Here is a 495,815-nt window from a genome sequence, read left to right as displayed (position 1 = left end):
ATATTGTGGTCCAACGAACGGTCAGGGGAATGCATTAATGATATTAATCAGATCTAAGAGAATAACGGAAAGATACACGAAGTGCATTGAAATGGAAACTGCTCTAGACCGTGATAAAAGTATTAGACAAAGTGTTATTGAGGAACGGGTGGCAAAAGTGTAGACTTTCACTCGAAACTCACAGAAATATTTTCGACACATGAAATGAATATGCTAAAGTGTATTGTATTGAATACTTTTCAAGCTCTTAATAGACGGGAATGAGAAAGAAAAGGGAATAGGAATTACAATGATTATAATTAGATGTTCATATCTCGGAATCTTTTTTTTTTTTTTTTGGTACTTCTCATTTCAAATAATTTAACATTATAATTGGATGGCCACATCTCGAAATTCGTTAAGGTTAGAGACATGAAAATTTATATTTAGACTTTAAATTCCAAATACAGTGAAACCTCTACTAACGGACACCTCTATAAAGCGGACACCTCCCATAACGGACATATTTTGTAATCCCCAAACACTGTAATAGGAAAAAACATATTGGCAAACCTCTCTAAAGCGGACACTCTCTAGTACGGACACGGACAGTCTTTCTTGTCTTTTATAGGTATTATTATCTCCGTATTACGGACACTTTCTCTAGAAACGAGTTGTAAAGTGCAGTAAAAATACATTTTTAGTAAACCATACGTATGTCACCAAGGAAGAAAGTGTGGGTGTGACAACATTTTGCTTCCTCAACTGTCTGTTCAGCAATAGAGGAAGGGTCTCTGTTTCACAACACCCTTATATCCTTTGCTTGCATTCCAGTCCCACCCATTATCCTTTAAAAAAAAAAAAGAGTCATTGCTGGATTGCAATTAACTCACAAATTAAAGCAACACACCGAAAACGTAGTAAGTAGCGATAAGTGTAAAGCGCAGAGAACTATAACATTCCCATGTTGTGCCTTGAATTGGATGGCGCAAGATAATGCAGGTACAGTAACATTTTGGTAATATTCATAAATACGTAATTCATGCAAAAAAATCTAATTGCATATTACCTTGTTTATTAATTTACGTAAGAAAATATTAAAACCTCTTTAAGGCGGACACCTCTCTATAGCGGACATTTTTCGATTCCCCACGGCTGTCCGCTTTAGAGAGGTTTCACTGTAGTTATTTAAATACATGTTTAAGCGTTGTCTGATGTTCTCTTTAGAAGGGAACAAAAGGCGGAGTTGTAATTGTTAAAATAGAATGACGATGGCTCGAATCCCTTTAACATTAGAGATATATTAATTGAAGACGTGTTTCAGCGGTTTCATTTGACATTTTCCTTAGAATGAAAATAAAAAGACGGAAAGAAAATGGTGGGGTTACAATTGTTATAATAAGATGGCCATATCTCGAAATCCCTTAAGATTAGAGATATGTTTGCGATATGGTAGTGGGAGGCAGTAGGCCAATCAAATGCGGGGATCTGGGGGCGAAGTCCCCTGCTAGTCGAATGCCAGTCTCTGTATGTAAATGAAGTAGTCTTGACTGACTGACCCACACCTAGGAAAAACCGCTTAAGCTAGGAACTCGAAATTTGGACAGGGAATAGGATTTGTGACGTAAGGTAACACTAAGGAATAATTTGTCGAAATTAAATGAAAAAGTGAGTGGCAATTATTATAATAAAATATCTGTATCTCCGAGTCTTTGAAGGATAGATAGGATCTAGATGAAATTTGGTATATGGACTTCGAATTAAAAATAATTAGACTCATGTTTTACCTTTTTTCATATTTTCCCTAGAAGGGAAGAAAAAAGAGGAAACAAAAAAGGATGAGGACACAACTGTTATAACAGCATGACTGTATCACGAAATCCCTTAAGGTCGGAATCATGAAATTCAGTATTAGGTGTTTAATTTAAAATAATTAAAGACACGTTTCAGTGTTTAAGATTTTTCCCCTACAAGGGAAGAAAATGCGAAAAGAAAAGAAAAAAGATTGGGGTTGCAATTGTTAAAATAAGATGGGCATATCTCGAATTTCCTCGAGGTTAGAAACATAAAATTTGGTATTTTGACTTTTCAAAGACTGAAACGAAAGGTGAAAGAGGCCGTAGGCGAAGCAAACATGGGTGCCTAGATGAGAATTCCCCAGCTAGCAAAAGCTGGTCTCTATATACAAAAGAACAAGCAAATCCTTTGATAATGAGTGACTGACTGGCTGATCAACACCCAAGCCAAACTATTTAAGCTAGAAACTTGAAATTCGGACAGAGAATTGGAATTTTGAAATAAGATGCCACTAAGAAAGAATTTTTGGAAATTTGACTGGAAAGGGAAGAGGTGGCAATTATTATGTTAAAATGACTATCTCTCTGAATTCCTGAAGGTTAGAGACATGAAGTTTGGTATATGGACTTTTCATTTCAAATAATAAGGCACGTGTTTCATTGTATTTTAATCTTTGATCTAGAATGGAAGAAAATGGGAGAAAAGGAAAACAGAAGGGATTACAATTATTAGTATTATTATGAGGCCGTAATTCCTATTCTCTTAATGTTAGAGACATAAAATTTGGCATTAGGACTTATCATTTAAAATTATACACGTGTCAAAATGTTCCATAATCTTTCCTTTCCAGCTGAAATTAGCTCAGCCGGAATTTCGTCTACACCAAGAAATTTGTGTTTCTTTAAATTTCATTATAGTAATTTATTATGTTTGGTTAGGCTGTGGAATATGCGGTTCTGCTCTGTGCATTTCCCTTTCTCCACGTGTATTAGTTTTTGGTGGCCTGTTAAGCAAATCGTCAAAGAAATCTTTCCATCTTTTTATTAAGAAATAATTAAAAACTAAAAGAAGTAGAAAATAGTAATAAACACTATAACTTTATATTATGCATGAATTTCTTTGTCTTTGTACAGACTTCATTTTTTATGCATAAGGGTAACAAAACTTAATACAATACAGTAAATTCAATAGAATATAAATGTTAAGGTAGAAAGGTTTGTAAAGTTATCTCTTTATAATAAAGTTTGGAGAGTGTTTATTAATTCGAAACTTACAAAAAATTTCAAAATTTGTTCAACTAGTATTAATGTCTATTTTACTGATGAAATTTCATACACTTTTAACTTTTTCAGTCGTGTCCAGTTCCAGATCCGAACAAACTCAATGTTCATCTAGTTCCACATACACATGATGACGTAGGGTGGCTGAAAACTGTCGATCAGTACTACTATGGATGTAAGTGCAGATACTTATATATATGTATGTATGTGTGTGTGTGTGTGTGTGTGTGTGTGTGTGTGTATTTTCCGAATTCATCGTTACATACTTTACAAAACATTATAATTTTGAAAACGCTACATCATAATGCATTTAAAAGAAGAAAGCATTAGAATTGTTATAACTTAGTTTTAAATTATTGAAATAATAAAATATGATAAAATTGAAAGTGACTGTTTGTGACTCTTAATCTCTTGAACCGTTCGCCTGATCTCTATCATTTTTCGGGCGTAGATGCGGTTCTGGCCTGGGAGTATTTTTAGCTATTCACTTTTACGGTAGAACTTAGGAGAGGGGAGACATCTATAAAAATGAATAAAACTTAATAACTCTTGAACCTTCCGACTGATCTCTATCAAATTTTCAACATAGATTAGATTGGGGCCTGGAAATTTGTTTATATGTTCACTTTGACGGTAGAAGCTAGAGGAGGGTTAAGGAAGGGGAATATTTATACATAAAAATAAATAAAACTTAACTCTTGAATCATCCAACCGATCTCGATCAAATTTTTAACAAAAATAACGTTCGGGACTGTATATTTTTTGTGATTTAATTTTGAGGGTGCAATGTGGGAGAGAGGGAGAAGGAGATACATGTAAAAAAAAAATAAAAATGAAAGCGACTTTATCAATCTTGAAGCACCCAACAGATCTCGATCAAATTTGCAATGTAGATGAGGTTCGGGCTTGGGATGGTATTTATCTATTCAGTTTGACGGGGAGGGGAGAGTTTAAACATAAATAAAACTTAATAACTCTTGAGCCAAATGATCAATCTCGATCAAGTTTTTAACATAGATGAGATTCGGACCTGAGATGCTTTTTTTTATCATTTCACTTTGATGGTAGATCTTAGGGGATGGGGATAGGTAGGGAGATATATATAATAATAAATAGAAATTAACTCTTGAACCACCGGACCAATCTCGATCAAATCTACAACCTAGATAAAGTTTAAACCTTAGATTTTTTTTATATCGCTTTGACGGTGTAACTTAAAGATGGGGGACGGGAGACACATTTAAAAATGATCGAAAATGACCGATATTAGTATCGAATCCGTAGTTTTCGGGGTCGCTGAGATGAACAGTGACACTTCCGATGCCGCATAAATGCAAATTCAGCTCCACAACTTTTGGGAGTGGGATATATACAAAAATGATAGAAATGACCAATATTAGTGCAGGGACGGATCCAGAACAGACTTCTGGGGGGGGCGGTGGGTTTTAATACTGCTACTTAGAGCTACTTTTAAGAGCTCCAAACTCTGGGATGGGTTTTATTTATATATATAAAATAAGAAAGCTTCCTCTTTTTTTGGGGGGGGGGGAAATTGCCCCGATAGCCCCTTGGATCCGCCACTGTCTCAGTGTCGCATTCACAGTTCTCGAGGTCGCTTAGTGGAACAATGACACTTCCGATACCGTGCCCCACAACACGGGGAGGAGAAAGGGATATATAAAAACCATCGAAAATGACCGATATTGAAAAGAACACTTAATTAATAGTAAGAAGTGACTGTACTGAATAACGAAAGATATTACTATTTTTCTTAATTTAGCCCAGTGAAGCGGGTAATTGAAATTGAAATGAAATCTTTGAGTTTTAGGTCCCACGACTATGCCGGTTAGGCTAAAGGAGAGGGTGATGATGAGTGATGAATGAAGTGGTGGAATGAAGAAAGGGGAGGAAACGGGAGAACCCCGAGAAAACCCACGCACACGGTGTTTGTCCACCACAAAGGCGGATAATTGATGCTAGTATTATTTAAAAATGGAATTTAATATTCATTGTTTGGTAACTATTACTTTTTTTTACAATTATCTAAATTATAAATGTTCAAAGGGTCTTTCCTAATAAGATAGTGAAATCGGCCCTTGATCCAAATTGGGTCGCTATTGACCCAAAAGGTTACCCTTGACCTAAAACTACCTCAAAAAATTTTTTGACCACCACCCCCTCCCCTTACCGAATTATCATATCATGTATGCTCAAAATTGAATATTTTAAAATTTTGGTGGGGGTGATCGAAAAATTTTGAAAGTTTCACAGATTGTAAATACTATTTAGATGTAAATGTGCAATTTTTGTCAAAACCATCGATGCGTATTTTCTTTATTTTTTTGCGTGTTGAAAATTTCAAAAATTGTAGGAAAAAATTTGGGGGGGGGGGACACGTCGCTGATTTTTTTTATTAAAAATTTGTTTTACCCTTAGGTACAACATATATTTTTTCGGGGCCTGAAAGTGATGGCAACATTGTCAAAAATAAATAAAACTAAAACAAACGGTTGTTTTTTACACAGTTTTTTCCACCATTTTATTGCTCTGAAGGTGAGGGCCCCTTCAAACAATCCTTTACCGAAGTTGACAATTTTCCTTTCTTTCGTGTCCCTTCCGCTTCTGTTGTTCTTCGGCTGCTTTGATTTTGTCCATTTCGAAATAGAAACACCAAATATATCTCTGTAACAGTGCTTCCACTTCAATGACTCTTGCACAAGATAGTTACACTCAACTCGCTGTAGAGAGCGCTACCGGTAGAGAGCGCCACTGTATGCGGCCAGTGAAGCAAGCACTGATAGGTGCGTTCAGCCGACGCGAGGTTTTTTGAGCTCGAAAAAACCCGTTTGTTTTCAGTTGTATTTATTTTTGACAATATTGCCATCACTTTCAGGCCCCGAAAAAAATATATGTTGTTCCTAAGGGTATAACAAATTTTTAATAAAAAAAAATCAGCGACGTGTCCCCCCCCAAAAAAAAATTTTTTTCCCTACATTTTGTTTGAAATTTTCAACACGCAAAAAAGTAAAAAAAATATGCGTCGATGATTACACATTTACATCTAAATGGCATCTACAATCTGTGAAACTTTCAAAATTTTTCGATCACCCCCACCAAAATTAAAATATATTCAATTTTGAGCATGTATGATAATTCGATAAGGGGAGGGGGTGGGGGCTCAAAAAATTTTTTTGAGGTAGTTTTAGGTCAAGGGTAAACTTTTGGGTCAATAGCGACCCAATTTGGATCAAGGGCCGATTTCACTAGATGCTATTGAAGCTAAGCAGTTATTTGCAAGTAGTATGTGTGTGACTGTTAGAATTATGTGTAGCATCGTTAGGAGAAAAGAAAAAATAGCAGGGACGATGTACTTCAGCAGAGTAAACGCTATCAATCATTTTTGGTATTGGCAAGAAACGATATAAATTTTTATCGTACAATTAAAATTATTCGTTTTTTTTCGATTTTTTCGATTTTTTCGAAAACCACTCATGAGAATTTGTCCTCAGTCACGTCATTTTGTTAAGCTTTAAGTGATTTATTGGTTGGCATGCATGGTATCTTTGGATAATATTATAATTAAACAGAGATTAAAATTTTTCGTAATCTTAAGATTTTGGTCTATATCTCATTAGCCATGCTGTGTGTTCTCGTTTGATAGAAGGTATATTGAACACCCTGATGATAGTACATATTAGAATCAGTTTCACCTCAACAAGTAGCATGATTTCTTGCACATCATCACTCCAGCTCGTACGCATAACATATTATATATATATATATTTGCAATAACGCTACACAATCAAAATAAACGCACATAACTGAGTAATTAATGCCATTTATACATTTTTGTATAAAGCTATTAATTGTATTATATGTAGTTCAATCTCATCTTAATGACTCAACGTTTTCTGTCTTTCGTAAATAAGTTTATTGTTTCCGAAATTATCCTGTATTTATGGTTCTAACATTCGCGAAAGAGAATTTATGTAAAGAAAATAAAGAATTTGTGACTAATAGTGCTGTAGAAGAGAAGAGTGTAAATGTAGTAAAAAAAAAAAAAAGCGCAAATATAGCGAAACACTCTACATCTAGGTCTGGAAAAACACATCCACTCAAATTTAACGCTAATGAAGGAATATAAAACTAATAAACTCACTACTAATCGCGTTCGGAATCAGTTTAGAAACAACTAAGAATTCTGTTTCTGAGCTCTGTGCGGGCTTTTTAGACATTGTTTAGTAGCTAGAAATGAAATCTTTAATTGAATATTCCATTGTGATGTTCCTTAGGCTAAAAAAAAAGGCACATGATTAATGAAAGTGAAATATTATGAAAGACTTGGTGAAAAGAGAATGTGCCACGAAACGGGATAACTTCGAGAAAACTCACGGATATCAGATTGTCTCCATAAGCTTACATGGCCAGAGATTAGTTTAGTAGATGGAGGAGGTTTTTATTCATTATGATATGATATTCACTCTTTTTTTTAAGAGCAGCAGGAGAAATTACGATGTAATTTTATTGTCAGGCTTGTAAGTGAAACGTTAGATGTCGCGAGATAGCAATACAGGATATTCAGAGTCCCTTTTAGAGCCGACGCTATATAAGACGTGAACCAACAGTTTAAGGTAGAATCCGAACCACCATAACGCGTTCAATATTTTCCCACCAAAACCACACACGCGCGTTAGCCATTAGACCAGCAGGGAGAACTTAATACACGAAATAGTAATATAGCTACAACTCTATTGTAGCTATATGATTTGCATACGTAGTTTTTCCGCGGGAGTTCGGAGTTCGATTTCCGATTGGAATTCATGTGGTCCGGAACCCCAAACAACCAACCAATGAATGGTAAGATTGCAACAAGCCAAGTCATCTTGTGGCCTCGTGTAGCGTAGTCGCTAACGCTGTCGCCTTTGGTTGGAGCGGTTCCGAGTTCGATTTCTAGTGGGGGCACTCGGTCGAAAAACTGTACAACGTTTTTTCAGGCCAGCCACTCTGAATGATGTTTTCCTGGGTTTTCCTCTTTCACACCAGGCAAATGATGGAGTGGTCCCAGGCCGCTTCCTTCCTTCCCCAATTCTTTCTTCATTCCCTTTCTCCGGATAGTGTGCTCGCCGAGGGACATCATTTCTCAAACGTGGCGGCTAAATAGCCTTAGATGCCGAAAGCCCAGAAATCTAAAAATCCTAAGCCAAGTCATCTTATCATACAAGGGACATGCCGAAAATATTTAGATATTAAAATTCAAATAACATTGCCATACTGAAACTTGTTGTGTTTAAAAATGTATGCCCTCTAGTAGTGAAAGGTACAAGTGCAAGGCTGCAGCCTTGCTTGTTTGAAAATTAGAGGACTGGAAGTGTAGGTTAGTTGAACTGTTTTTAATTCGTTTTCGGAATTTAAAAGCGGCCGAAAGCCTGACACATAAGCCTCGCTCTGGGTGCCATAGCACTGCAGTTACGGATGAAAATGTCACAGCAGTAAGAATTTGTCACAGCAGCAAAATATCACAGCAGAGAAAGAGGATCGCCATGTCACATACGGGGAAATTCAGTTAATTTCGAAGATTGGATCAACTGAAGTCCAGTCTATAATAAAAGATTGTCCCGACCTTTCTAAGTGTTGCAGTCGCTGGGTCCCTTTGTTCTTACACCTGAGCAAAAATATGCCCGCATGGAATGGCACCGCTAGATGCTTAAAAGACTTTTGCAGGGGCAAAGTAAAGACGTTTATAATCAAACATGAAGTTATAACTATCAACCCGAAACAAAACAACATTTGACACTATGATGTTTACAAAATGAAACTGCACTTTCAAAAGTTACGATGGCATCTTTTATCTCTAAGACGGCCATGCAGCAATTATACGGTTAGTTGGTGACGTACAATGACAGCACAGTGATAAATTACTTACTGTCTTATGAGTATCTTTGAACCTTGGAAATCTGCCCACCAAAAGTCTCCACTATCTCATTTTCTTCTTCTTCACGAGAATACACGTCCACACAAAGCAGCGAAAACTTTGGACTTTCTACAGAAAAGTGAAGTCTGTATTTTACCATAGCTGACTTATTCTCTAGATTAAGCTCTGTGTGATTTTGCCTTCTTCCCAAAACTCAAGAAACAACTTAGGGGACGCCGCTTTCAAACAACTGAAGAGGCTATTATAGAGTATGATAATGAAGTTTCTGATATTTCAAAAACCAAAATTTAAAAAATATTTGACTCATGACTTTTAAGAATGCAAAACTGTATTGATGCTTGTGAAGTCTAAATTCAGAAATTGTAAAAAATTTTATGGTAAATTAATTGATTTTCAAAGCGTATCTAAAAACTTTCGGCATGCCCTCGTACTATTCTTGCAATATAACCTTTTAAAACTGAATGAATGTAAGTCCATTAATTTATAAAATTGTATTCCCTTGCAGTCGTATAAATGTAGATTCGATTTTATATGCTTATTGTTTATTAACAAGCTGCTTTTCTTCCCATTTACTCTACATATTAGCTAAGAGCAATGTCCAACGAGCTGGAGTGCAGTATATATTGGATGAAGTTGTGCAGTCGTTACTATGGAACCCGGACAGAAGGTAACGAAATTTCTTTTAAATTTGCAATTTAAATTTGGAATAAGAATGAATGACTTACAGCAACAATAACGCATTTTCTTATATAGTATGATCAATTGAGATTACTATGCCTCATATAATTATGAAACAAATAAATTAATTAAATGTGTGATCATTATGCGAACATTCAAAATATTTGGTTCCCATGATAAAATTTTAGTTCAAATGGTCAGATATACAGGATGGGACAAAACTCCCGAATCATAGGGTTAATTCAGAACCTGCATAAATGACAGGAAGAGGAATATTTTCACAAGCATTCCATTACCCGGGTGTTTATCCTTTCCTGTTATGTAAGCCCGCAGCACCACAATATAATGTTGGTTGAGCATATGCTAGACGTTCTTTGAAAGGAACCAAAAATGTGGACACCTTTTTACCTTCGGAAAACCTCCCTCGAGCCAAAAATTGAATAAAAAAGACTTCGTAGGTTATTAGATCTTGTGAAAATCTAGCAGTGTACAAACTTTAGTGATTGTAGGGTACTTTTTACTAAGTGGAAAGCTGATGACAGACAGATACGCATATTATTTTATCACTATTAACCCTTTTAGGATTTTTGGTAACTTTTGTTACCATGGCTAGTATCGTCTTTGACCGCTTATTTAGGTTCTATAACAGGAATTTAAGTCGATTTTTTTATTGATCAAGTCTAGGATGGATCAAAGCGTGCCCCCAGATGCATTTTGGAACCGGATGGTCAAATTAGAGGCCCCAAGTGGGGGCGGAGGAGTGTGATTTCTCTTTTTTTTCTTAAGGCTAATTTCAAAAATTTTTCACGCCCTTAGCTTTCAATATATCAAATTGAAACTTTGCATACGGATTGTGTAACTTTGAGTATTTTTAAAATTTTTCTGAGAGCTCTGTGTGAAACTGGAACCGGGCCCGAGAGGCGCGAGTGTTTCGAGGGACTGTTTTTTCAGAAAACATCCGTTTTTTCCCGATTTTCCCGTTCACGTGTATGATATGGACATGTGATTGGTATTGTTGGAAAGGGCTTGTTATAATGAAGAAAATGGCGTTTAAACCACTACTCTATGTCAAATAGTAATGATGCAGTACATTTATGAAGTATATATATATATATATATATATATATATATATATATATATGAAGAACATGGTTCACCTTCAGACTTTCAAAAAATTTTCCCGATCTTAGTTTTCAATATACAACATTGAAATTTTGCACACGAAATTTTTCTTAACAACGTATTTTTTTAAAACCAGATCTCTACGTGAACTCAGATCAGGCCATAAAACATTTCGAAATTGTTTTTCGAAAAATCTCACGGTTTTTCCCAATTTTCCCGTTTTTGGTGTATAATACGGGCAAGCGAGTGGTAACGTTGGAAAGTATGCTCTTTCGTATAAAAAAAGATATAAACCATGATCCTACGATAAATAGTAAGGAAGCAGAAGCTGTTTGAGAGAAAGTCTAAAATTTACCTCAAAAAGTGGAAATCCTAAAAGGATTTTGAAAGAACATATTTCCAACAACACGTGAAATTTGGATGATCTATATAATTTAATTAAATAAAAAAAAGTTTAGGCGACAGTTGCTTTACTTTCGGTTTGGCTTTCGTGGTAATACAAGGTGCGTGAGAAAAGTAATGAGACTGGCAAAACTGCGGGCGATCTGGCAACGTTGTGTCTACCAGCATGTGCTAGACCGGTTTGTTTATCCCTTCCACTTCTCAGTCCGAGTTACAACTCCGTACAGCTAACACATTATTTTTGACAGCGTCATCAGTGAAGTGGTGCTTTTGTTGTGTGTTACAGAAATGAAGCATAGAAATTTAAAGCAGCATTGTGCAATAAAGTTTTGTGTTGAACTTGGTGAATCCGCGAGTGTGGCTTTTGAAAAGTTGAAACAGGTCTATGGAAAATATTGCTTATCAAGAGCACAAGTTTTCCGCTGACACAAATCATTTTTGGAAGGCCGAGAACACGTTGAAGATGAACCTCGGTCAGGGAGACCTTCAACTTCAAAAACTGACGAAAACGTTGAACATGTGAGGGCTCTTGTGAGATCAGACCGTCGTTTAACAATAAAGATGATGAGTGAACAGTTAAATTTAAAAACTTTCACTGTGCATCAAATTTTGACAGACGATTTGAACATGTGAAAGATTTGTGCCAAAATGGTGCCCGAAAACTTCACAACTGAACAGAAGAACAATCGAAAAAACGTGTATTTTTCACTTCAAAACGCATTACTGTTGTTTCTCAATCCCTCTATTCACCTGATTTGAGTCCTGGTGATTTTTTCCTTTTCCCAAAATTGGACTAAAAGGACGTCATTTTGGAACTCTGGAGAACATTCAAGAGACTGTGGCCGACCAGTTAAAAGCCATACCAATTGAAGACTTCCAGCGCTGCTACCAAGAATGGAAACAACGACTCCGCCAGTGTATAGCTGCCCAAGGGAACTACTTTGAAGGGGATAACATTGTTGTTTGAAAAATATAAAAACTTTAGTTAGTACAAAATGTCTCATTACTTTTCTAACACACCTCGTATACTTATATAAATAAATTGAACATTTCAAGTGTTTTAAAACTAGTGCCTGCACAAGGATTCCTTTTCACAATTAAGCATTAATTTGAGAAATCCTCTTAATGATAGGCAAATGAACTATATTAGTTTTTGTAGGTTTGCCGATTTGTGGCTTTCTCCTCCTACTTCTTAATTTCAGTTTGTTGAGTCATCGCAACTCAGTTTGTTGTTTGTAGATACAAGTTTCGTAAAATTGCTTGTACATATTTATATGTACTCCTATTTAAAATTTATATAGTTCAAAGTAACTATTAAAAACATGTATATAATCATTTCTAAAAGCAAGAACAAGATATCAATTGCTTTCTTTCAGTTGCAATTAGTTTCCAATTGAACTACCACAATAATATAACCCTGTATGGAGTTTTTATTTTCCTTTGTGATTTCTTAAGGGTTATTTACAATGAGATTTCTCAACTAGGTTTTATAGATTATGGTCTCAAAGAGTGCAAAATGAAATGTAGAATGAAATCTTTAATTTAGGGATCACGGTGGCTCAGTAGTAGAGCGTTCACCTCCGGTGCTTGGGATCCCTGGTTCGATCCCAGCTTGCGCCGTGTGAACTTTGTGGTGGACAAACACCGTGCTCGTGGGTTTTCTCGGGGTTCTTCCGTTTCCTCCCACTTTCTTCATTCCACCATTTCACTCATTTCTCATTATCACCGTCTCCTTTAGCCTAACCGGCATAACCGTGGGACGTTAATTTTAAAGATTTCATTTCATTTTTTTAGAATGAAATCTTTAATTTAGGGATCACGGTGGCTCAGTAGTAGAGCGCTTACCCCTGGTTCGATCCCCGACCATGCGAGTTTGAAAACATCGTGTCCACAGGTTTCTTCAAAGTTCTCCAATTTCTTCCAACATTCACATTTTACTAATTACTTCTAATAATTCACTCTCGTTAATAACTCATCTCCAATAGCCTATATGGCACAACTGAACGATGTAAAACTTTAAATTTCATTTCACTTTAGTTTAAGGATCCACGATTATGCACTTGTAAACCAATGGAGACGGATCATTAATGGAAGTGAATGATTATACAAGAATAGGTAGATTAAGACTATGACTGGAAACGAGAGAATCTCGATTAAATTCAGAGTAGAAAGGTTGTCAATTTCAAATTCACATAATGCGGGACCAAACCAGGGACTCCTTGTTCCAGAGCTGAGTACTACTAAACTTTCGTAGTGTCTATCTCTACGAGTGGTATACATAAACCTTTAGGCACCATGGATTTTAATATAAAATATCTCCCTTATTAATTAATATGCTGCCATGGCCAATGTGAGCTTTATGAATGTGAATTTTTATTATCGTAATTAATGAATTCAATATTTAGATTAAAGTCTCATGTTCCTGCTGAGAGTAGGAGAAATGATTCTCCCAACATGCGAAAGAAGTTAAAGGTGATGGAAAAATTAAATGACCTTGAGAAAACTTACGGAAATTGTGTGGTTCACATAAACTCAGTGTAGAATCGAACAAGGGACTTTCGTACCAGAAGGGATCACTCTACCACTGGTTGATGGTTCAAACAAAAATATTAATATCGACAAAGAAATTCGTATCGAAGTCACACACACAATATCTAAGAGCATGAATAATAGTAATTTTTCTAACTTTTCCTTGTCATCATCAAAACTTGACATATTAAATATAATCAATTGCAATAGCTCTCATAACGTATTGATCTGTAATAAAAGCTGACAGTGACTGTAGTATTGCGCAAGTGGCAACATCTACATCGTGTATTTGTGTTTAGATCATACTTTCCTTAAAGAAAGGAAACTCTTCATCTCGCTACACTTAAATCTGAGACGTTCTCAGCATCCTATATCCATGAGTAAGGTTTTTTTTTTTTTTTTTTTTTTTAATGGTCACGACTTCGAAGAAAATCTATTACTGTGTAAATATCCTCGTCAACATAATTCGAAGGGAAGAAAATCGCTGATTATCGACATGTGGTAACCAAAGAAACTAGAGGAATCATGTCGAGATTACCAAGTGATCAGAAGACTATTGCATGATTAGTCATCTCGTAGCAGTCAACCTTTAGTCAGCAGAGGTTCTTTAATGATTTCAATCAGACTGCTAAGACTTAAGCATTTATACCATTGGACTTACTTTCACCAGTTTATTCGTTTTTCATCGGAGTTTGTACGTAGCATGTAGTGATCCAATAAACGTTGAATCAACCTATTGAACTTTGTGAAACTTGGTGATGCAACGAGCCTTAAGAACCGTCCAAGTGAGTACCATTGTTTAATAGGCAATTAATGATTTTGATGAAAATTTCTACACAGAGTCCCCAAGTGCAACTATGTAACTATTTTTTCCATTCAGATTTAATTAGAGATTGGGAATATTTATTTCTTAGAATCTCTTTCAAAATACTCGTTTGCACAAATTCTTTCAATGTCTCAAGAGGCCAATCTCGTTCCTTTCGAGGGCAATGGGAAGAAGAGTTCCCGCCAAGGGAACATAGGTATACTCTTATTTGCTCCACTGGAAAGCGATATTCCCATTGGTTATGAGTCGTTTTCACTACGGAAATAGGAATTGCACTAGATAAATCCATTTCTTTTGGTTGCTTGGTTGTTTTGACTGCGTGTTTGGTAACATGGAGGAAATATAGTTTCATCACTTGTAGAAAAAATTGGCCCACGAAAGGGTTAATTTTACACATATTCGCCTGTGCAATCCTACTTTAGTTGTCATTACTTAAAGAATGTTTGCTTGTTTGAATTTTACGTCTAAAACCTTTACTAATTATCTCTACCTTCCTTATTTTATGCTTGAAATTATTTACACGTTAATCAGCAATTTTACGAACGCAAAGACGCTACGGTAACTGCATAAAAGGCTGCTGCAATTATGTGCCATAATATTAGTGTTGAAGTAGTAAACTACACAACTGCTATGAGCCTTTTATAATATCCAGTGGAGTACTAAATCCAAAACAAACACGAATAATTTTTCAGTCCCAATTATAAACTACCTACCCCGCTGCTCTTGTGATTACCGCACCTTCAGTACACAGAGTCCTGGGTTCGTTCCCGGTGGAAGAGCTTTGTAAAATTGAACGGATTCTATCTTAATATGTAGGTTCAAGTCTCATATAGCCCGGTACTGTAAAAGGACGCTATACTTCAATAAACAAGCAAACCATGTTTATTAGTATTCATTATAGCCAGTGGAAAAGGTTGAGAACACCGGGATGGAAATTAAATCCCATTAAATCAATAAATTTGGTACAACAATGTGTTGCATTGTTCATTCCATTATGCAATAACAGTATTCGTAAATCAGTAGATTTAGAAACTTCTTTTTTTAAAAAAAAATCATTCATTCATCTTTCTAGTTTCCCTTGAAATGTGACAATCTCGCGCAACAAGTGCAATCTTTGATATGTTTCTGAGAAACGAACTCGAAGTAGTGAGTTTCTCTCTATCTTTTTTCTACATTAATTTCAGTACATAATTTAATTGCTGTAATACATATTTAAAGGTTCTCTTATGCGGAGACGGCTTTCTTTTGGCGCTGGTGGGAAGAACTGGATGATTCCCAGAAGGAACAGGTAAAGGAGTTGGTGAACAGTGGTCGACTAGAGTTCATCGGTGGAGGATGGAGCCAAAGTGATGAAGCAACCCCCAATTACCAACAGACTATTGATCAAATGACCCATGGACTTAGGTAATAATATGAGGCTCTTCAAAAATCGGGATTAATATTCAAGTTTCGTAACTACATATATATATTATATATTTTATTATGTTATATATGTTCGCCATATAATAGTCTTTATCATGAATTCGGATTCAGTATTTGAGCGCACAATAGACACATAGGTATACTGATTGATTTTATTCTCATCTTTCTATTGAAATCATACCTCTTTGTATACTACTGGTTAACGCGGTGGTTCCGCGTTCGATTCCCGATTGAATATTTTTCTCATATATGAACCGAAGTAGTAGTTTGGGCCTTGTGAGTCCCATCTTTTATAACCTTGGTACTGAAAACGAAATTTAAACGTCAACCAATCTCATTGAAATATCTTTATTGAATGTATTAATATTATTCTTTACATGATTTTAAAAATATTCCGTTCTTCAAATAATATTCTTTTTGTTTTGGAGGATGATATTGGTATACCACATATTGTTCTACGTTTTTAAAAAATGATAGACTCATAGATAGTTAATTAAAAGCAGCAGTGAATGTATATGTTAAGAACATTACTTACGTGCCTCTCTTATAGAGAACACAAGTTCCATTTTATATGTATTTTATAACGTAGTCTTTATTTTTTTCATTGTAGTCCTACTTATGTGAAAAATTATATGCCTTTCAACATTTTACTATGGATTTTGGTGATATCCATCTTGGTGACGTCATAACTTAAAAATCACAACTGGATTCTTATGTATTTTTAGTGAAAATACAACATAAGTAGCACTACATATTTCAGTATTTTTCGTTTTGTTATTTTAAATGTCTGGGTTGATGTATAATTTCACTTGACTACATTACTTCACACATGTTAGTTATTTTTCAATCCAAACCTTCTAATGTAGTATGAACAGGGCGGTATTATTTCAATGTATATATATATACAGTAAAACCTGCCTTCAACGGACCCTTTATTAAACGGAAAACTGTCTTAAACGGAAATATTTCACTGTCCCATGAATTTTGGAGTGCAAAACGTGTAAAAGTCCCTTCATTAAGCGGAAACTGTGTTATGCGGACAACGGAAAGCAAAATAAACCTTTAACGGAAAATTCAGAGTTCCAGACTACAGCGTTTAGAAAATATTTTGACATTCTGTGAGAGGGTAAATAGATACATTACATGTCTGCGATAAATTGTTCGTTCTTTTGTTAAATTTTTCTGGGCATTGTTGACCTTCCCCAAGCACTACTCATATTCAGCCCCACAACTTGTCCGTAGTCCCCTCACCTTAATCAAGAATGAAACGGAAAGTCGGAAGGAGAAGACGAGGTGAAAGAAGAGGAATACGGTACCGAGTTCGAAAAAGAGTGTAGAATAAAGACGTATCAAGATGATCTCAGAAGTTTAAATGAACTGCAGCAATTTGTCTTACGGAAAAATGACTCTGATTTACTCAGTGTAGTTTCTCAGGCTAAAATGTGTACGGAAAGTAGAACAGCTAAGCAGCAATGTATACAGAAAACTCTGCTTGACTACTGCAAAAATAAAGAAAGCATGTGCATAGCATATTTTGTATTAATTTTAAACTTTTTGTGTATTAATTCGTAGAAAAAAGAAGCATTGTAATTGAAAAAGGTACGTACAACGTACGTACAATATTTTCTCAGTAGGTCTGTTATAAGCATGTATTAAAAAAAAGACAGCGTCTACCTCCATTAAGCGGAAACCTGACCTTAACGGAAATTTCTGAGAGTCCCGCTCGATTCCGCTAAAGACAGGTTTCACTGTATATATATATATATATATATATATATATATATATATATATATATATATATATAGAAGTAAATATACTTATGATTTTGTTTGCTGAAAGTATCTACTATGTAAAAGAATAAAGAAATGAAAAGAAAAGAATAAACCATAGGATATTCACTGTTTTTATATAACATCCATATGCAACAAGTTGCACCATCATGGCAACATTTTCTATGGCATTTTGCTTTATTTTGTTCTTACTCCTTGTACTGTATATGTATGTACAGGATAGCAATAATAATTTTTAACAACTGAATAGCTTTACTTTTCTTCATTGTTCTTCTTTCGTTAAAAGGAAACTTAATGAGACTTTTGGTGAGTGTGGCCGTCCACGAGTGGCCTGGCAGATCGATCCATTTGGCCACTCCCGAGAGATTGCCTCAGAATTTGCCCAAATGGGTTTTGATGGCCTGTTCTTCGCAAGGCTAGACTACCAAGACAGGGACCACAGAAGACAAACGAAGACTTTAGAGCATGTATGGCAAGCCAGCAGGAATCTTGGTAACACACAATAATTACATTAATATTTCTTATAGATTTTACTCTAAGATATCTTATTCCAAACTAATTCTATACTATACCTGGTATACCGTACCATCTTAATCCATATGCTTTATCTACGCCTTATTAACTATTGCATTTCTTAAACATTATCTTCTTTTAACAAGTCACAGGGCTGTTTACTGCTAGTAATTGTACCTCAAAAAATATGCCCCTTCCCAAGCTTTTACTTGAATTTTCTCATTAATAGTTGTTTACCAAATTTACCATCTGAAAATTTCTCTACCAAATGTGTATTAAGAAAACTGCCAAGACATTTCTACCAGTTTCTTGTTTTCTTGAATTTATTTAAGAGTATGTTTCCAAAGAAGCATAAAATAATTTTTCTGGTCCAAAATATTATTTGTTTACGTAACAGCAAACAGCATTAGTATTGATTCAATTTTAATAATAATTTTTATGTGGAAGACTGGGTTGAGTTCCTAGCGAGAGTTCATACAATTAGAAAATGAAATGAAATTTTTAAGTCTCACGGTTGTGCCGGCTAGGCTACAGAAGACAGTGATGATGAGAAATGAATGAAATGGTGAAATGAAGAAAGTGAGAGGAAACAGAAGAACCCCGAGGAAACCCACACACACGGTGTTTCTTTACCACAAAGTTCACTTGGATCGAACCATGGTCCCTATTCACTAGAGAAAGCTCTACCACTGAGTCACCGCAATTAGAATTTTAGGTAACACTAAGTTTATAGTACCTTCTATACAACTTCGTATATTCAAATAATTATATTATTATTTAAATGTCGCCGAATTGCAGCGGCGATGTGTGTGTGTTTGGAAATTTGCGCTAGCACAACTGAAAATGTTAGTATTTATTTATCGTAATTTCTTTTGAAATGTAAAACTGCTTGCTTTTTTCTAAACACGTCATTAATTTATATTGTGTCAAACACAATTTACTTTCGTATGTTTCTCATTTCACTAACCTTCAGAGAAAAGAGAATTGCAAATATATGTATCCATTATATAATGAGTAGTATGTGAAAGATTGAATGATTTCATTTTCAGTTTGGCGTTGCTTTCAGTAGCAAGAGCATATGAAACGTGAATCTACAGGTTAACGTGGGATCCGAACCACATTAGCTTATGCGGGGATCGAACCCATTTCTTCCATGCCAAAGATGCATACGCTAACCATTTCACGAGGGAGCTCTAGTATGTGAAGGGAATAGAAAACGAAGAATAGTGAAGTAAGCCTTTTGCTGTAAATGTAGTAAGGTTGCAGTTTATGGTACAAAAAATTGCAGGTTAAACCAAAGAAGATGAACAAATGTCTCGTGTGATATCGCTGAAGAACATTGTACAGTCTTTTAGGTTATAAGTATATACGTAGGCAATGTGTAATTTCAATATTTTGATCCATCCTGGTTTATTGTTTGAACAAAAGTGCAAGAGGTAGAACAAGGTGAACAATCATATAACATTCTTTTAGTTTATTGTTCTTCTTCTTCTTCTTCTTCTTCTTCTTCTTCTTATTATTATTATTATTATTATTATTATTATTATTATTATTATTATTATTATTATTATTATTATTATTATTATTATTATTATTATTATTATTATTATTATTATTATTATTTACTCATAAAGATTACGGTGTTTATGAAGTGGTGGTAATCTACATTTTCGGTTGCGAGAAAAGTACAGATAGAACTAGGTCTCTTCTAGAGAGAAGTAATTTGTGAGTAATTTTGAGTGAACTCATTCCAGAGACCTACCGGATCGATTGAAATCAAATGAACCTATCGTTTCCGTTGCAACCAAGCTATTTAATGAAGTCTTGACTTTAAGAGATCTTATTTTGGAATGTCTGATAGTCAATATGCATTAGAATGAACCCATCATTCTAAGGCGCGAAAAAGCAATTAACTACAGGTATCGCACGGTTTCCTGAGACTCTGGTGAAAGTCGTCCCCCTTTTTTGATTATTCCAAAGGCATAGTTCCAAAACATCACTTACTCTTACAAAAATATGATAAAACTATTTTAAATTGAACTTTGGACGGCAAAATGCTTTGCATTAAGGAAAATTTTCTCACTCTCTTTAGTCATATTTTGATCTCAATGTGCGACAACCTGTACATTTCCACTTTCGAGAAATTAATTTGGAGCGACTTCGGAAAGAAGACTCAGTCTTCTGCTGAATTGAAACTCTAGTTACCGAGTGTAAGTGGATAGTTGAGTACGTTTCAGTTTTTTTTTTTTTTTCGTTAATATTCTCTCTTACACATATTCTCTCTGAAAGAACAAACATTTCAGTTTTTACATATTGCTAATAGCTATATGATAATGCTAATACTAGATAATGATATCAATAACAAAGCAGAATGGGACTTAACACTAACACATGCTTATAATGGCATTATCATCTGCAATCAGACATTTATTTCTCCATTTTTTTAAATCAACTGACTTTGTTGAACACCAAATATTGTTTAATATTATCTACGTTCTTTGGACAAAGTTGATGGTACGCCTAGTCACCCTGGAGAATATGGCATTACCATACACACATATATATTTTAGTCAATTAATACTATACCATGTAAACTAATGGGTATACATGTTTCTGGTAGTAGATACAAGAAATGAAACGTGTTCTGAAATGATGCTGCATTGCACATTTTATATACGCAACGTTTACGTAAACCAAGCATATACTAGATTTATTGCTTATTTCTTATACGTAACCTGTCTTTTAAAGTAAACAATTTTAAACAATAACGCAATTCATAGAAATATATTTGTTAAGATTGCTTTATTTTAGGTAGAATGAGTTATGAGAAATATTTGAATCTGCTTCTCCCTTTGGATGGATGTGTAATGATAAAAATCCTTAAGATACTTTGTTTTTGGCACAAATTGTGAAGCACCCTACCCCTTCCCTAGAAGACACCCTTTAATCAAAGTGATATGTTTAAGGAATAAACAGCATGAAGTGATTGTTAACTATGTTCCAAAAGCCATTTCAACCGGATCAGTCGTTTCTCCGACCCAAAACACTATGGATTTGGCACTTATCTCGGACATTCTATTTTCCACCTCTTCTAATACCTCATGCCGAGAGGAACTAAACTTAAACAGCAATGGACTGTCAATATTCATAACTGCTACCCAGAAAGCTATGGATTCGACACTATATTAGTCGTTTACGTTTATCTTTATATGCGTATGTGACCCCTTCTCATCCCATAAGGATGCTGCCTTTTTTAATCCTCACTGGGGGCTTAAGCAGCATCAAGAGTGTCACTGTTCACCTTACTGAACCCCAAAACTATGTATTTGGCACTAATATCGGTTGTTTTCTATTATTTTTACGTATCACCCCTTCCACCACTAGAGGAGCTCAGTATATTTTACTCCACAGTATATTTTTCATATTGTATGTAATATCTGTGCAAATTGCTCAAGGCGTTCCAGAGGTATGCTGGAAAATACATACGTGCATGCATATATGTCCATGTTTATATATACAGATGTACGAGCCACTCCTTTGACATTACCCCTGTCTTAAAAGAAATAACTGAGTTGCTCCTCAGGGGACTCTTGATTCAGCTTTTCTGCTCTCGTTTTTCCCAGGATACTTTGAGGCCGGTGACGTCACATGGAGGTATCGCGCTATTTTTCAACAGAACAAGTGAAATACTGCATGAACAATTACGCTACTGTTTCAAGATGGGCAAAAATCATAATTGCGCAGTAGTTTATTGAAATAACAGAGGAAGCAATACAAATGAATTAATGTTCCATCGATTCCCTAAAAATGATGAGCTTCGAAGAAGATGGATTTCCCGCTATAAGCAAAAGAACACGTTTAATATAGATAACGCACGAATATGTTCTGTTCACTTTTCATCACAGGATTATCAAAGGGTTTGAAAAATGAGCTTGTAGGTTTCCCTCAAAAGTAGTGTATAAGATCTGACACTGTTTCTTCATTATTGATACCAAACTGGCATGGGGAAAAAATAAGCTAGACGCTAGTCAAGTTGAAAAACAGGTATGTAACAACAATAATTTATTTTGCTTTTATTGGCATTTGTTTCTGAGGGCCTGAAACTTAAGGAGTTTATGTACATAAAGCGAAGTGGAAGAGGGTACCAACGAGAATATAAATGTATACTCTCATATATTCTTTAGTTTAAGTGATATTCTTAAATTTTGTTGAGTATCTGAATCGTTATTCTGGCAAAGTACTCAAAGTGCACGTTGAGCAGAACATTCATAGGAACCTATTACGAACCGAACTCTCATAACCTTACCTAATCTTATCTAAACGAACCGTACTTGTTACGCATAAATTACATTGATTTTATTTCTCCTCCAATGCCACATCGTGAGACAAAATCACTTGAATGCTCAAAGTGCACTCTTACCATTATTCTTATAATTGAAGGGCTGACCTACAGAGGGAAGCCACGGAAACTAAATTCCAAGAAATCGAAGCATAAAGCGAAGGACAAATAACTGGAGATTTTCCCCTGTTAAGGTGGTTCTTTTATGTATATATACCACTTTATAGATATCTGTGCAACTTGTAAGCTGTAATATATAATGTAAAGTGTGTTGTATTGAGTAATAAACGAATATTAGTAATATAAAGGAAATATTTTGCAGTGATATCTGACAGTTTGATTAATACACACGAAATACAATAGGTTAGGTTAGATTTCTGATCTAATCTAACTTAACCAAATTAAGTTAGGTTAGGTTCGGTTATGTTAGGTTAGGGTAGATTACATTTCTAATGAAACCTAACCTATCCTAACACAACCTAACCTAATTTGTTATTACATACCCGGAATCTCTGAATATTTTGAATTATGTTTGTTTATGTATTTTACTACCTGAAATGCTGCCATGAAGAGGATTGGTTTATGGAAAGTATTTGAACTCCTTCCCCCCTTAGAATTCACGTTTCAATGAAAGTGTAATGACAAAAATCTATAATGTCACCCCTTCCCTACACCCAAAGAGGATGAATTTGGATTTAAACCGTGTCGGGAGGGTCACTATTTATTTCAGTGAGCATGAAAATTATGGACTGGACACTAATTTAGGATTTTTTTTTTATTATTTGTCTGCTCCTTCGTATCTCCTTTCACCCCCGAGCCGAAAAATGATAAGATCCTGAGTTAGGCCTGCGTTTATTAAAGTACCAAAAATACTTGGTACTTTAAGTTGGTCGAGGAGGAGTTAGCAGTCAACCATTGTTATAATGATTTTATTTTTATGAATAGAAAACGCCCCTTCTTTCTCTTCAAACAGAAATTTTCAAAATAATGGGACATATTTTCCCTTAAGTTTAATGAGGAGTTTATATACCAAGTTTCATCTAACTTTATAGGCTCGTGAGATACTATATTTTAGGCGCAAATTTTGAACCTCTTCTTCCCCTTAGGATTCGCCCTTTAATCAAAGTAACGTGATAAAAATTTTAGTCAGGCCATTTCAACTCATGTACTAAAAATTATAAAAATCGGCCCAAAGGTCTAGGTTAAGTTAGCGAGCAAACATTATATTCATTTTTATTTGTATAGAAAATTAATCATTATTGATGGTATTTATTTATTTATTAAATCATATTGTCTCATCTGTGAGTAGAAAAAAACTCATTACTTGTATTTGGAAAGACAAAGAAGTTCATAATTATTTTCTGAATCCATTTTTACGAGTAAAGCGCGAAGTGTAACAAGCAGGCAAGCGAAAAAAATCTTCACGGATACCTCCACATGACGTCACAGACCGGGAGCCAATCAGAACGCTAATCGCGAACGGGGCTACCTGTTATTTTATATACCTTGGTTGCTCCTATCAATTCCCAAGCCAGACATGCTCGTTCTTCTTTAAACTTGGACTAAAGTGTCATCAAGTCTGTCACCAATCAGCTTAGCGAGCTCAGAAAACGGATCGAAGATCGTTTTCGATTACTTTTACATGTTCTCTATTCCCATCAACACTTCTCGGATGCTAGTGGTGTTTTACCCTCTCGAGGAAACGTGGTTTAAAATTTATCTGGACTGTCACTAATTAGCTTAGCCGATACGAGAACTGTGGATTCGACACTAATACAGTAGAGCGTCGATTATCCGAACGTCGGTCAACCGAACGACCGCTTAACTGAACTGTGTACTCGCTCGCACCTGTTACTCTCCCACCCTACCGTCCATCATCCCCCTCACTCCCAAACCAAGTTTCCCACAGTAGTCGCCGCACTGAGCCATCGCTGGCGGAACATTGCTTCTAATGGGGCCTTCATAAGGCGCTGCTAACCGGCCAAGCCGCCAGTCGCTGTGTTTCAACAATCAGCACACTTCTGTCGGTTTGGCACTGGCTGTAGAAGTAGCGGCAGTATCAAAGCTGTTCACAGCAACAGCTGCGCCAGCTTAGAGTTGAGGCGTGCCGCTTCGTGCATGGCAAATAAACATGTACAGTTCGATTATCCGAACAAACCAGTTTTCCAAACACCCATGTCCCCCAATTACTTCGGATAATTGACGCTCTACTGTATCTATCATTTTCTATTATTTTAACATGACATAGTTTACTTTTCCCTTGCGATGCTAGGGATGTTTACCTCTACAGAATGGCAATAGGAGTATCATTATTCTTATTAGAGACCTCTAAATCTACAGATTCGACACTAATATCGGTCGTTTTTGATCCACCCCTGGGGATGTTAGGGGGTGTAAAATTCCACAGCATTTGTTTCCAAATTGTAAATCATATGTGTGTCAATATTGGAATTCCTTCAGACCTTCCAGAGTTATGCTGGAACACACACACACACACACACACACACACACACACACACATATATATATATATATATATATATATATATATATATATATATAACTACAGGTATGTAAATGTGAATGCTTAATTTACAAATCTACAATTAAAAGTTGCTTTGCGAACGAGAAAGAAGGTGACAGAAATGTATTCACAGAATAGGCTAAATGAGACAGTGATGATGAGGTGGATGATATCTTTCCATCATGAAGAGGTTCTTCAATGAAAAATAATATTTTGCTATTTTCTAGGCAGATATCATGCTCCTTTGCCACTCTTGAAGCAAAAATAGCAAAATTCAAAAACGCTGAGATAGTTTACGTTTACGTTTATAAGTTTGTATACTGAGTTCCGTGTTCGTAACTTGAAAGATTCGTGGGATACTCAGTTTTTCACATCAATTGATCCCACTCCCTTAAGATACACATTTTAGTCGAACTGACATGATAGAAAGCAAGTCCGAGGTATGTGATAACTATATCCAAAAATCATTTCAATCAGTTCAGTAATTTCCTTGTGTTCCGATGACTTTACAAGATCAGTTTCATTTTTACATAATACATTTGATTTGTATAAGATTGTATGTATTTAGCTCCTGCCGAATATCGACGAACATTGCTATTGTTAATATCAGGAAAAGAAAAACAGTTACTCAAAGAATAAAACAAGAAGTCTACCGTTTGTTAGGTCTAGTATAAAATAATAAAACCTCTCGTACTAGATTTTTATAGAAGAACAGAATTCCATAGGTGCCAAGAATCTCCTCCTTTTCCCAATTCAATTACAACCCAATGAACATCACAATGATACAATGAAATACTTCCTTGGCAGAACTCAATTGGAGAACAGAAAAACGCCATTTGTTATATTTCCCCCGGGAATGCTCATCCCAATATACAATACCAAGAAGTATATTGCTTTTTGTTGTTGCTTAGACACTCCAAACTTACAGAAAATACAAAAGCATTAACTAATAGTTTTCACTTTAAGTAGAAATGTGAAATATTTGAAGGAGAGAAGCACAAACCTTTAATCAAAAGGTAACATTTTCAATTTGTTGAAACCAATTTTAAAATGAACAAATACGGAAGAAACAAATCTGGAAACTAAAAGTATAACTAACATATAGATATACCTCAATGTGTTTGTTTAATTTTTGAGAAACGTAATACGAAAATACAGTATGAAAAGAGCAAAAAAAAAAAAAAAAAAAGATGAGGGTCAATACAGTAAACTCCCAATTATTCGCACTCAGATAATTTATTGTGACGATAAAAATTCTACAATGGATGTGGACAATACTTTGTTAGATTCTGAAGAGGAAAGAGAAATTTCTGCTTATAATTTAGCTAATTTAACGAATTTTGTTACTGGAGAAGATAATTTTGATAAAGATGATCATTGAGTGGATTAATTGTGAGGCCAATGATCCAGGCTTTGAACATATTACTGATGAGCAAATCGCAGTGGAGCATTAGGTATGGTTTTCAAGAAGAGTAAGGAAGAACAAGAGAATAAGATACAGAAGCAAGTGAGCCACGACGCAGCTGTAGCACACATAAGAAGACTCTCATTCAGCATTTGGAGGGACAGGACACCATCACTTGGTGACTTTTTTTAAGGAAAAGAAACTTCAATCACGAATAAAGAAGAGGTGTTTTAACACGATTTTATACGATTTTAATATAAGTTTTTATATCTTCTGCACAAAACTGAAGAATCTACACACATGTGTACCACCAAAATCTCAGCAGGTTCTTGAAGGAGATTTGTAGAAGATATAAAATCAAAGGTCCGGAAAATCTTCCCCATAATATAAACGATCAATTTCTTCCAACAACTGAGGGAAAACCCAAACATTTGGCAACGATCCTTGAAGATAAATTCGAAGAAACATAGAATACCTTACAGACTTAGTATGACATAAATTTTCTCATCAATAATGTCAAAGGAATTATTAATTATCATGAAGACTCCATCGCAGCTGACTTCAAAAAAATTCATCTCGGCCCATTATCAATCATACTCGACAAGATCAGACTAACACAAGTTGAGGAGGTAATAAAGAAACGCTGAAATTCAGCACCTGGACTAGCTAAGATCACATCACAATATCTAAAAGCCAACCCTTCCCCAGTTGTGAAAAACTGTTTCAGATCTATACAACGTATCATTAAAAACTGGATATATTACTAGCTCCTGAAAAATAGCAACAACAATCCTCATACCTAAAACTGAAAAACCTAAGCAAAGCTCTTCCAACTACAGACTTATTCCACTTACTAATGTTTTCTCAAAAATTATGGACAGAATATTAATCAAGCGGCTACATACAGTAGGTACATCAAAGAAAGCAAACAGCTTATCCCACAACAAGTAGGGTTCAGACTGAATCATACTACCAGCGACCAACTCTTGTGCATCTTTAACAATATAATGCAAAAAGCTAAAGGGCACAATAGTGGAACGACTTTTATGGATATTAGCGGAGCATTTGATTCCGTTTAGCATGACGAACCACTAGCCAAGCTCTCCCTATAACTGTAGTAAGATGGATTTATAACTTTATTACCAACAGAAGCACAGAATTACTTACGATCATCAACTGTCAAGACCTATCCGTCTCCAAAGAGGAGTTCCTCAAGGATCCACAATTACCCCACTCGTTTACGCGTCTCTACTATATGTGAACGATACTCCACAACATCATACCAAATTTGACATTTTTGGTGACGATATACCTTATTGGACTTCAGTGATCAGTATAACTAACATTCTCCCTCGGTTTCAAAATCAGATCAAAGATTTTTCTAACTGGTGTAAATTGTGGTAAATGAACTAAATCCTTCCAAGGCTCAGATCATACTATTATACCGAGAAGAAGCAGAAGACCAAAATGATCTGAAGATAGGTATACAAGTTCAAAATCTAAAAGTTACTCCTATAACCACTGCCAAATAAGCATTACTCTTGATCTTCATCATACAAATCATATAGAAGAAATACGAAAGTTATTCAGCTTATTCTAGCAATTAATAGAATTTGCGCTAATAACCCTATGGAAAACTCTTGGTGACTTCGGGACTTAATCAAGTGAATTCTGCTAAATGATCGAGTTAAATACGATAAAAGAACTTATCTTAAATAGCTCGTCAGTTAGAGATAAACATATTTTTCCAAAGTAACTCCGTTAAAAATATCAAAATGATCTCGCAAACATCTCAGCTACCACTCTACAATCTCACCTCTCCCTCTCCTTAGACCAGTGGTCTTCAACCTTCATATTCATAAAAGACTGCCGGGCCGCACGGTTCCGGTCAAGTCCACAAAGTAATTGCAATATATATATATGCGGTTATTCAGTAATAAAAAATACTGCTTGTTTTTTCACATTAAACATAAATGCAAATTGACAAGTAGAAAGTTCAATTGCAAATCGTAAATTACTCATAACAGTTGAAACGAACAGTGTAAAAATTTTCTAAATTATTAATTATTATAAATAATATATAAGAAACAAATATAATTAAACTTTTTCTAACTAAAAATTATTTTTCCAGAAAGTTATTTGTATTTTCAGTGAGAACATTGAGATTGATTTTTCTTTACTAACATATCAATATTTGTCATACATTTACTACTCTTTTTTTTTCAGACAACGTAAGTGCAGATTGACAAGTTGAAAGGTCATACACAAATTGTATATTTCTTGCAACAACAGAAACTATATTAAATGCTAAATTATTAATTATTGTACATCAACAAGCACAATGAAACTTTTCATACCAAACTAAAAATAATTTCTCCACTCACATACACAAATTGTCATTTTTACAATCAGTGAGAACTCTGTGATTGCATGTTTTTCACTAGCATGTCAATATTTGCCTTGAAATTGGATGATGCTATTCTCAGACAGTTTTGAAGATGTGCATCAGTCATTCGATTGCGTAACTTTGATTTCACATTTTTTATTTTGGAAAAGAGCTGTTCACATGCATAAGTTGTACCAAACAGAGAGGCAATAAAAAGGGCATGATTGTATAAAACTAGGAATTCCGTGAGGTAGGCTAAATCAGCCCTCCAGACCGGATCATTGAACTGTTCAAGTTCATTACCTTTACTAGCCATGAATTCACTTATCTCATCCTTAAGGTCAAAAACTCTTTTAAGCACTTTACCTGCACTGAGCCAACGATTTTCTGTAAAGTAAAGCACGTCACCGTATTCTGCATCCAAATCACTAAGAAAGGTTTGGAACTGTCTGTGATTCAATCCTCGTGATCTTATAAAGTTCGCAATTTTAATAACGTCTTTCATAATTTCCTTGAAACACACTTTTGGCGCACAAATTTTCCTGGTGCAGAATGCAATGATAGGATACAATCTGTTTGTTTCCACACGCACTTGCCTCATTACGTAATAATGTCACAAAACCTTCATTCTTGCCAATCATTGCAGGAGCCGCGTCGGTTATAACACCAGAGATATTTTAAGGCTTAAGTTGTATCGCTCCATGGACAACAAGACGGCCTTAAAAATATCACTGCCTCTCGTGGTACCTTTTAAAGAAAAAAAGAGCTACCAGCTACTCACAAACGCTAAAGTTTTTTTGTAATACCTCTGACGAAGATAGCTAAATGCGCTGTATCAGATACATCACAACTTTCAACAGCCAGTGAGTAATAAACGAACTGAGAAGCATGTTCTTTAAGTGTATTTTCGATATCCCCTGCCAGCTCTTCTACTCTTCTTCCCACAGTAACACCAGACAAACTCACTTTGGAAAGCATTTTCTTTCTATCAGGACACAAAATTCAGCTGCTGCTAATATGCAGTCCTTCACAAATTCCCCATCAGTTAAAGGTTTTTACCGTGCAGCAATTTCTTGGGCTATGATATAACTTACTTTTGCAATGGAGTCGTGTTGGGAATTACACCTTGTAAAAGTGTTTTGCTGGTCTCGGAGTTTCTTCTTCAATTCTGCAACTTTATCCACACGAAATTGTCCTTGGAATTCTTCAAATTGGGAAGCGTGTTTTGTTTCGTAATGTCTCTTCAGATTGTATTCCTTCATAGAAGACAACGATTCAGTACAAATTGAACACACTAGCTTGTAATCTTAAGCTTTTTGCTAGAGCTAGCCATTATTGTGTAACTGCACGGAAATAAAACAATCTCAACACAAGCAAACAATATAAGCAAGTGAACTAGGCAAACAAATGAGCAGCAAATGATTTAATAGGGGAGAACCGCGAGGAGGGCGAGTCCAGTCACTTTTGCGGGGGAGGGAATCAATCAGCCTGATAGACTCCAAATGTGCAGTGTTGAAGCCCCTGCGTGTTTCGAATTATTAAGACTCGACAGCATATTTCCATTCTAAACATTGTTTGAAGTATTACTGTCTGGGGGAAAGGAGAGATCATTGGCTAGTTCCAGTCAATTCCTGACTACAGGTAGTTAAAGTTTTTTTCTTTTGGTTTGGATACAGTTACTATTAATGCGGAAATTAAATTACGGCCTTGTACTTCTAAAAATGGAAACAATAAGAAAGAGGGGATGTAATTATGTGGCAGAATTGTCTGGAAAAAGTTAAAATCTTGTTCGATCCTCCTTTGTATTTCAATTTAAAACATAAGGTGGTCGCTTTTTAGAAGTACAACGGTGTAAATCCAGTTTTCGCATCATAAGGAAATATCTTTAAGGGAACAAGCCAAACTTGAATTACCCTGTTGTCAGGAATTGTCTGGAACGAACCAAGGTTCTTATCTTCCTCCAGACAGTATACCTCAAATAATGTACAGAATGGAAATATGTGGCCCGGCAAGAGTCATAATAATTCAAAAAATTATCGTTTCTCTTTTACCAGTTTCTCCTAAACGGAAGAAGGTGATGAAATGTAACTTACCATGATTACAGGTAATATTTTAGTGGGCCGCGGGTTGAAGACCCCTGTCTTAGACAAATAATAATAATAATGATATATAAAAGTCAAATTCCAAATCCATTGTAACAAACTCATCCCCGAACCCACAAAAGAAAACTTTACAAAACAACTCAATTGCAAATTGCAACATATTTGCAATATAAAACTCTCAATCCTTCCCGCACTTGTCGAAGCGAGAACTAAGCATAAGTTATATTCCAAAATAATGTATTTTCTTACTCTTAACACAAGGGACAAAATAGCGTCCAACTAGACATCATATTTCCTCTATGGGAAGTAATTAAATGATGATGTCATTGATTAACAACACGATAACCAATCATGGTATCTTAAACACAAAATAATGAGGAAATCATTTTGTGGTTATGGTAATTGAGCTCCTCGAGAGAACACGATGGTATATCACATTTTCTAACTTTCTAGTAAACTGGAAAAGAAGGTTAATTATTCCTTGCAATTCAATGCAATGACACACACCAATCAAGCTTACCTGCAATCTCCAGATAAATTTCAGAAATTAAACTACCTACATATTGTTCTGTGATTCAATCCCAACCTTTTTCAACTAACAACTTGATTTCACCATACGTGATGCTTTATCGCTTTGTTCCCCGAGCCGATCAATTATTAGGCCTATATGTGCACGTAAAAAAGGTTTTTGAAGTGTATGAGTTTCTAAATTACGAAGTACCTACAGTTTTTAGTGTATGCTCGTATAAAAATAGTTCTTATTTCTGATCAAAGGAATACATTTCTTAATACAAGTATTTGCCTCAATAAGTTTTGTTGAAATTTCATGTTCAATCCCAATATATTAATTTGGATTTCCTCGTAGTATTCTTCCGTTTTCTCCCACTTTTTAAACTATAAAATACCAGTACTCCTTTATTATTATTTCTTTGTATTTATGATTCATTTCTTTAGCCTATAAAATATAACAGTGCGTAGATAAACATTTTCATTCACTTTTTAATTTGTTTCTTTAACAGGTGACGATGCAACAATCTTCGCTGGGGCATTTCACACTCACTACTCCCCTCCCTCAGGTTTCTGTTTTGATCTTAATTGTGGGGATACTCCTATTATTGACAACAATGGACCCGATAACAATGTTGAAAGTAGGGTAAGTAGACTACTGTCTCAGCTTTCTCATTGTGCAATGCTTTTATAAAGTCAATTTTCCGTTTGGAACTTCACACACTTCGATATTAATTAGAGCTCTTATTTACATTTTGCGCAGACACGTAAACGCGAAGACAATACAAGATTTTGAGATACTGTTTCCACAGCGTATCGTTTTACTCTAAAATTAATTAGTTAAAAGTAGAGATGCAAAAAAGCCGGCTTTTTTGAATCGATGGTTTTTTTCACATAAAAAGCCGTTTTTTGTTGAAAAAAAACCGAGAATTTTGGAAATTTTGGCTTTTTTCATTTTCATGATTTTTCTATCGAAATAGCTTTCTTATAGTATATTCTATAATTAGATAAGAATTCCATGACCTAAATGCCATATTTCACTCTGAAATTCACCATCAAGATGGATGGAGCACATGTTTTACGAATTAAAGCTAACATAAAGAATGTAGTATTTGAGGGTAATTTTAGAGGCTATTTAACTTTTGAGTTATCGACATTTTTTTCTTCTCTAGATCATTATAGTTTGTCATCCGTGTTTCATTTCTAAGAGCTTAGTAGTCTAGCTTCTAGCGCAAAAGTTACACTTATGTTATTCTATATATCCGTCAAAGCGTACGTTTTTCAATATATCCGTCAAACCGTACTTCCACATTTCTGTTATACTGTAGCTGTACAACGATTTGGCAATAATTTTTCGGATACAATCTTGAATACTAATTTATACAAATAATCAGTAGCGGATTGAGAAAAGTACTTTGAAAGGGGTTTCTCTGATTGTTTCGTTTTCTAAAATGTCCTAATTTTATTTGGGAGGAGTTTGAAGTTTATGAGTACACGCATAATATTTCGTTTCGTTTATATATTTAGCGATAATCTTCCGAATACAACCTTGAAGATCATTTTATACTCAGAATCAGTGGCGGATTTAGAGAGTATTTTGGGAGGGGTTTTTCTTACTAATGTTTAATTTTTCTAAACATTCGTAATTTTCATTTGACGGGAGCTTAAAGTTTATGAGTAAAGGCATAACTAATAGATATTTCCTTTGTTTTAGACATTCCGTAATTTGGGGAACAGGCTTCAGTCCGAAAGACCGCCCCTCTAATCTTCGCAAAACCGTCACTACTGGTAATTAATAATAATAACGATTTAAAAACAATAAGAAAGGAAGTCGGCCAACTCTCAGTACACGCACTATTTCTACTTCACAGATGGAATGAAGAAAAGCTTTGTCAGAATGGTCGAATGCTGGGTTGAATCCCGAACTTCCCGATAGAAGCGCAAAAGCTCCACTCAGTCATGTTTGTTGTGTAGTTGTATTTATCTTAACTTAAATATATTCCGTAGTTTTTTTTTGGTGGTGGTGGGGTGGGGAGAGTTCCGTAATGATATGAAGCAGGGTTAGTTGGTTTAAACCATCTGTTTTCTTTTTTTTAAAAATAAAAAAACTGGTTTAAACAAAAAAATGTTTTAAATCGTGTAAATTTCATGGTGACGTTTTCACATATCATACCATCCGCATTACGTTTATCTGCTTTTCACCTTTTAATCAAGGGGTCCCGTGTTCAATTCTCGGTCGAACCACAACTCATCTTTCAAGTGTAAACCAAGTAGCAATTCGAGGTGTCCCTCTAAGCGAAAGTCTTCTCCGTGATAACCTTGGTATTTCATAAGGATGTTAAGCCTAAACATACGAAATGAAGCCAAATTATATATTTCTACTTGAATGAATGCCTGTTGTTTTATAAAGAAGTCAAGGTTGCTTGAATATATTGATAGAAATTGGCAAAATTTATCAACTGTCTACGTAGCTTCCAACATCAGCTTGGATTTGACTTGGTTTTTATTTTATTGAATGATATCTACATACCAATTTTGTAATTTAATACCTCAGTTTTAGTGTAGTGATTATGATACGTTGGCCTTAAAATTTTACATACAAATACATTTAAAGTAATAACAGGATTTTCCCAATGGCTAAGGCGAGAGTTTCCCGATTTGTATATAATTCTGTATAATGTTTCTACTTGTGTAACTGTTTATCTTTTTGTCCTTCTGAAATGACTCTTGACAATTATATTAACAAGTATGCCTATGTAAAGATCAGTACAACGTATTTTTATCAGGAATCCTTCGTATGTGAGTCGGCAATAGCATTTGTAACCAATTAGTCCCGGGTTCGTGTCCAAATGGACAATTTCTTCTGGATGTAAGCCGAGAAAAGGTTTGGATTCCGCTTTAGCTTATGTGACCCCTTCCAGCATAACCTTGTTGTTGCATAATAACACCAAGGCGAAACAAGCAAATTTATGTCCATATCTAATATAAATACATAGAATAAATTATTTAAACAAAAAAAAACTGTTTTTTTTTTTAAATAAAAACCATGGCTTTTCCCAACCCTGATATGAAGAGTGTGAGCCAAGAACACGGTAACCAACAAATTTTCAATTGCTGAGTTATGCAGCAGATAGACAGCAACGCATACCGCTTCGTTTAGTCCTTCATGTATAGTCTTATGTGAAAAATCAGCTTTCCGACTTTCAAAATGGACTGTGCAACAGAAAATCTCTAATTTCTTAAAATAGTAAAATTGTGGGTTACCATGTTCTTGCCTCACACCCTTCATATGTTGAATCCCTCTTGTTAAAAATACAGAAAACTTGAGGGCTGACTAAACCGTGATGGTGGTTATATAAAACTGTAGAATTTCAAGAATATTCAGAACCAAAAACTCTAGATGTGCAGCCTTTAAGTGTATCATATAAATCTAAGTATTTCTCTTATGTTTTATTTTAATTTTATTTTTTTCCAAAAAGAGGGTATGGAATATTTTGAAGTAAAAATACTACATAGAATTTTGCTAGTTATTTGTGTATTTTTTAAAAGAAGCATTTACTTTTAGAGTTGACTGGTTTACACCAGCTGTTTTTTTATCTTTTTTTAAAATAAACAACTGGTTTAAACCAAAAAAAAATAAATAAAAAGAACGAAAAATGCGAATCGTGTGAACTTCATGGTGACGTTTCCACACATCAAACAATGCATTAGTTTCATTTCCTTTTCACCTTTTGATCAAGGTGTCCCATGTTCAATTCTCGGTTGAACCACAACCCTTCTTTCATGCGTAAACAAGGTAGCGGTTCGGATGTAACTTTAAGCGAAAGTTTTCTCCTTGATAACCTCGGTATTACGTAGGAATGTTAAGCCTGAACATACAAAACGAAACCAAATTGTATATTTCTGCATGCCTGAATGCCTGTTGTTTTATAAAGAAGCCAAGGTTGCTTAAATATATTGATAGAAGTTGACATAATTTATCGATTGCCTACGTAGCTTCCAACGTTAGCTTGGATTGGACTTTCAATGATATGTACGTACTAAATTTGTAATTTAATACCTCAGTTTTAGCGTACTGATTATGATACTTTGACCTTTAAAGTTTACACGCAAAGCAATAACAGGATTTTTCCGTTATTGTTTTACATTTAGAGTAATGACGGGATTTTCCCGATGGCTAGGGCGGAAGTTTCCCAGTTTAAGAAATTTACTGATCGGACTTCTTTAAACTTATGTGACCTCTTCCAGCATAACCCCGTTGTTGCATAATAACACCAAGGCGAAACAAACTTATTTCTATCAATATGTAATATAAATACATAAAGCAAAATATTTAAACCCAAAAAAACCTGGTTTAAGCCAAAAAAGCGTAGTTTAAACTCCCCCCAAAAAACGAGTTTTTGGCATTTTTAAAAACAACCATGGTTCTTCCCAACCCTGCTTACTTTTTTATATAGGAGATTAAAAAATCTTATTATATGCATTAGTTAATCCTTTGGAATTCATAATGTAAATATGTTGAGAAGTAAAATTGTTTGAAATATATTTTCGAAATTCGTGGTTTATTTTCGAGGTTTTATATTATTATCGGCATCAACCACTAATTAAATGACTTTTTGTGTTATAGAGAAGCGAAACAAAATTTGATTTATCAATTTAAAGCAGAATTTTGAAAAAAACCCAAAATTTCCCAAGCAAAAAAGCGAAGCAGAAAAAACCGAGTTTTTTTCCAAAAAAGCCGGTTTTTTCCGAGCCCTTGCATCTGTAGTTAAAAGTAATTTCTAGCGCCTGTTGTTTATGCAACCGAACACCTTACCAAAGTTTGGTTGGTTGCAGACAACTAGGTATTATGTTGGCTTCAAATCAACAGCTTTGAGCATTCAAGAGATTTAGGGAAAATCAGGACTCTTCCACAACGCAATTTAGAAAAGAGTTCTTCTGTAACAGAGTAATGCCAACTCCGTGAGAAAAATCCCATTTTGCGGGCTATTTTGACATTAATTTTTACAAATATATATCTATATCTATATCCAACGGTGGATCCAAGACGGACTTCTGGGGGGGCGGTATACTGCTACTTAGAGCTACTTTTAAGAGCTCTAAACTCTGGGATGGGTTTTATTTATATATATAAAATAAGAAATCTTCCTCTCTTCTGGGGAGGGGATCGCCCTGATCGCCCCCTGGATCCGCCACTGTCTATATCTATCTCTCTATCTTTCCATATATATATATCTATATATCTATATCTATCTATCTATCTATCTATCTATCTATCTATATATATATATATATATATATATATATATATATATATATATATATATATATATATATATATAGAGAGAGAGAGAGAGAGAGAGAGAGAGAGAGAACTCTATGACCTATGGAACCCAGAGGTTCAATGCCACGTTCACAAAAGCTATCCACTGACTTCTACCCTTAGCCAATCGGATCCAGTTTCTACTTTGTTTTCCTATCTCTGCGAGATCCATCTTAATATCTAGGTATTGTCCTCCCATCTGCACCTAGGTCTTCCTAATGGTCGTTTTCCGATTGGTCTTAAATTCCAGTTCCAGTTTCCAGTTAAGACTTTGAAAGCGTTCCTACTTTCTTCCATCCTAGCTACATGAAATGCCCACCTAAGCATCCTAGACTTAATGACAGTAACAATATTTGATAAACCGTATAAATTATGTAGTTCCCCGTTATGAAGTTTCCGCCATTCTCCATTCCCGTTCCTCTTGGGTCCGAATATTCGTCTCAGGATCTTGTTCTCAAATACTTTCAGTCTATGTTCTTCCCTCTGGATAAGCTATCATATTTCGCAATCATACAGAACAACACGAATGATAATCGTATTATATATTTTAAGCTTCAAATTCCTCGACAGAATTCGCGACAAGAGATTTTGAAGTCATTTTTATTTGATCTTGGAAGAAGAAGTGTACAATCGAGTGGTCTTAAAGTGTTAGAAAATGTATCAATTTAAAGAAATGAAACGTCAGAAAATGAGACAATAGGACTTCCCTCTAAAGTTGTTAATTTAAATTCAAACCTAACCTTATCCGCACAAAAATACCAATATCTGGTCTCATCTCTCTTCACTTACTCTTTTTCCTCATATTTTCCTATGTCACTGATGCTTCCGTAATCATTCACCTTCAACCTTCACTTAACTCCTGAACTTTAAGGCTAGAAACTATGTTATTAAATGTAAACTTTCGTTTCTTTCCATTTACACCGTTCTAGATTGTATTTACATACTCACACAAATACAACCCACTGTCATCTTAAATACGCTATTTCCTTTTTTGTTTTTGATCATTTCTTCATGCTCATTTTGACGCGTATGAAGGTGCATATTTTGTGAACATAAATGTAACATTCTTCTGAGCTACAGAACCTACGCTTTTCGCTAAGTAGTTTTTCGAATCCTTTCCCCAGATGTCCATTTTGCATTTTGGATTTCTGTGTCTCTGGAATCATTTGTATATGATCTTTTATTTGTATGACGTTTTTCTTGCTTAGATGACCGACATGAAATGATTTTTAACATTAGAATTTGGTTTTTGCAGGTGTTATCAAAAACTTTTCTTTGATGTTAAACTGTGTTATGTGTGGTTGCATAATTAGATATTAAAATTATTGATAATGTGAAATTTACAGAAGATAATACTCACGTACACGACATAACAGCTTAATAAACCGATAATTAGACATTTTCTATCAAAATATATCTTCTTGTTTCCTATTCGTGCTTAAATCAGGATTCCCATATCTCAGCTTCCTCTATAAAATTCGTTGCGCCGCTACGACCTAACTCTGAAACATTGATATTTAGATAGAAAGTATACCAGTTGCTGTGATATTTCTTTAGCTGCCTTAAATATGTCATAGTTTTCTAGTTAGCCAGCCTAAAAGTTACACTTTACTCGTTTTCGATATCGCGTAACTTTGAAACAACGCAGTTTTCGCCCAATGTCCATATGGGCTTTTTTTTTATTTGTTTGTGTGTGAGGATTTCATCAGTAGATTTTAGTTATATAATAAATTAACATATATATATAAAGTGGCCCAAAAGTAGATATACAGTCCCGTACTGATCTACTCCTGTATTTCATATCATTTCTTATTGATATCACCTAACTTCATTATTATTTGTTCTTAATGTCTTCTTACTTATACCTTAAGCCCGGAACAGCCGAAGCAAATAAACCCATAAGCTAAAATGTTATACTTGATAAATGCAGGGGTGTATACCTACTTTTGGGCCACCCTATATATATATATATATCTTCGGTGCCAAAAAAAAAGTTTCTATGAACCGAAAGTAGACAAAGATATCTTCAGTAGTAGTAAGCGTGAAATCAGGGTCAAGTGTCAAATTTTATTAGCGGAAAATGCATGCTACCCTGGAAGCGATTTGTGATTTTTTAAAAACAAGCACCAAGGAACGTAAATTGTGCTCTGGTATTTAGAAAAAGAAAATAATTTACGGAAGAAAATACCTATATATAATAGCTAAAGAGAAACAACCAATTCGAAAACATTTTACGTAAAATGACTGGATAATGATGTTCTATTTAAGTATTATTACGTTCATTGAAAGATGATTGTAAAATAGTGCGATGGAAATAATATGTTTAAACAACAAAATGTACATAGTTGTCAAAATATTTTCAGCTAAATTCAATTAAGAAAATTCTTATGCGTAAATTATTGGATAAACGTAGAAGGTCAAATTTTACGTATAATTCACTCCTATATTGAAGAAAATATGTGACATACGTAGGTAAAGTAGTTTTATTTTTCATATTTCACATGTTATGTTTTATTTTATTTAAAAAATAATTTTGTAATTAGTATAACGTGGGAAATTCAAGCACAAATTAAGAGTTTCTGCTTCTGGAGATGGGATTTTTATAACATGTGAGGTTGGTATCATTGTTGTCACACCATTAAGATAGCAAAATAGATAACAAGGGGTTTATTTTAATATAATTATAAAGTAGAGTACATACTATAACATACCTTTCCTAATATTCGATCAAGAACTGATTGAATCTGAGAACATCTTTTAATGAAAAGTTAAAGTAATAACCATTAAAAACTTTTAGAATCATACTTTATAACTTGCAGTAACAAAGATGTTTTGGTAAGGTAAAATAAAAACATTTGACTAAGAATCAAAACATCTTTAGCCACGTGGTTAGTTATTTAGGATGGACTTACTATTAACGTGTGCTCCAAAAGTACGACCAGGGCTTAAATCCGGTGCAGTTGGAGAGTGCACGCAAGAGAGCTAGATTACAAAGCCATGCTACCGACCCTGGCACATATTTTAAACTAGTAGAATACTCGTTCTTCTCATGGAGAGAATACATTTCATTTTGGACATAAAGAGCTAAATTGTGATTTAAACGGCATCTGAAGCGTCACTGTACGTCACAGCGACCCCGAAAACTATGTAATCGACACTAATATTAATCATTTTCTATCATATATATATATATATATATATATATATATATATATATATATATATATATAACCTCTCCCCTCTTCCAAGTTGCAGGGCTGAATTCGGATTTAAAGAGAATTGGACGTGTTACTATTCATCTCAGTAATCCCGAAAACTGGATTCCACACTAATATCGGTCATTTTCGATCATTTTAAATATCCTTCCTCCCCTCCGTAACTTGTACCGTCAAAGTGAAATGAATTGGTCGTGTGTTTCAAGAGTTATTAAATTTTCATTTTCATATTACTTTCATTTATATATATATACTCTACAGCAGAGGTAGCTAATGCGTCGACTGGCAAGTCATGAAAAAGCCCACTATGGTCTGTGTTACGCTGTTTGTATCGACCACTCTTAGTGTTTTATAGGGTTCCCTCTAGTGGGTAAGTGAGTAGTTGACTAGACAATCAGTGATTTCTGAAATGATAGATAACCCTCAAACATAATAAAATTGGTCATTCCTGCTCCACAGACTGGATCTATAAGTATGATCTCTCTCTCTCTTTTTTTGTCTGTTTTTTTTTCTGATTAATTTTAATAGTCAATTTTATCTAGAAAACTGAAACGAACCTCTTGTATAGAATCACACACTTTCTCATTCAAGTAGGAATGTCTCAAAGGAAAGATTGGTAAGTTGATTGGTTAGTTAAAATTTACATCCCTTCCAGCAGCATAGCTGTATGAGACATGGAACTAAGCTTAACGTAGAATACCTACCATGTGAACTCCCAACGGGAATCAAACGCAGATCCGAAGAGATATTTACACTAACAATGATGCACCTTACAACGGGAGAGGTCATGACGTGAAATTATAAGAAATAGAAATAGAAGAAATAGAATACGGTAGAATTTACAAAGCCAAATCCATTTTTAATCAAGGCCATATCTATTAAAGGGTGAATTGGAAGTCCGAACCATTGGTTAAGTTTAAAATTGGTGATGCCTTTTGGGAGTGGATTAGGCAAAACTTTTTTTTTCAGACATGTGTGATAGAACACACAAGTGTTGTCGCTCCTATCTGTAGAAAACAACAATATTCAAATAGATATAACCCTTCATCTCTTACGCTCCCAGTTCAGGTCAACCATACCTTTCCACACCCTTTAATCAGACCGGGATTTAATGCATGAAACCAAAGTAAAAGTTAATCATTATTTTTGTATCATGGAATGTGGTAGGATGAAAATCGTTATTTTTGTACATATGTAATTGGAACCAACATGTGCAATGGAGACAGCACCAATCATTTTGTCCGAAAATTTCAATTTAGAAGTTTCAAAGTAAAAATTGGAGGAAAATTATCAAAAAAACTGTTCGTACAATTAAACAATTTCTTCATATGTTAGAGACATATGCCGTGCCCATTCGTGAACGAGAGGCTAAATTCTTACTGTTTGTGCACGTAGGACCGGATTCAATTCCCTAGCAAGGGGTACTTATCTAGAATAGAAACCAGAGCAGTGATTCGGTAAAACAGCAGATCCCGTTTCGCATAGCTTCGGTACCGAAAATGGGCGTTCCATGTTTAAATTAAACTCAAACTACTACTTTTATTTTCATTTTGTAAAATCGGCATTTTCAATATCAAGTAAGGAGCTCCTCCGTGGCTAAGCGGTTAGCGTACGCGCCTTTGGCGTGGGAGACCCGGGTTCGATTCCCGGCGGGAGCTCATGTGGTTCGGATTCCACGTTAATCAGTAGGTCCACGTCTCATATAGCCTCGCTGCTGAAAGGGACGCTAAACTAAAAATCAATCAATCAATCAATATCAAGTACATCTCTGTAAGGAAACTACTAGGACAACAAACTTTTAATTTTTTGTTCATATTTGTGTCTATAATGTGGTATGTACTCATAAAACCTTATTTTGTAAGCAATAACGTCACAAGGTTAATATATCTTCAAAAGGTGAAAACCATATATTTTATGCATCAAAAAATCCAATATACTTCAATTAAAAATTTTCTTGTACGCCTTATACCTGGAAAATTACATATAGTGTAGCCAAACCCAAACTATCACTTAACTCAGTATGATGCGCTTATTCCGTAGAAAATACGAAAACTCCGATTTAGGGGCCGTTCAAAGATTTTGTGGATCCTGATCCAAAAACTAATTATTGGCCAAGATCGCAATCTTTTGATACATTTTTGTTGTCATTTCTAAAATTCTTTGTCAAAATCGCAATCTTTTGATCATTCCTAAAATTCTTGTTCTTATTTATCTTTACTAAGAAATCATCACATACTGTATTTAGTGTTGTTTGAAAAGTTTTTTTAAAAAAAAATATATAATACAAATTGGCACAATTTAACAAAATTTTATACTCGAAGCACATGCGTACTTTTTTTATGCCCAACTAAATGTTATAATTTTAAATTTTCAAGTTAGTTGTGGGTATTAGCAGGGAATTTTCTATTAACGACATATCTCTTAATAATTTTGATGGGAATTTAATGTCCCATAATTTGATTATACAAATTATGAATTACTTTTAAAATATGGCTATTTAAACTCAAATTTCATCCCGTTCTCGAATCCTCAATACTGATCCAATACTGTAATCAAAACTAAAATTGACTTATTGTACCAAGAAGTCACTTAAGTAAATTTTCTTGAGTTGATGATTGAGTTGGTTTATGAGTTTAATGTCCCGTTCAGCAGCGAGGCTATATGAGACATGGACTTACTGATTAAAGTGGAATCCGAACTACATGAGCTCCCATCGGGAATCGAAGCCAGGTCTCCCACGCCAGGAAATTTTCTTTTAATAATAAGAAAAATGTGTTGTACTATTTATAAAACAATCTATTAATTATGGTGAAGTGTTGAAATAGTAGATTCATAATACTTGACTTTTCAAGTATTTGGATTTTCTGAAGATCTCAAAACCAATATTTTATTTATTTATTTATTTATTATAGGTAGAAGATTTTGTACGTGTTAGTCAGGACGTTTCGCAAGCATTTGCTACAAACAATATAATGTTCACAATGGGAGATGACTTCAACTATCAAAGCGGATCATTCTGGTATAGAAATATGGACAGACTTATTAAGTAAGTGGTGACAAGATAAGTGTTTTAGAATTAGTGTTGTAGCTATATTTTAGAATCTAAATTATTTATTTTCCTTAGTGTTGCGGCCAAGTATCAAGTTCCTGTCTTCCAAAACACAAGCTTAAAGTATGTCCTCCATTTGGATCAGACCAATTGACCAAATTAGTGATCATCTCAGATTTTCTTAAAGGAAGTGGACGTTTAATATATAGGAGGTGAAAGTAGTATTGCGAGAATATTGGTAGGCCATGTTGAGCATGTCCGAACGTATTCCCCAGGGGAAATTTTCCCCTGGGGCATCTTCTGCATTCATTATTGGACTCACATATGGTGTGTGGATAAGAAAATACACTTCCATAACTCCACCTCATCGACGGAGTGCTGCGATCAGTACCGCACTCTGGTCGCTTTTATCTTTCAAGTTTCTCCACGTTCCCATTTGACAGACTGGGCACTCTGAGTCGCATTTGGATGGGGATAGAAGGAAAAAAAAAAAACAACTGCCTCAGAGACCTTAGCGCCTACGCTACTACTGATCCATATCTCCCAGGTAGGGCCATTAATCAAAGAGGATACTGAATGACGTCCCTCATTAATACTTTATTAAAATGTATTTTTCGACATGATATGTTGTTTCTGTTGTAAATTATGCTTCAAATTGTAAAATAAGATGTGAATTATTAGTAATCTACGACTAAAGTTGAATCCTAAAAGTTAGTGTAAAAAAAAGAAAGAAAGAAAGAAAAGAAGAGAAAAAGCTTAATCTTGATATCATCTAGAGCAGGAGTAGAAAACCTACGGCCTTCAGAGTCATAAAGTGCAGTCTTCTGGATCTGTTGTAAAAAAAAAAAAAAAAAAAAAATGCTAAAGAAAAATATTAAATATATCGGAAATACGATTCTGAAAATGGAAATGAATAATAAATGTTCTTACTTTATCTTCTTAATATGTTATAGTGTTATAGATTTTGAAGTAAATTATTAATATCACTATTATATAATAACTATAAAACAAGTACAAAAATTAGGTCTATTGAAAACTTTCATGTCAGGCCTTCTTGGGAAATGGAAAACATCAATGTGACCTTTAAAACAAAACAGGTTTGCCATCCGTGGTCTAAAGAAATAAATCAAAATATGCTGTATAATATAATAACTGAATACCAGTATTTAGCATAATCATTTATTCAATTATTTTTGTCTGACTGTAGAGACGAACAAATAACGGTGGATTTTAAAGTGCTAACAGATGAACTGATTGTATGGGAGTTATTTCAAACCTCATCAGTTTAAAGACATCAATACGAAGAACTTATTGTTAAACTTACTTCTATTTTTCAGGTTTTCATACCTAACGTTTTATAGGGTTTAGTTTACCTGAATGGGAGACATGTTATCATACATTTCAATCTTCAACAAGAGAGCAAAAAGTCTTCCCTGTGCTCATCCAACCGAGAAATGTCTTTGCAAGAAATTAGATAAGGAATTTTGCAGGTGTCCACTCAGCCGTGGACCCAACACCTCTCGTTATCTTTCGATCAGAGTTTTCCTAAGTGATTCCTTGTCACGCATTAAAAATAACAGGAAATCACTAACTAGTTCGTTTTTAAAATACTGGTTCCATCTCGCAGGTAATGAGGTATATAAAGGCACAATTATACGTATTATATTCCTTCTTTAATTTTCTTAATACTGACCATTGGGAATAGTTTATACAAGTATACAAATGTATTACCGTTCAAGTTAGACTTTTATGTTCTGTTTCTTAGTCCGATTGAAAGTTTAACTTCTGTTTTCAGCACTGACGATATATATATATCCAAACTATACTATGCATAAATATCAAAAGTCGTATAAAAAGGTTATGTCCGTCCGTCTGTCCTTTCAACGTTGATCGGCATTGGAACAAAAACGATAATATATAGCAGTGATCGAAACGATAATACGTATTTATTAGTAGCTCCCGGGGACATTTTCAGTAGATCGCGTTAACGCTCTGGTTGCTAATCTTGATTTTATTTATTTATTTTTCCTGTTTTGACTTGCAATATGGAGAGTATCTCCTATAAGTTCTACAGTTGTCATATGTATAGGCCTATAAGTGCAAATTGTAATTACAACTTATTACACCATTTGAAGTACTAAATTATAAGAAACATCGCATGCTAAATTTGTTACATCATTACATCATATTCATACATCGTTATCATTTGCAAATTCCTGAACTGAATAATAATCTTCCTTTACTGAGCTGACGCAACAAAGGTAAGAGGCTTTTTTGTTTGTTTGTTCAAAAGAAAAGTCGGTAGTTCTTTTGGTTATAGCTCACAGTAGGATTTAAAAACGGTAGGTCAGAAGCTTCATATCCTTGGCGATCACTGATATATAGCGACAAGCTTTTTTTTTTATTTAAAGAATTAATTTAAGTTTTCAAGAAAATATGTCATTTTCGCTTTCAACATTGCACTAAAACCAAAAATGGTTGAAGTTTACTAGTACTTCTGGTTTCAATATTGATTTTCATAGAGCAACGACGGTAAGAGATATCGAGAATCGTTTTCCTGTAATCGATTAAGCATACCAGAAATATGTTCCGTCTACTCCGTTAACTCTATTCAAATCTGAAGTGGTTAAAATCAACAATTTCTGATTTCGACGTTGATAGCCATATAATAAAAACCGTAATAAATAGGACGTGCGTTTTCGGAAAACGATTCAGTGTTTCAAGGAATCGTACGATTTGCACTTGTAGCAATCTTAAAACCGGAAGTAGTTACTTTTCCTAGCTCTTCCGGTTTTAATTCGATCACCAAAGATTAGAAGCGGTAAAATATCATGAGTAATGTCTCTCTAATACAGGGTCCTGATTTGAAGAGGGTAGAGGAACAATTGTTTTCCGTTAAGTTTGAGAAACACTTTTTTTTTTTTTTTTTTAGAAAAATAAATTGTATATTAATATATTAACAAAGAAAGTACAGCTATTGTTTGTGGATATCCTGCCTCCCTGACAAAATCTGAAATGACTCTATTGTTCTCACATGGATTCAATGTTCCGAGATTAAGTTTTATCTGTATTGAAACCAGAAGTGGATGAAATCTACTTTTCTGATTTCAGCGCTGATCATCATACTGAAAATCATGGATAGCAAGAAACAGGTTTTCATATATATATGAATTGAGTGCCACCAGAATAGTTTTTATCTCCGACTTTACTTCTACTCGTATATTGCAGGGGGCGCGGTGGCTCAGTGGTAGAGCGTTCACCTCCGGTACTTGGGGTTTCTGGTTCGATCCCAGCTCGCGCTGTGCGAACTTTGTGGTGGACAAACACCGTGCTCGTGGGTTTTTCGGGGTTCTCCCGTTTCCTCCCACTTTCTTCATTTCTCTCATCATCACCGTCTCCTTTAGCCTAACCGGCATATTCGTGGGTCGTAAAACTTAAAGATTTCATTTCATTTTGTTTTTCGTATATTGCAATTTGAAATGTTAGAAATATACTATTGCTTCTGACAATAGTCATTTCAGATTTTGTCAGGGAGGCAAGGATATCCACAAAGAAGAGTTGTACTTTCTTTGTTAATATATTAATATACAATTTATTTTTCTAAAAAAAAAGTGTTTCTCAAACTTAACGGAAATCAATTGCTCCTCTACCCTCTTCAAATCAGGGCCCTGTATTAGAGAGACATTACTCATGATATTTTACCGCTTCTAATCTTTGGTGATCGAATTAAAACCGGAAGAGCTGGGAAAAATAACTACTTCCGGTTTTTAAGATTGCTACAAGTGCAAATCGTACGATTCCTTGAAACACTGAATCGTTTTCCGAAAACGCACGTCCTATTTATTACGGTTTTTATTATATGGCTATCAACGTCGAAATCAGAAATTGTTGATTTTAACCACTTCAGATTTGAATAGAGTTAACGGAGTAGACGGAACATATTTCTGGTATGCTTAATCGATTACAGGAAAACGATTCTCGATATCTCTTACCGTCGTTGCTCTATGAAAATCAATATTGAAACCAGAAGTACTAGTAAACTTCAACCATTTTTGGTTTTAGTGCAATGTTGAAAGCGAAAATGACATATTTTCTTGAAAACTTAAATTAATTCTTTAAATAAAAAAAAAAAAAAAAGCTTGTCGCTATATATCAGTGGTCGCCAAGGATATGAAGCTTCTGACCTACCGTTTTTAAATCCTACTGTGAGCTATAACCAAAAGAACTACCGACTTTTCTTTTGAACAAACAAACAAAAAAGCCTCTTACCTTTGTTGCGTCAGCTCAGTAAAGGAAGATTATTATTCAGTTCAGGAATTTGCAAATGATAACGATGTATGAATATGATGTAATGATGTAACAAATTTAGCATGCGATGTTTCTTACAATTTAGTACTTCAAATGGTGTAATAAGTTGTAATTACAATTTGCACTTATAGGCCTATACATATGACAACTGTAGAACTTATAGGAGATACTCTCCATATTGCAAGTCAAAACAGGAAAAATAAATAAATAAAATCAAGATTAGCAACCAGAGCGTTAACGCGATCTACTGAAAATGTCCCCGGGAGCTACTAATAAATACGTATTATCGTTTCGATCACTGCTATATATTATCGTTTTTGTTCCAATGCCGATCAACGTTGAAAGGACAGACGGACGGACATAACCTTTTTATACGACTTTTGATATTTATGCATAGTATAGTTTGGATATATATATATCGTCAGTGCTGAAAACAGAAGTTAAACTTTCAATCGGACTAAGAAACAGAACATAAAAGTCTAACTTGAACGGTAATACATTTGTATACTTGTATAAACTATTCCCAATGGTCAGTATTAAGAAAATTAAAGAAGGAATATAATACGTATAATTGTGCCTTTATATACCTCATTACCTGCGAGATGGAACCAGTATTTTAAAAACGAACTAGTTAGTGATTTCCTGTTATTTTTAATGCGTGACAAGGAATCACTTAGGAAAACTCTGATCGAAAGATAACGAGAGGTGTTGGGTCCACGGCTGAGTGGACACCTGCAAAATTCCTTATCTAATTTCTTGCAAAGACATTTCTCGGTTGGATGAGCACAGGGAAGACTTTTTGCTCTCTTGTTGAAGATTGAAATGTATGATAACATGTCTCCCATTCAGGTAAACTAAACCCGTTTTATAAATGAGAATGTTTAAACTGAACATATAAATTCATCGAAATGTTGTTATACTTCAAACTAAACTAAATGAAACAATTCTAACATGTTAGAAGCAGCACTTAGAACTGGATAGAAAATTTGGCGAAGGGACATTAATATTTCGAACTATTACAAACATACTATTACATTTACAGAATATATTACATAATTACATATTACTAGATAAATGACTAGATCTCAATTTTCTTTTTTAAAGTAATATTTTTTTATGAAATAAGAGAAAGATCTCCAGAGTTTGCACAAAGTCATGTCACTTCTGCGTCTCGAACTTTGACTTTGTACACACAGTCAAAAAAGTGAAAGATTTATCTAAACGCAAACAATCATAGAATAGGCGTCTGGAATTCCTTTCCTCTATGCAACAGATAGTACCAATGGAAACAATTTTGTGAGTTTGAATTCTGTCATGAAATAAAAATAACTTATTTTTAAGAAAAAAATTACTATCTCATAGCTACGACCTGTAGACCTAGTATTTTAACAAATAAAAATATATCATAGTGAAAATAGTAAGTTCAGTAACCTAAGAATGGAGATGGAAAAAGTAGCTCTAGAAAACTCAATGGTCAGTATTGACCTAGGACTGAAACTTGCTCTTCAAACAACAGAGCTCTTCTACTAAAATTCTTATGATTACCCTCTCTGTATTGTCGCATGAACGCTGTAATGCTTTGTGGGGTTACCGACTACATGAGACGAGGCATTTTTTTTTTTTTTTTTTTTTTTTTTGACTAGACATGAAACGAGACATCTCTTTCAGGACACCTTTTCAGTACGAGACAGTCTCAACTCTTGTCTCTTAGTCAACCCTAATGGTCCGATACCTTGGCTTGAGTTTTCTCGCTATTATTTTCCATTCCTCACACTTTTGCCATTTCAAAAATCATTTCATCGTCTTTGATTTACTGATACCTTCTTTAGTCTAAAGAAGTAACTGTATGAAATTAATATTTTAGTAAGCGTAGTGGCCACTATAACAATGTATTATATATATATATACAATATATAAATACGAAGAATTGCTGAAAAACTCGTAGTCCAACCCAGTAGTGCATGTGGAATGATGAGATTTTACACTTATTCTATATACTGTCTCCAAAGTTCAATACACTTCATTGGACGGTGCTTTAATTTTTGCAGACCAGTTAAAAAGAAGTCTTAAGACTGTTCTTCACATTACTGTTCTGTAGCACTAATCTCCTTATCAGATCCAAAATGGCGTCCTTTCATGTGTTCTTTTATTTTGATGAATAAATAATAGTCTGACAAAGGTATATCTGGGAAATAAAGAAGATGATTTAGACGTTGAAACTCTAGATCATGAAATGTCAGTTGTGTTTGTAGTGCTCGATGGACAGGGCCATTGTCCTGAACGAACATACTTTTTTTCAATTTTCAGTGGCGTTGCACTTTCAATTTGTCTTTTCAGTTTTGTGAGTAACGCAGAGTAATACTCTGAATTAAATATCTGACCGTTTGGCAGGTAGTCTATGAGTACAACTCCATCCTTATCCCAGAAGAATCTTGCAAACACTTTCCCAGCAGATTTCTGTCTTTCTTTTGAACTCCGTGGGGCGAGAGGAATTCGAGAGCCGCCACTCCATTGACTGTTGTTTCGTTACAGGATCGTAGTGGTACACCCATGATTCCTTCATGGTTACTGTTCGTGACAGAAATTGGTCGGCATTGCGATCAAAATGAGAGATGACTTCTCATTATGCCCTCACTCGTTCACACTTTTAATCTGCTGATAATTTTTTTGGAACCCATTTTGTCGAGACTTGCGCATGCCCAAGTCATTAAGGATTATACTACCGACGCGTTCCTGAGAAATGTCCACAATCTCTGCCACACGTTTTTCTGAGATTCTGCGATTTTCAAGGATCATGTCATGAATTTCATCCACGAATTCCGGGACAGTTACTGTTTTTGGTCTTAATGCATGAGGAGCATCAATTGTTGAGAAATTGTCACTATTAAACTATGTTACCCATTTCTTCACTACTGTATATAACAGAGGAGAGTCCCGTAGTGTTACACTACTTTCCTCATGAATTTGCTTCGGTGACTTTCCTCGGTTGGGACAAAATTTTGAAAATTCTGATCTCGATTTCGTGAAATTCGATTTCATAAAATTGGGTACACATGATCACTTCAGGAGCTTGTAAAACATAACAGGAATTTCGTTATTAATATGAAAATTCGTATTTCTACATAAAGAGATAAGCTTTCTTTTTTAAACTGTACGATTTCATCATTCTACCTGCACTCTTTCTGAGTTGGGCTACGAAATTTTCAGCAACCTCTCGTAAATAATATGTTCCACCAGAATAAAAATATAATTTATTATTGACAAGGAATGATTTAATTTTTTTTAGCGCCATAAAAATAGCTTTTCTCGATGTTCTCTAAAACTGTGCATGAGGATTTATACTCTTAAGCATGTCATTTCTTTAGCTTGATATCGTCTATGGTTCATGTATGTTTCATCTTTGCTCGATATAATGATTATTAAAAAATTAAAGTTTAAGCGTTAACCATAATTTTGGTTATAGTCTATCTTATTAACCATACTGTGGATTGTCATTATGCTAGTCCAAAATGGAAATCTTGATGAAAGTATACTTCAATGGCAATTTGATCTTAATAGATGGCGTGATTATCACACATCAATTTTTAAGTTTACAACAAATTCGTTCCTGTATATTTTCTCGAAAACTACGCATGACGATTTAGTGATACACACAATTTTGTTCAGCTCGGCAAGTAATCACATCTAAGGCCAGAAAAAACTTAGCAATACTAAAATGGTTTTGCCGTAATTTTTCAAGAATAATTTGGTATAGTGAAACCAAGTACTTTGTAAATGCAATAGTGTCTATTCAGAATAACTTCCTAGCCTAGTTACGATGGAAGTTCAAAGACTTCAAAGATATGAGCGTGTCTTGTATATCTAAAGAACTCCGTCTGTTACTTTTAACTGATAGGCGTTATATTTTCGATTTGAATTTGTTCATAATATTCTTCATGGTGGTTTCTTTATCGGTAGCTTATTTTCCATAAGAACTTCTTATCGTAACATTAGAAATTTTGTTCCTTTTGCTTCGAATGTTTCTACTTTGAAATGTTCTATTTATAAAACTATAGATACAGCAAACAAATATTACTCTGTTCTAGATATTTTCCAGACTAACTTTGTTAAAGTTCGTTCAGAACTTACTAAATTTCTAAAGAACCTACAATGTTTACTTTTTAATTTAGTAAGGTGTCATTTGAAAAGTTCTCTTTAAGTGTTGTTAGTTTGCATTTTAGTTATGCAAACTTTTTAGTTATCTTTTATTTTCCAATCATCTTCTCTTTTCTTCTAGGTTTAAGCTTTTATTTCTTTTCAGATGCTGCACTTTTTTTAATCTTAGCTATGAGTCTTTATTTACATGTTTTACATAATGTTTTTAAACTTTTTGTATGTTCGTTTTATTATTGTTATTACTATTATTCTCTGATATCGATTGCATGCATACCTTGTATTGCTGGTGTATTCTGCCTCCTGTTAAATATAATCTAAGACTGTTGTATATGTAGAGTTGCATGTATCATGTGCCTGCCGTCTGGGCGCATTAGTGGCTATGTATCCTGTTTGCTGCCTAATACACTTTTAAACATTATTACTATTATTAGATCTATTATTATTATTATTATTATTATTATTATCCATATTTTATTTCACTATTGGAAATCACAATACATAAAAGTAAAATTATAACATAAGAACTATGTATGAGGATATACAGGGTCGTTCATATATCTACAAATCTTATAATTTAAACCTAAAACTGACGCCTTACAACTTATCTAATTGATAACTAAATTATTTTATCGTTTATTTGTTGATGTTTTGCGTTCCTTTGGACCACCGAGGCTATATGAGACATGAAATACGAACACCGTAATTCGTTCAATGTTTCTCCACCGGGAATCGAACTCAGTACCACATGCACCAAAGGCACATGCGCTAGCCATTAGACCAAACGAGAAGGGCTCAATTAATTCACTTATTACTGCAAATAAAATATCAGTGCTATCAATATAGTAAACTCTGAAATAAATTATTTTTGCATTTCTTTTCAGACATGTAAAAGAGCAAAGAGACGACATCAACGTGTTCTATTCTACGCCTTCTTGTTACCTGAAAGCTTTAAATGATGCTGGAATTACTTGGAGCACTAAACACGATGATTTCTTTCCATTTGCTGATAGAGCAGGTGATTATTTAACTGGGTACTACACTTCAAGACCCAGCCAGAAGTATTTTATTTACAAAGGAAACCATTTCCTGCAGGTAATGTCTTTCAATAAATGTTTAAAAAAGAAAGGGAATATGGATCAAAATTAGTGTATGACCTTTCTCTAAAGAACAAAAGAAAAAATATTTTAGCTGATTTTGTTGAAAGTGAAATAATTTGCGGTTCATATTATGAAGGAATATAGATGCAAATTTGTTTAATCTTCTAGATCCTGATGAATATATATTTTACCATAAAGCGGTTTTAGAGATACTTCAGATCAATTATTATCAGTCTATCTACTAAAGGCAGATTGATTTGGAAAAAATAGTAGAGAAATATTTATTAATATTATTATTACTATTATTATTATTATTTTGTAAGTACTAAATCTAGAAGTAAAGATACACTTTTAACAACCGATTCCTGAAACCTCCGAAATATTAACAACTGATTCGGGAAAACTGGTGCGAACCTAATGAATGACTACTGGATTCACCTAATATGAACTGATTTTAACTAGTTTTTAGTCCGGTATTTGTTAGCATATTTTCTCTAAAGTTTAATGTTTATGCTATGATTTGTAATTTTTGTTCCCTTTCCTCGTTTTGGTGTGTGTTCTTGTATGAAGATATACTTATCAGTTAGTGCTATTTTAAATTCTTAAGTGTTAGATTAACGCATTTAATGTGAGCTATTATTAAATAATTTATTTTACTATTTTGCCAATTTTCAGTGTTCTATTTTGCTACAATTGCCGATGTGTAGACGTTATTCATTAACTACTTTTGCACCAGAAACTTGTAACCTTCTCTATTCTATTCTTTTCTGCTTTTATTTTGTTAATACAAATGGTTTCGTTTCAATCATCAATATTTTGTGTGTCCTAAAAGTGCGTAAACATCTTCGGGATCAAGAGTTCGATTCTCGGTGAGAAAGCACTGAAATTTCAATGCTTTATGGTGGTTCGGGTTCCACCTTAAACTAGCCAATAGCTCTAGGTCTCCTATAGCTTCTGTGTTGAAAAGGAAAGCTTAACTTGAGTAAATAACAACAACATTTTTCTGAAAGTTCAGAAGAACCGCGCTAACTGACTGTTGGCCGTTGTGATATCTTTGTGGGCTAGTAACATCTGCGAAATACTATTCGAAATCACGTAAAAGCATTTAAGCAACTCCCGCTACTGGCAGTAATTGCAGTGACTGGTAGCCATTGTCAAACGAATGTTGCTGGGATTTCAACCGTTTTTTTTTTTCGAAATTTCTTCTATTAGACCATATAAGCAAATAGACCATTGTCGTTGTGACTGATTTCAGCCTTGAAGTTTATTTTCGTTATGGCTTTTGTGCCTTCCTTTATCGATTCTATACATAATGCTGTTTACCTTGATCTTAAATACAACAGTACTTTTGGAGTACTAAATTCAGATAAATATTTCGACTGTTTTTCTTTAATTAAATAAGAATTCAGAAACTTAGCATGTCTCTGATTAAATACATAAAGTCAGCACATTGAGCGCCGAGTGTATCAAAAATTATACACACCGGTTTTCCTTCCTGGGCCATGTGTATCAGTTTGTATACACAGTCGAAATCACTGTCTGGCCACAGGAAAATCACGTGGTATACCCTCCCGGGCCAAGTTGACCTTGAGAAAGGTTATGCATTGTTATGCTCATTGACAATTTTCTTTCCCTTCAAAACTTAATAGTTTTCAATAGTTGACAGATTTTAATGCGTGTATCAGAAATTATACACGCGGCCCAAAACAACTAAATTTCATTTGTTTTGACGTAAACTTTTACCAACTTTTTGTCGCTCGTGTCATTTGTTTCTTTCAATAGACCTACAGTATAGTGTCCTCGAGTCAAAACGTCTAGAAAAACAATATGTGACAGAGAAATTGAGTCCATTTTGATGGACTCTGACGCTTAAGATCTAGATGTGAATAGTTCAGACGATGAAAATTCGGATATATTAGTGGACTCTGATCTCGATCCGGAGTGGCTTCCTGAAGCAGCTGATGGTTCAAACAGTTCTTTTGACGAGGGTGGTGAGGGTATGGCAATTTCCGACATAGGGTTTAGTTACGCAATTGAAACCAATACGGATCCGACTAATGAAAGTACTATGTCAGTGTCGCAAGGAGTAAATGTACCTGATAATCCACCATCTTCACAAGAAGACAGTGTACCGGATTCGAATCTGTTAGAGAAATTTGGAAAACATTTCGTGGAGTGGCCCAAGTGACAATCACCCTGTTTTTATATTTACTGGAAAAAGTGGTATTGACCCTACTATTAGTGGTATTTTGGCTCTTGCTGATCCGATAGATTGCTACGAGTTGTTCATTGATCCTGAAATACTCAAGATTATGGTTGATGGGATACACGATTGGACAGCTACATATATAACGGAGATGCGTAAATTCGTAGGACTTAAATCCATCCCACTCGCTTATCGTCTTCTCCAATCTAAAACTCATTTGATTGGAACTTTGAGGTCAAACAGAAAACATATCTCGAAACAAATCCTTGATGCGAAATTGAAACAGGGAGAAACAGTTGGAAAAGAGACTGTAGATGGAATGACAGTGTTGAAGTGGAATCGGAATCACAATAGAGATGTTTTGATGTGTTCGACAGTACACTGCATAAATGATCACGTAACCAAAACTTCTAGAGGTAAAGAAATTCAGAAGCCAAAGTGCGTAGTGGATTATAACGAACGGAATTCATCAATCGATGTCAATGATCAGATGGCAACTTACGGAACAGCTTTGAGGCGCTGCACAAAATGGTATAGAAAGGCTGTATTAGAAATTATTTGGGGAACAAGTCTCGTTAAAGCATACTGTATGTACAATGAAAACACAAGAAACTCAGATCAATCGATTAAAGAATTTCATGAGTCAGTTCTGAAGAGCATGTTAGGTTTGACTGAATCGGTTATCTCCCATCGTTCCACAAGAAGACAGCATAACCTGATTGACAAATATGATGTAGGAAACCCATCGGAAAAGATTAGAGGAAGGTGTGTTTCTTGTTATAAGAGACATGGCACAACGCAAGGCAAGAGAAAGTATGCGACCCAAGTATCAACAGTTTGTGATAACTGTGAAAATAATCTGTTTTTGTGCAAGGAGTGTTTCAATTCTAGCCACTAAAAACTCTAAAGTGCTCAAGATCTTTGTGTTAAGTGTAAGTTTATCAATTTAAGATGAAGACAATGTGGGAAAGTTAAAATAACAGAACAAATGATGATGAAAGAAAGTAGATTTTGAATATTCATATTTACACTTATAAAGTTCTTTTACCGCTGACGCTTATGTTTGAAGAGAGTGAAACTCGAACTGATTTGGATTCGAGTCCATCACATTCGATGGAATCCATCACAATCTGAAAAAGTGGAAATTGTAATTTTATCACATAATATAAAAATAGTTGTTATTGTAGATTTTTAGGATTTACACTAAAAGTAAACTATTGTATTTGGTTTTCTGAATAATACATATATAAAAAAGTAAAGGTATAAATACAATGATTTTCATCACTTATATTTTTGACAAATATACCATATAGGCTAAACACAAGAGTGCGGGCAGACTTTCACGGGGTGTAGTAGTTGGAAACAACTCGCTATACAAACCTAGGTGTGTATGTGTCCACATACAAGGGGCCAGAAAAAAGTCTTCACTGTGTATCAAAATGATACACGAAGCCCCGTAAGGAAAACCAATGTGTATCAATTCAGATATACACGGCCTGATCGTGTAACCTTCCCAAAGACATTTTGGCCCAAAAGGGTGAACCAGCAGACCTTCTTCGGCGCTCAATGTGTTAAAGAAGACATATGGCTGTAGAACTTATTGATATATTTTAAAGAAGGGCTCAAACTTACCCACGGCAGTGATAGAAGAGGAGGCTCAAATGCTACAGAAGTCAACGATATTAATATTCAACGAATAGAGTACTTTATATTTTTCAAAAGGTAAGCCCTGGTCATAAAATATTGAAGAAAACACCATCTAATCTTTCGTAAGATATCCATAGTAAGGACTCAATCCATCTGACTGAGTCTCAAAAATAAGAGAAAAGTCAAGTCACTCAACTTCCTAAAACGAACTCGGCTTTAACAAGACTAGTCATTTGTAAATCAGATGTTATGAAACATAAGTCAATCGCACGCTAGAATCATATAAAACATGGAATTGAATCAGAAAAATTCTTTACATTGAAGAAGTTTTAAATCATTTCATCAATAGCCAAATTCATACGTGAAGGCATCGGAACAAATCCTTCTATTTCGTCGGTATTAACACAATGATATAACAGTGACAAGTGATGTAATGTATAATGGGGTTGCGTTGAAAATAAGTGTTCTCTAGTAGTTATGGTCTAGTCTCTTTAGTTGTTTAAAATTTCAATGTCAGTTTTGTGCTTCGTATGTTTTTACAGGTAGCAAAACAGTTACATGCTTTAGCACGATTGGATCCTAAAGAAACAGGCGATATTTCACCACTGAAAGAAGCTATAGGAGTTGCTATGCACCATGATGCTATTACAGGCACAGAGAAGCAGAATGTTGCAGATGATTATGCTCGATTAATTCACGAAGGAATCCAGTCTGCTCAACAAACAGCGGAGGGAGCACTTAAGTGGGTACAATAAATAATATGATGCTGTTATATATTAGAGATTCAGTGATGGTGCCTAATTCTTGTTGAAAGTTTAAATTTGTGAATGGTACTCAGGATTATATAGTATATTACTGAAGTGAGTTTCTACCATTGATACGACATGAATTTGTGTGTCTGTCTATTTTACGATAATATATCCTATTTTAATTGGATTGCTGTGTATTTTCCTTGAGAATTATCAGGTAGAGCAAATCCTTAAGACTGATATTGGTCACTAATATGGGTGCAAAAGGGATTTAAAGTCAATTCCATAATTTCTAGGTTATTTTTTTTTAATGATGAAATATTGCGTTATATTTTCTTTGTTTCTCAATCATTCCCATTGCTTGAGTTGTAAATTGGCCCAGAATAAGGAAGCAGATTTTTGCATGTTTTTAAAAATATGTTTCACAACATATTTTGTAAAAATTACACTATTCTCATTAAATATAAAGTATTTTCTTTCAGATTTAGGACTACCCCTACTATTTGGGATCTAACCTGCCAAGAGCAAGAAATGCAACTTTTTTGTGTGTGTGTTTAATGGTAACTTTCTTAAAAATTGCCAAATTTTCATGAAATTGGATTGCGTTTGAAATTGATCAAGGGTAAAGGGTTGAACTTAAAGACAAATATCTTTCTGTCGTCTCTGACGTGCGTCACCTCTAGTATTTCGGACATTTCTGTTTATGAGCACGTGATATTTTGTATCTCATGTAGCAAGTGTATCCATTAGAGCTACATTGTCCACTTGCTGCAAGAAAACATGTGAGTCATTCCACACAGTTAAAGGCGAACTCAACGTGCAATCTAAACTCTTGGAAATGTCATTTGAGATTTCCGAGTAATAACCCAAATTGCTCTGTGGCAGTCAGTTATCGTGTCTATATGTATAGTTTGAAAAGTTATTCACTTTCCCTTAAAAAGAAAATATTGCTTTAAAATAAAGTGGAGAAAAACAAATATACAGTATTCGAGAATCAGTGTCGAGTTGCTTTAAGTACAATTATCCCGATTTATTATTTAACTTGTCGTTTTATAATTCAAAATTGAAGCCACTGAGAAATTTAAAAAGAAAGAAAAACTCCTGTAATTTATCAGCGAGATTCATACCTAGAACATTTGTCAAATCATGCACCCAGATGTTTTCAAAACCTCTATTTTATTTCATTTTATCACTTATCTGTTATTTGATTACTGTTTACTCATTTGTTCGTTGTTAATTGTATACGAATTAGTCAAATTAATTAAATAGTGATTCAAAACTATAGTTTAAAAATACATTTCTTAGGTGATTTGACTTCTTAGGTTTATCTCTGAATTCTACAGTTTATCTATCCAAAAGACCCCAATTAGGGGGAAAATGTCAAAAAGGTCGTCCTTGTGCATTAAGAAAAACTAAGAGAAGAAACACTTGAGTAGTGACTATTGAACAAGTATAAAAAAAAAGAGTAAAGAAACGTTATATCCGAATCTAGTGTTATTATTAATTGACCTTTTTTCGGTTTCTGTTAAATTATTTTTCAAACTTCTTTCATATAAATAAATGATTTTCTTTTCATATTACAGTAAACTGTTCGATTCAACAGACCTTTCATTACAATCGTGTTTGTTACTTAACGTCAGCCAATGTGATGTCACAGAACAAAATAATCAGTTTGTCGTCACCGTTTACAATCCATTAGGAAGATCAGTGTCCCATTATGTTCGTTTCCCAGTTACTGGTTCTGCTTATCAAGTTACAGCGTCAAATGGTGAGTATGCTCAGTAATGGCAATATTGCCTGTACTGTCTAAGCTGTTACAGTCTCATCTTTCTAGGAACGTATGCTACGGATGCATTAAAAGCCAGTGATGTTGCGAGATAATTGCAGGAAAAGATTGACATGAAGCTGAAAATCGTGTCTATCAGACAATGATGCAACCAATATCTGGACAAATATTGTTAACTTCAAATTTTGGAAAATTTTGTGAACCAATTCTTATGGGATTTTAATCATTTTCCTTGAAAATTTTGAAGAAAACAATATAAAATTATAGATTATTTTTTATCATAATCTGATAGTTGTGTTAAATATGTACAGTACGCTTGAGTGGAACATTCTGTACAAAATATTCTTTGTTTTATTACCTAGGTAATATAAGCACAATGCAATAAATTAAATATGTTATTCTTTAAAAGAATGCTTTTTATAAAGTAATGAAACAAATCGTACTAAAAAGTAGAAAATTGTTCTGTTTTGAAGAAAATTAGTTTTAAAAAGTCTATATATGAAGGCCTTGCGAGTTCAAACAGCATCGAGGCTATGTAATAGGTGAACCTATAGCTTAACAGGGGATCTGAACCACATGAGCTCCCACCGAAAATCAAAGCCGGGTCTCCCACTCTAATGATTAAAAAGACAAGCATGGGAGGTGATGTCATACACAATCCATTTATAATATATGAGAGCACTTCCTATGCTTTTCTTTTTAGCCATGCTTAAACAATATTTAAAAAAAACAAGTAGTTCTCTTGAAAACTGAATTTTTTCTACTTTTAGTGTGATTTATTTTATTCTTTAAAAGAGCGTTAAAAATATTGTATTTTATTTTCTAGACTTAATCATAATTACATTTACTACGTATTTTCATTTTATTCTATTTCACACATTTATTATTTACATTTTATTTCTGATACGGTCCACCTAAGTACGGTTCGATTAGAATAATTAATTAAAAAATATGTAAATACGTAGAAATATATGAAAGTAACTGTGAAATATTGTTTTGTCACTTGATTTATGTTGCTGTGTAAAAAAATATATCATCATTGTATGACGTTGGGAAGTGAGTTAAATTAAGGTTACAAAGTTTGGGGACAAAGTTGAATCGTTGTAAGTTAAAGAAAAGCACATAGAAAAGCCCAATTTCATGTTAGATATTGACTCTTATCTGCTACGATTCTTTCCGAGGTTTTGGTTCGTCTTACGACATGAATTCCAAGCGAAATATATTTATATTCGCTGTATAGAGCCTTGGGTGTCTTCATTCTTATATAAATGAAAGATAAGCCCTCTCTAGTTCTTAACCCTATACCTATAAGACATGATTTAGACTTTTAAGTATCGTTTCCTTGTAATCAAACTAAACAGAAACTTTTACGACTATCCATATGATTTCCATGTTGAAGGGACTTTTTGCAAGAAATGCGAACTACTCTGACAACATTAATTAATTAATTAACCGATATTGATTATTAAAATTTAGGAGTTAATGTTAATTTTAGGTCATTATATCTCATTGGTCATAGTGAGTATTGTATTGTCCTTTTTACCGTCATAATAAAGTGACTGGAAGTGAATGTTTTGGTATATTTCACTGTAATATGTGGTGTGTTATTCGGCCTTATATTGTTCACCACGAATGAGCTATTTTTTTAGCTCTATAAAAATTCACTTTTGTCGATTTCCTCGATAAAAGGGCGTATGATAATTTATCCTTACACATACACATTATTCTGTTTAGCTCAATGAGTTCTATCAAGGAATACAAGAAATACTGTATATGCCTCATCTTCGGACAATTTTTTAAAAATATAAAACTTACTATCATAAATTTAAGATATTCTGACGAAATACTAATATTATTTACAATACATTAAGTAAATAATAAATTCAATTTATCTGTATATTTTATGGATCAATAAATCTAATCAACATAAATATGTAACTTTAACTTTATAATCTGTCAGAAAAGTTAGAGAATGTCTCTACGAAGTCCACGGATATAATTTAATTAATTTTGCGCTTCAATTATATTAATTATAAGTTATTAAATGCTGAATTATTACTGTAAATAGAAATCTGTATCATACATAGTTTAAAATGCATTTTCATATTCATCTCTTGTTAATAGGCTCAGTGTTGGCAAGCGAGTTAGTTCCAATTCCTGACTTTGTGCAGAATATTCCTGGAAGAACCAGCACAGCTACTAATGAGTTGGTGTTTCGAGCGGAAGAGCTGCCACCTCTTGGCTTTCGCTCGTACTATGTCAGTCAAGCAACGGAAACAAAGAATAAGACTGAACCAAAAGACATTACAAAGGATACAAGTTTTGGAAACGATGTAAGTTATCACATAAAATTTATTTTATTTTCTAGTGCAATTTTAACAGTGTTTACTGAATAGATTTAACTGAAGATCAATACTAAAGTTCACCTAGATTTAGAATATTGTTTCTCAAAGTGTGTACAAGGGGGCCGCGGTGGCTCAGTGGTAGAGCGTTCACCTCTGGTGCTAGGGGTCTCGGGTTCGATCCCAGCCCCCGTCAAGTGAACTTTGTGGTGGACAAACACCGTGTGCGTGGGTTTTCTCGGGGTTCTCCCGTTTCCTCCCACTTTCTTCATTCCACCATTTCATTCATTACTCATCATCACCGTCTCCTTTAGCCTAACCGGCATAACCGTGGGACGTAAAACTCAAAGATTTCATTTCATTTTCAAAGTGTGTACAGCAATTACATTGTCTCCCTCGAAATTAATCATGGAAATTAAGATCCAAAAATGATTAAAATTACGAATTTGCTTTATTATTCGAAAACAACCAAGAAGTTTTATAATTCAATTCGGAGGGAAAAAATATCAATGTGTTCAAACGAAACAATAATCTGCTATATCGGTAGGTACGCACCCAGAAATTTTTTGTTGGAACGGGTCCAAGCTTTGGAGGATAGAGTCCAATACTACAAGCCACTAGGTCTATGTATAATGCTGCACCCGAAAAGACGATAAGAAATTGTAAAATACTTCCACCTATATTTTCAGAAAAGAAAATGACAGAGTTATCCTAGGTAGATTGCTTTTATAATAGAAAGAATACAGATGAAGTGTAAGATCGAATTTTCATGCTACATTAATCATCTTCCTGTTAAACAAGTATAGTTTTATTGAGAAATGTCAGTGGCGGATATAGCCTGAGAACGGAGGGGGGGCATGGGCCCTGAGTTTTTTGAGTGACAAATATAATTGAAGATATTATTTATATAGTTTGAAAGTTTATAGTATACTCAAGACATGCTTATCATAATCTGGGGTCTGGCTACTCCCCAATTTTTACTTTCTAGATCCGCCACTGGAAAGTGTACAAATGTATATTGAATTACGAAGTTTTGGGGGATGGGTTCCGGACTCATTGGCCCTTGTATCTAGGAGTGTATATTTTTATATACAGTACATAAATAAACAAAAAATCTATTTCAGTAGAATGTTAACTATCAATTCTATTAGACTGGCAATGAACAACTTACTTTTTAAGCCCATAAAAATAAGTTTTCCCTATTTTCTCGAAAACTACACATGAGATTACGCCCTGAATCATGTCATTTTCATCAGTTCGATATGATTTATCGATCGATGTATGTCTTACCTTGGGACACTGTTATAGTTAAAGAAAAATTAGAGCTTAAGAATTAATCATAATTTTGGGTTACATATATCATTAGCCACACTATATACTGTAGCTCCGTTAGTGTCATAGTGAAAAGCTTGATTAGTGTATATTATCAAAGTATACTGATCATGTATACTATCAAATATACTATCAGTAATAATTTATCTTAATAGATGGCGTGATTATCTTAAAGCATATCTACGAAGCATATCTACGTTTACGAAAACAAATTATTTGTCTCGAGTTTCTCCAGAAACTACGCGGGAAGATTTACACTTGCACCTATATCGTTTTGTTGAACCAAAAAAGACCTACCGATTGATATACGAGGTGTTCGAAAAGGAACCACACTTTTGCTACAATATATTTATTGCTCATGATACTATATTTTAAGCACTGTCTCCCTCAAACTAGTCCCCTCTACTGGCAAATACACCGTTCCCAACTTTTTTTTTTAATTTTATTTTGAGAAACCCTTCTGGAAAGCACTTTCTGGAATAGTGGGCAAGTTCCTTGAAAGGAAACAAAGTCCTTTCAAACTGTTTTTAAGTTTGGGAAAAAGAACAAATCTGATGGGGCTAGGTCCGGAGAAAAGGATGGATGAGGCATAACAAGTCTGGTGTTTTGCCAGATAACTGCGGATGAGGAACGAAACGTGAGTAGGTGTATTGGCACGGTGCACCATCCAAGTCTGGTTTTCTTACAATTCAGGTCTCTTTCTGCACACAACATCTCTCAACCTATTAATATGTCCTGGTACAACTGTTTACTATGCGACCACGTGATACAAATACATGATGGACAATGCCTTTCTAATAAATAGAGAAAGCAACCAACATCACCTTGAACTTTGATCAAGTCATTAGTTATTATTATTATTTTTTTAACGTGGAGATCTTGAATGAACTGAAAAGCAATTGCAATGTCTCTGTAAATGTCTTGCAAAGTTTGTAAGTTTGTAGCAAATTTCATGTTCATATATGTTATCCTTCAAGTTCTTTCATTATGCTCACTTCAGTAGCTTGGGGATTAACGGTCATACCGAAACGAGGTAAATGGCAGTTTACTGTCTAAACCTGCTACTAGGTGCGTTCAGTAGCCGCAGCGCGCTCCCTCTGTCGGTTGGCGCGCTATTTTAAGTTTGGTTTCTTTTTGAACACACCTCGTATGCCTCGTCTTTGGATTTCTTTTTTTTTTTTCGGTAAACACTAAATTGTAGAATTTCATATGTCTAATATCTTATTATGTCTAAAGATAAGATTACACAAATCGACAGATCATATAAAGCAGACAAACATTAAGTGTTTCAAGACATATTACCATGTGTAGTTCTCTAGAAAATAGACAAAATTAATTTTATGGCTTGTCTAGGTTGTCTAACCAGAATACCTTAGCTCTCATACCTTCATAAATATGTTGTGTTTATATCTCTGTTTCCTCACCGACTAACTCACCTCTCTGACTATTCAAAAACTTCCGAACAGTTACTTTAGTTCATATTTCTTAAAGTCAATAAAGTGTATTTCTTTTCGTAACAGGCAATCACAGTGACTTTGAATAATGCCACAAATCTATTGGAAACAATCACTAGATATGGAGAAGAGGTTACAGTAAGGCAGAATTTCTTGTACTACGTTGGAAGTAAGAAGGATCCTGCATCAACTGCTTATGTTTTTACACCGGCATCAGATAGCCCAACGGAAATAACTTCGGCTGCTTCTGGAACGATCTTTAATGGTACTATAATAATGTTTAATTATTTTCTTTGCTTTTTGCGATTAATCAACGAGTTGTGGATACCCTAAAAGCACAATCACATAGCAGGCATATGCCTATCATGTTCCCTCAGATACATGGGAATGTGCCCAGTATGTGCCTTATGTACCTCTAAGAGAGAAATCACATGGATGGCAAATGATAGTCACAGTCTATGTCCGCCCCTAGGCACATGCCTGACATGTACCTGGGGAACATGCCTTGTATGTTCCGTCCGTAAGCGTCAATGAACCACAAAATTACTCCCCCAAAATATGTTAAATCACCTATATGCGTAATGTGTTTACATTAAGGTGAGTCGAAAAAACACTTTAAACAAGTAAAAAAAAGTACCCGTGGGTGGGCGGGAATTACCAACCTTTGGATTACTAGCCGCGTGCTCTACCGACTTGGCCACGGAGGCGATGAAGACAACGTCGCTTTTAAAGTGATAAATTATTGAGGTCTTTTGAATTTGGCTAATCAGAATGCTCCTTTAACTGCGTATATTCGACTATAACCGTTTTGGATCAGATAAAATCTACTCGCCATGTAATTTTATAACAAAATGACGAGTATCTATTTACTCTATTTCATGGTTTCTCCATATTCACTTTCAAATGATCGGCGACAGTTGCCATCTAATAAAGTCGATGTGTTTGTTGCTTCTAGTACACAATCGCTTAGAAAAAGAAGCAACAAATGCATCAAATGTGGGAGATGAATTTAGAACACCTAAATGTAGCATGCCTAGCACATCTTGTGCTGTTAGAGTATCTGAAACAGTTTGTACCTAAAGAACGTACCTAAAACATGACAGATGTATGTCCCAAGTGACGACATAAAAGCAAATGACTGTTAGAGTGCGAAACTGAGCCAGGTATGAAAATGCTATATTTGTGGTACATAGTTGCAAATATCAATTAGGTGTAACAAATACCTAAAACTGTAGGTAGCTGAAGTACATACTTAGCACATGAATATATGTGCCAAGTGTCGGGTACCTAAAAAGTAGCTGGGACACCTAAATGGCACATGTCTAGTACATCCTGCGCTGTTAGGGTATTTGGTCCCTGAGTTAGCTGCTATAACAGTTTGTGACTAATATTCTTCCAGTGACATGAAAAAGGGTCGCATACTGTAAACTCGATATTACTTGTACAATGAACTTTTCTTGACCGAGCACTCGTATATAGTACAGAAGAACTGGCTTCGATTTACTGTAAAAATAAAAGATGTATAGAACTCATCCTAAGTTGTAGGTTCATATCTCATGCACACTCGCTACTGAAAAGAAATAACAAACTTCAAATTAAATAAATATCGGAACAACAAACGGTCATTGTTGCACAGTTTTGTTCTTTCAATGAACAGTCCACTTTTAACCCACAACGTTCACAATACCGATAGATTACTACCTAGATAGTCGCTAGTTTTCCTTGATATCTCACCTTAGAGGCTTTGACATTATATTGTACATGGTCGTACAAATAAATTTCATGAGTTCTTTCATATTGTGAGTTATTGGTGATATTGATGGTGATTCAACAGAACAATGAACTCCGTCGAATTTACTGTTTTTAATATTTTGGAATTTTCCATTACATAGTTATTGTTGAAATAATATTTACTTTATTCTAAATCAAGTAGGTCTATATTCATGTGTAAACGGATAAACGGTACGAAATTGGTTGTGAACTGTTATCAACCGTGCCAAGACTGATAAAGCACAAAGTTTTAAATGTACAAAATTCACAATTCAGTCATTAGTCAGAGCAAACAGATTGGAGAAAATAGTATTTCCCTGTGACGAAATATTAAACCAACTGATACGTAATACGACGACAGTTTTCAAATATTACGATCCAATGTTAAATATATGAGACACTTATACGGTCTTCATTCCCCAGCAATGTGACCGATTCTCCTTTACATCTCGGTGTAAGAACCTTCCTCTTCTTGACCTCTAACACCGTGCAAAAGTTGTTAATCTTGCAACAACAAAAAATTGCAACAAAATTAAATATTTTTTAGTTTTACTTCCTACGGTAATGCCCATAGGTTAAAGGGAAGACGGATGACTACTAAAATTGAATGATTATAAAAATGGTGGAATGAGAATGTGTGAGGAAACGAGAATATACACGGATACGATGTTTTCCACCACAAATTCGAATGGTCTGGGATCAAACCAAGGACCTTAGCAGCATTGGTGAGCGCTCTGTCACTTTTTTTTGAATGCCTATTTTCAAAACTTCGCCGCAGCCAAGAGAGAGTTCTCTGTAGTTGTCACTTAATTTCATTTGAACTTAATCCTAATATAACAGGGACCAGAACACGGACAGTGAGAAATATCTGATCATTCTGTGCGGAAGGACTCGAAACTATAAAGGAATATGCCTCACGATCGTCAGCCTAAAACCTCAATCCGATCAACTACATCACACCGACGTCATTGATGAGCCATGGTGTTCCCATTACTGAGTTTTCTAAGAATGTCTTGGCTTTTAATTGCACCTTTTCATACTGCTCTGTAATGTCTCATACTCGAACCAGAAAAAGATAAGTAAAAGTTGGCGGACTGATAGGACAGAAAAGTTAAAAAGAATTTTATTATTCATTTACTTGAATTATTCCGCACAATAATAGTAACCAGTATATGTAAGTTGTGTTTATTCTGATAGAGTATGTTAAACGTTGATAATCGATTTCAGATTAAACCTCGGGATTGGTTAATTATACGATATGCTGTATATATTCATGTTTATACTTCTCTAAATTATTCTCAAATTTATCGTATTTTCAACAGGCGGAGGTTGACTCAGATTTTGAAAAACTACTTATAAACTTGTCTTAATAGATCTGCAAGCAAATTTATAAATATTGTATTAGACTCACAGCTATTGATTTTAATTTTGAAAAAAAAAAATTACTGCTAATGTTATTCGAATGTTATTCAAACAAGTTATTCGTTTGATATTTTATTCATTAGAACTTAAAGTCATCCATGTATGTATTGATATTATACATGTCAGAAACGAGAATACGGACCACTCTTTATTTTAATTTAGGAATCATATTTTTTAGTATTTCATAATTTTGAATATTTTACAGGTGCGCTGGTGAAGGAAGCAGTCTTAAAATACACCTCTTGGATACACCAAACCATACGAGTTTATGAAGGTGAAGATCATGTAGAACTGGATTGGGTTATAGGGCCAATTCCTAATGAGTATGTGGTTTTATTATCATTTTCTAATAATTCTGAAACGAGTACTTATTGCATTACTTGCATTAATCATTTTGCAGTATATTACAAACATAATTCTTGTCTAGCCTCACAGACATTTCATTTAAATCATCCATCACATAGAGCAAATATTACTGGTGGGTACGAAAACCGGTTTTTGAGCACTTTCACAAAGTGGGTTGCAAAAGCAATTCCGTTTTAAAACACTTTGGTTTTCTATCAAAATCCGGGTTCGGTTTTCTATCTAATAATTGTCGGCTTTTTAAAACCGGTTTGCTCCTCTATAAAAGAGATTCTTATTTCTTCGATATTTGGAAATGAGCGGGATGACGTCATTAAACACGGAATACTTTTTTTTCTTTTCTTTATTTATGAGAAATGCTTCTAGATGTAAGTGTTGCACATAATAATAATTCGAGACAGTTACTAACGAGTATACAACTATAAAAATAGATTACATATCAACGATTTTACACAATAAGAAAAATCGAAAGACACTCAATTTCCCATATTACGAACACCTCACTTCTAACATAGAATATTACATCGTCATAGACCCACCAATTTAATAACAATTCCCTTTATGGAAAATTTGTAATTTTTTTCATAATTAAAAAAAGAATAAAAATAAAAAGGTAAAAACAATCTGAATCTTAATATGGAATGCTAGAAAGAAATACAATGTAGATATAATAAACTATGATTTTTTATATGCATGTATTAGATTCGGTGAAATGCAAGTAAGCGATACATTAAAACTGCATTCAACAATAACTTAAAACACTACAAAAACAAGATTTTATGCGATACAAAAATAAATTACGAGTTTATTTTCAAAAGGAGACATTTAAAAAAAATCAGTTTTCAATTATTTCCGAATCTTTGGGATGAGCTCTATTGGATTATGCAATAGGGTATATAAAACCGGAACGTTTTTGGTAAAAATCACAATGAAAAGTTTTTCACTTCTACCGCATCCATCTCATTCATTCATTTCGATATTTTTCATTCAAAAAAGAACATAATAAAGCGGTTGTCGTATTTGCGTTAAAAGACTTTTCTTAAACAGCATATTTCCGGAAGCTCTTTCAAGTCAAACGTTTTTACTTCTACTGCAAAATTAGTTATTGTGGAAATGTTCCCTTTGGAAAGTAAACTCCTCACTTAGCTAGTTTGAATTTGCCCATTTACTATGTGTTTTGAACTTGATGCAAAGCAATTACCAGTGTTGCCAATTTGGGGGGAAAGTCGCTAAATCTGGAGGATTTGACCACCAAGATAGCGACAAAAAATCATTTTTCCGATTGGCGACTTTTTTGGTGATTTTTAAATAATGATTTAGCGACTTAGTTACAAATCTAGCAACTTTTGCGCAACAAACAATCTGTGCATCTGTAGTCAAGCACTGTTATAATAGTTCACATCAAATTGTATATTTCTTTTCTTCCTTTTTATTTGTTTAAATCACCACAAGCGGTGTCGAGTTTCAGAGTGCAGCCTAGCACGCCTCCGCATCTCTGCATTGTTTTCTGTTACCCTTGCACTCTAACGGAGAACAATTCCAACCTTCATGTTATTTAGTTTGCAGAATTACTTTTATCTTGGAATGATATATTAAATCTTTAACACACAAGCATAAATATAGAAAAAAATATTCTTGGTGGAGTGACCCAATGAAACAAACAGCCAAACCAATTATTAAAATGTAGTTTTGTGAATATAAAAATGTTTCCAAGATAAGCCTAAAACTAGAAATTTCGAATTAGTTTTTACCTTAAAAAATTTATAAAGGATAGTTAGTATATTTGTAATGAGACCATCTTTAGCAAACTGTACATTGCAACAATCAGTCTCCCTTATTTGCTTTTACTGACCATAACTTATCACTACAGCTCGGATTTCTATGGAAATTGCATGTTTATATTAGCATGCAGAAACGTATGGAAAGTATGTTCTTTCCGATGTACTTGTATGGATTCGTTTAAGATGCATATGTTAGCGCATATAAGTGCATATTTTGAGTGAATTTCGATGTGCATGCATATTTCGCGAATTTTGCGGGATACTATATATTTCTGAATTTTATCGCTGTATACTAGCATATTTCAGAGTATATCACAAGAAAGTAGGTTTTATTTAAAGTGGACTGAATCACTCTGTAAACGCAAATGTAGAATATTAAGAAAAAAAGTGTTGAGTTTGTTGTTTCGCATATTTTAGCGAAAAAAAAATGTTTCGAAAATAGAGTTAGATAAACTTTGTAAGCATTCCCGGGTACAAAACAATCTGTAACGTTGTACTTAATGGTGAAAAAATGGAATTGGAAGAGGACCTTACACAGGAACACATTTGGTGTTTTTCACACGCACCAGTAACTTCTGCTGATGCAGAAATAAACTTTACGGTCTACAAAAACATTTCTCACTGATAAACGCAGAGGGTTTACAGAAGAAAACTTAAGGAAGACATTCACAATTCATTGCATCTGAGGTCATTAGGTATTGAAAGAAATTGAAATTTTATTTTCTTAGTACCTGTATTTCAGTGCATATGTTAAAATTTTAATGCATATTTTAGTGCATATTTTTTATAATTTTCGTGCATATCTCGGGGTTTGTTTATGCATGGAAATCTGGGCTCTACTTATCACAGTAAATAGATTCAGCAGCAGCAGCAGTAGCATCACTTGAACTGCCGTCGTCGCTGAATGTACTCACTGACTCTTTGGGAATTATTTTTCTCTTCTTCATATTGTAATTTCTTTCTTTGATGTTGCTTAGATTGACTTCCAAGTTGGTACTTTTTTTTTTAATACTCCACAGAATGTTTCTCTTTGTAATGATGCAGTTTACATTTCTATACCAATCTTATGTGGAAAGACAGTTATATTTCTTCGACTTAGCCTTGTTTCTATACCACTGTTAGTTTCTTTTTAGCTAAAAATTGTATTGTGTGTTAAAAACATGTGTGTTTGTTTCTTCATTAGCAAAAGCTTACGTAATTAAGCTGCTAAACCAGTAAACGATTGTGATTTATTATTGTATATGGGGCCGCGGTGGCTCAGTGGTAAAAAGTTCACCTCTGGTGCATGGAGTCCCTAGTTCGATCCCAGCTCGCAAGTGAACTTTGTGATTAACAAACACTGTGTGTGTGGGTTTTCTCGGGGTTGTCCCGTTTCCTCCCACTTTCTTTATTCCACCATTGCATTCATTTCTCATCATCGCCGTCTTCTTTAGCCTAGCTGGCATAACCGTGGGACGTAAAACTCTAAGATTTTACTTCATTTAATTTGTGATTTATTATAAAATTTAAAATGTTTGACTTTTAAAATTGTTTTTAAATACAAAAATGAATTAATATTAACCCATGACTGATTTTTAACATGTTCTAATATTAAATTATAATATGGTATTGCATGGAAATTTATATGTGTTCTTATAAGATGTAAGAATAAACTGAAAGCGAGGTAATTACTTTTACGAATACAATCGCTTGCATTCAGAATTTCACGAGTAAATTTTGTGCAAAACTGTAATTTTAAAAAAAAATGAGAGTTTTCATAATTAGAATAGATTTTAGGTAGTTATTTAGTTGCAACAGAACATTAAAAAATATATAATTTAAACACATTTCTGATGTAATGAATTTTCATTTATATATATTAAATAGCAGTATCGAGTTTAAAAGTATCGGCTTTTTGAAAATAACGGAGGAGAATAGAAATAAAAGAATCAAAAAACGAGACCAATCTAGAAGAAATCCTACGTGAAAGACCACAGAAGTAAAAGAGAGAGAGAGAGAGAGAGGTCTAAAGAATTTAAAGAGGTAATAATGAGGCGGAAAAAGGGAGGAACTCGGAAAGTAATATAAAAAAGACAAATATTATTGTAATAAGATTCTCTATAGATAAACCACATTGTCTTGACACCTAGTTTTCCATTGCAAGCGCTGCTATGGCTGAAGTAACTCCACTCCCTTTCGTAATCTACTCTCTCGCTTAGCCTTATTGGCTCAATGTGTGGGTGTGAGCTCTAGTTCGCATTTTTGCCACGGATCAAGATATTTTGGTAGCACTATACAAGATTCTCGCAAATTTCAGAAATAAGTGGCATGTGCTCTCCCAAAGTAAAATATCCAATGATTTTCTTCCTTAAACATTGAATATGAATATTTGTATAAAATAGCAAATATAATATTGAAAACATACTCGTAGAACACTGTTTGAATAACTAACAGTGTTTTGTGCTTTTATTGGTATCCAAATATAAATAGTTCATTATATTCCGCAGTTGTTCAAACTATATGTCCGAGATATTGGAACATTTTGAAGCAAAGCAGTTGAAATCCTACTGCATTGCTCTATGTACAGGCTTCTAAAACTGGATGGAACACGAATCAATTATTCTATCATTTCTCAATACGAACTATGTATAGTTAACATATATTTTCTTTATATATAGAGATGGACTGAGCAAAGAAATAATTTCACTATTCGAAACTGATATAAACACAGAAGGGATCTTCTATACAGACACAAATGGACGAGAGATGGAACAGAGGAAGAGAAACTATCGACCATCTTGGGAATTACAAGTGACACAAAATGTCTCTGCAAATTACTATCCAGTAACGTCACGAATTGTAATAAAGGAAAATGGAGGAGAGGAGTTAGCTGTGTTAAATGATAGAGCGCAAGGTGGCTCTAGTATGAAGGATGGACAAATTGAACTTCTGGTAAAAAAAACATATATACTTTAGTTTACATACAACTGTTTGTACATCATAATAACGTCTTCATTATTGCTTCAAGTTTACATTGTGCAAAAAATACTAATCATAAAAAACATTAAATTATTTAATTGTAGAAAGTAATACTATAAGAAATATAACTATAATTGTAAAAAATCAATATTGTAATTTTGCTAAAACAATCAAGACAACGTCTAATATTTCTATTTTCGTCATTTTCAGCAACGTGATAGAGGGCGAGATTTAAGTTTAAAGTGGGATTTGAACCGCCATAGTGCTTTCGATGGGGATCGAACCCAAGATCTCGCATACCAAAATGCATAATAGGGAGGACTAAATGGTCTTAGAAGTATGGAAAAAAATTCTAGATGCTTTCTCAATATTCCATTTTAATAAAAGTTAATGGTGTAAGATGTAAAGATACTGACCAACATATATTAATCAATATCTTCTTTATATTTGTTTTATATTAATTTAAAAAGGAACTAGTGATTATGCCACTAGTAAAATATGCTTATATTTGGATACCTTCCTAACTGTGATTTTTATATTAAGGACGCTGAATGCAATAAAACTATTTTTAAACATATCTTTCCAAGAAGTCACGAGGAAAATTACCTCAAATTTGTTATCTTTAAAGTACCGCTTATGCCAATACTAAAATTGGCCTCACTTCGATGCATTTTTAATTGCAATTTTTATACTAATTTGAGGCCACTGAATTCAATGAAACTATTTTATTTTCTGGGGATTTCATGGACACACATGTTCGAAAATTCCATTGGATTCAACGTCTTCAAATTAGTATAAAAATGTTTCCAAACGTGGCCACCTTTTGCTAGTGGCATGAGTGGATGTTCTTTGTGTGAACCGTACACTATGCATGCATGTATTTACATTTCTTTATTTTCATGCAGAGCCTAAGTGCCTGGATGAAATTTTATGAATAAGGTGTTATAATCATAGAAGTGACACTGAGTATATGGAGTATGTAAAATTGTAAACGATTAAATGCCACACATTGTCAAAATACAAAAACCCACAGAGTTCAACGAAATTATTCCAAACGCTACTTTTACTATCATAATATTTTTTACTAGTCTTCTGATCTCCCCAATTTTGAAACCATTTCATTACGTTATAATACAGAGTTGAAGACCAATTATAATTTTATGTTTCAGTTGCATCGGAGATTAGTCGTAAATGATCTCTTTGGGGAAGCACTAAACGAAACACAATACGGCACAGGTCTTGTTATCAGAGGAAAGCATTATTTGATTGTTGGTTCTTCGGATGGTTCTACTTCTCCGTCACTTTCTGCCCAGGAGAAACTTCTTTCAGAATCAAAGTCTTTGGAACCATGGACGTTCTTCACTCCAACTGATCTTTCGTTTGACGAATGGGTACAGAATTATCCAACAGAAGTAAGTTAATATTCTAGTGATATATTTCGAGTAATATACACTAATATTTTATATCATAAAATTAAATTAAGAATTCGTGTGAACAACACATCTAATATAGAACTGTGTGCTTTTAAATCTTAGGAATAAGGGTAGAAGAAGGGAAAAGGTGGCATTTGTGTCTGCAATTCATTAATACATTACTACTACGATTTCCCTAGTTTCCCCTTACAGAGGCCTCATCCGATTAGTTATCGGTGGAAATGAGAAATACTTTTTTCTCCTCCATATTTTGCTAGCTACTCCAACTAAGCAAACTGAAAATTAATGACAGAATCATCCATACGCATGAGTTATGAGTCAATTTACAGTTTTTTAAAAAATTGATTTACACCTTCGGTTACATCTGGCAACACTGTGTGGTTCCTAGGGTATTCAATCGTTGCTTCCTAGTTTAAAAATATATGCATGAACAAGGCTTCATTTTGGTATAACCATTATTCGTGTATCACTTCAGGTTCAAAAGTTCTACTATCTCAAACTCCGGGTTGCATTGTATATTAGACACCCTGTATTTTTGTGTTAAAATGCAATATTCCACATAGTTGAAAAACATTATATACTAGACTAATAAACTTCAATGTAAAATGAAAATGAAAGGAAATCTCAGTTTTACGTCCCACGGTTATGTTGATTAGGCTAAAGGAGATGGTGATGATGAGATATAAATGAAATAGTGGAATGATGAAAGTGGGAGGAAACGGGAGAACCCCGAGAAAACCCACGATCACGGTGTTTGTCCACCACAGTCCACACGGCGCGAGCTGGGATCGAACCAGGGACCCAAGCACCGGAGGTGAACGCTCCACCACTGAGCCATCGCGCCCCCAAACTTCAATATAATTTCAACTGACTATCGTGTAAATTTAATAAGCATTAAGAAACATTTTTCCAAAGATCTTGACTTCCTTTATATAGTATAATAGTACATTTTATTGTTCACAAAATCGTTAACGTCTTCCGTGAGTCTCAAACATAACATGAATATCAAAGAGACCAGAATTACTTGAATTTCATGAACAAAATCTAATCAATGGTAAAATATTGGTCTAATATTACACCATTTTTTAAATGCTGTTCTTGCATCATCTGACAAGGTTCTGCCACACTGTATTTACAAAATACTTGCTGGACACAAACTGTGACGCCTATGCGACGACTAACGCTAATGTTCTGTCCTGACCAGACTTACAATGAAGATATGATTTGAGCCTCTATGCACACTGAAAGAACGCTCACAAGAAGCTGATGACACAGGTAGCGTCAAGATTATTTCCAGCAAATTCGTAGTTTGGGTAAAAATTGCCTTGGGAAGAGCAGCATGCAGGTCCAAGATATTTGTAATTTCTTTCTCCTTCATAAGAAAATCTACGTATTTTTTACAACAACGAATTCACGTTCAGGAAAATCTATTTCGAATTACATGGCAAACTCTTCCACTGCCTCCTTCACCAAGGACAATTTTGATTTAGGAAAACATGCTTGAATGCCACGAATCACATATATATTTTCCTACAGAATTGTCTGTGAAATTCGTTCACAATGTTGTCAACTACTGCATATAGGAGTTTTATATGAAAACCCCGCTTCAGTGTAACCCTGTGTTCTTTTCTTCGGAATACTACCCGAAACCAGAAAATCTTTTATACTACTATTATCTCGCTTTTCTCTGCTCTTTGATTGATTAAAACATTCTACTCTATTCTGTTTGGCAAATTCCGGTGATTCAGTGTAAAGACACAATGAATTTTCTCCTGTTCTAAGTTCTTTTATGGCTTCAAAAAACCCGAACAAATAAGTAGCAGGTCGTCCGCTAGGGTAATATCTTCTCCTTGTAATATATATATATATATATATATATATATATATATATATATATATATATATATATATATATATATATATATATATTCAGGCCACTAGTAATTCCCAAAATCTTGGTAGAAACAATCAAGTATGAAACAGTTGTGAATGATTTTAGTTTGTTCGCAATATCTTCAGCTTCAGTAGTCTTAGCACCCTTACCCTCCAATGCAGAGATTATAGGTTCATAATTCTTTTCTACAGAATTCAGTTAACGAATATATGTAGCCAAACGAATGTCTGCAAGGCCAGGTAAACTGAACTGCTTCAAACCTGACGCTGTCTGAACTTGCTGCAATCATTCATGAGTTCACATACCGAGCTTTTATGGCGGAGAAATAATTATGCAAAGTCTGCAATAAACCAGAAAAAGGTATTTGATTGTTCGAACGAACACATCTCTACAATTATTAAATTTAACTGGTGCGCATAGCAATGGATATACAATGTGAGGGATGAGACTTCCGAAGTAACTTTTGCACACCACTTTTGTCAATTCTCATAACGCTCGCTCCCCCATTGTAATCCTGGCTAATGCCCCGATAGCTTACGATGCATCCTCCTATCCTCTAAGTCGAATCGACCTTTCAGTTTTGTCTTAGTCAGTTACAAAAAGGGCATTCGCATACAATTTTAGTCCTTAGTAACTCAAGGTGACTATAAGGCTGGAATCACTCTAAGGGCTGGAAGAACCTCGCAATGTTACCAAAGATGATGCCCGTCCCCCAAAGTTACTGATCTTATACTCGTATTACCGTTCACTTAACGTTTAAGAAATAGCCTATAAATGGATTTAAAATAACCTTTTGTTAGAAGTACAGTATGTATAATTTCAGTTTGCTATGGGTATTTTTTCTATTTTATTGTCGGATAAAAACAATTCGTAACATGTAATTTTAAGTAAATATTAAAGGGGACCAGGCCAAGATTTCGGAAGGCCGGTGCCCCCCGTGCCCCCCTCTAGCTACGTCCCTGATTGCAAATGATGTAATGTACTGTATTTAAGCTAGAAACTTAACATTATAATTATTCAACTAGTGATTTAATCGCTTAAGCTAAGAAGGTTGTTTTTCGATTTCCAAGATAAATTTAAATTTCTTGATTTAACCCTGTCTCATGTTTTCTCTTCTGAGCAACAGGATTATCAAATATTTTCAGAATCATAAGCGAAATTTTACGCAATTCTCAAGATTTTTGAAATATCAACCAGAGAGTGCTCATAATTCAATAAAAAAATAAATATCGATCAAAAAGCGCTCATTATCCAATCAAAAATAAAGAGTGAATCAAGAAGGTCTCATGGCTCAATCAAAAATAGATTAACGCTAATTATCGTATACTTTTCTTTGGGCTCGGTAGATCAAAAGGAATTCGTATAAGGTTAATTGAATTTATATCGTAACGTGTACGATATAGTATAGCTCTAGATTTGATTTCTCGTTCGCAGAAACAAAAATCGATGAAGGGACGAAAACAGGATTAAAACATAAGAAATATTTTTTATCTAACTGTGGAAAATAAATATTAAAATACACATAGCATAAGGGTGATCATTCATATTTTAAAACTTTTCTTTATATTGTATTAGTGACATGACCAAACTCGCAAACAAATCTACATTTAAAAATACATATTCATTTATGGAATATTTCTCTATGTGAATATATGAATATATTATGATCTTGAAAAGTCATTAAATTACGGTTCTTTTAATACAGTTCGCAGGTTTGACATCTTCTTTACCTGAAAATGTCCATCTTCTAACGCTAGAACCTTGGAATGAAGGACGTCTGTTGCTTCGATTGGAGCATTTACTGGAGAAAGACGATGACCCAGAACTTTCACAGCCAGTGACAGTTGATCTTCAGGTAAGATACTTTTCATATTTCTTTTACTTCATGTAGTAATTTGTAATATTTCGTTATGCACTTCTTAAAATGAAATTAAATCTTTTTAAAAGATTTACTTTCTTCTCCACCGTCGCTCGGAACTAAAAAGCATTTGCAGCGATAACTACTACAATGCTGATATCACTTAAAAATGAAATGAAATCTTTGAGTTTACGTCCCACAGTTATGCTGGCTAGGCTAAAGGAGACAGTGATGATGAGAAATGAATGAAATGATGTAATGAAGAAAGTGGGAGAAAACGGGAGAACCCTGAGAAAGACTACGCACACGGTGTTATCCACCACAAAGCTTACTTGGCGTGAACTGGGATCGAACCAAGGACCCTATGCACCAGAGGTGAACGCTCTACAACTGAGCTTTGGCGGTCCCAGACATCACTCAGAGTGTTAATTGGTTTACGAATTAAGAAATTATTAGTATCACTATACAATATACTTTATATAAGATTTTCAAATACGCCTACACTGTATGTATTATAAAAGACAATACACCCAGCATGTAGTACAAATTTGTAAAGACATCCTTGAACTTTTTACTCCTACGCGCTTTTCTAAGGTCAGAATAGTGTTTGGATTTCAAACGATTAACTTAACTTCAATTGAAATAATCGACTTAAGTGAATATTAAAACCAAAACTGTGTTCTCTTTGGTAATTAAAAAGTTGAAAACATTGATGGTAGCTTTAAATCATTTTTTTTACTTTCGTAATTAAATTTTGATTGAAACTCGCACTATGAATGGAGCAATTAGTTTTGAATACATGCTTTCTTGTTTTGTTACAGGAGCTTTTCATTATGTTTTATATTTTTATCATTATGCCTTATATTTTTTCCTTCTAGTCCTTGTTCACGTCCTTCACCATCACTTCAGCAACAGAAACAACGCTGTCAGCAAATCAACTGTTGTCAGAGAAGAATCGCCTGGTATGGCAAGTCTCCAGCAAACAGGATGAAGCAACACCAAAGATCGACAAAGCAATGGACGATACCCTTCAAATTACTCTGCAACCAATGCAGATTAGAACCTTTATTCTTGACATTCAATAACAGCCAGCATATATCAATTCTTGTTTTAGTTATATTGTTCCTGAGACAAAATATATTTTAGAAATAAATTTTGATATTAAAAATAAAGATTTATTTTATTACGATCACTCTAGTGGGCATTACAAGTTTACAATGTTAGTCCGTCCGTCCGTTACTCCATACAATAGCTCCTGAACGAAAACGATTTTTTAAAATTCTTCCTTTATTACAATAGACAACTAAGTGATTATCTGGGCCGAATTCGTTAATGGAGTTAGTATGATAACATCCCTAGTAATGGTGATTTTAACCTATCTCATACGTTGAAATATTTGCTGAGGTTAATTTTTTTAGGTTAAAAGGTAAATTATTTTTGAGGTTAAAATAGGTTTGGTTAAACCTAAAAAAAATATTGGTGTGGTTAAAGTTCCACATACTTGAGCTATGAGAGGGTATAAAAAGCCTAAAGTATTCTTGTTCAAACAGTTGTGCTTTCCAGAGGACAAAATCTTCTTGGTTAAACCTTAAAAAAATATTGGTGCGATTAAAACTTTACGTATTTGCGGTATGAGAGGGTGTATAAAGTCTAAAGTATGATTATTTACACCGATGGAAAACAGACGTTAAAAGATTTATTTAGTTAAATCTCAAGAAATATTGGTGATGTTAAAAGTTCACGTACTTGAAGTATGAGGAGGATAAAATGCCTAGAGTATTGTTATTCAAACAATTGCACTTTCCAGGGGACGAAATTTTTTGGGTTAAACCTCAAAAAAATATTGGTGAGATTAAAAGTTTGCACGGGGATATAAGAACGAGTGAAATTCATGAAGACATTAATCTTCCATATCTCTACAACTATGCTCAAACACAAAAAGCTGTACTTTGGAAGAGAATATAGTCACCAACCCGATTCTCAATAGCATTGGTACATCCGTCCCTACTGCCATGTATATGCCATACTTCACCCTACATAAAGCCCGTTAACTCAAATACTCCATGTATGTAGCAGGAAGAACTATAACAACAGACTTCAGGACATCCTCTAAGTATTTATTCAACTTTCAATTTGTCATCTTGCAAAAAGTGTGACAAAGCCCAATTAAAACAACGACAACGATACCAATCTTCCATTTTATTGCATCCTCATGACAAATACACACCAAATGTACCAGGCCAATTAAAAAGGACAAGAAACAATGAGTGACACACAGCAGGGAAATCATCTTATAGGAGAAACCACGATGTTGCAGCGCTTACAACATAGGCGTCCACCTCGCCAACGGATAAGTGCATTTTATGTGAAAATGTGAATTGAATATCAACCCGGTAACTGAACATCAAATCGTCCAATATTTATTGCTGATGGTGTGCTGTTGAAGATACTGTTGTAAATGAGAGTTTTACTTATACATGGTGAAAGGAAAACAAAATACGTTCAATGTAAAATATTTATTAATAATGTTATATTTTTTTAAGTTGTGTTAATTTATGTTTATACCATTTGATTCACTGTACGAATCTGAAACCGTATAACTATGTTAAATATTTATTCAGCTATGTAAACATTTTCAGTAATAGTATAACAGCATCTAAAACTACAGAAACAAACCAACCATAAGATATATTTTCGCTTTCCTTTCTTTCGCTTGCTGCGTACGAAAAACATTACAATTAAAAAAAAATAAAACTTCTGTCCATATTTATTGCCAATAGAATTTCCACAAGACTTTATTAGACATAATTTTCCTCAAACCGATGCGAGACAGAATTTTCAGTACGAGATACAAGAAGAGGCAGAGCTCTTCCAATAGAAGCGGATTGGCAGGCAGAGCTCTTCCAATAGAAGCAAATTGGCAGGCAGGGCTCTTCCAATAGAAGCAGATTGGCAGGCAGAGCTCTTCCAATAGAAGCAGATTGGCAGGCAGAGCTCTTCCAATAGAAGCAAATTGGCAGGCAGAGCTCTTCCAATAGAAGTAGATTGGCAGGCAGAGCCCTTCCAATAGAAGCAAATTGGCAGGCAGAGCTCTTCCAATAGAAGCAGATTGGCAGGCAGAGCTCTTCCAATACTTTCCGAGACAATACATAATTTTCATGATATCTTTTTGAGACTAAACAGTCTCAGGTCTTGTCTCATACTCAATCCTAATTCTAATAGGGGCAATACATCTTTTAACCTAAATTAATGTTCCTTACAAAAGCACGCGATATAAGGAGAATTTAAGACACTGATATTAAATTGAATATTATTTTCTACTGAGTCTTGTAATTGATGAAGTTATTCAGGACATAATTTTTCGAACTGCACTAAGTACCCTTTATGAGGAACTCGAATTCCTCTGGAAAAGTATGACATCTTGAAAAAGATTTAGGAATGTACAGCGGGGGACACTTCTAAATGGTACAGCCATATGGAGATTTACGGCTAAGGTGTACCATTTAGAAGTGTCCCCCGCTGTACAATCCTTCAACTGCTATACCAAATGAGCATCAGAAAGAGATCCTTGATGGTCCTTGAGGAATTTTGAGCTTGGACAGTGAGCAGAAGTTCGAGAAGGTAAAAGGAGAAGCCGATTGAATGTCTAAATTTTAAGTTCACCCACGTCTCCAATTCTGTCAGTTCCTCTGTGAACAAAGCACGTTTATCATACTTTATTATATTGACTAATAAAAATAAGAGCATCGCAAGCATAAACAAAGTTAAATAAGTCAGAAAAATCAAGATTCAAGTTTGAATGAAATCATCCGTACTTTTATTCGTTTTAGATCCGAGTGCATTAGCACACCTGAAACAAACAAAAAAGGAAGAATTAATACAATAGTTGTGTAGGTATTAAATATATTTATGTCTTGTTGTCACATACAAATCTCAGGTACATTCAAATTTACCCATAAGTGATAAACTACTCAAAAACTTTTTGTCTGTATAGGGAAGACAAGTATCGTAAATCCTGTAATCAGGTACCTTGTAATTATACAAAAAAGATGTTCATAATGGCAATGTAAAATCTAACAATATGAACGGTAATCAGGGTTTTTCCGTTTTTGTTATTAATAAAGTCATCACATACACTGCTGGACGAGTGAAATATATCACGATTAGTGATTAGCACAGGGATGCAAATAAGCAACAAAATTTTACTAGCCCAAGAAAAAAGCTACTAGCCCACACCATCCTCCATTAATTATTATAATTAAACAAGAAAGAGTAATTAACTATATAAAAAAAGAATATACTATTGAACGAAATTTTAAAAAAGCGGATTTTATGCAATTACATAAACTCTTAAGTGAAGCCAACTTTAACGTTGTAAGTACCTCCTGTAATGTAGAGGACACAGTCTATAACTTTTATCAGATTTTGAACTCAATATTTGATGTAACTGTTCCCAGGAAAAGGATATATACTCAAAAGAAATATCCATATTGGTCCACAAAGAATATTATAGATAAATTAAAATTAAAAGAATATTATAGAAAAAAGTCAAAATTTTCTGAATATTACAAATTTATGTTCGTACAGATCATGAGAGAATTAAAGAAAATGATAAATATTGCATACTCTGATTTTGTAAAGCAAGTTGAAAAAGACATTAGAGGTGATATTCGTTCTTTTTGGAATTTAGTTCAAAATAAAAAGGGAAAAATGAGAAATAATAATAGTATACTAAAATATCAAAATAATGTATTGGAAACTGGTAAAAGTATAGCTGACGGGTATGCCCAATTCTTTCAATCTGTATATGAAACCTCCCCCAATACCATGGACTGCCCCACTAGTGATAATATGTTTGTTTCTCATAGTTTAACTTTAAATAGTGTATCCATCAATGAATATAGAATTGCTATAAAGAAACTTAAACCAAAAAAGGCTGGTGGACCTGATGGATTACCTCCTTATATACTTAAGGCATGCTCTGAACTACTTATGAATCCACTTTGCTCCATCTTTAATATGATTATAAAAACTAGTTGTTTCCCTACATTATGGAAAACAACTCGAGTATGTCCTGTTTTGAAATCAGGAGATAGCAAAGTAATTGAAAATTATCGACCCATAGCAATATTATGTGCACCAGCAAAAATATTTGAACAAATTTTGTTTGATCGAATTCTAAAGCACGTCAAACCATATATTTCGGAATTTCAACATGGGTTTTACCCTGGCAGATCTACAATGACAAATTTAATTAATTACGTTCAATACATATATACTATTTTCCATAGGCGTTCATCTGTCCACTCAGTCTATTTTGACTTTTCCAAAGCATTTGACAAGATTGATCATACAATACTAATGAATAAACTTGATAAATTTGGATTATGTTCACAATATATAAAACTCTTTCGATCATACCTTACGGATCGAGTGCAATATGTGATGTACAAACAATTTAAGTCCGTAGAATATAGATGTAATACTGGAGTACCTCAAGGATCCAACCTTGGACCTCTTCTTTTTATATTGTATATTAATGATATATTTAATACTGTTAAATATGCCAACTGCCTAATGTACGCAGATGACATTAAATTATTTATCAAAGTAAATAATCAAAGAGATAGCCTATATCTACAACAAGACATTGATGAATTATATAACTGGTCAGTAAGAAATAGACTTCAATTTAATGTTAAGAAATGTAATTATATTGTGTTTAGTAATATTAAGCACAGTCCGGAAGTTCAATATACAATTAATAAACAGTTAGTTCAGAGGGTAAATTATATTAAGGACTTGGGTGTAATATTTGATTCAAAACTTACGTTTAACAATCACCTGGATTATATAGTAAAATGTGCATACAAACAATTAGGTTTTATTATCAGAAATGCTGCAAACTTTAGAACTATTGATTCTAGTAAAGTTTTATTTAATAGTCTAGTAAGAAGTAAGTTGGAATACGGATCATTAATATGGAAAACTTCTACATTCTCCCACTTCAATAAAATAGAAGCAGTTCAGAAACGTTTTCTACGTTATTTGTATTTCCAGAAATACCACATCTCAGCTACAAGATATAGAATATCATTCCAGCATTTACTAAATGAATTTGAGTATACTAAATTATCTAATAGACAAAAACTAAATGAACAAATATTTTTATACAAACTGGTTAATACAAACTGGTTATACAAACTGGTATATACGATAACAGTTCGTTTCTGGGACTATTAAAATTTAACACAAAAATGGCTAATACTCGACAGAGGTGCTTATTATTATATGATACACCTAGAACGGAGCATTACGGCAGTTCACCATTGATCCGAATGTGCAAAACATATAATATTATATCACAAAAATTGCCGTATTTAGATTTCAATATGTCATTTCGAACCTATTGTGAATTGTTGCAACAAAATGTTTTATGAATTCCTAAAAGCATATTTACATGTTTATGTATAAGCGTATTAATTTCATGTATTTTTGCTACTGTAGCTATTTCAGTTTTAAATAGTTTGTTAGATATTAATTCTATATATTTATCTATATTCTTATTACTTTTTTATTCTTTTCTTTTAAATCTATTACAATAGTAAACTTGTAAAAAATATTGTACAGGTCTTCTGTAATTTGAGAATATATTCTCTGTTGAAGATAATAAATAAATAAATAAATAATAGAAATGATTTACTTACCTTCGGTATGATATTAAATACTCTCCCGCACCGATGAACCACTCGCCCCGGGATTAGCGCAACTGTTTTGGTCTTGTCAATACCAAGAATCCCGATGCAAGACCAAGAGCAAGAAGTTTGAGATATGCAAGACTCGTTTGAGATCGAGACCAACCTGCAAGAGTTTTGCACACGTACTATTTGAATGTTTTATTGAAGGAAATGTATGTGTATTTATTGCTATTACCAGTGATTTATTTGTGGATTTTGTAGAAGGGGGGAATGTTTGTGCAAGATTGTTTTCCGTATAACAGAACAACTTTACAGTCGGGTTGGGACAACGTTATTTTTAAACCTATCTATTTTAAAATTATGGTACTAGTTTGATAGGCGGTCCCGAAGTTCTTTGCCTTTTTTACCTTTTTAAAAACAATTTTATGATAAATACGGTTAGGTACGTTAGATAAGATTTAGTTAGGTAAATTAGTTTACATGTGTTACCTTGCTACTTTTCATCCTACTGCTGAAGACAAGTGTGCAGCATCCAGTAAAAGCCCTATAGTTACATTACAATCTGCACAACTTGTCATAACAAGTGTCACACTCCTACGTAAAACAGTTTTGTTATGACAAATAATTCTTTAGTCCGTTCTAATTTGGTCTTTGAAAACCAAATTCCTCGCCCAAACAATAAATATGATAAAAGGTAAGAGTTTACTTTGGGCAGAACAGTGATAGGTGCACATACACTTGAACCTGAATTTATTAAATAGAAGGGGAAAGGCGGTATTAAATGTCATTCGTCATATCATGAATGAGTTTTTGCACTTGCTCCTTCTACTTAATAAAATTGGATTCAGGGGTGTGTGACCGTAGCACTGTTCTGCTGAAAGTAAACTTCTGGTCAACAAAACATACTGGTATTAAAACGAATCCGGAATTGGACAAAGACTGTAATCTGGTCTCCGAAGAATCATGAGCATGTATTAAACAATTACCAAAATGATGCTACCTAGGGGGAAAAAATACCTTTTCTTTCACTTTTACTCTCGAAATTGAAACAGCCATTGTAGCCTACAATATTTACAGTTTTTACAAGAAAATCACAAGAAAGGATTGACTGCCAATTTCACCCTGAGTTAAGCTGAGGCATGACTTATGGCGTGTTATCTAACACTGTCTTTAGAAATTAACATTACTTTCACAGCGTACCTCACTTTAGAATAGTGAAGCAATAGGAGGTTGGTTTACATCGGATACCGTCTTTTTCAGTTGGTTTGTTGGTATGATGTCCATTTTTTTATCCAGCTGAAGGCATACTTTTCTGCATTGAAATAAGTAATGTCTGGCCCATTAACGTTTATGGAAAGAAGAGGTTTGAGGGTTTTTACAGATAAATGGTTTCTAGCGTCAGTATACTGTAAGTCCAAGCTGGAAAAGCCTCTCTCACGCTCTGCAGAAGGAACTGGAAGCTATTCTATGAACAAATCTTCAGAAAGCAATTTTATAAACAAGACCAACATAGCTCGCAACAATAAACATACTGAAAAAAATATAAAGAATCGCTACTAAAACATGAAGTTGAATCATTGCATTTCAAAAGAGTTTATAGCTTAAGAAACGGAGAAAATATCTTCCCAGGCTGGGAAGGCTGAATTAAACCTAGAGACAGGGAAGTCAAAATTTAGAAGGGGGGAAATTCCCAGGCTTCCCTGGCTACAAATAAATCCCTGGCTATTAATGGTTGGTATTTAAAACAAACATAATTCTTTGTTTTGCGTTCACTTTAAAAAGTTTATAAGAAGTACAAACTTAAAATTTATATACTGTATCAATCAAAGCTAGATATAAAATATATAAAACTCATGCAATTATACTATAATTATAAGGATTCTGTTCACTTTAGACAATACATGTACTTACTTCCTAGACTTTCAATTTCGTTCAATACAACTCTGAAAAATTCATGCCGAGCTTGCTCTTTGAAATGAAATGTAATGAAATCTTTCAGTTTAACGTCCACGATTACGCCTGTTAGGCTAAGGAAGACGAAGATTAAAGCAAGTTATTGGTGATTGAAGAGTTGGTGGAATGTGGAAGTGGGAAGAAGCGAGAGTACCAATTCATGGGTCAATTTCATGGGTCATTCTTCATGTTTACCTGCTCTTCACAACACCATTAAAAAATCTACTGGAACAACTTCTACAAATAACACCATCAAAACTACCAATAAGTGTCCATTTTTTCGCATTCTATCACAGCCTTCCTTAAAATTGTTGATACTTCATGAAGAATTCTCATATTGTGCTTAGCATTCTTGTAATCTTCCTCGATGCTGGCCAACTCAACTCAACATCTGCAGTTTTTTTAGTTATATTCGTTGGGGCTTGTTTACTCTAATACAAGAGCTTCTAGCGCTTCCTCTATAAAACACTTAATTTGCTTTCTAGACTTAATTTCCTTTTTCCTTCTAGTAAGCCATTTTGAGAAGTGATTATGTTATAGTATTTTTCAATTTCACCCAATGTTGTTACACTGCCTTCAAGAAGACAATCATTGAGGGGGGGGGGGGCTAGATACTCAACGTTTGTTGCCTCGTAACAAGTTGAAGTCAATGGTTCACTTGTAGTTGGCAGCATGGATATTCCAGCACCCTTTGTGATAGGCAATGTCTCGTATATGACAACATCAGAGCAATCATTCAGGCGTATCTTCAAATCTTCTTCGTGTAGCCTCTCTACCGGTGACGATCTCTACCTGGCATTACTACGGCACTTTTCAAACGCATTCCTGCAGAATCAGTTGTCATTTTACGTAACTGATCCCTTTTGGTATCCACTTTATCGCAAAAAAAATCACTTGTCCTTGAAATATACAGGCATGTTTGATCTTAAAATTCACGACGTTTCTATGCATTCAGAGGGTAAAGGCGTAGACCCTAGTAATTGCTTTTGATATAATACATTTCCTATTAGTATCTGCATGTGAGGAAAAAGGATCAACAACAATGTTAATCAACGGACATTGTATTTGGCTGAGCCTCCAATGAGAATTTCAGAAAATTTCATGAAATTTTGGGTCGTAGATTGTAAAATGCTTGAATGTCTTGAAATTAGAAGATTTTGAACAAAATGACCCATAGAGAATCAGACACATAAGGATCTTTGATACGGTAAGTACTTATTGAAAAAATTTCAAAATGATTTTATAAAAGTAAGCCTTCATTGGATCTCCAACACTATTTAATGTCTATCTAGAAGATATAGTGAAAAAGAGCCTACATGATGATGATGGTGTTTCGGTAGGAGGTAGAATGATTAGATGCATAAGTTTTGCAGACGATATGGCGCTTCTTGCAGAATCTGAAAAGAAAATCAATAAAATGTTAGAAAAAATGAGAAAGGACTTTGAAGAATATGGGATGAAAATAAATGTTAGAAAGACAAAAGCCATGGTGATTGGAACGAAGGGGTCTGTGTCAAATATAAAAGTAGGAGGGGAGAAAATAGAACAAGTGAATAGTTTTCGATACCTGGGCAGTATTGTTAGTAATGACATGAAGTGCGAACGTGAAATAAAAGCAAGGATAGGAATGGCGAAAGAAGGCTTTAGGAGGAAGAAAAGTCTGTTTTGTGGAACCTTGAATAAAGAGTTGAGAAAAAGACTCATAAAGTGCTTCGTGTGGAGTGTTGTACTGTATGGGGCGGAAACGTGGACATTACGTAAAGGTGACGAAAATCGACTAGAAGCCTTCGAAATGTGGGTGTGGAGAAGAATGGAAAGAATTAGTTGGGTCGAGCGGAAAACGAATGAGAGAGTGTTAGAAATGGTGGGTGAGAAAAGAACACTTTTAGATATTATTAGGAAGAGGAAGAGAAACTGGTTGGGACATTGCCTAAGAAGAGATTGTATCATGAGGGACGTCCTAGAAGGTATGGTGGCGGGAAAGAGAGGGAGGGGCGAATTAGACTACAACTAATGGATGATATTAAAACAGAAAGATCATACGCGAAGACGAAGAGGTTAGGAGAGGATGGAGGACCGTGGAGCATGGAAGCTTCACAGCTGCAGCAAGTGACCTGCCAATAAAGGCAGAATACCTATGATGATGATTATTGGATCTAGACGTGAGAATACTGTTGGCCATATGGGCTGCTCTGAAATCTCTTTATTGATTTCTGTTCGCATAAGTAGTGTTCTGTGTTATTTTTGACCTAGTTGTATTTAAGAGTAACTATGATTTTATATGCGAGTTGTTTATAAAATGGCATTTTTTTCCGAAATCTGGAATTTATCTAAAGCCTACTTTTCGAGATCCGAATTTTCTCTAATATCTAGATTTTTCTGAAATCCAGATTTCCTCCAAAATTCGGAATCTTCTGAAATGCAAAAAGAAAATAAAACAGTTTTGGAAAATAGATTCTCTAAATTTTCGGATTTCTTTTGACGATCTCTACCTGGAAGTAATAGGAAAAAGGAAGAGAGGAAGACTCAAGATGAGATATAGTAAGGACAAGATATAAGATGATCAGAGGGAGAGGGGATGGAGAATAGAGGATGTCTACGATAGAACAAAATGGAGGGAAGGAATTAAAGACGAGAGACCAACCCCATATAATTATTGGAAAATGCGGAGACAAAGAAGAAGAAGATTTTATTTTGACCTATAGAATAGTGTTCTATGGTCGTGGGAGCAAGTTTTAGAACTCCCGATATTTAGTAAAGTTTAAGAGTAGGAAAGAAACATAGGAGAAACAGGAAGGAACCAATCGAAATACCTTTGCCCAAAATCTTGCATTGTACTTTGGTTTATAGATATACATATAAGTATAATTTTTGAAGAAATATTCACTGTGATATAAAGTTGAAAGATAAAATTCTCTTTTGCAAAAGAATCTCATATCTTAATATTTGTGTTTGCAATATTATGTAGTTTCATTGTATAAATACAGACGTATTGAATTGTGATACTTCAGTAAAAATGATAAGAATTCTGAAGTGTCATATAATTTGAACACGTGTCTATTTATAATTGAAACAATATATTGCTGGTGTATCTGTGCTTCTTGATAATCACTCTTGTTTTACGTGATATCTCTAAATTTCCAACCCACTTCAGTTTACTTGACTAGTGATGTCATAATCAGATCAGTTCTTAGGTTTTAGTGAAATTCTTCAATATCATTAGCGTTTAACGAAAACCTTGTTGTCCAAGGATGACACATACACACCAATCCATAGATCTCATTGAACTGAACATAATTATGATGAGTGTATATCCTCATGCGTAATTTTTGAGAAAGTCGAGAAAAAATATATTTTCAAACCTAAAACTTGATGTTGTATATACATTAATCAAGCTACCAAAAAAAAAAAAAAATCAACCTGATACTAAAGTACACGGAGAAAAATGCATAATCCAGTCAGCATGTAAATGCGGTTTTTACCAGGTTACACGCGTCACCACATTAAGTAATGTTGTTTCATCAGTAGTACGATCTACACCACCGTCCAGCGAAAATTTTGTGTTGTGGGACCACCATTTCAAATCTAGGATTAACGCCATACCCATTCTGACGGTGGTAACTTAGATGTATAATGTTGTTACTACCTTCCTACGACTGTCCCCTCTTGGTTCTTTCTAAATCTGTGACTCCCTACCTTACGAGAGTAATAGTTTTTAACACGAAATCAATCATGTGAATAAAATTATCCAATCACAGCGAGTCTAGTTCGACGCCGAACTCCAGACTTGGCATGTTGTTCCCACCTGCTGTACTTTTATACATGAAATTACATTACTTAAGGAGCGCACCCGCGTAAATACGATGTATCCACATGGAAATCCTAATCTTTTTTTTTTCTCAGTGTATACCCTCACTATGAGTAAGATTTCCCTTATGAGATTAGCAAGATTATAGTACACAATATGGACAATGAGATGTGACCCGAAATTATGATCAATTCTTCGACTTAATTTTTTAAAACTATAATTTTGTTTAAGTAAACACGTGTTGTAATTAAATATTATCGTCTTTCTTTCCCCTTTTCCCATGTTTATATGGGGTCGGCGTTCCCATCTTTAAAGCTTTTCCTCCATTCTCCTCTATCCTTTATTCTCCATCCTCTCTTCCTCAAAATCGTTTTATATCGTGTTCTTTCATCTCATTTTGAATCTTTCTCCTCTTCCTTTCACTTTGCTTGTTAATTTCAGCTTTCCAACTCTCTATCCAGCATAGTCGTCGTTTCTTCGTCCTACATGTCCGAGCCATCTCAGTTTCCATTCTTGAAACAAGGGTCCCACCTTAACAGTATATCTTGTATATAACCGTTCCTTATTCCATCCTTCCTCGTCACACCACACATTCATCTTAACATTCTCAGCTCCGCCATTTCTATCTTCTTTTCGTAGATCCTTGTGATTGCTCAGTATTCACTATTGTACATCATTGCCAGTCTCAAAATCTTATTACTGTTATATATCTATATATTATAATGGAATACTATTTTTTATATATGCATTTACTGTATATGTAAACTATTGAGTAACAGATTAAATGTTTTTTTTTTTTATCTTCTCCTAACGGTGAACAGTAAGGCATATACTACTTGTAAAAGTAAATTAAATGCATACAACGTTGAATGAAGCCGATATTTCTATATAGCGGTAGCAAAATTTATGTAAATTTACGTGACAGCTCAGCAATATGCTTATGACATTACATCCCGATTTTCTGTTTATGAATATTCAACAATATTCCTTCAGGATGAAAAATATAAGATGTCCTTCACAAAACTACATAAAGAAGTAAAATTGTCATTCTGTTTTTAGTTTTTAACACAATCTACAAAAGTGTATAAAGAAATGGAGTTTGTTGAGGGAGGTTATCCACTCACCGAAAGTGGTACAGTCCGCGGCATAAAATTTGTTACAAAAATTCTAAGTCCAAATGAATAACAAACTCTTGCCCAGTTTTCTTATGCATTCCCGCAATACATGTATCAATCGATTAGTTGCTTCTAGTATTTATTCCAACTCCTCCCCGTCCTCCACCTCTCCTTGTCTAAAGCAGTGTGTGTGACGTAGTACACTCTTTCCATTCAGCTAAAAAAGAAACAGGAATCAAGTTTACAACGTTATAGCTTTAAAACAGTCTTTTCCATTCGTTTGTTCTGAAATATTTTTAAGAGCCTAAATTAAAGGAAAGTCACACAATCTTCCCAGAGCTTCATAAATATCTTTAGTTTCATTCTTTTCTTTCTTTAAAGAGTGCAAGCTAGTAAGATGCTCCCTAAGAAATCTATGGAAATTGCCAAGAGCTCTAAAATATCTACGGACAGAAAAGAGTTTTATTCAATGATTCATTGAATTTCTTTTCAGTAAGTGCAAGCAAATGTTTCAGGGGCGTCATTTGGGCAGGACAGGAGGGTGTAATTACCCCTCTCTTGAGCTTCATAAATACGTATTTTTTGATCAAATGTATAGTAATACACTAATAAAAAATGAAAATCTTATGTCGCCGGAGAATCTCTTCCTCCCCCCCCCCCCGAATAAAGTCTAAAAGACACTGGTTTTAACAACAAACCTATAGAGTTACGATAGCACATTGCTAAAGAGCTTACATTTGGTTTTAAGAGTCGAAGGTTTGATCTCAAGCCATATGACTTCCTGGGTGACATTGAGAGAGAGAGAGAGAGAGAGGGATTCAAGTATGGAGACAGAGAGGGATGATTTGTATACACAGATTTAGAATTGGGGAAAAAATGATCGGACAGCATTCGTATTATGACGAAAATTCTGATTTTGTGAAAGATAAGAAGGGAAGTTTTCGAACTGCGAGGATCACATTAGGCAGTTGTCGAATTAATGTGGAGAACTCTTTTTAGAGCATCAGATGATTACGAAAGGAGAGAAAGATCTTCAGAACTGAGGAATTAAGATTTTAAAAAATCTGATTTCGGCGACGGGTTTCGAACCACGAACCTTGTTGTTATCGAACCATGACTTTATCCATTCTGCTACGGAGGATTCTATTACTCGTTCACATACGTTTTCCTTAGCTGCGTTGAAAGCTACCTTAAGGGGATATTCCAAAAGTTGACTCGGTAGATGCGCCGTTCAGTTAGGACGTAAACCTCTTGTAACTTACTTACAATGTGCAAAATGAACTTCCTCTTCTTCAGGACACTTTTTAAAGCTTTAAAATTTGTTACTATTGTTTTAATTAAGTGACATTTGATAGAACCATCTGATAAAGTAGTGCCAAGCCCTGTGCGTCATTGTCTGTTAGGTGAATGGTTAATGTAAGTTACTCCTACGTGGATGGTCCGAGCTTCCAATCAAGACCATTCTTATTGATTATTTTATTTGAGCTACGCTCATACTGTATATTCCACAAGTTCAATTTTGAAGTAATGTAGTCACAACTAGTTTAATTCGAAATAATTTTCCAATATTATATTTGTTACTAAATTTACATGGCACTCCTCACTTGTTTGTAGCCCTGCATAAATGCAAAATTGTTTTAAAAGTATATTTTACTTTCAAGTTTTATTGTTGTTTTTAATTGTCCTTCAACTTCATTTTATAATTATTTTCTATTTCTTAATTATAACATATTTTCTATTTATATTGTATTGTATGTTACACGTTTATTATTTATATTTTATGTCTTACCTTTGAAGAGGAGCTTTTGACAATTCAGAGCAGCAGGGACATACACAGGATGCTGGCCTTTGCAATCCAGAGCTTTTGCCCCCACGAAATCACTACTTTTCTTTTTGTAAATTATATCTAATTTTAGAGATGATGATAACAGGGGCGGATTCAGGGGAGTGCGTTCGGGCGATCACATCCCCCAGAATTGGGAACTTTTTATACTTTTTATTTTAAAAATAAAACATATCCTAAGTATTTTTCATCTTTGTATTATAAACTTAAATTAAAACCTAAAGTAGATAGGCCTTACTTTCTTAAGAAAGTTAATTCTGCAGAAGAGCTACTTCCCCTTTTCTAAATTTGTTTTTTTTCTTTTCTTTTCTTTCTTTCTTTCTTTTTTCTTTTTCTTTTTCGTTTCTTTTTTTTGCAATCCGCTGTTACCTTGATTTGACTTCGAACGACCGCTCCTCCCAAACAATCATCCTGGATCCGCCCCTGGATGATAGACATTTTAGTAAAATATGCCCTCAATCGCTGAAATAAATTCCTGTCAAGCTTTCGATCGCTGAAATAAAATTCTGTCTACGGCCCTGCAAAACAGTGACGATTTTAGGGAGTAATCAGTTAGTAATGCCTCCCTGGAGCAACGACACTTCCCCAGAAGTCATATCTCCGATAATTCAGAATGTGATTTGTGCATTATCACTTTTCAGTCTCAGTGTCTTGAAACGCACCAAAAAGGAACTGTTCTGAAGTATTTACTGGTTCTCCCTATGACCCCATTTCAATATGGCCAACCTTGGACATATACACATCTGAAATATCACCTTTTATGTCAGTGATCCCGAAAACTATCCATTCGACACAAATATAGGATATTTTCGATTCTTTATTCCTGTCACCCTCATATTGTCAACTCGAAGCCAACCAAGGTTTATTTTGGACTTACGTAGCATCCACAGTGTCACTTTTCATCTTTGCATATGAATTCGACACTAATTTCGTTCGTATTTGACTACTTTTACATGTCACCTTCACCTCTTGGTAGGGATTTTTTCAGTATCTCGCCTCCACAACTATGGAGAAATTTCAACCAACTAAGTATAATTATAAATTATCATCTGAAACACAACAGTACGGGTGATCTTTTTCGCAGAGGAATTCGTTAACTACTGTTTCAATATCAATGTATTGGCTTTTTCTGCTCTGCATGCTGGAGATTGCCAAAGAGCTAAACTTCATTCTGTACTATTGTGCTATGAATATAGTGGTTTAATTCATTGAATACTCGCTTAGATGATGCTCTCGTCACAGGAAAAGTGATATACAGTTATAAAAGAAAAACGAAACGAAATATTTAAGTTTTACGTCCCACGTTATGCCGACTACGCTAATGGAGACAGTGATGGTAAGAAACGAATGAAATCGTTTAATGAAGAAAGTGGGAGGAAACTGGAGAAACCCGAGAAAACTCATGCACACGGTGTTTGTCCATAATAAAGTTCATTCAGCGCAAGCTGGGATCTAACCAACAACTCCATGCACCATAGGTAAAGTTATAAATGAATAGGCGTGTAAACAAATACGGAACACTACTATCAATGAGAGTTGTATAAGATTAGATTTTTATTTATTTCATTCTAAGTTAAAATTTCAATCAATCTTGATCTTCATTACTGTTCGAAATCCGGACCAACCAGTATTCCCTACTAAGGTAAAGATTAATTGATCGCCAACAGAAATCCAAAATCCTCTGTGTATCCCCACGTTCCATTATTCCATATACACAATTAAGAGTCCAGCGTAACCTACCAGTTAATAAGTTTTCTTCTTCTTATTATTATTTTTAACACCTCAAAAATATAGGCTCATAATTGAACCACTGATTGGAAAAAGGGAATAAGTACATAAAAATATTTTTTCCACTTTTAAGCTTTTCTCACCAATTGCTGTGCTACAATACAATATTCTTCTTCTTGTCTTAGAGTTTGTCAGTTCTTTTGCTACAATTAATCAGTTATACACGTGTTGAAACAAATACAAATACGCCTCGGGAAGGTTTTTTAGCGTTTCTGAAAACTTAGGTCTGATGTACTTATTCCCTTTTGCTAGAAATAGTTACTGCAAGGACGTGATAAATCTTTTCGGTAGACTTCACAGTCTATAGCTCCTTCACAACTTCCTTTTCATCTAAGGCTAAGTAGTTACATTTTAGACATTGAGGAAAAACTGTGAAATTAATTAAAACCCTTCAAAGTGGAGTTACGAATCTTCAATGGACCCCATTTTGCTGTTGGCCTCGCTCAACGCACTCCCGTCACTGTTCAGGGTGCACGATGGAGTTTCTCCCTTTTAGGAATACTTTCTAAGACAGTACTAGTTTTTTTTTTTTTTTTTTTTTTTTTTTTTTACAGCTGTTTCAATTGAGTTGTACTTGCTAGAACTTTCGGTTAAAGGAAACAAAAAGATCCTATACTCAAACACAAATCATCTCTCTAGAAGCTCTAATGGAAAACGAAACGAATCGTCGTTAACATGTTACGTTCTTGAAGAGGAAAACAGCAAAACATTGATTACACAAACGTAAAATGGTATCATTTGCTTGCAAATTTAAAACTTACAGAAGTTGATGGCTTGTTAGGTGAGGGGTTAGTGAACAGGATTTTTGTATTGGTGGTCCAGGGTTCGAATCTCATCCGTTCTTCTTACGTTTTGTTTCTTTAAGCTACACTGAGTTTGTTCATTCCAATTCTTTAAGCTTGAATTAAATCTAATACCAGTTAGTGAATTGAAAGTAGCTAACATTATTTTCAAATACGAGACGTTATTACATGCTTGTCACTAGCTCACAATACTCAACTTTGATATAAACTCTTGCAGCCTTCATTTAACTCATTTCTTGACGTGTTTTGTTACAAAACTCATGAATCGTGGCGAACAAAATTGCTTTACCAGATAATGGTGACTGCTTTGAAACCAAATGACAAGTATGAGAATTAAACGTATCATATCTGTAGTTTGGTGTGGAGAAGAAACCAAATAGCGAACGAAAGGTTTATGAACAACCACGTTATTAATATAAACTATGCCAAAGATTATTGACTTATATGATTTAAAAAAATCGAAAGAAATTTTGAAAGAACGAAAAATACTAACTTAGAATTTTGTAACTGGAGGCAAGGAAATCTAATTTAAACATACTAAAACATACCATTTAGCGCATATAGAGCGTGGATCTGTGCTCAAGGCGCTAGCTAATAATCTGGAGGTTCTCAAGTCGGAACCATGTGTGAATATTTTGTTTAAATTTAGAACTTTTGGAGATCATTAGTCGGCGATGACACACGTTTAATTGTCTTAAGGTATTTGAATATTTTGATCTCTCAATATTTGAATGATCAAATCTTCAATAACAATAATACTAATACTACTACTACTACTACTACTACTACTACTACTAATAATAATAATAATAATAATAATAATAATAATAATAATAATAGTTATTATTATTATTATTATTATTATTATTATTATTATTATTATTATTATTATTATTATTATTATTATTATTATTATTATTATTATTAGCAAAGTAATTCAATAACACGTTAATATCTTTAATTATTTCTCGATAACTACTCGAACTTAAGACGTCCTCGAATCTAAGTCGCACCCCGATTTCGCTGGGCTAAATTAAAGAAAAATAGTAATATTTTATGGTTTTACTATTACTAAAGCACTCTATGATATTGGTCATTTTCGATGATTTTATGTATCCCTCTCCCCTCTCCATGTTGGGGGCACGGTATGACAAATTATCCCAGGCCCGAATGTCATGTACGTTGAAAATTTGATCGAAATCTGTTGGATGGTTCAAGAGTTGTTCTATTTATTTTTATATATTAATCTCCCCTTCTCTTATCCTCTCCTATGTTCTACCGTCAAAGTGAAAATATTAAAACAAAAGTTTCTAGGCCCAAACGTCGTCTATGTTGAAAATTAGATCGAGATCGGTCAGGTGGTTCAAGAGTTGTTAAGTTTTATTCATTTTTATAGATATCTCCCCTCCCCTCCTCCTATCCTACGATCTACCATCAAAGGGATATGATAAAAACCACCCCAGGTCCGAACCTCATCTATGTTGATAATTTGATTAAGATCAGTTCGGTGGTTTAAGCGTGATGAAGTCACCAACACAGCATTTTTATTTTTATTTTTTTACATAGTCCCCCTTCCCCTCCCCTACATTGTGCCGTCAAGGCAAAAAATGAAAACATCCCAGGTCCGAACCTTATCTATATTGAGTGTTTGATTGATTGGGATCAGTCGGATTGTTCAAGAGTTATTAAGTTTTATTCATTTTCATATATTTACCCTCCCCTCCTCTTCCGCAAGTTCTAATATCAAAATGAAATAACAAAAAGCTTCCCAGGTTCGAATTTCATCTATGTTCAAAATATGATTGAGAACGATTGGGTAGTTCAAGAGTTATTCACCACCGAGCATTGTCACTTTTATTTTTATATTTATAGCTGTTATGTATCTTCCCCCTCCTCTCCATCCTCTACGTTATTCCGTCAAAGTGAAATGGTAAAACCCATCCCTCGCGTTAATCGAGACGGGAACATATAGCCTCATTGCTGACGTCCCCATTAATCCCCCTACTCATACCCTTTAGTGTGTTTAAGTTAGTTTTTTTTTTTTTTTTTTTTGTCTTCAGTTGCAAATTTCTAAGTTATTTTTCTTTGTTTCAAAATTCTCGCATTTCTTGTATGATAATACAAGTTATTAATCTTTGACTTGTTTTATATTAATAATCTGAGTTGTTCTTAAACCTTTGGTTTCCAATTTTGTTTCGTCTCTACACCAAACTACAGGTATGACAAATTTAATTCTCATACATTACATTTGATTTCAAAGCGGTCGCCATGAACTGCTTAAAAGCACTTTTTCCGTCACGAAACACCCAGCAGAGGGCGTACGATATCGTCTACAGCAATGAGAGGAAACTCCGCCTTGTTACGTGACGTCACATGAAGCACGTTCCGTTCAAACACCTAAGCAAAGCTATCATTTTGCTTCTGGTGTAAAAATGGATCACTACGAAGCTTCTGTTAAAAGCAGCGTGATTGCTTTAATTGAGCATGCGGGCATGAACTAAAGCGAGGCAGGCGCGAGATATGGCGTTAACCGTGCTACAGCACGGAGGTGGTGGAGGAGATATGAGGAAACAGGAGATGTAAGACGTAAAAGAGGAAGTGGGCGACAAAGAGTTTCCTCTGCTGAAGAAGACCAGAGTGTAATTGCCCAATGCCGTGAGCACCCTTTCATGTCTGCCCAACAGTTACGAGAGGAAACCAATTTCCCAGGCGATGTTACGACTGTCCGTCGTAGACTCAAATCCTTTGGTTTGAGATCATACAGGGCAGCTGTTAAGGAGCGACTAACAGAAGACCACATGGTTGACCGTCTGGCGTTTGCACAGTTAAATATTGCACGTGTGTGGGACGAGGTCGTTTTCACAAACGAAAAAATATTTTCCAGTGCAAACTTTGGGCCGAAGCGTGTTTACCGCCCCCCTGGAAAAAGGTATGCCTCTGAATACGTTTCCCGTTCTGGTCGAATGGGACATGTAACTGTCCACTGTTGGACATGGATATGCAAGGCTGCAAATTTCGGAGGAATCTACAGGATTCCTGGTCGCCTAAACGCCCACAAGTATGTGGAACATCTGGATGAAACGCTTCCGGAAATAAAAGCTCACGTAGGTGACTGCATATTATATTTGCAACAGGACAATAGCTCGATACATAATTCAAATGTGGTTCAGACATGGTTGCAGAGGCAACCTGATGTCGAAATAGTTGACTGCCTCATGGAGCAGATCTGAACCCTATTGAAAATATGTGGGCCTCTCTTGCAAGAACATTGCGGGAAACCTGGTCGAACAATCCTCCACGAACATCTAATGATCTTTGGGAGCGTGTTGAAGATGCGTGGAGGATCTGTTGCACCCAACGCTATATCTCTCTCCTGGTGGATTCAATGCCACGGCGTATGGCAGCTGTAATCGAGTACCAAGGGGACTATACACACTATTAATAAATGCTCGCCCACAACACCATCAGTCCTCTCGATGGTTACCTAATTCGACCCACTTATTATCAAAATTTTATGAAATACATTACGCGACACCAGTGAATGTAAGTGTCTCAGTATGTTCTGCATTAATAAAGAGGCGAACGTGCGAACCTTGGTGGACGAGTGGTATTATGCTTGCTATGTAAACCAAAACCGCCTGTAACAGTGGTTCGAATCTAGTGAAGAAGACCCCTACGTTTTATCACCAGGGATATTTGAAATATGCCTTCTGCTCTGTCCGCCTTCGTGCGGTCTATTATATGACACATAATGTGGACCGCCATAAGTTTTTACTTAGTAAACAATTTATAAATATATGAACAAATACCTAGGTATATTAGAGTAACAATGGAATATAGTACTTTCGTCCGACTGACGTCGCTCTGCAAATGTTCATTGTATTACACCGGAAGATGAATTAAATAAAGACTGGAAAATTTGATATAAAAATTGATGCGTAATAAGTTAAAGACAAAATATGTAATTATAATCTCATATTTGAAACTAATTTCGACTACAATTAATTCTCTACCTGCTTTCATAAATAATCCAAACCAAACTTCGAGGTTTGGAATGCACAAACTAAGTGTAGCTAAGAGAAAAAAGTAACAAGAAGAGTAGAGATTCGAACCCACGACCACCAGCGTAAGAATTCCTTTTACTAACCCTTCATCTATCAAACCATGACGTGAACATGACTTTTGTAGGTTATAAATTTGTATCCAAGAAACACCATTAAGCGTATGTGCAACTACTGCTTTGCTCTTTTTCTCTTCAAAAGTACAACATGTTTAGGACGATTCGTTTCGTTTTCCATTAGAGTTTCGAAAGAGATTATTTGTGTTTGAGTGTAGGATATTTAGTTTCCTTTAACCGACACTTATAGCAAATACAACTTAATTCACACAGCAGTTAAAAAACAAAACTCGTACTGCCTTAGAAAGTATTCCTAAAAGCAGAAGCTGCATCATGCATCCTGAACAGTGACGTAACTAACGGCAGTGCGTTGAGGGAACCCAGAGTAAAACGGGGCCCATTGAAAATTCGTAATTCCACTATTTTTCCTCGATGTCTAAAATGAGACTACTTTAGCCTTACATGAAAAAGAAGCTGTGGAGGGGACTGCGAAGTCTACTGAAAAGGTTTATCACGTCCTTGCAGCAACAACTTTAAGTTTTCGAACAGTAATGAAGAACAAGATTGATTGAAATTTTAACTTAGAATGAAATAACTAAAAATCTAATCTTATATAACTCTCATTGATAGTAGTGTTCCGTATTTGTTTAGACGCCTATTCTTTTATAACTTTACCTATGGTGCATGGGGTCCTTGGTTCGATCCCAGCTCACGCCGAATGAACTTTATTATGGACAAACACCGTGTGCATGAGTGTCCTCGGGTTTCTTCCGTTTCCTCCCACTTTTTCATTCAACAATTTCATTTATTTCTCACCATTACTCTCTCCATTAGCATAGTCGGCATAACGTGGGACGTAAAAATTAGATATTTCATTTCATTTTTCTTTTATAACTGTATATCACTTTTTCTGTGACGAGAGCAACATCTAAGCGAGTATTCAGTAAATTAAACCACTAAAACCTATATTCACTGCACAATAGTGCAGAATGAAGTTTAGCTCTTTGGCAATCTTCAGCATGCAGAGCAGAAAAAGCCAATACATTGATATTGAAACAGTAGTTAACGAATTCCTCTGCGAAAAAGATCACCCGTACTGTTGTGTTTCAGATGATAATTTATAATTATACTTAGTTGGTTGAAATTTCTCCATAGTTGTGGAGGCGAGATACTGAAAAAATCCCTACCAAGAGGTGAAGGTGACATGTAAAAGTAGTCAAATACGAACGAAATTAGTGTCGAATTCATATGCAAAGATGAAAAGTGACACTGTGGATGCTGCGTAAGTCCAAAATAAGCCTTGGTTGGCTTCGAGTTGACAATGGGAGGGTGACAGGAATAAAGAATCGAAAATATCCTATATTTGTGTCGAATGGATAGTTTTCGGGATCACTGACATAAAAGGTGATATTTCAGATGTGTATATGTCCAAGGTTGGCCATATTGAAATGGGGTCATAGGGAGAACCAGTAAATACTTCAGAACAGTTCCTTTTTGGTGCGTTTCAAGACACTGAGACTGAAAAGTGATAATGCACAAATCACATTCTGAATTATCGGAGATATGACTTCTGGGGAAGTGTCGTTGCTCCAGGGAGGCATTACTAACTGATCACTCCCTAAAATCGTCACTGTTTTGCAGGGCCATAGACAGAAATTTATTTCAGCGATCGAAAGCTTGACAGGAATTTATTTCAGCGATTGAGGGCATATTTTACTAAAATGTCTATCATCCAGGGGCGGATCCAGGATGATTGTTTGGGAGGAGCGGTCGTTCGAAGTCAAATCAAGGTAACAGCGGATTGCAAAAAAAAAGAAACGAAAAAAGAAAGAAAGAAAAGAAAAAATAGACAATGAGAAAGAGCTCTTCTGTAGAATTAACTTTCTTAAGAAAGTAAGGCCTATCTACTTTAGGTTTTAATTTACGTTTATAATACAAAGATGAAAAATACTTAGGATATGTTTTATTTTTAAAATAAAAAGTATAAAAAGTTCCCTATTCTGGGGGATGCGATCACCCCAAACACACTCCCCTGGATTCGCCCCTGCTATCACCATCTATAAAATTAGATATAATTTACAAAAAGAAAAGTAGTGATTTCGTGGGGGCAAAAGCTCTGGATTGCAAAGGCCAGCATCCTGTGTATGTCCCTGCTGCTCTGAATTGTCAAAAGCTCCTCTTCAAAGGTAAGACATAAAATATAAATAATAAACGTGTAACATACAATACAATATAAATAGAAAATATGTTATAATTAAGAAATAGAAAATAATTATAAAATAAAGTTGAAGGACAATTAAAAACAACAATAAAACTTGAAAGTAAAATATACTTTTAAAACAATTTTGCATTTATGCAGGGCTACAAACAAGTGAGGAGTGCCATGTAAATTTAGTAACAAATATAATATTGGAAAATTATTTCGAATTAAACTAGTTGTGACTACATTACTTCAAAATTGAACTTGTGGAATATACAGTATGAGCGTAGCTCAAATAAAATAATCAATAAGAATGGTCTTGATTGGAAGCTCGGACCATCCACGTAGGAGTAACTTACATTAACCATTCACCTAACAGACAATGACGCACAGGGCTTGGCACTACTTTATCAGATGGTTCTATCAAATGTCACTTAATTAAAACAATAGTAACAAATTTTAAAGCTTTAAAAAGTGTCCTGAAGAAGAGGAAGTTCATTTTGCACATTGTAAGTAAGTTACAAGAGGTTTACGTCCTAACTGAACGGCGCATCTACCGAGTCAACTTTTGGAATATCCCCTTAAGGTAGCTTTCAACGCAGCTAAGGAAAACGTATGTGAACGAGTAATAGAATCCTCCGTAGCAGAATGGATAAAGTCATGGTTCGATAACAACAAGGTTCGTGGTTCGAAACCCGTCGCCGAAATCAGATTTTTTAAAATCTTAATTCCTCAGTTCTGAAGATCTTTCTCTCCTTTCGTAATCATCTGATGCTCTAAAAAGAGTTCTCCACATTAATTCGACAACTGCCTAATGTGATCCTCGCAGTTCGAAAACTTCCCTTCTTATCTTTCACAAAATCAGAATTTTCGTCATAATACGAATGCTGTCCGATCATTTTTTCCCCAATTCTAAATCTGTGTATACAAATCATCCCTCTCTGTCTCCATACTTGAATCGCTCTCTCTCTCTCTCTCTCTCTCAATGTCACCCAGGAAGTCATATGGCTTGAGATCAAACCTTCGACTCTTAAAACCAAATGTAAGCTCTTTAGCAATGTGCTATCGTAACTCTATAGGTTTGTTGTTAAAACCAGTGTCTTTTAGACTTTATTCGGGGGGGGGGAGGAAGAGATTCTCCGGCGACATAAGATTTTCATTTTTTATTAGTGTATTACTATACATTTGATCAAAAAATACGTATTTATGAAGCTCAAGAGAGGGGGAATTACACCCTCCTGTCCAGCCCAAATGACGCCCCTGAAACATTTGCTTGCACTTACTGAAAAGAAATTCAATGAATCATTGAATAAAACTCGTTTCTGTCCGTAGATATTTTAGAGCTCTTGGCAATTTCCATAGATTTCTTAGGGAGCATCTTACTAGCTTGCACTCTTTAAAGAAAGAAAAGAATGAAACTAAAGATATTTATGAAGCTCTGGGAAGATTGTGTGACTTTCCTTTAATTTAGGCTCTTAAAAATATTTTAGAACAAACGAATGGAAAAGACTGTTTTAAAGCTATAACGTTGTAAACTTGATTCCTGTTTCTTTTTTAGCTGAATGGAAAGAGTGTACTACGTCACACACACTGCTTTAGACAAGGAGAGGTGGAGGACGGGGAGGAGTTGGAATAAATACTAGAAGCAACTAATCGATTGATACATGTATTGCGGGAATGCATAAGAAAACTGGGCAAGAGTTTGTTATTCATTTGGACTTAGAATTTTTGTAACAAATTTTATGCCGCGGACTGTACAAATCAACGATTTCGATTTCTAACGTTGATCACTATACGACCCGCAGGCCAATACCGTCCCGCCAGTTTATTTTGATTAAATTGTAAAGTAAATCATACAAAACAACTGTAAGATGGTTTTAGGCGACCAATTAAGAAACACAATCACTGACATACATAGTGAAACTAAATACTTTAACTGTAATGAAAGATATGAGATTTATCCTGAAAACTTATAATAAGTAACATACATAGGTAATCAACATAAATTAAACATTACAACTATGATTAATGAGTAAGTTGCCACTGACAATTATTTTCAGTTGTGGATCAAGTTTAGTAGTGGAAATTATAAGCAGCAACTAAAAACGCTCATCAGTTAACTTGGATCTGTACTTTGTGTGTGTGTGTGTGTGTTTCATTTCGGAGAATGTTTTATATATATATATATATATATATATATATATATATATATATATATATATATATATAGAGAGAGAGAGAGAGAGAGAGAGAGAGAGAGAGAGAGAGAGTTCCGAAAGTAGAAAAAATACAACTTGTAAATTTACGCAACTGATCAACCCGTATGAGTGGAAGACACCTATAAAATTCCAGGACTGATGAATTTAAATACGAGAGTTACCGCAAAAGTCATGTGCGAACTATTTTTGGTCGGAAATGGAAATGAATAAAACAATTCTGCAATATGCAATGATTTTGCAGTATTCTGCGATAGGTTACTTTATATGTAAACGTTACATGTAAGGAGTTGGATGAACACACATATCACTATCAGAATATAGCACGAGAAAAATGAAGATAATATTGTCGTTTCATACGTATTTTATTGTAAATTGCGACATTACACACTATTACATTACAAACTAGGCGTATTACACTTATAAGTTCTAGCAGAAACACATACCGTGGCATCTTACAGTCCCTTGATGTAGTGTCCCAAAAAATCCACCACACAATCCATCCACAGAATTTTTATTTTTTTACCACAGAATCCCAAAGAATCCATCACTGCCAACGCAATGAAAGGAGAATATTTTTTCTTAATTTTTCTCATTCTATATTCTGATGGTGGTATGTGTGTTTATCCAGCTACCTACATGTAACGTTTACATATGAACTAACCTTTTACTTGCACATTTCAGATTTTTTTATTCTTTACCATTTTCGATAGTTGTACGGTAACCCTTGTATTTTTCTTTTAAAAATATCACTACACTAGAAATCAATCATTTCCATTTGAAGTTCTGGAGCAAAAAAAATGTATATCGGCAATAAGAGGATTTTAAGAAATCTTGATTTTTTTTTCAATTTCATCAAAATCTGAAAAACCGAACACAATTTATTTTTAAAGCTCTCAAAGCTTCAATTCAAAAATCTACCGGAGATGGAGTCTCAGTTTGTGACTGAAAATTTGTCACGCATTAAAATGTGTGAAAGTTTTTTTTTTTTTTTTTTTAATTGGCATTAAAACAATTTTTGTCGAAAGGACTGCAGCTAAACCAGCGTACTGCAGTTAATATGGTAAATTATTTTCTTTAATCTCTTTAATAATTTGAGGAATTGATGATAAAAGAATACATGTAATCTGGTATAATTAGCAGTTGACATGACTGGCTTAAAACTTCTTACATACCCAAGTGTTTTCCACACAAACAATATTGATAAAGATGCAATGCAATATAAGATGCAATGCAATGCGCAATGCAATTAATAAGTTTGACCCACCATCGTTTTCTACGACCGAGAGTAACGATATTCTTATTTTTTACCCCACATGTTTATGCCACTGTGAGTAGTAATACATTTAATTTTTTCAATTGAAGATTGTTTTTTATTGAACAGCATTTTCAACTTTAAAAATATATTCTGTAGTGAATGCTATGAATGTCAAGAAGCTCTTCATAACTCCATGATTTTTATCTGTCTCTCGAATAAAAAGTAACAAATGAGCAGTATTTGAAATATCTGTTGACTCATCCAGGGCCAATGAGAACCAGTTTAAATATTTATTTTTATCAGACAATTGAGTTAATATATTTTCTGCAATATCATCTACTCTTCGAGACACAGTCAGGCCCGTATCCAAGGGGGTCTAGGGGGGCCATCTCCCTAAAAATTTCACGGTAACCTTGCAAATGAACTATAATAAATTGATGAACTATAATATAATTGGATCGAACCCCCCTAACTTCTACTCCCTCCCCCTACATTTTTGGGCTGGCTACCGGCCTGGACACAGTGTTTGCTAACAAACGGATGTTTTGAAATAAATAATCTTTTTCTGGACATCCATGCAATTCTCGATTAATTCGCCATCAGTAAATGTTTCCCATGTTTCGTTATTGGATTAACAACGCGGAAACTTGCACGAGTTTGCTGCTTTTTCTTCAGCATTTATTTTCTCAAGCAACAATTGCTGAGATTTCAGTCCGCTTTTCAAATTTCTATTTTTCTAACCGTAGGCTTCTGGTGAATTTGGAGTAATTTTGAGAGTCCTATAATGATGTTTTAGTTGTATTCTTTGAAGACTGATATTGTTTCATTGCAAATTACACACATTGCCTTATTCTTATTCCTTGACTCAATCTCAAAATATTGATATCCCATAGTTCTTTAAATGTTTTACTCTCACTATCTATCTTTCGATTCTATTTCATATTTATACAAATCCACGCAAAAGGCACGTAACTTCAAATAAAAATAATGCCAATTACTTCCATTACAAGCCGGAATTCCTCAATAGAAAGCACTGATATTATCTATTCTCAATAAAAGACACTGTATTTTCAGTAATAGGGTATAGTCACTAAACATGCTATCGCACTATTTTTCTCTTTTAATATCGCACTTGTCGTTATGAATTCAAAATTTGAAACTGTGCAGCTCTTGATTATCTTCCTTATTTATACCATGTGTCTTTAGTGTGTAGAACATAATCTTCCAGAGAAGCGACCACAAAGCAGAACTTTTCCAGAACATGTTCTAGTTTGCTATTTGCTACAAGATGGTGCTGTATACTTCGACTAACCAAGCACAATTGACGTTTCACGTAATTCCGCCGCTCCCCATAAGATGGCGCTAGCGCTATAGTATGTTGGTATCAGTGGCGGCTAATGTTGGTGTTGCAGCGTTGCGCAACGACCAAAGTAATTCAAGAAAAAAATATTATCAATAGCAGTAAAGAACAGAAAAATACTTCTTAATGCTCGCATATATACACTTTAAATAACATATTTTTTACTTCTGTAACTGTCCGTTCCGTTAATCCGTTTTAAAAAGCGAAAAATAATCCGTCACAGAGTCTCTAATTTATATTGTGTTGCAGCGAGCATACAACGACCAGATTCCTTCAGTGCGGCAATTGGAGCAAATGTTAAGTCCCCTTTCCCCTATCACAGAAGTTAAAGAGAGTGATCGTTGCAGTGCTTCTGTCGCGCTAAATAAGATTTCTGAATTTTATTTCACTAGCAATTAACAAATGGAATTTGTTTTTATGCATTCATATTTTTAAATTACAGGACCATACTGAAGCAAATCAATATAATGACAATTTAAAAAAGTGCAGAATTACAAAATAAGAAAGAAAATATCTAGTAGAGCAGAAAACAAATGAAAGTGGACCCGCATTTACAAGTTAATTCTTAGCTTATATTGATAATGAAGGCTTCTTCCACAGCAATTTGTGATTCAAATATTAATAAGTCAGTATGTAGAATCGCCCCCTCCCTGTGTGGATAGCCTAGTATTTTAGTATATACGGTACATATTTCTTTTATAAAATAAGTATTTTACACTCTTGATAATTTCCACATAAAACTGTATGATGGGGAACGCCACATTGAATTTGGGACTAGTTAGAAATGCTCAGGGGCATAGCCACGAGGGAGGTCCACCGGGTCCGGACCTCCCAAAAATTTCGAAACTTGACCAACATTTGTAGACTTTCCTAACGAACTATACTTGTTTAACAGAGAAACGATTGATGTAGGCTAAATATTTTATTTTACGCCTCATCATGTACTCTCTCTTTTCTTAAAAACAATCGTTCTATCTTTTTTTTTTCCTGGATAAACTGTGAATAAAGTGTGTTCAATGGACATTTTTTATAACGCTAATCTCTGTTACGAACTTTCTTCAGTCAACGCTGAAGAAGAATTCGGATCACTTTCAGGGACTGAGCTTGCTGGAATGAATCATTCGCAATAATCTAGAAAAAATATTTAGTGAATCTACAAAGCTTCTGAAATTAATATTAACTGTACCTATGGCGTCAGCAAAAGACTAAAAGTATTTTTCTACATGAAAAAGAATTGACACTTTCAAGGGATTGAATGTCCCAAGAAAGGTTATCACCATTGGTTATGCTTTCCATCGAAAAAGACCTGACAATAAGAATACCAGAGTTCAACCAGCTTTAGACAGATTTGCTCCAATCAAAGAGAGGAGAATGAACTTACTAATTAATTAACGTGATTAATCGGATAAAATGTTCTGCATTTTTTTATTTTTTAAAAACAGAATTTTATTTAATTTCACATGTCACACAGTATTTGAATCTAAAGTTATGCTGATTAGTCAATGAGTCCACTTTATATCTTCTGTCTCTTATCGTTCGTACTTCAACACCCGAAACCACAATCCACCGGCCGCCACTGGTTGGTATTATGACCTACGTCTTGGTCTTTAGTAGAGAAATTAGTGTGGTCCTTACACTGAAAAGTTTGGATACCTCTGCTATAGAGCAAGAATGGTAATAGATAGCAAGAACTGATTTCCTGCAATCGATTAAGCGTCTCAATAATGCATTTCATCTGCATCCTTAACTCTCTACTAAAATATGAAAATAATATATATCCGCTATAACTTCTGTTTTCAATATTGATCCACATAGATCAAAAACAATCGTTCTATCTTTTTTTTTTCCTGGATAAACTGTGAATAAAGTGTGAGAACTTGTGTTTTGGAATCGGTTTAGCGTTTCATCTTCTCTCTTAACCCCCCTATTCGAATTGAAAGTGGCAGAAATCCATCACTTTTAGTTTCGACGTTGATCACTGTGAATTAAAAACAGTAGTAGGTCTAGATAGCGAGGAGCGATTTTATGCAACCAATTAAGTGTGTCAAAAATAAATTCCATCTCCACACACTTATCTCTTTACTAAAACCTTTAGTGTTATAAATCTACTACTACTTTTGGTTGTTGCAATATTAGTTGAGAAAGTATAAGAACATACAAACCATATTCTTTCACATGGTGTACATGTGGCATTGCTACTAGCTTTCTCTTTCCCTAAGTGTTGCTAAGATTTCCTCATTGGATTCCGATCTACCCAGATAGTTTTCTCCCTTCCAGCCCAAATCTTAGCAGGATATTTGATATGTTCTACGTAGGCAATTCATCGGCGTAGTTGGCAATTGTTAAGTTTGCAAAAATAAAGTTGAAAAATACGTTGGCCCAGCCTAGTTTAAAGTGTATGTTGGCCCTCCAACAACTTATCGTCATTTATCTAATAGTTTCCACCTCACACTCCAAATCGCAATTCTATTTCTTTTACTTGGTTGCAAATAATCGACAAAGCGGCCAACTACAACTTAGGGTCTAAGTTGGCACTTTCTTAATTTATGATTTTCCTTTCTTTGGCCAACTGTTTGTGCTGCTGTTAGGGAATCTACATTTCGAACTATTTCAATAATTTCGTAATCTACTTTGTGCTACATGTAGTACAATATTTTACTTGAAGTATTTCATTATTTACAGTTGATTTCTAGTTTACGAACAAGTCTTGTGAGCAATTTTCCCTCCGGCTTACGAATAGTGTTTCAAGTTACGAATACACATACATGCCTGTCACAAACATTATCTGTGATTTTCTATGTTCAGAGACTGGTTTTTGTTCATTTTGTATTTTTAATCTCATACCATTTTAATTCAGTGTTATTCATTTGTCTTTTAAAGAGATGTTTTCATTCTGTATACTTTATCATAAAAAAAACACTTTAAAATATAGGGTGGCCCAAAAGTAGGTATACAATCCCGTACTGATCACCTCAATGTATTTATATCATTTCTTATTGTTATCAAACAGGTAGACCTAGTTTCTTTATTATTTGTTCTTAACGTCTTTTAAGCCCGGAACAGTCGAAGCAAATAAATCCATAAACTAGAGTGTTATACTTTATCATTGCAGGAGTGTACCCTGTATTAAAAAGGAAAAAAAGAAAAAGAAAACGAAAGAAAAACTACCATGTTTCTGTGGTTAGAACGGTTTAATTTTATTTACATGAATTTCAATGGAGAAAACCAATTTTGGTTTACGTACAGCGTTACGGAACGGATTGAGTCCGTAACCGGATGATACACTATATTCTTTTAATAATTCTTTGCTCAATAAATAAAAAACCGTGGTTTTCTGTTCTTCAAATGAATAATGCACAAATGATAACTATTATACAAGAATACAAGAGATAAGAATATTATTTCAGATATAAATAACGTTTATCTTTTAGTTTCTTTGGGAACACATGCAGGAACTATTTCTGACTTAAGTCTGTATCTGACGCTCTGTATGCTATTGTACTTGAAAAGTCATAATCAGGGAACTGTCTGTCTCCCTCTCTTGATAAACACTTCATTTTGACAAACAGAATGAAAAAAAAAAACAGTTAAAAGGTCATACTTTATTTACACTAATAACAAAGGGTTCAGCACTGCAGTATAATAGTAGTGATTAGATACTTCTTTTCTCAAACAAAAGAAACGATTAAGCAACCATTTATTTTGAGATGATTTTATCTTCAATTCTTATTTTGTTTCGTTTCTGTAGTGCTCACGCCTAGCTACAGCCTATTCAACAGACCATTCAGAGAACAGTTAAATTATAATGATAGCGTGGATACATAGACGTAAAAGAATCCTTATCATTACTATTGTTAACATTTTATTATAATTCTGCAAATTATTGGTATATTACGTGCTGAAAATGTGAAATTCGCTCTGCTTCATATATGCAATGAACTTTGTCATCATTAAAACAAATTTCTCTGACCTAAATACTTTGGAAGTATCTATGCATTTATGTCCCTCAAAATGGCAAAATATGACAGAATGATCCACATATTTTATTAACAATAAGAAAACTAATAACAACAATACATTAAGAAATTTATAAAATTATTTAGTTCTAAATAAAAGCGTTAAGTTCAAAAAGCATTTATTCCGCATATTGCTGACCTCAGAAGAAAAAGTTGAGTAGTTCTCTCCTCGTTGTCAATACTCATAAATGTTTTCGAGTGATATGTGAACCTTATCTTAAAAATGACCAAAAATTTGCTTCTATATACCTACGGACTCAAATATGGCCTAAAGCTAAAACATGGTTTGAAACTGATTTTATTGACTAATAAGAACCTATTTTCTTGTTCATAAGTCCATAAATGTCTATATTTAATTAGGTATGTAAAAGATGCAAGAATAAAAATATGACACGTCAGAGAAATCCGAGCCTTACTTATTGTCGATCGTAGATTTTTTTTCTGTACTCCAGTGCGGATGTAACTTCTAGTTAGTTACAAGTTCTTATGGAGTTGGCTGAAAATCTCTATGAAAAACGGAACCAAGCATGATATTGGCTGTGTTTGTTGATTGGTGCTTTTTTTTTTTTTTTTTTTTTTTTTTTTTTTTTTTTTTTTTTAGGTCAATGGTTATATTAAATTGATATATTTAGGCTGTTTTATTCAGAAGGTTTGCACTATGTTAAAAAGTTAAACATAGTTCGTGTTTATACATTGCACTGTCAACGGAAAAAAGAAAGAAATTATTCTAGCGTACTGATTAATAATTTAGTGTGTGCTTTTAGAATATGGTTTCCAGGTTCCTAACTGTCCTAACAGTTGCTTCCACATTTCATAGCTATTTGTTAACTATCACGTATTCGGTACGTATACAGGAATTACTCTGGAAAGAGAAGTTAACTTGATCGCGACCTAGGAGTTAATCCATTTCTAAAGGGATTTAGATTGATAACAACCCCCTTTCACGTTTTCCTCTCATCATACCTTCTATCATGATAATCAGAATAAAAAATCTTGTAAGAGTATGTCTTAAGCAGTTTATTTTTCCCTTTTATTGTTTATGATTTTAATATCGATCTTTTCTCTTCAAATTATTCCCAGTAATTCTCGTAAGATTTTCGTTCAACCCAATTCTCCTGTCCATTTCGGAGCGTCTAGCGCTTTTTGACACTTTTTGTAATGTTCATTGCTCTATTAAATAAAATACTCATTTGCCATACAATACTGAAAAATGGTTTTAAAAAAACTCATATTCAGTAGAGTAACGGTACACTAATTTTTAACTCACCTTTTTTTATTATAAAAGTTTCTATACAATTTGTACACTGAATTGCAAATAAGTAATCTCTAATATTCTTTCCCATAGCAGCTCGGAGGTTTAGCGTTTATTGTTTAGGAATGATCCTGCACCTTGCAGCTGGGCTTAAAGAAACCTCTTACCCGATGCAACTCAGAGCTAGGGTAATATCTCCTGCCTGATGCAACACGGAGATAGATGAGGACACCTCTTACCCGATGTAGCTTAGAGATCAGGATAGAGTAGGCTCTCTTGAAAAGGTATGGTAGTAGGCTATGTGACCAGTTGATAACTGCTTTCTTCTTCGAGGTGCCCGCTTTTATAGCTAGTTTTGGAGACGGAACCTGTGAAGAGGTTGATGGAGTCCTCTTCCTGTTTCTTCGGATATGGTATCCGTCGGCTGCTTGCTGGTGTTTGTGGAGAAGTATATAGTGCTTTTTCTTACTAACATGAGGGAATATTGCAATACATATGAAGATTACGCGCTTGAATGGACGTAACTCAGCCACGATAGTCCAATTTAGGTTTGTTGAACGCGAGAAGTGACGTAAATTGACGCAGAATGTTTTGTTCGATATAATTAAGGAGTATTCACAGCGAATGGATCAAACACACAAAGTGTACTGACTGTGACTGGGATAAGGGGAAAAAAATGGTTGAAATATTTCAATCAGTTAAGATTTAGAGAAAGTCGTAACGAAGAGGAAGAGATTGTAGATTGAAGTTTAATGATGACTACATATCACGAGAATTTATGAGGTGTAGATACTGCACCCCAATTTCAACTAAACTCCCAGATCAACAACCCACATCACTAAAATTATGTCAGACTTCTTGCACTTGAATATCTCGAATTGCCACTTGAAGAGATTAGCATCGTAGTACAGTTTTCTGTTTGATATTCGCCGATGTGTGTTCTCGGAATATAGTACCGAATCCTCGCAAGAGCTATAATAACACAGTTACTTTGTAAAATCATTTATTGCATTATCGTTGATTTAAATTGTTCATTGATTTCTCGAATAGCTTGACCAATTTTTTTTTTTTTTTTTTGTACAGTTCTTCAATTGTTAGTTACGAAATTAACCAAAGTAAAGAAGAAAAAGAACGAGATAGAAAATCGCAAGTGCAAGGTGCAGAATCACAATATACGGTATAGGCCTATATAGTTTTAGGTGTAAAGAAAGATGTGTTCTAAAGGTACTTTCAATTTAACAAAAACAGAACGAATGTATTTTCAAAAAAAAAAAAAAAAAAAAAAAACTGGAATGAAATATCCTATTTAAAACACGAAAACATTCTCAGTCTGTCAGTCACTCTCCTAATACTTCATAGTCAGGCTAATAGTTGTCGCTAGCTGCACTGGCTACCATATAACGTCAAGAGATGTCACTAGCGTGCAGGAAATTTGCGGACGAACCGAGGGCTGTGGAGGAACATAAAGTATAATTTCTTTCAGAAATCATAAATTTAAGGAAACAAAAAACAGTCTAATGTAGTCCTAATGTCTAAATAATAATCAGAAAATGAATTTAATTGAAAGAACTAAATATAATTTGTGTTAAGACTTATAATTCATATGAGATATTAAGTTCAAGCTATTAAAAATCCGACTTACGTGCGTCACTATCAAAGACCAGCCAAACATAAATAAATAAATAAATAAATAAACGTACAATACACTTGATTAGTGAAAGTAGTGTCTGGTAGTTTATCATCTCCAGATGACGATATTTGTAGACCGATCATTTAGCACCAATGAGTCCAACTTTTTCACATTGCCGATTTCTGGATGTACTAGTACCTAATTAGTCAGATTTCTTTTCAAGGATCTGCTTGCATGGTATTCCTGAGCTCATGATAATATGTTGTTGACCTTTGAGCACGTGATCTATTTTTAACTGTTGCGTCACCTGCAGAATATTTCAATCCCAACAGCGTATATAGTAAGTTAATTCATCATATCCTCACCCCGAATGAACTGCCGATTTCTTTTTTTGCTAGAATCTGCAAGTTTGAACTTGTAAAATCACTGAGAATTATGTAATATTATCTAGTATGCTTTTTCACACTATCCTGTTCAACAACTCATAGTCTCCTGATTGACTATGTAACCGACCTTGTTTTCTGAACATGTGACGTGACTTTGGATTCATCTATTTGTTTCATTACACAAGATAGCTTCCTACTAGACATGAAAGCGGATATTTCAATCTCACCAATCAAATAGCTTAACTTTCGGCCGGTATATTTTTTTCTAGCCTCACTTCTACTAGTAAGTATATATTTTGTGTCCTCTAGGCAATTAAAACATTAAATTGAAATCAATCTTTTTTCTTCTAATTGAGATTGTAATAATTTTAGAAACTAACTTTGTGGTGTCTGTTTTCACAACTTTGCATCAAGGATCTCACTTCTTGACTATTTCAGAAATATTAATTATATGATACTATATTAAAGAGATATTACAGAAGAGGAATATTAAAAGATGTTGCAAGTGAACATCTGTGTAATGAAACCATAATTACAATTCTTGAATTTTAAAGTATGAATTTTAAAGTCCTTTCCTTCTATTCCTTGGTCTACCGCTTAATTTCGACCATTCAGTACCAAATTTTCAACATAGTTTTCACTGTTGCAAGCGAAAGGAATTGGCCATCTAAATTCTCATCTATTAGCTTAGTCACATTACCTAAAGAGACTAGAACTTAGTCATCATATGATACTTTAAAGTAATTTCCTGCCCCCTGGTCCCTCTAGTTACCCTATGATAAGCACTGCCCTTTACTCTTAAATACTTCAATGACAACGCAGTAGTGACTAATTTACATAGTATTTCACGTAATTTATTGTCAAATTAACGTAAATTTACCACACTGATTGTCATTTAAAATGTAACACCAAGAAAGAGACATCGTCCAAAGTTGCAGAATATGAAGGGCATGCAAGGATAATTAATTAGCATGGTGGCGCTGTAGAACAGTAGAAACACCAGTTATATCATCTAGTGACAACTGGAGCTCAGATAGAGAGCCACAAGTCAGTGGTAGGCGAAGGTTAGTGTAAAATGATTGTATGCATCCGGTCAAAAGATGTCTCGTCGTCGAATGCGGCAGACCTTCCAGCTGGTCTCGGCCAGTGATGAAAATTTTCCGGAAAATTTTCCGATTCATAAGAACATACTCCACTTATTCCTACATCGTTGTACAGCCGTGATGTGAGGTAGAAAATTAAAATTTTCTTCTATACTTTTCCGGAAAATTTTCCGTTAACAAATATCAGTGATCAAGTAACAATTCCTCAGTATTCATAAATTGATTAAATTCATGTATATAAAAATCTTAAAAATGGAAAGATTGTTTCAAGAATCTGAAATTTTTCATGGCTCAGACAATTTTCAGTACTATGTAGGAACAAGCGAAACAATTTTTCATGAATCGAAGAATTGTCTGTCCTGTACTACTATGAGCAAAATACAGTAAATGACGCGTCTCTTTATTTTGAAGTTGTTTGAAAATATCTCCGTTTTCTTTATATGTTCGAAATTTTGGAAGGTTTCCCCAGCAGGACAGGTTAATAACAAACCCGTTTTTAATATTTGTGTTAGATATTAGCTTAAAATAAATAAATTAGAAGCAAAAAACATTAAATCGACAGAAATCTCGAGAATTACCAACTCTGTTAAAGTGGGAAATTTTCAAGAACGCGAGGGAATTCTGCAGTTCAACACGAAGCAGCGACATCTATGTCATTGAGAGAAGCGTGGATTAAATCTACAAACGAAAATTTTAACGAAATATTTCTAATATGTCTTATTATATGCATTATCAGCGAACTCCAAATATATGAATATATGCTAAGTATTAACGTAAAGATAGAGCAAATAGTGGAAATTACCTATGGAAAAAGACGAATTGTTAGCCCAATCGTAATTAAAAATCGTCTTTACTGTAGAACAGGTTCAGTTTACGTAAGAAAGCAAATAGCTCAGTTATTTAAAGCAACGAGTCTGTATGCCGAAGGTAGTGGGTTCGAACCCCGTGGAAGTGCTGTTGTCATTTTTATCACTAAGGTTATTCTATTTATTTTTTATTTGGGAAAGAATCGAATTGTAACGTATGTGTAAAACTCATGATGATACCAAAAAAAGAGAAAATGTCGTCGCATTTGCATTAGTGTCTCTAATTTTTGTTTGCAAACAGTTTCGTAATTATTTCCCCTATGCTCACTGATGCATAACGAATGTTTTCCAGTAAATGTTAATTCTAATTTGGAGAATTTTATAGTTTCACAATGTTTCTCACTACATAGTCATCTATCTACGTGTTTGGATATTTTGATAACAGATTTCCCTATTAAATGTTTAATTTTCCCTATAAATATTTGTCTGAAATTGAAATTGTTTTGAATTTACTACATAAGGAAAGTTGCCCGAAGGAGGAGAACTCAAGTAATTGATATTCTACGTAAAAGCAACCTATTGTAGAATGATGATGCTTCTTACCTTCAGCACATAATCTTAACGTTAGAGAGTCAGAGAGAGAAATATCCTGTTTTTTCCTCCCCTATGACCACTCATCTTAAAGCTCTACCTATAATGATTCGTGTCACATAATTTCGACTCTCCAAAGACATTCATAATTATTATTATTATTATTATTATTATTATTATTATTATTATTATTATTATTATTATTATTATTATTATTATTATTTTATTATTATTATTCCTGAATATGCCACCCTCACATAATGTAGTAACTTTAGACATCTTAGTTTAAAGTGCTTTCTTTAGTAATAATTTGAGCAACCACGTCACAAAATTTAAAATGTATGAGGGGGCACGACCCTATGTTTTATTTCCCCTCCTCTCTTTTCAGCACCCTCCAACAGAAAGTATATAATTTCTGAGAAGCAGGGCAGACAAAATGAATAAGAAATATATTTAGAGCATCCTTTCCTCCTTCGTGAATGAAATATTACGTAGCATTTTTTATTCTACTGAAGACGACCCTAGGCCGTTATGATTAGTAACAAAAGAAATACCTAATATATTTATAACGCCCCTTAACTGTAATATTACCTCTTCTTTATTTGTTCGAGGCTGTCCTACAGAACCAAGGGTGACAAAAAGAATATGAAAAGTGTCTAAAGATTACAAAACACTTTATATTTTGTCAGAAACAAGGCAGTATATACACAGCATTGCTTTCGTTAACAAGTGTTTTACCCTTGAGTCGCTTATAAAATTAGGCAGAATAACTTTTGCCGATCATTGTTCTAGAGGGATTTGTCCAGGATGGTTTGTTGTCGAGCTAATAACGATGAGTATGTTTATTTGCATCACCGTTAAAGAAATAGCAAACTTTCTGAAAGGAACTTACTTAGGAAACAGATCTTCCTTCTACTTAGCCAGAGCCCACTCTGAAAAATTGCATCTGGCGTTATGAGTGAAAGTTCTATGGGACTATTAGAAAAAAATATATTCCCGTTTCCACGCTGATGGTAGAATTTCTTAAGCAGTTATTGAATTACGTTCGAAGCTTATGCGTAAATAGCGCCCCCGCAACCCTGTGGCGTGGGGACCACACAAGCTGCAAGGCCAAAAAATATACAGAAAGTACGCAGGGGCGGAGCAGGCCAAATTTTCACACGGGCAAAGTGACTTTTTGGCGCCCTCCCCCTAGTATTAGCCTACATTTTACATTTTATCATAGTGTTTTTAATATTTTATTTTAAACCAGGAGCGTCATTTCAGATTTTGCTTTGGTGGGGGGCAAGACCTCTTGATATAAGTAAAATTTCGCGTTTTTTACTGATTTACTACTATTCTAATGATAAAATCTATATACATCTCAAACTCAGGGGGGCAAATGCCCCTCCCTGCCCTCCCTAAATGACGCCCCTGTTTTAAACCCATTTTTCAAAAAGAAATCCATTACCTAGGAAAACTTCACAAAGAATATAGCCCGCTATAAACAATACGAACTCCGCTCCCCCCCCCGGTCTAGTGGTAGCACGCCTGCCTTCTGTGGTACCGGGTCTAATTCCCAGTGGATTACTGTTGAACGATAAAAGTGGTTCGGATTCCACTATAATTAGTATCCACATCTCCCTTGGCCATTAAGGCATAACCGTGGAACGCTAAACTCAGGCAAACAAACAAACAATACCTAATTCCCGGCACTCTTTATTCTACATGCCATCTCTCCATTTTTCGATACAGCTCCCTTAGTACTATGAAACTCTCTTCTTCCATAGTGAAATGGAAAAAGATCATGTAATTGCCACTACTTTACAAGAATATAAACCAAAAACGTCAGTAGAAAACACATTATAAAATTTACTTTTTGAGGCTCGTTTTGGCGCCCCTCTTTCTCTGGCGCCCCGGGCAGTCACCCGACCCTTGGTCCGCCCCTGAAAGTACGGACGAATAACTAAGGACTGTGGAGGAGAGGTTAATCTTCATGTTATGCCACTGGTTTGACGTGTTTGAAATGTTCAGTAAGTGATTGATTAGTGAAATAATTTCGACGGTTACTGATGTTTAAAGTTTAGCTAAGACAAAGCTACCTAACCAAATACATTTGATATCGCGATGTCACAATTTGATTTTTCCTCACATAAAAAAGATAAAAACAATAGTAATAAAAACCCTTACTCGTACTGGGCTCCTAACTAACTAACAACCTAATTTGTACAGATTAGTTGCTCTGACCAACTGAGTTTCGATTTCTTACGCGAAAGAAGTCTGTTATATTAAGAGGCATGCTTTTCATTATCAAAACTGTTCGAAGTAATACGAACATGGCTTAAAAACAGAGATATGGCTTAATTACATGGAAATTTTGAGTTTGTAAGCTTAATTATATGGAAAATTTTATAATTTTTTTGCTTTACATTGGTCTATTTTACGTTGATTTGGGACTTTCAAATTTTATTCTTTTTTCCACTGAAAAGTATCTATAAGTCAACAAGGAAATAAATATCAATGATAATTATAATAATTATATATATAATTGAATTCATTGTAATTTGGTCCATGATAAACACTTTACCATTTCGTACTAGCTGTTATGCCCGTTCTTCGCACGGGTCAGATAAAATATCAATGTAAACAAACTTAACAACGGAAGAACAATTAAGAAACATTTCTAAAATTGGATATGTCCAACAACATACATGTATAGTGTCATTGGGAAGGCCGATGGGGGCTGAATTTGAACGTAAACACTATCGGGGGTGTCACTATACATCTGAGCAACCCCGATAAATATGGATTCGACACAAATATTGGTCATTTTCTACTATTTTTGCATGTCCCGGTGAACGCCCCCTCAGACTCCCTTGGTTCGAATTGGGAAAAAAATCTCCTCTGGCCCCCAGCAGATACCGCGAAAACTATGAATGTGACACTAACATCTGCCATTTTCTACTACTTTTTACATATCTCGGTAAAAGCCCCTACGATCCTCTGGCTCCAATTTCGAAAAAAAACAACGCCTCTGGCCCGCAGCCGATGGGGGCTGTATTTGGAAGTCAACGCCTGTGGAAGTATAACAGTTCATCTCAGCGTTAGCGAAAACTATGGATTTGACACTAATATCGGTCATTTTCCATTATGTTTACATGTCCCGCAATTCTCCACCCCCGGTGACTCCCGGCCCGCATACAATGGTGGCTAAATTTGAAAATCATCGCTAACGAAAGTATCACCATTGATCTCAGCGACCGCGAAAACTACGGATTTGACACTAATATCGGTCACTATGGATTATTTTCGTCTCGTGATCCCCTTTATAATGCCCCCTTTCCTTAGCTGATGGGGGCTAAATGTGAAAGTAAACGCGGTCTTGAGTTTCACCATTGAGCTCAGCGACCCCGAAAACTATGAATTTGACATTAATATCGGTCATTTCGATTATTTTTACATGTCTCGGAACTCCCCCCTCTGGTGACCCAAGGCCTGCATACAACGGTGGATGAATTTGAAAGTCATCGCTAATGGTAGTGTCACCATTGATCTCAGCAACCGCGAAAACTATGGATTTGGCACTAATATCGGTCATTTTGGATTACTTTTACGTTTCGGTATCCCCCTCCCCCAGTTGACCCACGGCCCGCAGCCCAATAGGGTGAATTTGGAAGTTAATGTGATCGGAGCTTTACCATTGATCTCAGCGACCGCGAAAACTATGAAATCGATACTGATATCGGTCATTTTTTTTTACTACTTTTACATGTCCCGGTAAACGCCCCCCTGAGATCCCCTGGTTTGAATTTTGTCAAAAACGCTTCGCTTTGGTGTGGGACCTGGACCAAGGTATCTTTGACCAAAATTTGGTAACTCTCGGCCAACTTGTCTGGTCCCCAGGCCGGTCCCGGTAAACGTCCCCCTGAGACTCCCCTAGTTCGAAACTTGAAAAAAAAACTCTTCGTCTTGATCTGGGACCTAGACCAAGCTAACCGTGACCAAATTTTGAAAAGTTTCGGTCCACTCGTCTGATCCACTGGCCGCACAAAGATAGACAGACAGACACGGACAAACTCTTTATTTTATTATATTATAAAGGTCAGATCCGCCGTTATTGTAATAGAACGGTGCTTGAGCGATTGATCGTAGAAATTCAAACTCCGATGAGTGATAATTTCATAGGCTTGTTTTATTACAAGTTTAAACTCTTTAGTAAGTAGAGAAGAGGGCGTAAATCATGGGTCAGAGTTGATGACAATTGATTTTGGTGGGTCTGTGGGTCCCAGTGGGTGAGAGTGGTTCATAGTGGGTGGTGAGTCAGAGTTCGTCACGGTGGGTCACGATGGGTGGGGAGTCAATTGGTTGTGGCTAAAGTTTTCATTGCCCCACGCCCTCTCTGAACTACAGTGTTGAAAATTAATCAGTGAAAATCAATTGCAACTGATCAATCAATTGAAAGTAATTGCTGTGGAAATTAATTGCAATTGAATTAATTGCCAATTAATTTCAATTGCAATTGAATGACTGAATTCAATTGCAATTACTTTCCACTGCAATTACTTTCAATCAATTAATTAAATGCAATTGATTCTCCATTATTAATGGCCAACTGCAATTAACAATTAACCATTACTTACTTCAATTGTTAATTGCAATTAACAATTAAATTTACAGATTAATTGTTAATTGTTAATTCAATTGAAATTTGCCCAACACTGGTCTGGCAGAACGGGGTACATTTCGAGAGCAATCATTGCTGCAACTTCTGTTGACTTCACAGTAGATATAGGTTACTACATAAGGGGAGACGAATAGCAGGATGTCCTCTCTTTTTATATATATATTCACTTCAGTCTGCAGCATTATGATGGCTCCATCCGTATCCGGTGCTATCGTGGCATTAAGCTGGTTGACGCATATATTTTGCATAGTCATGTCGGTCCGGCACCAGGGACGGCTTTAGGATTTTAATTTTGGGTAGGCCCGTTCCCTTGCTAATGGATATATACACATTTGGCTGAGTAATGACAGTAGAAAAGTACTTTTACAGTAGAGATTTTACAGTAGACATTCAGAAGTTTACTCTCTCGATGCCTCGCGCTAGGCTTACTGGCTACTGACCATCACCAGTTGGCACATTGTCACGCTTCGCTCAGAGCGGCAATTTTAGTTATTTGATACTTCTAGTATCAGGTCTCTGCCTGCCAACTTTGGCACTGCTATCTTGCCTCTTTGGTGTTGCACTTTTAATAGCGAGCACTGCATTTATATTGTACTACTAGTAACTTTATGATAGTAATCAGTGGCTGTGTGGCCACCGCTAGTATTTTCGTACTAGATCTAGAACCGTAAGTTCACAAACAAATCTAGTACTTTTCTCCTCCTCTTCTTTTCTCATAAATACATTTGGGAAAGAAAAAGGAATCTCATGTAAATGTGAGAGCTCCTCCGTGGCTAAGCGGTTAGCGTACACGCCTTTGGCGGGGGAAAGCCGGGTTCGATTCCCGGTGGTGGTTCGGATTCCACGTTAATCAGTAGGTCCCGTGTCATATAGCCTCGCTGCTGAAAGGGACGTTAAACTCAAAATCAACTCAACTCATGTAAATGTGACAAAATACGAAATTTTCACTGTTCCTGGTAACTCCTTTCTTCCTGCTTCTTTCAACAGTGGTATTTACAAGAGCGGAAGTAGGACATAGGTGCCGTCCGGTAGCCTCCTCCAATTAATAAATGACCACAGTAAACAATATTATGTATTTGGTGATCCGTTTAAACAGTAGGCTATTAAGGAATTAAAACTCAATTTTCTCATTAAGTCCATTTTATGATATTTCTTGTTTTCTTCCGACATCCTTTATATTTGCCATACTTGTGTTATTTTAGTGTTTTTACAGTGAGTTCTAATACGACATTTAAACAGGGATTACATCAGGATTTTAGTTTAAGGGTGTACAGTCAAAATTGGTAGGGTGTAAGTGGTTTGTATAGTGTGCATCGAATTTTGACTGTAAAAAATTTAAAGTTGGGCGTTCAAGAATGTGGGAGGTCACTCCCCCACCCACAGGGAGGGGGAGCTGCCGGAAACCTTCTAATAAGATATTAATATCGTAAAATGTAATAAATGAATAGGGTGAAATGGGAGCAGATAAAATTTTAGTACTTTTCCCCAGATCTAGTACTTTTTTCTGCAAAGGTTAATACGAATATTTTTGTTGGGTGTTCACACTGATCAGTGGTGGCGATAATTGCCCCGCTGACCCCACTGGTGCGGGAATGGGAAACTAGTAGACATCCTCAAGTGATAGTTTTTGTGTTATGCTCATTAGAGAGATTTTTTTTCATCCGTAACTCTTATATACTTCTAACAATATTTCTTTCCTTTTTGCTTTTTTATTGATCTATTTATAGGTAGAAGTTCAAATTTATGACAACATTTTTAACGCTTCCATATTCAATGCACAAATACTGTGCATAATTCTTTCTTGGCTGTAAATAAGAAAGAGAACAATGGAACATGATTGCCATCCAACCAATTTTAATATTAGGCATACACATCAACATTGATCTAGCGATCCTCGGGACATTTTATTTCAAGATCACATTTTCTGATTTTATCATACAAAGTTACTCAAGCCATCGCTTTTGAATGTATTGCCTACATCATCACTTGCAAAATCTTTGTATTTCTGTTTCTACAGGAAAACAAAATATATTACAAGTGGTGTATGTTTCTTTTTTTTTTTTCTTAATGAACGATTGCAACGAGCACTATTAGAAAAAGAATATATATCATTTTGAGTTTTGAAGAAGGAAAATATACATTCCTTCACATCAGAATCTAGAATGCCTTCAAGGTGAAAAATCACTTACTGATACAAAGCTGGGGAGGATGGTTCTGCGGGGGCCCAAGGGCAGTTTTACCGCCACTGATAGTAATATATAAAGGAATATATTATTATTATTAATAGTAGATCTAATAATAACAACAATAATGCCAATCTAGGGAACAACCATACTTGAAACCAACAATGGTGCAACTCAAAATGAATAAACGAGTGTGAATTGTGAATTATCTTTCATCAATTGTTTTCGTAACGTATCTTATCTTAGAGTTCATATAACTTCTATTGACATTATAAAAGAAGACCATTTCGTCTAGTTCAAAATAGTAATTAAATCATGAAGTTAGTAGTTGCAGTGTTTGCTCTATTTTGTTCAACGCCAATTTATTGTGGTGTTGTGCGTCAACAGAAAGCGACTTGCGGATATGACGTAAGTACACAAACCTACTGCTTAAAGCTAGTAATTTTAAGTGTAATACCTTTTCCTTTCTTCTTCTTCTTCTTCTTCTTTGTTATTAATATAGCTAAATTAACCTTTTTTCCTATATCATTTTTTTACTGTTACATAATTTTAATACGTATTATTAATATTTAAATTTTTCAAATTACAACATACTTTTATACATTTTTTTCACCGAAAATGAAAATTAATTCATTATTATAAAAATTGCAACATAGGTTACAAAAATATATTTTATATGTTATTAATTAGAAGAAATTGCGTGAGTTTGGTGAGAGGAGGGTGGTTACAGAAGGAAGATTTCTTCCAGTGCCTTTCCCGGTGGAAGCGTTAAATTAAATTAACTTGTCTTGCAAACATTAAACAAACACTTCAAACCGTGATTTGGTTTCACGTTTTTGCACTTTTTTTTCAATGCAAGCATCTTTTTGCACCTTTCCTCAATGTCATACCTTTTTTGAACTTTTCATAACGTTTTTTGTCTCCTACTCTGGATTGTATCCCTATGAGCTGATAATTAAACAAGGAAATTAAACATGTGCAGCATCACACTACTTTCACTTCAGTCCAATCCCGTTAAAAAGAAATTCCGCTATTGAATACAAAGCAAAGGGAGGGTGCAATATCAAATTCACCAACCGGAATTGTTGAGAGCCTTTGAATATAAATATATTTACTTGGTGACATAATGAGTTGATTAGTTGTTAATTTGGACTTTAGCGTCCTATTTAAGACAAAGACTGAATGAAATTAGAACACACAGCATAATGAGGGATCCGAACCACATGAGCTCTCACCAGGAATTTAACTCGAGTCTCCGCACAGTGCACGTGAACTAACTACAATAATCACAAATCTTACTTAGTGACCGGATATGCAGCCTCATTAAAAAAAAAGAAAGAAAAAAAGAAAGAAAGAAAGAAAAAGAAAAAAAAGAAATGAAAAAATGTTAAATGTGTATTTGAATAGTTTTCCGGACTCGTAGCTGTAATAACATTTAACTTCATCCTATATTGACTCTGGAACTATTACTCAAATAATTAATACTCTTCTGACCAGAGTATATACTTATTTATTAAAATTAAAATAAGTCGTAACAGTTTCAATAAATTAACGTTATCTTCATCAGATGGATCAGATGTTAACTGGAAGAAATATCTTCATAACATTAAATTAATATTGTTGTATAATTTTAGTTGTTTCGTTTTAAAATTTTAAATTTATCATGTAACAATCAGCTATTGTTATAATTTACTGTTTCATTTTAAGTATAACTGTTTCTTATAACCTTTATTTTCACTTTTCTCTTTTTATTATTATTATTAAGCCTATTATTATTATTTTAATAAAATATTCCAAATATCTGTTAATTTCGAAGTTTCCTCATAATTCAGTGTTCTATCACATAATTTTATTTTTTACTGCTTCTCTTAATAATATTTCATGTCCTTGATTATTATCCTTCCATTCGTTCTAACAATTTATCCCATAATTCATGTATTTGAAGTCCATTTGTGCAGTTCATTAATCTTTCACTTCTTTCTCTCTTAATCCTTCACACTTCTTTCTATTTTCTTATTATTTTTCTATTCTCTTTTTCTAGACCTTCGTGAATTTCTAGATTCTTCTTAATATCATTGTTACATATTAAAAATTTAAAATTATAAAATGAAACAAAATTCTTGGTATGTTGCCACCTGGAAGGGAACTGGAGGAGGTGTTTCTTCTCTAGTACAACAGAAACAAGCGAACAGTAGAATAACTATAAGTGTTAAGTACACTTTTAATGTAAAAGTGATTTCAGAGAATTCTTGTAACATGATCAAAAAAAAAATTGAATATTATGATGTCCCTATTACCTACATTAATATGAACATACATATGGCAATTAACGTCTGAGGAAGATAACGTTACGTTATGGAAACGGTTACGAATTCATTTAATTTTAATAAAGAAGTACGTACTCTGTCAATATATATATATATATATATATATATATATATATATATATATATATAGAGGAACTGTACCAAACCCGGGCCCGGGTCCATAAAGCGGGCCCCCTCAATTGCTGCTCCGGGTATTGGCGTAGAATGATAGAAATAAGCTGAATTGTAGTTTACCGTTACTGTTGCATGCAGCGCTAGTTCCTGTGTTGATCAGTTAATCCTTTGTTCTGCAATGAACATCTGACGAGTTTTCATGCATTGGAAAGTTTTGAAGCTCCGACGAGCAAGCATTGTTTTCCATAGTTAGTAAAGAGATAATTGAACCAACTATTTATTTATTTAATCTTAATGGTAAGAGGTACGTTTTATGTAATTAGCTAGTAATTTAGACGTAAGAGTGACAAATTATTTGCAGAGAAAGTAGAAACATGTATGGTCGTAAAGCGGGCCCCCTTGTCAATCCTAAAGCGAGCCCCTATGTTGTGCAAAATTAAAAGATATGTTTCATACCAAATTCTCATGTTTCGTGCAATTTATTTACAATTTTCAAGAGGACCAAAATGCCCAAAACAAAGCCGAAACTAATAACACAATATCGTGGTCGAGGGCATGGTAGTGTCAAGTCATTATCAAGATCCTATGATCCAGGAAAGTAAAAGATACCGCTGAAGGTGAAAGGAAGAGCCAAGGAAGACGATTCTAATTGTGGCTCAATCTCTGATATAATATTCTCAACTTTAAATGTTCCACCGGGGAAAACATCGTCCACGGATGACGATGCCACCTGCATGTTCTGCACTGAAACTTTTTTGAGTGATACGAGAGTTGAACTCTGGGTCCATTGTGTCATGTGCTCTTAGTGGGCCCATGTAGATTGTGAGGAGACTGACAAAGTCGTTTATATTTCGTGACTTTCGCCAGTAGAAATCTTAACTTTGTGAAACATTTCATTTATCACGTTTAATTTGGAAGTTTTGGTTCTGAAGTTTGAGATTTTTTTTAATGCCAAATAAGTAGGTTGGAGAAAGAGAGATGTTTAGATTTCTTATTTCTACCAGTAGAATATTGAATATTTCAGTTTTGAAAGTTTCAGTCTTTAAGTTTAGTCTATTTGAAAGATTGTTCTGGAGCTTAAAAAAGAAAAAAAAAAGACTTTTTGATGTGCTATTTCCGCCAGTAGAATGTGGAATATTTAAGTTTAGACATTTTCAGTTTACAAGTTTAATCTACTTGAAAGATTGTGCTGGAGTTAAGAAAAAAGACTCTCAGATTGCATTTCGGCCATTAGAATGTAGAATATCTAAGTTTTAAGTTCAATTTTAGTGTGTTCTTTACTTTTCGGAATTTGTTTCAATTTCTTCTAATAAAGTCTTTTAAAAATTCATATTTCATTTTATTTCAAGCCCCAGGATGAATAGGATGTTAGGATGTTGTTTAGGATGTTGTTTTTAGCTTAAATGCGTAACTCATTTAAGTAATACAGATTTTCGCTTTGTGTAATTTATCTAAATTTAAAGGGGCCCGGTTTTGGAACAGTTTTTTCGAATGCCGAAAATGCAGTCCATATGAAAATCCATTTTTTTCAACCCATTTTTTCCTTGATTGTTATGGGAAGAAACAAGCAAAGCAATTACATATCATATTATTTTCAGCCTGAATAGCATTTTTTTCTGATCGATATTTTCTTAGATATATGAAAAAAACAAAATGGGGGCCCACTTTTGGTACAGTTCCTCTATATATATATATACTGTATATATATATATATATATATATATATATATATATATATATATATATAAACAATAGGGCCTATATAATACAACGATACTATTTTTATGTTATGAAGATATTTCTGCCAGTTAATGTCTGATGAAGATAACGTTAAGTTATTGAAACTGTTACGACTTATTTTAATTTTAAGAAATAAGTAGAGTATATACTCTGGTCGGAAAAGTATTAATTATTTGAGTAATAACATTGTGTTCTGGGACTCGTATTTTAATACAATAGTAAATTTTGAGTCTTTATATGTAGTGTAAATAATTTTGGTACTGTCTATATGAATATTTAGATTTGAAACTTGCACTTTTAAAAATTCCTAAGTCTAAATTTAAGCCTTACACTATGTCTTAAATTCCTAACTTTGATCATTACTTTGCGTTCTGACTTTTATTAACATTCGCTTAAAACTGAGCAAATTATTTTCAGCAAGTATAAAAAAGAAAGAAAGAAAAGAAAAGAAACCGTGGTATTATATATATATAAGGCCTCAACCAATCGGATGGCCCGAATTCGATGTCCATTGAAGGCGGGAAATTTTCCTGGTTCTGCCCTTGTTTCAATCCGACTCAGAAGTTCACCGAAACACTCTGGGCCAGTTGAGAGTTGGAAAAGGGGTGAAGAAGGCTGTCGGAGAGTAGGCTAACTACATTTAACTACATCACTTCCTTAATTGTCGAAGTTGTCGAAACGTAGAAACTCACCTCCGTCCCAGCCACAGTGGTCGGAAACTGGGAAAAAGCGGTCAAAAATCGATTTTGTCAACTTCGTCGCCTATGAAACCGGTATTGATATTTGATTATAAGTATCCCTCCTGCTTCCAAACCTGGAGTTTCAAGACAGGAATATTTTCCTGTCCATAAAATGCATGTAAACATGAGCAAATAAAAATGCCAAAAAGTTAGTAAAAAAAATGGACCAAACAATATGTTTTAACAATTTATATCGTTTCTAAGGTCGATGAAAGCGGTTGAATAGTACATTGGACTCAAATACTGTGTGTTTAGTGAAGAGTTTTGTTTGTTATCCATTGTCATATCATTTATATAATAGCTTTGTTAGTGTTACCGAAAAGTTATATATACGCTTGTATTAGTAGCTCTGCAGTCTAAGCTTATCTATGCTTATCTGCAAAATAAGGTTTATTGAGTTGACCATTAGTAGTACAAAGGTTGAGCATTGAAAGTAGCTGCAGCGAAGTGCAGCTACAGGACTCAGCCACATCTTACTGGAAATGCGTGATGAGTAATGTTGTGGTCGCAACCGAGATCCGCTATCTGAGCCTTACAAGGGGAAAAGGCATATTCTCTTGTATGTAATTTGGATTGCCCTTCGTCCCTGAATCAAAATTGTAGTGAAAGCCTCATACACATTGCAGTGATAAACTATCAGTCATGTGGAGCTGCTGTATATTACACGTCAGAGCAGTAGTATATGAGAAGAGTCTATACTGAATATTTTAATCTTACCGAACAAAATAATCCTGAACTAAATCCCATTCCAGTAAGTATTAGTGCTTTTTCGAAGGTGGTGCCAATGCAAAACCGCGAACTTTAATTTTGCAAGACCAAACACATATTTGTTTTACATCGTCTCTTTATTAGCGCACATACAATTAGAGGGAGAGCACATTGAACCTGTAACCGCTTCTTGGATGCATATTAACACGTTTCATAACTTCTTACTCGCTAGCGATGTCCAATTCACATAAGGCGTCAACATGTTATGTTTTCAATTTATAAACTGTATGTATGATTCACGATGGTGAATTTCAAGATGGCGGCTTTCATTGTTGTGTATCCTCCCCAATTTTTCCTCATCTTTATTACTCCCCTACATTGTTCCTTGGTTATATTTTGCAGTATTTGACATTTATGCGAGGGGTTTCCACACGTTTGGACCACCCTGTATCTTTATTGCACAGGGGACTGCACGTATTGCAGCAGGGGTTCTTCAAATCACTTTCGCAGTATTTCGTATTTGCAATCGATCTAGAAAGGACAATTACGTATAGAACGATAGAGAGAGGTCCGTCAACTTCCATTGTTTCGGAATAAACTATTTTTGTCCGCTTTCTCCAAGTTTCCGACCACTGAGCAGCGCTTCAGCCATTTGTGGGAAGGGATGCGAATCGGTTGCTCAATTGAATTCAAAATCATGAATGTTTGAGTTTGATATTAACAAATATAGGCTAAATTAATGTTATTATTTTACCTTAACACGTAACAAAGACTAATGTAGTCAGGAGCGGATTAAGGGCGGAGCCAATGGAGCCAAGGCTCCAGGGCCCCAGCCTCAGGAGGCCCCCAAAATCCCTCTCTTCAATACTAAAATATAGAAATCAACTTATTGAGCTGAGCGAAGCGAAGCTCTTATACTCGGGTTAGCCGTTTGGTTGTCCGCGAACTCCTCCTAGACCGTTTGGCCGATCTCAACCAAACTTAGCACGCTGATAGAGTATCTATGTCGTGCTGAGTGACAACATAGGTCGAAATCAAAAATCCGATGTACCATCGAGGAATAATCACCGAAAAACGCTTCCTCCTAGACCGTTTGGCCGATCTCAACCAAACTTAGCACGCTGATAGAGTATGTCGTGCTGAGTGACAACATAGGTCGAAATCAAAAATCCGATGTACCATCGAGGAATAATCACCGAAAAACGCTTCCTCCTAGACCGTTTGGCCGATCTCAACCAAACTTAGCACGCTGATAGAGTATGTCGTGCTGAGTGACAACATAGGTCGAAATCAAAAATCCGATGTACCATCGAGGAATAATCACCGAAAAACGCTTCCTGATTACGTAGTTTAAGCTCGCTCAGCTCATTTCATTGCAATCGGGTATATCCATTGCATTCCTAGTATTACAGGATTCAGACCCATGTAATTTTTTTCCGCTCGCTACGCTCGCGGTGTCGCTAGAGTTAAGTCTTCTTCCAAGGGCTTTGATTTCTCTGTAAATTTAGGGGGGACATTCAGATGTAGAAGGTATATATATGAAGATTTTAAGACAAATTGCATTCAAATTATGCCAAATATTGTATATTCATAAATACAATAGGGGACCCACATGAGTTTTGGGAAGGCCTGCCCCCCGGCCCCCCAGGATCGGCGCCCTTGTCTTCTTCCACCAGCGTCTTCACGATACTTATTTTGTGAGGAAGTGAGCTATTTTGGGAGTCTATTACAAAGCAAATTACTAGCTTATGGTGACAATTCCTTTGAAATATCTCTGTCATTTCAATGTCGTTTAATGACGTAATAGAATCTTTTGCAGAGGAAAAATGTAGAAAGAAAAGTCTTCTAACAATGTAGCCTTGTACAGCTTTACCTTTTTTTTTTTACTCTGTTAGTGTTTTTGCAGGGACTGTTGACCATGTGGCTTGTATTTGGCATTTGTATCTTACACTGCAGTATATGAGCAATTAAATGTTAATAATGAAATGTAATTAAACTAATTATTGTAAACCTGGAGCACATTAAAATATTACAACATAGTTCTCGGTGTTTCGATAAGCCTATGAGGCTGTGGAAGGCAGCAAAGAAAATTTATGCACTGGAATTATTCGTAACATAGGGCTCTTTCTATGACAAATATCAAGAAAGACCTCTTTAATTTATTTTAAAAGTCTAGATACCAAAATTTCATTTATCAAATCTTAACAAATTCCGAGGTATGAGTATAGTATTTTTAGGCTACAATTACAACCCCGACTCCCTTTTCTTCCTATCTCCTTCCCTTCCAGATCAAATATCTCTAAAACGTGTTCAATTATTTTAAATGGGAAGTCTAAATACCAATGAAATGGTTTATCCATTTTTTCGTAATGTTGATAAATAAGTTATAACCTCAATTCCATTTTCTTTAGTATATTGGTTTAAATGCCCGTCCTTTTCAAGGAAGAATACCTAACTGTAATTATTTTTTGGAAAAATTTTAAAACCTCCTTCTGTCTGTCTGTCTCTCTCTCTCTCACGGTACGCACTTTAACCAAATTGACACAATAAATACCCAAGTTAGCTATGTTCTAAAATGTACTTTAGGCAGTGGAAATGTTTCCTCCTTTTACCCACTTTATGAATGTAAGATGGGGAACTAAGATATTATTGAAATTAGATCCTTCTTTCCCTGCAGATGGAGTTTTTGGAAACTGAGCAATACGTGGTCAAATATTTTTAATGAGAGGTTTATATACCGAGATTCATCTGCCTAAGATGAGAGTCTCCTGAGGTACTCTGTTTTTGATTTACGTTTTTAATCCCCCTTCCTCCGTTGTAAAATGTATTTTAATGAAACCAACATGATAAAACCTCGGCGCGAGACAACTGCTAATCATGTTCAAAAATTCATTTCAAACAATTCAGCCGTTTACTTGTGATGATGAGACAACGTCGATTCAAATCTGAAGAAAAATATAGAGGTTGCTCCATTCTACCCCTTACAAGCGAAATCTTTGAAAATGTTGGGAGAAGTTTCTGCTTATTTTCAATGAGGAGTTTATACAGAGAATTTCATCTTCCTAACTTGAGGAACTCATGAGATACTTCTTGCTTTTTACCTAACGTGCATAAATTTCAAACTCCCTCTTCCCCGTTAGGAATCCTTGGATGCGCTTTTTGTTCAAAGTGACATGATAAAATTCCAGCTCAAGGTCGGTACTATATACAAAAATTCATTCCTAATGATTCATTTTTATAATATAGCTATAGGTAGATAGTATAAATCTCCGTTCTTCGTACGGGAAAATAAAATTAAATGAGTACCCCCTCACGTGTAAAAGGCTGTTCATGACATACTTTTCGCATTATCGCCAAACTTCTTCCGGGATGAAAGATAAAAATAGGGGTGCGACGAGATCTCCTTTTCTCTTTCTCTGTTTCTAGATCAAATTTCAAAAAACACAGATACAGGAGTTCAATTATTTCAAATGGAAAGTCTAAATGCAAAATTTCATTTCTTTAAATCTAAAGGATTCCGAGATACCAACATCTTATTTTGAAAAAATAAATAAATAAACTCCCATTCCACACCTTACAAGTTGCATTTCCAGAATAGAATAAAGTGCCCATACATATCTCCAAGTTTCTTAAATTTAGAGACATGCAATTTGTTCTTTGGACTTCTTGTTTAAAATAAGTAAACACGAATTTAAATGGATTACCATACACTGAGAAAAAAATCGTATGTGGCGTACGCACAAACGCACGTTACATGAGTAAATCCTGTAGTTTTTGACTTAACGTACAATAACTGAAAACGAGTGTTTTATAATACTTTCCGTATAAGTGTTCCATCTATACGTACTTTCTGTATGACACAATATAGGCGGTCAGGATCTCGCATACAAATGGACGTACATAACACATACCTGACGTATATAACATATGTATATGTATGTAATATACGGAATACTGTTAGATGTCAGACATCCTGCAAAAGGTCCCGGAACATCTAAGAACAGCGCGTCTGTAGCATTTGGATAACGTATGCTTCGTACTGGTTTCTGTAGTAAGCAAGAGGATTCTGTATATTTGTACAATATACCGTTGTCCGGAGAACGGATTTTTCTCAGTGTACTTGACTTAAGTTATTGAACCATAGCATCCATTTTACTTCTCTTCTAGGTCAAATATCAAAACGCTGAAATACGTGTTCAATTATTTTAAATAAAAATCCTGTATACCAAATTTCACATACCTAAAATTAAGGGACTTTAAGATAACGGCCATCTTATTGCAATTTCTGTCCATTCTGCTTCCCTTACAGCTGTAAAGATCGCTGAAACACATGTTTAGTTACTTTAACTGAAAACTCTCAATAAGGAATTTAATTCTCTAATCCTAAGCAGTTTCGAAATGTGGACATATTATAATAATTGGAATACTTACCATTTTTCTCTTTCCATATATTTTCTTCCTTTCTAGGTAAAATATCAAGGAATGAGTTTAATATTTTAAATGAAAAATCTAGAACCAAATTTCATGCTTCTAACTTTAAGAGATTTCGAGATATGAACCTACAGTATTATTTTAATTTCCGACTCCGATCCATTTTTCTTCTCTTGTAGGTAAAATATCGAATAATGATGAATCATGTGTTAAGCTATTTTAAATGCGAGTTTTATTTCTTATATATCAACATCTTACTATTATTGCCACTTTCATTCTCCTCTTCCCGTCAAATTTTTAAAAATGAAAAAAAAAAAAGTAATAGTACCTTAACGTTGCTGTGCACTGTCCAAATTACAAGTTTCTAGCTTATTACTTTTACTCCTCTACATTAGCTGATGGCATGCCTTGTTAGCGTCACTCTTTGTTTTAGGAGATTTTCCTATATCTACCAAAAAGTTACATAAATGATTAGTTTACCGTATCCAGTTTCCCAATTAAAATGTTATAGGAAGTTCAGAAGTCGTTAGTAGTAATATTAAAAGATGCGCTACAAACCTAGATTAGATAAGATTCTATAGAACAATACATTGAAATGGTTTGGGTACAAAACCTCGCGGCCAGAACCTCGCGGACCAAAACCTCGCCTGGCCAAAATCTCGCCTGGCCAAAACCTTGTTGCCCAAAACCTCGCGGGCCAAAATCTCGCCGGTCCAAAACCTCGCCTGTTCAAAACCTCGCGGTCCAAAATCTTGCCGGCCCAAAACCTCTCTTATCCAAAGCCTGGCGGGCCAAAATCTCGCCGGCCCAAAACCTCTCTTATCCAAAGCCTGGCGGGCCAAAATCTCGCCGGCCCAAAACCTCTCTTATCCGAAACCTGGCGGGCCAAAATCTCGCCGGGCCAAAGGCTCGCATTACCAAAACCTCCAGTCCCAAAATCTCATCAAAGGCTCGCGTGACCAAAACCTCGCGGTCCTGATCTCGGGACACAGAATCTTGCCTGGACTAAACTACGCGGGACGTAATCTCGCCTGGGAAGAAATGTCGTCAGTATAAAACGTTGTCACTGCGATTTTTTCGATGTAGAATGCTCTATATATTGCTATATGTATATATTTGGTAATACATAACTGCATTAAAATAATGATAAGAAAAATTCTAACGCGTGCTTTGAAAATCTATCGTATATAAAAATGAAAATGACTATGTTTGTGACATCATACTTCTTGAGCCACCCGACCGATCTCGATGAAATTTTCAACATAGATGAGGTTCGAGCCTCGAATGTATTGTATAATTTCATTTTGACGGCACAACGACGGGGACGGGAGATATTTAAAACTAAATGAAACTTAATAACACTTGAACCACGAGACCAATCTCGATCTAATTTGCCACGCAGATCAGGTTAGAACCTGGCATGGTTTTTATCATTTCACTTTGACGGGAAGGGGGAGACATAGAAATAAATAAAAATGAAAGTGGCTGCGTTTGTGACTTAATAACTCTTGAACCACTCGACTGGTCTCGATCAAATTTTCAACATATATGGGGTTTGAGTCTGGGATGGTTTTATTTCATTTTGTCGGTAACTTATGAAATTCTAGCAAAATCTAATAATATTTATGTAAGTATGAAATAATATCTGAGTTTTTACGTCCCTCGATTATGCCTTGTAGGTTAAAGGAGACGTAGATGATCAGGATGAAGGAAATGATGGAATGAAGAAAGTGGGAGGAAACGGGAATACCCCGAGAAAGCCCACGCTCACGATATTTTCTATATTCTTTTATTATTATTATTATTATTATTATTATTATTATTATTATTATTATTATTATTATTATTTGTAATATGGAATTGCATATTACGAAACTCATTGGGTAAATTTTAAGGAAAGGTTTCATTCCGCAAGGTTTTGGCCAAGCAAGATTTTGGTCCGCGAGGTTTTCGGACGGCGAGGTTTTAACCAGACGAGATTTTGGGCGGCGAGGTTTCGGCCGCGAGATTTTGTCCGTATCCCCATTGAAACAGTAGATTTGTGTGCGTATGTGTGTATTTAGACATAGTATATCAAATTACTACAGATTTTAGAAGGTATTTAAAATAATCTAAGAACATTTAATAGATTCAACTTGGAAAAAGTGTCTTCTAAATTGTATCTGCCAAATTTCTTTTCTTTTTTGGGCGGGAGTATTTTGAACCAGGTGACATTTAATATCGTAAGATTTCATCTAACTACTAAGAATCTTTGAATTAAAAAAGAAATACCTCATAAATTCATATCTACCAAATTTGGCTTCAAAATTTTGGAACACAACTTTTCAAATACACAAGAGCACGTCATAAGATTTCTTGTACAGTGTTCAAAATCTTGAAAAGTACCTTCCGAATTCATACAGATACATACCAAATATGGTTCCAAAATTTTGGGAGATGTACCTGAACCAGAAGTGTATGAAGGCCTCAAATTTGATAAAATTTTTGAACTTATTGAACTTATTGAAATTTTTGAACACATAAAATGACTTCAACTAAAAAAAAGTGATTATTTCAATGTCATATATATCCCGAATACGGTTTCTAGATTTTGGAAGAAGTATCTTGCACCAGTTGACACCTATCTTCCAAATACATTCAGGAATTCAACATTCAAACTATGCCACATTATTATTTTTAGCCTAATCAAGCATCCTATGACATATTTCCTAATTTGGATCTGATTTCCTAATTTGAAGGAGTACCCTGGACCAGGGTAACACCTATCATTCAAATACATTTACCAAATACATTTGTGTCTTCCTATGTCTTCATAACATTCAATGTACCATACGCTATAATATAATTTAGATGAATCATAACGAACCCTTCCAAACTATTATTTTTGACAATTTTATGGACCATCCAAATGTACATCTTCCAATGTGCCATAACCCATAATAAACTTCCAAACTAATGAACGGATTATAACGTACACCTTCTGATATTGTCCCCAAATTAAGGAGTGGGCCATAACGTTCCCTTTCCAAGTACTACCTTTGGCAATTTTTGGGGCTACTCAAATTATGTATCCCTAGTACTGTCTTCCAGGAACCTAATATTCAATTTACTTTAAGATATAATACAGTTTCAAGTTAGGGAGTAAATCATAACATACCCCTTCCAAATATTATTTTTGGCAATCTTTTTTCACTCATCGAAAAGAACAAGATGAACCACCCAAATTTAGAGATAGATGTACCCGAGTCCTATACAACATTTACTAATTTGTTTTAGAATTCCCGAATTTAAGGGTAGACTAATCTACCTTTGGCAAAATTTAAGATGGTTGCACCATGGTCGAACTGTCTTATGAGAGAGAATGAGCCCTGTATCCGTCCATATGACCATATTGCTGTAATAAAACCACATCTTACAGAATAAATTAGGACAAAAACTGGCCACATGGTAAAAAGTATTGCTTGTATTTATAATTTTGACATTTTTGTCTTACCTTGGAAGGAAAAAAGGACCACCCAAATTTTTTAGGCTTACATCTTAGTCCTATAGATCTCAACTTTTATTTTCGATAATTCGTAAGTTTAAGGGAAGTGCCAGTGTAACCCATATCCAATTAAATAGAATGAGCTCATGTATCCATTCATGTAATCATATGTTGCAATTAAACTCTGTCTTAGAAGATGAAATTTGGACAAAACCCAGCCATGTAGTAAAAGATATTGTTCACGTCGATTTTTGGCAGTTCTTTTACCCATGATGGGGATAATGTGGATCACATAAATTTACAGAAATACATATACAAATCCTATAGAACATTTATCTTTTTTTTTTTTTTTTTTTTAGATAATTTCCAAATGTAAAGGATGGACTAATGTTCCTTTTTCGGAATTTAAGAGAAGTGCATCAATGTAACCACCCCTTTTGAAAGAGAATGGACCCATGTATCAAGGCATTGGACCATATAACCTGATAAACCACATCAAAGAATAAATTATATCAAACCTTTCAAATTTGAAATCTCGGCTTTTTTTTTAATCGATACAAGGGCACTAGATGGACTACTCTAAATTTCAGAGGTGCTTACGTTAGTCCTATGTTATCTTACCAGACTTTTTAGTTTTGGCACTTTCCTAAATTTACGAAGCGGTCCAATGCAACTCTCCTTAAATTTAATAGAATGACCAACGTACCCACACCAAAATTTAGAGAGGTGTGGTCCAACGTACCCCTAAACTATGGTCCCTGAGCCAAGAACTTCAGGGCACTGAATCACGCAAATGCTCCCCTTTACTACCGTTATGAACGTGTTTATCATTCCATAAGCATAAAAGTTCCATTAAAATAAACTGGTAAAAATCCAAAAATTTCAATCTCAAAATTATTTTTCTAACAATGCTATTTAAATCTTAATAGTGTATTATTATTAATATTGTTATAATTATTTTTTGATATTTTAGTCGTGTCCAGTTCCAGATCCGAACAAACTCAATGTCCATCTAGTTCCACATACACATGATGATGTGGGGTGGCTGAAAACTGTCGATCAGTATTATTATGGATGTAAGCCATTTTCTTTATCTTTTGGATATATATAATATTTTTACTCTCTACTTAATATTACACAACAAAATCATCCAGATAGCGATTTTTCTTATAATTCCTTTATTTTATTTACCTGTGTGGACAAGAAAAATGCCTGTTCTTCCGACGAAAAGAATAAGGTTTATGGGAAATATTTGAAAGATACATTTGAACTCCCTTCTTACATTTAGAGTTCGTATTTTAATCCAAGAGAAATATAGTTAGATCTAAGTGGTAACAATGTTCAAAAATTCATTTCAAATGGCCACGCTGTTTGTCTGAAGAAGGTGATCCTATACAGCATCGATTTCATTTTTATATTAATCTGTTTTCCGCATATATCATCTTCTATAGCAAAAATTTTACATTGTAGATTTTAACACACTTTATTTGATCTAAAGGATTTTTTGAATCAACCTTTCCGAAGATATTATTTATAATTATCACAAAGATGTAGATTATATCACCCGATCAACAAGTGGAAGAACACGAAAGCTAATTAAGACTAGAATGCGCTGTAATAATCATGATGGACAAGAGTGCAATAAGTATTGAGGTGAATGTACAAGGTGTTCGACGGTTAAACGGACAAAAAAACGTACCTTATAAGTTCAAGATTTCAATATAAGAAAGAATATAACATTTGTGACTAGTCAGAAATGTCTAATTATGGAGATGGTTTCAGTTTATTCCCAGAACACCCTGTATATACCCATAATTGTTTCAGTCGAATAATATGTAAGTTGTTAAAAGGAATAAACTACAGCAAAATAAAGTATTAGGTAATTTTATAACATATTTCATTTAATTTTATAACATTTATAACTTTTCTTACGAAAGAAGCAACAGCATAACTGAAACTGTTACAATGTGATATTGTTAGAATGATATTACGTATATAGTTACCTTCAATCTTGGGTAATTAATATTCTCTTTTTTCTTCATTTCCCGCAAGTAGTTTTACCATCTCATCCAACGGCGCCGACTTTCCAAAATTTATGTGGGTGTATATCAATGGCGAAACGTGATATATGTTTTCAGAGGAGTCTCAATATTTTTTGATTGATTTCCCTTTCGGTACGCATGGTCTCATCTGTATTTTATTGTATAATGGAACTGTACTCTAATTCCAAAAAGAGAAAAAAACTTATTAATTGACTTATATATATTGTTTAGTTTATTCATTTTGACAAAAAAAAAAGTTTCAGAACTCACATATGTTCTAATTCTTTTTAATAGCTAGAAACGATATCCAGCGAGTAGGAGTTCAGTATATTCTGGATGAAATCGTTCAGTCTTTACTATGGAACCCAGACAGAAGGTGAGAAAAATGTTCTCCAATCAAAATATTCACATTGAGTATTTCTTCAAAACTAATCAGTGAAATCAATTGCAAAAAATAGCAAATTAAAAACATTATTTTTTAGTTTCAAACCTATGTAAATTATTGTTGTAGTTTTTTATGTATTTTAAAAATACTTTGATTTGTTCAACATATTGAAATTATGTGATCAGATTTTAACAAATGAAATGACTAAAATTTTTACATGTATTTCTAAATTTGTTATATTTTTTATACTTGGATTCAAAATCAAATATTGTGTACAAATGTTCGACCTATTCATGTTTCTATTTTTAGAATTCCACTTATAGCATGATTTCTATTAATTTACTGTACAAATTTTGATAGTTTTCATTAAATTATAAATCGTTAAATAAAATAAAGAACTTTTCAATATACTACTGTTTTGCCAATTTATAGGCCAACGTAGTGACTGATATAGACTTTTCGTTACGTTGGCCGGAAAAATGAAATTGAATAGAACTTCAATAGTAATTGAGTAAGGAATTCTGTAAGCATAACATCTACGTGAGGACTTTTTTTTTCTATGTGAAAACACAAGATTCTACGATGATATTAATAGTAATATCTTCTTTAAAAACTAGGTTTTTAGAAGGAATTAGAGATTACTAAATAAAATTTTATCAACCAGTGGCCAACCTGTTTATTAATGTTATCTCAATATTATTCATATTATAAAAACCTCGCTTATTTTTTTAAAGAATTTATTCTCTTGGTGCTATCTTTAGACCTACAGTAGGTCTTAACTTTATTTTCAGTAAATCATAATCTTACTAATGACGAAAACATTTTTCCATTTGAGTTGAATTGAGTTGAGTGTCCCTTTCAGAAGCGAGGCTAAAGTATATATGTGGACCTACAATTTAAGGTGGGATCCGAGCCACACGAGCTCCTGCCGGGAATCGACCCCGATCTCCCACGAAAAGGCGTGAACGCTAACCGCTTAGCCACGAGGGAGCTTAAAAAACATTTTTCAAGATATAACTTTTTCCTTTTCAAATCTCGTATATAAAAATAATGTTTGTATGTTTATTTGCTTGTATATTTGCCCGGTATACAAATTAACACCTTGGCTGTATCGAAGAGACCGAAATCTGAAAGAGACTGTTTAGAATTTTTTTATATGTATCCTAGGAAGAGGAAGTTTCAAAGGGAAACAAGCGATTTAAAATTAAAGTTTTAAAAATTTATCCGAAAATGAATTATCTCAAGATCTCAGGAAGATGAAACTCGGTGTGTGAACCCATTTTTAAAAACAAATAGACATACAAATATGGCTTACAATCTGGAAAAGATATTGTTGAAACAAAACACGCCTAGGATGTGGAAAGCGGATCACGTAAAAGTAATCAAAAACGACTTATATTAATGACGAATGCATAGTTTTTGACTTCACTGAGATGAATAGTTAGAACCAAATTGTTAAAACTGCTGATGCCACCATATTTATCCCCATTGGCAGAGGTATGAAAAGGAGTTTTTCGGAGTCTCGAAGTTGAGTGGCGAAGTCTAGATAACATTTAAGTCCAAATTTAGTCAAGAATGTGCATGTCAGCTGATCCAACGAAGACGTTGCTTGTAGTTATTTACCTCCTCAATTCTTTATTTTCAAATATGTACATAAACATTAATCTTCCCGTACTAGCCTGGGGACTTCTGCTAGTTTTAAATATTTCCAAAATATCGGACATCATTTTTTTTAAAGATGTACTTAGAGTGAAACAGTAACAATTATAATAAAAAGGATAAGTAATAAAATAGTATTTTGTCCACTGCATCACTAAGTCTTGTAACATTTTTAAGATTCTCATACGCGGAGACGGCTTTCTTCTGGCAATGGTGGGTAGAATTGGACGACATCCAAAAGGAACAGGTGAAGGACTTGGTGAACAGTGGTCGACTGGAGTTCATCGGTGGAGGATGGAGCCAAAGCGATGAAGCAACTCCCAATTACCAACATACCATCGATCAAATGACTTATGGACACAGGTAAGTATATGGAATTCTTGGAACATTGGGACTCTCAACATCTTTCACAATACTGTAGTGCAGAATCTAACCTAACGATATGAACTAGTAGTACTGAGATCATCGGAAGTAAACGAAGGATTTTTTTCATTCTCTTAAAATTGACTAATTTGAAACCTAATCAAGAGATGACTCTTAATCCTTAAAGGATGCACGTACTACGTTTCATTTTCTTAACGAGAAATATCAAGAAGTTCGGATGAGTTTTGTTTGCACATAAAATGATTCAGACAATTTAAAAACAAATCAGAAATCAATATATCGTTAATAACTACGCCTAGAATATGGTATATTAATTTCTTTGTAAAGAATACTGAAAGGTCAGTTCTTGTGAATCAATGTCCTAAACAGAAAGGATTAACTTCTTTTACGGGTTGACTTGATTGAGATAATCATTTGCAGTTCGCCGAAAAAGGTAATACGTAGGTCACATCTTTTTTATTATTCTTGAATGGTTGAAATATCATATTACACAGTAAACAAGAAATAAATATCAAATCGATACGATACTGAAAAGGATACCTATACTTCCAAATACCATATATTCCATGGCAGTCTCTATTCAATATTTGAACATACTAACGTAAAATATTCCGTTATAGGGCTAACTATCTTAGAGCTTTCTTGTGACCATATGTAAAAATGAAATATGAAATTTCCGTATGACTTTGCCTTATTTTCACCATTTACCAAATTGTTAAAAAACGAAGAAGAAATAGTACCAATAATATTTAAGCTCGTTGCGTTTCAGTTCAGCAAAATATGTTCTCTCTTGCTTCATAAGAATATTTCCATTCAGAAAGATGTATCATCAGCTTTATAACAGTAATGATAGATTGATTTTTCCAAAATGGATTACTGTCAATTTATTCCAAACAAAAATCACTGTCGTGAGCTGAATCATCTTTCTCTGTTGGATTACTGTATACTGAAATCTCACTTGAGTTTCCTACCGAACTCCCCTGCATTTACAGAAAAAAAATGTGCATTAGATCAGGCTTTCTCAAGCTTTTTCATATCACAAGTCAGGTGAAAGTTTTGTTTACACAAAGAAATTCCATGTGATTACAATCTACACCATGTTTCTAGTTATGAAGAAGATTTCTCCTTTCCCCTTATGTAATGCAAAACCTAGTGTAGGTTTTGTTTCATTAATTTAAATATGTTGAGATCTTCCGAGTATATCTGTTCAAATAGTTTATGGATCCATACAGTCTTTTGATGTTTAACCCTGAGTCAATCCGTGAACTATGTTCTCTTGGTGTGCTCTGGTTTCGGCGAAGTCAATCCGATTCTTTTCAGAGATCCACTTCTCACATTTTTAGTGAATGTTCCGAGATTGTCAATTACTCCTTACACTGTTATTCAGCCTACATAGTATATGGGTCTTTGAAAAATTATTATTCTACTTTGAAAAATTGAGAAATCGATTGGTAGTCTGATTGGAAGATTTAACAATCAGTATCAGTAAGTTATACATCATTAACTGAATGCATTACGCAGTTAAAATGATCGAGTTTTCTTTTTCTTTTTTTAGAAAGTGTGATTATTACTGGGTCAGAAAATGGAGCAATATTTAACACTTTCGGTCATAAGCCCGAGCAAGACTTGGGGTAACTTATTAATTGCAAACGGACGAGCTCGATAATATTGTAGCAATTCCATCTAACAATATCAATAAATGTATTTATCTTAGAATAGAATGTTTAAATATTTTTAGCCATATATTTTCGCATGCCTACCTTTCTTCTACTACCTGATACGTATACATTAAACCGATAGGAAGCGGTAATTTGCTATATTAGCTCAGAAGTGAAAGTATTAAAGCTCTTTGCTAACCTTACACCCACTTTTATCATTAAAATAACTTAGACAATGAAGAATAACAAAACTTTAGGAACTGAGTCAGATAGTACCTGGAATATAATATGACAGGAAGAGATAATTGTTTTCAAGACTTTTCGTATAGTGTATAAATTTGGGCTTAACAATTGGACCGCTAGGATGCTACGTGACCTATCTCCAGAAAAGATTTTTGTAAACTGTAAATTATAAACTACAAAGTTATAATTTTAATATGTAGAAATGTGAATTGCTTATGAGATATTGAACTTCAAATTTCACTCCTAGGAAAATTTCAATTTTGGTTAGATCACTTGGCATCCAGACGGTCCAATTATGATGTCATGATGCGCACCCAAATTTCTGGCCTATAAGGAAAGATTTGGAAACAGTTATTAGTGTAATAATATTTTGTAAATACTGTACTACCTGGCTCACTTTCTATGTTTCTGATTATTTTGATGTATTTAAGCTATTCAGTAAAATTCTAAAATATGTAAGTGAGCTTAGCAAAGAGTCTTAATTATAGTAAAAATTGTAAGGACATACTATGTTCAAATTAAGACTACCGCTCTTGGTTAACAATCAACTAGCTCGCCAATGTAATTATGTAAGACATTAAATTTTTCAAGCACAAATAATTTTAAAAATATATGAACAGCTTTACTTTTCTTCATTGTTCTTCTTTCGTTAATAGGAAACTTAACGAGACTTTTGGTGAGTGTGGCCGTCCACGAGTGGCTTGGCAGATCGATCCATTTGGCCACTCCCGAGAGATTGCCTCAGAGTTTGCTCAAATGGGTTTCGATGGCCTGTTCTTCGCAAGACTCGATTACCAAGACAGGGACCACAGAAGGCAAACGAAAACTTTGGAGCATGTGTGGCAAGCCAGCAGGAATCTTGGTAACATGAAATAATTATATAAATATTTTATTTTATTTATTTATATAGACTTCAGTTAAACAGTTCATTTGCTAAACCAATCGAGGTAATTGCTGAATATACTACTAGATTGGTCCGAACGATATGTCTGCTTTGACGTCTGGAAGAATATTCACCTCAGTAATATACTACAGGGATGGGAAAAAAAGTCACGCGTATAACATCACAAACTCTGTACACGCCCAACAAACAGACTAGGATATCCGGACGTCAGAAGACAATGGATTGTTGAACAGTCATATGAACATACATAATGTAGAACTCACAATTGCGAATATTTCTTTACGAATTAAAACTGGGACATTCTACAGAAAGCATGAAAGAGGTTTGAACAGGAATGGCGAATAAACTCACTATTCGCCATTGTTTTCTCAAATTTTGTTCTGGTCATACTGAGTTACAAAATTAGCCCAGCACCGATCAACATCACGAGATCCTCAAGGACACCGCAGAAGCATACCCTTGGGAAATTGTTCGCACCACTACAGACGAGTAAGACTTACTACTGTCATTTGGCGGCTCCGTGCAATAGGTAAGATGAAAAGGTTGAACTCATGGGTAACACATGAGTTGACACTGGCCAGCAAGACTCACCATCTGGGTGTGCTATTGTCTGAGTGCAAGCTTCTTGCATCAGATTACAAACATCTGACATGACAATCGTAAATGATCAGCACAATGCTTAGTCAGTAATAAACGTCCTGAACGGTTTGCTAAACCACCTCTCCATCCACTAAAAAGACTGTTGCTGATAAGGTGGTTTATAGAGGGAATAACTCATTATGTCATTCTCTGTCTATACGAAACCATAAATGCTGATCGTTACAGTGCTGAAATTCATTAAATACACCAAAAACTTGTCCGCAAGCATCACACAATGGTCAACAGACATTATATCCTCATCTTGCACAACAATGCTTGCCCACTTATTGCACGGTGCAGGCTCTCCAGGAGTAGCAGTATAAAGCCTTTCTTCATCCAATATATTCCCCAATATATCTCCCACTGATTACTATCTCCGGCATTTCGATCACTTCTTAGGAGGGAATTCTAATGATTGAGCGGTGCAAATTACGGTTGAGAATTTTTTCGCACCGCAGACTACACACTTCTTTCGTCACGGAATCCAATCGTTGGCTGAACGATGACAAAATGTGTGCACAGGACGACTATTTTGATTATTATTATTATTATTATTATTATTATTATTATTATTATTATTATTATTATTATTATTATTATTATTATTATTATTATTATTATTATTATTATTAATATTGAAGATGTTAAAAAATAAATTTCTAGCCTGCTAATCATATGCAAATAGTACAACTCTTCCTCTTACCTCATTAGAGAACAAAATATTAGGAAAATACCAAAGTATCTTTCTTATTGATTCTATTTGTAGCTGTATGAAATACAAAACCCATCTTATCCAAATGGTTACTTTTTAGTAAACAGTAAAATCCCCTGCAATGCAAACGATACATTTGGCAAATATTGGGTTTCACAATCATTTTTCCAGCTACCTGAAAATTGTATTATAAAAGCCTTCATAAACTCGAACATACCAGTTGTATTGAGTTGTACCACCAATTCGAGTTCAGAAAGTTGTATCGAATATTATGTTTTCAATTTCGGATAAAAAAAGAAACTTCTGCATTTGATAGAAGCATATGTTGCTTAACTTGCCAATAGTATCCTCTGACAGTCGAGCGCTTCGAATCTGTTTAAGGCCCCTGTAAGATACGCCTGACGACCCTATGCTGAATCACTGTATTTCTCAAATAACATTGTTTACTCGAGAAGTTGTGAAGTTTTATGGAAACTAGCTTTGAGTTCATAACATTGATGGCACATGCCATCTGAGTCTCTAAGCTTTACTATTTGTATAATTTTACATATTTGTTCCGCTAAGCAAACTGAATTCAGTAACTGATCAAGTATTCAAATTCGCACAGTGATGGTGAACATAAAAGACAAGGAGTACGAATAAACACCTCACTAATTAACAATGTTTTTGGTAAATAGCAGCAATAAGTACGCCAGAAATTTTTACTTCGGGGAGTGTTCAAAATAAAAGGACGGGTGTGCTCTCAGAATAGTGATATATTTTTTAAACAAACTCATGCAAACAAGAAAACAGTATATTTTCTTGCGCAACTATTGCAATACTACTACTGATAATAATAATAATAATAATAATAATAATAATAATAATAATAATAATAATAATAATAATAATAATAATAATATCAGCTCTTTGCAGTGGTAGGTCCAATAAAGTAAGTTCACACATTTGAGCATTTATTATTATTATTAAACTAACTAATACAGTGAAACGTCTCAAAACGGACATCGGTGGAACCGACGTAAATGAGAGGTGTCCCTAAAAGAAAGGGTTCTCTCTCATAACACCACACTACACATATTTATGGCATGGGGGAATAAGAAAGTTTGTTCTCTTATGAAGATGTCCACTATTGAGAGATGCCCGTTAAGAGAGGTTTCACTGTATTAGGAATCAACCTCTACTATTTTACCCAGTAATTACATGTGAATTGATTACATACGAATTATTGTAATTATTTTGCAAAATTCTACTATTATTTCAATGTATTCACCCCAGCAAGTTTTAGTGGGTGATTTTGTTTTTTAAAATATTAATTGGGAAAAAATTCCCTCGTCCCATGCTGAAATCACATTCGTTTAGTAATTAATACTATACATAGTTCCAATTTCATTATTTTAATATCCTAACTCTGTTGTTAACGTTGATTGTTGTAATATTATTTGATCTCTTAATCTCTGTTCCTGCCCCTTCTTGGCTACGTTATTGGTTCTGAATATGTTTCATAAGAAAATTATTCATTGATTTACTTGTTTCCCAGAAATCGAGTTTTTCAATTTATAAATATTTTGTATCTTTCTGTTTTGTCTTCTTTAATATACCCAAATTTTAATAATCCCAGCGCTCATAGTGGTCTGGTCTCTTGTAAATAGTTGAAAAGTGGCCAAAAATGGCCAAAAGCACACGAAAAAGTGACCAAAATCTCATCTTGCCCCTTTTCTCCTTTGTCAATTTCTCCATCATCTCTCTCTTTGTTGTTTTGTTTCTTCTTTACTTTTTCTTTTTGAGCTTCCTCGTTTCTTGGGTTTTCAAAGTATGCTTTGTAGTTACGGTAAGCAGACTTAGCAGATGTAAAAAGCTTCTGAGTAAGTGGAACCAGTTCTGGCCTATTTCCGAATTTCTTCATCCCAGACATTATATTTAACTTGGCATTAAGAGTTCTCAAAAACGTGAAATATTCAAATTCATCACCTACTCTTAAGAAGAACATACAAGAAGCATAACACAAGACGAACATGATGAACCAAACAAACACACACACAACGTTGAACGGAGCGTTAACTATTACGAGAGAAAACTAAAAGATTATTATAATAGAAGAAAGAATAGAGACAGAAGGGTTCTCTACCCCACCTTGAAAGCTTAAGCATCCACCAACGTCCACTGTGCTTTAGAAAGAATAAAAGCTGAAGTTAGAATAAAGCTGACTGTTTTACATGTGACAGCAAGTATTGAAGCTTTCAGAAGAGTAAGAGTAACAAGTTTCTGCCTTTTTCCATTTGTTTTTATATTTTTCTTAGAAAACTGCCAATCCAACACATAAATCGCGCGAAAAAGTTGCTTTACCTCTCAAAAAATAACTTTTAGTGACAAATTTGAAAAAAGTAACTTTTAGTAACCAACTTGAAGAAAAGTAAATTTTAGTTAAAAAAAGAGTGACTTGCTATGAGCCCTGTTCCGCTCAATGAATTTACGTGAATAAAAATATACTTTACAAAAAATTAAGCTAGCGCCAAATGCGTTCTTGTATAACACTAGACTCAGTCTAAAATATATATAATTCTTACTTCGATCGATCTCTTCATTTCTAAAAACGTTTTGATTACACTCTTCTGACGTCCGTTGATACACCACTTGCAGAGCAGGCTCGAAACCAGCCACAGAGCTTTGGGGGGCCATGAATATATTAGAAGGGGCCAAGTCATTAAAAATTCTCTTACAAATAACTAAATTGTTCATTTTGTATTGAGGTCTGGAGCGGACATGAAAAATTTAGGGAGGGCCAGGCCCTCCCTAGCCCTCCTCTGGTTGCGAGCCTGTTGCAGAGTAGCACTTACCAACTGAATCTGGTATAGGCTTATTACTATATTGTCACATTTTTCCTTATTGAGGAGGAGGTAGGTGAATGACCGCTCAAGACGTTGCCAATTTCGGTCATCTGCATCTGTGCATCAATCTCTTTTCTCGGAAACGACAGCGGAACCCAGGAGGGTAGGTATCAGCGGTCTGTTTTGTCAATTGTTTCAATCGAAACACCGCCCGAAACAATGAGGTGATGTAATTCTCGAAGCCGTACATGGGAACGAGGTCGCTTCGTATTTTGAATTGAAATGAATAAATAAGAATATTGCCTTCCTTCCTAAACGCTAAACCTTTTTTTAACTTGATGTAATAAATAACCTATATGATATTGATTGATACAATTGGATTTGGGGGAGTATTTCTTTTCCATCCAGAAGTGTGTGTAAAGAAATTTGGAGGTGTGTTAGGGGAGTGTTGGGGGGGGTGTAGATTACTTCCTCAATAGCAGCCTAAATTTCTTCATTTGCTAAGCAATGAAGTTTGAATAGTCACTCTTACTCTTAATTCATGCAGCTACCTAAGACATAAGTTTATTGTTGGGTTGCATTAACAGCGAAGATTTTTAGTTTTCGAATGTGAAACATGTTTCATAAACTCCATCATTCTTCATTGTTGATCAAGCAACAGAAGCTTTCAAACTTCTTGTTTACGGATACGAAAAAGCAATTCATCCAGATTTTAACTTCGGGCGAAAACATTTAGAACCACTCTAAACTCTGGGAAGAAGAGTAAGCCCCTTTCAACGAGTCAAAGTTTCCTAGGTTTCGCGAACAATGTACTACCAAATGTCTGGTAACCCGTTTATAACGCTTAATTTCAAATGACATTAAACCATTTTGAATAGAACTTAAGGTTATTAACTTACATAAGATTCACTGTAGTTGAACAATGTAGATTATACAGAAGAAACTGTTTACAAAAAAAATGCTAATTATTTTTAAATAAAAGAATTTTGACTTGTTTTCAGGTGAAGATGCCTCATTGTTCACTGGAGGGTTTTACACCCATTATTCTCCGCCCTCGGGATTCTGTTTTGATATGAATTGCGGAGATACGCCCATAATTGACAACGATGGACCGGATAATAATGTTCAAAGCAGGGTAAATAGTTTGTTCATCTTTCGGTATGTGTACCATCTGTAAGTCAAGGAAGTTGTATCATCCATACTGATAAACAGCTGAATTAAAATACAAAACTTGTTATTTCTCTCTTATCTATTTTAATTCCGTTCTTATTTCTTTTAGCATTAATTTACAAAATAATGAATAATTCATGTTTTCTTTTATTATTATTATTATTATTATTATTATTATTATTATTATTATTATTATTATTATTATTATTATTATTATTATTATTATTATTATTATTATTTAATTTCTTAGCAATTGGAATATATTTTGCTGTATTAGCGTAAGTATCATGTGGGTATAAGAATGTTATGAAAGTTCGCGACTTCTTGAACAAAAATGAGAACGTTTAAATTGAAACAAGGGAAAAATCATATTTAATCTTCAAATACTGTATTATATAACATCTAGTCATGTTTGAGTTGAGTTTTTGATTACGGACCTCTATAAACACTCAACAACTTATAGGCAAAGAAGTCACGGTTTTTAGTTTTCACGTCGTTTAGATTTCCATATGTTCTACTGCGAAGAGAATGTGCTATCGACAGGAATAAACAGTAGTCTCTAGGTCCAGGGTATGGTGAGTAAGCTGGATGCAGAAGTTCGATTCCTTCTAGTTCTATGATTTATCTATTTAGATCATAGCGGGAGTATCCGGAATGGCGGATTGCGAGACATATCCTAAAAGAGCTAGTTCTAGTTAAATTACATATGGATTCCCTGCGTCAGTCGGCAATGGGTTTGGGAGTTACGGACCTGTAAAATTAATATAGGAATCCATAGGAAATAAAACCTAGGCATTTCCTGGATGTCTCTTTCTGCTAACCTGAATATAATGTAACGCTCCGGGCGAAGACGCATCATAGGAGTCTGAATGTCCCAGAGTGCTTCCAAGAACCTGGCTGGAATATGTATAGCAATTACCTTCGACAGCATTTGAAAAAGAGAAACCAAAACGAAACATGAGGAAATAAACTTAAACCTGCAGATATTGATTTCAAGAAAGGGCTGATACCTGGAAGATGTATAGGAAAGATTCAACGATTGGATTGCACTTCTTCAGGCAATATAAGTCATTCATCAGCTACTTAACTGACACACACTGCTGTTGATGAGTAATGTGAACATCTGGCACCGTGACCGACTCCTGGCATTGCAGTTGTATACGATCTATCAGTTCAGCGCTCCCAGGTTCAGGATTTGATTCGAAACGCTTTCTACAAAGCTGATTGCTTGGACGAAGAACCGGGAATGTGGACTTTCCCTCGTGATTATTGTTTTGACTCAATCGACAGTGACACGGTTCCAAGTGTAATAAGTTAGCGTTTGTCAAGCCTTCAATAACAATCCTTTGATTTAAATCAAATTTAGTCTTGTCTGTTTGAATCCTACCTTCCACTTGCCTCTCGTACTTTATAGATGTTATAGTTTCTATGTGGTATATTACATAAGGTTAACAGAAAGAAACGTCAAGGAAATGCCTAGATGTTGTTTTTTCTATGGATTACAGGGTTAACTTTACAGGCCCGTAACTCCCGAACCCATTGCTGACTGATGCTGGGAAGCCTCCACCATTCCGAATTCAAAGGAGCGAAAAATTACTTGTCAAATTTATTTTTATATTTGAGTAGACATCTCTTCAAGTATCCAATAATACATAAATTCTACCGTAGTGAACGTACTCAATAGATTACTTTCCACACTACTTTAATTTAGACTTGAGTAACACTTTTATAATTTGAAGTATTTAGTATAATGTCTATTTTATAATTATAGGTAGATGATTTTGTACGTGTTAGCCAAGAAGTTGCGGAAGCATTTGCTACAAACAATATAATGTTCACAATGGGAGATGATTTCAACTATCAAAGTGGATCATTCTGGTTTAGGAACATGGACAGGATAATCAAGTAAGTACAAAGTACAAATGTTTCGCTTTATTTTTACTTTTTATTCATAATAAATGTGAAAATTAAATTGGGTGCATGTATATATAATTTTAATATTTATGGATGGAATTTCATGTTAATAATATTAAATTTATCAAAAATTTAGTGTATCAAAAATTCAGTGCCAGAGACCAACTTCATTATGAGTAAAGATGATACGAAGAAATGGAGAGGAAAGTTGTTAGAAATAGATGGTTTTCAATTTAAAATGGTAGATTTTTACAATTGCACTAGCCCTTTCAGTTCTTCATTAGAAAACTGCTCTCTGTTGCATGGAAAAGCATCATTTCTAGTTTAGCAATCTGTTCCAATGGAACATAAGGGTACGCAAAATTGATCAGAGAAACGTGCGTATTGTTGTGCCGGAACATATATCACCTCAAATCCATTTCTCAATAACGCTGTATTGTAAATATAGTGATGGGCAAAATACTTAGTGAAAATTCCGCCAATTTAGATTGAAAACCACTCATTTTCAATAACTTCTAACTTTATCTTCACTCATAATGAAGCTGGCCGATGGGCCAGTAATTTTGATACATCAAACACACACACGTATATATATATATATATATATATATATATATATATATATATATATATATATATATATATATATGTGTGTGTGTGTGTGTGTGTGTGTGTGTGTGTATAGTGTTTCAAAAACTTACATACATATAGTTTGAGAAGTGATTCCTGACACCAACATAAGACAAAAAGTATAGACCAACCTGAGTGTGCAGAAATCTGTCTTTTCGGAGTTACAGGCTACTGAAACCATGAAAAAATGAAATTTAAAGGTCCATAGCTCCAATACTATGGGACCTATTGTAGTCGGATCAAGATTTCACTTTCGAATTAGTATGTGCCCTATCCATATTTCAGAATCCTGCGGTACTTCCGCAACAATTTGTATAAAGGTAGTTGAGGAGTATTTAAAATTATACGCCCGTAGCCAAACTCCCTCTATAAAAATTGTTGCGTGAGTACCGCGGTATTCTAAAACATATATTATGGGTAGCGCCCATATTAGTTCCTAAGAGGTCTTGAACCGAATACGATAGGTCCCATAGTATTGGAGCTATGGACTTTTAAAATTCATTTTTTCATGTTTTCCGCAGCCTGTAAGTCCGAAATGATGGATTTCTGCACCCAGATTGGTCTTTACTTTTTGTCTTATCTTGGTGTCAGGAATTACCTCCCAAACGTTGTCGGTGTTCTTTTCAAACACCTTGTATATGGTAGATTCATTATAACAAAACAAGGAACATGAAAGGAAAACAATAAAATCAAATAGTTAACATTCCACTTCATTAAAAAAAATGAGTACTTCCCTACTTAAATCAAAAGATCTAAAGATAGAACAAATGGCACACGTCTCGACACCCTTAACGCACTATAAAAAATTCTTCCTGCTTGTTAGGAATTTTCTTCCTGAAGTGAAGTAAAATTTATAGTTTTACAACCCATGAATACGTCTTTTGGGTTAAAGTAGATAGATGATTAATGAAAGTGAGTGATAATTTGGGAGGAAACGAGATAACCTTGAGAAAACCAACGAACACGGTGTTGTCCGCCACAAACTCGAGAATCGAACCATGGATCACTTGCGCCAAACATAAGCATTCTACTACTGTGCCACCGTGTTATACCTTAATTTAAATTCTCTCCATCTAGCATATTAAACACAGTGACCGTGTATTCCTTGAGTTAAATTGGTTCAAAATAAGCAAAACTCGGGAATCAAAATTATTATCAATAAACTTCATACTGGTATGTTGAAAGCGGTTAATTGCTATAGAACAAGAAAAATGCTCTTTCAGTAACAGTTTTTCCATTATAAAGGCCTTAATATATTCATTACATGTCGTTTCGTTTGCTTATGAGAATAGCGATGTTATTTCTCAAATCCTAATTGCTTGCATTTCTTTCAGGCATGTTAATGAACTAAGAGATGACATCAATGTATTCTATTCGACGCCGTCTTGTTACTTAAAAGCTCTAAATGATGCTCAACTCACGTGGAGTACGAAACAAGATGACTTTTTCCCGTATGCAGATAGGAAAGGCAACTATTGGGCGGGGTATTTTACTTCCAGAGCCACTCAAAAGTACTTCATCTACAAAGGAAATCAACTCTTGCAGGTAATAACAATTATAGGTATCACACAAGTGGGAACTCTGAATGAGAGCTAATTATTTAATTCTGTTTTCTTGCGTTTCTTGTCCATTAGCTCAAAATTTGCAAGGGCATAAAAAAATAAAGATATATATAACGGAGAGGTGGATAAAATGATCCACTTAAGACAAATTGGCCTCCAGATCTTAGCTCTAATGATCTATATTGTAGTAATTGTTTCGGTAGGATAAGATGTTCCTAACGTGCAATTTCGAACATTGTCAACAAACATCTTCGATAATATTTTGACACAAACTTGAACCTATTGCGAAAGGATATTTTGCCTAAGGAGGTGGGTAAAATGATCCGTTCATTCAAAATAATTGAAAAATGCTGTGAACTTACAAAAATGATTTTTTTAATGGAGTGCAGGGTGTAGTAATAGTGTGTTTAAGTATGTTAATAATAATAGTATTTATGGTTTGTTAAAATAGGCTAATATATTGTTCAATATAGAAAAAGTATTTTGAACACTTAGTTCTGTTATGCTCTTTTTTTATCAGCTTCCTTGTAGCCTAAGTGGCAGAACACATGTCATACACAAAGAAATCTTCATCTTCATCAACACATTGATTTTGGTCCCATTCTTGGAACTGCTGACACATTATCCAACCCTCACGTCCAGCAGACTTTGAATATAAGTCATGACAATAGATCCACTCGATATATGTCATGGATTCGTCGTCAAAAGCAGATGACACTTGATATTTGCGCCTTGCAACTTCTTCGTTTTAAAAATCATTGCCTTCTTTGTATACTCCTTTAATGCAGCTCCCAGAACAGCAGTCCTAGAATGGTTCGATGGGTTTTTCTGGACATCACTTAAAGGAGGCCTATCTACAAGGATTTGACTATCATGCTCATCTGGATTACTTTGAGTCAAATAAACAGAAATAGCAACATGATCCCTAAGAAAACGGAATAATAATAAGCTAAAGTGATCCCGGAATCATTTTGCCTTTTCATATGAATTCTGTTAAATACGTTCTTGTGTGACAAAACATGGAAAAGACTTACAACTGCATTGATAATGTATAAAATTAAGCACTGACTTTTCAACGTATAGTGTCTCATTTATATTCTAATTCATGCGTTAGTACAAATACAGCAAAATTTAACACTTGCATTATAAACAATGTTATGAAAATGTTATTCTGTCGTCTGGAAGACTAACTAAACGTTTCTCATCTATAGAGAACTGATGCACAAGGACAGCTTATTTTGAGTTTCGTAGCAACTACATGATACGACAGGCAGCGCCACCAATTTCCGCTGTAGGAGTAGGGGATCATTTTATTCACCTCTCACCTATATATATATATATATATATACAGTGGCGGCGGTTGGACGTTAAAAGTGAGGGGGCAAGACATGATCTGAATATTTGTATATAAATGTTAGTTTTCCTGGTTGTTTCTAACATTTTGTTTGACGAAAGGTTGTATAACTAATAGGATACTATATTTTCAGTTAAAATACCGTATATCGTATATAATAGTTTATTAAGTAAATTGAGAAGAACAACGCAAGTAGATACTAGCCCTTTGTACTCTTAAACAACGAAAGTGTAAAAAGAGATTTGATTCCTTGCTCATGAACATCTTAAAATTCTGTCTGGAAAATTGTGTGATCAGATTATTTAATAAATTTGCAAAACAAATAAATAGAAAGGATAATATTAATCATAGTAATGAATAATGATGCTTGTTTTGCAAAAGTTATATTGAAACTGAGGATTAATGAAAAACTTAATATTTAATTCCACACATGATATTAAATGTATGTTATTACTCTTAGAAAATGAAAGACAGTAAATACTACAAGCATATGCTACGACATTTAAAGAAATATTTGCTTTTGCAACTTCTTGAAATATGTTCGTTGCCATTAGGTGCAGATTTCACTTTCTTGGAACACATCAAAACACAACAATACTTACAATCCACACTTCAGTTTTACAAAATAAACTTAAAACCTAGAATTATGTTCAATTTACTACATTTTATTGTATATACACTCGTACATCCTTAAACACAACACTTCACTCGTATATTACACTACAAAACAATGGAAAAGGTAGAAGTTGTTTCTTATCACGCTCTTTTTAATCGATATTCCTTACTTTAGAAAGAAGAAAAGACATTTTAGGAACTGTCAATTTTTGTGCAATTAAAGAATAACTTGTGAAATAGGCCCTACTTTTTTGCATAATGTTCTTTCGATTAGCTTCAAAGCTTCTCACTAACATATCGAGCCCTTGTAAGAAGAAATGAAAGTATGTTGAAATTGTGCTCCAATAGGTTATTTTTTGGGGTTATTTTCTGTGGCGATTAAAACGCAATTACTGTAGCTTTCTTTACTCCACGGGAAGACAACCAATACGTATTCACGCAACAGCAAATATTATATGGTAGCATTTTTTCCTATTAATCACTAACACATACAAAATCGTTACATTTCCAAATGAAACTATATACATTAATTGGTTACTTAAAAAAAGTGCGGGGGCAACTGCCCCCCTTTGCCCCCCTAATCGCCGCCCATATATATATATATATATATATATATATATATATATATATATATATATATATATATAGAGAGAGAGAGAGAGAGAGAGAGAGAGGCCCCAAAAGTAGGTATACAACCCTGCATTGATTAAGTATAACATTCTAGTTTATGGATGTATTTGCTTCAGCTCTTCCGAGCTTAAGATGTAAGTAAAAACACATTAAGAACAAATAATAAAGAAACTAAGTCTATCTGAGGGATAACAATAAGAAATGATATAAAATGCAATCAGCTGATCAGTACGGTACTGTATACCTACTTTTGGGCCTCCCGATATACAGTAAACCCTCGTTAACACGAAAAATCAGGAGTTCGTGTTAAAAAAATTCGTGTTAACCGGGGACCCAAATTTTATTATTCGAATACATTTTCTCCATACATACGCACTACAGTATACAGACTATATATATATATATATATATATATATATATATATAAAGTATATTATGTATGTCATAGAAAACACTAGAGATGGTGTCGAGACGAGACTGAGTAGTCTCGGTCTCGTTTCGGTTCCAAATTCGAGACGAGACCAAGACTCTTCTCCGTCTTGATACCATCCACAGAATTGTATCGAGACGAGGCTGAGAGTTTCGGTCTCGTCTCGATTTCGAAAAGCACGGCTCGGTCTCAAATTCGAGTTAAGATCGAGATCGAGACTAGTTTCGGTCTCGGTATCATCCTCTGAAAAGTGAAAACACTACAGTAAGCTTATTATCCTATCTTCGAAGATTAAAAAAAAAAAATCCAAGCAGAAAATCCAGGCCAAGTTATAAAATTGATAAGTCCGCTAGCAGGTTGGGTAACGCTATGGGAAAGGTTGGGAAAGGTTATGACTGCTGTCACCAGTTTGGAGTTACAGGGGAGAGAAGATGTTTTGTCTCGAGCTGTCGCCAGCAGCTCGTCTGCCAATCTCCTGCATGTTCAGCGCTTGACGGAGGACAGAATCAACACCTCATAAGAGAGGAAAGATACCTGTTTCTAGTTTTTCTCTTATTTACTAGGCAATTTTCGTCTGTATAAATACTGTATGACAAAAACTGATCTGGAGTGAAATCTGAAATAAGAAAAATGATCTGAAAAAAAAACAACAAAGGATTGAAAGTTCGTGTTAAATGAAAATCTTTACTGATTCAAGGGACTAAAAATTAGTTCGTAATTCGTGCTAACCGAAATTCGTGTTAACCGATAAAACTTCCTATAAGATAACGTACAGCGATGCCGGGACCGAAATACAGTATAACCTCGTTAACACGAACTCGCTTAAGCCGAACACTCGGTTAGGACGAACAAAATTTCGGTCCCGGCATCGCTGTACGTTATCTTATAGGAAGTTTTATCGGTTAACACGAATTTCGGTTAGCACGAATTACGAACTAATTTTTAGTCCCTTGAATCAGTAAAGATTTTCATTTAACACGAACTTTCAATCCTTTGTTGTTTTTTTTCAGATCATTTTTCTTATTTCAGATTTCACTCCAGATCAGTTTTTGTCATACAGTATTTATACAGACAAAAATTGCCTAGTAAATAAGAGAAAAACTAGAAACAGGTATCTTTCCTCTCTTATGAGGTGTTGATTCTGTCCTCCGTCAAGCGCTGAACATGCAGGAGATTGGCAGACGAGCTGCTGGCGACAGCTCGAGACAAAACATCTTCTCTCCCCTGTAACTCCAAACTGGTGACAGCAGTCATAACCTTTCCCAACCTTTCCCATAGCGTTACCCAACCTGCTAGCGGACTTATCAATTTTATAACTTGGCCTGGATTTTCTGCTTGGATTTTTTTTTTTTTAATCTTCGAAGATAGGATAATAAGCTTACTGTAGTGTTTTCACTTTTCAGAGGATGATACCGAGACCGAAACTAGTCTCGATCTCGATCTTAACTCGAATTTGAGACCGAGCCGTGCTTTTCGAAATCGAGACGAGACCGAAACTCTCAGCCTCGTCTCGATACAATTCTGTGGATGGTATCAAGACGGAGAAGAGTCTTGGTCTCGTCTCGAATTTGGAACCGAAACGAGACCGAGACTACTCAGTCTCGTCTCGACACCATCTCTAGTGTTTTCTATGACATACATAATATACTTTATATATATATATATATATATAGTCTGTATACTGTAGTGCGTATGTATGGAGAAAATGTATTCGAATAATAAAATTTGGGTCCCCGGTTAACACGAATTTTTTTAACACGAACTCCTGATTTTTCAGTCCCTTGGAATTCGTGTTAACGAGGGTTTACTGTATATATATATATATATATATATATATATATATATATATATATATATATATATATATATATATCATATTTTTAATTCAATTTATGAATTATAGTTTGATTTGCTGAATTTTGATCTAGGGTCAAAGAACTTAGAAAAATACATTTATGAAGGAGAAACGTACAGAAGCTCGCAGTGACAGCAAGATTCTTCTGAATAATTCTGTCAAAACTCTTAATTGGAAAAGCCTTACAGCTCAAGTTGACTCTCGTACTGCAAATCATCGGTACTTTTAGAGAATTATCTAACCGTTGTGGATGTTTGTTTAACTTCATGTCATATTGTTGTTAATTAGCATCTAATATGAAACATTTTTTGTAGGTAACAAAACAACTACACGCTTTAGCAGAATTGGATCCTCAACAAACAGGTGATATTGCACCACTGAAAGAAGCTATAGGAGTTACTATGCATCACGATGCTGTAACAGGTACTGAGTATCAACATGTTGCAGATGATTATGCCCGAATTCTAGATGAAGGAGTCCAAAATGCACAAGAAGTAGCAGAGCAAGCACTCAAGTAAGTAATTCGAAATGTGTTACAATCCACTTTTACACCAAACCTTTTTGGCACTAATTTTTTTGAAATTACACTACTAAGTCCCGAAATAAAATCTGAGGTTCTTAGTTTTAATATTGAAATGAAAGTGAAAATATTATAGTCCGTATGGAGTATTTGTAGAGTTCGTCCTGTCTTGACCGAAACAGTTCTGGTTTCAAAACTGTTGTGCTAGTGTTTCACAGGTTTACATTTTGTCTATGGTTGCAATCTGGCCGGTATTTTACCGGCAAACAGATACTTTTGTCAAGCTCAACTATATATTTCAAACTTTAAGTTACAATTATTTTTCATCAGTTTTGAGGATTAAGACGGGTACTGTAATTTTATTTTTCAGAGTTGGCAATCTTAATTTTGTTTCAGTTTTCAGTCATGACAATCTTTTTATGTTTTTTTTTTTGTGTGTACCCTGCCTTCATTGTAGTATTCTAAAATATTATTTTTGGCACTGCATATCATTACATTCACATCTACTCTACATATACTTAATTTATAGTATACTTGAGTATTGGTAGAGTGCACCACAGTACGTTATACTATTTGGACTTGATATGCTTGTTACTTTCCTATCCACCATTACTCATACATCCAACAGAAATGAAATCAAAATAGCTCTTTTGCTGCTTAGATACTTTCTCCCAATAGAACGAGTGAAAGTACACCTGTCATCAGTGTGTTCAGATTTGGAAAATTTACCTTTCAACAAAGGATCGCGGTTTGAAATGACAGAAACATGGTAGCACTAGGTGTTTGTCATTTTACAGCTATATCCTACTTCTGTCAAAGTGTTTTTCTTTCTATCTGTTTGGTAACCAGTGGAAAAAGGCGCTGTTATCAATGTTGAAATAGTGAAATAATATATTGGAATTAAGTTTTCCTCCATTTTCAAAATACGAGGAACAGTATAAAATCCACTGTCCCACACAGCAATGAAATATTTTCAAAACGTTTCTAAAACGTGCCATCATTTTCCTTCAGAAAATGTATCCTACTTCCCTTAAGGAAATATATTCCATATGTTTTTGAAAACATTTTCCACATAATACTGAAAACATTCTCTGAATATACTCAAAAGCGTTGTAGAAATATTTTATACGCCGTTAGAGAAGATTTCCAAAAAATGTTTCCTGTACGATTTCCAAACATTACTGAAAATGTATTTGAAACGTTTTATACAATGTTAACGGAATGGTTTTTAAAATGTTTCTCATGGAATATTTTAAAATTATTTACCAGTAACACAGACAATATTTTCCTACATATGCCAAAATATATTTAGTGAATATTTTTTGTACATCTCAGAAAATATTTAGAGAATAATTTCTGTGCATGACAAAATATTTAGGGAATATTTTCTGTACATGACAAAATATTTACAGAATATCTTCTGTACATGATAGAATGCGAAGCCCATAGGCCAACCCGGTTACCATTGCAGATACGGAAACAAGGTAAGATATAGAAGGAAATTTTTAAAATGCAGCAAGTTTTGTATTTATATTAGTATACTGCCCAATAGTAACGAGAAGTACAAAGCTGCCACTGTTGGATAACACTGAATGAAAGAAAGTGTGGTTTGAAATTATTTGGACCAAAGGGAACGGAAAGACACAATGAAAAATATAGTGCAAGACCCAATTTCGCGTCCTTCGTATCTGCTCTTCCTCCCCCCCCCCAACACCGTGGTTGCTACGCCACTGGCGTAGATATTGCATTTGCATGTTTATTCTTCACTGTGTCTCCTTTCAATTCTTCTCGGTGTAGCTAATTTTAAACCACACATTATTTCATTCGTGTAGCCCAACATGATGTATGGTAACGCATTTTCTTTATTGAGCGGTACACTAGTACAAAAACAAAAGTGTTGCTGGAATTTAAAAGTGTCCTTACATATCTAACCTTGTTTTCATATCTGCAATAGTAACCGAGTTGGCCTATGGGCTCCAGCCTTTTGCGTCATTGTGTATATATAATGGCTTCTTGCTGGGAACAAATAGTGGGTCGAAAACAAGGCGGCCATACTGTGACATAGCAGCTGGAAGAAAACATAATATTCTTCTGTCCAATTTTACCTGCTTAGACGCCTTTGCCTCACTCTGTCTTCATGACGAAAAACCATTGCGGCCCACAGACTCAGACAAAATAAATAAATAAATTAATTAATAAAAATAAAATAAAAAAATATTAATAATAATAATAATAATAAAGAGTGTAAATTGTAACTACAATAATTTTAGCTTGTTCTCATAATTTTAAGCATTATTTTTTACTCAAAATCTTATTTATACAAATGGTTTCTGGGTGTTCCACTGGTGCTACTGGTATATGGCCACGTCGTGCATATATGTTGGGGTGTCTTATGTGACTTACGAGATTCAAACTGGATATCAGTGTGTTCATAATCGTCGCCTGCCAGTTTTGAAAGCGGCTGTATTGGATACATTAAAAAAAAAAAAAATTGAGGTTTAGACATCCAATTCAAGAAACAATTGTTGGCAAATCTTTTCCTATCTTAAAAATAATAAATTCAATATAGCCGCTTCGAAAACTGGCACGCGATGATTGTGAAGACTAATTTGCAGTGTGAACCTCGCAATATGACATAAGACACCCCAACATACATACACAGCGTGGCCACATACCAGTAGTAGCAGTGGAACACCCAGAAACATTCTGTGCATAAATAAGATTTTGAGGAGAAAAAAAATATGAGAGCAAGCTAATATTATGTAGTTATAATTTACACTGTCCACTATAATAAATATGCATATATATATATATATATATATATATATATATATATATATATATATATCAGTTTATATCGGTTAGTAGTTAAATAAAAATATAAATGTACACTATTCTGGTTTTATTTATTTAAATTCTCTTCAGCAGAATCTTCATGCTGCTCGTAATATTTGTTTCTATACATTAAGAACAATCTTCTCAAATATCAGAAATTCACATTTTAACTTGTAAAAACTTGTTCCAGGAAATTATGTCACTGACACGCTAATTCAATAAAAATCAACAACAACAATATTTATGGATGTTGCAAAAAATATGTTCCACAAATCTACGGCGCATGGGGAATAGATCTTTTCACGAAATGTCACTTTTTTGCTACTTTCAAGAAATATCACATTGCTGAATAACAAGAAATACTCATTTGCTTCTGTATAATCTCACTTTTGATTACCACAACTAACTCTAATTTCGACGCTGGGAATTGTCACTCCAAGTTCTGTGGAACTGCAGCTGAATTCTTAACTGATTTTCTTGTTCGTCTCTGTATGGCATGTTGAAGCCAAATCCCAATAATCTACGCGTTCTCATCGTTAGTTACGTTTCTCTCGTGTTGCAGTTTCTGAAAATAAAAATAATAGGCAGTGTTTAATAACATAATAACAGCAGGGAATGATTAGAGATCAATTATTACATCTTAAACTTACAAAAATATTTAAAATGTTTGTGTAGGACCTACAGCAGGTTGTGAAGACAATAATGTGTTACAAAAGTAACATCCTGAAGAAAGTGTAAAGGGCAAGGAAGACAACAGCTAAAGCTGAAGGTAACATACCTCAGACTGTAGCTTAATTACGGTCGTTTTAACATGTTGAAGTTGTCGCACTTTTATTTTTAAAAAGTATAGCATTTTATAAATATTAAACCTAATATTAAAAATAATAATAATTTGAAAACATGTGGCAGCATTTGAGTTGATGAAGAACTAGCGTCTCATTCCGAAGGCTCCGATCTCAAATCTGGGCCTGATCATTCTTTTTCCCTCAGTCACACAAGATGAATGCCGAGATGGTTACTAAGGCTTTGATGACCGCTACCTTGCTCGATTTCTTTGCCACGGAGCAGGCCATACATATTACTTTGCCTTATACAAATGAATAATTTTGATAATGTAGGAATTAATCATGAAATGCTCAAGAAAACTACCAACATGACAGAACAATTCAGTAAAAAGATTAAATATATTTTATACATATTCAGCTCTCTCTTCCACGGACACTTAAATGTAACGTGTCACTTGAGGACAGGAAAATTGCAAATTTTGCTAAAATAAGGATTTCCAAAGCCTTTTAAATGTTATAACAGCGGTTGCAGTATATGCTTTTGGGAAATAAAGTTCACAGGAAGATGGTTCTGAGAAGTATTCATGGCACAATAGTAAGTATTTAAAGCGAAGAAAATAAAAAGGGCACCAGATTTTTTTTTTATACAACATTTTAAACATAGTGTATCCCTCTTCAAATGACAACTTCTATATTTTGTTTTCCACTCTGAAAATGAGATTAAAGAACAGTAGGGAGAGTTTCTTACCTATTATTGTGTTAGTGGTTAACGAGGAAAGCTCTTTCCTTTTGCAACGTGCCAATTAAATTGCTCAGCTATTGCACTTGTCTTTTTCATGATGTTTCTTGTGATGGCTTCTAAGCTGTGGCCTCCCAGTTTTTCATTTCTTAGACCTGTAATGAAATACACATTAAGCACTCAAGTAATAGTAATGGAAATTTAGAGCATACAACTGATGCCCTTAAACAAATTACATTGATTGTAGACGACAGTCTCACCGAGTCAGTTGCAATTGGCGCATCCTCAAAAATTAATATTTGCACTGACGTTTTATTTTTCCAATAAAAGAAAAATTACATACTAATTTTCAAGCAGTTGTACAGGTTTGGCAAAAACCATGGTTTTTATTGAAAAGAAAAAAGTTTTTTTTTTGTTTAAATAATTTACTCTATGTATTTATATTAGATATGGACAGAAATTAATTTGTTTCGTCTTGGTGTTATTATGCAACAACAAGGTTATGCTGAAAGGGAATCCAAACCGCTTCTCGGGTTACATCCAAGAGAAATTGTCCATTTCGACACGAAACCGGGACTAATTGGTCACAAGTGAGATTGTCGACTCACTCACGAAGGACTCCTGATAAAAATACGTTATACTGATCTTTGCATAGGCCTAGTTGTTAATATAATTGTCAAGAGTCATTTCGGAAGGACAAAAAGATAAGTAGTTACAGAAGTAAAAACATTATACAGAATTACATATAAATCAAGAAACTCCCGCCTTAGCCATTGGGAAAATCCTATTATTAGTTTAAATGTATTTGTATGTAAAATTTTAAGTTCAACGTATCATATTAAATGACAAATTTATTATGTAGATAACATTCAACAAAATTAAAACAAAGTCGAATCCAAGCTGATGTTGGAAGCTACGTAGGCAGTTGATACATTTTGCCAATTTCTATCAATATATTTAAGCAACCTTGGCTTCTTTATAAAACAACAGGCATTCAGGCAAGTAGAAATATACAATTTGGTTTCGTTTCGTATGTTTAGCCTTAACATCCTTATGAAATACAAAAGTTATCACGAAGAAGACTTTCGCTTAAAGGGACACCTAATCGCTACTTGGTTTACACTTGAAAGATGGGTTGTGGTTCGACCGAGAATTGAACACGGGACCCCTTGATTAAAAGATGAAAAGTAGATAAACATAATGCAGATGGTGTGATATGTGGAAACGTCACCATGAAGTTCACACGATTTAAAGCATTTTTCGTTCTTTTTTTGGTTTAAACCTATTGGGTTTTTTGAAAAAAAAAAAAAACAGCTGTTTAAACCAGCCAACCCTGCCGTTGTAAATTAGAAATTGATGAAAGCAACGTTTCTATAAAAAATATTATGAAATCTACAGGAAGACGAGCAATAATTTAACAGTTTTAGAATATACACGGTGGTTGTAAAGTCAATACCTATTTTTAATCTAGATTATCCTAGAAACTGGCATCAGCTTAGCTGACCAGTTAACATTTTAGAAGTTGTGGAAAATGCGGGTGCATACGTTGCAATGTAACTTAATAACCAAATGGTGCACTCTAATAATGTATTCGATGAAAATAAAACTGTGATAAGTTGTTTAGTTTTAGAAATATTCATTGTTACAAATAAGAACTGACTTTACACCCACGCTGTATTCAGGGAGTAGTAATGCAGAAAACAAACTATTCGCGAACATGGATGAGAGATACTTTCTAGCATGCATTGTTTAACAAGTCACGTATTTCCAAACTACTTCCAAAGCAAAGCCTACACGAAGTTGTTCTATCAGAATTCATAAATATCAAATTCTGCGGAGAATTGTAGGTACTATAACGTCAGCAACCTATATTAATACACTAGTTTAGCACAGATTGAAAATATTATGTATAACTCAAGAAGCAGGTATTGTACATGGAAATTAAGATGAAATGAAACATTTAGTTTAACGTCCCACGTTTATGCATCCAGGGTGAGACGCTGATGATGAGAAATGAATGAAATAGTGGAATAAAGTAAGTGGGAGGAAACGGGACAGCCCCGAGAAAACACACGCACACGGTTTGTCTACCACAAAGACCGCTTGGCGCTAGCTGGGATCGAACCAAGGACCCCATGCAGCAGAGATGAACTACGTACTTTCTAAACGTTTCAACTAGTTCTAAACGTACTCGCTTCACTGTCAGACCAACAATTGAGCCTCTTTCACTCTAATATACGGAATGTTCAAAAACTCCGGTCCGATACGGTTTAGTGTATATATATTTTTGCATATGTATAATGTAATGCTTTATTAACTGTTATATTGTTTCATATCGTTGTATGCAAATTAGAATAATGAAAAATTGTACCTCTCTTACTTAAATTGACGCTATTTTACTATCGGATGTAGATTTAAATGTATAAATATGTACACATTCCATGTTCTTGTGACGTGTCCAACTCATACGTTCATGTTGAGAACAATTTGTATGAAAACGTGTGAAAATAAATACAATACAATCAGCGTTTGAAAAACCCGGACTTTTTTGAAAAAGCCCAACACACCTGGACCCATATGGGGTTTTTCGGGATTAATTGTTTTTTCTTCGGGTTTGAGGTTTTTTTTAAAAAAATATTCCAATGCCTTTAGGGTAAAAGTGTTAAAATGTGATTTATATTTCAAGATTATGATTGTCACAACTTGCAACAATTTCACTGCTGTTTTGAAAAATGACTGTCATTTTGAAATTTTACGTTGGATCGCCGCCAAAATATATACAGTTAATTTAGAGTGTCTTGTGCTTCTACTCTGAAAATTTCAACTTGAAAAACTGAAAATTGCGGCGTGGATACCCGCTATTTTGAAATTTTAGGTTGGTATGCCACCAAAATCTGAACATGAGAAATTTAGTTTGTCTCGTACTTGTACCCTGAAAATTTAAACTTAAAAGACGGAAAGTGGTACCCTGTTGTACGCGTGGTACAGGCAGACGAACGAACAAATATAGAACGAATCAGCCTAATACCCTCACTGACATTCGCCAAATTTATTAATTGAGAACAAATATATTAATTTAATTTAAACAAATCAATCTGTAACTCATGTTTTATAAAATAAAAGTTTCAAAATGTCTTAAATAAAATTAAATATTTTCTAGCGTAAAATAAATGGTTCTATTGTTGAAGTTCACTTCCGATACTTTGTGCGTTGAATTACGGGAATTTCCCGAGCACTTGTTGCAAGACCGTTCTCCCAGAAAATTAATTTAAAACAATTAACATATATGTAGGGTGTTTTAAAACAACACCGACACCGGTTTGAGAGGTGATACCTGACACCAATGTAAGACAAAAAGTATAGATCAACCTAGGTGAACAAATGCTTCCTTTCGGCGTTATAAGCTGCCGAAAACATGAACAAGAGGTAGTTGGCCAGTACTCCAAATTATATGCCAGTAGCAAGGCTAGCTCTATAAAAATTGTTGCGTGAGTACCGCAGGATTTTGAAACGCGTATTTTTGGAGAGTGCACATCTCAGTTTTTAAGTGAAGTCTCGACACGACTACGGTAGGTACCACAGTTTTGGCGCTATAGACCTTTAAAGTTTATTTTTTCATATTTTCGGCAGCCTACAAGTCCGAAAGGAAGCAATTGTGCACCCAGGTTGGTCTATACTTTTTGTCTTATTTTGCTGTCAGGAATCATCTCAAAAACGTTGTCGATGTTGTTTTGAAACACCCTGTATACTTCAATTTCATAAAGTAAATGTTTCAATATGTCTTAATTGAAACTAAATATCTTACAGCGTAAAATAAACAGTTTTATTAGGGACGCGGTGGCTCAGTGATAGAGCGTTCACCTCCGGTGCTTGGGGTCCCTGGTTCGATTCCAGCTCGCGCCGTGTCGACTTCTTGGTGGATAAACACCGTGCTCGTGAGTTTTCTCGGGTTCTTCCGTTTCTTCTCACTTGGTTCATTCCACCATTTCATTCATTTCTCATAATCACGGTCTCCTTTAGCCTAACAGGCATAACCGTGGGACGTAAAACTGAAAGATTTCATTTCATTTTTTTCAAATAGTTTTATTGTTCAAGTATTCAGTTCCAATGCTTTGTGCGTTTAATTGCTGAAAATTCCCGAGCACTTATTTCGCGACGAAGGTTTATTATTATTTTCCGAAAATGCAAGCTTTCTTTACTGTACATCGAAACTTCCACTAGTACAAAGTTTGAATTCAGGACTTGAAATAGTAAGCGTTACGCACCCTTCGAAACTCCGAGCACTAAGATTCTTAAATTTGACACGAATTTTTACGCTATTGCTGCTGTTGATTCTACAGAAAGCTAGTTGAAAAGTAGCAACAAATAACTAAACTAAACTGTTGTTGGAAAACCAAACTCTACTGAAGAATACCAGTGTTACCATCAAAGATAATAAAAAATAATACTAATAGTTTTATTAATACACTACATATTTACTAGTAGTACCAGCACCTATAGCACTAAACCCATCAGATGTATGAGGGATAATGTCCTTCGGCGTCGCTAAGTAAGCGAGCACACTATTCACGGAAAGTATTTTCTAAAATATAAAATTGCATATTTTACTTGAAATAGGATATAAGCACATTCCATAAATTAATTTGTTCTATAATTATCTCAATCTAAGGTACGGCTTTTTAAAATGCATTCAGTGCATTAAGAACTTTATAAAGGCCTCACTTTGGATGTTGTATACCTTAACGTGAAAGCACCTAATTTGCCCAAGGAAAGTCCAAAATCTGATAAGAATCACTTCCAATGTGATCACGTTAATTGCACCAATAATATACTAACGAAAATCTCAAAAACCCAGGTGGGTCCAACCCGAAAAAACCCGGTGTTTTTTTCCGGGCTGGACCCACTTGGGCAAACCCTGAATACAATACAATACAATACAAGAATAATTGTAATTTTTCGGCAAATCTAATCTGATGGCCCCCTTGAATTTTATATATGCTAGGTGAAATATTTACATTCGCCTGCCGCAAATCACTTAAGAGACAATAACAAAATTAGCGAAAGAATTATAATTTTTCAACAAATATTTCGAGCGGCACGCCAATCGTAAACCTGCACACAGAATTAGGCAATACTCTAGCAAGCTGTTGTACCAAATTTTGACGCATTTCTTGCATCTTCCAGTTTCTTTTTGCAGAACATGCACTAAATGAAAAATCCTTAAGTTTCACGTCCCACGATTATGCCGCTTAGGCTAAAGAAGACGGTGATAATGAGAAATGAGTGAAATGAAGAAAGTGGGGGGAAACGGGAGAACCCCGAGAAAACCCACGAGCACGACGTTTGTTCACCACAAAGTCGACACGGCGCGAGCTGGCATCGAACCAGGGACCCCAAGAACCGGAGGTGAACGCTCTAGCACTAAGCAACCGCGCCTCCCTATGCACTAAATGAGGTCTAAAAGAAAAGGGGAAACAACTTGTGCTAGGTGGCCAGTAAAAAAACAAGAACGCTATTTAACCGAGTCAGGGCAGAAGCACAGCAGGGGGGGCCGAGCGACAGCGTAGGGAGCAGGAACATCAGCGACAGGGGGGTGGGGGGTACGCATAAAAGAGGATGGTCATTCACAATATTTGTAATTATTCTTATCTTCAAAAACACTTAATTTCGATCCTTTAAAAAAAAAAAAAAAAACACCTTTCACAGCTAATACACGTGTGTTACACCCCCTTTCTTTCTCACCTTTACGACTGAAAATAGTGTATGCAGGGCTATTGCCTCTGTTCTGAATTTTTCTTCGTGAATACATCTTTTCCACACTTTGCGCAGTTGATTTTACGCGCATCACCATACCATGACTCTACATAAACTTTATAATCCTTCTCTCTTTACTACACAATTCTTTAAAAAAAAAAAAAATCACATTGCGGCCATCGCAGATGTTCACAACTGACGTATGAACCGGAAATTCCCGTCGCTTACTCTTGCCCTATTTGCATTCAAAATCCATTTCAATAAGCTGTGCAATGACAGAAATAACTTACATTCACACTCTTATTCCTTCACGAAAAATACTTCACATTTTACCTATAAATTTTGCTCTCGATGTAAACGTCTGCTCGAATGAACCCCACAATTATTATAACCCAGTGGTGTATTTAAGGGGGGCTTCCGGGTTTAAACCCATTGAAATTGTACTTACGATATTAAAGTAAATAAATTATCTTTCAGAATTTTTTCATCTCCAGGAACAAAGTTAGCCAAGCGTCTGTCCCCTAAAAAAAATCGTGAATACGTCATTAAAATGGTAATATACGCGCCATTATCCCTTGATCAAAATAGAAGAGTACGTGCCTGCTCCCTTCGGAAGCACCCCCTTGGGCCCCCGCCTTCACCCTCCATGACTCGGTTAGATGGTATTCGTGCTTTTTAGTAGCCCCCTAACACAGATTGATTTCTATCTTTTGTACTGTACTTCTTATCCACACATCAGGACTCAGTATAAATACGCAAATCGTAAAAGAATTGTAACTTTTCGACAATTAATTCTGACGGTCTCCTTGAATTTTATCTATGCCAAGTGAAAAATTTATACTTCGCTTGGCGAAAATCATTGAATACACACAAGAAAGAAAGTGGCGAAAGAATTATATCTCAGTAAGTATTTCGAGCAGTGTTTCTTCCAGACCTGTTTTTGGGAGGGCAGTGCCCCCCGGAGCATCCTAAACAATACGTTTACAATAATAACTAGAATAGTATTAGCAATGCCCGCGGAACATTACTTCTGAAAGAAACAGAGATTTCGAGTGGCACGCCAGAAGTAAATCTACACGCAGAATTATTATAACTTGTCATTAAAATGGTAATATACGCCTGGTAACTCTTTACTTTGGGCAAGGTAGTAATATTATAAAATACAAATCGCCGAGCGAGCGTTAGCGATTGAAGGCGGATTAGAGCCCCGTAGGGCACGTTATCTTCTGTCTTTCCTTCTTGAGAACTGTAACTAACTGCAGGAACAGGTTCAGATGAATGGTTTATTGCCACTGCCTTGCCTAAAGTAAAGACTTGCCCACATCTTTTCCCTTTGGAAAGCATCTACTCGCTCCTGTTGTCCTCCACCTTCGCCCTGTTCTGATTCAGATAGTATTGTTGCGGGAAGTTTCTAGAACACAGGTCCCCATATAGGTTAACAGATTTCTTTCTCTGTACCAAAGTAAAGTATTTAATTCACATAGTATTGCCGAGCGAGCGTTAGCAAGTGAAAGCGGGTTAGAGCCCCGCAGGGCATGTTGATTTCTGTCTATATTACATATAAATGGGAAGGGAGACCTGTGTTCTAGAGCCCTGCCTATTGGTGCTTTTTAGTGGCCACGTAGGCTGATTTGTATTTTTTGCACTGTAGTTTTTACGTGATACATCCGGCCCCGTATATATATACGCAAATCATAAAATAATAACTGTAATTTTTCGACAATTACTTCTGACGCTCCCTTAGAATCTCATCTATGCCATGTGACGTATTTCAAATCGCCTATCGAAAATCACTTAGGAGACAATAAAAAGAAAGTTATTAAAATAAATCATTTTTCAGCAATTATTTCGAATGGTGAGCCAAAAGAAACCTGCACGGTATTTTATGTATAATCATAAACAATGGAAATCTTGCCTCCCACATGAATTTATTACAGACAATAAAGCTAAATTTTACAGACAATAAAGCTAAATTATTTTATGTAATCGTTCTACTTACCGACTTTTGTTGTAAGCTTCATTTCATTTCATTTCGGCCTCCAATTGGACACCTTCTTCATAGGCACGACCGTTCAGATCCAGATGCCTTCTTCCTATTTATATAATAAATATAACTGTAAAATGGTAACATTCGAATTAGTGTTTCACATGAATCTTTGATCTTTAGAATTGCCGGGATTCTGTCACAACTTTACAGGAACAGATCAACATTCAAATTCAACATATCGCGCAAGGAATTCTGGTACTTTTGAGAAACAAATGACGGTTGATGTAGCGATGCTATTTTGCGATCTGAAATAAATGCCTGTGCGATGTCACCAAGATATTATAAATTTCAAATTTTTAACAAATATATTTATTTGATGCTGCTATAATTAGTATAATGATTGGTAATAATGCTACTACGATACTCTTGTGAGAGAATTGATTCAACATTCGATAAAATATTCTGGAAATAATTCTAAAATATTGCATGAAAATATTTCATTTAAGTTACAGGACAAGGTAACAAAAACATTTCCATACAAAATTAATAGGCGTTTTAAAAATATTTCTGAAAAATATTTCTCATATTACGAACGAATTTATTTTTAAAATATTCGAAATATTTTAAAAATTATATTTCATATGTTTTCTTGTAAGAATAGAAAAGATTGCATATGACACGTTGGAAAACATTTTATTCTGTTCACAGGCCTATTCTGTTTTCTTTATCATGTAGGCCCTATGTAAAACATTTTTAGTGTTACTTCGAAAACATTTTCTCTTTCAACTAGAGGTAAAAAGTGCGGGGGGATGCCGCCCCCACCTGGCAAAAATATGTACGGCGTCTCCCCAGTTCCTAAAAAAAAAATACAATGGTCAAAGATAGTCAGGGGCAATGGCGTGACGTCATCCGCTACCTACCGTCCCCCCACCTTTTCAAATCCACTTTTACCCCTGCTCTCAACATTGAAAACATATTACATTACATTCAACACAATATTTCTATTACAATTTGTGAAAATTTTCCTTACATTATTTTCTACTAACGTTCTAAAAATGCGCATCCTGTCAGTGGCGTATTTACGATTTTGTTTCGTGGAGGGAATTTTTGCTAACTTTATTCCTGGACATGTGAAAATTGTGCAGGATATTTTATTTACTTTAATATAGTAAAACAAATTTTGGTGGGACTTAAGCCCGGAAAGCTTATTTAACGCCACTGCTTCCTGTACTTCATTAAATGTTCTCCAAACACATTTTAAAAAATATTTCCGGCAAATATTTGGGATACTTCTCAGTTCTAACAAGGAATATGTTTTCTCTAATAACGGAAGAGTATATTCTGAAAACAATGTAAAAATGTTTCTATAATAGACCTATATCAGAAAATGTTGTTCACTAAAGACACAAAATATTTTCCAAAACAGAATGGAAAACATTTTTCTATTCATTTTTAATGTTTTCTTTTATCTGCTTTAAAGTTTTATATTCAAAATTTGATAAAATATTCTGGAAATAATACTAAAATATCATACGAAAATATTTAATTTAAGTTATAGAAGAAGATGACCAAAATACTTTTGTAAAAATTAAGTAAACCTTTTAAAATCATTTCTGAAAAATATTTCTTATATTACGAAATATTTTTTTAAATATTCTAAATGTTTTTATAATATATATTTAATACGTTTTCTCGTAAAAATAGAAAATATTGCAAATAACGTATTAGAAAACATTTTTTAAATATGTGGAGTATATTTCGTTTCATTGTTTTCCGTATGACATATGGAAAACATTTTTAGTATCATTTCAAAAATATTTCCCTTCTCAACAGTGAAAATATATTAAATTAGATCCAAAACAATATTTCTAATATATTTTGTGAATATTTTCCTGGATTTACTTTCCGGCAAGCATTCTCAAAATGTACTCCAGGTAATTTCTGAAATGTTTTACAAACATTTTTGGGAAAATATTTTCGGGAAATATTTGGAATACATTGGGGAAACCAGCATGGAAATGTACAGAAAAGGAAAATCTTTTGGAAACCAAGGAAAATATTTTCTTTTGATTGAGGAAATATTCCTTGCTGTGTGGGGTATAACGCATTTCGAGCAAATTGTTAGAAGATTTCTACATACCTCAAGCTACTTTATAACATAATTTAAGTTGACATTGAGACATTTCTCGTAACAGGAGACAAATTTTTGCAGACTCATAAAAGTTTTCTGCCTGAAAGAAAATACTTTCGACACAATTTTTGCAGGCGACTACTTTTTACCACACACACGTGGAAAACAAATGACTGTTCAATTGACAACGCACCTGGAATCACGTAGATAGTGACGCTAATTGTGCCTTTAGTCGTTATTTTATAACTCTATTATTGTATCATACTATGTTTGGCTAATAAATATATTAATTGAAAAAATGTTAAAAATAGGTGTCAGTTTATCAGGTAACTGATTCGACTTGAGAATGTTTTAATGTGGGGATATTTTATAGATGTGGACATTCTATTATTTATTTTATTTTTGTTACTTAAGGGACTAATTTTCGTTCCAAGTCAATCAAACTGTTACGAAGATATGTTACAAGTACTTTTTCTACAATTTATTCATTTTTTTTTTGGGGGGGGGATATTCAGATAGAGCAGATAGGCGATGTACTAAGAAAAAAATCCCGTCATGTGCATGTGGATTTCAGTCGCTCATTAATGCTTGTATACCATTTATGATAAACGTATATTAAACTAAATATTTAGCTTAACATCTTGTGAGTATACCCTATCAGTTATAAGGAGAAGGACGATAACTTATATTTGCAAATGAATGATGAGAGAATAATCCAGGAATATAGAAAGGAAAACATAGGAACATAACATGGGAATAATTTAAATTGAACTGGGATTGAACTGAAGACTACTTTTACTAGAGATGAGCACTCTATCAGCAATTCTTCATGCCATTCATTTATGATAGACGATATGCGTACAAAACCTCGTGGGCCATAACTTTGCCGGCTAAAACCTCGCGGAATAAAATCTCCCCATAGCGAGCTTTTCAGTGTAGAATGCTCAAAATATCACTGTATTTATTTATTTGTTTCGACTTCTTTCACATGTCGAAGTTAAAGCTATCAGAAGCCTTATCTACCACCTAAACATGATACAAAATTCTATGTAATATTTTACAATTAATATATATATATATATATATATATATATATATATATATATATATATATATATATATATATATATATACTAAAATTAACATATATAATGAAACATCCATTAACAGACCACCTCTCAGTAACAAACACCTCCATAATACAAACATATTTTTCTGTCCCGGTAAAAATATAATAAATAATATATTTTTTGCGGGACAGATCCCTCTATTTCAAGGATCTCATATACAGACATGGACAGTTTCTTTACCCACCCCCAACATTTTAGTAACCTCTTCTTAACGGGCAGGAACTATTCTAAATTCAAATGTACTTAGTACAGAAAGCCTTCTACAATTTGAAACTTAGACAAGAAAATTAATTTCAAGTGGCTTAGCCGTTTTCCCGTGGTGATGGAATAGATAACGTCGATTTGAATGTGAAAACTATATATATATACAGTGGCGGATCCAGGATATGATCAAGGGAGGGGCTAAACCATATTTTGCCGTTTTATCCAGTGTAAAACAGGATTGAAGCCCATTTTATCCAGTGTAAAACTGAGCGTCAAGGGGGGCTATAGCCCCGCTTGGATCCGCCGATGTATATATATAAATTGCCTCTTTTCCTCTTGAAAGTAGAATTCTAGAAAACGATGGGGTATTTCACTCATTTTAAATTCTAGAAAATGATGGGGTACTTTTCACTTATTTTAAACGAAGAGCTTATGTACAGTATTTTATCTTCTTACAAGGAATGGACATAAACCTATCATCTGAACATCCGAATCAAACCTAGTCCATTCGATAAACATAACAAAGATATGTTCATACACAAAAAGTTAGGTGCCATGGACAACGGAGTAAGTCCCTGGGTCCCATTAACTCTGTTAATATAAAGAAAATTGTAGACTCGCAGTGAAACAGCTATTACATCAACATTGTTCATTGTAAAGTCATGTTTTATAGTTCATTCTCTTCAGTATGAAACAAGCTTTCCAGAGATGCTATATATTGGGGCCCATAACGTACTTGAACAGGGAAAATTGGGAGAATGTGGGGAAAATTCCTTCAGAAATCCCTCCCATCAACTTTGGACTCCTCTGGAGTGGCCCCTGGTATAAGTACATAATCAAATGTATCTCGAAAAATCTATAAGAGATAAGAAATGATTATACAAAGTTTTGTATTGATAGACAGAATAGATATGAGGAAAAGCTTGTATACCAATACATGCTTTTCCCTCATACCTATTCTGCCCATTTCAGCCACGAGATTTTGTCAGTATATAATGATAGATCACAACAAATATACGGATATTCTCCATATGTGTACGAATAATACAGAAATTAAATGCATAGACTGACAGTATTCCTACATGGAGTAATTTAATTTAATAATTCTGGTCTGTGACTGATGGTTTATTGCATTGGTTTATTGGTTTATTGCATTGCTTGGTTTATTCAAGCCAAGTATAGCTATAGTTGATACAGCAAATGATTATTGAACTTTAACATTACCTTGCGATGTAAAGTAACAGCTACAAATGATACTTCATCGATAAACATGTTAAAATAAGATAGTATTTACTTTGTATAACATTGTTCTCTTAAATGTTACAGTGTGACTGTTTTTAATGAAAAAAATCATTATTATTATTAACTCCATATACATTGATTAAAAAAAAATACCTGATCTCTCACGATAGTTTTTAACTTTTTTGTAGTAAATTATTCCAAACAACTGACCTTCCACTAGAATCCTGTTTGCTACTCAATATCAGTCAATGTGATGTCACGGAACAGAGTAACCAGTTCGTTGTCACTGTCTACAACCCATTAGGAAAGCCAGTATCCTACTATGTTCGAATCCCAGTCACTGGTTCCGCTTATCAAGTAACAGCACCAGATGGTAAGTATGTGTGAAATAACAATTAAGTAAATGTAGAAAATTCTTCGAAAACTAAGTTTATTAAAAAGTATTTATTTATTTATTTTTAAAAGTGTATATTTAATTCTTTTCCGTAACTACAATAAGTTGACCATGTTCCAACGAATATTTAGTAAAACATTTTTACTGAAGTACTATTAGATTGATTTTATTAGTTGTGTGCAGAGATGTATATTTGTTTAGTTATTTCTGTATTTTTATTATGTGTATCCTGCAACTGTGAGAAAGTATGGATCGGTGAGTTCTACTGTTGGTTAGTTGGTGACTTAAGAACAGTGAGCCAGAGCCAGTGACGTAATAATAACTATGCTTCTTCTCCTTCAGAAATAAATTTGTGGTCCCCTAAAAACATAATGAAAATTTACAGTCCTGGCCCCATGATAGCCCCGTGAAAAGAATCATAGTTCACAGAATTCCATTTCTGGTTAGTGATTTTGAATCAGTATTAATTTAAATTAGCTTGGACATTTCTTATCCGGGACGATTAAATTTGGTCACCGTTTGTAAAATGGTGGATGTATTTTAATAATAACTTAATATTTTGTGAATCATGAGAGCCACATTCAACATTCTGGTGCCAAAACTTAGGGTCTCAAGATTAAGGAGTCTTAAAATATAGAAAATAATCTATCAGAGCAACTCTGTCATTTTACAACATGGCAGCTATTATGTAGGAAACTGTAATACACAACGTATTTATAGAGGTTATAATAAAGGAAAAATAGACGTGTATTATAATAAACGAAATGACTGTAGATTTTGATTCTTTTAATGTATACGACAAACAATGTTTGAGATTACAATGAATAGAAGTAGTTAATACAAGTAGATAGATATCCAAAACTAGAAGCCAACAACATGTCCCAGTCTACCAGAGAGCTTCGAAATGGCTGAGGACACTCATTTTGAAGTACATGATACTGCAGTTTGTAAAGACAAGGAAACTGAACTTATTATTTCTCTTATTCATTATTGGGTGTGGCCTGAACGATCAAAACAAGCCAGCTCCTCAATGGGCTTGAATTCATGCTTTGATTCCCCAGAATACTATTCAGTGAAGAAGGTTGGCTTTTTATCAGTAATACCATTCTTGTCACAAACTATGCAACGGTATCTAAAAGATTTCAAAAATGTGTGTACTCAGCTTGAAAGCTAACCAATCCTGCAAATATTCTGTGACGAAGGTGTTTTTCGTATTGTCACTGAGTTTTGTACCAGCAATCCAGAGGAGTTTGCTGATATTTATCTAATGATAGCGTTTTCCACATGACAAAGGTTGTGGAGTGCAGGAAGTTATGTAAGTGGATGTAGCATAGTAGAGGATACACTTTTACAACCGAAATCTTTGATAGGAAACTTGTGCAGTCCATATTGAGCGAAAACTATTGTGTTACCGTTACAAGGTATGCTCAACATCTTTGAGAATATAGAAAAACATTGCGTTGGATGGCCTTCTGAAATAAGAATGACAAATTAGAATTCTCAGATATTATTCAAGAAGAGTGCAAGGAACGGGAAGAACTCAATTCAAAAGACAGAATGCAGAGCCAGGCTATATTCAATGCACTTTATTCAACATCATAACTCTGAGATTCAAGTTTCTAGAGTTTATCAAAGAGTGATCTCAGAGCTTTGCAAGTATTGGGGGAATGTTGTACTTGTATTAATCGGACTAGTGAAAAACTTAGTATGTGATGATCGGAAAGGTGACTGGGAGTTGCATGTGAAGACTGAGGACTCACCTTTGTGTTTCGTGCTTCGTGAATTCAATTGTACATAAACTATAAGATATGGAACTTGGCATTTGGAAAGAGTAAAATACTAGAGGTAAAATAGCTTTGCAACAAATTCATGCAAGGACAATTCGTGGTCAAAGACAGAGAAGGATGGTTAAATGCTGTAGCTCGCGATATGAAATTAGAACAGACTATTCAGAGATCACAGAAAAGCTTCAAGGGAATTGTAAGTCAAATACGAAATTGTGATTATGTTGTTCAATGGCAACTAGTTTACCACGAAATGCTTTCTTATTGCAATTTTTTTCAGAGGTGATTAATTATAAACTAATGAACCACTCTGAAACGGTTCCTCACCACGAACTTTGAGAAAGATAAGGGCATGTTTTAATAGAAATGTTGATAGTTTTTTTTCATTTTATACAACTAAAAAATCCCTTTAAAATTACTGATTATATTCAACTGTATAACTTTGTCACAAAACAAGATACGGTTAATGATGTACAGAGGTTGATTTAGTTATATTGATCCGAATTCGAATATGCCATTTACCTAGGAAATGACGTCTCTCCACCACCGGTTGTGTTCGATCTGCAGGATACCTCTACTGACTCTTGCCAGGTACCGAAGTTTCCATGCAGGAGACTGCGTTGCAGGTTTTACCATGAGTATTGCATCACACTCTTCTGTACAGTCTTTCCAAATTCGATTACTATACGGGCTCGACGATGGGACAGGCACCGCTGAGGAATCTAAAAGTACAATAGTCCATTGAGCTGGCATCTGGATTCTTGTCAGGGGGTATCAGAGAAGAGGATTGTCGAAATTAAAGTTTTTTTTTTTTTTTTTTTGTTCCATACGGCGATAAAATTCGCCTGGGTTCCTCGTCTTTGTGCAGTTCAACGAGTTCATATCTTGTCTGTACAATGCTGGGATTTCATGCTAATACATTTCAGTCAGGACATTAGTCTGGTAGTACACAGCATTCATTTTGACGTTTCGCTCCGCTTTTCGGAGATGCAGTTTGCTCCTGTACGAGAAATCACCACAATCATGAACTCTTTTAGGAACAGGTCCTAGCTGCTTGCGTCGGTGCGATGGGTCCAAAACTCCGTGTCGCATTTTCCAGTGTAATACGATTCACAGTGGTATGATCTACATCTACACGAAAATTACGCACTTGACACACTTCTACGATGCGCGACGCTGTGAACTTGGTGTTGCTCACAATGAACTCCTAACAGAATCTAATCAGTTTCGGCGGCATCAGACTACACTTGAATGCACTGCTCTACTGCATGCTTAACGAGGTGGCAATTTTACGACGATGGGTTGCGCATGCGCGGCAAAGTTGCACATTAACTTCGGCTCAATACAAGTGAATCAACTTCTGTAAAGGCTCATCTATTCGTGAGGCCTGGACTATAAGGAACTAAATAAGTTACAATTAGTTGTGGCATATTGTAACAGACACATGCTAATGAACTAAGTTGCAAGGTATATGTGTGAGAGTTATTCAATTATTTAGCAGATAAGTTATTAATATTTTAAAATTAAATCTATTATAGTTTACTGCGTCTGCATTTATATTTTAGTTTTGTGCAACAGATATAACTTCTACTTTTACATTTTGGTATCTCATGATTTCACAACTGGTATACGTGGCAACTCTGGAAGAAAAGAAAGCAACATGCGGAGCGACATCCGATATACAATGGTGATTTTGATCGATTTTTAGACAGTGAACATTCTTAACAACTGTACTACTCTCAGCGCAAAATTAAAATATCAAATTGCTGGATTCGATTTTCTGATGATAATTCCTTTGTTCTATCCATAACGAGCACTTAGGACCATACAAAACCTTTATAATACATAATCTGACCTTTCTCATTCAGAAAGGGTTGCAGGTACCAAGCCACGACGTGCCCGCCTGCATTGCATCAGATCTTGCAAACCCCAACATTAGGACCTATAACACTAACCTAAGCCCTTAATGGGTGCGAAGCCAATGAGTTTAATGATCAAGCTGGTTTTATTATTTCGTGTTTAAGCGTTGGTAAGTATTTCTATCAGAGTGTATCGTCTTTGTTTAAAGGTACACATCAAAATGTCCACAGCAATGATATAAAGCTTCCTGAATAAAGTCAGCTTCTCTGGTATATGTGTATATTGCATGTCTGGCACTGTCAGTAAAAACACGATACTTTATTTTGTACAAATTAGTCGTTGACCAAGTTTCCGCGAGAATAGGTTCTACATCGTAAGATAGGGTATAGGGCTCTCCAATATACAAGTATGTCCTTGTAGCACCTCAATTTTAATATCTTATTTCATTCTTAGCATATAATTGTATACCCAGACGAAACTATTTAATGGTTGGTTAAGAACAGATTGATAAATTTTCTACTTCGTTCAACTGTATTTGTATTTGTGTAATTGATTCAACTGTAATAGGTCTATTCATCTCTTGTTAATAGGATCAGTTTTGGTAAGCGAATTAGTTCCAATTCCTGACTTCGTGCAGGATATTCCCGGAAGAACCAGCACAGCAACTAATGAGTTGGTGTTTCGAGCAGAGGAACTGCCACCTCTAGGTTACCGCTCGTATTACATTAGCCAAACAACTGAAACCAAGACTAAAATTGAACCTCAAAAAATTACAAAGGATACAAGTTTCGGAAATGATGTGAGTATAACAAAAATTATTATTTAATGAGTATTTTTATAAAGATTACTTTAGTACCATATTATGTCCATCTTTTGCTTACAAAATCTCCGTGAATTAATAAGTTTTTAAAAAGACCAGTAGTGGTATTATCTTTAGCACAGCATACACGCAGCAAATAGGATACATTTTATTTATTCAGTGTCCAAAGTGCAAACCATTGTTTTTGGTCTGCTGCGCGTTTGGTACGATCTTGATATATTGCACCTCATGTTTCATAATTTGGACTTATTTTGCTTATCTGATTTTATCACTACTTAGAAATCGAATTTTAAAAATGAAATTGGATAGTTAAATATTTGTCACATATGTTTTAAATAAAAGTTTATTAATTTCATGTGCCCGTTCCGAATGTTAATAAAACATTACCATATTCTAACTAAGACTTCTGGTCTGAATAGAAGACTACAGATCTGTTGTTGAAGTTGAAAATCGCACCACTTAATAAACTATTCATAATTTAAGTATCATAGTATTTGGTATTTTCATCAAAATAACTTTGCTCGCCTTTAGAAGAGTGAAAAAGTGGTGTCTTATGTCTAAAATTTATACTCTAACATCATTTTAAGAGAAAAATACAGGGTGATGCAAAAAGTCGTTTCTTTTCATATTTAATCTGTCTGTTCATGTGTCTGTCCGGAAAACACAAAATTTTAACAACTCCTTGAAGGACCACAACATATGTGTGCCAGTATGTAGAGGGTGAAAAAATAATCGAGTTCGTTGATGGAGGTGATCCATCCAGTTGATTCCAAGATATGAACAATCCAAATTCGGTTTGCAATGTATTCCTATCAGAATAATTATGGATATCATCCTTGCTTGAAAAACCAATCGCAGTGTTGTTTAAATTAGCGGGTTGGTATAATGTTCAGGATGCACAATTTTAAACTGTCAGTGGAATTCAACGCTAAAATGAAGGTAATGATTTTCTATTCGAGAAATCTAAACTTAAAATATTTTCTATATTCAAATATTCGTTCAAATATTTTCAAACCTTTATTTAATTTGAGGTTAAATGCTATATTTGAGACTAGGCTTATAAAATTTACCGGCTAAGAAGTTTGATTTACAAAAAATCAAGCTAATCTCCTTCACGTTGTACACGCTGTATCACTCTTATTTGTTTAAATAACAATTCAATTTTGATAATAGTAATAAATACTACTAATAATAGTTCATTACTTTCTTTTGTTTCAGGCAATTACAGTGACACTACATAATGAAACAAATTTACTGGAGTCAATAACTCGATATGGTGAAGAGGTTATTGTAAGACAGAATTTCTTGTATTATGTCGCAAGTAAAGGTGATCCTACATCCAATGCATATATTTTCACACCAACGTCAGATACTCCAACGGAAATAACTTCTGCTGCTTCTGGAAATATCTTTGATGGTATGATTTATGTTATTAAATTATTCATTCTTTTGGTATTTCATAGTCAAATTCCGTTCACGATAGAATGAAGAGTTCCATACCTTTAGTCCTGAAACGAAATAATAATAATAATAATAATAATAATAATAATAATAATAATAATAATAATAATAATAATAATAATAATAATAATTATTATTATTATTATTATTATTATTATTATTATTATTATTATTATTATTATTATTATTATATTATTTGAAAAAGAATAAACGAAACGTCATTGCGAATGACCAAAATAAAATTGATTCAGTTATGCATCATTCATTTGGATTGCATAAGTCGTATGTATAATATGTCCAATTCTCGACATGCACTGAAAAAAAAAATCTCCAAGAATAGATTGGTGATACATTTGACCAGAGCCGTAGCTAGGGGAGTGAGCGAAGCAGTTGCCCTGGGCGCTGATAGCAAGAGGGCGGCAAACAAGCAACAAGAAAGAAAAAGTGTTTTAAATGACTAAAAGACGCGTGGCTCCGAAAAGGTATTGGCGGCCTATTAAACCAATATTGTTGATGGTTTGCAAAGGGTTAGATTTGCTAAAAAAAAAAAAATTCTTGCTCGCTCCGCTCGCACGTCACAACACGTTTTCACTTATTACTTAAAGGAAATTATTATATACGATTTGTTAATTATGATGTAATATACAAGGTGCCAAGTGATTACTTATACCGTACGCAAGAGCTTTTTCAAAATCAGAAACGGTCGAAGTATGAAATATGTCTTCGATGTTTTGATGGTGATGAATTTGCTTAGTTAATCCCGCTTTCCTACCCAATCGGATTAATCACGACGGTGACAATGAAGGTATGAAAATAAGACGAGTGAATAGACACAGGTAATCTGCTGTTTGCGCGAAAATATTAAAAATGAAGATAAATAAGGGGGAAAATAACATTTTCGAACTTGAAGCAGTTGTAGAATAGGGTTTAAGGGGTCAGAACTTAACCCAACGAATTTCGTCTTTCCCGAAGACTGATCACTACAACTGACTTTTTTTTTATTCCATTGACATATGAAATCCTTTCAATTTGATTGAATTTATTGGGATCATTTCTCCATTAACTTCTTGCATCGCCAGGTTTTTTTTTCATACGTATCTAATTGTGTGATATTATTATCTATCTACATACATACAAAACATATACATACACATAATTATATATACATGTGTGTGTGTGTGTGTGTGTTAGTAATTATAATATGTTAATTAATAATAAGTAACCTTAAATTCAGAAGTTTCATTCTTAAGAAACTAAGTAATTACTATAATTTCAAACCTAGGCCTATGCAGTAGGTAAATTATATTTTGGATTTTAAATGCAAACATTAAACATTTCTTCACCTCCATCGTTCAATATTGAAAAAATCGAGAAGAAGGCTCCTTTTGAATTTCCGTTACATTTCACAAAATATTTTTTACCGTAAAAGAATTGAAATTAAAATGCTATTTGTGTGGTCACATACAGAATAAAATTACAAAAGTTTACAATTATTACTGGAAATTAAGGCTGTCAATCATTTCGAACATTTCAAAAGAACATAGTTTCTAATGTACTAAAATTTCATTTCTTATCGAAAGCATGAAACGTAAGTAGCTGTAAATTTCCACAACTGTTCTCCAAGTGGAACGAAAGATAGCTTTGTCAAGTTTAACAGAAATTCTAAAATGAGTCTCTTGAAAACAGCTCTTATTTGTAAAAATAAATAAATAAAAACTCCTTTGGCTGTTGCAATGGTCTGTCCAAGCAACTTGATAAAAATTCAGTGTAGCATAACAACAAAAGCTGCTTCTCTTATACGTTAAAAAAAAGAAAAAAGAAAAAGAAAAGAAAAGAAACTTAGTAAGGTGAGTGTAGGGGAGAGCCGAATTCTACTTCCGCCGGGCGCCGAAATCCTAGCTACGGTTCTGCATTTGATTATCTTACATTCCAAAATGTCTAAGTTGAAACCTAATCGTTCATTTTGCCAGAATTCGTTAAATATAGCTAAAAATCTTAAAACTTACTAAAGTAGTTAAGCTATCTTGTTATGTAGTAATCTATGACAATAAACGTTGGTAAAATGGTCAGTTCTCTTAACGAAATCCCTCTAAGTGTTATTAACAGCATATGCATATTATTGAAAGAATATCGTGATGCTGTTTCTATTTCCGCGCTCGTTCATTCAATCATCTAGCTCTTTAACACCACCGTGGTGTTATTTTTACACCACTCAACCCGGCTCTGTTCAAACCGGTAACACCTTGTCTGTGTTAACCATAACATCGGGCCCTTAGAGTTGAAATAATATGCCAAAGGGGTAGTGATGCTGAGACCGAGATGTACTATATTAAAAGCGTCACTTTTTGCTGTGTATGATCATGAAACTATTATTATCTAACATATTAAATAAATAATAATTTACTTTCTTTTAATTAAAATAAACTTTCACTTCTATCTCACAGACGAAACAATATAGCGATCTCTCTTCTTTATAGCAAGTTCACGACAAGGGAGCATAACTGCCTAAAAGGAAGTACGACTTCAGTCAGTCGCATGAGCCCCGCAGTTGGGATTGTAACAAACAATATTCATGACGTTTAGTCCCTTCTCCCCTACTGTTAAACAAAACTGTGAAATGATTTAATACGATTCAATGATGGATTTCCACATTAGTAGTAGATTGTTCAACTGTTCGAATCAGAATTTTACTAAGACTATACTAAACTCATTAAACATCCAGAAGTTGTTGTATCTTCTCATGGACTATACTATGCCCACCCGCTAAATATTACTACAAGAGTATTGCTAGTTTTAATGTAGAATATACAGGATCGCAGGTTTCTTTTTCTTCAGCAGCAAATTCAAATGTGCATCCACAAAGACATCTTTAAATGCAGAATATGTGTTGACTAGGATAAGGTACTTGTAAATGAAAGATTATATACTTATCTATTAAGTACAATTGCATTATTACTTATTCCGTGCAACAAATGCTTTTTTAAAACATAATCAATGTTTTGCAGGTGTTCTGGTAAAGGAAGCAGTTTTAAAATACACCTCTTGGATACACCAAGTCATACGAGTTTATGAAGGTGAAGACCATGTTGAACTAGATTGGGTTATTGGACCAATTCCTAATGAGTATGTTTTATTTACTTATTTATTATGTTTCCCAACTATTAAACAAATTTCTAGAGTCTGAAAAGTGGATTTACAATCTTGAAGCTGCAACTATTCACAAAGTTCTAGCTACTAATAGCGAAAAAAAAAAACATTAATGGGGTAGTAAAGATGATTTATGCAGCTGAAGTATTTTGAATGTATAGTTTTGTCTTGTAAAAGACAAAAGATAATTTTACGTTCTAGTAAGAGTGTTTTGTTAGCCCATGTGTTTATTTTAAGTAATGTTGGAATAATAATCTTCGGAACTAATTTCTTAAGGGTCAATTAGCTGTTGTCGTGTATTTTACATTTGTGAATTTGAGCTTCAAAAATAAATCTTATTGTGTTTCTCTCAAAGTTTATAATAATGTTTTACGTGATACAAATATTATGATCGCCGTTATGCTTACATTCTCAAGATGTAGGGTAACTTCATGTAAGGTCTTTTGAACATTCATTAGTTTCTAATAAGTTAGAAATATACCAGTTCATACTTATGATAGGGTATATTGACAAGAGTCCGAGTCTGTACAACTTATATGTTACCAAAGTTTCTCATCAGTTGTTTACTGGCATTTGGAGATACAGTATTTGGCTGTATTTCGTAGTGAATGTCTTTAAAATACGAAATACTGATGGTTGTCAAAATAATGGAAACACCTGTAGTTTGCAACACTAAGACGTATGAGGTGGTAACACTGAGGATGTGTGTCCAGCTCCTGAGACCTATTTCTAAAAAAACACTAGTTTTATAGTCATCATCATGAAGACAGTTATCGTGATTGGGAATTTTAGTAGCGACCCCTTTCTTTTAGTTGTCGCTAACTTGAACTTCAATTTAATAATTTAAAAAATAAATTATAATAAATTTTTATTCTTACTGTTCTACATATGTTTCGTTATTAGTTAATTAATATCGGACTTCCGAAGAGAAAATCTATTTGAGTTTATTGACCGTGTCTATAGCGACAACTCCCAGTCACAACTTCTCTTCAGTTTTATTTAAAAGTAAGGAAGAGTGAGGAAGAGACTTATGAAGTCGAGAAGGATGTAGAAGAAAGGAGGAAAAGAAGAAGAAGAAAGAGAGAAAGAAGAAACTAGAAATGAAGAACTACCGGATAATTATGGAAATATAGTGAGAAAACTTAAATAAGTATTGAAAGGGGTTATTCATACCCGAATTTTATGTTGATGTGACACATTGTTCTTGATGTGACACATGTTGCCTCATACTACTCGGACCTGGATCCAGGTAACTGCACAAGTGGGAATTACCCTGACCTAGCCCAGATGATGAGAAGTATTAATTTAACGAGTTGTCTATTATTTCCGAATGTTAAACAACTTTTATCCAGTAATTAAATTTCCATAGTGGAGATCGAACACATGTTTGAGTTAGCTAGGAAAAAAATTAAAGTAGTACACATATTTTCCGTGAGTCGGAGGTTTTGAAATTCTTGAAAATACTGTTGTTATCCCAGCTCATTCTATTGTTTCGGCTTTCCTTTCGGAGCCGATTTGTATTAGTTTAGAATTATCCTTCATGACCTCGGCCATGAACCAATATACACATATTATAGTAATACACACATATTGCAAGCACTATCATCGTAAATCGAGATTAAAGATTACCACTTAAAAACTAAAGTTATCATTCATTCACGCACACAAGCATACATACAGGACAATGTAATGATATAGGTAAATCAGCTTTAAAGAAAACTATTTCCTAACTACGGTTTGTTAACATTTATTACATCTATTAAGAATAAGCACAAAGAAAATGTCAATGATTTGCAAATGAGTATACATATGATTATATCATTACACATGTAATCTCAAATTACATCAATATAGATTCAATATTAGTAGAATGGCAGAAAAAAATAAAATAAATTGTAAATTTGAAAATTTAGTTAGATCAAATTGTATCTCATATGAGGAAAGAAAAAATTAATATGATAGTTAAATGAGTCTTTTCTCGTAGTTTCAGATAACATTTTGTGTTGCGTATCCAGAATGCACCCTTTTGGGGTCCATGCACGTTACAACTTTATTTAGGTACATACACGAAATAATATCTATGCATTTGGGAATTACACGTAATAATTTTATAGAATCATTTGTTTACGCAATTTTACCAATTCATATATTAAAAAGCAAAGTTTTTGCCATTAATTTTAATGTAGAAACATAACACATTTTCGTTACTTCATTTATTATCTCTTTAATTCACTAACTCTTAAATCACAATCTTATATCATGTTGGGTGCACACATTGGCAGTAATATTAATAAAATGTAGAGAAGACGAAAATTTCCTGAATTCAAAGAGATTTCGGTTATAGGCACTTCCGTATCGAGACCACAATCACTAAATCGGAAAACACTATTCAGGTACGAAAGTTGTTGATAACGAATGAAATGGAAACACAATTGTACAGGGAGATTTATGGATTTGAGGATGAATTTAATGGTAGCTTAGGGTTACGACACCCTGCCTTAGTTATATGCCACATGCAATTAGTACAACAACAGGAGATGTTAATACATACACATACAAATTAACCACATTACAAGGATTAAGGATAATGTTTAACATGGGGCGGTATATTCTAAATTTACGCTTTACATTTGTCGAATTTTCTGAAATTATGGCAACCAACTTAACCGTTCGGGGTAGGTAACAAAATCCTATATACATATTTATCCGATCAATATCACATTTATATGCATTAAATATTTATATTCCAACATACATATATTTATTCATTATTTAACCTTTCAAATCAATTACCCCGCTCAATAAAATTCTTAGGTTGCAACACTACATACTATAAGATAAATTCGACTATACAGTGAATGAATAATCGCGCATTATGGTAAACATTTATATTTTCGACGATTTCGAAATAGTGGACAATCAAAGTACAAGGCGGGTACGGAAACTGAATTACAATACAGAACTTTTATTTTAATAATTTGTCATCTGGATGATGAAGCCTTAACATTTAACAACATTTATGGGCTCAAACATCCACACGAAATTCATTTCTATTGTACTTGATAGAGACAAAAATGGAGACAACGAAGAATATAACGGTGAACTCAGATCAGAGAACGGTAAGGGAGACAAAAGCAAAGTTAAATTGTATACCGGACAATCGCTCGCGATTGCAGTGAGTCGAATCGCATGGAAACCGTCCCTTGATATCTGACGAAAGCGAATACCTCCACGAATTGTGGTTCGCAATATCTCAATTCAATATTCAATTCAAATTATGCATGTTACATGGTTAAAATTTGTCAAGTTAAAACGAGGGGAAGGTTGTAAAATTCTTAGAGAAGATAATAGAAAGACAGCTAGAGAAGAGAAAAACGGCGCGCCAAAGGAAATAAGCTAAAACACTAAATACTACAAAGATAAGTGGTCGAATATAAGCATGTGCCTATCGTCAACTTCAGAGCCAAAAATACTTTTCAATATGCCAAAACAGGTGGTAAACTACAAGATTCACTACATCTTGAGATTTCGGTTAATTTCGATTACTACATAGTTTAGAACTAAGAAAACTGAAGACATTTGGGGGACATCGACACCTTGGTACGGAATAATGGGACTCTATTGTAATAAATTTACTGTTATTCACTTCTATCCATTTCGTTACCTCTGCGAAAAGTAATGAACTCGGCTTAACATAACGTGAAAAAACTCAAAGTCACAATGTACTATCGCAAGTGTAAGGCTAAACGCGTATTCTTATACTGTACCAATTGTGGAAACAGCTGTTCTGTTCTGTAATTACTTGGAAACTATCCGGAATCATTTGCTGTAAACACTATTCACATCGTCGGGCCAGATAAGCAGTTAGTACGTACGGTTACTATTTAATGTCAAGCCACGAAGTGAAAACATAGTCAGTCATTTTCACACAACACACTTCCTCACACGGAATTCTAACGTAATGATCAGTGCTCGAAACATTCATCACTGTATATAAACAATCAATACCTTGTGGCAAAGAATACTACTGGGATCATATATTTACAGGTTTCCTATCATTTACTCACACTCATTATATTATATATTATTATTATTATTATTATTATTATTCATTTATATTTATTCACATTTTATAACGTAACTCACTTTAGACACCCTATTCTTTAATTATGCCCAAGACTGTTCAAAGCAGTCTCATTCTATATATTAAAATCAATAACCCACTACAGGAATTATCGCGCACTGATCAATATGTGGGAACTCGCATAAACCAAGGCTAGATTCTTTCAACACAAATCACACCACATTCGCACTTCACAGTTTAAAAATCATACATACGCAAGAAAATTCAATATTATTGACTGTACTCTTTAATAAATGTGTTTATATTCTGAAAACAACCATGAGGTTAATCACTGAAAGCAACGAGAGGGAATAAATTGAAATTGCAATCTGGCGATGGAATAGCGTCATGTATGCTAGCTTATATTTAAACACGAATGTGAAGTTTTTTTCCGTTAATTATTTTATTACTAGACTACATAACGTATTGTGCTTTTCAGAACAGTTAGCTAATAATGTAATTTATTGAATTGTCTTCTCATATGGACCAAAACTGTGACATTTCTAAATAATCAGGAAAAAGAGATGATTTTTAGGCAAACTAATGTCTTAATTCTCGGAGCAACAAAACACTAACGATGAGTAATTGTTTACAAGACGTGAGGCGGCGCTGTAGTATAAAAAGACTTTGTACTACTGAACACGCTTTGTACTATATTAAAAGCTAGTTACGCGTTGTATATTATGAGATAACAATATAGAATCATTATGGATTTGCATTACGGATCAAATTTACTCATTAAAATGGACCAAAAAAGAAGAATAGTTACGAATCAACAATACACTGTCCTTAAATAAATTAATAATACTTTCACGCATACATCACAACTACTAACAACATACTAAATTACAAATATACACGCTACATTACATATAAACTAAAACTACACATACTAATACATATTACTACAGAAATTAACTACATTGTATAAACCAAACAAATCACTGACATTATCACATTCTAAATCAGCTCTGGTACTGAAAAAGACGAAGGGAATAGGTGCCTTTTATCAAATTAACCCGTTTTCAATTATAAGATTATTGTTATTGACCCCGAAGGGACATATCGAAACTATTAAGGAAAAGATTCCTTTCCTGAGGGGAAAAGAACTTTTTTGAAACTATTCAACCCATTTCAGTTGGAAGCTGTGATCAATTTAGGGGTAAATGGGGGTTCCTACAAACGCTTACACTGACATTTTAGTATTGAACCTAACCAACACTAAATCATATACCGCCATGTTAAAAAATAACAGACTACACACAAAACTATAGGCTATGTGGACAGGTCTATCGTAACCTAACGCAAATTTTAGGGGCGGAGAGGATATCCTAAACGTTTTCGAAGCACCAAATCTTAGTTTGCAGGATCACACAGCCGGAAATCAAAATCCACACTGATGAATCTGTCCACAGCTATTCATATCAGCAAACATGGCGTCCCTGACTTGAAATTCCATATTTTAAATTTTCTGACTGTTTTCGTATAAAATTCTAATAAATTGAGACTCCCGAAAGCTTCCACACTGTCTATTCCTTAACTGAAACTAATTTTACCTGGTTATTTCACAGAAATCTTGTCCTTTTTAACAAATTTCCTGCATCGCTGCGACGTATGATGTTCCTCCAATGAATGCTTTCCGACAAAAGACGAAGTAAATCGCGCCAGAATACTGAGGTGGAAAATAGTTCTCAAATCAGAGCAAAGGAATTTTTGCCGCGGATAATACAATACGAATAAAAAATGGAAAAACTCGATTAAACTGGATTTTAGCAGGATATGGGCATCTCAGAGGGACGAAGGGGTTCTAAATTATTTTACCAATTATTGGATTGGTGGAGGAATTCAGAAAATTCTGCCCAATTACTGATCTATGATTTATATTGCAATAAAAATGTATAATTTCAATAATCATACATTTGAGGTGCCCATATACAGAAATTTACGATGAAATAATATATAAATAAAGAAATTATTCCCCGAAATATATTTTTTTCTAGTTATTCTGAAGCTCCTGAGTTAATTTTTATTCGGACAAGAAACAAAAAGATTTAATACATAGACCGAAAATTATGTGGTAAAAAATTAACAATACACAGGACGTTCAAAAGCACTGGATCCCCCAAAAATTTATACTACCTTAACTGTAATAGCATATTACAATCATGATAGGTATTCTGCCATTCTTGGCAGGTCAATTGCTGCAACTGAAAAGTTTCCATGATCCATGGCCTTCCGCTAACCTCTTCGTTTTCACGTACGGTTTTTCTGTTTTGATATCGTCCATCAAGTATAGCTTCCTTTATCCCCTCCCTCTCTTTTCTGTCACTATACCCTCTAGCACATCCCTCATGATACAGTTCCTTCTTAACTAATGTCCCATCCAGTTTCACTTCCTCTTCTTAATAATATTTAAAATTGTTCTTTTCTCTCCGACCATGTAAACTTTCGTGAAATTAAATATTTTACAATTGTATATACTATAAAATCATGATAAATTACAGGTATCAGCATTAATACTTAGAAATCACATATTGTTATTTTAGTGATTTTAATTCAAGACATTTCACGACTTCTAGTAAATAAATATACTACGCTTTATTCCACTACGATTTATTTTCTGAATTCTGATAATTGAAGTATAAGTTATAAAAGTGTGTTATAGATGGTTTATCATTATATAAGTTTCAAAACAGCAATCTAGTAACCCTACGTGATGCTACAATAGTTTAAATTTTATGACGAGTGTAGCTCGTCATTGTGTGATTTGGCACCAGGAGGCCATGAGAGCTAGACTCGTGATTTCAGTGCAAGGGGTTAAGAGACTGATAGTTTTGAGAATTAGGTTCTGGTCGTTGTGTGTACTATTCACTCATGATTCATAATAGGTTCTAGCTTAGCTGTATTCCTTCATATGTTATGTTCTATGAAACACTTTCCCTTTGATACTTGATGACGTGAATTGTTCGAGTAGTATACATAAGTATGAGTTTAGTATCGTTTAATATATTGTGACAGTTTAATAATAATAATAATAATAATAATAATAATAATAGTAATAACTCTTACTCACATTAAACTTTCTTCTCACAGAGATGAATTGGGCAAAGAAGTGATTACACGTTTCGAAACGGATATAAACACGGAAGGAATCTTCTATACAGATACAAATGGACGAGAAATGGAACAGAGAAAGAGAAACTACAGGCCATCTTGGGACCTGGAAGTAACTCAAAATGTATCTGGAAATTACTATCCAGTGACATCACGAATCGTAATAAAGGAAGATGGAGGACAGGAATTGGCTGTGTTAAATGATAGAGCGCAAGGAGGCTCTAGTCTGAAAGATGGCCAAATAGAACTTATGGTATATAATAAAATATATTCTATTTTGTTTTACATATAAAAGTTCTTCGTAGCTTTACAATTATGCTGTATAACGCTATAAGATGAAGTTTTATCTATCATATATGAAATGAAATATCATGTGCTAAATGCGATAGGATCAAAATTTCTCATCCAAACATACTTCAAATCTGATTATAGATGAAAATATAATGTTCGGTATTAATAAAAGTGAAACATAAAAATTCTTAGTTAAACTTATCTGAAAGTTTAAATTATTTTTTTATTTGTTTAATACACAATTTAAAAAAAAAAACGTGAAATGTTTCTGAAAAGACGGTTTAAGATTTCATCAAATGTTTAACTAAAATTAATTTGTAGAAATATTATATGTACTGCTTCGTGCGTGACAGTTACATCGAAGTGATGTAGCAGAGAGCTATGTAAGTCTATAACAAAGTATACTGCTATCCTTCAAAATTTATAATCTATTTAGTGTTCCCACGCCTGTAAGATATTTCCTTACAATATACTGGAGTACACTTTTTTGCGATATTTTATCACATTCCAGGAATATATTGATCTTAAATATTTCAAGTTTGTATTAAATTAGTCTGGTTAAAATTTCCAATACAAACTCCACTCTCTCACGTTTGTAACAAACATACAATGAAGAATAGAGTTACACTGTGAAATGAATATAGGACTTTGCAATGATCAAAGAAGATTGAGCTTGTTCGTAGTCTGCGTTGCGATATTTCATATTCACGCTGAGGAGAGGATATACAAGTAGACGTACATTATTTGAACTTCGTCGTAAGCTTTCATCTTCCAAGGGAAAGATCTTACTTGCAAAGAGAAGGTATACAAATAAAATAATAAACTCTATATACATAAATGATGGGATGCGGTTCGACACTACCCATCTCTGACTTGCTTGAGTTTGTACATGATACCAATAGTCTATTTCCTCTTTATTACTATGTGTTAAGAATATTATTGACATTTCTAATTATTAATTTTGAGATCTTTCTTTAAACTCCTTTGAGCTTGAAGTTTGGCTGGAACTTTCTCCACATAGACTATCAATATAATTCTCTTAAATTCCTCATAAGGATACACATACACACACACGCACACACACACACACATATATATATATAACAATGTCCAGTATATATATACTCAGGGGTGTAGCCAAGGGGCCGGGCCCCCCCAAATGACCAACTTTTAAAACATCATAAAATTATCTCGCTTCATTCATTTAAAAGTAACAAAGTTTATTGACAATTAATAATTTATGGTAAAATAGTATGGAGAAATATTGTTTTTCCATACCGATCGAAAAATAGTATAGTATTTCTTCCTTATACCGATCGAAAAATAGGATACTTTTTGTGACAGCAGATTACACAATTTACTGCGATTTATATTTGACAGTTTAAAGACACACGTTTTAACAAGGTACTACAAATACAGCCATAAAACAAAGTACTAAACTGATTTGTAAGTACAGTGTATTTTTATATGCTTTAACAAGTGTTTTAAAAGACATAGACTATGGAAAATTTGGTGAGAAACAATGCTTTTATTCAATTTGGGTTTCATTCGCTCTCTCTTTTATTTCTACTCACGAGGAAACGGTCTTAAATGTAAACAACCGATTTGGCTGGGGTCGGGATGTGTGTTACGGGAGACAAAAGTAGGAGACACGTATTTTGGCGTTTGGGCCCATACGCAGAAATTTCCGAAATACGGGGCCCCAAAGTGGCCCTACATGTCATAACTAGGAAGCGAATGACGTTACTGGTACAGAATGTTGGCTTGGGTTGGAATATGTTATAATATATCCAAAAGTATGGGACTTGTGTTTGTTGTTAGGTCCCACAAAAAGGAATGTCGAATGTACAGGGTCCGATATTGCTAGATTTTCAATAAGGCCATGAAGTTAGAAATATGAGCGAAAAACGCAAACATTCTTTCGCTCCGATGACACCCTCGTGGTCAGCAGATCCCCCTCGACGGCTCGTGCCAGCTGAACATCTGTTCAGAATTGCATGGGTACCATATACGCCAACTTCATGGCCTTATTGAAAATCTAGCAATATCGGACCCTGTACATTCGGCATTTCTTTTTGTGGGACCTAACAACAAACACAAGTCTCATACTTTTGGATATATTATAACATATTCCAACCCAAGCCAACATTCTGTACCAGTAACGTCATTCGCTTCCTAGTTATGGCATGTAGGGCCACTTTGGGGCCCCGTATTTCGGAAATTTCTGCGTATGTGCCCAAACGCCAAATTACGTGTCTCCTACCTTGGTCTCCCGTAACACACATCCAGACCCCAGCCAAATCGGTTGTGTACAAGTAACGTCATTCGCTTCCTAGTTATAGCATGTAGGGCCACTTTGGGGCCCTGTATTTCGGAAATTTCACGTATGGGCCCAAACGCCAAAATACGTGTCTCCTACTTTGGTCTTCCGCAACACATATCTGGACCACAGCCAAATTGGTTGTGTACAAGTAACGTCATTCGCTTCCTAGTTATAGCATGTAGGGCCACTTTGGGGTCCCGAATTTCGGAAATTTCTGCGTATGGGCTCAAACGCCAAAATACGTGTCTCCTACTTTGGTCTCCCGTAACACATATCCGGACCCCAGCCAAATCGGTTGCTTACACTTAAGACCGTTTCCTCGTCAGTGTAATAAAATAATTGTGTTTTTTTAGTCACGAATAATAAATGAGTATATTTGTCAGGAAACCGTAAAGAAATTAAGTGAAATTTCAAAGAAAATCAATCTTGTGTAGATAGGTTCTGTATACAAGGTCTTAAATTTAAATATAAAGGTAACCAAAAAACGTGTTGTTGCTTTTTCACCCACCGCCTTCGAACATCTATATGTCACCTAACCTGGAAGATGAAAAATAGTCCCCATCAGCATCGACGACCTTCTGAAAACGTTCTGGAAGGCCATGGAATCCATCGCAGTAGAACGTGGTGGGCCGTGAAACGAAGAAAGTATCAGGTGCATTTTGGACTTTTACTAGGGATTTGAAATGGCGTCCTCTAATGTGATTGTCCAAAGAATGGAACAGATGATAATCGGACGGTGCAATACGCTGGGAATGTAGTGGTTGCAATATTGTTTCCCATCCAAGGCGAAAAATGGTGTCCTGAGTCATCCTAGCCACGTGGGACTTAGCGTTGTCCCGTAAACGAGGACACATTTGCAATTCAGAAGTGATGGCTCCAGAGTTTTGAGTTTTTGTTGAGCACAGCTCAACTGCTGACATTACACAGTTGCATTGATACTCTGACCAGCTGGTAGCAGTTCCCGATGTACGGTGCACCAAACACACAGAAGGACCTTCTTCTGGTAGTGCTGGTGTCGGTTGTTTTGAAATCGGTTCATGGGATACTAACCAATGATGACGACGCCGTGGAGCTTCGTATAGGACACACTTTTTATCACATGTTAACGCCCTGTCCAGAAATGGCTCCGAAACAGTAAATAAACACAGGCGACTGCCGCGTTGCCTTCTGACCCGGAGTCAAAATATGAGACCCATCGACCCAACTTGTAGTGCTTCACAAGTTGATGGATGTGCTGCCGAATGGTTTCTCCACACACTGAATTGTAGTCCCAGTTCCTCTTGGTACATTTGTTGGTCTTCTGGCACGTGGTGTTTTCGGGTGTTTCGTCATCGTCCTTAAACTTGTTAAACCATCGCTGCAATGTCTGCGTCATCACGACACCCTCACCAAAGGCCTGGCATATCTTCTGTCCCGCTACAGCGGCGTTTGACCTCCATTTGAACTCGTTCAGCATACATGCTCCTATGACGCTCTGTGGAAGTCCCATGTTCCCTCTGTCTTTATGCAAGTTCACGGTATGTCTGAATTGCCACAACCAGGTAGTATGTTGGATATACCGACAACAACAACTGACTTTCGCCTTATCTCCACTCGCATTCAACTCACGATGTGAGGTCCAATTGAACACAGACCTCCACGAAAAGAAACAGAACTTTCTTGGTTACCGTTATAGTTATGCACAAAAGTATAGAGTTTGGTCCCGGGCAGTAGTTTTGGATTAAGCATAATAAAAACTATCTTGAATATAATTTCTGGATAATAATAATAATAATAATAATAATAATAATAATAATAATAATAAGAAGAAGAAGAAGAAGAAGAAGAAGCTAAAATAGTGTTTTTAGTTTTGCAGACTAGCAGAAATACATTGTTTTGGCTTTGTACATTGTAGTTGGCCCCCCCTCAAAAACGACGGGCCCCCCCTACACAAACCTGCTGGCTACACCCCTGTATATACTACTCTCAAGGTTGACAAGATAATTTCAAATATGTAAATATGTTGAACATAATTATCAAATCAAGTTAATTTGAAAATAAGATTATAAAATAAATACATTTAAATATTATAGTACAATATTTAAAAAAGAAATTGCAGAAGTCTAACTTATTTTTATTTATTTATTTTTATTTTAGTTGCAACGGAGATTCGTTAATAACGATGCTTTCAATTTGAACGAGACCCAATACGGCACAGGCATCGTTGTCAGAGGAAAACTGTATTTGCTTGTTGGTTCTTCGGATAGTTCTTCTTCTCCATCGCTTACTGCACAAGAGAGGCTTCTTTCACAGTCAAAATCTTTACAACCATGGACGTTCTTTACTCCAACTGATCTTTCGTTTGACGAATGGACGCAGAAGTATCCAACGGAAGTAAGTTAATAGGTTATTGATTATATCTTTTAAGTAGCATGTGTATATATAATTATAGGAAGATTGTAAGTTCAAAACAATGTCCAGTATACAGCAATGTTATATTTTGACATGATAACTGGTATAAATTTATCACGATATGTAACAAAGAATGCGGGGCGCGGTGGCTCAGTGGTAGAAAGTTCACCTCCGGTGCTTGGGTTCCCTGGTTCGATCCCAGCTCGCGCCGTGTGAACTTTGTGGTGGACAAACACCGTGCTCGTGGGTTTTCTCGGGGTTCTCCCGTTTCCTCCCACTTTCTTCATTCTACCATTTCACTCATCTCTCATCATCACCGTCTCCTTTAGCCTAACCGGCATAACCGTGGGACGAAAAACTTAAAAGATTTCATTTCATTTCATTTGCAACAAAGAATCTGTGGAACGGGAGAACGCGAGAAAAAAACTTGTACAGAACGACTCATAGGCACTCCCTCAGTAGCACACACAAAGTCCACTTTTTTTTTTAAAGAATGGCAATAATAATAAAGAGATAAAGGAAATTATTAATGATCAAAAGTTAAATAGCCCCCCCCCCCAAACGCAGTTCGACTGTTAGGTTTTTATTTAAACATGTTTACTGAAGCAAGTGACGAATGCTTATAAAAGAACAAATAGAAGTGCCCGTTCTTCACATGGGAAGAATCAAGTTTACATGAATATACCGTAAATCCGGAAATTTAAATATGTAAAAATTGTTCCTCTTTTCTCTTTTAGAAGTTAAATTGTCAAAACTGCTGCAACTTACTCATTTTTTTATTTAATTATTTTATGTATCAAACTTCACGCTTCCAACTTAAGTGAATACTCACATTAAGCAATTCCTGATTAAAGAATCGAAAATTTTAATACTAAAAATTGTTCAGTTTAGGATTCAAAGTTTTGAAAACACTGAAATTCGTTATCGATTAATTGCAATTGGGGCATTCCATGTGAAATCAATCAATGAAATGGCAAAATCTGACCTGACGATCTTAGATTTTTGTAAAAGTTGGTGCACAGCTTTATTACAGTGGGAGATAAAAAAAGCCCAAATATTACCTCTCTCCTCCTGAAAGTGTCCCCATACAGGGTGTTCAAAAATGCCAAAAAAACCGGCATTTTTCAGTTACAGTAATTATTAAAAATTGTCATAAAACGGTTAATATGTGCACTAGAGATGTAGAACAAACACCATTAGAAAGCTTAAAGCTTGTTCTACAAGTTGTACTATACTAAGAAACCTGTAAAATAAAAAATAACACTTCAAAAATTCAAATTAAGATTTGAATTTCGTGTAGAAATGTCCCTCTGCATTTGTTCAAAATTGTCCAGATTGTAGTCTCATATGTGTATACTAAAACACCACAAAGTTGCATTTTGGGCACTCAATGGGATCCGATTCAAAATTCAACATAACCAAGCATTGCACGATATTGACCATGCGAATATATGGGTTGAGATCGATAACCATTTGCCTGGAGCTATTTACCTCCAGCATCAAAGGAATTTATATTCAATTTCATTTGTTTCTTGATGTATTCATTTGCATTTACCCAATTATCCACCTTTTGAGTTATTTAGAGAGGTATTACGTTTCCAAACAGTACTTAATACAGGTCATTATTCTTGTTAGTCAGTATGGATGTTTCTAAATTTATGTTGGCTACATGTTATTTTCATTCCTTTGTTTCAGGATTGCTATTACAGAACATATTATGAAAGAGAGGGATATATTTTCCTCCCTTTCACAATATTTGTATCAAATGTGTTATGAAACACAGTGACACTGCTCACAATCACTTCACACACTTTCAGCACAAACAATTAGTCAATAAATACTTTTTCCTATTTCAATTATGCACTTCCACATGTCTGTGACAGCAATCCTGAAACAAAAGAATGAAAATAGCATGTATCAATGTAGCCAATATAAATTTAGAAACATCCATACCGACTAACAAAAATAATAATCTGTATTAAGTACTGTTTGGAAACGTAATACCTCTCTAAATAACTCGAAAGGTGGATAATTGGGTAAATTCAAATGAATACATCAAGAAACAAATGAAATTGAATATAAATTCCTTTGATGCTGGAGGTAAATAGATCCAGGCAAATGGTTATCGATCTCAACCCAGATATTCACATGGTCAATATCGTGCAATGCTTGGTTTATGTTGGATTTTGAATCGGATCCAATTGAGTGCTCAAAATGCAACTTTGTGGTGTTTTAGTACACATATGAGACTACAATCTGGACAATCTTTTACAAATTCAGAGGGACATTTTTATACGAAATTCAAATCTTAATTTGAATTTTTGAAGTATTATTTTTTATTTTACAGGTTTTTTCAATATAGTACAACTTGTAGAGCAATCTTTAAGCTTTCCAATGGTGTTTGTGCTACGTCTCTAGTGCACATATTAACCATTTTATGACAATTTTTAATAATCATTGTAACTGAAAAAATGCAATTTTTGACATTTTTGGACACCCTGTATGGAGACACTTTCAGGGGGGAGAGGTAATATTTGGGATTTTTTCATCTCCCACTGTAATAAAGCTGTACACCAATTTTTACAAAAATCTGAGATGGTCAAGTCTGATGACTTGTTGATTTGACATGAAATGTCCCAATTATAAGTTTATGTAGGGCTACGAGACTTCTTACCTGGAACTTAAACGAATATTCACATAAAAATTTTCTGCGTAAAGAATGTGAAATTTGAATATAGAAATTGTTCCCTTTCCCCATTAGAAGCTGAGTTGTCGAAATACGTATTCTCTTATTTTTAATTAGGAGTTTAAATACCGAATTCTACTCCTCTAACTTGAATGAATACTCACATTTGCCAGTTTCACAAAAAAGAATAGACATTGTAGATAAAAATTCCCCTTTTTTCCTACTTAAGAGCGAAATTTTGGAAAAACGAAAAATTATGACCAATTATTTTTAATTGGAGCATATATCAAATTTCATCCTAATATCTAGCTAATCAGTTTACCTTCCTAATCATTTTCTACTTCAACATCTAAGCCATATGGTCTATTCCTACTTTCATATAAGTTCCCAACATATTCCTTCCATTTTCCTAAGACTTCACTTCTCTTGCTGACTTCTTTTCTATTATTATTTTCTACTGCCATCGTAATATTCCCTTGTTTACTTTGAAGTTCCATAAATTTCACTTCCTTGTACATTTTCTCATATTTTTCAACGCTTTCTAATTCTTCTATGTTCTCGCATTTTCTTTTGTAAAGCCCTTCTCTTCCTCTGTCTGTTTCCCTTTCGCAACTCGTTTAATTTCCTGTACATCTTTCTGCCCTCTTCGGTATCAATCTGCTTCGACGTCTTCCTTTCCCTCACTTTTTTCCAACATCTGTTCTGTAACCCGTGGTTTCTTGGCCTATTTGTGATCGCGATAACCTACTTCTTCTGCAACCTGCTGTATGCAAAGTTTAATATGCTCCCACCATCTGTTACTACCCAAACCTATCCTTCCTTCATTTGAGTGTTTTTCTTCGAATTTCTCAACGAAAAGATTTCTTAATCGTTTTTCAACTTTTCAGTGTTCAACATATTGTTGCCTACTTTTCTTCTGTCTACATTTTTGAGTTGAACCGAATATCCCCTTCGGCCAGCATAAGGTTATGATCACAGAAAATGTCAACCCCCGGAAAGGGTCTTCTCGTTCTTCAAGCTATTCCGATAGCTGTCCTGAATCATAACATAGTCTATCTGATATCTTGAGGTAAAGTCAAACCAATGAGCTTCCTAATTCCTTTTTTTTCCTATGAATAGTTTATTGGCACATTTCTTACAACCTGTGATTCTAATTTTACTCAGTGTCAAAACCCATGCCTCAACTGCAAATAATAATAATAATAATAATAATAATAATAATAATAATAATAATAATAATAATAATAATAATAATAATAATGTGTAATATACTGTATATGTAGTCTATGCATAGTGAGTTAATGCTTCAACATCCTGAAGCAGGACTTTCGGTTCGTTTTTAGTATGTAAATCCCTCTGAAAATGCTTTGAGCGTCTCCAAGAAATACTTGCTGGGTACACCACTATGCGTACCGTATTTTATACATTCTTCACATAAAGTAACATGTCGTGCAATTTAGATTGTACAAGTAGAACTAGCTGTTAAACATAACTTGTTGTATTTTGCAATGAGAGTTGTGATCAGATCCACCATGAACACATTAAAAGAAGTCATAATTGACAAAAACATGCAACTAATTAGGTATGGGACTAATGTTCATGTAAATGAAAGTTATGCGAAGTAAACCATATAGAGAATACGTTTGTTTTATCTTTGCAAACTTCCCGCCGGTGCACTTGGTTGGCTTTTAAAGGTTTTCTGCTAGCACTCACGTGAACGTGTTAATTCAATAGACGCCTTATTGGTTTTGTCGTGTAGGTGACGTTAGTTGTCAGCCAGTTCATCAAATGAGATTATTGCTATTTGGCGGGTATTTGAAGTGGTTAGTTGCCACACATGAACAAGTGTGTTACCTGATTTGTGAGTGGTGTGGCGTTTTGCTGTTTTCTAGCGTATTGTAACTCACAACTTAACCATGGCGTGGCAAGAACACGTTGCAGACAGATTTATCCTTTAGGCGGCAAGTGTGCCAAGATAAAAACAAACGTAGGCTTTATAAGATTGTAATGTTAGAGTATCCGTTACTCTACCCTATAACTCTTAAATGAAAACAAATTATTATTGTTGTTTGCATTAGACAGTTAGAACGATTATCTCGACCTAATTCGATAATGGAGTCAATACGTTAACATCTTCATGGGTAAAAATAAATTTAACCGTTGCTATCCATATCTCACGCATTGAAATATGTAGTGACGTTAGAATTTTGTAGGTTGAAAGATGAACTTTTGTGAGGTGTCTCAAAAATCTCCTGACATAGGGTAACTCTGTTATTATCAAAGTTACAACAAAGTGTAAGAAGAACCATCTCCAAAATATGGTGTTTGCAATCTAAAGTGAAGGATTTTTTTTTAAATCGGACGAGTCGTTTCGGCTGGACATTTTTTATGCACCCAATGTTAAATAAAAATGCAGTGTTGCCATTTACCTGGACCCACAACATAAGTGAATGAAGTTACTGTTTGAAATGGGGGCTGGCCATTGACATGTCAGTGCAAAAGAAAGTAACTTCATTCACTTATGTTGTTGGTCCAGGCAAATGACAACTTTGCATTTTCATTTAACATTAGGCGCATAAAGAGTGTACAGCCCAAACGGCTCGTCCGATTTAAAAAAGTACTTCACTTTAGATTCAAAACATCACATTTGGAGATGTTTTCCCTTCGTACGTTTCCTTGTAACTCTGATAATAACAGCTACCCTATGTCAGGGGACTTTTGAGACACGTTGTATATTGCTGAGATATACTAATATACTTGGGGTATGAAAGGGTATATACTTAACATATTTGGACTATAAAAAGGTATATAAAGCCTATAATAGTGATGTTGATTGGCATCAGTTTAACCTCAAATATAAGATTTTGAGTTAAATCTAATATAGGGGCTACTGGTGACGTTAAAACTTCGGCTATGAGAAGGTACTGACTGAGTCAACTACCAGCATAGATAATTCCTAAATATAAGTTTCACGTGACTTTCGTTATTATCTTTACCGAACTTTATTATTAATAATAATAATTGTAGTAGTAATAGTGATGCACAATGACCCGTAACACGCGGTATACATAATCATTTATCAATAAGATCAAAACAGTAGGCTAACAAGAAATCGATTGTCATTAAAAAGTGCAATATTTCGATATATCGATCGATATTTTTCAAATATTAAAACTGATCAAGATATACATCAATATTTTGTTTAAATTTCTCTATTCGATATTTTTTGATATTGTGACACTTTGCTATCCGATATTTCAATTGTTGATGTTTTGTTTTTGATATTTTTATATATTTTGCTATTTCGATATTCGATAATTTTTTGATATATCGATCAAGTTTCGATATTTTTATTGATAGTCAAATCTGAATATCACACAATCATTATTGTCATTACTATAGATAATTATTTTATATTAACGAAAAAAAAGAATTGACCAACCAGTTCCGAGTAACGAATACGTGAATCACGATACGAATTTTTTCTGGTGCCTCTTTAAAACTAATGTTTGAACTAAACTCCTGATTATCATATCTGTATTCATTAGGGCCACGAGACAAACAGTAAGGCATTATCGTCTCGTCTTGTAATTTTTGTAGAACCTTGTCTCGATTCTAGGAAGGCTTTGTTCGTCTCGTTTTATACATTTATTTCCTATTTTTTTCTTAATTTCATCTACAAGTTAGAATATTTCTGCGTCATGAGTGGTTCACGAAGGGTGTGATATAATAACATGTGAACCATATTTATTATTAGAGTGAATTGTGTAATGACTTGTATATGTTTAAACATTGATAAATGCTCTTCATTGTGTTCGTATAATCATTTTTTTTTAATTTAAAGATTTATACTATGCATCATGTAATCCTAAAACACTGTGAACTGGTATTACCCACGAGGCTTGTGAAATTTCTCGTTTGCCTTATTGGTTTGCATTGATTCGAGTTTAACGTCCCATTCAGCAGCGAGGCTATATGAGACGTGGATCTATTGATTAACGTGGAATCTGAATTACATGAGCTCCCAACAGGATTTGAGCCCGGGCCGATTGCCTCAAATTTAAAAGGTACTTCTCGACTTGACTCTCCTCTGGATGGTCTCGTCTCGCGGTTATCTCTAGTATTCATAAATTTATAGTAAGAATTCACATTAAAATTTCAGTTCCCCAGTCCTTGCTCGCTCTAAATTGACCCTCGGTTACTCCCAACAATATTGAAGAAGAGAAGCTTATTATTTCGCCACACATACACTTCAGATTAGGTGCTGCTCCTAGTCCACTACATGTTGAAACTGGAACTAATCAAACTTAATACAGTTTGCAGGTTTGACGGCTTCTTTGCCTGACAACGTTCACCTTTTAACGCTGGAACCTTGGAGTGGAGGCCGTCTCTTGCTTCGACTAGAGCATTTGTTGGAGCAAGATGATGATCCGGAACTATCACAGCCAGTAACAGTTGATCTTCAGGTAAGAGACTATTTATATTCTAAATGATAATAACAATATCTATGGACTTCATTTCATTGACTCATATAAAGATCACAATAATTACTAGCTGATATGTATCAGGTTATTACCTAATAATTCATACTCTTGCACCGGCAGGAAAAGAATAACTTCATTGGAACATTACGACTATTCAGGAAAATAATCTCCATCGGACTCCACAACACTCTGCACCGTATCAACCAGTTATTGAATTCCCTGCTGAAAAAAGTAACGGTTTTGGAGGCAAAAAACTGAGTCATTGTTCCTCGCATGTCATTCTCATCTTGCAGTATTTTCCAGGAAGGATGATTTTGCAGGCTACGAAAGAGATAATAGTCTGTTGATGCAAAATATGGTGAAAACGCCGAAAATGTTCTCCTAGACACATTCTTCAGTCTTAGCACAGATCTTTCTTGGCATGTGTATTGTGGATGACTACACACTTGTAATGAACCAGAGCAGGACATTTCTTCAACAATGCAGTCCGTAGGCGTTCAAGCTGCTGACAGAGACATTGCATTGATTGTCTGGTTACATGGCAAGATCTCAAAATGGATTATCCCACGAATATCCCACCAAACTTCAACATTACCTTGTACGAGTAGATGTCCTGTTATCGAAGAGTTCCTGCAAAGGGGTCCAACTTTTTATCCTGTCATCAATCTGTCCAGAAGTGCTCACACCTGTGACGAGTGAGCAGAGAACTGCAGATATTCAATCGGTACTGCTTCTATTGAAGCGTTAACGCATTGGGTACCCATTTACCGAGTTTTGACACGTATCTGTAACGTCTTACAGATGACGATAAACAATCGAATGGGTGATATGAAGTTCGCTCATAAGTTCTTCAACAGTTTGCATTGGATTTTCCTTCACCGCTGTCCGCAGGACATCTTTGTCCAGTTGCATATGTCTCCCTCCTCGTGGATTATCGGTGAGGTTGGTGTCCTCAGACGGAAACCTCTGGAACCACCTCTAACACTTCCCCACATTCACAGCACCTTCATTATATACGGCATTGATATTTCGTGCCGCTGCACTGGCTGAATGTCCCTGGTGAAAATACAGCAAGACATGCGGTATGTAGTCTTATATTGCCATGATCAATATACAATTTCAAAACGTGGAGTTGACCATTTTCCTCCCTTACACTGCTGTATAATCAAGTGCCCTAAACAGTTATGAACGTACCGTCTACTTCACTATACCCTCGTCAGACGGCATCATTGCAGCGATCTTCGGAAAGCAATATTACTTATGGAATGAGCCGATAATAAAAGTATGAAAACCTATAAGGCTATATTATTGTTATTAGTAGTAGGAGGAGGAGAAGGAGGAGGAGGAGATGGTTAGAACTTCTGTACAATGGAAAGAATATGAAATTTAGCTAATTAATTAACCCTTTGAATAATAGCTTCTAAATATAATAACAAATGAAATTCTGTTCTCCTCAGTACATGTAAAACAGTAGAAGGACTGTAGGTAGAACTTTCTATAGTTTAAGATCTATCCTTCATGTGTAATTCAAGCTATAGATCTCAATGGCGGTTCTTTGAGGGAAATCACACTGGTAAAAATTCAAATTTTATTACTACAAGCTAAAGGAAGTAAGCTTACCTAACATTTCAATTCTTTTAAGTTTCTTCCCTTAAGCTTATAGCGATAAAATTGAAATTATTACCAATGTGATTTTACTTAAAGACCTGCCACTGTTAGATCTATAATAGGGAAGGCGGTTTGTTATCAAACATTTCCTGCATTTTACCATGTCTTTCTTATAACCCTAAGACTTTGTGACAGTTGCCTCATATTCATTTTTACTTAATTTTCAATAAATTATTTTAATTAAATTATGCATATGAGTAAAACAACTGTAGCGAATGTTATTTTAAATTGTATGTGTAGAAAAAAGCAAAGGGAACTGAAACAGCATTCTTTATTTTTTTCCCTATCCAAATGTAAGATGATTTTTATTCTGTATACCTGTCATTGCGGCAAGGACATTTAACCTACCCTTCTTTTGTCTCTTAAACAATAATCATTGAACGTCTGAAGCTACACGAGACCACATATACAGAGGGTGGTTTATGAACCCAAGCAAAGAAACACAAGAGCTTTTAACATCTTTCTGTGATAGAGGAGAAAAATAGTAAAGTCTGCTCAAACTGAATAGAATCGTAGTGCAAAATAATCTCTATGAATTTGTTAAACTCACATTTCCGTCAGGACGTCTCCACGTAGAACTTAGATAAAATTTTGGCACAGGTTTGTAAGTTGGTCCAAGTGCACGAACCAGACAAGAAGTCTCCAGATGAACTTCCATAAAAATTTTAGATACAACTTGTGAAATTTAAAGAAATCACGTACTTTGGGAAAAACCAAGCTCAAGCACAGTAAATGGGCGGGTACGAATAAAATAGAATTGAGGACGCAAAATAATTTGACGAATGAGAGAAAGGGAGGAAATCAAAAACGCAGATAAAGGCATGTCCTAAAAGGTCGACGAGTTGAGAATTCAAAATTCCAAGTCAGTTGTAGTAAGTTGAAGACCGGAAACCAGTACGTCAAAAACATTCAAGCACACCCAAAGGTTTCACACACACACTGCACTCCAAAACGTACCACTAGTTTATTAAGAGACATAATGAGTTAGAAAACAAGCCAGTAGATGATCTTCCACAGCACTAAAGTATAGACATTTATACATAGATTTTCTTTAAATAAAAAAGTTTAAAACTCCGAAATACATTAAAAAAATATTTACATACCTTTTGTGTGAGTGATACATTTTCACGCATATACATATATTTACAAAAAATTCCAGACAACAAGCGTTAACGGACTTGTTTAGCTAAGATTAGTAACGAGTCGGGAAAATAAACGTGAACGTTGTTTACGCATTTCCAGAAAGCACTTAGACTAGCCTTAAGAATACGCGATTAGTTTGCATTACCATGAACACTTCTTAAAAACACTTAATATAATTAGTCCGTGCAACACTACACTCACGATAGAAAGAGTAATGGTGCAGTGTGATAATTGAAAGTGCTAGTGCAGAAAAGTGCATTGTGGAAGAGATGGATCGACGGAAGCCCTACTTTGATGGAGATGGACAGACCAAAGTGCGTCGCCCCTAGCAGATTAGGAAGGAGCACAGGAAAAGTCCGATGAGAGAACCTAGGATGCAGAACATTCGTCGCGCAGGCAAGAAACAAGAAACGTGAGGACCCCTGTGTATGTGTGGTCAGCGCAGTGGCGACAACGAAAGGTAGGACCCACCTAAATTATTTATTGGTGTTGAAAGGGCGATTCTCATCATTAAATAAAGATGCAAGACGTTCTCTGTACAGAAATTAAAAGCCGGAAATAGTTGAGATTTCAAAAACTTAATTTCATCGCATTGAGAACAGGTACTCTATTTCGAACTTTAGCTATCAAAGATTAAAATTTTTACCTTAAAGTCGGCTTACAATGAACTATAGAGACACTGGCAATTTTACTTATATATTATGTGATATTAGTGACCGCATCGTTCTCATTAAAGAGATATTAATTCCTATAATTTTTCTATTAGTCAGTTATGGTTCTATTAGTCAGTTTTCTATTAGTCATAGTTGTGGGAAAGAAAGATAAACTAAATGTAAACAAAATAACATGTAGACTTTTAGTGGCTCGAATTGTGCAATTTTCGATAAAAGAAGGCAATCTAAGTATTTAAATTAGAATATTTAAATTTACATGAAGTGAAAGTGCGTCATCTACGCTATTGACAGGCACTCTTTGGATGTAAGATAATTAAAAACAAAACTTGATATATTTTCTAGAAGTGCATTCAGTGTATTGTTTAAATTGTATAAAAATCACTATGTTTGTAAAGTTATTCACATAGGAGTTGGTAACTTAATGAATTTATTGCAATCAATATGCTAATAGGAGTTTAATGAATAATCTGCAGTAATGTCTCAATAAAAGTATTTGACGTAGAGAGTTCGAAGATTAATTAGTGATTAGAAAAAAACGCAAATAATCTCACGATCAGTCATTTTTGTGTTAGAGATACGGAATCCGTCAATAAAATGGAACAGATATTATATTCTGTCATAAAGAATACGTATTGGCTAGTAACAATAAACTAGGCTAAGCAAAGACGCATTGAATGTATCATTGTATTAGAAGCCAGGCATAGGCTTACTTAGTTTCCTTAGGTCATTCCATTTTTCTTTCAAAAATTTCTCACTAAATCTCAAATCGAAGTCATGACTCATTTCAACTTATTTCAACTTATTTCACCTTATCCACGTATTCTAGATTATTTCACTTACTATTTTTTAAAATCTCACTCAACTAAATCGTATATATTTAAATTCACATTCCATAAAACTATGCCATTCTTAAATTAAATATTTTTGGAAATGGAATGTAAATTCAATATTAAGTATCAGCTGATAAACGTTATCCATATGCTTATCATCTAATATCCCGTGAATAAATATTTTCAAATGTAAGGTTGTAAATTAACCAGTTTTGTATTGTACATAATCATGAGAGCTCACTATGTAAGGATAAACCATCATAAATTTCACCTAGGACTGGTTATGGATATCGGTTTCATTAGTTTGTTTATGTGTTTATTATAATAATTCATTCAACCTATAGGTCAAGAAAGAAAACAGAAATGTAACTTACTTAATTTAATTTTGGTGCTAAGGCCTTATGCCTTACTTCTCATCTTTGTTATCATAAATTACATGTTCAGTGTTAATTTTCGTCTTGCTTGATTTTTTAAAACTTTTTTATCTTTACTCATTAAAGTTTTTGTTATATTGTTAACCTAAATTCGTGATTTTTTTGAGCAAGTTGTATCCCTCACGTCAAGAATAACATTGGTTTTCAAGGGTTTGTTAAGCTAAACTAATAGGGCAATGTAGGCAATTTTCCAATTCTATCTACCATGGACTGAATTGAACTGATTTTCATGACTTTCAATCAAAATTTTAAATTCAAGATATAAGTTTATTTCTTACAACATTATTATTATTATTATTATTATTATTATTATTATTATTAGTAGTAGTAGTAGTAGTAGTAGTAGTAGTAGTAATAGTAGTAGTAGTAGTAGTAGTAGTAGTAGTAGTAGTAGTAGTAGTAGTAGTAGTAATAGTAGTAGTAGTATAGTAGTATTCTCCAATTTTCATGGAAAGTGAAAATCAGTCTAGTTCGTCCCTACAAACCAGAAATTAGAGTAAAAATTCTTTTTCAGCATTGCAGCATGTGAATACACGGATACAGATGCAAATAAAATAAATTTTCGATTGCTCTCTCGGTTTAGGGGATCTAATTTCCCTAAAACCCTGGGATACCCCGGGGAGATAGGATTTTCAAACCGTGAAATCAGTCCTCATCGAGTCATGAACTATTTTAGTTCGAAGAACAGAGACTTAAACGGTGTTGCACATGATAGCAATTGTGATACACAGAACACAAACCCCACACCCCACTCTTTTTTAATTTTTATAAATTTGGCGCTCCGAACAGAAACTCTCTACTTTTAACTTTTACAAATTTGGCGCCCGAACAGGGACTCTCTATTTTTAATTTTAACAACTTCAAAACATAATAAACAATCTTATTTACGAGTATATCTTATATGTTTAAAATTAATTGTCTTCAATATTTTGATCGAAAAATCGTCAACCTCATTCACATCAAGAATGAATGAACTGCTTACAAGTTGTGGGGGGATAAAAGCAAAAGAAGGTTTTAAATACTAGCGTCTCTAATAAAGTAACTCGTCTAGTAACTTCATACAAAACACTTGTATTTCTGAAACTTTTATGACAAATATTAGTAAGGTACTGTGCTTAATAATATCTGCAGCATAGGTAACACTCCTTCCTCTCTTATTGAAAATTGAAAGATGTGATAAAATTTAGCGCACTGAATTAAAATTAAACTTTTTTTGACCAAAGAGCTATCTAAGACTGAGGAAGCTTTGTACAGTATTGTCCGTCCACAATGAAAGTTACATCCTCACATATACCTTTCAAAGGTATGGTGGTAGTACAAGGAATTACAAACACACAAGGTAAATATTTTCTGTGATGTGATTTTTATCCCAAAAATAATACTATGGTATTACTACTTATGATATTTTCTCGTTATTGCTCTATTTTTACTTAATAGTCTTGAGGGGAGCGTCCTGTTCCCGTTAGTTTTCCTGCAAATGATCATTTCCTATTATCTCACGAGATATGAAATATCTGAAAAACAATTCAACGAAAAATCAAAACTTTACAAAAATATCCTGCTGCTGTTTTTCTTCCATCTAGCTTGTTCTAAGTTAAGACGAAAATGTTAATACACAGAAAACTTTTTATTTCTGCTTTCAAAAATACCTAATTGTATTATATATTTTTTCTTCTAGTCTTTGTTCACGTCCTTCACCATCACTTCAGCAACAGAAACAACGTTGTCAGCAAATCAACTGTTGTCAGAGAAGAATCGTCTGGTATGGCAAGTCTCCAGTGAACAGAATAAAGCAACACCAAAGGTCGACAAAGCAATGGACGATACCCTTCAAATTACTCTGCAACCAATGCAGATTAGAACCTTTATTCTTGACATTCAATAAATAAATTTAGCAATAACAATATCTTATGCTGATTATTTTGGTTTGGAATAGAATACACATATTTGTCATTAAAAGTTTATGAACATTTGAAATAAACTTTATTTTTTTAAAGTAAACCTATGAACTATTCATTTGCATTTCCCATTATGCTCTTCCGTTTCGTACACATGTGTCAAATAAGAATTATATTAAAACTTTCACAACATAATTAAGACTGGAATGATGAAATAATAACAATAAGTGTAGAACTGATACTAGTGTAATTATCACAGTGATATCAGACCAGAAAATTATATTGCAGCGCAACTGAGGACTATTATTTTCTGGACAAAGGGCCATCTATTTGTGCTGTATGTGAGGGAGTTTTGTATAGTATTATACAGCTACACTTAAACCTAATCCTAAGAAGACACTCAATGGTAGAGCGCTCATCCCTGACACGTTGGGTCCCTGGTTCAATTCCATTTCGCGCCAAGCTAATTTAGTAGTGAACAAACACTTTGTGCGTGTGTTTTCTCGGGGTTCTCCAGTTTCCTTCCTCTTTCTTTATTAGGCCATTTCAAAATTATCATCATCATCTCCCTTAGCCTCGGTGCACAATAATTCGACGTTAAACTAAAAATTGCATTTCATTTAATTTAAAATTGCAACCTTCTGCGTATCTGTCAAAGGTGTGATAGTAGTACAAGCAATTACAAACACAGAAGATGAGAATTTGGAGGTGGTATCGTGATTATTATCCCAGAAATGCTACTATATTGTCCTTTATTTCTCTATTTTCTAGGGCCGCGGTGGCTCAGTGGTAGAGCGTTCACCTCTCATGCTTGGGGTACCTTTTTGGATCCCAGCTCGTGCCAAGTGAACTTTGTGGTGGACAAACACCGTGTGCGTGGGTTTCCTCGGGGTCCTGCCGTTTCCTGCCACTTTCTTCATTCCACCGTATCATTCATTTCTCATCATCACCATCTCCTTTACCCTAACCGACAAAACCGTGGGACGTAAAACTCAAAGATTTCATTTCTTTTTTCTTTAATAGCTTTGGGGGAAGCATTCATTTTCCTTAACCTTCGCCACTGTGTTGTAATATGAAAAAAGGGCCTTCGAGAAAATGATGTAGAATTAATGTACTGATTGCCATGTACATTAATTTTATTTGGATCCAGTCTCGGTGTTATCTGTACAATGATATGTCACATTTTAATAAGCATGAAGATTTTCATACACCATCATTATTATTACGAGAGATGAATAAGTAACTCAATTTTTCACACCATATTATACTAGTCTGGACGTCTGAAAGGGAAATATTTTGAAGTTTACACTGTAGTCGGTAGTTGTTTAATCAGGTGTACCTGCAGCAGCAGAAGCATGAAATACTAAGCAAAGATAGCGAATATGCACACTCGTATACTTGTAAAGAGTAGAGAGGTGTAGTTTGGTTTTTGAGGGCAAAAGATTGTTGTGTCACTATGAGTGCGTGTCACTATGAAATGGTGTGCGTGTATGGGAAAGAGTGTATGAAGCGTCAACATCTGCTGGTGGTGCGAATTCTTTGAAGAAGGTCGCGCAAACTTTGTGGATTTGCTAAATGCCGAACGTCAATTAACAGCATCAAGCGAAGAGAATGTTACGGGCCTTGAAGGGGCAATTCGTAAAAACCAGTGAACCTATCTTTTGAACACTCTCAAACACGTTCAATATATCAGTGGTACAGTGTGCATAATATACTGAAATTTCGTAAGCTCAGTGTTCGATGGGTATCAAAGAAACTCACAGACGTTCACAAGGGGCAGCGAATGATATATATCTGCACCACCTAGCATGGTACTCTGAAAGAACATGCTTTTCTGAGGTTACATGTGACAAGTCCTGAGCATATCACTAAACGTCTGAAATAAAGCAGGAATCCACGGAATGGAAAATCTCTGATTCCTCACAAAGGAAGAAATTGAAAATGACACGTCCCCATATTGCTGCTTCTGTTCATGAGAAATTTTAGAAATTTAGGTGAGAAGTGTTTGAGCACTCGCTGAACAATACTTAACTTAGACCTTCGTCTATGAAGAATTCTTAGTCGACTAACATTAAATACAATGAAGAGGTCAAATCAGTTGTGTGCAGATGACTATGCACTCAAAGGATCGACTTCTATTTTGAAACTTATGCCACGATTTGAGAAATGTGTAGGCTGTGTTGACTTGCCGGCTGTGTTGAAAAGTAGCTTTAATATGAGTCTTTACTTTGTACATATTTTTGATGTGTTATCTGTTACAATTTCTTGTGCATAAAAGCTTGTGCTTTACTTACTTATATTCCCTCGTGTTATTATTATTGTTATTGTTTACGAGAAGAAAGGTAAATCCACTTTAATATTTTACCGTATTTAAGTCATAATTACAAGTAATAATTGCAAAGCTCACCCCATTCTAAAAATAAACCAAAAAATGTAATTATGAATCGTCAATTACGACCAGAGCCGTAGCTAGAGATTACAGCGCCCGGGGCGAAGTAAAATTCAGAGCCCCTCACATTCACTTTACCAAGTTTTTTCTTTTTCTTTTACATATAAGACAAGCAGCTTTTGTTGTTACGCTACGCTGAATTTTTATCAAACTTCTAGGACAAACAAACCATTGCAACAGCGAAAAGCGAATATTACGAATTCTTTTACAAATAAGAGCTGTTTCCAAGAGGATTTTCTGTTAAACTTAACAAAACTACCTTTGGTTGTATACAAATCTACTTGGAGAACAGTTATGGAAATTTACAACTATTTACAATGTTTCTTACTATCGATAAGATGAAATTTCAATACGTTATAATCTGTTTTTTTTTTTTTCAATGTTCGAAGTAGGTGACAGAATCAATTTCCAGTAATAATTGTAAAATTTTGTAATAATTTTATCCTATATGTGGCCATAAATACAGCTTTTTAATTTCAATTCTTATACGGTAAAAAATATTTTGTGAAATGTAACGGAAAATCAGAAGGAGCCTTCTTTGCGAGTTTCTCAATATTGATCAATGAAGGTGAAGAATGGGTTTAATGTTTGTATTTAAAATCCAAAATATAGTATGGCTATTGCATATGCTTTAAATTATAGTAATTACTTAATTTCTCAATGAATGAAAGTTCTGAATTTAAGATTATTTGTTACTAATTAGCATATTAAAAATACACTAACACACATACATAAACATATGTATACGTATTATGTGTGTCTATGTTTTGTAGGTATCACACAACTAGATCGTATGAAAAAAAATCCTGGTGATACAAGCAGTTGGTGGAAAAATGATCCGAATAAATTCCTTCAAATTGGAAGCATTTCATATGCCAATAGAATAAAATAAATCACTGGTAGTGATCAGTCTTTGGAAAAGACGAAATTCGTTGGGTTAAGTTCTGACCCCTTAAGCCCCTATTCTAAAACTGCTTCAAGTTCGGAAAAGTTATTATTCCCCTTGTTTAATTTATTTTTAATATTCCCGCGCAAACAGCAGCTTGCGTGTTTATTCGTGTCTCTTCACTCCTTTCATTTTCATTTCTTCATTCCCACCGTCGTGATTAATCCAATTGGGTAGAAAAGCATCATTAACTAAGCAAACTCATCACCATCAAAACGCCGAACACGTATTTCAGATTTTGGCCGTTTCTGATTTTCAAAACGCTGGTGAGTATACTGTAAGTTATTACTTGGCAGCAGTGCTTAAAGTGACATCAGATGAGATGACGGTATGGAACAAATATGACCACTTAGAGCAGTAATTTTGACAGAATCCTAAAAAGTATCTCTACTCCTGACATTTTTGCACCATTTTTGACGTGAAAATCTATAGAAAGAGAAGGAGAAAGTGAGTGAGGACTAATATGTAAATGTTTTATTCCAAATTATCATCAGCCTAGTATTCAATGAATATTGCTTTCCGTTTTATTCCATTGTATTGTATTGTATTGTAATCCACTAGTATTTAATGATTTTTTCCAATTTCACTTCCATTTTCAAAAGCTTTTTCTGGTCTCGTTTTGTATCGTGGTCAACACTAATTTTCTTATACCAGACTTAGAGGTCTGTACGGGCCTGAATTTTTAGCCCGGGCCCGCCTTGTTATTTTACAATGTGAGGCCTGACCCGAGTCCGAAATATGTTTTATCATTTAGACCAAAGCTTGTGTGATAATCAAATGAGCCCGAAATAAGGCCGAATTATAGAAACTTAATAATTAACGCAAAATTGTATTATTATTTACAGCAATTAGAGGTTTAATTTTCCAGTTGTGCTTTGAAAGTTCTCCAGAAAGAATGGTGCAATATATGTCGTTGTACAGTATATTTACAAAGTTAGGCCCGAGAAATATGGTTGTATATTTAAAAATTCACGGCTCGAGCCCTTGCAGACCTCTAACCAGACTATCCCGGAAGTCCTGCACCATCAGCACACTGACCTGCATGAGGTAAAACTTTGGAAGGATAGGTGGCGCCACCAGTGAAAAGTGTGGGCATGCATAGAGGACAGGTTTGTGGCATCAAGTGAAGGTAAGTACTGCGTGTTTACACCAAAGGTCACACAACGGGTGTTGGTAGAATTGGTTCAAACTTGGCATACAAAACATAGTTGTGTGTTATACTGGGCTACTGCAAATCAGGATAGTCCACGTAACGATGTGACTTTTGGTGACCTCTGGAGGTCACAAGGTTGGTCATAGGGAGTTGGTTCCATGTAAACAATTGACCGGGGGTCCTCAGCTAAAACATACCCAAAAATCACCCAAATCGGACAGATGAGGAAATACAATACTTCTTGTACGGTATGACTTTTGGTGACTTCTGAAGGTCACAGGATTGGACATAGGGAGTTGGCCTTATATAAACAATTGATCAGGGGGTTCTCAGCTACAACATATTCAAAAATCACGCAAATCGGACAGACAAGGAAATGCAGTGCTTATTGTACGGCGTTCTTTGTCGTTTATAACACTGACAGCAGAACAGAGCAGAACAAAGGAATACTGGATCGATCGACAGCTACCCGTTGGTTCACAAAATTTACTTCGGGTGATTTAAGCCTCGCGGACAAGTCCCGTAAGGGTAGATCTCCGATGGATATTAACTGCCCTCTGCAAGATGCTGTGAGTGCTGAACCACAATCGAGTATGTGTGTGTTAGAAAGAGTAGTTTGGACATCCAAATCGACAGGAAACCGTTGATTGCATGCCATGCATTACGTCAATAAACTGCCCCGACAAAGTCCTCATGAGCTGACAGAGGAGCAGGCCAGCTCGGAGTGGCAATTTGATAGAATTTGTTTTAAAAAATCCGCGTGATCTTCGTTTCGGGTGTAGAATTGTGACAGGAGATAAGTGGGTGTTTTTGAAAAACCCTCACACACGTAAACAGAGGGCGAAAAGAGGACAGGAACCCCTGGACAATGTGAAACAAGATATGGGAAAAAGCTCATGCTGTGTGTTTGGTAGTGTATTGACGGGATAATTCATTTTGAGTTTGTTCCTGAGGATCGTGCTGTAACAGGTGAACTGTACTCTGAACAATTGCGCCAAGTGTATGCCATTCTGAACGAGAAATATCCGGCATTAACAAGAGGAAGAGCTTATTGCTGCAAATTGACAATGCTCTGAGTCATCGGTCTCTAAATGTGACGAACACTCTGGCTGAACTTGAGGTGTTTGAGTTGTTACCTCATCCTGTCTATAGTCCAGATATTGCACCCTCAGATTATTATTTGTTTCGCTTTTCTCTCTTTCTCTCTCTCTCATTTCTTGTGTGGTCGGCTATTCAATTCATACGATGAAGCGCATGCTGCCTGTCGCGAGTTTTTCCATTCTAAACCTTTCAACTGGTATCGCCATCAGATTGAACTGTTGTCCCAAACATGGGTTAAGGTCATCGAATATGATGGCCTGTATTTTTCTAAGTAAAAGTTTGTCTTTGTTTCTGATAGTCGTGTTTCTTTTTCCTTCATGTATGGTGCAGAGCTTTTGGGACAACCTGGTAATTGTAAACACAGAAGTCCAGACAATGTTAAAATAATCCTTTTTGAATTTAAAGAAGAGTCCTGTCAATGACAGAGGAGGATCCAAGTTAAACATTTCAGGCGGGTGGTACGGTAGTTAAATTTTTTTGAGGGGAGTGGATTGCTCGCCTAAATGTCGAAAAAATCAAGAGCACAACTTCTGCCATTGAATAGGATAATAGGGAACTGTTACTTCTTTCGAAGCAGCAGAACGAAGTATTTGATAGTACAAACATATTTGTTGACTCGATGCTAACGTCGTACTCATTTCTATGTGTAAAATCTTTTCTTTTCTGCACGTAAATTACTATGTAAATCAGTGATTTTTACCGGTATTCCATACCGGCCGATTTTCGAACTTTCGGATGCATAACCGGCTCATACCGGCTCACTTTAAGCACTGCTTGGCAGCATGCATATCACATCGTCATCAATAAATCATATATAATAACTTCCTTTAAGTTGTAAGTAAAAACTTGTTGTGACTCGTATCGAAACGATTGTGTTGCGAGCGAAGCGAGCAAGAAAATTTGCACCGAATCTATTTCTTTGCAAACCGACAAGAATTTTTATTTAGTAGGGTGCCAATATCTTTTCGGGGCGTCGCATCGTTACTCATTTCCAATATTTTTTTCTTTCTTCTTGCTCTTCGGCACCCTCTTGCTATCAGCGCCCCGCTCGCCCTCCCCTAGCTACGGCTCTGATTACGACGTACAATTATCACTTTAGACAATGTCACAATTTCCATGAGACACTTACGACAGTTGATTTTTTATCATATGTATATATATTACAAGATGAAGCTAGTCAAATTGTAGTCCTTAAATGGTATGTTCAATATAGTTACTGCCTGTTTGAATTCATGTATCTGTGCGATGTTCCCAGTTGTGTAAAACTTGCTAGTATGATGGGAGTGCGATTGATTCTGTGATTATTTCTCGCTCTCTCTTTCTCTTATATGTAGATCGTTCACACACATTTTTTTTAAAGAAAGTCTAAATCTATTGATGTAAAGTTGGATGACCAAGTGTCTACTCAATTGGGTCTCGACGTCTTATTAATTTCCTGAAAACTATTGGTCAAACTACACTAAAACATGGTAAGACCAATGAGGTGGAGCACCATCTTGTTGCAAAAGTTCCTTCGTCATAGAGAATGTTTGAGGAAATTCCCTCTCCGAAAAATTTTTCTGTACCTATCAACATTCGTATTGCCACCGATGAGAAATAGACAGTCGATACTTGTTTCTCATAACGATTTCTCACGACCTTGACATTCATATAAATATTGGCTTCACCGCTGAAGAAAATAAAGAATGGAAACGGATAGTACTACCTGATGTCACTATATGGGCGTTTGTATAATGTAAGACATAATCTGGATCATACTCATTAAGTTCTGAATCTTACAGGTGCCAAGGGGCAAGAAGTTTTCAGAGATTTCTTCCTGGATTCGGCCATGACTATTACTGTTATCACTTTACAAGCACGGTTATCCGCTATGTGGTCTCCCCATCATAGAATCACTCTTCTTGAAACTCACTACGAAGAACTAGGCGGAGGTATTTTCAGAGATCGGTGCTCTGTTCGAGTCCTCAACCATCATTCCGTAACAATGATTGCCCGCCACTTCCATTATTTTCCATTTTGACAGTATTTTCTCCTACAGTCAGTAAGGAATTACCTGCAAAATACGAAAAGAAAGTAACCGGACTTTGATCGTTGTCTCCAAAGTGTTGTCTACAATCTTAAAGAAAGAAAAAATAATATTTTTAGTTTTTTTTTTTTTTTTTAAATTAGATTTCTTGAAGAAGTTTGGTCGATGATACACTATCTGCGTGTGCGTTCTTCCCACCGACTAACACTATGTGGCACATTTTGAAATATGCTAAGTTACCAGTAGAAACAAATGCTGTGCAGAACATAACTAACAGGGTCGTTTCTCTATTGTTCAAGCGATGGCCAGTGCCAGATTTACGTATAAGCCAAATAAGCCATAGCTTAGGGCCCCACTTTCTTCGTGGGGGAGGGCAAAACATTTAGACAAAAAAGTGGATATACATTTCGAAATTGCAGGACAATTTCGGCTCCTATGATGTAAGTAATAGGGCCTGCTAGCCTGCTTTCAAAAATATCACTAGTTTACTCATTTCTGCATATAGGGTGCCTACGTTCTTCATAGACTGATTGAATGACATCATGTGGCATGCAGTTACACTCTGCAGTATAGACAATTTATCGTAGACAAAGGATAGCTCGTCATACTAAGGGCCCCATTACCTTAAATAGCTTAGGGTCTCATCAATTCTAAATCCGGCTCTGGTAATGGCGCTAGTGTAATGACAAATTAGTCTTTGAACGGAACAATACTGTAGTCCAGGAACATGCTATAGGTTCTTTCAGTTTTTCTCGACTTCACTGAAGTGTCTCATATAGCGTTATTCGATTAAAAAGAAAACTTCAATTTCTTTTCTAATACAAGAACTTCATTATAAATCAAATAAGAGAAATCCATAAAAAGATTCATTAATGGGTCACGGTAAATAGGTTGAGAATCGTTGTACTAGACTACTATTACGAAAATGCAACGACATTGATCTTTCTTCAAATTTATTGCCAAACGACTCTTTTTGTGGTATTGTGTTCGTAAAAACAATGAATTCGATTTTCCAATGTTTGCTGAGCTACATACCGAAAATTTGTTTTTGGATATTCGTCCATCCATTTGTGCGTGTGAGTTTTGTTTAGATGATATTGCCTAAAACGGCTCTAATATCTTATTTCATAAATAAATATTTCACAGTCAACCCTACAAATTAACATACATCAAATCTCTCAAAACAAGTCGGAAATGGTCATTTATGAGAAGAAATTCTTCTTGGATGTAGACCAGGTGTAAAACAGCGATACAAGGATTCTTTTATCTCACAAAAACGCGTTTCTTAAAAAAAATCCTCTAATATTGTGTAATCCAATTTTGTAAGAAAAAATGTGAGTTCCTTTTACAATGTGAAATTGCCGTAGTGTTCCAAACTAAGCGAATTCAATACTGAAAGTGAAAGTAGTAGACCTATAGAGATAATTCCAGTTGTAATAATTGAGGCTAAGATCAGAGATAAACATGTTCTTCGGACTCTGAATCCATAACAAAAACCGTTTCTTGTTACCCCTCACAAAAATCAACATTGAAACCAGAATTTGTACTCTACAAGTTTTTTTTCTTTTTTTTTTTGGGGGGGGGGAGAACACTTCGGGTTTCAGTAGAAGAATAAGAGTTAAGATCAAACTCTTTGAATCCTAATATAAATCGATATTTTAAAAAAAGGGTTTGTCGCCTCACGTTACCGATTTCACTGTATGGAATCAATATTGGAACCAAGAACGATACTAGATTTATGTCACTTTCGGTTCAAATTGAAGAAATACCTCTGTTAAGACAGTAAAGAGGATCACGCATATGTTTCAATTTCATTCGGTAGATGTCACCTACTGGAGGATATTTGCTGCCATCTAACGGCGCGCAATGTGTAACTCCTGGCATTCTACAATTATATACCTATTTTTTTTCAATAGTAGAAATTGGCTCCATTAACGAATTCAGTCGGGATAGTTATTCTACCTAGTTGTTGCAGAAAACAATTTAAAAATCTATTTTGGTTCAAAAGTTATCATGTGGAATAACGAACGGACGTACTGACATTCTAATCTTGTAGGGTTCACTAGCACGATCCTAATAAACTCGGTAGTGGAACCTAACCTTGCAGTAGTGAATCCAAATAAAAGAACGCTTCTCGTCGTTTATTCAACTATGAGAATCAGTGCTGAAATCGGATATTAAAAATTTTTACCATTCAGTTTTGTAAATTTTTACCATTCAAAACTTCAAGAGATAGTCCATTATTTGGAGTAGATTTAGCATCCTTAGAATAGGTTACGTTTCTTTTCGGCAGAAATCAACTATTTCCGCTTTCAATATTGATATCCTTAGGTTAAAAAAAAAAAAAAATACGATATAGTGAGACATAGCTTTTTGATATGGATTCAGCGTTGCAAGTCCCGATATCTGTCGACAGACAGACGGAAATAGACGTTCTGTAAGAGGTCTCACGCTTATGATAGAACAGTTTGCAAGTCTAAAACAAAGAAAAGGCAAGGCAGCTTCTGAGTTAAATTTTCTTGTTCTCAAGATTTTCTTAGCTCTCGCTATTTTGGTGATATTTCATAAATAAATACGTTACTGCTATCCGTGCAACGTGGAATAAGCCATTCCGTTCAAAACGAACAGCAAAACAGAAAGGGTAGCCTACTGATAAGATGAATTTCGATTGGACGTAGTTTTGGGAAAGCGCTTACAATTTTGTTCGAATTTCACAATTAAATATTTGACTAATAACTCTTTATTACAAAATGATTCATAGTTGAATTAAAAGATATATGAAAGAAAGTTAAGCTCAGTGGTCTCTGCCTTTTTAAAATTAACATTTTTTTTTTATAAAATTAAGTTATTTATTAAAGCTATATATCTACTGTTTGCAATTCTTCCAGTTTAACATCCCAGTTTCAGTTTATATCCTTTAGGCTAAGAGAGATGGACAATTAAGGCAAGGGAATGTTGATGGAAGAATTGGTGAAATGAAATGTGGGAGGAAACGGGAATACCTCGAGAAAACTTATGGACACGATATTAGCAGCTGCAAACTTTCTTGGACGAAGATCGAACCAGTGACCATACACAGCAGATCCATCACTGAGCCATGTATCCCCTTATCTACTGTTTGAGAGTAGGTACTTCTTTTTATATATAGAAAAGAATGAGATCGACCTTTTTGTACTGATAAATATATGTCTCACGACCTAGTTGTCATGCATATTATGATAACAACATGCGACGATAACCAAATGTCCATTACAAGAACAAAGGTTGAGATAAGGGATTGGCATAGTTTCACTAGTCAGTTGCTATGTAAACTTGGCAGTTTCACAAGACAGGAAAATCAGAAATAGATATAACAACAACTAAACAGCCTACGAGGCTTTATAATCAGCCACACATAGATATTTTAGTTGGATCATGCATTTATGGCTTCTCTTTAGTATCTAGAACACCAAATATGGTCTGTAAAGTAAAAGACTAGATATTTACTAGATATATATTCTCAAAGTTAAGGTCTATTTCAATCGTTTCTCGTACCTAAACACAACTTAGTGCAAATTGTTAGCCTTCATTTCTTTCTTTCTCTATGATTTCTTATATTTTCCTTTGTTTCTGTTGTATATACGTAAATTGGATATGAATTTTTATGTCAACATCGCATTATTTTCTGTTTTAATAGTTGAACTAATTCTGTACCTCCTTTACTCCTTTATTACCTCCTTTTTCAGACACTTATCCAGAATTACTTCATCCCATTACGATCACTTTGTGCATAACTTCCTACATCATTTGCTACATAATTTCTCACTACCTTACTAACTTCACAAGTTCCTACCAAATCTAGATTCTTCTTTTTAAAGATTTTCTAATGTTCCTCCCTTCTACGTTTCTGTCCTAATCTTCTTTTCTTGCTTATGTTTCTGCATCTGCTTATTATTATTAATGATCATTAAAACGCCCATTATTTCATAAATTCAACCTGTTTAAATGTTATTGTGACGTGAAAGGAAATGAGACTTGTGCGAGACACAAGTTTTTATATTGCCAATATATATATATATATATATATATATATATATATATATATATATATATATATATATATATATATATATATATATATATATATATATATATATATATTCCAATTATTCGCCGCAAACTCTGTCATATCAGTTGGAAACAAAACCTACTGTGTAACAGAAAGCCACTTCACACAAAGCAGGTTTGAGGTAGCGTAAGAAATAGTCAAGCGGTTTAGGTGAATAATTTGTTGTTCGTGTGTTCAAACCCTGAGGTAGTCAGGTTATTTATTTATTTTATTTTATTTTATTTTATTTTATTTTATTGTGTGCTCCTAAGTTTAACCCGGAGATTGAAAACATTTCTTTAAATAACCTTGTGCAACTACTTTCCTTTTAAATTCAATTGGTAAAGAATATTACATGAATTATAAGTATAAAATGTCATAGCTGAAAATAATGTATTAAATATGTTCACTATTCTATCAGTATTCTCTCAACACCAAGATTCGATTTTCGATAGGAGCTCATGTGTTCGGATCCCACGTTGAGCTGTGGATCCTACAACCTAGCTAAATTGTAAATGACAAACTGTTACCATTTAATTCATAATTCAATCATCAAAAATCCACAAAATTTTCTTAACAAATAGAATACTTAATTTGTTTCTTGTTGCATATTTTGAAGTGACAAAATGACAACTTTTGTGGAAATTAATGAAGAAATATTTACGCTATTCCTGTAACTCCGTGTATGATGCCGATAACTCTGAGGGAAGGGGAGGAAGAAGATGTAAACTCGTTGAAGTTAAAACTCGTGTACTGTTTCGTGTTGTAGTACTTTAAAGTAAGTCTTCTCTTACATAAAATTGTGCTGAAAAGGGACATTAAATTCCAATTAATTAATAAACCAATCAACCTAATACTGATAAATAGGACAGTGCGTCGTAAAAAGTAATATTGAGAATATTCAATGCCTTATATTCACTTGTTTGAATTGGCTTCACGGCTAATCGACTCTCTGCAGTTGCTAATAAATTGAAAGGACTGCGTTCAATCCGTTCTTTGGATTCAGTTAAATTATTTCAACCAAAATTGAATGCTACTTGTCGATTTGTTCTCCTTTGGTAAATTCTAAATTGACCAGCAATTTCAATTCAAGCGAAAAGCAACTGAAACAATATGTTATAGCAGAATAATTACAAGTCGAAATGAAAATAGCAGTAACAAGGGAAAAGAAAAGAAAATCATGCTGGGTAAGAAAATAGACATTATGAAGGAGATATTAAAAGGAGCGTATAGGCCTATTTGAATGAAATAAATTTAAGTATGGTATGCAACGCAATCATAAAATGTGCAAATCTATTATTGAACCTCTATTCCATACTATCAATTGCTATCGTCCTTGTACTTTTCGCCCCATATATCATTCACCTCCATGCTTCTCATACGACTTTCTAACTTTTTTACATTTCACAATAGTTATTAAATATTTCGATGAAATGCTATATTATAGAGTTCAAATTAAGATCAGCCCATCTTTAAAATAAAAATTTTACGATTAAAATATATATGCTTCTTAAAGAAAGTGCATGAAGAAAGGCATTACAAGCTAGTTTCGCATATGAATAGGTGCATAGTAAGAGCCACACTCGACGAGCCTTCGAACCTATGACTTTTTCGGATGCGTCTGATCAGATCGTCACTCCAGTAACAACGATGGTTCTGATAGTTTACTTTCCTATTTACATTAAAGTACTTCCCGTTGGAAAACAATTAATAATATATCAATGTTCACATATAACATATTTTGGCGCTTATATAAATGAGTTCCTTTTCTTTGTTAATTAGTAGATTTTATCTGTACAATTTTTACCTGTCTTCACACACAAATTTTACTATTTGCTAATGATTCTTGTTGTGCAGTCTACTTCAATCCACATCTTTCTCATTTTGCATATTCGGAAGTACAAATGAAGGGTAAGGGGAAAAAACAAGGAATGTCCATGTGTGTGCTTTATCGGGTGCTTTGTCCTATCTGTTGGTGACTCTTGGTACTATTTGACTGTATATGCCATGCATGCGTAGATGTCGAAATGTCCATGCAAGAAGGGGCAAAAGATTTGACTAACCCTATTCTTTTTATGAGGTTTTCAATATTAAAACGCCGTTTTCTCAAAAATCAATTTTTGTGACATTCCTTCTTTTTTTCCCTTACCCTTCAAATAGTATTGTTTTACAAAGTGGAACAATTATATATATATATATATATATATATATATATATATATATATATATATATATATATATATATATATATATATATATATATATATATATATATATGGGGTAGGGCAGAAAGGACAGACTTTAAAAAAATAAAATTGTATTTTTAAAAATCTATTGATAGATTCGATTTCGTATTGCTCTGTCGACTTGGGCGACTTCCGCGTAAATAACTTGCTTCAGGTTTTCCAATATATGGAACCTATGCTTGTATATACATGCCTTGAGAGAGCTCCTTCGTGGCTAATCGGTTAGCGTAGGCGCTTTTGGGAGAACCGGGTTCGATTCCCGGTGGGAGCTTATGGTTCGGATTTCTCATTAATCAGTAGGTCCCGTCTCATATAGCCTCGCTGCTGAAAGGACATTAAACTCAAAATCAACTCAACTCATACATGCCTTGTAGTAACCCCACAAGAAATAAAATTGCAGTTAGACAGATCATAAGACCAGGGAGTCCTCTCAATGTCCCGAAATCTAGAAATAAGGCATCGAGGGAAGAGAAGATGAAGAACGGTCGCTGATTCCCTAGCTATATGAACTGTCGCCTCATCTGTTGAAATCACACACTGCAAATAGAAATACGTTTCCCTCGCAATTCAGGTAAGAAGAAGTTGTTGATCATCTGGATATAACGCTCCGAGTTCACGGAAACAGGAATTTCCATTATCATCGTCGAAAAGGTAAGGACCGATGACAGCAGTTTTGCCTATAGCACATTAAACCTTCAATATAGGACTGTGCAGCGGTGTTTAATGTAATTTCTTGGGATATTCAGAAGCCTAATAACGCATTTTAAGAGTTTCAGTATTCGCGCGCTACCCTGTATTATTTTTCGCGCGATAGCTGTTTGGTCATGTGAAATGTACAGAAAAAAATGGGCAAGAGAACAGAACCTATCCAATTACTGTGAGGCTTCTAACCCGTTTCTACTACTACTACTACTACTATTACCACTTTTGCTACTGGTACTATTACTACTTTTACTATTATTACAACTACTACTTTTACTATGGATCTGTATAGTAAAACTGCAAGCTTATTTTAATGAAAAAGTGTTCAAAAATTTTAAAAAATAAAATGAATTCCTTGGGCAGGGTATGAACCCACGCCAAAAACGATTATCATTACTAGCATGTTGCGCTAGCACGCTCGGTTACGAGGACCGACAGCAGATGGCCTTTACTTTCCGCTATATGTAGGTTATGACTCCTATCCTGATGCCCTATCTGTATCGGCCAATAAGATCAGAGGATATCTGAAACTCTTGGGATCCGCGAAAATGCATCCTTTACGATCAAATATAAGTTGTCATTTTGCTAAAAATTGCTTTCATCTCATGTACACAGTTCAATTGTTCGTATTCCCCGAGCTTCAACTGTTGCACAACGGCCAATTTGTATGGATGGAAATTCACGTCTAAATGCAAAATACGCCTGTCCGAACGAATGCTGAGGCCAAATTAAGACGCATCCCTCCGAACAGACATGCACGGACATGTTAAATATGACCTAATGACACTTCCGCACATCCATCATTTCAACGAGTGAAGAGTTTCAGCCATTTCGAGAACGTCGGTTCTCTCTGCCCCATATTGGTCTTCTGCACATTTGTTTGACAAAAAATTTTGAATGTTACAGTTGGCAACATGGTAGTGCCGACAGTTGTTTGGAACCGATGCGTGATTGTTGTGAACGCGTTACCATTTAGTAAACATGCAACATTGGAGTGGCGCAGAGCTCCTTCGTGGTTAAGCGGTTAGCGTACGCGCCTTTGGCTTGGAAGGCCCGGGTTCGATTTACGACGGGAGCTCATACGGTTCGGATTCCTCGTTAATCAGTAGGACCCGTCTCATATAGCCTGGCTGCTGAAAGGGACGTTAAACTCAAAATCAACTTAGTTCAACTGGAGTGATGCCGAACGTGATATCGCTGTGAGAACGTTTTACAAGCAGGGTAATAATGTAACTGTGCTGCGCAAAGGATATTTCGATTGTATTACCAGCTAAAAAGTCATGAACATATCCCATCTGCTCATGCGTGAATAAATTTGAAAAAATTGGTTCAGCCTTGAACAGGAAGCCTCCAGGTGGCGCTCGAGCTGTACGTACCTCAGATATCATTGCAGCTGTTCGAGTTTTCATCGAGAGGAGAGCCCTTGCCGCTCCACTCGACAAATGCATCTGCGCTAGATATTGGGCGACGAAGCATACAAAGAGTACTGAACTTATAGGAGCTATGGCGGCAGCGGAGGCCATCTTAAAATCCGCCATCTTGAATTTTGATTGTGTTTTTTTTATGAGAAAGGGGTCATGTCGCATATCCTTTTAGACTACCTTTTCCTTAGGAATACATCTGTGCAATCCGTTTTGCGATATCCTTATTTGTGTATGACCTATTAAGGATTAAAATTGCAAGGTTATCGATTTTCTTTCTCGTTGCAGATGATCCACAATGGCACTTACACAGGAGGAACGCATTGAAATTGTGTTAATGAGTGGTGGATGAAGTACCAGAGTGATTGCTGCTGACTTCAGTGCCCGGCATCCTGAGAGAAATGGCAGTTTCCAAGTTATTGGACAAATTTCGTACAACAGGTTCTGTAGTGGACAAGCCAAGCAGTGGACGTCCAAGAACAGCCACCGACGAGGAGATTACAACAGCAATTGTGACATCGGTTGTGAAAAGTCCACATCGCAATACGCGCCGGTCATGAGCAATAACGGTGTCAGTCAGCGTTAAATTCTGCATGTGTTGCACACACACCAATGGCACCTGTACAAGTTACAGTTGCAACATCGTGTCTCGGAGGATGGCCCTGATCGGCGGTTTCAGTTTCCAGAATGAGCTCTGAATCAGTGCAACTGTAAGAAAAACTTCATACGACAGGTGTTGTTCAGTGACGACGCTAACTTTTATGTGCAAGGTGAGGTAAACAAACTGAATTACCGTTACTGGTAAGATGCAAACTCCTCGCGGGTGATCCCTGTAAAGGTGCTGTGATGGAAAAATGATGGTTTGGTGTGAGATTTGAGACACAAGAATCAGGGGTTCGGTGTTTATTGATGCAATCTTAAATGGGGAGAGATATTTTATCATGCTCCGTGATTATGTGTTTCCAATGTTGTTGAACGCACAGGGTGATTTCCCAACTTTCTTCCAACAGGACACTGCACCTCACCACTATGCTACTGAGGTCAGACAGTTTCTGCATGAACAGTTTCCAGATCACTGGATAGGTAGAAGAGGTCCTATGGAATGGTCATCGTTCCCCGATCTTATATCTCCTGACTTTTATCATTTCAAATCAATTGTGTATGAAGTAAAAATCAACAATGTAGCCCGTCTGCCTGCGTATTGAGGAGGCGTGTGACTGTGACTGTTGACCCACAGACCCTACGATGTGTGCAGCAGAACTGCAAAAAAGACTCCGATTGTGTATCCAACGCAATGGAGGTCATATTGAGCATATGCTGTAATGCTGGCTCTGACAAGTGTCCCAGATTTTAACAGGTCATAACTCCTACACAAATAAAGATATCGCAAAACAGATTACACAGGTGTATTCCCCAGAAAAGGGAGTTGTAAAATGGTATGGACATGACTCCCTTCCTATTTGAAAAACGTAACCCAAATTCAAGATGGCGAATTTCAAGATGGCCTCCGCTGTCGCCATAGTTTCTATACGTTGCGCCCCACCTTTATACACCCCATACCAAACGACATTAGTATTCCTCGCACCGTTCGACTTTTATAGGGGTGTATCCAGACTTTTGCCTCACCCTATACACACACACATACACACACACACACACACATATATATATATATATATATATATATATATATATATATATATATATATATATATATATATATGCGCGTATATGTATGTATATGTATTGGGTGGCGCAGAGAAACGGAAAATTATTTGAAGTAAATAATTTGCACGAATAAACAAAAGAAAAACACGAAAATGCATTATGCAATATGCCATTTATGTTTTCATTACAAAATATCATAAACTATCAGAATGTACAAAACATCATATATTATATATATATATATATATATATATATATATATATATATATATATATATATGTGTGTGTGTGTGTGTGTGTGTTTGGTGTGTGTGTGTGTGTGAGAGAGAGAGAGAGAGTGTAGGTGTGTCTGTGTGTCTACATATGTGTACAGTAACTTGTGATTTGACTGTTTTATACCTGCTACATCTATATTCATTTTCATAATTTCATGCTATTTAGTGTGCAATATGCTGTATATGCAGACAATCCCTCTGTTCCCGATAGACTTTTGACATTGTTACGTCGTTTGTAGTTTTCAGGAGGGGCAGGAATGGCGGGTAATGTTTTCAGTGGGCGTGGCTTAAGAAATTTTCAAAATTCATTCTCAAAGATAATATAGTATACACAAAAGAAAGAAATATATTTATTACAGATTGGAAATCCCCATTCATGGAACGGTAACGTGATCGCTCTGGTTTGAAACAGGCTGCCTATTCAAATCAAAACATGTTGATTGCTAATTATGTCATAATAATGACACGTGCTACGGATAGTTATTGTTCTATTCATGTTTCTCCTTTCTTTCTTTTTTTCTTTTTATCAAAATGCAGCTATATAGTTATTTCATGAACAGACAGAAGGTTTCACTTAATTAATAGTAATTGCTACTTCAAAATGGTTATCAGTAAAAAAAAAAAAAAAAAATGTCTCCATGGGTATACTCTAATTCAATGGGTTTCATTTTATCATATCTTTCAATCTTCATGAAAAGGAAAAAGTCTTCTCTGTGTGTTCATCCAAGAAATGTCGTTGAAAGCAACCAGATAAGAATTTCTGCAGATATCCACTCAATCGTGGACCGAGCACCTCTCATTATCTTTCGATCAGCGTTTTGTTCTAAGATAACTATAAACATTCTCTTAGGCAGTGATTCGTTGTCATGCATTAAAAATAATAGGAAAACACTAAATAGTTAATTCTTCAAATATTGATTTTATTTCCATTTCACACTTATGAAGGTACAATTATATATAAATCTCCAGAAAATTTCAAAAATTGAATAATAAATTAGATATATAGAACAAAAAGATCTGCAATAAAATTGATATAAAATTCGTTTATATGAGTTTTTATCTTAAAAGGACAAGCAATAGAAGCTAAAATTGCTATTGTAGTTTGAGTTATCTAAAATACGTAACAAATAAGTATTCCCTCTTTGATATGAGACAGGATCTAAGTGGGATCTGGACCAGTACTCAGGTTTCCATTTTCCTGGTTAATAATTTTCTGTAATTATGTCCAGTGCAATTGAGTTGAGTTGATTTTGAGTTTAACGTTCCGTTCAGCAGCAAGGTTATATAAGACGTGAACCTACTGATTAACGTGGAATCCGGACCACACGAGCTCCCGCCTGGAATCTAACCCGGGTCTCCCACATCTCCAGTGGAATCGGTGGGTGCATTGATCATCATACAAAATTAAATTTCCCGTGACGGGGAACAAGTATATCAACAATGACGTGCCTCAGGGCCGGATTAAGGGGGGGCTTAGGGAAGCTGTAGCCCCGGGCCTCCGCTCTGATCAAAATCTCAACTGATTGCCTAAAGAGAATCATACAAGATACTATCATCATCATAAGATAAAATATGACCAAAAATATAAAACATATTCCCTTAACTTTCCAGCTGTACTTTCACAGAAATGTATTAGGCAAAATCAGTAGGGGCCACATATTTTTTGCTAGCTCCAGGCCTCCAGATGGGTTAATTCGGTCTTGATGTGCCCAATCAATAACTAAAGAATCACATTATACGTGGAGCCCCTTTCTCACTACTATTTCTCACCTCCAAGAGGTAACTTAGGAGAGTCGTTATATAACTTCCGTATGAATATATAACTTAAATAATATATAAATCTTATAATTCAAATCTTCATTATTCGAATGGAAATCTAGAACAGATTCAATAAGATACTTTACAATTTATAGAAAAGGAGATGTTAGATTATTATTGCAAGATTTGGATGTGATTCAGGTATCAGAAGTAGGCTGAAAAAACACAAGCGGATATACCTTAACCTTCCTCTCATAGATGGAACACTAAGATTTAGTATGTTTGAAGTTTGAAAGAAAGTAAGAAGAAAGGATGCAATATTACTCCTTTCATATATATATATATATATATATATATATATATATATATATATATATATATTGAAAGTTATATATGAAAGGAGTTATAGAACAACAAATAAAGTTATTGAACAAGCACGAGTGAGTTTCTAGCACCCAATTAAATATACGGTAGCTGTTGGTTAACCTGTTCCACAATAACTTATGGCGAACAATTAACGATTTTAATCAAATATAAGTGGAACTTATTTTGAGGTATTAGGCAATAAGCCTGTTGGTTGGGGTGGGTCGGTCAAGAATAAGAGGATAAATTCAACCCCAAGTTTGTGTGTTTCCACATATATATATATAAAGTTATAATTAAACAATTTGGCTGTAGTGAAAAAATCTCAGTTTTGGAGCAACATACCGTATATTTTCTTTGAGAATTACGATCGAGATCAAGCAGGAGCAAGAGAATGTACAAATTATATAGATATAAATTGTTTAGCTCTTAGACATATATCTGATTTCTAGAACTCTCGGATCAGATTTTCGTGAATTATGGCATGTGTTTCGTTGATATTGACTCTAAGGAACGTTTTCCAAAATTATTTTAAATATTCTATGCAATATTTCACAGGCATGTTGTTCAAAACTATGAATAGCAAATTCAAACTAACGAACCGTAAGAGCATTACACAGGTAATCCCGTAATTTTATGAATTAGTTGCTGTTACATTGTATAAATCTATACTTACATATAGAATAATATAGTGTGTGTGTGTCTGTAAACAGATTTTCGCATAGAAAGAGGCCTCCTAAAGCAAGGTGACCATAACTTTTACTTTCAGAAACGGGACGCATACGAATCGGCGACGGGGGCTGGGGTGACTTCCACATTGCATTTTGGGACTCAGCAGTGTTTTCAATTTACAAAATACACAAATAAGAATGATAACATAGCGTTTCTAACTTAAGTACTACCCAACACAGTGTTGGGTAAGTTACTTGTAAAAATGTAACGCGTTACAAGTTACTTTACTTTCTCTTAAAATGTAACGCGTTACTTGCCCCCAAAAAGTAACTGTTACTTTACTTCGAAAGTAACGCGTTACTCTTAGGTCAAAAACTTTAAAATTGTGAAAAAAATATGGCTTCAATTTTCCGTACTACTATTACTATCGCTATTATTATTATTATTATTATTATTATTATTATTATTATTATTATTAATTATAACAACATTGTATATAAAAAGAAAGATAGGGGATTTGTATTTGAATACTAAAAAACTAGTTGATTGCCAACCTCGGTAGCCCTGAAGTCTAGGAGTAAAGGACATTGTTCACGAGCTTCTGAATTTGGGTTGAGGGTTTTGAGTATTCGGGCTCGAGCCAAACACTGTTAAAAGTTATAGGACACTGGCCAAATATCTTCAAAACTGCTCGGCCTGGGTTTAGAATTGTCAATGACTCGAGCAGCTCTGCTCACTATCGACCCGAACCGAGAAGTGAGCCGAACCAACAGCTCACAAAACCTACTCGGCTAGAGCCCTCGGCTCAGTTGAGCCGAACCGAGCAAATGGCTCATCCGTACCAAGCCAACTCGAGCCGATGGTTCACTCCAAGTGAGCCGGCTCGAGCCATCTTCTCAGTTGAGCCGAGCCGAGCTGAGCTTGTTATAAAAAATATCTTGTGGTCTCGCTATCGAGACGAGACGAGATGCAAGCAGTGTCCCCTCTCGTGAGCAACACTAAAAGTATTCCATATTACTGTTTAGCTTACATTTCTCATGGCTTTCGTTTTCCAGTGTAATCAGGCCATGATTTCAAGACGACTTAAAACTAACGAGCCATTTATCAAACTCGACTGGACTCGAAACTCGACGCGAAAAACTGAATCGGCTCGGAACTCGACTCGAGGATATTACCCTTGACTTGACTCGAAACTCGACATGAATTCGAGTCGAGTCGAGTTTTAGGTTGACTCGTGCTCATCCCTTAGCGTTAGAAAAAAAAATGGTTGGTTATTATTATTCTGCTAAACTAATTATATAATAATAACAATGTTGTTATGTAAAATTAAAAATAAAGAATATAGAGAAACATTACACTACTCTATAATCAACGGGACAGGGACTCTAGGATAAGCAAGCTGATTTGAAAGAACTCCAACATTACATACTATCAGCAAACTATTTTCTAGTAATAAAGTAGGCCTGCTCATCAGAACACAGTTTATTCATATTGTAAAACTTTGTGTAGTTTTGTCTCATATATAAGGAAGAGGTAGAGCTGTTAATAAAAAGAGCGTCCGGAATCGACTCCCACTACCAGTATTTTATTATAAAAAGTTCCTTTATAAAAGTATTTTTACAAAATATTATACAAATTGATTTCTCTATAATCAGGGTGAATATAGGTGGTCTTTGACCGTAAGGTCGCAGACAGGATCTCCAATAGAGCCCCGTAGCAGGCTAAGCGGCTGAGGTTAGGATTCCCAGACAGAGCCCCGTAGCAAGCTAAGCCAGGAGATAGGATAGGCGTAGTCCCGTAGCAGACTAGAGGCCTGGGGTTAGGTTACTCCAAGAGTTTTGTAGCAGACTAAAGGAGGGTCACCAGAAAACTGGTACTGAACTGGATTCTTCTGTCCAATTTATAGCGTCCCTTGGGTGGCGGTGGCGCTGCTGCTTCAATTTCGTCTTCTGCTCCGTGGGAGGGGCTAAACGTCGTCTGCAGGTGATTGCAGGTCCCCCTGGTGGAAGTTCTTCTTGATGAAGCACGAGGTGGTGTTTATAAACACTTGATGCGTGGATTTGTTTGTAAACAACTTCACATGGGATATTACAATATTAACCCCTTACTGTAAATCGTTAATTATGGCTCCCTAGTTGTTGATAAATATTTTCCGCCGGGACACTTCAGACACTTTACTTTTAAATTCTGTTCACCATCATCCTCAGCTCTTAAGAAAAAGTATTCTCAAGAGCTGAGTAAAATGTTTGAACGGTAAAATATTTTCGTTCTCCATCTTTATAAAAACAACACCAATCAAAGTAAAATAGACTACCGGTATCATTGCACTCCTAGTTCACTCACTGAATGTATTGATTTGGAGCTGTCAAAATCTACGACAAAATCTTCCGGGTGCTTGCAATCAGTACACGTGATTTCCCTAAGGTTGTCCTCATCTTCAAAATACAGCAAATGGCACTACGAACTTATCTGTTTCTCTGTGTGTCTGTGACTGCTGGTCACTGACATACGTAGTTCATGCTTGATTGTTTCATTCTGAGAAATTCACTTACAGGAAAGAAACATTTGTTTCCGAAAAAAAAAAATACATATATTGTAGTTACTCATCCGAAATGTAACGCGAAAAAAGTAACGCAAACTAAGTACGTTACTTAAAGATTTGTAACGCGTTACCGTTACAGTTACTTTGGAAAAAATGTAACGCGTTACTAGGAAACGTTACTTAAGGTTAGTGTAAAGGGACAAGTTTTGCCGATAGATGTCACTACAGTCTTCGTATCTCTCCCACGTATTTTTTACCTTTCACGAAAATTTAGAATTTCTCTTACAAATTTCAACGTAGAGACTTCAAATTTTTAGAGAATGAACTTCATAACCTATTAAAGGGAACAATCCGTGCCGATTTTTTATTTAGAATTTTCTTTACAGTTGAAACAATTCCATTGTTAAAGGTTTGGGTATCCATTTCAACAATCAAGCCATTTCAACAATGAAGAAAATTCTAAATAAAAAATCGGCACGGATTGTTCCGTTTAATAAGTTACGAAGTTCCTTCTCTAGAAATTTGAAGTCTCTAGGTTGAAATTTGTAAGAGAAATTATAAATTTTCGTGAAAGGTAAAAAATACATGGGAAAGATACGAAGACTGTAGTGCCATCTATCGGCAAAACTTGTCCCTTTAAACCAACCTTAAAAAGTAACGCGTTACTTGCGTTACGTTACTTCCCAACACTGACCCAACAATACTTTTAACTACTTCAACACTCAGAATTCCCACTCAATTTCCACTTGAACCACAGAACACTCAATTCTCATTTGAATATTCAGAAGTTCTAGGCACGGCTGAACCTTCCCAGTGAGTGTTGGTACGGAAGAGTGTAGAATTAACATTGACCATTTATATTTTGAATAATTACGGGACACCTGGGTCATGTTTGCTTAAAAACGGGACATTTAGGCGTCCTGTTTGAGAATCAGAAAAAAACGGGACAACGGTTGAAAATAAGGGACTGTCCCGGCTAAAACGGGACGTCTGGTCACCTTGTGCTAAAGCCACCAAAATTTGTGAGAGATCTTCACCATATCTGAGTGCAGTTTCTTTACACAGCAGTTTCTTTTCTTTCTTTCTTTTCTTTTCTTTTTCTTTTTTTTTTTTTTTTAATTTTCGGCTAGGCAGAGAGGGAGCTTGGATGAAGCCACAATGTATCCATAAAAGCAGTAGTCGAAGTGAAACGATATGCGGAGATATGCCATACCGCCTCTGGTTTTTCAGTGATCAAGACAATATTTAAATAGCCGGTATATTGAGTCAAAAGCATAATAAAACATACCGCCTGTGCTTTTTTTCCAATTCGAACACTGCATAAAAGATTATAATGAATCCACGGGAATATACCAAACGGGCATGAACAATCTTTCTGACCTTTTCTCTATTCCATGTGGGCACTCGGACAACTAAAGTTGCAGGGATATTTTTTATCATTTATATTACATCGCAAAGGCGTTGTAAAGAATTGCCCTGAAAATAAAGCAATTATATTTCGTTTTCATTACAGAAATTTCAGAGCTACCCTATCCACAGCTCGAAAGAATACTGTGTGGAAATGGAAAACAACTTACCACACGAACACAACTTCGTAGTATCTTCCTTCTTATCTCAGGAGAGCTGTTGCTGTAATATGTTCGGATCTGTTGTACGTTTTGCAAAATGTTTGAGGTTGATGCTTGAATGAATGACTGATCCCCGCTGCTTCCACTCATCTTATTTATTTCAAAAGTTAACTTAAGAACCTCAAGAACCTTAAGTTCATCTTCAGTTTCAAATTTTATTTTAATGGTTAATGACCAGAGATTGTGTATTAGCATGCAGGGTGATGATTTGTCTCGCCAATTTGGTTCAGTTCAGTTCCGTTTTGGTTTACACTTATTACAATTTTATGTTTTCTTTAACAGGGGCGCCCGAAGAAAATTTTCTAGAGGGGGGCCCATCTCCATGGTTGCTATATTACATTTGGTATTTAATATACGTAGTTTGTTGTATTATGTATACATTTTCGTGAGCCAGAGGGGGGCCTGGGCCCTACCCTGCATTCCCCTTCGGGCGCCCATGTTCTTTAACATGTTAGCTGCCATGTGGGTCCTCACTAGTGGTCTAAGAAAATGTCCTCGTAGGTCCGAACGGATCTACAATTTGTAATTCGTCGAGTTGTCGTTAGAATACCGTACTTGTATTTTAAAGTGCTGTCTCTAGTGTTAATGAAGTGTAGTGTTTCTATCACATACAATATAGGAGATATTTATGCTATAGATTTTGTTTACATGTTGCTGATCAACGCCGCTAGAGGCGCTCAATATCAATTAACACGTATTTGCTGTTTCTGTAGGGTCGATCGGATCTACGTGTTGCTTTTTGAATGACTTACTCTTAATTTATTTTGACAAGATACCAGTTATGTGAAATCCCCGTCAATTTGCTGAATTTTTAGAAAGGTCTAGATCACTATATTGTTATTACAAACGAGATCAAGTTCTGCGCATATTGTTTCGTTTTTCATTGCATAAAAAGCTACTTATTAGCATTAAAACAGCAGGAACTCATCCACACTTCTAACACAAAGATAACCACAGTCAAAGGATATATCCTTTGTCTTAGAAGATAACTTCATATAATAATGAACAAATGACTATCAAATATGGTTGTCAATTCAACTGTAATTTATCCCCTTGCTCACAAACAAATATTACACGAGTAGGACCGATTAGACCCTCAATTTTCATATACGCGGATTCAATACATCGTCTTAGATTATGTCTCAGCATTAACATTATGTTTAAAAAAATATGAACAAAATAAAAGTAATGTACTAACTACATTTGGCACTCTACCGGTGAACAACAAAAATTCACCCCTGGCAGGTAACGTGTTAAGTATAATCTCCAGGGTGTAAACTCAAAAACACATTTTAATTGACAGAATCGTATAGGGATTCCCAATTCCGGAATTTTTACTTTCCGGAATCTGGAAAGTAAAATCGGAAAATTTCCGAATTTCGGAAAATTCCGATTTCGCAAAAATTCCAGAATTCGAAAAATTCCAAAATTGGATTTTTCTCAAGTTTGGAATTATTCCGACGTAAGAATTTGGCTAATGTTTAGCAGAAGGAGTCCAGCAATTCCTTAAAAGAGTCACAATTCCAGTAATTTCTGTTCACATTAGGTTAGGTTAAGTTAGTTTAAGTTAAGTTTGGTAACTTTATGTCGCATTATGTTAGTCTAGGGGTCCAACATAGTTTTTTTTCAAAAAATGATAGAATTTCACTTATTTATACTAATATTAGGTTAGGTTAATTTAGTTCAGGTTAGCTTAGGTTAGATTTGGTTACGTTATGGTAGGTCTAAGTACTTGCATCATCCATTTCTCCTGTTTTTTTTTTTTTTTTTTTTTTTTTTTTACGTGGTTCTGGACCCCTTCCGCTAAACATGACCCAAGAATTTTTCCGAAATCCAGAATTTTCCCGAATTCTTAAATTTTTCTGAATTCCGGAATTTTTCCGAAATTCGGAAAGTGAAATTTCTGATTCCGGAAAATTTTGGACATCCCTAAAATCGTCTGCTATCAGAAAAACGTTTTTATCACTTTGACAAACTTCTTTGTGTTTTTCTTTTTTTCTGTCGGGTTTGTGACAATAGGAAGAATCCGGTTTCTGATTAATATATTTGTGTTACTGTTAATAGTGTATTCTGATAAAAAAGGATAAATTATTCAGGATATCATACTGCTTACCGTGTTTTAAACACAGAACACAGCTGTCAAATGATCCGGTAATGAGTCACGTGCAAGTGCGTGTGTGTGTGTATATTTTCCCCGTTGACTGTTGAACTTGTCGATGTGATTGACTTGACAGTGATCTGTGATTTTACTTGAGGTAGAGGACTTGCTGTTCCTTTTCTTTCTGAATGACTTAAAGTTCAGGACATTTTTTCAAGTTCCTGTAAACATTTTAGTTTTTCGAAATGAACTTTTTAGTGCTACTTCCTTTTTATATATTAGGTGCCTACTGTTCTCCTCCGTATGATGGAAGTGCAAGGACGTCGGATGATCCCCAGTCATGTGGCTATGAGGTAGTATTTGTATTAGATACGTTTTCTAAGTATCAACTAAGTTAAATTGGTTGTTAAATATGTAAAGAAAGTAGCACTGTTGGCCTATGTTTAGCAGAAGTGGTTCAGCTCTTTTTTTTTCTAAAAAAAATGTTACAATTTTGGTAATTTCTGTTCACATTAGGTTAGTTTCGGGTAATAGTTAAGAACAGCTACTTCTCATCTCCCGTGCACGAGGATACATCTTACTGTTGCACTACTTAATCACCCTAAGTACAAGGGCAAGAACTCAGTCTATTACCTACTTTTTAACATCCTAGATAGTCAATGAATAATTCCTGAAAGTATTGCGTTTCTCGTCCTTCCCTAAATGGGAAGTACGGCTCCTTAACTATAACCGAATTGCGCTTATTTTCATTAATATTAGGTTAGTTCAGGTTAGATTTGGTAACGTTATGTTACGTCTAAGTATTTGCATCATCCGTTTCTCCTGTAAATTTTGTTTTTAACATGCTTCTAGACCCCTTCTGCTGAACATATTCCGCACTGTTCAAGTTAATATATTCAGCAAACATGACCAATTGTTTTTAGGATAGTTCTGACACATCCATGGAACAAAACCCCGAAATTCTTGAGGAATACTTCTAAATTACAAAGAAATTTCGGCTGGTCGTTCCAATAAATATATTTGAGATCTAATTTAGTATTGTTATAGATTAAGGTTGTTTCCTTAGGGTCCAGTCGAGCAGATAGTTCTACCAAATAGAAAATTTATAGGTAAAATACGATGTGAAAAATGTTTCGTGAAGGAATGTGTGTGTGAATATAAATAATTACTGTCAGTACATAGCATATTGAAATGCATTTTGACTGATAGTGGAAATATTGTATGAGTGTTTTCTTCCACTATCCTCCTTTATGCCTATATCTTCCGTTGTTGACGCGCTTGCTCCGTACGGACACATCCTGTCGCTTCTGCTCGGTCTCCCCTGCGTTCTTGCCCTGACTCGGTTATATAGCATTCGTGCTTTACGCGTTTTATGCACTGTAAAACTTATCCCATACGTCCACATTGTATTTATACTGAAGCCTCCTGAAGACAATCTGCAAGTAGTAATGGATCTCTTCATTTAGTGCATGCTCTGCTAAAAGAACTACAAAGCACTAACCTAAACTGAAAATGTAAGAAATGTCTGAAAATTTGGTAGAACTATCTGCCCGAGTAATGCTTTTCCTTAATCTATGATTTGTATGTCGTGTACAGTCTCAGAATGTAGCCGCATACAAATTAAGTATGGGAACAGAATTTCTGCTAGTCGTTAAAATAAATATTTTCGGGATCTAGTTTAGCAAGGGTATTTCGTGAACATCTTATAATGTAGCTGTGTACAGATTAAGAATACGCGGACAAATTTATGTAACAGTGAAAGTCACATTTCTTCGTCTAAAAAGTATTCTCATCCTTTTACACTCTTGTTAACACATATTGACACTCCACTTAAATCAGATAGCGTTAAAGAGGCCAACCAGAAATAACTGTTTAAAAAATTTTGTTAATGTTCGGATGAAGTAGCCATGCTAATTAAAAATGCCAAACATAACCTAACCTAGAGATGCAAAAAAGCCGGCTTTTTGGAAAAAAAAAACGAGCATTTGGGAAATTTTGGCTTTTTTCATTTTCATTTTTCTGTTTAAATAGCATTCCTATAGTATACTCTAAAGTTAAATAAGATTCCATGACCTAAATGCCATATTTCCCTCTGGATTTCACCATCATGATGGAGCACATGGTTTATGAATTAAAGTAAACATAAAGTACGTAGTATTTTAGGGCAATTTTAAAAACTTTTTAACTTCTGAATTATCGACATTTTTTTCTTCTCTAGATCATTTCTTTTTTGTCATCCGTGTTTCATTTCTTAGAGCTTACGACTAGCTTCTAGCACATATTTAAACTTTTGTTTTTCAGTATATATATATCAGAGCTTACGTTTTTCAATATATCTGTCAGAGCGTACTTCCACATTTCTGTTATACTGTAGCTGTGCAATGATTTAACAATAATCTTCCGGACACAACCTTGAATACCATTTGGTAGTATTCAGTATCGGATTTAGAAAAATATTTGGGAGGGGTTTGCCTGAATAATGTTTGTTTTTTCTAAAAATTCCTAACTTTTATTTAAGAGGAGCTTAAGTTTATGAGTACAGGCATAACAAATATTTCGTTTCGTTTCTATATATTTATCTACAATCTTCCAGATACAACCTTGAAGACCATTTTATACTGATAATCAGTGGCGGATTTAGAAAAGTATTTTGGAAGGGGCTTTTCTTATTAATGCTTAGTTTTCTAAAAATTCCTAATTTTTTATTTGAGGACAGCTTGAAGTTGATGAGTAAAGGCAAAACTAATATTTACTTTGTTTTAGAAATTCCGTAATTTCGGGGTAGAGGCTTCAATCCGAAAGACATCCCCACCCTAATCCTCTTTGCAAATCCATCATTGCTGGTAATTAGTAATAACAAAGATTTAAAAACGATTAGAAAGGAAGTCGGCCAGGACTCACAGTACACGCACTACCTCTACATTCACAGATGGAATTAAGAAAAGCTTTTGTCAAAATGGTCGAATGCGGGGTTGAATCGCGGACTTCACGATAGAAGCGCGAAAGCTAACCACTCACTCATGTTTGTTGTGCAGTTGTGCTGAACTAAACCCTGCGTTAGGCGCGTACGTTTGTGTTGCACAATTAGGCGCGTGGGTGACAGGTGTCCCCCACCCACAAAAATATATCTAGAATAAGTAAAATCATCTTTAAATGACGATTCTTTGATTCGTTTGATCCAATGTTAATTACAGGTTATGGTTTTGGTTGTACACATTGTTCTACTGAATACAATGGACTATTTTCCATAACTACTAGACTGACTGCAAGGATGTTACACAAAAGTCTTTGAGATGCTCTCCACACATCGATCTCTTACATTTTAATCACCACTTCCTTGTAGTTTTGTCTCTTCCTCTTCCATAGGCATGCCAGCGTCCTCAAGAACCTAATGGCTTTTCAAGATCGACCACTCGCTCTTCCTCAACACCCAGTAAGAATCGAAGTCCGACCCTCTTCCTAATTTCAACTGGAACTTGGGGAATAGAGCATCGCTGTTGTAACTGAGATTTAGTCATTTCCCAGGCGATATCCTCCAAAAAATTCCTTCGTGATAATTGAGATGAACTGGTATTGGATTTCACAATGTAAAGTGCGTGAATTGCACTTATATTTAGAAGATCAAAAATATCACCAAGGGCCATTTTGTTCCGTTTCAGTATTGTCACTTGCACTTATTTGACCAATTTCATAATTACTGTCATCAGAACACACTTCCTACTCCTGCTCTTCCTCCTCAGGCCATTGTAGAACAATATTTTTATCTTTTATCGTCTCAGGTGTCAGGAGAGAGAAGAAAAAACTCAGGTTTCCGAACTATTAGATCATGTCAAGTATGTTGAAAGTAGGTGAAATGCTTAAACTTACATTTTTAAAAGCACTTGCTTCAGGAGTAGAACCTTTCCTTACTGAATTTCAGATTGACGCATTTCTCAGCCCATTTCTTTACTATCTTTAACGGATGTGATAAAAAAAAAGTGTGTTGCAAAAGTTTGTAAAACCAGAAGCTTTTAGTTGTTCGAGTTCATGTAGACGATGTAGAATATTAGGAAAACCATCTTGTGAAAAACGTTGATATTAGTTTCGCTATACGTATTGTCTTTAAGAAATGTCAACCAGCAATGGATTTCGTCGAAATAGCAGAAAATGTCTACAAAAATTTGTTTTTAAACTTCTGCAGAAGTCATTATAAATTGACAAGTGCTCTTTTGTGTTTAAATTTAATTTTTTCTACAGAGTCTGATGTTGGAGTAAAACAGTTTTTAGCTAACGAATTCAAGCTGCAGAACAATTAGGAGTTAGTACTCTAAATGTGATCAGTGTTTGGGTAACTTTTGGCTAAAGAATTTGGATACTTCAGAGTAAAAAGATTTGAGAGATATTGTTGAAATTGTCTTGATTTTCATGAAAATTCAAATCTAGAAAGAGGATTTTCAATCAATGCACACTGTGTAGCAGATAATTTAAAATAACAAACTTAAATGTACACAAATAAAATAGAAATTATATAAAATACATGTAATAATTAAGTTTAGAATATAATTACTTACTTTTTTTTTATTACAATTCAAAATTATTCGATATTCAAATAAAATAACAATAGACATAAATGAGGAATGGAACAATAATTGCTAACAGAATAACAGAAAAGTATAATAATTTGAATAAAATTGTAACAGTTGCATTAAATAAATTTATGAAATAATTGCGAAAAAATAATTAAGTCAGCAGGAAATATATTTCGATAGTCGAACCAAAGGAAAGGGTAGAAAACCACCTATCAACGGCATCATATCTAGTGTTACTGTCTGCTTTTCTACGCCATCCAATGATATTACACCTTATTTGTATAGTATGCCGTCCAGTTGTATAAATGTTCAGTTTTGTCCTTTGTGTTAGAGAAGAAACACCTCATCTAGTTCTTTTCCATGTGGTAAGGTGCCTAGAACCGACGACACGTTGCCATGTTGGATAGCAATAGATATGCGTTGAATTAGGAAAGATGTTGAACGAATATCTCGAGTAACGATAGAAATGCGTCTGCGTACTTCTCTAATAAAATCAAGGCATGCAGATCCCCAAGCATCACTAGTCTCGATGGCAATTGTAGCAAAAATAAATTTATCAAGGAGGTTGTTATATTTCCTTTGCTTTTCTACTTCTCTACGACCCAGAGAGAAAATACAGGTGGTTTACAGGCGCCTGTGAAACATGCATATTTTTACATGCGCCTGAAAATGGAACACTTTTAAACGCATGATACAGGTATCGATTTTTTTCGCGATCATTGCATGTTCATTTCATGGAAACAGGTAGTTTTCATGTTAATAGAATTGCAACCTTGCAAACGTGAAAAATGCATGTAAACAACATGTAGAGAGTGGAAAGACATGTACGTAACCGGCATATTCCATGTAGTTGACATATACGTTACCTCATGAGGATCTGACGACAGCTGCTTTTCATTTGATAAGAATGTAATTGACATATGAAATACAGGTGTTAGCGATTTAGTGGGCGTTAGCGGAATATACATGTAAAGTACATCGCATTAAGTACTATACATGTGTCAGGACCGTGCATATGTGCATGACAAACTGGAGAATTGGTGCCTGAATATTACATGTTTCCTACACTTGTAACATTAATGATTCACTCCAATCAATCTTGTTCATAGCATGCACCAGTTTAACCCATTTATTGGCAATCATGATCATTGCATTTTCCGTTTACCTGTACATTGCATATAGGTGGGTTCACACTTCGCATGTACACGGAGATAATACAGGCAATATATTTAGTTGTAATCCCATGCATTATACATGTGTCAGGACCTTGCATAGCGAATGTCGGACTGGAGACTTGTGCCTGAATATTGCATGTCTCCTATGCCTATAACGTGAATGTTTAGCTCCAATCCACCTTGTTCACCACACGTATCTGTTTAATCCATTTATTGGCAATCTTGATTATTGCATGTTCCCGTTTACCTGTACATTGCCTTTTCACTGCACGTACGGGAGTTACACACTTCGCATGTACACGAAAATGATAAATGTAAAATAACATATTCTACATCATGCGTTTTCCATGATATACGCTAATACATGGTATTTACATGTAATGCGAATGTCACACGTGTATATTACATGTGTTGACAAACAGGCACCTTCCTTGTACTTTTCATTCTTACTGCATTGCGAATGTTATCAACAATCCATTCAAGGTACTTTACATGCACATATTCCGTCCATTTACTTGCATTCGTGTACATTGCGTGTTCCCATTTTAATGTACAGGCTCTGTACAACGCGTGTTTCCGTGCAAAATTTCCAACAGAAGTTTAATACTTTTTCGACATGCATATCACCCGAAGACAATGTGCCTGTAATATTTTCTTTACATGTATTTTCGCCGAAACAGGCGCCTGTATAATGCCTGTCAAAATCTAACATGCTTTTACAGGCAATTCCAGGTACAAAACGTGGCATGTTTCCTAAAAAATTTTCATAATAGGACTAGCAACAGCTCCAGCATTCATAACAGCTAAAGGGAGACTTAAATGGGCAAATGTATCTGAACACGTAAAGTCCCATACTAGTGATTTGCCTTTCAACCAAGGAACTAATGTCATACCATCAGGTCGTTTACCATCTTAACAACAACATCCTGAAGGTTCACGTATGGAAGGAATTCCAGCTGTGGTAAGGGCTCGTAAAATTATATCAATCACAGAGGAGTGTCTAGCGTGTCTACCCATGCTCTTCATGCGTGAAAGACCATGCAGGCCACGTTGGTTAACTTGATCCCTCAAGCTGGGCAGCGATGTGGCTCACAAATATCTGCACCTAATTCTAAGGCTACAGAGATTCGAAATGCCTCATTAGTCATATGAAGACCTAATGGTGGGGAGGGTATTGCATTCAACCATGTCCCAGCAAGTAGGAATGAGGCAGCACGAATCCTGGCTTTATCCTCTGAAGCAATAACTGGCTGTAAGAGAAGTTCATGAAAATGCGCTGCAATTGCTGTGTACCAAGATGCCTGAGAACCTGTTTTGTTAATTTCTGGAAGATCTGTATCTATTAAATTTTTCCATTTGGTAGAGCCTTCTTGAACTGTGCATCTGGGTCTAGGTGGTAACCTTGCGGAAGAAGAGCCTCGACTAAACGAAAAGATCCGTGGTAGGACGCTAAAAAGGAAGGAATCGCCGAATACCAAGACCCCTAATCTCACAGGTAAGGATACTTGAATCCAAGATTCGTCGATTAGGAGAAGTTCAAAATTGACTCCAGACCCATTTTAAGGATATGATCATATTTCTCCAGTAGTGGAGTCTCATTCCAAGATGGAAAGCATCGTAAGAAGTAGTTTAAACGAGGGATCGACAAAGAGGCACGTAGAACAAAGAAAGCTGCATGAACAGAAATCGGGGCGAGTCGAGACAAAAAAATTTATAACTTCGATATTTTGCTTAACAGGACATTGGTAAAAGCTTCCTTTGTAAGAGCGGCGCCTAGAAGACAAGCATTCTGGTTAGTTACGAGACGTATTCCTGGGGCAGTTTCGTCAAATTTTTTAAATAATAGGTCGAACTTGGCTTCGTCTGACCCAAGAAAACCAACTTCACACTTTGAAAAATTCAAATCTTATGATATAAATACTATGTCTATTAAAAGTAACAAGTTCGTGGATTTCTGTCCCATTCTGGGGGAAAGTGTCATTTGATTTGAACAAATTTGCAAGTATTGTTCCAAAGTTAGCTATAAATCACGCTTTAATATTCAACAAGAGTGTACTGATTTAAAAAAAAAAAAAAAAAAAAAACTTTGTTAGTCTATACGCGCAGGAGTTTATGAAGCCCTCTGTCAATGGGATAGTTTATACATTGGTATGACTAAGAAGAAAACTTTTTCTAGTGTCACATGAAATGTGGAACGAGACTATGGTCAATCGATTTATGTTAGTGAACACGAAAATCCATTAACGGGAAATACATTCGATCGCAACCGTTCCGTAATTATGAGGGGAGTGGGAGCACTGGCAACATAAAACGTTGTGGATAATGAGACGAAATATGGAGCAAGAGCGAGTTCGATGAAAATATGCGTAGAAACACAACATATACTACAATGTGACATTATATTCGATAATACTCTGACAAGTGAGGGCAGAGGCGTAGAATATAACGACAGAGGAGGAGGGCGGGTAGCGTAAAGTGTAGCGTAGGGAAAATGTTCCATGAAAGGTATGAACACATACGAGCCGGACTTGAGGGGAATAGCATAGTAATATATCATGGGCATGGTCAAGTACATGGGTGCAAAGTAGAAAGGCAAGGGGGCAACGGCCCCAACCGTCCTGAACTGATCTTTCAATGTATAGTGCTATATTGGACTTTGCAGTCCATACTTTTATGTCATCATCATTATCATCATAAACATGAAAATGAATGCTTACATGTATACAACAGTCTATACACATCGGACGTTACGAGGGGAGGAAGTCCAGAACCTACGGACAATCCCGTCCATAGCTCTTTTTCTTCCATTTCTCCTTCACGTTGTGTCTACCGGCTATTTATAGTTTGTGATTGATTACTTGACCATGTATTATTACCATTCTCCTGACGTTTTGCTTCTCCGTTTTCCTCAATTATCTGACTATTTTTACTTGCGCTTATCCGCCCCCTCCTCTGTCGTTATGTGCTTCGCCTCTGCCTTCACTTGTCAGAGTATTATCGAATATGTCAGTATACGTTGTGTTTCTACGCATATTTTCATCGAACTAGCTCTCGCTCCATATTTCGTCTCATTATCCACAATGTGTTGTGTTGCCAGTGCCCCTACTCCTCCCCATAAGTACGGAACGGTTGCGATCGAGGGTTTGTCCCGCCTATGGATTTTCGTGTTCACTAACACAAATCAAATCAATCACAATCACTAACACCATAGTCTCGTTCCACATTTCGTGTGACATCAGAAAAAGTTCCCTTGTAAGAGGAGTATTAGTACCAGAATTAAATAACATATGAGATTCTAGGGATGAAGATTCAATTGTATCAGGGTAGTCGAAGCATTTAGAGATGTTCAACCACCACCCAACTTCTTCAATAAGAAAGGGGACGTGTATAAATTACATTACATTAGGATAAATGAGCCTCAACTGAATCTGGGCAAAGGGAATTGATAAGAACTGAAGTAGTACCATCAAAAGTTTTACTAAAAATTAAAAGTAACTGTGTATGTTATCACACCTTGATGTTCTGTGAAAGCAAATGTTCAGAGGCGTTTTCTCTCAAAGAAGCAACCAATCTTGGGGAAATGTAAAGCGCAACATTTACTGCGTTTATGTTTTAATTTTTGTGTGATTCAGATTCTGACAATTGTTATGTCAATGCTTTCAAGACAGTGACTGTTTTCGTATTACGAAGTTATAGAATTTGTGCATTTAATTTTTATTATTAAGAATGTGCGTTTAGTTATTCTTCGTAAATTGTGAGCGACGAAGGAAGCAGAAGGATCCTCAAAACTTTCACAGGATAAATATACAGGCAAAATAAAGATGGTTTAATTATTAAGTTAATAATGAAGTACCAGACATCCCCGTTATATACGACGCTGCTGGAAAAGTTTCTGCAATAAGTATAAAAGAAGACATGTGAAATTCTGAAGTGGCTTTACTGTTTCCAAATTATTCTCCTATGCACTTTCGCATACGCTCAAACCAATTTTGTAAGCTTTTTTAACAATCTGAGGCTGCTACCTCAAAAACCGCTGTTCAGAATTCAACAGCTGCTTAAGGCGACACAAACAACTCACCACACATTGTCTTTTTCATGTGTGGAAATAAAATAGGTGGTGATGGGTGAGCACGAACAATGGGTCATTAACTTGACATTTTTTACTGGACAAAAAAAAAAAAAAAAACCAGGTTTGGTGTGCTGAGTATGAATTGGCATTGTTATGGTGAAGAATGATGCGACGATTTTGGTTTATTTTACACAATTCATTAATAATCTCTATCAAACAATTTGTACATCACTTAGAATTTACAATCCTTTGATCTTCTAAAACTATGGTAGCCACATGTCCGATATAACTGAAAAGAAAACAGTAATCACTTGCTGGCAGCATTCTTCTAACGAACTTCTTTGGTTTCGGCTTGTTTTGAAATACTCAAACAGTAGATTACTATTTAATACCGAGTTCGTATAAAGAGATCCTCTCTAACGATCTGTAGTACACGAAATTTTACTTACTTTCGTTGATTTTTTGGAGCATTTTTTAAATATTAATTGACATGAGCCTGTTTTTGAACTTCGGTCAAGGTGTGTGAGATCCATCTTGAAAGTTTCCTTATGTTGAATTAACGTTATGTTTATGTATGCTTTCATGCCAGTGTGTAAGAATGCCTGTATCTCATGATATGTTCATGCTAATCTCTCTCAATCATTTCACGTACAGCATCAACTCTACTAGCAACAACAGGCGTGGAAATTCATCACTACGAAATGTGCGACCACGCTGGAATTCGGAAAATCAATTATACACAATCCTATTGGATGGTGCATCATCCTCAAAAGCCAAATCAAGTCGCTTAATACATTGTTTTCGTGTTAAATAACATTTAAAATCATTGTACAGAAGTGTTCATGAAAAATTTCCGTTACTCACACAAAACTGCTTCTTCGAATTGGTGTAAGAAAATAAACGAATAGGATTAATCAAGCAGTAAAAAGTAGTTAAAATATAGAAAGGTTTATTCTTCAGAATCTTTTAATAGCGGTACACTAGCACCACTGTTAGTAGTAGTTTGCAGAAACTTTCCATTATACCTCGTATTGATAAGTAGCTGTCTTCACAAACTCGCTTCAGTAATTGTAAGTATTATGTTAAATTTTGTATGTTAAAATATTTGTTTTCATTAATTTATTAGTCGTATTGCATTTTGTTGATTTTATAGGCATGTCCACAACCACAACCAGGGAAGTTGAATGTTCATTTAGTTTGCCATACACATGACGACGTAGGCTGGCTAAAAACTGTTGATCAGTATTATTATGGATGTAAGTATACATAATTTATTTATTCAGAAAAAACTTTCAGATACAACCTACGAGGCCAATTTACGTTGTAATCTTCAATAATAAACAATAACAACGGGAAAGGAAGTGAAAGTGGATATCAGATAAGGTATCATCGTCTACTGACTTAAAGAAAACACTGGAAAAGTTCGTTAGAATCACCGGGCCATTGAACTGGGTCCGGGATCTCCCAAGAGTTTGTTAGAATGACCGGGCCATCGAACTAGGCCCTCACGATTGCGAAGCAAATGTGTTAACTATTAGCTTCCGATCACTCCTAGTAAAAATACATGAAATAAGCAGTGAAATTTGGAAGTGGTACTGCTATCCCTTTGCCTAGAGTAAATCTGGGTGACTGCTAGAAGATCGAACGAGACTTATTGTACGCAGTATGCTACCCAGTCCTCCCTCAGACTAGCCATATGTAGATATTGGTGTCAGTCAATTTAGATCAGGAGACTGTATTACAATGTATTCACGTTGTGCTTGAACAACTCAGCGATCTTATTAGGGTTGCCATATGTCTGTATTTTATACGGACTGTTTGTATTTTTGGATCCATGTCTCTGTCCGTGTCGCACAAAGCATGAAATAGGAAAATGTCGGTATTTGACAGTTTTTGGAGCTGTCTGAAAATTTCCGAGTCGGGAATCACTAAAATCTCAGGCGAAAAGAATTGTGTTTTCATCATATAACTCATATTTTAGTTACTTTTCATAAAGTACGTTTTGTTTTTAAAAAATGTCTTAATTTTTCTATTCCATGGTTCGTTTAGTTAGATTTATATACGTAATCTAATGGCATGATTTATTATATTTGTGTTAATGAAAAAAAATAGAAACATGCTAGCTTCCAATAGTGTTTTAAGTATTACAGTAAACAATTGTGTGATAATCTAAGAATGTGATCTTTAGATTAGAAATTTCAAAATATTTATTTTGTGTTTGGGCGCCGTATCTTTGATGGGTCGTAATTTTAAGGCTTGTCCGTATTTTGGATCAAAAAATTATGGCAATCCTAGATCTGATATGTATTGGGAGATTGGCAAGATATGTTAAGTGCGTTAGTAATGGCAATATGTAAACATATTAAAGAAGAAAGAATTGTATTCACTGTGCTTTTTTATGTTCGTTTATATGTCTTTTACAGGAGTATATTAAGTATCCGTTTATATTACTAAATTATATATATGGGTTTATATTGATGTCATTTTTAGTGAAAATCGTATGTGGTATTAAAGTACGTGTCCAGTGGTACATTTTGGTTAATGATTCTTTTGCAGAATTGTTTTATAATTTATATATGATAATGCTTATGTGTAGCTAGGCCTATTTAGTAAGCCTAACGCTATAGGGAAAGTTTCTGTTTATCTACTGCAGGACATACAAGAAAATATAAATACATGCTAACAATATGCATAAAAGCTTACGAGGATTGAAATATGTATCGTTGTATTTGATTCGAAATGGCATGAAATGAAATCTTTCAATTTAGCGTCCACGATTATGCCCTTTAGGCTAAGAAAGACGGATGATTAAGGGAAGTGAGTGACGATGGAAAAGTCGGTGGAATGAGAATGTGGGAGAAAACGGGAGTACTCCGAGAAAACCCATGACACGATGTTCACCACAAACTTAATTGGCCGGGAATCGAATCAAGGACCCCACGCGCACTCGAGGTAGCCCCTCTACCACTGAGCCATCGTGTTCCCTTGTAGTTGATCCGAGTAAGAACTAAAGCACAATCGTACATTTCATTCTTCGTAACAAACCATAATTGTGGTCATTGTAGTCTCTGAAAATAAGAATTTATGCTAACTCGCAGTATGTCTTCCCCTAGTCTAGTGGCTAGCGCGCTTGCCCTTGATGCACATAGCTCGGGATCCTTGCCTGCTTTCGTTTATACCCCTGGCACGTCACCATCATCACCCATGGAAGCTACAAATGCAATGAATGACGACCTGACATCTCGCATTCCACATTCGAAGTAATTTCATTGCACAATAGGCGTTAGCTAGTTTTGTGCTAGTACTGAAGATACAGATTGTTATCCACAGGCAACTACATTTGTTTGTTGTTCGATGAACTTCAATGAAAGTACTAGCAGCATGTCGCCTTCAGACACTACGATCAGCCTGCCCTCTATTTTGGCTGGTGTGCTAGGACTTTCAAATTAAGATCAACATACCCTTTACAGACACTCACTCTGTAATAAGAGTTTCTTTCGAATCGGACAATATATATGGAGTGTTCTCAAATGTATCCCCCCCCCCCCACTGGTATGTATATTTAATGAAAAAAAAACTGCCTTCAGATGCGGACAACAATAAAATTCAGACTTTCATTTCGAAAAAATCATATGATGTTTTCAAACTATTGTACATTAAATTTCTATGAGTAATGAGGCAGATGCTAGTAAATAGTAAAATTATTTAACAAAAAATTGGCTACTTACCAATGACTCCTCCCTTGAAAAATTTAAAGATTTTGACGCAAAAGAGGAGTCATTGGTAAGTAGCCAATTTTTTGTTAATTTTGAATATCCCCCCATGCGCCCATGTATTTATAGTAAAATTGTTTGTTTGTGTTTGTATTATAAACTGATTGTGTGAATTGTGTTCATGTTGTTTTAAATAAAAGTATTTTTTATAGATAACATACATTTTTTCATATCTATTTGCAGCTAAACCTGAAATTCAATCGGCTGGTGTTCAGTACATTTTAGATTCTGTGGTACAAGAACTTCTTCATGATCCGAAAAAGAAGTAAGTGAATTTAGAGGAAATAATCAAAATTTTATTGCAGGCAATGATTCATTTCTTTAATACCAAGTTTACTTGTATCATAAAAAGAAAATAAGTATATATATATATATATATATATATATATATGATAAAGTAGATACTTTAGATTTACAAAGAATATCTTGTTCAGTAGTTTTCAAGTCTTTCTAAGTCTGGACATTATTAACACATGCTACTCCCAAAGGGAGATACATGTCATACGTCAAAAGGATAAATGAATGAAGTATTCAAGCAGAACTTCAAGAACTTTTATTTAGTTCGAACTGAACAGCGAGTTGAATGGGTGTAATTTATACAGCTTGCCCGATCTCACATATTGTATGATTTTTTTCTGGTATCTCATCTATACACTGAGCTCTTCTGTTTCGAGTTTTGTTATTGCTACTGGTATTAGTAAGGTGTTATAGTCAGTTATTATTTTAAAATAGTGTTTTAATGCATTAAATAAAAAAGTGAAGTTCACATAACTGCTTCAATAATCCATGCTTCCTTGATATGTTTAAAGCAAGATTCAAAATGGTGCATGGAAATCATCTGTTATTTTGTTCCCAAACACAGTATTAATTTTTAAGTGTGTGATCTAAAAGTCAAGAATTTAGTTTGAAAGTATAAATTGCGAAGGTTCGTAGTATAATTATAAAAGCTTTTTGGAAATTTATTGGAACGGACCCTATGAGGAGACATTGTTTTAATCCTCCAACTTCCAGATCAAAGTACGGTTTCACGAAAAGTGCACATTCCCGTTATAAATTTCCAATATAATTGCATTCCTTTTTCAGAGTTGAAAATTTAAGGAATTTGTAGGATCTATTGATGTGTGTAATTATAAACCAGAGAAATTCTTATCTTTTCCACTTACGTCCAGCACTCATGAAATTAACGAATCGCTTTAACTGAACATGGCAATATGATCGCAAAGAACGCATATTTGAGACTTCTTAAGTTTTTATATCCATGTTATGTTGAATATAATTTCAGTGTGGTTTTTGGCGTATTACCTTCATCAAAGGAGCTAGAAGTATCTATGGTAGAAACCTCAAACTGATTACTTTTTAACGTAATATGTGTAAGAAATTATGTTAATATTGGCCTGATTTTGTCTTTGGGCTATTTGAATCTTAAAAGTAACTACAGTAGAACACATTAAGAGTTGTTTAATTATCAATACTTCTACAGATTTATCTACGTAGAGACAGCGTTTTTCTGGAAATGGCTTCAACAACAACATGACATAGTTCGGCATCAAGTGAAGACTCTTGTAGCAAATGGCCAGTTGGAATTTATAAGTGGTGGATGGAGTATGAATGATGAAGCTACTACAAACTATAATTCAATCATTGATCAACTCACCTGGGGATTTAGGTAAAGTACATGTTAAACATCTTGTTATTTGCCTACATCGAAATAATATACCATATATACACATATAGAAAATGCTTGTAATATTTTAAATATAGTAAGAAGTCAGGTATGGACTTTCATAACCCTTGAAAATTATTCGTGACAACGTAGAGATTACGATTCAATGATAGGAATACTGGTTTAAAGAAGAAAACTGTTTTGGTATTATTGCTTAAGTACATATAGTGATGATAATATCATGTTCGTTATTTGTATGAAATTTAAGTTTTTATATTATTATTATTATTATTTATTTATTTATTTGATTTTTTAAAAAATGATTCAGATTTCGTATTATTTCCTAATTGTAATTATAGGATATGTATTGAACAACTTAGATATAAACGTTCTTATCTTGTGTCCGGTGATTTAAAAAAAAAAAAAAAAAAAAATACTTTCAAATCATTTCAATCTTAACTGGCATTTTTGTCGGTTTTTTCTACTTGCGGCTACACTTGAGCAATGTAGGTAGGTTCCTGCGTACTTACGGAATTTTTTATGAGAGTAAAAGGAATGAAATCCTCATTTCCCAAAATGTGTTGAGCTTCACTTCTTGAAAAGATATGTTACATTTTTACACATTTAATCTTAAAGAAATATTTCATGTATTGCAATATTACCAGTCTTCTCAGGGTCAAAAATATTTACCCGACTGTACTAAAGGAAATAAAAAAAAAACACCATAAAGACTAATTTATCGCACATAGCGCTGGGCACTTTTCTATATTGTTCACAGTTTTCCTGAGTTTATATTCATCATTTTCACATCACATCACACATTTATTTTTCGAACAGAAAAATACATATCAATTTAAAATAGTGAAAACCCTACCTTCTTTGTAAGGTATTTTCTCAAGAAGCCAAGTTCAACATTCTGTGAAGTGAGGATTTTGTTCATATTCCTCATATTACCTTCAGCCAGTAGAATACATTGACAGTGATGACAGAGAGCATCGAAATGATCTGAAATATATATATCCACCGTTGCGCACCTATTATACATGTATGGTTTTTGCATCTGTGGACAAATCATGCTATATTACTTTGTGTGTTGGCTGTTGTCGCACATTCATGAATTGTCGTTTTGCCACTCTTCGTCTCAAAAGTTAGGCTTCGGATGTCTGTAACGCAGGAAAGAAGTTGTTTCGATTTTCTGTTCATTTTCGTGGATACAAAGCCTTCCAAGCTTTGTAAGCTGATAAGATTCAGGATTGAAGGAAGATTTCTTGTCAATATTAATGGCGTCAAGAACCTATTCGGCTTTAGAATTATTTATATATTAAATAAAATAAAACTCTTATCATACTTTAGAAACCCTTTCATATATAAATTCATATATTCATTTTATTTGTTTCTGTAGAAAACTTAACGATACATTTGGTTCTTGTGGACGACCTCGTGTTGGGTGGCAGATTGACCCCTTTGGCCATTCAAGAGAATTTGCTTCAATTGAAGCCAATTTGGGATTCGATGGACTTTTTATTGCTCGCCTAGATTATCAAGATAAAGAAGTAAGGTTAAAATCCAAAACTGCTGAATTTATATGGGAAGGTAGTGCAAATCTTGGTAAGTACACTAGTAAAATTTCATTCTTTTCCAGATTCAGAAATGAAATAATTTTTAGACCCGTAACTGTGTTCCATGGAGTATTAGATCAAGATAAATTCTGATGAGTTATTTACTGAAATTAAGGAAATGTATGATAGAAAATTATTGACTGAAGAATTAAGAATTCAGAAGATGCTTTAGTTGTTTGTGGTGACTGAAACTTCAATTGAATTATTCTGTTATAATCTACTCCAACCTAGTCGTATAAGATAATACCTATAGAGAAATAAGTCAAAAGTTCGTAACATTAACGTAAATTTTCGTTGAGTAAGTATGTGACATAATGATATATTTGTTAGAATATCATTATTTTTATACTTTGATCTGTTGCAACATAAAAACAAGGTAAATGATAATAGTTAGTCTAATGTCGATGATAGATTTTAAAGTGAAGAGAACAATTGCTCAAGAAATTAAATATTTAAAACGCAAAATTTCATCAGAAAATCTCTTTAAATTACTAAATAAACAAACGATTTATAAAAATTGCTTACATAATTCCTTATTTAATTTTCGTTGATTAAGAATTTGATTTCTTATAATTACTCAAAAATGTGTACCTCTTTTGTTTAGAAAATTGTAGTACTTCGCTCAAAATAAAGATCTCAGCAAACTTAAGATTTAAATATATTTGATTTAATTCTATTTAATTGCCAACACTGAAAGTAATATTTATTGCTTACTACTTTCGTTACCACACCGGAGGAGAAGTGTAAGAGTGTCTGTCAATATGACATGCAGAATAACAAGTTATTAATCCAGTTCATATTAAATGATTTTCTGTGCATAGTTCGGATTTCAATTCCTTTAAGAGCACAGCCTCCAACAGAAGTTACTGCAGAGATTTTAAATTTATTTCCAGCCTTTGATTCTTTTATGGTACAGGACCATTTTACTTCCGTTATGCACAGTTAAGTACTACATTGCGTTGATCAGTGACGACTCGTGAAGAAAGTTACATTGTTGAAAATTAGTTTTATTGATTCAAACTAAGGAAAGAGAACTTGTTAATTGTATTAATTCGTATAGAGTAATCAGTGCATTAGATAAGCTTTTCTTAATTTGAAGCAATAAAACTTCAATTTGTAACAATGTGACTTATCACGAGTTGCCACTGGCGTTGATTTAGGTAAAATTACCCAATTATGAAATACTTGACCGTGAAGGACAGTTCGTAAAGGGGAGATTGTAAAATTATCCTTTAGATACTTCCTTAGCGCTATATGTAAAAGTCATAAAATAAATTTTATTTAGGCAAAAATAAAGCTCTTGAGAGGCAAGCCTAATTTCTAAACTCAGCATATAAAACGCGACACTTGAGGTATGCGAGTTACCACTTCTAATATAGACATCTTAAAAATACACTATGTTGCCAAAAGTCACCGGACACCCCTTCACGTCAAGTAAACGATCCCAGAATAACATCAGTGCATCTCACCGACGCTATGTAAATGAAGGCAGAAATGCTGAAGCATCAAACGCGTGTTGTGTGTCACGATAAGTCAACAGAACTAGTTGAATTCATACGAAAAAAGCATGACTATAGAGCCCATAATTTTGGACACTTGGTCAGATTTCTCAGCAGCTAAACGTGTGTCCCAGTCCATGGTCCACAGTTAGCGATGTCATAGTCAAGTGGAAACGCCATGAAGCTACTGAATTGAAATCTTGCTCTGATAGGCCCAAGAAACTAAATGATCGAGACCGGAGAACCGTGAGGCGTGTTGTGCAAAATAACTGGCAGACACCTTTGTCAGAGGTTGCAGAGGACTTCATTCACAGCACAGATACACATGCCAGTGACAGTACTGTCCGCCGAGAGGTTATAGCACTTGGTATTCATGGTCGTGCTGCCGTCAGGAAGCCCCTAATCACACGCACCAATGCCATGGTACAAAGAGCACTGTAGTTGAACTTTAGAGCAGTGGAAGAATGTTATGTGGAGTGATGAATCACGATACATGCTCTAGCACTTCGATGGACATGTATGGACCTGGTAGATACCTGGCGAACGATGTTTACCGGAGTGTATTGTGTCAACTGTGAAATTTGGTGGTGGTAGTGTCATGGTTTGGGGCTATTTCTCCTGGTTTGGGTTAGTCCCGTTAGTTTTAATTGACATGTCGATGGTTTCTGGTGTGTACGAAGACATTTTAGGCAACAGCATGCTACTGACTCTATAGAAACAGTGACAGGCCCCTTTCAGTATCGACAAGATAATGTTCCTGTTCATACAGCACGCACCATTGAGTCGTGATTTGACAATAAGCGGGTAGTAGTGCTTGCCTGGCCAGCGCAAAGCTCCGACCTGATTGGGGTGAATTGGAGCATCAGTTGCGTGCCAGACCTACTCAACCAACAACCAAACGTGCACTGTTCATCGTGTTAAAGCAGGAATGGAGCACAATTCCGCCAACACTATACCAGAACTTAAAGGCTAGCATAGCCCGAAGGGTAAACGTTGCAAAGGAGGCCCAACATCCTATTACGTGTGGTGCCTTTTAAACCAACAGTACTGGATGCCCGATGACTTTTGGCAACATAGTGTACATTCTGTGTATTGTGAGAATTAAGATTTGTCTTTTCAAATAGATATTTTCTGTTGTTGATTTTTTTTTTTTTTTTTTTTTTCGGTCTGCTCTCGTTTTGAGATTACACTTCGTCTCTGCGTTTCTTATCTCCACTAGTCAATATCGTAGCACGTTAAATATTTGATTTTATGACGCTCAACTCAGTATATAGTGTTGAACGCATGTTTCAATTCATTGTTAGTAGTGTTACTGTTCTTCCCTTCTTTTCTCGTACTGTAATCATAGTGTCTGAGCAGTTGGTGCACTCTAATGCTGTTGACATTCGATTGATTCATTACCCGCATGTTGAAATTGAGGATTCTTCGAACATTCGAATAACGAGTAATCATTCGAACAATACGAATATTTTGGATGTTCGAGTATTCAAAAAAAAAAAAATCGAATAATTTTAACAGCACTAATACACAATGCACTAGTTAATTTATAATAAAGATTAACAGCCTTTTAAGAAAGTTGTATTTATAGTTTGTGACTACACAGTAGTATTGCCCAGCGAATTACCATTAAATTTTTCACAACTGACGTGTTAATCTGTCCCACATTTATGCAAGACCTAAAAAGCAGTCTAGAGATGAATGTTTTTCAGTCTAACGTCTATGATTAGTTCAAGTCAGAGAGAGACAGTCTGGAAAGAATTTAAAATAAACTAGTGAACTAAACACTCTCGGCCAAGACCTCAACCAATGAAAACAAGCACACTTTTTTTTTTCATCACTTGTAAAGGTTGAACGTGTAGACACGATAAGTGGAAGATTTAGCTTACATTTAGCAAATTGAGTGTTAGGTGGGTTCCTCACTTTCTGAAGCGTGAATGCAAAGAAAAAAAATTAAGTCGTAGTCACACAACTTCTGTAGCGATACGAAAGAGATGGAAACTAGTTTTTGGACTCTATAGTAACCTGTGATGAAACACGAGTGGATTACTTCATTCCCAAGTTGAAACAAGTAAGCATGCAATTCCAACATTCAAACTCACCTTCATCACGGAAAGCCAGAACTTTGTTCTCGCTTTCATTTTATTTAGGGATCCAGAACAAATACTGTACCTCGCTTTTCTTATAGAATTCTCTCTCTTGATTACTATAATAAGGTTTCACAAAAGTGAGTTCTTCAATTTGTTGTAAGAAGAAAGTTTTTTAGTCTTTCGTTTGTTTTCTCTAGCACAGAGCTAACTGTCACAGAGCCGAGCATGGAAACTTACAAGAACACTAGCAGTGCTCTATCTTATCCTTTCTATAGCTCAGATTTAGCACTGGAGGACTATCATCTCATCGGTTGGCGAACAGCAATGACTCTGAAGTGCGATGTTCCATTTAGGGGGGGGGGGGGGCACAGTGGTCCAGAAACCCTCAAAACCTGGCCAGAATTACCTTTTCGTGCGAAAAGTTGAAATCTTGTGTTTTTCGTTGCAGAAATGTTATGCTAAAAATAAGACAAAATGATGGAAAAACATCTTTAATAATGTATTTGCACATATTTGTACAACGAGAATAATATTTTTCCACATAAAATACAGCGTAACATGTTATTAACAACAGCTGATAATTTTTACACATAAAGGCTATTCTAATTCATCTTCAGATGACAGCTGTTAAAGAATGCGAAAGAAGAAGACAAAAAGTTTTACTAACAATTTCAATAATATATTTGTACAATGAGAATAATATTTTTTTCACGTGAAATAAAGAATAACTGAACAGTTTATTATTTTTACACAATAAGCCTATTCTGATTAATCCCCAGATGACAGCTGCTCTGGAGCCTCCATCTCTTGCAAAAGGTTCAGTACGGCTGAAGATAAGTTTCTTTTCTTGTGCTTCTGTGCCATGGGATTCCGAAGCGTGGATATCTTTGGGTTGCTTGTTACGAGGACCCGCTACAACACATCCTTCATTGTTTCTTTGCGTGAGCACTTTCGGGAATGATGCTCTCCATAATGTTTAATATGCTTTTGTCGGGCTTCTTGAGCCTCCTCCGTCATCTGCGCAATGGGTAATAGGTCGTGCGAGATTATTGAGGACCTATGAGCGAGAATTTTGTGAATGGAGGCGGGCATGTACAACCATCTTGGTGCTTGGTGTAGAGATCCCTGATATCGTTTGCCCAAGCTTCAAATTTGTTTGGTTCGATAGCCAGTCCACAAGACTATGATTGCAGCAAGACGCCACACTGCTCAACAAGCTTTTCATTCAGACCTGTTATTGCTGCAACTTGTTGATAGTTTCCAAAAAATCGTCTGGCTGTATTGCCGTCGTTGGAAGTACCACTGCCGTCTTGCCTCGGTTCGTCAATATTAAGGCCAAACTCAGCTTTCATGGCCTCTTGGATCTCTTTTTTTTCTTCATCATGGTCGGTTGGTCGCCTTTCCGCACCTGCTATTTCTTAATTCCAAACGGTATGGCACATGCAGCAACCACTCCATAAATCTAATCCAGGCATGTAGCGTGGACAATCCGAATCGGAAAGTTTCCGGTTTTTAAGTTCTGGATCCCTTCTGAAAGAAATTCATTTCTTTGGATTAGCGCCGCATAAGTAGCAAGTTTGTGCCGATCTTGTTTGTGTCACGGCGTTACATATTTTGCCATCCACCATTGTGAACTGCAGATTGTGTGTAACCTCGAATTCAGTTGTTTCTATACTGCTATCTCCTACCAGCGGAATACTGATGCAACTTGGAGTCAGGCACCTAATTTGCTCTTCCATTAGGCTAGATTCTCGCCTTGCAAGTTCTTCAGTTTCTTTCCTAAATTGTAACTTTATCGGCCGACAATATCTTGTCGATGAGGGACGTTGATTTTGCCACACTACAACTCTAACCCCTTTTTTCTCATAATAAAGTTGCAGAAGCACAGCTGACGTGAAAAAATTGTCGCTGTCTTGAAAGCCCACCTCCAGAGCTGTTTGTCTATATTGGGCTTGACCGGAGGTTACGTCACATCTTCATTTGGTAATCAGCTGCAGAGATTTCTAATACTTTTCTGCGATGGTTTCGAGCACAGATTCCTGTACTTGCAGAATTCTTGCAGTTGTATGGTCGAGGAGAGATTGTAGAGCTACTTCAGCTACAGATTCTGTGACGTTAATGACTTCAGGATAGCAGTCTTTCTTTGCGTCCAGAACATGGTTGTAAGCAAGATATATATTATGATTCAAGTCCTTTACCCCATTTCTTAGCAGCTGGTACTGCTGACGTGTCAGATCCCCTTCGAGTATCAGTGCTAAAGCCTCCTCTGGGTTGTAAAATTTGGGATTCTGTTTTTGGGTATGTGCCCATTACTTTCGAATCTTGCCAGCCCTGGTAGGCGATTCTTCCATTTCTTGAAGAAGTTTCGTTTTTTCCAATTCTCTCTCCTCTCTATATTTCATTTGAGTAGCATAAGCAAGAGTAGTACCGATGAATGAGGAGCGCAATGTTCCTGTTTTTCTCCTCTTCGAGCGCTCCCTGCTCACAGAGAAAGCCACCACTGGTCGCCCAGGTCCAGCTACACCTGCTGAAGTCGATGGCCCCCAGTCATCTTCACTGACAGGTTCAGTCATCATTCATAACTCACCGTTTAGCAAATCCACATGCTCCTCTTCCAATTTTTTGTAATGACTGTTGCACTTGTCAAGTATGTGAAACAATTTCGAGCAAAACACGTGCACACACTGCTTGGCTTCCTTTGGCAATTGAGCAGATGCTTTATCTTTGAGTTACGTGAGCGGGTACTTCTTTTTCACAGCTGTGTCTCCTTTTGCCCTCCGAAGGATCTCCAATAGCTGTATTCTTGATGTTTGATAGGACATGGCTGAAAAATAGAAGAAAAAATACAGTACAAAATAATTTTGCACTTTGTACAATGAGTCTTATTTACAACAAAAATATTTCACAAACGAGCAAAAATGAGCAGGTTTGGTTTACGGTTGCTGAAAGAGGAAGTGTTGAACTACTTCCAGAGTGCGATACCAAAGTGGAAGTACGTGGAAGTCAAAAGATAACTCTACGAGAACATAAAAATACACATAACATTTCTTGCTCCAATTTACTTGCATTTCATCCCCTGTAAATCGATAAATTTAATAGCTATACACTAATCTAAAGTCATCATCATAAATAATAATCTTTATAGATGTGACAAAAGTATTTCATTCCAACTGGCTGCAGGGAGACTAGGTAGAAAACATTCTCACACTTTGTTGGCGCTAACTTAGAAATCTTCAGTAATTAATGCACAAAGTCAACCTCTCACTTCAGAAGTCAATTTCTGACTAAGGGGTGACAATTTCTTTAAGACCCAGGTAGGATTGAATACCCCAGGTCATTGACTTTCAAACACATTTGGTTGTTTGTTATTTTTATGGAGTTGGTTTGTGGCCAGGTTTTGGGGGTTTCTGGACCACTATGGGGGGGGGGATTACATTTCAATGAGGAGAATATTGAGGTTAGACAAGAATATGTCACCGTGCATACAAAAAACTTCTCTTCTGAGAGTTAAGAAGCTTCCTCAGCGCTGGAACCATGTGCAGTATTACAATGGCAATGAATAGGCATCTGGAAAAACTTCTTGTGTAGTGTTGCCCTTAGTCACATACGTTGGCGAGTTTGCGAACTTAATCATCAGACCTAGTAGCTCCTTTAGAACTAAATACATTCAAGTAATGAATAGCACAAACATGCCTCTTCAAATTTGAACGCCCACGTATCTTCCAAAAGAACCGCATATAGTCGTTGGGTTCGATTCTCGGTGGGGATGCTCTGTCGAAGAAGTGTAAAAGAGTTATCAGGGCAGCCATCCTGAATGATTTTTTTCTCATTCACACCAGACAAATTCCAGGATGGTACCTCACAGAATGGTCCAGGTAGCTTCCTTTTTTCCTTCCCAATTCTCCAGGTAGCATGATCGCCGAGGGACGTCATCCATCATACGTGACAGACTAACATGGTCATAGGTGCCGAAAGCCTAGAAATCTACTTGCTAATCCTAATCCGCATTTTGATGTCTTTAAGTACCATAGTTTTATAAATTATATTTGACAAATATCAGAATAAACTTTCTGTATATATTTACATTATAAGCAGTGTGTGTGTCAGTGTTAGCAGAATGTGTGTGTCACTTTTAGGAAAAATCAAAGTAACAATAGATACAATCTGCTGCTTAACAGTGAATATTTCTCATATTCTATACTTAAATAAAGTAATACGTAAGTAATCTATTCCAGTAGCGTAAAAGCTATCAGCTTTATCAGATTGGCAACGAACCACATACTTTATAACGCCATAAAAATAAGCTTTTATCGATTACTCTATAATGGGGCGTTTATACTTGGTCGATTCACGGCTAAATCGACTCGCTGCATTTGCGACTAAATCGAAGCAACTAGACCGAATGAGATCGATGGATGTGTTCAATTGTTTCAACCGAAATTGAATGCTGTTTGTCGACTCGCTCTCCTCTGGTCGATTCGAAATCGACTGGCAATTTTAAAGATGTCCAAGCAAAAAGTAATTGGTACAATTTGCGGTGTTATAGCAGAAGAAAATAGAATCGACCACAGAAAATAGAACGTCTTTCAATTCAGTTCCTAGTCGATTAGTCGCTTTCGATCAACAAGCGATTAAGTTGAAGTTCTGTGTACACGGTCGATTAAGTTGAAAGTGACGTCAATTCAACTGAATCGAACGCAAATCGACTAAGTGTAAACGCCCCATAAGACAGTGCAAGAGATTTGCCCTTAAGGTGTCATTTTGTTCAGCTCAATATAATCTGTCGACTGATACGTCTTATTTTTGGACAATGAAACAGTTTGAAAAAAAAAAAAATTAGCTATATCTCATTAATCATACAGTATACTTCGACCTTGCTAATGCCATAATGAAAAATCTTGATTATCTTAGTAAGTCGCATGATTATCGTACAACAAAATTTTTGGAGTTTACAAAATAATTTTGTTTGTGTCAATTTTCTCGAACACTGCGTATTTTCTGGATTTATACTCATTTACATCATTTTGATCAGCTTAATGAGTTGTATCAATCGATATATAAGGAGTAAGTCTCATTTCTGGACACTGTTTTCCCGTTCAACACTAATAATATGGTAGAATTTGTAATATTCTAGTTCTAGTTATCTCCCTTTCGGGAGATTTATAAAGAAAGTCCCGGCCTTATAGCCCAGTGGACTGTTTCACTAAATTTGTTTTAATTGTTTTTGAAAACGTAGATTTGTATAAAATGGCGCGTTCCAACATGGACGAATTTGCCTGTTCTAAGTAGAATTGTTTTAACACTTTTTGTACTTGGGGGTTAGAGGCTCAGGACATATAAAAAAAGATGTAATAATATATAAAAATTGTAAAGAAACTAAATTTTGTCAAAATTTAAAATTATGTACAAATTCACAATTGAAGGAGCATGACACTCCAGGTGTAAAGATGTCCGTCGCCATCTTGTTCCCCAATTTGTAATATTGCATTTAATATTATGTACAGAGGAAACAATACATAGCTGTGATTTAAAGTGATTGTTGACATTTTTATTATTTCTTAGTAACAATACCCACGAATGACATGTTCATATAGTTACCTAATGTAACAATAGACTATCAAACAGTTTTCATTTTAGTACGCGCTGAAACTATATAAAAACGTACATAGAATACAAACCATCATTCTTTAAGTAGCCTTCATAGAATGTACAGTTCATCGTTTGTAATCCCGGCTTCGACGCCAGACGAAGACCGTGGAATAAGTTTTCTTATGTAATCGCACACATTCCTCACCGGCCTGGTTAGACGGATTGTGGCGAACCTTTCTCGGCTATGCTGTCCAAGTGACTGAAATTTTTAGTAGGAGCGTCATTGCTTTGAAGGTTACCGGCGCCGCACTAATCATGACTTCACCGGATTTGACAACATCGAACAAGACTTCTGAACATGGACAACCAAGATCGAGGCGACGCCGCAACTACGACATGCAACTCGATTAACAGTCCAGCTACTCTTGGAAAAGAGTGAATGCTCCACCTTGCCTATCTGATATGACTTAACCTAACTGTGACGTAACCCGGATGTGACTACAACTCACGGAGCATGGACTATTTAAAATTGTCTGCTTAAAATTGGAGAAACCGGCTGTGTAATAAGGATTAAGCTGTCGGATTTTGATCTTGGTATTGGTGCCTCAAGTTGGCAAACATTGGAGGAAGAGCTGTTGGCTTATCTGAAAAGGGCTTACAGGATGCATTCAGTACATAGGTTCACATGAGATCTGGAATTTAATCATGATCTACTTTCAATTATTCTATGATTCCAGTGCAGATCTTATCAAATAGTCTCTTTCCGAGCAATGATGCAAGAAGAAAGTTAACATTTCTTGTTTTGCAATGAAGTTCCATACGAGAGACCAACTATACCGACAGTTGAACAATGCATTCATATATTGCTCTGCCCCGTTGTCATGAACCTATTGGATGGAAATTGAGATCCACAACTATAACTCAAGGACTCCAGCTTTCCTTCAATTCCAACTTTGAGACCATCTTGTAGCTCATTTTGTGAATCTATCTAAAGAAATCTGATCAAGATTAATGGAAACTCGTTCTCTTGATTGACTCGGTGGATTGTGCCTCACTGAAATTTATAAGTGCTCACTGACGTAAAAGGTGCCTTTAGAAGATTGATATTTTTCGATGACTTCACTAGTATTTGTGTAATTATAATTCCATTAATAAAAGATAGTTCAATGAACTTGGAGATGTTAGTCATTTTACAACAATGTAGTATTAGACAATCACATTGTCTAAGTAACATTAAGTATCTAAGAACTTATTTTAATAAGTTCAAATTATCTTGGTAAATACGTACAAATAAGAATAAGTAGTTATTATTACTACTACTAATTGCAGTTATGTCTTGAAACGATTACATAGTTCTATATGCACATATAAAAAATTACACAGAACTCTGGTCAGTCATTATTTAAAGAGAAGAAAGTTGCTGAAGTCAAAGATCAGTGACATAATAAATAGTTATGGTGTCATAAATCAAGAGAATGATGCCGTCGGTCACTTTCTTGCTTCACCGTTTGAGTCTTGTCCAGGAAGAACTTCTGCTAAAGAGCAAACTAGCTAAAGCAGTGAAAGCTTTAGTCTGTGGTCATCATCATTCATCATAGGTATTCTGTCCTTATTGGAAGGCCACTTGCCGCAGCTCCACGGTCCTTCGCTAACCTCTTCGTCTTCACGTATGATCTTTCTGCTTTTATATCGTCCATTGATTGTAGCCACCTTCGCCCCCTCCCTCGCTTTCCTGACACCATACCCTCGAGCACATCCTTCATGATACAGTTCCTTCTTATCTAATGTCCCAACCAGTTTCTCTTCCTCTCCTCAGTAATACCTAAAAATGTTTCTTTCTCCCTCATCATTTCGAACACCCTCTCATTCGTTTTCTGCTCACCCAACCAACCCTTTTCATTCTTCTTCATACCCACATTTTGAAAGCTTCCAGTCGTTTTTCATCAATTTCGCATAATGTCCATGTTTCCGCCCCATACAGTACAACACTCCACACGAAGCATTTTATGATCTTTTTCTCAACTCTTTATTCAAGGTCCTACAAAACACTTCTTCCTCCTAAAGGCATATTTCGCCATTCCTATCCTTGCTTTTATTTCACGTTCTCACTTCATGTGATTACTAAAAATACTACCTAGGTATGGAAATGTACCTAGGAACACTTCTTCTATTTTGTCGTCTCTCCCACTTTTATATTTGACACAGACTGCTTCGTTCCAGTCATCATGGCTTTTGTCTTTCTAACATTTATTTTCATTCCATATTCTTCAAATCCCTTCCTCAAGTTCTCTAACATCCTATTGATGTTCTTTCCAGATTCTGCAACAAGCGTCATATCATCTGCAAAATACATCTAATCGTTCAACCTCCTATCGAAATGCCGTCTTTATGTAGGCTTTTTTTTCGCTCTCTCTTCTAGATAGATATTAAATAATGTTGGCGAGAGACAGCATCCTTATCGAACTCCCTTTCCAAATGCACTCTACTCTGTCAGTTTTTCTGCTACTTAACACTTGTTGATTCATTTAGAAGTTTCCTATAAGTCTTCGGCCTTTCCATTCCAACACAATCTTCTTTAGAACTCTCAACAACAATTCCCATCTTGTTATTCAACATAAAAACATTTGCCATGGTCGAGTTGGTTATAAAAGAATTGATCTGGGTGACTGTCGGTAGCACACTTTGAGAGTCTTGAGGCTGGTATTTGCCACCTACATTCAAGTATTCTAATATTTTCAGTGTGACGTTAACAGAATCTCTTATTCATTACCAAGAATATAAGAAATTCCATCAAACTCAAGTTGGGAAAGGGGAAATTTTACTGTTATTACATGTTCTGTTAAATCTAAAAACAATGAAATTTGGTGTACGTTGCTTTGTGATTCAGAAAACATGCATATCTTATTAACTTATACAAACTCAATATGATGGACGTTTTTTTAAAGGAGGGAAGTAGTGGATTGAGGTGTAGCTTTTCGGTGAAGGATTCTTGAGTCATAAATTTGAGATTATATATATCTGTAATAGTTTCCATTTCTCACCTTGCAACAAGCAAACAATGGTGTGCGCAAGTAGGGTTTAAATGGTAACAGAACTGAAAACGATTTGATTACCAGTTTCGAAACCTAAATAAACATTTCTAATGTGGCGTGCTTCGGAAAGAGGACTGAAATACATTTGACATTCTGGTTCTGTTTGCAAAACTGAAAACCATAATTCAATGTGTTTCGAGAAGAGTATCGGAATATATTTTCACGTCATAATTGCAGATATGCCCCCCGTCCCCCCACACACATCATTGGGCAACGAAGGCCTCATTAAACATAACTTAATTGGCTATGTCAACAGACGACTACCGACATCTCGTTAAATCCCTGCACGATTAAATCATTGCTGTACAGAAGGCAAAAGCATCTACACGCTATTAGAGGTAGTCACAATTCAATAGTCGATTGATATATGTTATGCGTGTATTGTTTTCTTCTTACATTAGTATGTACTGAAGTTGTGAAATTAAAAAAAAAAAAAAAAAAAAGATTTGGAAAATAACTAGCTATGTATAATTATTTCCTTATTTGAATTAACACTTAAGACCGTTTCATAGTTAAGAAATGCTGCTCTTTGAAATACTTGAGCAGTTAGTAAATATATATAGCGTGTCTCTAAAGTCCCCTGACAACCTGACATAGGATAACTCTGTTATCAGAGTTACAACAAAATGTAAGAGGGAAAACCATCTCCAAATATGTTTTCAATCTAAAGTAAAGGAATTTTTCAAATCGGACCAGCCGTTTGGGCTGTACACTCTTTATGCACCCAATGTTAGATGAAAATGCAACGTTGCCATTTACCTGGGTCCATAACATAGGTAAATGAAGTTACTGTTTGAAATGGGGGATGGTCATCGACACGTTAGCATAAAAGACAGTAACTTCATTCACTTATGTGGGTCCAAGTAAATGGCAATGTAACATTGGACGCATAAAGAATGTACAGCTCAAACGGCTCGTCCGATTTTAAAAAATTCCTTCACTTTAGATTGAAAATATAATATTTGGAGACTGTTTTCCCTCTTACATTTTGTTCTAACTCTTATAATAACATAGTTACTCTATGTCGGGACTTTTGAGACACCCTATATGTATATCTATCTATCAATATATATATATAATATGAGAGAGAGAGAAAGAGAAATTGTAACATGTGTATGTTTATTGTTTCAGGGAAAGCAGCAAACTTGTTTACTAGCATCACTTACAACAACTATGCTCCTCCCCCTGGTTTCTGTTTCGATATATTATGTAATGATGAACCAATTATTGATGATAAGAAGAGCCCAGAATATAATGTGCCTGATAGGGTAAGATTCCTTACTATATTATATTCAGGAGATATACGAGGGTGGATCAAATATAAACGGGATTTTATTATTTTTATTTAAATTCATTTATTGAATACCACAAGGCACTTACAATTTATTTTTCCACATAGTTTCCTCCTTCGGAAATGCATTTATCCCAGCGTATGAGTAGCTTTTTGATGACCTCATCGTAAAAAGAACAGGGTCGTGTCACCAGCCAGTTGCGCAGGAACTCTTCCACACTCTCGTCATCTTCAAATCGTTACCCACCTACAGCTTCTTTAACCGGTCCTAACAAATGGAAATCTCAGGGCGATAAGTTCGGGCTGTAAGAAGGATGTTCAAGTAGTCCAGTGCATTTCCTGTAGCTTCAAAACAGTTCGAGCTGCAGTATGGGGTCACGCATTGTTGTGCAGGAGGAGGATCTGTTGAATCGATTGGTCTCGTCTTTTGCGGCGATATGCAACTCTCGCCTTGTTCAACAGCTCGCAGTAGTATTCAGCATTTATTGTGCGTCGCTTATGTAAAAAGTCAATCAGCAAAATGCCTCGACGATCGAAAAAAACGGTTGAAAGAACCATGCCAGCTGACGGTCGAGTCTTGGCTTTCACTGGTGCTGCCTCCCCTTTCCTCCAACATTCCTTACTGGCTTGTTTGGATTCAGAAGTGTAGTGGTGAACCCATGTTTCGTCTCAGGTGATCCCATGATCCGACTCACAATATGCATCACTTTCTTCCGCAAACCTTTCTTTAAGCCTCTGACAGACCTCCAAACGTCTCAACTTCAGATTTTCGGTCAAAAGGTGAGGGACCCATCTGGAACACACTTTACGGAACTGTAGTTCGTTTTTGATGATGCTTGACAACTCCCATAGCTGATTCCGACTTGTTCTGCAATTTCTAATACTGTTACTCGTCGATCGTTGTCAATAATGCCTTTAACCGCACGAATGTTTTCGTCCATAATGCTGGTCCGAAGACGGCGATTGTGTTGCTGATTTTCCACACATTCTCGTCCTTCCTTGAACTTTTTATGCCAGGCATGCACACGCGTCCTTGACAATGTTTGATCCCCGAACTGTGCAGTCAATCTCTGGCAGATTTCTGCCGCTGTAACTTCTTCACGAGCAAAAAATTTTATAATTATTCGTTGCGCAGTGGAGAGGTGCACCTGTTGCTCCGCCATCATGACCGGTACTGACGAAATGGCGGGAAATATCTAACAGCACGTTCTCTCCATTCCCAGCGGTCCCGCCTAAACGTAGCAGAAGCGCGCGGCCAGTCCTACCAACTGTTGATGTTCAGGAACAGATATCCCGTTTATATTTGATCCCCCTTCCTACACCAAAATTGAAAGCTCTTGTGTAGTTGGTGTAAGTTTTCACCTCGACAGTTTCTTTCTTTCAAGTACATCCACTACGTTAGTCAAATTCTGTCCGTTGCAGATCTGTTATTTCGAGGTTCTGTTAAATCCAATGGTTTACTATACCAATGTCGCTTGCAAAAATCAGTAAGCATAAATTATTCTGTTGCATTTTTAAAAAATATGTCCATTAAGTTATACAAATGTATCTGTCATGTTCTAAACATGCACTTTATTTTGTATGATATTTGAATGTCTCATTCATAAGCCAGTGTTTCAGTTTCCAATATATAAGAAAAATATTTTGTTCGTGATTGGTATAGATGGCAAGTTAATAAGTAGGCTGTTATTTACAGTAGAATAAAATTTGATAAAATTAGGTATTTTTCGTAAGCATTCAATGTTATTACATTTTCCTAGTATCATCATCGATATTGCATATTTTGATGTAAGAACGGCTGAATCAGCTATTTGTAATGCACTTCGTTATGTGTACAGTTTTCAGATAATAAATAACTTTTCTTCATTCAAATATGAAAAGAGGAGGCACGGTGGCTCAGTGGTAGAGCGTTCACCTCCGGTGCTTGGGGTCCCTGGTTCGATCCCAGCTCGCGCCGTATGGACTTTGTGATGGACAAACACCGTGCTCGTGGGTTTTCTCGGGGTTCTTCCGTTTCCTCCCACTTTCTTCATTCCACCATTTCACTCATCTCTCATTATCACCGTCTCCTTTAACCTAACCGGCATAACCGCGGGACGTTAAACTTAAAGATTTCATTTCATTTTTCAAATATGAATAGAGCGGTCAAACTAGAATAAAGAACAGATTAAAGCTTTGGATGAAAGTCAAAGTAATGTCCCGTGAATAGTAAAGAACTTTATCGTGCATGACTTTTAGGCTTTTAATCATCAGAATATGTTGTTTCGATTTCGTACAAACACGTCCCTTACAGCATCATACGATCTACACAGTAGCGGAAATACTTATTCTTGAGTCGAAAAGAATAGGTTTATGAAAACATTTGGAATTCAAATTTGAAGCGTACTTCCTTCCCTAGTAGTGTGCATGTTTAAATAAAATGATAAAAACTTAGCTTCATCTAAGTGCTAAATACAAGATTTTTAACCTTCATTAAACCACCAGAGGTGAGATGGGGAAATGCGGAGAAGCTAGATCTGTTCACTAGAGGTCGCACATCCATCATACCAAATAACAAGATTTTGGTGTTCTATCATTCTGGAATAGTAAGCGTGAAAACATCGAGTTCAGTCGAAGCGCCCGCCAAGTGTGAACTATGTAATGTAATTCGATTTCTCCAGGCGGTTGCTGAGTTCTTTAAAATTCCAATATCAGACAGTTTAGAAACCATATTGTACTCCTTTTAGGAACCATGACTCACACATTCATCAAGGTTGTTATCCGCCAAAATTCCCACCTTTGGCTACTTTCGTCGTGTACGTCGTGTAAACTCTCTGTAGCACTTACGCATACAGCGATCACTTAAGGTTCCTGTCATAATCTTTAATCATTCGACGATGAATGGTGGTTGTATTATACTCTTTGCTTCTTCTATTTTACTGTTTTACGTGGACATGAAATAATAAAACTAAACAATTTTTGTATTAGAAATATGTATGCTAATGAAAAGTAAAGTTGTGTAGATAGAGTAATTGAGACGTTAAGCAGATTGCTTAAGGTGGTAGCTGGCTTTGAATATGTCCATATGGAGCATTGCATTAATCTCTAATGTTGGCAAGAAACATGAAATTGAAATTACGCAGTCCACCGAGTGAACTTCCATTTGCATGACAAAAATACAATTTATTTCATATACGAATATTTATTTCCTCACACACATCGCTCCCAAATATACTCGGACCCAGTTCGTTTTCCATTTTTAAAGTTTTAAACTGCACATTACCTTTCTTTTGCCACTTCAGTGATAAACAAGAGGGCATATCAGAAAGAATATTTCTGAGCCATTTTTATAAAACAAGTAAATATGCCAATATCAGCCACTTACCGGAGCTTGAAACAACTATGGAAAGAAAGGACAGAAAATAGGGTATTGCTAGAGTCTCGTGCTTTTGTCGGCTTCCAAAAAGGAAGCTGGATTCTTGCATTTTGAAGGCCCATTGATACTTCTTTTTTCAAGTAAATAATAAAAAAAGTCAAAGAATACATTGTTTCCTTTGTCATGAGTTCTACAGCCAGTCTCCAATAACATGGTGTGTAGTCCATAGTGGATTAGCTTGCGTTATCGAGGACTTAGTCGGGTTTTCGACGCAGCATTTATCACTGAACGTTGACTTATATGGGATCCAAAAAGAATCAATCTTTCATGAAGGTAAGATAAAATGTAATGTTCTTTGTCGCAAAAGTTTCTCATTTCAGTAATAAATTATGATTTTAGATGCATCTTATTTTGCTGTTCAATTTTTCCTTTGCATCTCGTTTGTGTGATAACTGCGATGCAGTTCTGCTTTTTAAAAAACGTTGATGTGTAATATATATATATATATTCAGAGCAGAATAATTGTTTCAACCTTTCTTACATAAAAATATGCAATATCGAAATGATAAAAGATCTAATAAAATGTATTGAATGCAATATTTTCCCATGAAATCATATTTTAGTGTAGATAACAAACCTATTAACTTGCGTGGTTTCATCCTAAATATCGCATATTTTCATTGCAAGTTTGAAACAACTAACTTATTTTAAGAACATCACTCTCAATAAAGGTTTTTCGTTGTAGCGATGATATTTCTTTGACTTTCATCCGAAGATTTAATCTTTTTTATTCTATTTTGTCCACTTTTTTTATATTTGTAATAAAGGTAAACTACTTATTATCTGAAAAGTATAACAAAAAGAGTTCTTAGGAGAGAAAACAGACAAAAAATCTCTTTCAAAGCTATTGCGATTTTTAAAATTGAAATAGTTATATTTTACAGCTCACATCAGGTATCAGGATGCTATGTAAGGTTAATTAAAATTTTGATGAAAGAGAAAATACATGATGATATTCAATATACTATGAGATTCAATATATAGCAGTTGCAGGAAATAATTGAGTTTATCAGATTGTTTTAAGTAGTTCTAAAACTAATAAAGATGTTCGAGTTACTCAACTTAGCCTGTTTTAGCTAGACTCTTGCAAATATTAAGTATTTCTTGTATTACAGGTGGCCGCATTCATTAAATATGCTGAAGAACAAGCTTCTTTCTATGCAACAGATAACATCCTTATGACTATGGGTGAAGATTTTCAGTATCAGGATGCCCATGTTTGGTTTAAGAATCTGGATAAATTGATAAGGTGACTAGAATTTAGAGATTATTGTCGCTGAAAGTACAAACAAATTAGCATAAGTTTGGAAAGTCCTACTGGATTGAATTTGTATTAGAATCCATAATTATGTACAAGGAATCGTGTTTCTATGACACAAATCGTAAGGAAAAGTTACACTTAAGAATATTCGATTTAGAATGTGGATGTAAAATGTATTAAAACTTAAGTGATAAGATACAGAAAAAAAGAGACTAAATCAAACTACATTTGCAAGTTGAAAGAAAACGTTCCTATTAAATATGTCTTGATTTGAAATAGCAATAATATAAGAGAAACGATTATGTTACAATAGTAATGATGATGTATTGCAATTTGAAGTTGCCAATGAATCTCCAATTAATTAACCCTAGCACAGATGCTTACTGTCTGTCTGTCTGAGGTATAGTATACCACGCTCGCTGTAAATCTTGAGTGCTTGTTGTTGTTGCCTGGTGGCGAGGCACTGTCCTACTATGTCCCACACATGCACGATAGGGCTTAAGTCTGGAGACCCAGTAGAATAAAGTAGGCGTATATCAATTAGAGTACGGGCCGCGGTGGCTCAGTGGTAGAGCGTTCACCTCTGGTGCTTGGGGTCCCGGGTTCGATCCCAGCCCTCGCAAAGTGAACTTTGTGGTGGACAAATACCGTGTGCGTGGGTTTTCTCGCGGTTCTCCCGTTTCCTCCCACTTCATTCATTCCACCATTTCATTTATTACTCCTCATCACCGTCTCCTTTAGCCTAACCGGCATAACCGTGGGACGTAAAACTCAAAAATTTCATTTCATTTTTCAATTAGAGTACACTGGATTGCTTTAGCGGTCTGGAGATGCATGTTATCCTGCTGGAAGATGGAATCTTGTTAGTCGAAGGATAGGATTGACGACACATCAATCGTACGCCCCTAAACGAAGAGAGGAGACAAGCGGTATATGTAGCTTACTGCGTTCTGTATCAGAATGCCAGCGGTTCCAATGTAGCGAGGCGAAGAAATCCTGGATTTTTCTGCTTGTTAGCATGTCTACGGATACGCACACAGCTATTACTGTCCAAGACAGAAGCATCTCTCATCGCTTAATACTAACGTCCTCCATTCGCCTCGCCACTATAGTCTCTCTCGAGACCACCAAAGACTTTTTTTTTTTTTGGGGGGGGGGGTATGATCAGGTGTCACAGGTAATCATACGAGAGGAATGTGGTAACGTAGACTGTCTAATATTCATTCATTCACGTTGTGGGCCACGATTACTGAAGTGGCGGTTACTATCTTGTCAGTTAGGGCGGCCCGAATTATTTTTCCGTAGGGCATTTCCTGCCATGTCGCGGGGGCCCTGGGTGGCATATACGCTGTAAAATCCTCTGCTTATTCGACATAGACATCACGATACTTGTGAGCAACAATTCTGCTGAACGACCAGCCGGCTTCTAGCAGTCCTAGTATAGGGTTATGCTTGAGTCACTTAATTACACAGCCATTCGCTGTTGTAGTTACGGCTTGCAGATACTATGTTCCACGCACACAACTGCACTCCTCATGTTAATTAAGAGCAAATTTTTAATAGTAGATAATGGAGTTTGCATCATTGTTATAGTCTCATCAGCACCGACAGACTTTTATCCTGTTATCCTAGAATCGATAGGTACGCACATACAAGCACCTTGCCAAATCCCAAATGCCCTATCAACCTTCAAACTATTGGCATCGTGGTCTCTATTGGCACTATGATCACCCTTGCTCCACAGGAACAGGTGTGCTGAAAGCTTGAAACTAAGATCAGGATGTTCTCTACAGATAAACATTCTGTGGTGGAAATCTGACTTGAATGCAAGGGGTTCTTAAATGCGTTTCTGTGTGTTATTTTGAAGTTACCAAACATGTTCATAATTATGCTCTGCTACTAAAATTAGAATAAATCTACGAATATTGTTTGATAGAACTAACATTGAATGCTGCAGTGGCTTAGTGGTAGAGGGCTCATCTCTAAGGAGTGGGGTCCCTGGTTCAATCCAAGCTCATGTCAAGTGGGGTTTGTGGTGGATAAATACTTGTGCGTAGGTTTTCTCGTTTCCATCCACTTCTTCATTCTATCATATTATTCATTCTCATCATCGCTTCCTTATCCTCGGTGCATAATCGTAGAACTGTAAACTAGAAATTCATTTCATAACAAACATTTACAAAATCTCATTTTTACTTCGTTATTGTAGTATACCAGTCTGTTCAGAAAATTATTGTAAAAGCTATATTTTTAGGGGAATAAAGAACCTTCTGTTTCGAATTAATTTTTCGAAAACTTGGCTGTTTCCTTCAATTGTGATAAGGATGCGAATCATAACTTAAGGAAAAAGAACAGTAACAGAAAGATTCTTCCAAACAACAATTCATATTTAGCATTCTTTAAGGTCCATATCTGCACGTGGTCAAATGGAATTGCTAACTCGTGTTTGCCAAGAACAACATTCTTGCTTGATTTTTTGGGACTTATGAAGTCAAGTGTAAATGTGGAAACTAGTACGTAGGTGTGACAAAGATAATTGTCCACAACAGAGTAAAAGAACATATTGAGGATGGTAGGAACATAATTCTAGTATATAGCTTGTCGAGATACCTGAAAGGGACAAAGCATGAAGTTAGACTAAAGTTATTAAAAAGAAGAATCCAACTTTATCAGGATGACTGGATTTTAGAAAGAAAGGCGAAAACAAAACTTATTTTCACTACCGATCGAGAATTTTGTTCACATAAAAAAAAAATATATATATATAATAATAATAATAATAATAATAATAATAATAATAAACGTTGTTTACATATACATTAAACAACAAATAGTTTAAGTTTCTGGCTAAACTGACACAAATTCAGAAATCAAAAAGGACATACAACAGTATGAGTTCTGATTTCATCATATGCAGTACCCGTAAAAGAACTTGTAAATGTGAAATTTTCTGATTTTTTTTTCCTTTCCTTGTCAATATCATGTTCTCCCTCTTTTTAACCGAAATATTGGAAGCTTTTCGTACGTTTTGTAATCAGAGAAGAGAAAATGTGAACCGCAGTGTTGTCCGGCGCACGAAAATAATTTACAGTTTATCTTGATGAAACTTAATTGTACAATTTAAAGTAAGTTACTTTAATTAAATCTAATTTTAATGTGTACATTTTAATACAGTGCACAGTAGCGTTTTCAGAATTTGTTACGTATGTTTTTATGATCTTATTTATGTTTTCATATTATTATTATTATTATTATTATTATTATTATTATTATTATTATTATTTTACTGAGCTTTTATGTTTAGGTAATTGCATATTTATATGTATTACGCAATTAACCCATTCTATATTATCAGATTAAAAAAAAAAAAAAAACAAACAACAAAAAAAAAACCAGAAGTCTGGATTTCAATTTTAAGCTCTTTGTCTTGTCCCATATAGCATAAGTGTTGAAGAAAGACGTTCAACTTTTTTCAAACAGTTAAACCAAATAAAGTTGCATAGTCGTTTGAATATTTCTAAAAGTAAATCTCGGTAATTCAAATAAGGGCGATATTTTTTTTTAAGTGACTTAAATGATATGGTAACATTAAATGAAATAATTTTTTGAATAGATACCTTGTTAGCGTGTAAAGCTACTTGCGTTTGTATAAAGCTACTTTTATACAAAACGAAATAAACTAAACTATAAGCACTTCAGTCAGAACTACCAATGAAATCAACAGCGAGTAAATTAAAATTGTGACGCAGTAAATAAGAAGGGTAAGTGAACAACTTAGAAGAAATAGTACAACTCTGAGAATAACAATTAAAAATATTTAAAATCAAAGTTTGAAAGGTAATAATAATTTTGGGTCATTATATCTCAACTATAATGTATACCGTCTTCGTGTTAGTGTCGTATATGGGAAATATTTTAGTGTGTTTCATCGTAATAGGTGTGGCCCCGCGTAGAATAGTAGCTAACGCTCTCGTCTTTGGTGCGAGCATTCCCGGTGGGGACACTCGGTCGAAAAAGTGTAACAGCTTTTTCAGGCCAGCCATCCTGAATGAGGTTTTCATAAGTTTTCCTCATTCACACCAGACGAATACTGGGATGGTACCTAACATATCGGTCCCAGGTCCCATCTTTCCTTCCCATTCCTCGGATAGTGTGATCACCGAGAGACTGTCATCCTTCATACATGACAGGCTAATATGGCCACAGATGCCGAAAGCCCAGAAATCTAATTCCTAAAGTTGTATAATCATCGTAATAGGAGGCATATTATTAAGCCTGGTATTGTTGACCACGAATAATATATATTTTTAACGCCATAAATTCAAGTTTCGTTGATTTTCTCGAAAACTACGGATGAGAATTTATTGTACGCTAATGCTATTATAGATTTTCTTTTAACATAAGCATTTCCGTTAAATATTTCATCAATTAGAAATAGTAGTAAGAATGTATTCCCATTTTAGGATCCTTTTGTTCCAACCACGTAAGAGTGAGGCCTTCAATCCCCTCTTTATATATATAAAAGGATAAACTAGAATATTTTTCTTCATTTATTGACTGGTACGAGCACAAGTGGAAATTCTCTTAGTTTTCAGTTCATTTTTTAAATGACTCCTGCCCCACCCCCCACCCAAAAAAGTATGGCTCCATGGGGGTGGCGACCATCATTTTATCATCGGAAGTCGTACAGCTTCAACGTTCTTGAGTGTCTCGAACACTTCTTGGACTCCTCCTTTTTCGTGTGAACCCAACCAGCAATGCCTTTCCTTCGTGGTACAGGAACACGTAGCGGCAGATGAAACTATCGGTGAAATGCAAATTCTGCATGTACGTACCTTTCATCATTCACATTACGCTTTAACAGCAAATCCGCGTTGTTCACCGGTCTAATGCTCCATTGTTACTAAACTTCCCGGTGTATAGAACGTCAAAGTCATTCTTCCAGAAATACCTCCAATGCATGCGCGTCTTAAAAAAGGGATTTGACTGTCCTACCCTATATGTACTATTCCAGTATAGTCTAATGTTGAGTGCATGTAATCCATGGTGAAGCATTGTGAAGCAGTCGGAAAGATGACGTAAACTTTAAGGACCGAAACCGAACTTCAGTGTAGAAAGTTAGCAGTAACGGTGAGGAAAGTCGATGTGCTGATCACAAAACAACCAACCAAAAACTCTGGTCCTACCATAGTCCTTGATGGGTTGTAAACGAATTTTTTAATTATTATTTTTATGTAAATAGATGAACAATTACATTGCACTTTCTTTATTTTATATTGAATAATACTTTTTTCTTTTATTCATTAGCTATGTTAACGAGAAACAGGCCAATGGAAGTAGAGTAAATGTATTTTATTCAACACCTTCTTGTTATTTGAAAGCTGTGCATGATTCCAACTTAACATGGACCACGAAGCAAGATGACTTTTTACCGTATCCAAGTGATCCGCATTCTTATTGGACTGGTTATTTTACTTCAAGACCAACCATTAAATACTATGAAAGAAGGGGAAATAATTTTCTTCAGGTAATTAGACATTCCAGTAATAGAATCATTAGTTTTTCTTGTCCTGTGACTATTCTTATAATATATTTGTGATTCTCCTTGATATCTAAGAGGTATCATAGTCGGTATATGTCACCGTGAATATGACAAAGGAGCGTATGTATCAAAATTAAGAAATCTGGATATTCTATCTGCACCTTCCATTACTTGATGAGGCGATATCTCTCTCTCTCTCTCTCTCTCTTTTTTTTTTTTTTTTTTTTTTTTAATTAGTAACTTTTGTCGTCATTAATATATGGAATAAAATAAAATTGTTTCCATGGTTAAAGAAAAGAAGTTTGGTACGATTCTTCTTCATCATATGCGTTCATATACGTTACTTTCTTACTTACAAACTACGTACATCATAAAATTGTTTGTCGTGTTTTTGGTGTGCATATAAACTGGTTTTGAAGTCCCAAAATATGGGACATACATAATGTCTAATAGTAATATCTATCTTCAATAAAGAAAGATAAATAATACATCCTTGTAGAGTTATAAGTTAAAAAGTGTCAGAGAATAAATCTTTTAAGGCAACCTATCTCGATAAACTGAGACCTAGAGATCATAGTTTTGAAGTTGCCAAACCCAGCGTATTTGCCGGCGTCTTAAGACTTTTAGAATGCGTCCTATAATCTAATACATAAAGTTTTGTTATTGCAATTCCAGTAAGTTCCCGATTCTTTTGATGTATTTCTTTTATCCTTTACGATGTGCAATAGTATTCCAGCTTTGTACAGTTCAGTGACTCACTAAATGTAGTTCGAATACAAGCGCGTTATTTACTGTTTCATAGTGTGTATGCTTTCCTCTGGATGCGGCGCGTACGATCTACGTTTAGTTAAGCATTATTAATTCCACATATGATTCTTGCTAAGATATCGCTTTGCATTCATTATTTAAAAAAAAAAAAAAAAAAAAAGTAATATGTAGTGAAAATACTCTGTAAAATGGGATGAGTCTTATATGCCGGCAAATACTATATGTTTCTAACGGAATACACATTAATACCACATTTTAGTTGTCTTCCATTCGCGTCTCCTCATATAATTATATGTGCTCTCTCTCTGTCTACCTTCCATTTCAAAATAGAGTGTTGCATGCGCAACGAATTTTAGAAGGTAAGGTTAAGTATCGCAAGAATTTCCAGATGTGGCCCCACTTCTGTTACTAAAATTCAGGCTACGCAATTCTGAAATACGGACACTCAGATAGAACAAAAATTAGTAGTAAGGGTTTAATTTCTCAACCCGACAACTAAATCCCATACCCTTACCTCGGAAATTTATTTTGTTGTATTTTCTAAACTTTATAGCTGTCAAAGGACGTGTTTTGCGACTGTCTGCTCTTGAAGCAGCTGATAGAGGAGTGTTTCAAGATACTCGTATTTACAGAGTTTTAATATTCTGGATACAAATATGATAATCCATAATGGCGATTTGCTTTTATGAAGCACTAAAGTAGGATTTAAAATAAGATAGCCTGGATCTTAAATCATGATTTCAGAACTTTCGCAATATATATCAAAATTATTGCCAATATTAAATAAAGTTTTCCGACTTACCTTACCACATTTCTCTTCTTCCGATCTGCGTAATACAAGAATTTTAGTAAAGTATCAATCAAGTGTTTAGGGGAGTAAAATTTAAATGTTAAAAAAGTAATTCTAAAAAATTCCAATGTATTCGTGTAAAATTAGGACTCTAGAAAAGGAGTAATATATAATTGTTATCTCTAATAATTTATAATTTCCCATGCATTCCATCTTTTTTGATATTTTAAAGTGACGATAAAAACAAAAAAAAAAATAATAATAATAATAAATAAATAAATAAATAAATAAAAATAATTATTTAAAAAATCAGGAGATTTAACGTTTCATGACTCTTACATGCTGAAAATTGTTCTTAGAATGTTCATTCATTTGTCTGCCCCTGTGTACAGACGTCTAAAGACCAGACTGTTGAACAAATCTAGACCCAATTTTAAACTTGAAGTTTCTGTTGGATTCCTCAAATACGTAAGATAAAGAGGGAGATTTTCCGTACCTGGGGTGAAAATAGGAAATTGTTGTTTTCTTGAAAACCACTTTAACTTTTTTCTTTGTATTTGATAAATACATAATTCATAACCCTACAATACGACAGTATTTGTTTCTCTGGAAATAATGCACGGAGATATAATGGTTATTTTTATACTTGGAAGAGTACCTGAAGGTGCACAGACAGGTGATTAAGTTACGTAAAAGATAAATCTGGACTTCGGACTAATGGAGACTCGAACCGCGATCTCCTGCATGCTATGGATTAAAAAAGGGGGGTGTTGATGTAGCTTAGCATACTTGGTTAGAGTAGTCGCACGACACCGCCATCGGTCAAGTTTCCGCGATTTTTGTCTGGTTACATTCAAAAAGGATAATCAACTGATTGAGATGAATTTGACCTTATGAGCTGGTGACTAGCGCCCTCTTTCGTTTACAAGGTCCCGGGTTCGATTCTTGTGGGAGAGCATCCAACCCACCACACTGATCCAGATCCTAGTTTAAAGTGTAGGTCTTGCCCTACATAGCTTCGTTATTGACACAAAACACAGGATATAAATCAAAATGGCATTTTTCATTTATCTTGGAGAATTCAAGAAAGGGTAATTTACTGATGGAAGTGAGTTTTCTTCGAACGATTGTCGAAAGCAGCTATAGCGATTTTGTTCATATTTATTAATATTTCCACGGTGTGGTGTGATTCATGGTTCAGGCTCCTATCTTATATTCTTATTCGTTGGATCTTCTATATCCTCAAATATTGGATAATATCTCACGAAAATTTTAAGTTATTTTATTCACATTGGAAGAGAGGAGGTGGAGACATTTCATTTACATCTGCTTTTTTGTATATCGAAACATTATGAATATTATTTTGAAAATATACATTTTAGTGCAATTAACGATGTATATGTATGTTTCTCATTTCTGTATAATGTATATTTATAGTTTCAGTTGTTTTTAACGAGGGTTGGCAAAAACCATGGTTTTTATTGAAAAAAATGTTTCTTTTTGTTTAAACTTTTGTGTGTGTGTGTGTGTGTGTGTGTGTGTGTGTGTGTGTGTGTGTGTGTGTGTGTGTGTGTGTGTGTGTGTGTGTGTGTGTGTGTGTGTGTGTGTGTGTGTTCCCGCATTCCTATCCTTGTTGGCACTTGCATATGGTTTAACACCTTACCAGTTGGGACCGGAAAAATTGTTGGGACATTTTCCGGTGCCAACAATTTTTAAGCCTACAGGAGCTTCGTGGCGACGTCCTGGGCCTCCTGGCCGAATTTCGGGAAGGTCCCAATAATTATAGAAAAATGTGAGAATCTGTGTATACCGTGTGTATGCTCTACCGAATTAGCTGCCTCCTGGTGGTCTCACACTTTAACTAAGAAACGGTGTGTAAATATGACGCATACCGCATTTATTGGCACTGCCCTGCTTACGGGATGGAGAAACGTAAGGGGAGTGGAAAGAGGAGGTGAGTCGTGCGGGGGAATAAACACACAAGCAAATTTACACAGTGCTTGTTGGTACCGACGCAACCTTGAAATTTTCGTTTGCGCAGTCGCGTCTACTCACAGTAGCCTGCCTGTCACATGACATAGTTAAAGAGCAGAAGGTGGGTTGAAATCAGGGGGAGGCATTGATCACAATTGGAGAAACGTAACAGTTATATGCATATATTTACAACTCGTACTTCCAGAAACGGTGGGAACAGAAACAAAGATTGTGATAAATGAATGGAAGATATACACAGGAAGGCTAGCGTAAAACATATACACAGAGCGTGATCTTATCGGGACACAATTATTGTTTCTATCTACACACGTAGTTCGATTTTCTGTTGCTCCATGTAAGAAGGTCTGGGACCAGTGTCTGAAGCGAAAGTTAATTTATTTGAACAAGAGCAAAAACAAATGTATCCTAAGAGGTACACTAGAATTATCTAAGATTGAAGACTTACAAGCACATTGGCAGAGTACAGATTCATACATACCTACATACTATATGTTCCAACTTTCACACTATTTTATTTCCTTCTTTTGTCAAACAGAACTCATTAGTTTAAAAATAATAATAAACTAAATATTTATTTTAACCTTTAACAAATAAAAAAGCACAACCGTAGTTTACAGATATGTCGCATACAGATTTATTAAATTAATTCAAACATATGGAATAGGAAACACGTAAGAGGTCTGGGTTGGCAAAGGATAGGCAGCGACCGCAGCCCTTGATTGTTGGTGGGGTTGATAGGGCTAACTACGTATTCTGTGAGTCTCAGTAGAATAGTAGTGTGCCTGTATCGAGCAAGCGGTCATAAAGTAAAATAAATTAACTAATTTCCAAAGAGGCCAAAATATTAAAGCTCGGATATATGGTGTTAGCGTGGTGAAAGTGGTAAGTATGCTGAGAGTGTCGCGAGTAACAACATTTAGGTGACGGTCAAAGTGATGAAATTCTACAAAATTTACGGGGAAACCAAATCCTCGAAGAGGAACAGTGGTTAAAAAATCCTTGGTGACAGGTCCCACGTACAGCTGTGCGATATTACGATATATCGATTGGTAGATATTTTTAAGTATCGAAAACTTTTAAGATCGGTGTTTTTAATATTTCAATATTTTTCAATATTTCGGTATTTTTCAGTATTACGATATTACGATTCTTCGATACTTTTAATGCTTTAATATGTCCATGTTTCACAATATGTCGATATTTTCCATTTAACCTCTTCAATCCCAGGTAATTATCTGCAATCATAAAAATTTATATATTTGTGTATTTGTATCGTAGGAAAAGCAAATTTGTATATTTTAAAATTGGAGTGTTATAAAACATAGAAATGACGTTTTGTAAGACAGTACCTAGGTATATTTATTTAAATAACCCGAACTGCCTAATCGAAAAAATAAAAACCTGTGAATTTCAGTATATTTGTTATCTAGTGCACTATGTATATTAGAGTTGTTCAACTATCAAAATACGAGCACAATATGTTAAAGGTGTCTACCAAAGGCGGCTTGTAAGGTAAATTACGACAGTAAAAAATAAAATGATATTGCGTAAAACAAACAGATGTATTACTTTCTCGTGTTCTGACTGTTGATTACAAAAATAGGAACAGTAAGTAACATTTCTTCTCTCAGTCTGATGCGACAAAACTTTTAAGCTTTACGGACATGACTTCCCTCCGGAGCCGAGTCTGGTGTTGAAATTGTAATAGTTATTATTATTATGTCCCTTCTTTCTTCTGTATTTCATATCTGTTTTACTTTACATGCAAATCATCAGGACAGTTTCTGTTTTCTCAATACACAAAAAAATCTTTCACTTAGCGCACTTGAAACTTTTTGATTTCGAACACCCAACCTTAGTCCATCTTTGGCAGTTTTTGTCTTCAGCTTTCTTTCTTTACATATCTGCATCACATTCATCCGTTTCTTCAGATCCTTACGCAAGAGTTGTTGGTTGATTCAGGGCTTAGCAACCTATACAGCACCGAGACTATAGGAAACATGAAATGCAGCTTAACGCGGGATCCTAACCACATGAGGTCCCACCAGAAATCGAACCCAGGTTTCACGCACTTAAGGCGCGCATACTAACCATGTAACCACTAGGGAATATGAAAGCGGAAGTCCAGTAAGTTTTTCTAAGAGTATCCGAAATTAAAATTGTATTTTCTATGGACTATCAACGAATTCACTAAATACGCTTCCACTCAATGCCCATATACCCAACGTACCAATATTTGTTCTTCCAGATCTACAAATGCTTAACTATTTAACAGTCACACCTGGAGTTGGAAACATGTCATATATCTGGGTCACCAAAGATTACGCGGCCACCACAGATCTGAGACGATGGTAGTGGCGTGTTACGGGCAACTCCATACTACGTGAAAGGTAGTAGAACGTGAATGGACAGTGAGCTGAGCAGTGTTAGTGTAAAATGAGAGTTCTATTTAGTTTTCAAGGAAGGAAAATTGTTTCTCCGTCACGTTCTGCAAGCGCGACAAAACTTACAGGCCTGTTAGGTGTGCCGCAAAGGACAGTGTCTAAAGTGATTACAACCTACAAAACTGATGGCAAATCCTCATCCGCGAAGTGAAACAGTGGATGGAACAATACCGCCGTTGACAGATCTCGCCAAGCCTTACGGCGTATTGTCACTTTGAATCATCGTCTGAGTGCGGAGCAAATAATGGAGAAACAAATAGCACCTTCCTCAACCGGCGTCGACAATCAGTCTGCCAAGTTACATGACATGAATATGACCTGACATGGATGGCCTTCATAATGGACCATGACGCTTGGCACAATGACAACAGTGAAACATGTCGACGGTTCTGTGTCATTGTTGTCTCAAATATCCTGTTTTCAGTAGATTCTGTGCTGACGCATACCGGTTGTGCCAGTGCCCTTGATTATGTTGTCATTTTTGGGAATCAGGTATTTTATGGTCCAATTGTCTCCGTTATGGAACAGAAGAACACCGAGAAAACCCATTGAATACAAATAAGTTTTTCCGCACCTGATGTATGGGTAGGTAATGCAAAAGCTCAACCCTCCTAGCATCCTGCAGACAGAGCAAAGACATTAACACGCTGTTACAAATCTTTACAGGAAAAAATAACTGGAGAACGAGTAATTTCGTAGAGAACTTGTACCAAAATTGTAAACCAAGTATTCCAAATCCGACTATCAACGAAGGTCATGATTTTTTGAAACTGTTCACAGCTGAGAAATTTAGAAACGAAGAAAAATGTTATTTTATAGAAAGAACTCGACTAAAGAAAAGATAGCAACCGTCTAATTAACGTTTGAGAAGTCCACGGGGAAATGCGGGATGTCCACTTTTGGGCGAAATTTCGATTTTCATGCCATCTTGTTGAGCACGCTGTGAGTTTCATTCAATATATCGAAAAGGGGAAAGGGTTACTGTTAGCCTGCTATAGCAGTTTAAAAATCCTTTTAAAATGGAAGGAGATATCGTCATCACTTGCAGTGGAAGAAAGAGGAATTCATTTTACTCTTATTTTTCTGTCTCTTTTGTCGATAACGTTCAACTGTATTTATGTTCCAGTGTTGACTGATCATACAGCTAAATGTAGCTTCAACAATCTATTTCTTTAAAAAAATAGTAAGACAAATCATCTCCCAACATTCATCTTGAGCATTTCTGTTACTCTTGAGCATTTCTGTTACTCTTGCAGTAGTCAAAATAAGGATTATACTTTATTCAGATGCCTTCATTGCATTGCACATGAAAGGCAGGGGTTCATTTTCTTTCAAGTGACATTCCCAGTTCGTGTCATTCCTACCTTGAACGTGATAAGAACATGAGACTGGCTAACATAAAATCAGAAGATCAAATACCAGAGGATTGGAATAATGTAATCAAAGGCAGCAGAGTGAAACGTACACCATATAAAGTAAGTGAATTTACAGTTTCATAATTCGAGATTGGATATCATTCTTACAATCACTGTACTTCGGAAAATGCTCATTCCACTCTAGGCCAATGATGAGCTTCGAGTAGAGAAAAGTCACCCATGTTTTGTGATACCTAGGGAGACTTATAATGGACTTTGGTTTACTTCTGTGATTCACCTACTATTAACAAATGGCCCACCACAACCAGATTTATTGGAGGGAGAATTCTTTAATCCATAAATGACTCGCGTCGGAGAGCTGGACGCTTTTACCATAAATTGTATTAATGTTGAAATATAGTACTATAACACTGCACGAGAGACCCGGGTTCGATTCCCGGTGGGAGCTCATGTGGATCGGATTCCACGTTAATCAGTAGGTCCACGTCTCATATAGCCTCGCTGCTGAAAGGGACGCTAAACTGAAATTCAACTCAACAACTCAATAACACTGCAATAATGCGCAAAGGACCGCATATACTTGTTTCACTCTCCCATACTTGATATTGATTAGAGGATAAAAGTACATTTCCAAGATTTTCGTTGTACATTAAGGAACTGGGTTAAATCGGTTGAGAACAGCTTGAATAGGATGCTATGACCAACATCAATTATTGGTGGGATTTACAAGATCGTTTCCTCTTTCTTAAAGGGAAGTTGCCTATCTAGGAAGAAAAGTGCTAGGATCTGTATGCTTTGAATGTCTTATGCAGCCTATACGCTTACGCCTTCTATACGAAACTCAAAAGAGAAGTAATTAGCAGAGTAAAGGAGAACAAAGATGTCATATTTTTAATAATATTATTTATAATTTGATTAACAATTGCCTCTTTTTTCCGTTATTTTGCCTGCAATAGACCCGTTTTTCCCAGTATATACCAACCTCATGTCAGTTTTTATGTATTCTTTTACTTACAATAATATACATTGAACATAAGATTTTGTAAGCTAGTTTTCAATATAATAAATAACTTGTAAACCAAATCTGAAGCATTTTCCACGACTAGTTTCCGAAATAAAATGTTTTGAACTTTAAAAATCGTTTCCTGAAAAAATTGTAAAAATGGACATCTCCTTTTCCCCTGGACTCTTTATTTATGACAATTTAAGAAGGGACTACTCGGTAGCCTTATACAAGCTCATGCAAACAATAAGCATACCTGCGACATGAAAGCATTCGACCTATGTTTGCGCCATGAGTGACAGTATTTCTTGTCGAATGGCCTTGCCGTCTGATTGTCTTTGTATGGTGGTGCTCTAAAGCTATTTGTAGGTAGCGCGTATACTCAATAGTAGCGTTGATTAATTTAGTTTATTCAGTAATATGAGTAATGTTTTTCGAATCCAGGTTTTCTGCATCGAAGACTGTAACGACAGTGATTTAGCTACAAGGGAACTAAAGAAGGAAACTAAAATTATCCAAAATTTTTGTGTTGGAAAAAATGCGACCGTAGCTATGCAAAACATAAAACCAAAGAGCCCATTGGGAATGAAACGAAATCTTTCACTTTTACGTGCCACAGTTATGCCGGCTAGGCTAAAGGAGACAGTAATGGTTATGAAATGGTGTAATGAAGAAAATGGGGAAAAACAGAGGAACCCCCAGAAAACCCACGCACACGGTGTTTGTCCACCACGAAGTTTATTTGGCGTAATCAAACCAGGGATCCTACTCACAGGAGCCCATAGGGAATAATATAGAAGAAATGAACGTAACTGGAGACAAAAATAGGTTAGGCCATCACTGCTGAACAAATTGTATTGTGGGATAGTCGGTAGTACATGGGAGAGGAAAAGGGATAAATACTACAATTTATGATGGTATTAAAGCTGACAATTCGCATATCAGGACGATAAAATTGCTGAGAATCGCAACGATGAAACTTCGCTTCAAGTGGTCTACTTGAGATGGCAAACAGCTATAATGAATTATATAATACTGTAGTAGAGACAACAACTGTATTTCGTGTCGCAATGTGAACTCGGTACACTTTGAAACTATGAACATTCAATATTAAAACTGGTTGCAGGAGATATATAGCTTTCGATTACAATAGAGGAATAAGATTAGAGGTTACATGTTCTTCGGACGCTGAATACACAACAAAAAAGTTCTATGTATTATCGTATTTGCTTTATGGAGATCAACAATGAAACCGGAAGTAGTATTCGGTTTTACTGGTTTCGCCTTTAGTGCCGAGGTAAGAGTGAAAAAAATATTCTTGGGACGATGAATCGAATACAAAAAACAGATTTTTGCTATCTATTTCCATTTTTACTGTATAGAGATTAACGTTAAAACCAGAAATTGTCTACTTTGACCACTTCTTAATTAAATTGGTCAAAGACTCAAAAGATCCTTGGGACCTTGAATCGATCACAGAAAACCGATTCTCATACGTAACTTTCAGTTTTATCTCAATGCAGATCAATACTGACACTAGCAGCAGTAGTAATTTCTTTACCATTTCCGCTTTAATAGAGAGAGAGAGTGAAGATGGTATATTTTCTTGAGATGCTCAATTAGTTCTAGAAAACCGCTTGGCGCTATCTGTTACTGTGTTCTTTCTATGGTAATCAGTATTGAAACCGTAAAATATTTATTTCCACTACTTCGGTTTTAGAAAAGCGTTAACGGAGAAAATGGAAGCTATTCTTGGAATGGCGAATCAATTCCAGAAAACCGATTCTTGATATACCTTACGGTTTTCTTCCTGTACGGAGATTGATATTGAAACGCTGACTATAGCTCTTTTCAAATGTCAAGTTAAATACCTTTGAGAAGGTTTCCTGCTCCTTTAATAGCAGTGAAGCGACGTTGTCATCATTGTGGGGCAGATGACAGACAGTATATAGACACACAGAATTTCGTACTACTGTGATTTTTGTCAATATCTGCCGCAGTACCTAGAAATATCGCGTATCATTGGCTACCGCTCAAGTAGGTTTTCATGTGAAAAAAGGTATAGTAATAATTTCTGGTTTTAGCAGACAGACGGACAGATATATTTCCTTAACACGCTCAATCCATTCCAAAGAAACTTGTCGCTATATATTGAAGCTTTTATTCTATGGCAATTAATCTTGAAACCGGATACGGTTGTCTTCTACCACTTCCAGTTTGAATAGAGACTTATCAGAGCCGATTGAATCTATTCTTCAGCAGCATAATAGATTCCAGAAACCGCATTTTCTATATCTTACTTTCGCTCTCTATCTCTCCATCCCTCTGTGTAGATTAATATTGAAACCGGAAACAGTAGTAAGATAATACAATTTCGAATTATAGTAAAGAAATACAGATTCTTTTCTTGAGAAACTGAATCGATTTCTGGAAACTATTTGTCAATATCTAGTACAGCTTTCGTTATGCTTAATTTCTACCATTTGTTTGAGCAGCATATTAACGGAGTAAAAAGAACCCTATCTTGGGACGCTGAATCGATTAAAAAACTGGTTTTCGATATGTCGTACCGTTTTTTCTATGAATATCAATACTTCAACCGGAAGTAACATTAAATTTATAATGCTTTCGGTTTTACTACCATATGGATGAAGATTCTAAAATCTTTCAAAATTGAATTGATTCCCGAAAACAACATGTTCTGCAGCTCTTTTCAAGTGAGAAGTTACATGAGTGATAGCCAATGATACGAGATGTTTCCAGGTAGCTCATCTGGCATTGAGAATAATCATAGTATTGCGACAAGTCTTGAAAAGATTTTTGATTATTACTGTTATTACTGTGTTAATTTTAAGGCGATCAATGTTCAGACTGCATAAGGTTGACTTTTACCACTTAGGACTTCAATAGTGGATTAACGGAGGATAAGATGGTGCCTGTTCTTGAGACGCTGAATCGATTTTCGAAAACCACTTCTCAATATATCTCACCAGTTTTGCTCTAATCCCCGTCGACAAATGGAAGGACGGGTATAGCCATTTTGTAAAACTTCCGATATTTATGTACAGTAGAAACTCGATTAACCGTCACCCTTTTAACCGTCACTCTCTGTTATCTGTCACTGCTCCGGACAGCACTGTACTTTAAATGTGCCGTAATTGACACCGTGCGCCGTACAGAGCACGGAATAAAGTGTAAGCGAAATGGACTGAAATAGTCATGCGTCACTTCTGGTCATGCTAGTTTCCACATAAAACTTGGTACAGTACTGAAACCCTTATGGAAAAAAGCATGGACATGTATTATTCACTTGTATAAGGTTATATATTTCTTCCAGAACCTTTTAAATCTACTTACTGTAGAGGTTTATAACGATATTTCTGTTATCCGTCTATTCGCTTAACCGTCATGGTCCCGGTCCCGAGGGTGACGGTTAATCGGGTTTCTACTGTATGACATAGTTTGGAAGACTAAAAATTGAAACTCACTAGCTTTTAATTCAAATATCCATCTAATTGCCTTACCATTTCAACATAACTTTAGTTAAGTCTACAAGTATTATAATGCTAACTTTAGTTAAGTCTACAAGCATTATAATGCTTTTATTGTACCCATCAATTATAACATTCAAGAGACGCTTATGCTTATATGGAGTTATTCTGTGCTCATCCAGTAACGTTTTGTCTTTTATGAGGAGCTATTCTTTTACTTTGTACATTTTCTTATTTCTCGATTGAGTAGCCTAGAGCTTCAGCAGTACCCGTGTCACGACGCGCTCACACGTTTCCTCATTTTAGTTTTTACAGGAATGTTTCCCTTTATCATAAAATGTTAGGCCATTATGAAGCATTGAATTCAATTATTTTCAAACACAAGAATACGTAAGAAAAATGTATTTAAAAGTTTTGTTGATCATTTCAGTTTGGATAAAGTTTCAGTTGCCTTTTTTTTTATCATAACTTAATCAACTGAGGTATCAGTAGATTTAGCTTCGTATCAGTATTCTATATCACTATATCTCTCTATATTCTATATCTCTCCATCAGTATTCTATAAGTATTTATCGTTCTACTCTGTTCTATATTCTTAAACGAAAATAATAATAAATGGTATCTATTAAGAATGCCAAATTTTTAAGTGACTTTATTAAAATTTAAGCTTCGTAAAAAAAATCGCGGATTTAGAAGACAAAAATCCTCACCACCAGGAACGACATTTTGGGAGGGCATAGACGGTAATTGTCACTCTTTTTTTACAAATACAGACCATTTAATAAAAATCGTATTTTGGCAAGCAGTTCTTGTTGCAGGGTCTGTCACTTTTCCGTAAGAGTTTTTCGAAAGTCTGGAAGAGTACTTGGTAGAGGTATACGCTCGGCAACACGTCTCCCTAGAGCATCCCAAGCATGCTCTATGGGTTGAACTCCAGGGAATACGCTGGCCATCAGATTTAATGAATATCCTCTTTTTCAAGGAGGGCGGCCACGGCAGCTGTACGATGCGGACAAGCATTGACATTCATAAAACGAAACTTCGGACCGATAGCTCCACGCAATAAACGAACATAACGGAGAATGACATTAATGCAACAACTGGCCTCTGTTATAGTCCCTCCTTCTACGAACTGCATTTCACTGATTGTTAAATAACAAAATTGTATCTTTCGTGCCCTTACCTAGCTGAAAACGAACACGGAGACTGATTGTCGGTTGAGAGAGAAAGTTTGGAATTTCACTATTAGCTAAGCCTAGGACTATTTTCACCATCTATTTACAAGTAGCATTAACAACGTTTCAGCTGTTGTGTGTGATCTATTGGTCTTAACGGTAAGTTCGGATATCTTATAATTAGCTATCTGTACTTTTTGCGAAACACGCACCGTGGGAGCAGTGACGACACCAGCTTTACTTTCTTGGGGGAAGGGGTGTGTGTGTGAATAGGCAGATACATTTTTGGAAACCCAGTTATATTTTGTGTACCCAAAAATTGCTGTGTGATAATACAGCTTGCCTGGGAAGCGGGGGTTGTCACGAGGACGGAAGGCGGACGATGTGATCGGAAGGCGCCCGTTCCCCTGGTCCCTTCTAGTATCGTCACTGCGTAGCAGTCATAAACGTCTTCTTTTTTTGTTCCAACAACCGACGAAATTAGTATATAGAGAATAAAATACGACAGAGAACGAAATACTATACAAGCGTATGAAGCATAGTAACTGGAATAATAATAGACTCTAATAACAATAATAATAACTCAAAAAATAATTTCTTACGATGTCTAAAATTTTGTATCACATTTTCCACCTTGCCATGGCACTCTGGTGCCGCGGTACGGCGGTTGCAGATCACTCGTTTAGTATACTGGGTGCATCAAAATACCGGAACTTTGTTATGATAAAGATGCAACAACAGAAAAAGGAAGGTTGTTGGAAATAGAAGGTTTTCAATCTAAAATCTCGGATTTATTCCAATCGCTCCAGCCGTTACTGCTCCACACTGTAAGGCGTCCAGTGTTAAACGTTGACAGTGTTTTTCTATTTAATTTGAAGGATATGCGAGTATACCGTATATATCGTATATAATACTCATTGTCAAAGCTGCTTCAAGATAGATTCCCGGCGACGTCACCACCAAACAGGTCAGGAATTTGGAAATACGTTAGTAAGGCGAAGATTATAACTCACACTGTAATGTAGGTTCGATAACTCTTTTTATTTTCAGTATAAAGTCGAAATTCCTAAATATATATCTTGACTATGTCACTGATTTAGATACAATCAAAACCACCAGTAGGATTTTATTGATTATAAATCTCACGACCGCAGCTGGAAATTACAACATGATTGCTTAATTTGATGCATGATTATAAAAATAATGGTTAATGCTTATGAACTAAAGCTTAAGAGAACAACAGAAACAGTAATGAAAATGATAAAATTATCGTCTTGTGTAACTAATAAGGACAGAATTCTGCTTTGATAAACAATACAAGGAGTAGGAAGAAGTTATAGCCTTGATTTTTATAAAAGGTACGGGCCACCGCACTACACTTTGTTGCTCCAATTTCCTAAACTGTTATTCCACACTTCCTATTGAAACTTGTATTTGGGAAATAGGAATAAAATAATTTGTCTTGAAAAACTCAATTGAATAAACTTCACCCTTCCTCCCAAAAAATGTACCACCCCTTCAGATATTTTCATTAGATATGTTATACTGTATATTAGAGCAATTAACAAAATAATTGTTTTTGCAATATTAACAAAAGCACCTGAGCCATTTTTGAGAAAATCGTTAGAAATCTCACCCCAAGAGTAAACTACATATTGTGGATCATTTTCGATCCTGCGAGTTTAGCCATATATTTTAGCTAATTAATGAAACATTTATTTTCGAAACTTGAACAAAATAGTCTGAGTCGTTTGAGAAAATTGTCGTGAAAAACCTTGAGTAAACTACTTTTTTTTTTTTTTTTTAAGGAACAATGAGTTATTTCATGTTATTAGATTATTAATGAAATACTTATTTATGAAATCACTTGAGTTGTTTTCTAAAACGAAAAGTAGCCGAAAATACACGAATATGCTACCCCTGGTAGATTTTTCCCAGGGAAATGATTTTTACCACAATATAGGGTTATAAAGAAATATTTATAAATTATCAACAAAATCGCCTGGGACTTAAATATAATAAAATCAATACATTCTTTGTATCAGGTCTAGTTAGAGAGAACGATGAGAAGCAAAACTTGGCTGCCATAATGGTTTTCTGTTTTTGATAAGAACTGCTTCTTAACTGTTATATAATGATCCAACTTTTTTTAAATCACCAACTTTTTAATTCGATAAATTTGTGTTCTTCTATCGCAAGCATGCATATTATTAATTAAACCCACAGTGCTAATAATATTATCAAGCAAACAGGTGGTAGTAACGATCCACCAGACCCCTGGAGGAGGGGTGAAGCTTGAAACTGTTTTGCACAGGGCTTGGGTGTTATTCCAGTGATGGGAAAACTTATTTAGGAAGGGGACAAAAGAAAAAATAAAAACACTTTGGCGGGCTAATATTCAAATAAAAAGAACAATTAAGTGGCCTATACATTTTTTCAAAAAAAAAAAAAAAAAACTTGTAATACTAAGCCCATGATTGAAAGGCTATAAAGTGGAAGTGCTAAATGAAATTTGTACAGCATTTCTACAAGTTTCTCACAATATTGATTAAAGTGGGATTCACGGATTTTCAGAAGTGAAGTTAAATTCTGTAGATCAGGACTCATACTGCGAACCTTGTGGTGGACAAACACAGTGCTCGTGGGTTTTCTCGGGGTTCTTCCGTTTTCTCCCACTTTCTTCATTCCACCATTTCACTCATCTCTCATCACCTAACCGGCATAAGCATGGGACGTAAAACTTAAAGATTTCATTTCATTTTTCATATTGCGGACATGATAGAATGTTTCAGCCGGTGGCATCTGGCCCGTGGGCCGTAGTTTGCCCATCACTGTTCTAGTCTACAGATGGATCAGACAAAACCGGTTCCGTCACCACTGTGCCAAGTTGCTGCATAATTAATATCAGTGTCAGACATTAGTTATGCACTTAAAACTTTTGTTTATTTTTGTAAGGTGTTGGCATGTCTGCACTCCTATTCTTTGCTGTCTTGGGTTATAGATTGTTTTCTTTCTTTAACTGCAGTGACCAAACGACCTGGGCTCTACACCAATCACATAAATGTTTTGCTTTACCTCCGATACATCGAAAGATTTCGGTATACGATTCGTGGAGCCGTCTTGCGAACGCGCGCTTGACAAAACGTCAAACACCAAAAGTTCACCAACAATATTACCAAACTTTGAAGACGTGATGATGATTTGGTTTCGCAAAAACTCATACTAAATAAATCTAAAGACATTGTATCCTCGTGAGATATTCTCCATACAATGCGGGAGATGACAGAGGCAAAATTTCATGCATAGGAGTTGTAAACCGCCCCCCTCACGTTCTATAGGAAGGGAAATCGGTATATATAGGTGAATTAGGCAATGTAGGCAGTGATGAATGATATAACGAGGAGTGTTCGATAATTCCTGATATAGAAGATCTTCCATTTTCCCACATAGTCCCCTTTCACTATAATGCACTTCTCCCAACAATGTTCTAGAGCATGAATATCAGTTTTAAAAAAATCCTTAACGGCTATACTGGAAGCCATTCTTCGACAGCCTGCATAACATGATCATTGTTGGCAAACTTTGTTCTTCGCGGGTGCTACTTAATCTTGGGAAACACGTGAAAGTCACTTGGGGCAAGATCTGGAGAGTGGGGAGGGTGCTCACGTATTTCATACCTGACATCGGCAATAGCGGTGGAGGAAAGGTGACTTTTGTGAGTAGAAGCATTGTACTGCAGCAGCAGCACTTTCATGTGTAGCTGCGTTTCCCCTTGATTGCCTGCCTTACTTTTGGAATCAGTTGGGAATAGTAGTAACTTGTAATTGTCGTTGGACCCTGAAGATAATCAATGAAAAGTATGCCCTCACTATATCCCCTCCCAGAAAAAAATAATTGCCATAATCTTGCCATCTGATTGCATTATCTTGAATTTCTTGAGGGGTGGACATCATGAAGCCGCCACTGCATGCTATGTTGATTGGACTCTGGACCGCAATGATGTACCTAGGTTCCACACAGCCATAATAATACATAGCCAAATCAATTCAACTCTCTCCACTGTTCGGATTTTTCCGCACTCGTGCTATGTGAAAGGAATTTTTAAGTTTACAAGAGAAGAAGAATCTTTGTTTTAATAGGATGTCACTTCAGTTTCCGTATTTCAAGATAATTTATTAAGAGTCTGGTTTAAGATAGATTAACAGGGAAAAGGATTGAAATATTTCCATTTTTCTAAGTACGGAAGGTGTTAGTCAGGACTGGATTAACCTATTTGGAGGACCGGGGCTAGGAAAAAAATATGTGGCCCCTGCTGACTTCACCTAATAAATTTCTCTTAAAGTACAGTAGGAAAGTTAATGGAATATGTTTAATATTTTCGGTCATATTTTATTTTATGATGATTATTATATATCCATGATTCTTTTTAGAAAGCAAGTTGAGGGGTGATATCAATAAAACGGAGAAGTTACTCATTATTCCCAGTTTTGTAGTAGTTACTCGCCTTGGTATCAGTAAAAAGAGAACTGAGCACTATTCGTCTCAGCTGACCTCGGACAAGCCCCGCCCTTTTGAAGTAACCATACCTTTAATCTCAAGCCAAGTAACTACTCCGCGTTTGATATCAATAAAAATCCAAGATTCCTCTGTGATGCTAGTAACTTCTCCAAATTTGTGGAGCAAGCTCAATAGGTGACTCCGTGCGAAATATGACAGAGTATATGATTGTTTTGCTACGTAGAAAAACTTGTAAACTGCATAGTAATGTTGCAAATGGAAATTACAAAAAGACATTATAGGTTCATGAAAGAAAATGTAAAGTGATTAGCACAACATTTTTTTTTTTTTTTAAGGAGAATCAACCGAAATTCGGGGTGGTGCACTACGTAATAAGGAAAAGATGCGGGTTTTCTTGCATTACATGAGTGATCCGGCATTCCAGATCGGAATGTCAGGGGATTCTGGTGTGGCTCAAGGTACTGTGTCTATGACTACTACAAGGGTAATGAATGCGATTATTGCGAAATCTGAGAAACCTAGTATTTTGGAGACGAATACACTAATAGGAAGAGCTCACTCGTGGCTAAGCGGTTAGCGTACATACCTTTGGCATGGGAGACCCGCGTTCGATTCTCAGCAGGAGCTCATGTGGTTCGGATTCCACGTTAATCAGTGGGTCCCGTCTCATATAGCCTCGCTACTGAAAAGGACGTTAAACTCAAAATCAACTCAACTCAACGTTGATAGGAAGGGTATATACATGAGAATGTATTTTGTTTATGTCAAGGCGAAAGGGGACACGTATGGTGTAGAAAACGCAATCAGATGGACGTGCTTTATGACGTGACTGGCTTAACTTTTTTTAAAAGAAAACAAAGGGGCCAAGTGTCTGATTTCGTTCTTAAAGCCAAACAATCTACAAAGACCTTTGGCAACACGTGACATGCACTTGTCGTGTTAATCTTGATATTGCTGGATTCGAACCAACATCCATCAGCTCCAATAGGTTCGTTCCCATGGTTTCGGTGTTACTTTCTTGTTTCCCGTTTTTTCTTCTTTTTTATTTTTGTTTTATTCTCGCTCAAATATTAAATATTCTCTTTTTGATTTGTGTCTCAGTCGTCGATGTATTTGATATTTCGTTGCATTTCACTGTAATTGCCTTCAAAGCTTCGGCTTTCCTTCGTTTACTTTCTGGTAACTGTGACTTTTAAAGTACTACTGGAAACTCTTTTATAACATCCACAAATGAACTTTGAAGCTATCGTTGCTATTTGCCCGTTCCATGGCGTTTAGGATACTACGCCATAGGTTAAAAACAACGAAATGACCGCGCGACGGATGGGAGAAATGAGTAATCACTTCTTTTATTGATACGACTCTCTGCCACGCGCAGAGGAAACGCGAGCGAACGTTCATAAATCTGGAGCAGTCTAGACCTGAGTAGTGGCTTGCTCTATTGATACGAAATTGAGGGAGGAGATTACTCTAGCTGTAGTTACTCCGATTCTCGAGCAGGACTTCTCAGGAGTAGTTACTTATTTTTATTGATATCACCCGAGATTTTGATCAGATTGGAGGACCCTATTCACCTAGACGCCCGGGGCTATATCCACGGGTGTAGCCAGCAGGTTTCTGTAGGAGGGGCCTGTAGTTTTAGAAGGGGGGCCAGCTACAATATACAAAACAAAAAAAAAAGTGTTGCAGCTAGTGTTTTTGAAGCCTGAAAAAACTGGAAAATTCTAATATCCTTCCGGAAAACTAAAACCACTCTTTTTTAGATTATTTATTGATTTTTATATATTATATTCCAGGTAGTTTTTATTATATTTAACCAAGAACTACTGCCCCGAACCAAACATTATACCTTTGTGCATAACTATTTCGATACACAGAACCTATCTATAAAGGTAACCAAGAAAGTTCTATCGCTTTCTCACCCACTACCTCCGAACATTCATATGTCACCTAAGACGTACCTGAAAGATCAAAAATAGTCTCCATCACCATCGACAACTTCTGCAAACGTTCTGAAAGCCCATGGATTCCATCGCGGTAGAACTTGCATTTTCCGAAGAAGATATCAAGTGCATTTTGCACCTCTATTAGGGTTTTGAATTGGCGTCCTTTAAGATGACTGTCCAAGGAATGGAACAGATGATAATCGGACGGTGTAATGTCCGGGGAGTATGACGGATGCAATAGTGTTTCCCATCCAAGGCGTAGAATGGTATCCCGGGTTATTCTAGCCACGTGGGGCTGAGCGTTGTCCTGTAACAGGAGGACCCCTTTGGGACTCAGAAGTGCTGGCTCCAGAGTTTTGAGTTTTTCTTGAACATGGCTCAACTGTTGACAGTACACAGATACATTGATTATCTGACCAGCTGGAAGCAGTTCCCGATGCACGATGCCACGAGCAGTTTTTCAAACACACAGGAGGAACTTCTGGTGCAGTGCTGGTTTCGGCTGTTTTGGAACCGGTTCATGGGATGCTAACCAATTATGACGGCGCCGTGGAACTTCGTACAGGACCCACTTCTCATCACAGTCAACATCCTGTCTAGAAATGGCTCCTTTCTCAGACGAGACAGCGAAGAAACACAGGTGTCTGCTCACGTTGCCTTCTGCTCCGGAGTCAAGTTATGTGGGACCAATTGATCCAACTTCTAGTGTTTCCCCAGTTGATGAAGATGCTGCCGAACGGTTTCTCCACTCACACTGAATTGTAGCCCCAGTTCCTCACATGTCTGGCCTCTGTTCGCCTAATTGCTGCCTGAAGATCTTCATTAAATGCATGTGTTGGTTTTCCGGCACGTGGTTTATCTTCGAGTGTTTCGTCACCGTCCTGAAACTTATTAAACCACCACTGCACTGTCCGCGTAGTCACGACACGCTCATCAAACGCCTGGCTTATCTACTCTACTGCACCGTGGCATATCTTTCATCCCAGTTTGAACTCGTACAGCACATGGCGCTCTGTGGTGGTTACATGTTCACTCTGTCGTTACGCAAGTTCACGGTGTAACTGTACTGCCAGAAGCAGGTAGAGACTGTCTATTCCACCTGTGCCCTCGGAAACTATGTGAACTGTACTTCGACCCCACCCTCTGACTGAAGAAACCCTCCCTTTGCGTAGGGAGAAGAAGCGAATGACCTAAGCTGTGTTGCCGATTTGTCATTCAGTCGTTTGGTCTTGACGAGTGAAGATCGTAGGCTACTTAGAATGGCTAACAAGATAGCGCACAGCGAAGTGCATGAAATAATTCATTCTGGCAACGATTCTGCATCCAATAATTGAAAGATCTTGGTCGCAGCAACTTGTCCCTCCTCTTTCGAGGGAAGGTATAGGAAAACACACATCGACAGTAGCGCAAGAAAGGGCATAGTTGAGATAGAAAGGCTCTAGTACGTTGGATGTACCACCCCCAGCAACTGATCTTCGCATTATCTTCATTCTCGTTTAACTCACGGTGTGAGAGCCAATTGAACACAGACCTCCACAAAAAGCGACAGAACTTCCTTGGTTACCTTTATACATAAGACTGGTTTTCTTTGAAATTGCACTTAATTTCTTTAAGATTTTCTAAAAAAATATTTATTTATTATTTGTGACTAAAAAAAATATTACAGCTGTTTTACACGAAGTAGCATTTTATAAAAGCGAATGAAATCTAAACTAAAAAACTGAATAAAAACCACCAAATTATTTTCACCAAATTTTCCATCTGATAATTAAAAAAAAATAATTACAGCATATAAATAACGTAATGTACTTACAATTTAGTTTAGTACCATTGTTTAATGGTAGTATGTCTAGTACCTTGTTAAAACGTTTGTCTTCAAACTGTCAAATACAAATCACCGTAAATTGTGTAATCTGCTGTCACAAAAAAGTATACCATACTATTTTCCGATCGCTATAAGAAAGAGATACCATACTGTTTTCCGATCGGTATGGTAAAATACTATATACTATTTTTCCGTACTATTTTACCGTAAATTATTAATCATGTGTAAACTTTGTTATTTTTAAATGATTGAAGCGAGGTAATCTCACTATGATGTTTTAAGAAGCTAGTCATTAGGGGGGCCAAGAGATCATTTGGGGGGCCTGGCCCCGATGGGCCCCCCGTGGCTACACGCCTGGCTATAGCCTCCCTAAGTCCCTCCCTTAATCCGGCCCTGGTGTTGATGCATGTGCTTTCGTTATCAGGTTCATCCCAAAAGTTACCGAAATTCATGTTAATTATTTATTATCTGCCCTCATACAGTGATTTGTTATGATTTTTTTTAACTGATGCGGTAGTGGGAAGTCTGCATTTGATGTTTTGATTGGACTATAGGATATAAATACACTTACTAACTGGTCAATATTTGTTCTCATTTCATTTTTTATTCTACGATTTTGTAAGATTATTACAACGAAATTGTCAAACAGTGGACATTCTTTCAGGAAATAGCTGACTTTTTATTAAAAAGCTGGACTTTTTTTTACATGTAAATTTGAAAACGTTTTGCCTTATAATTGTGTGGATGATGTTGAATCTGCATTGGTTCTTAAATCAGAATTGTAGTTGCCCCAGCCAGCATTTTTTGACCGAAGTAATGCATTATGTTGTTGCAACAAGTATTTGTAAAATTCTTCATAATTCATGTGCATAAAACAACGTACATTTTAGGACAATGATCGATCCCGTAACTGACTCTATTAACGACCTTTTTTTTACACTAAGCATTGATTAGAGAAAACACTCTTTACTCTCTGCATTACCGTACTGCTAAAATCGCAAAATAAAGTTGATAAAGTTCACTGGAAATTTCAATGCTATTGCTATTTCTGAAAAATGCCCATCACTACTCTTCAGCAAGAGTTAAATTTTCATTCTAGACTAAGAACTCATATAAGATAACGGACACATAATGAGTTATTAGGACTAGGCTATATGCGATACGCCTATGCTTATATAACTACTTACATAACTTTCGTCATTTATAGCTTCGTCTTTCATTGATTATTTTCTGAAAGATCAAAGGGACTTATTCAGTACAAATTCAATCAAACTCATTGATCTGAATTAAATTTGGCATGGTTGTAAATCTTGACAACGTTGTATTCATATGAAATAAATATGATTTGCAGGCTTTTAGTTCCCGAGTTAGATGAGATCAAATTTGAAGTTTGGACTTCGACACATTTTCGAGAATCAATTTTAATAAAGAGTTCATTAAAAACCAATGAAGGACAGTTTTCTAACGCAATTGAGAAACATACTAATGTTTCAACCAAAATATTGAACAAATAGAAATATGATTAAAAGTCAGACTATTCAAAAATAATTGAAATGATGTCTTGACATTGAAAAATCACAAAATGTCGGACATGCTCGGCAAACTCCGAAAGGGTGGCAACCCTAATTTCACTGAAATTACCTGTGAAGAAATATAAATGTTCTATTTCGGTATCTTACCAATACTTTCAATTTACTAATATTGATATGATTCAAATGCCGGAAAGAGGTGGGTAACTACTTGTTTACTAACACGCTGAATCACAAGAACTATATCTCCAATTTAGATTCAATTCCAGATCTCGGATACAAATTCAAAAAACGATTTAGATTGTGATTTTGATCCGACCACTTCCACCTCACAAGTTGACAATTTTGATTCCCGGCGGGAGCTCAAGTGGTTCAATTGCCGCGTTAATCAGTAGGTCCACGTCTCATATAGCCTCGCTGGTGAAAGAGACGCTCAGCTGAAATCAACAACATTCCGGGTGGGAACTGAAGGGGTTAGGACGTAACGATAAGGCGGAAGTTTGTGTCAAATGATTCAGTGCTCAAAAGGCATGTTAAAATCCGAACCAACCAACCAATCAATCAAGCTGCAGAAGCACATGAGATGTCCATGTACGTTCAGCACGACAAAAGATTACGTTAAACAACTTATTTTTTTCCAGGGCACAGGAGCGATAGTGAATATTGAGCAAAGCACTATGTTACCAAACGTTATAGAAAATACATGTTTTAGATAAATGTTAATCTAAAAAGTTAATTTCAGACACAGATTAAACATTTATGGATAAGATGTTTATCTCACAAGGAGACTTACGAAAGTGAAACTCACCGATTTGAATGAAACTTTGTAGACTTGTAAAATTTCGAAAAATAATCGATACGTATTTTTTTTTATTATTTTTTTTATTTCGGCATTGGTGGAGGTTTAAGAGTAGAAACAAACTTTGAACGTTAGAGGTGATCTTGAAGCGTGGGCAGAAAACAATTATTTAATGTAGAAAAAAACATACTGCCAGGGGGTTTTAGGACAGCTGATTCAGAATCTGACGTCAAAATTAGAAAATGCAAAATGGTGGATCCAATATGGTGATTACAATTACAAAAGTCTTCTGGTTTGAAATGGTATGCAGTTAGCCAAGAACAATTATAGTTGGTAGGGGTTACTGCGAGGAGATTGCAGAACGATTTGAAACACCTTTCTCTACTTATTTTAACGAGATACTTGATTAAAGTGCATCTCTATACCTCTCACTATTCGGGGTGCTTGTTTATAGTGAGTCTCCTCGCTTGTCAATATGTCCGAGATTCATATGTCCTCACTTGTTATAATTATGAATTTATTGGAAAAACGTTTTACAGCTATTATATTCCGTAAAAAGATGTGTGATGCATAAACATAATTCACACAACGCACACCTTATTACAGCAATAACTGCGCACAAATTACAAAATGATGCACAATCTTTGAAATAAAATGTTACGGGATTGTCAAATGTATGAGGTTTTTGTTACAAATAACCGCTTTCGTATCCTAGATACCTAATATTTACAAATATGGGAGAAGAAAAGCTATTTATGAATCAATGATTGGATCTTAATTATATTATTACGGATATGTAAATTTATGTTATAGAGAAGGACAATGTCAGAAAAATGTCCCAAGAAGCTTTCCAGGGACTCATAATGAAAATACATCAAGATACTAAATCCAGTTGTTCCTGCAGGAATGGTTTCTATTTTGAGATACACTTTTGAGGTTTAACTCGGGACTCAAATAGGAATATAAATCACTTAAATACTCACCCCGACTAGTAAGAAGCGAGGGGACTCACCTTAAATAAGCACCCGAATAGTGAGAGGTGCAGAAACTCACTTTAATCAAACATGCCTCTAAAATAAGTACAGAAAGGGGTTTCAAATCGGTTTGCAACCTTCTCGCAATAACTCATGCCAATTATGATTGTTCTTGGCTAACTGCAAACCATTTCAAACCAGAATACTTTTGTAATTGTAATCAACATATTGAATCGCCATTTTGAATTTTCTAATTTTGACATCAAATTCTGAATCAGCTGTCCTAAAACCTCCCTGGGAGTATGTTTTCTATATTAAATGATTGTTTTCTGTCTATGCTTCAAAACCTTCCCTAACGTTCAAAGGGTTAACGAGGGAATTTAAATCCGTACCATTGCCGAAATTAAAAAAAAAAAATACGTGTCGATTCTTTTTCGATGTTGTACAAATCTGCAAAGTTTCATTCAAATCGGTGAGTTACACTTCTGTAAGTTTCCTTGTTAGAGACGTATTCAGTAATGTAATAATGATGGCCACAAGAATTATCTTACACAGTGACCAGGATTATTACAAGAATATTTTCTAATTCTAGAATTTACATACAAACTGTGGAAACAAAGTTGTCACAGTCATTTTCTAATGTGCAATTTTTGTACTGAGTGCCTATGTTTCAATGTAATTAAGTTGTTCTTTAAAGTGTCAAATGTGGAATACATTTAAATTCATATGATCAGTACAAGAGCCCGATCAAAAGTCCAGTTCATCTATTCGAAAAGCAATTCCAAATGTCCCATATTGAACGTCTAAGTACTTAGCAAGAAAATGCAAAAAGTAGCTAGGCGTTAAAATTCTCAGCATATCCTATTTATGTTTCTGTATTAACATTTTTCTTTCGAAACAATTCAGATCTTATGTTTTTCCTTTCTATCGACGAATGTGATATAAAACGAGTCTCACTGTCGTGAGAATGTTTCTACGTCATCGTCACGCAGAAGGGAAAGGAACTGTTTGAATGGCGGGAGAGTTAATCGAAAAGGTGGATATATTCTTCTGAACGTTTATTAACAAATGCAGCGAGCAGTTGTAATCATAGCAAACTTCAAACTGCCTCTCGCCCGTTTACGAACGAGTTGTTTCTTTCCTGGTAGAACTTGTTTTAAATACGCACTTCTACTCCGATAAAGCGAAGTGGAGACCAAACATACAGAGTGTCTCCCGGTTTAACGTGGTTGCCAGATTTAAGGAGTAGTGTAGGAAGTTTACTTGACGAATATCTGGTAATTTAAATATAATAATATGTAGTTTCTTTCCACATACTTTTAAATTCTTGTAGACTTATTTCCCCGAAACTGCGTGTACTTATCTACTTTGTGCTATTATTTTACACTGTAGATAACTGAAATATTGCAACATTGTAGAGGTCCCAACAGCGCCTGCAATTCTGTAGAAGAATGTTAATAGTGTGTATGTGTGTGACATTAGATCATCCAGATATGTTATTGGTACCGGTACCAATTATATCTTGCAGGTGATGTTGGCACCAGGATCCAATAAATATAGTACGGCACCACACGTGTTTCCCAAGAAACTGCCAGAAATAGCGACATAAGTATTTTCCCACCGCAAATATAAATAAAATTAATGCATTTTGATCTCACTCTCGTTTTTGTATCTCTTCTAGTTTTTTATGCACATTTGGTTCCAACAAGTCGGTCTCCCAACTCGGAGCTAACAAGTACGCAAATACGCGTATACGTGTGTGTGTGTGTGTGTGTGTGTGTGTGTGTGTGTGTGTGTGTGTGTGTGTGTGTGTGTTTGTGTTTGTTTGTTTGTTTGTTTAAATAATTTGCTCGATGTGTTTATATCACATATGGATAGAAATAAGTTTGTTTCGCTTTGATGTTATTATACATCAACAGGGTTGTGCTGGAAGGGGTCACATAAGTTTAAAGCGGAATCCAAATCGCTTCTCGGCTTACATCCGAGAGAAATTGTCCTCCATTTGAACTCGAAACCAGAATTAATTAGCCAGAAATGCGATACATCTGCCGACCCACTCACGAAGACTCCTGATAAATATACGTTGTACTGATCTTTACATATTTGTTAATATAATTTTGAAGAGTCATTTCAGAAGGACAAAAAAATAAACAGTTGCACAAATGAAACCATTATACAGAATTACATATGAACAATTTCAAAATACTGCAGAGTACAGAAGAACTAATTTAGTCCAAGGTAGTTCACTACGATTTTTACAGTCCAATTTAAAGAAATACGACGACTTAATTTGCATATCAGTAAGAAAAGTGAATAAAGATACGAATTATTTCAGTCCACTTTGGTTCTGACCCATTTATACATAGATAGATACCAAAGATACTTCTGATTTCAATAAATGCCTCTCGTTGGGTTTGTATACCCCTCCCCCCCCAAAAAAAAAGTACGGCACTTCGATGTAGTTTATCAACAGTAAACATTATTAAAACTAAACAATATTTAGAATTTTTCTTTGATTGCAACTGCATAACAATAATAAACTATAAAAAGAAAGAAAAAAAAACACAAAAGAAACATTCATAAACTAATAAGAACAACAAAAGTTGCTTTTGTAGGATAATCTCTTTGAGTAATGAATGGAGAATTTAGGTCTGAATATAATACGAATAATATACGGGAGTGAGACGTGATAACCCACAAATGTGTTTTCATCAAGATTTTACGAACACTTACACTTCTACGAACATTTACCTTGGTTTAAACTAGCCAACCCTGTTTTTAACTTGTCATTTTACTCGAAATCTACTCATTATTAAACTAAGATTTTAATACTATAATTTGACCTTTGATGTCTTCATAATTGAAATTACTTTCCCCTGTAGGTTTGCAAACAATTATATGCACTTGCAGACTTGGGCCCTGCAGATGAAGGAGATTTAAATAAAATGCGAGAAGCTATGGGAGTATTACAGCATCATGATGCCATTACAGGAACCGAGAAGCAACATGTAGCAGACGATTATGCGCGTATTCTCTCCGAAGGATTTGATGAATGTGATATCATTACAGAAGGAGCCTTAAAGTAAGACATGTATTACGTAATGCTAGTAGTGTTGATATGTACACAAAACGATAGAAACTAAACAGTAGATATAGTAGTAGTAATATGAACTCAAGTAGCTATGAAAAATACATAGTTACTGATGAAGTGCGTACACTACTTACGACTTTAACAAAGTCATAAGTTAAATTCTTTAAAATATTCTATGTGATATTAAGGTATAGGCATAATAGTATTGTATGTACTTAATTGTCGAGAGAGAACACAATTCAAGTAAGTACACCACTTTCAGAGAAAGTTCCATTTATTTGCATCGGCATGCTCTCATTACTGCAGAAGAATGTACAGTGATGTTTTTCTGTAATTGAACAATCATCTTCTTTGGAAGCTCTCATATAACCTCATAGATACCAATGGTCAACAAAAATTAACATTTTTACCTTATAAAGAACAAAGTGAAGATTTCAGTTTACGTAAAATGTACTAATATGAAATAAAATAAAAGCTTTGTTATCTTCAATGGACCCAATATATTTCAACCACCTATGTTTCTGTGACCATCTTCGGGATTACATCTTCTTACAGTTCTTTTTATATCTTTTTTTAAAAATTTGATATGCAATTGGGTTAAATGTAGTTTCTTAGGATTTTCTTGAGACTTACTGAAAGGAGTATTTTACAGTTTTTCTACCCAGGAATAACACGTTTAGGCCACACTTTCCTAACTTAGATATCTTATTCCGGTTGCCTCATTTACACAAAAGCAGTAAAGAACTAACGACTATGCTATTAGTAAAAATTTCCCATGCATTATAAATGTCTAATTGAGCTCTTTATATTAATTTGCGTATGCTGAATCCAATGAAACTAGTTTTAAACTTATCCGTCCATAGTATCACGAGAAAAATAACCTCAAAATTGGGAACTTTGAAGTACCGCTTATTGCAATGGTAAAGGTGCCCATACATCGATACATTTCTAATTATCTTTTATACTAATTTGAGGATCGTGAATGCAATGAAATTATTTTTAAACTTATTCGTCCTAATGAATCGCGAGCACTTTTACCATTGTCATAAGCGATATCTCAGAATATTTTTCTCTGTTCCCATAGGCGAATAAGTTTTAAAATAATTTCATTGGATTCAGCTCAGCATCGTCAGTATAAAAAGCACATTTAGAAACTTACCCACACGTGGACAATTTTTACGAGTGACATGATTATTAGTTATTTCGCGTACACAAGTTGCAAACCAAGCAATAAAGCAAATCACCTTCAAATCCCCACAGACTTCTCAGTTATATTTTTCATATTTGATTTTTCTGACAATGTCTTCTTTTGTATCAGCAATATATACTATAGGTATTGATGGGAATTTTCTGCCATTATCCTGAAGCACAGCTTTGAAAACTGACTTGAGTCTAAGAACACTCGCCATTCATCAGGTAATGCTGATTTCCAGGGCTCTTCACAAAAGAACAGATCTCATTATAAAAAGCGTACCATGATAGGTTATTAAAAAAAAAAAAAAAAAAAAAAAAAAAAAAAAAAAAAAAAAGCTCTACGCTTCAATTTCAAACCTTACCAGTCACACAGAAACATTGCCTGATGGTCAAATTCTAAATACATATTTTGAATTCAGGATACAAAACACTAGACTCACTACTGTGGTATATGAAGGAAGAACTGTTAAGGTTATTGGCCTTTTCGATTATCTCCTTCAAACTCAGCAAGAATGGGAAAGTGCAAGAACACCTATTATGGGGAAGCAAATCTTTACTTAAGGGAAGTGAACACAATGCCGAAAGCCCTGTTTGTCCATATAGGTTAAACGAGAATCTCAAGCTTGACTCTAATTCTTATTCGCATCAAAGTATAAAATTTCATTTAAATTTCCAGAATCTAAAATATTTCATATATAATAGAAATAAGGACATATAATCCTTACTTCGTCCATAACCGAAGTAACGGGCTCCGAAGAAAATACACTTTATTAGGAAGATCAATTTAAATCAGCCAGTGAGCTTCAGTTTAACAGACATGTAGTTTCTGAAGTCAGAGGCCACGCCCTCTGTTGACGTTGACTTTTCTCTTCTTGTACACTATTTGGAACATTTTACAAATACTGAATAGTATACCACCCAATTTTCGTATGAAAAATCGCGGGTCGCGGTGGCTCAGTGATAGAACGTTTCCCTCTGGTGCATGGAGTCCTTGGTTCGATCCCAGCTCGATCCAGGTGAGCTTTGTGGTGGACAAACACCGTGTGCATGGGTTTTCTCCGGGTTCTCCCGTTTCCTCCCACTTTCTTCATTCCACCATTTTATTCACTTCTCACCATCACCGTCTCCTTTAGCCTAGCCGGCATATCTGTGTGACGTAAAACTGAAAGATTTTATTTCATATCGTATGAAAAATGGTGTTGACCAGTGTTTTTTTTAAATCATCACCACACTTTTTAAAAATGTAAATATTTACCTCACCAAACATCATTCGATAGCTTAATTCAAGGTTTACAAGAAAAAAATTTTAAAGAGGTGCTTTTCTTTGTAACACACTATCAAAATATAAGTGTAAGAGCTTCTCATCAGTATTTCTCGAAAATGACTATTTTGACAAAATTACTTTTTTAATCTTAAAACGTCTTATAATTTAATTGTCGTATCATGAATATAGATAATAATTTTTACATGGAAGACAAAAGTTTTTGATATGTTCAGGGAAAGATCTAATTTTTCTCGAAGTTGTCTTACGTGAAATTAACGTAGAAATATCTATAATGTTATTTAAAGGTACATTAATTTGTGTATTAATATCTGATTTCTTTTCCATTATAGCAAATTAATGAGTACTTCAGTAAACAACACATTGCCTTTATATTCATGTTTATTGTTGAACATAAGTCAGTGCTCTATAACAGAGAAAAATGCCAATTTCGTTGTCACTGTCTACAATCCATTGGCGAGAAATGTCTCTAAATATGTACGCTTACCTGTCGCAGGAAAAAATTACAAAGTTCAAAACTCAGATGGTAAGTGAAAATACCGTTGTAATGTTTGTTCAAGTGACTTCGTATACTCATTTTTGTTGTCAATATCATAATCTCACAATCAGAAATGTGAAAATGTAACATTTGTACGATTTATAGAGTGTAGTACACTTGAAAGTAGCATACCGAGAAGATTAGGAAGGAAATTACCTAAACGTTTTGAAAGTATTGACCGGAAATTGTTCTTCTGAAAATGAGAATTTTTGCAGAGGTATCAGTAACTGAATTTTGTATCAGTGTTTAAAAACAAGATTTCTGAGAGATAATCAAACTGAATGCCAATTTGTAAATTACTATGCACAGCTCTTATAGATTATATGCAAAAGTACATTACTAACGAAACATTATTAACCTTGTGTCTCAATTTGGTTCGTTGAATTGAATATTTCCTTCTGAGCTTGAAACATCTTTAGGAAGATCATAACATCATTTATTTTCTTACTTTTCTGCGTTACCGGGCCCTTTCTTTTAATTTCAGTTGTGATTTCTGCTTTTCTATAAAATACATTTTACATAGAATATTCCTTGACTTAATTCTGGTTATTAGCTGTCACCTATTTACTGTCGCTTTAGTTTAATATTTTTTTAAGGATTAATTAAGATTAACGGTTTAAAAGGAGTTCCACATCATTAGATATTCATTCGGAGTTACAAGGCACAAGATTTGCCCGGAAAATTAATGAGACTGGTTTTCTTGGCACAATCAGAAGGACCAGCGGACGGAGTCTGCAGGCATGATTGTTGGTTGGACATGTTAAGTAAATGATCGTTCTCTCATCGGTTTGCTCTGAGCTATTAAAGGGTGGATTGCTTGTGAAGTGGATAACTGTTTGAACGTCTCGCCCAAATGTAGAGGAGCGATACACGATGGTTTTGTGTTAAACTCGAAAAAGAATCTGTAACCGAGACGCTTGCTGTGATACAGATAGCTTACGAGAAGGATGCTTTATCGAAAGCACAAGTGTTTTGGTGCCACAGCTTTGAATTATACACTACCGAGTCTCTTCGACCAAAGTAGGCTCGGCTAAGTATATCGAAGATAAAACTGATGCTTTTGTTTTAATTACCCGCCGGAAGATGTCCTACGTCTGGGTTCTTCACCAGGACAATACTAGTGAGAGAGTTTCTGGCGAAAAAAGAGCTCCCTCATTGTTATATGGTTAGCGTACGCATCTTCACCGCAGGAGCCCCGGGTTTGATACCCGGCGAGAGCTCATGTGGTTCGGCTGTATGCCCATATCTCATAAACCCTCGCTGCTGAAAGGACTAATTCAAAACCTTTCTGTAGCCCAGACTTAGCCCCGGCTGAATTAGTTTTGTTTCCCTGTCTCAAATTTAACTTGAAAAAACACCGTGTTGAGACTGTTAAGAACGTGCAAACTGCTGTGACGAGTACTTTCAAAGAGATCTCTGTTCAGGAGAGCTACAATGCGTGGCAATTAATACTTAAGGGTGTTATTTCAAGGAATATTAGCATTTTTTGAAATAAACGAATTTTATGGAATCAACTTCATGATTTCCCGGAGAGATCTTGTATTGATTGTTTGCCAGGAGGACGAAGTTCAGTTCATGATAATTTTGATCATGGATGCAGATGTATATCGTACAGATTAGCTTAAAACATATGCTTTAACACATTGTAGTTTATTTGCATCTGTTGTGTCTTAACATAATAACGTTTTGTTTTATTGTTTTAGGTAAAGAAGAACAATTTGATCTTGTACCAATTCCCACTACTGTGATATCTGTACCTGGACGTGAAAGTTCACCTGCTATTGAATCGGAATTGGTTTTCTTAGCTCAAGACTTACCACCGTTTGGTTTCCGTTCGTATTATGTTAGTCAGATTAGCAGCAATGAAACGGTTAGCTCTTCAGTTAAAGATAAAGCAGAAGACACAGTAATCGGTAACTCGGTAAGCTTTTTGGTTGTTTTGTTGCTGATACAAAAATATGATATAGTATGCATTTGTAAACATGAAATCCTCCCATTTATGTGGTAAAAAACAAACTCAGAGTTTAGTGACATTGAAGATATGTCTTGTTTTCATTTTACCTGCACATAAAGACAATCTACAATTTCATCGTTAACCAAATTTTTTGTGTAAACATCTTAAACAATTTTCCCCTTAAACTCGCCAGTTTCCTTCGGGAAGAGATGGGAACGCACACATAGTATGAATAAAAGTGAACCCACTTTAAATCACCTGTTACAGCCTCCTATAATTCTGTCGTGGAAGAGGAGGTGGCAGACAAAATATAAAAATGAAACTATAATTTGCCAGTAGGTTGTGTTGTGTTTTATTTCCCTTCTGATTTAATTTAATACTAGCAATATTTTGTTCGCTAAAACTTCTGCGAACTTGTGGGCAAATGTAGTTTCAAACAGCAGACGAATGCGAAATATACTGTACTTTATTTAATCCACCTTGTTTTAAATCTCTGAAATCCACACTAAACCAGAAAATAATACTTTATATATAAGCATTTAATCAACAAGTTAGTCACAAAAAATACTTAACCACACCGTCATGCAGCCATATCTAGTGTATAAAGTCATATCCACAATTTCCATGACTTGAAGATGTGCATCGTAAGTCGTGAGAACCACATAAACAGAAGCACACATTCGCTATCTCAATGCCCAGCCATTGATTCTTTACTAAAACACAGATAGTGAGAGACTATTAATCCAGCTTACTAATTTTCAAGATATTCCTTACAGGCTTGACGGAAATTAGCAACTACCAACCTGCAGTAATAGAAAATATTGTTTTGCTTCTAGAAAATCACAACTCACTCTGAACAAGCTTTCACGTTGGTCAGTGACCACTGGATTTACTTTCACTATCGACAAGATAACTGTGTCCATTTTTGTCGCTTACGCAACTGCGATATCATCCAGATCTTTATGTGAGTCATACACGTTTCTCTTTTGTTGACAACATTCGATTTCTGGGCCTTCAGCTTGGTTACCGGCTGTCTTGAGCAATCCATCCAAGAGAGCTAAAATATCGTTGTCTGCGAGCACTTAATCTTCTGAAAGTGTCATCCCACATTTCTTGGAATGCTGATCGTATTGTCCTATGACTGTATCGTACCCTTATCCGCTCAAGGTTGAACTATGGGTGCATTGTTTATGGATTTGTCAAACTTACCACGTTACGCCAACTGAACACCGTCCATCATCTTAGCATCCGTTTGGCTACTAGTGCATTCCGTACTAGTCCTATTCCCAGCTTGTATGTTGAAATACATGAACCATCTTTAACTCAGCGCAATCATCAGCTGATGCTCTGCTATTTTGTTCATCTAACATCAATGCCTCATCATCCTTCGAAGGTGGAGAGCGCTGCCAACGTTATCAAGCATGATCCAACGCTACCAGGTCTTTTGGAATTCGTGCTCTGAAACTTTTGGATGATCTTGCCGTCGAATTTCCCTTTTATGTGAGTTGGATATTATACTTACACCCCATGGAAGATACTTCATCCAGCTATTTCTTTTCATATGGCATAATATAAGAAGACAAGCATCAGTCCTTAACAAGAATTTCAACAAGAGTGAAGACTACTGTATTTTTTACTGATGGTTCCAAAAATGCCAATTCTATCGGATATGTCTTTTTTACAACTACACGTACTTATATCCTTAAATTATACGCCTCTTTAATATTCACTGCTGAACTGGTTCCAATTTTACGAACTTTACATGTCATATACGAAGAATCTTAATCTGTTGCGATTCTCAAAGTGCCCTGAGCAGCTTCTTTGATGTGCAAAATAAACATCCTTTCGTCCAGCAAATACTCCTATCATGTCATAGATTGCTAGCACAGGAGTGTGAGGCACAACTCTGCTGAGTTCAGAGCCATGATGGCATACCTGATAATGAAGAGGCTGAGCGAAAGTTGCTACCATGAAGGATGGTAGCTCAAATGGGATCAGGCTGTCAGCAATAAAGTACATGTACTCAAACTTGAACTTGGTGTCGTGATCACCAGCTCAAGATCCCGACAGGAGGAACGAATTCTAACTCTACTTCGCATTGAACATTCACACTTTGTAACGATTATTAACTTATTATTCTTACACGTTACATTTAGCCCACAGTTCGTGTAGATTTTAAAATATGTCAACACGATTAAATTACTCTAAATCAGACACATCACGTATATCTCTATTACCTTTTTATTATTCTTTTCGCAACTCCATTAATAATAATCATCTTTTTCGGTCGTCATAGCAACCTTTAAATAACTATTTACTGTTACGGTAACTAGGAGTACCGTTTATACATTTAAAACCAACATAGATTTTCAGCCACTACGATTAAATCTTATTTCTTTATATTTTAGAATCAACAACATATTATCTCTTTTCTTCTTCTTCTACTTCTACTCAACAGATTGTGTACTTTTACGCACCGTTGCCCAAAATCAAGATACGAAAATGGAAGTAATTTATCGCATAGATATACAATATCGTTGTAACTTAACACACGGATTTCTGCTTCGTAGCGAAGACCCACCATTGTGTGCGGCCTATGAAGCTAAACAAAGTATTCAACATCTGCTTGTGAATTGTCTTCGTCATGCTCAACTTCGAGCTGGCTGTGCCTTACCAGCAGATTTACCAACATTGATTAGAGATGACCACCAAACGATCTCTCCAAGTATTTGTTTCTTTTTTACCTCCATGTCATACCTGCATTGCGATTGTCCTAGTGTTTATACCAGGGATGCAAATAAGCGACAAAATTTTACTCGCCCAAGAATAAAGCTACTAGCCCACATCCCACAACATAAACCATTTACTTACCTTCGGTATGATATTAAATACTTGCCCGCACCGATGAACCACTCGCCTCGGGCGAGTGGGCGAGCGGTTATTTGCATCCCTGGTTTATACATATTTCCTGCTTTCTCCTATGTGTTTGTTCCTCTATCTGTTGTCACGCAATGCATTTTTCGTTTCCAGCTCAATTGACAATCCCGACAAGTATTTGACTTCTTTTATCTTTGATACCAACTTCGGCCTTTCTTTACCCTTGCCGCGTAGTCCGGCAAAACAAGATTAATATCCCACTGTTACCAATTTTACCCTAGTCCTTTTATCACTGTATTTACATGTTTTCTATCTTATATTTTCTTCCATGGCAAACTTGTTACTGAATTTTAAACATTGACAGGCGGAAGAAGACCTATACAGTATAATGCATCCACTCAATCTCTTAGTGTTACTCATACAAAAAGACATTATACTATTATGTTCATTGTTTCTGTTGTATCTTGTATTTCAAAGGTTGTGTATTATTTTTAATACCTTGTGTGTGCACTACTCAAGATAACCGAGTAAGAATTATTTTTTTCAGCTTCAATTTTCATATGCCTTACGTTGTAATAGTGTAGTAAATTAAGAGTTCACTAACTAGTTGTAAGAGCATGGCAACGGGAAGGTTATTTCGGGACTGACTCCATCGCTTGTAACTCAGTGTAATGCCCTCTCTTCAAATGTATTAAGGGAAATAGAATTTTTGATAATGTCAATTACGTAAGAGATAACTATGCCTTGTGATGAATTACTGTATTCTCAACGAAAGCGAGCTAATTACATATTTAAACTCTTCGCTTTGATATTACATTTTTTTTCTGTGTTAATAAATTCAGAAATCTGACGTAATTTTTCTTGTTCGTTTAATGTAGAAGTTAAAAGTGCAGTTCAGTCAAACTTCAGGACTTATTAAATCCATTACTCTGGCTAATGGCTTGATGGTGCCTTTGGAACAAAATTTTTACTATTACATAGGCGCCGTTGGAAACAATTCAAAAAGTGAATATCGTGCATCAGGAGCTTATATATTCAGACCCAATGGCACAGACCCTATAGTTGTATCAAATAGTGCTAAAATAAAAAGTGTCTTTAAAGGTAAGTACTTGGTTAGTTTTATTTTCTTCTGTAACTAATAACAATAACAAATATAATAGTATATTCATTCCATTTTTATTCGACAAATTCTTTTCACATAAATATTTTTATTTCAATGAAACTTTCTATATGCATTCTAAAGATCATGTGAATAATAATAATAATAATAATAATAATAATAATAATAATAATAATAATAATAATAATGTCCCTGGATAGGTAAAATAAAATGTTGATACAAAACTTAAAAATGGCGATTAAGATGAAATAACTGTAGTATTGCGAAGAGTCTGGACAACGTAAAGCTGTTTATATATAATTAAGGCATGTTAATTCAATTCAGAAGAAAGTGATTTTGGCTGGTAAATCTGAGTCTGCCTTTAACTGATGGATGACCATAAAGAGCTTAAAAAAATAATAATAAATAAAAAAAATAAGGATCTCAGGTTGAGGATCAAGCATCTGAAGCTTCAACTTTTGATTGGTTTGTTGGAGTTTGGCATGAGAATTTATGCTCAGACACGTCACTTTGTTCAGCTCGGTGTCTTCTATCGATTGACTAGGTGTTATCTTTGCGCAATATTATAACCAATAATGAAAGTTTAAGAGTTAATCCTAATGTTGGGCTCTATCTCATTAACCATATTGTGTACTGTCATCTTGCAGGTCTCATACTGAAGTCTGATGACAATATCAGTTTCATCTTACAGGTGACAGGTTATCGTACAGCGTCAGTTTTTAAGTTTACAAAAAGAATAAGTTTTGCTTCATTTTCTCAATTGAGAAGTTTGTAACTTGAATGCTGATAACAAGTTCCGTACAGTATCACCTCAAAAGGTTTTTCTTTGCAAGTTATTCTCATCACAAGAGTTGCAAATATTACTTTCTGATTTTTGGATTTCAATAGGAATTGGCATCGTTTCATACCTCTCTTCTTTTTTTCTGGCTGAACGAAGTATGATAACTTGGCTCTATTTTTCATATTTGTGTTTTTGGTGGGATGTGTGTCTGGTATATATACATACGAAGTAAAATATGCAGGATGTTTCAAAACCACCGACCACGTTTGGGAGGTGATACCTCACACCAAGATAAGGCAAAAAGTATAGACCAACCTGGGTGCACAACTGCTTTCTTTCGGAGTTATGGGTTGCCGAAAACATGAAGAAATGGACTTTAAAGGTCCATAGCTTCAAAAGTACCTACCGTAGTGGGGTCAAGACTTCACTTAGGAACTAATATGTACGCTATCCAAAAGTACATATTTCAAACTCGAAGATACTCACGCAACAATTTTTATAGAGGGAATTTGACTACGGGCATATAATTTGAAGTACACACCAAGTCCTTCTATAAAAATTGTTGCGTAAGTACCGCAGGATTCTGAAACTTGGATATTTGGATAGGGTACATACTAGTTCCTAAGTGAAGCCTTGACCCGACTGCGGTAGGTACCATAGTTTTGGAACTATGGACCTTTAAAGTTCATTTTTTCATATTTTCGGCAGCCCATAACTCTGAAAGAAAGCATTTGTGCACCTAGGTTGATCTATACCTTTTGTCTTATTTTGGTGTCAGGAATCACCTCCGAAACGTTGTCGGTGTTGTTTTGAAATACCTTGTATAGTATATATATCATACATAGTAATTGCGACAAGTATTTCTATACCAAATTTTTAATCACAGCTTTTCTTCTAAACACACTAACACAAATAACTATTCAAGACAGTCGCCAACCAGCGCATATGAATTTAACACATATTCTGGCATATCACTTCGTAACAGAAGAAAATCTTGAAAACTATGTTGCATGTTCGTTGTATGCACAAGAATCAAACTCTGTCGATCACTTTGAGGCAACTCTTCCACGTGATCATCACAATGATTTCTATCACTCATAATGCCTGCCACAATTTCATCGCCATTTTATTATAAAACAGGATGAATTTCAATTACGTTTCAAAAATTAAGTTACATATACGCAGAAAGACGAAATTTTCATTCATTATACTGGAAGTTAACATTAAATTGGGAAAAGAGGGGCCCAAAAATAATTCATAATTTTAAAGCTTTCTTTATACTGAAATACGTTACTTTATCTGTTGTATGTTTACTTTCCAATAAATGTGTAGGTAAACCAGAAGTAGAACTTTACTAATAACACACGCAACTTCACTATAACTGAGCTCATTTCCTAAAAAGTACAAAATCCAATGGTAATAATGTTAGTCGCTCGATTACATCGGCTAAGATCTATAACCAATATGTGTATATAATTTTCATTTTATTGGTTAACATTCTGTAGTAATAGAAAAGAAAAGAATTGTCATGAAACATAGTTCACAGTATAACTTATTTCCCATATTTCTAAATCAATGGCTTTGGAAAAGGTGTGTTTTGGGAAACGGATAAAAATAAAGAGAATTTTTAATAAATGTCCATGTCGAAAATATATATGATAAACCAACATAGAAATAAAAAATGTATGCTAAGTACATCGTTACATATTAAATTCATTTAAGCAACGTACACGCAAAAAAGAAAATATTGCCCTTAAGATTTTTCGTTTATTTTAATCAGCTGTTGTCTTCTATACTATCTTCAGACAACATTCTAATACGCTCGAAGCACTCATTTCACGTACTTTAAATTCTGATCACTGAAAAATCCTTGCACTTCAAAGTTTTAGGTTCTTCCCTGCAGCTTTGTTCATGATAGCATAGAGTATAGAAATAGAAGTAAAAGAAATAAAAATAGCAGGGAAATATAACGGAATGAACTCACTGGGGAATAGCAGTAAAGATATACATTGTTAATTGATGACTGTCATTCGTTAAGTAGCGGTATCACATGCTGCGAAATGGTGGGGTCAAGTTGTGCGTTCTTTTGTTGTTGCAAACTTATACTGATATTTTTTGTTGGTGGTGTGGTGTAAATACTGGATATATTTTTTAATTGCCATGTTCCATACCTTAACCAACTCTTTATCTATATTAAATTTTGGATGTTTTAAAAGAATAAACAAAATTTAGAAAAAAAAAAATCTTTCATTTTAACTTTTTGCTCTAAAATAGATTATTGAATCTTTACATTGTGTTGTATTTCTAAAAGTTTTGAAAGACCTGTGACACACACTTTTACATTTTTGTCCGTCATGCCTATATAATCTTCCAGGTAGCTGCAATTTATCTCGTAAACTCCCGAGTTTTCATTGGGATCCATGTAATAACTATTAAAGAGTTTTGTCATAGAACGTACTTTATTAATTAATGCTGCAGTTTATCATCATTACTTCAATATTCTTATACATGTAAGTTCTTTTATTTATTTATTTTCTTTTCTTTAATCTGTTAGGGAAGCATGTGGAAGAAGTTCATCAAGTATTCTCTGACTGGGTGAGTCAGGTGGTACGTGTTTACAAGGAGCAGAATTATGTCGAATTAGAATGGCTTGTAGGACCTATCCCTGAAGGGTAAGTCAGTAACCATTGACTTCTGTGTTTTATCGCTGAAATACATATTAAACTTAAATAGAAACCCCAGTAGATGTACCATATGATGCTAGGTTACGAGTATAATTTACATTAGATCCGACATCGAATTCCTGCTAGAACATAGGCTTTTTTCTCATTACTTCATTCATTAATTTCATTATATAAGCGTCTAGTTTAATCATAGCATCAACTTTAGAACTTAAAAAAAAAGATATTAAAAAGTGTGATAGTAATGCAGTTTCAGAAAATGATCTTGTCGATGGGTAACCACTTCTTAGTAGCAATTAATTTTAAAAGTAATAAGAATTTCTTATAGTATATGAATAACGAAAATCTGTATTTACCTTAATGCATGGCTTGTTTTATACTAAGCTATATTTAATCCTCACATTTGCTGAGGACATCATTTGGCCAGTTCCTCAGAATTCTATAAAACATAATTTGCACCGAAATATCTAAAGAAATCATGTTTAATAATAAACTTGAGACAACTAAAAACACTTACAAATTCTAAAAGTAAAGCAACATTAGATGCTAACGTAGAAATATATATGGCAGCCATTGTTTGCTGACATTTTTAGAATATTAAAAACCTTTCTTATTAAGTTTGATACGTACAGCTGTACGATTACTCATTTAATGTACCTACAAATTTAAGTATACTATAATACAAGAAAAGAAGATGGATGTAAGTAAATGCAGTTAAGTGGAATGCTGAGGAACTGGGTTGGTGTGTTCACAACAGCTGTGTAGTCGAAATACAGCCAAGTATAATTACTATTAAATACTTGTTCAGATAAATAGGAATTCTATTATTCATTGTCATGAAGTGCGTAAATATGCAGACTTTGACTTATTGTTCTTACAGTATAGTTTTGACATGACCATGATGTAGTATTATTCTGTATTATACTTCAAAATACACACGGACTATAAGGCCCTACTTGGAAAAGGCATTTTCGGATAGACCTAAAAGCATATGAGAATTTACTGTAAGTTGGAATTTTAGATTAGCAGATCTAACTATTGTGGTTGATTTGGCTTAACACATTATGAAATTCACAGCGATGAAGTTTACTTTCTTAAGCAATATAATTAATTCATAAAGCAAAGAATGCATGATGAATGAATGATGTCAGCACAATCTTAATGTGATTGCTTTCGTCTTCACTTAAACAAAATTTGTTTCCAAGATCTAATCGATAATTATATTCTTGCCAAACATGTTTTTCTTCTATTTCTCTGAGTTTTTATCCTCTCCGTAGGGAATATTGTTAATGTAAAGCAAATGTTACGAGAAGCGGCCAATAAGTAATCTACTTAAGCACGAAAATGAAATAAGATTATTATGAAACGTATTATTTTCCAGAGTTATCCCATTTGACTAAACATAGGCCTATTTGGCCTTGTTAGCCTCAAGTAATCGAATACCTTCGGAATAGAAGGAAAATGTTGGTTGCCGAAACACCTTGTTACGTCTTTCTTGACTGCATTATTAAAAAAACTCGCGTAGGAATTAGAAAAAAAAAAAAAAAAAATGTGCCGAAACAGTTACTCTTTGATAGTGACTTGTAATTTGTGTGCAGTTTTGGTCTACGCACCAGCTAACAGTTTTCCACATAGTTTCTGTTTGACAGCCTTGTTAAAGACATCAGTTCTAGCAAACATTTGGTACGTCGACTTTTCTCAGTGACATTTCACTTCCTTTAATTATTGAAATATTAAAGCTGAGGATAGCACCTAGTTTGGACATGACAGTATACCAACAGTTTCTTATGGTTGAGGTTCTTATTATGTTTCGGAATAAATTGTACAGTTCTTGCCTTGTAAGTTGGAAGCTGTAACTGCGAAATATAGAGCACGTTCTCATATCAGAACACACACACACACAAATATAATATAGATTTCGCCAGTTTGAAGCGGAGGAGAGTGAGCGATAGTAGGGTTCATAACATTGGCCTTGTTTCTTCTTAATTAATTTAATAATTTAAATATCTTTTTCAGCATCGGGGCTATACTTTCTTCAGAGTAACTGATAAAATGTAGAGGGACAGAAAAATTTAATCTTTTAAATTTATCTTTTCAGCAATAATGTCGGCAAAGAAGTTATTAGTAAGTTTACTTCTGATTTGAAGACAAATGAGATATTCTACACTGATTCGAATGGTCGAGAAATGTTACAAAGAAAACGGAATTATAGACCCACATGGACGGTGAATATTTCAGAGCCTGTCTCCGCAAACTATTACCCTGTGACGTCTCGTATCGTGTTGAGAGACGCTGACAAGAAAGAAGTGGCTGTTCTCACAGACAGAGCACAAGGAGGTTCCAGTCTTAAGGATGGCGAAATCGAGTTGATGGTAAGATTAACTGTTTAAATTAAAATTGTTGATGAGCAAGTTCGTTGAGTTACCAAGTCTGAAACACAAACTAACCTCAATAAATTAACAAAATAGCTGGTGTAGTCAGCATATGTAATTAAATTAAAGTTAGAGATTATTATTTATATGGGGGGAGGGGAAAGGAAAATTAAATGAAATTTCTAATTTAACGTATCACAGTTATGTCCTTTAGACTAAAGGAGACAAATGCTTAAGAAAAGAATTAGTGGATGTGCGAGAGGAAACGGGAGAACTTACAGAAAACCTATGGCCACGTTGTTTCCACAACAAATTCACAAGGTTCTGGGATTGAACCAGGGATCCTCGCACTAGAAGTGAGCGCTCAATCACAGAGCCGCCATGCCCTATTCTCCATTTAAGCCTTATGGGACAAAGTAAGTTTGACATGTGTTTATATATTTTTATTGCCGGTGCTGTTGGTCTGAAAACAATATAACTAAATTGTGTATGGCTAAATACATTCAAAACACACAAAATAAGCTGTATTTTTTCTATAGAATTTCAATGGAATTAGAAAATATCGAATGCCCATTCATACCCGCGCGTGTATTTTGTTTTCGGATTGAGGGTACGTGCCTCGAATACAAATCCACTAGTGGTTCGAGTCTCACTGCAACCAGTACGTGCTGTCCCGCATTATCTCAGTGTTTTTTCATCATTGTAATTTTCAGAATTTTTATTGATTGGAATTAATATTCAAATTTTCACAATTTTATGTAATCTAGTAGTAGGTCGGTTCAGCTTTTTTTTAAGAACAAAGAATAAAAACTTCCGCTAACGCAGCCAAAATTTCGCATAATAGAAGAACCGATAGTTCCCTTTTCCATGTTAATTTTTGTAGTAAATTTATGAACCTTTAACTCTTATTACTGAAGTCCCGAAGTAAATTCTTTTCCTTCTTCATTCGCTTTATTTTTTTACAATTCTGATTATGTAAACAAAACTACTAGATGAGTATATTATATATTGATGAGTATATAATTGTCTATAGCTTTTTTTTAAACAATTAGATGAGATAGAGCAGTGTAATAATTGTAGCACTTCCTAAGTGCAATATGGAAATGTGTAGACAATCGGATAAATCAAGTCAACCCCAATGCTAAAGAAAAACACATTATATCGGTGTTTATTTTCCCGTATGTTAATTCGGCAATGGGTGAGCAGCCAGTTAGCAATAAATCGGATAATGTTCATCTCACAACAGGCTTCCCAGATGTCCCAATGTACATAAAGTGCATCAACTGGTGTGATTTTTCGTCAGTATAATAACTCTCAAAACGATGAGGCAGGCAAGCAGACGCACATGGCTGTGAGTTCAACTGTGTGCTAAAAATGATGGTCAACAGACTAAAAAGTTAATCTGTTGAGAGTTGCAATAACATTAACATTACAGGTGTTTTTGTCCTATGTCGTTCTTTAATATGTATTGTTCACTTAAATACAATTTCTGTAGTTGATTGTTATATCTTTTCATAACAATTATACAGGGTGTTAATGAACTATACCGACATACTATAAGAGGCGATTCCTCACGTCAAAATAAGAAAAGAAGTTTATATGGACGTATGGCAGAAAGTGCATAGTTTCAGAGCTAGGGCTATCCAAAATCGCGAAAAAGCCAATTTCAACAGGCGCTACTTCGTATTCTAGAAAGTGTGGATGGTGGTCCTTATCAGCGTAAAGCAAGCCACGCATACACAATCCAAAAGTTAAAGTGCATATTTCATTAATTTTCAATAGGTATACAGGGTATTTCCTACAGGGTGTAATTCTCAGATATGCTCTTAATAGAGTTTTCAGATACACCCTGATTTCAAGGAGGGTCCAAAGTAGGCAGAAGGTAAGCCTTGTCAACAATGGACATCCAATGCTTCGGAGGGAAGTCGGAAGGGTTAGGAATCGGCAGCTCCATGTTTTTTTTGTGTGTTCGGAATAATGTGTGATGTGATGTATTTCGTCACGGTATATCTCATGTTTTCTTCATTTAGAAGCGAGAAAGAAAACATTGCAGCATGCGTTTTACCGAGTACGAGAAACCGTGCTGTTGACGATCCTTAACACTTCCGACATCGCGCCAAAGGATTCTGTGTTCACTGCTATTAGGGCTTTATCGTTTGCCTATTTTGGACCAATCATAATGTCAGAGCATATCTCAAACTTCGGTTGATGGCATGTCTGGGAATTTCACCCTGTATGGAATACTCTGTACACCCACTGAAAATTAATGAAATATGCATGTTTGGATTCCGTATGAGTGACTTCCTTTACGCTGATAAGGACCACTATCCACAGTTTCTCGAATTCGAAATAGGGCCTGTTGAAATTTGTTTTTTCCGCAATTTTGGACAGCCCTAGCTCTGAACTTTTCCTCACAGATACATATGAACTTTTCTCTTATTATGATGTAAGGAATCACCTCTTACAGTTTGTCGTATAGTTCATTAATACCCTGTATATTAATATCCAGCTATTTTCTTTTTTTCTTTTTTTTTTTTTTTTTTTTTCATCATGTTACTTTTAAAAGTGCATTTTATGTTGACAGAAATACTTGTATATAATTCGGTTAATTCTAAAAAAAAGTATGCGCGCTATGCAAAGCCGTGTTGTTGAAGGTCTATAAACAATGGGTTTCAATTAATTTTTTTCATTGTAAAAATTGTACACAGTGAATAACCCCACTTTCTACTCATGTACTATTGTAACAAACAAAGCGCCATTTTCTTAACGTTTTATAATTTCAAGTTTCTTCTCTAATGTCAATCATTTGCTTTTAAAAAAATAAATAAAAAATCAACAGTATCTTCTTTGCCTTTTTTCACTTATATTATAAAAGGAAGTATGGTTTAAAGAACCTACGTATATAAGTTGCCATGGGAAAAGAAAGAACGTGTCGGGAAACCCTATCGAATGCTTAGTGCATAAACTGTCATTCTCATATCACTAACCAATACTCGACTCGATTTATGCATTATTTGCATCTATAATTCGTAAATAACTCCCGTTATGCAAGGTATTCCTGTATATGCAATTTTCGTAATTGTCTGAAACATGGAATAGATAATTTTTATGCTTATAAAAAGCTTGAAAATGTCCAACATCGGCAGTCAGAAATTAAATAAAGTTTATTTAATTGTAGTTCATTTTCAAAGATCAATAGACAATCCATATTAAGAGGATGGAATCGGGGATAATGATCAGAAAGTATCGGAAATAGTATGAGTTAAAGAATTTTCTTTGTCGGCTAATTACGGTGTAGGGCAATGGAAGTAGTGTAATAAATAATAAATGAAGATAATTGTGCATGTATGTGTTGATATCTTTATGCAGTGCCACTGGTAGTAGATGAGTGACCATATTCTTCCCTTGATCTTAATCTAGTGAATATATAGAATGAGATTTAACAATCATGTCAGAACAAACTGTATTAATTACATTATTATTATTTCTACTTGATTATACTTACGCAGTCCAAATAAATTAAAGCTGTCGGAAATAATAGAACTTTTTTTTCGTTATTCTCTCTTATAACACAATATACGATTACTAGCACAAGTAAATGCCCGTGTTCTTTTATAACTTCAAAACGAATAACTGTAAGCATCGGCTGTATTTGATGCATAGATGTTTGTTTTCTTTCAACACCAATTAAAACTACTAGAAATGATCATTTCGTTCAGAATTTACTGATAGAAGACCACGTAGACCAGTCATTTCCAACTCCCGACTGTATGACCTAGGAGTTGGCTTTTATGATCAGAGTCAAGAGTGAGAGAAGAGGTAGAGAGAAAAAAAAGGGGGGTAGGGGAACGAGGAAGATGGAATGGAATAAAATAAGGTTAGCAGCGATTAATTATGAATCCAGAAGTAGTGTATCTGCAAAACCATCGGCTACACCTTTTTACCTGTCACTACTGTCTTGTATCAACACTAGCTTACCTGCCTTCTTCTTGCTCTGTGAGGAGCTTATTAAAAGCCCCAGCAGCAAAATGTGATGTCATGGAGCCGCAATTGCAAATGACTATTCTAGACGAATTGATTGATAGATTTGCAGGGTCTATTAGTAGCAAAGCTATACAGGGCGAGATCTGAACCACTGTAGGTCAGCCACTTCCCACCAGGACTTGAACCCGAAATCGCATGCACCAGTTTTATGCCTTTTGACGAGCAAAGAGGACGAATATCTCAATGAAGTAGTTTTGTGTGTTTGTACTTCTGTACCACTACCGTAACTACCACCCGATTTATGTTAACGTTGATATTTCCTTATGCAATACTATTATTTGTTGTGTCATTATTACAGTGAATTCGTAGGTATTGACTGAAGTGAGCATGACGTTTTAGGTATTTCTAATGAAAATGGGGAAAAATACGAGGTCAATATCTTTTTCAAAAATTTAACTGTTCTCACGTAGTATTTTCTTTTCTTCTTTTGTGTTTAGGTGCATAGAAGGCTGTTTCATGATGATGCTTTTGGTGTTGGTGAAGCATTAAATGAGACAGCATACGGCACAGGCCTTGTTGCTAGAGGTCAACACTATCTTGTTGTTGGACAAGACACAGGAAGTTCACCATCTTTAACGGCAGAACAAAGGTTAATAGCAGAAGAAAAATTAATAACGCCATGGATTTTCCTTACACCTACAAAACTATCATTTGAAGAGTGGAAGAAGACGTATAAAACAGAGGTAAATAATTATGTGAAACTGTAAAGCTATACTGTGGAGTACTTAGTTGTGTGTTCAACACATTGACAATGTAGAGTTCCACTGTATCATGGATAGTTTTGCTTTCATTCTTCAGTAACCCGTGGAGTAGCTCTCACGTATGAGAAAACTTTCAAACTAGCGAACTTTTTTTTAAGTATATTTGAATACCCGCCGACTACAACTCAAAATAGTTTTGAGGGGAATTACAGAGCTGTTGCCTTCAACGAGCATTTTTGTAGTAACTTTTCTAATTTTGGGATTGCCTCCTCTTTACTTAAGATCCAACCTGTGTGTTCGCACTCATTGACTACAATTATTACCTTCCCTGATGAAGTGAAATAAATTATTTCCTCACAATCTTCTCGCCGCTCTTCTGGTCCTGATAATATCAACACAATTTTCCTTTGTAATACAGCGCACTCACTCGGCCACGCTCTGTCGTTATTATTCAACAGGTGTTCTTTTTTACAGAAGGTACCTTTCCCAATTTGTGGAAGGTTGCCAATATTATACCTGTCTTCAAGTGTGGAGATAGAAAACAAGTTTCATCCTATAAACCAATTTCTCTTCTCTCTTCTGTATATTCTTTGTGAAAAAATAATAAAAGACAGATTATTTATCTTTGTCAGACCTTTTTTTTAAGCAGCTCTCAGCATGGTTTCCTACCTGGACGTTGATGACTGTAAACTCTTTAGTTATTAATTCTGTAGGCGATGCATCTTCATTGCAAGCTGACATAGATATGTTAAGTAACTGGTGCTTTACCTGGAATCTGTCTTTAAACCCCAACAAATGGTCTATCCTTTCTGTCTCTTTAAAAAAAGAGTGTACTTCGCTAGACGTATAATGTCAACAACGTACCGATCAAACGTGTTTCGTCTCAAAAAGATCTAGGTGTTATCTTTGTTTATATTAATTAATTAATTAAAAAAAACTTTGCGAATCACATCATATCGTCCTCATCCAGAGCTATAAAACTACTTGGTCTGCTTTTTAGAGTTCCTGAAATACAAGGTCTCCCTGCCCTTACAATGTTTTATAAGGCTTCCATCTCCCCGATCATTGAATATTGTTCACCTGTATGGAATATGGCAGTATCTACTAATCTATCTCGCATTGACTCGGTCCTAAACTTCTTTCTTGCCATAGTCAGATCTAGAATTCCTGAGTTGTGATCACTCAAGGCAGGAATTAATGTCTTTAATGAAACTGTACCCCTGACAAACGACGCCGAGCTGCTGACTTGCTTTATCTATCTCGTAAATTTATTAATGGTAACATTGACTCTGAGTTCTTTCTATCGCAAATTAACTTTCAGGTTCCTCCGCGGCAAACTCGCTCTCTTAATTTGCTAGCTTACGAAACACCTAGGTTATCAAGTGTCAAGCGCCCCTTGTTTTACAGATTAGCGCACGATTACAATACTGTTTCAACAGATCTTAACATTTTTACTTCTGAACGAAACTTCAAAACTCAACTCAAGAGAATATTGTATATTGAGAGGTGAACCTTCTTTTTTGTATTTGTTTTGTTAATTATTCTGTATTCTCTATTTGTTTGTTTGTTTTTATTTTCTATGATGTTATCTTTTTGTATGTTGATCACTTTGAGCCAATTGCCCTTCTGCTGTATGAAACTTAGTGAACAAATAAATAAAAATAACAGTTCTTTCTAAGTTGAAAAAAAAAAAAAAAAAAAAGGTGCAGGCCATCGTATTGAAGTTTCTCGCTCTTATTTTCTAGGATTAGATTTAGATTTCTGGGCTTTCGGCATCTATGGTCATGTTAGCCCCGTCATGAGGGATGACGTCTCTCAGCGATCATACTATCCGAGGAAAGGGAAGGAAGGAAGAAGGAACTCATTTTCTAAATTGCATCATGAATCATGCCGTATTTTATGGTTGCTTACTCAAATATTTATTTCTGAGATTGTTATAGATGTATTTCAAAGTAAATCATCGTTCCGTAGAATTCTTAGAAAGAAATGGATTATGTCGTATTGTAGGGTTAATAATAGTGATCAAAATCATTATACATGTATCAAAAACGACCGGGCAAAATTCGCTCCATCACCATCTCAGGAAAATAGATTACATATTATATTATAAGATTGTTACTGTAATATACGAGGCAGTACCAAAAGTATGTACTATTTTCCCATAAATATCTCTGTTTTTAGTGTCCAACACAATTTCCGTCCATTTCTACATACTACTGTAATCTTCGTATCCCACTATCAAAAGCATCAGAAAATTCGTTTTGTGGGGCATGTTTTAAGACACAGGAAAATGTCCCTTTCAACCACGTCTGGACTGAAAACATCTCCCTCGCAACGAATCCTTCAGTTTTGGAAACGGATAGAGGTCACTAGGGAATAGTTCTTGAGAGCAGAATGGATGAGGGACAACTTCGATGCACTTATCTTGTATTTAAAAACAAAAACAACAAACAAACAAACAAAAAAAAAAAAGCCTTTTTATTCGAGAAATCATCATTTCTTTGTCCAGCTATCGAGGTACCTAACGTGAACCTACCTTTGTAAGTTGCATGTCAATTATTCCCGAAAGAATTCTGTAAGGTTATAGACCCTTTTGTTCTCCCCAATCAGTTGCCCCCCCCCCCTTTTTTTTTAATCCATGCATCCACTTTCGCACAGTACAGTCAGCAGAGACAGTGTTACCACAACCATCCTTCAACTGACGACGAATATCGATGCCTTTTCCAACAAGTATACAAAATGTGTCTATTATGTACACTCATGTCCAAAATTATTGTCGCATGTCTATAAATATATTGTTGTAGGAATATAATTTGATAACGATTACGTCCGGTATTTCTTATAATGTTTGTATGTGTGTAATCGGCAAATATATATATGTTGCAAATTTCCTTTCTAAAGAGCAGTAAATAAGAACAATAAAACGAAAATAAAATTTTCTTGTCCATTTAGCAACAATTTGTTTTACTCATTCTAATTTTATAATTATTTTCCTATGAAATTTACCAAAAAAATACCTTTTTCGATTATATACACAGTATCAGTATTAAAAGTAACCTGCAAAATCAGATTATATGCTTACAAGACTGTTATAGATATGCGACAGTCATTTTGGACATGAGTGTACCTCTATGAAGAAATTCATCATCTTTCTTTTACAGGTGAATATATTATAAACGCATATAGTTAGAAGCTTGAAATTTTGTATAGTTACACCTGAAAGTCTAAAGTTCAGTATTCTTCAATTTCACTAAAATACTCTCACGCTTTTTGGTACACACCTAGTACGATGAAATACGAACAAAATTTCTGTAAGCGTACTTCCAAAATAGATCAATCAAAAAATTATATTCAGCTTAAAATTTTCACCTGATAACTGTCAGCATTTTCTTACTGTCACAATATTTTGCTAGGAATATGAAAATTAAATGCTGAATTCGTCTTTTGATTCCACCGAAGTGAAGCCAGTCCTTGTAGAGATTCGATCCTTTCGTTTCGCTGAAGGATTTGTTCTTTTGGAACGAATCGTTCCGAAATTACTCATCGCTAGTGAACGTTCAGAATTGTTCCAAATAATGGTATTTCATAGCATTTTTTTTTTTTTTTTTTCATTTTTATATTTATGAACTTGAGTCGGGACTATGAAGAAAAACCCGGATAGCTTAGGTTCATACTATTTTGTAAGTAGTAGACTTCAAATACTCTATTTGTTGTATTGTCTTTCATTTTTCCGATATTTAGAAAATTGCAATTGCAATCGCAACCGTAATAATAATACTCTCCAAATTCTTTGATAAAAACTTCGAGCTGGATAATACTTTTTGTGAGTGTGTGTGTAATAAGATGAATCACAAAAGTATTCGTTTACAACTCATAGAATAGTAAATGAGACTGGAGAAATGTAATTTGAAAGCAGTGTTAGAGAAATATTTGAACACTAATATTAGATGTTTTACAGTTTTCTGGATTGAAGACTGCGCTTCCTCCGAATGTTCACTTATTAACACTGGAACCATGGAAAGGAGCAAGCTACATCCTACGTTTAGAGCATCAGTTAGAGAAAAATGAAGATCCAAAACTATCTCAACCTGTTACGGTTAATCTTCAGGTAAATTCCTTATATTTATATTTACACTGGTATTAAATCTGAAGCAGTGAAGAACAAATATATATTTTTTAAAAGGAGTTTATTAGAACAATGATTGTAGAAGTTAATTTCTAGTAGGAATCTGGATGCATTAATTGCGCAATGGACAGTAGTAAATTTTAAGCTAGAAATTAGTTGCAGTAAGCAGTGCCCTTTATGAACAGCCTTCCTCAAAAATTGTTCTTCCAATCAAATTAGTGAAAGATTATATATTGGACACTTTTCTTTCCGAAGAAAGTTGTCCAATTTACAGAGTAATATTTCAGCTTATATATTCATGTTCTATTGTATGTAGAACTGGCTAAAAATGTTAATATAAGGAAAAGAATAAGAAAACTAATCGCTAGACCGGCGAGAAATTGAACCCCATCTCTCGCTTGTGAGACGGATACAAAAAAGGTTAAAATATTGCTCTATACAGTGGCTAAATAAAGACTGCATTACATGTTTTAATGTTCGTTTTGCAATCTTATGTAAGAAATTAGAACATAATAATTGGAAATACAAAGCAATTGATATGTAGGTGTTGAGTTAAGGTTTAAAACACGATCAACGAAAAAGAATGAGAATAGTTTTCATCGAAACAAAGATGGGGATGTGTTCAACAAATCTGTGCTATTCTTGTGCAGTGTATAAATATATACTGTAGATTCACCATTTGTGGTTCAATCTCAGCGTGAGTACAGAATAGTTTAATTTTATTCGCCTGAAAGACTGAAATTTCGTCAGAGTTAATCTTATGTTAAAATCAGTTACGTGCATTTGATTGTGAAGTACTATACTCTCATACGTATGTGTGATTGAAAGTCTTCCTTTCCTTTGAGATTTGCGTTAAGCTTATACGAAAACAAAATGTTCCACAATATACTTAATAAGGAGATTATTATATTACTCTCTATTGAAAAGAAAGCAAATTATTTATAGAGAGAAAGGAGAGACGTAGCGTTATTTTCTTCTTAGGAGAAAGTATTTTGTTTAAATACTTTATTTATATTAACGCGTTACTCTACTCAGATTAAACGGCGCTTCTACGGACACTGTCCTTGAGACATTCTGTATTGAAGAATTTTTACATGTCAGCATGTTTTAATACTCCCGTACTATTCGTTGGTTAGATAATAAACCGTAACTTTCAAATAATTCCGTGGGGAAAAAAAATAACATCGGTTCATATCCGCTGAATATGGAGTCTGATAAATGTCGATGCTATAATGTTTACAATAGACCAAGACAGTAACACAATTGCAAAAATATCCGTAATACAGATTCTGTACGACGCAGATATGCACATTTTTTGTTTGAAAAATGACATTCCAAATATCGAACAGAATAAATTCAAGAAATTTCCGCAATAAGCAGATATGACTTGATCAAAATGGCCGAATAATTGTTGATTTTTTTTCCAGTGGAAATGAATTAATGTCTCATTTAGCTGATTTAATACCTAATGACGTCTTTTTGTTTCACACATGAAAAATAAGGTGCGTGGTGAGCGATTTAGGAGCTGTTGAGACATTCCGTTTCGAACTGATGTAAAAAACGAATAGGCTTAAACAAACATAATGTAAACATTGAAATGAAATGAAAAATGAAATGAAATCTTTGAGTTTTACGTCCCACGGTTATGCCGGTTAGGCTAAAGACGACGGTGATTATGAGAAATGAATGAAATGGTGGAATGAAGAAAGTGGGAGGAAACGGGAGAACCCCGAGAAAACCCACGCACACGGTGTTTGTCCACCACAAAGTTCACTTGGCGGGAGCAGGGTTTGAACCCGAGACCCCATGCACCAGAGGTGAACGCTCTACCACTGAGCCACCGCGGCCCCCGTAAACATTGAAAGTTCTATTCTTATGACTGTTATAATTTCGGAGCTAGACTCCCTCTAGTGTATTAATATTTATAGAACATTTAAGCAAAATCCTTGCAAAAACTTACATTTCACTTTTATATATATATATATATATATATATATATATATATTTCACTGTGATGTGATAAGCTGGGGAGTTAAGAAGTACCCTAACCTGTAGCTTTCTATACCCTTGTACTTCCTTTTTCAAAATTGTGCAAATACCAGTTTCACAGCGATACAGAAAATAAAGTAACCGTGGTCAAGTAAAACATTAACAATTCCGTAATAAAAATCAGTATTAACATCAAAACATGAAAAATATGTACAAATACCTTTTTGTGCAAGAACTACACTGCAATGTAGACAAAAGTTTTAAGTGATCCCTTGTACAGGATTATGTTTATTTTATTTTGAGCGTCTTCGCTTGGCTTGCCTTTTGTAGGTTACATCTGGAGCATCCCTTGCAATAGTCCAACAGTAGTCGGCCAATATGTTAGAACTCCACTTTCCCTCATATCTCTTCTCCATGGCTGCAATATCTTGATGGAAACGCTCATCATGTTCGTCACTTACTGCTCCACAATCTTCGGGAAAGAAGTCTAGATGTGAATGAAGAAAGTGGAGTTTCAGAGACATATTGCAACCAAGATTTTCGTAGCACAATAACAACTTTGCTACCAGTTGTTTGTAATTTGTTGCTCGGTGTCTTCCCAAGAACTGTGAACACTCTTCAAGCTTTCCCACGCAGCTTTCTCCTCACCTTGGAGAATTTCGTCGAACTTGTGATCTTTGAATAATTGCCTAATCTGTGGCCCTATGAAAACACCCTCTTTAACTTTGGCATCACTTAATCGAGGGAATTGTCCTCCTAGGTACTTATAAGCCTCATCCTCTTGGTTCATGCTTTTAACAAAACTTTTCATAAGACCTAATTTAATATGTAGAAGCAAAATTCGGTTACGATCTACCAGTGGTTCATGTTGCACATTTTTCACTCCCGGCTGAAGAGTTTCTCTGGTACGCCAATCACTTATGCGGTAATGAGATCCACGATCTCTACTGTCCCATTCAGATATAAAGCAACAATACTTTGTATACCCTAACTGCATACCTAGCAACAGTGCTATTACTTTAAGGTCACCACAAATGAGCCACTGGAAATCGTAATATTTAATGGCCTGAAGTAAACGATTCAAGTTTTCATAAGATTCCTTCATATGAACTGCGTAACCTACAGGAATTGAAGGAAGTTCATTTCCAATATGTAAAAGCACTGCCTTTAAACTCACCTTGGACGAATCTATAAAGAGCCTCCACTCCGTAGGTTCGTAATTAATTTTAAGTGCCCTCATGAGACCATTTACATCTGTACATGCCACAAGTGTGTCTTCCATAGTAAAAAATGAAGTGAACATCTTCTCCCTATTCCGATACACTGAAATATTTACTTTTTCCTGCAATAAATTCTATTGCTTTAAGCGTGACGCTAAAATTTCGGCTTTGCTTTTCTAGAGGTCCAAGTCTCTGATTAGATCACTTAGTTCCTCTTGAGTAAGTCTATGTGGTTCACATGGAGGTTCTACAACAAACGTAGGGTCCTTCGAAGTACTTGATTCAGGAGCTTCAACTTCTTGATCATCATCAGAAAAAAGATCATATTCTTTAGGTGGGTCAGGAACAGGTAGTCCTTCTCCATGTGGAACAGGGCGCATTGCAGAAGGAATGTTAGGATAGATCAAGGCCCGCTTCTTCTTCGTGGAAATTCCCTTCTTGACGGAAGGAACCATACAAAAATAACAGTCTCTGATGTGGTCGCTTGGCTCCCTCCAAATCATGGGCACTGCAAAAGGCATTGAGCGCCCCTTCCCATTAATCCAATTTCTTAGATTGCTGGCACAAGTGTTACACACAATGTGGGGTACCCAAGATTTATCTTGGTCTCCAATTTTACAACCAAAGTAATATTGATAGGTTTTTCTTATTAGTGGTGTTATAGTCTGCTTTTGTGAGGAAAATGTCACTTCCCCACACACGTAGCAGAAGCTATCCGCACTGTTTACACAATTTCGCGGCATTTTTGTTTATTGAAATCCTCAAAATGTCACTTGAAATAGTTCCGACAACTATTTAAAAATATACATTCGAAATACCAAGCGTACTTGTAGTTGTATTTTTATGTCCTGCACTACACAAACGTCACACCCAAAACGCTGATAACTGCACTAAACCTGTCTTTTCTAACAATAGCAGAACACTACTGAGATAAGGAACACAATGAAACCAAGCGTTCATATAATTTCTCCAATATTGCCGGATCAGTGTAACATTTTACCCCAAACGAAGCGAATATATTTATTTTTAAAGCGTTATTATTAGACATACCTGTAAAACGAAAAGTAGAGCTAATATTCGAAAATAACTTTCAAATTCGTGATCAGCACCACAAAATCAATAATTAGCTGATTTTGTTCAATTTACATTTTCGTTGTTGAACACTGTTATCTATTATTCATTTCGAATTTCTGTAGGGAATTGCGGTGGCTTAGTGGTAGAGCTTTGTGGTGGACTAACGCCTTGTGTGGGGGTTTTCTCGAGGTTCACTCGTTTCCTCCTACTGTCTTCATTTCATTTATTTTCATTATCACAATCTTTTCTTAGCTTTCACAGCATAACCGAGGGACATAAAACTGAAAGATTTTATGTATTTGTTTTCGAATCGCGAATGTAAGAATACGTATTTAAGAATGTATCTGTTTTTGTTTGATTCGTGAATTCAATTGATTCACGTGAATTTACGATATAAAATTTACATACATTTCAAACTTAATACATGTGCGTGGTGTTAAAGTGAAATAGTGTACACTATGTATACTGTGTAAACTGATATATACTAAGAGTAATTGTGGTGTTAGGATTCAAATTATATTTCATAAAATATGAGATTCAAGTGGAAACCAATATAAATTAGTCGTGGCAGTGCAAAGCTGACTTGTTAAGAAATCTTTCGTAATAAATTTGACTCGGTATCTTTATTGTTTGTATATGGAATAATTTAAATATTGTATACAGTGAGGAGGTTCAATAACTAGTACCAGTGACATAATTGAACCCTTTCTCTGTAATCGTAAAATTAGAAGAACATAATGTACGCTAACAAACGAACCCAATTCAGTCACGGGTGCTATAATTAAAACTTTTACGGCAAAGTGACTGTACTTTAATGAAGGTGATAGAGAGCAAATTATTGTGTGCAGTTTTACAATATGCCCTTTAATTAAATAATAATAAAACTCCCTCTATTTACTTTACATCCAAATAACTCCTTAGACTTTCGATACTCTTAGGCACCACCTACGCCATTAGCAGAAACGTGGCACGGAGTCGTTTTCAGTGGGCGGAGCTTAAGGACTTTTCAAAGTCCATTTACTTCATTAGTATTGCATATATATAAAGAAATATTTATTTATTCCGCCCACTGTTCTTTTAAATTAAAATAGTGGGAGTCTGCATTATCCAAATGCAGCGTTGAGAAAATAGAGGGATATCTTTAATAAATTCCTCTTTTAAGTGTTTTTTTTTATTATTATTATTATTTTTTATTTGTAATTAACTGACGTATTGAGAAAAACATTTAATTATTTGTTTATACTAATACACGAGTTTGTATTAATATTACAAAAATAAAGGGAGTGTAGTTCCATTGCTTTTTGTTCGAGATTACAGTTGAACACTGTAAAATTCATTACCGTCAAATGGGGTGAATAGAAACACATTTTTGGCTATATGGGTATATAAGTTTGGTGACGTTAAAGATTTCGCGTATCAGATTATTCCAAAAAACCGGTCTTAATATGCTAATGAAGTTAAGTAAACGTCATATTAATTTATCAACTCCACTTTTCTCCACCTTGATTTTTCTGAATGTTTCTATTCACCCCATGGGTAGGGGTGAATAGAAACAATGACTTTATTTTCATTTTTGTTTCTTTTATACTATTGGAAAGGTAAAAAGAAACAGCGTGTTTGTTGAAACGAACTATTTATTTGATATCTGCAAGATATAAGTTCAATAAGACCAATATTATCAAAGTTACAAACTTATAAAACAATTCAATGTACAAAGTAGGTACAAACGATCATACAGTTTTGATGATATTTGAAAAAAAGACTTAACCACTGAAATCACTAGGGAAACTTATCATATACTTAAAGAGTGCTGACGAACTCCTAATAGGACCCGACAGTTTCGTCACAATATCCTCATGATTCTTCAGAAGTTCCTGAAAATTTCATTGTTTTTGGTGCTCTTATAAAACACTCTCATATATCCCCCATGTTCACAATTTCGCACTTGGGTAGTGAATAGCCTCACCGAGTATTTTAGCTTCCCATAAACCTTTACCACAGCAAAATCACCAGCTTTAGAAAACCATCATCTAGTTCGTGATCGTCTGGAATGTTGTCTTCTGGAGTGTTGTCTTTCTCCTCTTCCGACAATACACGGGTTAAACTTAAATCTTTGTCATTATCGTGAAGAGAATAATAGTCGGAGCTCTTTGATGACGAGTGTTTTACATGCATCAACTTTCTTGTTCGTGAGAGATCCGTTCCGTTGCTGTCGGAGTAAGAGAGCCCAGGTTGAGTTTCGTTGTGATTTGATGAAAGTGTATCATTTTCAGAAAACAAACCAGAATTCTTACCAGAAACAACATCTATTCGTACTCTCTTCTTCCGTTGTTTAATTTTTTCATTTTCTGGCATGCTCTTGAGAAGATCCATAAGGGAACGGTCTACAGTTGGAGATATTTCTTGCTGTTCTGTTTCTTCTCGTCCAGCGTCTCTTTTTGTCAGTATCCTCAGTACTTGGTCTCGAGAAAGGGGAAAAATTCCACACTTTTCAAATCCAGCCCTTATATTTACCTCCTTCACTTTGTCATTTTTTTTTTTTTTTTTTTTTCATATAAAGAAGACTTGGAAATTTGTTTTTAGAGATGGTTGATACATTCCTATCAGGTCCTTTTTTCCGCTCCTCAAGAAGTGTTTCTATTCACACCATTAATTAAAAATCATAACAATAACCCAGTAAAGTTAAATTTTGATTACAAATAATTTATAAAAGGAAAACTTTTACTATGAACCTCATTAAATGAAGCAACAAGCTACAAAATAAGCATATGTTCAAATTTAACAAATATGAAAATGTCATACTTACCAAGAAAGTTTGCGGAGCGCCAAAATATCGTGTAGGATTTCAGTAACATATTAACGCTGCTGCCGTCTACCTCAGTGTTTCCAACTCACTAAAACATTTTGTCTCTGCTGTGAACACTATAGCCAAGCCATATAAGATTATGTTAAGAAATTCCAGTTTTGTTGATTAATTTATCGTCCAGATAAATCCAAAACTAATCTGGAAGTTTTTGTTTTTATTCACCCCCCATGTTTCTGTTCATCTCATTTGACGGTATGCATGATTCCCACACTTTTTTTTTCTTCTCGATTGTATTGTGTTCTGGAGATCTCTTGGTAAATGCATATTTTAAATCAATTCTGAAACTAGACGTGTACTGAAGAACAGGATTGAAGATGGTAATTCTAATCACATTAAGGCTATTATTTCAATCTAAGTTTTGAAGTATATTTTTGAGGGTGGGTTTTATTGGAGACTTTTTAAGTCAATACAACAAAAAATGTTAGACAGGAACTAATATAGTGCATCAGTTCACTTAAATCATGTTGGTCATTCGGAGATGTTTTTATTTAGTATTAGCATGGTGTATTTTGGGACACATTCTATTTTATCGAGCAGTGTTGAGAAAGAAATACATAATTATGCATTTTAATTATAGCTTCTTTTTAAATTATCTTTGCAGGACTTGTTTATACCGTTCACAATAACATCTGCTCAAGAAACTACGCTTGGTGCCAACCAGGTGCTTTCTGAAAACAGCAGACTTGAATGGATGTCAGAAACAAATCATATAAATGATCTCACTAATTTTGATATGGTGGAAGAAAACGCAGTACCTCTGGATAGTAGTTTGTCTGTCACATTAAATCCTATGCAAATAAGGACATTCATTATATCTGTAAACAGAACATAAGTTTGAGGAATGAAAAGATTGTGGACATTTATAATTAAATTGTTTTAAAATTGTGAAATTCTGATCAACATTCATGTGGGTTTGTTTATAATGCGCTTTTTTATACATTATTTTAATTGTTCTGGTTTAATTCATAATAAATTTTAAATGATTTTTTTTACACACAAAAGAATGTCCGTTATGTTAATGTAATTTCAGTGAACAAGAGAACAACTGAGTAACAATTTTTCCATCTTCTTTTCTTAAGCTCTTATAATCTGTAACTAAAATAATTAGATTTTAGAAGTTACTGGTTGAAATGCCTGTTCTTCAAATGGGAAGAACAGATTTGAGTTCACCCTAAGGACAAATTTTGATGAAAGTGCAATGATTGGAAAACACTTTTTTTTGGGGGGGGGGGAGGGCATACATTTGGGATTCCTAAACCCCCTTAGAATGTATGGTATTCAATCAAAATTAAATGATGGAATATAGTTGTCACCTACCTCGAGCTAGATATTTAAGTTTATTTCGAACGTTTCAGCTGTTTTCCCATGATCCGATCCCACACAAGATCAGTTCAATTTTTATATGGATGAAGTATACTTTTAATTCTAAATAAAGCTTGTTCGGTCTTACAGTTGCTCATCATCAGTTCTCCCCCCAATATTTTGAAGAAAGAAATGAAAGGCTGAAAAACTGGGTTGATGAGCATTCACGTGAAGATATTTTGTACAATTACAGTTAAAAGCTTCCGGAGCATTAATTAAGTCCTTAGCCCCCAGTGTACCTTAAAATGTACAGCTTAGTTTCTAAGTTGTTGTACATATGTTGTATACTGTATGTTGTGATCTTGCACACATTTGTCTTATAGGGCCCATACACGGTCCACGGTTTGTGCAAACAGTTTGATCATGTATGGTGCTGTATGAACTGTTTGCGCAAACATTTTTTTATATTGAACTCGTTCGGAAATTGTTTACACGAACATGATGTTTGCGCAGTCACGTGGATCGTGTATGGGCATGTTTGTGCAAACACGAGGTTTATTTCCGAGTAGTAGTCCTAGTGTACAAACGCTTATTTCTTGCGCTGTGGTGTCAATGAATAGGATTAAAGAATTCTGGCGAAAATTTATTGAACTTTATCGAAATTTACCTGAACTGTGGAAGGTAAAGATATAAAAACAGGAATCTGCAAAATGCAGCCTCCGCACAGAAGATAACGCAAGTCCACAGTCGAACTTATCTCACGCTCGGCTATTATATTTTGATGACTTAACTTGACCGTTTCTTGAACCACTCTTCCATCTACACCCTCTTCTTCCTTTTTGGTTTTATGGTCTTTCCCCTTCCAAAGAACAAGCAATTGCTATCGTTAAACAAGCTGCTTCAGTGGATATATTTACGCGATCGAACTCAAAATTGAACTGAAGTTTGTGCAAACAGTTGAACCGTGTATGGCCGAGTGTTTGCACAAACCGTGGATCGTCTATGGGTCCGTTTGCAATTCAGGTATTGAGTTGATTTATACAGGATTGCTTCATTTTTGTGTAAGTTCAAAATAATATTGAAGTGATTTCTTCTATCTCCCAAGTTTAGCTCACCTTTTCACTCTGTTTTACGTAATTCACTTACCCCCCCCCCCTCCCTTCTAAAGATACTATCTTATATGATTTGGAACATACATTGTTGCAAATGAAGCATTGATGAATTTGCATGTATTTGTAAGTGGTTCATTTATGTTGTGTTTGCGGTAGTGAAAAATGTCGGTGTACCTCTAAAGGCACGCTTGTCGTTAACAGGAGCAGATTTTCTGGTTCGCACTTCTGTTTTAGAACACTGTTGACACCATAGAGAAACGAGTTACGTAACTGAAACCACATTACTATTTATCTACTCACTCAGTTTGCTACGGCTACCCCTAGATAAACCTTGGCCACATACTCAATATTTGTCACTTCAAGAAATTTGTGACGAATTAGGAACAACATTTGCAGACAGTAATTGTCATGAAAGTAATGTTGTTACCACCTTCAGGAGATGCACCTGCAGAGGAAGAAGGATTTTGTGATCTTGATCCAGCGTATGTCAGAGAATTTTTGTATCAGCTGAAATTCATGCTGCAGACAATGAAGCTTCGTGTTCTAAGAAATAGAGTTGCAGAGAAAGTTTAAAAATAATAATAATAATAAAATGTGAATTACTTCTAAAGTGGGAGAAAATGGATACTATTCATTCGAGTGGTATGGAAAATGAATACATCAACACAGCTGAAGAGAGGTTTGAAAAGAAAAGTGAACACATTCACGTCCTATGAAGTATTTTAGTAGATAATGTTCGAATAAATGATATATTTGATGTTTCCCCTGGCTGGAGTTTTTGCGTTGTTCAGATAGATGTACAATGAAATAGAGCACCGCTATTGGTTAGGATTAGCAATTCGATTTTTGGACTCAGTATTTATGGTTATGTTTGCCTACCAGGTATGAGGGATGACGTCCCTCGGCGATCACACTGCCCGGAGAATTAAAGGAAAAAGGAATAGAGAAGAAAAGAAAATGCCTGGGAGCATTGTGAAGTATCATCCCGGCATTTTGTCTGTCGTGGGAGGGAAACCTCACTCAAGATGGCTAAAGCTTTTACACTTTCTCGACTGAGTGTACCAACGGGAATCGAACCCGGGTGCATCAGTCTTAGTATCTGGACGAAGATCCTCTCGTGAACTGTGTCCGATTACATGACAAATATTTGGTTGAATATAGAGGATATTTTCATCCTAGAAACAACTAGATAGAAAATAAGGAAGAAGGTACAAGTTTCAGCCTCCAAGCGATATTCTACAGATTTTTTTCTTTAATGTATTTCCTCGTGAGTAATAGATGAGGAAATATTTTGGTCATTATCTGTGAAAACAATTTAATTTATTCGTAGCAAATCTATTCGCTTTGGTCTAAAATTCAGGCACTCTGCAGTTTATCAGAGTACTGTTATAATTTTGAATAGTATACTTGAGAGATGGTCTGAGACGGTTTGAAGTTACACAACGCAAAACAACTTTCATGAAATAAGTATATAGTAAGAAATGTTATCGTTTCTGTCCAGTGTACCTTAAAAGGTACACACGTGTCTTCAGAACGTTAAAAGATATTCTCCTACATAAATGTATACGTTGAAAATACAGCATTTTGAATGTTCATACAAACTACTGTTAAAATATCTCAAATACTTTCTTCTTGGGCGTGAAAGAATTAAACATGGAAATTAAGAGTTTAACCATATTGAAGGAAGCATGAGTTAAACGATATATAATTTGAAGTGAAGAGAAATGTTACACCTAAATATAAATATGTGCTAGATACGCTTTATATTAAAACGAAGCAGATCCTTTGTCGGCACCGATTATACGTAAATTTGTAGCTAAAGATCGAAGCCAGTAATGAAATATCTGTTTACAGTAATTTGTATTATTTTATAATCCTATTTTTGTATTGAATAAGGGTTCACTAGAAAGTTATACTTAACTATCTAAAAGAGAAACCATAACTAGCACCAACTATTCATATTTAGATGTAATTTTGTTAAACGATCTATATTTAAAAGTGCAAACACTTCTAACCCGTTCAACTAATACTACAGTCAAATTAGCGTTTAACTTTAAAGTAATTTATATAAAGCTGAATTTTCTTTTCTGTCTGGTTGTTCATTTGTTGATCTCAATATATCCCCTGAAAAGTCCCTAAAAATCTGACGGTGGATTTCGGAGTTATGACGTCACCAATATGGTCGGCGCTGAAAGTTGCAGCGTTATCTTTGAACATGCGTAAGTTCTCATAGACTAGAGATAGACCCTCCGTTTTTCTGCTAAAATGTTGAGAATTGTTCAGAGAATATACAGAATAAACCAGTTGAGAATCACGAGCGTCATTTCAGATTTTGCTTGGGGGGGCAAAACCCCTTGATATAAGTAAAATTTCGCGTACTTCACTGATTTACTACTATTTTATTGATAAAATCTATAGAAATCTCAAACTCAGGGGGGAGGGCAATTGCCCCTCCCTGCCCCCCCCCCCCTAAATGACGCCCCTATTGAGAATGCTCCGAGAGCATTACCAGAATGAACTTAAAAAGAATTAATTTTTCTTAACTTCTTCAGGCTTTATACCAACTGTTTTTATGTACTTTATTATTATACTCATTAAACAATTCTTGTAATATATCTATCCATTTATAACTTCCTTGAGCACTAATTTGTTCCACATGCTTCGTTTGAGAGTTCTGTTAAAACATTCTACGATATGTTGTTTAACAAAGACACATGCTCAAAATTAAAGAAAAAAATCGCAAAATATCTCTCTATGACTTACGGCTCCCGAGATATGGCTCCTTAAATCTCCCGAAATCCGAACTTTTTGGGCCACTGGGATGAAAATCTGGGAAACGGTCGCCACTTGGCAGTGGCCGCCGGTTACTATTTGGTATCAAAATGTTCACCATCCTCTTAGGTATTGATCAACACCAATGTGATCTCTCTATGACTTACGGTTCTCGAGATATGGCTCCTTAAATCTCCCGAACTCTTTTTTCTTCTTCTTCTTCTTTCTTTGTTGCTTTCTTTTTCGATTCTCGGGAATGGAAAGAATAACGCGAAACATTCCATCACTTTCTTAGATAGTTTTTGGTGCTTTATCGAATGGAGGGCTCAAAATTGAAAAATTCGCAAATAACAGACACACAAAGACATAGAGAATTCAATAACGAACTTTTTAAGTTTGTTGAATATTGTACGACCTCAATGATGTCGGGAATTATAGTGACTACAAACTGAAATATTAGTTTTGTTCGTGAAGTGTTAGAATGTAGAAAGCGAAAACAGTGTAAAATATACGACATTCCTAAAAATATGGCAAGATAATAAGTACAAGCCATTTAATTAACTACAAAACAGCAGCACTTACTATCTTTACATATAAGAGAGCTACGTGAAATTACCGAATGAAAATGTGGTATTATTGCATTTATGTGTTACACTGATTTCATTCTGTTCTGTTAAACTAATAAATCACACTGATTTTATTTTGTTCTGTTAAACTAATAAATCACACTGATTTCATTCTGTTCTGTTAAACTAATAAATCTCACAGGAAAACTTCATGGGATTGTTCATTGGTCTGTCCTTACTTCTCTATGAAAAGTCCGATTTTGTTGGATTGGTTTTCTGCAACAACCACATGATCCTTTTTCCATAGCTTATATCTCTGTTTACTGGATTGGTTGCAAGCGAGTACATTATTTGTGACAGAGCAGTAGTTGGTCTTCAAGCCCTACAGGAAACATATAGTTACAAGTTTTGTGATCTTAAAAATTTTACGGGAAAAGCAAAACCACGCCTTTATCGTAAGTGGATACTGCAATGACACTTACAGGAGATGAAATGTCAATCATCACACAGCAACTGTTTTGCAGAATTTTGTGTATAATGAGAGAGAAAGAGGCCACATTTCTATACCTCACCCAAACCACTTTCTCTATTTAGTGGATCAACAATGTGTAAAACTGAGAAATCAGTAATTTCTAATCACGTAGGACACTAACACCAGGTAATACTGTGTTACTTCTTTTGTCACTTTTCTTAATATACAACGGATCAGTCTCGCATAAATTGTTTGGCCAAAACCAGGTACATATGAAAATATATTCCGATCATATGTGACATATGTTGTAACTCATTTTCCATCTGAGATAACTGTGATTTTACATGGTTACCAGCATCTTACTACGAAGTCCGAAGAGAGAAAGTGAAGAAGCTATCTCAGTCGTTCTCCCGACATTCAGTTTACACCCACGATGCAAACTATTGTCTTCCAGGAAGATTTTCTTAACGAGGCCAACAAATACCGCATAATAGGATTTCTTTCAGATCGTTTACAAAACGCAGGAGTAAAGGACATTAAACCAGACGACGATGCACATGAAGTGATTGTGTTTACACCATTTAGTGCGTGTGAAAATGACCTAACACAGAAGTGGCAGTTGTAGGAAATGACACACACACTAATCATGCTTGTTGCTAGATGTTGTCGAGGTGCATCCATAACCATGCTAATGCGTAGCCAGGATTGTGTTCTCAGTATATCAAACTTCGGTTAGGTTTGGAGAGATGGCTGATACCTTACTTTTCTGTCACGTTGTCTCTGGCTGCGACACCACCACAGCTATATACAGGAAAATGAAGAAAACAATTTACAGTTTGCTTAAAAACAGCAGAACAGTTCGAAGCGCAGTGAGTGTTTTCAGGCATGCTAATACAAAGGCGAGTGGATTGCTGCTGTAGCTGAGTAATTTTTCTTGGCGCTCAGTGTATGGTGAAAGAGAATCAGAAAACTTGAACGAAATAAGGTATTCAATTTTTACTAAAGTTGTAGCACGTCAGACTTGGTAACGATTTTGAATTCGCATTTCTTTTCTACCACCTTATGGTGGACAAACACCGTGTGCGTGGGTTTCCTCGGGGTTCTCTCGTTTCCCCCCACTTTCTTCATTCCACCATTTCAATCATTTCTCATCACAGTCTCCTTTAGCCTAGCCGGCATAATCGTGAGACGTAAAACTCAAAGATTTTATTTCATTTTCTTTTCTACCACCAATCAGAGACAACACGCCAGCATGCATTTAGAACATACCACCAGATACAACGTTGGCTTCGTAACAGTTAAATCCTAGATGGGACTGACAAACATTGGGAATACTTCACTGTCAGATGCTATGACTGTATCTCCTGCTCTAGATGACTTGCTTAAGTTAATCAGTTGTAGTTGTAAAAGTGGTTGCAGTGGAAGATGTGATGTAAGCAGGCAGGTCTCAAGTGGTCACTAATATGTTTTCGCAAGGGTACAACATGCAGTAATATGCTATTCATTCATGATTATGATTATGTCTAATATATATATATATATATATGCTAACAAGAACTACAATATATATCACATATGGAAGAGAAAGTATCTTCACGGGCAAAATGACACCTCATTATTATAGTTACGCCGAATAGTTTACGTTTTACACGGTATTAAAGGGTACTAGGTAGAAATAATGATTACCATTTTCCAATATAGCCTGCAGATTATTGGAGACTTTTCATGGAGAGATGAGGACAGACCAATCAACAATCCCATAAATTTCAACTTTATATGTTTTTTTTCTTTGTGATTTATTAATTTAACGGAATCGCTGCTGCTGCAACTTTCGGCGGTGAACTTATTGATGACGTCATAACTCCAAAGCCCATCATCGGATTTTTGGGGACTTTCAGGGAGAGATGATCGACCAATGTACACCGAGACAAAGTTTCAGCTTGATACAAATTACTTCAAGGTTTGGTCAAAACTTGGCTGATCTGACAACTATAATGGTTCTATCAACAAATCACAAGAAACTTTTACCGGACCTGTACCATAACAAGTCATTATGAACTAAATCCGAAGTTTAAAAATATTTACATTCCAGACTAAAACACAGTATGGACTACTATTGAATAAGTAAACAAACTGCATTCTTAATTCAATTCTACAAACTCAACTTCTAAGATCAATGTAGTTGTATTAAATATATATTTAGTCCATAATTGTTATACAAATATATTACAATCTTATCAATTAAACACGATGGCGGCTGTCTGATTGTCGAAAATTAGCCATTGCAGCCATTCGTTGTTCCTGCTCTGATGTCATTTTCTCCATCAGCTCATGGTTATAGGTTGAATGTAACATCAGTGCCAAGACACCAGCACGACTTGCCATATTGTGTCGGATTTGACGCTCTTGTTCCAAAAGTTCGTCTATTTTTAGCCACTAGAAATAAAGAACCCAAAGAAAAAAATATGTATTATGCATATTACACAATGAATAAAAGTATTAAAATGTACGACACATCTATAGTTGCTACCTTCTTTCGTATTTCTCTTAATAAGAGGCGAATGTCTAAAAAAATAATAAATAAATAAACTACTTTTTAAAAATCAAGGAGAAAACGATAGAAGAATTTATCGTGATTAATATTCAAATACAAATCTTGGTCAATTTTCGACGTAGTCATCATCAACCTCCACATATTTCTGGTAGCGTGACACATGCTTCTGTATACCCTCTGTGTAAGAATCTGCTGCCTGAGAATCCAGCCGGTACAGAACTATGTCATGAGCATTTCACTGTCGTTGAAACGCTTCAATGCCAAGCCACTTTTTCAGGCGAAGAAAAAGAAAGCAAGCGCTGAGGGCAAGGTCAGGGAATAGCTCCCATCCACATCTTTAAATTGTCTCAACAGTACGAGTACCTGTGTGTGAGCGGGCATTGTCATGGATCAAATGAATTCCACAATGTTGCATTCCTCTCAACCGATTTTAGCAGACATGTCACAAATTATTCAGTGTTATAGCAATACATATCTGCTATAATTGTTCGTCCTAGCTCCAAGAATTCCACAAGAATCACGCCATTTTAATCCCAAAACATGATAGCCATGATTTTGTGCACTGAAGGTGTTTAAGTTTCTTTGTTTTAGGAGGATTATTCAGTGCCGCAACTGCACTGACTGCTGCTTCGTCTCCTCAGTGGTGTCCGATACCCAGGTTTCCCCCGTCACTATATGAGAAAAGAAGTCAGCCCAATCCTCACCCCAGCGAATCAAAATTAATCACGTGCAGCTGTCATTCTTGGCTTTTTGTGAGCTTCTGCACTCACCTCGCTGACATTTCTAGAAACTCTTTGGCACGTTCAGTTATTGTGAACCGGCAACTAAATCGCGCTTTCTTGTTTTGTATTGTGGCAGCCATTTCACCTTCACCTTACCAGCCTACTCCCACGTACGCAACTCAATTCGGACGATGCAATGTCTATTACAAACACAGAATACTACGATATACTCAACTTCATCAGTCCTGCCGACCCAGCGTCATTTTTTTTTTTAACATGCGCCTTGTATTTTGCTACATTCATTAATTAAATAATTAAATGCAGTTTATACTAATTTTTGAAAGCCACAGAAAATATGAGGAGGTTTTTCTCTCTTATTCTATATACTCATGTCCAAAACTTAGGAAAATCTTAATTTCGAAAAGTAATCCTTGTCATGTTAATCCTGTGAATGCTAAACATCGGGCCGACGCGCTTGATTGAAATGACGTAGGATCAGCCGTTTGAAGACACGTGTGCTCTTTATGACTGCGATAACTCTAAGAACGTCCATAGAGAGAGAAAAACACAGTGAGTTGCGGTTTTCGGTGTGTGCAGCGCATATCAGTCATAGTAAACGTGTTCTAGAAACACACGATGGTCCAAAAAACACACGTGTATGATGTGATGCGTGGTCAGATCATCGGTAAGATTAAAAATGGGGCAAAGGCAGCAGTGTGTGGATAGGGACTTGAATGTTTCTCCAGTATTGTATCGCGACTGTGGAATCATTTCCTGGCTGATGAAAGCTGAAATGCAGTACGGTGGAGGTTGTTGATGTGCAATGAGTAGAGCAGATACATTAGTTGGAGACCTTGCAGTTGCAGACCCAGAGAGACCAAAGTATCACATCAACCTGTATATTAGCGGTTACATGAATGCACATGATATGCAAGGCAATCCATCAAGTGCATTCTCCTCACGAAACAGCACCGCCAGGCACTTATAGCCCATAGTGGGAGAACCCCAGAACAGTGGGGTAGTGCACTCTTCAATGAGAGTCACGATTCAATTTAGAGAGTGATCCTCACTATCTGCTTGTTGTTGAAACGGTCAGGTATGAAGGCCTTAGTGTCATGGTATGAGATAGGATTGTGTGTTCCAGCAGCAATCGGAAATAGCTGAGATTTACAAATGCATCATTCTTGAACAGTATGTCCGACTGTTCCGTGGTGCATACAGTCCTGAATTTCTTTCATACGTCTCGAGTGGCTAGCGCGACTACCGAACCTAAAGTCCATAGGACATGACGGTGACGGGCCTTAAACCTCCATCATAGTCAAAATTGCTGAACTATGCAGTATGCTTGTACTAGAGTGGGATACTTTACTACAGGAGCTTGATGGTCTAATCCGTACTATAGGTGCATGCTACACAGCCTACATAGCTGTTGCGGTAACTACATCTCGTATTGAATATTTTTACTAACAAAAACCCGGACGTATGACGGTCAACTGATGGTGACCCACATGACGTAAGTGTATTCGGTCAAATTCTTCGAGGTTCATTTCTTTAACCCACAGGTATCTGTTCCTGAGTGGGCAGATACATTTTTGTACCATTGGTTTATGATTGTCACTGTTATCCGCACATTCCCTGAAGTTTTTGAGAAAGAGAATCTTAATTAGTTTTGCATTTGCAGCGGCTTATGATCAACAATACACAAAGAAAGCCACTATTCAGATGTTCTGTTTATCTCAGAAATTTATCATTTAGAACAGCAGCACAGTTACACTACTCATAATATCAGGTTAGAAAACAAAATTGCAATCAATTAAAATATCTGTCTTAAACTACAGGGGGAAATACTGAAATTGCCTAAAACATAGCAGATACATTTTCTGAGGTAGGCAGTGATTTAATTTCAAATACAGTAAATAAGGCAGCACAATATTTTGGAAATTTCAAATAATCAATAGCTGTGGATGATTTTACGTTCTCTCAAGCATTCCGATATCTTACAGTTCTTTACCTTTATAAAGTATTCAAGGTGAAAATCGGAATTTTTTATTTTTCTGCAAATCCAGAAACAACCTGTAGGATGCAAAATAAAAGCAGTGAAGATATTACTCTGAATATACCTGGTCGACTATGTTTCCAGCAAGGTAAAAAGGAATCAAATTACAATTAACAAAACACTTAAAGAGGTAAACTTTAACACCGTTTAGTGGTTAATTTATTAAACATTAGTATCTCGGTTGTTTTATCATCAGCAGGGCTGGCCTTAAGAGTTGTAGGGTCCAATTGAGAACTTTTTTTTTCTTTGGGTGGAAGGGGGGGGGGGGCACTTTTCCATCAAATTTACATTAAGGTCTACAGGATCTTTATATACAGGGTTCATTATGAAAGTAATGAGCATGATGCTACCCTGACTCAACAATCCACCGCAGCGCGCGTTGCCGGCGCGGAAAAAGTAGTGGGTGGTCTGTCCTTCCAAACGCGCCCAGAGTCAGTCTGCTGCGAGCAGTGACAGCGTGTGGATGTCGATCCGCATGAAGCACGTTTTTACAAGTTGTAACACGGCGCGATGGAGGGTTCGCTCGAACAACGCTACGCTATAAAATTTTGCGTCAAGTTGGGTAAGAATGCTACGGAAACTTACCAGATGCTGAAAGAGGCCTACAAGCAGGAGTGTTTGTCAAGATCCCACGTCGGAAAATGGCACAAGTCGTTCAAGGAGGGTCGGGAGGATGTCGCCGACGAGCCCCGTTCTGGACGCCCAACAACGGCCAGGACCGAGGACAACTTTAACCGTGTGCGTGAAGTGTTGCGCTCAGATCGGCGTGTGAGCATTCAACAAATCGCGGACATCCTAAACATGTCAACATTTGCGGTACATGGGATAGTGACCGAGGACCTGCAAATGCGAAAGGTTGTGCGAAGCTTGTGCCGAAGGTGTTGACGAACGAACAAAAAGAACTTAAGAGTTTTGCGCTGCAAGGAGTTGTTGGTATTGTGTGAAAGTGATCCGGACTTTTTAGACTCGGTCGTAACTGGAGACGAATCCTGGATGTTCGAATACGATCCAGAATCCAAAAGGCAGAGTGCGAAGTGGCACACCTCATCCTCCCCCCGCCCCAAAAAAAGGCGCGCATGAGCAAATCCCGAATCAAAACCATGCTCATTGTCTTCTTCAACGTTCGAGGAAGCATCCATTTTGAGTTTGTGCCACCAGGATAACTTGTCAACGCAAGGTTTTATCTAGAAGTGCTCAAGAGACTGAAATGTAGGGTCGCCCGCGTTCGAAGTGACATCAAAGACTCAATGAAACTCCACCACGACAATGCACCAAGTCACACCACCTTCACCGTCGTCGTCTTCCTGGCCGGGAGCAGAATCCCAGTGGTCCCCCACCTCCTATAGTCCTGACCTGGCTCTTAGTGACTTTTTTTCCCCGTTTGAAGAGAGACCTCAAATGAAAACATTGGGACTCCATGCAGAACATTCAAGCCCATGTTACAAGGTTTTTAAAAGCCATTCCAGCCGAGGACTTTAAAGATGCTTTCCAGGCGTGGAAAACACGTCTCCAGAAGTGTATCGATGCAGAAGGAGCGTATTTTGAGGAATTTTAAAGATTTGTAACAATCGGAACAATAAAACAGTTTTTCTAAAGCAATGCTCATTACTTTCATAATAACCCTGTATATATATATATATATATGAAGTCTACTGTAGGCTTTATTTCTCTGTGATAAAAAATGGAAGACAATCAAAATGTATCACCTCTGAAAAGCAGATACTCACAATACCACTTTTTTAATGACTGAAATGATTGATTGAAAAAGGATATTTTGATTCAGAAAAGGCGAAAATTTAAGTGCACTGTAAGAAATAAATTATATTTTTTGAACTTCTAAACATCACTTAACACTCATAAGCAATAAATGAATTATTATTATTATTTTATTTAAGCTTTTTTTTCCCCTCTGCAAAAACTTCTAAAATTTTGTCTAAGTTCAAACTTCTGCTAATTTCAGACTCAATGAGCAAAATTTGCTGAACTGTTCAAACGTTCTTGAATAGGTGATTTCAACTTGAAAAATCATTTTTCTTCAGACACCACAATCACTTTGATTGTCAAGAATAGTATATGCAATGTATTTTTCTGTATATTTGAAAGTTGATTACACTCTAGCGCAGAGCCCGCTTCGAAGCAATCGGCACCCGGCCCTGAAGATCGACCATGATCCAGAATTTATGTGCGATACCACAATATTTCTGTCACTGCTATAGCTATACCTTTTACCACATACTTCAAAATCTATCAAATATTTATTCATTACTAGCGCAGTTATACACTAGAATCTTAAATACATTGGAAATATGGTACGCCAAAACTTCCAAATCTTCTGGAATGACAACTCAATTGGAACTCAGTTTTCATAGGAAGAAATGCACAATTGGCTTACCTCTACAAAAAATTCTATACATACCTGTCGCACACGTTCCATATCTATCTCTGCCCGACGCAATTTCTCCCAGCAATAATGACGCATGCAGTGTTTCTTCGGGGCACGGCAGAACTCTCCGGTAGGACTAAAAACATTGGCAACTAAAGGACATCCACACACCTGTAAGATTTAAAATACATCGTACTACTGTACAGACAAATTTACACGCCTAAGTGATAACTGATGCAAAACTTTGAATATATGTAACGTACTTCAAAAAAATATTATTCTGCAATATCAAGTACAGACTGTTGGGTTTTTGTATTGAAGTAGTTGACATATTTGGTCCACAATACAACTGTGCACAACAGAACAGTTACTTTAACTGTGTAGAACACTGTTAATTCAAGCATTCTCTTGAAAAAGTCCTTCAAAGTGCTTCTGAGTGAGGAAAAATTATACATGAAAAATGATACAACTGAACATGTTTAATATTAAAAAAAATACCAATTAGTAAACTTCCATTACATTATACCAACTATGGACCTAATGGTTATAATGGGTCCATAGTTGAGCTCTAAACGATAAGAGAAACTTAAATTTTTACATAATACCCGTTTTCACTATATCAATCAGTGGCGCCAAAATTGTTCACGGTTGAGTATCAAGCATAGATTTACGAGTTCGAACACTTTTTGTATCATACAAGCTTTGTGATCTAGATCAGTGGCTCTCAACCTTATTCTATCTCGGCTCCCATTTTATCACATCCTTTTGCTAACTCGCCTTTATAATTTCTGGTTTGTAATAAGCTTGTTCCGGATTTTTTATATACCTATTGCGGAGAGCTCACGATATCCATCTTTTCTATAATAGTAGAATCCATTTCTTGTATATAGTGGATACAGCAACTTCCCTAAAAAGCAAATGGATTAAAATAAAAGTTCATTCATATTACAAATATCGAACCTGATCCGTCATACTGTTTCCAAATGGAGGCCGTTTGAAAATTTTGAAACTTCTTAAGTCCCTTAACTTGGGTCATACGTTAAAAAATGAAGTGGTTTCTAATTTTGGTTTAAAAAGCTGACAGTTTTTTAAAAGTTATTGAGTATTTTAAATGACCTGATAGTATGCGTCACGAAGACTGAACCGGACATTGCCAACTAATAAAATCACATCATGCTCAGGTATCTCACTAGCTTTCAATTTTAATTGTATTTCAATATGCAGGTTTTACTGCATTTGTATTTTTCTGGTATTTCAATATGTAGTTCTCATTAGTTTCACATCGTACCTCTTTCATTTACATTGATTTTTAAACGACTCTGCACCTGTTGAAAATGGTCACCAGTATTAAACAACGACCATAAGGAAAGTGTAAAAAGAATCTGCATCAGAAAATCAGTGTTTGTACGTCTTCAAGATGTAAATACTTTCATCACTTGCAAGATAATATCATTTCTATATTATTTTTTTTTATTTTCCAAATAACATACGTAAGTTGTAAAAATCAATACAAAATTCATTTAAAAAATTCACAAAACACATGATACGAAGTTTGTTAAGTATCTAAACACTGTGATATCTAAATATTCATTTGCACACAGAACTTGGTGCATCTAAGGAAATATATATAACAGTAAAAGTATCAGTTCCACTTTCATTTTCTTCAGTGCCTGAATATGTTTATTTACCATCTTCCGTTTCTTTTTGTTCTGCTCGTCTTGAATTTTCTGTAGTTCAGTCATCTTCAAGGATGCGGGTTGGATCATTGCCTGGGCAACACTAACGTCAGCCATGTCAGAGCGTAGAAGATAATATGAATAAATTATTTATGTCTCTTTAAAATCACTACTCTACAGAAATTATTGATGAATGTGACGAAACTAGTTTATTATTTTGTTCCATTTTGTAGGTGTATGAATACTTTTTGCGCTAACCATATATTGTTTGGTATAATTATCTTTAGTCAATAAGCAGGAAAGCACGAAACACAGAAGTCTCCATTCAATCACCCTACTGTCGAGAAAAAAGGGCCTCCAACCACCCACACCTTATTTCCTTGTTACGAGTATTTTCACTAGTGGAAGTAGCAATGCCACAAAAATATAGGTGGTTTCGTTAAAATATAGAAAATATAGTAGTTTATAGGAAGAGATGCAAATATATAGGAAAAATAGGAAATATAGGAGCATTGGAAAGCTTGGTATAAATATAAAACTATGCCTATCAGAACGAAATTCAAAATAATATTTAAAAATATTTTCCGATATTCGATTTTAATTATATTTCTCTTCCGTTTATCTTCGCGACCTCCATAAAACCCCTCCTGCCACCCCCCTTGGGGTCGCGATTCACACGATGAGAAACCCTGATCTATATAATATCGCATTCCTAAGTTCTGCCAGGGCAGTCTCCTCACTATTACGCCATAATTCATTGACAAACATTTCTCTCGGCACAAATGGCACAACCGACTGATCTCAATTTTCATCTTAATGCGAGGAATAATCAATGGCATGTGGGCCAGGTGAATGAAACGAAGGCCGTGCCGCGACATTACCGTGTAGTAAACGAGTATAGTTAAACACACGCTCGAGCATTTGCAGATACAGCTCGTGAATGTGTACAGAGATGTGGCAACACTGCAGCCGACTCATTTGCTAATAGCGTTTAAAGGGATCTCGGAGCGCTGCCTTCATTTGACAACCTTCATTTGACGAAAACAATCCTTCCCTGGATGCGCCTGAAATCAGTGGAAGGTTTATCGCTAAAATTTTGCGAGCCTCCAGTCTTCCGCTCAATCGCTTAATATTTATCTTGCTGATGGGAAGATATTTTAATGATAGTCTCATGAACATATTCTAACTCACGAGTAGCCGATGCAAAATCTTCGGCTTCAATCTATACAAAATTAATAACTGAATGAATATTTAGCACATGTTATAGTGATAACTTAAGATTACTTTCTATTATACTATTTTTAAAGTTACATTTAAAAAAATAAAAAACAAAGAATTACTGAAACTGCTTCGATCTTCGTTTTTTTTTTTTTTTTTTTTTAATGTTATTTCAATTTTTTCCTAGTTCTTTCTTGGACGTTGGCCTCTCCAAAAGCGCAGAAACGAAACGAAAAAAATAAATCAACTACAGTAGAGTAGCATTTGCGATTATAAACATCAGTGTTTATTGCGCAAATGCAAGTCATATCAATCGCAAATTCAATTATCCGTCCTGCCGAAAAGTGCACATCTGTCCTGCCGAAAAATGTATTAAGGTATCAAGAAACATCGAAGGCCAATTTCTGAGGTTACTGAGGTTTCTGTCTATCAGTAAACATTCAATTATATATATATATAAGGATGGTCCAAAACCAAACGCAAAAAATCTACTTGTTCAAATTAATCCTCCACAAGTCTTATTTTGTTCCTCTAGTCATAAGCTACTTACCTGCCAAATTTCAGTCCTATTGCTCAATATTTACAGGTCGCTCCATTTTTAACTTTTTTTTGGTCATGTATTATTACAAATGATCTAATGCTAAAATTTTTGGAAAGTATACATGGGATCGTTTCCAAAAATATAGCGTATGCTCACCTCCATACATACTTATTCATTCGTAAATTTAACCCTTCGTAGCACGCGCCGCGGAGTCACACTCCGCGGATGGAGAAATTTTAGTTTTCTTAATTTGATAGGCCACCGCCAGGTGTAACCTGCCGTTTAGCTTCCCCCTTTACAATCACGCGCACACTGACTACACTGAATTTGATCAGCAGTTTGCTCTGAGTAAACAGTTTCGAGTGCGGAGTGTCGCTCCGCGCGCGTGCTTTAGTGTTTTCAAAGTTGAGGAGTTTGCCTCAGCGTGCGGTGTACACAAATATGGACGAAAAAGAACAAGAACGGATACTGCGTATACTAGAAGATGAAATAGGAGCTTCAGATGATAGTGATGTAGACATAGTCGAAGAAAGCGATCACAATTCTGAAAGTGAGCAATCGGCTGATGAAAATGACGTACGCATGCTTAATTGTAACATCAAGCCACGCGCGCGGAGTCTCACTCCGCAATATGTATTTATCTTCTTTTTAATGTGTATCTTGTTTTGAAGCGATTTTAAATTGTTGAATATTTTCTTTTAAATGTTTTTGACAATTGCCAACGTATATTTTACAGTATAAACTTCTTTGAACAGTTCTAATATTTTATTACTCTACATAACTTAGATTTGGCAAACAAAATACATATTAGATAGAAGATAAATACACACTGCGGAGTGAGACTCCGCGCGCGTGGCTTGATGTTACAATTAAGCACGCATGCAATGGAGCGTTAAGATAAATATATGCTGCACTATAAAAATATTAGGTGGGTAATGGGTATACGCCACAGTATTCCTGTATACTACATTATAGGTGTCAACACTACAACGTAATTTAACGCAGTTGCTGTGCTAATAGCTGGATAAATATAAGTTCATAGCTTTCAATATGATCACTAGATATCAACAGAAGAAGTAATAGTCCATGATGCTCCACTTACCAACGGAGCACCTCTCAATAGCATTAACTTTTTGTCAATTCTGAAAACTTACCCAAACGAATCTATGTCCAGTAATGCACATGCATCAGTTTTAACATATCTCTGCTTTATGTCTGAACATTTATCAGGATTAGCATTTCTTGATGACAGAGTATCAAAAGAAACAAAGGTAAAGATGGTCCAAAGCCTGCAGAGGCCAGCATTACCGAACATTCCACTACGATTTAAGCTGACAAAGAAATCCGAAGAATTTAATTTGGAGGGTCTAGTAACAGAGAGAACACTGTCGATATGTGATGTTCTATTTGAAAAACGAAAAGTAGTCTCAGTTTGTTCTCAAATAAACTTCAAAACACTTGCGAGATAATCCTTTTTTCCAAGAACTTTGCAAATTATCAGAACAAATGGATGTGGTGGATGATGTAACTGAAAGAGGTATAAGTTTCATCCAAAAGTATAATGAAGCCTTGACAACAGATGAGAAACATAAGCAGTTTCTTCTTCGATTTGTTGACAACCATCGTACAAATTTTCAAGCTCCACTGAAGAAAGCGTTTTTGTAAACTGAGAATACAAATTAACATTTTCTTTTTTAAACTCTGACAACTGAAAAAAAGAAAAAAAAAAAGACAAAATGGAGCGACCTGTAAATAACTTAATTCTACTGAAATTTCGTTCGTTCTTAGTATGCATCAAAAGGAATCAAATAAGTCTTGTGGAAGCGCGACCACTATTAGTTTTGCGTTTTGGACCACCCTAATGTATATAACGATAATACCAGGGTGTCTACAAAAGTTTTGAGAATCCAAATTTCTTGACCTTCTCTTGACTTTTCTTGACGATTTTAGAAATTTTCTTGGCCAAGTACAATATATAAGGTATTTTTTTAATTCCCTACCAATGGCCAGTTAAGATAAAAGCTAAAGGTATTTTACAGTTTTGTCTTAGCAACTTGTAATTAATAAAGACTGTAAATTTAATTTACCTAATCTTATCACCTGTGTTACCTCTTAGAATACACTCATTTTCATCCTGGATAGGGTATGGCTTTATTTATTGTTGTGTCATAATTAACACTTTCACTTACGAGACATTCGTAATGAGGTATTCGCCATTACATCTGGTGAAAGACAAGAGGACTCTTTAACAATTCTGCGGACCAATGGGTACTTTTCAACCAGATTCTCAAACAAAGTGATTAAAAATTCTCTCTACTGGTTCTGAAATGACAGTATCTCCAGATTTTTTAAACCTTTGCAAGCAGCAGAAGTACCAAAACCAACATCTACATCCTAAGCCATTTTGATATTGCACGAATTTGTCAAGTCAATGGTAGTGAGCTGTCTGGCGTTGTTTATTCCATTCATGACGTTTTTGTGAATGAATCTGGTTGTAATACCGTGCAGCAGACTGTACAGTTCCCTGTATATGAATAACAAAAGTGAATCATTAGGCTGAAATGTGGCAAGAAAAGGCTCCAGCCTAAGTGCAATAGAATAAAAAAACACAATTTGCAATAGAAGCTGATCCTGTAGAAATTATTGGATCTTTTCAAGTTCTTAGTTTGAGGAGGCTTCTTTTGGACACCACTCACATACTTTTTAAGAGGCATGATAATTTCTAAAGGCTCTTTTAATGACTTTCGAGTTTTCTAGCCATCTGATTGCACAAAACTTTAAAGGAAATCTTAAGGAACCAGAAAAGTGTGTGTAATCTGCTCTCTGGAAGAACAATCATTGAACAGATAAAAAAGAGAATGCAGAAACTCATGAAGTCACCACTCAATCTTGTTATGAGCAGTTTTGTACGCCCCATGTACAATATACAAAGAACATGTTCCCACGTCAAAAATTTCTGGTTAGTCTGGATCATCTGCTTCAATTTTGAGGCGTTCCTTACGTTCACATTGGGACCGTGCATTGCAAATTCTTGACCTACCGTGCCCATTTCTTGACTTTTCTTGGCATTCTTGACCTAGCATTCGATTTCTTGACTTTTCCTTGACTTTCTTGATCTGCAGACACCCTGAATACGTAACTAATTTAACTCGTAGATAGATATATTTTGTATATAAATGTTGTATATGTGCTAAGAAATATAAAATAGTGCATGTAGTTAGAATTGCCATTGTTTCGTTCAGATGATGTCCTAAACAACTGCGGCAAACATGAATATATTTTTTCAGATATGTCACTGACCATTCAAGTGCAATATACAATACTTATTTTTAATTATAAGTTTATATAAAACCTATTATCTAAATTATTTCATTACAAGTAAAAAGAACTTAAAACTTACCTCTGTATCACTTATTTTAGGATCCTTACAATGCTCTGGGCACAGGACTTTCAATCGCTTGCAGTAAGTTCGATTTGAAGGATTATAATAATCACAAAACATATTATTTCCTTCTATCCTTGTCTTGTATATGGATCCAAATGAAGTTTGACTTTCGTACTGTCAGTGAAACAAAGGATTCATATAATTAAATAGTAAATACTCAAATAAATATATATAGTAGACACCATACATACCCTCAAGCTATTCAAACCTACGTATTAGCTGTCACCATAAAAATTTCGCGGTATACTACCTTGTGCACCTTGTAGTAATGGACGATATGAGAAAATCAGTCCACTCAATCATCTAACTGTCCTTATTAAAATTTTTAAATCTTCGTAAAATAACAACATATACTAACGCAACACACACTGCAAATAGTGTAACGAGCAGGGAAAACAGAAAAAAAAACTGTTATGTTAAGTTCCAAATAATGGAAATATAAAAATATTTTGAATGTTAAAGTCTATTAAGGATGTGAATATTTGGCGTAGTGTGTATCGTTCTTAACTGCCACTCAACATGTCCATGATCGATTCTTCAAGTGAATATATATATACACATGTCCAAAACTTAAGCATAATGCAAGAAGTTGCATGTAAAAGGCGGGAAGGTCATCACGAGCACAGAAGTTTTGGTGGGTGGCGTGGGATGCTTGTGAGGAGCACTGAATCGGCTATGGCAAACGTTCGCCTGACCCCCTATAGGGAAAAATCGAAAACTAGTGCTTGGATGCGAAGAAGGCGCCTTCCGTGTGTGCAGTGAGTGCAGTGTTGTAGTAAGCCAAGGTACTGCTGAGTTGAATGTAGCAAGATACTAATGAAATATGTCACAAAGACGTCAGTTGGAATCGTTTACCAAAGGTCGAATCATTGGGCGCCTGGAAAAAGGTGACACACAGACAGAGCAGTAGCACGAGCCATCAATGTGCCACAAAGTGTCGTGTCTAGGTTGTGGAAACAGTTTTGCAACACCGGAGACTGCCATCGTAGGCCCGGTGGAGGACGTCCACAGGTTACGACTCCACAGCAGGATCGCTACTTAACCATAACTGCGCGTTGGAACCGGACCCTGCTTGCAAGACAATTGTCAGCGGAGCTTGCAGCCGCCTCACGGGTGCGAGGGTCACGCCAAACTGTGTACCGGAGACTGCGTGCCAGTGGTCTGTATGCCCGACGACCAGCAATATGTGTTCCACTGACGCAGACACATAAAAAAGCCCGTTTACAGTGGTGTCGGGAATATCACCAGTGGACCCCGAACGATTCCCATCGCACTCTGATCTGTCGCGAACAAGGAACTTGCTTACATCCCACGAACATTGTGGAACGGCATCGATATGGTGGTAGTGGAGTACTGATCTGAGTAGGCATTATGATAAATGGTCGTACTGACCTGCACATCTTCAATGCTGGATCTATCAATGGTCAGAGGTACAGAGGCGAGGTTCTGCATGCCCATGTGCGACTTTTCAGGGAAGCAGTGGGCCCACAGTTTCTGCTCATGGATGACAATGCCCGTCCCCATAGGGCCAAACTGGTGAAGGAATGCCTAGAGACGGAAGACATCCAACGTATCGAGTGGCCAGCGCGTTCTGCGGACTTCAATCCAATTGAATATGCGTGGGACGCATTAGGAAGACGTGTTGCAATCTGCCAGCCGCCCCCCAGGACACGCCATGAGTTCTGTACTGCTCTTCGTGAGGAGTGGAATCAGCTACCCCAAGAGCTCTTCAACAACATGATCTTGAGCATGGAACGTCGCTGCCAGACATGTATGGCTGTTTGGGGTGACCATATCCCATATTAACATGTTTTCGATACCGCCAGTGCGTCTCACAGTGTTTTTGTGATATGTCTATTATGGTATCACGTTGTGAGTTTGTGTTTTGTGACCCCTTATAGCACGTTTTATTTCCAATTTGGTCTGTTCCGGGTTCGTGTGGCCTTTACGTGTGATACGTTGGTATGGTGGTTCCATTTGGTGTGCCTTCTTGACGTTTTTCGTCCCCTATGTACTCGAACAATCATTATGCTTAAGTTTTGGACACCTGTATATATATATATATATATATATATATATATATATATATATATATATATATATTAAGGAATAGCTATTAAATGTACAGTTTTAGAACTGGTTTCATCCTGTTCGACATTTTCTTATTTTTTACTATAATAATATTTTTTTTATTGCATACTGGAAATTACAGACAGAACTGCCCACTTACAATTTCCATACAAATAACATGCAAATAACAAAAATAAGCATAATACATTATAAAATGCAAATTATACATGCACAGAAAAGGAAAAAAAATCATGCATAAAATAAACATGCTGTTATATAAAAGAAAATAATATTCTCAGCTGCTAATGAAATGATTATAGAACTGTCTTTGTATATTACTAAAATTATGATCAAAAATGTCAATAATACTGGCAAAATCATTGGCTACTGATAAACTTTTATACAAAGGAACATCATTGAGAAACTGAATGGGTTTAAATATTTTCGGATTTCTTATATGATAACTGGTTGTATACACAGTTATTATTGATGATAGATTCAAATTACCGTGAAGGATTGAATGTAGCATTTTAAGATCCAAAATAATCCTTCTTTCAGACAACCTTAATATACCTAATGACATCCTAACTTCATCCAACGACATACCTTCATAACACTTAAAACTTCCAGCGTAACCAAGCAAGAAAAGGATCTTGAATTGTCTCCGGAGTAGTAGATATATAATCTATATTTCTATTCCATATGATTGAACAATATTCAAGATGACTTCTAACATTGGAATAATAAAGAATAAGGCATGTTTTAATAGACTTAAAATCTTTGGACATCCATTTAAGAATTCCAAGATTCCTTCTCGCTTTGGAAGTTATATTCTCAAGATGTTGTTTGAAAAGCAATTTGCTGTCAAAAACAATACCTAAATCTTTAATCGTATTTACAATTCTAATTGGAGTATCATTTATGTTATAAGTGAAAAAAATTGGATTTGTTTTATTCGTAATATTCATTGAAAAGGTTTTGTTACAATTTAAAGGTAGTACATTGTTTTGAGACCAAAGTAGTATTTTATTAATATTATTTTGGAGCACCAAACAAACATCCAAATTTACAACAGTTTTGAAGATTTTTAGGTCATCTGCATACATCAAACATTTACAATCCAAATTTTCAGTTATATCATTAATAAACATAAGGAATAGATTTGATCCTTGCGGAACATCGGAGTATATGTTATATACGTCTGAAAGATTACTCTTATACCTAATTACAAACTTTCTTTGGGACAAGTATGATACTAACCAAATAATAAATACAATGGAAAGATCATAATGTCTTAATTTGTAAATTAAGATGTCATGTGGTAACTTATCAAAGGCTTTACAGAAGTCGAAATAAATTACATCGATTTGACCATTACTTTTAAAGATAGGAAGAGTGTCAGCCATAAAACATGTTAAGTTAGTTGTAGTTGACCTATTTTTCATAAAGCCATGTTGATAGATCGTAATATTGGGATAAACATGATTATACAAATAATTATATATTAACTTATCAAAAACCTTGGGTATGATACTCAACAGAGAAATAGGTCTATAGCCGGATAAATTTTTCCCATCAGTCTTGGGGATAGAAACAACAACAACCATCTTCCAATGGTCATGATAAACAGAAGTAAGTAAACTCCAGTTGAACAAAGATGTTAAGACAGGCGCAATGATGGACACAATGCCCTTCAGTATAAAAGCAGGTATACCGTCTAAGCCAGAAGATTTGGCATTAAGGTTGTTTATAGCCTTAGTTACTTGCTCAGTTGTAATAATAGAATAAAAAGAATCATTACCCGCCAAATCCGATAAGTCAATATTATGTAAAGAAGGATGCCTTTGATATATAGTCTCAAATAAGTGAGCCCATGAATTAGCTAAAGTTTTAGGATTAGACACATACACATCATCAACCATAAGTCCAATTGCTTGGTTTATTTGGCTTTTATTTTTATTAACAAACTTCCAAAACTTTTGAGGTGAATTACTTAATGCATTCTCCATATTATGTATATAAGCAAGCTTGTCCAACCTTAACCTCCCTTTAAATTGTTTCCGTATGTAAGCAAAAACATTATAATCTTCATTTGAACCAGTAAGTTTAAATCTCTTATGAGCGTTTTCTTTCGCTTTAATTAATGAGATCAGATTCCTAGAGTACCAAAAAGGATATTTTCTAGATTTAGGTCTATTTAGAGGTATGTTCTTACTCATACTAGATTTTATTAAATTTTCTACAGCAATATTAAGGTCTGGATTCAACAGAATATTAGTCCAGTCAGCTTCAAAAAGTTGCTGATAAAGGGCTAAATAATCGCCCTTATGATAAGCATAATGAGAAAAATTACCAACTAACGGAGTATTGAAATAAAAAAGGAAACGTAATTTCCATGATAATGAAAGCTATCAGGCACCACAATCGGTTGGACATTCTTGGAAGCACATAAATCAAAATTAGATATTACCAAATCTAAGTCAGATACATTATAATCAACATTGAGATTGAGATCATCCAGAAATGTAAATAAAATTTTAGCCTTACATTAATGTAAGTGTTACTTAACTAAGTCTCAGTGACAGCAACAACATCGTATTTGCAGTCTGCCACAGAACTATAAAACTGTTTATTTTTAGTTCGTAATCTACGTACATTTTGGTACCATAACTCAATGTTCTCCATGATGAGTCTCTATGTTTTCATTCATTTCTTCCATATTATTTGTAACATTTAATTTCTTTAGTTTTCCATAGAACGGACCAACTAAAATACCTTTACGCCAAACTTCAGGATAACTTATAACATTATAATCAAACTCAGAGACCTCAATATGAAATGAGGAATAAGAGTCATATTTGGTTTTGAGTTTAGTACATTTGACAGATTTTACATATTCACTTAATAATTCTTCAATATCCTCAACAGAAGTGGATGGGCTAGATCTTGTAACAAACAAAGCCTTTTTCTTTGCATTAGAAACCAATTTTGTTTTAGTAAAGTCCATTCAGTTTGCGTAAATTATTCTTTACTCCTATACCTACATTCGGATTTTGATTTAGGTTTACATCTTTATTATTATTATTATTACATCTTTATTAACAGGTTTACTTCTCATTTTTCTTTGATTTCTTGAAATTACTTCAACCCAACTTCCCTCGGAATCATTCTTCCGATTAGTCGTACCTGATGCTTGATTAACACTTACAAGTGGTGGAAAACTGTTTTCTTGATCTATTTCTTTAACCTGACTGCTTTGCTCATTTTCTAATTGCGATTTCATATTAGATACATGATCGGACATAATTACATTCTGTTGTAAAAGAGACCTCAACTGATAATTTTCATCACGTAAGGAAGTTATCTCAGCTTTGAGAGTTCTTATTTCTCTCAAGAAAATTTGAGTCATTTTATCAAAAGAATTATCAATGAGCCGCTGAAAAGTAGCCAAAGAAAGATTTTCATTTACAATAAATTTACTGTTTATTCATTTCACTACTATTTCCAGTGTTATCATAGTCTATTTGTTCCATACAATTTTCACATACATAATTTCCTTCAGTTTCCACTGAAATACATGATACATGACATTTAGTTGTACATTTCTTACATTTAACAGCTTTTTGTCTTCCGTAAACTGGGAGATCACAATATGGACAATTTTCAGCTGAGGGTGGCATATTAAAAAATGACAAATAAAAACTACATCAATCAAAAAGAAAAGAAAAAAGTCGAACTCCGCTGGCCTAAGGAGCAAGACAAAGAAAAGGATCATCCAAAATACAGACACAAAAACACAAAATCGCTTCTCAGACTGCCAGAGAATCTAGAAACAACAAGAAGATTTCACGACCCTTCCTACTTAGAAATATGAGGATGCAGATAACGGACAGATGGAAATGTCCTTGCTTAGCAGCTGAAGGCCCTGCAGCAACACACAGTCACTGCGACTTACTGCCACAGTACTGGTTGACTAACTGCCATCAGCGTTAACCAATCCCACCAGCCAAGGATAAGAATGAGATGTAAAAAGTAAGAAAACGCTTGGCACTCTAAGAGGAAGGGACAGCTACTCTAGATGGAAATTGGAGTATTATAATAATAATAATAATAATAATAATAATAATAATAATAATAATAATAATAATAATAATAATAATAATAATAATAATAATAATAATAATAATAGTAATGATGATGATGTAGGCCAACAAATATGATTATAGATCAAAAGTAAGGATGTTCTAAATTTTTCTCCCATTAATAAAATATAGAAATAAGCTTACACCCAAAACTAGCGCACTAATTAGTCCTTTTTTTTATGTACAACCATCAGTCTTTCTTTCTTTTCTTTTTTTTCGTATCTGAACATATTACTTAGGATTTAAAATTGAAAAGGTAAGTTTATTATTATTTTAAGGGATGAATATACTTCAATTTTCTTCTGACTATCTTACTAACGCTCTTCTGAATTAAATATCTACACACACTTTTCCACAGCTGTTTTCTTGTAAACACCGCTTATTTTCCCCACACACAGAACATTAGGTATAGAAAAGAATTCAATGTTCTAGAGTTTGACATCTCTTTTCAGTAACGAGGCTATAATAACGGACGTAGACCTATAGCTCAAAGTGGAATCCGAAACATATGACCTTTTATCTGGAATCGAACGTGATTTTCCACGCCGAAAATGGGTAAGCGAACACGAAAAGAATTATTATACAAAACTGGCAAATAGTGAATATATGATCCCAAATCCAACCCTATTCGTCATCGGAAAAACAATTTTATATTACGTATCTTCATTTTTAAGTATTACTTTTAAAAATTACAGATGTATTAATGTTTCTTTAAAGTCATTTTAGCACAACAATGGGTCCGAAGAGTGGGGATGTACTAAAAAGTTAAGCTTGTGTATCATTATACAGTGTCCCTTCTAACTGTCAAAATGCCTAATGAGAGTCATCAAAAGGTAAAAAGGAAATTTTTAAAAGTCAAAAAAGAAGAAGCTGCTTTATGTTCCTACTACAAAGGAATTATTCATCTCTGGAGCAAGATTCTCAAGTGTAAGTCTGGAATATTTAGGACCTAGCAGCTTTTTCCATGATAATGCACTGGTTCACCGGGTAGTACATACACAGCAATTTTTGGTCCACAAATAAATATGTGCTTAATCATTCACTACTTTCCAGATATTCTCCTATTATTTTAGTTACTATTGAAAGGGTGCCTCTTTTATGACGCTGAAAACATTTATAGGGCTCTAAAATCAAGTTGTTCAGATACACCACAAGTACAGGATACTTATTCTTCATAGGTAAGGATGAGGTTTATAAATATTGACCTTAGAATTTCACGGCGAAAGCGATTCCTAGGAAAGATGTAATGGAGTAAATGAACTTTCCGCAAATGGCCAAAGTAACGCAGAGAGTGTTTTTCATGGTAAAGTTCGTAAATTTTCATGTGAAGATATTTTACGCTATTGGTAGGTTTGATGTGCACTGTTATCTAAGCGAATATTGAGAACGAATTCGGCTAGTCTTATGTGAGTGTAAACTGGACTGGCTTATTCACATCATACAATCATAAATTTTCACACACAAGCCTTCAAACTTATAAATGTTGCATTTTTGCATTCGAAACTCTAACATTATACATAATTACCTTATTAAAACATTTCTCCATATGTCGAACGGCAGTTCGGGAATGAATCTCATGTCCACAAGTAATGCAGTACATACTCATTTCGCCTTCACATTCATCAGCTTCATCATCGCTTCGAACATCAATTGAAGCATTCTTTGCCCTTGCCACAATCGCATCAAGTTCCTACAAAGAAACAACCGAAAGAATTAAGTATTAAAATATGTGAGAAAATATTTTTAGCATTATACTTAATTTTCAGCCTCATTTACAAAAATCACAAGATAACTGTAGAGAACAATATAATATAGGACATTCTGAACGTGTTACACAAAATGCCTTAAAACACATTAATACAACGCTGTAGCTACACGTAACTAACCCTAGCGGCCACACAAGAAGCTCTTCAAGCAGGTGGTCTGATAATATATATGCTGTGTCTGAAATGACATTCTACACTCGCTGTAGACCTTGGCGTAGCTGGTGATAAGACTTTGCCGGTCAGGCGTCATACAGTATGTGCTCCACAGGGATCAGATGTCGAGACGTAGTGGGCCAGATTAAAACGCATATACCGAGTAAAGCACATTAAGTTGTCCTTGTTGTATGAAGACACGTGTTATCCTGTTTGAAGATTGGATCCAGTGAAAGGTCTATACAAGGTTGCAGATCAGGACTGACGTCGTTACGAATGTACGACTCAATAGGTCATACTCCCCTCAATGAATACCAGAACCAAGTGGGAAGTGCAACTTACAGCCCCATATCATAATGACAGATGTGTGTCCAGTAATATGTCGGATTCCTTGTTCTCCTGCACGTCTACGGATATAAACATGGCAGCTACTATGTTTGAGTCCCGATCGAAACGACTCTCATCGCTGTATACCACCGCCCATTCGTCTCACCACTTAATTCGGCGATGAACAGTGTCAAGGATAATCGTGCTAAAGGAACACTGGGATGTAGATCTACCTCCACAAATAGAATGCTTACTTTTCGTGTTCCCATGAGGGGGAGGGGGCTCTCGTACTACTAACGGTCGTTGTCCTGTCAGTTAGGGTAGACCAAATGATCCTTCTATCTTGGCGCTTCTTGATGTATCACGAAGCGGAGGAGTAAAGTCTGCTATAGAAATCTTACCCCTCTTATCATGTATACCACTGATAATCAGTACGAACACTCACGCGATAGGCAATTTTGCGGAACGATCTCCCAGCCTCACGTACATATATTATATAGTTCTGCTCGAAGTTATTTAATAGCGAAATAGGCATTCGCTAGCTTCATTTTGGGATTGCGAACACAGATGTACGATGGCCTTCAAACTACTAGCAGCAAACCTCAACAATCAGCGTGTCCACTACGGTGCCCAATGCTCTGAGACCATCGAATTAAAATCAGTATCTCCTCTACAGAATCGATCGATGTATGCAGAAAGTTCTTAAATGCATTTACACTAATGCAATTGTACCAAGAACAAACTGTCTCAAATAAAAAAAGAGGGAAATATTCTGTTCTTGCATGGAGATGCACTAGAAACAAATACCACAATCTCTCTCACAACACAAATGTATTCTGTTTCATCACGAAACATCTTACTGCACCACCGTAAACGCCTATTCTACTTTCAATGTTTCCCTGCAGCGAGTAGTAGAACATATGTCATTTCATGCCATTAAACTACTTCTCGGTAACTACGCTCTTATTTGTGGCACACATATTTTAGTATTTAACTATTAAAATCCCGAGTAGTTTGGTACAGAATTGATTAAGATGATGGATCCTTGTTATTTTCTCATCTTTTATGATCAAAACTAGAAAAAATAAACACTTTGTCAGATTTTATCATTATCTCAACACAACTATTATCTTATAGTAATGAAATACCTGCAAAATGGACACGTCTTCTCGGCATTGCGCACTAAAATACAATAGAACTCGAGTTCAGCACAATACATAATTCGACATAAGCGAACGTAAAACAATTGGAAACAATAAGAGTAATGTCAACTTTTGACACCTGTTACAGTTGGCACGTCAATCTCCACATCACTATCCACAACAAAAATGTTTATATTCTGGATCTAATGGTCCTAGCGTCTTTCCACAATAACTACTCTCACATGAAAATACGCGCATTATAGAAAACTGGGCTAAACAGGCTGAACTAAAATTAGAGCCTAAATATTCTTAGTCAAAACGAAAATGTACGCGACCAGATCCATCAGCTTCAACTTGGGTTAAGTTTTAAATTAATTTGCCTACTCCACGTTATTATTATTATATTGGATTCTATCTTTCCATTGATTACATGACTGAGTATGATTTCTACTTAACAGCATATACTTCACCCCCAAACCAACTTCCTATTTCTACATTCACTTGCATCCCGATGTCTTTATCCACTGTATTAATTTACAAAAACTAAGACGTACCTTGTGTCTAGTATCTAATTGCTGCAAAATATTTCGAACTTCCTGCTGCTGCTTTCGCACCGCTTCTAAAGCTTTCTTGTTCTGCTCTTCAGCTATACAAGGAGATATTGACCATTCCTGAAGTCGCTGAGGTAAAACCTACACAAAAACATTTTATCAGAAAATATAATCATTGTTTACAAAAACAATAAATAGTTATCAAAACTACAATTTTATATCACAAATATTAATACATACAAGGCATACCGTGAGAAGAACGCCAAGGTAAACAAAAACAGAAATACTATCGTATGCAAAATATGAAAGAAACACAATCTAAGTTAGAAAATGAACTATTCAAATTGTATCTATGGAGTTATATTCTTTTTATCATGGGAAAATTATTATATTTAATTAATTTCCAGTGCTGACCATTCTGACTAAAAGCTTTTCATAGCCTTACTGAAATAATGCTTTGCACATATACTTCTCTGCAAACATATGCTTCACGTAATTGTTCGTATAAAAAAGTGTTCCCAGTGTATAAGGGAATAAAGGAAATCAATGAGCGAAAAGATCAAATTACATTTATAAAGGAATATTTAGTTCTTTCTTTCTTCCTTATATGTGTGAAAACAGAGCAAAACAATCTACTAATTTATTCTATGTTTTATGTGAATATTTTCTTGCAACTCTATGCAGGTATCTGCGTTTGATACGCTCGAAGCAGGATTAGTTTCTTCAGAACTTGCCGTGAGATCGTAACTAATGTATTCATATTCCTATTAGAATCAAATCTGACAATAATTCGTTTACTTTAATTAATAAAATGCAGAAGGACAAAGTTTCTTCAGATAGTTTTGCACACAGAAATGCACTGTTTGACATTAAATTATACTCATGCTAGGTATCGATTTTTCACAATGTTTTCTTCCTTTCTCTAGTTTTTTAGAAAGCAAATCTTCCAAGAATTATTCTTAATGTTTATAATTTAAAACAGGAAAAAAATGCCCATCAGACGAATGGGGGCGAAAAATTTAAAAATGACACCATCTTCAAGCAAAGTCATGTAAAATTCATTCCATTAGTTTTGCGCACATATGGTGATGTAGTAACTAGGCCAGCCTGCTTAGAACGAATTGGCGAGAAAACCAGTCACATTACAGTAAAATGGAAAACCCTAGTAGAACAAGCAGAAAAACTACAAGAGGAAGTTTTCATGAAAGAAGGCTTGGCAGAGTTGGAACCCGTTATAATAAATTTAAAATACCCATGTTCAGGCAGAGAAAATACACTGATATAAATGATGTTGATAGTAAGATGGAACAAACGATGGGCCTTTAGCAGTTCTAGTAGTATAAATTATCAGGTAATTGATTTAATTAATGTTAAAATATCTCTGTATTTCCAGAAGGCTTAGTAAAAACTAAACTATTACTGGAATAACATGTTTGAAATTATGAGTAAGTCCGCCGATGAATTTTATCGTAAAGCGAAAGATAGGATCAGAAACGGGATTGTGTATAGAAGCCGGCAATACTGCGCTAGATCTTGCGTATCATTGGTTACTGTTTTTATGTACCTTCTCAACTGAAAAGCGCTGCAGAGAATTGAAGCCTTCGGACGAACAACAGGATAAGCGCCAAACTGAACAAAACTGGGATTGTCAGTGGAACGTCGAGATATTGGTTAGAAATAAATATATATATATATATATATATATATAGATAGATAGATATAGATATATATATAGATACAGATATATAGATAGATAGATAGTCTCCGTAATGATTCTAATCTTTCTGTTTGTACGAAGTTAAGTGGAACAAAGGGGCACATGCACAGACCGTCCTAGATGATGCAAAATGAGCTGAAACCTTTTGAATTCTTTCCTCTTTTACATTTCCTCAGCAGAGTTTGTTCCGTTGTTCGTCCGCAAGTGTTAATTACTATATACAATGATTTTATATTCCAAAAATTATTTATAAAATACAAATTGATATATGGGTAACATTCATTAAAAATAGGTGATAAAAATATATATAGCTTTTGCTTCAAAATACTCTTATGTTCTCCAGATTTTATTGCAATTAGCAGGGTGCGAATTACCGGGGGGGATGAGGGGGATTTTCCCCCTCAATCACATTTTGTTCCCCCCCAAAGAAGTCAGCTGAAGTATCCCAGGCGGGGATGCTCGATTTCCCCCTCAAACTATGCTTAGTATAACTCCAAATTTCACTGATTTTTGTTATTTCTTGTAAATTTAATCTTCTAGCTGTATTTCGAAATGATCGATGTAAACTGTTCAGTTTTGGTCATTTCTACTTACCACCTAATTACCCACTATTTTCAACGTTGTTTAGTAGAACTATATTATTATGACTACGGTTGTTACTTGCAACTGTACCTTCGTACCCTTCAGTTCGTCATCGTTTGTGAATATGAATGTAGTAATTGCGTATAACAAAGCCACATATAGATTTATAAATGTTCTTAGCGGTTGGCCAAGAAGAAGTAAACAAATAGCTTCTTCTACCATACTTGGCGAAGTTCGGATATGTCATATTCATCCTCTATATTTGTATCGATTATCATCTTATTTTAATTTTTGTTATAACATGTTATTTCATTTTCCAGTGTACTCTTTGTTAGCACATGGTCTTCATTCCCTAGTAGGTTGTGTGTATGAAACTCAAAAGTTGCATTTAATTTGTGATAATTAGCATAGTAATCACTGCTTTTACAGTTTACGCAAATGAACTTTTGAAACTGTACTCAAAATCTGAGATATAGGTAGGTATTCTCTCGTAAGTATATGTTAACGTACACGCTGGGGGATACGCTCCTAGTGAGCAGACATGTTAATGAAGGTGATTTTTAGGTGAATAAGCGAATAATTCAAGATTTGTTTCAGCATTTGTTAATACGACTGGTTTTCCGTGTCATTGTCCGTGTCTGTATAAGCATTTCAACTGGAGCGGGTTTTTTTTAAAAGTTAACCCTTCATTTTTCCATCTTTTCGCTGTACAGTTTGCTGTCCACGCAATTAATGTTGTCTGAAAAACTTCAATGTAATGTTTTACTTTATTTGAATAACGTAGCCCATAGTGAATCAACTCATCTTCAACCTAACAGTAAAGTAATTTTTAAGTGCTGACTTTTCGTGCCCATCACGGAATCGATATTTGGAGAAAAAAAAGTCGTGATGAGCACAGCTTTAGCGGTAAGTAGAAGCACAAGCTCGAAATTTGAATTGAGAGATTTTAAATATTTGGTCTTCGATTTGACCTTGATGTGAGAAATCGGGACCAGCAACAATCTATTTCTTATTTGATAGGCTAATATCTAGATTTTCTTTAAAAAAAAAAAAAAAAAATGTCCGGTTTAACTGATAATTTTAGTGGTTTTCACAAGACTGAAGTAGGTTTCTTTTCGCAATCTGTATGTATAATTGTAAAGTGGAAGCTTTCAATATGAGTGGAAAAATTAACATATGCTTGTGATCATGGCTATCGCTCGAGCCAAATTATTAACTAAATAAACCTTAGAGAGCTACGGGGACAAGAGTGAGTACAACATTAAAACATGTTCAGAAAGGTTTAGTGGGGTGTGTGTGTATGTCAGACAATATATGTGTGTATAGTTATTGTCGGTAGATTTATTAAATTAATAAATCTCTTATTTATTACAGATGTCACACACACACACACACACACACATATATATATATATATATATATATATATATATATATATAGGGGGGTAAGGCATTTATTGTCTCATTTTGAAATTTGAACCTTCAGACTATGTCCTTTGGCCTAATTTTATCCCCCCCAATATAGATTATCTAATTCGCACACTGGCAATTAGTATGCAAACTGAGAAATACTCGAAAATCAAATCTTGTACATCTTCAACCATTCTTGCTTTGAGACACTTTGCTAAATTCACTTCCGCTTTTGTGAATGTTAGTGAATAATTCAAGGGCAATGGAAAAGGAAACCAGGTAGTACGTGCACAATGCTATTGAATAAACTAATAACTGTTTCCAAACCTTTTGTTCAGCGTTTCCCAACCTTTTTCAACTTGCGGCACACTACGGGTGTAACTAGAATTCTCGCGGCACACTCATAGATATTATTTGTAAATACCGTGGTATTTTTTTTCTGATTACTGATCTCCTTCTCACAGGAAAGAAAGCTCGAACACTGGTTTTCCCCCGTGGTTAATCATTATGCTTCTTTTCACTCTAATTTAAAAATAGAAAACAATTCAATGAAATATTGGACTCAGGTTTGCAAAACTACGTTTTTTTTTTTTTTTTTTTTTTTTTGAAAAATGTATCCAACCTTTCACTAAGAAGATAGATAACTAAATAACGAACAGATAAACAAATCTCTTGAGCTTTAAGACACAAATGTAGGTAATTCGTATGCATGTTTACTTTGTCGAAAGGCTTGAATGATATTTTAAAATTTCAAGTTACGAAATAGTCTGCAACAATAAAGGAGCAACAATAGTCACAACAATGATAACTACTTTTTTCAACATTAAAATTGTATACAAGAGTAACACGGTATGAAACTTAAAATTGTAGATTCACAGTAGAGGTTCATATTAATGTGAAATACAAATATACATTTTCCCTTATGTCTTGCAATTTGATTTTTATAGAATTAATAATTTTCTTACGATTTCCCCGCGGCACACCAGCGGCCCATTCACGGCACACCAGTGTGCCGCGGCACACCGGTTGGGAAACGCTGTGTTATAGACTAAGTATTTGGATGCGCAGTCTATGACGTCTTAATTACTGACTACTCAAATTTATACATTATACGAAGGTCTTGAAAATACGAGGGGGTATCGTAAAGTTTTAATAATCACCAGGAAGTTATTACGGTATGATGATGAAATTTTGTCAGTATTATGTTTGGTTGTTATGTGCATGATGTTACGGAAATTAGCTCCTGATGATTGTTATGTTTTTACAGGGTGTGCCAAAAGTGACCGAAGAGCAACATGGGTAAGATTGAGGCTCCAGTGTGATCAAGTTCCTGCGTTTGAAGGTTAATAATACCAGACAAATTCATGACGAGATGAAGGCTGTGTATGGCGATGATTGTCCACGTTATGACACCATTATAAAGGGGAAAAGGAAATTCCAAAGTTGTCATATGTACCTCACAGACGACTAAAGACCTGAAAGACCACCCCTGATGGACGATGCGGCCACTGTGAAGAAAGTGGAGTGTTTAATCTTAGAAGACAGACGTGTAATCATCCAAACGATTATGAATGAGACTGGTCTCAGTTATGTAGTGTGTGGAAAATTATCCATGACGAAATTCATATGTCTAACGTATCTGTACACTGGATTTCTCGTTTGCTGACACCTTTTCAGAAGCGCCAGCTCATTCATCTCAAGCTGCTCTCGACAAAGCAAGGGCGTATGGCTTCCAGGTGTTGCAGCATCCACCTTATTCTCCAGACCTCGCATCCAGTGAATTTTCTTCCAATGAAGAATACGTTGCATGGTCGCTATTTTGACAACACAAATGACGTTAATCGTGAGGCGGAAGAGTGGTTTAAAGCATAATGTGCAGACTTCTACAATGACGGTATTTTAAAGTGAAGGAACGCTGGGAGAGAATTGTAAATCTGAGCGGTGATTACACAGAGAGGGCTTAACAACTATAAATCACAACAATCCCTGTATCCTGATTTCTTACTATGATAATTAAAACTTTACGATACTCCTTCATATAATAGTATTTTGTAAATACTATCTGGTTCACTTTCTAAATTTTTGATATTCTTCATTGTTTTTTCAAAGACGTCAGGGTGAGGAGATGCACTTAGCGAAGCCCCTAATATATATATATATATATATATAGTTCAAAAACGTATTAGATTGTTTCCAAAAGTTCTATAAAATTCGGGATTATAACAATCTATCTTCCTCTTTTCCGTTGAGGACTTTGTTGTAAGTTCGTTGAGGAACCAATTATGTGTTGTTAAAAAAAATAATAAAATAACAGGAGAAATTTAAAAAGCTTATTAAGTTTATATGGGCGACCGTACCCATTTATTCAAATATATACACAAATTTTATATATAGAAAAAATAAATTATTAATCGTTTAATTAGCAGAGATTCTCACTCAAAATCGTCTCCGAACAAGCAATTTGTAGTCTTCAAGTAAAATGCTGTCGGCTCTAGTAGAGAAAGGCCAATGTTTGATTGTCTATTAGTCTAGTGGTCAGTTTTTTCGCTCTTATTTTTTTCCACAAGATATTTAATACTTATTCCGTCATTTATGAACTATTAATTATGATAATTGTACAAACTAATTATTTACCTGATAAATGCGGCTAGTTGCTAATTTAATACCACAATCATCACTACAATATTTGCTTCCTGGTCTCGCAATTTCGACACAACCTGGCCCGTAACACTGACGAGGAGAATCTTTTGGTCCATATTTCTCACTTCCTGAATCAGAGTCCTTCTTCTTTCGATGATATGGCTGCTTGCTTGATTCCACCTAAAACAAACTCTCAAGATAAGCAAATTCTTTTAAAATAAGCATTCTATGGAGATTATATATAAATTTGACCAAGTGACATAACTTTTTGTTGAAATTATAGTATTATACAGGGTGGCCCACATAAAAGTACCCCAGCATGATAATCAGGTATTACCCGGGCGGGCTACTTTTATGTGGGTCCTCTTTTCTAAGCTATATTAAGCAGTAAGTAGCAAAACAGCCAACTTCATTTTTTCACCAGTCCAGAGATCCGTTCTTTAGAACATAAACTGCACAACTCGTCTGATAGGTCCTTCTAAAACTAACTGTCATATACTATCTAAAGAAAGCCTTAGATTTTGCTAATACGTACAAGCTTACCATAGAACCAGACCGACTGTTCGAATTTTACATAATCTTGCATTATTTGTGCCCTGACTACTAACATTCCGTAATCACGAAAACAAAAAACTTTCGTAAAAAAAAATAGTCTGTCCTATCCCTATAACGTACCATTATTTTCCTTTATTTTCGGTTATGTCTCTTAACGTTCATAACTTGCAACAGTCCTTTACCCCAGAAAATTCTAACAACGTAACTGAATTATATGCATCAAATACTGAACCGGTAACAAGCTATTTCATACAAAGTGAAAAATACACAACTGGGCTTTGAATCGAACTGTCGTCTCCAGCTTATGTCGATGCATCAGCAGCTATGTTACCCAAACATCAAGAGTGCCAATGTATGTCTGTTCAGAAAGTATTCCTTGTTTCATTAATTGCATAAAAATATTTCAACTTTTTTTTTTTTCATTTCCTATTCCAGTTTCAAACTGTTGTAAAAGGAATCCCCCCCCCCCCCCAAGAAATTCACATATAACAATACATTCAAATTTAAGTTCTTTAAATTATTGTGCTAGTATCAATGTATGTATTAGCAAACTAGATATTGTAATCTATGAAGTCATGTATCGAATATCTCATCCATTCTTGCTAGCTGCATTATGAATACATGGAACCTGTAAGTATGACAAAGGGACCCAAAAGATTTGACACTCGAGTTTATCTCTTCGTATCTCTTGATTATAGATTAATATTTCTTACAGTATATTCTACTCTTTGACTTCGAGTCTCAAAGTGAATTAAAACAATATAAACACTCAACTAAACTAATGCTTTCTGGCACAAACCTCGAAGGACTTAAGTCTACCAGCTCTCGATCTAATATAATACCTACAATTTTTAGAATAGGAGTTTCACGCATTTATAAACATATTCTCCTTTAATGTAACACATATAGATATTTTTGCTAAAGTGACATGAGCACTGGTTCTTGGAACAAGGAAAACTCAGAAACTTAGAAACTAAAACTTAGAAGCCAGTTACCCTCATGTTTATGTAGGTTGCATGCTGGTTATTTTCTACTTGGCATGCTTTACGTAGATACTTGAACAAGCATCATAACAGTATCAACTACGTATAATGTAAATCAAATCAATAAATATATAAATAACCAATAAAATTCTTTAGAAATAAAAAAAAAATATATGATACTAAACATTCTTAAAACTTATTCATAAAGAAATATCCTCCAATATCACCAAATAATTAATTATACGTAATTATTAACAAGTCATATCAACGAATCCCTCTAGAGCATTTGAAGGAAGTCATTATGATTGTTAAATGTTACTTTTCAGAAACATGCATATTATACAGGGAGGACAGAAAGTCCCTTTACACACGAACTTAATGACTGTAACAATGTAAGATGTATATTTAAAATCTGAAGCTCGCATCCTAATCACTGATATGTCAATAGTACTCCTGACGTGAATTACAACGTGATTGCTGCATAACTGTCACGTGACCGCCCGCGGAGGGACGAGAATAAAGTTTGTGCATGGACCAGTTCACTGTCTTGCTTGTTAGGTATTAACTGGACAACAAAGGTACATACCAGTGACTTCACTTTGAAGGAGCGCTAAATGACAAGTGTATGGGTCCATGAAGGGAAATACAATAACGAAACTATACCGCAACGCCAGTGGGGTATCATTAAATCACATCAAGAAGAAGCGGTACGTCGATAATGATGCCCTGCGGGCAAGTGTGCTTGAAACCTGCCAGCTTCTGACGCCGCAGCTGCTAAAGCAGGTAAGTAGGACATAGAGGCATATCAAGCTGTGCAGGGATAATGGAGGTGCACATACGGACGTTCTGGACAAATAATTGCATGTATTATCGAGCATTATTATTGAAGAGGTGAAATAAGTGAAGGTGTAAAGGGATTTTCTGGCCACTCTGTATAACACTTCCAATTATTTTAGTTTACATGCATCAATAAGAGCGGCTATTCTCCGCAAAAAGCAATAATCACATTCACAAACGTAACATAAAGACAAAAGCATTTTGGTTAACTTAGCTTCTATAAAGCAGAAGAAAGTATTAAAATAACTTGTGGATGCAGAACAAATACAGACCGAATATATTTGCATCGCAACTACAAACAAGAAAATAATCATCTTGGTTATGGACTTTGAAACATCTCCACAATGTTATCAATACCTTTTTCTTCTTCTGCTTTGTAGGCTTGGAAGTTTTTGGTTGCCACGTATCGTCGTCAGAGTAGTTGGCTTCTCGCAGTACAGGCTTGTACTCTGGGTCAGAGTCAAGTTGAGTTGTACTTATGTGTGACGACCACTGCAGACCCTGAAATCCAAGACTTTGCTTCCAGGAGACACAATAAAACTTTTAACATTAACCCTTTCGCGTCAAGCAATTTGTATTCTAAATTTTAGTTACATATTCTATGGTTAACTCCCTTCAAACTTTGACACCCCAATACTTCCGCAATGCTTCATTCATATTTGGGATAGTCTAGACTGATTCCTAGTCATTCCTATTAAGGTATCTTTATATTAGGTTACGAAATTGTATAACTAGCTCTCTTCAAACTCTGATACACCAACACTTCCGCAGTGCTTAATTCATATTTGGAAGATCCTAGCCTCATTCCCGGTCATTTCTACTAAGCAATCTTCATATTACTTGTTGTTATGGTAGAATCAAGAATTCTTTTTCGCGAATAAATGATTTGTGTCGTTTCTTTTGAAGCTAGAGACTGACTCGACTTCCAATGAGAGTATTATGCTTCGGACCCCACAAATTATCTACGTCTCATATAGCCACTGATGCTGAAAAGATACGTTGAAATGAAAACGAACAAACAATAAAATAAAATCAATCCGAATCCAAACGCTTCTGTAACACGTTTTCACAATCTTCAGATCTTCAATTAAAATAATAATAATAATAATAATAATAATAATAATAATAATAATAATAATCGATTCCGCATCTCAAGAAAACGTACCATAGCCATCTGTAACACTTTACCAAAACCGGAAGTGGTTGAAATTTAGTAGTACTTCCGATTTAAATATTGATTTTTCCATAGAGCAAATATGGTGAAATATATCGAGAAGTGTTTTCTTAAAATCGGTTATGCGTCCCAAGAACATATTCCATTCCCTCCGATAACTATCAAATTAGAAGTGATACAAATCAACAGTTTTCGGTCTTGACATTATTAGTCATAGAATGAAAACCATAATAAAAAGCGGCAATTTGCTTTTTGAAATCGATTCAACGTCAAGATAGAATATCATCACCACTCGAGTTACTCTACTATAACCGGAAGTTGTAAAACTTTTCTAGTACTTCCGTTTTCAGCGTTGATCACCATACAAAAAGGGTAACAGCGACAATCAATATTTTGGAACCATCTCAGCGTGTTAAGAAAAGATATAATATCCATCGGTAGCAATGTACTAAAACCGGAAGTGGTGGTACTATACCTCCTGTTTCAGTATTGAAATCCATAGACCAAAAACGAACAGAGATAACGAGTTTTTGGTATCGATTGCATCCCATGACACTATCTACATCCATATTACCATCTGTACGAAAACCGGAAGTGATAAAAAATTTACCAGCCAATGTTGACCACCAAACAACAGAAACGGAAATAAATAGCGACCAGAGGTTTCTTGAAATTGATTCTAGGTCTTAAGAAAATATATCATCTCCACACTAACACTCTACTAAACCCAGAAGTGGTACAAATTGATTAGTATTTCCAATTTCAATACTGACTTGCATAGAGAAAGTATGAAAAATAAAATCGACGTTATCTGTTGTTTATGATCGCATCATGGGAAAACGGTTGACGCATTTAAAACGCATACACACAGGTAGTAGCTTCCTCAAATTGGTTCTTATCATATCATTATGGTTAAAGGGCATATCCTACGTGAATGAGGGCTTCAAACATTTATGAAATAAATAAATAATCCTACTTATTTATATCATTAAACTTTCATTTAAATGAGTATCCTCAGGGACTTAAATCCCTTCCATTAACCTATTCTGGAAATCTCTTGGTAAATACATATTTTAAGCCAATTCTGAAACTAGTGTTCACTGAGAAATGCGATTGAAGAAAGTAATTATAATCACATTAAGGCTATCATTTAAATTTAAGTTTCGAAGAAAAAAAGTGCTAAATCCAAGGAAATCTTTCTTACATGGAGGAAGTGCTGTTTCTGACGAGGCAAACTTTCGGGTTGCCATACAAATCAACAAACAAATTTTTAGGTACTGGTCAAAATAAACTCCTACTGATTCACAGACACAAAATCTATTCAAAATTTGATGATGATGTCTGTTGAAGTTCGCGTCCCTTTTCAGCACCGAGGTTGTATGAGTCGTGGACCTACAATCCAAGGTGAAATCCGAACAACAGTTACTACGTTCACATACTTATATTATTCCACCGGGGACCGAACCAAAGTCGCACGCACTAACCACTAGACCAACAGGAAGGGTTCCAAAATTCACAGAATGATGTAATGTAGTACATGGACGGCTTATCATTAGCTCTTTTCTTGAATTAGAGATTCTGGGCAGAAAAATCTCCGTATATTGAGTAATGAAATTCTACCAGCACTTGATACGATCGACTACTATCCTGAGCGGATTATGCTAGATACGATACTATTTCATCACGCAAAAAACGTGTAATGTTGGTTAAATGATAATATTTCCGAGGTGTTGGATACGGAAGGTCTCGTAAAAGAACATCATGGTCGCCTGATCTAAACCCCGCCAACGCTGCCATAGGATTTTTTTTTTTTAATTTGACGTGCATGTTGTTAAACTTCGGATGGGGAGAATATTACGAATACATGATTGCTATAGGTCCTCATATGATGAAGATAATTCAAAGAAACAAATGGAACGTTTGAAGAAATATTACGAATAACAGCGAGCATGTAGAGCATATTCTGTTTTAACGTCATGAGATATTCATATGCACTCGCAGTCTCTAAACACTCTGGCCGGCCTTTTGTGTTCATAACAATGAAGAATTACTGCAGAGAAAACAATTTCATATACTCATAACGAAAGAGTCGGCTATTAACTATATAAAAATTAAATAGACAATAAATAGCTATGAATGTAGTGTCCAAGTCAGCACCTTCATCTTTGAATGCAGTATCACGTGATAGTATAGCGAGACTGAAGGTTGAGAGAATGCTACACTATTACGTGAGACTACATTCAAAGATGGTGTCGTCCACCTGAACGCTTCACGGCTGCTTGTCTGCTATTTAAATTTTCCGTCTTTTCTCCCTACTTCTACTCCTGATAAAGGGATTTAGGATTTAGATTTCTGGGCTTTCGACATATAAAGACATTTAGCCCGTCACGTTTGAGGAATCACGTCCTACGGGGAGCACACTATTCGGGAAAAGGGAAGGAAGAAAGGAAGTGGCCTGGGGCCTATAAGGTAGGTACCACCCCGGCATTTGCCTGGTGTGAATGAGGAAAATCCAGGAAAATCTAATTTAGGGTGGTACCTACCTCGCGTTTTACACTTTTTCGACCGAGTGACCCCACTGGGAATCGAACTCGAGACCACTCGCATCGAAGGCAAGAGCGTTCGCGACTACGCTACGCGGGACCACTACTCTTGATACTACGCGGGACCACTCTACTCCTGATAAAGAGCTTAGCAAATGGACATATTGTATACCTCTTTCAGTATGTGTGAGACTGTGTTTTTTCACACAATATCTGGTAAGTAATTCGCAATTCCTGATAAATATTTACTTATTTATTTATTTATTTATTTTTAATCCTCTCATTCTCTCTTCGGGATATCTATTCAATTTATTTTGATAAATGAAAGTTTCAAACCTTAAGCACTGCATTGGACTAATGTATTACACAGCTATACGGACGAGGATATAGTTTACGGCTACAAATCGTCTTGTAAAATATACCTAAGTTTTCCCTTAAATACCCCCCCCCCCCCAAAAAAAAAAAAAAAAGAAGCTTACAATTAAAGACTTCATGAAGGGGCAACATTACAATCTTTATAATTTGCAATGAATCAGATAACTCTTCTCTGTGCCCAATCAACTGAAACATGTTCAAGCAGATCACTTACAAAACAGGCCCGTATTTATTTATGCAAAGGTCCAGACTCCGAAGGAGGAAAAAAAAAGCCATCCACGAGAGAGAAATCTGAGGAAGATCTATACTGAAAACAATGTTAGTTCAACAGTGCGACTTTTTTTTCTACTACACTGGTGCTAGAAGGAGCAGAGGTTATGCTTATTGGCAGCCAGTGTAACCCGTGCATTTGGTTCTATATGTCACGCCCTGTTACTGATGATTAAATGTAGGCGTGAACGTGAATACGAATAGGGGGACAGGCGCAAAATTTTCTTGGGACCAGGGACGTAGAATACCAGAATACGGGCCTGCTACGTAATATTGTTAAAAGTGCACGTGTGGACTTCATGTTAATGATGCAGCATCTTCAAGACTACTATAAACTATAAAATTGCAGTATAACTATCGTAAAAAGAGCATGAATAATATGAAAATTCTTATCTATTGACGCAACATACAGGCTTTCACTTTTGGCAATTCCAAATTAGTATTTAAAGAAAGAAAAAAAAAAAAACTCTTAAAATAGCAAAGATGTCCAGAAAAATATCATGTAATGAATTTTATGATTCTATCTAAATAAACTACCCAATAAGGAAACTTCAAAATACGCTGATCTTGAAATATTGTAGAATTTATTAGGTAATAAATATGAAAAAGATGATATACAGTTCCTACGTGTCGTTTTTATCAATGATACTACTACCAATAATAATAATAAACTAGCTTAAGTGTCCATAACATCACATCGCACCTTCGGTAAAACCATCTACGTGCGTTTTTTTGCGTTGTCTTATGTAACTCTCATCTCTTTGAAAAATCTGTTCTGAAACCATCACTACATCCTCTGCACATTGGATAGAGCATATTATGTTTATTTGTTGCCCTCCAAAAAGATTCCTAAAATAAACAGGTATTACGTTTGGTTTAAATTAATTTTCACGCACTTTCAACGTGTAATTTCTCTCCATTCGAACATTGGTTCATTAACATTTCGATATGAGGAGTCACTGATATATTTGGGTATGCATGCCTGAGTCACTTCGTAGAAGTAAACTTCAACAAAATGTTATCGATTCTGTTTTTTTCGTTACGACTTGGTGATTTTTCATGGATAAGTTGCGTAGCGTTCACAAATATGATCATATATCGTCCAATCAAGATTCTAAATTTTAAAAAATATCCTATCCTAAAATATTCTCATTCCACATTTTCTCTGTATAATTTTCAATATCACAAGTTCACTAAATACTATAACATAAATATTACAAGTTGCTCGTCTCAGTGAACGTAGAGTATGAAAACAGAGTCTGAAAAATCGAAAATCTGCTTAGACTGTTTTCATATGATGGTTATATACCCAGTTTAAGGGAAGTGAACTGGCGTATATAGTTCCGACAGTTCAGTTTCGTGGTGTATATAGTTCCACGATCTCCATTTTACATCATTGGGGATCAAACGCGGTACTACAAGCACACGTTCCAGCAGGTCAGATACTGAGAAGCTGGAATACGTATGAGATTTGGATGTATTGTTATTTATAAATGTTTCATTTACAAAAGAAAACACATGAAAGTCAAAATACCATTTACTAAAATATAATTTTAACACTTTTTCAAATATTATACGTAATCAGTTATTTGATACTATTTCTTCCGAAAGCCACTTCTCTGTAGCCATTTTCATTTTTATCTTTTAATTGTGCAATCTTAAAATTTGTTCTACAATTCAGACTCCACATTAGTTCTTGGGGACTTCTAATAAATATGTAAGAATTGGTAGTCATGCACTGGCCAGTTGAAGAGCCCATTTGAAAGTGAACAAACTGGTCGACCAAAGCTCTTAGAGAAATAAGCTGTATTATATTAATGATTTTTATATATATTAAAAAAATTTGGTTCGTTTCTTAGTAGGAATAAATACGATATGATCTGCTAACGCTGTTACTATTATTTCATAAAATCTACGGTTAATATCTCCCAGCTATGAAAGTTTACCACTCTACAACTTACTCGACGTGTCTTATTAGAATGACGGAAGAGCACGAAGCAAAGAAATATATATTACTTTATACTTTTACTGTTGTAGTATTTTCCGTAATATCTCGAAAACAGATTATGCGGAATATTACTTTTTTATTCTTTTCTTTATATTGGACTATAACGATATGTAATATTACTCTGGAAATGTGTTATTCCAAAAGATTCTGCTATTCTAATCCGAGATCATCGAACTGAACGCTTGTACGTTTGCTTCAACAAACATGAAATTCTATTTATTCGTGTTCTCTTGACAATTGCTAAAATTATGTTTTCTAGTATATTTTAATAGACACCAGCTAGCACATGTGCACTTTCAGTGACACTCTTTGGAGATAAGAAATATTGCTATTTCCGACATTGGACACAGAAAACAAGACCTGCACATAATGAAAGGCAGGCAGAAAGCAGATTCACTGCAGATTATATAAATTGACCCCTTCAAATGGGTTTTAAACCTCAAAATAATTTAATCTGATCGCGAAAGGGTCAAGTATAACAATACTGCAATACTAACTACAAAAAAATTAAAAAAAAACATGGATTAGTGGATTCGTTATTGAGAAAAAACAGTTAAAAAGAGCTTTTGTTGGCTGCATTCTAACTGATCTTACGTTTTAATTGATTTTGTAATTATTCAAGCTGAAGAACAGAAAGATTAGGGAATACACATGATTCCTTAGAAAATAACTGATTATGTTAAAATCAGAGCGAGAGGTACTCTTAACGAATTCTCTATCTTTATGTACAGACTAAAGACTCGTAATGCCTAACAGTCTTCTGGTGAATATATTTCAACATATAAACCTAATAAACTGAAAACTGTCCCATCAAAAGCTCTCTATGCACATGATAGACTACCCAGTACACATCTAACTTATATGCTACATACTACTGATATAATGAAAAGAGGGGGAAAAAACTTACAAAATTTAAGCACTGCCTCTGCCTGCATTTCTGGCGTATCTTGTTTGGTCCACCAAACTTTTTCATATCCTTACAAAAATCGCATCTTCCGCAATCTTCAGTACGATAGCATGCGATACACTCTCCACATCTCCTAGCGGATTTTGATTTCCCTTCCGCTGAAAAATAACAAATAATCATCGTTCAATTGAAAGGAAATTGTAAAACAAATAATTTATTTTTCTTTTCAAAGATTTTTAATTTAAATACTGTGATCGAGGAAAAAATAATAGTGTGTTGCTTCCCAAGCAGAGAGAACACACTATGGAAATTAAAGAGAAGTTGTAAAATGAAACTGAACAAAAAAAATGACTCATTCATGTTAATGCACTTTATGTCTTTTTGTAACAGAAAAATGATGATGGACGAGACCTATGGAATCCAGCATACTCGAATTCCGTTTACTCCCAAAAGGTCTGAATCTGTGATTACACGCAGAAAAAGGAAGAGAAGCTCCAAATAAAAACAGTAAACCGTTTCAGTTATTCAAAAGTACTTTTAAGGATCTCGCAACAAGAATCAATGTAATATGTCTTACCGAATTAATCCTTGATTGCTGTTGTGTTTTATAATTGATTTCAATTTCGAACACATTTATTGTTGTTCTGAATGAATGGACTGCAGTCTTCTGCAAATCTCAAGGTCTGAATGGTTCAATACTCACACAGCAAGTAGTTATCATACATAATCACTAGGGTGGTTCGAAAAAAAATAATTTCCCTATTTCCGGAACGCTATAGTGCGCAAAAGTTGCCATTGGTATAGACAAGAAAAAAACCAAAAGGAAAAAAAATATTGACATATCTTCCGGTCCCGCAACGCCGTTGAAATTTGAAAAATCTGGTAAATGCAAAAAATTTTCAATATTTTTTTAAAAACGACTAAAGAATATAGGACGAGGACCCTATATGGCCTAAAGGTTTCCTCAAGTTTGTAAAATCAACGTTAAAATAAATAAACTATATATATATGTGATATCTTCTGGTCGTGCATCGCTATCAAAAATTTGCAAAATTTGCGAATTTAGCAAAATTTTAGAGTTTAATGTGTTTTTTTATATTATTATTATTAATAATAATTTTCTTAAAACAAATAAAATAAGGACGCTACTCACCACGAGGTGGTGGCTGCACTTAGAGTTCCACTGCCCAACCTACCATCCAATGATTAGGGAGTATTATTTACTATTGTATTAACAAGTTAATAATTTTACATAATTCGTCCCCTACAAATTTCCATTTTCCTCTTTATTTTTTTCTATTACTAATGATTTTAAACTCTGATTTATGTGGGGGCTCAGTAATAAAGCGTTTACTTCTTGTGCATGGGGCCTTTGGTTCGATCCCAGCTCGCGCCAAGTGAGCTTTGTGGTGGACAAACACCATGTGCGTGGGTCTTCTCGGGATTCTTCCATTTCCTCCCACTTTTTCATTCTATCCTTTCATTCATTTCTCATCGTCACCGTCTACTTTAGCCTAGCCGGCATAATCGTAGGACGTAAAACTTAAAGATTTTATTTTTCATTTTTTTTTTCCGATTTATGCGGGCATGGATGACCTTGACAATAGTGTAACTCTGATGAAGCCGTCTCTAGCACTGTGTCCACACACTCTACCAGTTATTGAATTTGAACCTATCAATTGTGTGATTCCTGAAATAGACAGGCAGATACTCAGCAAAGACCAACTGTATTTACTGGACATATCAAAAGTCATCCAGTTTAGGCACTGCTCTGAAGACTTTTCAGTTCATGACCCTGGCCCTTTGTCACATTCAAGATGACTCACTACAGCTAATCGAGTTCTGCGGCTATACATTAGTACGAAAAGTCCTTCAGATAATGACGCAAATTGTCACATTTATCTTGAAGTTATATATGCCTATGTGGTTTGCCATTAAGTTGAGCAACAATTTGACCTAAAGTCCACAACATGTTTACGATACCATTCAGAAAACGCGGTTATTTTGCCAGAAGAGCTTAAATAAGTTGTAGACCCTGTTATAGAACGGAATGCTTACTTTGCTCATCCCGAAAATTTGCTTTTGGCGATGGTCATTGATGACAGAAAGCACATTGAAGAGCTTAGGTGCAGACGACTTTTGAAGGCAAGGAAAACAGCTTTTGAAAGTGATCCTATTAGACATTTTTGCCACCAAACATCAACTTTGTAGCTAAAGATTACACAGAAATAATACAATGGGATACTTGTAATCTTACTTTTCCTCTTTTGTTAAGACCATTGACTAATGACGAAATAAGGTAGTTTATAAGCAGATAATAATTTGGTTATGAATTTCAAGAAGTTCCCATCTCATACTCATGCTGTCGGAAGATGCGTTAAGCTTGTAACGGAAGCTTCCGATATAGTGTGTGGGCACAGTGCTAGAGACGGCTCCATCAGAGCTACACTATTGTCAAGATCACCCATGCTTACATTTTCGCATAAATCAGAAAAAATGAAAAAATGGAATTTTTTCAGTTTTACGTACCACGGTTATGCCGGCTAGGCTAAAGGAGACAGTAATAAGAAATGAATGAAATGGTGGAATGAAAAAAGGGAGGAAATGGGAGAATCGAGAAAACCCATACATACGGGGCTTGTCCACCGCCAAACTCACTTGTCATAGCTGGGATAGAACCAAGGACCCTATGCACAAAAAGTTAACGCTCTACCACTGTGTCACCGCTGCACCCGCATAAATCAGAGTTCAAAGTCATTAGTAATTGACAAAAATAAAGGGAAAGTTGGAAATTTGTAGGGGATGAATTATGTGAAATTATAAATTTGTAAATACAATTGTAAATAATACACCCTAATCATTGGATGGCTGGTTGGGTAGTGGGTGCAGCCACCCCTCGTGGTGAGTAGCGTCCTTATCTTACTTGTTGTAAGAAAATAAAAAAAAAATGTTAAACTCTCAAATTTTGCTAAATTCGCAAATTTTTGACAGCGATGCGCGACTAGAAGGTACTATATAAATATAGTTTGTTTATTTTAAAGTTGTTTATACATACTTGAAGAAACCTTTAGGCTATATAGAGTCATCATCCTATATCCTTCTGTCCTTTTAAAAAAATATATTGAAAATGTATTGTTTTTACTGGATTTTTCAACGGCGATGCGGGACCGGGATATATAAATAAAAGTTTTTTTGAGTTTTTTCTTGTCTATCCAACGGCAACTTTTGCGCAGGTTCCGGAAATAGAAAAATGATTTTTTCGAACCACCCTAATAATAACGGTACGGAAAACACAGTATGCTTCATGTGACAAACGAAGAGCATTCTCTATATATTATTACGTAGCTTCAGTTTCAACTGCACAATGTGCTTTGTCTGAAAAGTCCTGAAATAAATAAATGAATAAAATTATCTTTATTATTGCAACAATTCTTTACACTAAATTATCTTTACTGCAACTTCTCATTCACACTATTTTCACGGCAGACTTCACTCACCAATTACATACAGCGAAGAGAAAAACTCGTCTTCGAAGAGAAAAAGCTATTAGCAACCTAATGTGACGACAAAACTTCGTCCAAAGATGCTTTTAAACCTGAAGGAAAACTCCACTCAAAAGTTTTGTGTAGTAGAAGTTAGTTGTTCATGTAAAGTGTTGTAGAGTGAAATAGGCATATGCCCTGAATTGACGTATGTTCTGTGAAAGCAGTTGAGTTAAGGCTTTTCGCTAAATTCACTCCCACTTTTCTAAATTTTATGAATAACTTAAAAGATACTGAAGAATACCAAAAATATACAAAGTAAGCCAGGTAGTGTCTACAAAATCCTATCATTAACATCTGTTTCCAAACCTTTTTTTCAGGCTAGAAATCTTGGTGTACAATTTATGACGTCATAAATGACGGGTGCTAAAATTATTATACTATACGAAAGATCCTGTATTATATCACAGGGCTCATAGTGGTCTGGTCTCTTATAAATAGTTGAAAAGTGACCAAAACCTCATCATGCCCCTTTTCTCCTTCGTCAATTTCTCCATCACCACTCTCTTTGTTTGCTGTTTTGTTTCATCTTTTCTTGTTTACTTCTTCTTTTTGAGCTTCCTTCTTTCTTAAGTTTTCTAAGTATGCTTTGTAGTTACGGTAAGCAGGCTTAGCAGATGTAAGAAGTTTCTGAGTGAGTGGAACCAGTTCTGGCCTATTTCCGAATTTTTTCATCACAGATATTATATTTAACTTAGCATTGAGAGTTCTCAAATCCATGAAATATTAAAATTCATCACCTACTCTTAAGAAGAACATACAAGAAGCATAACACAAGATGAACATGATGAACCACACAAACACACACACACAACGTTGAGCGGAGCGTTAACTATTGTAAGAGAAAACTAAAAGACTATTATGATAGAAGAAAGAATAGACACAGAAGGGTTCTCAACCCCACTATGAGAGCTTAAGCATCCACCAACCATCCACTGTGCTTTAGAAAGAATAAAAGCTGACGTGAGAATAAAGCTGACTCTTTCACATGTGGCAGCAAGTACTGAAGCTTTCAGAGGAGTAATGAGTAACAAGTTTCTGCCTTTCTCCATTTATTTTTATATTTTTCTTAGAAAACTGCCAATGCAAAACATAAATCACACGAAAAAGTCACTTTACCTCCCAAAAAAGTAACTTTTAGTGACCAACTTGAAAAAAAAGTAACTTTTAGTTAAAAAAAAGTGACTCGCTATGAGCCCTGATATCATGTAATGACATTTTGCAGATATTGTCTGGCTCACTTTACATTATTGATATTCTTCACTAAGATTCAAATAAAGATGGGTGGCCTACGCGATGAGTCTTAGGAGATGGAAAATGAAATGAAAATTTTCTGTTTAACGCCCACGATTATGTCCTTTAGGCTAAGGGAGACGGATGATTAAGGCATGTGAATGAAGACGGAAAAAACGGTGGAATGAGAATGTGGGAGAACGAAACGGGAGTTACTCGATAAAACCCACGGCCACGATGTTGTCCACCACAGACTTACTTGGCCGGGGATCGAACCAGGGACCCCACGCAACAGAGGTAAAAGCTTTATCTCAGACCTACCATGTCCCATCTTAGGGGATGAGATTATCGCAATGTAAGAAAACAAATTTGTGTATCCCTATTGTGGTACATACAAGGTAGACCATTTATCTCGATACGTCCTTGTAACTTTTTAACTAATGGGCAAAAACGCTGAAATTTTGTACCATGCAAATATTGACAGCGGGATATTGCTTGGCATATATGTGATAGCACGAGGTTCACACTGCTGCCTACCCAACATAAAATTATTTTTTTCAAATGGCACTACATCAGGTTATTTCAAAACTCAAATCTACATGAAAAAGGAAAACATATAATACCATTTGTTATGCAGTGCTGCAAACTAAGGATGCTACAGTATTACGAATATTTAAGTTTTGGTGACCTCTACAGCAGTAATAATGCAAATGAGACATAAACAAGGCAATGTACATCCAAAATATTTTAGTGGCTAATACTACGATCCTGATGTGACAGATTTCGGATGAATACAAACAATGTTACAAGGGATTGAAAGCTTTACTTTCTAAAAGCATTAAAAAAAAACTGCTTTGATAATATCTTATCTTATCCAATTGCATAGATGGTTTTCAATAGACATGAAGATTAGCATCACGTGAACAACAGTCTGATATCTCAAACCGTTCTCGCGATATGGTAGAAACTGTTAACGTTTGCAACACAGCTTAAAAGTATGTAATTCCGAGAACTTATTGTAATTTCGCCTACCAAAAAAGTATTATTGTAGTGTTACAGAAACGAAGTAATCAAAAATTGTTTTAGAAAGTTCTCACAAATACGCCATTTTAAGCAACATATCAATTTTTTCCGTTTTTTCATATCTCCTGAATGCTTAAAATTGCTGTAAACCGCATTATGATTATCATGTCTACTGGAAATCATTTATGTAATTCAATGTGATAGTTATCTAAACCCTTTTTCGAAATAAAGTCGTTTGAAAAAAAAAAAATCAGTTAATTTTAACTCTGTTTCTACTTGTTCGAAATACGCCATATGATGACAAAGTATTTTACATTAAGGTACTTCGGATGTCCTTGTCCAAGATGCATTACCTTATCTGCCTAATTTTGTTATAACTGCTATAGAACTCCTCAAAATCTATTGGTTTTCGATGTCTATGATACTGTAGCGTCGTCCTTAATTTGCAACACTGCTTAATAAGTGCAGAATTGTAGCGTCGTCCTTAATTTGCAACACTGCTTAATAAGTGCGGAATTTTAAGTTTTTGTTTTACATGTCAATTTGAAATATGTAATAACTTGACATAGTGCCATTTGAAAACATATAATGTTATGTTGGGCTGGTAACACTATTAACCTTGTAGTATCACCAAGTATGCCAAATAATGCCTTCCTGCAGATATTTGCATGGTACAAAATTTCATCGCTTTTGTCCATTAGTTTAAAAGTTCAAGGGGTTCACTGCGTGTATGTATTATATATATATATATATATATATATATATATATATATATATATATATATATATATATATATGTGTGTGTGTGTGTGTGTGTGTGTGTGTTTAACGATCATGCCCTTAGTCTAAGGGGGGCAGATGAGTAATGAAAGTGAATGACTGAGAAATTAAACTTTGTGCTCTCCCACCGGGAACTGAACCCAGGACCACGTGCATCAAAGGCACACGAGCTAGCCACTAGACCAGCGGGAAGGGGATGTATTGTTTATAGTTGCAAGAGGAGTTGTAACAGGTATATTCGCTTATATAGTATGGTATGAGTTGTGACTTGTTTCTGGGTTAGTGGCAACATAGCTGTTGTATCAATACAAAAATTGAAATGATTTTTATCAGCTTTCCAAACATAGTACCAAACAAAAGGCTGAAGCAAACATGAATCATATAACGTATGTAATGTTCTACACATATGTACTACAAATGGGTACTCATGGTTAACCAATTAACGCTGAAGCCATAGCAACAGCGGCTTAGAAGCAACAGACTTATCTTCCACGTATCTCCTTTATTGATACAGCAAAACAAATATCACCACAACACTTGACGATACACGATCAACACAGCCACCACATCAAGTGATACAGGAACATAACCGTACTTAACAAAATAATCATCCATCAGACGTGACGATACAGGTTCCGTATTTTAACTACGACTCAAGGATTCAATATCCACCACGACAAGTGATAGAGTAACATTGTATCAAATATAAAGGACCACCATTTAGTTACAAGCCTAAGTGATTTTTCATTACAGAACACCCGACTAACTAACAGCAAACATACTTTCCCCATTAATGGGTTCAGCTTATAGTTGTTACATCTTCCACATACTTATAGTATATAATCACACTTACATTCCCCAACAATAGCTAGTGAGTATATGCAGAATCTACATCTTCTCCCTAAAACCCTAATTTCATATGTAACTTCAACAGACACAGTCTAACCATTAAAACTCTATCTCGCGAACTATGCTTGATTAGGCTGCCTTACACAAGCCCTGCCCTACACAAAATCTCGTAGGTAAATTTTCTAGAATACAAACTGTCTTTTGTAGGCCAAAAATTAAAGAAACATTTATTTATACTCATAAGACTTACCGTTCACGGTTCCTACAGATTCTGATTTAAAAAAGAAAAAAAAAAAATCCTGACCCTTCATAGGAATTCCACGAAACATGGAATTCTTGCGAAATCATCCTTCATCTCCACTACAGTCAAGCTTTTCCCAGCAATCTGACAATTTCTCTTCTATACTGACACTGTATACTTTTTCTTATACTAACTTTGTTTTTATCTTCATATATATTGTCACTACCTTTCTCATTTTCTAAAAAAACCGTACAACTGACTACAAGCAAAATTGCATATCTCTATACAAAATCATACAAATATAACCAGAATTTTTCACACAGAAATGGAAAACACTACTTTATTTGACATAAAAATAATTAAACTATAAATAAAAACAAGATTAACGCAAAATCGTGATCAACATTGACTTTCGCCCCACAGAACTGCTGAAATGCAATTCAAAGACGCCCTTTTCTTCTTAATCTCGTTCAGTTCGGTATCAACGGCTACCTCCTATTGATCACTTTCAAGTTTCAGATGTATCCTCTGTTGCTGGAAGTTTCTCAATTGTGTATCCGATATTCTCTTCTAGGCTTCCTTTATGGTGTTCTCACTTATCACTTCCTTCTGCTGAAGGAAACACTCTTCGCAGCGTCTCCTGGAACTTTCCACGTAAAGCATTATCGTTCTTGTAATTTGTATGTGTTCAATGCCTTCTGCCTCTTGTACCTGGTTAAGAATACAGAAGGTTGTTCGCTTTATATCCGAGAAGCTCCTTCGTGGCTAAGCGGTTAGCGTACGCGCCTTTGGCGTGGGAAATCCGGGTTCGATTCCCGGCGGGAGCTTATGTGGTTAGGATTCCACGTTAATCAGTAGGTCCACGTCTCATATAGCCTTGCTGCTGAACGGGACGATAAACTCAAAATCAACTCAACTCCTCAATATCCGATCATTTTTTACGGGTACTCAGCTCAGAGATACCGCGCCGCCATCATCGATCATGTTTTATTGGACCCTCACCATTGTGGACTATCACATAGCATCGCAGTTTCCACTGTAGCAAGCGTTGGCGCAGGACAGGTATGGGAATTCTGTCCCCACCCCTCCCTCCACGCTTTCCATAGACCATCTAGGGTGCGCGGGCGATGATACTGAAGACGTCGTTTCAGGAGTTCAAATGCGCAAAAATCCATTGGACTGGCATCTGGGCTTTCCACAGGAATGTCTTCAAACGGAATGACACGAATTTATAATTCCTCTCCCATTTCCTGATGATATTCTGGCGGTATGACTCGAAGTTTTGTCCATATGGATCATCACCTGGTTCGCGTCTACTCCATACAATTGTGGGATATGTCTCCGATAAATAGGGGTCACAATGGGTCCTTGAAAATATCTTTCATTCACCTTCACATTTTTGTCCACCTTGTGTATCAGCAACTTACACTCATATCCGAATCCCGTAACAACCATAAAGCCACGAGGGATTAACAAAGTTGCTGAGCCCCTTGCCGGCAATGTCACGGTATGTGATCGCCCGAATATGATCACCAGCAATGAGATGGACATATGATTCGTTCACTGTGACAACTTTGTTCCATTTGGAACCCATCAGATACTTCCCATACAATTTCCTGCAGTTCGTTTTATGTTCGGCAATGTGATGCGGTAGCAGGCAGTGTACACAGAACTTTCGCACACACAACCTGAAGAGCATGCGAATTGTCTTGTTTCCAGTTGACGATGCGAGGTGGAATCTGTGACCCGTATCACGTTAGGTCGGGGATTTTCTTGGCACGCAAATCGACAGATCCCCCTTAGCACTACAGATGTCACTTTGCTTGCAGCCCTTCTCCTCGTGGTTTCCGTGGGTGAATGTTTCACAAGGGAGTCTGTTGTATGTAACGGGCTACAATATCTTTCGCAGTAGTCACCCTCGAGTGTTAACCTATTTACCCACAATGCGTACTTACGAAAACTTAGCATGGAAAAGGGCCATTACGTATCCCTCCCAATACCGGTTGATTTTCGGCGCCATTTGATAACACTCACGTACCTACAAGGGCACACACAACACTGCTCCTGTCAGCAAGCCCATAGTTCCAGCATACAGTTAGGTGGCAGCACCAAATCAGAACTGGTCGGATATACAGCGAACAATCTTCTGTATATTTTATGCTACAATAGTCTCTTCATGCATATTTTCTATTAGGAATGATTTATTGACGGAAAACCCTCTTTGGCAGTTGTCTTTCCATGCGAGAATAACAGCCCGATATTTACTATCTTCCATAAATGTTTGAAGTTTTCAGTTCCAGCACAAAACTTGCTTTAAAAAGCGTCAAGTCCTAATTCGTTACTACTCTGGAAGACTTCTTGAAGTTCTGTTGTGTTTAGACCGGAGAATGAAATGTATTCTTTGCTACTTTTGAGCAAACACATTATCTATGATGTTAGGCGTATGAAATCTATCTATAAGAAGAGAGTTTTTGACCTACGTGGGGTGAATGCTGAATTACCTGAGGATCTAACGGAAGACAGATATTTAAATGGTTTGTACTTTAAAAACCTTCTCTGTTGAAGTATGGTAACAATGAAAATCAGGGCGCAGCGACAGCCATGTAAATATCCCGTTTCTGCCGTTCCCTAGCCTCTGTACCTATTTGTCCAAGAAAACGTTTGGCAGCAAATTAAAGGTCACAATAGGAATTTTTTACTTTGTCACATTAACACTTAATAGCCCTGTATCTGTACATTTCAGCAGTTCTGGTGTCACAGATCGAATCATGAGGTATCGTAAAAGTTTTGCCAGAACCAAAGGCGATCTGGTCTATTGGTCTTGAAGTCTGAAACTATGCAGGAAGAGCTAGCATTAAGTGAATACCATCTTGAAGAAAGCCAGTTTGCATTTTGTACGTGAATCGCTAGCTGTCTTCAAGGTTTCTACATGTCTCGTGTTTGGCAGCTTCCCTAATGCCATCCGAAAACAAGTGGCATTTTCCAACTAGCGGAGATTGCAGAACTTAACCGGAAATTCTGTGCATCCTGTGGTCTCACAAGTAAACCTTACGTTTGGGTGAATCGAGTTGCTGACTGAGACACATATGAGAAAGTAGTACTAAATGTGGTCAGTATTTCAGTGAACTTGTAGGTGCGAAGCTCCAAGGGTTTAGGAGATACAGCTACCAGAACATCACATGGAAGTACAGAATAGTCTTCATACAGTTGGAGGTAAAAGCTCTGTAAGACCTCTTGGAACAACAAAAGGTGAATAACAAATATATGGGTACATATTAGGACTAGGGGGAAGTCATATAGTAAGGGTATACCTGACGGTGGCCATCTTGAAATCCGCCATTTTGATTTATGGTTAAGTTTTTAAAATAGGAATAGGGTCATGTGATACATGATTTAAGGCGCAAATTTAATCAGAAGAACAATGGTGACGTTAATTTTGATACGTTGGTAAAAATTTACAGGGAAATTAAATATTGTTGCAGCATATGTATTATTCCTTTGCGCCACCTTATAAATTTTGTGTTAATGATAATAATTAAATAAAAAGCAGGTGGATAAATATTAGGTCTATGGTAAGAGTTGCTTTGATGGCGGCCATGTTCAAATCAGCCATTTTGTATCAGACAAAAGCTTTAAACAAAACGCATAACAGTGACACCTTATTAATAGCAAATTTTACCATAACTCCAACGGTATAACCATTTTTGCTTTATCATTAACCAGCACAAAATTAAATGGATCACTCCTTACGACTAGTGCTTTGACGGAATTGTTAACGACAAATGTGTCAAGTGTAACTCGATTGGCTTTGTCAGGTGTGCTCACTGTGAGCAGAGCATTTGTGCAAGTCATGCACTCTTTTCTGAATTACATATTGATTGTACTAATTGAGGACTTTTCTGGAAGTCCCAAGTTAATTATGACTCAATTCCACTTTGGTCATTTTTCCTTAGAATAGCAACTTGCTTATGCGATAACAAATGCTGGTTAATGATAAAGCAACAATGGTTATGCCGTTGGATTTATGGTAAAATTTGCTATTAATAAGGTGTCAATGTTATGCGTTTTGTTTAAAACTTTTGTCTGATTCAAAATGGCTGATTTGAACATGGCCGCCATCAAGGCAACTCTTACCATAGACCTAATACTTATCCACCTGCTTTTTATTTAATTATTATCATTAACACAAAATTTACAAGATGGGGCAAAGGACTAATACATATGCTGTAACAATATTTAATTTCCCTGTAACTTTTTATCAATTGCGCGTAAATCAAAATTAACGTCACCATTGTTCTTCTGATTAAATTTGCGCCTTAAATCATGTATCACATGACCCTATTCCTATTTTAAAAACTTAACCTTAAATCAAAATGGCGGATTTCAAGATGGCCACCGTCAGGTATACCCTTACTATATGACTTCCCTCTAATTCTAATATGTACCCATATATTTGTTATTCACCTTTTGTCGTTCCAAGAGGTCTTACAGAGCTTTTATCTCCAACTGTATGAAGACTATTCTGTACTTCTATGTAATGTTCTGGTAGCTGTATCTCCTAAACCCCTGGAGCTTCGCACCTATAACTTCACTGAAATACTGAGCACATTTAGTACTACTTTCTCATATGTGTCCCAGTCAGCAACTCGATTCACCCAAACGTAAGGTTTACTTGTCAGTAAAGTTTCTCGACGAGGTAGTGAGTCATTGAGAAGGTACTACAAGTGACGTAGTAACGTACATATACAGAAGGCTGTACGCTGTATACCATGGTATATACGATTTGGTGCTGCCACCTGGCGTATCATGCTGAAATTATGGGTTTGCTGGCGGGAGCAGAGTGTTGTGTCTGACCTTGTAAGTGTGTGTCCTATCAAATACCGCCGAACAACAACCGGTATTGGGAGGGTTACATAATGTCCCTTTTCCATGCTAAGTTCTCGTAAGTATGCATTGTGAAACAGAGTTGGGTGAATGCGTTAACACTCGGGGGGGGGGGGACTACTGCGAGAGCTATTGTGGTCCGTTACACACAACAGGCTTCCCTTGCGAAACATTCACCCACGAAAACCACCAGAAGAACTGCAAACAAAGTAATACACATAGTGCTAAGGGGGATCCGTCGATTGGCGTGCCAAGAAAATCCCCCGACGCAACATAATATGGCCACAGATTCCATCTCGCACCGTCAACTGTGAACAAAACAATTCGCGAGCACCTCAGGTTAAAGTGTGTGCGAAAGTTCCGTGTACACTACCTGCTACCGCGTCACATTGCCGAACGTAAGACGACTTCCAACTCATGAACAATTAGATAAGAACGTTTCAGAAATTTGGCTATCGACGATCATCATCTTGAGCACTGAATTTCAGTTGTTGCGTAAATTGAATGACATTCTTTTGCACACAATTTCGGCTTTGCAAATTTGATCTTTTATAATAAAACTATTATGGTTTGCTGAGTCACTTTTCTCCACATGTGTACACTATTTTCTTTACACCTGTTTCTGTACTAAATGCTGAAGACTCTGCAAAGATGTTTTTCATACTTTATTTTTCAAACTTTACAATACGCTATAAACTTATTACTCGACACAGTTCCTAACCATAACGAAAGCTGTGGAACTTTGAGGGAGTCGATGTAATCAATCAATGATTCATAGTCACATTACGTACAAAGAATTTTAAAATTACGTTAAAGATATTTCTAATATTTTGTGTGTGTGTGTGTTCTTCACTTGTCAAAACAAAACCTTCAGACGAAATTCAATTTTCCCTGACTTCTAATCTATTTCCCTGACATTCCCTGGCTTTCCCTCATTTTTCAGTTTGTAGAAACCCTCACATTAGATGCCTTGGGTTACCAGACACAGTTAATTAAGTCTTTACGTACAGTTATATCTGAATGATGTGATTTTTTTCTCCCAAATTTAATGAACCAAATACATCCGACAACGCTCCTGAAAATACCGCTTATGAACTATTCCCAAGATAACTTCGAAGTTAAAGAGATATTTGTTAAAGCACCAATATTATTATTATTATTATTATTATTATTATTATTATTATTATTATTATTATTATTATTATTACTATTAAATACGAAATTGACTTGTAGAAGAACAAAATTATAGTTCATACCCAAACAAAACCTACTTTTGCCTAAAATAACAAAATTATAGTTTACACACAAGCAAAACCTACTTTTACCTAAACGAACAAAATTATAGTTTGCACACAAATAAAACCTTTTTTGCATAAAAGAAGAAAATTATAATTTACACATACGCAAAACTACTTTCTTCTAAACGAACAAAATTATAGTTTACACACAAACAAAACTTACTTTTGACTCAAAGGTCAAGATCTATAGGTAACATTATTCAAGGGAGGCGCCGGTCATCATCTTTATATCTCCTGGTGTAAACCAACTATTAGTAACGTTAGCAGTATTCGATTCACTGACACAGTTTGTAACAGCTAATGCCATTTCCACATTCTACTATAAACAAGAAATAAAAAATGGTCCAGTTTATAATTCCACTATTCTTATTTTATTTCATTAAAACTTACATGAATCGGATCGATCTTTTCGTCTTTTAACTTTTGGTACACCATTCGGTAAGGAATCGCCCTCCCTCTTCCTTGGTTTATACCTTGTCTTTAATGATGGATCTTCTTCTCTACATCTCTGCAATAAATTTAAAGCTCGTTAGAATGCGCTGAAATCATGAACATATGTTCTTTTCGAATATTAAAAAACTGTATATGAAAATATTATTCAACAGAGGAGCTCGCCAATAATAATAATAAAAAAAAACGCGAATTGCAATAATATTGGAAGTGTTATACGTACATAGATAATTTACATACTGATGTGATGTGAACATATATAACCTATTCTTCTGGCTAAATTATTATATCATAAACAGATATAAAACCTACAGTTTTCGGTTGCGTTATCATACGGTGGTCCATTGGATTGAAGTTTAGCCTCCCTTTCAGCACTACTTAAGTTTAGCGTGGATGTACAGTTTAAGGCGAAATCTGAACCATCGTAAGACGTTCAAATTTCGAGGTTTTTGCACCGGGAATCGAACCTGGGTATATGGTATGATTCAAAAAAGTTTGGTTACACTAGTACACTGCAAGAGACTGCAAGGATTGGGGTAAAAATCTGTACTATAGCTATAGAAAGTATGGGTTTCCCTAAAAGGGCATATGATCAATTTAGTGTGATCATCTCGAATCCAACGATTTATTTTAATGGGATAGGGTCATGTGATATGTCATTTAAGGCCAGAAAATAGAAATATAATAATATTGGTTTTTAATTGTAAAAGTGGTTTACGTGTCAATGTGGGAGGTTAGGATGCTCCATGTTCATGTCTTTGCCGTTTATTCATTGTGTTGACAATAGTGGGCACAGTGCCAGTGATTGCAGCCAAGTTTAATGTGCTGCATCCGCTATTACGCAGTACCCTCAGATTCTGATCAAAGTCAGTGAAAAGGTTATGTGTGTGCAATGGACGTCCGAAGACTTCTACAAACAAGAAAACTTTAACTGCTCTTTTGCCAGCATTTGTCAAAAGCCCGACACGCAGTATCTGTCACGTAGCACATACCAGCAGCGGTGCTGTGAGCCTAACTTCATCGGGAGGATCATGCAGTGCAACCAGCGACCCCCTACAAGCTGCAATTACATCAACACCTACCCGAACACGATCCCGACAAGACATTAGAACTCTGTGAGTAATTCTGTAGTAAATCCACAGTTAATCCATAGTTTCCACATAAGCCGTTATTCAATGACGAGATACTTTTCTTCCTGAATGTCGAGGTAAATATAGCCATCGATACTGGTCAGACAGAATCCACACTCGAGTAATACGTGTAAAGGTTTGAATGAAATTTATGGTGCAATACAGAACGCGGGGCATAAGCATCATGGATCCTGTGTTCATTCAAGGCAAATTCTATGGTAATCAATATGGAAACCTGTTACGCGAGGCGTTTCCCTCACTTCTGAATCAAGAAGGGGCATTTCCGACATACTTTCATCATGAGGATACGACTGCACACTATGAGGTGCAGGTCTGGTGGTGATGGATCAACAGAAACGTAACTACTGGATTGGTAGATGTGCGTCATACAGTGACCACTGCGATTCCTAGATCTCACGTCCCTGAAATTTTATTTGTGTAGATACGTAAAAGCCGTTGAGTATCACCGGTATTGTCCGTGAACTGCAGCAGCATGTAACGCATTTCTGTGCCAGCGTGAAATATGATGTGCTCATAAAGGTCCACAAGGGCTGAAAAAACCGCATACCGATATGCTTCGAGCAAGCTGTCATTACATTGAGTTGGTCACCCACATTGACATAAGAATCATTCTTACAAAAATAACGTTAGGTTAAAAGCGATATCGAATTCTTATTCTGGTAACTTTCTAGCCTCAAACAAGCATTCGCATGACCCGCTTTCCTTTTCAAAAACATCAGTTGGATTCAAAATGGCTGCCGTTATGGTCATGTGCTCTGTTACGAAGAGCCCTACCCCTAATAGCCATAGTGCAATTTCAATTCAATCACTGCAGTCATTTCAAGACTTTTGTTTCACCTTATATGTAACATTCTAATATTATACCAAAGTTTATTTATTGGTTTCTAAGAATCAAATATACTTTGTAAATACCCGAGACTCTATATTGAAAAGGAAAAAAAAAATGGAAATTATAATATAGAAATTGCTTCCAATTCTCCTTCTTAGGAATAGATTTTAAAACACCGCCAAACTCATGTTTGCTTATTTTTATTGAAGAGTTTATATACTGAATTACACATTTCCAACGTAAGTGAATCTTCACATTGAGAATTTTAAATATAAAATCGGAAATTAAAATAATATAGATGTTACCCCCTTTAGAAGCTGAAATATCGAAACATTGACATGTGATCGCTCTTATTTTTTTTATGGAGAGTTTATCTCCCTAGCTTCGGAGAGTCCTGAGATGATTATTGGCAACAAATAATTAAATAAACACTATTTTATCCCCCCTTAGAATACCTATTTTTGAAAATCCTTTGTTATCCTTTACCAATGGACTCATGTTTTAAGCTGTAGTCGTTAGTCTGCGTTTTCATGAATGAATGAACCACTTTAGACTTTTGAATAATAGTATAGAAATATATTGCAAATAGAGTCGCAACATTTTAAACAATATTCCCTCTCGTGTCCTCGTAAAAATAACACTATCTCAATTCTATACGGCACCACCACTTTTTTTTTTTTTTCGGGGCATATTTGCCGAAGTGGTGGAAGTAGTTTTCTGCAACCCAACTTCCGGTTTTAGGAGCGACTGAGAGAGAGAGTGTGTGGACTTAAGATGGAACATATTCTTGGGAAGCTTAATCGATTGCAGAAAACAGCTTCCCTCTATCATAGTTTTTACTCTACAGCGATCAATATTGAAATCGGAAGCGGTTGATTTCTTTCACTTCCGGTTTTAGTAGAAGGATTAGAGTGGTGATTAAATATATTCTTGAGTCGTTTAATTGATTGCGAAAAACACTTCTCGCTACGGTATCTATTACTCTTTTTATTCTATAGCGATCAAAGTTAAAAGCGGAAGTCACTGATTTCTGCCACTTACAGACTGAATAGGCAGTTAAGAGAGAAGATGGTACCTATTCTCAAAATGCTAAATCGATTCCAGAAAACCGCCTTTTGTTATCTATTATCCAATTTGCGCTATGTAGATCAATAATGAAACTGGAAGTTGTTGTGTATTTCTATCACTCCGGTTTCACTAAAGAGTTAAGGATGTAAATGAAAAGCATTCTTGGGACGCTTAATCATCTGCTGAAAACCGTTTTTCATTATCTACCACTAACTAACTAACTCTATGGGCTATGAAACCGGAGGTTCAATGCTGCGTTGACAAAAGCTCTCCACTGACTTCTATCCTTAGCTAACTGGATCCAGTTCCTATTTTGTATTCCTATTTCTGCGAGATCCATCTTTTCCGGTCTGAATATCACCTCCATCAACGAAATCGATTCTCAACTTTCGACCCTCTATATCCTGGCAAAAATTGAGTTGATTCTGAATTAAACGTTCCTTCCAGCACCGAGGCTATATGAGAAGTGAACCTACTGATTAACGTGGAATCCAAACCACATGAGCTCCCGCCGGGAATCGAACCCGGATCTCCCATGCCAAAGGCGCGTACGCTAACCTCTTAGCCACGAATGAGCTCCTGATAAAAATTGTTGGTTTCCATCAAGTAGTTCTTGAGTTTATTGTTTCCCGAACGTACACACGGACAGGGCAAATATACGACGATCATCCAGAAAATAAAGACCATTTAGTTGTACAAAGTGAGAAACAAAAGACTTAATAGCATCTTGGGTAAAGATGCCCCACTGAGTGAAGACGCCCCTGCTCGAATTACTCGAGGCGTATGACTTGTGGTCACAGGACTTGCCATGCGCGTGAAAGAGTACACACTCTTGAATATATATGTGTGGAAATTGCATCGGAGAAAGGAGCTGCTTTTGTTCAGGCCAGCTCACCAAGCTAAGTTACTCTTATTTCAATATCTATAATTTTAGAGAGTGGAACGTAGTGATGCTCTTGACGATAGTTAAAAAGAAATACATGAATAAAATATAATTGCTTAAGAACTTCAGTCTTTTACAAACGCTAATATGCTTTGTAGTGTTTCTTCGTCCATGAGTATGTCACATGATCGACTGGGGCGTCTTTGCTTCAAAATTGGGAAAGTTGCCCCAGTGAAATCGAAGCAAGGGATGGCCTTTTTCGAAAAATCTGTTTTTCGATTTTCGGAAATTTCATTTTTCGTTTCTTCGTTTTTCGAAAAAAATTTCGTTTTTAGTTTTCGAAAAAATTTCATTTTTCGAATTTTTTCGTTTTTTGAAAAAACATTTCGGTTTTCGTTTTTCGGAAATTTTTTCGTTTTTCGTTTTTTCGAAAAAAATTCGTTTTTCGTTACTCGAAAAGTTTTCGGATTTCGAGGAATGATAATGTGGGAGTTCCCCGGAAAAACACACGGACACGATGTTGTCTGCCACGAACTTACTTGACCTGGGATCAAATGCACAAGAAGTAAGCGTTCTAACACAGCTACCATTTCCCCTTGGATTTGGATTTAACGAAAGGAAAGTGTATAATGCCTACTATTGACGAACTCATCCAATCACGACCAAAATTAGTATGGTTATGGACTGCGATGTATTTAGTACACACATTAAATATTATGGTGTTTGGGACTTTGGTTCCAGAGTTATTGCTAATCAAATTTGTGTTTTAAGTTAGTGATATCAAGAAATTTCGCTAAGACGCATTTGATTAAACTCAAATGATCTTGACGAAAGTTGGTAGGATCGTAAATCGCTGATTGTATAGGGGCGCCTTTGATAGAACAAACAAGAATGTAATAATGCACCAAGGGCGCTGTAGATATATTAATTATTCATTTTGTCGCCCCTGATTGTATAGGGGCGCCTTCGATACAACAAACAAGGATGTAATATTGTACCAAGGGCGCTGTAGATATATTAATTATTCGTTTTCGCGCCTGATTGTATAGGGGTGCCTTTGATAGAACAAAAAGGATATAATATTGCACTAAGGGCGCTGTAGATATATTAATATTCATTTTGTCGCCCCTGATTGTATAGGGGGCGCATTCGATAGAACAAACAAGGGTTTAATATTGCACCAAGGGCACTGCAGATATATTATTTATTTATTTTGTCGCCCCTGATTGTATAGGGGCGTCTTCGATAGAACAAACAAGGATGTAATATTGTACCAAGGGCGCTGTAGATATATTTATTATTCGTTTTGTCGCCCCTGATTGTGTAGGGGCGCCTTCGATAGAACAAACTAGAATGTAATATTGCACCAAGGGCGCTGTAGATATATTAATTATTCCTTTTGTCGCCCCTGATTGTATAGGGGTGCCTTCGATAGAACAAACAAGGATGTAATATTGTACCAAGGGCGCTGTAGATATATTTATTATTCGTTTTGTCGCCCCTGATTGTGTAGGGGCGCCTTCGATAGAACAAACTAGAATGTAATATTGCACCAAGGGCGCTGTAGATATATTAATTATTCATTTTGTCGCCCCTGATTGTATAGAGGGACCTTCGATAGAACAAACAAGGATCTCCTCAGCTACCACGCAGGAAACAGACCTCGAAAAGACTAGAACACTCGCAGACATCCGCGAAAAGTTACCAATTCAACAGCGCAGAAGAGAAATTATGTACAACCTATTATGAATGTTTGAATATCATTTGCAAAATTGAGTCGATTCCATCAGCCTGAACTGAATAAGTATCGTGCAATAGAGGATGTAATTGTGGAAGGTAAGTTTTCTCAAGACATTAGTGACATTTTAAAAGTATACCATGTCAATCCGGACCGACTACAACTACAGATGCAACAGTTACTCACCACTATTCCCACATCAAAAAATCTGAGAGGCCTGTTGGAACGAATTGTTTCTAGTTCGAACGAATTGTTTGTACAGTTCTTAGAATAATATTTAACAACGAAAAAAGTTTTAGTGAAAAGTGGTAGGAACAATATCAGTTTTGAATAGTGGTTTAAAGACTTGAAAAAAAGTTTTTTTTTAAAAAAAAAAATCATCTTTTCCATGCTTTTTTGGCTTGGGATTTTTTCTTTTAATATTTCATATTTAGTGAAGAAACAACAGTGTGTTCCAGCTTTCTTTTCCCATCATAACTAAAAACATACTGTATTCTGAAGAAAAATAAAAGGTAAGAGCCACCGCACTAAGCTTTGTTGCTCCAGTTCCTTACACTAAATCATATTATGCTGCTGCTATTAGTAAAACATTTTCTTCTGAAATATGAACAAAATTAATTATGAACCTTTTCAGCTCTAATATTAGGTATTGAAGAGTATCTGAAACAATAGTGTGATACTTTTTCTTGTCTGCCAGTTTTACTTTAAGCAACCCAAACAACACATTTCAAGATGTATAAATGTCAAGAACTTGATATCATGGTTAGGCAACCAACGTGGGACTTATGAGATGCTAGTTGTGTCAAAAGAGCGAAAAATTTCCGTTTTCTTTCCAAAAGCCGTTTTTTTTTCTTTTTTTTTTAATGAAAATAAAGCACGTCTCAAAAATCCGGCTATTTTGCATCTCTAGTCCGGTATATCAATACAAAGTGCAGTTCAACCTATGTACTAGTAAAATAAGAAAAGTGTGCATGTAGGTGTATTGTGAGAATATGTTGACCACCTTAAAAATTTTTTTTTGTGGTTGTGATATGTCTTCAGCCTATGAGTTCTGGAGAGTGAGAATGTGGCTTTAGTGCCGAACGTATACGGAACAATCATGTCGTACTATTTAGTGATTAATTAATAGTAAACGTACTTCATAAGTATCCTGACGCAAATCAAATGAGGTCTACTAGTTTTACTAATGTACGACTCTTGTGTCGAATGAATACATTGAGTGGGTGAAGAAGCTATCTTTACTTCAAGTCAGTCTAATATTTTAATTTTTCAAATGTATAGCTGTTTTCGTAAATTACAATTACCCCCCCCCCCACACACACACAAATACATAACAGTAATACTGTAAAGATGAGTGGAAATTACGCGCTGTGATGGGGGGGGGGCGCTGTTGAGAGAGGGGCGCAATAAAAATACTTGCCCCCTCCTATATTTGAAATGTTGTTACGCGGTTAATTTTATAGCAATCAAATTGCAAGACGAAAAGGAAAATGTGTATGTGTATTTCATATTATTATAAACTTCTACTATGAATCTACAATTTTAGGTTTCGTACTGCGTTACTTTTCTGTACATTTTTAATGTTGAAAAAAGTATTTGTTATCATTAGGGTTAGGATCTTGATGATTTTGCAACTTTTTTCTGGATTAGTATAAACATTGCTCGTTGTGTTATAAATCCTGTTTTATTAAAAAGAAGTAATTTAAGACAAACTTGTTTGTGCATTTTTTGCCCATTTCTGTATATAAGTGCATTTTTTACTGTTTTTTGGGGCATTTTACATGCATATTTAGTATTTATTCTTACTTTTAACTGCATAATTCTCATTTTTCTTATAAAAACAATAAATTGAAGCAGAATTCTTCCGCCTACACGAAATAAAATGCAAGGAAAATTGCTCTACACGATTCTACTTCGAAGATTTGTTGGAGTAGGCGTGGCCAATGTCCGCAGACTGCAGTCTCTGGCGATTAGTCGCATGAAGCGGAGGAGCGAGAGTTCAGTGACCCTGGCATTCACTGTTTTGGTGAGCTGTTAGTAGACGCCGGTAATAATTCTGCAGTTTATCTGGTTAAAATGCCGAAGATAAAAGAGAGTACTGCTTCCAAGCTTAAACGATTTGTGAGTGAATTTGGAGGTGAAAAAATGTTTACAACAGATGAAAGTGTTCTCTGCTGCAAGGTGTTTGATATGGCAGTTTCAGCCGAAAGAAAATTTACCGTTGAACAGCATGTTTCAAGGGACAAGCACACACGGGGACTTAAGTTACGTGCGAAACGAGAGGCAAACGCCGCGCAACAACTTCTCCCGCAGTATGATACATCCAAAAATCATTGTTTTTTTTTCGAAGATTTGTGCGAAGCCTTTATTTGTGCTGACATTCCGTTGAACAAAATGGACAACGTGACATTGCTAGCCTTTTTTTGGAAAAATACACTTGTAAACCCCTCCCCGATTCTTCGACATTAAGGAAGAATTACGTGAACAAACTTTACGAGAAAACAATGCAGTGTATTAGACAAGAAGTGGACGGAAAGAAAATATGAGTATCCATGGATGAAACATGTGATTCGGAGGGACGAAATGTAGTGAATGTTGTTGTTGGAGTGATGCAGGAGGGTGGGCCGGGTAAAACATTTCTTTTGAATTGCGAAGTTCTGGAAAAGGTAAATTATTCCACGATCAATAAGTTATTTGATAAATCAATGCATCTCTTATGGCCTAATGGCGTCCTTTACGAAAACGTGCTGCTCTTTGTAACCGATGCTGCACCGTATATGGTGCAGGCGCTATATTCGAAAATGATTCACATTACGTGCCTCAAGCATGGTTGCCACAGAGTGGCTGAAGAGATACGTGTGTAGTTTCCTGATGGTGATAAACTCATAGGAAGTGTAAAGAAAGTGTTCAGTAAGGCCCCATCACGTGTAGCTGTTTTTAAGTTTGAGCATCCTGAACTCCCTCTACCACCTAGCCCCGTTCTTACCAGGTGGGGAACGTGGCTGAGAAGCCTGTAAATACTATTGTCAAAACTTCGAAGCTGCGAAGAAAACGATAGACTCTTTCGACCCCTCCGAAGCTTCCGGGATTCGAACTGCACAAGAGATACTGGCCAATCCTGAAATCCAAGGTAAGCTTGGGTATATTCAATATAATTTTGGATTTCTACCAGGTGTGATTACTTCCTTAGAGAAATCTGGAGACAAGTTGACAACTTCAATTGACTCAATCAAAAATGCAGTAAGTGCATTAGAAAGTGTTCCTGGGGAAGTAGGACTGGTAGTGTCGAGAAAAATTACAGATGTATTGAAAAAAACTCAGGTTACCATGTTTTGTGTGCGATAGTGGACATTCTTTCAGACACAAAATTTGTACTGCAAATATTAGAAAGTGAGCTAGGAATAAGTGATATGGTCTATTTCGAATATGCTCCGGTGAAAGAACCTTTTCAATGTACAAATCGTTATTTGCAAACAAGCGCCATGCATTCCAGTTCGAAAACCTTCATATGATTTTTGTTGTTTATTGCAACTCAGTGTTACGTGCCTCTTTTGAGAAAAACACAACAAAGTAGAACCACGTATATATATATATATATATATATATATATATATATATATATATAGGTAATACACTAATAAATACTAACGGATGATTCTCTGTGAAAGCATTTTTTTCAAATTATAGTGCATTTTTTTTAAAGATTTTTAGTGCATAGTTCCATTTTTTATTTTGTATTTTCCCCGCATTTATAGTGCAATAAAATCCTAACCCTAGTTATCATTATTGCTTCTTTATTTTTGCATACTATTTCATAACTTGAAATTTTAAAATATCATTCAATCCTTTCGACAAAGCAAACATGCATACAAATTAACTACATGTGTTTGAAAAGTAAAAGAGATCTGCTTGATCGTTCGTTATTTAGTGATCTTCTTTCTTAATAAAAGGTTGGATCCAGTTTTCGAAAAAGAAGGTGTACTTTTAAAAACCTGATTCCCATATCTCATTGCAATTGTTTTGTTTTTAAATTAGAATGAAAAATAAACATAATGATTTACCATGGGGGGAAACCAGTGATCGAGATTTCTTTTTTGTGAGAAGATCAGTAATCACAGAAAAGAATTACCATGGTATTTTATATTTACAAATAATATCTATGTGTGTGCCGCGAGAATTCAAGTTACACCTGTAGTGTGCCGCAAGCTCAAAAAGGTTGGGAAACGCTGGTATAAGTAGGAGTAGGAGTAGCAGTAGTAGGAGTAGGAGTAGGGGTAGTAGTAGTAGGAACGGGTTAGAAGCTCCGCAGGAGTTGGTTGGGTTCTGTTTTCGACATGAAATGGGCAAATTAAAGATTTGACCAAATTTTTCTGTACATTTTACAATCTATGGATCCGTACAGTAAAACAAGTGTACCTCTCCGCGAAATAGTCCATCCGCCTCCACATACAGTACCGCTTACAACATCAAAAACAACCAGCAAATACATCACTTTCTGAGCTTTTGCTATTCCCCTTACCTCACTTTCAATCACTCTTCCTCATAAACTTAAATAAATTCCCCAATTGATCCGGTAAATTTCCTAAAATTGGTCCGGCGATACAGCAGTTAACCCGACAATATATATTATAATGTAAAAAAAAAAAAAAAAAAAAAAAAAAAAAAAGACTAACGAATTACCAAATAGAAGGATCCTGTATAAACTGATCGTGATAGTATCAGACAAGTCTGTAATAAATTGACTTTTAACAATTGATTTTAACAAAATACATGGCGATCGCCCCGATCCCCCCTTGGTTGTGATACATTTTTCCTACTTCCTGTTTTTGTAGAGAAACAAGTGAGTTTCGATTCACAGTGTAAAGCTTTAAATCTATGCGAATTGAATACTCAAACTTTAGTACAACAAGTAGCACAACTAAAACTCCTAGTTGGAATAGATTAATAAGATCAAAGATAGAATCTATTCCTCGGATGCTGAATCCGTATCAAAAAGCCATTATTAGCTATCACTTATCGTTTTTGTTCTATGGCGATAAAGATTGAAAGCAGGAATGGTTAATTTGAACTACTTCCGGCTTGAACAGAGGGTTAAGGGAGGAGATGGAATCTATTCTTAGGACGCTAAATCGATTTCAGAAAAACCTCTTCTCGATATCTTTTATAGTTTTTGCTCTATGAATATAAGTATTGGAACCGAAAGTAGTAGTAAATTTCAAGTGTTTCCGGTTACAAAAGAATGAAGCAGGTTATGACGATATGTTCTCTTAAAACCCTAAATTGATTCCTCGAAAATTGTTTGTCGCTATCTATTACAATTTCTGTTTTATCGCGATAAATGTTAAAACCGGAAATGGTTAATTTGAACACTTTCGGTTCAAATAAAGTGTTAACGAAGAAGGTGGAATCTATTCTTGGGATGCTGGATTGATTTTTAGAAAATGCAACTCGATATCTCACCGATTTTGCTCTATGTAAATTAGTATTACCTATAAAATCAAAAACAGTAATAAACTTCAACCATTTCTGCCGATGTGGAGTGTTGCGGATTGTAATGGGTTTCCTCTTGAGACCCTGAATCGATTATAGGTGAACCACTTGTCGCTATATATCATCAATTTTGTTCTGTGGCGATAAATGTTGAAACTTGTAATCGTTAATTTGAACAACTTCTGGTGTGAATAGAGATCAAGGGAGAAGGTAGAGCCTATTCTTAGAACGCTTAGTCGATCGCGAAACACCGCATCACGATTTCTGCAAGTGTTTGCTTTATAAAAATCAGTATTGAAACCAATATACTAGTAAATTCAGCCACTTTCGATTTCGATAGTATTGTGGGTTGAGATTATATATAGCTTATATACTCTTGAGACGCTGTATCGATTCGATTGAGAAAAAAAAAAAAACACTTGTGGCTATGTATTACTATTTTTGTTCTATATCGATCAATGTTGAAACCGAAAATGGTTATTTTAAACAACTTCCGATCTGAATAAAGGGTTAATGGAAAAGATAGACCTATTTCTTGGTAGCTGAATCGATTGCAAAAATCTACATCTCGATATCTCGTAATTCAGTTTGAAACCGGAAATAATAGTAAATATAAACAATTTCTGGCTTTGATTGAATGTTGTGGATAGTTATATGTTGTCTTCAGACGCTAAATTGTTTGCAATAAATCGCTTCTAGCTATCTATTACTCTTTTCGTTCTATAAAGATAAAAATTGAAACCAAAAAAGGGTATTTGAACCACTTATGATTTGGAGGGTTAATGGAAGAGATCGAACCTTTTTTAGGGGCTCTAAATCGACCGCAAGAAACGACTTCTCAACATCTGTTACTGTTTTTGCTCTGACATCTGTCGATAGACAGACGGACAAAGCCATTCTAAAGACTTCCGACACTTATGCATAGCTTAAGCTGCAAGTATAATAAGGGCGGGCATTGAATATATTCTTGGGACACTGAATTGGTTCTGGAAAACCGCGTCTTTCTATATATTACCGTTTCTGTTCTGTGGTGATCAACAATGTAGCAGAAAAAGATAGACCTCTACCACTTCTGGATTAAATAAAAGTCAAATGGATTAGATGAATCGATTCGTGCTGCAAAACTATGTATGCTTCTCGCTATTTCTTACCGCTCTTGCTCTACCAGCCGACAGACGAACGGATGGATAGACAGACAGATGAACATAGCCGTTCTATAAGACTACGTGTTCATATACGTGTGCATATTATACTATAGTTTGGAAGTACTAACAAATGAAATGAATTCAGTTTGTTTTACGAAAATTATCCGCTTTCCGTTTCTCGAAAAAATTTTTCGTTTTTCGTTTTTTCGAAAAAATTTTCGTTTTTCGTTTGCGTCGAGACACAGGAGGTGATAACGTCATAACTTCAAAAAAAAAATTCGTTTGTTAGGCCTATTTTCATTACTTTTTGGCGGGCTTACTTTTACACCTAGAAGACTGAAATTTCGCACAAACATTCTGTTCACCGAGTAGTATTTATCAGAATTTTTTCCAGACCTCTGCGTTAGTACACGGGGGTCCAGAAGGGGAAAAAGAAAAAAATGATATTTTGTTACCAAAAATCCCATTTTTGCTATTTTTACGCCTCAGATACCCCTTTCGAGATCCCGGCTTTTTGGGCTATTTTTTAGACTTTCAGTCAAGCAGCTACTGCATCGTCACTATTTATCCTAGGATCATGGTTCATACCTCATTCTCTTCAGAATAGAGCTGGCTTTCAAATGGCACCACTTGCATGCTCATACCATATACCAGAAGCGGGAAAAAATGTCAAAGTGAAAATTTCGGAGGGAAATTTTTTTATCGAACTTTGGCCCCCCTGGACCCCCCCCTGTGTGAACGTAGCCATCTAAAAAAATCTGATAAATAGTACTTGGTATACTGAATGTGTGTGCCAAATTTCAAGTTTCTATCTTGAATAGTAAGAGCGGGAGAAATTTTATCAAAAATTCCCACAATGCCCCAAATTACCACAAAACACTATGATCTCAGGGGAAAAATTTCCTAAGACATCCCTAATTACCCTAGGGTCATGTGTCGCCCATATTATATTCTGAATAGAACTGCCTTTCAGGCGGTACCATTCACATGTCTCCATCATGTATCTAAGGAGGGAAATTCCTGAAAAAAGGGATTTTTTGGTCTAAACTTCCCTTTTTTTCAACTTTTAGCCCCTCTGGACCCCCTGTTTTAACGCAGAAATCTGAAAAAAAATCTGTTAAATACTACTCGGTGGACTGAATATTTGTGCACAATTTCAATCTTCTAGGTGCAAAAATAAGCCCACCAGAAAAAAAATTCAGAAAATACCCCATGTATTTTGAAAAAAATTCACTGAGACGTCCCTAATTACCCTAGAATAATAATTGGACCGTCATTCTCTTCAGAATGAAACTGCCTTTCAGACGGTATGACTCACGTGTCTCCATGATGTATGTGAGGCGGGAAAATCATGAAAAACGAGATTTTTTGGTCGAAAAATCCCTTTTTTTTCAATTTTTACCCCTCTGGACCCCCCTGTTTTAAGGCAGAGATCTGAAAAAAATCTGGTAAATACTACTACGTGGGCTGAATGTTTGTGCACAATTTCAATCTTCTAGGTGCAAAAGTAAGCCCGCCAAAAGAAAATATACCGACCATCTCCCATTTTCCCCTATATAGAAGTATATTTTTTAAAAAATCCCTGAGACGTCCCTAATTACCCTAGGATAATGATTCGACCGTCATTCTCTTCAGAATGGAACTGCCTTTCAGACGGTATGACTCACGTGTCCCCATCATGTATGTGAGGCGGGAAAATCCTGAAAAACGGGATTTTGGGGTTAAAAATATCCCTTTTTTTTAACCCTTTGCCCCTCTGGTTCTCCCCCTGTTTTAATACTGACATCGGAACAAAAAATCTGGTAAATACTACTCGGTGGACTGAATGTTTGTGCAAAATTTCAATCTTCTACGTGAAAAAATAAGCCCGCCAAAAATAATGAACATAGGCTTCATAAGGGAAAATTTATATTTCAAAATTATGACGTCATCACCTCCTATGTCTGGACGCAGGACGATCTGAAACCATACGTAATGTCTTCTACAATGTCTCTGGACTTGAAAAACAAACAAAAAAACAAACAAAAAAAACAGACGAAAAAGCTCAAATAGAAGAGAAATAACGCAATGTACCATGAAAAACGCGTATGGTACAAAATGTACTCCCCAAAGGGATACATGATGGAGACATGTGAATGGTACCGTCTGAAAGGCAGTTCTATTATGAAGAGAATGGCGGTTGAACCATGATCCTAGGGTAATTAAGGATGTCTCACAAAATTTTTAAAAATCCTATATACGGGAATCTGAGGTATTGTGGGTGTATATATATATATATATATATATATATATATATATATATATATATATATATATATATATATATATATATATATGTATGTATGTATGTATGTATGTATGTATGTATACGCCGACCAAACAATAGTTTATTGTTTTGCGCATTTAATTAAGCAGATAATGAGTTACTGAAAACAATAACAATTTATTTTGAATCTGTATGTGGACTGTATAAATTGGTATAGTTGCTGCAATTAATAAGTATTAGAATGAAGCAAATACTACACACAAACACTGAAGATCCCGCACACGAGGCTTTTGCAAGAAAGCACAACACAACACTGACAAAAGATGCGGGAGGCGGCCTAACGGTATTTTTGAAAAGAAAGACAAGAGATCGCCAGAGTAAGATACTACAAATAGAAACCATATTGACCTGCAGAGACATCTCTACAGCAAAACTGACACTACATAAAACATATATTTTGTTCCAAGTTTTGGAAATGCTCACAATAGGCTCAAACACTGAAAAAACATAAGCCTTCTTTTTCTTCTTAATTTTATGAAACAAACAGAGGGCAGAATGGCCCGAACATAGCCCCCACCTTGAAACGCTCTAGTTTCAAATAACACACACACACAACGAATGATCAAGTTTCACACAGGAAATACACTACAAACGAAATAATAATAATAATGCGTAATAATTCTTTAAAAAATACACACACAAGACAAATATTTATATGCAATGCTAATGTCCCTTTCACATTATCCGGCGATTTGCCGGATCCGGTTACGGCGAATCGCCGGACGAGGTAGAAAGACATTGCAAGGAATTGAAGCTTTTCACATATGTGCGGCGGTCACCGGACATTCATCCGGCGAGTAAAAACAGCCGGATCTCCCTGCTAGAATCCGGCGCGGCAAATCGCCGTGTATAGCCAAGCGGAACATTACAAGCAATGACGCTTTTCACATATACGCGGCAAACTACCGGATGATGTTGGGGGAGGAAGCAAATGTTGCCAGGAAAGAGCAGAAAGTGGCTGCTATAATATGGGAGCATGTGGTTTTGTGTGTTATGTGGAGTGTGTTTGTATATGTGGTTATGTTCTATCCCAGTACATCTGGAGTAATTAACCAAACCTGTATATACAATATATGGGGAAAGATGACATGTAAAATTAATTGAAAATGACCAATACTACCGAAGTGTCGAAATCAATATAAATTATTATTTTTCTATGTAATAGAAGATTGGGATATGTCCGTGTAGCACTGGACAAATGACCTTCTATAAATTTGTGGTGACCCAAAATTGAAATATACACTATCAAATGTTTCAGCAATACAGTCTTTTGCTATATATTTATGTACTATTTTGCTACGCAAAGCAAGAGAGAATTCATGATGTGATATTTGATAAATATACCGTACTTTATATATTTTATAATTATCTGGCTGTAATTTCTTGAATAGTCCTCTGAATTCAGAGACTAGAGCAGTGCTTTAAAGAGACTTGAGTCAATAGTCGGAACGCTTAAAAACAAAAGAATAAATCCGAAATAGTATAATAATAATAATAATAATAATAATAATAATAATAATAATAATCTAATATAAATAAAATAAAGAGTTTATGTGTCTGTCTGTCTTTGTGCGGCCTAGGGACCGAAAGTTACCAAAATTTGGTCACGGGTACCTTGGTCCAGGCTCCAGACCAAACCGATGCGTGTTTTTCAAAATTCGAACCAGGAGGTCTCAGGTGGGCGTTTACCAGGACATGTAAAAGTAGTAGAAAATGACCGATATTAGTCTCAAATCCATAGTTTTCGCGGTCGCTGAGATCAATGGTAACACTATCATTAGCGAGGACTTCAGCCACCATTTGTATGCGGGCCGGGGATCACCAGAGGGGGGGGGGATTTCAAGACATGTAAAAATAATCGAAAATGACCGATATTAGTGTCAAATCAATAGCTTTCGGGGTCACTGGACTCATTGGTGAAACTCAAGATAGCGTTTACTTTCACATTTAGTTCCCATCAGCTAAGGAACTTGGGCCAGGAGATCACCGAGACATGTAAAAACATAATCCACAATGACCGATATTAGTGTGAAATTCACAGTTTTCGCGGTCTGAGATAAATGGTGGTACTTTCATTAGGATGATTTTCAAATTCAGCCACCATTATATGCGGGCCGGGAGTCACCGGGCTGGAGAATTGCGAGACATGTAAAAATAATCGAAAATGACCAATATTAGTGTCAAATCAATAGTTTTCGCTGTCGCTGAGATGAATGGTGATATTCCCAAGGCGTTGACTTCCAAATACAGCCCCCGTCGACTTGGGAGCCAGAGGCGTTGTTTTTTCAAAATTGGAACCAGAGGATCACAGAGGCGTTTACATTCTATGTAAAAGTAGTAGAACATGACAGATGTTAGTGTCACATTCATAGTTTTTGCGGTATCGGCTGAAGACCAGAGGCGATTTTTTCACAATTCGAACCAGGGAGGGGTCTCAGGGGGCGTTTGCCGGGACATGTAAAAGTAGTAGAAAATGACCAATATTTGTGTCGAATTCATATTTATCGAGGTCGCTCAGATGTATATTGATATCCACGGGGGGCTAGGGGGGCCAGGCCACCTAAACTTTGGCTGGCCCCCTAAAAGTTTCACGGTAGGCTTGCAAATGAACTATAATATGGTGATGAAGTTACATTTTTTACTTCGTTACAGTGAAATCGATCATGGAGTGAATATATATATCGTACTAAAAGTAAAATTATTGTTAGTTACATATGACACTTTCAATTACGTTTTTGTAGCGTATTGTATACATATTATATATATATATATATATATATATATATATATATATATATATATATATATATATATATAGAGAGAGAGAGAGAGAGAGAGAGAGAGAGAGAGAGAGAGAGAACTGCACGAATAATTTTTTTAGTGACTTTTCACCCAAAATTGGAGTAATTTCATCTCCCATTTAGCGACTTTTTGTATCAATCTGTTGGCAACACTGGTACTCCGTTTGGGAGAGTCCCGAATTGAAGTTCTGGTGAATATGGTCGTTGTTGTGTCGTGAATTGTTTACATGTCACCGGAGTTTGCAGACGCGAATGCGAATTTCGAAATGTCGTGGCAAGGGCAATCAGATGAAATAGATATGGACACGGAAGTACTCAGTTGCACAGCAACCCTGCTCGCATATTTTTCATCCACGGCAAAACGCCGGATAATATGAAAGGGGCCGAAACCGGATCCGGCAAACAGCCGGAACCGGATCCGGCAAATCGCCGGATAATGTGAAAGAGGCATAAGACCTGCTTGATGAGCGATTTTGTAGCGTTTCGATGACTTCACTTTACTTTGAAGGGTTGAAAGGCAATACAACCAGCTTCGCGATGGGGCGCTTCAACTCCCCGAAGGCAGTCTTTACAGTTGCTGCTCGCACTAAGCCATCATTTCCAGGAAATATGCACTGAACACGCCCTAATCTCCATTGCTGGGGAGGCAGATGGGATTCCTTCAAAATAACCATGTCACCAATCTTGATATTGTCTCGGTTTTTCCGCCACTTCGTCCTTGACTGGAGACTGCAAAAATATTCTTGGGACTAACGGCGCCAAAAATGCTGCGACAACTGCTGCACCAATTGCCACCTTTTCAGATGAGAGAGCTGGGATGAAGTGAAATCCTTATCCGGGATAGAAAGTAATGATTCTCCCACAAGGAAATGAGCTGGTGTAAGAGCGGCCAGATCGTTGGGGTCATCCGAGAGAGGAGTGAGGGGGCGGGAGTTCAGAATTGCTTCAATTTGAACTAGCGTGGTATACATTTCCTCAAAGCTCAACGCCACCTCTCCCACGATGCGCTTGAAATGATGCTTTACTCTACGTATATTTGCTTCCCAAATCCCACCAAAATGAGGTGCGGACGGGGGGTTAAAATGCCAAGATATTCCTTGTTTGCTGAGGTAGGCAGCAGTTTCTTCATTTTTGGCCGTGTGAACACTCACTCTTAACAATTCCTTTAGCTCTTTGCTAGCTCCTACAAAGTTACGCCCACAATCGCTGTAGATGTCACTAGGTACGCCCCGACGAGCCACAAAACGCCTTAGGGCAGCGAGAAAGGAAGTGGTGCTTGCATCCGCTACTAATTCTAGGTGTATAGCCTTAAACCTCACAACACACACAAAAAGACAAATGTATGCCTTAAACCTCAAACGGCTGCGCCCCCAGCTGGCTTTGAGTAGCACCGGCCCTGCATAATCCACACCTGTGTGGGAAAAGCATCGGCTTGGGTTTACGCGAGAGGGGGGCAGGGAACCCATTAGTTGCGTCTCTGTTCATCCTTCAAACCGACAACATTTTACACACTTCCGGATTATCTTCCTCACTAGATTTCTCGCACCCACAATCCAGAAATGTTGCCGTAGCGTAGATAACACTAATTGAGGGCTCAAACACTGAAAAAACATAAGCCTTCTTTTTCTTCTTAATTTTATGAAACAAACAGAGGGCAGAATGGCCCGAACAATATATATATATATATATATATATATATATATATATATATATATATATATATATATATATATATATATATATATATATATATATATATATATATATATATATGGCGGGCTTACTTTTGCACCTAGAAGATTGAATTTTGCACAAACATTCAGTCAACCGCGTAGTATTTATCATATTTTTTTCAAATCTCAACGTTCACACAGAGCTCTTCCAGAGGGGCTCAAAGTGTAACAAAAAAAATCCCGGAAATTTCCCCTTTCCCTCAATTTTTCCCTCTCCTTGTATACGGTATGGGCATGTAAGTGGTACCATTTGAAAGCCTGTTCTATTCTGAAGAGAATGAGGTATGAACCATGATCCTAGGATAAATAGTGACGATGCAGTAGTTGCTTGACTGAAAGTCTAAAAAATACCCCAAAAACCCAAGATCTTGAAAGAGTAATTTTCTCCTTGTGCCAGAAGAAACAGACGATTAAAAGAAAAGAATTTTTGCAGTAAAGGTACTGGAAGGAAACAGAAGAACTCTCCCACAAAAAATAAAGCCGCAATCGAACCAGAAACTCAGAGTGCAAGATAAATGACTACTACTGAGCCACCATGCAATACTTTGGGAATCCCATTAACATAGTATTTTGATTTCACAATTGAACAGAAAGGTGAGATTAGCAATATTTAACTCTAACAATGTCAAAATGAATTCGATTCCGAAGATTATAATAAATAAAAACTGCAATGAAATGGTCTGATTACTAGTTCCAATGGTAACCACATCAGTAAAAATTACAATTTTATCGCTACGAGCTAAAATAAAACTTATTTAATGTTCTAATTCTTGGATACAAATACAGGGCTCATAGTGGTCTGGTCTCTTGTAAATAGTTGAAAAGTGACCAAACGTACAGGATAAAGTTACCAAAAAGTTATCAAAATCTCATCATACCCCTTTTTTCCTTTGTCAATTTCTCCATCACCTCTCTCTTCGTTTGTTGTTTTGTTTCATCTTTTCTTTTTTACTTCTTCTTTTTGAGCTTCCTCCTTTCTTAGGTTTTCTAAGTATGTTTTGTAGTTATTGTAAGCAGACTTAGCAGATGTAAGAAACTTCTGAGTAAGTGGAACCAGTTCTAGCCAATTTCCGAATTTCTTCATCCCAGACATTATATTTAACTTAGCACTGAGAGTTCTTAAAGTCATGACATATTCAAATTCATCACCTACTTTTAAGAACATACAAGAAGCATAACACAAGACGAACATGATGAACCACACAAACACACACACACAACGTTGAGTGGAGCGTTAACTATTACGAGAGAAAAAAGGTCTATTATGACAAAAGAAAGAATAGACACAGAAGGGTTCTCAACCCCATCTTGAGAGCTTAAGCATCCACCAACCATCCACTGTGCTTTAGAAAGAATAAAAGCTGAAGTGAAACAAAGCTGACTGCTTCACATGTGGCAGCAAGTACTGAAGTTTTCAGAAGAGTAATGAGTAACAAGTTTCTGCCTTTTTCCATTTATTTTTATATTTTTCTTAGAAAACTGTCAATGCAAAACATAAATCACACGAAAAAGTCACTTTACGTCCCAAAAAAATAACTTTTAGTGACACATTTGAAAAAAAAAAGTAACTTTTAGTTTTTAAAAAAGTGACTCGCTATGAGCCCTGCAAATAGTGCCAAATATGTTTAATTAATAAGTAAAATTAATAAGTTACATTCTATAGCAAGATAAAATTAACTACCTATCAAAATAGTCAGAAGTGCCCACAAGGAGGGGGAAGGGAGAGATGACGTAAATTGCATCTAGGAAGATTTATTTTTTAACGGAATTAGGTCTTGGGGGGAAAAAAACTTGCTAAACACAGCACAAATCAACAAGTTTTGAAAACAAAAATGAATCTTCGTTTGATGACTTACGGTTATATCCTGTCATGATGATTAACCGCTCAACTGGTTACTTTCTTCGCCTGCTCGCGATCTCGCAGTGGGTATTTAAATCTCTATACTGCCTCCCTCAGTCCATTTCAATTTTAAAAGTATACAAAATCACACCAGTAACAATTAAAAGCAGACAAAGAAGTTAAGGGGGCAGATTACTAAATATTTTTCAAAAGCTATAAATTTTTCTTTTGTCTGTTTTTTTGTAAGAGATAAGAAATGATGAAAGGTAACTTACCACAATAATAGATAATGTTATTCTACACCCGAAAAAACGAATCGGAAGAATAATCAGTGTTGCCATCCGTAGAAATTACAGTGTGACCAAAATTTGAATTACCCAAAAATCTAGGTTAAGGCAGCAACTAGAAAAATGAACTCAACGGTAACTGATGACTTATAATGTTCCTTGTTATTTACTTTTTAAATAATATTTGTATTTATTTTGTAATAACTTACGTAAGTTTTTACAAAATAAATAAGTTATTAGAAAATAAATACAAATATTATTCAAAAAGTACTTAACACGGAACACAGATAACATGATAAGTCATCAATTGCAGTTGAGTGCAATTACAGTTGAAATTAGTGTAATTTCTATGGATGACAACACTGATTATTCTTCCGATTCGTATTTTCGGATGTAGAATAACATTATCTATTATTGCGATAAGTTACCTTTCATTATTTCTTTTCATTTACGAAAAATAGGCAAAAGAAAAATTGTTAGCTTTTGAAAAATATTTAGTAGTCTATCCCCTTAAGTGAATAACGTCGTGGCGTTCACACACCTCAATCTCATTGTGCTTCGCACTGCATGTCAACGCGTGATAACGGCTTGAATGGCTAATGCAAGTATGAAAATATTGGTGCAATGAAATTATCGAAGGATATAGAAGAACCCCAACAAAACAGCGGACACTATTATATACCATACAGTCACATGGCCCGGGATCGAATCAGTGACCCTTCGCAACTGCAGTGAGCGCCTTACCACTGAGCAACCGTGTCTTCTTCAACAGCCCGTTTTAATAAAAGTCGTAACAAGAGTGGAATATTGCAGATCAGAACTAGCGAGTAAATTTAAAAGTAGATAGTTCTATCGCTTGTCGGGTGGAGCACGTCACAAGAATTATGGGGAGACACGTCAGAAATCATGGGGAAAAGGGGTCCACTGAAATCATCTAATGGCAATGCAAGTATGCATAAAGCAAATAAAAAATAGTTTAATACCAATTATCATATTTAGAAATTTTTCTTAAAGTTCATAAGCTTTTTTAAAAAATAGAAGTTCATAATATACAATAACGCTGATAAGTAAAGTCTCAGCAGAAAAGCATATACCCTTTTTTAATTACTCTGGAATAAATTATGGCGTAAACAGAACGTAATTTTCTGAATGTTACCGATAATTGTACACAAATTAACTAATTTGTTTCTAAGTTACTGGCAAACGAACAGATGTGTGCAATTTGGCCGGATATTGTACTATATATATAAATCAAAAGCACTTGAATTTCTAAAATGTTATTAAATGTTCTGAGCTCTTTATATTTTCAAAAAAATAACAACAATCTTATTAACTTCAGATTTTATTAATATTTTGTTAGTATGAAGTCCAATCTGTTTAATTTATTTTTCTTTCTGGTATCTAGAGATAATTGAAATAACTAATTTTTTACTCACACAACCAACTTTCCAACACTGTTCTCCAGTCAAAGACTGTTCCATCGTGTTTACCTACTTATGATAAGCGTTCCAAGCAGTAATGCTTTAATGCTTGATCACAGACGACAAATTGACAACGTAAACAAGTTATCCAACTCGCTGCACTCCTATCTACTATCAGCGAATAGCACGTGTTCCTTACGGCAGTTCCAAAATTGCAACTGCAGTGTTCTTGCGTATTCGCACCTACCAGCATAACCCTGAGAAACCGGAAGTGGGTCAAAATGATCTTTCGGCCTCCCCATATTCAAGTTGTCTGTGGTCACGTACGTCGCAAGACGAAACAGCTCCTGCGCGGTGACAAAGTTCTATTTGCTCGTCGTGTTGTCAATGTAAGCTCCGATTGTATACGAGGTGTTTTTCTACGAACATATCTTACACGTATGCAAAGCTGTTGAAATCGAATGTTATACGTATAGTGAAATAGGCGATAAAACTTCACTTTACTTCCACCTAATCAATAGCTCAGCTGCTGTTGTTTCAATTTCTGTGAGTGTGCATATAAACGTAACACGAGAATTCTTTCTCGCTAGTCCGATGTTTTAGCATCAGTCAAATCAAGGCGCATGCTCGGCATACTTTCAATAACATGCAACAGTTTTCCATGTTCAATTCGACTTTTAGTTTGTATTATACAAGAAAGGTAATGAGAAAAGAATGTTTGAGAAAACTGTCCTTGATCTGTGTTTCAGAGACGTGGTGCTGCAGCTGAACCTATAAAGCGGATGGCCCGGGTTCGATACCTGGTGAGACTGATTTATTTCTTGTTCTAATGGAGCTCAGGGCTCAGCCAGTGTTTGTGAAATAGGTAGCGTAGAAAACCTAGAAGTAAAGGCGATTAGAGTGGACTGCTCAATACATCACCTTTTTGTATGCCGAAGTTGAGCATGAAATCTCTGCTTCGTACATCTAAAGACCTCCCTCGTGGCTAAGCGGTTAGCGTACGCGCCTAAGACATGGGAGATCTGGGTTCAATTCCGGGCGGGTGCTCCTGTGGTTCAGATTTCATGTTAGGTCCACGTCTCATATAGCCTCGCTGCTGAAAGGGAGGCTAAACTGAAAAGCAAATTCATAAGCCTACGGATGCCACATTTCTCTATTCTAGATAAAGGACGCGCGCAGAGGCGTAACTTGTGGGGGGTAGGGGTCAACTGCCCCAAAGAAGCTCCCCGCATTCGAAGGGGACTCCCTTAAGAACATGAAATTATAAATGAAGCATCACACAGGTTCACTACACTACATAAACAAAACAGCATAAAGAAGGTAAATAAAACAAAAATGAGTCGTGGGCCCATTTCAGTAAAAAAAAAAAAAAAGTTACTATTAGGGGCCCAGAAATAATATTTATTCGTATGGTTTTGAGATTTGTCAATATTTTCCCCTTAATTAATTTGGCGTGTATGGAACGAGCCCAGGTGGCGTGCGGGAGGGCCTACAGGCTCCAGGGGGCCTACAAAGGATATGAGAAAGATGGAAAGAAGGGGCCTATTTTCGAATTTTGCGGGAGGGCCCAAAACAACTTTTTCTGGGGGGCCCAAATATTAATGCTCCCCCCCCAAGAAAAATCTAAGTTACAGCGCTGGATGCGATTAGATGGAATGAAAGCAGATTTTTAAAATTATATGCAATTATTTGTACGTTATTTTGGGATTTAAAAATATGCAAAATATATGTATTAACTTTTTTAATGGTGAACTTAATTATTTTACAATTTTGATTAATAGGTACTGAATTTAACTTCATAAAATTCTTTTCAACGCCAATTGATATTTAACAACGGTCTTCATTAGTGTATCTGCATTTCTCGGATATTAGCTTGCAACATATAGTAATGAACAGTGATGTAATGCTAATTTTTTAGATGGGTATACCATCCAATCCGTTGTTAGACACAGGCACACACATATATTATGTATATACACGGTGTTTCATAATTCCTATTACAGGGAATAGGGATTGAAAGTAGATACAAAAACAAGCACAAAAAAAAAAAAAGTTTACGTCGTATTACTCCGAAGTCGAAAGCGGCATTCTTTCCAAGTTATGAGCATGGGAAAGTACAGAAAATTGAACTCTGATCATTAATGGCGCAAGGACTATTAGTGTTAGAAGAAACAGTAGGCCTATGATGAATTTCAGACTCTGGAAGGTCGCAGCTTTAAACTTCGGTGTAATAAACTTTTCGCTTGTTATCGTGTCTACTGGTGGTTTCTATCTTTAAAGCATTCTTCTTACCAAGCCATTTTAATTAAACTTTTCTTTTGTAGAAAGTAATTGAGAACACAGTTTTTAAATGAAGGAATCAAGCATTATGCTTTATTTTGGAACATTATGATTTATTATGTTCTTAAAGATATCAAACTTGCATACACATAAGTAACTGTTACAAGTAGACATATGGTACAACCATGAGTGAAATATTCTGTTATGCTTTTTTAAGCTTTATGGTTGCCCTACCAATCAGTGTTTCTTCATTTAATACTAATAGTCCAGGAACTTTAGTCAAAAAATGCGTGTTTCTTCGGAAAAATTAGAAGCCAAGGTTTTTCTTCCCAAAAACGTTCATTAGGTCACTCTAAATGACATATCAAAAGTCCCCGACTTTCTGATGTACGCTTCCCCTTTTTTCGGGGGGTGTAAGTGGGGGAGGAAAACGCAATTTAAAATACAATCAAATTCTGCTTATTTGCATGTTAACCTAAATATTCCGAATAAAAAAACAAAATTTACCGGGAACGCTTACCACATTCGCTCCTAAATGTTTCACAGGAAGTCCCAAAGAATATCGGGTCAGGTTTCGGAAATATGACGTCATCAAAATGGCCGACACCAGAATTTGTAATGTTTTGTGGGAATGGTTATAACTTTCCGCAGAATAGTGGTAAAACCGTCGTTTTTGTTTCAGATTGAAGATAATTAATTAGCAAATGTACGGAATAAAACGTGCTGTCTGCATTGTTAATTTCTTTCGCGATACAATAACAAAAAGAAAACTACTTTTTGAGTACCTGATTTTAAGTGTAAATGCAAATAACTTAGTAATAATAAAATATTTCAAAATATATCTTCAAATAAAGGCTGTAGAACATTATAAAGCCTTTCCAACGGTATCTGTACCTGCATTTTTTTGTAACTAAAACCAACTAAAAGGGAGAGGTCCAACTGCACAATTATGGGACCAGTATTTAGATATGGTATTAATCCTCAAAGAGTTTATTAGGGCAGAGAGGATGGGTAACTGGAAGGCATATCTGTCTGCTGTGAAGAGGATGATTTCGCATTTCCACGCCGCAGGACTTTTTTTGTACGCCAAAAGTGCCAACTTGTTTGTAAAAGACATGGTAAAGTTGGAGAACATAATGGATGGAGAAATCTATATAAAATTTACTGCAGACCTTTACACTGTTAAGCGATCAGACAAATTTTTTAGTGGAACTCCAACAGATATGATAATAGAACAGTCTGCAGTACTGACTCATGAAGTCTTCAAAGATACGAGGCGGCTTTGTGCATGGAAGAAGTACAGAAGAGAATGTTTTAACTAAGTTTGTTGTTGGTTTGTTAAGTGCGAGCAACATTTCTGAAGGACTAGAAAACTTTTGTGGGATTTCGTTTGCAAGTGAAGAACAGCACGTAGATGCACGAGAATCTCGAATCAAACGGGACCAAGATGATGTTAGGAAAGTATCAGAGTGGTTCAGTGCCCACAACCCTTTCCCAAATGTAGCAACAGGGTTACAGGTAATGTGGAGAAGATAAACTGCTACGATGCACTGAACATTGGAGCAACCATGATGGAAAGAAAAGCTGGTGACAATTTTCATGACATAAAATATTCTCGTACTGATAAGGTTCTTTCTCTTCAAACAGTGAACAGTCACCTTACGGTACATGATGCTACTGTGCCTGTCGATCCACTGCTGTTGTTTCAACGATTCAGCGTAATCAAAATATCAGATGATGACTTTCGAGCATGTTTAAATTTCGAACTGGCTCCTTACCTAATGGCTCTTTTTGATGTAACTGGAATGAGAAAAACGAAGAAATCATCCTTATTCAACATCTTCAACCCGACCAATGTTCATCCTGATCTCGGAAACGCAAACTACGTCGTTGATGGAGGGTTCCTTCTTCATCGAGTGGTGTGGCATCAAAACGATTCTTTCATGGATATTTGTGATAAATATGCAGCATATGTGGAAAAACACTTCCGTCAAAACACTGTCATCGTATTTGATGGATATGGTAATCCTCAGAAAAATGTAAAAGGCATGGAGCAACTTTTACATTATTGGTGCTCGAAAGCAGCATCAATAACAATTATATTTGATGGAAACATGGTTGAGACTACGAGCCAAGAAAACCTTCTTGCCAATGCAAACAACAAAAGTAGGTTGATTGGTTTGCTCACTGATAAATTCAAGGCTGCCAATATTGATCAGCAGAGAATGATGCAGGTGTCCTGTAGACAAGCATTGTAGAAACCGCACTCACGATATCAAAAATTAATTCTAATTCTACAGTTATTGTTGGTGAGGATATTCATTTGTTAGTAATCATGACAGCTCGATCTCCGCCGAATTTATTATTTTTTTTTTCTTGAAGCCAGGAAAAGGAAAGACAGAGCAGAAGATTTACTCATCAAGGAGTTTAGAAGGTGTATTCAAAAATCACATTTTATTTCTACATGCTATTTCAGGATGTGATGGAACATCTGCCATTTTTCAGAAGGGGAAATCAGCTTGTTTGAAATTATTACAAAAATGTCAAGATTTAAAACATGTCGCAGAAATTTTTAATCGAAGTAATGTTTCCCATCCAGAAATAACTGAAAATGGCATACAGTTTTTTGGGGGGGTTTATACGGTGCATATGCAAATGACATTTCACTAAATGATTACCGTTATCATTATTTCACCAAATCAGTGAAGAGAAATTAGTCTGTCGATTTAAAAGCCATACCACCGACTTCAGCTGCAGCATAACATTTCTTTCGGGTTTATTACCACGTACAAACATGGCTTGGAAACAAACTAAATCCTGAGAAGTGGGGTTGGGTTATGAAAGATAATTTGTTAGTACCAATTTGATCAACGCAGCAACCTGCTCCACCGTCCCTTTTAAAAATGATTTTCTGTTCATGATTTAAAGGATGCAGCAATGTGTGTGGATGTCGAAAGCTGGGTCTGTTCTGCTCTCTTGCTTGTGCAAATTGTCGCGGACAATCCTGTTTGAATGATACTTCAACGGAAGAAATCTCTGAACGTGAAATATTCATGGACGCCGAAGAAATAGAGGCCGAATACTTATTGAATTCCTTTGCTGATTGATAAATAATAATTGTAATTATAGCATGTCCCAAACCAGGCGGACATGCTATAATTGCAATTATTATTTATCAATCAGCAAAGGAACTCAATAAGTAAACCATTTCAACATTTCTTATTCATTATTACTCTGAATTTTACATTGCTTATTCTACAAACGATAAGAATCTATCGCCGAACGTTGTAAATCCTCATTTTTGTATCTGTGCCTGGGGTGTGTGTGACTTACGGATTCTAATGGATATTGAATCTTATATCCAATTTTTTTCAAAATTCAAAAAAAAAAGTAGGCTTATATTGCCTTTACAAGAGTCGGTCTATTAAATAAAACAACATACCTTCCTTACATTTCAAAATACAAAAATATGCAGGTACAGGTACAGTTGGAGAAGCTTTATAATGCCCTACAACCATTGTTTGAAGATATATTTTCAAATATTTTATGATTACTGAGTTATTTGCATTTACATTTTAAAGCAGGTACTCAAAAACTAGCTTTTTTTGTTATTGTATCTAGAAAGAAATTAACGATACAGAAGCACGTTTCATTCCGTACATTTGCTAATTAATTATCTTCAATCTGAAACAAAAACGACGGTTTTACCACTATTCTGCGGAAAGTTATAACCACTCCCACAAAACACTACAAATTCTGGTGTCGGCCATTTTGATGACGTCATATTTCCGAAACCCGACCCGATATTCTTTGGGACTTCCTGTGAAACATTTACGAGCGAATGTGCTAAGCGTTCCCGGTAAACTTTGTTTTTTTTATTCGGAATATTTAAGTTAACATGCAAATAAGCAGAATTTGATTGTATTTTAAATTGCGTTTTCCTCCCCACTTCCACCCCCTGAAAAAAGGGGAAGCGTACATCAGAAAGTCGGGGACTTTTGATTAGTGTTGTAAATAGAAAAAAAACGGTTTGTATTTTTTTCAGAAATGTACGTTTTTTTTAGAAAAAAACATTGCCTCTCGTTTTTTTTCTAAATTTCGTTTTTTTTTCAAATAGTCATTTGTAATGCATCTTACGTCTATTTAAGTATGAAATATTTTTATGTAGGTGTAATCACCGTAAAATGCAACATAAATTAAGCGCTAGATACTGATACGCTACAAATATTTTACAATTTACATGAATACCATACCTATTAACAATTCGGATTTCAGCAGTTTTAATCAATCTCAACTAAGAAATAAAAGTAGAAATGAAATTTTGTTTTTTCGTGAAAGCAGGCCTTTAATAAGTACGAAAATAATGTCACGAACAGTATAAAATTCCAATAATTTGTCTAAAGGTAAAAACTAATACTAATTTGCCTAATAGTATTTTCTAAGTGTCATATATAAATAATTTGTCGTCTAGATATATATGATATGCAGAGCCGGCTCTACCATATATGCAATACGTGCATTTGTGTGGAGCGGCAAGCTTGGATGGTCCGGCAAAATCTGTCATAAATATATTATTTAAATTAAATATTTCTTGTTGGAAGCAGACTTCATGATGATGGTAGTTACATTTACTAAGCTGACCTTCTATTTGAATACTACAGTCATAAATTATGTTTAGGTTGCATTAGTTTAAGGCCACATGGACAATGCTAAAGCAAATGGTCGAATAAATCCGAGCACAAATTGTTTGATTGTTGTCAAATGCAAGAATTCAATTCTCGAATAGTAGTGAATGTCTGTTCCATTTAGTAAGTTATTACAGTTTTGATATGAAACTAGTCTTGTTTCTGTCAGAAACAAGTTCCTTATCATTGAAGATAGAAACAAGTTTTTTTTTTTTTTTTAAAAAAAATTAGAAGATGTAGAAGAAAAATCAAGAAATAAAGATAAAAGAGCTAGTTGCACTGGAATTGCAAACTGATACATTGAGATTGAAGCTCGATAGTGAATTCTATAAAAAGGATTACCATTTTTCCTCTGCAGGTGTGTTTGCTTTATCTTTCACTAACATAATAGATTAATATTTAAAGAAAAACAGACACAACGGGATTGCATTCTTAGTAAGTATTTAAGCCTTTCTGAGTGCGACTACACTTACCCTCACCTTTGTTGTTCATGCTGGAGTAGCATACTTAAAATCATGACTTTTAAGATTTGTTCTTTCTGGAGAAAGAGGGGGGGGGCGGCAAATTGACTAGGACCGGCCCTGATGATATGTATATAAAAGACATGAATATAGGATGACTCAATTTAAAGTAATGCAGGGTGTTTCAAAATTAATATTTGGGTTTTGAAACTTTGTAGTATTTATTACAATTAACTTACAATTATAAATATTATATCAAATGAAAGAGCAACTCAGTTTTGTACGTACGCATGTGCATGCATTGTTTCTTCTGTCTGCCGTTAGAAAGAGCAAGTAGCAAAGATGGAGACTAGAGAGCAAAAAGCTTTCTGTGTTTTAATAAAGACTGAATCTGTACAGTGCAACCGTCTGTGTGAAGAATATTAAGGAGACGCTTGCAACTACGTCTTTATCGTTTGCAGTTGCTACAGGTCTAAAGCCAACAAACTACGGTTTACATGCCAATTTCTCATGTGAAATATCACTGCATAACAATGAAGATTTTCTGGATCGTGTCGTCTTCAGTGATAAATCGACTTTCACCTAAGAGCTAATGTGAACACTCATAATGTTTGAATCTGGCCGTCAGCAAATCCTCAGGAGATGGTACAGTTGAAACGAAACTCTCCTAAATTGAATGTGTTTTGTGCCATATGGCGGGAAGTTTACGGGCTTCTCGCCTATCGACTAGATGTGTGCCGTGTGACGAATTAATCTCACATTGAACACTTGTAGCAAAGACTGTTTGAGGTTCTCTTTTACTTGATGCATTGCTTATAATTTTACGTAAAATGTAATAAGTACTACGAAGATTTAAAACCCCAAAATTTATTTTAAAACACCCTGCATTTCTCACCAACAGTGTTGGAACTAAGATGTAAAATTTTCCTTATACAGTTATTGTTTACAAAGATATTATTATTAGTCGAGACTATAACTACTACAACAACACGAGTTAGTAGTCAAAAAAATATAATCAAATGCATACTCGGTGGCCCAGGTGGCCAAAGTGGCACACACAGGTGTGTCACTTGTTTAATCCACTCCTGTGTGGACACTAATTAAGATATCGGGATATTATTCTTGCCAAACATGGTTGGACTATAGTTTATCATATTAATTTCTTTTTCTTCTGGTGTCGAATTTCCTTCTCAAATTTCACCCGTCAAAAATTTGAGAATTTTCTAACTTCTAATTTCCTTTACATTTTTTCCTGCAGCTTTCTCGGATGGATACCTAACTGTTGAAATCAATTGGACGGGCCTGCGCGCAGTGTTGCCAATTAGGGAAATTAAAATTCTCCTATATTTGGGCAAGAAATTAGAATTTTTTGTTTATAAATCCGTACCTATGCGTCGGAGTGCAAGTCAACTCACGCCAATCGAACATTTGTCCTTACTTAACAAACGAAAGTACAGATCGTTACAATCGGGTAATTAGGGGGCGCATGTAAAATTCGTATTTAGGTTCTAACCCTTGATTTTTCTACTTTTTCCTTACTTTTCTGTTTACTGTAATATATTTTTTGTAATTAGAAGCTTTGTTCCTTAAATATCGCCATAATACTTGTAGGATATATTAGTGGTGTACCAGTGTTTAATTTAAGATAGTTTGCGTCTGTCTGGTAGCAGAGTTGCCAGCTACAGAAAATTTTAATTCCAGATTTTAGGGGGAAATTGTGAAAAAACTATATATTTTGTCTCTATTATTTCCTTCTTGTTGGCTATATCGGAACAAACGTACCAGTATCTCGAAGTCTCGTCTTTGCTCTACACAACGCACTATAGAAAGTTTCAATAGGATAATTAGGGGAAGTACAGTTGAGGTTTACAGTAGACCTTATTCTCTAATTGGAAAGATAACTGATTTTTTTAAAGGTAGAATGTGATATTTTTTATTGACATGCTTACTTTATTAGATATCGTCACAATACTTGTAGGATATATTAGAGGGATACCAAAGCTTATTTTAAGATAGTTTGTGTGTGTCTGATAGTAGTGTTGCCAGCTACAGAAAATTTTAATTCCAGATTTTAGGGGTAAATTTTGGGAAAAAATCCCTTTTTTATTTCTATTATTTCTTTCTTGTTGGCTACATTCGAACAAATGTACCAGTGTCTAACAGCCTCATCCTTAGCCTACACAGCGCACCATAAAAAGTTTCACTAGAATAATTAGGGGAAGTACAGTTGAGGTTTATAATAAACCATGTTCTGGAAATGGTAAGAAAATGGTGAATTTCTGAGATAGAATGAGATTTTTTTTTTAATTTCATGCTTACTTTGTTATATACCGCCATGATACTTGTCGGATATATTCTTGGAATACTACGATTTATTTTCAGATAGTTTTCGTCTGTCTGATGGCAGCATTTCCAGCCAAAACAATTAATTCCCGCTATTAGGTGAAAAATTCGGAAAATTTCCCTTTTCCGCTCTATTATTACCCTCTTACTGGCTACATTGAAACAAACGTACCACTACCTGAAAGCTTCCTCTTTGCTCTACAGAACGCACCATAAAAAGTTTCAATAGGATAATTAGAAAAGCTGTAGCCCCGGCATATTTGATTTTTGCTTCTGAGGCGTAAAAAGTATCAAAATTTCATGTATAACACAGATTTTTTCTTTCCCTCTTTTAATGGAAGCCAGCGACTTCAGGATTTCACTGTACCATGTCAACACACCAAAGATTTGTTTAGGTGACTTGAACCCATATAGCAGCAGTGGTGCTAGATACAAAAAATTTTGAAATTCGGTTAAGGAGTTTTTTGTAAATTTTCACCCCTACATTTCCCTCAATAATCTCCCAACCGTTGGCAACACTGCAATGCAGTTTACACCAAAAAATAGCCACATCCATTTTCTGAAAAACAAGGTCTTAACCATATCAATCGAATGAATAGTTTTTGAGCAATAAGTCACTAACTGGAAATGTAGGAAAACGCCAAAAATGACCTGGGGCTGAAAGGAATAATCACACAATTTTGCTCGTATAGGTACAAAGAAGCAAACGATTTGTAAGTTACGGGGGCTTCGACTCAAGTTCTGTTGATTATTTCAATAATCTGCAACATAAATCAATAAATAATAGTTGTCAGGAAAAAAAACAGACATTTGAAAAAAAACATGAAAAAGAACGGTTTTTTATTGAAAAAAAACTTCACAGAAAAAAAACGTTTTTTTACAACACTACTTTTCATATGTCATTTAGAATGACCTAATGAACGTTTCTGTTAAGAAAAACCTTGGCTTCTAATTTTTCCGAAGAAAAATGCTAAAGTTCCTGGACTATAATGAAAAATCGGTCCTTGTATTATGAGATAATTACATCTTCGAAGTTATGAAATATCCTTGCTTATAGGCAACTCACACTGGCTTTCTGCGCGTATCAACTGCATAACAACCTGGATTTGTGTATGAGGTAACAAGAAGAAAAATCTTGATGGAGAGCTGGATTTTGGAGAATAGTTACCGAACCACTTAATCTATTAACCAGAGACTAAGAAAAATATTAACTTCAGATTAATTTAAGATTATAGATTAATTTAAGATTTTATTTAAGGAGGTCTTTGCGTTAAGTAGGTCAGTCTGTAAAAGTAGTTGCACTTCTAATTCGAGGCCAATTTATGGCTGAATTAAGCCCTGGTGCCAAGTTAGAATCGGTTAGTATCGCTATTCCCATCTAAAACTTTAGTCCAATAATTTCTTTCGATTCCAGGCTTAAGCTTCCCGTCAGCAGCAATTCAAAAAGAAAGAAAAAAAAAACTCACAAACGACAATCTTACCGAGCGAAGTAATTCAACTGGTAGAGTCTGGCTTCGCATTTAGAAGGTAGTTGGTTCGATTCCCGCTGCCAACCATCCTGACTTATGTTTTTCAGTCTTCCTCAGTCCAACCAGGCAAATGTCGGGATAGTACCTACTAAAAGAAACTGGCCGATACCTTCCCAAATCCTGGGGCTGCAGTGGCTAAGTGGTAGAACTTTAACCTCTGGTTCATGGGGTTCTTGGTTCGATCCCAGCACGCGTCAACTGAACTTTGTGATAGACAAACACCATGTATATGGTTTTCTCGGGGTTCTCCGTTTCCTCCCACTTTGTTCATTAGAGAATTTTCATTCATTTCTCATCATCACAGTTTCCTTTAGCCTAGCCGACACAACCGTGGGACGTAAAACTTAAGATTTCGTTTTTCCTTCCCAAATCCTTTTCATCGTTATTGTTCTTAGATATTCAGTATAAAATGGCCTCTGAGTGATATGTGGTCATTGTCAAATAAATAAAATAAAATAAATACGCACCCTGGAAAAAAGGAAAAATACATTATAGGTAAGACAAAAAATGTTCTTCTTCTAAAAGTCTTCCCTTAAAGAAATTGTAAACTAAAAATGGGAGGTTTCTTTACTTTATAAATTCAAATTTGAATTATTTAGTTTCTTTCTTATTATTAAATAGTGTGGGAAATATACACTTTGACCTAGAAAAAAATCCTACCAAGCTGGAAATAGTGTCATTCGATTCATTGTAAAATACTGAATAATATAGTAAAACCCGACTGAAATCCAACTTGGGGAAACTTCTACAGGGTGGTTCAAAAGTCACTGATAATGACAAATTTGTTTTACACGGACGCTGAATGAAAATATTTTCACAGCCTATAGACACACCATAGAGAGCTGGAAATGTTGCCATTCGATTCATTTTATAATACCAAATAATATAGTAAAACCCCACTGAAATCCACCTTGGGGAAACTTCTACAGGATGGTTCAAAATTCACTGATATTGACAAATTTGTTTTACACGGACGGTGAATGAAAATACTTTCACAGCCTATAAACACACCATAGAAAGCAGGAAATGGGGTCATTCGATTCATTTTATAATACTAAATAATATAGTAAAACCCAACCGAATTCTACCTTAAGAAAACATCTACAGGATGGTTCAAAAGTCATTGATATTAGAAAAATCACATTGAACGAAGAATGAATTTCAAAATCTTAAATCGTCATAGTCGCCAACTGCATGGTACCCATTGACTGTGAACTAATTATGAAGCCATTGATGTTCCTCCTGTAGTTGCATCATTGTTTGTAAGTACAGTCGACAGCATTTAGCATAATTATTATTACCTGTTGCAGCGAAAAGATTTAGCAAACGCGATATCGCAAAAAGATGGGAGGTCCCAGTCACTATTCGTTCAGCTCTGATAAACACTCATGATTTGAACATAGTCAAGATACTGGAGCCAGAGTTTAGCTTATCTCGATGCAACTGACAAATGCGACATAAGCGCATTCAATGCCTCATTTACTTTTTTATGAAGGGGAATTTTGGTATGCATCCTCAATGATGACTTCCTTGCATTCGATTAAGGCACACAATGAAGAAAAATCGTTACATCTTCATCTGTTAGGCACAGTAAGTGGTCCGATGTGGATGGCGAGACAGAGTTGGAGAGAGCCGTGAGCTGGCAGACTGAGAAGGATGCTCTTGGTGATATTGGTAGAGGCGTGGATTCGGGAAACAATGTGTCTGTTGGAGTTGGTTCGCGTTGAAATATTTCTGTGAGGTTGCTTCGAGAATTGTGAGCTGCCTATTGTCACTATCTTGTTCGTTGATATCAGGAATCTGAGCTGATGGAGGCAATATCTTACAAATCAATATGTTCATCAGGAAGCCTTTTGTAAGAAAATGTGCTCTCAACGCTTGGAAGAAAGATTTCCCACTCAGCATGTGGGATCAGTGCGTTTTCTGCATAATTGACCTGAAAAGCTTTTTATAAACCCGCACCATCCATTACTGCACCTATGCTTCCCATAAAGCTCATTAGTGTATGCAATCCAACAAACCGACATACAATATTCATGTTATTTTTCTTTATAATTTCGAATGCTTTCAGCCATAAAGGCTGGTCGAAAGTAATGCATGTTGTGCCAATTTTGAGCATACGTGCTTGCTTTTCTACATAAACAAGTGTTGAGTATATGCAGGTGTCATCAGAAGGTACCAAATCAATTATGGGCAAAAGATGGATGACAGCCTTAGGAGCTCGTTTTGTTTCATAAAGATCTTGCAGGTATCCAGACCGACTAAGCCTTTGGTGTGAAGGACTGCGAATTACTCCGCTGATATACCATATGATGTCAAGATTTATAGATGCAGGTAGTGTTTGGGCCAAATTAAGAGTAACGACTGAAACTAGCTTAAGGGACTGCAGTGAATGCATTTAACGGGCTGAATACTATTCTATTGGAGTTCCCAAGGTTTTGCTTAATCAGGGTGTCTACTAAAATTCCAAAATAAAATTTCGTGACTTTTTCGTGACTTTTTTATTATTTTTTTATTTTTTTTATTTTTATTTTTATTTTATTTATTTATTATTATTATTATTATTATTATTATTTTTTTTTTTTTTTTGAGATCAACGATTTCTTGGAGCAAATATATTAATTTAATTTCCTCTTAACACTTCACCTAAAGTACACAGCACATTGTTTCGGAACCTCCTTCCGCGATTAGAAAGGAACTGGTTCCATCCCGCATTGCCTCGCTCAAAGTGTATAATATTGGTAAACTTTGAATTTGTATCAAAAAGGGGGTGAAAAGTGTGGTCATTGCTATGTCAAAACAGAACAACTTCAATGTCACCACATGAATATAGGCCCAACTCTTCACTGTCCTCCCTCCTCACCACTCAACTCTATCTCTTACTGATCTTTTGAAACAAAAGAGTTTCCAATAAAAACATTTGGAAACAGCTTGGTTTTATTTTAATACTAGAGATCAGCTTTCAGAAGGTAGGGACAGCGCATGTGACATCTTGAGGAAAAAACATTGCAGGTTCACAGTGCTGCGGGATACTCGGAAAACTCGATTCCCATATCCCGAAAACGCAAACATTTTAAAAGAATTTAGACATCATTCGCGGCAACAACCTGACAATCAGATTTTTTGCTTTGAAATACAGTACGTGAAAAGCAGTTGTTGTTTCCTCCAATGAAGTGAGTATGCCACGGATGCACGCCTGTATTTAGGTAAGTGCTATTCTGTGCTCGAGCACAGAGCGGCAGAATATATGGGGCGGCAAAATTTTGGATTTTTTAAAAGATTCACAATAAAGTAATATTGAAAAGTAGCAACCCGAAGAGTCCAGAAAATAAGATAATGTGTTTAATTCGCTCTAATTACAGTAGTTACTAATTAGCTAGCTTATCTGATTATTTTTTAAAAGTCATGCCCTCCTACCCCCACTTAAACATCATGGAAACCGATACCGTTAAACTAGCTACCTCGAAAACTATGAATTCAACAATAATATCTGTCGTTTTCGATTACTTTTAAAATCTCGCCCCCTTCTTGGGGAGTGGAGTATGACCTTAAAGTTGAATTGAATCTCAGCAACCCCAAAAACTTTGAATTCAACTCTAATATTGCTCGTTTTCGATTATTTTAAAAACGCCCTCATGTTATTCTTATGGGAACTTTGCACCAGCTATATCTCAGCTCAGATGTGATCTAGGGACCCAGAACAGGTCATTTTGATCATTATTTTCTGAGAGCTTTGAAACATATTCAAATTTCGTGTTTCCATCTATTATAGTTCTCGAGTTGAAAGGCGCCACAGACAGGCAGCTTAAGGATTAATAGATTGCATTTTGTCTGGACAGTATATTAAAATCTACATGAATAAATTACATGCGAGTATTGAGAGAACGTGTTCCCACTGGATGAGTGGTTAAGCTTGTTGCCTTGTAATCAAGGGTTCCGGGTTCGATTACTGGTGGGGACATAAGTGGTTCGGTTCCCAAGTTAAGCTGTAGGTCCGGTCTTACAAGCAAGGGGCGCGATATCGAGACTCGAATTGCGCAATAAGAGTTACACATACTGAAAGGGCATCAGGTAGTTAGTAAGTTACCAAATTATTAGCTGCAGTCCGCCAGTAGGGAAAAAGTTATGGGACTGTAAAGTTCAGAGCCTGTCGTACGAAAACTACACAAAACTTAGCATTTGGCTTGTTCCTCTTTGTATTGACAAGAAATAATAAACTCTAACGCATTCCCATCACAGAACATGATGTTTGACATAAGAAAATCTGTATAAGAAGAATTGCCAGTGTTGCCATAGAAATTACAGTGTTGCCAGAATAAGAATACCTCGAAAAGCTTGCAAGCAAATAGTACGTGATCGGGACTTACGTTGCACAATAAGGGTTATATATTCTGAAAGAGCATCAATCATGAAATGACCACGTTGTTAGCTGCAGTCCGCCAGTAGGGCAAAATTATGGGGCTGCAAAGTAAACATGAGAGACTATGGCAAACAGAAAGAATAACCTGTTTGTGTGTGCAAAACCAAATGGTATTTGTTTGGGAAGGGGAGATAGCTATGTAAATGACAGTGTTAAGCCACACAATTGATATGAAGAGCAGAAAGTATCGAGTGATCCAAACAAAAACAGTTAGTATAATATGCGCATCGGACGATGGCCAGCGACGCGCAGTAATAACACATTTCTGTGGTAAGGGGGTCAAAACAGCGCTCCTGGAGACTTGCCATTGGTGTCATCTATAGACATTACAGTGTTGCTAGAATACCCTACGCTCTTCGTTAAGACACGGACTACAAGAATGAATTCAACGGCGTTATTCAGCGGCGATATATCACTAACAACACGAACCGAGTTTTACGATTCGCGATGCTCGGCATTTGTGTTGTCTGTCTGTCGGTATGCCTCACGATAAATGCCCAACGAACAAACCGATTCGAACCCGAATGACATTTTCACAGGCTTATCGTGAGGTCTACTTTGCGAAGCATCTTCATACTAGTGTTCTCTTGGTAGCTTTTGTACTTATGTTTAAGTAATATTCTGTAATGTTAATACAAGTATATTATAACTACTTTCATTCTTACAAACTAAATAACGTATTATGTAAAATGTAATTCCGTGCGAACCACGAAAACATGATGTCACAAAACACCGTTGTGTTCACTCTTTCATTCGCTGCAAACCAAGCTTTTCGCTGTATTCTTATTGGGGCAACACTGTAATTTCTATGGATGGCAACGCTGACAATTTTTCTCATATAGATTTTCTTATGTCAAACATCATGTTTTGTGATGGGAATACGTTAGAGTTCATTATCTCTTGTCAATACAAAGAGGAACAAGCCAAATGCTAAGTTTTGTGTGGTTTTCGTACGCCAGGCCCTGAACTTTACAGTCCCATAACTTTTTCCCTACTGGCGGACTGCAGCTAATAATTTGGTAATTTACTAACTACCTGATGCTCTTTCAGTATATGTAACTCTTATTGCGCAATTCGAGTCTCGATATCGCGCCCCTTGTTTGTTAGTACATCATCATTTCGTGGAAGGCAAAGACAAACTACCATGGGTTTATCTTCCCCAGGGACCTTCGGGAAGAACACATTTTAATCATCATTGAGAGAATTAGGCCATTTAAAAATACGTTGTAACTTTTGTAACTTGTCATATCTAAACTGCTACTCAACAAGAGCTGATATGTTTGCAAAATCATGCCTTGTTACCTTCTTTGAAAAAGTTTGTGCGGAGGCAGCAAATTATTGAGAATACAGGGGCGTGCAATATATAAATACGGGCCTTCATGAATGGAATGTAACGTATACCCGCGTACTTCCTAAATTTTAGGTGGCTATACGATAGTTTCCAAAAATTAGAGGTGGGTATATGCCGTACCCTCCATTACATCCCCGGTAATGAAATATAAAATTCAATGCAAATCATGTTCAAATACACTAAACACTGCAAGGTGGATTCTATTGTTGCTAGGTTAAGTCTGATTACTCCACTATACACTTACCAACAAAAATGTATGTTCAACATTAGAATTATACGCAGGGATGCTGAGCTGCAACTGCTTCTCACTTGCTCACCTAAAAGAAGATTCGTTCGTTTGCGAGCGGCACATCACTAATGTAATGTTACAGTTCTTCCATTAAGTTAACATAGTGAAGTTATGCTTTAGGTCATGGCTTAAGATTTTAAACTGCCCGTACTAGTAAGCAAATACAGGACAAATGTGCGTCCTGTACAACATTCGTACTGGTTGTCTGACAACCCTATATATATATATATATATATATATATATATATATATATATATATATATATATATATATATATATATCCCATGGAGATTCAATGTCTGTCCCGAGCAGGGTTCCCAAATGTCCCTACAGCTGAATGATTGTGTAAAAAAAAAAAATGTAAGTGTAGGTACCTGAGGTCAAAGCCAGAAGAAAAAAAAGCCTTCTGCAACTTTTCTCGTGTTCGCGTAGTTTAGGAGCTACAAGATGCTCAAAGTGCGGGAAAATGAATTTTACAGTCGTTGATTTGAAGTCCTAACAAGCGCTCTTTCCAAATATGCAGGTATGACATCTCTGTAAATTTAATTGACCGCAGCAATGTAGAATGAAAGGATTCTCCAAGGGAAACGAGAGATTCCCAGTTATTTTTTCAGACAAAGGTGGGTTGAAATGAGCATGTATTGAAGAAGCTCACAAAAGCACAGTAGGCAACACTAATTAGTTTCAGCCAACTCGATATCTCAAATTACATTCCGCGATATTTAGGATCAGTGTTTCAGAAAAAATCTCCGAGGGGGTATTTTAGGTCTCGGGGGTAACGTTAGAAACCAAAAGTTCAATGATTTAGCAATGCAAAGTAGTCTCAATTGAAAATATATTCACAGAGGATTGGTGGAGCGTATGGACGATTTAAAGATAGAATTTTCATATGAAGAAAATAAGACACGCATAGGATACTCAGTTAGTACTTGATAGAAGAATTAGATTCTACTCGTAAATCTACTTTATAGCACATTTATGATTCTAATGATTATAATAACATGCGATTTTTTAAAATAAAGAATTTGTAGTCCTATCTGTTATGTTCCTCACAGCTAACATGCCGACAAAGCTGATATGGACACCATTGTTTGCAGTGCAATCACTAACTAACACTTCATAATATCCACATAATTATGTACAGTCAAACTTCCCTTAACGGGCACCTCTATAATACGGACACTTTTTTGTCCCGGCAAAAGTATGTGTTCCCTTATCGAACAAAACCCTCCCTTTTACGGACACTCTCAGATACGGACGCGGACAGTCCCCCCCCCCCCCAGACGCTTCAATAACCTCTTCATAACGAACAGGAATTACTCTCGGTTCTGCGATATATTATTCCTCACAAGCGTATCTATCATGAGCCTAGACCTGGTGAACCATCAAACAGAACAGAACTTGAAATTATTCTTTTCTGCCTGCAATAAACTGCTTTCTGGTGGAAATCCTAGGAAACCTTCAATACGCGATAACACTCATGCAGGGTCAGTCGTATGGCCAAGAATTCTATGCGAACTATCTTCCCTTCTCTAACAAATTTAGTCCTTTTGCCACAGGGCCTTGCATCTTTCCCGACAATTTCATAGATAACAAAGCATGTTTATTTTACGATAACATTTTCAACGAGCAGTTTTTTTTTTTTTTTTTTTTTAAGAAACATTTTTTCTTTACTTATGATATTGGAACAAGTCTGGGGTGGAGTTTTCCCGGCTTCCTTTTTCACTTTCTCTAAGAGGATATTCTTTGTGATTGGGGCTGGATCAATAAACATATGCACTCCCATATGCCTTTTCATCCATTCCGCCAACGAAGATACCGCGCCTGTACACAAACACACACACACACATGTTTCTTCCGCAACCGTACTGAGGATTCTCAGAGGACACTTGCTAATGACTTTTATTTCCTTGTAGAGGAAAAAGTATGCCTTTTTCGTTAAACAAAAGAGTTTAGAAGGTTAATTGGTTCCTAACGCATCTTTTGAGAAGGTTCTGAGAATTTGAAATAAATGAGAAACGCTTACAGGGTGATGACATTACTTAAGAAAATTAACATACACGCATTATCTTTTGCAGTACCGGTATAGAATATATTAACACACCCCCCAGCAATAATATTATTTAACAGAAAATGAAAATCCTTCAACCCTCCCAGTAATTCAAATACGTACTAAATAGAATATTTTCACATTGAATTTTACGTACTTACGATCATACACAATGCATTTACTATATATTACAGCACACAATTACCGTTGTGAGAAATTAAATTTCTGTAACCTCTCTGTAACGGATACCTCTCAATAACGGACAAAAATTCATCTCCCATTGGTGTCCGTTATTCAGAGGTTTCACTGTAATACTAAAAAAAACTAAGCTGTGAAGCACATAAGTCAAACTGTAAGACAATTTTTCCTCGCGAATACACACATTCAGAGTCACATCACAAAATAACTTCATCTCACGTTAAAAAAAAGAAAGAAAAAGAAAGAAAGAAAATTGGTATTAGTTATTTTAAAAGTATTTTCACTTAACGTAAACGTATCCTTCTTTGCTTTTTGGTTGCATAACGTTCCATAACTTTGCAGAAAAATTCTTCACTAGGAACTTCTCCTGCAATGGAAATTCTCATGCAATGGTCCAAGGAAGTTTCCCCGAATCGATTCCTCAATGTTGTCATTATTTTGTTCGTGGCACTGAAAGATCTTTCAACGGTGGCTGTTGATATTGGTACTGTTAGAATTTTTACACTGGCCCTTTTAAATTCATCGTATCCGAAAGAAAATGTTAAAATGTATTTTAATGGCGATATCTTGTTATTCATTCACATTTGGTGCCAGAAATTTAAATGATTGAAGATATGCGTATAAGTGATCTTCATCTATGCCGGACAAAATGCTACAGAGACTTTTTACATTTGATTCTTTGGTATGTTGAACAGAATCAAATGATTGAAAAATGAACAGCTGAAATCAACAGCTTGCTTATTAAACCTTCTGCCCATTTCAGTGGCTACAACATCAGCGACTTTAGCAAGCATTCCCACACATTTCTTTTCTTCAGATGGATCTGACTTGTTTGTTCGGATCCCTGAGAGTTTACTTTTCATTTTGTCGTAAATAGTAAAAATGGTACTAGATTCTTGCATTGCTGCTTTATTTGCATCTTCAGAAATTGACTTCAGGTGAGCCTCAGTACTTGAAATCAGCTGGGGTACATTCGCTAACTGACAGTCTTCCTTTTGCAGGTGTTTACTTAAATTTGACACGAATCCTAATATCTCTACCAACAAGCACAATGTTAGAAGAAAGGTAGAGTTTTCCATTTCAATTAATATTCCACCTGCCAAGGAACAAAAATCTGCACCATCTTTATATAAGTGCTCGTCATCATTATTGCTCCATAACATTTCTTAATGGTTTGAATGATTTTGTGATGACTGAGCCAACGTACATGCATTGGTTCTGGAATTTTCAAAGTAGGGTCCTGTAACAGTTTTTGAACATCGTGAAGAGCAGCTTCTCCTTTCGGAGATTGGCGGAATATCTTGCAGATGTCCCTCACAACGTAAAAATCTTCTTACACATGGAAACAAATTTTTTGCACTTGTCACTGCAAGGGTAAAACATGCGCTCTACAATGCATATGGGACTTTTCTCTTTGCCTTTTCTGAAATTCTTTTCTGCACCCCAGAAACACTACCAGAGAAATTAGAACCCCCATCGAATCCACATGCCACAAGATTATCAAATGACAAATCTCATTGGATATTTCATTTTCAATACAATTTGTAATAGTTTCGGCGGTAGTGTCTTGAAGCGTAGTTATGCACAGAAATCTCTCCCTCACTACGCAGCTGTCAGTAACATATCTCACACAGACAGAAAGCTCTGATTTATTCGCTGTGTTAGTTGATTCGTCAGCCATTAACGCAAACGGTTTTCCTTTAAGTTCAACAGGAGACTCCTCATCTAACACTTCTCCCATGCACTCCATCTCACAAGCTGTGTCTTTGCTGCAATATGCTGTACGCTCACTCTTTATCTGAAGCCAGTCGTTTAAACTTTGAATACACGGAGCCATCAAATTTCTTACAATATGTTAATATTTACTCGTATGAGCCACTTCTTTCACAAGAAAATAGCTATAAACTGCGCAAGACAATTTTTACAGCCTGTTTGTTTTCTTCGATTTCAGTGCTGCTTTGTTGCTGTAAAATTAAATGAATAGGTTTATTTTCATGTAAAATTCGAAGATTTTCTTTCACCATCGCACTATGCTTGTGTAGCTTCCCTGTAGTACCAGTTGCTTTCCTGAAATTTGTGAACAGAACTGTGATGAATACGCCTTTAGTTTTCTGTGCTACATTGAAATCATTTTGATAATATCTTGAACACATGCTACAAAATGCACCTCCCCGATTTTCGTCATAAACTAGCCACTTGTATTTATCTGTCCAAGAAGTCATGAAACGATATTCATGTTTAGATCTTCCCTGTATAGCTGGAATAATTATTTCTTTTATTTGTTTTCTTTACTCACACGGGAGGGTCCCACAAGTTGTCACTAAAATCTGTGTCGAGTAAATCGGGGCCACATAGCACATCTGATAGAGCATCATGAAAAATGAACATGAGCAAAATTTAAGGTGCTATGGACCAGAAGGATAGGAGCTAGGGGACTTCAAAATTTGAATATCCAAAGAATTATATCATGGAATTATGTACGTTTAAAGTATATATCTTGAAAACCGTGAAAGCAATCAAAAGAAAAGATGCACAATATAATGAGAACAAAAACCTATCGAAAACCATAAACAGTGTTGCCATAGGTGAATCAGTGTTGTCAACTCAGCATAAAAATATGTTATTATAAATAGCACCATATACAAGTCTGCACAGATTTAAAATGCACTATTATCACTAAACATAACAACGAAGTGTAGTGGTACAGTGTTACACACTATTGGAGCTACGTGTGCCGAAAGTGTACAATGGAGAGGTCTGATATGTGGCAACAGGTGGTAATAAAGGAATCTGGGTCTCATACTATAAATTTAGTTCAAATGCATAACACAGATAGTATAACATAGCAAAATGTCAGCAGTGTCACAAAATATTGATGTATTTGAGAAACGAATTTGAGTGATGCCATTTTTACGACCTGTGTCAGTTTCGAGGCTATATAGGAGTGCAAAGTAGGATTCGAATCACTATGAAAGAGAAAGATAACAATGAAATGTAACAAAAACATGTCCGAGGCGGGATTGGAACCCGCGATACCTAATATGTTGGTTGTCTAGCCTTCTAGACCACACCGCTATCCGCTCCGACTAAAAACGAAATGAGGTAGTAACAAAATAATTATATTTCCAATGTGAATATGGTAATATAACGGTGTACAAACATAATTATATGGTATGTAGGAGAGGAAGTAAAAGAATATGTTACTTAACACGAAAAACCAAACCAAGAAAGTACTCTTACAAATACTGATAAGATAACCTGGAGAACCAGTTTATGGAATTAGAAAACACGTGTTTCTTTCCTCGCGTGTATCATTTAGTTTTCGCGAGTTGTCTGCCTATTCATCGGGACTACAGAAGTATATTGCAAAATCCTCACATTTTCCTAATGCATTCTTTTATTACTCTTTGTTCCCACATATCAGACTTCTCCATTGTTACATTTTCAGCACATGTAGCTCCAATAGCGTGCAACACTGTACCATTACACTTCACTGTTATGTTTGGTGATAATTGTGCATTTTAAATCTGTGCACAATTGTATATGGTGCTATTTATAATAAAATATTTTATGATGAGTTGGCAACACTGATTCACCTATGGCAACACTGTTTATGGTTTTCGATAGAGAATTTTGTTCTCATTATATTGTGCAACTTTTGTTTTGATTGCTTTAACGGTTTGGATATTCAAATTTTGAAGCCCCTTAGCTCCTATCCTTCTGGTCCATAGCACCTTGAATTTTGCTCATGTTTATTTCTCATGATGCTCTAACAGATGTGCTATGTGGTAATCAGATTTTAGCGACCACTTGTGGGACCCTCCCGTGCTTAGTACAGAGTTTGATTCATTTATATTGAGACGAAGTTAATGTGCAACTACTGCACATGCGCAACCTATTGCCGTGATATTGCCACGAGGCAAACAACAGTATATTCTTAGTCACGTATAAGAGCAGCGTGGTCAAGTGTAGTCTGATGCCGCCAAACTGAACATGTTCTGGAAGGGGTTCATTGTGACCCTTTGAGACGCTAAGTTCACGGCCATTGCGCATCGTAGAAATGTGCAAAGTGCGTCATTTTCGCGTAGGCCATGTCACTGTGTATCGTATTATATGGAAATATGCAGCATAGAGTCCTGGGCCCACCACACCGAAGCGAACAGCTAGAAACTGGCCTCCCGTGAAGAAGATTCCGCCGCTATTGAGTATGGTTCGGCTTATGGCGACCTCCGAAAATCTCCACAAACAGCATACAATGGCCAACAAATGCTGCACATCAGTCGACAATCAACCGCGCCATTCACAGGAATTTACACCTCCCGATAGTAGTGTGCATGCCCTGACGCTGTGTCATGTGACTGAGCGAAAAAGGAACTATCGGAAGTTGTACGGAAGTCATTTTGCAAGTGATCAGTGAAAGTTTGTAGTTACCCTTGATGAGGCGTAGATTTACCTCACAAACAGTGGTAAAGTTCGTGCCACTACCTACCGAGCTGTTGATGCAAAAAGTCGAAGTACGTTTTCCCGCCAGTGCGCAGTTTCCAAAAAGATTCATGATTGTGGTCGGTTTCCGTACAGGGGCAAAGTGCGTCTCCGAAAGATGGAACAAAACGTCAAAACCAATGCTGCGTACTACCAGACTCATGTCCTGACTGAAACGTACCAGCATGAAATTCCAGCATTGTACTTGACAAGACGTGAATCAGGTTGAACTGCACCAAGAGAAAGCATTCAATCACATGGCGAAAAATCTATCACAGTATGGAACGGAAAACTGGAACTGCGGCAATTCCCTTCTCTGACATCCTTGTCAAGAGTCCAGATGCCAGTCCAATGGACTATTGTACTTTTTCAACTTCTCAAGTGGCGCCTGTCCCATCGTCGATTCCGCACTGTCTCTTGACCTGTGGAAAGTTTGTAAAGAAGAATTGGATGTTACTCATGGTCCAGCTGCAACGCAGTCTCCTGCATCCGATGGCGGGCAATAGTCAGTAGAGGCTCAACCCTCCGATTGAACACAAACGGTGGTGAAAACACGGCATTTCCTAGGTAACTGGCACATTCAAAGTCAGCTTAATATCCATGAATTAATCTCTCTACATATTTTAACACTATTTCTAAGTCTTCCACACATTTTATACATTTGAAGTGTAAAAAATGGTGTTGTATTTGTTTAGCGAAAAACAGACCTTTATACCTTTCCCATTTAATTTACGTTTGTTTTTTTTAACTTATTTATATTAATATCCTCACGTGTTTTTAAAACTTCTTTTGCAAAATATTTTAGAAATATTTAAATCTGGATTTATAAAATGCATCACGCATATATTTGGTTCTTCTAGGTCAATAAATATATCTTCTATTACAAATGCTTTGTTTACATTGGTTACGGTTGTTTTATAAATGATACTATTTTTTAATTTTTTTTCTTGTTATATACTCTTTTTTGCTTAATGATCTTTTTCCTCCTCCTCTTTGATGGTGTTTTCTTGAGCTTCTTATTTATTTGTTCAATTGTCTTTAGATTTAATTAGTATTTTTATTGGATAACTTTTTATTTAAAAGTCTATCCTTGAGATAGATATTTTATATATTACTTTAAGTTACATGTAGATGTAGTGCCATCTTTCTCATTGAGTACATGTTATTTTCCTATTGTTACACGGTATACAGATTTTATTTATCTTTTTTGGAGATAATTGCTTTCCATGACCTTTTGTTATACATTTTGTTGTTTAAAAAAAGAATCCGATGTAGGAGTCGTCTCCACAATTGTCACATTTTGGTATGAAAAAAAAAAGAGCGTTTACCGTATGTACTTGGTACATCAGATAAATTTTCTCCTGATTTCCGGTACCACTTCTGTCACTACGTGGCACTAGATCTTTCCCTGGACCCTGTCATAAATTTAAGTTCTATATTTTTCTCCTGCATTCTCTTGTTTCCCCACTAACATAGTACGTAATCCATTGTTTTATGTTGGTGTGTTGTAGTTCACAATTAACAGTAGTCATTTGCTAGATTTTTCTGCGTTGATATTCTTTTGTTTTCCGAACCGCGGGACGTAAAACTCAAAAATTTCATTTCATTTCTTTTGTTTTCCGGTGGAACTTGTCATATTGTATTGGGTGGCTGTCTCAACAATCACTGAATTTTTAATGATTTCAATCCAGTTATTTTTATCTTTTCTTTGACCAATTAAGTTCTTTCTTTAGTATTTTAGCAAGCTCATTGTTTTGTTTCTCTTTTCTATTTCCTTTTAGGAAAATGGTTTGCCTTCGTTATTCCTCATGTATCTTTTGCTTTATCACCTATTTGTCTGTAACTCTTTACAACACTGGTGTTCCATGGCTTCTCTGTTTCTCCCACTTCCAGTTGTTGTTTTCCCAGGATCTTTGTAATTGCCTCGAATGTTTTGTTTACTCCTCTGTTTATTCCCTCCTCCAATTCTCTTCCTTTGCACTTATACTTTTCTTCAATTCTCCATATAATTCCATTTATTCTCTTCTTCATGTTTAGAATTATTCTCTTCTTCATTTTTAGAATTACACCCGGAGGTATTACGGTTTCTTTTGTAGGTATTCCCTCTATTTCTACTTATTTCTTCGTTTTCTAGCAGCGTATTATCTTTTCCTTTTTTGTGGTTGTTTCATCGTATTACGTCCTTTTTCTTCTGTTAAAGTTCCCCCTGTTATTTATTTATTTTTTTTTTTAATTTGCGGACTCAAAGTAGCTATGTCTTCTTTCATATTTAAGAAACCCCTGAAAACTTTACTCTTTTTTCTTTAATTTTCAATGTCCCACTAGTGAGGGTTTAAAGTGTACAATTTCCTTTTATTTTAATCGTTTTACCATGTATGATACACTTTTTTGTTAACACTCCTTTGTTTATGCAACCCAAACGACTTTTTGAAGATTGTTTGGCTGCATATCTTCCTCCACTTATATAGTGGTTTGAAATAACAAAGTTAACAGTGTTACCAACTAAACAAAGTAGTATTTTTAAATGGTACTGTCATATTATAAGACTTCTAAACTATGTTATGCGTGTCTGAAATCTTATAAAACGTTATATCCGTCTGTCCCTCCCGGTAGATATCAGAGCAAAAAAGTTCAGATATATCGAGAAGGGTTTTTTCCTTTCACCTCATTCAGCGATCCAAAATAGCTTCCATCCAGTGTTGTAAATGAACTCACTCATTTGAGCTAGCTCGTTTTGAAAATGTGAGCATTCAGTTGAGATTAACTCGAATATAGGTGAGTTTGAGCGTAAAACACGCAACACCGGATATTGTTATTTTCACAAACTAATGTAATCGTCCATTTGTACGTTTGCTGTTGTCCGATTTCTGAGAAAAGACTTTAAATACTGATTTGTCATTAAACAGATAATGTAGGTTAAGGAGATTAGCGCTAAAACACCTCGAGGTGACTGAAAGTGCGTCTATTTTAAGTTATATTTGTTTAGCTGACGGAATTTATCATATTCTTTTAAATATAAAAATCATCTCGATACTTTGAAACGTCATTTATTTTCTGAATCTCTCCATGTAATAACACAATGTAAGTAGTAGGACAAGTTGACTGGCATTTTTTTCTTTTCTTTTGTTTCCAATGTAAACTCGAACTTTTAGTGTCTTCAGGACTAAATTAGAATTTTTTGTATGAAATAAATTATGTATTAGTCGGATTTTCGTTTTTTACTTTCGAGGGACGATAGGAGACAAAAATCTATGATCATGGAAAAATCTATGACGCGATATTTTAACGAATTTACACGCTTCATGGTTCCTACATAGCAAGAAATTTTTTCTAGAAAGTCCATCTGTCTCTTCGTTCATTTCGACGTATTTACATTTGCCTAGATGCCTTATTGTTTAACGCATCAGCACCAAATTTGAAATGCAGGATTTTTAAAAGATTGTTCAGAATAGTCTTGTTAATTTTCTTCCTACCCCAAAATAATGGTAGTTTACTGAATGATATAAACAAAAATGTGGGGTTTTCTTATTTTTTTAAAAAAAAAAAAAATGTTTATATTTCATAAATGAGTATTTTAATTGAGAACCTTATACTGTGGCATAAGCCATTTTTCTCGGAAAAAATCAAGTAGTATCAGTTACTTTTGGGAGTGATTTATTTTCGCAATATTTTCACAAAAATGATAGGCTATTTCGTTTGTATTTCATAAAGTTTACAATATTATTAAAAGTTAACGAAAACGGAATGTCCAAACAGAGACATTTTTTTGAACTGAACAAAAGAATATATATGAGTGGAAAACTCACGCTTAGTTTCCAAAAAAATGAGAAAAACACATTCATTTGTAAACCTAAAAATTACGTTGTACGAGAACCATCCTACGTATTGATGTGAAACTGATACTGATTTATATTCTCATTAAGCTCTTAATTATGATGCTAGGAAGACAATAGCACAGTATGGTTAGTGAGATATAGCCTAAAATTATCATAAAATCTGAAATTTTAATTTCTCTTGAACTAAAATACTGTTCAAATATAAAACATATACAGTCGAAAGATAACACCGAGTGAACAAGTAACATGCATGAGGGCAAATGTGTAGTTTTGGAGAGAAAAGAAAAAGCAATTTTTGTAGTGCTAAAAAGTGTTATTCGTTTCCAATAATAATTAAGAGGTTTTATTTTACTAAATGGATTTGTTATATAAACCTATTTGTGTACTGTATATATAACAAAATACGGTATTAACTAACAGATTGTTGTCTTTTCCTAACGATAACACACACACTTTTTATGCACATACTACTGGTAAATGTTTCCCAAAAACCTGATAATATAGCACAACTCATTTTTTTTCCTTTAAAAAAATCATAACGAATGATATACTCTTGAGGGTGAGTTTCTCCTGGATGATATTCTCAAAATGAATCAAGCGATTCTGTTCATATATCACAGTTAAATATTTTATTAATAACCCTATAAAGATCCATAAATCGCTTGTCATGAAAATATTCAGAAGGGGTGGTTTACTCTTGACAATTTCTTTTAGAAATTTCCTCAAATACAACTCATGCAATTTTGTTGGTAATTCACAAACAAACATTTCATTAATAATTATAATAAATGGCATAAATAATACTTCGAAAAAATCGAGAAGGGGTAAATTTTCTTCAAAGGAAGCTTCCCAAAAATGTCTTGTCATTTTGTTTTTGTTTTATAAGTGTCTCAGTAATAACTGCAACATAACTTGATTTAGTTTAAGAAATTGGAGCGGTGCGGTCCCCCTACCTTTTACTTTCTAAGTTTTTCCAGCTTTTTAATGCATTTGCTTAATGGTCGTTTCACAAGCCGATGCCTGTAGGTTAATAAAATGTTCTTTTAACTCAATACACTGGATAAGGTTCATGAAATTCTAACCATCAATTTGTGTGAAATAACACTTATTGTGTAATCACATCCTTACATAATGACTTTTTAAACTAATAGGTAGTATTTTCGCAGATTTCATGGTCGATATCAGTAACGATTTATTCTTATGGGACAAGAAAATAGGTAATACATTTAATGTTTTATTTTCTAAAGTCAAATATAGTAGTTGAAATTTCTTCAAACGCTGCAAAAGTTACAAAATTTCAAATAAAAAAAAAAAAAAAAACGTAAAAATTGTAGAAAAAAATTGCATCAGTGAACTTGTTATAGTAACTACAGTATCATACGGAATTATAATAAAAAATCAACTTTGATATTTCACTTCTTCATTATAAACTTCTGCTCTGAAAAGCAGAATTTGTTAAATTTCGATACTAAATTTAGCGAGCAATTTTCATGCATTAGGGTAAAGAGCTTTTCATAGTAAGAGGCTGGTAAGAAAAAGTGCTGGAGAAAATTGTGTTCGTTGCAATGTTTTTGAATAGCCCAGTTCTAAGATATACCAGCCAAGTTAGAAGTTTAGGCTAACGTCTCAAAACTCACTTATTAGCACGCAGTGCTCAACAAAAATGACCGCCACTCACAAATTGACTGGTAATAAAACTACTAATATATACCCCTATGTATACTGCCAATGTATATAGTAATAGTATTTTAAAAAGTCTTTAACAATTAAATGGTGAAGCAACTTTCATTGATTCCAAGTAACTTTATATAGATAGTAACTTTATATTTTTAAATCATTTATTATGGTATTTGAAACTTGCATAATGCAGATAGATTTAATCTTTTCGTACAGATTAAGAACCGCCCAGAATAGAAAACATAGCTGCAAAATAGTGTTTATTTTTGGGCAAATAAACTTCTTGATGCTTTACATACATTTATTCTGTTAGGAGACTGCCACTTCGCGAAACATATTGGGCAAGGATATTTGTTTCATAGAACACATTGAGGTGCAAGGGCTGAGGGAGCAAACGGAAGCGACATAATGTAAAGGTGTCGAATTCACACAGCTTTACAATATGTTAGACACGTACTTATGAAGTATTAGGGTACAAATGATGTGTAGAGTCCTTCTCTTATGGAGGCACAGATGGAGGCTATTATTACTGTACCTTATTAGTGCAATTACAGATTTGCTGGTTATACAATGAGTTCCTTAGATATTATTCTTTCTTTGTAAAGTAATATATTTTATTCTAATATTTCCAATTGTAATCCGACCCGTTCTCAATACGCACCATTGTAAATATGTTTAGTTATTAAATGATCAGAATGTGCTTTCCTTATGTTGAGCGTCAGCTAAAAAATAAATAAAAATAAAAATGCGCGTGCTCCTTTTAAAAAGCTTGATTTAACTCATCTTTTACACCCCTGCGTTTCGAAAGTGAGCGTTAACAACCCTGCTTCCATTTCATTCGTTAACCTTCTATTCAAACCGGAAGTGGATGAAATTTTCCACTTCTAGTGTCACCGTTCATTGCCGAAAAAATAAAAACGACATTAGATAGCGACTAGTTTTTTTTTATTTATTTATTTTTTTTTCCTGCAATCGATTTAGCGTTTCAAGAGAACACATCACAATTTCCCGCAACACAACCTAAAACAGAAGTGGCTGAAATTTACTAGTACTTTCGGTTTCAGTATTGATTTTCATAGAGCAAAAACCGTAAAAGATATGGAACTGTTTTACACAATCGATTCCGCGCTCAAGAATATGTTTCATCTCCTCCGTAAACTCTCTATTCAAATCGAAATAGGTAGAAATCAACTGTTTACGGTTTCAACGCTGATTGCTTAAAATATATATATATATATATATATATATATATATATATATATATATAATTTGTAGTAACAAGCTGTTTTTAGCAATCGATTCAGCGTCTCAGAAGAGCATACCATCAACACTCCAACACTGCCACAAACGGAATTTACTATTACCTTCGGTTTCAATACTGATTTCCATAAACAAAATCTGTTAAGGGATACCGAAAACCCGCTTTTGACAAATTCAGCCTCACAAGAATGAGTTTTATTTCGATTTTTACCTGTTGAAACCGGAAGTAGTGAAAATTTACGATTTTTCCGTCACAATATTCATAGCAAAATGTATAACCGGAAATAGCGACTAATAGGTTTCGATATGGATTCAGTACCGCACTAATGGTACACCTTTGGTTTTATTCCTCTATTGCAACCGGAAGTGATACACATAAACTACTACTTCCTGTTTCAATATTTCTCTCTATAAAGCAAAAAATAGTAGGAGAGAAAGCGACTAATGGCTTTTTGAATGGAGTCAGCGTACGAGGATCAGTTTCTGTCTTTGATCTTATCCCCTTATTGCAACTAGTAGTTGTAGTACCACAACTTTGAATATTGAATTATCATAGTTTGGAAGTCTTCCGTAGTTTCACACTCTGAAACGAAATTCACTTGGTATACTTAAAATCTCACTGTTTTTAAACTTAAGTATCACGTTTATTATTCAATATTGTAAACTAAGGAGACTACACTATAACAAACATTCAAATTTTGGAGGTCTTTAAAATAGTAATAATAAGGTTAGGACTTTTAGGTGCGCATCATTTTCTGTTAGAGCAAAATGAGGTACTCAATCAAATACTGCCTCCAGATAGGAATAAAGATAATTTTCCAGCACACTTTTTCCTTTTGGGATCTTTATTTTCTTAATTAGTGCTAATTCATTTTTCTCCTTTTCCTGCTACTTTCTAAAATTTTGTTTGAATCATTTTACACAAAAATCGCATTTCATTTTACAATAATTTATTTTTATTTTATTATTTTATTTTACATCACCACACAAGAAGCAAAGTCCCTTATACAGAACATGGTTATTTTGACTTTTATACAAGTATTTGTTTATATCATGTATCATCTTTTTTAGTTTAAAGCAAGTTTGTTGTACAAATTACTATAATGTGTCACTATATCTACTGATAGTGTTTCTAAATTTGCAGCTTCGCAATTTAGGGAAGCATTTAGACGTACCAAAGATGAATAACTCCCGTTATTTCGGACCTGCTTAGTAATCGAAGGAGGAATTCATCAAAACTAATGGTACTGTAATACGATGCACTGTATGTGATCACTTTGGAGGGGAAAGTCAGCGAGACTTACAAATCAAAACATCAAAAGATTAAGTTCAAGAAAGAAAGAAAGAAAGAAAGAAAATGGAAGAAACTCGTTTACGAAGTTTCTTTGAAGTGGTGGTAGGATTAGATTTTAGCGTCCCTTTTCAGCGCCGAGGTTATATGAAAGGGACCTACAGTTCGTACAGGACAATAGAATCTGAACCACCGTAACGAGTTCAACCTTTTTAGGCTTCCCACCAGAAATAGAGGCCGTGACCAGCAAAGTTTGCGAGCTAACTGCTAGAGCAATAAGAAGGGCGAATACAGTATTCTTTGGAGATACAAATTTTACGACAATTTAATAATAATTTGTGTGCAGCTTTAACACAGGGGGGAATTCCTCTCGATAAGGTAAACCATCCAGCCTTTGAACAATTTCTTGAAAAATTCCCACGAATAAATAACCGACTGGGACCATACAAAGAAGCATGCCTTAAATATCAAACTGCAATGCAGGAAACAGCTAAATGAAACTACAGACACAATTGGACAGATATGTTTTGAACGGCAGTTGTTTTTCTTCTCAGGTAAGGAAGTAAACTCCATGTTATTCATGTTTGAATAGGAGAAAACCAATGCCAGTACAGAACGAAATTCGTAAAAGTATTGCTGGTGGTTGCGGATCGGATATGACTTCGGTAGCTAATTAAAGCCTTTGTTCCCAAGGTTAAAATATGTAACTCGTTCCGAACATGTCGTTCATTGGGTATGTAAATTTATTCGGAACGAATACGCTATGTGAATCAGTTTATCTCAACTTTAAGAACATTTTCATGAGCACAGGCCCCAGTTTTTCCAAGTTCTGTTAGGGGTACTAACGTTGACATAATGACCAGTTCATCTGTGTATGTATGTGCATGCGTTGCACGGTCCATAAATTATATATATAAGAAGACTGAAACTTTAATAGTGGTAACACTGGGTTAGATCCGCTACGCAACGGAAGCAAATGATGTCTCTCGTCAGGGCCGGTCTTATGCGGTGCGGAGCCCGATTGGGAACATTTTGCGGAGCCCCAGATTAACAATTAACTTACGCCAAGGTCTGTACAAGCTATATATATTTTGCTCTCCATGCTGGTCTAGTGGTTATACCCATTTTCCTTTATAGCGTTTTTCCATCTGCAAAATGTTCTAGTGAAAACGTTCACCCTGTTCACTGCTTATATAGCAGCTAATTTTTCAAAGAAATAACTCAAATGAAAATGCAGACAGTAAATGAATTTAAATATATATTTCACCCTTGTGCCTCGCAAAATTTCAAGAAGGTTCTGTACAATACTTCATAGTTTACTTCTCTTAAAAGTAAAAATATCGATGTCGAAATCTAGTTTCTTGACCAAACTTGGCAGAGAAGTGGGGAATATCAAGAAACGGGTGTAAGCAAAATTTAAAGTGCTTCCGATCAAAAAGAAGCCGCAGTGGCCAAATACTGATTGATCAGAATAAGCCAGAACAACGTGTTTCAAGATTGAAAATTTCGTTTTATTTGTAAAACGGGCAAAGGGATGAAAAACAAAAACACATTAACCGACACCGGGAGGAAATAGACATCTAATTTGAGGACATGCTATCATGGCTGCCATCTTGAAGTCGGCCATCTTGTATATCGCTCGATTTTTTTGAATACGAAGGGGTCATGTAATATACCAAGTTGAGTTAGAATTTTACGAGAAATACAATGTTGAAGTTTCGCAGGAGAAGGCAACGTTTGTCCACAGGTTTTGTATTTTTAATACAGCTATAATAAGATAAAGCATATGCAAAGAAGTCGTACTGAGGCTGATTTATTTTGATATCATCTCGGTATTCACGGTAGTATCATATGACATAATCAGTAAGAAAGCCAGGAACTTTTACTTAGTGGGGTGTTCAAAATAAAAGAGGGTGTGCACCCAGAATAATAATATACATCTTTACACAAACTCAAAGAAAAGAATATTTTTATACCTAGGTGTGTGTATGTAAGGAAATTTGGGGGTGTATTAGGGTTGTTGGGGATGTGCAGAATATTCCCTTGACATAATATATACTTTTAAAATACAAGTTGTAAACGTATAAAAATAAAGAAACTTCTGCAGCATTAAACTCAGAAAATATTTACTAATGTATTCATTTCCTTGTTAGGAAGAGGCCATACTCTCCCTTGTGGAATCCATAGATGTACCTGTATTGAAATATGTTGTTGTGTGTACTTCACAACTGAGAGTAGCAGAGCCATCTTAATGGTACAATAGCCACTTGGCCGGAGGCCCCGCAAGTATTGGGGGCCCCACGAACAGAATGGCATGTATTAATTACGTGTATTAGTAGCAAAATTTAATCATAGGGACCATAATACACTTGTTTGCTCTGGGGTCTAATATGCTGTTAGGGAACTGGAGAGTTGATCAAACTGGACAGTAGAGTAGACGGCACTAGCACGGGGCCCGATTGGAAGTAATCGGTCCAATCGGCTTAAGGCCGGCCCTGTCTCTCGTATCACATACCCACTTTACCTCAGCGCAAATGAACTGTCCCTTCCAACGTCACGCACAACAACAACAGACGAGAAGAACATAGTCTCGTGCAGCAGGTGTTACGCATACACACGTATGCATGTGGTCTAAGGCAAAGTTATTGTTGTCACAATGCTTTCGAAATAAAAACAACGGAGTTGAATAAAAATCGAATGTGCCAGAAGCCGTACAGCACGAGAGTGGAGAATCTGCATTGTCTTATAAAATAGTAGTAAGGTGGGTACAAGCCTTCGAAAAGGGATTCAAAAAAGTGGAAGACATATAACGCCTGGTCGTCCCCGTGTCAGTGATGAAGACGCGAATACTGTTACCACGTTACTGGACACTGATCGACGCCATACTATTAGTGCGTTGGTCCAAGAGACAGGGTTAGCGCATATGACTGTTTTGCACATTTTGAAGGGACGCCTGGATATGAGGAAAACTGCATTACGATAGATTTCGTATGAGTTGACGGAAATGCAGAAATGGCTACGATACGACACTATTCGGACCCACTTTGAACGCCACTAGCGGGAAGGACAGACTTTATTACGCCGTATCATTATGCTAGATGAAATATGCGCCAAATCGTATAAGCCACCGCTGAAACGCCAATCAAACGAATGGCGTCATGGTGATTTTCGTGTACGATTGCGATGGTGTAATCCTAACGCACATCGTTACCCCACATCAATCATCGAAGTGCCGTATTTTTGTTCGTTTCCGGAGCACAACTTGCAACCAGCATTGAAAAAGAATGACAACACCTTTTGCAGAACCCATCCATCATTTCAGTGAACAATGCTTGGACACATACAGCGCAATGTTTGACTGATTTGTTCGACCGATAGAAGTGGGAAGTGCTGTACCATTTACCCTAGTCTCCGGACTTAAGCCCTTATGACTTTCACTTGATTCCTAAGATGAAGGAATCTCTTCGACGCATTCGTTTCAGAACTGTTCTAAGAGATTCTTCAGGCAGTAGACTATCAACACAACAGGTACTGCTACAGATATCCAACGACTTCTATATTGCGACAACGGATTATACACAATGCTGGTGACTACACTGAAGATGTAAACCTTCATAACATTTATCTGTTTTGTATCAGTTGTTAAAAAAGTGCCACTATTAAAGTTCTAACCTTATCATCATAGGTATTCTGCCATTGTTGGCAGGTCACTTGCTGCAACTGAGAAGGTTTCATGCTCCACGGTCTTCCGCTAACCTCTTCGTCTTCAAGAACGAATTCTCTATTTTGATATGGTCAATTAATTATAGTTTCCTTCACCCTCTCCTTCTCTTTCCTGCCACCATACCCTGTAGCACGTCTCTCACGATACAGTCCCTTCTTAAAAAATGTACCCCCCAAGTTTCTCTTCCTCTTGTTAATAATATCTAAAATTGTTCTTTTCTCCCCCACCATTTCTAACATCCTCTCATCTGTTTCCGCTCCACCCAACTAATTCTTTCCATTCTTCTCCACATCCATATTTCGAAAGATTCCAGTCGTTTTCATCATTTTTGCATAATATCCACATTTCCGATCCATACAGTACAAAACCCCACACGAGGCATTCTATAAATCATTTTCTCAACTCATTATTCAAGATCCCACGCTAACCATATACACCTAATGATTCTACCTCCTACTGAAAGGCCATCTTTATTATGCAGATTCTTTTTCACAATCTCTTCTAGATATATTAAATAATATAGGCGAGAGACAGCACCCCTATCGAACTCCCTTTCCAATTGTACTCCCCTTTGTCATTTCTTCCCCTATTTCTCTGACTGGCTCTTAGCCAATCAGAGCTCTTCATGTGGCGACCAGATTTACAAAACTTGGAAGCCAGGTGGAGAGAGCTCAGTTCAAACAAGTTGAGGGAGGAGACAGAGTCGAGTTCAGCACGCGTGGGATTCCCATTGATTCTATCAGTGTAAATCAGCCTTTCTTCGGTTGTATCCCGACTTCGGTCTGTTCTTTCGCCCACATCTAGTCACTTGTTACCGCAACTCATCACTATTTCGTGTTACAGGTGAACGTGTCGCAGCCGCCACGTCACTTCCGACTGCCCGGTCCACACTACCGTGCCCTATGACGCTTCGTGAATGCCTTCTCCAGTGGACAGCCAATACACCCAGGATTTTTCCGCAGCATTGTGCTCTCCAGCGTCTCAGTTTGGCCAGCTTAATAGTGCAACTCCACTTATTCAGCCTTCACCATTGTTGTGCACTCGTACCTCTCGTATGACCGCGACTACTATCCATTTCATAAAGATAGGCCCCTGACTTCGTGGTGCTGCCGTGACGTTCAGTCAAAACTTATATTGCATTGTCGTACCTCGTTGGAATTGCTGAAATGTTGTCTTTTCAATACTTAAGACATAAAAATTTTCTCTGTACTATGTAGTGAGAAAAAAATAAAAATTAATGAAAAAGTGCGTATTTTTTCGTACTTTTTTAGTAGATCAATGTTTAGAGGACTATATCTCAGAAAAGAGATCACGTGAAATAATTTCCTGTGCACAATATGTAGATGCATCCATTAACTGTAAGTTGTGAAAAGTTCAATTTTCATCACTTGATACTTTTTGTGTAATTAAAACAAATGTACGACGCTCTGATCTCCTTTACCATGGTAGTTAGAGAAACGTACAAAACACTGTTCGAAAATTTGAAAGTCTAGTGTTCCAAATATTTGAAACTATTAACATAAAAAGGTTTAGTTGGTAGAGTATTTATTTTTTTAATTTTTTTTTTTTTACTTCAACATGTTCTCTGCGTTAAGCGGTGAGCCATGTTGCAGCCCAATCTTTAAATTCCCCGCGCTTATATGAAGAAACAGCATACAGTAAGTGGAAGTGCGGCAACGCTGTCGTGCAGTGTTGTCGCGTTCAGGAAGTTTGTAGCGCGAAGCTTACTTCATAAGAATGTAATAGGAAAAAGTATTTATTATAACCTTTCACAACATTATAAAAATAATAATAATGCATTACACATCTCAATTTAATCGAAATAAAACGTTGAAGTAAAACATCCGAAAACTCATCTATTTACTTCATTCACTTTCGTAATGGGTTTGTTGACTCATCGCTGCTCCTGTTATCTTCCTGTATACTTATTAACAATGGCTCCATTTCTACCTCAAGATCCTGTATCAGTATACACACTTTCCAGCTTACGAACATGTTAAAGGTTAAAAAGACATGTATCCTTGGCAATCACGTGTTCACCTAAATTCTGCGATCAATTCCCCTGCCGAATGTACAATAACACAGAATGGGTCCTTTGTTTTCTTTCAACGAAGAAAAAAAAAAAAAACAAAGCAATGAGTAGGTGACGAGGGCTGTATTTGGGTCTAATCACGTTGCACTGATTACGTCTTCAACACTTCCCTTCGGTTCGTAGGCGTCAAAAACTTAGACATGCACTCACACCATATGGGTTCATTGCAATGAGACGGACGAATAGGCATTTATATTTTCCTTAGTATATGTCGTGGCTTTTGATTATATATATACAAAATTTTTAGGGATAATGAAATTGCAGAACTGATGAATGACTCCGACTCAGACGGTTATGAGTTAGTAATGAATAGTAATGACATTGATTATTCTGTGCTCAGTGGCGTATTTGGGAGTGAACAAGATAGTAACTCTGTTTCAAGTGAACCTGAGGCTGCGCCGGGAAAGAGAGAAAAAAAGTGTCGTTCCTATTCAAAGACAGATTCTGATGTAGCTTGGAGCGATAAAATTCAAGTAAATGCATACCCCTGTTTAGTGGTATCCCGGAAATTGATCAAAATGCTGGGCTATCTACAGAGTATTCCGCATATAAAGTGTTTCAGCTGTTTTTACCGATGAAGTTTTATAGTAAAAAAAAAAAGTTGAATTGATTTTGAGTTGAACGTCTTGTTCAGCAGTGAGGCTATATGAGACGTCAACCTACTGATTAACGTGGAATCCAAACTACATGAGCTTCTCCCAGGAATAGTAGTAAAAGTTATGAATCAATACGCAAAACAGCAGATTGAGAAAAAGAAAAAATACTAAAACAAAAATCTTTGTTTTCTAAATGAAAGCGTGTTACTTTAATTAAAAACAAGGAAATTTTTACACTAATTATTCACATAAGCCTTGTACGGAAGCCAGCTTTACGCGGTTTTACAAATCAACTACGCAAGAGCTATTAGTATGTCTGTCAAGTGGTGGAACAGATTTTCTGTGAAGTGTAAACTCAATATTACATATCAACTAAGGTTGTATCATATAATAAAGTTTATGCTTGTATTTGTTTCTGTGCAAGTGTATTTTGTACTGCGTGCAGTAAGTGAAAAACTGATAAAAAGCAACAAATTTTCGAAGACCATCACATGCAAATCCAAACAAAATAAGAGTTCGCTTTTCTAATTTTGAACATTTGGCACATTTTCTGTATATCCTGTTAATTTCTAAGAAATTGGTTTAAAATCTGTGGAGATAAAATTTTAAAAATATCTCTAAAAAGTGCCGGACAGTGTGCGTGACAAGTTTAAATACCCGTCCGTCTGAGAGTGTATACGCGCCAGGAAAATGTGGCAACGTAGCACTCCGTATAAACTGCGATAGCGAAGGGCGCAAAGCTGAGAAAATCATAATGTCATATTTGTGATTATTTATCTTTTAAAACAAGTCAAAACAGTTTGGTTGAAAAAGCTACTTTAAGATCTTTCTAAAAGTTTTTTAAGATTGTTAATACACCGCAGCAATTCAGAGATAATGATGTCTCACTTTTTACTGAATAACAAGAAAATTACTATGTGTTGAGTGATGAAATTTTCAGAACTTACAGGTAACATATGCATCTACATATGGTGCACAGGAAATTATTTCATGTTATCTCCTTTCCGAGATATAGTCCTATAAACATTGATTTACCAAAAAAGTACGAAAAAATACGCACTTTTTCATTAATTTCTATTTTTTTCTCACTACACAGTATAAAGAAAATTTGTATGTCTTAAGTATTGAAAAGACAACATTCCAACAATTCCAACGAGGTACGACAATGTAATATAAGTTTTGACTGGACGTCACGGCAGCACCGCCAAGTCAGGGGCCTATCTTTATGAAATGGATAGTAGTGCCTTCGGTCAGCAGTATTAGAGTAGCTTTGACGTCACAGTCTACGGGACCTTCTGTTCAGAAGTCTAAGAAAATATATCACCTCTCACAAACATTTCTTCCTCCGACAAAAAATGCAAGATGGAGAAGATACAGGGAGATCCGAGACTCCCGTCCAAATGTCGCGCTGGTCGAGTCGATTCAAGCTCTCACTAAATATATCGAGCAAGTGTCTCAAGCTCAGCAGCTGATTCTCCAGCAGTTTAACAATACCACTACTCGTAATCATGAAGCTACCTTCGACGTCAACGCCGCCATGGTACATTTTCGGTCGCGTCTCAATGACCCTACACTTGGACGAGGAGACGCCATTGAACTTCAACATATTTCTTTTACTTTAATCGACCAACTCGCAGGAGACAAAACTTTTCTTATTGAACGAATTCGCATTTTATGCATCGCCTTACAATATAATTGGCGCGTCGCAGCAGTAAACTCTACGGTCGCGAGCCTTCATTCCTGGACTTACGATCATGATGCAACCCGCAGCCCTTTCGGTCTACGGCCTCGTCTACCTCCACACAGAAGATGATGACTACAACTAGCCATACGCCCAAGTCTGAGGAATGACATACCGGACTTCTAGACGCCACTTCCTGTTGAGGGAGCACCAGCCAATCAGCTCGAGGACGTCCCTGATGAGCCATAGCAGTTACAGGATCCTTTGGCGGACCTCAGCGCGGACTTGGACCTCCAACCTTACAATATCCGATGGCTTCCGGAAGACCCAAGGATGATTTTATATATTGCCTAGGAAAGGAATCTTGACCTTTTTCGAAAGAATTCAAAAACCATAGTATTATCTCGCAGATGACAGAATCTTGAAGAGTTTCATTAACCAGTTTAGTGGAAAGCCCCCTAATCCACAGCAAGATGTTAACCCCTCTCAAGAGGATCAACCTCAAGAAGACAGTGTTTCTTTTAGTGCCACGTGTGATACCTCAAAATATTTAGTTCGATGCACTGAGCACCTTCTGCTGCGTTTTAGAGGCGACCGACATTCCACCTTTGGTGGCTCCCTGTGCCTTTCGCCGCACTAAAGTGGCCTATACCTCAGCCCTTACAGAACTATGTGACTTGGGAATTACAGAAGAATCAAATCTGGTGGTAAACACGTTTCATGTATTCTGTATTCCAAAAGATGACACAATGTGAGTAATTTACGACTGTTCAAAGTAGATCAAATTTTACAAACAAGTTTCTCATGTCTCTTTAATTACGATCAAGAACACTGCGGAACCAGCTACTCCTCAGGACTATATGGTAAAAATTGATCTGCCCCAGGGCTTCTACCACGTAAGTTTAAGCCTTTACATACAACGTTTCTTGGGTGTCAAATGTGGTGAAACTCTTTATCATTTTGTTCGTTTGCCAATGGGTTGGGCCCTCAGTCCATTCATTATGCAAAGATTTGTTATTCAAGAACTAAGCAATTATGTTGGAAATTTAGTAAATTTCTTAGTCTATTATGATGACATTTTACTACTCGGTTCTTATGACGCCGAGCAGTAAAATGCTATTCTAATCGATCGGAATCCCACACGCGCTGAACTCGACCCTGTCTCTACCCTCAACTTGCTCGAACTGGGCTCTCCCCACCTGGCTCCCGGGTTATGTAAACCTGGTCGCCACGGGGAGAGCTCTGATTGGATAAGGGTAGTTGCAGAATCGAGTCCAGAGTTCGTGAGGCCCCATCTGCTATATTTTCATCTGTTAGTACATATACACACTTCGTGTTATTTAACAAGTATAGAATGTGTGCAATTGGTAACAAATAGTGTACTCTACATATTTTCCGTCGGAAACAATATATAACTGCCATGTTATCAGAGTGTACAACAACATTTTTAGGGTAATACAATAACGCACGAAAGCTGCAACTAGAAACTCCGTTCCAAAAATTGGCAGTGGTTATAATCCCGTCCACTGAAACACAATGAGACCAGAAATGTCTGCAATAGCTATTGAGGTAGGAGCAGCATCTATGTAACATTCTTCAGTAAACGTAAGTTGAAGACAAATTGGTTGTGGTCTAGAAGAGACCGTAGTAATGGCATGTAAAAAAAATCTCCTATCCTTATCCTATTGCGTACAGCGAGAGTCAAAGGCTCAGGTGGAACAACTAGTTTTTATAATAAAAAACGCGCAACGTAGAGCTGTTAATGTCTGTTATGTATCACACTATACTGGATATATTAAGGGACAGGCTTACAAACAGAATGTATGAGAGTAAGAGCTGTATTCAAGTTACAATATTTACCGAATGGTAACATGTAAACTTAGTTAAGTGCACACCACGCATGCATCTTATATACTAGATCATGCATGATGAGACTGCTATAGAAGTTTGAAAATCCTCTCTTTAAAAAAGAACATAGAAGATTAAATGTAATTTCTACTTACCTTACAGAAATATTGTTTGATATATTTCGCTTCTTTCGCACTAATACGAATACAATCTCCGTGAAACCATTCTTCACAGTTATCGCATCCTCTGTAAAATAAAGAATACCTATTTACGATCGGAATTGTAGGCACTTAAACAGGAGGTGATCTAAAATAACAGATAAATGAGAGAGTATCAAAATTACGCATTTAAGTACTTTTCGACAGATTACACACATACTGTCTCAGAACAAATTAACATCATGCTTACACCAAACGGTGAGATTATCACTTTCGCATGCTATCAAAAACAAACAAACAAACAAAAAATTTAAAACTCCCGTGAAGATGTAAAGAAATACCACGAACATTCACAATCAAAATTTACAGTTTTCGTATATTTTCTTGAAGTACTTCATGTCCGTTTATCATAGTGGACGAAACGGTATAAGAATGGGTGAAAATCTCCAATAGAATGAATTCCATTTTCCATTCCTTAAAATGAAACAAGTTACTTCACAAATCATATCTCCCAATATTTTCCTCGGCTTTAAAATCTAACTTCGTCTATGAGAAGATTAGGAGTCGATATACGAGGGTCATTTAACTCGAACAGGTAACACTGCTACAATTGGAGTGTCGTGTGTTCCGTGGATGTGTACGAGTCAGTTCAACGCTGCTGCGGTCCCATATTACGGTGTGTGTGGCGAGACCACCCTAACGCAATGTTCACGCGTGCAGAAGAGCGTGTGTTTATGAAATTCCCAGTGGCACGAGGGCACAATGCTAGGACAATTCACAGAGGATTAGTAGAGGCCTGTGGTGAAGCTGCTCTATCGTATCGGACAGTAGCGAGATGGGTTGCAGTATTTTAGGCGCGACGACAGTCAACAGGCAAAATGCACGGTAGAGGGCTTACGCGAACAGATACGGACGAAATTAATCTTGCAAGACTACGGACACTGCTTGACGGCGATCGGCACTGGACTTGTAGTGAATTGGCGCAGGTGCTGAACATTTATTCCGGATCAGTGTTCAGCATACTAACACAAGATCTTGGCATGCGGAAAATTTCAGCCAGATGAGTACCCATGCTCTGACCGAAGTTCAAAAGTGGTATAGCTGGGAATGTGCGCGCCTACACCTTCAACGTTACAATGAGGAAGGTGATGACTTCTTGCACCGCATTATTACAAGTGACGAAACGTGGGAAAGATCCTACGAGCCTGAATTGAAATGTCAGTCGAGTGAATGGCGCCACCCAGAATCTCCACGACCGAAAAAGCGTAGGCAAGAGCCAGAAAACGTGAAGCTGATGATAATGTCATACGACCACGAAGGCACTATCCTGTCACATTAAGTCCCACCGGGCGTTACCGTTAATGCTTCATACCTCAGTCACTATTTGCGACCAGCATTGCGGCGCAAACGTCCACCCCTCCTGGAGTCTGGACCAACTATCTTACACGACAATGCCAGATGCCGTACGGAATCCCAGTTACGACGATGGGGTTGGAAGGTGCTGGAGCACCCGCCATACTCCCCGGATATGAGCCCCTGCGATTCTAATCTTTTCCCCAAAATGAAAGAACCTCTCAGGGCCAAACGTTTCAGATACATTCTCAGCATTGTTCGTTTTTAGGCGCACTGTCAACACCTTCTCACAAAGTGGGGCTTCGACAGATATTCAACGGTTACCAGACATCTGGCGAAGGGTTCAACAGGCTGGCGGAGACTATATCGAAGGGCTGTAAGCTTCTTGAGGTGAGTGATTGACTAAATTCCATTTCACAACTATGCTTCCACTTCGAGTTAAATGACCCTCGTACAAATATGGGAAATATTTACGAGTTCTTCTACAATTCATAATCGTATCCTTCAAAACTGCAATTTTACTCAATAATTGTAAAAGGCATCTATAACCAGCATCATTTACATACAGGATATTTCTTACAGATCTTACTTTAAACAACAGGTCTCGTCTTGTAAAACCTTAGTACTCAAAATGTTAACTCCAACCAACCAATCAAAAGTTAGTTTATAACGCTTGTAAGGTGATCAGAAGATCCGAAATCAGACGTGTACAACTAGTGAGTACCTAAAGGTGTGAAGGACTGTGTGTACGTCACAAGAGAAGTGTGTGTCTGAAATGACTATTCATATAAAAATCAATATCTGTAAGTGACTATAGAATGTAACAAGTACATGAAAGAAGCGGAGGAAATTTGGACAGTTGCAAAACAAAATACAAGAGTAGTTGTTCTAAAGAGCAAGGAAGAATTATGTAGGTAAATCGTACGTGTTTGCAATAACTTGGATTATGATGCACTTTAGATAAACATAAGGAATGAAGGGTCAAATAGACGCATGGTACTCTTACTGTATATAATAAGTGGACAGTAACTGGCTACTACGAAAGAGGCAAATAAGAAACGCCTCAGAGAAGAGCTGAAACTGTCTGCCATTGGTATCACTGTCATCTTTTTTCCTGGTGCGGTTGAAGACATTTGGATTTTGTGAGATCATAGCTCTGGTTATAACTCGCACAACAATTTCCTCGCCTGTTGCCTTAATCGTTTTGTATAGGATGCGTTTCATCTCAGACCTCAAAATAGAAATTCAGTAGTATCATGTTGGGCGGATAACTCGATAAACTAACCGAACTCCTGTACCCCGATTGTATTAAAGACATCAATACTACACACGGCATCTGGATACGTTCTTGTTACTACTTACTGTACTATACCATATATATATTTGAACCTTCATTCCTTGTATTGTATGCAAAGCATACTATCATCCTTCGATTGACAGTCGTTCTGAATTGTTGCAAACATAGCCTACCTATGTACTCAAAAAAAGCGTCCCTACGGAATGTCTTCCTTACACTTCACCACTTCTTCCATTCTATTGGGTTATGCACCCATGAAATTTCTTCCATTCGGCATCTTCCATTCTCACTTACGAATATTTGATCTGAGCAGATGATCATTATACACACACACACACCCTCTCGATCCACACTTCTCTTACGATGTTCACGCAATCCTTTGTGCACTCATTGTAAAAGTTCGATCTTTGCATCTATAGACCTATGGACAGTCCATTATTATCTTCGTTTGAAGGCAGCCACTGCGTTTCTATGAATTGCTGTTTTGCCACTATTAGGTTAGAAAATTCATTTTCCTACTTTTGAAACCATGATAAAAGAAAGAAGCAGTTTTCCGCTTTATGCTACGTGAGCATTTTTATTTCTGTCAAGCATTGTAAACGAACTTCAGTGCTCAGTTCAGAAACAAAATTATTTCTTCTGCGATGAACTACAAAACTAAAAAGTGCGTTAATGTCTTTATTCCTTTAAAACAGGGTTGGTAAAAACCATGGTTTTTATTGAAAAAAAAAAGTTTTTTCTTGTTTAAATTAAAAAAAAAAAATTGCTCTATGTATTTATATCACGTATGGACAGAAATAAGTTTGTTTTGTCTTGGTGTTACTATGTAACAACCAGGTTATGTTGGAAGGTGTAACATAAACTTAAAGCGGAATCCAAACCGCTTCTCGGCTTACATCCGAGAGAAATTGTTCTCCATTTGAACTCAAAACCGGAACTAACTGGTCACAAATGCGATAGTCTGCCGACTCTATAACAACACCATCTCAGGGTATTGAAGAAAAAAAAAATATATCAAGGTTATATTAGACTTAATGTTTGGGTTGTGTTAGCTTTAGAAAAGAAAGAGAAAAAAAATTGAAGTTACTATCTATCATCAGAAGATTTCCAAATTCTTGCTTTGTGGCCAACCAAGAGTAAGTTTATAGATTATATTTGAAATCATAAAGTTAAATTTTCATGACTAGTTTATTCGTGCCATTTGTTAACAATTACATTATAACAGATCCAAAATTAAAAAAAATTGTCATTAAACATTTGCCTCCATCGTGGTATCTCAAAGATACTTTATCAACATTTTATGAAATTATGTTATCATAGTGGTTTAACATATTCAGATTATCAGACATGATTCTCAACGTTGATACATATAGGAAATTCTTAATACTAAAACAAAATTTGGCGATCCATCCTCTCTACTTCTATATTTATAAATAAACGTTTTAATCGGGCGTTCGTTCTTTATGATATCCCTGTCGTTTATCAAATGAAATACAAACGTAGGCCGTATCATTGCTACTACAACGACATTCTTTTAACTTACAGTAAATAAGTAGCATCATTACTTTATATTAGCCTACTCATCATTCTCATAATATCTCTAATATGAAAGCACTACTATTAAAGAAAAAGGATATATTTACAAATGTCTAGCGAGAACGAAAAAAAAAAAAATGAAATCTACATATACTCGACAGGGTCCAATTACCGAAACGCCTTTTAAAGAATTATTATCATTTTTAACTTATTATCTTTGTTTACAACTAATTAAACTTATAGAGGGATGGATACGCATAAGGAATCATATTCTACTTGAGAGTGGCAAGTCGAAAAACATTCCAACACTATTGGTTTCCGATGAGGCAAATATATAAGTAGGCACGAACATTTAATTTCACACTGTAATTATGGCACGTTCAAAGTAAATATCTACCTAAACTGAAAATAAACAAACGTAGCCCGAAATAGTATTTTATAAATAGTAATATCGAACTCCGGAGGTATGTCCAGAGTAAAGTTCTCCCGCATCGGCACAGACCGATTATTCGTACTCATCATGATATGACATCATCATCGGAAGACACGTTACGTTCAATTTTCCCTCACCTACAAAACTAAATATATATATATATTTGGTGCAACGCAATGTGATAAGACATACGAAAGAAGATTTTAAACTACTAATGTATTAAGAAGCACTATGAAAGGGCACATGACGAAATAGTAAAAGACACGTTCAAAGTACAATTTTACCGACATTACACGTATTAACTATATGAAAATGTATCACAAGGTAGTATCACAGAGTACACGACAAAATATGGCAAGCACGTATACAAAATACATCACAAATTGATATCGAATGGACACACGACAAGATATAGGAAAGCACGTTCAAATCACAATTGTTACCGGCTCTACACGTAAGAAATGGAAATTTTATCTAACCTACACGCATGTATCACAAATACTAATAAAAGGACACATTAATATATTACAGCACTCTCAAAGAAATTTCATCATAATGTTTACAACTGACATACATCACGGAGCAATATTAAATCAAATGACAAGGATTACAAAGCACTTAGATTCTCAGATACGAAATATTCATAGGTACGTTCATAGTATAGGTTTTCCTAATAAAATAACATATATCACATTGCGATATATAAAAAGGCACGTATTAAATTTAGAAACATGGATAAAAAAAAAATCTCCTAACCTAACCTACATAAATACTATGGATCACACATTTACAATTTAGACCTAACCTAACCTACAACAAATATTTCACGGAATAAACATCATTATGAAACATAATTCAGCAATGTGTTAACATAACCCTATCTAACCTAGACATTCAAAATTCTCAAGGTACATTGCCATCGAAAGGTGCGTACAAAGTAAAGTATTACCCTAATATCAACATACACATTTTCAAATCCACGTAGAGACACACATAAGATTTAGTAATTCAATTATACATGCTTGTATATGAGTGGACGACGATTGATAAGTTCAGAGACGCGTAACGCCCTTTAACTTAGTTACCCATCCTGATTCTTAAAGATGCCATTTGTTGAACTGCTATACTGTTTATAGAAAAATAAGAAAATGGATGTTACCCAATTATCCGCAGGTTTCACAGAATAGTCCACAGGTTAAGCTGGGTGATCAAACTCCAACTTCGCAAAGTAGGTTTCATCTACTTGCTTATTTAAATATCGAGAGATGATTCCTCCGGTATACTGGCTCTACATTCCACGCTCGTAGGATGTATTTCCGGTACGCCGCTGCCATCAACTTCGATAAATTATATCTCCCACTCCATTACTGTATATGTCTAGTAATGGCGGAGATGACATCCGATGGCTTGTAGCCGAAAGAAGGTTTTACTAAATTTTTACTTCGGTTAGGCTCCTCAATATCTATTTTCTTCCAAATAACATATCAGGTTACTCTAAAGTATAATTTTAACTAGGTTGGAGGCCGAATTGCACTTTTAGTTGCGAAATTTCTAAATTTTGGAGGAGCTAACCCTAAGCCATCATTCTTCTACACTGAAATCTATCGATTCACTGCGTCATCTTACACTCGTAGCCAGGCCTCGATAAACGCGGTGTTTAATATTATATCTTCGACTATAATTATCACAGTTTTACCATAAATACATATCGATACAAGAATCTAACCGTAAAAATCATGAATCTCTATATCTATTTTTAATATCTAACTTACCACAAATCCTATCTAATAATTTATCAGTAGGGGGTTTGATTATTTCAGGCAGTTATTTAGTCTTTTCTATGACAACGAGAGACTTACAATCACTCCTAAACCGCCATATTTGAAACTATTAGCTTCACGTATAGCGATTTGAACGCCCTCTTGCGGCAATAACCAGAAAACCCGCCATGACGGTTTGTTTCAAGTACGTAAACAACAGCCCTAGCACAAGGAAAACAGTGGGTAAATATTTTGAGTAGAATTTATAGTATCACTTGGTTTTACTTATATTAATTGTTCTAAAATACTGTATAGACTGTAAAGAAACGGTTACATGGTTTGAAGTGAATCGGTAAGAACTAGATTTAAAGAAAATACTCAAAATTTTAGACTAAATTTCCGGATGTGTTTACGTGCGTATCTCATATCAAGATTGAGTACATGTATTCTTTTGTGCCATCCTTTGTACTAACAATCCAAAACGAATTAACATTAAATTAGTGTAAAATTACACGTAACAAAACTGTGCACAGTAATACTATGCGGGAACCAACTTCGACTTCAACCGGTAAACATTACAATACGGACCCAATGTAACCAACCGGTAATCGGTCCGTTACATTTTTCCCGGCGGCTTTGAGAAAATTTTTTTTTAACTACTTAAAACATCAAAAAGAATTTTTTTTATTTTTTTTTTGACTATTTAAAATCTTTTAATAACTCTTCTCTCTTTTCCGGAGAGCAATTGAATAATTTTACGTTTGACAAATTTTGAGTCGGCACTTCTCTCCCCTCCAAATCTTTTAAAGAAACGGAGTTGTGATGTACTTTCGTCACAACAAAAGGCCCTGCGAATACAGGCATGTACTTATGTGTGACCTTCTTAAAGGCGTCAGATTGAAAATGGGTTTTAACCATCACCAAGTCCATTTCCTTAATTTCAATCACATTATTTTGCGACTTTCGTTTCCGTTTTGATAACAAACGGGGTTCTACCTGAATATGCCGTTTAGAATCTTCTACTGTTTTCAATTCAGAAGACCATGGAAATTTTTCTCGAAATCTATCAGCAGCCGAAAAAGAAATGAACACCTCAGCAGGCGTACATCCAATGGTACTATTATAAGAATAGTTTAATAGGTCTTGTGCTACTTTTAGCACTGTTTTCCACTTAGTATGGTTATGGCTGCACAATAATCGAATAATTCGATTGAGTTCTCGATGCGAACGTTCCACAATGCCATTCCCAGAAGGGTTGTATGGCGAGACCAAAATGTGTTGAATTTGTTGTTCAATACAGTAAGTCTTCCACGTGTTCGAGAGGAACTGTGGGCCCTGGTCGGATATGATAAAATTTGGATAAGGGAAGAGGTAGAAATATTCCTTTTCTAACGTCCGAACAATCTCAGCAGTTGTGGCAGTCCTTAACGGTAAGTAACACAAAAACCGTGAATAAACATCAACAATTGAAAGGATGTAATAAAATCCATAACTACATGGCAATTTCCTCACGAGATCGATGCACAATTTGATATGTGGCTTATCTGCCTCAATATGTAGATCCTCTCGAGCAATAATTCTATTGGAGAACTTCGTTCGGGCACACAATTCACTATTATTAATGAAATTTTGGAACGTACGTTTTTGTCCTTTCCAGAAAAACAATTCTTGAACTAATTTCAAACATTTGCTAACACCAAAATGCCCCGTTTCATGAACTTTCCTAATCGTCCTCTCAATCAATAACTCTGGGATCACTAGCAGCCAACGTTTCGTTTTTAAATTTCGAATATATACCAAATTATTTACTAAACGAATTCAAGAATCGACACTGTCTGACATCTTCGCTTTTAATTCGTTACAGTACTTATCACCCGCTTGCATTTGCATTAACTCATTTACAGTGAACCACGCACTTTCATCATAACAAATAAAATTAACATGATACTCTTCAGGATCGGCTGGGAGTTCTGGAGTATTGCGACTCAATATGTCGGCTATTTTATTGTCCACCCCTTTTATGTGCTCGAACCGAAGATCGAACCTCTGTAACTTTAACAAAATTTTTGTGGTTCGGGGATCTAAGTTCTGTAACGTGAAAGCGTATGTCACTGCGCTATTGTCACAATGGACCGTAACTTTTCTACCTAAAATATAATACGAGAAATGCTCGCACAGAAACAATACTGCCAGCAACTCCAGTTGGAAGATCGAATAGGAAACCTCATATAACTTTAATTTTCTACTTGCATATCCGATAACGAGAAGCTCTCCAGTATCATCATACTGAGCCAGATAGCCAGCCAAATTTTCCAGCGACGCATCTGAGAATAAGTGAAACGGTTGGTCGAAATTGGGTTGACTGAGCGCTGGAGGCTCACTCAACAACTCTTTCAATTGTTGGAATCTATTCAATAATTCCTCAGTTAGACAATATTTCTTGTCTTTCTTCAGCAAATCGAAAAATGGCGCTGTTAAGGCCGCAAACTGAGGAATGAATTTCCTTCGCCACGAAAGAATGCCTAAGAAGGACCGAAGTTTCTTCTTAGTTTTCGGTATCGGAAAGTACTTTATCGCTTCGTTGTGTTTGGGATTTGGCTTTAATTCCTTCCCATTCACAATGTGTCCCAAAAATAAGATTTCAGACTTGACGAACTGACATTTCTTGAAATTTAGCGCAAAATTTCCAAAGGTTAGAATTTCAAAGAGTTGTTCTAAATGAATGAAATGTTCATCGAAAGTAGAACTAAAGCACATTAAATCGTCGAGATATACTACAACAAAATGTCTAGTATCTAATCCAAAATATGAGTTCATCACATTTTGGAAGATACTAGGACTCGACTTTAAACCCATTGGTAGGACACATAATACATACTGTCGGCCTAAATATATGAAACTTGTGGATGCGAAGGAATCAGGATGCACTCGAATACCATAATATCCCATCGTAGCGTCCATGGAGCTAAAAATTTTAGCTCCAGAGATGCGAGTAAGAATTTCATTGATGGGTTCCACCTGTATTTTAGGACTTACGACTTTTAAGTTCAGTAATCTGAGGTCAATTACAGGCCTCACACCCCCAGAAGACTTTCTCACGCAATGTATCGGATTGCGGTAACTGCTAGGATGTTCTTTAGCTATTCCCAACCTTATCCATTTATTCAACTCTTCCTCAAACTCTTTTTGCATAGCCTGAGGGATTGGATAGATCTTTCCGACCACAGGTTCTTGGTCTGTTAATTCTATTTTATAAGGTTCGCATCGGATAGGTTTAGGATATTCGCAAAATAAGTGCTTGAATTTAAGGAGCAACTTTTCTAGTTTTAGTTTCGTATCATCATCTAAATCATCGCGACTTTTAATATATTCTTTAATTTCTAATTCCGAAATCTCACCATAATCCCTACATTGTTCGCTAGAAGAAGGAAGAATTTTGTTAGGTTCACGTAATTCCGAATTAGTATCTACATGGACAAGGAGTATCTTTGGATAAGAGATATCCAAAGTTACTTCTTCGTCATTATTATTTTTCAAGATTAACTTTCTGTTATGACTATCCAATGTGACTCTAAACTTAGCGAAGAATGGCGAGCCCAATAACAGTCCAGCCTTCATGTCTTTCACGACAAAGACTGGGACATTAAAAAGATTATCTTGTATATTTAAAGTTAATTCAAGCAATCCCTTCACAGGAAAATTGTCCTTACCTGCAAAAGCAGTTAAGTGTACACTGGGCACTGGTTTGAGCTTTGCCGAACGAAAAGAATTTTGAAGGTTTTGCCAAATATTATAATTTAGGAGATTCAGCTCTGCCCCAGTATCCAGGATACACTTAATTTGCATTTCCCCCACTTTACAATCTATAGAAGGGGAAGGAAATATCTCGAAATCTTGTTTGGACATATTCCCTTCTTCCTCTTTTAACACAAAATAGGTCAGTAATTTCAAAGAAGGCTCATTTTCAATCGACACATTCTCTCTCTCAAAAGAATAAAATTTACTAACATTTTGATTCGGGGAGAGAAGTTGGTTGGAGCAGCCGTCGTCTCCCCTCAGTGACGACTGCTCAACATGTTTTCCGAAACAACTACCGGATTTGTCGGTTCCGCAGTCACCGAAGGGTACGGTGGACGTAAAGCGGAAGTGACAGTAGTCACGACAGGTAAGTTTTGGGGAAACGAAGAAGTTACCATAGTAACTGAAGGACCTGGCATCATAACCGGTTTCATATTGTTAAAATTGTACATTCCCGGTACCGTGTAAGGTACTGGTACTGGTACACCCCCATACATCGGAACCGGCTGAATACCGTTCATGGGTCTAAAGTTATTATTTCTATTCTTGTCCCATCCTTGTTTCTAGTTTCGATTTCTTTTCCAGTTATTGCGGTATGATCTCCCGTTAAAATTTTGAGGTTTATTTCCAAATTGAGAATTAGAGTTATTTTCTCTTCCCCCACATTCATTACGAATTGGCTCGGTTTGTACCGCATTATCGGTTCGATTAGAATTAGTCGGTAAAAAGAATGTTTTCCTAATTTGGGGTTTCCTAGGTGGAAATTTTGAATTGCCCTGATTTCCTAACGAGGGAGTTGGACTACACTCTAACTCAGCTATTCTTAACATCAGATCCTGCACTGTGCTAACTGAGCCTAGTTTCAAAATTTTTGCTTCTTCCTCAGGAAGGCAGTCCAGATCAGATCCTTCAACTCTTGATCCGAAGGTGAAGTTACAATTGAATTGTATTTCTCCACAATGTGACGCACAAAACCCAACAAGGAAGCATGTTTTGACTTATCATATCGTAACGAGTAGAGGTGGCGCTTTTGTGCCCTCTCTAGTCGTTCTGATATGTATTGAAGCTTAAAAAGCCGCACAAAATCAGGGAAAGATTTTATCTGAGAAGCAACACTACGATACCAAATTTTAGCTGACTTTTCTAGAACTCGTCCCACGATATATATACGATCCCTATCAGTGTGAACGTACATACTCATCGTTTGTAAGAGATCATCTAGAAAGATTTGCGCTACCCCCTGCGTCAATTGGCCGTCAAATTTTGGGAAGTGATGAATTTCTTTGAGATACGTGCCAGCCCCCCTTTTATATGAAGGACTAGTCTCCCAAGGTTTAATCTTTTGATTTAGCTCCAAACTCATTGGATTGTCCTGATCGTTAATGACCAGATCTCTATGACCACACTGATTTTCACTAATCCCCGTACGGACCGATTTCTTTGTCTTTTTCTTCCTTTTTAGCCGATTAGGTTTACGAAATTCTTTGCAGCATTTTTCCGAATCCGTCGAAGACGAAGAATAATTCATGTCGTTCTCGGTGTCATTCGCTAAAATATCATCAAGTTTGAATACTGGAGTTCGTGGAAGTGCATTATCATCTCGAACCGATCTACGACTTTCAAAAGGAGTTTCAACTAAATTTAGTTTAACACGGTTCTCGATCAGATTTTTCAAAGATTCGGCATTTCGTTCACATCGATCACGACTGTGACGATACGCATCAATTACATCTTTTTCTATCGATTGAATCATATTAACTGTCTTTTCGTTAGCTTCCCGAAGTTGTCTATGTTCCTCAACTTGCCTCTCTTTTACATTTTGCAAGTCACTAGTTAATCTTACATTTACTTTACTAATGTCACATTTCAAAATTTCCATATCCTTAGCCAAAGTTTCGACCTTACAATCTACAATTTCTGCAGTTTCTTTGCAAGTTTTATTTGTGTTTTCTAAGTCCGACCTAACCTTGGTAATTTCGACATTTAAATTATCTACTTCTTTACTACAAAACTCTCTGACATTTTCTATAGTTTGACCTAAATTTTTATTACTATCTTCCAATTCAGTTCTTAACTGTGACACCTCACGGTTCAAATCACGTTTGACAGCGGATAAATCCTCCTGTACCGTGCAAAGAGATTCTTTAATCGTAACAATGTCACTACCTAACTTGTTTATGTCAGATTTTAAATCATTCCTACCGGCATCCATTTTACCGCTCATGACAGACATTTCTGTTCGCAAATCCTTGATTATTCCAATCAATGTTTTAAGCAATGGTCCCCCACCAATTTCAATTTCGGGTACACCTCTCTTTTTCGGATTTCGCACCACGGGTGGTTCAGTTTCTGTATCTAAAGCACTATCCAATTTACAGTCGAAACAAACCCATTTACTATTAGTGGTACGTAGCACTTCCTGTTCCTCATCAGGAATATTCAAACAACGGATGTGGAACCATTGGTCACACGTTTCACAGCGTATGGATACACTGTCACTAGAACTGTACTTATTGTCACAACATTTGAAATGTTCGGTAGAACCATCTACACTAAGACTTTCGTCACTCATTTTTGCATTAATTGGGTCACGCGTCTAACAACTTATCATCGTCATATCCACTCATTATTTTATCAACTCATTACTTCACATACTTACCTCAGTTTGGTACACAAAACAATAATTATAAAAATATATTAATACATATCCTTGGCTAAGGGTCGCCACTTATAACAACACCATCTCAGGGTATTGAAGAAAAAAAAATATCAAGGTTATATTAGACTTAATGTTTGGGTTGTGTTAGCTTTAGAAAAGAAAGAGAAAAAAAATTGAAGTTACTATCTATCATCAGAAGATTTCCAAATTCTTGCTTTGTGGCCAACCAAGAGTAAGTTTATAGATTATATTTGAAATCATAAAGTTAAATTTTCATGACTAGTTTATTCGTGCCATTTGTTAACAATTACATTATAACAGATCCAAAATTAAAAAAAATTGTCATTAAACATTTGCCTCCATCGTGGTATCTCAAAGATACTTTATCAACATTTTATGAAATTATGTTATCATAGTGGTTTAACATATTCAGATTATCAGACATGATTCTCAACGTTGATACATATAGGAAATTCTTAATACTAAAACAAAATTTGGCGATCCATCCTCTCTACTTCTATATTTATAAATAAACGTTTTAATCGGGCGTTCGTTCTTTATGATATCCCTGTCGTTTATCAAATGAAATACAAACGTAGGCCGTATCATTGCTACTACAACGACATTCTTTTAACTTACAGTAAATAAGTAGCATCATTACTTTATATTAGCCTACTCATCATTCTCATAATATCTCTAATATGAAAGCACTACTATTAATGAAAAAGGATATATTTACAAATGTCTAGCGAGAACGAAAAAAAAAAAAATGAAATCTACATATACTCGACAGGGTCCAATTACCGAAACGCCTTTTAAAGAATTATTATCATTTTTAACTTATTATCTTTGTTTACAACTAATTAAACTTATAGAGGGATGGATACGCATAAGGAATCATATTCTACTTGAGAGTGGCAAGTCGAAAAACATTCCAACACTATTGGTTTCCGATGAGGCAAATATATAAGTAGGCACGAACATTTAATTTCGCACTGTAATTACGGCACGTTCAAAGTAAATATCTACCTAAACTGAAAATAAACAAACGTAGCCCGAAATAGTATTTTATAAATAGTAATATCGAACTCCGGAGGTATGTCCAGAGTAAAGTTCTCCCGCATCGGCACAGACCGATTATTCGTACTCATCATGATATGACATCATCATCGGAAGACACGTTACGTTCAATTTTCCCTCACCTACAAAACTAAATATATATATATATTTGGTGCAACGCAATGTGATAAGACATACGAAAGAAGATTTTAAACTACTAATGTATTAAGAAGCACTATGAAAGGGCACATGACGAAATAGTAAAAGACACGTTCAAAGTACAATTTTACCGACATTACACGTATTTACTATATGAAAATGTATCACAAGGTAGTATCACAGAGTACACGACAAAATATGGCAAGCACGTATACAAAATACATCACAAATTGATATCGAATGGACACACGACAAGATATAGGAAAGCACGTTCAAATCACAATTGTTACCGGCTCTACACGTAAGAAATGGAAATTTTATCTAACCTACACGCATGTATCACAAATACTAATAAAAGGACACATTAATATATTACAGCACTCTCAAAGAAATTTCATCATAATGTTTACAACTGACATACATCACGGAGCAATATTAAATCAAATGACAAGGATTACAAAGCACTTAGATTCTCAGATACGAAATATTCATAGGTACGTTCATAGTATAGGTTTTCCTAATAAAATAACATATATCACATTGCGATATATAAAAAGGCACGTATTAAATTTAGAAACATGGATAAAAAAAAAAATCTCCTAACCTAACCTACATAAATACTATGGATCACACATTTACAATTTAGACCTAACCTAACCTACAACAAATATTTCACGGAATAAACATCATTATGAAACATAATTCAGCAATGTGTTAACATAACCCTATCTAACCTAGACATTCAAAATTCTCAAGGTACATTGCCATCGAAAGGTGCGTACAAAGTAAAGTATTACCCTAATATCAACATACACATTTTCAAATCCACGTAGAGACACACATAAGATTTAGTAATTCAATTATACATGCTTGTATATGAGTGGACGACGATTGATAAGTTCAGAGACGCGTAACGCCCTTTAACTTAGTTACCCATCCTGATTCTTAAAGATGCCATTTGTTGAACTGCTATACTGTTTATAGAAAAATAAGAAAATGGATGTTACCCAATTATCCGCAGGTTTCACAGAATAGTCCACAGGTTAAGCTGGGTGATCAAACTCCAACTTCGCAAAGTAGGTTTCATCTACTTGCTTATTTAAATATCGAGAGATGATTCCTCCGGTATACTGGCTCTACATTCCACGCTCGTAGGATGTATTTCCGGTACGCCGCTGCCATCAACTTCGATAAATTATATCTCCCACTCCATTACTGTATATGTCTAGTAATGGCGGAGATGACATCCGATGGCTTGTAGCCGAAAGAAGGTTTTACTAAATTTTTACCTCGGTTAGGCTCCTCAATATCTATTTTCTTCCAAATAACATATCAGGTTACTCTAAAGTATAATTTTAACTAGGTTGGAGGCCGAATTGCACTTTTAGTTGCGAAATTTCTAAATTTTGGAGGAGCTAACCCTAAGCCATCATTCTTCTACACTGAAATCTATCGATTCACTGCGTCATCTTACACTCGTAGCCAGGCCTCGATAAACGCGGTGTTTAATATTATATCTTCGACTATAATTATCACAGTTTTACCATAAATACATATCGATACAAGAATCTAACCGTAAAAATCATGAATCTCTATATCTATTTTTAATATCTAACTTACCACAAATCCTATCTAATAATTTATCAGTAGGGGGTTTGATTATTTCAGGCAGTTATTTACTCTTTTCTATGATAACGAGAGACTTACAATCACTCCTAAACCGCCATATTTGAAACTATTAGCTTCACGTATAGCGATTTGAACGCCCTCTTGCAGCAATAACCAGAAAACCCGCCATGACGGTTTGTTTCAAGTACGTAAACAACAGCCCTAGCACAAGGAAAACAGTGGGTAAATATTTTGAGTAGAATTTTTAGTATCACTTGGTTTTACTTATATTAATTGTTCTAAAATACTGTATAGACTGTAAAGAAACGGTTACATGGTTTGAAGTGAATCGGTAAGAACTAGACTTAAAGAAAATACTCAAAATTTTAGACTAAATTTCCGGATGTGTTTACGTGCGTATCTCATATCAAGATTGAGTACATGTATTCTTTAGTGCCATCCTTTGTACTAACAATACAAAACGAATTAACATTAAATTAGTGTAAAATTACACGTAACAAAACTGTGCACAGTAATACTATGCGGGAACCAACTTCGACTTCAACCGGTAAACATTACAATACGGACCCAATGTAACCAACCGGTAATCGGTCCGTTACAACTCACTCGCAAAGGACTCCTGATAAAAATACGTTGTACTGATCTTTACATATTTGTTAATACAACTGTGAAGAATCATTTCAGAAGGACAAAAAAGATAAACAGTTGCACAAGTGAAACCATTATACAGAATTACATATGGACAATTTCAAAATACTGCAGAGTACAGAAGAACTTATTCAGTCCAATTTAGTTCACTACGACTTTTATTAGTTCAAGTTAAAGAAATACAACTTAATTTGCATATCAGTAAGAAAAGTGAATAAAGATACAAATTATTTTGAGTCCACTTTGGTTCTGATCCACTTATACGTATTTGGTCTAGGAATTAATTCGTGCGGTTGGTACGCACACATTGAAGCTGTAGTACAAACACAAAATACATAAATACCTTAAGAAAAATATTGTCCATCGCTAGCCACCACTTTCGCCCATCTGTCAGGCAATGTACGGATTCCGTGGCGAAAGAAATCCTCATCCTTGGAAGCGATCCAGTCAGAGACCCATGTTTCGATATCTTCTGAAGAAGTAAACCGCTGTCCAATCAAATCGTTGTTCATGCAATCGAACAAGTAGTAGTCCGAAGGAGCAACGTCTGGTGAATACGGCGGGTGGGGTAAAACTTCCCATCCGACATTTTCTAAATAGGTTTTGACCGGTTTTGCGACATGTGGGCGAGCGTTATCATGTTGAACAATAAGTTGATCATGTCTGTTCTCCCATTCTGGTCGTGTTCTGGCCAGAGCTTGCTTCAAACGCATTAATTGTCGTCGATAACGTTCTCCATTCATAGTTTCACCCGGTTGCAGCAGCTCATAGTACACCACACCTTTCATATCCCACCATATGCACAGCATAACCTTTGCACAGTGAATATCTCGTTTTGGTTGTGATGGACCTGGTTCACCTGGTTTCACCCAGGCCTTTTTTCGTTTAGGGTTCTCGTAATGGATCCACTTCTCATCACCCGTAATAATTCGATGCAGAAACCCCTTTCTGCTCTGTCGTTGAAGCAGCAATTCGCAAATGGTTTTTCGTCTTTCAACGTCTCTGTCTTTCAATTCATGTGGAACCCAATGTGACATCTTTTGAATCATTCCCATGGCTTTCAAGCGTTTGGAGACTGTTGTTTGATCAACGCCTAATGCTGCTGCAAGTTGTTCCTGCGTTTGACACGAATCCTGCTCGAGCAATGCTGTCAATTCTTCGTCTTGAATTTTTTTTGGCTGTCCAGCTCGCTCTTGGTCTGCCAAGCCGAAATCACCACTTCTAAACCGTGCAAACCACTTCTGACACGTTCGCTCAGCTAGAGCATGGTCACCATACACTTCCACCAAAATACGATGACTTTCAGTCGCACATTTCTGCATGTTAAAGTAATGCAGCAGGACACCCCGCAAAAACACTTTATCAGGCACAAATTGCGCCATGTTCACTTAACTACAAACTGGTGTTGTTGACGCTTTAATCCACTGCCCTATACTACGAACGATACGCGATGACAGGGGTTTGCAACACATGTGTGGATACACGGAACTGTGGGACGCTCCGTTCGTTGCGCCATCTCTTGTCCACCCGCACGAATTAATTCCTAGACCAAATATATACATACCAAAGATACATCTGATTTCTATAAATGCTAATGTGGGGTTTGTATGACGATCCCCTCCCCTCCAAAAAAGTACGGCATTTCAATGTATTTTATCAAAAGTAAACATTTTAAAACGAAACAATATTTAGAGTTTTTCCTTTGATTGCAATTGCATAACAATATTAACAAACTATTAAAAATATCAGAAAAGAAACATTCATAAATATAAAAAAAAGCTGCTTTTGTAGTATAATCTCTTTGTGTAATAAATGGGGAATTTAGGTCTGAATATAATACGAATAATATACGGGAGTGAAATTTCATAACCTACAAATTTGTGCTCATCAAGATCTTACGAACATTTACACTTTTACAAACATTTTTCGTTTTTTTTTTTTTTTTTTCTGTTGGTTTAAACCAGCCAACTCTGCTTTAAAATAGAGGCCCAAATTGGCGGGGGGAGAGCACACGCTACTAACAGAAATAAACCACATCTATAATTACAAATATTATGAATGTTGCAACAAAAAGGTGTTAAAATTAAATACCGACAAACAGAAAGTAATTATTGAATTAGAACTGTGGCTTCAGTTTTGCTTTTAAAAAAATCTCGTAAACAAACAAAACGAAGTTCAATTATATGCAGAAGTCTTGGTGAGTATAAATATAAATAGCAAAGTATACGATTATTATTACTGAAAATTTAAGAATTCAATGCTGCACCTGAAATCACACAAAGCACCTGAGTCCAATGAGCGGGAAGGAGAGGGGGAGCTGAAGTATTAAGAGTTTTATGAAGGGAAGGCGCCTGGTAAACAAGATTCGGAGCCACTGCTTTAAAACAAATTAATTACACCAAACAACATATTTTTCTACCTGCAAAATATATTAAAAAAAAAAAAAAAACACTTATATTATAATGTTAATTAGATAGATCGGAACAAGACTCCCGAACTACGGAACTAGATATGTGTAGAAAATAGTCTGTGAATTTCAATGTTATACTTAATGTGATAAATATATCAATTACTAACTACTTTTAAAATTCACTATTAGGTACCAAAACTTCAAGTCACTTTAAATAAATCAACTAGTAGTGCGGACTTACATCATAAATCTTGATGAATCCGACGATCGGCAAATACAATATGCTTGTCCATCTTGCTTCAGCAAAGTGGCTATTTTCGATTTCCTCTCAGGAAGCATAAACTGTCTAGCAATTTCTTCTTTCTGAAAGAAAAATTGCATGTACGAATAAGGACAAAAGTGTATAGACTGTATATTCAAAACACACGTACTCTACAAAACAACGCATTTGAGCGATATACATGTAGAATGCAGTGTTAAACATGAAGGATAAATGTGGTAATACGTATACGTCTCCAAGTTAAAATGCTATAACTTGCGTTTGCCTTCCTCTAACATAGCTCTACATAAACAAATATTGCCAGAATACCTTTCACTAGCAAAGTATTAGATTTAGATCAGCAAGAACCCTAAAAGTACCGGTGAGATGATTTTCCAGTAAAGCACTCAATCCTATTGATAACAGCATCCGAACATGCAAAAAACAGTTTAGAAAACTAACAACAGGACACAGTAACTGTAAATCCGACTTTGCTGTTATTAACATGCGTTAATCGTTGATGTTAAACAAGTACAGCACACGATGTTGCTGGGAAACAGGGTTGGCAAAAACCATGATTTTTATTTGAAAAAAAAAAAAAAAAAAGGTTTTTTGGTTTAAATACTTTTTTTTATGAAATAATTTGCTCTATGTATTTATATTACATATGGACAGAAACAAGTTTATTTCGCCTTGGTATGATTATGCAACAACGGGATTATGCTGGAATGGGTCACATAAGCTTAAAGCGGAATCCAAACCCCTTCTCGGCTTACATCCGAGAGAAATTGTTCTCCATTTGGATTCGAAACCGGGACTAATTGGCCATAAATGCAATGAGTCTGCCGACTCACTGACGAAGGACTCTTGATAAAAATACGTTATACTGATCTTTACATACTTGTTAATATAACTATAAAGGTTTATTTAAGAAGGACAAAAAATAAACAGTTGCACAAATGAAACCATTATACAGAATTATGTATAAATGGGGAACTCCCGCCTTAGCCATTGGGATAATCCTGTTATTACTTTAAATGCAAAGCAATAACGAAAAAATCCTCTTATTGCTTCGCATGTAAAATTTTATGGTCAACGTATCATAATCAGTACGCTAAAACCGAGGTATTAAATTACAAATTTGATATGTAGATATCGTTCAATTAAAACTGAAAGTCCAATTAAAACTAATGTTGGAAGCTACATAGGCAGTCGATAAATTTTGCTAATTTTTATCATATTTAAGCAACCTTGGCTTCTTTATAAAACAACAGACATTCAGGGATATAATTTGGTTTCGTTTCGTGTGTTTAGGCTTAACACCCTTATCTAATATCGAAGTAAGAAGATTTTCGCTTAAAGTGACATTCGAACGGCTATTGGTTTACACTTCAAAAAAGGATTGTGATTTGACCGAGAATTGAAAATGGAATGCCATGATTAACAGATGAAAAGGAGATAAAACTAATGCAGATGGTTTGATGTGTGGAAACGTCACCATAAAGTTCATACGATTTAAAGCATTTTTTTTTGGGGGGGGGAGTTAAACCTTTTTTTTTTTTTTTTTTTTTTTTTTAGCTGGTTTAAGCCATGGTTTAAACAAGCCAACCCTGGAAACAATATTAAGAATTTCTTTGATTGCAGTTGCATAACAATAACAACAAACTGTAATAAAAATTACAAAAGAAACATTCATAAACTTACACAGAAAAACAAAAGTTGATTTTCTCTTGAGTAATGAATGGGGAATTTAGGTCTGAATATAATAGGAATAATATACGGGAGTGAAACGTGATAACCCACAAATGTGTGCATCAAGTTTTTATGAACACTTACACTTTTACGAACATTTTTGGTTTACACCAGCCAACCCTGATGGGAAATGATTTAAGTTATGGACCTGGACGCAATAGTGATCTCAGCAACCTAACCATCATTTTTGAATTTTCAAAAGATTCTTAAATGTCAGTGTGTCTTTCTATTTCACGCACTAATGGTTGTCTTAATCTTTTCTAAGCATATTACAAGGGCTTGAAATTCCGTTGAAAATACGAACACCGTTAAGGGTTTATAAGTGCTACAACAATGGAAACAAGCAGAAAATAATCCCCCAACCACGAATGGAATACACTGCTCTGATCAAGTAATTCATCCATGTAATAGCTGACACCGTAACTACTATTTGAAGCATTGTAGACTTATTCAACAGTATATAAACTATTTTTAAGGTGTATTATGTCATCAACTGAAACTGGTATCGATTTTTATATTGCTGAAAATGAATATAACCCTACAGAGAACTTCAGTGTTAGAGACATCAAATAAAGTAAATAAATGAACATCTTTGGAGTTCACATCTCATTAAGGTAAGCCCAGTACTCTAAAAATACCTAAAGGTTCTCTCAGAATCCTAAGAATAGTGTACAAAACCAAAGAACGGAAAATGCAAGGTTTAGACAGATACAAACTTCAGTAATGGTTTGGATCTCACTTTAAACAATAGATCTTATCTAACATAGTCGGTGTCCTTTAAAAAAAAAAAAAAATCTAATGAACCAAAGGCCAGAAGGTGACTCAGTGGTAGAGTGCCCATCTTTGCTGCGAGGAATCACTCGTCCGATTTCCGATCACGCGAAATTGTGATGGAAAATGCCGTGTCCGTCGGAGTTCTCTAGTTTTCTCACTCTGCAGATTAATTTACAACCATTAACTTACATGAATCTACATTTTCTTTAGCCTAAAGAGCATAACCATGGGAGGTAAAACTAAAAATTTCAGCCCATTTTCATTAATAAAGAAATAAGAGATAGGGCTTCGAATTTAGGTAACTAGGCCTTCCTATTAACGGATTTGGACTTCGTCTAAAATACTTTGGACAAAGGACAATTCGAGCCGCGAAGTCACAAGGTCACCAAAGTCGTCTTCAATTTGTTCCTCCACCATTTATATAATGGTACTAACATGGAAAAATATCAACCAAATACATTAAGCTGATCATGATATTCTATGTTATGAGGATCAATAGTGTTGTTAATAGTATTATTAGACTTCTAAATTATCCTACGCCTAAGTGTTGGAAATCTTATAGAATGGTTTTGTCCGTCCATCCGTCTATCGACAAGTATCACAACAAAAACGGTTAAGAGATATCGAGATGCCGTTTATTGCAATCGATTAAGCGTCCCAAAGATAGGTTTCATCTCCTCCGTTAACTATTCAAACCTGAACTGTTCAAATAAACCATTTCCGATTTTAATGTATAATGCCATAAAACGAAAACGGAAACAGATACAGAGAAGAGTTTCAAGGATAAGTTCTATCACCTTTGGTTCACTCTCTATCCAAATCGGAAGTGGTTCAAACTAACCATTTCCGATTTCACTGTATATCGAAACAAAACGAAAACGGTAATAGATTGCCTTTTTTTTTTTTTTTGTAAGCGATTCAGTGTCTCGAGCCTGAATCCCGAACACTACAAAAAATGGACCCGAACATACAAAAAATGGAAGTGGTTCAGATTTTATATTACTTCCGGTTTTAACATCTATTTCCACATAGAATAAATGATAAAGATCGAGATGCAGTTTTCTGGAAATGATTCAGCGTTCCAAGAATAGGTTCTATCTTCTCCATTAACCTTCTACTCAAACAGGAAGTAGTTTAAAGTAGCCACTTCAGGTTCCAATATATTTATAGCAAACCAACGAAAACGATAACACATAGCGAAAGCGTGTTTTCGCAAACAATTCGGCGGATCAATGCAACGTACCATGACTACCTCGAACACTCTACCAAAACAAGAACTGGTTGAAACTTTCTACTTCCGGTTTTAATGTTTCATAGAGCAAACGGTAGGAGATATCGAGATGCGGATTTCTGCAATTGATAGTTTCCCTAGAATAGGCTCCATATGTCGTCTTCTCCATTAACTCACTATTTAAAACGGAAGTATCTCAAGTTCCAGTTTCAACATTTAGTACAATAGAACGAAAAACGATAATATATAGCGACAAGCTGTTTTCTGCAATATATTCAGCGTGTCAAGACAACACGCCATCACAACCCGCAACACTCTACCGAACCCGGATTTGGTTGTAAATAACTACAACTACTTCAGGTTTCAATACTGACTTCCGTAGATCAAAAATGGTAAGCTATATGGAGATGCTGTTTTTCATTAAATTTAACTTACCAAGAGTAGGTTCTCTCTCCTCCCTTAACCCTCTACTGAATCTGGAAGTGGTTACAAATAACCATTCCTGATTTTAACATTTGTTGCTATAAAACAAAAATGGTAATAGATAGGACAAGTGGTCTTCTGCAATCGATTCTGAGTCTCATGAGTATACACAATCACAATCTCTTAATAATCTTATCAAAACCAGAAATTGTTGAAATTTACTACTACTTACGGTTTCAAAACCGGTTTTCGTAAAGCAAGCACGGTAAGCGAGATCGAGATTTTTTTGTAATCGATTCAGCTCTTCACAGGGTTACAGAAAACCCGGGTATTTTTGAAAAACCCAACCCACCTGGGCCCATATGGGTTTTTGAAATATTTCAATGTTCTTGGGGTAAAAGCGATCTACATTTCAAGACTGTTATTGTCACAACTTGCAACAAGTTTCTATTCAATGCATTTTTAAAAAAATGGCCGCCATTTTGAGGTTTTACATTGGATCGCCGAGAAAATTTACACCGCAAATTTAGAACGTCTCCTGCTTCTACTCGCAAATTTTCAACTTAAAAGTCCAAGAATTGCACCCTGTATCGTCGATACCCGCTAATTTGAAAAAATGACAGCCATTTTGAAATTTTACATTGGATCTCCGTCAAGATATATATATATATATATATATATATATATATATATATATATATATATATATATATAGCTAATTTAGAGTGTCTCGTACTTCTACTCTGCAAATTTAAACTTAAAAGACGGAAAGTTATACCTTGTAGTGTATAAAATAAATGTTTCAAAGTGTCTTATACGAAATATATATTTTCCAACGTAAAATAAATGATTTTATTGTTGAAGTATTCTGTTCCGATGCTTTGTGTGTTCAATTGCGGGAATTTCCCGACCATTTTCCTCACGACGGATTTCTCCCGAAAATGCAGCTTACTTTGCCGTACATCGATACTTCCATTAGTACGAAGTTTGAATTCAGCACTTGAAATGGTAAGCGCTACGTAGTCTTCATAACTCCGAGCATTAAGCTTCTTAAATTTGACAAGAATTTTAACGCAATTTTTATGCTAGTGTTGATTCTACAGAATGCTTATTTGAAGAGTAGCAACAAATGAAATATCAAATAATACTTTTGATGAAGTGGATACTTTATTAACAGACGAAAACCATATCCATGAAGAAATTAAATGTCGACTACAAGCAGGGAATTTGTGTTATTATTAAGTTCAAAATCTCATGTTGTCGCGAAGTTTGAAGCTTAAAATACATAAAATGATAATCATTCCTATTGTTCTGTATGGTTGCGAAACATGGTCGCTTACTCTAAGGGAAGAATATAGACTGAAAGTATTTGAGACAAGTTCCTGATACGAATATTCGGACCCAAGAGGAACGCGAATGGGGAACGGCGAAAACTTTATAACGAGGAACTCAATAATTTATACGGTTTACCAAACATCGTTAGGGTCATCAAATCTAAGAGGCTCAGGTGGACAGGTCATGTAGCCAGGATGGAAGAAAGTAGGAACGCTTTCAGTCTTAATTGGAAGACCAATCGGAAAACGGCCATTGAGGAAGATCTAGGCGCAAATAAGAGGACAATATTAAGATGGATCTCGCAGAAATAGGAATACAAAGTAGAAACTGGATCCAGCTGCCTAAGAATAGAAGTCAGTGAAAAGCTTTTGTGAAGGCGGTATTCAACCTTTAGGTTCCATAGACCATGGAGTTAGCAACAAATGACTGAACTATTGTTGTTGGAAAACCAAATTTTACTGAAGAATACTTATGTTACCATCAAAGGTAATAAATAAAACTAATAGTTTTACTAATATTGCCTTCATTTGAATTCAGGCAGAGCATGTACTATCACTATCTCAGATATTGTTGAAACTTTTTTAAATAGCAACTAGACATGTTTTAAGAGTCCCATATTTTTTTGTTTTGTCGAAAAAAAAGTTCCCGCCAAGTAATGGGCCATCAAAGACGGGGAGGATAATTTATGAATTGTAGAATGGAAAATGGTCTAATTCGGAGCCCCACCATTCAGCTATGGAGACAGGTAGAGTTATAATTCTTGTAGTTGTACGTACATAGGGATATAAATAAACTATATTTTATTATGGTTTTGTTTGCGCATGCGTATCTTTTTCTACATAAATTAATAAATAAACGTCAGTTTATCTGAAAAGTCTAAGTTTGCGAATTTTTTTCGAGTACTTCCGGTTCGAATTTTAAAATTCTGTTTTCACGGTTGGTAAGACCTAGTTACCCGCTTCCCGAAAGAAAGAAAAAAAATGTATCGCTTCTGTGTGCAACCGTTTTGTCGCAAAAAATTCCAGAAATTGTAAAATTTTCAAAAATCGCCATTTTCTCGAAAACACCATCTTTTAAAACGGAAATTTTGTCAGGTGGTTCAACTTTACGTGAATAATAAACACACCAAATACCATTCTCGACCAATGCTTCATGAATTAACTACAACCTTTTGAAGTTAGCCAAGTTTCGTTAACTTTGATGTCACACTTAGCAACACTGGAAACAATAAAAGTGCAATGATTTGACGATATTTGAGGTTCACATTTATTAAATAAAGAATAAAAGGTTTTCTTGGCATGTTTTTTATCATTTTGATCAAAAAGGCTCTCTGAAATAGTAAAATGAGCCTTCCTTCTTCTCTTTGGTTTTTTTATTCCGAAGTAATCACTCGGGAGGAACAAATTCTTTATCTTGCTGGTGCATAATTTCATATTTACACCTTCTTCCGTGGTCACAAATATCTCACACACATTCACGTTGTTCACGGTAAATATTAAAAGCACTCTTTACACAAATAATCATCCTCTCCTAATACTACGTTTTGGCAGACGCGCTGTACACAATACATATATTTTACCGAAAGATAAAATTTTTGTCAAGAATTCTTTCTGTACACAATCCTCTTATGCCTTTTAGAATAATCAATACATATAATAGGACCTTACTGTAATAAGACTTCTCACTGTTATTCACACAAACACTAACTAGTGCATACAATGTCATGTTACCAGTGAAAACAATTTTCATGGTTCCAAAGAACACTAGGACGATGTTCACGATACTTAATCATGTAATGAACTGTTTCGTGGTTGCAGCAGAACTTCTTGAACAAGTTCGAACTTGATGCGTGGAGTTACGAGAGGTTTTGCAATAAAAAATAAATTTTCTTCTTCTTCTTATTATTATTATTATTATTATTACAACTTACACAAACGTAGTTTTTATTCGACATTTTGATTTTACTAATGATGGCAAACATCAAGTGAAATTCACATTTAATGTTGCAACCTATCAATAAGGCATGAGATAAAATCTTTTAATGAAATACATGTAAGTTTTCGAAAACTGCAATGGTGGAAAATTGTTCTTCATGTGATGTTTACAAGTACTAATGAATACCAAATATCAAATAAAAACCACATAGTGTCATTTGGAAACAAATAAAAGTTCTACCAAGTTGGCTACACTGCCAACCGAATTGCAACGCACGTAAAAATTATCATATTGATACAAATCAACTTTCGGAACTTCATCATAACTTTAACACACAGTTTTGATTTAACGTGAAATTTATATTTTATCATCCATTGTCGCGAGCCTATTTTAGGTCCCGAGTTGGAAACCCTGTAACTCGAAAACGAAGCGGAATTCGACTTATGTTTATAGGAACTTTTCTACTGGATTTGATGTCAGGATTCATCTCTCAAAATTTTCATACTCCCTTTCAAATCGCCTTATGTATAGGACCTAAATGCCCATAGGGAATATTTATATTCCAAGTACAAAAATCGAAATTTCAATAATTAATTGCGAATGTTCGGGGCTACAGCCGCATGAACGGTTAACGGATATTAAATAGTTAGGTACTTCTCCAATACATGTAAAAAATTCAGATTTTTAAAAGGTGGATTTTTTGAGAAAATGGCGTCCAAACATGGCGTTTTAATGAAATTTTCTGCTTTTCATCATGCTATAACGTCAGATGTAATAATTAGAAACGCAAGTCCTTTACATTTTCAAGAGGCCTTATGGAGTAGATTTCAATGCTAGAAGTAGATGATTGACATTGCTCGTGAGGACAGAAAAAAAAATGTTTGAAGTTAGCAAAATATTCACCAAAGTTGGCAACATTGCGAGTGAATTGCGCGATTCCTATTGGACCAACAGCCGAATTTTGGCCCTCCACCGAAACATACAACTTTATACTCTTCCTGCTATTGCAATTGTGTTACTAAGTACACTCGTTTCTCTACAAAAAGTTTTAATTTGACATGTTTTTCAGTTTTTCGAGCAATCTGAGAGGAGGGCAGCCATTTTGGAAGGCTGTAAATCGAAGAAAAAAAAATTTTCAGCAAAATGAAAAAATATGGGTCTAATAATTTTGTATGTAGTTTCTTATTTTAAAAAATAAACTAAACCTGAGACAGTCGTGTGGACCAACCTGGACGATTTGAAATGGAATCACTCGATTACGAAACACAAATTTTAAGTTTACTTGAAATGGCCATCCAATAAATTCTAATGATCTATAAAAAGCCTAAACTATTGATGATGATTTGGAATGATCCAGACAAAGTCTCAATTAAGTGCGATATCGTCATTATAGTGATTGAAAAAGGACAAAAATAAAAAATAAAATAAAAAATCGAAACGTTTTCTTACGCGTTCCATCAAATAAATTTACGGACTTTTTAAACAGAACAATTTTAGCATAAGAATGGGTCACTTGGAACTTTATAGTATTCGACTAAAGTGGGTCAGTTCGCAACCTGTGAGGGAAGTGTGTGTGTATTGTGCAAATTTTAAGTTAGCTACTACCGCGTTAAAACAAATCAAAGGTACCATTGCTGTGATTTGTATTCGAGTCTTCATGTACTCAAATTACTTGTATTGAACCATGTGTGCCATAAACTATAATTACTCTACAAGCCTTTTATGCAACCTGTATCGAATTTTGTTCAGAAAATGCTGTATTTAGTAATTATAATGTTAAAATTGCAAGCGATGTCAGAGCAGGAAATGGGGAAGTTTCTAGAACAGATGTTCCCTTTTATAAAACTAATGAAATATATTTTACGTGCCTTGTTTTGGTTTTATTTCGTTCCTGATTCTTTTCTTCCAGTTTTTGGATTTTCTATCGTTGAAATATATTATTATCGAAACTAAGAACACAGAGTTTCAATCTTTGAGCAGTCCACTATCATGTTTGTTTATTAACCCACGTGTCGTGTAGGCGTTATAGTTTCTTTTAGTGTTCTATTGCTTGATCCTATTGTGTTTGTTTGTGTGTTTGGGTCTTGTGGGCTTATTATTTTTTGTGGCATAGAGTGTGGTGTTCTTTGAAGTCCATTTTTTTGCAATGGATAGATTACTTTGTATTGTTTGGTGTTATTGATGTTGCTGGTTAGTTTTGTTTTTTAGGGCAATTTGGGAAAATTACGACAAAATAGATTATTTGAAAATATTAATTAATCAAAATTCCATTAGCATTGAAGGATTTGTTCTAATAACATACCGCTATATTCTAAAATAATATACGTCTTGGGGGTGTGAGGTGCTCTAGCTCCCACTGTTATTTTACAATGCATATCATTGGAAGAAATAGTTTTATGCAAGTGGTATTTTGGTTAGTTAATAGTTTGAAATAGTTTACTTTGTCGTAATTTACCTAACTTGGTCTCTGGGTGGTGGATCTGGATGGACTTCTGTATTCTAGAATCTCGGCGAGGAAAAGTTTAGGAACACCATACTTTGGAAAATTTATAGGATAAGTTAAACACACTGCATATAGAGACATATTTGTAATGAACAAATTTCTGTAGACGACTGCGATGAATACTAAGTAATACCGTTGTATTTTGTTTAAACGTATAGGGCTGCTAGTGTAAAATCATCACCAGCGCTATATGACGGTTAAAATAAGTAGCTAAATACATACAGAAAGGACTATAGAATATTATCCTTCACCGGAGAAGTATTTCTGCACAGTACAAGTGTAATGTTACTAATGGGAAATCATTTTTATAAGTGCTATAGTAACTCATCACTACAAGAAAACTCCATTAAGGTACTTGTAAATGCAACAAACAACCACTAACCTAACCTACCCTACTCTACGATCAGTAATAAAAAACTTATCTGGTACGGTATCTAGTAGTATGAGGAAACAGTGTGTTTTTAATATCCACAATGTCATGCCCGCTCTTTACGGACATACTCCCAAGATGAATACTGCCCTGACTAGGGTCAGATAGCATTCGTACCCCATAGTGGCCACCTAGCACTCGTTGGATTTTGATTCTTGCACTGTAGCTATTATGACATATGTTAGGACGATGTATTTATAGATAAATCATGAAAGAATTCTAATTATTCAACAGTTATTTCTTGTGGCCTTCTTCAAATTCAATTAAGCTACGTGAAGTATTATCATGACGCCAGCGCAATTATTTTCGAGGACAATCGGAAGAAAGTTCGTGAAAAACTTATTATTTTTGACATTTATTTCGATAAGCTCCGCCTGCTTTTCAACATTACAATAATTACTTATGAATAGGTTAGTAGGGGTCCAGCTCTTTTTTTCTAAAAAAAATATTACAATTTTGGTAATTTCCGGCCATATTAGGTTAGTTTATGTTATATTATGTTAGTGTAGGGGTCCAGCACAATTTTCCAAAAAATGATAGTTTCGCTTATTTATACTAATATTGGCTTAGGTTAGGGAGTATGTTTAGCAGAAGGGGTCCAGAAGCACGTAAAAAACACAAAATTTACAGGAGAAATGAGTTTCGCTTATTTCTACTAATATTGGGTTAGGTTAGGGAGTATGCTTAGCATAAGGGGTCCAGAAGCACGTAAAAAACAAAATTTACAGGAGAAATGAATGATGTAAGTACTTCGACATAGCATAACCTAACCAAACCTTAACTAGGCCTATGGTTAGCAGGTTAGGTTAGGTCAGACTTGGTTACGTTAATTAGGTCTAAGTACTTGCATCATTCATTTCTCCTGTAAATTTTGTTTTTTACGTGCTTCTAGACCCCTTCTGCTAAACATACTCCTAAGTTACTTCAAAGTAAGGCTAGGTTTGTTTCCTTTCATTACTTAATACATACGATTTGTTTCGGCGGAGTTTATCGGAACTTAATCCTATTTTTTCAACAACTATTTCGAAATCTAAATTTAACTTCCATGGCTACATCATGTATAAAATAAGATTGTATTGGTACTGTCAGTAGCTCCCCTATAAAATTCCGGCATACGTAAGAAAACCTACTCAGTCCTGTGTTGTGACATAAAACATGTCATTTGTATATTATGCAAGTATTTTTATCGCCCCCTCTGAAGATAGTAAAAGTCAAATTTGTCGAAAGGGCAAGGCAAGGTTCTAGAACACAGGTCCCCTTCCCATTTACCTGTAATAAAGTCAGAAAACAGCGTGCCCTGCGGGGCTCTAACCAGACTTCACTCGCTGGCGCTCGCTCGGCAATACTGTGTAAATATTAAACTTGGTACAGAGAGGAACCAACCTATATGGAGGGGAACCTGTATTCTAGAACCTTTCCAAAGGGCATTATATACTTAGACCCCTATGCTCAATCTATCCCGTTAAGCTCTAACTGTATTAAAACATATTTTTACTTAGTTTGTGGAGTAGATATAACTAATGCGTATTAACAATAATTTTATCGTGTTCCTCCTGGAATACCGTACGTGTATTCGCTACTTAAATATGATAATATTATTCACTTTATAAATACTTGCAGAAGCTTAAAATCAACACTCAATTATGTTAATATGGAACTGTAACACTTACGGAGAGTCCAGTGTGATCTTTCTCGGTCATTTTGTATAAAGTAAAGTTTCCTTTTCTATCATAAAATAGTACAAAGCTTTTTTATTAGCTCCTTTGAAAATTTATACATAACAACCTCTACTAAAACAGCAGACACAAACTCGGATTTCGTTCGTAGTTCACAATTATATCGCTGTTGTTGGTGGCGCTGTTATCTTCTGAATAAGTAATTCACTGCTGCCAACTCTTATCGGCCAAATGTCGGGTAAACTCAGCTCCGAAAATCGCTAACACAGGTAATTGTCAAAGCCTAAAACCGACGTTTCTTTTTCTTTTTTTCTTTTTGCAAAACAATGTAACATGTAATAAACACAATCAATAAAATCAGGAACCAAATAAAATTAAACCTACTCGCAAAAAAACACTGTCTTCTCCTCCACACTTCCTCACACCACGACGCTGCAATCGGACAAGAAATGCTGGGGAAAATGCTACGAAATAGAGCAGGTTCTATTGACAAGAAATGCCATAGGATATGCTATGGCATGCCAAATGCTATAGCATTTTCTACTTTACACGGTAGGATATCGATGATACTATTTATGCTACGATAAATGCTTCCGTCTAAAACTAGCCTTTCAATGTTGAGGACAAAAAACATGGAAAACGTTCGAAGAAGTTCGAAGATCATAAACTGCAAGACTTGATGGACGAATAATCATTTCTAATGCAAAAATCAGCTTACAGAAGCATCA

The 495,815-nt window shown here is 35.5% G+C and overlaps 4 protein-coding genes and 1 long non-coding RNA gene across 8 annotated transcripts; 3 read left to right on the top strand and 2 right to left on the bottom strand.

Moving 5' to 3' along the window:
- Positions 1 to 1,428: 1,428 nt before the first annotated feature.
- LOC145678680 (lysosomal alpha-mannosidase-like) lies at positions 1,429 to 78,848 on the top strand. Its single transcript, XM_081749080.1, has 19 exons — positions 1,429 to 1,506; positions 3,129 to 3,231; positions 9,574 to 9,655; positions 15,764 to 15,949; positions 18,045 to 18,250; positions 32,047 to 32,180; positions 42,985 to 43,118; positions 52,466 to 52,599; positions 54,556 to 54,826; positions 54,924 to 55,722; positions 57,077 to 57,276; positions 58,867 to 59,051; positions 61,194 to 61,402; positions 64,264 to 64,462; positions 67,595 to 67,712; positions 72,191 to 72,464; positions 73,661 to 73,903; positions 77,524 to 77,673; positions 78,555 to 78,848. Exons 1-19 carry the CDS (start codon positions 1,429 to 1,431, stop codon positions 78,759 to 78,761), a joined length of 3,912 nt encoding a protein of 1,303 aa, XP_081605206.1. The 3' UTR covers positions 78,762 to 78,848.
- Positions 78,849 to 123,722: 44,874 nt separating this feature from the next.
- Positions 123,723 to 211,575, top strand: LOC145693901 (lysosomal alpha-mannosidase-like). The gene is made up of 17 exons (XM_081770070.1): positions 123,723 to 123,873; positions 137,983 to 138,085; positions 139,346 to 139,427; positions 141,273 to 141,458; positions 144,037 to 144,242; positions 149,462 to 149,595; positions 151,402 to 151,535; positions 153,509 to 153,719; positions 158,935 to 159,134; positions 176,136 to 176,320; positions 180,576 to 180,784; positions 182,024 to 182,222; positions 185,272 to 185,389; positions 192,630 to 192,903; positions 197,401 to 197,637; positions 204,658 to 204,807; positions 211,253 to 211,575. The coding sequence occupies exons 1-17, from the start codon at positions 123,781 to 123,783 to the stop codon at positions 211,457 to 211,459; spliced, it is 2,928 nt and encodes a 975-aa protein (XP_081626196.1). The 5' UTR covers positions 123,723 to 123,780; the 3' UTR covers positions 211,460 to 211,575.
- On the bottom strand, positions 162,042 to 171,825 carry LOC145693911 (uncharacterized). Its single transcript, XR_014132850.1, has 3 exons — positions 171,253 to 171,825; positions 163,509 to 163,654; positions 162,042 to 162,540 (listed from the first exon to the last, which is right to left on the bottom strand). It is a non-coding gene; the product is annotated as an uncharacterized LOC145693911 (long non-coding RNA).
- A 26,898-nt stretch (positions 211,576 to 238,473) lies between the features above and the next one.
- LOC145693846 (lysosomal alpha-mannosidase-like) lies at positions 238,474 to 338,853 on the top strand. Its single transcript, XM_081770051.1, has 17 exons — positions 238,474 to 238,960; positions 249,573 to 249,675; positions 252,376 to 252,457; positions 253,673 to 253,858; positions 255,258 to 255,463; positions 268,873 to 269,009; positions 273,563 to 273,696; positions 279,016 to 279,235; positions 306,766 to 306,965; positions 309,783 to 309,976; positions 311,692 to 311,909; positions 315,698 to 315,920; positions 319,275 to 319,392; positions 321,500 to 321,773; positions 326,255 to 326,500; positions 330,477 to 330,626; positions 338,395 to 338,853. The coding sequence occupies exons 1-17, from the start codon at positions 238,853 to 238,855 to the stop codon at positions 338,623 to 338,625; spliced, it is 3,030 nt and encodes a 1,009-aa protein (XP_081626177.1). The 5' UTR covers positions 238,474 to 238,852; the 3' UTR covers positions 338,626 to 338,853.
- A 7,341-nt stretch (positions 338,854 to 346,194) lies between these two features.
- LOC145693862 (CXXC-type zinc finger protein 1-like) lies at positions 346,195 to 495,288 on the bottom strand. Of its 4 annotated transcripts, XM_081770052.1 has the most exons (12): positions 495,082 to 495,288; positions 483,011 to 483,132; positions 464,026 to 464,116; positions 399,005 to 399,122; positions 384,765 to 384,922; positions 377,845 to 377,988; positions 375,107 to 375,292; positions 368,767 to 368,904; positions 366,350 to 366,514; positions 358,568 to 358,726; positions 351,766 to 351,903; positions 346,195 to 346,453 (listed from the first exon to the last, which is right to left on the bottom strand). In XM_081770052.1, exons 1-12 carry the CDS (start codon positions 495,109 to 495,111, stop codon positions 346,259 to 346,261), a joined length of 1,644 nt encoding a protein of 547 aa, XP_081626178.1. In that variant the 5' UTR covers positions 495,112 to 495,288; the 3' UTR covers positions 346,195 to 346,258. The 4 variants fall into 4 exon arrangements, with proteins under 4 accessions (XP_081626178.1, XP_081626179.1, XP_081626187.1 ...); XM_081770053.1 differs by lacking the exon at positions 377,845 to 377,988 and having other exon boundaries at positions 495,082 to 495,285; XM_081770061.1 differs by lacking the exons at positions 464,026 to 464,116; positions 483,011 to 483,132; positions 495,082 to 495,288 and adding an exon at positions 422,024 to 422,044.
- Positions 495,289 to 495,815: the final 527 nt, after the last annotated feature.

Source organism: Thermobia domestica, chromosome 1, assembly GCF_964235325.1.
Source record: "Thermobia domestica chromosome 1, izTheDome1.hap1.1, whole genome shotgun sequence".
NCBI classification, from domain to species: domain Eukaryota; kingdom Metazoa; phylum Arthropoda; class Insecta; order Zygentoma; family Lepismatidae; genus Thermobia; species Thermobia domestica.
Note: the sequence above shows the minus strand (reverse complement) of the source record. Positions and strands in the feature narration are given on the sequence as shown.

Excerpts from the sequence above, each read along its gene's own strand:
- LOC145693846 (XM_081770051.1), top strand. The coding sequence starts at position 238,853 with ATGAACTTTTTAGTGCTACTTCCTTTTTATATATTAGGTGCCTACTGT. Across the intron at positions 273,697-279,015 it reads AATCTGGATAAATTGATAAG|CTATGTTAACGAGAAACAGG; the intron begins GTGACTAGAATT and ends TTTATTCATTAG. Across the intron at positions 279,236-306,765 it reads GGGGAAATAATTTTCTTCAG|GTTTGCAAACAATTATATGC; the intron begins GTAATTAGACAT and ends TTTCCCCTGTAG.
- LOC145693901 (XM_081770070.1), top strand. The coding sequence starts at position 123,781 with ATGAAGTTAGTAGTTGCAGTGTTTGCTCTATTTTGTTCAACGCCAATT. Across the intron at positions 153,720-158,934 it reads AAGGAAATCAACTCTTGCAG|GTAACAAAACAACTACACGC; the intron begins GTAATAACAATT and ends CATTTTTTGTAG. Across the intron at positions 185,390-192,629 it reads ATTGGACCAATTCCTAATGA|AGATGAATTGGGCAAAGAAG; the intron begins GTATGTTTTATT and ends TTCTTCTCACAG.
- LOC145678680 (XM_081749080.1), top strand. The coding sequence starts at position 1,429 with ATGGTAGTGGGAGGCAGTAGGCCAATCAAATGCGGGGATCTGGGGGCG. Across the intron at positions 32,181-42,984 it reads ATAACAATGTTGAAAGTAGG|GTAGAAGATTTTGTACGTGT; the intron begins GTAAGTAGACTA and ends TATTTATTATAG. Across the intron at positions 73,904-77,523 it reads TACAGAATTATCCAACAGAA|TTCGCAGGTTTGACATCTTC; the intron begins GTAAGTTAATAT and ends CTTTTAATACAG.
- LOC145693862 (XM_081770052.1), bottom strand. The coding sequence starts at position 495,111 with ATGACCGAGAAAGATCACACTGGACTCTCC. Across the intron at positions 483,133-495,081 it reads AAGATCACACTGGACTCTCC|AAAGAAGAAATTGCTAGACA; the intron begins GTAAGTGTTACA and ends TTTTTCTTTCAG. Across the intron at positions 377,989-384,764 it reads AGAGGCAGTGCTTAAATTTT|GGTCTGCAGTGGTCGTCACA; the intron begins GTAAGTTTTTTC and ends CTTGGATTTCAG.